The sequence below is a fragment of the Macaca fascicularis genome, chromosome 1 (genome assembly GCF_037993035.2).
Source record: "Macaca fascicularis isolate 582-1 chromosome 1, T2T-MFA8v1.1".
Taxonomy (NCBI): domain Eukaryota; kingdom Metazoa; phylum Chordata; class Mammalia; order Primates; family Cercopithecidae; genus Macaca; species Macaca fascicularis.
Window position 1 is genome coordinate 25,272,704 of NC_088375.1, and position 569,152 is coordinate 25,841,855.

Here is a 569,152-nt window from a genome sequence, read left to right on the forward strand (position 1 = left end):
AAAATGTTAACCAAAGCAGCACTTGAGGTAGGATTGGGGGAAGGAGGCGCTTCAACAGGAGGATGCTTCACTTTTTACTCTTCTGTGCTGCTTGGGTTTGTCACAATAAGGGTACATTACACATGTAAAAATTCCATAACAGTAGAAATGGAAAAAAGCAGAGGGATTTTGACCACACACCTTTTCAGTGTGTATCTCATGAATTGCTTTTGCTTTCAGGTAAGAAGGAAGCATGTACATTTGATATTGAAATCAGAAAGACTTTTTCTAAGAGAGGTGACATGGCTTTGATGTTGCCTACTAGGTTTTATCATAGTATCATGTCTAGCTTCAATAGACAATTGCTTTTTTCTCCTAATCTATGTCCACAAACGGCTATGGCCGAGACTGGTAGACCCATTTTCCCCCTTTTTCTTTTGTAACCAACCTCCATATTTAGCTGGGCATGTGGCTATCCAAAATAAAAATTACATTTCCCAACACCCTCTTACCCCCAACTCCTCATAGCTAGGTATGGCCATGAGACTAAGTTCTGGTCAATGACATGTATGTACACATCCTGAATGCAAAATCGGAAAATGTCCTTAAAGGGATGGAGTACGTCCACCTTTGCCATTCTTATTTCCAGCAATCTGCAATGTGGAACTGTGGCAGGAGCTTCAGCAGCCATCTTGGGTGTGATGTTTTCAGCATGTAGAAGCCACATGCCCAGAGCAATGGAGGGAGCCTAGGTCCCTGCCATTGGAGAGCATGATACCTGCTACCTGCTCAGCACTCAGCACTGCCAACCTCTGAAACCCTTTTCCTTTCTTTCTTTTCTTTTTCTTTTTTTTTTTTTGAGACTGGGTCTTTCTCTGTCACCCAGGCTGGAGTGCAGTGGTATTATCTTGGCTTACTGCAACCCCTGCCTCCTGGGCTTAAGTGATCCTCCCACCTCACCCTCCCACGTAGCTGAGACTACAGGTTTGTGCCACGATGCCCGGCTAAGTTTTGTATTTTTTGTAGAGATGCAGTTTCACTAAGCTGCCTGGGGTGGTCTCGAACTCCCAGGCTCAAGTGATCTGCCTGACTCAGCCTCCCAAAGTGCTGGGATTACAGGATGAAATGAGAAACCCATTTCTATGAGAAAGAACATCTATGATATTTAGGCCACTGTATTTTTTCTGTCATATGCAGCCAAACCTAATCCAAACTGATCTAATGGCTTTAGTTTATCTACTCTAAAATCAAAAAGTTTGGCACACATCCTTTAACATAAATTAGCTTTAGCAGCAATTCTATACAGTGGGTGAAAACATTCATTTACTCAGGGACCGCAATTCCAAACTAATTTGTCCTAGAGGGTTTACCAGGAAGCTACTGTTAAAATAAAAAAAAAAAAAATTAATTTGTTAGGCAAATTAAATTTAACAGAGTTTAATTCAGCAAAGACTGATGTGTGAATCGGGCAGCCTCCCAAGCCAGAGTAGGCTCCGAGACTCCAGCACTGACACGTGATGGAAGATTTATAGACAGAAAAAGGAAAGTGCCCTATAAAAAATGGAAATGAGGGCCAAAATAGTCAGATGGGTTACAGCTCAGTGTTCGCCTTATTTGAACAGGGTTGGAACAGTTGGCCACCTTTGATTGGCCAAAACTTGGTAATTGGCACAAGAGTAGGCTACCGTCTGTTTACAAGTCCATTTAGGTTACAGTTCATGATATATAGAGAAACCTTTAGGCCGAACCTAAGATATTTATATGTAAGGAGGCAGCTTTAGGCTAACCTTGTTTTAACTCCGTATTTTAAAATTAAGTTAAGGTGTTTTACTGAGAGATGTTTGTCCAAGTGAGCAATCCTGAGCATCTGCTTTGAATTTTTTCCCCAGCTAGAGTTATCGTAAACCTGCTTAAGGCAGTGTCCTGTCCCAGTTGTTTCTTGAGTAATTGTTTAAAATGCAGATTCATTGGCCTGCTCTAGAACAATGGAATCAAAACTCCATAGAGAGATTCCTGGGACTCTGCATTTTTAACAAATATCCAAGTATGGCCTATGCACAACAACATTCGAGAATTCTTCGATGCCTCTCTTTCTCTCATACGCTAAAGGAGATCCCAAACTGTTCTTTGAAAGAGACTTTGGCTTCCGTTTTTGCATACCCCCTTAATCTACCTTCTGCTGCTTCTTTTGAGATTTCACAGCTTCACACTCTGCCATGTTTAGTGTTATCAAAAGCCCAGTTAGGAGAAATAATACCCGTGGTGGATTTCCTAAGAACATGCAGTCCATTCATATTGGGTTTTTTGTTTTGTTTTGTTTTTGTTTATTTGTTTGTTTTTAGGTATTCTAAATTGTACCCTTGAAATGTATCTGAGTATCAAAGAATTGCCTACCGGAATTGTATTATTTGGCCTTTTGTTTGGTTTTGTTTTTATTGAATTGTACCCTGGAGTTACAATATCAGCTTACTTCAAACATAGTTATAAGAAAGAACAGGAGGAAATGTGTTACTATTGCTCTTGTAGGGCTGTGTTGAGATGTCTCCCTCTATAAAACAATACTTTCTTTATGAGCACCCATAAGAGAATGTGTCAATTCTCAATATCAGAAAGCATAATACTTCCAAAGAGCAATTGGTTTCTTTTAATCTAATGGAGATGACAAAAACAATTATTAATTATTTTTCCTTTTTGCTTTGGTTTCTGAGAGTTTTCACAATGAAATATCTTGTGATCTACTCTGAGCAAATATGGACTCTATGTTATACATTACTTTGCACTGGTCTTACCCATGACCTTTTTATTATTTTCCTTCATCATACCCCTTAAAAGTATATTGTATGATTATTTACTGTATGTGTTTTAATGAATGATTGCTAATCCTTTGTGGAGAGAGCAGGGAGAGAAGGACAGATGGAGAGGAACCTAGATCTTTTAAATCCAAGTCTGGTTTTCTCTTGGTTATATCATAGTGCTTCAATCTCTGCACATCTACATTCACCCCAACATACACTCAAAAATGAAGTGGCAAAGTTTTAAAACCACATAAATGAACAAAATAAAAATACCATGATTTCTAAGTAAACATAACTATTTCTAAAAGTTGATAGGAAGAGTAGAGAGAGGAAGGAAAAAAGCAAATGAAGGGAAAATAATAAAAGACATGAAAAGGAAAGTATGAAAGAAGAAACAAACATGTAAAGAAGTAAGGATCATTTTATGATTATTATTGTTATTATTATATATATTTTCCTCATCATATCTCTTGAAACAAAAGTTTTAGACTTTCCAGGCTAGCGTAGGACATCAGCTCCCCTCAGCATGCATGAGAGTACGGTCATTCCTGGGTATCCATGGGGGATTGATCCCAGGACTCCCAGCAGGTACCAAAATCCATGGATGCCTGTATTAGTCCAATTTCATGCTGCTGATAAAGACATACTCCAGACTGGGAAGAAAAAGAGGTTTAATTGGATTTACAGTTCCACATGGCTGGGGAGGTTGAAATCATGGTGGAGGGTGAAAGGCATTTCTTACATGGCAGCAGCAAGAGAGAAGAGGAAGAAGCAAAAGCAGAAACCCCTGATAAACCCATCAGATCCATGAGACTTATTCACTATCACGAGAACAGCATGGGAAAGACCAGCTCTCATGATTCAATTACCTCCCCCTGGTTCCCTCCCACAACATGTGGGAATTCTGGGAGACGCAATTCAAGTTGAGATTTGGGTGGGGACACAGCCAAACCTTATCATTCTGCCCCGGCCCCTCCAAATCTCATGTCCTCACATTTCAAAACCAATCATGCCTTCCCAACAGTCTCTGAAAGTCTTAAGTCATTTCAGCATTAACCCAAAAGTCCACAGTCCAAAGTCTCATTTGAGACAAGTCCCTTCCACCTATGAGCCTGTAAAATCAAAAGCAAGTTAATTACTTCCTAGATACAATAAGGGTACAGGTATTAGGTGAATACAGCATTCCAAATGGGAGAAATTGATCTAAACAAAGGGGCTACAGAGCCCATGCAAGTCTGAAACCCAGTGGGGCAGTCAAAGTTTAAAGCTCCAAAATGGGTCTCCTTTGACTCCAGGTCTCACAACCAGGTCATGCTGATGCAAGAGGTGGGTTCCCATGGTCTTGGGCAGCTCTGCCCCTGTGACTTTGCAGGGTGCAGCCTCCCTTCTGGCTGCTTTCACAGGCTGGCATTGAGCGTCTGCGGTTTTTCCAGGCGCATGGTGCAAGCTGTCAGTGGATCTACCATTCTGGGGTCTGGAGGACAGCAGCCCTCTTCTCACAGCTCCACTAAGCAGTGCCCCAGTAGGGACTTTATGTGGGGGCTCCAACCCCACATTTCCCTTCTGCACTGCCCTACTAGAGGTTCTCCTGCAGCAAACGTTTTCCTGGGCATCCAAACATTTCCATACATCTTCTGAAATCTAGGCGAAGGTTCCCAAACCTCAATTCTTGACTTCTGTGCCCCAGCAGACTCAATACCACGTGGAAGCTGCCAAGGCTTGGGGCTTCCACCCTCTGAAGCTACAGCCTGAACTCTGTGTTGGTGCCTTTCAGCCATAGCTGGAGCAGCTGGGACATAGGGAACCAAGTCCCTAGGTTCCACACAGCACGGGGACTCTGGGCCCGGCCCACAAAACCACTTTCTCCTCCTGGGCCTCTGGGCCTGTGATGGGAAGGGCTGCTGTGAAGACCTCTGACACGCCTTGGAGACATTTTCCCCATGGTCTTGGGGATTAATGTTAGGCTCTTGCTACTTATGCAAATTTCTGCAGCAGACTTAAATTTCTCCTCAGAAAATGGGTTTTTCTTTTCTATTGCATAGTCAGACTGCAAATTTTCTGAACTTTTATGCTCTGTTTCCCTTTTATGCTCTGTTTAAAACTGAATGCCTTCAACAGCACCCAAGTCACCTCTTGAATGCTTTGCTGCTTAGAAATTTCTTCTACCAGATACCCTAAATTATCCCTCTCAAGTTCAAAGTTCCACAAATCTCTAGGGCAGGGGCAAAATGCCACCAGTCTCTTTGCTAAAACATACAAGAGTCACCTTTGCTCCAGTTCCCAAAAAGTTCCTCATCTCCATCTGAGACCACCTCAGCCTGGATTTTATTTTTCATATTGCTATCAGCATTTTGGGCAAAGCCATTCAACAAGTCTCTAGGAAGTTCCAAATTTTCTCACATTTTCCTGTCTTATTCTGAGCGCTCCAAACTATTCCAACCTCTGCATGTTACTCAGTTCCAAAGTTGCTTCCACATTTTCAGGTATCTTTTCAGCAACGCCCCACTCTACTGGTACCAATTTACTCTATCAGTCTGTTTTCATGCTGCTGATAAAGACATACTCAAAACTAGGAAGAAAAAGAGGTGTAATTGACTTACAGTTCCACATGGCTGCAGAGGCCTCAGAATGATGGCAGAGGGCAAAAGGCACTTCTTACGTGGTGGTGGCAAGAGAGAAGAGGAAGAAGCAAAAGCAGAAACCCCTGATAAACCCATCAGATCTCATAAGACTTATTATCAGGAGAATAGCATGAGAAAGACCAGCCCCCATGATTCAATTACCTCCTCCTGGTTCCCTCCCACAACATGTAGGAATTCTGGGATATAGAATTCAAGTTGAGATTTGTGTGGGGACAGAGCCAAACCATATCAATGCCCAAGTCCCTTATATAAAATGGCATTGTATTTGCATATAATGTACACATACCCTCCCAAATACTTTAAATCACATCTAGACTACCTGATGCCATGGCTATATATCACTTCACTTGCCTGGATTTAATGTAGTACTCAGTGCACACAAATTCAAGTTTTACTTTTTGAAACTTTGTGGAATTTTTTTTCACACATTTTTGATCCACGGTTGGTTGAATCCACAGATGGACAACTCATGGAATACCAGCCATTCCAAGATTACTTCCCTTTGGTTTCTCCTGCAGGTCCCGGTACTTAGTAATTTGCCTCTGGGTGGAGTTCTGCAGATTGAGCAATTTTTCATCATTTCTTCCCAGCATGCTTCAAAGACATAGAAAGCAAAAGCGAAAACAAATGAAAGAAGCAAAAACAAAAGTGTTTAGTTTTAAGAATGTTTAAAATGTGCCTTTCTCCAGAGTTCAAAGGTGTGTTGTGCTCCTGACACATTAGGGCACTATTTCTATAGTTTATAATATTCATGGTACAGAAATTCTTGTGGGAAGCTAGGTCTGCAGAACCGTGGCTAGGAACATGCTGAGAAAAATGGTTTGCTATGTGTTCTAGGCTCACCAAGTTTTCCAAGTGTGACATGTCCTAATGTACTCTATGAACAATGCCAGGACTCTCGGGGCTGCAAGCTGGCCTTCTGACCACAGGGCTGCTAGTTGGAACTTCCTTGAAATGAGGATGACCGCATCTCATTTATCTCTGCGGGGATAGAACTAGTGTGTTAAAACACCAGCTTTGGAGACTGACGGAGAATGAAAGATGAATGACCTAGAGCAAGTTGCCTAACCTTTTCTTGCTCTAATGATGGAGGTATTGCTGATCACATTGGCTCACGCCTGTAATCCCAGCACTTTGAGAGGTCAAGGTGGGCAGATTGCTTGAGCTCAGGAGTCTGAGACCAACCTGGGTAACATGGTGAAACACCGTCTCTACAAAAAAATATAAAAATAAGCTGGGCATGGTGGCACATACCTATAGTCCCAGCTACTTGGGAGGCTGAGGTGGGAGGGTCAACTGAGCCTGAGAGGTCAAGGCTGAAGTGAGCTATGATTGCATCACTGTCCTCTAGCGTGGGTGACAGAGTAAGACCCTGTCTCAAAAAAAGAAAAGTAAATAAATAAAAATGGAGGTATTACCGCATGGATCTGTGAGGAGGATTAAGTGGGGGTAATCTGTATAAAGTGCCTGACACTTAGTAGGAACTCAATAAGGAGACACTAATAGTGTTTGTTACTTAGCAGTGCTGATGTATAGTGATGCTCAGGACAAGTTTAAGCAAGTGAATGAATGAATAGGGTGTGTAGAATCACACAGGTTTTACCAAACTGAAGAAAACGAACACTTTCGAGCTTTTTTAGTGTTGAATCACTTCAGGGCAAAGCGATCAGCCAGTGTGCGGGAAGCCCTCTAAACCTCTGTTAGTCTTCTTGATTCGTCAGCTGAACCGGTGAGAATGCTGAGGTCAGAGGAAAAGAGTGATGTGTCCCAGGCTTCAGAGCTGTTTAGGGAATCGGGATGAGACCCAAGGTCTCCTGAGGCCTAGCACAAAGCTTAACCCATAGGGACCTGCCTGACCTGGCTGGGAGTTGAGGGGTTAACAGACTGATCCTAGAAAACAAATAGGCATTTGGCTTGGTTTACCCGTGCTTGCTAGGCGTACAGTTACCCAGCAGTGACCCCATCTGAGTGTGGAAAGAGTTGAACCACAAAGGGCATCCCAGTTTGCCCCAGGGCAGCCACCCAGAGTTGGCCTCTAATCTGAAGACATCTTTGGGGCGAGCTCTCACGCACTTCCCCAAATATACTTCTATGTGCTTCTGTGTGTGTCACAAGAGGCCTTGGGTCACCTCCTTCCTTTGCGCAATGAGATCAAAAGAGCTGTTTCTGCCTCTGCTGCTGCTTCTTTCCTGTCACCACTTTCTTTGACTTTTTGGGGACTGTTGAATTCTTAGGACATAGCCCTGCTCTGGCCCTGGTGGGCTTCTTCTATTAGAAGGTTTCCCAGGGCTTCCTGACTGGAGCAGATGGCCCTCCCTTTCCCGGGTGAAACAGGCTGACCTGGGCGGGCCGGCCCCTCTGCCTTTGATCTGCAGGTGGGAGGCAGTAAAAGCCACTTTCCACGTGCCTGCTATAACCGTATTTTCCAAATTCAGAAGCAGAGCTTGGAGTCTCTCTAGCCTACTCTGGTTTGAGAGGCTGCCTGTAAAAATAAATAAATTAAATAACTAAGAGCAGGACTTTACCCGCCCCATACATATGTCCTTCTAAGGACTTTGAGACAAAAGATGGGAAATTGGACCATGCCAGGAAACCCAGGATGGACGGCTGCCATACACAGACCTCATGGAAAATTCTCTCCTCTGGGGGATGTCTGCCGGAAGTGCCATCTGCTTTTGCCACAGATTCATGGCTGTGAGTGGGGCCCAGGCACTAACCACAGTAGGCCCTTGGTTAACTCCTGCTGTGGTTCTGCCAGGAAGCCAGGCATGAACAGTCGTGTCCAGGAAATCTTTTCCCTGATTTCACTCGCTTGTCTTATCTGCATGACAACCTTACTCCCAGGAAGGCTTTGCAAGGCACTTTCACCTTCCGCTCTTGGAATGAATGAATGCAGCTATGATTTTTTTTTAAAATACCAATCCAACAATTTCGGTATGTCCAAGAAATATCATAATGACCTGTTTCGCGTGTCAGGAACTGTGCTGTGCACTGTCAGAGATAAAAGAGTGAAAAATGCCATTCTCTTTAACCCTTTTGAGGCCCTACCGGCATGAAATTGTGTTAGTGCTCAAGGGAAGGTACAATGGCTGAACACGCAGTTTCCACCTTTTCACACTCAACTACAAGACACATTAATCACGGTATCATAGGAGAGAGCCAGACTTGGCAGCAGATCCTGGATTCAAATCTTGCCTCCTTCACTTGATGACTGTCTGGTACTGAACAAGGTACTCTTTCAACATCTTACTCCTCGTCTACAAGAAGGAGGTCATAATTCCTGCTGGCAGTGAGGTTGGGCGAGGAATAAATGCTGGCAAGTTGTTTATGAGCCTAAGGCATAATAGATGCTGAGAAAAGGTTTATTTCCTTCCTTAAGGAGCTTAGAGGCTAATAGATAACAACTGGTTCTGCTGTAACTAACACACACTGCAGACTGTCAAACAAACTCAACTAGGGGTGTGAAAGCATGCAGGTGGCCTTTTGAGGTTTGTTGCATATGCTTGGGAAAAATGGCTCAGATTAGCATTGCTGGGGGCCGTTTCCTGGGCTCCTTCCTGCAGGCCCTGTTTCGGGGGCCTCCACCCAAATCCACTCTAGGAGGAGTAAGTTTCGGAGCCTTTATTACCCGTATGTGATTAGAGATCAGAAGTGGTCAGTGGGGGTGGGTTGGCAGTGACTTGCACCCAAGGGAAGGATGGGAGCCCACAAGAGTGGCAGGGCTCTGGGGAGAGAGGCAGGCTAACCAGCAGAAGTGAATAGGATGTGCTAAAGTATTCCCCTGAGAGTGGAAATACAATATAGAAGACTTGGATATGTGGTTTTCACCCTAAACCAAGCTGAGGAATGAGCACCAAATGCTTAACAAATACACAGACAAAAACAAAAAAGCCCCCTCTGGGTGGCCCGATGCTGTAGCACTTCACTTTTCATGGGACCTTGCAGCCTACATGCAGTACTCAAAGATATGAGTTTATTTGGGCCTCCCAACATCCCAGTTTGGTAGGCAGGCTAATTCCATCACCTCATTGTACGGAGGAAAAATGTGGGATTCAGAGAAGTTACACAACTTGCCAAGATCACATCTAAGTGGCAGAGTGGTGACTCTAAGCCACATAATCCAGACTTTTTTTTTTTTTTTTTTGAGATGGAGTCTCACTCTGTCACCCAGGCTTTAGCGCAGTGGCGCCACTGCAAGCTCCGCCTCCTGGGTTCAAGCAATTCTCCCACCTCAGCCTCCGAAGTAGCTGGGATTACAGGCACCCACCATCATGCCCAGCTAATTTTTGTAGTTTTAGTAGAGACAAGGTTTCACCATGTTGGCCAGGCTGGTCTTGAACTCCTGACCTCAGGTGATCTGCCTGCCTCGGCCTCCCAAAGTGCTGGGATTACAGGTGTGAGCCACCGTGCCTGGCCCAGACTTCTTAAAGAAAACATAAATGAGCTCTCAATTCATGTAAGAGTGTCCCAAATTATTGTAGTAGTGGCTCCTCTCTGTTTTCTCCAATTTTTTCCTCTTTTTCTATAGCAACAGAAGTTTTTACTGTGTACGTGGTAACTCAAATAAAGACTCTATTTCCCAACTTCCCTTGCAGCTACAATTGTTCATGTCATTGTTTGGGACAACATGAGATACAAGTAGAGGTGATACGTGCAATCCTCAAGGCCAGATTCTTAAAAAGAAATTGCATGTTCTCCTCCATCTTGATGGCAGGGATGCAGGATGTGATGGTAGGAGCTGAGGAAGCCATTTTGTTGTGCGCCAGCTCTGAACCACTCACCTGGAATGCTGTGTGAGAGAGATAAGCTTAAGCCATTCTATTTTGGGTTTATTTGTTACAGAAGCCTAACATTTACTCTAACTAACGTCGATATACGGATCTGATAATAGCCCTTAGGAAAGAAGACTGTGGAACAATCATGAAAAAAGAATAGGAGTTAAAGCCTGCAGGATGTGTTACCAGTATGCTCTGCCCGTGCAGAGTCTCCTGAATTCTGTTCCCTGTGTTGGGCCTCATCCTTAGGCACACAGAGGGTGTCCCCTCAAACTCTTATTTCATCAAAGTTGAGCCAACAATTGCCCTTTCTCTCGAATTGATTTCAGGTGGTGTGACTCAAAGAGCACCAGACTTAAGGTCGGAAGGCCTGAAGTCTAATTCTGGCTCTGTTTTTTCTCCCGTTCACAGTTATTTAATCTCTCTGAGCTTAGCTTTCCTCATCTATAAACTGAAGATGATGGTATCTGCCTCCAGGATTATTGTGACAATTGGCTTGGCTCTATGCTTGGCACATAACAGACACTTCATACTCTCCCTCCTGCCCAGCCCCTCTGTAGAACAGCCTTGTGTTACATACACAAGTACAGACCCCCATCATCTCTTGTCTCAGCAGCCCACCAAGGAAAAACACACTGGGAAATGTATCTAAGGACTCATCGGCCCATACTTCAGGGCTTAGGCTTTGGTGAGCAGAGAGTGGGGACCCAGAGTAATGTTGGCAGAATCCAAGAGTCTTTTTAAAAGGAGGGGCAGATCAGTGAAAGCCGGAGCAAAAGAGCCTTGCAGCATTTGGGCAACACAACAGTGGACTTCATTATGTGGATGAAGTGCTGAGATCATGATCAGAGCCTCTGGGCTCTCAGCATGACCTTTAGGGTCAGAGGTGCCTAGGCAAGACTGGCTGGTTGGTTCAAGTTCAGGGTGTCACAGTTCTGGTGGCTCCAGTCTCCACTGAGAAACCTGGGAAAATCTTTCTGCTGGACAGCCCAGGGACTGACATCAACCTGAACTGCTACCAAGTATCAGGAGAAGCTTTCTTAACAAGTCAAGAACAATGAGACATTGTGCAGGCAGGTAGATCGCAGTCGGTGTCCAAATCCCACAAGAAGAATTCTTAAGTATCTGCTTACAGCCCCTGGAGAGAGGTGTTGTTCATCTGGGGTCCTAAACTCCTCAAGCACAACCTCCAGCCACATTCTTGGCCCTCACCAGTCCCCATGTATCTCTTCTTTGGTAGTGGGACCCCACATATATATATGGCTCCACTACCATGGGACCTGCGGGATTCCTGGAGGCTGAGCTCCAATTCCCATTTGCCCATCCTTACCAGAAGTCTGACTGTCCTGTCCCTCCATCCTAATCTAATCCAATCAAGTTCGGGGTTTGCCAGCACACCACAGCATTCTCCTCTCCATCCAGATGGCGATTGAGGCCTCTGGGCTGGTAGAGTATGAGTCAGATCAGACCAGCGCCAGCACAGCTCTCCTTCCTCTATTGGTATTTCCCGAAGTGTACATGCAAGTTTTAGATAATATGGGAATAAAAATTTATTATAGCTCTGTGTGTATTGTAATAGGTATAGAAACTCAGTAGCCCATTGTAGTGGTAATTTCATGGATATCATTACTTAGTGTAATGCAAAATTTAAAAAGTAAATTAATTTAATATAGATCTAAAATATACTGAAAAAATCACGGTAGGGATGGCCCATGGCACCGAAACAAAAATGGTGCTGGGAAAATGCCCTTCACTATGCTGATTCTCTGGTTGAAAATGAGAAATATGATTTTTCAATTGACCCAAATACTCCTTCCAGCTGACAAATACAGTCTCTTTTGAGGAAGATTATTTACCTGTGAAGTCACATTAAGATAGCAATAGATAAAACAGATCAGCTTTGCATTTTAGGGAGGTGATTCTGAAATAGAGTTGCCAGGTAAAATACAGGACACTCAATTCAATTTGAACTTTGGATTAATTATTGCATGGTGATATGGTTTGAATCTGTCCCCACTCAAATCTCATGTTGAATTGTAATCTCCAGTGTTGAAAGTGGGGCCTGGCCAGGCACAGTGGCTCATGCCTGTAATCCCAGCACTTTGGGAGGCTGAGGTAAGCAGATCGCGAGGTCAAGAGATCGAGACCATCCTGGCCAACACGGTGAAACCCTGTCTCTACTAAAAATCCAAAAAAAAATTAGCCAGGTGTGGTGGCACGTGCCTGTAATCCCAGCTACTTGGGAGGCTGAGGCAGGAGAATGGGGGTGAACCCGGGAGGCGGAGCTTGCAGTGAGCCGAGATTGCCACTGCACTCCAGCCTGGGCGACAGAGCAAGACTCCATCTCAAACAAAAAAAGAAAGAAAGTGGGGCCTGATGGGAGGTAATTGGATCATGGAGTCAGGGTTTTAATGAAGAGTTTAGCACCATCCCCTTGGTGTCCTCATGCTAGGGATTGAGTTCTCACAAGATCTGATTGCTTAAATGTGTGTGGCACCACCCCCCACCCTTGGTCCCGCTCCTGCCATATAAGATGTCTGCTCTGGCTTTGCCTTTTGCCATAAGTAAAATCTCCCTGAGGCCTCCCCAGAAGCAGATGCTGTTATGCTTCCTGGATAGTCTGTGGAGCTGTGAGTGAATTAAACCTCTTTTCCTTATAAATTACCCAGTCTCAGGTATTTATTTACAGCAGTACCAGAATGAACTAATACAGAAAATGGGTACTGAGAAGTAGGGCATTGCTATAAGAATACCTGAAAAGGGAAGCGACTTTGGAATTGGGTAACAGGCAGAGGTTGGAGGAGTATGGAGGGCTCAGAAGACTGGAAGATGGGGGAAATTTTGGAACTTCCTAGAGACTGCTTGAATTGTGACCAAAACGCTGATGGTGATATGAACAGTGAAGGCCGGGCTGGGGAGGACTCGGATGGAGATGGGGAACTTACTGGAAACTGGAGCGAAGGTCACTTTTGTTATGCATTAGCAAAGTACTCACAGGCATTATGCCCCTGCCCTAAGTATCTGTGGAACTTTGAACTTGAGAATGATGAGTTTTCATAAAATCTGGTTGTTTGAAAGTCCATGGCACCTCCTCCTGTCTTTCAGTCCTGCTCCTGCCATGTAAGACACCTGCTCCTGCTTTGCCTTCCACGATAAGTGAAAGCTCCCTGAGGCCTCCCCAGAAGCAGATGCCGTCATGCTTCCTGTACAGCCTGCAGAACTGTGAGCCAATGAAACCTCTTTTCCTTATAAATTACTCAGTCTCAAGTATTTCTTTATAGCAATGTGAGAACAGACTAATACACATGGGACATATTTATACCAAAAATTACTTATCAATGGTCTATTGTCCAAATTTAACTGGATGGCTTGTATTTTTATTTGATAAACCTGGCAGCCTTACTCTGAAAGTTTAAGTTAATCTCGGCTCCTCCTACTTACTCCCACATCCTCGTATGTATGTAACCCCTGGAAAATCAACCTTGTAGTGTCTTTCAACCCTCTTTTTCCTCTCCAGCTTAGGTCTTCAACTCTCCTGACTTGTTTTCCTGTATGCAAAATTGCCTCTGATTCCTTCTGCTGTCAGAATCATCTTCCTAAAATGTAAATCTTACTCTTGCAAAACAGCTCTTAAGATGTTGCCCTTTCTCCTACTGACAAAGTCCAAATTACTTTGCATGTCCAATTCCAGCCCCTGTTCCTCTCTCTCATCCCCGTCACAATGGACTTTGCTTTTCCCTCTGTACAGTGCACCACTTTGTGTGTCCTCCGGTTTGCTCCTGATGGCTTCGCAGCCTGGAAAAATCTGACATGGGTCTTTGTTATTAATCCCAGTGCTCAGTCCTCAGTGACCCCTCCTCAGCACCTTAGCTCTCACTGCTGTCCCATCTCTGCCCCAGGCTAAGGGCACTGGCTACATCTAAGACTGTATCTCAGGTTTGTAGTGGAGCACTTGAGAGGAGGTGCCAGAGTGTGGTACTGACCATAGCAGGAGGGCCTGAGGTCCTCTGAGGCACCAGGAGGTAAGAGGAAGAGAAAAGGAACTAGTACAAAGATGAAAAGAAAAAACCAGAAAATGTTGGTTCCTCCTACTTCTTTTCTATTTAAGTCTCTGTTGATTGTGCGACTGTGTGCACATGATCTGATTTAATCCTCACGATATCCCTGCAATTTCATCACCCTGAATTTTTATAGGAAGAACTGATGACAAGAGAAGTTGGCATGATTTGCCCCCAAACACACTCGAAAAATAGCTATATTTAGGACCCAAGTCTTTTAGTACCATTTACTGAACTCGACCACCCTACCCCACCTCATCCTACCTCATATCCCCCTCTCCCTCAGACCTTGTACCCCAGGAGGAGGTCCTGGGAAACAAACCATTTCTTCTTTGCAGGCTGCATGCTCATTATTCTGTAGATGACAACTTCCTTTGGCTTAATGTGTTGACCTGGTGATTATTAGGATTTTCTCATGAATGTTTTCAAGAAAAAAAAAAAAAAATAGAAAAAAAGACTGGATTCTTTAATTGCTACTGGGGCAAAGAACTGACTAAACAGGGCTGACGCATTTTGCAAAAAGAAAAAGGCAGGGTGGAAGTCTGCAATAGAACAGGAACCCTTTCCCTGACCCCTGGACTATAGAACATTCCAGACAACATTTTCCTAGCATAAGACTTTAGCTTTCTGAGTCACGAACTCAATTTTCATTAGACCCTAAAAATATTGTCTTAAATTTTGCTACCATTAGATTTATTTTGGAAATTCAAAACATTTCCAGGTTTTTTTTATTTTCCTTTTTTATTGTTTATTCATTATGATTACTATTTTTGAGTTATACAATACAAATAGCATAGAGTGCACAAGTGCACTGATCTTAAATGTCCTGCTCAATGAGTTCTTGTATTTGTATACACCAGCACCTGGATCAAGATGTAAAACATTTCCATCACCTCAGAAGGGTCCCTCATGCACCTTCCCCATCAATATCCCACCTCAGGGGTAGCTATTATTCTAACATCCGTCACTCTGAATTAGTTGCGCCTATTGTTAAACGTCATAGCACATACTCTTCTGTGTCTGTCTTCTGCTCAGCATTATGTTTTTGAAATTCACCTCTGTCATGTGTGTCAGTATTTTGTTTCTTTTTATTGCTGAGTGTGGTCATTAATACTGCATTAATATTCCACAATTTGTTGATCTGTTCTTGGACATTGGGATTGTTCCTAGTTTTGTACTATCATGGATAAAACTGATTTGTACCATTATGATAGACTTGTATGTGTCTTTTGAAGGCATATCTACCTATTTCTCTTGGGAGAATGCCTAGGTTTGGAATTGCTGGTTCGTGGAGCAGAGTCAACAATTTTTCAGGAAATGAATAAACTCTTCCAATAGCCATATGAAGAATGCTGCCTTGAAGCAAACCTCTAAAGTAGATAAAGATGTATTTACTGATCTCAGAGTTTTCAATGACCTTTCTCTCTCCAACACCAAGAGCCTGTCCTGGTTATCCAATCACCTTGAGTCTACTCACTGTTGTTGTTGTTGTTGTTGTTGTTATTGTGGAAATTTATGAGGATATACAAGTCCAGAGAGAATAGTGCTATGAATTCCCACATGCCTGCACCCAGTTTCAACTATCAATGCATTCCCAATCCTGCCTCATCTATCTCCTTAAGGATTTTTTGCCCCTGGAAGATTTTAAAGCAAATCTCACACCTCATGTAACTTTAGCCATGGTACTTCAGTATATATCTCTGGCAGATAAAATATTTTATTTTTAACACAATCTCTACATCACTTTCACACCTAGGAAAAGTAACATGGATTTCTTGACATCATCTAATACCATCTGTGTTCAAATTTTCCTAATTGTCTCAAAATTATTGGTGTGTTTGAATCAGGACCCAGTGAAGATCCACACATTGCATTTTGCTAATACTTCTCTTAAGTCTCCTTAAATGTATAACAATTATTTCTCTTTCTTTTTTTAAAATGTTGTTTATTTGTTAAAGAAACCAGTTCATTTGATCTATAGAAATTTCCCACATTCTAGTTTTTGCTGATTAAATCCTCATGGGATGTACATGGGCCATCTGCCATGTTTCCTGTAAACTGAAAGTTAGAGCTAGAGGCTTGATTAGTCTCTGGTTTCATTTTATATTTTTTTACTTTTGCAAATATCCCATCATCATAGGTGGCACTGTGTCCTTACTGCATCATATCAGGATGGGCGTAATGTCTTCTTGCCTCATTTTGAAAGATGCTACCCACCTTTCACCTGCCCTCCTCCCTTTCACTCCCTGAGGACTTTGCTTGTTTTCCGCTGTATTCCTGCCCCCTTGTCAATGCCCACATACCACATCGCCTCCCCCAGCCAATCCACCAGACACACATTGTCATAGATGTCCTACATTTCATCCACTCAAGTGTGACATTAGTTTGTGGCTTCAGCAGTTAATATCATTACTAATCACAGAAAGGGAGATAATGTGCAAAGCCAAAGGGCCTTCTACCTCTCCTATCACCACTTCTCAGCCCAAATGTATGGTTTCTAACCTCCGAATCTCCACAGTGGAAACTACTTTGAAAGTCAAATCATTAGACTCTATCAGAACATGGACGTAACAACCCAAAAGTGATTGTCTGTCTGAGATTTGTTTGTGATGTTCAGTACTGGAGAACACACATCTTTAGAAAAGAGGCCACAGCTAGAAGGCTTATAAAAGTGTTGTCTTTATTGATGCCAAATCTGCTTTCTTAGAATTTTTACCCAGTTAGTCATAAACCTGAACTTAGAAGTTAACCCAGAGGAGTGACACTGATGGTGGCAATTTATGGTCAGGCATATTCAGGTGTTTATTGTTTTATTAAAATAATTTTTAATTGTGGTAAAAAAATCACATATTACAAAATTTGCCCTCTCGTTTTTTTCAGTTCAGTAATGTACAGTGTACAGTTCAGTAATGGTAACTATATTTACATTGCTGTGTAACAGATCTCTAGAACTTCTTCATCTTCCAAAATTGAAACTTTCTGTCAAGCAATTCCTCTTTTCCTCCTTCCCCGAGTTTCTGACAACCAATATTCTTTCGTTTTCCATGATTTGGACTACTCTAGACATATCACACAAGTAGAATCATGCAGTCCTTTGTGCCTGGCTTATTTCACTCAGCATAAATGTCATCCTCAAGGTTTATTCATGTTATAGTATGTGACAAGATTCCCTTTTTTTAAAGGCTGCATAATATCCCATTGAATGCATATAACACATTTTCTGTTTTTGTTCTTTTTCTTTTCCTTTTTTCTGAGACAGGGTCTTGCTTTGTCACCCAGACTGGAGTGCAGTGGTGCAATCATGGGCTGGCTAATTTTTGTATTTTTTGTAAAGATGTGGTCTCACTATATTGCCCATGCTGGTCTCAAACTCCTAGGCTCAAGCAATTTGCCCAGCTTGGCCTCCCAGAGGGCTGGGATTACAGGCGTAAGCCAACACGCCCAGCCAAACACATTTTCTTTATCCATTCATCTGTCAATGGACGTTTAAGTTGCTTCCACCTCTAGGCTATTGTGAATAATGCTTCCATGAACGTGGGTGTGCAAATAATCTCTTCAAGATCTTGCTTTCAATTCTTTTGAATATATACCCTAAAGTGAGATTACAGGATCATATGGTAATTCTCGTTTTAGTTTTTAAAGGAAACTTCATACTGTTTTTCATTGGGACTGCACCATTTTATATTCCCACCAGCAGTGCACAGTGTTCTAATTTCTCCATAAAAAATTAGAGAATTCTGGGGTTTTTTTTCTGATAGTGGCCACCCTAATGAGTATGGGGTATGCTCAACTATCTCATTGTGGTTTTGATTTGCACTTCTCCAGTAATTAGTGATGTTGAGCATCCTTTCATATGCTTATTGGTCATTCATGTATCTTCTTTGCAGAAATGTCCTTTCAAGTCCTTTGCCTATTTTTTTTAACGGACCTTCCTTCCCTCCTTCCTTTCTTCCTTCCTTCCTCCCTCCCTCCCTTCCTCCCTTCTTCCCTTCTTCTTCGGTCTCTCCCTCTCTCCCACCCTCCTTCCTTCCTGCCTTTGTTATTGTTTTTTTGTTTTTGTTTTTTGTTGTTGTTGTTGTTGTTGTTTTGGTTTGTTGTTGCTGTTGTTCTTGAGATGGGGTCTTGCTCTGTTACTCAGGTTGGAGTACAGTGGTACAATCATGGCTCACTGCAACCTCAACCTCCTGGGCTCAAATGATCCTCCCACCTCAGCCTCCTGAGTAGTTAGGACTATGGGTACATGTCACCATGCCTGGCTAATTTTTTTGTTTTTTTTTTTTTAGAGACAGGGTTCTGCTATGCTGCCCAGGCTGATCTCAAACTCCTGGGCTTAAGCTGTTCTCCTGCCTTGGCCTCCCAAAGTGTTGGGCTAACAGGCATGAGACACCACACCTGGCTGGTTACTTGTTTTTCTTTTTTTTTTTTTCTATTGTTGAGTTGTAGGACTTTTTTATATTCTAGATATTAACCCCTTATGAGATATGTGATTTGCAATTGTTTTCTCCTATTACATAGATTGCATTTTCACTGTTGTTTCCTTTAATGTGGTGGAATTTTTAAGCTTGATATAGTCTCATTTGTCTATTTTTGCTTTTGTTTCCTACACTTTCGGTGTCATATTCAAGAAGTTACCATCAAATCCAATGTCATAAAACTTTCCCCCTGTTTTCTTCCAGGAGTTTTATAGTTTCAGGCCTTAGGTTTAGGTCTTTAATCTATTTTGTGTTAATTTTTGTATGTACTGTAAGGTAAGGGTCCAACTTCATTCTTTCACATGTGGATATCCCAGCTTTCCCAACACCATTCATTGAAGAGATTGTCCTTGCCCCATCATATGGTCTTGGTAACCTTTTTGAAGATCATTTGTCCATATGCATGAGGGTTTATTTCTGGGCTCTCTATTCTGTTTCAGTGGTCTATATGTCTGTCATTATGCTAGTGCCACATTGTTTTGATTATTGTAGCTTTATAATATGTTTTGAAATCGGGAAGTGTGAAGCTTCTAATTTTGTTCTTTTTCAAGATTGTTTTGGCAGTTTGGGGTCCCTTGAGATTCCATATGAATTTTAAATTTGTTTCTATTTATGCAAAAAAAAAAAGCTATTGAAATTTTGATAGGTATTACATTGAATTTGCAGACAGCCTTGGGGGTATGGCCATTTTAACAACATTAAGTCTTCTGATCTATGAACACAGAGTGTGTTTTTGTTTGTGTCTTTAATTTCTTTCAGCAATGATTTGTAGTTTTCAGTGTATAGGTGTTGTTCTCAGCTTGCCTCCTTGGTTAAGTTTACTCCTAAGTATTTTACTCTTTTTGTTGCTATTGGAAATGGGATTGTTTTCTTAATTTTTTTCTTGGATTGTTCATTGTTAGTACAATAAAAGCACAACTGATTTTTATGCTAATTTTGTATCATGTAACTTTGCTGAATTCATGTAATAACTCTAACTGTGTTTTGGTGTACAATATTCAGGGCTTCCTACATATAAGATCATGTCATCTGTGAACAGATCATTTTACTTCTTCCTTTCTGATTTGTATCCCTTTTATTTCTTTTTCCTGCCTAATTGCTCTGGCAAGGACTTCCAGTACCAAGTTGAATACAAGTGGTAAGAGCAGGCAAGCTTGCCTTGTTCTTGGTCTTAGAAAGCTTTCAGTTGACTGGGTGCAGTGGCTCATGCCTATAATCCTAACACTTTGGGAGGCTGAGGTGGGGTGGATCATTTGAGGTCAGGAGTTTGAGACCAGCCTGACCAACATGGCGAAACCCCGCCTCTACTAAAAATACAAAAATCAGCCAGGTGTGGTGGCACGCACCTGTAATCCCAGCTACTTGGGAGGCTGAGGCAAGAGAATCACTTGAACCTGGGAGATGGATGTTGCAGTGAGCCAAGATCATTCCACTGCACTCCAGCCTGGGTGACAGAGTGAGACTATATCTCAAAAAAAGAAAAAAAAAAAAAGAAAGCTTTCAGTTTTTCACTGTTGACTATAATGTTAACTGTGGGCTTTATATAGATTTTTTTTTTTTTTTTTTTTTTTGAGATTGAGTCTCGCTCTGTCGCCCAGGCTGGAGTGCAGTGATGTGATCTTGGCTCATTGCAACCTCCATCTCCCGGGTTCAAGTGATTCTCCTGCCTCAGCCTCACAAGCAGCTGGGACTACAGGTGTGCACCACCATGCCTGGCTAATTTTTGTATTTTTAGTAGAGACGGGGTTTCACCACATTAATCAGGCTAGTCTTGAACTCCTGATCTCGTGATCCACCTGCCTCAGCCTCCCAAAGTGCTGGGATTACAGGCATGAGCCACCATGCCTGGCCCACTTCTAGTTTTACTTTTTAAAATATAGGGCTTTGAGACTGGTTTTAAAATATTAAATTTGGTTGAAACTAGTCACGCATTAGAAATGATAGCCCAGGATGACCAACTGTCAACAGAAAAATCTGCATATGTATTTTCTAGATGTGGGCTTATGGAGACATATGGGGCCATACCTGTCTTGTGAGCTATGTTCTCTCATGCTTAGGTTTCAAGCGGAGTGACTGACAAAGCATATCCAGCTCGTGTAACTAAAAATAAGCCATTTGCTGGGTGGTCCTTTAAAGCCAGCCTTGATGTTTCACACATGTGATCCCGATGGACCAGTGAATGGAGAAGACTCTTTTTGGGTCTGTTGAGGAAGAAGAACTTGGAGAGACTAATCACCATTTTCCTTCTAGGTTCTTAGTGGCTTTAGAAACTGAAGATCTCTAAGTTTCTCTCTAGACTTCGACGAGAGGCAGTAGAAGAAAAAGCAGCCAGGAAAGAACAAAATAGTGCTCTGATATGTCTCAGAACCAACTAGATGAATATCAAAACAGACATTGGCAAGCAAGGATACAGAACTGTGATTTGCAGCTACAAGAAATTAAGAAATACCACCCTGAGCAGGACCAAGTTGAATTTGGAAGCTATGGCTTGTTTTTGTTTTTAAGTGATAAGCTGACGAGATAAAAGGAAGGAGAGAAGGCTCATTCCTTCAATTACCAACTACTTCCTGAACATGAATAAGCATGAATAGGGCATGTAAGTAGGCACTATAGAATACTGAGGAGAAAAGACACACCCATACATCACTATGATGTGACGTAGAGACAAATACCATAAGGGGGTGAGGAAAGAGAGCTATGGGCAATGCACACTGTTAATGATTTAGGAATTCCTTCTCCCTGAGCGAGCAATCAGATCATCCTCCTTAGCTCATCAACAGCTAATACTACAGTCCCTAATGCCCTTTCTTACCATCCCACTTCCTTCTTACCAACCCTAGTTCTAGTTTTGCTCTACCAGCCTTAGGGTAATCATGACCTGGTGCAGGGAGAAGAAGCATCAGGCAGACAAACAGACCGTGCCAGACAGATCATTCATGAAGCCTTAAACACAGCTGCAGAATTAAAACAGAAATGTCAAGGGAACAGAGTGTTCCAGCTGACTTAACTTCCTGTTGATATGTCTCTGGGGAGGAGGGGTGAGGTCTGGAGTTCTAGTATTGGGGTAGAGGGAGGGCAGGGGGTCTGGTGCCGGTGGGAGCGGGACTTATGTCTTTTCAGGCATGGGTACTCAGGAGTTGAGTTCCCATCTGCAAGGCTGTTGGCACTCACTTCCTGAGGCTGACCATGGTCAGAGGAGTCTCTCAGCTACTGATGTGCCCAACCTACAGAAAAACAGGATGTTAGGTTTCAGATCTGATTGAGCCATGAGATGCAAATTCCTTTTCCACCCCACCCCCACCCCTCTCTCCAACGGCTGCCACCCACACCATTCCCCTTTCTGCAGCAAAGCATTCATCTCCCTGTGTGACTTCCATCAGGGGCTGTCTGCGTCCTTTGCTTCATTGACAGCCTGGCTGTGAGGGGTCAGATTAGTGCTTAACCCATTTCATTATGGTTTCAGATTTATGGTCATTTTGATTAGGAGTTCCTTACCACATCCCTGGGTGACTGATGAGAACTCTCCTCAAATTAGAAAAGGAGAACGATAAAGTCACTTTGCTCTCTGCAAGTCACCTATCTGGTAGGATCTTCGAATCCCCAGGCCTCACTTTGGCCCCTTTGCCTACAGGTTATCTATAGGTAATTTGTTGTCAAATCTTTCTTTCCCTTGGTTACTCTCATCCCAGCTCTTTCTCTTTGTTGCCACCTAAAAGCCCTTCCATGTGCAATGAAGGAAACAGAAGCAGAAAATACAAATCAGAAGCCATTCTACTCAAGTTCAATCATCTTCAAAATGCAGATTTCACCCATTTTCACCGAGGCAAACACCAAGCGCAAAACTCTCCCAGAACAACATGCTGAGTGCAGCAGGATCTCCATAAGGAGACTGAAATGGATTCCAAACTTTGTGTCCACTCAAAGGGCTGATGTGCACCCTGTTGGAGCGGGCCCTGCAAACCTGAGGACTGAAGCTGGCTCTGGCAATAGCTCACGTTCTCTTCTACCCCCTCCGCAGGCTTCTGGGGCTCTTTGCTCACAGGATCCTTCGGCACAAAGCTCTGCCATCAGCCCCTGCACTGAGCACACCTAAGCCAACACCTTCTTCCTCTTGCCCCCAAGGCCTTCCTTGGCACTCCATCCTTGTCCCTCCGGCCTTCCTCAGTATCCAGCAACATCCAGTCTTACACTGCTTCAACACATTTAGTATTTAGCTTGTACTCTGATTCAAAGGCTCAAGGATCTATTATTGCCTTTTCAGATAAATGACACTCACAAGGTATGAACTCTATGCTTGCCTCATGGGTCCTAGAGTGGTATTAGGTACACCAAGATGAGAAAAGTCTTTAAAAGTCTCAAAGATTATCACACAGCAGGAAGCAGACAGTGTAATTATAACATACTCCCAAACTGTAAAAACATGCAAGAGATTTCAGCACCAGGAGCTGTGACTTTATACAAGGACATGATAGTACGTAAACTAGTTGATATGTGGTAATTAGGAAAAAAGGTCAGGCCTTTAACTGTGCTATGGTATATTGTATATTACAACTCCCTATGTTATTACTGCATTTTTAAGTGGGCATGTGAGAATGGATTACAAAATGAATTATCTACCTTTTTGCATGGGGCTAGTGTGCACTCATTCATCCAACATGTATTGATTCACCAGATTTGAAGGTGACACTGATCATAGAACTTTGACCAAGATAGGGTGGAATGTGCCTTTATTAAGCTTACAGTTTCATGAGAAAATGAAGAAAGTAGATGGGGTGGGGCGCAGTGGCTCACACCTGTAATCCCAGCAATTTGGGAGGGAGGCTGAGGTGGATGGACCACTTGAGGTCAGGAGTTCAAGACCAGCCTGGCCAACGTGGTGAAACGCCGTCTCTACTACAAATACAAAATTAGCCAGGCATGGAGGTGGGCACATGCAATCCCAGCTACTGGGGAGACTGAGGCAAGAGAATCACTTGAACCTGGGTGGCGGAGGTTGCAGTGAGCCGAGATCGTGCCGTTGTACTCCAGCCTGGGTAACAGAGCAAGACTCCGTCTCAAAAAAAAACAACAAAAAAAAAAGAAAGTAAATGGGCAATTATATAATAATTCTTTCAATGGCAGTAATAGCACAGGTGTTGAGTGGCACATAGGAAACGTCTCTCTCCCAGGCGGTAGGAGACTGGAGAAACGGGTGGCGGTCAGGATCATCTTCCTAGAGAAACCCTAAACCAAGAACTCTTTCAAAAATGAATAAGAGTTCACTTTGTGCAAATCAGGAAATGTATTCCAGGCAGAGGGAAGAGCCCATTCAGGGACCTGAAAGCAGCTCAGAATGCCTGGAGTCTGGAATACTGGCTGTTCTCTGTTGAGAACAGGCCAGGCAGATAAGTGCAGCCATGTCAGGAAAAGGTGTGAGTGAGACATCTAAGAAGTCAGCCTTTATCCTGAGTGCTCCTGGGAGCCAGTTACACGTTCTAGAAAGATTACCGCCTGTGGAGTGGAAAATAGATGGGGTGGGGGGGAGTACAAGTCAAGGTTGGAGGCAAGGAGAACAACTAGAAGATGCAGAGATGAACTAGGACACTGTTTTCATAATCCTGATGTAAGACGGCAGTGACAGTGAGGGAGGGAGCGGCGATGATGTCAGGGTATTTCAGAGCTAGAACTGCGGCACCTGATTGCTAAAGATGAACGAAAAATCAAGAGTGACTCCCAGGTTTCTGTCATGAGCAAATGGATGGATACTGAGGCCACTACAAGAAGGAAAGAGAAACTATCAGGTGGGGACCCAGGTTTTCAATATGTTTTTGCAAATGAGTACTTTGCCAAAGTCAAAAACAAGAACACGTTGTGCAGAAAACTTTTGACATACTTCTCTGCCTGTTATCCATGTAAAAAGACAAAGGAGGATGAGTCATAGGTGGGATTTGGATACTCTTATTTCTTATAGTCTGTTTCACTTTATTTGTATAGAATTATTGGAGATAATTGTTTTAAGGCCAAGTGGGTAACCTCGAGCTTGGACAAGTTCTTGCCCACTTCAAGATACTCATTTGTATTAGCAAATGCCCTTAGAGGCAAAACTGCAAAGTCGCTTAACCTTACTAACAATATCCTAAAGAAATTACATCCAAAAAACCTTAATTTTAACTAAACATCACCTCATTTTCTAGAAGAAATTAGTTCTTTGTTAAGAATGAGAAAAAGGATTATCAATACCCATTGCTGTTTAAAATTTAGATAGGAATTAAAACACTTCAAATTCTGATAATGGTTACTCTTATTTTTTTCAATTTAAAATTGTTTTTCCTCCACGAGTGATGTTAGGTTTCTCACTCGCTTTTTCTGTGTTGCATTCTCCCATCTTTCTATCTCTTTCTCTGTGTGTGTGTGTGTGTGTGTGTGTGTGTGTGTGTGTGTGCACGCGCGCGCGCGCATGTGTTTCTCTCTCTACCCTTCCCTGCCAGTCTCTTTCTCCCCATCTCTGCTCCACATTTTTCTGAGGGTCAACTTCTTTCTTTGTACTGATATATGTGTCTGATTTTGTCTTCTTAAAGTTTATATCTATCTGACTCAGTTGAATACCTTCAGCTATAACAAAAGATTATAACTCGGCCAGGCACAGTGGCTCACGCCTGTAATCCCAGCACTTTGGGAGGCCGAGGCAGGAGGATCACTTGAGGTAAGGAGTTCGAGACCAGCCCGGCTAACATAGTGAAACCCCATCTCTACTAAAAATACAAAAATTAGCCAGGCATGGTGGCGGGCACCGGTAATCCCAGCTACTCAGCAGGCTGAGGCAGGATAATCACTTGAACCCGGGAGGCGGAGGTTGCAGTGAGCCGAGATCACACCACTGCCCTCCAACCTGGGTGACAGAGCGAGACTCCGTCTCCGGGGGTGGGGGAGGGAAGATTATAACTCAAATGGCTTAAGGCATAAAGAAATGTATTGCTCTGCTGGGCGCCGTGGTTCATGTCTGTAATCCCACCACTTTGGGAGGACGAGGCAGGCGGATAACAAGGTCAGGAGTTTGAGATCCGCCTGGCCAACATGGTGAAACCCTGTCTCTACTAAAAAATACACTAAAAATAGCTGGGCGTGATGACTTGCACCTGTAATCCCAGCCACTCAGGAGGCTGAGGCCAGAGAATTGCTTGAACCCAGGAGGTGGAGATTGTAGTGAGCCAAGATCAAGACATTGCACTCCAGCCTGGGCAACAGAGCAAGACTCCGTCTCAGGAAAAAGAAAGAGAGGAGAGGAGAGGAGAAGAGGCGAGGAGGGGAGGGGAAGGGAGGGGAGGGGAGGGAAGGGGACAGGAGGGGAAAGGAAGGGAGAGGAGGGGACAGGAGGGGAGAGGAGGGGAGAGGAGGGGAGGGGAGGGGAGGGGAAAGGAAGGGAGAGGACGGGACAGGAGGGGAGAGGAGGGGACAGGAGGGGAGAGGAGGGGACAGGAGGGGAGGGGAGGGGACAGGAGGGGAGGGGAGGGGAGGGGAGGGGAGGGGAGAGGAGGAAGGAAGCACTTGTTTCTCATAACAAGAAGTCCAGAGGGGGAAGTCATCCCAGGGTTGCTTGATTCAGCACCTCAACAAAGTTATTGGGTTTTTAATCCAATGAATGTTCACCGAGCACCTATTTGTGCCTGGCCTTGATTTGGGCACACAGGATACACAGTGAAAGAAAAGAAACAAAAATATCTGTGTTCATGGAGTTTACATTCTAGCTTTTCGCAGCTTTGCCTCATGGTAGCAAAATGGCTGTTGCAGTTCCAGGCATCCTTATAAGGTAGGATAACACCCAATATTTACAGGGCATCTCTTCCTGTGTGTTTCTTTATCAGAAAGGGTAATGCTTTCCCCCTTTTGTCTCATTAGCCAACATTCCTCACTTATCCCTCCCTAATACAGTTTCTGGCAAGGGGAATGATATTTCTAAAACTGGCTTAGACTATTCAGGAATAACCCACTAACACCAGGCCCCGCTCCCTATTGTTCTAGCATGGGGCCCAGGCCCAGATTTTTTTTTTTAAACAGGGTCTCACTCTGTTGCCCAGACTGGAGTACGGTGGCATGATCGTATCTCACTGCAGCCTCGAATTCCCGGCTCAAGTGATCCTCCCACCTCATCCTCCTGAGTAGCTAGGACAGATTTTTTTTTTTTTTTTTTAAGAGATGGGGTCTCACTACACTACCCAGACTGGTCTCTACCTCAAGCGATCTTCCTGCCTCAGCCTCCCAAAGTGTTGGAATTACAGGCATTAGCCACTGAATCCAGTCAAGAAAGATTTTTTCCAAAGCTCCCTGGGTCATTCTAATTTACAGCCTGAGTTGAAACTGTTGTGCAGGTGCCCTACATGATATACTTTTTAGGTTTAAGAAGGTTCGAGCTTCCTTGGTAGATTTACCAAATGTCATTCCTAAAACCTGGGAAAATGTGCTAGAAGGAGAAGGCTGTAATCTTTTGGGATCTCTAAGTCATCCCCTTGGGTTTTCCATCAACACTGTTTTTTAGCCTCAGTTATTAGACCAGAGTCTTCTCCTAGGCCCATCCATCGTTGGCCTTTCTCTCAGCTGGAGACCACCCACCCCTTTCCTCAGAGCACCTGAGCTGAGTGCAGTCTCCATCCTCACAGCCACCCTTTCTTCAGTCCAGTCTGGGACTCTTTTGTTTTCTTCTTTTTTAAAAATTAAATCTCTCCCCCCAAATTATGAAAATACATGTGTTTACTGTAACCACTCAAACAGCACAAAGTTATTTTTACCAAGAAATAGTTGAATAATCTTCCTCTTCCTGTATCCATTCTCTATTATTCCAGAAGATGAGGCTCTCTCTGGGCCTGTCTTTCTCCACGGCCAGTGTCCTCAGGCCCCGGCTTGTCAGTGGATCTCTGTGGTGGGGGTAAGGAGGAGGGGGTGACAGAAGGCTGGCACAGGAGTCAGTCCAGAATCAAAGCAGTGTGAGGGCTCAATTCCTCCCCCCAACTACCTTTTTTCTTAATTTTTAAAATTGAAGCAATTTTATTTATTTATTTTATTTTTATTTTATTTTTATTTTTTGAGACAGGGTCTGACTCTGTCACCCAGGCTGGAGTGCAGTGGCATGATCACAGTTCACTGCAGCCTTGACCTCCCAGGCTCAAGCAATCCTCCCACCTCAGCCTCCCAAGTTGCTGGGACTACAATCTGTAGAATACCACTATGCCCAGCTAATTTTTTTATTTTTTATAGAGACAGGGTCTTGCCATGTTGCTCAGGCTGGTCTCAAATTCCTGAGCTCAAGCAATCCTCCCACCCTGGCCTCCCAAAGTGCTGAGATTACCAGCATGAGCCACTGTGCCCAGCCTGAAATAATTTTAAACTTTGAGAAAAGTTGTAAAGTTAACACAAAGAACTCCCATATAGCCTCCCACCCAGAATTCCTTTCAGTTTTGCCAATTATCCTAATAATTCCTTTAATATGCTTGGCTCAAACCACTCATTTAACCCAGTTATCATGTCTCTGTAGTCTCCTTTAACCAGAACCCCTCCTCAGCCTTCCCTTGACTTTCCTGACATTGACACTTATGAAAATTACAGACCAGTCATTTTGAGGAATGTCTTCCTATTTGGTTTGTCCAATGTTTCCTCATGATTAGATTCAAGTTATGCCCTTTTGGCCAGAATATTACAGAAGTGATGGTGCATTCTTATTGCATCCCATCATGTGACGTCAATTTGTTTCATTACTGGTGATGTTGACTTTGGTCACTTGATTAATATTATGTCTATTAAAGTTTCTTCTCTGTAAGGTTGCTTTTCTCCTTATTGTAATTAATCAGTGACTTGAGGGAGCTGGTTTAAATTATGTAAAACCTCATTCCTTACCCCACTTTTACCCAATAGATTTAGCATACAACTTTATTTCTTTCCTAAAATTAAGTATGATGGTTGTTAGATGGAAATTTTTTTTACACATGTTTGTTGGCATTTTGTATGTTTTTCTTTTTCTTTTCTTTTTTTTTTTTTTTTTTTTGAGATGGAGTCTTGGTCTGTCTCCCAGGCTGAAGTGAGTGGGGTGATCTTGGCTCACTGAAACCTCCACCTCCCAGGTTCAAGCTACTCTACTGCCTCAGAGTCCCGAGTAGCTGGGATTACAGACGCACACCACTACACCTGGCTAACTTTTGTATTTTTAGTAGAGACGGGGTTTCACCATGTTGGTCAGGCTGTTCTCAAACTCCTGTGTGTGTGTGTGTGTGTGTTTCATTATATTTTGTTTTGCCAATTTATCAGAATTTAGGAATGAATGGTATTATGTAAAATGTTATATATATTATATGTTTATATTATTTTATATATTTATATTGTATATATTTATACATTCTATTAATATAACTGTATTATATAGATGATATTTTGCTTAATACCATATTAGGTAATTTTTACCTATATATGCATTTGCCTATACCATACTAGGTAGTATTTGTAGTCAAAAAAGAATATTTGCTTCTTGCTCTTCATTTTTAAAATAAATGTGTCCACTATAAACAGCTGATTGATTGGAGCTCTTTGCAATTCTGCTTGAAAGCTAATTAAGTTACTACTTATTGTGGCCTTTCATGATCTTTTCTCCCACTGGGTCTTTATTCCCATGGGAGACCCATCTCTGAAAGACTCTGTCTTTGACTTAAAGGGGAAAATCCTAATTTGCTTCACTTGTTCATTCATTCATGCACATATTCACCAAATTATTTTTATTTTACTTTTTTTTTTTTTTAGAGACAAGGTCTTGTTCTGTTGCCAAGGCTACAGTGCTCACGTTAGCCTTGAACTCCTGGGCTCAAACCATCCTCCACCTCCCAAAGCACTGGGATTACAGGTGTGAGCTACCACCTGGCCTCATTCACTAAATATGTATTGAGGGCCTTCTATATGCCCGGAGGAACCTCTGGCTCCTCCCCACACGTCCTTCCCCTGGCTGAGCTGTATCTCTGGTGTTCTTGTTCTTGTTTTTTTGTTTTTTTGAGATGGAGTCTCACTCTGTTGCCCAGGCTGGAGTGCAGCGGCGCAATCTCAGCTCACTGCAACCTCTGCCTTCCGGGTTCAATCGATTCTCTTGCCTCAGCCTCCCAAGTAGCTGGGATTACAGGAGCATGCCACTACATCCAGCTAATTTTTGTATTTTTAGTAGAGGCAGGGCTTCACCATGTTGGCCAGGCTGGTCTCAAACTCCTGACCTCGTGATCTGCCTGCCTCAACCTCCCTAAGTGCTGGGATTACAGGCGTGAGCTACCGCGCCTGGCATTTTTTTTTTTTTTTTTTTTTTTTTGAGTCAGAGTCTTGGCTCTGTCACCCAGGCTGGAGTGCAGTGGCAAGAATTTGGCTCACTGCAACCTCCACCTCCCCGGTTCAAGCAATTCTCCTGCCTCAGCCTCCTGAGTGACAGGGATTACAGGCACACACCACCATGCCCAGCTAATTTTTGTATTTTTTTAGTAGAGATGGGGTTTCACCATGTTGGCCAGGCTGGTCTCTTTAACTCCTGACCTCATGATCCACCTGCCTCACCTCCCAAAGTTCTGGGATTACAGGCGTGAGCTGCCGCGCCCAGCCTGGTGTTCTTATTGTTAGTTACCTGATGACCTGTACTTATTGTGTGGCTGGTTCTGACTATCAGGGTATATGAAGGGTAAGGGCCCAGGGTGGAGTGAAGGAAGTGGTTCCATGTTAGCTAGCCAGACCCCCAGAAAGAGAGGGGAACCAACTCCTCTGAAAGTCACTTTCCCTTCCCCTTGGGCTGTTGTTTCCTCCCAGCCCCCAGAGCAGCCAGTTACAATCCCAGATAACCCAGCAAACCTGGGTGTTTATCAGCAGAGTTACTGCTATTCTGGCTCCTGGAGATCTTCTGTAGGGACAGAAGAAGATGAGAGGAATACACATACCACACCTACTCGTGGCTGCCGAAACACAGCTCGGGCTACCTCTTGGTCCTTCCCTCCCCTTTTTCCAGCCCCTCCCTCAGGAGGAGTCCCAGTCTGGGGCCCAGATAGCTCTGGAGCAGCATTCAGCTCTGCACTGGGGACCCAGGAGCATGGTGGAGGCCAAGCTTGTTTGCTTTGTGGTCATTTGTTCTCAGCCAAGGGAGGCCTGAGCAGGGCGTGGGGAGCAGCTGCAAGTCACCTTGGGTGACTGTGATGTTATCTGGGCCTAACGGTTTCCTCTGGGTAAGCACTTCCGCCCTCCTGTTTGTGAAGCCAGAAACCTGTGCTGGGGCAGCCCCATTCTGAGCACAAAGGAGGACTAGGTAGAAGGAGAAAGGAAAAGGCCCTGTGGAGCAGAGTTAGAAGACCTGGTAGTAGACTATGCAGTCATCACTATGTCCTGAACCTTTAAAAAGAAGAACGGAAAATATCACAAGCAAAAGCGTGCATTGCAGGTTACCAGTAAATACCCTTCCTTACTGCCGACTCTGCTCCAGAGTCCTCACCTGAGCAGCCATGTGGCTGGACTGGGAGCGGCTCACCATTAATTCCTGAGAGTGAGGGCTCTTTTCACTAGGTCCCTGAGTGCCTGGCTCTAAATAAAAAAATATCAGGGCCGGGCGCGGTGGCTCACGCCTGTAATCCCAGCACTTTGGGAGGCCGAGGCAGGCGGATCACGAGGTCAGCAGATCGAGACCATCCTGGCTAACACGGTGAAATCCCGTCTCTACTAAAAAATACAAAAAACTAGCCGGGCGAGGTGGCGGGCGCCTGTAGTCCCAGCTACTCAGGAGGCTGAGGCAGGAGAATGGCGTAAACCCGGGAGGCGGAGCTTGCAGTGAGCAGTGATCCAGCCACTGAACTCCAGCCTGGGCGGCAGAGCGAGACTCCGTCTCAAAAAAAAAAGAAAGAAAGAAAGAAAGAAAATACAGCCAGAAAGTAGCAGAGCTGGAATTAAGCCCTCAGTCTGTTTCTAAAACCAGGGGTCTTCCTCTATACTTAGCTAAGCTAAAGAACTAGAAGCCACTCTGACATTAGGGCTGCCAGTGTTTTAGAAAGTTGGGCCTTAGAAAGTTCTAGGACATGAAGGACGCCATATTTCTAAGACTGGTACCCAAAGCAACAATCTAAGTGCCTGAAAGTGCACAGATGGTGCCTGGATAAGCAGAATCAGGGCAGTCTTTGTAGCAGGAGCAGACTCTCAGCTTGTTTTCTCTACTGTTTCTCCACATGTCTCTTCACAGCGCTCACCATAACCTGTCCCACTGGCCGCCTCTGACGGGGCTCCCCTCCCCGGTTGAGTTGGGGTCGGGCCAGTGAGAATGCTGTGGGATAACCCAGAGGCGTCATATATCCAGCCAATACCCTGACACTCGCAGGTCTCTGAAGGCATTTTCCTGTTTCTCTCTGCCAAAAGGTCCGAAGGGAGCAGGGATCCGGATAGCAGGGAGCGGATCTGCCCTGGTGCAGATTCCAGTCCCCGCATCCCTCCCACGCGGTCTCTTTGCTGCCCAGCCGGGATGGCCCCAAAGGAAGGTTGCTATGCTGGGCCCCGTGGGAATCAGATGTTGAGCATCCTGCCCTTTACTATATTTAACAGGAATGGAGACGAGGCCCTTTAGCAAGTAGCTTGTGGGAGCCAAAATTCCCAAAAAACCGAATGCATCAGTCAAAGCAAGATTTGAAGAACAGATTTATCACTTCAGGGAGCTTGGAAAACTTTGCGTGGATTCCTCATTTTCCTCCTCCTCCTCCTTCTCCTCGTACACAGATGATAGATGGATAGATAGTGTTTTCCTGGAAGGTGGAGAGGAAAAGACGTGCGAAGGAAAAGACGTGCGAAGGGAAAAGACGGCGCCAAGCTGAGCTCTGAAGCCTCCGTCTGAAGGGCTCCTCTTTTGGGGGAACACAAACGCCTTCCACTAGCTAGGGTCCTCGAACTCCACCCAAGAACTGCAGGGAAACCAGGTACGACAGTAATGCAATTTTAAAAAGAGGGAGAGGAAGAAGGAAAGCAGGACGGATGGACACAGAAGAAGGAAATCGAAAAGAGAGGAAATCAAAAGAATTAAAGGACCACTCTAATTCTTGAAGGGACAGGAAAAAGAAAGAAGACGCATTAAGGGAGGGAGACATTGAGAAGGACTGAGACCGTGGCAAAGCCCAGGGTCCTGAGAAACTTCGCGAGACAGAGGGGCCCTGCAGCTGCCCATCCCCATGTTTGGGCACATGGAGTCGTGGCTCCCGCTCTTGAGTCCTGCCCTGGGAGGGACAGTATCTGTTTAGATTTGCGTCTAAATTTAAACCCTGATCGTCGGCCTCCCTCCCCGCTCCCCACCCTCCCCTCCCCTCCCCTTCCTCCCTCCCTCCCTCCTCCTCCTTCCTCGTTCTCTCGCGCAGGGCCCCCGCGGCCGGGGCAGTCCCGCAGCCGAGCGCAGCCGGGCGCGCGCCGCCGCCCACTCGCCCTGTGCCCGCCGCAGCCCGAAACTGGCCACGGCCGGGAGTGGAGGGGACAGCGGGGATCGTGAGCTCCGACCCGAGCGAGCGGGTGCGTCCGCCTCAGAGTCGGCACCTGAAGGACATGGAGGTAAAGGACCCTGGAGAGGGACGCGGGGCTGGGCAGTGAGCGGGGTACCGGGCGCCCCTTCCCCGGGCGGCTGCCCCTGCTCTGAGCATGGAGCACGCGGCTCATCGCTGCTGCCAACTAGAAGGGCAAATGCCTGCTGTTCCGATGCCTCCTTGGCCAACTCCGGAGGATCATCCCTGGTCCCACCTAGGACACCCGAGTGGGCAGGCTGGGGTTGGTAAGGAAAGACATCAGAGGGAGAGAAAACGGCTTTCCTAGAGGCCCGGGTATTTTGGTTAGGAACTTAAATGCTAAAAAAAAAAAAAAAAAAAAAAGTTAGGTGCAGCCAAGGTTTGTAAACGGGTAAACGTGTCAGCAAAAACTTTGCAAGAAGGCAGAAGCCCTTGAATCTGAAGAGATGAGTATTGAAAGGGAAACAGAAGTGGCAACACGAGGCCAGCACGCCTTGGTGGGTCTGTGGGCTTCCCTTTTCGCTTTCGGAGTGGCATTTTAGAGAGTCCAGTTGTCCTCTTGCTTCTGAAGTCCTTCCTGGATCTGTCGCATCTTCTTCCATAACTTTCTGAAAAGTTCCCCTCACTGATCAGTCGAATGACATTATTTCTGATAAAACTTAAGACTCCCTTGGACACCCCTGCCTCTGAAGCTGTGTGTCCGGAGGTATGCTGGCCACATATGCAGGCTGTGCCAGAGCCAGGCCCCGCACTTCTCTGCCTGCTGAGAGGAGGTCTGGGGACTTTCCTTGTTCTGTTCCAACCTCAGCAGAGGAGCGGTTGGGTGTATTCCCCACATCCCTCTCTTCTGCACATCTTGAGGCTTCGGTATGTTTCCCCCTTGCAGATAAGACCTGATATGTAGCCCTAAGTCAATCTTAGTAGAACCTGGGGCTTTTGAGAAGATGCTAATGTTATATAGTTTTAAAGGTGATTCCCACTCATATTCAAAAGGAAACCTGTGTTGCTCACTAGACTGTGGTCAGTGCAATCAGGATTCACAATTAACTCCGCTATCTCTTCCCTGCTCCAGGCTCTGTGCCTGGGCCCTGGTGGTCTTTTTATTTTTTTCTTTTGAGACAGGGTCTCATTCTGTTACCCAGGCTGGAGTGTAGTGGCACAATCTCAGCTCACTGCAACCTCTGCCTCCCAGGCTGGAAGGATTCTCCCACCTCAGCCTCCCAAGTGGCTGGGGCTACAGGTGTGTACCACCATGCCTAGCTAGCTCTAAATTTTTTTGTAGTGACAAGTTATCACTATATTGCCCATGCAGGTCTTGAACTCCTGGGCTCAAGTGATCCTCTAAGCCTTGGCTTCCCAAAGTGCTGGATTTGCAGGCATGAGCCACACCACTCCTGGTCCTGGTTGTCTTTTCTAAGCTAGACTGTGCTTGCCGGCAAAGCTTCATGACTTCTCTAAAGGGGCAATAAATTTGTACTTTAGAGAAATCACGGAGCTGTATCCAGGCATCCAGCCCAACCAGTTGTCTTCAAGGAACAGGGAATTACATTCAAGGAGACTTTATAGAGTGCAAGAACCACTGGAGTCTAAGATGGACCCTCCATAGAAACATTTGTAAGGCCAGGAAGCTCAGGCAGATTAGGGCTGGGGGTGAGGCACGCACACAGCGAAGCTCAGCAGGTGGTGTGCACACATCCACCCAAAGATCACACAAGCACAAAACAACAGGGTTCTCTCTGAGCTGGCCACTGCTTCAGGGCAGAGGAGGGAAATGGCCCAGGCAACGCCCAGCTTCTTGGGTTGGGTGAAGGCTCCTTAAGATATTGTTTTAGAAGTGGTTTCCCTCTTCTGGAAGTGTACGAAGTGCCTTAGGCCCCAGGCTGCAGGTTCACTATGATGTATGACCTGTCTAACCTCTTGAAGAAACGGATTGGAGATAAGAGGAAAGCAACTCTTAGACTTCAAGCAGGTTGCTACTGGAGGGCCAAATGCAAGTGTCAACTTTGTTCTAGGAAAACAAGGAGGGTCTCCTTCCACAGAGGCACTTTCTCCCCCCTCAGTTGAGGAAGGGATAGTGTATGGCAGAGGCACTGAAACTATCAGCTGAGCAACTTCCTGTGTGGCTTGGGGGGTGGAGGGGATTGCAAAAAAAGAGAAGGCCCTTCCTTATCGAGACGTTTAGTAACTTATGCAGGATTCCACAAGATACCAAAATCACTCCCGTGCTAGGATTTGGGAGGGACACGGGAGGGAATCGCTCAGCCAGCCAGAGGCCTGACAAATCACCCTGCATCTATTGCAGGGTGTCAATTTATTGGTTGGACAGTGGCGGCTTTTGAAGTTTCTTTGTCAAAATGCCTGGGGGGGGAAAAAAACAAAAAAAACAAAAAAACCCTGCAACTGCTAGTGAAGAAAGTAAAGAGGAAAACTAGGGGCCAGGGAAGTGACAATTCTTAGCCAGGAAGTAAACTTTTCATGGTGAAGCATGTTATGCAGGAGTGGGACTTGGGGGTTTCTTTTTTTTTTTTTTTTTTTTTTTTTTTGAGACGGAGTCTCTCTCTGTCGCCCAGGCTGGAGTGCAGTGGCCGGATCTCAGCTCACTGCAAGCTCCGCCTCCCGGGTTCACGCCATTCTCCTGCCTCAGCCTCCCGAGTAGCTGGGACTACAGGCGCCCGCCACCTCGCCCGGCTAGTTTTTTGTACTTTTTAGTAGAGACGGGGTTTCACCGTGTTAGCCAGGATGGTCTCGATCTCCTGACCTTGTGATCCACCCGCCTCAGCCTCCCAAAGTGCTGGGATTACAGGCTTGAGCCACCGCGCCCGGCCATGGGGTTTCTGAAAATCTCAGAGTAAAACCCTCTTTTGAGAGGTGAAACTCACTTTTCGGACATGAAAGGGCTACTGTATATGGAAAGAAATGAAGTTATGTTACTTCTCAGTATTAGGAATCCAAACCAGACCAACAAGGGTTACTCAACATTCATTCTCTAAAGCTCATGTACCCATTGGAAGTCTTTGAGAGATCTTTTTTTAAAGTCACTGTTACCATTATCAACAACATCAATCATTACTTCAGCCCTCATAAAGCCCTCTGGAATAAACAAAGTATAGATGCCATCTGATCCCTGCCTTTTAAAAGCTCACAACCCAATAAAGGGAATGAGACTGACTATATCCTGTCATATACATAATCTTCAAATGCATAAGTGCCAGTTGAATACTGCTGCAGATCATGAGTTCTGCAGGAGTTTAGACTAGATTAGGTTCAGAAGAAGCCTTGGAAGAAAGATGTGGGTGAGGAGGAGAAGGTATAAGGAATGGGCACAGGGAGAACATGCCAGCTTTGTCCAACCGGCTGGGAAGGAAGGTAGGAAAGCAGTAACAGAAAAAAATGAAAGTATTAAGATAAATCCAAGGTCACTGAGTATAGTAGATGCCCAGCTAAGTGGGTGAGTGGGAGCTGAAATCCAAATCACTTGAAGGAAAAGGTTACTTTTTGTTCATACAAAATCTCCTTGCCTAGTTGAGCCTCACACGGGTGGCTTTTTCTAATTCATGCAGAGGCCATCTGCAACCCTTGAAGGCCAGAGGTGTATGGCCCTGGATTCTGCTCCATGGACAGTAGGAAACTCTGAGAGGTGTTGAGGCAGCTGGCAGCAGTGATGTAGCAGGGATGATACAGCAAACATGCCAGTTCATGGAGTGAGCAAGGGAACCAGGGGAGAAAGCATCTTTTTGAGTCCAGGTATATTCTGACTTCGGGATACAATAAGAATGGAGAGAGTGGAAAAGAGTAAAGACCATGTGCTGGAAGGGAAGTCAGAAGTCACCAAGCTGCCCAGAAGAGTGAAGTTCTCTATGGTGCCAGGGAAAATGGCAGTACCAACTTTTATAGCTCCATACAAAGCCTTTTGCAGGCAGGGATTGTCTCACTGGTCTTTGAGTCTCCAGAATGAGCACAGTGCCTGGCATATAGTCATATAATTTCTCAATAAAAGTTTGCTTAATAAATGATTAGCAGAAATAAGGAACTCCTTCCCCTCTCGGTCTGTAGCTCAAACGTCTCCACCTCTGGAAACCTCTGTGATGCCCCCAGCACTCTCAGAGCACTTTGCTCAAGCCACTATCAGAACACTAGGCAGAACTGGAACTGTCAGCCTCCCTGACTGTCACCCTGGAAGGCTCCTTGAGGGCAGGGGCCATGTCTTACACGTTTAGAGCCTAATGGCATCAAGAAAGGCTTGTTGCATGAGCAAATATTGAAGACGGTAGAAAGATCATGGTTTTTTTTTGACAAGCAGGGTTTAGATATGTTGGTTTTGATTGTTCTAAGCAGAATATCCACCACTCCCTAAGAAATACAAACCTGTTATGTTATAAATGTGATTCTCTTCTAGAAGAGATAATAGGTGATGTTATTGTGGATAGGAACCCAGAGGACAGAAGTGTGTAAAGAAGGAGCTGGAGGCGTAGGATGTCACATTTAAATTAATATTCTTGGTCGCTTAAATATAAATTGTGTGCACTGCCAATAGCCTGAGGTCACTTGAAAAAAAGTATAATTTTCACTGACTAAATCCTTTGTTTGTTCAACTAAATTGTAGGCACATCATGGCACTGATAAAATCATGAATTTCTAACTTAGGTGGAGTCAATAAATGAATCATTTTCTCTGGGGTAACTGCAAATCTCAGTATTTATTGGGCCCTTATTACATACTGGATCTTGTATTTTAAATGTTACTTAAAAATTATGGAGCTCTCATGTCTTTTCATTCTCACAGACTGTCAGTATTACTCTGATGAGAGTCTGTGTGTGTGTGCGTGCATGTGTGTGTGTACATATTGGTGTATATGATGTGTTCGTTTTGTAACCTACTTTTTCATCCGTATCTTTTTACTTCAGTAAACATTTTCTACCACATTTTTTTTAAATTATGGGGCTAGGAGATAGAAGAGAAACATGTAACGAATCCAAGTCTTAAAAAGATTATTTTGATATTTCACCGTGAAACACTAGGAGAAACACCCACGGCCTCGCTGTGTTTTGACCCACCCACCCTCTCCCTGAGCCATATGTTGGCTGCTGGTTGGAGCTGATCGGCCGAAATTAGGAATTGCACAGCCTCTAAAGCTAGAGTTTGGCTCGGTGGACTTGCGGCATGCCAAAATACCCCACATTCTTCTCTGGCTCCCACGTGCTCTGTGGGACCCTCACTGTCACACTGGCCCCCACTCAGCAGACATCTTCCATTTGTTGGACTGCGACGACAGGGGGAATTTGGGGAGTGAGACTTTAAGGGCCCAGCCCAGGCCCTATCACAGGAGGGGGTGAGTGTGCATTCCTGGAAAGGAGTCGGGTTTCAGAGCCTGATCCGCAGCGTGGCTCCTCACAGCACGGCCAGCCAGAGCTTGGCGAGCGCGGTTCCGTGGGAAATCTGAACACTGGCGGCTCAGCAGCCCGGTAATCTTATCAGGGCCGCAAGAGAAAGCATTTTGGTTCCAGAGAAATCTGAAGGCAGCTCCGCTTTCCTCCAGTAATAATATTTAAGTCTGTGGAGCCAGCCTGACCACCCCTATTCAACTCATTAGAATCTAAAAATCTCAGAGCTCTGGGTGAAATAAAACAATTTTTAACTGCCCTCTGCCATAAGGTAAAGGGATAAACCAACTCACCAAGAAGTATCCTGAGGATTTAGGCACTATTGGACTTTGGGAAAGTCAACAGCTTGCAATTTTTCTCTTACCTGAGGAGTAGTTCAGCCCAAGCCTTCAGAAGTAAGACAGAAGGATGGTTCTTGTAGTATCAAAGTTTCAGTAATGCTTCGGACACAGGATGAACACTGAGTTGCCACCATCGACAGGATTGCCCTAGGAATCTCCTGAAGCTCATCACCAGAGCCAGACCCGAATGAACACTCTCCTGGTTCTTTGGTCTTCTGGGCAGTCAGCCTGCCATTTTTTCCCTTTGGGGCTTCCTGAATACCTATCTCCTGGTAATCGTGGAAACAGATGGCTAAGCCCATGAGGCTAACCCTGTAGAGCCATTTATTTGGATGGATCAAATCCTATTCCATGGGAAGGGCCTCCAGCCAGTGCAATTCCAAATCCCAATGACTCCCTAAGAGGGGTGCAGGGCCCTTACCTCTGTAAGAGACTTGTCTGAGTTGCCATTAGAGTCTATCTTTAATGAATAGTATTAGAAGCCTCCAAGCTGGAGCTGTCAGATGGGGGCACTGAGAAATTCTGGACTTTGGAACAGACATTATCCCCAGCGAAAAATTTGAGTCAGCATCACAGATGTCTCCAGCCCTTTGTTTTGAACCTGTTTGTACCATGCCAGGGCCAACCTCCTGGACTCGGGAGAGCAATCACTACTCTTTCCCAGGCTGAATCTTTTATCATTAATCATTAATGATTCACAGCATGCCAGGCACTAGCTTCTTCTTCTTCTTCTTCTTCTTCTTCTTTTTTTTGAGATGGAGTTTTGCTCTTGTTACCTGGGCTAGAGTGCAATGGCACGGTCTCAGCTCACTGCAGCCTCAGCCTCCCAAGTAGCTGGGATTACAGGTATGCACCACCACACCCGGCTAATTTTGTATTTTAGTAGAGACGAGGTTTCACCTTGTTGGTCAGGCTGGTCTTGAACTTCTGACCTCAGGTAATCCACCCACCTCGGCCTCCCGAAATGCTGGGATTACAGGTGTGAGCCACCACGCCTGGCCCATGCACTAGCTTTTTAGTTAGATTCAGTAAGAACACACTGAGTCCTTACTGCCTGCCAGGCACTGCAGATCTAAAAGGGTACATATCTACCAGCTTGCTGACCCTTGAAGAACTTGCAGTCTAAGAGGGGAGACAAACACCTAAACAGATTATTGCAGAGCAGGGATGAGAGCTTACACTCACAGAGGAGGAACATCAGCCTGGGGCTCAGGGAAGGCTTCCTGCTAAAAATAATTTCTGAGTTGAATCTTGAGGGGTGAGTAAGAGCTAACCAAGGGCAGAAAATTGGGAAGAGCATTCTAATCAGAGAGAGTGACGAGCAAAGCTACTGGTGCAAGAAACAGCATGGTGTGCATGGGAGATAATGAGTAGTTCATCCCTGGAGGATAAAGCAAGATAAAGATATTTGAGAACTAGGTGGGGAGTACAGGAAATGTAAGTTGCAGTTCCTGCCCTAAAAGGAGCTCTCCTATTTGGGGAAACAAGATATACCCAAATGACATGATATAAAAACATGCAAGATAGAATATTGGTAAGTTCTAAGGTGCGTGGGCGTTCTAAAGCTCCTCTAATACAAGGTAGAGAAAACTTGTTTCCTGTGCTGGGGATTCCTCCACAAGTGCTGTTCTTCCCCCACCTCCTGGCAGCCCTAGGGTGCAGAACACACAGGAGACCTCAATCTAATGGCGGGCACGTGTCTGCCTGGGGCCTGCCCCAAAGGCTCCAGCTAGAGAAGTTGATTTGAAATAGGCTCCAGGTCCCAAGGGAATGCCTTTGGTCAAGCTCACCAAAAGCCACCCCAAGTCCTCCTACCTTCTCTGACAGAAAGAGAGCTCTAGGAATAGACCATACACACACGCATACACCTCTCTTCTGTTCCCACGCACACCTCCACCTGCAGCTCCGCTCATTCCTTCCCCTATGGCCACACACTCTCTACACCCCCGGAAAAGCCAGCGTGTCTCCTGCTTGCCCAGAGGCAGCCAAGGCAGGCACCAGGGTGGACTGTAGAGCAGCAGCCAACCACATGCATCAGCCCCAACCCAGTAAGCAGTGCCACTGGGTCTTGTGGCTGCTATTGCACAATCCAGGCACCCACGCCACAGGTCACAGAGCATTTGCATCTCACAATGTGCCGCAGCAGATTTTGGGCCTCCTCTGAGCCTAGACCCTAGACTTTCAATAGTTCATTCCCAACACATGAGCTAAACATACACTTTTCCCACCGTGCTGGGCCATCCACCATAACCTCCATATCTGAAGCATATTCCCAGGCCTCAGGTTCCTGGCTTGTCATGCTTTAGAGATGTTTTGATGAATAATGGGAAATTCGTTTCTGAGCAGCCACACCGATGTCAGTGTGGGAGAGACCTAAAGCTTGTTGTCATGGTAATTACTACCACTTGTTGAATGCCTACTATATATAGATGCTATGCACAAATTGATTTCTTTTAATCTTCATAAAGTCGTATTATGTCAGTCTTCTAGGAAAGGATGCTGAGGCTTTGAGACGCTTAAATAATGTGCCCAGGGTCTAGAAGGTAATTACCAACCTTCTAACATTTGAACCTACCCTATTGAGTGGGATCCTGTGACCCCTGTTCTTTCTCTTGCTCTGGAGAAACTCTGGCTTCCCCCACAGCACCTGTGTGGGCTCTCAGGGAGACAACATGCCCCTCAGCCTGGCCAGTCTTCCTCCAGCTCAGGCCAGGCCACGGCGGAGGCCAGCCAGCTCAAGGCTTGGCGCTTGTGAGGCCTGGCACAGGTTTACGCCGAGCCCTCCTCTGCACAGCTAAAAGACTTCTGAAAGGCTCCAGTTGTGTCTGTGGGTGAAACTGCTGCCCATACCTAAAGCAAACCAGGAAGATTTTTCCAAATTCATTTTTGGGACTTTGGAGTTTTGAGAGCAAGAGAGAACCATAGCAATTTCTTCCATCCCCTTCATTTTAAAGATGAGGAAATTGAACATACGTGATTTACCAATGGTCGTACTTAAAGTCAGTTAGTAGCCAAGTCAAGAGTTAAAACCAAGGTCCTGGGTGGGCGTGGTGGCTCACGCCTGTAATCCCAGCACTTTGGGAGGCTGAGGTGGGCGGATCACGAGGTCAGGAGATCGAGACCATTCTGGCTAACATGGTGAAACCCTGTCTCTACTAAAAATGCAAAAAATTAGCCGGGTGTGATGGCAAGCACCTGTAGTCCCAGCTACTCAGGAGGCTGAGGCAGGAGAATAGCGTGAACCCAGGAGGCGGAACTTGCAGTGAGCCGAGATCGCGCCACTGCACTCCACTCCAGACAGAGCGAGACTCCATCTCAAAACAAACAAACAAACAAAAGCAAAAACAAAAAAACAAAAAACAAAAAAAACAAGGTCCTCTGACTCCCAGCACACTAGGGTGCCTTTGATCCGCCTGTTTAAATGGACTCATAAATAATGACTTTATTGACTTCGCATTTCTGTGTATTGTCTTCTTGGCTCTCTGAAGTCCTCCACACAGTAGTGCTCAGCTCTCTAGGTCTTCCCTAGCAAGGACCGCTCTCTGTGGGGATAGGGTGGGCAGGGAGAAGAACTGTTTTCATTCTCATTGTTTGTTTTTTCTTTGTTTGTTTGTTTTGAAACAGAGTCTTGCTCTGTCTCCTAGGGTGGAGTGCAATGGTGCAATCTCAGCTCACTGCAACCTCCACCTCCCCAGTTCAAATGATTCTCCTGCCTCAGCCTTCCAAGTAGCAGGGATTACAGGCGCCTGCCACTGCGCTCAGCTAATTTTTGTATTTTTTAGTAGAGACAGGGTTTCACCATGTTGGCCAAGCTGGTCTCTAACTCCTGACCTCAGGTGATCCACCTGCCTCAGCCTCCCAAAGTGCTGGGATTATAGGCATGAGCCGGCATGCCCAGCCCATTCTCATTGTTTTAACAAATGCCAAGAGACCCAGAGTTGAAGCTAGGAGGGCCCAGCTACCCTAGCTGCAGCGCCACACCTTGTTCTACTAGGCTTACGTTCTCTGATGCCCTCAAGGGATCTTTCTGGGGGAGCCCCTTGGCCCCTGTTGTCCAGTCATGCCTGAATCCCCTCACAAAGGCCTGAATTTAAGTACTGGAGAGGAGAAGAACAAGGATGATTCCAAATGCTTGTTTTCCTTGTGGAAACAAATGGGAGACTCAAAGAGATGCCTGGCACTCCAGGCTGCTATAGAGTGCGGAAATGCTGCCCAGGTGGAGAATCTGATGCCATTGGAGTTGGCAGGTGTATGAGTTTGCAAGGGCTGCTGCCGTAACAGATTACCACAAACTGGGCGGCTGAAAACAACAGAAACGTCTTCTGTCACGGTTCTGGAGGCCAGATGTCTAAAAGCAAGGAGTCAACAGGACCTCATTCCCCACTAAGGCTCAAGGGGCGGCTCCATTCCATGTTTCTTTTGGCTCCTGGTAGTTGCCAGCTTCCTTGACTTGTGGCCACGTCACTCCAGTCTTTGCCTCATCTTTGCCGCACCTTCTCCTCTGTGTGTCTCTTATAAGGACCTGGGTCATTGGATCAGGACCTACGTTAATAAGCCAGAATGATCTCTTCATCTCAAAATTGGTAACTACCTCTGCTAAGACTGTTTTTGCACATAAGGTAACATTCACAGGTTCCAGGGATTAGGAAGTGAGCATATGTTTTATTTTGTTTTTTTTTTCTCAAGGCAGGGTCTTGCTCTGTTGCTCAGGCTGGAGTGCAGTGGCACAATCATGGTTCACTGCAGCCTCAACCTTCCAGGGCTTAAGTGATCCTCTCACCTCATCCTCCTGAGTAGCTGGGACTATAGGCATGCACCACCACGCCCAGGTAACTTTTGTATTTTTAATAGAGACGAGGTCTCACTATGTTGCCCAGACTAGTCTCGAACTCTTGGACTCAAGTGATCCTCCCACCACAGACTCCTGAAGCACTGGGATTACAGGTGTGAGACACTGTGTCTGTCCAGGAAATTATCATATCTTTTAGGGGGTCACCACTCACTCCACTATCGCAGGCAACATGTTATCTATATAGAGGTAAAGGACTTGGAGATTGGTGGAATGAATCCCGGGTTATTGTTAAGCTATATTATAACCACCCCGCGAGCCCCCACTAGTGCCTTGGGTGCAAATTACCAAGGAATATTTATTGACACCTGTTGTGTGACTAATTTCCTGCCTCTTAGGTAGCCCGTATACACAGCTGTGTCCTCCATACCCCTAGTGGCTTGGGTCTCAGCTATAATTCTCTGTTCAGAGAGCTGCAGTTGGGAGGGAAAGTCTGTCTCCAGGCCGCCATGGAGCATTTCCATGAAGCCATGAGGATCATCCCCAACTCATCTGGTCCCTTTTCAGGGAGATAACTATGGTGTAAGCAGGCTGGAAAGAGCCACTCAAGATTATCTAGGATCACCACCACCATTGTAAAGGATCATGCCTAGCAAGATTATAAAATCCTATTTTCACCTATCTTATTCTTTCATTCATCCCTTCATTCATTTATTTAGAGACATGTACCAAGAAGCTACCAAATGCGAATTAATAAGACCAATCCTGGCTGGGTGCCATGGTTCACGCCTGTAATCCCAGCACTTTGGGAGGCCCAGGCGGGTGGATCACCTGAGGTCGGGAGTTCGAGACCACCCTGACCAACATGGAGAAACCCCGTCTCTACTAAAAATACAAAATTAGCCAGGCATGGTGGTGCATGCCTGTAATCCCAGATACTCGGGAGGCTGAGGCAGGAAAATCGCTTGAACCTGGGAGGCAGAGGTTGCGGTGAGCCGAGATCACGCCATTGCACTCCAACCTGGTCAACAAAAGTAAAACTCTGTCTTAAAAAAATAACAATAATAAAACACAATCCTTGCCCTCAAGATCCATACAGTCTGAAGGTAAAGAGGGACATAAATGAAAGAAATAACTACAAAACAGTGTGATTGGTTCTGAAAAGGCAGTGAGTAAACGGTCCTGTTTCATAAATCATAGGACAGGCTAGTGTTGCTGTAACCATGCCACAATCTTAGTGGCTGAAAACAACAAAGGTTTCCTTTTCACGTCTGCGGCAAGTCTGTTGAGGGTTAGCTGGGCTCTGCTCTGGGTCATTGCTTGTCCTCCCTCTGAGACCTAAGCTGTGGGAGCAGCTACCCCTTTGCTGATTGTCGTGGCAGAAGGAAGGAAAGTTCTGAAGGACTCGTACTGGCCATTAAATGCTCTCTCTTGGAAAGTTGCTAACTATCCACGTGGCTCCACTTAACCACAGGGGCAGAAAGTACCATCCACTCATGGACTCCAAATGATGAGAGCTAGAAGTACTTCACAAACATTGTTAGTGGCCTGGTGGAGTCTTAGAAGCCTTCACAAAGCAGGCGATCTTTGAGCTGTGTCTGGAAGTAAGACTGTGTCTTTCAGGCTGACAAGGGGGGAAAAGCTGAGGGAGAAAGCGTGTATCTGCACCACTCAGGGCTCATTCGCTTGAGTCTTACACAGCTTTTGTGGTCGGAGATGTTCTTGCAGATTGAAATGAAAACTGCTTCACAAGCACAAATAATGTTTTCAATGATGTCAACTGTTCTTCGTGCTTTGGGGGTGATTGAGAGAGGCAAGTAGGTTTGAACAAGAAGCTGGGGGTGCAGATATACAGGAAAACATATCAGAGAAATGTAAACATAAGCCATTAAGGGCCTCTGTTTAGACTGTTTCTCAAGCCTCTTAGCCCTGGAACAGCCAATTCCATGGACCAGGCCTCCAGGAGTTACAGCTCATAGCCTAGGTGGCTCCTGGGAGGTGGACGTCTTTTTTTTTTTTTTTTTTTTTTTTTTTTTTTTGAGACGGAGTCTCGCTCTGTCACCCAGGCTGGAGTGCAGTGGCTGGATCTCAGCTCACTGCAAGCTCCGCCTCCCGGGTTCACGCCATTCTCCTGCCTCAGCCTCCCGAGTAGCTGGGACTACAGGCGCCTGCCACCTCGCCCGGCTAAGTTTTTGTATTTTTAGTAGAGACGGGGTTTCACTGTGTTAGCCAGGATGGTCTCGATCTCCTGACCTCGTGATCCGCCCGTCTCGGCCTCCCAAAGTGCTGGGATTACAGGCTTGAGCCACCGCGCCCGGCCTGGACGTCTTTATTGCTATGTGAGCAGCATAGAATTGTCCACACACCTTTTGACTGGAACGCCCTCCTCCTTGGTGAAAGGGAATCTATGCCTTTTTTCTACATGTAGTTACATAACACTTAGACTCACCATTCTTTCCCATAAGCCTTGTACATAAGCCCTACCTTTTGTCCCTAAGGAAGGAGTTGGTGAAAGCCTGTGAGTAACACTGGAATTAGGCAGTAGAAGTTAAAGAAATGGTAGCAACAGACTGCCCTCTGCTCCCTTAAGGCTGTCTTTGCCTCATTATTGAATTTGTAATAGACCAAGGGGGATGCCATGCAGAGAAAGACCATCAATCCTGGGTTTTAGGTTCAGGGTCAGTTACTAGCCTCAGGATCCCGATCAGTTCCCCCCTCTGTAAAACTGACACCTGCTTTACCTACTTTCCAGGGTTATTTTGAAAAGGAAGTAAGATCATACATGTAATAAATATCTTTTTTTTGTTTTGTTTTTTGTTTTTTGTTTTGTTTTTTGAGACGGAGTCTCGCTCTGTCGCCCAGGCTGGAGTGCAGTGGCGCGATCTCGGCTCATTGCAAGCTCCGCCTCCTGGGTTTTACGCCATTCTCCTGCCTCAGCCTCCTGAGTAGCTGGGACTACAGGTGCCCGCCACCGCGCCCGGCTAATTTTTTTGTATTTTTAGTAGAGACGGGGTTTCACCGTGGTCTCGATCTCCTGACCTTGTGATCCGCCCGCCTCGGCCTCCCAAAGTGCTGGGATTACAGGCGTGAGCCACCGCGCCTGGCCCATGTAATAAATATCTTATGAAAGTACCTTGAAATGTTCAATTCTTTCACAAATGCATGATGGTGGTGTTATTAGTATTTATTAATCTGATATTGTGAAACATTGTAACAATCCTGAGTGTGTCTTCACTTCACTCTCTGTGCCTAGTGGAAGGTGGCAGAAGGAAAGGCAAAGAGGGTGGCATTGGTGCATATGAGCAAAGTGAACCTTTCCAATATAGGACGAAGAGGCTTTTTATAGCATAAAGGAAGTTCTAAGCTGTGCAACAGTAATAGGAAAAATACTTTACACTTCTACCACACTTTATTTTCAAAGTACTTTCTCATATCGGGTCAGCTAAACTGTAAGCTCTGCAAATCCCCATCATAGGTCCTAACAGCCTGTGATGAGCATAATGTATGTTCAACACATCCTGTGAGTAGATGCAGGAATGCAGGCTTCATATGCCTCATGGGGAGGCAGCGCAATAACTTAAGGGCTAAGAGCACAGAGAGCCATATGGCTGGGTTTGAGTTTGACTTTGCCATTTACTAGCTTGTGACCTTTCCGTGGCTTGGTTTTTCCATTTGTAAAATGGAAATAATGATAACACCTACCTGATAGGGTTGTTATGAGGTGTAAATGAGTTAGCGGTTGTGTAAAGTGCTTAGTGCCTGGTACATATTAGGTGTAATGTAATTGTTTATTGATTAAGGAAAGAGGCTTTTGTAATCATTTAGAAGAGAACAGCCTCTGTGCTTTTGGTGCAGCTCTGACTGGGACACGGGATGGACAAGAGGACGTCTGAAGTTCTCCTCCAGCCTGAGAGTTTCACAGAGGGGTGGTTACTGCATCCTGCATGCAAAACTCTGCTGGGAAATCTCTGTAGGAGGCTGGGTCTTGGGGGCAATGCTGGAACAGTATCCCACACAAATCCATACTAGAACCTGGGAGACTAGGGGAGCCTTGGGCATAGAATAGCAAATCCAAGTGTCAGGCTTATGGGCAGCCAAGACCTGCAAGAAAAAGGGAGTCTCCTTGGCTCAAGAAATACATTTCAGCTGGGCGCGGTGGCTCACACCTGTAATCCCAGCACTTTGGGAGGCCCAGACAGACGATCACCTGAGGTCAGGAGTTTGAGACCAGTCTGACCAACATGGAGAAACCCTGTCTCTACTAAAAATACAAAATTACCCGGGCGTGGTGGCGTGCACCTGTAATCCCAGCTACTCGAGAGGCTGAGACAAGAGAATTGCTTGAACCTGGGAGGCAGAAGTTGCAGTGAGCCAAGATCGCAGCATTGCACTCCATCCTGGACAACAAGAGTGAAACTCCATCTAAAATAATAATAATAATAATAAAATAAATAAATAAATTCCAAAGAAAGGGAGGGAAGGAGAGCAAATGGCAAGTGTATTTTGTGGGTTCACCGTGGTAGATGAGTGAGAGGAGGAGGTAAGAAATGGGAAGGAGAGCAGTGTGGAGTAGAGCTTCCCTTCCACTTCCTCCCCTCACATACCTGGGTTGCCTGTACCCTGGCAATTCCTTACCTTTCACACCTCTGTGGGGAGGCCCCTGCTGTGGAGCTGAACAGCATGGGATACGGAGACTGCTAAAACAGCTGCAAGGACTGAACAGTAAGAGGCTAAGCATTCAAACCAGAGCCCCTCTCCCTATCTAAGCTGACATCAGTCCTGATCTTTCCGACTGGGCTTAAGGAGTTGAGTGCTTTCCTATGCCAACAAGGGTATTCTGATTTCTCATGTGGTCATGTTACTTGTATCACAAAGGATTTTTTGACAAGATGTATTCAGTGCAGGTTGAACTACCTTGCCTAAAGGATTTTGATTAAGGACCCCAGGTCTTTCCTGAATAAAGTCTCCAGTGGCAGGCCACAGGGCTCTATCCTTGGCCCTGATTGTTAAACACTTTTGTTAATGACTTGGATGAAAAATAGAAAGAATCCAGATGACCCACAGCTGGGACAGTTGATATGCTACGTGACATACTCAAGTTCAAAATGATTTATACAGGATGGGATGCTGGGCCAAAACCAACATAATAAAATTAAACAGGGATGAATGTAAAATCCTCTGCCTAACTTTAGGAAAATTTCATGCACCAGCGTAGGACAGACCTGGCTTAGAAATATGCATGCATTTGTTCCACAAATATTTATTGGGCCTACTGTATGAGAGATGCTGTCTAGATTCCTGAAGGGAGTGAAATATAAAGACAGTATCTCAATAAGCTGGAGGTTTAGTACTGGTGGTGCCAAGAGATAAGATGTGTCCCTAGATAAAGCAGGGCACAGGATATGCTAAAGTATTATATAAGGAACAAGACCATGAGGCTGGGGAATTTCACAGAGAAAGGACATTCTCAACTTGTGCAATTGAAGAAGGCTTCTTGGGATAGGGTGACATCAGAGTGGCCACCAAAAACTAGGAAGAATTTTTTTAAACAGGTATTAGTAATGAAGGGGCAAAGAAAGGGATGGTGGTGAGAAGCTAGTGTGATGAGAAGGAATGAAGGAGGCCCATGGGGAACTGTGAGTGCCCTAAGTGACCAGGGTGGAGGACCTCTTAACCCACATGTGTGGGTGTGGGTGCACATGTGTGTGCACAGCGGATGGGGAGTGGGAGGGTAAACACTGTTGGAAGGACTGGATGCAATGAGGTGGTGCACACACTAGGGAGACAGCACTGATGCTGCCTACTTCCCTCAGTCTGTAATGAAGGTCCTTGCAGAGTGGGGCTCATGCGATGGAAGGAGCACTGGAGGGCCATTGATTAATCTAGAAGCCGAAATACCAGTTGAGAGGCCAAGGCACCGCTGAAAGGTGGCCTTGAGAATGGAAAGGCAATGAAGCTGCGAAACCAGCTGTGGGAAGAATCCACAGTGCAGAGTTGGTATTTGGTTGGAGACTGTCACAGGGGCAGAGTTAGAGAGAAAGCGATCAGAATGACTGCGTTTTCCATCTAGGAGCGTGGAGAATTTTACTCGTTGGGGGTGCGGAAGAGGCTGAGTTTTGGTGGAGGCATTGACAGGACACCCCGTTGGAAATTCCGAAGTGGAGTTTGGAGGGCTTTGGGCTGAGGCGCAGCTGGGTGGTCATCTGCGCAGCAGTGGTTCACCGCAGGCCTGGGTAGTGAGCAGCGGCTATGAGGAGAGAAGCAGGCCAAGGACAGCTCGGGACAGCCCTCATATTTGAGGAATGCCAAGAAGACTAAGGACAGTGAAAGAGGGCTTGGGAGTTATAACCGACCATAAGCTAACACTTTTCTAAAAGAAAAAGAAGAAGAAAAAGAAGTAGAAAGACTCAATTTTGTGTGAGACTTAGAGTTTCTTTTTTTTTCTTTTTCTTCTTATGTTACTTTAAGTTCCAGGATGCGTGCATGCAGGTTTATTACATAGGTATACATGTGCCATGGTGGTTTGCTGCAATTATCAACCCGTCATCTAGGTTTTAAGCCCCACATGCCATAGCTATTTGTCCTGATGCTCGAGTTTCTAATCCTGCCTAGGCGTTCTCCCCAGGACTCTCCTTTCTGTGACCCCCTCCTTTCCAGAGCTCTTTCTCAAGCTCAGGGAATGGACGCCTAAAGAGAAATAGGATCCTCGGAACTTCCGGGGCATAGCCCGAAAGCTGGGGTAGTGGTAGCCAAGTAGAGAAGCGCATAGAGTCCGGTGTGGTGGCTCACTGTAATCCCAGCACTTTGGGAGGACAAGGAGGGTGGATCACCTGAGGTCAGGAGTTCGAGACCAGCCTGACCAACATGGTGAAACCCCCCCATCTCTATTAAAAATACAAAAGTTAGCTGGGCATGGTGGTGCATGCCTGTAGTCCCAGCTACTTGGGAGGCTGTGGCAGGAGAATCACTTGAACCTGGGAGGCGGAAGTTGCAGTGAGCTGAGATCGTGCCATTGCACTCCAGCCTGGGCAACAAGAGTGAAACTCCATCTCAAAAAAAAAAGAAAAAAAAAGAGAGAGAGAGAAGGGGGTAGAGGCAACAGAATTACTTGTTCATTAGGCACATGTCTTTAAGTGCTTTTAGTGTTAATCAGGCTGTGGGTTCCACAGCAAATAATTTATAACCCATGCATTGGGAAGGCCTGCATGAGGCATGTTCTTATTTTTAAAACAAGGGGCCAAGCATGGTGGTTCACACCTGTAACCTCAGCACTTTGGACTACTTGAGGGTGGACTACTTGAGCCCAGGTGTTCAAGATCAGCCTGGGCAACATAGTGAGATCCCATCGCTACAAAAAAAAAGTAGCAGTTCATGGTGGTGTACCTGTAGTCCCAGTTATTCAGGAGGCTGAGGAAGGAGAGTTGCTTGAGCTTAGAAGTTCAAGACCAGCGTGGGCAACACAGTGAGACCTCATCTCTAAAATAACTAACTAACTAACTAACTAAATAAATAAATAAAATAAAAGCAGTCCATGGTGGTGCACCTGTAGTCCCAGCTATTCCAGAGGCTGAGACAGGAAGATTGCTTGAGCCTGGGAGATGGAGGCTACAGTGAGCTGTTGTCATATCACTGCACTCCAGCCTGAGTGACGGAGTAAGACCCTATCTCAAAAATAAAATAAAACAAAACAACGATAAGACCGCAACCAATAAAAATTCTTTCTAGAAAGCCCTAGGACTCTGTTCAAGACATTTTCTCTAGTTTCTAGTCACTTTGTTTTAAAATATTAATTAGCTAAAATTAAGCTTATCTTAAATATTTTAAGATTTGAAATTCATCATCTTAACATAACTATTTTCTTTTTCGTTTTTTTTTTTTTTTTGCTTCCTTGAAACCGTTAATTATATCTCTTTTATTATTTTTTAAAGTTGGAATAAAAAGACAATCCTGCATAATATAACTCCTCCAGTTTTCCATATCTTTATTAATTTTAGCCAAATACATAATTCTTACATAATTGTAATCAGTGTATATACAACTCTGTACTCTATCTTTTCTCTTAACATTATTTCCAGGTCAGTATTCTTGTTCCTCATAGTCATGTTTTCATTGTAAATGTCTTCATGACATTCCATTATACAAATATATCATAATTATTTAATCATTTTTCTATTTTGGAACACGGCATTTGCTTTTACTTTCTCCTTATTACAAATAACATAGCTATAAACAGTACATGTATCCTTTTTCTTCTTTTGAATTATTTCTCTGGAACCAATTCCCAGGAGTGGAATTATTAGGTCAAAGGATATGAATGTCTCTTGATGAGCATTGCCAAATCGGCCTTGGCCTTCCTTCCTTTTGCAAAGACTCACTGTATGTACCTGGTGTGCACAATTGCAGGCTCAGCGAGATGTGCCAGGGAGGAGATGTGAGGTGAGAGCCCTCCACTAAGCCTGTTTAGCAAAGAGCCCTTTCCTCCCAGTGCATTCCAGCAAGTCCTGTGGTTCCCCCTCCACCAGCAGGGAGTGGACAGGAGGGTAGCACAGGAAAGGGGTGTGGACACCCTGGAAGTGAAGCAATCATATGGTAGTTCCCGCTGGAGCAGCTGTAGATAGGGGGAAGTTACATACCAGTGATGGGGTGTAGGCAACAGTGAGCCCGGGGACACCAGGGCACCAAGAATCTCACCCACGAGTCAGGGATGGAGGCAGAGCACCTGAGGGTTTGGGCTGAACTCTAGAGGGTGATGGGCTTGTCCTCTAGGAAATCCCTTGAAGTCCTGAGCAAGAATAGCCCGGGTTTGAGAGTAGAAGCAATCACTCACTCACTTGCTTAATAAATATTTTTAAAGTGCCCGCTATGTCAGGTTCTCTGCTGGGAATTCTGGACACAAAAGGTAATAAAACTTGGATCCTGCCCTCAGGGAGCTTGCAGTCTAGTAAGACAATCAGAATAACAAGTGATTGAAACAGTTTGGTTAAGTATTCTAAGAGATCTATGCTCAGAACACAGATCTGAGTACGACCTGGGTATCTTGCCTAGAGTGGGGACGGGCTGGGGGAAAGAAAGGCTTCTTAAAGGCGGTGATACCTGAGCTCAATCCAGAAGGACAAAGAGGGAATGGATAGTTGAAGGGTGAAGAGGAGGGTGTTCTAGCTGGAGGAAATAGCATGAAAGAGAACAGTGTGCGGGGTCCAACCTGATTGAGTTGGTAAGCCAGGCAAGACCTTGAGAGCCTCTTCAGGACTTGATCTAGAAGGTGTCAGGATTTCTACACAGAAGGCGCTTGGAGCTACAGTCTAATTGCAAGGGGAGAGTCCTAAGGGCTAGCCTTGACACTGTTATTTGTATAACAAACATACTTTTTGCCTAAAACGGAATATGTATTTGGTGTGGCTGATGATATTATGGGGTGTTACAGCTCTCAAAAACCACAGCTTGACCTCATCACTTGTTTTATTCCCAGAGTGCTGGGGGGGCAGAAAGTTACATAACCAGACTTGAATTTCAGGAAGTTGGCTCTGGCCATGGTTCAGGGAATGGATTGGAGAGAGCATGGTATGAGGCCTTTAGGAGGCTGGTCATTCATATGGACTAAAGACCAGAAGAGCTGGGCTTCAGAAGGGAGTGTGGGGTTTGAGAGGAGGACCCTTCCTCACAGGGACAAGCATTTTCTAAGGCCTAGCTGATGACTAAGGGAGGGGACAGCATTGTTCCAAGGGACCTGTGTGTTAATGGGGATGCCTGGGTGTAGGCATAACATTTAAAGGACAGACAGACCAGGGCCTGGGTGTCTTGTGTCCATAATAATAAACAGCTCACCTGTGCCTCTAGGACAGCTGTAAAGATGCACTGTGTGTGTCCATGTGTGTGCCAGACGGGAACCAAGCAAGCATTAACAGGTTGCAGGAGGAAGCTAGGCAGAGTGGCCAACAGGAGTTCAAGGCTCTGAACCAAATCCCATCACTAAATTGCTGTGGGATCTTGAATCCGTGGCACAAGATTTGGGGGCCTCACCAGGATGATCATCTCATCCCTGCCTGGCTTATTGGGAGGATTAAATGAGATAATGAATTCAGAGTTAAGGATTTGGAAAGAGTATAAAAGACTCCACAGATGCAAGCAAGGTGTTGTCTCCACTGTGTTTTGGAAAACATGGGGAAATGTCCAGAAACAGCTTGGTCCCTCAAAGAAAAGCAGGTGCTCTGGAGTCCGGATGTGCATGTGTTGGGGTGGGGGCAGGGTCAAGCTGTGGGGCGTTCACCTCCCCTCTGGCCTCTGCTTCCTCCTCGTCTTGTGGCTTCCCTTTGAAGCTCTGAGCAGCTGTTACAGATGAAAGGCCAGGCTGGGTCAGGCCCAGACCACTCACTCAGAAGCAGAGGCTGTGTTTGAGGCCACCAGCCAGCGGGTAGGCAGGATTTCCTGACTCTCGAGTGTTTGGGTCCAGCTCTGGCCTGGTACACCAGAGGCCTACCAGGAGGCCTGTGCGCTCTAACCAGAAGGACCGCTGCCCATCCCTTCAGCCAAGAGCTCTGTTCCAGCCACAGCCAAGGCCAAAGTCCAGGAGCTATAGGGACTACCCTCTGTCTGGTTAAGCATTTTGAGGTTTAGAAACAAAAGCACCAATTAAGCAGAGAGCAGGGAGTGGAGCCAATGGTTCTGCTTGTGTGAGGTTGGCAATGGAGTAGGGAGAGGGGTGAGAGGAGTGTGCATGGTACAATGGGGTGAGGAGGGGGGCAGCCCCAGAAGCAGCTTCCCCAAGGCCAAGTTCAATGCCTTTATTAGTTTGCTAGCGCTGCTGTAACAAAGTGCCGTGGACTGGATGGCTTAGATAGCAGAACTTTATTTCCTTGCAATTCTAGAGGCTAGAAATGTGAGATAGAGGTGTCAGTGGGGCTGGCTCCCTCTGAGGCCTCTCTCCATCTTCTCCCTGTGTCTTCACGTGGTCTTCCCTCTGTGGGTGTCTGTGTCCTCGTCTCTTCTCATAAGGACACCAGTCAGGTGGGACCAAGGCCCATCGTAATGATCTTATTTTAACTTAATTTCCTCTGTCAAGACCCTACCTCCAAATACAGTCTCATTCTGCGGTACTAGGGGTTAGGGCTTCAACATGGAAATTTCAGGAGACAGTTCAGCCCAGGACAATGCCTCCAGCCTGGAGCCTCACTTCCAGCTGTGGGTGAGAATGGAAAAGTCACAGCAGAGGTCACCACTCCCAACCACGGAATGCCACGGGCTCTGAACACCCGATCCGTGCTGGAGTTCTGGGTCCAACCTTTCCCTTCATGCCTAGCTCCTTCTGCCATGCCTGCTCTGGGCCATATCCTAGAAAGAGCATCCCAGGCACCAGGGCACACTGCATCTGCACTGGCACTGTTGCTGTGCAGCTCTCCTCACACGCCAACCTGGGCCCGGCTACCCTTATGTCACCTCCTTCTGGGTTGATAAATTCGTGTCACCCCTTTCTAACACAGAGTGCAATGCTGTGGACTGTGACCAGGTGTCTTCCTGCCCTTCTGTCTTCTCGGCCCGTTGCTCCTGCTGGTCCCTCTACCTGCAACACCTCCCTGCCATCCTGCGAGTAATATTGGTCCTTTTGGGTTCTTACCCTCCCAGGATTATTCCATTTGGGGTGCTAGGTCTTCCCAGCCAAGACAGAGGAGAAGAGGGTATAGATACGGGGAAAGCATGGCAGGGAACAGGGTGGGATGAGCCTCTGATAGGCCTTCTCCCCGCTGTTCCTGTGGGAGGCTGCGTTCCTCCCCGACCTCCACCATTATCTGGGGGTTGGGCCCAGGTGTTTCTTCTCACCCAAACAGTCAACAGTGCCTTTTCCCATGGGAGGGCAGAAGCCCTGTTTCCAGGCCTGAGATGGGAGGAGGTTCCCCCAGCCCCGGCTCCTGCCTCTGCTCATCCTTTTTTTTTTTTGAGATAGAGTCTTGCTCTGTCACCCAGGCTGGAGCGCAGTGGCACGATCTCAGCTCACTGCAATCTTTGCCACCCGGGTTCAAGCGATTCTCCTGCCTCAGCCTCCTGAGTAGCTGGGATTACAGGCGTGCACCACCACGCCCGGCTAATTTTTGTATTTTTAGTAGAGACAGGGTTTCACCATGTTGGCCAGGATGGTCTCGAACTCCTGGCCTCAGGTGATCTGCCCACCTCAGCCTCCCAAAGTGCTGGGATTACAGGTGTGAGCCACCACACCTGGCCTCTGTTCACTTTTCATTCCTCCTGGAGCCATGATTCTCCTCTTAGCATCTAGCCTGGAGAGGGTTTAAGTTTGAAAGGAACTGAGCCCTTTAAAGATGAAACCTCACCAGGCCCAGATACTTGAGTATATTTTCAGCCAGAGGCCTAGGTAAAGAGACAAGCAGTTGTCAGGCTGGAACCAGGCCTGCTGCTCCCTCGAGACAGACAGTTGCTGCCCCAGCAGAGGACATACATTTTCTAAATATTATTTTCTAATTACGAGAAAGTCAAACAACTTCAAGGCTAATGAACGGTACATTTTTGCCTGTCTGTCAAACACACTTCCAGTCTTTGTGAATTTATATTGATTTGCTGTTATGTGACTCATCATGGGGTACAAAGCACGGGGGATTTTTTCTAGCCTTTTTCTTGTTTCATACACATCTCCATGTGTGAGAAATGTTGGATATTCATCATTCTGTAATGGGAGCATAATGTGTTATTACGCTCCAGAATTTACTTTGTGATCCATAATTTACTTCAACTACTCTTCAAAATGTAGTATTTAGATGGCTACTAATTTTTCACCTTTATGTCATGCCACTGCTGCAGATAATTTGGAATAAACTGCATTCTTCTCCTTGATTTTCTTAGTGTATATTCTAAAAATGGAACAAAGACTTTTGGAGCTTTGGTTACACAGTCGCAGATTATTGTCTCAAAACAGAGTAGAATTAATCAATGGGTAATGCTAACAGCAGTTTTTAAGGGAAAAGTTTTCGCCATAATCCTGGCAACTTTTTATCATTATTACAGATTTCTGACCATCTCACAATTGTGCAACCATACCTTAGAGTTACTTTGCATTTTATTAACGACTGTCAATGTCAGGGGTCTTCCTAAACGATAACTTTGGGTTGGTATTTTCTCCCATGCTTTGGAAGTTTATCTCCTTTAGTTGCTTTCTGGTGTTTATTTTACACAGATTTCGCATGTATAAACATGTTGTGTAATTTTCCTTAGCAAGCTTCTACCCTGCAGCCCTTGCCTCCACCAAATCTGCTTTAGATGAAAGCAGTGGTTCTCAACCCTGGATGCCTGTTAGAGTCCCGTGGGGAGAGTTTCTAAAATTTCAACACCTGAGGAACTGAACAGACTGCTAGTGTTATTTAACAGATGGAGATCCCCTAGGCACAGTAGCCCAGTTACTTGATCCAGAAGACAGACCCTCAGTCTGTGTCCAGTGGCTGATATCTTTAAACCCACAAATATTGCACACCTATTATGTGTTGGCCACTCTGCTAGGAATATGGGGATGTCAAGGTAAAGGTGAGGGGGCACCTACCTTCAAGGTGGGCTCACACTCTGTTAAAGGGACAGATAGTTCAATATAGCAAGATAAGTGCTATGAGGGAGAATTGCATGGAGTGGCTGTGATGGCATAACCCAGGGGAGAGGTCCATGAAGGCTTCTTAAAAAAGGCAGGAAGGAGCTGGGTCTTGGATGATGAAGAAGAGCTATCCAGGTGAAGGGAATAAGGATCAAGGCATTTGAGGTAGAAGAACAGCATCTGCAGACACAGAGGCAGGAAAATGCATAATAGGTTCAGAAGGCTGCAGGAAGTCCCTGGTGGGAAGAGCAGGGGCCTGGAATTGGACTGCCAGGGTTGAAACCCCAGCTCTACTGCAGCTTTGTCACCTTTGTCATTTTGCTTCTCTGAGCTCCAATTCCACCATCCACAGCATACGGATCATAATGCTTGGTTGGGGCAAAAGGTAATTTTGAGGATCAAATGAAATAATCTTCATTAAGCGCTAAGCATGGTATCCGGCACATGGTAAATGTTTAATAAGTGTTCGCCATTATTGAGGAAGTGTTACTGTTTGGTGAAAGGGTCATATACACAAAGTGACTCCCAAATGCAGAGGCAACTGAGCAACAAAGAAGTCCAGCTTGCCATTGGAGGGTGATTTTATTGGGGAACTTATGGACAGAAGTATGGTCTTGGGTGGCTGCAAGACAGGAAGATCTCTGCACCATCACCCCTCAGACCAGGGATTATATACCATAGGGAAAGGGTACACGTGCTTCAGAGGGAATGGGTAGGAATTTGATCTAAGGGCAGGATTTAAGTCAGTACAAGTTTATCAAGGATGATTGTATGTAAGGGCAGGATGTACAGGAAGTTTGTGCTCTTACACAAGGAACAATACTTAAACTGGACATTTCAGAGGCATTCCTATAACCAGGGTTAAGCAGAAGTCAATATAGTGCTATGTTAGCCTCCACAGTTACCTTTCAGGAAGGAGAGATTGACAGGGGCCTTATATTCTCTACTAAGATGTTTTGATTACTTAGTAGGTAGCATATAAACCGAGAAAAGTCATGATGAGACTTATATTTGAGAAAGGTTATGTGGGCAGAAGAGGGCAGAATAGACAAGAAGGAGGAGAGCAGAAAGAAATCAGTTAGGTAGCCATAATCTCTCCCCACAGTCCAGAGACAAATGATAGCAGTCTGAAGTTCAGTAACTACAGTGAGGATGAAGAGTCTAGACCAGTAATAAAGATCTAGAAGACAGGACTAGGCTTAGTGACCTACTGGATGTGAGAAAGCAGGGGAGACAGAGTCCGACATCACCTGATTGCCATCCCCAAATCTGCTCCTGAGTTCAGCTAGGTCCTGCAGACCCAGCCGTCATGTCTACTCCAGACGAGCCTGTCATTGCTGCTCTTCCTGCCTCCCAGGGACTGACTTCCTGAGGTTGAGAAGGCTGTGGAGGAAGAGTACAAGGGCCTCTTGTTTCTGAAGCTGGATGGAGGCTGCACCTCTCCCGAAGGAAATGAGCTCAGCTTCCCCAAACCTCCCTCCTGGAAAAGAAATCTTAAGCTTGGACACTTGGAGCCTGCCCCAAGACCCGCACTGACGATCACCCTTAGGCATCCAGACAGCTTGTTAAAGCGTCTGGTCCAGGCCCATCTCTGCCTGGGGAGGGCTGGCCCACAGGAGGGATGTGCTTTGCGGAGAGGAAATGGCTCAAACCAGATATCGCTTTGTTTGTTTTCCCTGTGAAAAAGAGAGACCATTTTTTCTCTCCTCTTTTATTTATTTTTTAGGGATCAGGGAAATATTTTTAATTCCTCTAGTTTCCTGCTGTATACAGGTGTTTCCTATGGTATTGCTGTCAGAAAGGACAGAGCTCGTCACAGAATCAGCTTTGTTCCTGAGATTATCAAAAAGTCTCCCTGCTATGACCTGCATGTGCCATCCCAAACCCCCTCTGGGCAAGGCGAAGGGAGCACACCACTGCTGCATAACCTGCTCTGTGCCCTCCACCAGTCACCCAGGGGTGCATAGCAGGGCTCTCTCTTAGTACCAGCTGATAAGAGGTACAAAAGCAGAGATTAGGAGAGCAGGAAGCCTTTGGTCTCCAGCAATACTCTGTGGTTGTTGAGTTCCTAGCTACTGCTAGCAGCTGCAATAGAATCTTCTTTGCTTCTCATATATAAGACAACTCTCCATCCCAACCAGAGATGGCAGCCCCATAGAACAGGTGAGGATGCGTTCGCTGTTGAAAAGGCAGAATACTTGTTCATTTAGGCAAGAAAAATGTTATACATAAACTAAAACTCTGGGAAAAACACCATGTTCTCCTTGCACCACAGAAGCCCATTATGGGAAATCCTTCTCTAAAGTGAAGAAACTATTAGTTAAACAACATAATCTCTCTAAATGTATCTGTTTACAATATACAAGGATTTATGGAGCCTCACATCTGTCTTTTAGAAGTAACAGAACAAATATTTATTGAATATTTTAATTATACAGCCTATCTTTTAAAACCCTCACAGGCATTCTGTGAGGTGGGTATTGTGAACTCATTTAAGAAACTACGGCTCAGGATGGTTAGGGGGTTGAGTAGCTGCTGAGGCGCAAGTGGAGGACTTGAACCCAGGTCTTTTCATCCTGTCTCGAGTTCTATGTCATAATCCTCCCTAGAATTCAGTGAGGAGGTAATGATACCTTTGATATTATTTCACATTAAGAACAGTGGTATAATGATATGCATATAATAATTAAAAAGAAATTAATATGTTAAACCAAGAGACACCTCCTGTCCAGGCAAACCGAGTGCTTTTATTGGGATAAAATGCAGCAGGCAAAAATTTTCTCCACTATTGAGGTTCTTCCTTGTTTTTCTTTTTTAATTGAGCAAATTTTAAAAATCAACAGATTGCACTTAATCTGGATTTTAATCTTCTTTTGAAAAATCCGATCATTTGGTGACGCTGGGCCTTGAATGATCTTTTGAAAAATGACCCAGTGTAACACAGGCAGAGAGTGAGCTAGAGCTGAGGAACAGCAGCTCCATTCATTTGGGTGGGGTCAGGACAGGACGCTTTCCACATGTTCATTTACATTGCCTGCCCGCCCTCTAAAGGCACTGGAGTTAGCAACGCCTCCTCTAAATGATGGCAGAGGGAGGCATGGAAACAAGCTAAAAGGTGGGCCTGGATGAAAATGCGTCTTGCACATTGGGAAGCTCTCCCTTTTCCATCTGCTCCAAAAGGGGGTCATTGCTCCCAGGAGTCAAACTGGAGTCTTGGAATAAGAGCTCCTGTTCAGAATTTACATCACTGACGTAGAGTAGAAAGAGAGTTCATAGAAGGGAGGATAGCTGTGTCTTGTTCAGAGTCAGACTGGGACACATTTTGAACCCAACTTCACTATGCCAGCATGTGACCATGGTTGGGAAAGCCACTTTCTCTCTATGCTTCCCTGTTAGATGGGACTGATAATACAAGAATGTCTACTTCACAGGGTAGTAAGAGGATTAAGTGAGCCAATGTCTGTGATGTGCTTTGCACATAGTAAGCACTCAATCTATAGATGTTGATTCCCGTCCTCCTGGTTTTTCCGAAACTGGTGAATATGTGACTCCTTTGGAGATACAGTCTGTTTATCACCAGGGATATAGATGAATCTATGCTGATATGTCCAAAACCTACAGAAAATCCAGAGTGTGAGGCCTAAAGGAAATCACCTATGTTCCCATTCTCTTTCTCTTGTCTTGTGATTTGGATTTTTAAGAGTATATGCTGAGATGACAGGGCCCATTTTGACTTCAGATTGATCATTTCCTTGAGCTGAAAGTAGTTGCCAATAGCAAAGGGACAGCATTTTAAAAAATATGTTTAGGGCTGGCTGCAAATGGGGCAAAGTGACTTAAATTTTAGTAAGCCTCATGCTTCCTAAAAACAGCTTCAAGGTGCATACATTTAAATTTAGTAATGAAATATCCTTATGGTATTATTAGTAAGTTCACCTCCTTCCTCCCCTCCCCTCTGGGCATATGTGCCCAGTCCCCAGACACCCAGGACTTGGTTTTGATATTCTGAGAAGACTGACAGCTCACTGCAGCGTTGTTTTCCTGGTATTTGTTCCCCTGCTCAAATCATACGTCCTGAGAGCAGAGCTTGAAATTTTCATTTCAGCATTAAAATTTCTTTTTCTTTATTTGATGTTTTCCATATTACGTATCTTGTTGCTTCCTTTCCCTTGAAAATATATCATGGACAGCCCTATAAAATCAGTTCTAGTTTACTCATGTGTGCGCGCACACACACACACACGTGCACATGCTTTTATTTTTGTTTTAATTTTTTAGAGACAGGGTCTCACTCTGTCACCCAGGCTGGGGTGCAGTGGTGTCATCTTAGCTCACTGCAGCCTCAAGCTCCCAGGCTCAAGTGATCCTCCTGCCTCAGCCTCTCAAGTAACTGGGACTGCAGGTGTGCACCACCACACCTGGCTACGCACACTTTTACATAACTGAGATGGGATGAGACACACTGGGTTTATGCAGCAGTGCTTTTCTTTTGGTTTGCTTCCCCCAGATCAGCCCCCCTCCCTGTGTCCAGCCTCCAGAAACTTCATCTATACCTTTCTGTAGGATAGTTTATATTCACGTAACTATATAAATAATTACATATACATTGTGTGCATATGTGTACATAGAGATACACACACATAAGGGGTAAGCTTTTTTGGCTGTTGATTTATAAAACTGGTGTCATATTATATAAACTTATCTGCATCTTACAATTCTGACTTTGCAATTTTTCCTGGCAGTTTGGAGTTTTTTGTTGTTGTTTGCTTGTTTGTTTGTTTTTTGAGAAGAAGTCTCACTCTGTTGCCCAGGCTGGAGTGTAGTGGTGCAATCTTGGCTCATGGCAACCTCTGCCTCCTGGGTTCAAGCGATTCTTGTGCCTCAGCCTCCAGAGTAGCTGGGATTACAGGTACCCGCCACCATGCCCGGCTAATTTTTTTTTTTTTTTTTTTTTTGAGAGACGGGGTTTTACCATGTTGCCCAGGCTGGCCTCGAACTCCTGACCTCAAATGATCCACCTACCTTGGCCTCCCAAAGTGCTGAGATTACAGGCGTGAGTCACTGTGCCTGGCCTAATTCATTCTTTTTAATGGTTTCCTAATAACCCGTTAAGTGGATGGGCCATAAACCATTTCCCTTTTTATGGTATTCACTTTGTCTCCAGTGTTTTGCTGCTGTAAACAGTACTGCAGTTAGCCCCCATGGCTGTGTACGCTGGCGTTTATGTCTATGGAGTAGATTCTCAGGAATGTAGGGTGAGCTGAAGGGTTTGTGTAATCTAATTTAATCGATGTTGCCAGATTACTTTCCCAAAAGGCTGTAACAAGTCACATTTACTCCAGCAATATATCAATATATGAGGGTTCCTTATCTCCATTTCCCCAACCGCAATTGCTATTTTTTTCTCTTCTCTCTCTCTCCCTCTCCTTCCCATCACCCATCATCTGATAAGCATAAAAAGAAATCTTAGTGTTAATTTAATTTGCATTTCCCTGACAACTACTGTAGTAAGTTTGAGCATCTTTTTATGTTGATTGGCTTTTTGAATTTGCTTTTCTATGAATTGCCTATTTATATCCTTTCTTATGTATCGTTCCGGTCATTATGTGAGAGTGCTTTATATAACAGACACTACCTCATTTTCATCTGTTTTAGAATACTTTTCCAGGTCTCTAGTTTTCTCTTGACTTCTTTGATAGTATTTCTATATGTAAATAAGTTTTACATTTTCCTTCATAGTCAGGAGGGCTTTTTTTCCTGGGGTTTTAAAATTGTAATAGCTTCTGGGAGTTTTCCCTTAGTTAAAAAGGGATACATTCATTTTAACACCCTCTTGGGCACATTCTACACTCTGCCGCTGCATCCTATGTTTCAATTAAGTAATCTCAATTTGCCTTTAGAACGCCATGAACTGCGGAGCCAGGCGTGGGAATCCAGCAAAGCATGCTGGGAACTGTGATCACAGGCTCCCCTTGGACCACGTGTCCATTCCCTGGCCAGATCTTGTAGCTGATACGAGTCTGGAATTTTTCTAGCTCCAGCTCTTAGCTTCTGTCATCTCTTTCCTCCCTTGTCAGCCCTCTCCCCCATTTGCTCCTTAAATAGAAGTTTTCCTTCCATTTTCTCAGCTCTCTTCTATATTTTGCCCTCCTCTCTGGCGGGATAGATATGGAATGTCCCTGAACTCGCTGTGCCCCTACTCCAGGGCTTCCCAGGGTTACAGGGTCTTTTCCTGCCATCTTAGCCAGGTCACCCACCCTCCCCTGGACGTCGAACTCTCTCTCCAAAAGGATGTCTGCATCACTGTGGGGGCTGCTCATGTGCCTCTTTTTTGCAATCTTGGTTTGCATGTAAGAATTTAGGACAAGTGTTTTCTCTTAAACTCCTCGCCATATTTACCCCTTCAGGATAGATTCCAAATACCTTGGCTCCACGCTTAATAGCTTGCATTTGTTGAGCACTTGTTAGTGTGCCAAGCTCTGTGTTAAGCATTTTACATGTGCTCTCTCGTTTGATTCTTATATGAGCCTATGACGTTAAGTGTTCCTGTCCTCACTTTTAGATGAGGCCACGGATGCTTACAGAGGTTGTTACTTGCCCAAGGTCACATAAGGAACAGAATGGAGATGTCAGTCAGACACTCCATGTCCAGAACACTGTCTATAATCACGTTTTGATCACATCTGACCCCCACCCTTACCCCATCACTTCTCCTTCCTGGGCCCATAGCCACAGCCACACTTACAGCCTGTGCTGCTCCTTGAGCTATGAATCATGCCCCTACAGTTACAACTTCTATACCATTATCTCCTTAACTCGCTATTTGTTGTTTGTTTGTTTGTTTTTAGAAACAGGGTCTCACTCTGTTACAGGCTGGAGTGCAGTGATAGCTCTCTGCAGCCTTGAAGTCTTGGGCTCAAGTGATCCTCCCACCTCAGCCTCTTGAATACCTCTTGAATACCTAGGACTACAAGTGCATGCCAGCATGCCAGGCTAATTTCTCTATTTTTGTGTAGCGATGGAGCCTCATTTTGTTGTCCAGGCTGTTCTCGAAGTCCTGGCTTCAAGCAGTCCTTCTGACTTGGCCTCCCAAAGTGCTGGGATTACAGGTGTGAGCCGCCGTGCCCCGCTTTAATTCACTCTTGCATTTGGTGTACCCTGGTTTCATATTTCCCTAACTGGTCTGTCAACTTCAATACAGAGGAATCACAACTTAATTTCTCTGTAAACTCCTCCCCACCACCAAATTGTTAGTTGATAGTATCTTATTTTTCAGGAACTTCCTTTGGCCTCCATCAAAATGAGGCTTAGCTAAGACTTCTATAGGGAGACTGAATCTTCTTAAATCTCATTGCTTTCAACTAGGGGCCTGCAGAAGTCCCTGCTTGATCTTGATTGTCAAGCAGGTTCTAGCCCCAACATGGGCCAGCCCCTAACCATGTTAAGTAAAATCAGTTGAAAATGGGAATAATACATGTTGGGATTTCCTTATTTTTAAATAAACATTGGTTTATAAAGCACTTACCATACACCTTATTTCACTTATCTTCATAATGATCCTATGTAGTAGATATCATCCCTATTTTACAGAGGAAGAAAATGAAGTTGAGAAAAGATAGGTAGCTTGTCCAGGGTCCCTGCTGTGAAGTGTAGGTCTGGGACTAGACCCTGCACTTCCAATTCCACATCCTCCCCTTGTGGAGTCCCAAGTTCAGGGCCTAGTTCTGGATCTTCCATGCCAGGCTGTGCTTGGACGTTAGGCTGATCCCAGACAGACCAGCATGGGCCAGTCTGACCTCACTGCCAGCACTGTGCTGACCCTGGGGTGGAAGTGAACACCATTTCTACTCTCTGCTTTCTGTGATCCAGAAGGTCCTTTAGCAATCCTCGATCCTCTCTGGGTGAAGTGGCTGGAAGCCAAATTACGAGTGGCGCCACCTCTCCTGCAAAAGCCACAGCAGCCACCATCCTGGGTTCCTGGAGGCCACTAGGAAGTGGATGTGGATGTGCTGAGGTGGTGGGATAAAGTACTGTCTGGGCTGTCCACAACTCTGCTGTCAATTAATATATATAAAATCTTGTGAGTCATCTGCTCAAATAACTATACAAGGAGCAGATTGGCCAGTATCCAAAAAGAGATTTCTCATGCATCTGGTGGAGGACAGTACAGATGCTGATAGGAGTGTAGCAAAAGGAGATTGAATTATTTGTATCTTGGATCTTGTATGCATTGCTTCTTGGGCTGGGGGGCCATTATATTTCTGTGCTCACTATAAGGAGAACCCTTCTTGGGTTTCCCATGAGGAATATAACGCACAGATTGATCTGTGCAGCAACCTTGTATGTTAACCTCTGCTTAGAGCCTGGGAGCCCCCTGCGGGAGGCAGGAGGGCCCCAGTAACTCACCCTGGGGGATTAGTGAGAAACCCAGTCTGTATCTACTCCAAAAGCCTCCCTAGATGACCCATTCTATTCTTAGAGCCCCTGCTTCCTGCTTGGACCCTTCCTGCTTCAGAACCATGAGGCTCTCAAGCTGGCCAAGGGGCTAGGCCTGTGCCCTTGGTGTAGCAGATGGCAAAAAAGTAACAGGAAAGAAAGCAAAATCTTCATTCCTTCTTTGTATGACTTTTCTGATAAAACCAAAGTGAAGGTTATTGTTTCCCTAGCTGGGTGGCAGCAATCCCCCGGGGTGTTGGGGGAGTTGGGGTGTGCAGGCAGCACACTCGTGTGTGTATGTGTGCATATGCAGGCTCTCTTGATCTTGCTGTCTCTTTCTTTCTCTTTCTATCTCCTCATTTCTTTTTTTCTTTTTCCCTTTCACAGTTAAACTTCTTCTGACCTTGTATCCTTTGACCATCTTGGTCACTGTTATTCATTACCAGTTTTTCACCCACTTTCCTCTATAAGTGCTTGTGGATACCTCCTAGGCTATTTGAGCCATGCCATCTGCTTTCCTGAAACTCTCCTTTTCAAAAGAATGGCTGGCCTCAGCTTGCTAATTTGGAGTAAAAGGACCATATCATATTGTGCATTTTATTCCTGATTTAAGAAAGGTAGGGAGTTCCACTCCTAAAAGCTTAGGAAGGAGGAGGAGGAGGAGGGATGGGATTCTTTAGTTGGAAGAGCTGAGTGTGAAGGTGTTGGGTCTGTAGCAATCGCTGGGTTTGCTTGGCATCCCTGAGTTTCCTGGCCGAGTTTGTTCCGATTCTGCCTGAACTTAATTAGGTTATCCATTATCCACCTCTATTTTCATCTACATAAGAAAGATAACCCAAGTTTTTCCAATTTTCTTCTCACGTTATGTTGAAAATGAAGAGCGAGCCAGCAGCATGGGTCTTAGCAGCGTGGGTCCTTTGCAAGCCCCTCATCTCACAGATGAAGCGGAAGGGCATGGGGGCCAGTGAGTTCACGCCGCTCCTCTGACTGCTGGGTCAGTGGCCTCACCCGCCTCCCAGCTGCTCAGCTCTTGAAATGACTCATCTGGACCTTCCCCTTTAACTTTGCAGGACAGGGCTTGTCTGCTCAGAGACTTAACCCCGTAGTCCCACTCCCTAGACCATTACCTTCCCTGGAGAACTACTCAGGCCATTCACCCACGGAAGCCTCTGAGAGCCCCTGCCCTCACTTGAGAAATTATCCCCAGCAGGGGCAGGCACAACCCTCAAACTGTGGCCACACCCCTGAGGCCAGCTGCGTTCGGGACTTGCTCTTTATGGCCCCTTCATACCATACGCCTGGGTAACGGCAAGACCCTCCCCAACCTGCAGAAGCCAGAAGCAGTCTTCCCTCTGAAGGCTGATCCTGACCCCACTGCCCTACCCCACAGCCTGGAGACATCCAAATGACCCACGCACATGAACGGCCCTGCTCTCAGTGAGTGTCCTTGTGGCTGGAGGCCAGAAACACACTCCAGCTAGCTCCTGTGGTTCAGAAGACTCCCATTTGTAAATTCCTCCGACATGAAGATGCAGTACCAGCCCATCTGCTCTGCCAACCTATTCTGCAAGATGGGAATGAAAATGAGTTGGCAGTAGCAGATCCCTGCCACCCCCTTACAATCCTTCAGGGCCAAACTGGCAACAGCCTGGTATCTCTACAAGGAGTGCGAGGCAGCCCACATTTTGACTAACACCTACTGTGTGTCAGTTGGTATCTTAGGTGACAACAACAATAGCTAAAATAAGGGGAGAGCTTATTATGTGCCAGACACTGTGCTGGGGCTTTATATGCAATATTTCATTTGGGCTTTATCACAATCCTAAAAAATAAGTGCTATTATAAATGTTTATTTTACAAGTCGGGAAACTGAGGCTCAACCAGGTCAAGTGTCTTGCCTAAGATCACACATTTAGTAAAAGGCAGGGTCTGGATGTGAACCCAAACTGTCTAATCAAACACCATCTCCTAGTGTCCCCATAACCCTGTAGGGGGTGTTATTATCCTCATTTTACAAATGAGAGTCTGAACAGTTAAGTCAATTGCCTAGGATCCCACAACCCATCAATTATAGAGTGGGATCCAAACCTGGTCTTATCAAACTCCAAATTCTGTGCTGTCTCTACTGTCTTGCCTGGCAGCCGCCCTGGGCAGGGCAGGAGTGGCTGGATGTGGCCTGCCCCCAGCAGCGGCCAGAGGCTGCCAGCCTCCTGCAGCCACAGTGCCTTCCTGCTGACGCCCTGAGGCACACAGAGCTGGCATCCTGAGACTAAGCCAGGCTTCTAGCCCTAGGGCAAATGAAAGGAGACCTCCTGCAGGCTGAGTGCACCTCAACTTTTGTATTTGAACTATCATGAGCACTTTAAAATGTTTTAATCACCTTTTTGAGGTAAAATATACATACAATAAAATTCAACCATTTTAAGTGTATACATTGATGAGTGTTGACAAATGTATACAGTCATATAGCCACCAGCACGAGATGTATAGAACATGATCAAGATATAGAGTATTTCTGGTTGGGTGTTGTGGCTCACGCCTGTAATCCTCACACTTTAGGAAGCTGAGGCTGGCGGATCACTTGAGGTCAGGAGTTTGAGACCAGCCTGGCCAATATGGCAAAACCCTGTCTCTACTAAAAATACAAAAATTGGCCAGGTGCAGTGGCTCACGACTATAATCCCAGCACTTTGGGAGGCCAAGGCGGGTGGATCACCTGAGGTCAGGAGTTCAAGACCAGGCTGAACAATCTGGAGAAACCTTGTCTCTACTAAAAATACAAATTAGCCAGGTGTGGTGGTGCATGCCTGTAATTCCAACTACTCAGGAGACTGAAGCACAAGAATCTCTTGAACCCAGGAGCTGGAGGTTGCAGTAAGCTGAGATCACACCACTGCACTCCAGCCTGGGTGACTAAGTGAGACGCTGTGTCAAAAAAAAAAAAAGAAGATATAGAACATTTCTATCACCCCAAAAGACCCTTCACACTCTTTACAGTCAATTCCCTGCCCCCACCACTGGTCCCACTCAATCAGTGATCTTCTTTCTGTTATTATAGTTTTGCCTTTTAAAGAATGTTATGTAAATAGAATCATACGGGAAGTCATTTCTGTCTGACTTCTTTCACTTAGCACAATGCTTTTGAGATTCATGCATGTTGTTGTGTGTAGTTTGTTCCTTTTTATTGCTGAATAGTATTCCATAATGCACGTATAACACAATTTGTCTATCTACTTACCTGTTGATGGACATTAGAGTTATTTCTAGGTCTCCAATATTAATAATAAAGTTTCTTTGAAGATTTGTATACAAGTATTTAAGTGAACATATGCTTTCATTTCTCTTGGGCAAATACAAGTGAGATTGTTGGTAGGTGTAGCGTAGGTGTATGCTTAACTTCATGAGAAGCTACCAAAATATTTTTCAAAGTGACTATACTATTTCACATTCCCACCAATAACATAGGAGTGATCCGGTTGTTCTGCAGCTTCACCATCGTTTGGTATTGTCAGTTTATTTTAATTCTGCCATTCTTGTGGGTGTGTGGTGGTATCTCTTTGTAGTCTTAATTTATGTTTACCTGATGACTAATGTGCTTATTAGTGATTCATATGTATTTTTTGGTGAAGTGTCTATTTAAATCCTTTGCCCATTTTTACTGTTGTCTCATTATTAATAAGTTTGATGGGCAACCTTTTTTCTTTTCTTTTTTTTTTCTTTTTTTGAGACAGAGTCTCACTCTGTTGCCCAGTCTGGAGTGCAGTGGCACGATCTCTGCTCACTGCAAGCTCCGCCTCTGGGTTTCAGAGATTCTCATGCCTCAGCCTCCTGAGTAGCTGGAATTACAGGCGTGTGCCACTACGCCTGGCTAATTTTTGTATTTTTAGTCGAGATGGGGTTTTGCCATGTTTGCCCGGCTGGTCTCAAACTCCTGGCCTTAAGTGATCGGCCTGCCTCAGCCTCCCAAAGTGCTGGGATTACAGGCATGAGCCACCGTGCGTGGCCAGATGAGCACTTTTTAATCCCAAAATGTACTCTCTATGCTTTTCCTGCTGGACGCAGTGTGGTGTTGTGGTCGGGAGCACAGGCTTTAATAGACCAACTGAGCATGGTTTCCAGATCTCCCATCCGTAGCTCCGCAACCCATAATTCAGTTACTTGGGCTCCTGAGTCTCAACTCTCTTCAGTAAAAAGGAGATAATTATGAATCCATGTCACAAAGGTGTCATGGGGATTAAATGAGATCATCTTAGCACAGTACCTGGCACAATAATCATTCAGTAAATTGGCTGTTTTATTATTGTTGAAAAATACATTACGAACGCCTACTATTACTAATTCAAAACCAGTTTCTAAAGAGAGACAGTGAGCAGGAAGGAAGTGTAGAGAGAATTCCTGAGTATGCGGATGATGCTAGTTACAGAGGGGACTTGAGTGCCCGGCAGCCATTCCCCACATGCAGGTCTGAATTCTCATGGGACCAATGCCCTGGAGTGCTTTCTGTCAGCCCTGGGAGGGGACAGTAACCGTGAATCAGCTCAAGGCCCAAAGGGAGCATCCAGAGGAAAGGGTGGGTGGAAGAGAGAGGGCTGGCCATCAGCAAGCCTCTACAGGCTGAATACCCAACAATCTTGCCTGCCATGCCAGGAGCCTAGCTGCTTTGCTCTGTAAAACCCAATAGAACAAGCTTGTCCAACCCACGGCCCATGGGCCACATGTGGCCAAGGGGAGTGGTTTGAATGTGGCCTAACACAAATTCATAAACTTTCTTAAAACATCATGAGTTTTTTTTCGTGTATTTTATGTGTGCCCTAAGACAATTCTTCCACTGTGGCCCAGGGAAGCCAAAAGATTGAAGAACCCTGCAATCGAACTTTCAAGGGAAGCAACTCAACTCAGCTGGATGGCTTTTGTTTCTTTTCCCTTTTTGTAGCAGGTCGGTGAGAGGAGATGGAAAAGTTTGTTTTAAAAAGTCAGCTCCAAGATCCCCTTTGGTCCCATTGTAGCTGAGTAGGCTTCAAGGGAGCGGGGGTCTATCCCGTACTTTGGATGGAGCCCTCTTGATATACTAGAGACTGTGGAATCCCGCCTTGAGTATCCCTGGGCAGCAGAGGACCCCTTGGAAGGGGCCTGGAGGCGTGGAGCCTCTCCCTTAGTGACTGAAGGCAGATACTGAGACCAGACCAGAGATGTGGACTTTGGACCCGGGGCAGACAGCATTCTACTATATTCATAATACATTAATTCTACCTTCTGCATTATACCTCTCTTTTCTTCTAATTTTCTCCTTGCTGAAAGGGGTCTGAAAATATCAAGCAGCCAACAGATATATTCAACCACTCTAGATAAAGAAACAAATTTTAAGTATTTTCGATGTGTCATGTTCTAGGATAGGTTGGGTTGTTAAAACTGGAGAAGACAGATACCCATGGATAGAGATATGGAATTATAATAGATTTCATAGCTCCAAGTAGAGACAGGAGGCTCAGACTGTTAAGTAATGGCTTGGGCAGGAGAAAGCCTCATTCTTTGCCCTTTGGTTACTATTGTAGGGAGCTTGGACAAGTCACTGAACCTTAATTAAAATATTCAAGCCTGACACGCTCAGAGCCTCCCTGGATGACAATTTGTTTCCATTTTCACTTCAAGGTCTGGATCTATATTTATCAAGCCTTCACAATGTTGTCCCAGTGGTATTGGTTTATGGAGGCATCACTCATTTATTCGTTCATTCACTTTACCAGCATTTACTGAGTACCTACTATGGGCTAGGGGATGGGGCCATGAATAACACATGGTCTCTGTGCTCAGCATTTACAGTAGAAAGAGAAAAACATGAAAAAATGTGGGTATTTTAAAAGCTCTCAGGCCAGGTGCAGTGGCTCACGCCTGTAATCCCAACAATTTAGGTCAAGGCGAGTGGATCACCCGAGGTCAGGAGTTCGAAACCAGCCTGGCCAACATAGTGAAACCCCGTCCCTACTAAAACTAAAAAATTGGCTGGGTATGGTGGTGGGGACTTGTAATCCCAGCTACTCGGAAGGCCGAGGCAGGAGAATCACTTGAACCCGGCAGGCGGAGGTTGCAGTGAGCTGAGATTGCACCACTGCACTCAAGCCTGGGCACAGAGCAAGACTCCATCTCCAAAAACAAAAGCAAAAACTCTCTGAGTCCCAGCAACACCTTCTTTCAGTTCCTCGAACACCTCCTGTCTCTCCTCCAGGAGGTTTTTGTGTAAACTCTACTTGGAATACCCTTGGCTACCTCTGCCCGCCCTCTGACTAACCCTTCTCATCCCTCAAACCTCACACTTTGCCTGGATCACTTCTACTGACCTCAGTTTAAATGTCACATCTTTGGGTCAGATTTTCTTGTCCCATGACCTCCTAGAACCCTTTTCCTCTTCAGCATTTATCACCCTAATAAATAATAAGCTGGAGTTAAGATAATAATGGCTATGGAATATATGTCTCCCCTACTAAACTGTAACCTCCATTATGAAAGGACCCTTTTGATTTGGCTCATTCCTATACCCTGAGCACTCAGTGCAGGGCCTGGAATACAGAAATAATGAATGAATGAATATGTCCAAGATGTACTAAAAAAAAAAAAAAAAAAAAAAAAACGAGGGAGCTGCCAATTCTGCCTGAATGGGGGAAGGTGCATGGTGGGGAAGGGGAGCTTCACAGGGCGTTTTCTGGAAGTGCCCAGGGTGAAACTGTGCCTGAAGGAAGCTCAGATGTCAGTTTTTCAGATTGTGCTCTCTGTATATCTAGGCACTCGTAGATTCTTCTAGAACTTTATGTAGTATTTTGCAAATATAGTTAAATAGATTTGCGAATTCAATAATTTATAAAAACTTAAGCTTGTATTCTTCTAATGTTCTTCTGAATCCAGTTATTTTTCTTCTGCCTCCAAATTAGACACTTCCCCCATGCATTAATTCCAAGTACAGTCAAAGATTAAGTAAGGAAATGAGGCGCATGAAAAATTTCTAATTTTTTTTGCTAATAATCTAATGACTGTGACATCTAAACACTGAAAACACCTTGATTTGTGGATAATAAGGTTATCTAGAATTTTCAAGGGATCATGGACAAATAACAATAGGCAATTTGATCAAGTGGCCATGTCAAACCATTGGTGCAGATACAGACTGATTAAAGTGGAAAACATTCTTTTTTTTCTTCCTAGCTTCCTGCTCTGCCATTGCCTTGATAATGTGAGCCAAGGCCCATTGGCCTCCACAGGACAAGCCCTAGGCTGTACTCTGGGCATGCTTGAACCTGCCTGACCTGTCACTTCAAGGCCAGCCCTGAGCCTCTGAGAATGGGCCTGGGAACCATGAGAAATTATGTCTATTTGCAGCAGGCAGGGCCTCCTTTGGTCTCCAGCATAGCCCTTGCCCCATCTGCTCTTTTCACTTTACATGGGCTACTAGGCAAAGTGGCTTCCTCTTTGGGTTTTGTTACATACTTTAACGAAGACTGTGCATGCAGATGGCCTGGCATGTACTAGGTGCTCAGGATGTTGCAGCTACTGAATTATTATCATTGATTTCTTCTGCATGTGACCTGGATCCACAAGTCAAATGCAAAAATTTGTCTTAACTGATGGTCCTCTCCTGTCTCCCTCCAGTACCCCCTCGTGAGGCTTGCAAGGGCAGGGACCAGAGGGCCCAGCACCATGTCCTGCTCATGCTCACTCCTGACTGCAAGGGAGGTAGGGTTGGGAGACGCTGTAACAGGATAGGCTACAGCTGACTGGGATGCAGACCGGGGGCCAGGTCCTTGGGAAATTTGTTCTAATCTTAGAAGGTATGCCTTGGCTTCCTGCTGCAGCCTGAAGGACAAGTGTCCCAGACCTCAGGACACACACGCACACTCACACTGTCACTTGACTCCTGCCTGGGAGGCAGGAATGGCCCCTAGTGAAGGGTACTTGTGTGGGCCTCCAGGTGGCTGTAACATACCCCAGGACTCCAGGCAACCCTGGAAAGGTGGCTCCCTGGAGCCCAACCGCCCTTCAGACTTAGAGGAGCTCTCTGTGAAGTCAATTGTATTATTGAACTAACCAACAGTAGAGAGTCAGAGTAGTGCATGACAGGGAGATTCTGAACTTACCTTAGAGAGTAACAAATCATACATTTACTTGCTGGCCTAGGTGAGTAAATCCATCTAAATCACCCATGCCAGCTATGAAGAGACACTTCTTTCCCGCTCTTGCCCTTTGTGGAAAAAAAGAAGAAGAAGAAGAAGACACTCAAGCTGTTCAGAGGCTGCCAGACTGACAAGGTTGAGTTTAATCGGCACCTCTGCCCCTGCATGCCTGCTGGTGGGAAAAGGAAGAAGACAAAAATGGTTGTGTGTAACCCCCTGAGGCATTGCTGCCTTCTGCCTCTTCATCCCAGCACCCTCTCCATCTCCTTTGCAGCCTTCGCTCACCCTCCCTGTCTTCAGGCTCTGCCATCACCTTGTAATTTGAGCCAAGATTCACCCTTAGGTTTGTCTGACTCCACAAATCCCAAGCAGGTGCTTCAGGGTCTGCCCTGGGCCCTCCACTCTGGCAACTCACCCTGTCTGAGCACTCCTCCAGTCCTACTCCTCCCCTCAGCTCCCCGTCTCTGTAAATGACACTCATCTCCACCCAGAAGCCAGAGCCAGAAATCTGGGCATCATTTTGACTCCTCCCTGCCCCCACCTATCAGTCCCCAATTCTGGTCAGTCCTTCCTCCTAAATTGCTTTTGAGTCCTATCAATAATCTCCCCTCCACTAACCATACCCCCATCCAGGCCATCATCCTTTCTAGTTTTAAAGACTCCTGAAATCAACAGAATATTGACTCCAACCCTGTGGATCCAAGCCATCCTTAAGATCTCTATTTATTCTCAGATGGACTTACCTGCTCATGGTCACCACTGGGCCCAGTTTTCTGCCTCTGCTGAATCTCTGTTCTTGATTCTCCTATAAGGAGGGAGCCTCATCTGCTCTGCTCTGCTCTGATGAATCCCTAGAGCCTGGCCTAGGGTCTGGCATGTTCTGGGCCTCATTAATATCTACTAAGTAGTTCATTCAACAAACTCCACATCTTGAAGCTATTCCTTTACTCCTCTAAATGTGGACTACGCTCTTGATTCTCACTCTACAGGTCTAAAAAGCACCCACAAATAAAAAGGCTGCTGCACACAGTTCAACTTTTACTGAAGGTCTGAAGATTGCAGGAAGAGGTCGTGCTGACACCACACAGCTAACAATTCTAAATCAAGCATTTGAAATTCTGATCCTCACAGTCCTTTCAGCCATCCCATTGCCAGAGGTTCTTTCTTTCTTGCCACTTCACCCCAGAAGGGGTCAGCCCTTATCCATTTCTCAGCTCTCCTTGCTCCTGCTCTCCTCCACACTCACTCTTCCCAAATGCGGCTCCCAGTTCCCTTGGCAGATGCAGACCCCACAAGAAGCTCAGCCCAATGAAAAGATCTTCTGCCACCTTCTGCAGGAGGTGGCATAGTTGCCAACTTGCTCATTTTTTACCTTCCATGACAGTGGTAGTGGCCTCTAGACTGGGCTCTCCACCCCTGAAGCCTACTCCTGACCCCCAGCCCACACATTTCTTACCCTGCAACCATAGGCATCTTGCAAAAATGAATCTGTGGTTTTGCCTTTTGCTTAGAACCCTCCAGTGACCTCAGATGGCCCTTAGGCCAGAGTCCCAACTTAGGCAGCCTTTCATGCTCTGGCCTCATCTTGCACGCATGCCTACATGACAGAACTTGTCATTCCCTGAGGCTTCCCCGGCCTTGAACTCCTCACCTGTGCAGCTCCCTCGTGAGAATGACCAACTCTACTTACCCTTCAGGCTTGGCCAGTTTGTTACTTCCTCCTGGAAGTCTTAGCTAGCTCTCTCCACTGGAATGTGAGCTCCAGTGATAAGCAGTGACTTTCTCTTCTTCCCCACTATGTTCTCAGAACTCAGAACACATCGTGGGTGCTTGCAAATACTTGACCCACTGACCATATTAGTTTCCTATGGCTGCTGTAACAAATGTCCAACTTAGCAGCTTGCACTGTATGAACTTATTATCTTAGAGTTCTGGAAGTCAAAAGCTCAAGATGGACTACAATCAAGTTTTTAGCAGGGCTGCATTTCTTCTGAAGGGTCTAAGGAAGAAACCATTTTCTTGCCTTTTTCAGTTTCTAGAGGTTGCCTGCCTTTGCTGGTTTGTGGTTCCTTCCTCCATCTTCAAAGACAGCAATGGCGGGTAGAGTCTTTCTTGCCTCCCATCACTCTGGCTCTCACTCTCCTGCCATCCTCTTCCACTTTTAAGGGCCCATGTGATAATATGGGATCCACCAAGTAATCCAGTCAGCTGATTGGCAGCCTTAATTCCGTCTGTAATCTTAATTCCTAATTGCCATTTAATCTAACATATTCACAGGTTCCAGGGATTAGGATATGGACATCTTTGAGGGCCGTTATTCTGCTACCATACTGACTGACCTTATCATACTTTACGTACTTGCTTTATTGTCCCTGTTCCACAGTAGGCCATAAACTCCAGAGTTATAGACCGTACTCATCCTGTCCTTCTCTGTGTATGTCTCATCCAGGGTGCTTTCATTCATTGTGTCTTTAGAGCCTCATAACTATCCCATAATAGTTGGGGTAGGTAAGGCAGGTGTTATGATCCCATTTTACAGATGAGGAGGCTGAGACTGCAAGAGCTCATGTGATCTGACACTCAGGAAAGAGACAGATCCAAGATGATGCTCAGGACTAACCTTGCATTCTTACCAGCAAGCCTCTGAGAGCTCCCTGCATTAGGCAATGGGAAAGCATATGAAAGATAGCAATAAGCATAATTGTAAGAAGAAGAGAAGAAGGAGAAGAAAAAGAGGAGGAAGAGGACATGACAAATTCCTTTTTAATAGCACTGCCTTAAAAGAGTCACAGCAGATTCCCTCTATTTGCCTAAGGTTTTCAGAAAGGATTGAAACGTAGATTGATACCTATCTGCTTCCAGGTAATCCTTCTAAATAGCAAATAATATAACTTTCCTCATCATTCCGGCTTAAGAAATGAAGTCCACATGTTGTAGCACAGCCTCAGTATAACTGCTTTTACCAAGCACTTCCCACATGCTTAGCGGGCACTTGAGGTATGAGCCAGCACTGAAGAAGCTCACAGTGAGTGGTGGCTATGACGGCTGCTATCATCTTAGATACGCCTCATCACCACACAATGACACAGGGATTGCCCACCTGATTTTACAGATGTTGAAACTGAGACTCAAGAAATCAAGTGACTTGCCCAAGGTCACCTATATGGCTAATAAGTTCTGGAGCCTGAATTATAACTTGTATATGTTTTACTCTGGACAAGCCACATCTTTCAATTTCTCTACCTTTCTTTTTGCTTAGACCATATCGAACTAAAGTTTCCCATAGACACCATGCTTTTCCATGCTTTTGACACTTTACACGTACCAGCTAGCCCCTGTGCCTACAACATGCCTTCCTCCTTCTCCCCTCATGCCCACCTTCTCTCCTGGCAAGCTGTTATTTGTCCTTCAAGACTCTGCATAAGCATCACTTCCTCGTGAAGTGTTCCCTGATTCACCTAAGCAGGTTAAGTACCCCTTCTCCTGAGCTTCCATTGCAGTGTTATGCATGTCCCAATTGCAGCAATGGCCTGTTTTCATTCTGATAGTTTTATTATAAGTCTGCCTTTAACTAGAGTAGAAGCTCATTGAGCTCTAGGACCATGAAACTTCATCTTTATATCCCCACATCTGACCAGTGTCGGGCCCATTAGGTGTTCAATAAATATTCACTGAATGAATGAATAAGTGAACAGCCATGGACTGAGTGCCCCCTCAAGCCAGACCCTTCACAGGTACTTGACATGAAACTCACTCTGTCTTCCTCACAGACATGTAAGCCCTCCCAGTGGAGGGTTGGAAGAGACTTCTCAGATGTGTCTGCAGCTGCAAGGCATGCTGGGAGCAGGGAAGGGCTGAGCCTGGGGGTGGAGGGTGCTGAGCACGAGGGAAGGGAAGTCACGAACATGGAAGCAATGCCAATTTCCCTCCATTGGCCCTCCTACCCACAATCCAACAGACTGGCTGTAAGAACTTGACAATTTTTATAATAACAGTTTTATTGAGATATAATTTACATACAAGTCACCTATTTAAAGTGTACAATGAAATACTTTTTGGTATATTCACAGACTGTGCAACCACCGCCACAGTCAATTTTAGAACATTTTCATCACCGAGAAAGAAGAAAGCTTGTAGGCTTTAGTTATCACCCCACCTCCTGTCTTCCCATCTCCTCCAGGCAACTATTAATCTACTTTCTTTCTCTCTGGATTTGCCTATTCTGAACATTTCATAACAATGGAATCACATAATATGTGGTCTTTTGTGATGGGCTTCTTTCACTTAGCATAATGTTTTCAAGGTTCATCACATTTACTATATATTAGAGCTTCATTCATTTTTATAGGTGAAAAATATTCCACTGTGTGGCTGTGTCACATTTTGTTTCTCCATTTGTCAGTGAGTGGACATTGTATTTAGTCTGTTCTCACACTGCTAATAAAGACATATCCAGCCAGGCACGGTGGCTCACGCCTGTAATCCCAGCACTTTGGGAGGCTGAGGTGGGTGAACCTCACAAGGTCAGGAGATCAAAACCATCCTGGCTAACCAGTGAAACCCCATCTCTACTAAAACTACAGAAAATTAGCTGGGCATGGTGGCATGTGCCTGTGGTCTCAGCTACTTGGGAGGCTGAGGCAGGACAGCCGCTTGAACCCGGGAGATGGAGGTTGCTGTGAGCCGAGATCGCACCACTGCACTCCAGCCTGGCTGACAGAGTGAGACTCCATCTCAAAAAAAAAAAAAAAAAGGCATACCCAAGACTGGGTAATTTATAAAGGAAAGAGGTTTAATGGACTCACAGTTCCACATGACTGGGGAGGCCTCACAAGCATGGTGGAAGGCAAAAGAAAAGAAAGACACGGCCTACACAGCGGCAGGCAAGAGAGATTTTGCAGGGGAACTCCCCTTTATAAAACCATTAGATCTCGTGAGACTTGTTCACTATCATGAGAACAGCATGGGAAAGACCTGCTTCTGTAATTCAACTACCTCCCACCTGGTCCCTCCCATTACACATGGGAATTAGGAGAGCTAGAATTCAAGATGAGATTGGGGCAGGGACACAGCCAAACCATGCCAGACATGGACTTGATATTTTGGTTCAGCTGTTTGACTTGACCCAGGGCTCTGGACAGCTGGGATGTGCGAGTGTTCAAAATCCTTGTCAAGACCCTAAAAGCCATAAAGTGAAACTTAGCTGTATTTATTTTTCAATTGCTAGATATCATGCACATCCATCTCTCAGGGATGATATGAGCTCAGGGATGGGGTGAGAGTGTCTGTTAAGCTCCTGCCTTAGTAACAAAAGAGCCCACCAAGATGGCTGAGTCCAGATGGTCCATTCTTGAGCAAAGAATGGCTGCAAGCAGCAGGGAGCACATCTTAGCTAGCTGGGGCTCTGTCTGGGACTTCTGTATCCAAGAGGGAATGGAAGGACAGGAGAAGATTAGACATCTAGGATGCAAGCCTAGACATCCCTCAGAGTATTCAGGAATGCTGCTAGCCCCATAGCCAACATCCAGTAATAGCTAACAATTATCAAACACTTCCTACATGCCAGGCCCTGTTCTAAGCATTTCACATACAAAAACTCATTAAATCCTTCCAATGAGCCTGTAACATAGCTACTATCACCATCATTCCGTTTTACAGATAGGCAGTCTGAGGCACGGACAAATTAGGTAACTTGTCCAAGGCCATAGAACTAGTAAATGTAGAGCTGGGATCTGAACCCAGGCAGTCTGGCTCAAAGCCTCACCTCTGTGCTCCTCCCTTCATAAAGCAGTTCAAAGCACAGTGCACCCTCCAGGGCAGACAGTGCATCAGCCTCCTTCCTGCCACCCATGGAAGAAGGGCGGTGCCACTGCCAGAAAACAGGATGAGTGTTTGCATATTGGGTTGGACCAAAGGATGATGGATATTAATGGCCTCATTTACAAACAAGGAAACTGAGACTCAGAGATGTTCACACCCAAAATATATCAGAAGTGAGACTGAAACCCAGATCTGACTCTGAATTTGTTGTTCTCTGTGCTTTCCCAACCCCCCACCAGACTCAAAATAATTTCTTTTCTTTCTTTATGCTTGTACAACTGTTAACACATTTTAGAGACAAATTTCCCACCATCATCTCCCATATTACACTGATAAAATACTGTCACTGCAATGGCATTCTGGATGAACATCTCCCTTGCCTCTGTGGTTTCCTGCTGGCACTTGGGAATTTGCCCAGACACTAGCCATCACTACTAAACCCACAGACCCCCACCTGGAGGACCCTCCCAGGCACCAGCGGCTGTGAACTATGCTGATTTTAAAACCACTGAAGCAGCCAGGACTGTTCCCTACAGTGTGAGGATGGCTAAACCCTATCCGGACTATTGGGTGACAATGCCAAGTCCTGGGAGCAATTGGGAAGCCCTGGAGGTTCCAAACAGGGACACACTCCCGGGGTCAGTGCCTGTGTGTGGGTCCTTTGTGTGAGTGGAGCACCTCAGGTGGGATTTTCCCTGGGAGCCAGTTGCAGTGGCCAAGGACCTGCCATTTTCAGATCCTTAAAGTCTACAAGTGGTTAGGTAGGGGACATGTGGGACTTTTTTGCTTTTGTGTGAAATATCTGATTACATGTATTTGTTAATATATACTTGTTTCAATTCCTGTACGTTATCTATTTCTTGCAGTTCTTCTTTATCTCTCTGTATTCTCCCCACCCCTGAAAAAGTCTGTTCACTCCTTGAGGGCCATCACGGTTACCCCAATGCATTCTACAGTGTCTACAGATGCTCAGAAGGGATGATTAAATGACCCAACCATATGGATGGGGCACGCAACATTCACGAATGACGTTCAGGATTTCTTACCCTCTATCACTTTAGCCAAAGAAATCTTCTGGCCCTAACCCATGTAAACCAAAAGTATCTGAGATAGGTCTTTATTTAGAAAGTTTATTTTGCCAAAGTTAAGGATGTACCCCCAGGAGGCAGGTCTGTGCCTTTCTCCAAAGATGATGTTGAGGGCTTTAATATTTAAAGGGGAAAGGATGAATATTGGGGAAAGAGGAAGAAATTTTAAAAAGGTGTGAGTAGATAAGAGACAAATGGTTGCATTCTTTTCAGACTTTGATCAGCCTTTCACCAGATACACAATTTACATGTGAGAGATGAGTAGAGGAAACAGTCCACCTATTGCCTCCATAGCTCAGTGAATCTGCATTTTTACATCAGAGGAAGGACTCAGGTATGAATTTGTCTCAGGTGAGCAGGAGAGTGACTTAGAGTTCTGTCCTTTGTCCCACACCTGTGAAGATAAGCTATTAATTTACATTATCAGGGTAAAATTCAACAAAACTGTTTTAGGGTAAATATCTTGGGGCCACAAGGAATTTTCTAGTGGGAAAATTATGAGAGGGGTATGTCGCTTTGTAATCTTTGTCTATCTTATTCAGGAATAAAGTGGGAGGCAGATTTGCCTGATGCATTTCACAGCTTGACTTTTCCCTTTGGCTTAGTGATTTTGGGGTCTGAGGTTTATTTTCCTTTCAAGCCCATCCCATCTGCATTCTACACCAAAATGCCCTCCAGGCTCCCACTGGAATAACAGGACCAGTCCCCTCACATTGAGAATGAAAGGCAGATTAGGGTGGCTAAGGAAACAACCCAGACCTCAGTCTTTGGGCCTCTTCTCTTCCCTATTCTCTATTTCCTCTGACTTTATGCAGTCCTGTAACATCAACTACCATCTCTAGCTAGTGACTCTCCAAGTTTGGTTTCTGGCCTGAAACACTTCTCTGAACTCCAGACTTGGGTATATATTCAACCTCCTGCACTGCATCTCCACTTAGATGTCTAATAGACATGTCAGACTTTCATGACCAAGAAAGAACTATTCATTGCCCACCTAGCCCCACCCACTCCTCTCTCCCCAACATGGCTTTCCAACCCAGAAGCAAATACCCCATGCATCCTGTTATCCAAGTCAAACCCTCAGGAGTCATCCATGATTCTTCTCTTTCCTTTGCTCACACCCATGCATTGGTAATTCCTGGCAGCCTGACCTTCAAATCCCATCCCCCTGCACAAGCCCGGTTCACTCCCGTACCCACTCTCAGCTGGACTGCCGCCAGCACCTGCCTCTGCTCACCCTCTTCCACTCCTGTCCCTCCTCCACAGACAGCCCCTTGATGTGTGATTCAGGTCACATCCCTCCTTGAAATCCTCCAAATGACATCCCGCTGGCTCAAGATAAAACACAAACTGCGTGCTCTGGTCCATGAGGCCCAATGTAGCTGGCCTCACACCACCTCTCGCATCTTCCCGCCCCCTCTTGTCCCTGCCACCCTTCTCTTTTCTCTGCCTCTCAACCTTTGTTTCTGTCTGTGCTTCTGCTCAGAACAATTTTCCTTTTCTCTTTTCCCCAACTGGGATTCAACTCATGTGCTCTCTCTTCAGAGATGTCTTTCCACATTCCCATAAAATAAGTGCCCTGTTTTATTTTCTTCATAGAATATAACAAAGTATCTTATGGTTTCGCTGTGTGCCTGTTTATTGCTGAAGTAGCAACTTCTGAAGGGCAAGGACTGTCTTGTTCACTGATGTATCTCAGGGCCTAGACCAGTAAATGTCTATTAACAAGAGACTGAGTAAGTTAACTCTTCCAGTAAAGGTACAGAGTTAGTACAGCATGTTGGTGTGGAAAGAGCTAGAACTTTGGAATCCAGAAAATTATCATGCCTGCACTTACTGACTTGAATAGTAAGTTACTTAGCAACTCTGGGCCCCAGTTTCCTCTTTTAGAGAGGTAAGAATTGTAGAAAATATATCGAAGGCTGTAAGGACAGTGCCTCTCACATAGGAGGTACTCTGATAGACAAGTAGGTCAAAAGACCTACCTGGTTCCCAGTCCAGAACCTTTTCCCTCCTTCTAGGATGGTAATGGTCAAACATTGGGATAAATTGAAGAACTAGAGATAAGTAAGGACATAAAGGAAGATTCTAGAGTCATTGCAGTATTTCAGAGAGACTCTGTGGTGGTCCTTTGGAAGTGATGGTTTAAGCATGGTCACACTGGAAGGGGTGATCCCCTTCAGTTCTGGAGGTGTGAAGAAGCAAACATACCTCAGACCTTTGAGGCTCTGGGCTCTAGCCTATTTCTGGTGAGAGAGAGAAACTTCCTTTTAGCTAAGAGCATAGTTCTTCCAGCCCCATGCTGGGCTCTCTCACTGCATCTTCTCTTAAACTGTAGATGATGAGGCCTTCCCTGGTGCCTTGTTTCCCTAAACCATAGCCCAAAGGCTGGGAGATACTGAGACCTTGGACCAGCGTAGAGGGTGGAGAGACAGGGCAGAGCCTGGGAAGCAGGTAGAGCCTAGTCTGGCCTGTACATAAAGGTCTCATTATGTGGATGGTCAGCAGTATCCAAATTGTGTTTACGCAACATGGCAACAGCGGAGGGGAAGTTCCATGCTGTCCAGACAAAGGGGCTCCTCAGTTCTCAGAAGAAAGTCCCATAGAAATAGAAAGTAAACACCAGAGGTGATTTTCTCCTGGCCTTGGCAAAGTCAGACCAGACAGTAACCAAAGCCATGGTTTCCGAGTTACCTGGCATGGCCCAGCTGGAAGGTAGCAGGGAGGGCTTCGTAAGCAAGGCCTGGGCCCAGGAAGATGGAGTGCAGGCCTGCGATCTGTAAAGACAAGTGTGAGCTAAAGCAGGGCACAAAGGGAGATGAGTACAGAAAACAGATCTAAGACATGGAAAATGGCCCAAGAAGAAAGGACAAGCTAAAGTCAAGGCAATGACCAAGACCTAGAGGGTAGGTGCTGGCAGGGGAGGGACTTACATCTGGGTATGGTCCGCAGGGGTGAGTTGAGGGTGTCAGTGACTCTGGCAGCAGGTCCCCAGGTCCTGACACCAACAGACCAGGTCAGATGGAATGAGGAGGAAGAAACCAACCTTAGATGAGCACTTTTTTTTTTTTTTTTTTTTTTTTTTGAGGCAGAGTCTCTGTTGCCCAGGCGGGAGTGCAGTAGTGCAGTGATGTGAGCATGATTTACTGCAGCCTTGACTACCTGGGCCCAAGCGATCCTCTCTCCTCAGCCTCCTGAGTAGCTGGGACCATAGGCACATGCCACCACACTAGGCTAATATTGTATACAGATGGGGTATCTCTTTATTGCCCAGTCTGGTCTCGAACTCCTGAGCTCAAGAGATCCTCCTGCCTTGGACTCCCAAAATGCTGGGATTCCAGGCATGAGCTGCTGTGCCCAGCCAAGCACATGCTATGTTTCAGGCTCTGTGCTAAGTGCTTTATGGACATCACAGGAACAGAGAAAGAACTTTTAATCCAGAGAGGCTAAGGGTGTCTCAGGAAAGTCTGGGAATAGGTAGAGAAACTGAAGTTCTCAGACCTAACAGTCAAGGTGAGGGTATGGCTTTAGCAAGACTGCCGTGAAGAGTTCCTGGCCCATGGCCGAGGTGGTGTGGCACTGAGCACACTGCAGTGGGGTTAGCAGCTGTACCTGCCAGAATTGCAAGGCAGAAATCCAGGCCAAGCGTCAAACAGGCTGAGCCGCCAGCCCCGATTCATCCCTAAGACCATGCTTCTTCCACTGCACCTATGCAACTCAGAGGCTAATAATAATGGTGAGATTTGTATAGCACTTTACAGTTGCCAAGGCACTTTCACAAACGATGCTACTTAACCGATGTCCATTACTGGAGTCTCAGGAGTTGGAGTCAGATGTTTCACAGATTATCCTGTTTGGTCTGTCCTGTGTGACTCTGGCTGTCACTTGCCTTCTCTGGGTTTAATGTGCCCAGAGGGCAGACGGTAATAATCAATCAGTCTTCCACAAAAGAGGATGGGAAGTGTCTGGAGAGGGGCTGATGGTGAGAGGATCTGCCAAGCTTCAACAAGCTCTGGAGTCCTTGGTCTAAAGAAAACCCATTCACTAGGCTCCAGGAAAACAAACTCAGAGGTATTAGAGTATTTCCTTCAACCCAACTTTTAAGCCCTAAACGCTTCCAGAAACCTCAGAGTTCTCTCACTTCTGAGCCCCTTGCCAAGGCCAGTTTGAGACAGGGAAGTAAGGGAGGAGCTTTTGATTCCTATACAGCTCTATTTTTAACTGGAATTTATCTTCCTGCTCCACCAGCGATTGGCGCCTTTGAAGCTGAGGTAAAGCACACTGTCAGCAGGACCCAAGCGTAAATAGCAGGGGACAGAGAGACTGATCTGTGATGTGGGCAGGAAGTTAGACAGATGGACAAACCAATCAGCCAGCGTCTTTGCCAAGAACAGCTCAATTAATCACACACTGTCCCCAAGCCTCTCTTCGTTGTTCCATTCTCTGACCTCCTTATGTGGCAAGTGTGAGAGTAAAACGGGTCAGGTCTAGGAGCCCTCCCCAGTGGGGAACTCATCAGGGTGGGGCCCTGCACTCCCCGGTTTTCCCCCAGCATCATGTGGAAATCTGGCATCTTGAATAGAGGTGACTCCTTTTATATCTTTATATGAAATCAGTATTTGGTGTTTAGGCTGGGATGGAGATAAGCTTGAATTAGAGCAACCCACAGTAAACAGGTACTTGTCTTTTCCTCCAGAACAGCCGTTCACAGATCGGAAAGTCCATGGTCCCAGCAGGTCCTTCAAATCCCTAAATGAAGCCTTTTTTTTTTTTTTTTTTTTTTTTAAAGACGGAGTCTCACTGTTGCCCAGTCTGGAGTACACTGGCGCGATATTGGCTCACTGCAACCTCTGCCTCCCAGGTTCAAGTGATTCTCCTGCCTCAGCCTCCCGAGTAGCTGAGATTACAGGCACACACCACCACACCCAGCTAATTTTGTATTTTTAGTAGAGATGGGGTTTCACCATGTTGGCCAGACTGGTCTCGAACTCCTGACCTCAAATGATCCACCTGCCTCAGCCTCTCAACGTGCTGGGATTACAGGCGTGAGCCACCGTGCCTGGCCTGTCAAAGCCTTCTTCTCAAAGCTTGACCCCATTAACTTAACTTCCCTGCCGGGAGTGGGTGGGAGGTGAGGAGATCTGCCCCTCCTTTGCTCCAAGGGGACAGCGTCTTAGGATGACTAAAGTTATTTACTTTGGAGGGAGCACCCAAATAAGAAAGCTCGGAGATACCACTTTCAGCACAAAAGGAGGGCCATGGAAGTGTGTGTGTGTGTGTTTGTGTGTGTGTGTTTGTGTGTGGACGAGGGAGTAAGCTCGCTGCTGGAGGGAAGCCTCTCTTGTCTTGTAGACCACAAGAGCCAGGGAAAGGCAGAGATGGACTTTCTCAGACAAACTACTGCCCAAATCCTCCCATTTTCAGACTAGAAGTGAGGAGGGGAAGTGACGGGGGAGTTCGAAGTCTGTGTAAGAAATGCTGCCATCGTGGTGACAAAAGACAAAAACCTAATGTCTCTGGGACTGGACATGTAAAAAATCTGATTCAAACCAAGTGGTTATGTAGGCCTCCTATAACAAGGCAGAAACGAACTGGCCATTTCCAGCGTCACCGACTTACTGTGTGTCTTGGTGACAAATGGTACATAAGAATAAATGGTGTCCTGGGGTGCATCTTGGCCTCTTCAGGGAACCTGGAGGCACCTCAATGGAGGGACAGCCACGGTAAACTGATGACCGCACTGGAGGCAAGACTCATCGCCAGTAACAGTAACAACCACCCTTCCAAAGCACTTGCAACGTGCCAGGCCTTGTCCCAGCACTCTGGGTATATAGCAAATCATTTAATCCACAAAACAACGGATGAGGGATGCGCTACAACCATCCTTGTCAAGGCACAGAAAGGTTAAGCCATTTGCCCCAGGTCCCCAAGCTGATAAGCGATGGAGCAAGTCAGTACTTGAATCCAGGCAGTTTGGCTCCCATTCACAGTGCTATCTGCTCTCATGTCACTTATTTATTAATTCCACAAATATATACTGAACACTTCTTTACCCATAGCACTCAACTAGGGAACACAAGACACATATATGTGTGTTTCAAGTTCAGTAAAGGGCATTTGCTCACCCTCATTCAGGAGGTAAGGAGACTCGTACACTGTCGCAGACATTATCCTTTGTCAGTGGGGTCGTTGAGGAATGAGAAAATTGGACCTATACTGCCTCTAAGATCCCTGGGCATCCCTCCAGGACAGAACCAGGTTTTGCTCGTCTCCAGGTCCCCAAAGCCACACCCAGGGCTAAGAGCATCGTAGATGTTCACTAAATGTGGTTGACCGAATTTTTTAAGTCCTTGAATGCAGGAGCCCGTTGGATAATGCTCTTAAAATACCTCATTGTCACAGCATTCCTGCTTGTGGCCACAAAACAAATGCCTTGCATGGCATCTGGTACCCATTTGCTGATGAACTGTTGCTTCTCCTCGATTTGCCAGGAACGACCGGCAGAGACCAATGCCAATGTGGACAATTCAGCGTCCCCCTCGGTGGCCCAGCTGGCCGGGCGGTTTAGGGAGCAGGCGGCTGCAGCCAAGGAGGTGAGTCAGGCAGCTTCAGAGCAGCCTCTTCGGCAGGGGGCAGGAGGAAGGGGAAACCTGGTCAGGCCCAGCAGAGAGGGAGGCTTGGGAGTTACCAAATTAGGAAGAGAAGCCAAGGGCTGGAGGGGTTTCTCTGAATGTGAGGAATGTCTCATGGCTGCTGTGCCTGGGCAGAATCTGTCCCCACCAGGGTGAGGCTTGCACTGTGGCCAGGAGGGATGAGACACAGGGCAGAGATGGGCATCCGTATCCATTTCCATCTTGATCATCCACCTATACAGACTTAGATCCCACACAGCTGTGCCAGGCCTGGACTGGGGTCAGAACAAAGAAGTTCCTACAGCCAGCTCCTGCCCCGTAGTCAGAGCAAGGCAAGGGTGAGGCAGACTCCAAACTGAGAATTGAGAAAGAAGAGAGGACTTGAAGGAAAGCACATTCAGATGGGAAACCAGGGATCAGGAAGGAAGAGCGTCCGGTCACCAGTAGAATAAAGTATGACAAGGGAGGGTCTTAACTTTGGAGAGATTTGGGCTAGATTTTCTTGAGTCATGCAGTGTGAGAAGCTCATTAGAAGTGAGATGACAGGGCCAAGCACGGTGGCTCACCCCTGTAATTTCAGCACTTTGGGAGGCCAAGGCGGGCGGATCACTTAAGGTTGGGAGTTCACAACCAGCCTGCCCAACATGGAGAAACCTCGTCTCTACTAAAAATACAAAATTAGCCTGGCGTGGTGGCACATGCCTGTAATCCCAGCTACTCGGGAGGCTGAGGCAGGAGGATCGCTTGAATCTGGGAGGCGGAAGTTGCAGTGAGCTGAGATTGTGCCATTGCACTCCAGCCTGGGCAACAAGAGCGAAACTCAGTCTCAAAATAAATAAATACATACCTACATACGAAGTGAGAGGAGAGAAGCATGCCCCAAGGTGGAGAGAAATCTATCATGGCCCCTTGGGGCAAGTGAGTACTTATTTGCCCTGCGTTTTTAAGTGCACTGTTTTGGGGTTTTGTTTTCCCATCTGAAAAATCAGGTTCATAATTTCTAGACAGTGTAGGCATGTCATAAAGGATAAAGAAGATAGCATTGATCTCAGGTGCTGGCACTGTCTGAAAACTGAATGTGACTCAGTCAGTGAATCTCAAGTAAAAGAGGACGTTCTAGCAGGAAAGGAAATGGAGCCGAGAGGATGAAAGTCAAAATGGGTAGATGGTAAACAGAATTAATTTAAATAGTAAGCGGGCTGTCCTAATGACACGCAGTTCCCTTTCTCCATTCTTAAATATTCCTACACTTCCCTAACATCCTAACATTCCTAAATCCCTAAACCTTCCGGAAACCAGTTTCCACTTCCTTGCTCTTCCTCCCTGTTGCCTGATCAGTGCTCTCTTTTTCTCTGTGTGTCTGTCTGTCGCCCTCCCTCCAGACACCAGCCAGTAAACCAACCCGAAGGAAACCGCCCTGTTCCCTACCCCTGTTCCCCCCCAAGGTAGAGCTGGGCCAGAATGGTGACGAGGTAAGTGCTGCTGTTGGGGCTCAGACGACACTGTGACGGGTTCTATCGCCTTCTTGGAGGAGGGGGCACCAAACTCATACTTGAAAGCTCAGACTCTATGCGAGGAATGTCTCCATTTCAGAGTGAATCTCCTCTTAAATGTTTCCTGAATCCTTTACTTTGGAGACTAGGTTCCTCCCTGCTCCTTTGTACTGAGGTTCCTTTATGATTTGTCAAGGATAGGAACACTATTTTCCAAGCCTGAGAATTTTAGCAAAGAGAATGGGTCATATATTATTAACAGACCCAATTCAGGAGCCAGGAACGTTCTGTTTTATTCGCAGGTCTGACTTAGATGATCTTGGAATAAGGTGTGGAGAAGGGACCTGGAAAGGGGGCTACACTCACATGGGGTAGGACGGAAGCGTGAGAAAACCCCGTGGTTCTGCAACATCCTTGTAAAGCCTGGCTATTGTTCAAGATCACTGGAAGAAAACCAGAGCACACAGGAGGCCTCGTTGCTCTGAGATATAAATAGCCAGTGTTACCAACATAATAAAGGCTCTGGTATCATAGATCAGAGCCAGTAATAGGTTCTTAGCCTGCATATTCTACTATCTTTATTTATCTAATTGTAGCTGCAGGAGTGTCTTCTCCACACCTATGCCAGCAACCCATGAACCTTCACTGTGGTCATGGTATGTGCCAGAAATGGATTTGCATGTTCTGTCATCTGACCTGGGAGGCCAACCCCAAAATAAAGCAAGCAAGCCAAAGACAATTTCATCCCCGAATCCCAACCTCTTTCAACAACCTCTTTATTCTCTCCTTCTTTTTGGGGAACCAGCATCCTGACAATAGCCATTAGGTACCCCTATGTGAACTTGGGCAAGCATCTTAATGCCTATAATTTTCTCATCTATAAAGTGAAACAGCTGAAGTAGATCAATGGTTTTCAAGCCTTTTTGTCAACCTAAGGCTTATAAGCAGAAACCCACGAGATAAAGCAGAAACTCATCGCTGGCCCAGGCCAAGTGAGATGGGGGAGGGGAGGCCTGGAGCCCCAAATGCTCTCAGAATACTCTCTCCCCACTCAACAAGGGTCTTATTCTGGGATGAGAACCCCAAGGAGCACAGTTCAAAAATACTGAGGTTTTCCTTGGGTCTCTTCAAGTGCCAACAATATGATTCTGTGGCTTTATGGGGTCATCAGCCAATGCTGTAACCAAACACATACCAACAACTTCTCTTTCCAGAGGGTCAGCTTCTCCTTGTAACCCTCATCCTCTGGGCTCGGTGTCTCTGTTGCTGTGCAATGGGCTGAGGCTATGGCCACTCAGAGTTTAATATGAGGCTGCCCCCTGATAGCCCAGGCTTGGCCCAGGAGAAGTCACCGCACCATACCGAATCTCTTTTCTTGTTTGTGAAATGAGGACAAAAACACTAACCAGCTAGATCAGGGAGGCTGGCTAGGGAAGTTTTATCCCCTGGAGTAAAAGCACAGGGAGTTAGGCTAGTGATTGGGTTAAATAACTCCATCCTGGCAGCTCTGTGGAAATGCATTCGCAGGTTTCACCCCATGGGGCACGTCACCCAGAAGTTAAATGGCTTATAATGGCCAAGGGCTGGATAAGTCCAAGGGTGGATTTTAGAAAGTCCTGCCTGGAATGACAAGCTGCTCGCACATTGAAAGGACACTACCTCCAGGGATCAATGACTTTTTGTGGCCTCCAAATTCACATAGAAATAAAATGAGCAGCCAGCTTTGTCTTACAGGGCTAATTGGAGGCTGCTGTCCACAATTTCTCCTTCCAAACTCCTGTAGCTCAGCCTGCAGAGGTCCTAATGCTGGAAACCTTGGGGGCCCCAGTCAGGCTACCCCTCGGTTCCCAATGCACAGTGCCAGAAATTTCGTCCCTGCCCCGCTATGCTTGCTCAGGTCTGAGACAGCGGGGTCAGCCCCCTGACAGCACCTGCTGACTGCAGGACCCCTCCTGATGGGGGTTACCCCTCTCTAGAAGAACCAGCCAAAGGGTGTTTAATGCAGTCACAGATCCTACCTCCTCTACTCAGAAAAGTTTGAAAAGCATTCCCATCTGAAAATTAGTCCGTAGTTTCTAGACGTGGTAAGAATGTCATGTAGATACATCTATATATATACATATATAGGGATGGAAAGCTGGTTTTTCTCCACCAATTGTTAGTCTCAGCCACTTGCCTGAAGCCCCTTGTTAAACTGTAAAGGAAATGATGCCGCCTGCTGTCATTTCTAGGAACTGCACTAGAGGCTCTTTAGGATTCTTTCTGCTTTGCAATTCAAATCAATAGGGTTTTATGGAGCATCAGCTGGGTCCCCAGTACTATACTGTGGTTAAGGGGCAGAGTCCACTGAATTTCCACAGATTTCAGAAGACAGTGGTCAGCTGGGGAAGAGAAGAACTCATAGTATTACGTGAAGTGAGCTTTATCAGCAAAATTGTTGCTACAGTCTCTAAAAGTTTCTCTGAAAACCCCAGCCCATCTGAAATTTCCCTGTAAAGCACAGAAACTAAGGACACTTCCACTGTAGCTGGAAGCTCTTTATACTTTTTATAGATAAAAAGCTCCTTGAAAGACTGCTATAGGAACATACCCGACATTGAAGACACATGGAGGCAGAGGCAGCAGGAGTCCTTAGAATCATTTATTCCTGCCCAGCTGCATCTTGGTAGAGGAGGCTGAAGCCAGGGGTATCGTCTGGCTCCTGCCAAAATTAGAATTAGAAGGAGTGGGGATCTTGTGAGTACAGCCCATGCTCTCCCTTGGTGTTGGGCTGTAAAAAGATCACGAGCAGTTCAGTTGAGTGAGCCTTCCTCCTTCCATCCCTAAAATACAATCATCTCACATCATAAATATCTCAGAATCTTTCTAAGAGATCAGTGTGGTTCCTCTTCTTATGGTTCAGGTAAATTAGTACATTGGGTCAAGGAGCAGATCATACACACTGGTCTCCAAACTATCGGGAGATCCTTTCTTTGCCTTGGCCTCTGTCCCACCACATGGAAGTCATCCTCTTCCTTTTCTTCATCATCATCCTATCACTGTCACCATTCCCACATATTTGTGGGGATTTTATGCAAAACAGAGGTAATATTTTTACGTGATATAGATCTCAAAGGCAGACAAGATTCCTGGCATACATTCGTCACAAAAATATCTACAACTAACAGAGAATATGTGTGATTATGTAGCACATGTATTAGCCACGGACTGCTCCTGCGGCCGAGACTGAATCATGCTCATCTTTCTATGACCCACACAATGTCTGGAACGTAGTAAATGGTTACTTGATTAAAAAAAATATTAAGGCTGGGCGCGGTGGCTCACGCCTATAATCCCAGCACTTTGGGATGCCGAGATGGGTGGATCACCTGAGGTCAGGAGTTCGAGAGCAGCCTGGCCAACATGGTGAAACCCTGTCTCTACTAAAAATACAAAAACTAGCCGGGCATGGTGGTGCATGCCTGCAATTCCAGCTACTTGGGAGGCAGAGGCAGGAGAATTGCTTGAATCCAGGAGGTGGAGGTTGCAGTGAGCCAAGATTGCGCCACTGCATGCCAGCTTGGGCAACAAGCAGGACTCCGTCTCATAAAAAGAAAAAAAGAAGAAAAAAAAGAATATTCAACATTTTGGAAAATCGTAATTTATAAATCATGCCATCAATGGGATTTTCCAAAATATCACTGGGTCCAGGGAGGAATTCCAGTCTGACCTCTGTCATCCTGGTCTGGTTTCTTGTTGTGTGTGTGACAAACAGGATGGTCATTTTTGCCCTTTATCTTTGAAATTCCCCAAATTGTTGATTCACAGTGTTGAAGGTCATGAGGTGAAGATCTTGCTCAGACATAGTTTTCCCTCAAAACGACAATGAAGTCACTCTTCCTGGGAGAGACCTTCTGTATTGAGGACGTCGGTGCTGACTTCTCTGATCTGATTGGAAGATCTTGCTGTGGTGGGATGAGGGAGGGAGGGAGGGGGAAAGTCCACGTCACCCAGGCCCTGATGAGGTATGTGGGCTACTGAACTAATGAGAAAGTGGCAACACCAGCTTCTCTTCTCCTTCTGCCTGTGGCTTCCGGGTTCCAACCAGAACCCCACTTTCCTCACCTTACTTATCTGGTTGTTTTGGTTGATTTGCCCCATAGAAATCACCACCCAATGCGAGCCACCCTCCTAAGTTCAAGGTCAAGAGCTCGCCTCTGATTGAGAAGCTTCAGGTAAGTGCAAAATTCATTGTCCATTGCTACCTTTTATCTAATTCCACTTCTTATCCAAAATTTGCATGACTTTGAGGCTCATCGGGTAGCCCATGTGTCACCTGGATAATTGACCCCAATAATCAGCCAGTAATCAAATTGTAGTAAACCATGAGGATCTCACAGCCCTGCCTGAGGGAAAAGAATTAACATAAGGACCACATCAAGCATAAACTCATGTATTTGACATTTAGTGGGGGTTGATGGATAATGGGATGCCTCAAGAGTCTTTATGCGACTGGGCTCACGCCTATAATCCCAGCTCTTTGGGAGACTGAGGCTGGAGGATCACTTGAGCCCAGGAGTTCAAGACCAGCCTGGACAACATAGTGGGACACCATCTCTACAAAATATTTTAAAATTAACCAGGCATGGTGATGTGCATCTGTAGTCCCAGCTACTCTGAGGGCCAAGGTGGGAGGATCGCTTGGGCCCAGGAGGTTGAGGCTACATTGAACGGAGGTCGCTTCACTACACTCCAGCCTGAGTGACAGAGCAAGCTCTTGTCTCCAAAAAAGAAAAGAAAAGAAAAAAAAAAAGAGTCTTATGGGAAAGGACACCATAGTTGCAAGAAACATTTCCAAAATAGCCAAGCCCTCTCTCCCAAGGCCTGAATGCAGCCACACGCCATTTCAGCCCTGCATAGGGCTGGTGTTCAGCTGCTGCACACTGTACCAGTATGGACAGATTTGTTGTTTGGGAAGCACGCTGTCCAACCCCTCCACCAGTAATCCTGTGTGCCCAGAGCCCTCGCCCACCATGCCCAGGGCTGGTTGGCTCCCTGGGACTGTAATTAAGCGGAAGACACTGGCCCTGAGCTCACAGTCTTGTGGAGAGAGAGCTTTCACAGGTGATATAATAAAAGGAGCTAATGCCAGAGATCTCCACGGTGGGTCACTGCCCAGCTCCTGCTGCTCGAGACCAGGGTTTCTCAGCCTTGGTATTACTCGAGCTGGATAGTGTTGTTGCAGGGGCTGTCCTGTGCACTGCAAGATGTTTAGCAGCATCCCTGGTCCTACCCACTGATGCCAGTAGCACTCTCCAACAAGTTGTGACAATGAAAAATGTCTCTAGACATTGTCAAATGTCCCCTGGGGGCAAAATCGTCTCCCATCTCCGACCCCAGGTGAGACCCACCATTCTAGAATTTCAGAGCAAGAAGAGAATGGAGTGGCCCAGAGTAATTAATGAATGTCTTATGAAACACCTATGTCCTGAGCCCGTCCTTAAGGGATGGGTGGCTGAAAAGGAGGGAGGAAGATGTTCCCCGTGGAGGAATGGCAGAAGCTAAAGTGCAGAGGAGAGGTAGGTATGTTATGTCCAGGCGGGGGCTGTAGGAGAGGCTCCTGTTTTCACCCCACCCTCTTTCCAACCACCCAGGAGAAGGAACAAGGCTCTTGTGCGCTGTAGCCTCCCATCCAGGCTCACCTAAGAGCACTGGCTCACCAACTTCATTCTGAAGGCATCAAAGGTGTCAAGACGAATAGCCACAGCCTCTGTAGTTCCCAGCCATGGAAGAGCCTAGAGATTTGGATCCCAGCCTGATTGGGGGTTAAGGCAAGCATCTCTGGTTTCTGGCCATGAGCCTACCCTGTGGAAGGTGGGGAGGGCTCTGCAGTGTCTACCTGAAATTTAATTCAAGCTGAGAAGCCCTCCACCCGGCTGCAGGAATAGGGTGGTGCTACCTGTCACTCTGGGAGACTGCAGGGCCCCTAAATATGTAACAGGGATCTCTCAGAAGGGATCCCAGAACTCCAGCACCCCTCCTAGCATCCAGCTAAGGGATGCAGCCCCAGACTCCTACCTCTGGCTCCCTGCAGCCCACCCTAGTCCTCATTCAAGTGCCAGAAACCAGTTACCAAATGTTGTGTACCCTGTAGTTTTGGACCCATTCCTTTTTCCAGGCATTAGTGAGTCTTTTGGGGAAACACAACAACTTGAGAATGTGGTTTGGATGTCTAGCTGTTCAATCTCATTGAGATTGTCAGCAATAGAACGACAGCTTAGCCAAATCTCACAGGAACCTTACTTTCTTGGGAATATGTGGGAGAAAGAGCTAAGAAATGCATCACCAGCTAGATTTTCTTCTAACTATTCTACTGAATGAATTGTGAACTAGGGGTTTTCTTTTTTAGGATAGTCCAAAATTCACAACTCAGCTTTTCTGCTGACTGTCAACATCCATTTTATTTGCAAGCAGTCTTACAGAGGGAATTTCTCTGCTTGAAATTTAGAGAAGGGCATTTCCTTTAAGGTCCAGTGAACCCCCTCTGCCATGAAGCCCTCTCAATCATGCTAGCACATCAACCTGCACAGCAACTATGCTGCAAATCCTTCCCTGGTACTCCCCATATACTGCCTTTTTTTTTTTTTTTTTTTTTTGAGACAGGGTCTTGCTTTGCTTTGTTGCCCTGGATGGACTCAAACTCTCAGACTCCAGGGCTCAAGCAATCCTCCCACCTCAGCCTCCTGTGTAGTAAGAATTACAGGCACACACCACTGCACCCAGCTTCATATGCTGCTTTTTGACATAGTTTGGGCTAGTATGCTATTTAACTTTCGTATTTTATATCTTGAACTGTTACCATGACTCAGTCTTGTCTGTATGATACCTTCTTTCTTAAGATCACAATGAAAACGCTAACACCCTTCTAAACGTGTGCAATGCTTTCAAGTCTACAAGTCCTAAAATATACATAGGAGGTTTCCAGGACAGCAGAGTCTGGCTGGCGGGAGGTGGGAAGGTGGCCAAGGGGAGCCGGGAGGGAGAGGGTGTGAGTGTGGGGCAGGAAAGAGTACCCAGGGACCAGACAGAAAAGACTTTGGAAGTCAGGACAAGAGGTTTGGACAGACAAAGAATCTGAGATTCAGAAAGGCTGTTGGGCTTGTTGAAGGCCTGAAGGTCACACTGCTACTGAAAGATCCAGTATTTAAAGTGAGATCTGTCGGTGTGGAAAACCCATGAACTTCCCATTGCACCGTCTGCCCCTCACACTCCGTCCCTTCTCTGTGAAGTCTCAAAGTGGCTCTGTCTCCTGGTTCGGCACTGCCACAGGGTCTGCGGGATGCAGCTCTGCGGTGATTCAGGAATGCCGAGGGCAGGAGAAGCGCCCCTAGATGGCCTTAAAGAGGATTGGACACTCACGCACGTTCCCCCCGTGGACACCTTCGGGCATCTGGGACCATCTGCCTCCTCCCCAACCAAACTCAAGACTCCCTGAGGCTTTCGTTACCTCTGGGTGACTCTCCCATTTGGCCACCTTTCATTTTGATCGGGTCATACCTGTACCTTGATACCCCAAGTGGTGGCTCATACTATGGTGTGTCCTGCTGCCTTCTTCCTAGAGGAGCTCAGCGGCCTACTGTGTTCACCGCTCTGCCATCTGTTAAGAAGGAACCTGACACCTGGAGGCTGAGGGAGAATCAGACCCGGTGTGAATCTCAGGGCAGATCCCTTAGCCACTTTCTTGATTGTGCAATGAGAACACAGCTGAACGTGTGGGGTTGCTGTGGAGGACACGGCTACCTGTGCCCGGCAATAGTAGGCATCCAGTGGGAGTGAGTACTATTGACTCTGATGAGAAAGGCGATCACAGAGCCTGACTTCCTGTGAGATCCTGGCACCACAGGTGCTCCTGGCAGCTGCTGCTTCGCCACTTTGTTGATAAGTTGGGCTTGTTCTGGGACATTTTTGTTGGATACTCATCAGTGCTGGCTGAGCATTTTGGAATGCAGCCTGTGGCAAGCCAGGTAGCGGAAGGAGGACAGAGTAGGTGATGCTTTCCAAGAGCAGGCGGTGATGGGACAGTGGATAATGGATTGGGAATTAGCATGAAAAGCCGGGTGTTACCTAGTCTCAACCAGGCCTGAGGCCAGGTAAGCAACAAGCTAAAGTAGAGGCTCTCATCTTCTCCCCAGTCCTATTTGAAGTTTTTCATCTTTCCTTGACAGGCCAATTTAACCTTTGACCCAGCTGCTCTGCTGCCTGGGGCCTCACCCAAGAGTCCTGGACTCAAGGCCATGGTGTCGCCATTTCATAGCCCACCTTCTACCCCCAGTAGCCCTGGTGTGCGATCTCGGCCCAGCGAGGCAGAGGAGGTGCCTGTCAGCTTCGACCAGCCCCCTGAAGGCAGTCATCTGCCCTGTTACAACAAGGTAAATTCTAGCTCCAGATTATGGCAGTGTGTCTGTGGAAATGTGGACTCTGGCACCCCTGAATTTTCTCTACCCTTTTGTCCTGAGGAAAGGAGGAAATGTTCGGAGTTATTCTCAGAGCTGCGTTTTAACCCAAGTGAAATTTCTCCCCTCCTTTGCAAGTGATTCCTGAACTAGGATAACCTTCCTTGACTGACTGGCTCATCTTCTCTCCTTATAACTATGCCATTCGGCCCCAAGACAAGCTTGGGGGATGGTGTGCTCTCTCCTTTGCAGAGAGAGGTATGGAAATTCACGACTGATCCCAGCTGTATGGTTCATTAATGTCAAAAGCTGAACACAAAAGCTAAAGGCCTGATCAGTGATTCGCACAGAATGCTGGGCAGCATCCCTAGAACTCCAAAACATCCTGTCTGGCCTGGTGTGAATAGTCCTAAGTGTCCCAGTGTGGATTCAAATCATTCTTCCTGCAGCTTGGCCCAGTTAAAGAACATCCAAACTGTTCCCTTTGCAAAAATGACACGGCAGGGTGCATTTCTACAGATGCAACCCTGGTCCTCTGTGTGAGCTTTCATCACATCCCTGGCCCTGCTGGGAGGAAGTAAGGATCAGAGGTACGGGCCAAGCAGGTAGCCAACAAATGTGGGCCAGGGCCAAGCAGGAGCCAAGACTTCTGGGGGTCTGGTGCCAGGGAATGCTAAATGGGTGCAGCTTTAAAATTAATGATGGAGAAATGAGATCTTCTAGGCCATTCTAGGAAGTCCAGCTAGCAAAAAAAAAAAAAAAAAGTCAAATGTGTAAAAACAGGGAGGGCTCAAGGAAATAAACTAGTGGTAAGGAGGGGTTCGGGCAGGCTTGAGCCTGTGGGCTAGGGGCAGAGTAGAAGTTCCCCAGCCAGGGTGATGGAGACCCCTGAAGGCAGAGAGGAACCTTCCCAGAGAGCCACCTTCTCACAGGGTAAGACAGGGAGGGAGGAGCTGCTACCTGGTCATAATGCCTGGAGGCTTCGGCCTTCTGGCAGCAGCAAGGGGAAGTGATTTTGGAACCCTGCTGGTCCTAAGGGCTGGGGCCTTGATACCTTCCAGAGCTGACCCCATCATGGTCTCAGGAAAGGGCTTGGGAGGCCCTGATAAACCAAGTATTCATTCCAAACCTCATAGATGGGGAACTAGGATTGACAAATACCAAAATGTAAATCAGTGGGAAAATAACATTTACAAAAATTTATTTTACAAACTAATTATTTTGTTTTGTTTTGTTTTGTTTTGTTGAGGCAGGGTCTTCCTCTGTCACTCAGGCTGGAGTGCAGTGGTGAGATGTTGGCTCATAGCAAGCCCCACCTCCTGGGCTCAAGCAAGCCTCCTAGTAGCTGGGACTACAGGCACGCACCACCACGCCTTGTTTTGTTTTTTTTTGTAGAGACAGGGTTTTGCCATGTCTTCAACCAGCTCCTGCAGCTTCTGGGCTCAAGTGGTCCGCTGGCCTATGCCTCCCAAAGTACTAGGATTACAGGCATGCACCACCACGCCCAGCCCACTTACATACTAATTTTTAAAGGATGCATCACTCTAGTAGATAGGGTATCTGATGTGAACATTTCCATTGCACCTTTGACTAAGTCTGATGAGCTGAGAAGAGGCCCGATTCTGAGATTCACATGCTCCCCAGAGATACCACCTTCAGGCAGCTCTGCTGGTGCTCCTGGGGAACAGCTTCTGACCGTGGTGGACCTGAGTTCCAGAAGCAAAGGAATCTGGCTGCTCAGGTTTCCCAGTATCAGCCAGCTTCATGGGGGATGGGAAGGGCACAGTCAGGCAAGAGAGGAAGCTAGTCACCAGGTGTCCAGCTCAGCACTCCTGAGGTCCCTGCACCAGGACCTGACCATCAGCAGGTCTCTAACACTCTTCTCGGTGCGATTCATCTTTGTCAAAGTATAATTTTCAAAAGTTCAATTTTCAAATTTTTCAAAATTTTACAGTGCAGTAAAATCATAAGTTATCTTTTTTACTGGATAGAAAGCATTTTTGCATCTTCACAAGATAAAAATCTGACTCTTACGCAAAATAGAGAAAGATTTTATTCAACATGTCAATTTATGAGGAAACTTGTAAGATGGTAAAACTTACTGAAACAGCATTTGAAGAACTGGTTATTTATAGACAATTAGACAATTTCTTTTTTTTTTTTTTTTTAATGCAGAGTCTTGCTGTGTTGCCCAGGCTGAAGTGCCGTGGCATGATGACAGCTCACTGCAGCCTCCATCTCCCAGGCTCAAGCTATATTCCCACCTCAGCCTCCCAAGTAGCTAGGACCACAGGCGTGCATCAGCACACCCAGCAAATTTTTCTTACTTTTAGTAGAGATGGAGTCTTGCTATGTTGCCCAGGCTGATCTTGAACTCCTGAGCTCAAGTGATCCTCCTGCCTCAGCCTCCCAAAGTGCTGGATTACATGTGTGAGCCACCATGCCTGGCAGCAATTTTTTTTAAGTGTCAGAATAAAATTGCTAAATTAGACACCAAACTGGTTAGTGTTTTACAGTGTAATAACATCATGAGTTTTTGTTTTTGTTTTTTACTTAATGGAAAGCATTTTCATCTTCACAAAATATAAGTCTGCAGGTCACCATGTGATTTCACAATCCCACATGACTCTAACCTATAATAAATAGCAAACAATGATTCGTTCTCCTGGAAAATTAAATGGTCCTTGCATGGACTTGTGAAGCAGTGCACCAGACTGACATTGAAAGCTCATACAGCCCTCCTCTTGGCCTTTTTTTTTAATGGATTTTGGATAATTTTCCTTAACACTTTCTTCCAGGTGCGGACGAGGGGCTCAATCAAAAGGCGCCCTCCCTCCAGGCGATTCCGAAGGTCGCAGTCAGACTGTGGGGAACTTGGAGATTTCAGGGCGGCGGAGTCATCTCAGGAGAATGGTGCTAAGGAAGAGGATGGGGATGAGGTGTTCCCATCCAAGAGCAAGGCCCCAGGATCCCCTTCGTCCAGTGAGGGGGCAGCAGGAGAGGGAGTGAGAACCCTGGGGCCCGCTGAAAAGCCTCCTCTGAGGAGGTCACCCAGCAGGACAGAGAAGCAGGAGGAGGACAGGGCCACAGAGGAAGCCAAGAACGGCGAAAAGGCCAGGCGGAGTTCAGAGGACGTGGACGGCCAGCACCCGGCCCAGGAGGAGGCCCCGAAAGCACCCCAGACCTCTGGCCCAGAGGCAGAAAATAGGTGTGGGAGCCCCAGGGAGGAAAAGCCAGCTGGAGAGGAAGCAGAGATGGAAAAGGCTGCAGAGGTGAAGGAGGAGACGGTGCAAAATGAAGAGGCGGGACCTGAACATGAGAGCCAAGAAACAAAGAAGCCGGAGGAGGGAGCTGCAGGGAAGGAGACCCCCCATAGTCCCCCTGGAGGAGTGAAGGGCGGTGATGTCCCCAAGCAGGAGAAAGGCAAGGAAAAACAACAGGAAGGGGCAGTGCTCGAGCCAGGTTGCAGCCCCCAGACCGCCCCTGACCAGCTGGAGACCAGCAGTGAGGTCCAGAGCGAGCGAGCGGTCCCCAGGCCAGAGGTAGGTGGTCTGGCTCGTTCACACGCAGAAGTCAGTGCCAGGACCTGGGAGTGCATCTGTCACATGCCCTGTTCCGTACATCCCTTCATAAATCAGCTCAATCTGCAGAAACAAAGGTGCCAGGCTCCTGCCTCGTGCCAACTGGTTGGAGAAAGGCTGTTGCTGAGGCTGAGGGGACAAAAGGACACAAAGGGGAAGTGTGTCTTGTGCTCTTGCCAGCTTCTCGCTGACTTGGGAGTTCTGGCAAGCTTCTGGGTGTGTGTGGAATGACCGAGCCTCGGCACGGCTCAGTAACTGAGGCTTCTATGGAAGCCTGCTGAGTGCAGGAGCCTGGGCGGGCTGCTGCAGGGGATCCAGAGATGAAAAAGAAAGGGGAGCTCCTTTCTAAAAATCATCTCAGTTTAGCACATGAGACCAGCAGCTCTTTCACGTGCATAAACAAGGTGGAATCGGGCAGTGGACAGGGGGCATTCCTAGGGAAGCCCAAAGTGCAAGGGTGGCAGAAACAATTTGTGTGTGGATGGGACAAAAAGTTGGGGATGCTTCAGGGCCAAGGTAGCATTTGAGTTGGCCCTCAGAGAAAGAGGCTGTATGTGACGTTGGGACGTTCACTCTCTCTCTCAGGAATTGGGCATCTGCTGCACATGAGGAGGACGGAGTGACTCAGCCCGTGCCCTTCTGCTTAGGCCTGCGCTAACTGGCCCTTTCCCCTACACCCGTCTGCTCCCCACCAACTCCCAGAAAGCCCATCTTGAGCCCACCTATCTATGCTTTAAGAGCAGAACCAGGCCGGGCGCGGTGGCTCATGCCTGTAATCCCAGCACTTTGGGAAGCCAAGGTGGGCAGATCACCTGAGGTCGGGAGTTCGAGACCAGCCTGTCCAACACGGAGAAACCCCCATCTCTACTAAAAATACAAAATTAGCCAGGCGTGGTGGCACATGCCTGTCATCTCAGCTACCAGGGAGGCTGAGGCAGGAGAATCGCTTGAACCTGGGAGGCAGAGAGGTTGCGGTGAGCCGAGATTGCGCCATTGCACTCCAGCCTGGGCAACAAGAGCGAAACTCTGTCTCAAAATAAATAAATAAATAAATAAGAGCAGAACCAGCCCTGCAGAGTCCCTAACAATCTCATCAAGTCAGTCACCCACAATTGTTTCCCCCTTCACTTTTGTTAGTGCATTCATTCATGCATGCATTCATTTACTCACACCACTATCAGCTTCCTGCTACAGTAGCCTCTTTTCTGGCTTCCTGCTTCCACTTTTTTTTTTTTCCCCTGCCTATATAATCCGTTCTCTGGACAGCAACCAGCAGGTTTGGTTTGTTTTTTAGATCAACTGCTCTTTGCTAAAATTATTCTCCTCTTGTATTAGGGCTGCCATAAAAAAAATTACCACAAACTTGGTGGCGTAAAACAATAGAAATATACTTTCTTACAGTTCTACAGTTCAGGCCTCCAAAATTAAGTTGTTGGCTGGGTTGGTTTCCTCTAGCAGTTTTGGGGGAGAATTTGTTCCTCTCCCCTAAGTTCTGGTGGCTGCCTGCAACCCTTGGAATTCTCCCTTGCCTCCTCCGGCTCCTGGTGGCTGCTGCAATTCATGGCATCTCTTGGCGTATAGATGCACCACTCCAGTCTCTGCCTCCATCTCCATCACATGGCCTTTCACTGTTACTGTGTGTCTCAAAGTCCCCCTCCTCCCTCTTATAAAGATGTCAGTCATTAGATGTAGGGTCCACCCTAAATCCAGAAGGATCTTGTCTTGAGATTCTTAGTTACATCTGCCAAGAACCTCTTTCCAAATAAGGTCACATTCACCGGTACTAGGGGTTTGGATTGGATGTACCCACCTCTCCCTGACTCTCCCCCTCACTGTGCTCCAGCCATGCTGAGGTCTTTTTGTTCTTCAAATACAGCAAGCTCATTCCCACTTCAGAGCTCTATCCTTGCTGTCCCCTCTGTGTGGGACATTTTTTCTGATCCTTACAGGGCCACTTCTTACCCATGGCTCAGAGCTCAGCTCAGATGGTCCCTTCTCACCGAGGCCTGTCTGTGTCACTCAGTCTAAGCGGACCTCCCTCCACCCCATCAGTTACTCTCTCCCACGATTCTACTTCGTCATCACAGAACACATCACTATTTGAAATTCTCCTGTGTATTTTTTAATTGTCTTTCTCTACTCCTTTTCCTCCCTGCATCTCCAGCACCTGCTACAGAACCTGGAACATAGTAGGTTCTTTAAAAAATCTTTGTTGACTGAGTGAATGAATTTTGAAGGAAGACAGAAATTGACCCAAAAGAAATACTCTCTAATGATAGAAGTACACATATAAGAGGAATTGATGTGTTTAGGGGATCTCCTAGGACCCTCACATTATTCTCACTCATGCTAGATCAGGGAGAAAAATGTCTGAGTCCCAAAGACTCATAAAGTATGACTGAGACCCCTGGGTTAAGTTGTCAGGCAGAGGTGCTCCAGATTTCTTTAACACTTTCCATTCTACGTAAGCAGTCTTTAGATTTAGAATCTTCTGGAACTGAGAGATTCCACCAGCTCTACAGAAGGCAAATACATGCCCCAAACTGTTAGTCCTTTTTGAGGATGAAGTCACTGGGTCCAAGTAGTCACCTGCCAGGGGTTGCCACATCTTATTTTCAGGTTAGGAGACACGTGCCTTGCCAGGAGACCTCCCCATTTCACTGACAGCACCTTCCAATCCTGAAGGGTTGAAAAGTCGCGTTGGTTGAAAAGCTAGTAGGGAAGAGGGCTGCTTCAGGGAGGTCTCAGATAGAAGAAGTCTTCCTGCAGGAACTCCAGGAACTCTGGGGCAGGCTCACTGGTAATCCCTCAAGCCTTGCCACTTCCATATTCCCGACAGAGCCCTGGGCAGAGGAAGAGAATGCCCAGCACCCTCAGGAGCACACTCCTCCCAAACAGGCAGCTCAGGTTGAGAAAGAGTAGCTCCACTTCCACCTCTGAATGGAATGAAAGGAATGCTTTTCCTCTTGTCATCTCTGAGATGCCACTTAACCCAATTGCCTAGTTTCTTTTCTTTTTTTTTTTTTTTTTTTTTTTTTGACATGGAGTCTTGCTCTGTCACCCAGGCTGGAGTGCAGTGGCACAATCTCAGCTCACTGCAGACTCTGCCTCCTGCGTTCAAGTGATTCTCCTGCGTCAGCCTCCCAAGTAGCTGGGATTACAAGCCCGCACCACCATGTCAGGCTAATTTTTGTATTTTTAGTAGAGATAAGGATTTCACCATATTGGCCAGGCTGGTCTTGAATTCCTGACCTCAAGCGATCTGCCCACCTCAGCCTCCCAAAGTGATGGGATTACAGGCGTGAGCCACCACGCCCAGACTAGTCTAGAGAGAGAAAGAAACCAAGGCTCTGAGAGAGGACAGGAGTTGTCCATAGTCACAGAGCTCTATCAATGTTGATATATTAGGCACCTGCCCCATCATCAGAATAAACTGCTTACAAAGTACCTGTGCACGTGTGCATAATTTGTTTAATCTGGAAGAGGGCACTGGTTCTCCAGTCCTCCCTGTTCCTCTTAAACCAGGTCAAGGTCAGAATCAAAATGCCTGAGTCACTAGTACAAAAGGAATCATCAGTGAAAACAATTACAAGGTTGACCCCTTGAGTTATAGGCTTCCTGAGGCACCCATGCCTGTCCCAGGTCTTTCCTGGATCCCCCAGAGGCAGCACACACCTCTAAGCAGTTTTCTAACCCCCAACCTAATTCCCATCTTGTTCCTTGGTGGTAGAAATAGATTGATCAGACAAACTAATTATGGTTGCATTCATGCAATCAGCATTTAATAAGCACCCGTTATCCCTACCAGTATGTGAGATACCGGGAGTCAAAAGTGAAAAAGACAGAGGCATAAACAAATAACGACAAGGCAGTGGAATAAATGGGATTCTGCCCTCGAAGGGTGCTATGTGAAGCACAAAGGCAGGAGCAATTTGTTCTTCTAGAGAAAACAGGAAAGTTCCATAAGTACGCCGAAGGCATCAGATGTGTGAAAGCACTATAAAGGGTTCCCTTACTGTTAGGTTGCCCCTCACAAGTGTTTTAACATGTCATGCTGAAAGACGGAGCCATTGTGGGGATTTCGATCACAGGCAGGCTGGACGTATCAAGTCACTGCACTTAGGATTCTGTTTATAAGGAAAAGTCACCCTGGAAAGAGGGCCCAGAATCAGATACAACTCTAATACTTCAAATAAATTTAGCAAGTGTTATCTGGGCACGGTGGCTCACGCCTGTAATCCCAGCACTCTGGGAGGCTGAGGCGGGCAGATCACTTGAGGTCAGGAGTTCGAGATCAGCCTGGCCAACATGGTGAAACCGTGGCTCTACTAAAAATACGAAAACTAGCCAGGGGTGGTGGTGCGAGCCTGCAGTCCCAGCTACTCAGGAGGCTGAGGCAGGAGAATCGCTTGAACCCAGGAAGTGGAGGTTGCAGTGAGCTGAGATCGAGCCACTCCAGCCTGGGCGACAGAGACTCCGTCTAAAAATAAATTTATAAATGTTTTAAAAATAAATAAATAAATGTTTCTCAAACACTCATTATGTATCCAGTATTGTGTAGGGCACTCAGCTATGCCAGAGACTAACTTACCCAAACAAAGACATTCGAAATGTTTGGACATCAAATCTGAGACTTTGTTGTATTAACGATAAGTGCTGACTTCTTAATTGCCTGATTGAATTGCTTTCCAAGTCATTCCCCTTGGTTTCTCAACATTTGATTTGAAATTCTTTTCTCCCTGAGCTGATGAAATACATCCTTCTCTTGAGAATCCCCTACCTTTGTAACTTTGCAGTGTTTACTTTGTTCTTTCTTTCTTCTCCCTCCTGGTTAACTGGCAGGTCAACAGACTCAGTTCTTGGCCCTTATTTCTTCTCAGTTCTCCTGGGGACGCACTCCCTGCATTCCCACCTCCATCATCCCTCAGACACATTAACTGTCCTCCCCAGAGATCCCTCTGCCTCTCCTTCTTCTTCTCCCCTTTCCCCCTCCTCCTCCTTGACCCTCCCCAGCCCCAAACATGACCAGTGCTTTGTGGGAGCTCAATCAGTAATGGAATTGTGGCAGGGCACAGTCCCTCACACCTGTGATCCCAGTATTTTAGGAAGGCGAGGCATGAGGATCGCTGGAGCCCAGGAGCTGGAGACCAGCCTGGGCAACATGGCACAACCCCATCTCTATGATGATACCAGTGCTAGCCTTTCTTTTCTATCTCTACAATCACAACTCATTCCTAACAGAATTCCTGGTCTCCAGACTCACCCTACACATCATTGCCATATTCTTCTTCCTATAAATACCATAGGTTGTCTGCTCTCCTATCCCAAACCCTTTGATACTGCCCACTGAAAAATGGAGTTCATGCTCCTCCACAGGCTGGGCTTTGCCACCTGCCTAACCTTCGCTGTCTCCACGCCCCTTAACAGCGTGGCTGGGGCTCCAGCCAGCCTGCACCCTCCACCATTCCACAATAGGCAAGGCATCCCCTCATCCACTCCCTCAGCCTCTTTGCCCAAATGCCTGCACTGCCAGCTGAAATTGCCAGCAGTCCACTTAAACCCAGCCCTCACTGGTACCTGGAAGTCCTCTCACCACACCTCTATCTTTCCCTCCACAGGCCTTTTCTGATTGCTCTGAGGACAAATGCCCCCCTGCTCAGTATAATCCATTAGGATGGTCCACATCACACCCCACCTTGTACTGTGGTTACATTCCCAAATGTTTCCATTTCTCGGCTAAAGAACTGATGGAGACGAGGCTGGAGTCCTGGTATAGCTCCTAGCACAGAAGGATCTCGAAGTAATACCTTCTGAATGACTGTTGAATAAAAAGCTACTTTACTGTCCTTTTACTCAAGTGTTAGTCTTTTATTTTCAACTCTTTCTGTCCTTTTTCCATTTATATGCTGCCAAAGAATCTTGAGCAGAGTTTCAGGAGAGCACATTGAATGGGAATGAGTGAATAGGTAAGAGGCCAAGATAGAGGGAACTCAGGCATCAAGGGGTGGGCGGGGTCACTTGGTACTAGACGACTCAAGCTCTGATCTCTAGGTTAAAATCCTGACTTCACCACTTACTAGCTGTGTGACCTAGGGGATATAACCTCTCTGTGCTTTCATTGCCTCATCTATGACAGAGTTAATAGAAGTAGCTACCTCATATTGCTTTCGTGAGGATTAAATAAGTCAATGCATTAAAAAATAAAACTAAGTCAGGCACATAGCATTCTTATGACTATCATTCTTACTACTCCTACTGTTACTATTGCCTGATCCAGCATCCCTGAGGAGAGATACTGAGTGTCAGGATTTCCTCACCATTTTCCTAATTAATTCTTTCCTCCCCTGTTCACAGGATGACACTCCTGTCCAGGACACTAAAATGTGAAGAACAGCTCATTGTGCCCCAGTGATGAAGTTGCTGGACACATCTCTTTGCAAGTAGCAGCAACAGTCGTAGCAGCAGCAGACGAAGGCATTGCAGAGGCAGAATATGCTGAGAGTCTGGAGTCAGCCTGAAGACACAGGGTGGATTATTTCCTGGCCTCCACACCAAATGTTCCCTGGCAGATAGAGACTGGATCTGAGGGCAGCAGACTTTTATCAGTTTGAGTTTATGTCATTTGATGGACTTGGTTAAACAACAACTTACTGAAAACAATGCCGTGTGGCGATGAGTCCCAGGGGCACTGGTCAGCCTGTGGAGCCCTGGACGCTATCCACACTCACCCATCCCTGCAGCCGACCTCCAACCTCTGACCTCCGACCTGAGCTCTGATTTAGCTTATCAGATTTGCTTGGGTAAAGTTCCTTTTTATTGTTCTAAAGTGTTTACGGTTCTCAAATATCCGTTAAAAACTAATTTTAGGTGGCCATAAACATAAAATAGAAATCCTGTAAGTTACAGAAGACCCTAAATTGTATCAAAACCCTAGAGACAACTTTTCAACTTGGTCCAAATTTGAACTGGCCAACCAGTCTTTAAAACATTGGACTGGAAGAGATAATGATTAAAACATTAAAAAAAAAAAAAAAAAGTGTCTGCTCCATTCGCAGTAGCTTTTCCTGCCCTGTGCTTTTCCAGTTGGTGACCACCATGGGAGGTTGCTGCCTTGGCTCACTCCCTTCTCCTGCCCTTGAGAATGTGGAGAACTCCCATGGAGAGGCAGAATGGCAGGAGGTTTCATGTCCCGCATTGCATCTCCTCCTGAAAGCAAAGCAGTGATACCTGAATAATGGCAGCTGCCCAGTTGATCCTGTGAGGATGAATTTGCATTTCCAGAATCCTTGAGTGTGGATTAGATGTTTCCTGGGAGGTGCCCTGAGTACCATGATGTGCAAGCTACATAATTAAAACATTTTTCTTAGTTTCCCTGGGAAGCTTTTCTTGACTCACAGCCCAGGTTCTTCTGGCCAACACAGGAGGAGTGAGTTGGGGTCTTTAGTCTCTTCTTATTGGGTAGCTCTTGCTTTAATATTCTGTTTGGTGAGTGTAGGAGGTTCTGCAAGGGACAGGGCGCCTGACTACCCAGTCTTTGACTTATATCCTCTCCCATCTTCATGCACTCCTGCTGAAAAATGTTAATCCAAATACACATTTAAACTTAGTGTTGGTCCTTATTCTGATCTGAGTATTTTAATGTCTCAATGTGCTGATTTGGTAGCTGGAAGAATTATTCTTCTGGAGGGCTGTTAGACTACATCCTACGCTGACTTCAGAAAACAGTCTCTCAGACAAAAAGGCCTTATGTCACCACTGGTACCTCAGTTTCCTCATCCCATTTACAGTTTTTCTAACTCCAGGGTAGTGTTTAGTGTTAATATTTGGGATTTTTTTTTTTTTCAAAACTATTTTTAAGTAGTTTGTAATTTGTAACAAACTTGTAACCTGGTTGAGACTGATATTGTCATAGTTATGATAAACTTTGGATATTAGCAGAATTTGGGAAATGTGTGTGTCAATTATTTTGAGATCTATAAACTTGTCTAGCTAGCTCGCTAGCTTGCTATCAATCTAGCTACCATCCATTTATTGAGAGAGAAGTCTACCCCTAAACAATACTTGGTTTTATTTATATATGTCTTTGGGTTGTTTATACACATGCACTATCTGGGCAAGTACTTTGTGAATGTGTGCATGATTATGAGTGTGTGATGAAAAGGGCCACTTTACTTGAGGAAGGCATGGAATAGAAAGTATGAGATTTAGATATGAAAAATGAAACTGCATTTTTCTTTCTTTCTTTTTTTTTTTTTTTTGAGATGGAGTCTCGCTCTGTCGCCCAGGCTGGAGTGCAGTGGCCAGATCTCAGCTCACTGCAAGCTCCGCCTCCCAGGTTCACGCCATTCTCCTGCCTCAGCCTCCCGAGTAGCTGGGACTACAGGCGCCCGCCGCCTCGCCCGGCTAGATTTTTGTATTTTTTAGTAGAGACGGGTTTTCACCGTGTTAGCCAGGATGGTCTCGATCTCCTGACCTCGTGATCCGCCCGTCTCGGCCTCCCAAAGTGCTGGGATTACAGGCTTGAGCCACTGCGCCCGGCCAGAAACTGCATTTTTCTTCTGGAGGGTCTAAACATAGTAGCAGACAAGAAAGGGGCAGTAAAAATGACAAGAATGTGACATTGCGGGACCATGCTTGTGGGCATCAAAATACCTTTCTATCCCCCAGGTCTCCTGTTAGTCACATTATTTGGTCTACCTTGTGAAAAAAACAGAGGCCCCATTCCTAGGGCTTGTTCATCAATGAAGGGGGCTCTTGGCAGGGAACTCGCGAAGTGCAGGGACTGAGTTTTCTTAGTGCTGCAGCCCCACTGCTTAAAACTCTCCTTTCTCGAAGCAACCATGATCAGGTGTTTTATTTGCATGGTTGAAACTGCAACTTCTAAATTTGGGATTAAAGAAATTCATCTGTGTTTTAAGTAGCACAAAGTTATTAACAGGCCAGGAAGACTTTGTTTCTTTCAGGCTTTCTTAATGGGTTTGAAAGAAAACACTGATCCTTCTACATCAACAGAGCTAAAGAAAGAGTCAGAGTCATTCTTCCACTATCTTTATAGTCTAGCTTGAATTTCAAACTGTGTCCTTCCTTATTCCAGAGAGGCAGCAAGAAAAAAATCCTGGATGCTTTGAAGGGATCTACCACTATTTAAAAGGGGGTTGGGATTCTGTTTCAGCTGCATGTGGAACTAGGTAAGCTTCAGGGGCCTCAGAACTCCATGCTCCTCACTGATGTCACCCTGAACAATGCCCAGTTTTTCATGCAGGTTTTGTCCTATGACCAGTTAACTACATGTTCAATAAATATATGTCAAAGAAATAAATGCGTGAAAAGGCGACCAGTCCATCATCTTCTGATTAGGTTTTCTTGATTAGGTATGTGTTTAGTACAGCCGAATGAATAAGTTCACCTAGCAGCTGGTGACAGAAACCCAACTCAAACTAGTTGATGAAAAACAGAACTATACAGATCAATGAACCTCTCCCCCTTTTTCAGTTTCATAGATCTGAAAAAAACAAACCTAAGTACAGTCACCCAAGTGATGTCAGGAATCTCTCATGGCATTGGTCTCTGCTTTCCCTCTTGTTGGCCGTATTCTTTTTTTCTTTTTTTAAAAATTATTTAATGAATTTTCCTTAATAGCTGCAGCCAAGGCTCGCTCACGCGAGCGCGCGCTCTCTCTCTCTTTTTCTTTTCTTTTTTTTGACATGAGACAGAGTCTCACTCTGTCACTCAGGCTGGAGTGCAGTGGCACAATCACAGCTCATTGCAACCTCTGCCTCCTGGATTCAAGCAATTCTCGTGCCTCAGCTTCCCAAGTACTGCAATTACTTTTGCACCAACCTAATAGCTCGGATTACAAGCATGCACCACCATGCCCAGCTAATTTTTGTATTTTTTAGTAGAGACCAGGTTTCACCATGTTGGCCAGGCTGATCTCAAACTCCTGGCCTCAAATGATCCTCCCGCCTCGGCCTCCCAAAGTGGGATTACAGGCATAAGCCACCACGTCCAGCTGGTAATATTCTTAAGCAGGTTCTTCCCAGTCCGCAAACCCAGTGAAAGGGCTTACTCTTTCCCCATTACTGTGGGGAAAAAATCCTGTAGAGGTTTTCCATAGGCCCTATGCCCTGAATCAATCGTTACAACCAAGGAGATGCAGAGACTGCGTGCCCTTTCCTGGAGCTAGGAGCTAGGTGAGTCAATCCTGCACTGTCTCTACAAGGCCTGCAAAGGCAAGCAAGAAGATTCCCCAAAGTGAAATCAGGGTGCCGTTACCAAAAGAAGCTATGAAGGCAGGCAAAAAACAACAGCTGTTTCCCACGGGACAAAACCCGAAACACCCAATTCCATTGTTTGTTTCAAAATTAAATTTTATTTGACCCCAACTAGTTCCAGTCAAGTTTTTGCTCGATGGACCAGGTGAAGAAAAGGATAAAAAGAATGTCTCTATATAATGCATGATCAGGTGGTTTATGAAGATGTCAAAAGCACTGAACAAAATCCAAATGCTCACATAAAATGGGATTAGGTTTCATAAGCCACCCAAGAAAATCAGTCTCATTTTTTATATAATAATGTATTACTGTGCCCAGAGCTAACCTGTAGCTCTAGGGGAGTACAATGTGTTTGTATTATTCTTCATTGTACACAGTGCCTCAGATATGGTAGGTACTCAATAAATATTTGTTAAATAATGAATGACTGAATTGATTTAAGAGCTGAGATGGGATTTTTTTCAACAATCATCCCTGCTTAACACCTCTCTTAACTGATAGCAAACACCTGAAATGTCCTCATTAGCTTCCTTCAATATGCAAATACTTCTGAGAGAGATCATTATTTGAAGCCTCCTTTGTCATTTATACCTAGGTGTGAGAAGTTTCTTGAGACCCTTCCCAGAGGGGGTCACAAAAGAGGAGCAAAGTGCACAAAATTCTAGGGTCAGGAGACACACTTTTCTGCCTTCCCAGTTTTGTTGGGGTAACCCAGGCTCTCCACGAGCCCTGTGCTGGATGTCCTGATCACAGTGGCTATGGATGCTGACAAGAGACCATTATTCCAGTTTTGCCCTCAAATCCCAGGAGAGCTGTGGGAATTCCAGCGAAGTCTCACTGTGGTCAAATGGGGCAGGAAACTGGTTCTTTGAGACTCCTCAGAGGAGGAAGACATGATGAATGTATTACATGCCTCAGAGGGTAAAGGAAGCCAAAAGAGTAAAACCACCCACATCCAAAACAGGAACTAAGAGACGTCTTACACATCCTCCTAATCCTGAAAAGCTGTGGGGCTTCTCCATGGGAGCTGGAGCAGCCGGAAGACACTATGAAGGAAGAGGTCAGAAAAGGCTAGGATTCTGGGCAGGCGCGGTGGCTTATGCCTGTAATCCTAGCACTTTGGGAGGCCAAAGTGGGTGGATCACTTGAGGCTGGGAGTTCAAGATCAACCAGCATGGTGAAGTCCCGTCTTTATTACAAATACAAAAATTAGCCGAGTCTGTTGGTGTGCCTGTAATCCCAGCTACTGGGAACTCTGAGGCAGGAGAAACGCTTGAACCCAGGAGTTGGAGGCAGCAGTGAGCTGAGATGATGCCACTGTACTCCAGCCTGCATGACAGAGTAAGACTCGGTCTCAAAAAAAAAAAAAAAAAAAAAGAAGGCTAGGATTCCCCCTGAGTACTCCTGTAAGTAATGACTCTAGTCCTTCATGATGTAATTTTACATAGAAATTTGAGAAAGTGGCCGGGCGTGGTGGCTCACACCTGTAATCCCAGCACTTTGGGAGGCGGAGGCGGGTGGATCACCTGAGGTCAGGAGTTCGAGACCAGCCTGGCCAACATGGTAAAACCCTGTCTCTACTGAAAATACAAAAATTAGCTGGGCATGGTGCCACACATCTGTAATCCCAGCTACTCCAGGGACCGAGGCAGGAGAATCGCTTGAACCTGGGAGGTGGAAGTTGCAGTGAGCCGAGATGGTGCCATTGTACTCCAGCCTGGGTGACAGAGTGAGACTGTCTCTAAATAAAAAAAAAAAAGAAAAAGAAAAGAAAGAAATTAGAGAAAGTTACTCTAACTTGGGTAAACCCTTAAGTCAGTTACCACACTTACCAGTTTCTTCTGTTTTAAAGAATGAGTAGACTGAATTGCACTTTAACCAGCATGCAGAAACAAAATTCTAGAATAATTATGTGATTGGTACTCAAAGGATGGATATTACCAAGACACAGATACTCATTCCTCTCCAAGAAAACAATAGCCTCTTCAAACAATAGGACCTCCAACACTAGTCACTGCTGTTTGACTATCTAAGGAAGCCACGCGTACTAGACAGTGCCAGGCACATCCCCATCACAGCTACACCTGGCCTCTCAGGAGTGATACAAACAGGCTCATTGACCACCTCTGGAAGCAGAAGGGATGGAGAAGCACAACAGGGCCTGCTTTACATTGCTTCTAATTCTGTGTCTCTATTCATTCTACCACAAAAAAAGAAATGCAGTTTTAAGACCCCTGTTTTCTTTGTGGCTTAAAAATGTTAATTATCCTTATTTTTTTCTCATTGTAAAAGCAATGCATCTTTCTTTTAGAAAATTGGTGGGGGGAAAGAAAAAATTTTAAGAAGCAAATAAAAAAGTATTTTTAAGTCCACTATACAGGGATAACTAATGTTACTATTTTATGGATTTTCTTCTTTTTTTTTTTTCAGTGCATTATATACGTTTGTTTTAATTCTTGGTGCAAAATTGGGATTTTACTATATCTAATTTTCTCTTTCTTTTTTGTAACATGCTGTCATGAGCATGTCTTCATAAAGAATCACAAGTTTGATCATGAAAACGATACATTTTTGTGTTAACCAGAAACATCTGACCAGAACTAGCTCTGTATAAAACAGAGGGTAATAAGATAAACAGGTAATAAGATTCCCTGGTAGAAGTGAAGGTGTCCTAGTGGAGAGCAGTTCTTTCACAATCTAGATCTAAGATTCATATTATCCCTCCGACCTCATGTACTCTCAAACTTAAAAACAAGCAAAACCTTTTGAATGAAAAATGAAGAGGCTGAGGGAGTTCCAAGAATTCATTAATAGTGGTTCAATGAAGGGACTGCAAAATTCAGAGGGACACATGATCTAAACCTCGTAAAAAGGATCATTGAGGGAAACCAAATAGAAATGTATTTAGTAACACATAGCTGAAGCTTTTGCTGGATATTGGACTAGAATCTGGAAAAAGACACGAATTTTCAGTCAGATCCAAGTTTCTGTTTAAATTGGAGGAAGGCTTGCTGTGGGTGACACAAGCCTACCAAGACAACTGCCATGGCCTTCTCGTACACAAGCAGCAAACAAGGCTCAGCATATGAGCATGAGGCCAGTCCTGTGTGCCAAGTTAGCGAGAAGGTTCCTTGGAGTAGTGAACCCATGTAATTAATTGTATTCTCATTTCTAAGGACTGACCTTGCTAGACAGAGCCAAGTCTGCACCACTTAAGCCTAAATTGGGTAAGAATTCAGTGGCCAGCAAATCTTAGTTATTAAATAGTCACTGAATCCTCATTACAAGTGATTTAAATGCCCATTCACAGTTTCAATAATGTCATCCTGGAGTTATTCTAATCATCTCCTAATGGATTTACTAGTTTTCTAATTTCTTTTACTCCCTTTTACACCTCTGACCCCAAGTCAAAATTGTTGTTGTCAATAATACTTTTAACATTATCACCATTCTCAAAAGCTTTGATGCCATCAAAACCCTTAAATGAAATTAAAAGATGAAATCATGGGCTTTAAAGTTCTCCAAGAGCCACTGGTCCTCTTCTTCCACATTTCCATCTTACTTGTTAACCAGCCAAGCGACGCTCCTTAGCACATAATTGCATCAAGAATTATAAAAGTGGCCAAGGACCAGTGTTTATCCCTGTGACCAGACCAACTCTGGGATTGTGTTCTAAGGAAATATAATCCAAAGTACATATAAAGGGGCCGGGTGCAGTGGCTCATGCCTGTAATCCCAGCACTTTGGGAGGCGGAGGTGGACAGATCACTTGAGCCCAGGAGTTGGAGACCAGCCTGGGCAACATAGTGAAACTCCATCTCTACAGAAAAATACAAAAATATTAGCCAGGTGTCGGTGAACTAGCCAGGTGTAGGTGGCACATGCCTGTCCCAGCTACCTGGGAGACTGAGGTGGGAGGATCACTTGAGCCCAGGAGGTTGAGGCTGCAGTGAGCCATGATCGCACCACTGCACTACAGTCTGAGTGACAGAGTGAGACCCTGTCTCAAAAAAAAAAAAAAAAAAAAAAAAATTATATACACAAAATTTCAATGAAATGTTTGACACCACTTACTTATCATACAGTGGAAGAATAATTAAGAAAAGGATGTGCCATTAACTTGATGGGATACTATGAAGCCATTACAAACAACTTAAAGGAATGGAAAAGCAGACTTGCGAACTTATTTTCATTTTTTATCCCTCTCCCCAGGCTTGGGAAATTAAAACAACAACGAACAAAAACAAACAAACAAAAAACACTTGAGAGTGTATACTCAGCAAAGATAAAAGAAGTGTCCAGCTCTGTCATGTACCACGCATATGGTGAGTGGCAGGAATGAGTCAGAGCTCCCAGGAGTGGGATGAGCTCAGGCAAGGCAGAGAGAGCCCCAGCGAAGGCACGCACACTCTCAAAGGGAAAGAGGGTGACACTTTAGCTGCTCAGGACTTGCCCTAATGAAAACTCTCTCCCCAACCTTCCCCACCCTTGACCACCCTCAAACTACCAAACTGTGTTAAAAGCAATATCCAGTCGGGCGCGGTGGCTCAACCCAACACTTTGGGAGGCCGAGAAAGGCCGACCACGTGAGGTCGGGAGTTCGCGACCAGCCTGACCAACATGGAGAAACTCTGTCTCTACTAAAAATACAAAATTAGCCAGGCGTGGTAGCCCATGCCTGTAATTCCAGCTACTCGGGAGGCTGAGCGGGGAGAATCGCTTGAACTTGGGAGACAGAGGTTGCGGTGAGCTGAGATCGCACCATTGCACTCCAGCCTAGGCAACAAGAGCGAAACTCCGTCTCAAAAAAAAAAAAAAAAAAAAGAAAGAAAGAAAGAAAAGAAAAAAAGCAATATCCAGTTCTCACACCTTAGGTCAGTGGGAGGAAGAAAAGTGGTCTCAGACAAGCAGAGGGTGTCAATAGTTTTACGCACTTCCAAACAAATAGAAGGCGTAGCCAGGGCTGCCCACCTTAGACCTGGGCCCTGTACCAGCCAGCGACAGGGCTTTGCTCTCTACAGCGCCAGAGTGGGCTAAAGAAAGGTTTTTCAGTGCTCGCTGTCTGTTCTGAGGTGTCTTCGCTGCATTTCCCCTGTTACGCTCCCCACGGGCATGAACCCTGGTCCTGACCTCCTATGGCTAAGTGTCGTCCCAAAAGCTCACTGACATTAAAAGGAAGGGAGGGAGAGAGAGAAAAGAGCAGAGAAGCGGGTGCACGTGGGAAGCTCTCGGTTAGCAGGTGAGAGGGCAAAAGCACCACCAGGACCTAGAAGAACGGTCTGCCCAAGCTACAGAGCAATGGGTTCCTTTTACGCTAAACTGAAAGTAGCCTAAGAATGCAAGAGTGTTTTAGAAATAAGGGACCTCTGCAACTTGGCCACAAACTGCAAGGAGCCGGAGTGCAGGGTGGCGGGCGGGAGTCGTGGGGCGGGGGGAAGCGGTGAGAGCAGTCCGAAAGCAGGCAAGACGAGCTAGACCCCCAGGCCGGGAAACCACACCCGCGGGAGACCCCGCACTCGGACTCCAGCTCCTCTGGGCGGAAGGGCCGTAGGGCAGTCTCAGATTTTCTGCTGGATGGGAGGGAGGAGACCGGGCCCACTGCCACTGCCCTCTCTCCTCCAACCTACCAAGGTACCAATCTTCTCCCCCACTCTCCAGTCCCTTTTATACGCCCCAGCCCCCAGTTCTCCCACCCTCCAGGACCTCGGGAGTTCCTAGACCAGCGCCACCGCCAGCTCCTAGCCCTGTGGACGTATGTGAGCGACTTAACATCTCTGAGCCTCAGTTTCCTCATCTGCAAATGGAGATACAATGGCACCTAGGTGATTATTACGAATATCAGGTGAGTTCAATACAAGCAAAGGGCTTAAAAGAGTGCATTACCCCCAAATGAAGGTTCGGGGAGTTAACTTAATATTCACTCTTTCGTCTCCCACCACCCCTTTCTTAGCCAGGATTCGGGTATTCCCTTCCCTCGCCCGAGTTCCCCATCCTCATTCACCTACCCAGTCGCGGAGCGAGCAGGCCCAGCTCTGCGTGCACTGACGCGCTGGGCGGGGCGTGGCCAAGTGCAGAGGTCCCTTATTTCGAAAACACTCCTGCATTCTTAGGCTACTTTCAGTTCAGCGTAAAAGGAATCCATCGCTCTGTAGCCTGGTCAGGGCGTTCTTCCAGGTCCTTGTGGTGTTTTGCCCTCTCACCTGGACGGGGGACCTGGCACCGGGCTGCGTACTGAGGCGCCCTGCCCCCTGCGCACTTTCCTCGGCCGGTACTCCCGGCGCCCGCCAACACTGCGAGTAGAACCGCCGGGGCCAGCCCGGGCTCCGGAAGGCGGCTTCCGGGAGCGCGTGAGAACGTGGAGGCCCTGCCGGCGATGGGGGGTTGGAACGGCCGGACCAGGCAAAAACCTGTCCCTCCCTGCTCCTCCACGCGGCTGGGCGGTAAGCGCTCCGGACCAGAGGCTTAGGGAATCAGAGGACACGCAGCAGAAGGGTCGCAGGTTGTGGTTGTTCGGAACGTGAGGCGAGAGGCGGAACAAGGCTGAAGGGAAGCGCTGAGAGCGCCCTTGCCGAGAGCGGCTCGTTGGTCTAGGGGTATGATTCTCGCTTCGGGTGCGAGAGGTCCCGGGTTCAAATCCCGGACGAGCCCAGGCTTTTACCCCACCCACCTACACCCAGAATTTAAAAACAGATTTTTCCCCCCTGTCCCCCATATTCCATTCAGAAACTTAAATGAAAGCATACTGGTCCCATGAGCTCAAATGTTCATCCCCTTTGTGTTTTGAAGCGAAGGACCATGTGAGCTCAATTAATACAACATATGGTTACTGTACGCCCAAGGGCAACGCATTCAAATTGTTTTGTACCATGTAAAACACACACTTGAAAAACAGACGCCTAGTGCGGAATCCTGTGCACGCCTTTAACTCCTCCAAACGAGCAGGGGGCGTCATGGATTAGCAGGTCCCGGGGTTCGGGAATGAGCATTTCCGAGGAAAGGGGCGCTCGGGAGATACCCCCCCCGGTGCTGGGCACTGTCGTGGATGAGTTTAAACCACACCATAGGCAACCAAGAGCAGATCTCCCGATGTCTCTGTACATGCGCTGCATCCAGGAATAGACAGGTAGGAACAACGTTTTCATAGTACTAGCAAACTTTTTGCATTTTCAAAATGAGGCCTTTTAATGGTTTTCCAACGTGGAGTGTGCTCCAAGTTTCTAAAAGTCTCAATTTTGTGTTTTACTCTGACCAACCTGTGTTTATTATGTTTAGTAATCTATCTACAAAACATGCACTTAGGAGATTGTTACTACAAAAGAGGGCTCGTCCGGGATTTGAACCCGGGACCTCTCGCACCCTAAGCGAGAATCATACCCCTAGACCAACGAGCCGACATGCTTCTGGTTTGCCGTCATCGCTGAGGAATGCATAGCTATTTAGTCAGGCGCCCTCATGTGGTTGTTCGCATGTTAGGATTCGATCTTTCGGTTGTGTTTGCTTTCTAGAGATTATGCGTTTTCAATTTTCTTTCTTTTCTGTTTTGCTCTTTAAAAATCAGTAACACAGAAGAAAGCAAAGTAGTTGTCACTATCAGTATAATATCGACCTGTTATTTCGAAAACTGTAATTTTATTTCTATTCATGGCTAATAAATGGCTCTGAGTGTGGGACAATGTCACTGTGGCAGATTCCAGACTCTCTCCGTTACTGGGTCCTGGATGTTTCATTCGTTCTCTTTCGCACTTTTCTGTAATGTTGAAATCTCGGTTTCTTGCCGATATTTTTTATTGTAGTATTCAAAGCCCCACCTATTTAGCCTTGTGAATTCTCATCTCTGTTTTTACTCAGTGTTCTCTTCAGCTGGAAAACCTGTTTGCTTTTGGATAAGTCCCAAACTCTAACCTTCCCAGAAAAAGATCCTTTAACATATCAAAACCAATTGTATGTGGTAAATAACTGGGTTTCAATCTTATCTCCTCTAACTGTAACTTCCTAGAGTGCAAGACACCTACACCAACACTGATTTGTACTGTAGAATTGGTAACCAATTGTGCGATTGCTGTTCGATTGTCCCAATATCTTTAATTAGATATAGTAGGCATGGCTTCTTAACTATATTTTAAATTCTTTTTTTTTCTTTCTTTCTTTTTTTTTTTGAAACGGAGTCTCGCTTCGCTCTTTCGCCAGGCTGGAGTGAAGTGGTGTGATCTCGGCTCACTGCAACCTCCGCCCCCTCCGCCCTCCAGGTTCAAGCGATTCTCCGCCTCCGGAGTAGCTGGGATTAGAGGCGCAGGCCACCACGCCCGGCTAATTTTTGTATTTTTAGAAGAGACGGGTTTTACCATGTTGGCCAGGCTGGTCTCGAACTCCTGACCTCAGCTGATCCACCGTCCTCGGCCTCCCTAATAGGATTACAGGCGTGAGCCACTGCCCCCCGCCTAAATTCTTTTTTTTTTTTTTTTTTTTTTTTTGCAACGGAGTCTCGCTCTGTCGCCCAGGCTGGAGTGCAGTGGTGAGATCTCAGCTCACTGCAAGCTCCGCCTCCTGGGTTCTTGCCATTCTCCTGCCTCAGCTTTCCGAGTAGCTGGGACAACAGGCCCCTGCCACCAGGCCCGGCTAATTTTTTTGTATTTTAATAGAGACAGGGTTTCACCGTGTTAGCTAGGATGGTCTCAATCTCCTGATCTGGTGATCCGCCCGCCTCGGCCTCCCAAAGTACTGGGATTACAGGCGTGAGCCATCGCGCCCGGCCCTAAATTCTTAAATACTTAGCATTGAGGCTTACCATAGGAAAGCTAGCGCTCAATGAATAATTCTGAATGGTTACAATTTGTCCCAAATTCCTTAACAATAGAAATTTTAGGTGTTTTGTTTGTTTGTTTTGTTTTTTGATACAGGGTCTCACTCTGTCACCCAGGCTGGAGTGCAGTGGCATGATCATGGCTCACTGCATTTTAGTACTTTTGTTACCGGAAAAAGGGATCTTCACCCAGACCTAGAGAGAGGGTTCTTGGATCTCGTGCAGGAAAGAATTCAGGTTGAGTTGCAGAGCGTAATGCAAGAAGCAGGTTTATTGGAAACTACTCTTACAGAGCAGGACATCCTCAGAAAGTAGGAGGAGAAACACCCTGTCCTTAAGTTTTTCTTATATAGTGATCTTACCTATGTAAAAGCTAAACTAAGCTGTGCCTACATGCGGGTGAGCAGACAACATGACAAAATTTGTTACTCTATTTATTTATTTATTTATTTTTTTGAGACTGAGTCTGGCTCTGTCTCCTAGGCTGGAGTGCAGTGGCCGGATCTCAGCTCGCTGCAAGCTCCGCCTCCCAGGTTTACGCCATTCTCCTGCCTCAGCCTCCGGAGTAGCTGGGACCGCAGGCGCCCGCCACCTCGCCCGGCTAGTTTTTTGTATTTTTTAGTAGAGACGGGGTTTCACTGTGTTAGCCAGGATGGTCTCGATCTCCTGACCTAGTGATCCGCCCGTCTCGGCCTCCCAAAGTGCTGGGATTACAGGCTTGAGCCACCGCGCCTGGCCTACTCTATTGATTTAAAGAAGACAATTATTGACATTTTAGTGTGTAAATACATAAAAGCATAACTATGATATCTTAAAGGCATATATTGCTGTGGATATTAGGACATTTGGACTTCTTGCTGTTGTAGGAGTGGGTCCTAGAGATCTTCAGGCTGTTTACTTAACTATAAACATCCCATGACTATGGGTCGTGGCAGGCAAGGAGTGTGCCTTCTTAGTCCTAAAATGGAGCCGAACTTAAAATGGCGTTATTCTAGCTTTCCTAGAATTCTGCTTCCATATCACGTTGACAAACACGTTGATAAACAGTAATTGTGAATTGTCATTCTAGCAAATAACCAACCAGATAGGAAACGAGTAGACAGAGTGACTATCCTAAATAGACCCATTCATTAATTTTATTTCATGTGTCATGCATTCATCGGTTTATTCATTCATTCATTGCTCATTCTTTTTTATCTTTTTCCGAGACAGAAATCTTGCTCTGTCACCCAGGCTGGAGTGCAGTGGCGCAATCTCAGCTCACTGCAACCTCCGCCTCCCGGGTTCAAGCAATTTTCCCGCCTCAGCCTCCCCAGTAGCTGGAATTACAAAAGGCCGGCACCAAATGTATTTTTAGCAGAGACGGGGCGGTGGGGGCGGAGCGGGGTGTTTCGCCATGTTGTCGAGGCTGTTCTCGATCTGACCTCGTGATCCGCCCGCCTCGGCCTCCCAAAGTGCTGGGATTACAGGCGTGAGCCACCGCGTCCGGCCCGCTCATTTTTCAACATTTAACAACAAGTACTGTGTGGCCGACTTCAAACTGTCAACTTTCTTCCTATGGTTTGACAACAGAAAATTATAGAAAATCTAGCACTGTCTTCACCCTTCTTTGTTTCATTTCAAACTGCCCTAACTTGAGTCTTCAGTTCTTAGGGCTCCAGGAAAGGAGGGAGGATAAGAATACCCTGTACAATGTTAACAAGTTCTAGATTGCCAGGATTGTGTATTCATCAAAATCTAACTGGAAAAAAATATGCCCTGGACACCTAAGAAGTTTATACTGCTTTTCTCCTTAAAATGAGGAAGCCATAGAATATAACTGGTTAGAGAAAATAATGTAACCACTTCAGATATCTGAAAGCCTCAGTCTCAAGAAGTGTCCCTGCTCGCTCTCTTTTCCCATTTGAATTTACTATCGCTATTATCATTTTAGGTTTTTTTCCCCCAACTTCTACTTCTCTCTAATCATTAAAAGGAACTTGTCTTTTACTCGGCAGACCAAATACTTGAGTATTTCATTTGACTGTCATAACAATGATGCAGAAAGACTGACAATAACAAAACTCAGAATATCGATTGCTTCATTGACAGTGGGAAACATCCTTATTTGGTAGCAGAAAGGCCTGCGCTATCTGTCCAGGCACATGCTTCCCTAGAATTAGGTCCTTGTGAAGCAGATGCAGTACACAGATGGTTGCAGGGCCCAGGAAGACAGTGTATCTTGAGGAAAATTCTATCCCAGCTACAGTGAATTTAGAAGTCTGGCAACACAGCCTTCTACTGTAAGAATTAACACCTCCCTAAGGACCCTTTTACCCTTGTTCCCCCGAATTGGTGTCTCTGTGCCCAGGGGCAGGAGACACTAGAACTCTAATTTTCCAATTTTCAAAATTTTCTAGCAACAATGCTTCTGGATTAAGACATTCTTTGTGAAACTGATTTGGCTTCAGGCAAATCTTTCTCAAGGTGGCCCGGGATTCCTCTTTGAATCTGTCTGATTGTTATCTGTGAGGAGTCAAATTCTCAGGGTTCCTGGAACAACACTCACATTCCAGTTTTCCTCTGGCAACAGATCTTGAAGACAAGGATAGACAGGCTAGAAATTGAGACTCTTTTTCTCTTCATTATATTCTCATCCAATTTACATCCAGTCCTGTAGTTCTTTTTGTGAAATGTCTCTCAAATCCTGTCTTCTCATCCCCACTGTCAATACCTTATTTCCTGCCCTCTTCATTCTTGCCCTGCTGCAGTGGTTACCTTTTTAAAACACAGATCTGAACTTCCTACACCCCTTTCACCACTCTCCACTGCCTCCAGAAAAAACAACTCAAGGCTCTTCAAAATATGACCGCAGCCTCCTTTCCTGGCATTCTGTCTTCCCCTCCTCCCCTCACTCCCCTCAAGTTGCAAACCTGATGTTTCTCACACTTGGTAGGTGGTTTCATTTCTCGATGAGTGTGCTTTTCCTGTTTTCTCGGTTCTCTGAGTTTTCTTTTCCTGTTTTCTCTCTGGTGAACTTTTATTCATCGGTTCTCTGAGTTTTCTTTTTCTTTTCCTGTTTTCTCTCTGGTGAACTTTTATTCATCCTTGGTGAATCTTTCTAGATGCTTCTTGGGCCAGTGGATTTTGGGAGAGCAAGGTATATGTGGCTGAGGTACATCACAATCAGCAGAGAAGCTTTAAACACTGCTGAGTGTCACTGTCTCTGCTGGCTTTGGGTTTCATCCTTATTCACTCTTCCCACCCCGCTTTTTTTTTTTTTTTCCGAGACGCAGTCTGGCTCTATCGCCGAGGCTGGAGTGCAGTGGCGCCATCTCGGCTCACTGCAAGCTCCGCCTCCCGGGTTCACGCCATTCTCCTGCCTCAGCCTCCCGAGTAGCTGGGACTACAGGCCCCCGTCACCACGCCAGGTAAGTTTTTGTATTTTTAGTAGAGACGGAGTCTCGCCCTGTCGCCCAGGCTGGAGTGCAATGGCACGTGATCTTCTCTCACTGCAGCCTCCGCCTCCCAGGTTCAAGCGATTCTCCTGCCCCAGTCACCCGAGTAGCTGGGTATAGTCGGGCAGCGCGCCACCATGGCCGGCCAATTTTTTTGTATCTTTTAGTAGAGACAGGTTCACCACGTTGGCCAGGCTGGTCTCGAACTCATGACCTCGTGATCTGCCTGCGTCGGCCTCCCGAAGTGCTGGGATTACAAGTGTGAGCCACCGCGCCCAGCCCTCATTTTTACTCGAGTACTTGTTTGTGTACCCCTAGTAGAGGATGTGCTTCTTGAGAGTAAAGCCCAGGCGTTCTACATCCATGGTTCAATTAATGCATTGGTATCTTTTCCAACCTATGGCATGTAAGACACACTTCAAAAGGATCTGCTGAGAGAAATAGGGCGAAGTGGTTCTGGTATTTTTTTTTAGTTTTTTTTCTAATGTTCTTATAATTTTGCTGTACTACAGTGTTAGCTAAAACAGCACAGCTATCAGGAATGGCATTGTTAAGACTGACCTTAGACAAAACCTTGAAGTGACAGGTTGCATTTTGGGTTCTCACCATACTCTTCCCCGGCTCTTGTCCTAATTGTCTAAAGCTTGTTTCCCTTCCTCACCGTATCAGCCTCCCACCTGAATCTTCCCTGTTCCTCCTTCACACTCATCTTTCTTGTGCCCCTGTCCCTCCATTTTTCCCTTTTGTAAGTCATTTTCATAAGAATCCTTCCAAATACTTCCCCTACTGATTGGACAACCCGTAGGTGGCAGACTGTTCTGGGCCAAGGTAACCAAGTTGAGCAGGGCCAGCAATCAGTGTCGGGAACTTCTGCAGGGCACTTCAGAATCAGTGTCGGGGAACTTCGGCATTCTATTTTTCACGGACACAGACAGGAACACTGAGATGCAAAAGCAAAACAATCAAAAAGCATTTTTATTTGTTTTCCAGGTAGTAGGAAACCCGAGTTCCAGATTCCCATCCTTCTGAAGCCAGGAGGGAGGTTCCTAAGAGGAGGTTAGGACAAGATGGAGACTTCTTTTTAAACTAGCAGATTTCGCAAATTGCGACACATACATTATCTAGTCCACGCAAAGGACAGGCCTTGGGGACAGGGCAAGGGGAACGTGTTCCACCTGCACGACTGAATTAGAAGTCTCTCCCCCATCAATTGAACGCCTCACTATTTTTCATTCTGTCTTTTCTTTCTTTTTAAGGTAAATGAATTGCTTCTTTTTCGTTAGGTGAGGCAGGCAGAGACCAAGAAGAGCTGAAGCGGAGGCGAGGTTAGTACCCAGCAAAGACCCGTGGCGAGGAGAGACAATGAAGAGGACCATGGGACTGGACCCTGAGAAAGGCAAAGGAGACGCTGGCTGGCTGGGCCCGCAGGCGGACAGCCACGCAGGCAGGCGGAGGGCTCGGCTCGGCCTGGGACCGCTGCAGACCCGGCCTCCGCGCGGGGCCAAGCCGCCTGGGTGGGACCGAGGAGGCGGGGCCTTCCCCGTGGACGGGTGATGGACAGACTGTCTCTCCAATCGCGTCCTTAAAAGGGCGAGGGCAGGCCAATGAGCGGACAGCGAGGGCCGGAGCCGGGCTGAGGCTTGGGTGCAGAGCTGGCGAGCCGCGGCTGGGGCCGGAGTGGGGAGCGCAGCGTGGAGGTGCCACCCGGCGCGGGTGGCGGAGAGATCAGAACCGTCTTCCCCAAGCCGAGCCAACCTCAGCGGGGACCGGGGCTTAGGGGCGCGGCGGCGGCGACTGCAGCGGTTGGACGATGGCAGCGGCCGCCGGAGCCGGGGCGGTGATTGCAGCCCCAGACAGTAGTCGCTGGCTGTGGTCGGTGCTGGCGGCGGCGCTCGGGCTCTGTGAGTGATGCCAGGACCAGGGCTGGGGCCGGGTAGGGGGGCTCCCGGGCCCGGCACACGCCCCTCGCAGGCCAGGCGCGCGTGCTGAGACCCCAGGTGGGGAGGGGGCGCGGCCTGCGCTCTCTGGGGCCGAGGGAACCCAGCCCATGGGGAACGCGGGCCCCCGCGACCGGCCAGGAAGGCGCAGAGCCTCTTTCTTCTCCTTCCTGGATCCTCGAGTGCGGAGGAGGAGGGGAGAGCGCTCTATCTTGCTCCTTCCCGGGGGGCGGTCCGGGGGAGCGGGCCCGGCGGGCTGCTGCGGTGAGCCCTCGCGGCACCGCCTGCTCTCTCCTCACGGTGACTCTGGATCGTCTGGGCCCTCCCGGATTCTGATTCGGGAACTAGGGTTCTGGCGTTCTCCACCTTTGGGAGGTGGCGGAAGGTTGCAGGTTTTTCATTTGTAGGGCCTTTGTTGGTTCGTTTCCTGTTAAGCCAGGGTTTTATTGTACTTGTAAGTTGCCTTTCCCATGCTCTCATTCAGATTTAAGTCTCCGTAATAAGAGTCCTGGAATCTCATTTGCCTCATTTCCATGGTCTGCAAAACGCCAATATAAAATATTGTTACTTCAAGGTTAGAATGCAAAGAGCTTGGAATACCAGTGAGATGGCCTGGCTTAAAAGAATTTGGTCAAATCCATCATAATTCCAGACGTAGCCACCATAATTTGACAACATACAGAGCATTAAAAAGCATAATTTTCCTAAAGGAAAAAAAAAAGCTCCTTTTTCTTACCAAATATTGTGACTCAAGCTTAAGGTAAACCTTGGCCTCAATTTATGGGAATTGGATGAGTTGTTTTATGGACATCTGAAGTGGTATCTGCCACAGGACTTTTCTGTGTTGTTCAAAGCAAAGTACTTGTTGCTGTCTCCGAATTCGGTTAAAAAATAGTTATAAAGAGGGCCAGCTGCTAAGAAACCACGTAGATTTTTTTTCATTCTCTTTGTTTTCAAAATGTCAGTTGCATCTCAGTATCTGAATACCAGAGTTTACTGAGTAATTTCTTTCTTCATGGAAAAGTTCTTAATATAATCCTTGGACCAGGGAAACTAGGTGAAGTTCTGTTGGATCACCAACTGTTCCACTTATAAACAGTGATTCCAGGGGCTGTAAAGCGCAAAGGTAAAGTCTCCCTACCCTCCAGAGATTGACAGATGATGACACACTTTGTATAAGACACAATCCATTCTGTATTTTGTCTTAGAAAAAAAGGTTAAAAGTGTGTTTGGTGGTGGTGGTATTTGTGTTTAATCAAACAAATAGAAAATAGCCTAAAATTAAGGTTCATCAGAAATATGCTTCAGACAATTATTATGCATGAGAGGTCAGACATTGCTATGGAGGACAAAGCAGTTAGGGTGATCTTAATTAAAATCGGGGTGTTAAACGTAGCAGGAGTGCAAAACTACATAGTAGTGGAAAGGTCACTAGAGTAATAGCCCCATACACCTTGGACGTAATTCTTCAGTAATGAAGATGAATGTTGATATGTACAAATCAACAGCTGATGTTATTGGTTCAATTTAGAAAATTATTGTATCTAAAATTGTTGCCAAATCACCGTTTTTCTGGTCATGGATACTGCACATAAGAGTTCATCTTTTACAGGAAAGCTTCTCAAGTTTTATCAAGGCAGTTATTCAGCAAACATTTACCAAGCACCTTTTAAGTGTTAAGCACCAAGCTGCTCTAGGAAAGAGAGTCCTCACCTTTGAATAATTTGCAATTCAGTGAGAGAAACACTGTGAAAAGTGCTATAAGAAGTCTATTTTTTTTCCCCTGCAGCAGGTGGTGGTAGGATGGGTCTCACTGTGTTGCCCAGGCTGCTCTGGAGCTGAAACTCCTGGGCTCCAGTGATTCTTCTGCCTTTTCCTCCCAAGCAGCTGGGGCTACAGGTGTGTGCCACTGTGTAGGATCAGAAGCACCTTGGTAAAGATGTACTGTGGAAGCTTGAAGGAGGGTCATTATCTCAGATTGTAGTTCAGGCTACTGGAGGAAAGGAGTTTAAACTGAGTAGGCATGGGGGAGGGGCAGAAGTACATACAGAGTTATGAATGAACCTGTTGGTCGTTCAGTATAGTGGGAGGTTGGACTGTATATAAGGGGGATGGTGGGAGTTGAGGCAGGAGAGCCTGCCAAGGGCACCAACTTACAAAAGGCCTTGTCTGCCACACTTAATCCAATGAGGATTTCTCTGTCTATTGAGATGTGAAGGATGGCTTAGGGTGGGGTGAGGCTGAAGCCAGAGAAGGCAGAGGACTATTGTAATAATCCAGGGGAGGATGATGAAGATCTGAATTCAAGCATTGGGCCATGAAGAGAGGACACATATTCATGAGCCACTTAGAAAGTACATTTGAGGCCGGGCGCGGTGGCTCACGCCTGTAATCCCAGCACTTTGGGAGGCCGAGGCGGGCGGATCACGAGGTCAGGAGATCGAGACCATCCTGGCTAACACGGTGAAACCCCGTCTCTACTAAAAATGCAAAAAATTAGCCGGGCGAGGTGGCGGGCGCCTGTAGTCCCAGCTACTCGGGAGGCTGAGGCAGGAGAATGGCGTGAACCCGGGAGGCGGAGCTTGCAGTGAGCCGAGATCGTGCCATTGCACTCCAGCCTGGGCGACTAAGCGAGACTCTGTCTCAAAAAAAAAAAAAAAAAGAAAGTACATTTGATAGAGCTTGGAAACATTGATGCAGGCTTGAAAGAGGAGGTGGATAAAATGATCATAGATTTTGGGCTTGGGAAGCTGGGCTTATTTTTGGCCTTTTCACAGATGGGTAAATAGGAGTCTTGGGGGAAGAAGATGATGGAGATAATTTTGAACATGTTGAGTTTGAGATGCGGGTAAGACAGCCAAATGGAGATGGGCAGAAAACAATTGGATAGACAGTTCTGGAGGTGAGGAGAAAGTTCTGGTTGGAAATGGAGATTTGGAGAATTACGTGGCTAATAGTTAAAGCTTGGATTGTTTGGATGAGGTCATCCAGGGAAAATGCACTGAAGAACATCGCAGAGAGCCAAGGACAGAGTTCTGGGGTATATGAAACCTGAGAAAGAGGCTCTGTGACTAAGAGAAAAACCAGGCGAGTTTGGTATTTCAACATTGTCAGATGAAGAGAGATTAAATGTGATAAGAATTCACTGAATTTGGCAATTGAAATGAGCACACAGTATATGAGGACTAAATCTCCATAATTTGTACCATCCATTTCAGTAAATGGAACCTGCATACATCTAATTGTGCAGGCCAGAAACCTAGGGTCCATGCCTGATTCTTCCCTGTCCTTCACATCCAATCAGTTCTCCCGTCTTTAAAATGCATCTGGAGTTGATGTTTTTTCTACCTCCACTCCTAGCCTTTTAGTCAAAGTCACCATCATTTCTTGCCTATGTTACTGTGATAGCCTCCCAGCTGTTCTTCCTCTTTTTCCCCCTCTGGGATTTTTTTTTTTTTTTTTTTTTTTTTTTTTTTTTTTTGGTTATGGAGTCTTGCTCTGTCTTGCCCAGGCTGGAATGCAGTGGTGCAATCTCAGCTCACTGCAACCTCCATATCCCAGATTCAAGTGATTCTTCTTGTGCCTCAGCCTCCCAAGTAGCTGGGACTACAGGTGCATGCCACCATGCCTGGCTAATTTTTGTATTTTTTAGTAGAAACTGGGTTTCACAGTGTTGGCCAGGCTGATCTCGAACTCCTGACCTCGTGATCCCCCCACCTTGGCCTCCCAAAGTGTTGAGATTACAGGCGTGAGCCACCTCACCTGGCTGATTTTTTTATTTTTAGTAGAGACAGGGTTTCACCATGTTTGCCAGGTCTGGAATTCCTGACCTCAAGTGACGGGCCTGCCTCAGCCTCCCAAAGTGCTGGGATTACAGGCATAAGCCACCACGCCCAGTACCCCGCTTGGTTCTTTTTAATCCATTCTTTACAAAACTGCAAGAATGATTTTGTTAAAATGCAAATCAGATCATGTTGCTTTCTTGTTTAAAATCCTTAATGGCTTCCCATTGCACTTGGAATGAAATCTACACTTCCCATAGCTTAAAAAGCTCTTTGTGACCTGGTTTCTGCCTACCTCTGTAACCTCAACTTGTACCACCCACCACCCCCTTCTCACTATATTCAAGCCACCCTGCCATCTTTCTGCTCTGTGACGCCCATCCCACCTCAGGGCCTTTGAACTAGCTATTCTGATGTTGCCCAGGGCTGGCTCCCTTTCATCATGGAGGCTTTAACCTAAGTTTCACTTCTTTAGGGAGACCTCTCTGACCACCTTATTCTAGGATACTTACCTGTTACTCTTTGCTGGTTTGCTGTTTACCTCCTTATTGTAATTTCTATTTGGTTTTTCTTCTCTTTTTTTTCCTCCATCAGAATCTAGGACAGACAAAGCATCTGTCTTGCTCATAGAAGTTTCCTAGTGCTTAACATAGTGGATATGGTAGATGCTAAAAATATTTGTTAAATGGCAGTGAGGCATAGGCATGTCTTGACAACAGTTTGGTAGGAGTTTGCAATATGTAGTTATGATTTAGCATGGTATAAGTAGGTACTCAATATGTGTTTATGCAAGAAGAATTTTTCCCAAGTGTGAACATTGCTTGATTATTTCTCATTATCAGTTCCCTTGGCCTTTTACTTGTTTACTAGTCGGGATAGTAAAATAGAAACTTAGTCCTATAAAATATATTTTTGTTTACTCCAACTCCAGGATATCCACTAGGCTTAGATGCTGCCAAAAGAAAAAGATAAATATTAAGTGAAAGACAGCTATATGCAAAAGTACATAAAATGCAAATTTGTGTTTTTACTAAGTCTAATTTATTATTCAACTTAAATGAACACCTACTAGGCACCAGGCACTGTTTATGTATGGGATGCAGCCGGGAGCCTAGATGCTAGTGAGAAGTGACAGACAGGAAACATCTACTCAAATAAATAATGCCAAAGGACAGATTAAATTCCCGACAGTCATAACTTTTAAGAAAATATGATTGATTTAATATGATAATTTGCAGCAAATTTTTAAAAAATGGAACATCTTATTTGTGTTACAAGATATTTTTAAAACTTACAAGGGATATATTGTAGGATTTCTTTAAAGGTTGATCTTTCCCACTGAGTTTTAAAAATGTGATTTAATTGGGAAAAACAGCTTTTCAGAAATATTGCTGTTTCTCCTCCAGCCAGTAGATGCTGGTGTACCTCCTAAATATTTCTCACCATCCCCTTTGCATCCGCACTGAAGCTAATATAGTACACCCACAATCACGTCTTTTCTGGATAATTACAGCCTTCTAACTGGAGCCTGAGTGTTTTTGAGTTGTATCTTTTATCTGAGAATTTGAATTATTTGTGTAAGACATCTCATGTGTACCTCAACCTTGGAAAGATTTCTAATCTTGCTCTCTAAGACCACAGATGTCATTTTAAAAGGGAGAGTAAAATGGTAAGCTTTGGCATATAATTTGTTATAAATTAGTCTTTAGCCCCATCGAAGGCAATATAGTTATTAGAAGAACTAGAAGCATCTCCTGAGGTCTCAAGTGTCATATGGCTCTGAGACTTAACCCCTAAGGCTGGTGATATTAAGCCTTCATGTATCTTGAGTGATATTCCTTTTTTCCTTTTCCACTCTTACTTTGCTAAGTCTTTTGACATTAGCAGTGCCCTAGAGTCCAGACAAAAGTCTTTGGAATTTTTGCTGCTGTAAGAAAGCAGAGGTCAGTCGACTCCGTTCACCATAGTGCATAAATTGATAAATCGTAGTTGTCTCCTGGGATATTTATATCTTTGCCTTTAAACCCCTTTATTTATTCATTATCACTTTTTTTTTTTTTGGAGACAGAGTCTTGTTTTGTCACCCAGGCTGGAGTGCAGTGTGCAATCTCGGCCCACAGTAACCTCTGCCTCCCAGGTTCAAGTGATTCTCCTGCCTCAGCCTCTTGAGTAACTGGGATTACAGGCATAAGCCACCACGCCTAATTTTTTTTTTTTTTTTTTTTTGAGACAGAGTTTCGCTCCTCTTGCCCAGGCTGGAGTGCAGTGGCATGATCTTGGCTCATTGCAGCCTCCACCTCCCAGGTTCAAGTGATTCTTCTGCCTCAGCCTGCCAAGTAGCTGGGATTACAGGCACCTGCCACCATGCCTGGCTGATTTTTTGTATGTTTAGTAGAGACAGAATTTTGCCATGTTGGGCAGGCTGGTCTCCAACTCCTGACCTCAGGTGATCCACCTGCCTCAGCCTCCCAAAGTGCTGAGATTACAGGCGTGAGCCACTGCGCCCGGCCCTAATTTTTTTTTTTTTTTTTTTGTATTTTTAGTAGAGATGGGGTTTCACCATGTTGGCCAGGCTGCTCTGGAACTCCTGACCTCAGGTGATCCACCCGCCTCGGCCTCCCAAAATGCTAGGATTATAGGCATGAGCCACCGTGCCCAACCTATTCATTGTCTTTCAATGCATGTGGCTACTGTAATTTTTTATTCACTTATAATTTTTTCTTGATCCCATTAGGCCTTTATCCAAGATGATTTCATTGATAAATCCTCCTTCAGTAGGTTTTTTCTTCTAAACTCAGAGTCTCTAGATGTGATACCTTTTGATACCTCTGATCTTACTCTCAGAACATAGAGCTTGAGTAGTTTTTTAGCAACAGTGATACATTGAATCCAGTACTTAGGTTTAATTGATTGGGGTTAGAAATGGCAGTATGTCTTTGCCTATCCTCTGTATTGCAGATAAGATTGCCCCATAGAATGAAATCCGTGACTTAAGTTTTGTTAGGAGCATGCTGCAACCAACTGAACAAACCTCGATGAACTTGCAATGAACATTTTTTTATACTGGGACCCTGATATTCTACTTGGAGATCTAGGGAGTTTATTATGTGCATTTTAAAAGATGCTGTGCCGGGCGCGGTGGCTCAAGCCTGTAATCCCAGCACTTAGGGAGGCCGAGACGGGCGGATCACGAGGTCAGGAGATCAAGACCATCCTGGCTAACACAGTGAAACCCCGTCTCTACTAAAAAATAAAAAAAAAAAAAACTTAAAAAAACTAGCCGGGCGAGGTGGCAGGCGCCTGTAGTCCCAGCTACTTGGGAGGCTGTGGCAGGAGAATGGCGTAAACCCGGGAGGCGAAGCTTGCAGTAAGCTGAGATCCGGCCACGGCACTCCAGCCTGGGCAATAGAGCAAGACTCTGTCTCAAAATAAATAAATAAATAAATAAATAAATAAATAAATAAATAAATAAAAGATGCTGTTATCGGCCGGGCGTGGTGGCTCATGCCTGTAATCCCAACACTTTGGGAGGCTGAGGCGGATGGATTGCCTGAGCTAAGGAGTTCAAGACCAGCCTGGACAACACGATAAAACCCCCATCTTGACTGAAAATAAAAAAAATTAGCTGGGCGTGGTGGCGCATGCCTATAATCCCAGCTACTCGGGAGACTGAGGCATGAGAACCTCTGAGCCTGGGAGGCAGAGGTTGCAGTGAGCTGAGATCATGCCACTGCACTCCAGCCTGGGTGATAGAGTGACATCCTGTCTCAAAAGAAAAAAAAAAAAAAAAGACGCTGTTATTAAAATTCAGAAATGTGTTGTTTTCTCTCCAAACATTAAGTTTACAATGTGAAGTTATATAAATTTAACATAATCATGTGCTTCTTCCAGATAACACTTGGTAAACTTGAAAAGATGAAAAGTTATAAGGTGTTGTATTGTCAGTTTAGCTTCAATGAGAACCTAGTGACCCTGTGGCCAGACAGTGTCTAATAGTTATTCTCTAGTCAAGTCCAGGTTATCATTGCTGTATACGTTCTTCCAAAGGGTGTTGCTGAGGAATAGGAAGCATAGATAGAAGACTCAGGTTCCTAAGAGAAATGTAGTAAAATGCAAATATTTGAAATCTCCTAGATGTCTGAAAAGGGCAAAGAAAGAGAGTGAGTGAGCAGTTACGGAGATGTCTTCACTTCTCCCTCTCCCTTTTCTGTTTCTTAGCCCTTAGAAGTTAGGGCATAGAACTAGGTTCATGTTATATCTTCTGCTCTGCTCTCATTTATTGAGTGCTTGACTATGTGCCACGCCTCTGCTAAGCAATTTACTTACATACTCCTTACAGCTCTGTGCAGTAATTATTTTTTATTAATTTTATAGATAAGAAGACTAAGTTTCAGAGAGATTGTGTAACTTGTCTAAGATCACACAGCTAATATATGGTAGAGTTGAGACTCCAAAGCACATGTTTGCAACCACTCTCCTATATTATGGAATTTTTTCTTCAAAGTCTCTAAACATTTTGGGGAAGATTCTGGAATATCTTAAGTGTTTACAGAGTGGCTTTTTAGCTGTCCTGGGGCATCCAGATTTCTTCCTCTTTGGAGTAATGTTGTTTGTGCCAAGATCCCTCATGCCTCGATACTGTTGACTCTATCAAAGAGAAATAAAGCTGCCGTGTTGAAGCCATCCTCACCAACCATGCAGAATCTCTTTGTGCCACCCAGTACTCTGAATGCTCCTCAGGGATTTTTAATGATGTTGGTTTTTGTTTGTTTATTTGTTTTTTGTTTTTTGAGACAGAGTCGATACGGCCCAGGCTAGAGTGCAGTGGCACGATCTCCACTCACTTGCAGCCTCCACCTCCCTGGTTCAAGCCTTTCTCCCGTCTTAGCCTCCCGAATAGCTGGGATTATGGGTTCCTGCCACCACACCAGGCCAATTTTAGTATTTTTAGTAGAGACAGGGTTTCACCATGTTGGCCAGGCTGGTCTTGAACTCCTGACCTCAGGTGATCCACCTGCCTCAGCCTCCCAAAGAGTTGGGATTACAGATGTGAGCCACCGCGTCAGCTGATGTGGTTCTTGTAGGTTCTTCTCACTCATACCTCTCCTGCTTTCAAGAGCACAAGCATGAATCCATTATACTGAGTGTCTGGTACCATACTGGGCTCAGAATGGTTCCTTGCCCCTCATTAGCTGACATGACCTGTGGAAGAAGCCACTAAGCCTTGACTCTCTTCCTTTGAGATGAATTCTTCTCTGGAGGCTGTGCAGGTCCTTTTGCAATTAGACTCCTGGCATGCTTGCCCTACAGAATGTCCAAACAGGCCCAGGCATCCAAACCAGAGACTCCTCACTTGTACCTCTTCTTGGCTCCTCTGCCCCATTGACAGAGGTTCTGTAGCCATGTTATCTGCCACAAGTCAGAGGTCTAGCACTTGTCTGTTAACTCTTGGGAACTTTGAGTCTTGATCATTTTCAGCTATTAGGAATTTAATTCTTCTTTTTTTCTTCAGTGACTGCAAATTTAGAACTCCAGTGAGGCTTGCTGAATCTTGCACACTAAAGAAATTGGTGAATGGATTAATAATGAACAGAGGTGATGCTAATTTATAATCAAGTTGAATAATATGGATTTAAGACCAGAAAATGGGCCAGGTGCAGTGGCTCACGCCTGTAATCCCAGCACTTTGGGAGGCCGAGGCAGACGAATCACTTGAGGGCAGGAGTTTGAAACCAGCCTGGCCAACATGATGAAACCCCATCTCTACTAATAATGCAAAAAATTAGTTGGATGTGGTGGCACGCACCTGTTATCCCAGCTATCTGGGAGGCTGAGGCACGAGAATCACTGGAAACTGGGAGACGGAGGTTGCAGTAAGCCGAGATTGTGCTACTGCACTCCTGCCTGGGTGACAGAGTGAAACTGTGTCTCAAAAAAAGAAAAAGGATCAGAAAATGCTAAGGAGGCTAAGGAGGCAGGAGGATCATGTGAGGACAGGAGTTCAAGACTGGCTGGGGCAAAATAGCAAGACCCCATCTTTACAAAGTAAAAATAAACCAAAAAACAAATTATAGGTCCACAGTTTTTTTATCTGTAACTCCAAAGCCATAAAAACTTTGAAAATTAAGTTTTTTCCTAAGCTTGATACAAATTCTTTGGCTGCAGAATTCAACCTGGAGTAATAAGATACTGTTTACAACTGTGATCCTATTTGGTATGATTAATTGTATTTTTTACCACAGAGATATTAATATGTTTGATTGTGGGATGCTGCCCTATACTCTGTTGGGACTATTACGTAACATATAATATAGGTATTGTATTAATTTTTTAAAATCCGAAAAATTCTATATTCTGAAATACACCTGGCCTTAAGGATTTTTGATTAGCTTGCTGGCCTGTACAATATCTTATCTCAGAAATTTCCTTCTAGTAAGTACTAAGAACCACAAAATATTACCTGGGCAACATGGCAAAACCCCATCTTTGGGAAGATTACTTAGGAATGGAGGCTGAAGTAAGCCATGTTTACGCTACTGCACTCCAGCCTGGGCGACAGAGGGAGACCCTGTCCCAAAAACAAACAAAAAACTACAAAATACAGTTTAGTTCTTTATTTTTTCATTTTTAGAAATGCGGTCTCACTATGATGATCAGGCTGGAGTGCAGTGGCTGGCTATTCACAGGTATGATCAAAGTTCCCTGTAGCCTCAAACTTTTGGGCTCAAGTGATCCTCCTGTCTAGGCCTCCAAGTAACTGGGACTATAGGTGTGTCAAACCCAGCTCATTTTAGTTCCTTTTTTTTTTTTGAGATGAGTCTAGCTCTGTTGCCTGGGTTAGAGTGCAGTGGTGTGCCCTCGGCTTATCACAACCTCTGCTTCCTGGGTTCAAGCAGTTTTCCTGCCACAGCCTCCCGAGTAGTTGGGATTACAGGCATGCACTGCCATACTTGGCTAATTTTTGTGGAGATGGGATTTCGCCATGTTGACAAGGCTGGTCTTGAACTCCTGACCTCAGGTGACCTGCCTGCCTTGGCCTCCCAAAGTCGTTTTAATTCTGTAAATGTTTTGGTCAATAAAGCTAATGTGCTTTCCACTTAAGAGCGTTCATTGAAACTCCTTTAGATATTTATGCTACTTTGGACTCAGCCTGTGTTTTATTCAAGGAATTCTAAATCTGTGAACTGGCACAAGTTTGCGAATTGATTGAAGGGTCCTGACTTTCTGTTTTTATGATCCACATTAGATTTTTGTTCACTTGCCCTAGAACTTTTCTGCTTATATAGGTCAAGTGAGAATTTAGTAGGCTTCCCCATTTAGTAGGCCTCCTATCTGTTTCACTTGTAGGAATACCATGACCAACCGATCAGTGCCATAGATCTGTGAGAATCAGACTTCGAACTGTGCCTTGACTCTGCTGTCCATAATGGTAGTCATGCCTACCTTGCTTTTAGAAGTTCAGTGCTGCCACTTGGCCCCTGTCATCCTACGATCTAATTATTCCCACTGCATTTATGTTTCCCAATTTAGTGACAGCAGTTCCCACTGTAAGTTCTAGACTATAGATAAGAGTGTCACAAAGTTCTTTTAAAATGCTGGGAATCCCCTCACAGATCTGCTTTTCACAGTCATGTGGTGAAAGTTGTGTTCTCTGGCTGGACATGGTGGCTTATGCCTATAATCCCAGCATGTTGGGAGGCTGAGATGGGTGGATCACTTGAGGTCAGGAGTTTGAGACCAGCCTGGCCAACATGGCAAAACCCCGTTTCTACTAAAAATACAAAAATCAGCTGGGCGTGATGATGCTTGCCTATAATCCCAGCTACTCAGGAGACTGGGGCACAAGAATGGCTTGAATCTAGGAGGTGGGGTTGCAGTGAACTGAAATAGTGCCACTGCACTCCACCCTGGGTGACAGAGTGAGACTCTGTCAAAAAAAAAAAAAAAAAAAAGCCAGGCTTAGTGGTGTGAGCCTGTAGTCCTAGCTGCGTGAAAGGCTGAGGCAGGAAGATTGTTTGAGCCCAAAAGCTCAAGGCTGCAGTGAGCTATGATTGAGCCACTTCACTGTAGCCTGCAACAGAGCAAGACCCTCTTTCACAAAAAAAAAAAAAAAAAAAAAAAAAGATAACGTCCTCTGGACACTCACAGGTGAGTAAGTAGATCTTAAAAGATAAACCCACTGTAACATTCCAATCTCCCTAGACCTTTGAATGCCTTCCTCCAGAGTAAGCCGAGGCAGGCCTGGCATTTCAAGTTCATTTACTGAGGGCCACATTTTGGTCCATGTTTCAGCCAGCAAACCAAACTGTTAGAGCACTTTCTAACTCCCTGAGTTGCAACATTAAATGCAGAATCTGTAATTAGTGGGCCCATATCAGTAAATTTGGTCTAACCCAACTTGACATTCCCTCTACCATGATCCCATACCCTTAATATCCATTTCCACACATATTCCCCAAATTTCTGTTTATATAAATTAGAGAAATCAAGTCTTTTTTTAGAGTATGTACACCTTCATGGTTCACACTTTGTACCTCACCTTTGGGAGCCTCCTGAGACTTAAGTCTAGTTATAGATCTAGAAGCAAAGAGAGGTGTTGGGGGTAGGTCCTGAGGAGAATCAGCAGTGTCTTGCAATGCAGCTGCCTCAGGGGAGGCTGTTAAAGTTTCCTCAGGCACAGCAGGTTTAATCTCCTCAGATGTGGGTGGATGGCTGCTTCCACTGGCAAAGAAGACTCATAAGAATTTAGGGATTCAATGTTTCCAGCTCCATAAGGGAGTTCCCACGTTTCTCCATTGCAGTATTCAGGATCCCATTCTTTCCCAATCAATGCCCTCACTTTAGTAGTAGACACCCTGCAGAGGTTGGGAATTCAATTTGTGCTGTTGTTCAGTCATTTGCAGAATAAGATTCTGGATTTGATTTTCAGCAATCTCAGCTCTGCGGCTAATGGAGATAAGGGTATCTTTCAGACATAAAGTTTTCTGGTCAGATATGTAGTGCTCAAGCTGGGAATCTGAATCCCTGAGCTCATCCATTTCTTTTCTCACTTTGTCCATTGCCATTAGGAGTAACCAACAAATCTCATTATACTCATTAGTTTGACAAAAATCTTTAAAGGTATAGTATTTGTGGTCACCCAGAACCGTATTCTTATATGTGCTTGATTAAAAGTACCCAATGGCGATATTTTGCATATCTCTATTGCCACATCATACCCGTAAGTGCACTCTTTACTACTGGAAATAGTAATTAGTGTCCTTTAATCCATTAGAGAGCCAAGTCCTGAAAGCCTAGAATCAATTCAGAGAACTCATCCTTAAGATTCTACTCCTTTAGAGCCACTCTCAATACCAAAATTAGGGTTCTCCAGAGAAACAGAACCAGCAGGATGTGCATGTGTGTGCATTCTCTTTTTCTTTATATAAATATAGATGGATAACCTATCTATATTTTGCTGGCATAGATAGATAGATAGAAAGAGAGGAATTGGCTCACATGATTGTGGAGGCTTGGTAAGTCCTAAATCTGTAGGGTAGGCTGGCAGGCTGGAGACCTAGGGAAAAGTTGCATTTCAAGTCCAAAGGCCTTCTGCTGGCAGAATTCCTTCTTTTTCAGGGATGGTCAGTCTTTGTTATTGTTAAGACCTTCAACTGATTGGATAAGGCACACCTACATTATAATGGAGCGTAATCTGCTTTACTCAGAGTCCCCAATTGTAATGTTAATCTTAACAAAAAGCAACTTCACAGAAATAACTAATGAATTTTAAAAGAGAAGCCATATGTGGAGATCTCAAATTGTGGTTTCCCATGATCATAAACAAATCTATTCTTTGTTGTCTCTATTTTAGCATTTTCTCTTCACATCTGAGCTTGGTGCTATCTGACTTCCTCCTCCTCTCACTATTTGACACTTTGATAAAGGGCACCTGATATTGCCAAATCAACTAACCTGTTTCAGCCTTTTCTTTCCAGACCTTTTTGCTTTCCTTGACATTGTTGACCACTTTGATCTCATTTCCTTTGCCTTTGTGACATTACTCCTGGTTCTCATCTCCCTTCCCTGTCTTCTTCACGTGTTCATCCTCTACCTGTGCCCCAGTGTTGATTTTCCTTAGGCAGGTTCTGCTCTCAGCCCTTTGCTAGTCTCACTGCATGCTTATCTTTGGTAATTTCATCCATTTTTGTTTGTTGATAGCGAATATGTGGCAGCTACGTATTTGTTGAATAAATGGTGACTCCCAAATATATCCCCAGTGCTCTGAACTGCAGAATCTTACCTACTGACCATTACATACCACTAGACATATCCATTTGAATGTCCAGAGGCACCTCAAACTCTGTATGCTCAGAACTCAACTCCATATATCTCTCCTCTTCAAACGATGCTTCCTCCTGCACGCCACTCGCTATTGTTATTGCTTGCTGCTGTCCTATTTGTCTTTCCCTCAAGTCAGCCAAGCCAAAAATTTGGTCTTCATCCTAGAATCCTTCCCTTTCCTTACCTCACCTCCCTGGATTTAGAAAAGTGACTGGGACATAGAAGGAATTCAGGTGTTTGTTGAATGAATTTGGTGGTGTGCAGAGTATTACCGTGCTTTGTTCGTTTGCTAATTGAAAGTTTTTAAGTAGAAGAGCTTTGGAACTTTTCAATAATAATTAAAGCTTTCAAAAATTCTAAGATAGGTAGTTTACCTTATACAGATGTAGAAATTGAGCTCTCAAATTCTCTGTACGTGCTGCCTTCCCATAAACATTAAACATTGCCATGACACCCAGAGAAGCCCCAGGGAGGGAGCCTGGTAAGCAGCCATATACACGGGAAATACAGCTAGAGAACTTTTGTTTTGTACCTCACTCTCAAAAGTGTCTGGATTTGCCCCCTCATTTGCCATATCCCTGTTAACTACAGTCACTACTCTAAACCTCTACTTTGGCTCTCTTTCCTTACCCCTCTTATCTGCTCAGAACCTCATTACCAGAACATGTAGCAACTCCAACATCTTATCCCACCCTTCAAGCGCCATCTCCTTTTATAGTTTCACTAGGAGAGTTTCTGGAACTCATCAACTCTTCCCATCCCTCCCTACTTTTGTTTTGCATTCGTTACTTCCTGGCTGCTTCCCTCTCCCGCTCCAACTTGGAGTCCATAGTTCATTGTTATAATCATTCCTTTGTAAAGGCTCCTACTTCCCCAGCCCTTCTGTGCCATCATTGCACTTACTTGGCAATCCCACAACCTTGGGAAAACCCTACCGTCTCTTTTTACATCCTGAAGCGTTTGTTGCTTTAATAATTGCCCTCTTTAGATCATTCTTACTACAATACAAACGTGAGCTAGAATTTCTAATCTTAAAAGCCTTCTGTTGGTTCTACAATCCTCTTTAGCTACATTTCTGGGCTGTAACTCTTAGCAAATTTTTACAAAAATGGACTATACTCCTTTCTTTGTATGTACACCCTCCCTTCCCACTTTCTTCTGTCCAGCCATCCCTCAGCTGCCTCTGCCACTCCATCGAAACTTCTCCTGTCAGATAGTGATAGTGGTAGTAGTGGTAACTTTAAACCACGTGTACTTTATTTGCTAGGATATAGAATTATAAATGTGACAGAGAAATATGTTTTTCAGTTCATTCAGTTGGTAGATTATAGTTAAGTATTTTTGCGTTTTTTGTTTTTGTTTTGTTTTGTTTTGAGATAGGGTCTCACGCTTTCACCGAGGCAGGAGTGCAGTGGCATGATCTCAGTTCACTGCAGCCTCCAGCTCCTGGGCTCAAGTGATCCTCCCACCGTAGCCTCCCTAGCAGCTGGGACTACAGGTATGTACCACCATGCCTGGCTAATTTTTGTACTTTTTATAGAGATGGGGTTTTGCCATGTTGCCCAGGCTGGTCTTAAACTCCTGGGCTCCAGCAATCCACCTGCCTTGGCTTCCCGAAGTACTGGGACTATAGGCGTGAGCCACTGTGTCTGGCCTACTAATAAGTTTTATCACTCAAATCAGACATTTTGTGAGAACATTTTGCAGAATTTTTAATGATTTTATAGGCATGCAACCAGTAACATGGGCCTTGCACTCACAACCAACTTGAGGTTTAATGTTCTACAGTGATTGTCTTAAAATTCTTAATTATTTTATCTCTCAATTTATATTTTCCATGGGAAAGTAGATGAAGCAGTGGAGTATGCACAGAGGCTTGGAGCCTCAGCTCACATGAAGTCTTGCCTCCTGCCACCTCCCTGCCTCCCAGAGATAGTTTCTTGGTCCACTGCTCTCCCCCGTGCCCCACCCAGCCCTCCCACCCATGAACTTACATGAGTAAGTTCTTTAGTGGTGATTTGTGAGATTTTGGTGCATGCATCACCCAAACAGAATGCACTGCTCACAATTGGTAGTCTTTTATCCCTCACCCCCTTCTCACCCTTTCCCCTGAGTCCCCAAAGTCCATTGTATCATTCTTATGCTTTGCATCCTCATAGCTTAGTTCCCACTTATGAGTGAGAACATATGATTTTTGGTTTTTCATTCCTGAGTTACTTCACTTAGAATAATAGTCTCCAGTCTCATTCAGGTTGCTGTGAATGCCATTAATTCATTCCTTTTTATGGCTGAGTAGTATTCCATCATATATATATATATATCACAGCTTCCTTTTTTTTTTTTTTTTGAAACAGAGTCTTGGTCTGTCACCCAGGCTGGAGTGCAGTGGCACGATCTTGACTCCTGTACTCCCTGGCCAACATGGCGAAACCCTTTCTCTACAAAAAAAAAAAAAATATGAAAAAATCTTGGTGGTGGACACCTGTAATCCCAGTTACTTGTGAGGCTGAGGCAGGAGAATTGCTTGAACCACAGTTTCTTTATCCACTCATTGATTGATGGGCATTTGGGTTGGTTCTGCATTTTTGTAGTTTCAAATTGTGCCGCTATAAACGTGTGTGCAAGTGTCTTTTTCATATAATGACTTCTTTTCCTCTGGGTAGAAACCCAGTAGTGGGATTGCTGTATCAAATGGTAGTTCTACTTTTACTTCTTTAAGGAATCTCCACACTGTTTTCCATAGTGGTTGTACTAGTTTACATTCCCACCAGCAGTGTAGAAGTGTTCCCTGTTTGCCACATCCATGCCAACATCTATTTTTTGATTTTTTGATTATGGCCATTCTTGCAGGAGTAAGGTGATAACGCATTATGATTTTCATTTACATTTCCCTGATCGTTAGTGATGTTGAGCTTTTTTTCATATGTTCATTGGCCGTTTGTATATCTTTTGAGAGTTGTCTATTTATGTCCTTAGCCCACTTTTTGATGTGATTATTCCTTTTTTCATGCTAATTTTTTTCAGTTCGTTGTAGATTCTGGATATTAGTATCCTTTATCAGATGTATAGATTATGAAGATTTTCTGTCACTCTGTGAGTTGTCCGTTTACTCTGCTGACTGTTCTTTTGCCACACAAAAGTTCTTTAGTTAAGTTCCAGCTATTTATCTTTGTTTTTATTACATTCGCTTTTGGGTTCTTGGTCATGAAATCCTTGCCTAAGCCAATGTCTCGAAGGGTTTTTCCAATGTTCTCTTCTAGAATTTTTATAGTTTCAGGTCTTAGATTTAAGTCCTTGATCTATCTTGAGTTTATTTTCATATAAGGTGAGAGATGAGGATCCAGTTTCATTCTCCTACATGTGACTTTCCAATTATCCCGGCACCATTTGTTGAATAGGGTGTCCTTTCCCCACTTGGTGTTTTTGTTTGCTTTGCCAATGATCAGTTGGCTGTACGTATTTCGGTTTATTTTTAGGTTCTCTATTCTGTTCCTTTTGGTCTGTGTGCCTATTTTTATTACAGTGCCATGCTGCTTTGATGACTATGGCCTTATAATATGGTTTGAAATCAGGTAATGTGATGTCTCCAGATTTGTTCCTTTTGCTTAGTCTTGCTTTGGCTTTGCAGGCTCTTTTTTGGCTCCATATGAGTTTTAGAATTGTTTTTTCTAGTTCTGTGAAGACTGATGGAGGTATTTTGATGGGAACTGTGTTGAATTTGTAGATTGTTTTTGGCAGTATCGTCATTTTCACAATTTTGTTGTTGTTGTTGTTTTTGAGACAGAGTCTTGCTCTGCCGCCAGGCTGGAGTGCAGTGGCGTAATCTTGCCTTACAGCAACCTCTACCTCCCAGGTTCAAGTGATTCTCCTGCCTCAGCCTCCCTAGTAGCTGGGACTACAGGCACACGCCACCAAGCCCAGCTAATATTTGTATTTTTAGTAGAGACAGGTTTCACCATGTTGGCTGGGGTGGTCTCGATCTCTTGACCTCGTGATCCTCCTACCTTGGCCTCCCAAAGTACTGGGATTACAGGCATGAGCCACCGTGCCTGGCCTTCACAATATTAATTCTACCTGTCCATGAGCATGGGATGTGTTTCCTTTTGTTTGTGTCATCTGTGATGTCTTTTAGCAGTGTTCTGTAGTTTTCCTTGTAGAGGTGTTTCACCTCCTTGGTTAGGTATATTCTTAAGTATTTTGTTTTACTTTTTTTTGCAGCTGTTGTAAAAGGGGTTGGATTCTTGATTTGATTCTCAGCTTGGTTGCTGTTGGTGTATAGAAGAGCTACTGATTTGTTTTCATTAATTTTGTATCTGGAAACTGCTGAATTCTTTCATCAGTTCTGGGAGCTTTCTGGAGGAGTCTTTAGGGTTTTCTAGGTAAACAGTCATATCATCAGCAAACAAGAACAGTTTGACTTCCTCTTTACTGATTTGAATGCCCTTTCTTTCTTGCTCTTGTCTGATTGCTCAGGCTAGGACTTCCGGTACTATGTTGAAGAGAAGTGGTGAGAGTGGGCATCCTTGTCCTGTTCCAGTTCTCAGAGGGAATGCTTTCAGCTTTTCCCTATTCATTATTATGTTGGCTGTGGGTTTGTCATAGATGGCTTTTATTACATTGAGGTATGTAATGGACAGGCATTCTTCTAAGCCCTTTACAAATATTAACTCATTTCATTCTTGTAATAACTCTTTGAAGTCATTACTATTAGAATAAACTTGAAAATATGAGAAACTGAGACATGGAGGACTTTTTGCACAAGGTCCCACATCATTCTTTCTTGTCTCGGGTAACCCTGTGTTTCACATAGTTGCAGACCACATGGTCACACTGGAAGTTTTTCAGGAAACCTTTCTAGACATCTTGTTAAAAACTTACTAAGGGGACAACTTTTGATGTGTAAAACAATTAGGAAGTGTGTCCAAACAGAGTCTAAGTGTTCTTTAAAAAACAAATAAAGGCCAGGTGCAATGGCTCGTGCCTGTAATCCCAGCACTTTGGGAGGCCGAGACGGGTGGATCACCTGAGGTCAGGAGTTCGAGACCAGCCTGGCCAACATGGCAAAACCCTGTCTCTACTAAAAATACAAAAATTAGTGGGCCATGGTGCTGTGCACCTATAATCCCAGCTACTGGGGAGGCTGAGGCAGGAGAATCGCTTGAACCTGGGGGTCAGAGGTTACAGTGAGCCAAGATTGCGCCACTTCACTCCAGCCTGGGCGAAAGAGCGAAACTCCATCTCAAAAAAAAAAACCAGGAACTTCCAGATAGACAGTGGTTTGCCCATTTTCTCCTTCTAAGTTCACATTATAGACCTTAATAAAAGTTACAGACTCCAACAACTAGTAAATATTTTTATCCACTTGTTTCATTAAATTTATTTCCATTAAATTGGGAATAAGATCAAAACAGAATAATGTTTACTGTCATCAGTTTAAGAATAAATGTTGTGTTTATTCTGCACAGGCGGATGGATCCACTACTTTTCCCCTCCACTGCAAAATTTGGTTAAGATATGTAAATTGATGATACCACATGTGTACCAGGACGGTACGAAAAGGGTTTATGACTGACTTACTGTGGCTTTCTGGGGAGAGCAGGGCAGGCTTCCTATGCACGTACAAGAGTGGCTTGAGAAAGCAGGAAAAGGAGACTGGCTCTACTTTTATGGTGATAAGTTGCTGAGTCTGGAGTGAAGGTCCTTATGTGCTTCTTCAGCCAGGTCTTGGTTTCAACTTCCCACCTGTTCCAAAGGATGGTTCACCTGGGCTTTCTTATTAGCTTGCCCTGAGGAAAGGGGTACAGCTTGAAAGCTCTTGGCAGTCAAATACCAAAAATGATGTCAGACTCTTTATTACAAGTGTGTGTGTGTGTGTGTGTGTGTGTGTATATATATATATATATATTTTTTTTTTTTTTTTTTTTTTTTGAGATGGAGTCTCACTCTGTTGCCCAGGCTGGAGTGCAGTGGCGCGATCTCAGCTCACTGCAAGCTCCGCCTCCCGGGTCTACGTCATTCTCCTGCCTCAGCCTCCCGAGTAGCTGGGACCACAGGCGCCTGCCACCTCGCCCGGCTAATTTTTTGTACATTTATTAGAGACGGGGTTTCACCGTGTTAGCCAGGATGGTCTCGATCTCCTGACCTCGTGATCCACCCACGCTGGCCTCCCAAAGTTCTGGGATTACAGGCGTGAGCCACCATGCCTGGCCACAAATATATTTTTAAGTGCTTGTCATTGTTTATGTTATGGGGCAAAAACCTTGCATTGTACTAAACACCATGTTACTAGTAGTGTGAATAGAAGATTCAGCAGACTAATGTCAAGAATGTTTTTGGAACCTTGACCACAGGGAATATCCTGTGTGTCTTTTAAAAACACTGAAAATGCTTAGTGTCTCTATTAAGTTTGAGTTAACACTGATGCTGAAATGTTGGGTATTGATTGCCTGGGTCACTCTGGGCAAAGAAGCTTTTTTTGTTTTTGTTTAGTTTCATGATATTACTGATTTCTATATTTTATCATATTCTTTTTGTATTTTATTAAACATGTTTTGAATAAATGGGCACTCTTATTTTCAAACTTAATAAATAGGACTCATTTTCCTATGCATATCCTGGATTTTAAGTTCTGAGCTAAGAACCGAGAGACAGAAGAACCAAATTTGAGTAAAATTCAGAGTCTTAGATGCCAGAAGCCAGGGAGACTCTGGAAAACAATTATTGAGATGTGTTATAGGTTAACCGATAGTTGGAAGACAACATGCCTTTCAGGTTTGTGGTTTACTGCCTTGCATTAATTCTGACACAGTTTTTAACATTTTAATATCTCTGACATTGGGCTATGCCCTACAATTGTTGGCGAGTCATAGCCAGCATTTTTATTTCTTGGTGACACAGAAAATAATGCGTCTTACCATCAGTGGTGTCTTCGATTACATGAACTATGCCAATTTTTATGCCTTTATAAGTCTTTTAAAATAAAAAATTCCTTTATACTTCAGAAAAAATATCTATGATGAGACCACGAGTTAGGGAGGACTTTGCAGTGGTGATTGCCTTGGAGTTGCCTTGAAGGAAGAGTGGGAGTTGGCCCAACGGGAGTGGGTTGGTGGAGAAGGCATTCAGACTGAGAGAGAGCATATAAAGCATATTATAAAGAGTGTGCTGTGTTGGGGAAAGGGCTAGAAGTTTGATGTGGCAGAAATGTAGGCTCTGGGGTGAGATGAGAACGATAAACTGGCTGGAATGGTAACCTGGTGCCAGCCTTTGAAAGGCTCTGTGTGCCGTGCGAGGGAGTTGAGGCTGTCTTGGCATGTTATGCAGCATTGTAAAGCAGCTCTCCCTCCCCGTTTGCATCAGCAAAGGGGTGGGCAGCATCGGCACCAATAACAGAAGAGTGAAGACAGTACATACGTTGAATAAGATCTGTAGCACAGAGCTCTCCAAAATGGAAAGGGCTGCACCCTGGAATCAGATGGAAGGGAGAACTTTACCAAGGGGGTGCTATTTCCTTCTGCCCCTGTTGTGAGTGGAGGTGGGGTTCAGTGGCCTGTTTTAGAAGCCTGTTTGTGGGCGAGCTCTGTGACAAAGTTGTTGAAAAATGAGGAATGGCTTTCAGAGGGCAATATTAATTCATTTGGATGGAAATTTAGGAGTGGAACATGTGTTTCTAAGCCGGTTTTTCCTAAGGGCTATATATTCTTAAATTAAGGGTGATTTACCATTCTTAGTTTCCTCTAAAATACAACTTTTTGTAGAGAGAAGCTTTATCACAAAATTTAAGAAAAAATAGGTTTGTTATTCTTGCTGTGGTTTTATTTTTATAAGAAATTTGGGAATTTGATCCTTCATAGCAGAAATTTATTCAGTTTGGGTCTCCAAACAAGAGACAGAAAATTTGTTCATCAGAGAGCCAGTGAGATATATAGAGAGTTAGAAGATCAATCAGGAAACATTAATGGAACCAGAATTATACAATAGAAGAAGAAAACTGTACAAATACTTCTCTTGTTTCAGCCTAATTTTAACACTCATTACCATTTGCAGCCCACAAGTGTATTGTTTTGCATAGAGCCTTGCATTGCTAAGCCAGTAGAAGGAACTAGTCTGTTAAAAACATTTTCTAATTTCATTCCCTTTTTTTTTCTTTTGAGACAGGGCCTAACTCTGTCGTCTAGGCCAGAGTGCAGTGGTGCCATCTCAGTTCACTGCAGCCTCAACCTTCCAGGCTCAAGCAATCCTCCCGCCTCAGTCTCTCAAATAACTGGGATTTACAGCATGAGCCACCATGCCTGGCAAGTTTCTTAAAAATTTTTTGTAGAAACAGGGGTCTCACTATGTTGCCCAGGCTGGTCTAGAACTCCTAGGCTCAAGTGATCCTCCTGCCTCAGCCTCCCAAAGTGCTGAGTGAACCACCACACCAGATCTTGTATTTCACGTTTAAATAAAAATGTTAGAGAGTAGTATGTTGACATAGTTCAAAAGTTAAAAAAGAATACATGATAAAAAGTCTTCCTCCTAGTCCCCTGTCCCTTTGCTGAGGAACCCAATGTTAGTATCCTGTGTATGGTTCCAGAGATATTTTATGGAGATGTGAGCAAATCCATACATAAGTGATAGCATACCATACACATGGTTCTACAGCTGCCTTGTTTTTTTTAAACAGAAGTTTTGTTGAGATATAATTCACGTACTGTGGAATTCGCCCATTTCAAGTGGGATTCAGTGGTTTTTCAGTGTATTCACGGTGTGGTGCAGCCATCATTATATAATATTAGAACACTTTCATCACCCCATAAAGAAACCTTACATCCATTAGGGCTTAGTCTCTCTTCCCCTAGCAACTACTAATCTACTTTCTGTATCTGTGAATTTCCAAGTTTTAGAAATTTCATATGGATGGAATCAGATAATATGGGCCTTTTCTGTCTGGCATCTTTCACTTAGCATAACATTTTCAGTTTTCATTAATGATGTAGCATGTATCAATATTTCATTTCTTTTTATAGCCATAATATTCCATTGTGTGAATATACCACATTTTGTTTATCCATTCATAAGATGAGGGATATGTTTTTCTCTTGTGTGCGTACTTAGGATTGCTGTTGAGTCATCATAACTCTGTGTTTAACCATTTGAGGTCCCGCCAGACTGTTTTTCAAAAGGCTGCATCGTTTCTGTTCCCATCAACAATGTAGAGGGTTCTAATTTCTCTGCATCCTCTCCAGCTACTGGTTAGTGCCATCTTTTTGATATAGCCATCCTAGTGAGTGTGAAGTAGTATTTCATTGTGGTTCCAATATGCCTTTTTGCTAATGACTTAGTGATCCTTGAGCACCACTAAGTGCTTATTGGCTATGTATATCTTTGGAGAAACGATATTCATGTACAGTATCCATTTTTAAATTGTTTAATCTTTGCATCGTTGATTTATAAGTGTTCTTTATATATTTGAATATAAGTCTCATATATGATTTGCAAATATTTTCTCCCATTCTGTGGATGTCTTCTTGCTTTCTTGGTAGTTTAAAGCAGAAAAGTTTTAAATTTTGGGTAAGTCCAATTTACCTTTTACTTATTTTGTTACTCATGCTTTGGTGTGGTATCTAAGAAACCATTGCCTAATACAAGATCACAGAGCTTACTCGTATGTTTTCTTCTAAGGGTTTTATAGTTTTAGCTCTTACATATAAGTTTGTGTTTTATTTGAGTTAATTTTTGTATATGATGTGCTTTACATTTTGTACTTTTCATTTAATAATGTCTTGAGATCATTCTATACCAGCACTAAAGAATTTCCTCAGTTTTTCTTATGATACTATGGTATTCTCTTATGTTGATGTATTATAGCTACTTTAAACAGTCCCTCATTGATGGAAATTTACACAAACATTTGGGTTTGGAAATTATCTCAAAACGACATTGTGGCTTGAAAGTTGTTTCATATCACCCTTTTCAAAATGCAGTTTCAACCATTTCAGGGATTTGGCTGTTCCAGGCAACTCTTGCCATTCAGAAGCCCTGGAATAAATCCCAGTCCTTTGGGTAGAATGACCCCAAGAAATTCAAGATACTTCATTCCATTAAATGTTTACAGTAAGTCAGGAAGCAAAAAGTTCTTTCAGGCCGGGCGCGGTGGCTCAAGCCTGTAATCCCAGCACTTTGGGAGGCCGAGATGGGCGGATCACGAGGCCAGGAGATCGAGAGACGATCCCGGCTAACACGGTGAAACCCCGTCTCTACTAAAAAATACAAAAAAACTAGCCGGGCGAGGTGGCGGGCGCCTGTAGTCCCAGCTACTCGGGAGGCTGAGGCAGGAGAATGGCGTAAACCCGGGAGGCGGAGCTTGCAGTGAGCTGAGATCCGGCCACTGCACTCCAGCCTGGGTGACAGAGCGAGACTCCGTCTCAAAAAAAAAAAAAAAAAAAAAAAAAAAAAGTTCTTTCAATTATCTGAAAATATATGGAAAAATACTTTTGGAGGAACAAGGTGCTCTAAAATTTTGTTGTACATTCTAAGCTACAGTCAGTTTCAGATGACTTAATGGCATGTGTTCTTTTAGTCTTTTGTTGAATTGTTGTCTGTGTATATAAATCAAAGCGAGTAGTAATCTAAACTTCAAGCAATACAGGCAGCCAACTCAGTAAGATGTAAAATATCCAGAGATTATGAAACATGTAGGTTTCTTTGTTAAAGAGCAGGCTTAGGGGAAAATCTTGAAATACATCAACACTTTACTAATCTGCAGAGGCATATTTGGCCACTCGAAAGTAAACAAAAAAAAAGGCTAATAGGAAGCTAAGATTAGTATGGCAAAACCCATTCCTTCAAGTTCTTGAGCTTTACCTGTAACACAGTTCTTCACCAAGAGACTATTTGTATTTTATACACTGATCAAATCAGTATGATATCACAAAAAAAGAACTTCGGAATTGTTTAAATCCTGTTTCTGTTCTTTATGATCTGGATAACTTCAATACGTTTTTGGGCTAGAGTATTTTCATCTGTAAAATGAATGTGAACTAGATGAGTTTTCAAGCCTATAACAGAACAATTAATTTGAAGTGAAAGAGAGGCTACTGGAGGCAAGCTGCAATCAGCAGTGGCCTGGCCTGATCTGCATGGAGTAGACAATAAGAATGTTAAAAGTATTTACAAAAGTTCAAAAATAACCATGGCTGGAGACATCTGGCTAGGAGCAAATAGTCCGACATACCTTAGTGGCCCCAGAGGGCACACTAAGTTATATTATGTCCCTAATGTCCACACAAGTTCTGAGCTACCAAATAAAGGTTAAATGGAATACTGTAGTTCTTTCTTTTGCAGTTTTATTTTGATAAAATTTCTGACTACAGAAAGGTTCAGAAAGAACACAAAGAATACCATCTATCCTTCACCCAGGTTTTTCTTTTCTTTTCTTCTTTGAGATGGAGTTTCGCTCTTGTTGCCCAGGCTGGAGTGCAATGCCGCGATCTTGGCTCATTGCAACCTCTGCCTCCCAGGTTCAAGCAATTCTGTCTCAGCCTCCCAAGTAGCTGGGATTACAGGCACATGCCACCAACTCCCGGCTAATTTTTGTATTTTTAGTAGAGACAGGGTTTCATCATATTGGTCAAGCTGATCTCGAACTCCTGACCTCAGGTGATCTGCCTGCCTCAGCCTCCCAAAATGCTGGGATTATAGGCGTGAGCCACTGTGCCTGGCCCCCCCAGGTTTTTCAGATGTTAATATTTTATTACATTTGCTTAAATCTTTCTCTCCCCTTCCTCCCCCTCCCACCTTGTATATGTGTTTCTGTTCCACATGAGAGCAGTAAAAATGCCATTCCTTTATTTCTAAATAATTTAACGTGTATTTCCTGAAGACTAAGGACATAATGTTATATAACCATGGTGTAATTATCAAATTATCAAAATTAGGACATGAATATTGAAACAGTAGCAGTACTGTTATCCAATATGTAGACTTTATTTGGATGATGCCCATTGATCCAGCAATGTCCATTAGAGCAGAAGAAAATCCAGAATCACGTAATTCACTTAGCCATCATGTCTCTTTCATTACCTGTAGTCTGCAGCATTTCCTGAGTCGTTTTCTTTAAAGTTTAACATTAATATTTTTAATGTATATTATATAAGCCATTTACATAGTAGATTGCCCCTCATTCAGGTGTGTCTGATGATTTAGGCTATCCATGTTTGGCAGTAATATTCTGTTCTTCTCAGTGCCTGACCTAAGGAGAAAGGTGCTGCTCTTTTGTTCCATTACTGGTAATGTTGACTTTGATCCTTGGTTAAGGTGTTGTCTGCCATGTTTCTCCACTCTAAAGTAACTGTTTTTTTCCCCCTTTGTAATTAATAACTATCTTGTGGGTAATTCTTTGAAGCTAGGCAACTACCATGTTTCTCCTTAAACTTTCACGCACAATATTATCTTTTTATGAAGACAGAAGGAAAATAATACCATTTTAGTAGGAGTCCCATCAAAATGGTTGTGATGTTTAAAAAAATAACTTCAAGGAACATGGGGTAGTTATTTGACAAATATAATCATGTAGAATTACCTACTATTAGAAATTAAATGTATGCACCGGGTGTGGTGGCTCACGTCTGTAATCCCGGCACTTTGGGAGGCTGAGGCGGGTGGATCATGAGGTCAGGAGTTTGAGACCAGCCTGGCCAACATGGTGAAACCCCGTCTTTACTAAAGATGCAAAAAATTAGGCGGGCGTGGTGGCTCACGCTGTAATTCCAGCTACTCAGGAGGCTGAGGCCGGAGAATCGCTTGAACCCAGGAGGCGGAGGTTGCAGTGAGCCGAGATGGCGCCATTATACTCCAGCATGGGCAACAGGATAAGACTCCATCTCAAAAAAAAAGAAATTAAATGTATGCAATACTTAAGTTTTTAAAAATATCCCTCACATATCTAAAGTCAGTTTGCAGGTTTATACATGTAAAAATAATTTCATTTGTTAGTAGTGTTGTTTTTGAAAGATTTAGAGATGAGTCAACTCATGGAAATTTTTCTGTTTTTCCAGTATTGGAGGCAAAATGAAACTAACAAAAATCCTTTGGGAAAAAATTATTCCAATAAATTTTCCAATAATTATTCCAAATGTCTCTTCTTTTCCTCCCTTTTTTGTGTATCTTTACGACTCAACCAAAAAGTCCACTGTTACTATATCAGGCCTGCTTAAGAATCCTCCGTGGTGCCCACTTCCTACAGGATCAAGTTCTAGCTCATCTGAATTCAGACTACCTTTTCATCTGAAAACTTTTCCTCTCTTCTAGCCAAATTAATCTCCATAATTCATCTTTCAACATCATCTCACGTTTTCCTGTCTCTGCAAAATGCCCTTTCGATCTATTTTGAGTCTTCTCAGTATACCAGATAAAGTTCAAGTGCATCTTTCATAAAATATTCCCTGACCTCTTCATTTTTCAAATTTTGACTTTAATTAGCTACCTATAGTCTGTTTGCTATTTTAGGGGGATAGTTTAGTAGGAACTTATCTTAGGGAAGGTAAGGTGGCATAAACAATAAGATACAGACCAGGTAGTGCCGACTGCCTGCTTGGAGGGCCATTTTCCCATGCCCTGCACTGTGCCATACCCTGCATACTGTAGGGACACAAAGTTTGTTATATACACTGTTGTGTATATTTCCATGTACAGTATCTAATGAGACTCGTCCCACTCAGAACTTAGGATTTACCATCTATTCAATAAATGAATTGTTCAATTGATACTGTCTTTTAAAAATTCTGATAAAGCCAGCATCTCAATAGGAAGCAGGGGCAGATGTTTCCCTTCCTTACTCATATTTTACTTTCTGTTTGAACTCTTTCTGGCAGTGACAAATCAGTGCTGATTAACCTGTATTTTTTGCCAGATTTTTCTAGGAGCCAGAGAGAGCTTGACTGGAGTTAGGCATCCATTTAAGGGCAGATTGGTTTCCTTATTTTAGGGAAAAAAAATAGTGCTTATATGTTTCATTAATTATAACTTCACTTTCCAGGGAACCAAAAAATTCGGTGTTATCTGTTCACTCCTTTTGAAGTGTTCTTTGAGAGCTCTCTGACCACCAGGAAGTGTGGTAGGTGCTGGGCACACCGAAGGCAAGTTAAGGTGTAGTTCCATGGCTCAAGGAGTTGTGAGTCTAACAGGGGAGCTGGAGTTAATTGCAGGGGAGATTGTGCTTTTCACTGAAAGGTGTGTCTTCAGTAGACTGCAGCCAGAGTCGTGCGAGAAATACTGAAGAGTGTGGCAGAAGAAGAGGTGGCGAGATCAGGGAGGGCTTTACCAAAATCACGTTCAGGTGGAGTCTTGAAATTCTGTAAACTTTCAGAGGTCGGCCTCGTTCCAAGCTGTGTTAGTGCAGCCCCGAGATATGCTGGCTGCGTGGCATGTTAGGGAAGTGAGAGCAAGCTGATACCAGCTCACCACCAACAGGCTTTGCCAAATGTAAAGCAGGAAAAGGAGGGTTACTTTGAAAAGCCTAGTGTGCCATGCTGATAATTATGGACTTTATGATGCAATGGAGGAGCTTTTAAATGTATTTTCAATAGGAAATTGTCATGGACAAATCTGCGTTAAGTTCAGATCTCATTAAGAACGTGTCCAAAGGATAACTCTACCGTAAACACATCTTGAAAGTACTCACAGCTGTAACGAAGGCGAAGTATTTCTTTCTCCATTTAATTTACCTTCCCCTGGGTGATTGGTTTGTGGTTAGGCCGTTTGTCCAGCTGCAGCAGACTGGTTTTACACCGTGAAGTAAACTTGAATTTCTTTCTTTCTTTTTTTTTTTTGGAGACGGAGTCTCGCTCTGTCACCCAGGCTGGAGTGCAGTGATGCGATCTTGGCTCACTGCAGCCTCCGCCTCCCGGGTTTAAGCGATTCTCCTACCTCAGTCTCCCAGGTAGCTGGGATTACAGGCGCCCGCCATAACACCTGGCGAATTTTCGTATTTTTGGTAGAGACAGTGTTTCACCATGTTGTCCAGTTGGTCTCAAACTCCTGACCTCAGGTGATCCACCCGCCTCAGCTTCCCAAAGTGTTGGGATTACAGGTGTGAGCCACCACGTCCGGCCTTTGAATTTCTTAAAACCAAGCAGAACAGAGATTTTCAAGCTCTCTTCAGTAGATTCTAGCAGCTGAGCTTTATTTATTTGAGACGGTCTCACTCTGTCACCCAGGCTGGAGGGCAGTGGCCCGATCTCCATTTGCTGCAACCTCTGCCTCCTGGGCTCAAGCGATCCTCCCCGCTCAGCCTCCCAAGTAGCTGAGACTACAGGTGTGTGCCATAGGCTCGGCTAACTTTTTGTATTTTTGGTAGAGATGGAGTTTCACCATGTTGCCCAGGCTGGTCTTGAACTCCTGAGCTCAAGCGATCCACCCATCTCAGCCTCCCAAAGTGCTGGGATTACAGGCGTGAGCCACGGCACCTGGCACAGCTGCACTTCAGAGCTTCCAAATGCTTAGTGCATATTTCATTTGTTTCCAAAGTACATTTTAAACCATTAAAATCACAATAAAAAATAGCACACACACTTGTGGGTGGTTTTATATATAATTTGTGGACTTTGGACACCAATGTTGTGTTAACTCAGGCTGCCAGTGCAGTCTTCAGAATAAAGTAGATTTTTGTAATTTTTCTCTGTCGACATGGAAACTTATACAAGTGTGTTATTGATTAAGAAGCTGAAGGCTGGGCACGGTGGCTCAAGCCTGTAATCCCAGCACTTTGGGAGGCCGAGACGGGCGGATCACGAGGTCAGGAGATCGAGACCATCCTGGCTAACACGGTGAAACCCCGTCTCTACTAAAAAATACAAAAAATACTAGCCGGGCGAGGTGGCGGGCGCCTGTAGTCCCAGCTACTTGGGAGGCTGAGGCAGGAGAATGGCGTAAACCTGGGAGGCGGAGCTTGCAGTGAGCTGAGATCTGGCCACTGCACTCCAGCCTGGGTGACAGAGACTCCGTCTCAAAAAAAAAGAAGCTGAGTAGAGCACTGCCCTGGTATTTTGAAAAGTTCAGGTTCATGCATGTGCACTAATACAAATTTTACAAGTGAACATACCTATACCTGCAGTCAGTCAAATGCCAGGCAAGGTGTGGCTCATCTGCTTCAGGCATGGTTTTATTGTATAATAGCATCATAAGTGAAGTCCCAACATCTCATTTGTGTGCTGGGTAGTAATTACATGTTTCAAATCACCTGGGGGCCTTTTAAAATTCCTGATACCCAGGCCATCCCCCTTACCAATTAAATCAGAATTCCTGGAGGTAAGGGTGGGACCCAGGCACTACTATTCTTTTAAGACTTAGACTGTTTAGAGAAGTTTTTGGTTTACAGCAAAATAGAGCAGAAGGTACAGATTTCCCATCTATCTCCTGCATGGCTTCTCCTATTATCAGTATCCCTCACCAGAGTGATACATTGTTACAGTTGATGAACCTAGAGTTGATAATGATGATAACACATCATTATCACCCAAAGACCATTGCATGTATCTTAGGGTTCGTTATTTCTGTTGTACGTTGTATGGGTTTTTACAGATGTACAATGATATATATCTATTATTATGATATCATATAGAGTAATTTAATATTTTTTCAGTAGTTTCAGTAGGCAATATTTTTAAATTTTTTAAAAAGTTTGCTGTATTTTGGAGGAGAGGAATATACTCTTATTGCCATCAACCATAGGCGTATTGTTTCCAATCTCTTGTTCTGTCCTTGTAGTAATAATTGTATTGGCCTTTTCTGGTTTCAATTAAATTTTGGTTCATATATCTTCAAACATACTATAAACCTGATAAGATTTGAGAGCTCAGAAAGATAGATTTAAGGTACAGTGGTCTTTTTCCTGAAGAGCATTTTTAATATGCCATTTCAGCACCTGGGAAGTGTAAAATATGTGAGAGTGTTATTTTCCTATCTATCAGCTGTGCCTCCAGAGCTTTCAACATGTTCTTTATGTTAAGCATTTTAGCCCACTGTACTCTAGCAGAGGTAAAATCTGATTTTTCCTACCAAAAGTTCCTTATTTTCATCTGCTTGCTAAGAACTGAGAAATGTTTGGATGCTTTATGCAGATGATACAATTCAAGCTAACTGCAACTGGGGCATTTGTGTTGCCTGCTTCGTGTTTTGAGCCTTTAGTATTTAATGGAAGCCCTGCGCTGTGGAAAATCTCCTAATGCACTTTGTGCATCCCAGCGGCCATGCACGGTGCTTCTGCAGCCGCACTGTAGATGTTTGTTTATTTGTCTCCACTAGACTGTCAGTACATTCGAGTAGAGGCTGAGTCTCAGTGTGTGTTGAAATAATGAATGGTTGATTGAAGAAAGGAGACCATTTGCAGGAGAGAGAGAGAGATGAACAGTACATATATAGAGGAGGGCAAGAAGAAATCCCAGGGCTTTAAAAAGTCAAGTGATTAGTTCAATGACTGGCCTGATTCAGGACCCTTTGAGCATTTCTCATTTGAGAAACAGAAAGATCTTTGTTGGTACAAAAAAGGTTAAGGATAGATATGTGGCCAGCTGGACATCGATCATGAGCGGAAGGAATTGACTCTGAGAGGGATTTGGTAATCTTGTGTGTTAGTAAAAGTACATGGTTTTTTTGTTTGTTTGTTTTGTTTTTTGTTTTTTGTTTTTTTTGACAGTCTCACTCTGTCACCCAGGCTGGAGTGTAGTGGCACAATCACAGCTCACTGCAGCCTCCTCCTCCCAGGCCCAGGCAATCCTCCCTATCTCAGCCCCCTGAGTAGCTGAGATCATGAGATCACAGGTTTGAGTCACTATGCCCAGCTAATATTTTTTTGTAAAGATGAGGGCTGGTCTTGAACTCCAGGGCTCAAACCATCCTCCTGTCTCCGTCCCCCAAAATGCTGGGATTACAGGTGTGAACCACCTTGTCTGGCTGGATTTTTTTTTTTTTTTTTTTTTTTGTAATCAAATGTTTCAAAAGGTAAGTCTCCTTTGGGATGATTCTCTCACACAGAAAGATGATTCTTGGAGGAAACGTATCTAGGCATCCTCCAAAGTAGTGTCAGCGTTCAAAGTTGACCCCAAATCATCTCCTCAGACACTTTTTATGTTGGGCATTATGCTGAAGCCATTTGTTGTAGAGCAAGTTGATTTTTATGGCTGAGCTTATCTGAGTTTAGTTTGATATATTGTATTATTTATTCATTCATTCATTCATTCACTGATTCATTCATTTTTCCTGACATTCAAACAAATGTTTGTTGAACACATTGTGAAAGGGCTAGGCATTTGTCAGGTAATGAGGATATAATGGTAAACAAGGTAGACACAGCCCTTTGCCCTCTGAGGGGTGCAGACAGCCGGTCATTTAAGTGGGGTGTGAGGAGAGCATTGACAAGGAAAGGACAGGATGCCTGGGAGCACAGGGTGGGGAGTGTAGGGCAGACGCTAGGAGGAAGTCCCTGAGATTAAGGCCTGAAGCATAACTTTAGACAAAGAGTACAGAAGAGTGTGTTCCTGACTAATGAAAAGCTTAGTTTATTAATACTTAGGGCTTGTTGAATGGAGTATACTTTTGCAGCCCTCCCCTACTTTGTGCCATCCAGCCGAGAGAGGTCTACAATAGCAGCCCTGATTCGCGGGAGGAAAGAGCCCACTTCAGCTGCAGGGTGGCCCTGTTCCCAGGAGAGATTTGAGTCTGACCCCACAGTGGCAGCAAGGCAGCTCTGTGCATGCATTATCTCCACAGCACACGTCATCGAGTCAGCTTTACTTCATCCAGCCTGATTGTAGAAGTCACAGTAGACACTGTGAGGGAATCGTGTGGAATTTTCACTGGAGCATTCTGAAACTTAAAAAGTAAATCTTTTATTGCTTTACTAATGTCTTCCTGTCTCTCTCTTTTGTAGAATTTTTATTGTAAGAAGTAAAATATATACAAAGAGTGTATGTGTGTACAGTTTACACTGTCAGTATTAAAATGAGCACCCATGTACTCATGACCAGCCTAGGAAATAAAACATTACCAATAGTGTGTACCTTTCACTTCCTGCCTCCTCCACCCTGTTCCAGTTGTAACTACTACCCTGAATTTATATTTAGTATTCTCTTTTGTTCCTCTCTCTTAGTATGTTTTAAAAGGTCATATTTTTGCTTACTAGGAAATATTACAATATCAGACTCTTGCTGTGTACCAAGAGAGAACAAGAGATAGGTCAGAACGCTGTTTAAATAGATTGCTTGATTGTACTCTTTTAAGCAGGAGTTTATACTGTTAACATCAAAGTGCTTAAAAAATTTCAAAACAAAAGCCTTTTTCAATTACAAGGAAAACCTTAACGAGGTGTGTTAAAAAGATAAGGTTTCTAGGGGCCGCGTGAGGTGGCTTACACCTTTAATCCCAGCACTTTGGGAGGCCAAGGCGGGTGGATCACTTGAGGTCAGGAGTTCAAGACCAGCCTGACCAACATGGTGAAACCCCGTCTCTACTTAAAAAAATAGAAAAATGAGCTAGGTGTGGTGGTGCGCACCTGTAGTCCCAGCTACTCAGGAGGTTGAGGCCAGAGAATCACTTGAACCCAGGAGGCGGAGGTTGCAGTGAGTTGAGATTGCTCCACTGCACTCCAGCCTGAACAGAGCAAGACTTTTGTCTCAAAAAAAAAAAAAAAAAAAAAAGGTAAAGTTTTTTACAAACCGGTATGCTATAAATGGACCCAGTAGTAACATGACATGGAATTGCTTCAACCAGTAACAGCTTCAATATCCCTGCCTGTGTTTCCTGCTGTGAACGTGTTTATTTGTTCCTAATAATGCTGCCACAGTGTATTTCAAATGATTTTATGGTATGAGAGTTTGAATTTACTTGGAGTAAGATCATCTTGGCATGTAGTTGGGAGACATTATTTACACTATTGTTTCAGTCATTCAGAATATTGAAATAGGTCAGTGATGTCAGGAAATAGCCTCTTAGGTGAACCATTCTTGAATTTGCCTTTTTCTTTGTGATTGTGATGGATATTGTTTTGTTTTCCATCTTTACTTTTTTTTTTTTTTCTTTCTGAAATGTTCTGGTTGTCCATCCAAATTGTAAGAATATTACATTTTGAATATCCTTTGATTATTGTAAAAATGACCTCTAGTCAGATGATTCCACAGACTTTTTGATTACTTGTCAAATGACTTCGCGGGCTTTTTTCATTTGAATTGATCGCCCATTTTAAGAGTCAGTATATCACTTACTTCATTGCTAAATGATACCTCTGAGTAACGCAGTACATTTTAGAAAGCTTATTCCCCAGAGTACTCTAAGAGAAGGGTTATTTGGATTTTATTTGTTTATATTCTTGCCCTTTAAACTCTAGCATAACTCAGCAGGATTCTCCCCTCCTTATAAAACCGTACCCCAGAGAGAAAGTAAGCTCGGTAACTCTCATTTCCATGTTGATGTTTGTTTGCAAGTTTATGTGGAGCTCAGAATCCAAAGTTGGCAGGATATGAAAACGTTTGTATATCATTTAATCTGTTTTATTTCATTTCATTTCTGTGTTTTTATTCCCAAAGCAATTGGTTTTATTCAGGAATCAACAGGCTTTTTAAAATCCATCTATGAGTATTTGAACCAAAGCTTGAACCAAATGTAGTAATACATTTCACAGCCATTTTTGCCACTATGCCATAATTATAAATCCTCGGCCTCAAAGAAACCTATTTAATATCTTATTCAGATTGAGATTCTAGTCTTTAGTGACATGGAATATAGATTAGAACAATAGTTTCTGTATATCTCAATGGTCTTTACATTTGCATTTTTAGCCATTTTAACTAGCCCCTTAAAACTGTCTTTTATGACTCTGCAGATGAGCTGTCTGAATTCAACAATAATTTTACTATGTATTCCCATAATACTCCTAGTCATTTAAAAAAAGACAGGGGAATGGACAAAGCCAACCATTCCCAATTGTTTAAGAAACCAGTGAGCACATCCCTTGCTCGGACTGCATGGAATACAGCCTGAGAGGGAAATCTGTGATTTCGTTTCTCTCTTGACCCACACAGGAGAACAGTTCTAACAAGATGCCATTCGTGCTCGTCGTAGTTGGTCAGAAACTGCTGCTCTGTGCTTGGCAAAAGTTGATTTGAATTTTAGATGCTGTGTGCAAGGAAACCATGTGCAGTTTTAAGCAAGGATCTTCACTGAAATTTCTCCCTACCGTCAGCTACGTAGAGCAACCAGCTCTCAGCATTTGACACAGTTGGCCATGCGTCATGTTTTCCTAGGATACCTTTGGTCTCTTTGTCCATAGCATTCTCTATCTGGGGTACACTCACCATAGGCAGAGGAAAAACATGGTGACCAGGGTGGCTGCTGCAACATATTTGACGGGGTCAGGGTAGGCAGTGAGGTCCGAAGGTAGCCAGGAGTTAGCTCATGTAGGACTTTGTGGGCCACATGAGGACTGGCCTGATCTGGCTGATGGGATACCCTTAGAGGATTTTCAGTAGAAGAGTGATATGATCCGACCTGAATTTTTACGAGATTTCTTTGGCCTCTCTGTGGACTAGTTGCTGTGAAGTGGGGAAAGCTGGAGGAGGCAGACACCAATTAGGAAGCTCTCAATACTTAATCCAGGTGAAAGATGACAGTGACTTGGACCAAGATGGTGACACTAAATGAGGCAGAGAGAGAGCAGTTTCTAGATAGGTTTCTAAGTAGAGAAGACATGTGTAGCTGACAGCTTGGAGGAAAGTTGTGCAAATGAGAGGAGTCACAAACTAGTTCAGGATTTTGGTCTCAGCCACTAGAAAACAAGTGTTGCCATTCACTGATTTGGAGAAGCCCATGAAAAGGAAGTTTGGGGGTTGGGAATCAGGAGTTTAATTTGGACATATTAAATCTGAGATGATGCCAATTATATCCAAGCGAAGTTGAATAGGCTGTGTGTGTGTGTGTGTGTGTGTGTGTGTGTGTGTGTGCGTGCGCGTGCGCGCATACAGGTGTCATCAGCATTTGGGAGCATTTGAAACTGGATGAGGTCACCAAGAGAAGGAATTTTTTTTTTTTGAGACGGAGTCTCACGCTGTTGCCCAGGCTGGAGTGCAGTGGCGCGATCTTGGCTCACTGCAAGCTCCGCCTCCTGGGTTCACGCCATTCTCCTGCCTCAGCCTCCTGAGTAGCTAGGACTACAGGCGCCCGCCACCGCGCCCGGCTCATTTTTTGTATTTTTAGTAGAGACGGGGTTTCACTGTGGTCTCGATCTCCTGACCTTGTGATCCGCCCGCCTCGGCCTCCCAAAGTGCTGGGATTACAGGCTTGAGCCACCGCGCCCGGCCGAGAAGGAATGTTAAATAGACAAGCTGTCAGAGAAATGATTTGGGCTCTTAATCATATAGAAGTCAGGAGAACCAGGGAATGAGCAGTCAATGAGATAAGAGAATCAAGAGGGAGAGGCATTCCAAAAGCTAAACTGTTAAAAAACAAAACAAAAGTTTTAGGAGGGAGTAACTGTCAGAGGTTTCAGATAGGGAAATAAGACAAGACTTGAGAATTAATCATGGAGGTCATTGCATTCCTTAACAAAAACAATTTCTATGGAGTAACGGAGATGAAAGCCTAAATTGGATTTATTCAAGAGAACAGAGGAGGAGAGAAATTGGACACCATGTGTACAGACAGTTCTTTCAAGATTGGTAAAATAAAGGAGGACAAAGGGGCCAGAGCTACAGGGAGATGCAGGGTCAAGATTTTTTTCTCTAAACCTGGGGTATAAATATAAATATGTATGTTTATATTGCTGCTGGTGGTAATTCAGTAGTGAGTGAAAAATTCAGAAGAGGGAGAATTGCTGGATCAATGAATGTCCTTAGGTAGGCAAGAGATGAGATGCAATGTGCAGTAGAGAGGTTCATCCTGAGAGGAATGCAGACAGACACTTTCTTCATAGGAGTGCAAGGAAAGCAGAATGGGCACAGATGCAGGGAGGTGGGTAGCTATGGTATCTGGACACAGGGAGGTTCTCTTCTCATTGCTTCTGTTTTCTCAATGAAATAAGCAGCTCAGTCATTAGCTGGTAGTGAGAAACCAGAGGAAGTGGAAATTTGAGGTTAGAGAGGAAGGTTTAAAATAGTTCTCTAGGGAAATAGAAAGCAGATGGATTAGGGCAATGTGGATGGATTGCCAGACAGCATTGAGTCCCTTTGAGATTAATGACCATAAATTTAAGGCGAAAATAGTCAGTGGGATTGTGTGCTTTTGTCCAGCTGTGGTCAGCCACCCTGATGGAGATGCAGAGTGGGTAAAGAATTGAATTTAACCAGGATAGACGTTTGGCCACATGAAGGCCCTGAAGGGAGAAGCAAGAAAGCTGATTGTGTATTCTAGGCTGTGAGTATAATGGTGGCTTATGGGGTTTAATCTGAGTAAAGCAAATGAAGACATGCTGGGATTTTAGTTTTTGATGCAGTTTAGGGATCAACGAACTCAGGGTTTTGGAGGATATTGGAAAGCTAAGAGGTGGTCAGTTAGGGAGTAGAGAAGCCTGAAACTGTGATTCTGGAGTGGGTGCAAGTACTGATGATAGGGTCTAGAGCTAGTGATTCTCAGCCGGGGGGGTTTCGCCTCTGAGGAGGCATTTGCAATGTCTGGGGACGTTTTTGGTTGTCATAACTGGAGGTAGAGGAGATACTGCTGTCATCTGGTAGAGGCCGGGGTGCTGCTCAGCATCCTACAAGGCATGCCAGTAGTGCTGAGGTTGAGAAGCCCTGGTTTAGGGTATGATAAAATAAAAACTTCAGCTGAATTTAAATTTAACGGAGTTTAATTGAACAATGAATGAATTGCGAATTGGGCAGCCTTCTGAGCCAAGGTAGTCTCAGAGATGCCAGCACAGCCATGTGGTGGAAGAAGATTTATGTACAGAAAAATGAAAGTGATGTACAGAAAACGGGAGTGAGGTACAGAAACAGCTGCATTGATTATAGCTTGACATTTGCCTTATTTGAACACAATCTGAACAGTTGGCTACATTTGATTGGCCAAAACTCGGTGATTGGCACAAGGTGATTGGCTTTGGCCTGTTTACACCTATACTTGTTATAGTTCACAGTGTACAGAAAAACCCTTATGCTGAACTTAAAATATGTAAGGAGGCAGCTTTAGGCTAAATTTGATTGAACAGGTATGACCGTAGAAATGAGTGGCTGGGATAGGCCTGATCTTACCCAGATTGTTAGAGAAGAGAAACAGACTAAGGTTTTAGAAGGTTTATCTTACGACTGATGAAATCTCCAAAAATGATGACAAGAGTAGTATTAGAGAAAAGCGTAGATAGCCAGGGATGGAAGAAGCTAATTTCTCAGTGTGTGGAGTCATTTTCTTTTTCTTGAGCTAGCTGATAGGCTAGCTTTGGATTTCATAATCCTGGCTAAGAGCTACACATTCAAATTAGCCAAAGAGTGTTGTGTGTTTTTTAAAAAGTCACCTGTTTATTAACTAACTTTGGTGTAACGAAATCTTTGTCTTAAAATAGATGCCTAAAAGCTGTTTGGGAATTTGGTTAGTCTTTTTGCTCAAAATTCTGTGACTGTAAACGTGGACGCGTGGTCTAATTCCATCTTTAAATAATGTTTCAGGATGACAAGTCTTGCAACCAGGCCTTGAGGAAGGGATCTGGTTTAAGAAAATCCTTGAGAAGGCCAGGTGCAGGGGCTCACGCCTATAATCCCAGCACTTTGCGAGGCCGAGGCCGGTGAATCACCTGAGGTCAGGAGTTCGAGGCCAGCCTGGCCAACATGGTGAAACCCCTTCTCTACTAAAAATACAAAAATCAGCCAGGCATGGTGGCAGGCATCTGTAATCCCAGCTACTCAGGAGACTGAGACAGGAGAATTGCTTGAACCCAGGAGGCGGAGGTTGTGCCACTGCACGCCAGCCTGGGTCACAAGATTGAGACTCGGGAAAAGAAAAAAAAAGAAAGAAAGAAAGAGAAAATCCTTAAGAAACCTTATTTATAGACTTTAGAGACTGTGGCTTTCCAGTACTCATCACCATGGAGAAAACTAGCCAAAATCACACAGAGTGAATAAGGGTTGCAAGCCAGTGCTGCTTCCTGGAATAAGCTGGTCCACTAGTCTAGTCTTGTGCTTTGTCCTTCATTTTGAACCCAAGTGCCCTGGGGCTACTTTTCTGCCTACCCACAATAGCAAGGAACTCTTTTGTTTGCATCTCCTCTGAAAGAAATGCTTGTTTTGAGGTTTGGACCACAAATAATAATCTGTTGTTCCCTGTAATAATAATCCACCCTCTTTAGCAGAAAAAAAAATCTGCTTGATGCAGTATGGCTATCAGTTTATTTAAAAGAATAGCCAAAAGTGCCCATTGTGTCCTGAGAATAAACATTTGCAAGATGGTTGGGAGTAATGGGGGAGTACTCTTGTTCTCCTTGGCTGAGAGTCAGTTAAGTCTTCAAGGAGAAAAAATTCTGAAAATGACCATCAGTCCTGGCTGACAATACTCTTCCTTATTCTGCCCATCTGTTACATTCTAAGAATAATTGCAACACTGCAGATATTTATTCCAAACTATTTCTTTAAAAAATATCGAAGATGGATATTTTTAAGTTACCAATTTTAGGCCAAATAAGTTTTTTCTTTTTCTGACTTTCATTTTGTCTGTGAAAGCATTGCTTTTATAGCAGCATGTTCAAGTTAGCAATCTTTAACAATTTGGCAAATACTTTTAGCAACAGTCCTTAACAATTCCTGCAGTTGCCTGTGATTGCAGATCTTGAAAAAAGAGCCATTTTTATATTCCAAGTGGTAGACACATTTTAATTACTATTTCCTGGGCTTAGGCTAACTGACAAAACTTGATGGGTAAAATGAAAATGTGATATACGGTGTAATCAGCTGTTTACTTACCTAGCACAGTGAAATCTTATGGTAGGTATGGTTTCACTAACAAAACCAAAATAAGCATTTTTCTTCCTTAAGTTCTTTATAAGAAAAGGATCAGTTAAATAATAAATGTGGCTTTAAAATCAAGTTATATCTTAGGATAGTTTTAATTGCATTATACATGGATGATGAGAAGAGTTCAGTGTGATAATTGCGTAACAGATGCGCATCAGAACTACTTAAAGAAGTAAAAATACGCCCATCACGTCATTAAAAATAGACCATCAGGGAAGCCACCAAGAAGTCCTTCAGAAGGTGGATGAATAAACTGTGGTACGTCCATACAATTTGTATATTATTCAGCAATAAAAAGAAATGAGATATGCCACACAAAGACATGGAAGAAAGTTAAATGCATATTACTAACTGAAAGAAGCCAACCTTAAAAGGCTACATGCTGCATGGTTTTAACTAGATAACATTCTAGAAAAGGCAAACCTATAGAGACAGTATAAGGTCAGTGTTTGCCAGGGATGTGCGGGAAAGGAGGGCAGGAATAAATAGGTGTAGCACAGGAGACGCTTAGGGAGTGAAACTATTCTATATGATACTGTAATGGTGGAGATGTCACTACACACCTTTGTCAAAATCCATAGGATCTACAACACTAACTCAAATCCTAATGTAAACTATGGACTTTGGTTAACGACGATATAACCATATTGGCTCATCAATTAAAACAAATGTATAGCACTAATGCCAGATGTTAATAATAGGAGAAACAGGATGGCCATGGGGGAGTGAGGGAATATGAGAATTCTACCTTCCATTCAATGTTTCTGTAAACCTAAAACTGCTCTTTTAAAAAGTCTATTAGTTAAATAAATATTCAATATAGCCAAACTAATAAGCATATCTTAACTAAAAAGCAATACAAACCTAAACTATCAGCAATTACTCTGTTTATGGTACTATTCTGATTGAACTTAGCTATAGAATATTCTGCCAGAAATATGTAATGGCAATGAATTACTGTATATATCTAGTAACTTTGCTGTATGTTTTCTTGTCTGGCAAAAATGTGCAGTGGTATTCATGCTAAGTCCTACTTTTAACTACCCTTATTCCTGTCTCTTCAGTGACAGCTGGAGTATCAGCCTTGGAAGTATATACACCAAAAGAAATCTTCGTGGCAAATGGTACACAAGGGAAGCTGACCTGCAAGTTCAAGTCTACTGATGAGACTGGCGGGTTGACCTCAGTCACGTGGAGCTTCCAGCCAGAGGGGGCTGACACTACCGTGTCGGTAAGAATGCTCGACTGCTCTTGGCTACTCCTACCTCACAGGTTTCTTTACTGCTGTATAATTAGTGATCCATTTTTCTGATGGTTCATTTCTAAAATGAGTGTATTTATTATCTATTATAGACTTCAAGGCCCTTCTCTTGCTTCAGGATAAAATAAGTTCAGCATGTCTTAAATGCAGCTGGTTTCCTTGTCTTTGCTCAGTTCCTCTCCACCATCAAATCCCATTCTGAAATTGATCTTAATTGACTCTAATCAGGATTTATCCTGCATCTTTTCATCTTTCATTGCCCCATTTTTATTGATATTTATTTTACATATTACCAGATTTTATATATATATGTGTGTGTATGTACCTTCTGATTTGATTATTTTTTTTAATTTAGCATATAGTCCATCTGATTTAGCAATATTGATTGGGAGCTTACTATGTAGTGGGTTACGTAGGGCCTTCAAAAATGTCTAAAACAATCCTTGCTGTCACCCAGAGATGATTAGAAGGAAGGCTGATATATACTTGACTTTGGAGTAAGATGAAGGATGTAACAGAAATACAGCACCAGAGGGTTGAAAAAAAGGTTAGTTAGTAACTAGTGGAGTGCTGGTTATGCAGTGGGTGTTTATTAAACATGAACTGACTATCCTGGTTCTGGTCTGTAAAATGGAGATGATAAAACCTCCCACACAAGGGTGTTAGGAGGATAAAGTAAGATTATACAAGACAAGTGCTCAGGAAAGTGTCTAGCTCTTGAGTTACTAATATACGCAATTTGTTGTTACTGTTGCTCTCCCAGCATGTTGAATGCCCTTCACATATTGGCACATATTTTAGTACTGTTGCACTTTTCAGGTTGTTAGTACTTAGCAAGGACAGTCTGTCATCTATCTTTAAGAATACCCAGCTAGGCGCGGTGGCTCACGCCTGTAATCCCAGCACTTTGGGCGGCCGAGACGGGCAGATCACGAGGTCAGGAGATCAAGACCATCTTGGCTAACACGGTGAAACCCCATCTCTACTAAAAATACCGGGCGCGGTTGCAGGTGCCTGTAGTCCCAGCTACTCGGGAGGCTGAGGCGGGAGAATGGCATGAACCCGGGAGGCGGAGCTTGCAGTGAGTGGAGATCGCGCCACTGCACTCCAGCCTGGGTGACAGAGCGAGACTCCGTCTCAAAAAAAAAAAAGAATACCCAATTCTTCTGAATGGTGAGTTACATTTGTTGATCACCACCTAGATGTTGGGCCCGTCATATGCCTATGCCATTTACTCTTCACAGCTCTATGTGGAAGACAGGGTGGGGAGGATGGGAGACACTGACTCAAGATTATTCACCAGTGGCCACACCACACAGGTTAGAATTGTTGAAAGTTCAATACGGTATGATTTCCCTTATATATTATTTCTCTCTCAGGTAGAAAACTCTGCTAATAATATTTACTGCCTCATAGGTTTTAGGGATTACCTAAGGCAGTGCTTCTCAGTATTTTTTAAAATTTATTTTTAAAAGGAGCCTTTTGACGTTTTTTCTAATCTCTGCCCCCTTCCATGAAATTTTAATATGGTAGATATCCTCTGTATCTGTTTTATATATAAAAGAGTAAGATTTTCTCAAAGCTTCCCACCCAAGAGCAAGTGTTTGCTCCCTTGGGGGAGAATCTGCCCTATGGAGAATGCATAGTCTAGAGGTCTTTATAAGAGAGGCCTTCCCTTACAGTAACCATAATGGTGAGCACAGAGATCCATACAGATATCGTGGGAAGACATACAAAGGCATTCTCTGCTTCACATAAATATGGCATCAGCATAGAACATACACTAATGTTCCCATAGAGGCAAGATTAAACACATAAGTTTACTCAAGAGAATCCAAAGAACTATTTAAACATTTAAAGATTTCCCACTGAAGTCTTTTGCAAGAGTTGGTGTGAGGGCCATTATTTAAGTCCACAGAAAATGAAGCAGTCATCAGGAAGACACCAGAGGTAATAACTTTCTTTTAAAGAGCAGTTCCATTTCTGCTGGAAACAGTCTGGTCAAGTGGGTCCATGAAGGTTTACATAACTCAGGCTTACTATTCAGAACATGCTGTAATTCTGATTAATATTTTTAGCTAATCAATTTATACTTACACACGAGTCTGATTGCAGTTAATCCGAGCATGTTCAGTTATTGACATAGGATCCTTTAATTCCAAAATGTCGGGACACATTTAATAAGATGAGTGGGTTGCTTTTTTGTTTTTGTAGGTTTTACAGGAAAAGTATATTCAAACCCAGTATATTCAAAAGCCATACTGTAGATGGCTTTTTTGTCCCATGGCCTCAGGATCCACATATCTGAAACTGAACTCATTTTTTCTCCCTTCTGTTTCCCTTCTTTGCCTTTTTTTTTTTTTTTTTTTTTTTTTTTTTTTTTTTTGGTGGGAGGAGAGGGGGCGTGTAATTATGTTCATCTAGAGATGAGTTTTGTGATCAATTTTTGTTTTGTTTTGTGTTTTCTGCCCTTTCCTTCCCTGTCCCTTACCACTTCCCTTCTGTCCCCAAGAAATAAGAACCTTTGCTGGTTCTTCCTACTTTGTTTCTAGCATCTAGCTTTTTGTCAGCCTTCCTGTGTCTCTGCTGTCTATTGAGCAGTGTTAACTGTGTGCGTGGTCTCGTGCAGTAACCCCTTGTTATTCTTCTGCTTCTGTGTTTTCATCTTTCAATCCAACCCTCATATGCCAGCAGGTGCGTAGTCTTATAACAGTTCTTTCACCTTTCCACTGCAAGTTGTCAGAAACTTAGATACCCATTGCTGACAACATTTGTCTAGAATTAAAAGCTCATTACAGTTTGGCCCAGCCTACCACTTTAGCCACGCTTCTGTTCTCTTACGGCATCACTTCCAGTTTAGTAAAAATGCTTTGTGCTTTGTTTTCCTACTTCTGAACACTTGTCATTTAAGCTGTACCCCATTTTTACCTTCTGTCTCCTCCATAATGCCTCTTTTTTTAAAAAAACCTTTTAGCCCTTAAAACTCACTACCCTTATCTGGGCCATTCCTGTAATACAGATCCCTTAATATGACAATTTTCCTCTTCTTCATCCTGAATATGGGTGTTTTAAGAGGACATGCCTATCTTACATCTTTAGTATACCTCATAGCTTTAGCACCATGGCTTGTACTTTAAAAATATTGATTGATAATGATTCTAGTCTTTTCTGTGAATTTTTCACTGTTTTATTTCCATCTCTCAAAGGTTTGACCAAGGCATTATTCCTCAGTTTGGTTCAGCAAACTATGTAGTTCCGGCTGTGTGCAAAGTGCTAAGGAGTACAGAGATAAATACAACTTATCCCCTGCCTTCAAATGGCCCCCAGTCAATGAGGGAGCCTGACTGAGGGAGCTGTCTTAGACACAGTGCTGGGAAACAGCATCATGTAGCTCATCCCCGCTGGTTCACAAATGTAAGGCAGGGAATATGTGGAGATGTTGTGGGAAGGGAACGCAGACAGCTGATGATGTAAGGATTCGTTTGCAAAGCTGAGAGTTTATGGTTCATTTTTCTGGTGAAGAAGAGAGAGTGAAGGACTTTGAACAGATAAGACATGATCTCACCCAAGAGGCATTAAACATTGAAAATAGCATAAGCTTTGAAATCAAAGCTGAGTTTGAACTCCATCTCTAAAACTTGTAACTTTGGGAAAGTAACCAAGGTTTCCTGAGCCTCACATTCCCTGTTGATGAAATATCAGGTAGGTGAGTCTCACCTTGCAGGGTGGTTGTGAGGGTTGGAGAGTTGTTGGGAGACAGTTTTCCGTGGGTCTTTCACGTTTTTGCACACCTTGCTAGCAAAGGCACTGGCTGCCTTTGTTCTGGACTTTGTTTGTGCAGTAACTAGCCTTGGAAAGCAGAGATGATATTTCCCTCTGGAGCAGAGGACAGGTTTGTTTATTCTTGAGTATAGTGAAGGTAGTGTCTCCATTCAGGGCTAAAGTCAGACATGTCTTCTGCCCCTTGTAAGAGATTTGTGTTCCCTGAGCTTGGGGTTACTCCGCTGTAATATAATGCCCCTGCCTGCACAACATCCATGTGAGCCCCTCCATGTCATGGCTGTGGGACTTGGGGGGCAAGGGGAACAAACACATGCTTTCTGCTCATAAGGTTCTTTGTTTCTGAGTCTTCTTCATGGGAGTGAAGATTTCACAGGAGTCTGTGTCTTCTGTCAGCCATGTATGAACATGTGGCCAACTAACTTTGTTAGCTTGTAAGTAGGATAAAATCCCAGACCCTTCAGCGTTCTTAACAGGCATTTAGATCATATGAAATGCAGGGTAAATATTTGATAAATGTTATAATAATAACCATTATTCTTTATCAGTGATCATTTAGGCATTGTGGAAGATGATGAGTTAGACATACCAGTTAAGAGGCCCAAGATAATGAAAGCATAAAAACAGACATTGTCATTGGGAACTGAATAGAGAGAAGGGAGAACTGAGAGAAACTAATGAGACAAATTGACAATACTGGGGGATTAACTGGATGGGAAGAAAGAGAATCAAGGATTACTTCAAGATTTATGGTTTGGGAAAGAAACGGTAGCCATCAGTGAAGATGGGATACATGAAGATGGGAAGATAAAGTTTGTAAGAGAAGGTGACAAGCTTGGGGGAGAGGGGCAGTCAGGTGGTAAAGTGAGTAGGCAGTTGGGCGAGGAGTCTAGAGCTTACGGGACGCTATTGATGAGAGGTCTGGGAGTTAAGAAAATCCAGATGATCATTAAATCATGGGAATGGATGAGTCTGCACTGGTGTTTTCAGCATGCTCAAACAGTTCTGAAAATGTTCTGTTTGCATTGCTAATAGAGCTGGTTTCTATCCCCAGCTCCACCATCACCCGGGCCATGAACCAGACATCAGGCCTCCAGCATAGCTGCTTGGATTAGAGCCAAGTGTGAGGATAGATCCCCTCCCACTGGGCCTTAACCCTGCTTCCAGGTGCTGAATTTGACAAGGTTACTTTGAGAAGACAGTTCCTTTGCTGAAAGCAGGACTGAGGAGAGAGTGAGGAGTGGAAAGAGAAAGGGGTCAAAGGCTGAACTTTCAAAAGAGTATCTTGTGTTATCTGGACTTTGTTCCTTTCACACACCCATGACTTCTCCATGGGAAACCAGAAGGAAGAGGGAGAAACTCAGATTAGCTGATCTGAGATATTTAGGATTCTTTTCCTTTGTGCCTTTGTGTATCTTAGTGGTAAGCTAAGTGAACACTAAGCTTTCTGAAGCCTTAGGGATCACTGGGCTCAATTATGGTGTTATTGGAAGAACATTGACTTTGAAGACTCAGATGGGTCTAAATTTTACTCTGGGTCCCCAGTTACTATCATTGGGACCTTGGGAAAATGGCTTCTCTTAAGTCTCCATTTTGTCTTTTATAAAATTATGGGTGGTAATAATTATATCAGTGAAATACTGAGAGGATTCGAGATGACGTGTGAGTCTGATTCTTTCATTGAAACCTGGCAGAGTTGAGTCCCATGATCTCTAAACTTCTATCTGGCTTAGATTCCATAACTTGTGATTTGTAGTATGATGTTGCATTTCTTTCAGTATGAAGTCTTTAAAAGAACCTTTCATAGCATGCACATTACAGAGTTTAGGAATTCTGCCTTTGAGAATAGTTCATGTGTTCCTTTTTTCTAATTGCAGTTTTTCCACTACTCCCAAGGGCAAGTGTACCCTGGGAATTATCCACCATTTAAAGACAGAATCAGCTGGGCTGGAGACCTTGACAAGAAAGATGCATCAATCAACATAGAAAATATGCAGTTTATACACAATGGCACCTATATTTGTGATGTCAAAAACCCTCCTGACATCGTTGTCCAGCCTGGACACATTAGGCTCTATGTCGTAGAAAAAGGTACTTCCTTGAGTATTTTCGCAGTAATAATGCAGTCTCCTTTATCTCATGTTTGGATGGAGAACCAGAGTTGCATTTCATGGTGGGTTTGGAGGGAGGATTTTTGCCGTACAGTTGTGCTCCCTGTTGCCGTGATCCTGTGGCTCTACCAAACACACTTGGAATTGGGGAACTGTTGCTCATTCTGACCCAGAGTGACTGGTTCTCCATTTTTATTCCTACCGTCTGGAGCCTATTAGTCTAATTTCAGGAATATTAATTTTTCAGTGTTAATCAGAAGAAAGACCAAATTCATTATGTTTGGATGTGATGGACAGTGGGAAAGAAGGAGATTCATACTGTTTTATACTCTCCAGGAGAAAGTTTTCAACAACAGCACAGTTATTTCTCCCTTTTGATTTTGAGAACAAACAGGAAATGCAGGTTCTGGTGTCTCATTTTTGAGACAAAGTCTGCTTTGTCGGAGAGTAGATCCAGGTAAATTCATACCTCCAGTTTTTCGTTAGAGCACTGAGAGGGATTGTAGGTGTAGAAATGCTTAGTTCCGTAGTTCATTCTTTCTCATCTAATATTCACATGTCATGAATTACATAGTAATAGGATAGACAGTGGGATCTCATAGTTTGTATAATAAAAGAGGGTACAGTAACTGCTAAATGAAAATACTTGCTTGTTAATTTAATAAAATTCCATGTTTTCTCTCTGTAGCAATGTACCTTAAAACTATTTTGTTCTTGGCTGGGCGCGGTGGCTCAAGCCTGTAATCCCAGCACTTTGGGAGGCCGAGACGGGCGGATCACGAGGTCAGGAGATCGAGACCATCCTGGCTAACACAGTGAAACCCCGTCTCTACTAAAAAATACAAAAACTAGCCGGGCGAGGTGGCGGGCGCCTGGGGAGGCTGAAGCAGGAGAATGGCGTGAACCCGGGAGGCGGAGCTTGCAGTGAGCTGAGATCTGGCCACTGCACTCCAGCCTGGGCGACAGAGCGAGACTCCGTCTCAAAAAAACAAAACAAAACAAAAACCAAACTATTTTGTTCTTTTTCTCTAGAGAATTTGCCTGTGTTTCCAGTTTGGGTAGTGGTGGGCATAGTTACTGCTGTGGTCCTAGGTCTCACTCTGCTCATCAGCATGATTCTGGCTGTCCTCTATAGAAGGAAAAACTCTAAACGGGATTACACTGGGTAAGAAACACTGTTTTTTAGGGCAGGGGTGGAGGGAGGGAATCAGGGTTTATAAAAACTTATGTATTTAATGAAAAAAGGATTTTGAAGAATTAACTACTGTTTTCTTTCATGTCAGAATCAGGCAGTCTCCTTTGGAGGTGTTCTAACATGGGCAAGCAGAAATCAGTGGGCCTGCTATGAAATGTGGAATGATTCTAATCTTTGTTCCAGTTTCCTTCTTAGGTTTGGTGAGATGAGTTGCTCAGCAGTTTGTGCTCTGTGTTTCAATATATGCACTATGCAATTAGTATTCTTAGTCTTAAGACTTAGTCTTAAGTCACTTACCCAATTTAAGAGTTTAATTTCAATTTCTTGGTAATAAACTCACAAGGTGGTTCTTTCCAGTTGGGAAATATAAAACCCTAATTAAGAAGAAGTTGTGAGCTGGAAGTAGTGGCATGCGCCTGTAGTCCCAGCTACTTAGGCTGAGGCGGGAGGATTGCTTGAGCCCCAGTGTTTGAGTCTAGCCTAGGCAACAGAGCAAGACCCTGTCTCTTTTAAAAAAAAAAAAAAAGAAGAAGAAGAAGAAGAAAAAGAAATGGTTTTAATAAACTACCTCCCCCAGTCCAATGTGATGATGGTGCAGGGATTTTCCTTTTTGTAGTTCCCCTACCCTACTCCAAGCTTAAGTATCTTTATTGCTTTGATCATTCTTAGCTAGAATCACCCACAATGGGATAATGAGTTGATAACAAAATATATCAGCAATAAAGAAAAATAGACTTTTTGTTTATGGCTTCTCAAATGGAACACGTTTAAGCATAGGGTGCGTGTCTAATTAAAGAACCTTCTCTTTTCCCCACCCCAGCTGGAAAGCTAACCCATATAAGCTATGTAGAACTCATGTGGTAAGACTGGGAGCAGAGGCTGAATTCAAGTTGATGTAGCATGAGCAGTGTTGCAGGTGCACAGATCTAACTTTAACCATCCTGAAGGGACTCTGATGTGAAAGGATTGCATGTCCTGAACTCTTGCTGGTGGATGGTGGGAACCTCTATCTATGGGCTCTGCTGATCTAGAGTTTTTAGGAGTGCCGTGTTTTAACAAGTTTGAGTGTTCAAATTCAGATATTACTTGCTTGGAATGCTTCTATTCTGCTGACTGTATCTGCCCCCCTTGCATGGTGAGTGTTTTATGATTAAATATAGCTGGACTATTGATTTTCAACATGAGACTAATCCAGGGTGGTGACATGCCAGTCTTTGTAGTTCTTGCTTTGGGGTTAATGAGGGGCAGGAACAAGTTCCTTAGACTCCTGCATGGCATCGTGAATGCTGCTGTTCTTCTTACTTTGGTTTTTTTCCTCCTCCCCTACCTTTTCTACCTTGGTGTGCTGGGATCAGATCCTGCTTATCTTCCACTTCTTAAGAAAAGCTGACATAGAAGACACATTGGGACTATAACAGGGCTGGGTCTCCTCTTCCACTCCCACTAGACACATGGTAACTAATCACATTGCCCGTTGCTGTTAATATTCCTGTGTACGTATTCAGCCCCTCTCCCTTGTTAATGACTAACCAGCTAGCTCTGAGCTAACCCAACAGCTATGATGATTTGTCCACGAATATGTCACACGTTTGTATTGGAAACATGTTGAGCAAACCATCCGGATGAAACTGGGTTGTCAAGTTACATAGAGTTTTTATGCACATCTGAATATTTGTGCTCTTCATGTAAAATGCCATTGCGTGTGTGTGTGTGTGTGTGCATTAGTTTTCTTTTTTCATACATGTATTGTGTTATCAGTAAGTAAGATCCTGACTGATTATGTCTTAGAATAATTAAACAATTTTGGTTCAGAGCATGTAGCCTCCCATTTCAGAGAAGGAACAGTTTGCAGAATGCATGGTATGCTTTGGTCTTAGTAATGACGCTTTAAATGTGATTCTCCCCAAACTCCTAAGTTTTAAAAAGTATACATCATAAGGCTTTAAGCTGTACTTATGACACATCGCATTGGAAAATCCCTACGCTGTACCCCAGCTGGCTTACTTCCTGGCATTCACTTTCCCTGATTCATTTATGAGACAGTGCTTGTTGTTAAAGACTCCTGTCCCCGTGAAAAGGTTCAGCCTGTGTGACGTGGCATTCCCTAGTTTCTCATTCATGACTTCCTGGGTTTTTGGGGGGATTTGATTGTGGTATTGGTAGGGAATAAAACTATGGAGAGAACAAGATAAGCCAAGACTTGCCTGGATATATATCTGTAATTTAAAACATACATTCAGAAGGGGTTTGCCTTTGATTGTAACAAAAGTGAATTGCCATTAAACTATTAAAAGGTACCATAGAGCTTGTTCCCTTAAACCTTTATCCCAAAGGAGGGTTGATGGCAGGGGGAAAAGACAAACAGCAAAAGGAAAAATGTGTACTGTAACCAGAATCTCAATATGATTTTTGTAAACTGGGTTGAAGAGGTTGTACCACCACATTTGTTTCTGTGCCTCCCCCAGTGATGAGTTCATTGACTTAGAAGAATGAGTGAGTGTCAGGAATAGAAAATAGTTTTAAAATATGTGATCATTTTGATACCCATTGTTACGTTGTCTTTTGTTTTTATGTATCTGTTGCTTCATCTTGCCGTCACTTGCATTTCTATATTTTTGTTTCTATTTATTATTATTTTTTACACTTGTTCTTCAAATTGCCAATTCTTCAGCTGCAGTACATCAGAGAGTTTGTCACCAGTTAAGCAGGCTCCTCGGAAGTCCCCCTCCGACACTGAGGGTCTTGTAAAGAGTCTGCCTTCTGGATCTCACCAGGTAATGGGTGATTGCGATTCTGCTCACTGCACTGTTCCCTACAGCTTGGTGCTCTGTCACTTCCCTGGGTGTGGAAAAGAATACTGAGCTATGAGAGACAGAGACAGACAGACAGACAGAGACAGAAAGAGAAAGGGTGGGAGTGAGGAATTAAAGGGCTGGCTTAGGAATACCACAGGAAAGTATGTGGTGAAAAATCTGCTTGAGCAAAGATTTCCATGAAACCACCAATAACATAAATTGTTTATTAACAATGTGGCTTCCTTGCCCCAAGCAGAATTAGGAAATGGCTTGTCAGTAAAAGATTCTTCTTTAATTGCCCAAGGAAATGAATCTAGTGAACGAGATTCTTTCTGTATTGAGGTACTCTGTAAGATAAGAAATTAGCAGGGAAAAGTTGGTTTTCTTAGTATTGATAATAAAACAAAAATTATTTCCTACAGATTCTTTAGAAAAAATGGAAAGTAAGCATTTATCTGAATAATTAATAGGCTTGATGAACAAGGAATGGTTTTGGTTTCTACTTGTGGAAAGTACAGAAGAGAAACAGGTTTTATTTGGAAGTTGGCATATAATCTAGCTTTGTGTGTTTTGGCTATCGTATTTTAATTATAATTGTGGCTTGGCAAAAATTCCATAGCTTTGTTCATTCAGTTTGATTCTTCTGGGGTAGAATGCATGCTAAAGAATTTGGCCAGTTATAGCTTTGTCCTAAAAAGGTGTTAGCTGGTGGGAATGGATTTTAGAGGAAATAAAGAGAGTAACAGTGTTGTGGGGAAAGTGCCCATAGTCTTACTCCATAGTTGTTATATGTGGTGAGGAAACTACGGCATTGTGATGTTAAATTACTAAAAGCACACACCTAGTTGGTGACAGAACTGGGGCTAGAACCCAGGTGTCCAGACATTATGTTCTCTACCACAGCATCAAGCTCATTACTTGTTCCTATTCAGTCTATCTGTCTGTCTTTCTCTCAGATTACATAATATGCATCAGATACCTCAGTCTACTAATTTGGGTTGTGAACAGGAATAGGGTTGTGAATGAAGACATGAAAGTTACACATAGGCATAGCATCTAAAAAAGCCTTGTAACATTTTTCTTCCGCCCTTGAAGCACTATGGAAGTTGCTTTTTTGCTGAAAACAAGCTAGAAAAAAGAAAAAGAAACTATGGTTTTCAAGACAGTGGAACACGGATTATGCAGCACTGTGATCCCCGAGAGAAGGGAAACAGACAATGTGAGCTGTGTTATTGCCCCAGTGTACCGCCTTGAAGCAGTTCCCACACTGCAGTGTAGGTGGGGAAAATGGAAACCGAGCCCAGCTGTCTCACTGAATTGAGAAGGCAGAAATCAGAATTTGGGGAGGTCAAGGAGGCTAGGATTTATGAGGCTGAGTACCAAAGAAGGAACCATAGAGAGAACGTGCTAGGATGAGCACGAGCACTTCAGAGATCTGGAGCAGGGTCCCCTTGAGTCTTTGTCTGATTACAGAGTTGTATACACAGAGGAGAAGACTCTCTGAAACTAGGGGAAGAAGTACCTGAAATGCAATGGGTTGCACAATGCCTGGGGCTCACACAGGTCTGGGACTAGTTTGCGTTCCTAAGAGCCAGAGTAGACAGACTTAAAATACACAGGATATTGGTTGGGGTTCTCAAAATGGTCATGCCTAAATGGGCTAAATTAGCACCAGAATACAGGATGCTATGGACCCACCATAACAAAGCTTAAAAGGAAGACTTTGAAGAATCAAACGAATCCAAAAGTAATTTAGTTGCATTTTACAACAAAGTCCAACACTCTATGCCACAACAAAATTCAGCACCCAGCAATGTAAAATTTATAATATCTGGCACCAATCAAAAACTACCAGGAATGGCCGGGCACGGTGGCTTACGCCTGTAATCCCAGCACTTTGGGAGGCCAAGGCAGGCGGATCACGAGGTCAGGAGTTAGAGACCAGCCTAACCAACATGGTGAAACCCCATCTCTACTAAAAATACAAAAATTAGCCAGGCGTAGTGGTGTGCACCTGTAATTCCAGCCACTCAGGAGGCTGAGGCAGGAGAATCACTTGAACCTGGGAGGCGGAGGTTGCAGTGAGCTGAGATCACGCCACTGCACTCCAGCCTGGGCAACAGAGTGAGATTCCATCTCAGAAAAAAAAAAAAAAAAAAAAAACCAAAAAAACAAAAACTACCAGGCATAAAAAGAAACCAAAAAATAAAACACATAAGCCAGATATAGTGGTGTGTACCTGTAGTCCCAGCAACTTGAGAGGCTAAAGTAGGATTGCTTGAGCCCAAGAGTGAAAGACCAGCCTGGGCAATATAGTGAGACCCTATCTCAGATAAACAGATGGATGAGCAGAATTCTTACTCTTTTTAAGTACACATGAAAATTAACCAAATATAGACCATATTCTGGGCCATAAAACAATTCTCATTAAATTTAAAAGGGTTGGAATCATATAAAGTATGTTCTCTGGCCACAATGGAATTAAACAGAAAACAATAGAAAGATACCTGGAAAGTCTTAAATATTTCAAAATTGAATAACCCATGAGTAAAACAAGAAGTTACAAGAAAAGTTAGAAAATATTTTGAACTGAGTGAAAATAACAACATATCAAAATTTGTGAGATATAGCTAAAGAAGTACTTTGAAGATTTGTAGCATTAACTGTTTATATTAGAAAAAATGAAGCTCTAAAACTGATGATCTAGGCTTCTGTCTGAAGAAACTAGAAAAAGAAGAGCAAATTAAACCCAACATAAACAGATAGAAATAATTAAGAGAAGAGCTGTGGAAAAATCGGCTGACATTCTCATTGTTTCCCTGTAGGTAATCTGTCTCTTCTCTCTGGCTGCTTTTCAGATCTTCTTTATGCCTTTGGTGTTCTGCATTTTATATACTATTTAATTATAAATTATTCCTTGTTGCATCTGCTTGTAATTTCATTGGACCTCCTGAGTCTTAAGGTTGATATCTTTAATAAATTATAAAAAATTTCCAGTCACAATCTCTTTGAATTTCTCCTTTCTGCATTTTATCTATTTATCTTTTTATGGAACTCTGATTATATGTGTATTGTACTGCCTCTATGCTCTAAGTCTCTTAGCCTCTCTTGCATATCTTTCATCGTATTGTCTTTCTGCCATTTTCTGCATAATTTCTTCATCTGCCCTCATTCACTAATTGTTTAGCTGTGACTAGTCTACTGTTTAGCCCCTTTTTAAAGTTTTTAAACTTCAATTTCATATTATAGGTTTATTTTCTAGAAAATTTATTTGGTTCTTTTTTAAATATACCTGACTAATTTTGATAGTTCCTTATAACTTCATTATATTTTCAACTATCTTATTTATTTAAGCATATTAAATATTCTTATTTTATACCTCAAAACTGATCATTTCAGTGTCTGTAGTCTTTATTGATCTGACTACGGTTTTTGTTTCTGTATTTCTTGCTAATGGTGGCTATTTTCTCATCTCATGGGGGTTTTATAATTTGAAGACTATACTTATGTTCTTGGCACTTTGTACAAATTGATTGAGTCTTCATTTAAAATACATTTACTCATGAGAAGATTTGTATTTCTTCAGCCTGTGCCTGTGAGAAAAAAAATGCACAGGAGGTAAAAAAATTCTGAGACCTTGCATGGTAGACTGTATAATGGCCCCACAAAGAGGTTCACATTCTAATCTTTGGATTCTTTAGGATATGTTACCTTACATATCAAAAAGGACTTGGCAGATGTGATTAAATTGCCTTGAGATGGGGAGATTTTCCTGGGTTATCTGGGTAGCTCCATGGTAACCATAAAGGTCGTTAGAAGAGGGAGGCAGAAAGGTGTGCATCAGAGAAAGACTGGAAGATGCTGTACTGCTGACTTTAAAGATGAAGAACTCATAACCAAGGAATACAGGCAGCTTCCAGAAGCTGGAAAAAGCAAGGAGACGGATCCTCTCCTGGAGCCTGTGGAAGGCATGCAGTCCTTGATCTTAACACAGTGAAACACATTTCAGACTTCTGACCTGTAAAACTGTGAGATAATTAATACGTTTTTAACACCTTTAAAATTATCTTTACTCTCCTCCTTCAAACTTGATTGCTAATCAGGTTGGGTAGGATTCCAGGTTGTAAATCATTTTCCTTCATCATTTTGAGGCATTGCTGATTGTTCTGGCTTCCAGCATTGTGGCTTAGAAGCTGATGCCATTCTGATTCACTCCTAGGGCAGAGGAAGGTGGGGTCTACCTGAGCAAAGGGAGAGTAAAGATCAGAACCAAATTAGGGGTCTTCCAGCAAAGTGGAGTGGGAGGCCGGGTTGGGAAGGTGTTGTGTTAGATAGGCACTACCTAGAGTGTTAAGGCATTGGGGAAAAGATAAGAAAATTTTTTTTCTTTGTGAAGCTTAGTTTTGAATGAGATTGGTATAAAGTAATTTTTGTATATGTATTTGATGAATAGTTGGTTTTCCAGATCCTTTTCTGGATATCGTTGATGCTTTGTATGCAGAAGGTAGGTTTTTGGGTTATGTTGTTAAACAGTGATTGAATGGAATATTTATGTATTTGTCAACTATAGTGCATAGCATAGATAGGGTAATGTTTCAAGAAGTAGTTTTGTGCATTTTTCCTTTAGTCCTCACAACAGTCCTCCAGGGTAAGTTCTTTTGTTGTCCCTATTTTACATATGAAGAAACTGAGGCTTAGTTAGGCAAGTCACTTGCTCAAGGTCAGTAGTTAGTGGCTGAGCCAGATCTGTCTAGTTCTAAGGCACGTGTATATTTTATCCTGTCCAATTTTTTTCACCTCCACTTTGATCATCAGTATTTGTCTCATTTATCTCAAAGTCAGAATACATAGCTGTGTTTCATATTTATATTTTACTTAAAAAACAGTGAAATAAATACTAAAAAAAGGTGTTCTGTCAATAGTCAATGAGCATATGGTAAAAGCAGATGTTCTCTCTTAGTGATTCATGCTAGGATGTTGGGAATGATTCTCTAACACCTGAAGGACTAGAATCAAATTAAATGGGGCTACAAGCTACAGAGACTATGAAAGGTGTACTACAGGACGCAGCATAATGACTCCTGAGCAGTTAATTTGTATCTAGAAGCAGGTCTTTTTGCTCTTCTAGAATCCTTTCTTCCTGGACATTCTCCTCCAACCTTCACCAGTATGGTTTTTTATTGGAATAAATAATTAGTTTTGGTACAAGGAAACTTCAGAGGTAATTTTATCTCTAGTTGTAACTAAAATAATAGGCCTATATTAAGCAATGTGTTTCTTGAAACATTTTCAGTAGCTCAGGCCTATTCATGTAGAAAGTAGTTGAAAACATATTCCGAGTAGTTTTTCACTTTATTGTTGTAATTCTTTGTGTAAAAGCAAAAATAAATAAATGAGGTGGAGGGTGGGGAGGGTGAGTACCAAGAGGTAGAGTGAAAACAGCTAGGTTAATGTAGGTTTTGTTGTTGTTTTCCTTCTTTATTCTTGCATACCCAAAAGTGAACGTCTTAGCAATGGTGGGTTCATTTCAAAGTTGATCGTGGTTCAGAGGATCCTCTTGAATTCCTCAGCAGCCTAATTTGCCCTCAAAATCGAGGTGCTGAGGCATGTTCCATAGAGACTCAGGGCTCCTTCCACCTCTAAAGGGCACTCAGAATCAGACTTCATGGAGGTGTTCTAGATCGAGCGTGATCTGTCAGCAGACCCGAATCTCAACCTACATCCGCAATTTCTCTGCATCCTTTATTCCATCCATCCCTTCATCTAGCACCTACGTTCTGTCAAGTTCTAGGAAGTTAAGCAAATTCCTGACTTAAGACCTTATTTTATTCTAAGGGGGAAGAGGAATGAGGATAACAGGCAGTGGTAAACAGTTTGAAGAATACCAAGTCCATCAGCAGGAAGGGATTTCTTCAATGTTTTCCATTTACTTTCAACAGATAGTTGTATTCTTTTGACATGAAAGACAGTACTGTCTTACATGAAAGACCTCATTGATATTTTAACGTTTACAGACTAAGAGATAATTCTGTGTTCTTTTTCCTCTTTACTTTCTCTGTTCTCATTCTTTTCTACTCACATAGCATATCGATTATCTACTGCCACATAACAAACTCCTGAAAATATAGTGGCCTAAAACAGCCACCATTTATTTGACTTCCCATTCTATGGATTGGTTGAGCAGATTCTGGTCTGGGTGAGTTCAGCTGATCTCTGCTGGCTCGCTTGTGCATCTGCAGTTGGCTAGAAGCTTGAATGGTAGCTGGACAGTCTACAGTGGTCTCTCACTTAAATCTAACCATTGTCAGGCTGTTGACCAGGCAGAGAGAGGACAGCTTGGCCATGTGTCTCTCATCAGCCATCAGGCTAACTTGGGCATCTTCACATGGTCATAGTGGCTATGTGGATCCTAAGATCAGTAAGAGAGTGGAAGCGGCAAAGTCTGTTGAGGTCTGGGTATGGAAACTGCACAGCGTTACTTCTGCCTCATTCATTCTGTTAGTCGGAGCTGGTCACAAGATCAGCCCAGATTCAGTAAGGGTAGAGAAACAGATTTCTACTCTTGATGGAAGGACCTACAGCATTATGTTGCAAAGAGTAAGACGCAGTGAAGGAAAGAGTTTGTAGCCATTTGTGCAGTCAGTCACACATTGTAAACCCCTTCTCCCATGAACATACCCTAAAACTCTTGGTGAGTTTTTAGGAATTATGATATGGGGTTTTATTATCTAAAAATGTATATAATTTAATGTTGGGAGGTCTGTCCTATTCTTTGAAATAGCTGTTACCAGGGAACAGTTAGTTTTCATTCTGTTCCTAGTAGAAAACAGTCTTTTTTTTTTTTTTTTTTGAGACGGTGTCTCGTTCTGTCACCCAGGCTGGAGTGCAGTGGTGTGATCTCAGCTCACTGCAAGCTCCGCCTCCGGGTTCACGCGATTCTCCTGCCTCAGCCTCCCAAGTAGCTGGAACTACAGGCACCCGCCACCACGCCCGGCTAATTTTTTTGTATTTTTAGTAGAGACGAGGTTTCACCATATTAGCCAGGATGGTCTCCATCTCCTGACCTCATGACCCGCCTGCCTCGGCCTCCCAAAGTGCAGGGATTACAGGCGTGAGTCACCGCACCCGGCCGAAAACAGTCTTTTTAACTTCCTTTTGTTTGTTGGTGGGGTTAGCATTTAACTTGCAGCTTTCTGAGATGAATATAGAGGGTCTGTATGATTATTAACCATGTGATCTGTTAATATTACCCATGACAGCCATTGTAGACTAAAGATAAACACACAGAGTTTGTTTATTTGATCAGTTAATTTACTTGATCAGTTACCTTAGTGCATTTTAAAATGTATTTGTGTAACAAGACGTTCATAATAATAACTAACATGTATTAAGTGCTGTCTGTGAGACACTGCCTAAGTTATAGGTATCATCTTATTTAATTTTCATAACAACAAAAAACAAAAATGTAGATATTATTAGTAATACCATTTTAGAGATGAAGAAACTTGTGCTTAGAAATTTACAAATATGCCCAGGACCACATGACCAGTGCTCTTCTCTAAGGTTCAACAAAGACGATATCGTAATTCAGACTGCAGATCTGCCAACATTCAAATGGATCTAGTCCTCGAGTGTTATTTTCTAACTCTGTTTTTCGATGCACCATTGTATAGCTCTTACAACTGGGCCTGTCCCTTCTGTAGACGTTGGAGTACCTGAACTCCACAGAACCCCAGGTTACACACTAAGGACACAGGTTGTTAGGGCTCCTGGATGAGGGCAAGTGTGTTTATTTTAAACCATGTGCTTTTGGCTACTGAGCTTATTATTTCAAAAGTGAAAGCTTAAGCACATTATTAGACTTCTCAAGGAGAGTTCCCCTAGATTGGGAGAAAAGTTGACACTGGGTAATATTAAATTTTTCTTTTAAAACCAGGGCTATTTTGTTGTTGTTTACGATTTTAAGAGTCTGAACGGAAAGAGTCATGAAGTGCAGCCACCTATCTGACCTCTTCCCCCAACAGTTAGGGAATTCGCTCTGCCCCCAGGCCATCCAGCCTTCCCTTGCTCTCCTGGATGGGACCCTGACAATTCCCTGGAATTGTAACCTCTTCCTTACTGCTGAGGCTAAGAAGAGGATCTTTTCTACTTTACTCCATTTAGGGGTTTTCTTTCTATCTGTGTAGATTGTGGTTTTTTGTTTTTTCTTTTTAATTTTATTTTAAAACAGGAAGAACAGTTATCTAATATTAGAAATCAAGGAAGCAATATTTGTATTGGTCACGATAGGCTCAGACTAAAAGAATTATGCTGTAAGTAGTTGTATTGAAGAATATTTGAAATGCTTTTAAACTATTTGCTTAAAACTATACCTATTTGTATAATGTGACCAGATTAAATTGATTGTATCTTTGGGTGGCACCAAATATGTTGGTTTCTTGCATGGATTGATCATTCTGAAGCTCATGATTTCTGTGGGTCTCAGGTGGGTGGAAGTTCCCATCTTAGTCCTTAAGACTCTTACCCCAATGGAAAGAGGTGAGGATTTCTGTAATAGCTATTAAGATAAGAGATATTAGGCCGGGCGCGGTGGCTCAAGCCTGTAATCCCAGCACTTTGGGAGGCCGAGACGGGCGGATCACGAGGTCAGGAGATCGAGACCATCCTGGCTAACACGGTGAAACCCCGTCTCAACTAAAAAATACAAAAAACTAGCCGGGTGAGGTGGCGGGCGCCTGTAGTCCCAGCTACTCAGGAGGCTGAGGCAGGAGAATGGCGTAAACCCAGGAGGCGGAGCTTGCAGTGAGCTGAGATCCGGCCACTGCACTACAGCCTGGGCGACAGAGCGAGACTCCGTCTCAAAAAAAAAAAAAAAAAGATAAGAGATATTCCTAAGAAGGAATATTATATTATTACGGAAATTTTCAAACATCAAAAAGGTTTGAGGCCGGGCACTGTGGCTTGCGCCTGTAATCTTAGCACTTTGGGAGGCTGAGGTGGGCAGATCACAAGGTCAGGAGATGGAGACCATCCTGGGTAACACAGTGAAACCCTGTCTGTACTAAAAATACAAAAAATTAGCCGGGCGTGGTGGCAGGCGCCTGTAGTCCCAGCTACTCGGGAGGCTGAGGCAGGAGAATGGCGTGATCCTAGGAGGTGGAGCTTGCAGTGAGCCGAGATCACACCACTGCACTCCAGCCTGGGCGACAGAGCGAGACTCCACCTCAAAAATAAATAAATAAATAAAAATAAAATATAATAAAAAGGTTTGAAAGAATAATGTAACAGAGCCCCATGTACCTGCTTTAACTATTGTCAACGTATGTCCAATCTTGTTTCAAAGTCAGTCCTGGACATATCATCCATAAGAAGTCTTCCTGAAGACATTCAAAAGAGGGAAGTCTTTGCTTTGGAACCCTGATGTGATCACTTTAATCATTGCTTCTATGCCTGTAGCTGAAGGAACTGCCAGCTTTTTCAAACCTCTAATCCTTCTGCATCCCTTTTCCAGGGCCCAGTCATATATGCACAGTTAGACCACTCCGGCGGACATCACAGTGACAAGATTAACAAGTCAGAGTCTGTGGTGTATGCGGATATCCGAAAAAATTAAGAGAAGACCTAGAACATATCCTCAGCAAGAAACAAAACCAAACTGGACTCTCGTGCAGAAAATGTAGCCCATTGCACATGCAGCCTTGGAGACCCAGGCAAGGACAAGCCCATGTGTACTCACGGAGGGAGAGAAAGATGTGTACAAAGGATACGTATAAATATTCTATTTAATCTTCCTCATGTGAGGAGCCAGTGTTGCATGATGAAAAGATGATATGATTCTACATATGTACCCATTGTCTTGCTGTTTTCGTACTTTCTTTTCAGGTCATTTACAATTGGGAGATTTCAGAAACATTCCTTTCACCATCATTTAGAAATGGTTTGCCTTAATGGAGACAATAGCAGATCCTGTAGTATTTGCAGTAGACATGGCCTTTTAATCTAAGGGCTTAATCAGTCTTAGCATTTATTGTAGTTGGAGGATGGGGATGCTATGATGGAAGCATACCCAGGAGCCTTTAACACAGTACCAGTACCATTTATTTGTCTGCAGCTTTTAAAAAACATCCATTGGCTATGCCACTTGAAAACAATTTGAGAAGTTTTTTTGATGTTTTTCTCACTAAAATATGGGGCAATTTTTAGCCTTACATGTTGTGTAGACTTACTTTAAGTTGCACCCTTGAAATGTGTCCTTTCAATTTCTGGATTCATAATGCAAGATTAGCAAAGGATAAATGCCGAAGGTCACTTCATTCTGGATACTGTTGGATCAATACTGATTAAGTAGAAAAATCCAAGCTTTGCTTGAGAACTTTTGTAAAATGGAGAGTAAAAGGTATCGGTTTTATTCTTTGCTGATGTCCTTTCTGCTTGAAATAACAGTTACCATACAGCTAAAGGAGAGGAGTTTCTTTCCTTCTAAGTAGGCAGAAATGGGATCATTATGTTGCCACTCGGCCACTCTCCAATATCCTAGAGCTTGCTCTCTAGAGAATCACATTCTTTTGCTTTTTTTCTTTCTCTTTTTCTTTTCTTTTCTTTTTTTTTTTTTTTGAGGTAGAGTCTCACTATGTTGCCCAGACTAGCCTTGAACTCTTGGGCTCAAGTGATTCTCCCTCCTCAGCCTCCCGAGTAGCTGGAACGAACTATAGTTGCACCACCGCAGCTGGCAAGAGTCACCTTCTTTATAAAGCGTCAGTCATGCTTCCAGCAAGAAGCAGCATCAGTCATGGCTTTATAACAGCTTCATGGTGCCTCAAAGACTGTTGAGGTCAATGAGAGCCTAGATTAGATAATTTGGCTGTCCTTTCCTAAAACTTGTTTTCTCCCATTCACTACTCCCCACCCCACTTAAAATCTATGAGTTTTTACTTTTTACTGGGAATGGAAAGCATGGTGAAGATCATTAAACACTTATGTTGTCATTTCTCCCATTTTCTGGATTTCTTTTTTAATTTTCCCCCTTTTAAAATTGTCCTAAAGCCCACAGTTACGGGAAGAATACGGTCTAGATGGTCTGCAGAACGTGTTTGGGGTGAGTGGGAGTGAGGGGCAATGTTACTTTCCTCCCCTCTAGTTTGGAGTCCACTATGAACTGCTGCTTTTTCTTCTCATCTTGTCATCTTCTGGGGATGTTTGAAGGCTGAGTTCTAAGAGAATTCGTAAAGGAAATAAAACAGGATTGAGATTTCGAGGTGTGCACAAGGTGATAAGATAAAGGGCATATGAGCTTCAAAACTAACTGTCCCACACATGAAGCCTTTTGTTTTTTGAGGAGCTATTTTTGTTATTCTTGTAACGCTCCACCTTACATGCCACATCCGTGTGAGTCAACAGGGATCAGGTTTGGTCACCACATACATCTGAAGCTGGCCAGCGTCTGCTCTTTGTTCTGTGTGGAATGGAGAAAAATATGCTTGCCCTGCTGCCTTCCATGTTCATAAGCCCAGCCCGAGAGAGTGACACACAGTGACATAGTGCTGGCCCTGAAACATTTCCCCAAAGTGCTCAACTCTGCCTTGCATCCTAAAACTTTTTGGGCATCTATTTTGAAAACTATGGGAGACTTTGGAAGGCGTCTTATGTGTGTTTGGAGGGGAAGGGTGTTAGATTGTCACCATCCTTCAAGCTGAGACTCGTGGTGAGCCTTTGCCACCGTGAAAACCACATAGCGGACCAAGGCTGTGCTTTGAGGTACAGAGGACACACATTGTAGACAGGCCTGTGTCATGTTTCCTTACAGTCGTTTTTTTACAGAGAAAAGGGGCGTTGTTTTTTCACTTCTTTCTCAACAGTTCCTGTGAATAAACGAAACATTTCGGTGCTCCCTAAGAGCAAGAGCCCTCACTTCTTCTTGCAGTGCCGGCACCATGTGTTGGTGAAGCTGGTGCTCTGGGGGCCGCTCACTCAAATGACACCTGGAGGCCGTTTCCTCCCTGATCATCCCCTTCCCCAGCCTGACTTTTTGGCCTCCTGCCCAACCAGACATCTCAAACTCTTGTCAGCGCCCTGGCATTCTGGCAGAGAATCCTCACCAGTTCTCACCAACCTTCTCCCCAGGCAAGAGAAGCTGCCAGCTTGGCACTCTGCCAGGATGGGTTTCCCTGGAGGAAGCTGCTCACACTGAGATGAGCCTCTCAGGGCAGGACCTCTTCCCAAGCCCCGCACACCCAGCCCTTTTGGCTCCCCTTTTTCCCCGTGCCTCAGCACTCCTTGCCTGGCTGCAGATAACAAACTGGGGTTGCCTAAAGGGCAGATCTGCCCTCTCCGTGTCTTCGTCCTGGCAAAAAGAGTCCTCTTAAAATTATGCGCTAATTCTGTATGGGAGCATGCAAAAGACATTACTTAGAGATTGAAATTTCAAACTATCTGTAGTTTTTCAATGGAAATGTATCAGCTAGGGAAAAACCATCAAGCTCATTATTATTTTTTGATTTTCAGTTGTATTTTTGTGAATATTTTAATACATCTTTTTCAATTTCTGGATTGTGTTGTGTGCTCATTTTGACCAAAATAGAAAAAGAGATACGCCCTTCACTCATACCATTCCAGCTACACCTGCCTTCTCTTCAAAAATGCCATCCATGTACCTGCTTCTGGGCCTTTGCACATGCTGTTCCCTGGGCCTGAAGCACCTTCTGCAGATAATCCTGTGGTTTGCTCTCTGACTTCCTTTAAGCATCTGCTCAGATGTTACCTCCTCAGGGAGACCTTCTGTGATATATAAAAGAGCAAGCCCCCCGCCCCCACCACCTCAGCCTTGCTAGCCCCCTCAATTCCGCTCTGGTTGCTCTATTTCTCTCCCTCTCTCCCAGTACACACTTAACTTGTCTGTTCTCCCCCACTAGAACATAGTCAACACGAGGCCAGGACCTTGCTGTTTTGTTCACTGCTCCGTCTGCAGTAAGGGGAACAGTGCCTGGCACTTAGCTGCTCAATACATGTTACCTGGATGGATGAGTGTGGAAGGATTCATCCATTCAGCAACCTACACAGAACAGTCCTGTGCCAAGCACTGTGCTAAGCATAAGGAAACAAAGCTCCTCAAGGAGCTTGCCACAGGGCGGAGGTGACAGGTGACATGAATGGAAATAACTAGTAGTTACCAAATACTTGGTGTGAGCCAGGCACTTTGCATTTCTTGCTCTATTATTTCTGTGAGTTCATAGTAATTGTACTAATCTTAATCCCATTGTTTGAAAGATTATATGGCTTGCCCAAGGCCACTTAGCTAATAAGGTACAGAGAAGAGGGGCTGGGCCTGGGGCCGCTGTTTGATCAAAGCCTTGTTCCTAGCCACTATGTCCTGTGGGCTCTCACACCAAGGGGAAGAACCAAACTGCTCACTTACTCAAATGAATGTGCTGTGTGCCTGAAATGCAGTTGCAGTTTTCTCCCAGTCCCTTAGGAGCTGGTTAGGGACAAACTTGAGAGGGTAGTGTAGTCTAGGTGGTAGGCACAGATGTCTGAGAGTTTTAACCTCAGTCTGGAAGACAATATGCTGACTTAATTTGTTGAGAACTATGTTACAAATAATGTGTTACTAATAAAACATTGAGGCTTTACAGTGACTTAGTAATTTTGTAAATTACCATGGATTCACAAGGAGCTCCTGCCTTGCATAACTTCGGGCTTGCAAAACCTAATGCGTTCTTGAGTGGGAGTGGACGAGTTACAGCTGGCAGGAACTCCCCTGGGAGTAATTCTCACATGCGAACAGCATCCATCTTGTGTGATGTGACAAAAAGAAAAGGGATGCGTCCTCCACCACACAAGGGCAGCAGTGAGTGACAGAATCACATTTTTGTCAAATCTGCAATTCCTTCCAAGTCAGCAGTAAGTGTCAGAGGGCATCCATCTGCTAGGGCTCTGGTTTCCAAGCTACATCGGGGCCTTGCCAACCAAAGATGTACTTACTATTTATGAGAGCAGCTTCCACCCCTGAGGGAGCTGAGTTGAGCAGTGTTTAGAGGAAACTCAGATACTCTCTCATCCCAGTTGGCTCCCTTCTGACCCCTCTGGGTGGTTCCTGTGCTAACTGGACTGGAGAACCACTGACTTAATCTTCCCACTGTGTAGGGAAGGAGAGGGAGCAGCCACAGGGAGAAAAGTGGCATCTGTGGCACTGGTAGAGCTGGTGGTAGGAACTTATGGTGGGTTTTCTCCTGCACTTTCCTCTCGCATAGTCAAGATATTTTGTTATGAAAAATTTCAATATATTTTGGTATTTTTAAGAATTACTTTAATGAAATTGCCCTTTGACATAATTTGAAAACAAAAAAAATTTTTTTTGGGACAGTCTCGCTCTGTCACCCAGGCTGGAGTGCAGTGGCGTGATCTTGGCTCACTGCAAGTTCCACCTCCCAGGTTCCAGCGATTCTCCCACCTCAGCCTCCCAAGTAGCTGGTATTATAGGCATGCGCCACCACACCGGGCTAATTTTTTATATTTTTAGTAGAGATGCCTGCCTTAGTCTCCCAAAGTGCTGGGATTACAGGTGTGAGCCACCATGCCCAGCCTCTTTGACATAATTCTATCAACCTACATTGAAGTATGTCATAAAAAAGAGTCCTAGGAAACAAGCTACTTATTGTACTTTACTGCCAGGATGCCTTTGAGAACGTTGTTCTCTGTCATACATTTTTCAATTTTATAAAGACCTACAGCACAAATATCTCTCTGGATTTAACACAAGATAATAGGGTTGAGATCTGTGTCCCAGCCTAAATCTGCCGAATTGCGATCCCCAGCATTGGAGGTGAGGCCCGGTGGGAGGTGACTGGATCACAGGGAGTAGATTTCTCACGAATGGGTTAGCACCCGTCCTCGCTGGTAAAGTTCTCGTGATTGTGAGTTCTCACGAGACCTGGTTGTTTAAAAATATGCAGCACCCTCCCACTTTGCTCTCTCGCTCCTCCTCCTGCCACGTGGGATGCCTCATGAGAAGCCCTACAAGAAGCCTCACTCCCACTTCGCCTTCCGCCATGTTTGGAAGCTTCCTGAGGCCTCACCAGAAGCCAAAGACACTATGCTGCCCGTGTTAACCTGCAGAATCGTGAGCCAATTAAACCTCTTTTCTTCATAAATTATCCAGTCTTGAGGTTTTGTTTTTGTTTTTTGTTGTTGTTGTTGTTTTTTTTTGAAATGGAGTCTCACTCTGTCGCCCAGGCTGGAGTGTAGTAGCGCGATCTTGACTCACTGCAACCTCCACTTCCTGGGTTCAAGCGATTCCCTTGCCTCAGCCTCCTGAGTAGCTGGGATTACAGGCATGCGCCACCATTCCCGGCTAATTTTTTTTGTATTGTAGTGGAGATAGGGTTTCACCATGTTGGCCAGGCTGGTCTTGAACTCTTGACCTCAGATGATCCACCCACCTCGGCCTCCCAAAGTGCTGGGATTATAGGTGTGAGCCACCACACCTGGCCTACAGTCTCCGGAATTTTTTATAGCAGTGTGAAAACAACTAACATACCAGGAAAACTGTTCCTTATGAAAATTTTGTTTCATGTTAATCGTGTGCACTGACTTGTAACTGATTGTATTTGTCTCTTTGCTTTTGCTAATCTCTAGGTCCTAGCCAAATTTGTGGGTCATTTTCTACCACTGTACACAGATTGTACACTCCATATACACTTTGTACATTAACTTTACTCATAGCTTTATGTGTATCTTGGATTATGTTCAGCTCTATGATCTGTCTCAGTTTTTTACAGTGATACAATAATAGATGTATCCTGATTTAGACAGAGAAAGTAGGTAGGTAGAGATTCTGGCCATGGCATCAGAGAGCTTCATAATGCCAACCACAGACTTACTCTTGACTCCACAAAAACCATTTCAGAAATTCCTATTGTTGCCCAAAACAGGTAAAAAAAGTATATGACTGGCTGAGTGTAACAAAACTACACGACAGGAATTACAACTCACATAACAGCCTAGAGTCACCATTCTGTTATACCCTGTCCATCAGTGATGGAAAGCCAGGTTCCTATGTGCTGAACGTTCATCTCTGTTATTGCAGGTGTGATTTCCATTGGTATTAATGAGCTTGAAATATGAAGGCCACTTAAATTTCCCAGAGGTGTCAAGTGATGTGGGGATTTCAGAGCCTGTATCAACTCACTTCAGCAATATTAGCATTTTTGTTTGAAATACCCAGTTAGACAGGAAACTTGAAAGAAAATTGTTTCAATTATTTGTATCATCATACTGAAAATTGCTTAAAACGTTCTGGTTGTTCCTTGAAGACATTAAAAAAATGGATTCTGTTATGCCCCATAGGTTATTTGATCCTTTTGGAAATGAAAAGATTGACTGATGATTGATTGAAAATTCTACTTTTTATTAAATTGGTGAGATGGCAAAAAAAGAAAAATGTAAACATATACAAAAGAAGAGAGAATGGTAAAATCAACCTCCATACGCTTATCTTCAATACTTATTTTATCCAGCCCCTTTTTTCTTTTTTCCTCTTTTCTGAATTATTTTAAAACCAATCCCAAAATCATGTAAGTGCACCCCTATATTCTTCATTGTGCATCTTTTAAAAATGCGGACTTTTTTTTACATAATCACAATATCTTGTCACATTTAACAAAAATCTGTTCTAAAACACATTTTAAAAACAAAATCCTTGGTTTTATATATTATTATCCAGTTAGTATTCAAGTTTCCCTTATCTCAAAAAATGGCATTTTACAAGTGATTTCTTCCAATCAGGATCCAAACATGGTTCTGATAAAGTTTTTTTTTTTTTCTTTTTTTTTGCCTATTTTTAAACCCAAAATGGGATCATGGTGCTGTGCAGTTTGCTTTCTTCATTAGCATTACGGCAGAGAAGTTTCAGCATGAAGAACTAGGTCATTAAATAATAGTACCTACAGGCCTTTCTCTTTTGTAGATGCGCTGGAATATTTTAAACCATTTCTTTTTTTCTCTCTCTTTGAGTTTTGCTCTTGTTGCCCAGGCTGGAGTGCAATGGTGCGATCTTGGCTCACCACAACCTCTACCTCCCAAGTTCAGGCGATTGTCCTGCCTCAACCTCCTGAGCTGGAATTACAGGCATGCGGCACCACGTCTGGCTAATTTTGTATTTTTAGTAGAGACAGGGTTTCTCCATGTTGGTCAGACTGGTCTCGAACTCCTGACCTCAGGTGATCCGCCCACCTCGGCCTCCCAAAGTGCTGGGATTACAGGCGTGAGCCACTGCATCCGGCCTTTGCATTTTAAACCATTTCTGAACTTCTGGATAGGTTGTTTCCAGTTGTTTTGTTACTGTCTATTACAAGTAGTGCTGTAATTGTCATTTGCCTTCATGAACTTTTAAGGAAAAAAAGCCAAATATAAATAATTTGCAGGTTCGGAGAGGCAACCCAGAATCAGTCACGTCCTTGGCCTTGGAAATGGGATCTAATATCTGAGAGCGATGAAAGTGGCTCTCAAGCTCCCCTGCCCTCCTCACATCCTTCCTAAAGCCATCAGGAGCTGGCCACAGAGCACACTGGCTGCTCTCAAGTTTGACTGAGTCTTGGGTTATTAGAAAAACAATTGGGAGTGGAAGGCAGGAGGGAGCTCTAGAATCCACGGGAGACCTGGCTGTGTTTGCAAAGAAGAAAACATAGACGTAAAGCTCAAAGGGGTCCACAGGGAACTGCTGCTTCCAGCTTCCATTTCCTCCTGCAAACAGAATGTGAAGCTATTGTCCCTTCTTGGCTCAGGCTTTTGGATTTGTTTGTCCATCCATTTCTTCACTGTGGGCTTTGTGGGGCTAGCCTTCAGTGTTCCAGAATATAAGGAAGGACTGGGTTGGTTGGTTTGTTTGTTTTTTAAAATCTCCCTGCCTCTGTGAAGAGGATGTCTTGCAGATTTGCTTTCAAGCCTTGCCCTCCGTGCTGTGGGGCTGACAAAATTCCGGTTATTTTGCCCTTCAGGGCATTAAATAATTTCATGTATTTTTACCTGAGTCACTGCTCTGCTATGAGAGTCGGGGATAGAACAGCTAAAAACCATCTTAAGGCCGGAGGTTTCTCATTCTCTGATAAAGACTCCAAGGAAACTGAATTTCAATACTAGAGTACATTTTTGGTTCCTTCTCTGCCTTTGAATAGAATTATTTTTTAAATTACAAAGTTTCTTTGAAAAGAAACAACTTTTAAATATATTTTGTAGGGAATCTCTTAGAATGTACAATAGACCCATAGGAATATGGAACATCTGGCCAGGTGCGGTGGCTCACGCCTGTAATCCCAGCAATTTGGGAGGCCGGGGCAGGCAGATCACTTGAGGTCAGGAGTTCAAGACCAGCCTGGTCAACATGGTGAAACCCCCGTCTCTACTAAAAATACAAAAAATTAGCCAGCTGTGGTGGCGCGCACCTGTAGTTCCAGCTACTCAGGAGCCTGAGGTGGGAGAATCACTTAAACTCAGGAGACAGAGGTTGCAGTGAGCCAAGATTGCGCCATTGCACTCCAGCCTGGGCGACAGAGCGAGACTCCATCTCAAAAAAAAAAAAAAAAGGATGTGGAACATTTTACAAAACCTTGTCCACGATCTTGCCAGCCCAACAGAATCCCAGATGTTTGTCTATAACGCATCTGGACGTTCCTATCTGAGAAAAAGCCTTAGTCTTGTAAAGCTATTCCTGAAGAAGGGAAAACTTTCTGAAAAGCTTGCTCAAGTACCTGGGTCCCAAGAATGTCAAGCATCTGTGGAACACACAGTTCCCAGCAGCCAGCAAGTCCCACACTGCTCAGTGTCCTACAGCCAAGGAAGCTGAACCAAGCTCATGGGGTTACAGGAATACGAAGCAACACTGCCTCGCTGGCAAGGATACCACAGGGCTGAGTGCTGCCTGACTCCCTCTGACACACCAGGCTCTTGGAGAGGAGGTCGTGGTAGTCATTTAATGCTGACTAATTGAGGTTGAGCAAGAGAGAAAAATACCCGAGGGAGATACATGAAATAAACTTAGGAGGAGAGCTTGTACTTGGCTGGAAATAACTGGCCTTCTTCCATATCCTCTCTAAAAAATACCGTAAGAGAAAGTAAAAAATTTGAGGTTTCTATTGTAAATTGTGTCAATTCAAATTCATTTCAAGCTTTTAGATTATGGTTCTTCTATGACTACCCTTCACACCTCCTCCTCCCATCAGTAGGCAAGCATTAAAGTCATGGCAAAATGCAGGTTCTTCCGGTAGAGGCAAAAAGGTCATATGAAAGAGGATAGAGAAATAGGAGCAGCTTAGCCAGTGTAGTACCTGTGCATTAGACTAATATCTAATCTGTTACTAAGTACTAATTTGACATCCTGGAATCACAAGAACTGGATAACTACATGTTGATAAAAGGGTTTGCTTCTTCAGCCTGATATATTTTCTCTTATATATTGGTAACTCCCTTCTCATCCAAGTTGATATCATTCTGTGCTATAGAAACATCTCAGTTCAACCTTCAGTGGTTCTGTTTTGGCATGTTAAGGTTAATGCAGCTAGGCACAGACCTACACTGTGCTATTTGGCAGCCACTGGCTACATGTGGCCATTTAATTTTTTTGTTTGATTGTTTTAGACAGGGTCTTGCTCTGTTGCCCAGGCTGGAGTGCAGTGGTGCAATCAGCTCACTATAGCCTCAAACTCTGGGTTCAAGCAGTCCTCCGGCCTCAGCCTCCTGAAAGCTGGGACTATAGATGCATGCCACCACATTTTTTTTTTAATTAATTTTTTGTAGAGACTGAATTTTGCTATGTTGCCCAGGCTGGTCTTGAGCTTCTGGGCTCAATCAATCCTCCTGCCTCAACCTCCTAAAGTGCTGGTATGTCCGGAACTGGTGGGTTCTTGGTCTCACTGACTTCAGGAATGAAGCTGCAGACCCTTGCGGTAAGCATTACAGTGCTTAAAGATGCTGTGTCCGGCGTTTGTTCCTTCATACATTCAGATGTGTCTGGAGCTTCTTCCTTATGGTGGGTCGTGGTCTCGCTGGCAGGAGTGAAGCTGCAGACCTTGGTGGTGAGTGTTACAGCTCTTAAAGGCAGTGCGTCTGGAGTTGTTCGATCTTTCTTCCCGGTGGGTTCGTGGTCTCCCTGGCTTCAGGAGTGAAGCTGCAGACCTTCGTGGTGAGTGTTACAGCTCATAAATGCAGCGTGGACCCAAAGAGTGAGCAGCAGTGAGATTTATTGCAAAGATCGAAAGAATAAACCTTCCCCAGTGTGAAAGGGGACCCCAGCTGATTGCCTCTGGCTGGCTCTGGCAGCCTGCTTTTATTCCCTTATCTGACCCCACCCACATCCTGCTGATTGGTCCATTTTACAGAGAGCTGATTGGTCCATTTTGACAGAGTGCTGATTGGTGCGTTTACAATCCTTGAGCTGGACAGAGTCACAGAGTGCTAGTTCGCTAGATACAGAGTACCAATTGGTGTATTTACAAACCTTGAGCTAGACACAGAGTACCAACTGGTGTATTCACAAACCCTGGGCTAGACACAGAGTGCTGATTGGTGCACATACGATCCTCCGGCTAGATATAAAAGTTCTCCAAGTCCCCATCCAGTTCAGGAGCCCAGCTGGCTTAACCCAGTGGATCCTGTACCAGGGCTGCAGGCGGAGCTGCCCGCCAGTCCCCAGCGGCGCCTGCACTCCTCAGCCCTTGGGCTGTCGATGGGACCCGGCACACGGAGCAGGGGGCGGCGCCCATCGGGGAGGCTCAGGCCGCACAAGAGCCCGCTGCAGGTGGGGAGCTCAGACATGGCGGGCTGCAGATCCCGAGCCCTGCCCCGCTGGGAAGCAGCTAAGGCGCCGGGAGAATTTAAGTGCAGCGCTGGCGGGCCAGCACTGCTGGGGGACCCCGCACAACCTCCGCAGCTGCTGGCCTGGGTGCTAAGCCCCTCACTGCCCTGGGCTGGGGGTGGCCGGCTGCACCGTGTGCGGGGCGCCTCGAGCCCTCGCCCGCGCCTGCCGGAACTCACACCGGCCGGTGAGCGCAGCCCTGGTTCCCACGCGCACCTCTCCCTCCACACCTCCCCGCAAGCAGAGGGAGGAGACTCCGGCCTCAGCCAGCCCAGAGAGGGACTCCCAGGGTGCCCTGGCGGGCTGAAGGGCTCCTCAAGCGCCGCCAGAGTGGACGTGGACGTGGAGGCCGGAGGCCAAGGAGGCCCTGAGAGTGAGGGCTGCTAGCATATTGTCTCCTCTCACTGGGATTAGTCTGGGCAACATGGTGATGATCCCAAACCAAACTGAGGGTCAGGCTGCTATTTCTCGCAGCCCAATAATGAGATGCAGATGAACTGGGGAGGAAGAGAGTTTTTATTTCTATAACCAGTTACAGGGAGAAGGCCTGGAAATTATCGCCAGACCAACTCAAAATCACAAAGTTTTTCAGAGCGTATATACCTTCTAAGCTATATGTCTATGTGTAAGTGTGCATTCATCTAAAGACATAAGTGATAAACTACTTTTATCTATCACTAAGGTCTGAATCCTGAAGACCTTCTTCTGGAGCCTCAGTAAATTTACTTCATCTAAATAGGTATAGTTGCTGGGGTGATTACCCTTATCTTGTCTCCTGTTAAATCATGAAGGTTTGGGGAGTTCCTTTAGACCCCAGTAAACTTGTTTGTGGAGGCCCGGGGAGTTTCTTCAGACCCCCAATAAAACGTGCTTAATTGTAAAAGGGTCCTGTTAGGAATTTCTTCATTATCTTGTCATGCTTCAAGGCCCAGGAAAAGCCTAGACACAACTCTTGGTGGGCTCTTTGTTACATTCCACCCTTTGTATAAGGGCATTGGCTCCATCAGCTTTAACGTTTAACCTAGCTACTCAGTCAGAACTGGGAGAGTTGTAATGGAGTCCTGCGTTAGTGAGACCTGGCCTGCCACGGTGATATCCTGTCTTTACAAAAAAAAATACAAAAAATTAGCCGGGTGTGGTGGCACACGCCTGTAGTCCCAACTGCTCAGGATGCTCAGGTGGGAGGGCTGCTTCAGCCCGGGAAGCGGAGGCTGTAGTGAGCTGTGATTGTGCCACTGCACTCAAGCCTGGGTGACTGAGCGAGACCCCATCTCAAAAAAAAAAGAAAAAAAAAGGGCTGGGATTACAGGCATGAGCCACCGCACGCAGCTAAACTTAAGTTAATGAAAATTAGTAACATTTAAAATGTATATCTTTAGTCACATTAACCACACTGCAGGTGTTCAGCGGCTACATGTGTGTCTTGTGACTACCGTATTGATCAGTGCAGATACAGAACATTTCCTTCATTGCAGAATGTTCTATTGGATGACACTGGTGCAGACCACGCAGGGGTTGGCAGCGTTTTAGATAGTTGTGTCAGGTTATACGCACACAAGCTCAGAATCCTCCATAGCCTTTTTTTTTCTTTTTTCATGGTAGGGATGGAGTTACCCTTCACAGCAGTGGTCTGGTGGCTGACACTTTCTGGTGGGTGGACAGCATACACTCTTTACTCACTCAATATAATTTATAGCCTATGATGTCCCACACATTACAAAGTGCTACGATGCATCTGAGAACAAGACAGAGCTTGCTGAAGATCTTCTGAGCTTTGACCTTATGCCAAGTTCTGGGATATAAAGATGAGGGCTGACTGGACGTGGTGGCTCGTGCCTGTAATCCCAGCACTTTGTGGGAAGCCAAAGTGGGAGGACTGCTTGAGCCCAGGAGTTTGAGACCAGCCTGGGCTACATAATGAGGTCTCTATCTCTAGAAAAAAACTTTAAAATTAGCCCCAGCTACTCAGGGATAGTGGGTGGTGGGGGCTGGGGGCAAGGGCGGGAGGGTGAGATGGGAGGACCACTTGAGCCTGGGAGGTCAAGGCTGCAGTAAGCTATGATCATTGTGCCTCTGCACTCCAGACTAGGTGACAAAACGAGACCCTGTCTCCAAAAAATAAAAATAAATTAAAAATAAAGATGAGAGCAACAGCATCCCTGCCTTTGATGAGCTCAAAGAGGAGACAGCCCCAAACAGCGGCAGTCCTGGAAGAGCCTGGGGGAAAAACAGGGACCAACTGATAAACCCAACCCATGGCAGTCAGAAGCAGGTGCTTTGAGGCAGAAACATGTGAGACTCTGGCACAGACATTCCAGCTGGAGCAACGAGTCACAAGGGTTCAGTCAGGGTAGGAGAGTGGGACCAGTGTGGTTGTAGCATGGGGATTTGGGTTGAGCCAGGACTTAAAAGCCCACCTTCCAGGCTAAGAAATCGGTATGTATCCTGAAGGCCAGATTTGAAGTAGAGTAATAAGTGGGGATTGGTATTTTAGCAAGCTTATCCTACCAATGGCTGAAAATCTGAAATCAGATGGAAGTTTGAAATCAGGAGACCACTTAATTATGTGGCCATTCCAGAGCTCAGTCAGAGATGAAGGAAATGGATTTTCAGCAGCAATGGGAATAAGAGGATAGGAGGGGTGTAAGAAATATGTAGGAAGATGTTCAAGAGCATTGGCAAAATATGACTGGCTCTGGGATTGAAGAGAGGAGTATTGATGGCAGGGGCTGGTACCATTAACAAATAGGAAACATCATGAGCAGGTGACCAGGGAAAGGTGGGGGTGAAAGGCTGGGGTTCGGAGTGCAGCAGGAGGGACAAACATAACAGTCCATTTAGCAAGTAACGAGAACCATGCAAATACTTGAAATTGTTCAGTCCTTAGTTTACTTAGCCTTTCTGAATGTATTGGTTAATTTTGAGCATCCTCCTTAAAAAGTCCACTTCTGATTTCAATATGTTCTTCCTCCATTATCTGTCAAATCAACACCTTCATCTCTGTCTCCACTGACACTTCTTTCTTGCAGGCCACCCTAATTCCAAGCTTGCAACAGCAACTATCTTCCAGTCTTCATCTTGATTCAGCTGTCTTCTAACCCATTCTGGAGAAAGAATGGTGGTCCTTCTACTTTTTTTTTTTTAGACAAAGTCTCACTCCGTCGCCCAGGCAGGAGGGCAGTGGCATGATCTCAGCTCACTGCAATCTTGGCCTCACAGGTTCAAGCAATTCTCCTGGCTCCCAAGTAGCTGAGATTACAGGTGTGTGCCACCACACCCAGCTAATTTTTTGTTTGTTTTTTTGTTTTTGTATTTTTAATAGAGACAGGGTTTCACAATGTTGGCCAGGCTGGTCTTGAACTCCTGACCTCAAGTGATCCACCTGCCTCAGCCTCCCAAAGTACTGGGATTACAGGCGTAAGCCACCACACCCGACCCTACTTTTTTTTTTTTTTTAAATGGAAAAGATGAGGCCTCACTACGTTGTCCAGACTGTTCACTAACTCCTGAACTCAAGCAGTCCGTCTGCCTCAGCTTCCCAAATGCTGGGGTTATAGATGTGAGCCACCATGCCTGGCCAAGAGTGGTGGTCTTTTTAAAACAGAAATATGGTCCATGCACTTGGGAAAGTCATTCAGTGCCTCCTAATGCTGGCAGGATAAGGTCCCAAACTCTACCACCTGGCCCATAAGGCCTGAGGGCATGCAGCTCCTGCCTGCCCCCTAGTCATCAGACACAACTCCCCTTGCTGAGGAGAGTTCCAGCCAGACCAAGTGGGAGGACCCAGGCTCCAAAACTTCTCTAGCACCAAATGCTGTGTCCCAAACCTGTAAAGTTCTTCACCTGGCTAAGTCCTATTTCCTCTCTCAGGAAACTTTCTCCAGCCTTCCAAAGCCAGGTTAGGGTGCGTGCCAGGCCCCTTCATAGCTATGTGTTTTAATGATCTGTTCCCCCAGCAGAATTCTGAGTGCTTTACCTGTTCTATTAATCCATTCTCACACTGCTATTAAAAACTACCTGAGACGAGGTAATTTATTAAGAAAAGAGGTTTAATTGACTCACAGTTCCACAGAGTTAATAGGAAGCATGACTGGGAGGCCTCAGGAAACTTACAATGGCGGAAGGCGAAGGGGGGAAGCAAGTACCTTCTTACCATGGAAGAGCAGGAGAGAGAGAGTGAGGGTGGAAGTGCCAAACATTTTTAAACCATCAGATCTCGCGAGAACTCACTACCATGAGAACAGCATGGGGGAAACCTGCCCCCATGATCCAATCACCTCTCACGCAGCCTCTCCTCCAACACTAAGGATCACAGCTCCAGATGAGAGTTGGGTGGGGACACAGAGCCAGACCTTGTTAACCCACAACAACCTTATGAGGTGGATACTATTATTATCCCCATTTTACAAACAAGGGAAAGAAAGCACAAAGAGGTTAAATCACTTACCCAAGGACACAAAGAAGTAGCAACTGGATCCAGTCCAGTGAGGTCCCAGGCCCACATCAGTAACCACCATGCAGAGTGTTTCTTACTTCTCTTTGTAACCCTAGTGCAGAGCCTGACTAGTATAGTTGGTGTTATGTAATTTTTGTTTACCTCCATATTGTCTACTCATTCAATAAATATTAGGTTTCTACTTCCAAGGTAGTCTGTAAGAATTAGCTTGAAATGATCAAATGAAAACATTATTGGCCAGGTGCGGTGGCTCACGCCTGTAATCCCAACACTGGGAGGCCGAGGCGGGTGGATTACCTGCGGTCAGGAGTGGGAGATCAGCCTGGCCAACATGGTGAAACACTGTCTCTACTTAAATACAAAAATTAACTGGGCATGGTGGCGCACGCCTGTAATCCCAGCTACTCAGGAGGCTGAGTCAGGAGAATCGCTTGAACCCAGCATGCAGAGGTTGTGGTGAGCCGAGATCGCGCCATTGCACTCCAGCCTGGGCAAAAAGAGCAAAACTCCATCTCAAAAAAAACAAAAAAAGAGAAAGAAAAGAAAATATTATTTAATGAACTTGTTAATTTACACTTTCTGAAGACTGTGCAGGAACACTGGTCATAGTGCGAGAAATAGAGAATGAGAACAATACCTTTACCTTTGAGTTGACAGGCATGGGGGTCGTGACAAAAATAAAATATTTTTAAAAGATCATCGGCCGGGCGCGGTGGCTCAAGCCTGTAATCCCAGCACTTTGGGAGGCCGAGATGGGCGGATCACGAGGTCAGGAGATCGAGACCATCCTGGCTAACATGGTGAAACCCCGTCTCTACTAAAAAAAAAATACAAAAAACTAGCCGGGCGAGGTGGCGGGCACCTGTATTCCCAGCTACTCGGGAGGCTGAGGCAGGAGAATGGCCTGAACCCGGGAAGTGGAGCTTGCAGTGAGCTGAGATCCGGCCACTGCACTCCAGCCTGGGTGACAGAGCGAGACTCCGTCTCAAAAAAAAAAAAAAAAAGATCATCACTGGCCGGGCGCGGTGGCTCAAGCCTGTAATCCCAGCACTTTGGGAGGCCGAGACGGGCGGATCACCAGGTCAGGAGATTGAGACCATCCTGGTTAACCCCGTCTCAACTGAAAAATACAAAAAACTAGCCGAGCGAGGTGGCGGGCGCCTGTAGTCCCAGCTACTCAGGAGGCTGAGGCAGGAGAATGGCATGAACCTGGGAGGCGGAGCTTGCAGTGAGCTGAGATCCGGCCACTGCACTCCAGCCTGGGCGACAGAGTGAGACTCTGTCTCAAAAACAAAACAAAACAAAACAAAAAAACATCACTTTTTCATTCCTGTTCCTGAATCCTTGGTGGATTATTTACGTCTGCCTTCTCCTAAAAATAATTCTATCCAGGATGCCCCAAGGACGTCATGCTGGAAGCTTCCTGTAGGTAACCAAGGGCGCCCCAGTGGTGCTAAGTGCTGAGGCTGCAGGTCTGAAGACAAAAGCCTCCAGAGCTTGACCAGGAACGGTTCGTTTGACTGCAGCCACAGTAAGGAGCCAGTGCTGCCACCTGCTGGCCAAGAGCAGGTTCGCCCACATCCATCCTGTTAGGAGGCTGAATCACAGCCAGATGTAGGAGGGAAGGGATTTTATCACAACTCGCTTAGTTTAGAGATGAGGAAACTGATGAAAAAGGGACTTGCCCAAGGTCACGTAAGTGGTGGCATAGTCAGAACCGGAACCAAGTACAGGGTTTCTGCAAAACCTGATCCACGCTCCTCTGGATTCAGGCACATGGAACTTAACCTTCAAATTGCAGTATACTCTTTTCTCGCTTTTTCCTTTCTCTCTTCGATCCTCCCCCTTTTCCTCTCCCCCCTCCTTTCTCCTCCCCTCTTCCTCCTCTCCCCTCTCTCCTCCCTTCCCCCCTCCCCCCCATTCCTCCCCTCTCCTCCTCTTCCCATTTCTCCTCCCCTCTGCTCTCCTCTCTTTTTTTTTTTTTTGAAACCAGTTCTCATCACTGCACTTCTAGGGCAGGAGAAGCACTGGGGAATGAGGCAGCCTAGCTCTGTGGAGGGAAAGGGAGCTGGTCAACATATGCTTTAGGTATTTTTGGTTTTGTTTTTAATAAACTTTATTTATAGAGCAGTTTTAGACTCATAGCAAAGTTAAGTGAAAGGTAGAGTATTCCCGTATAGCTCCTGATCCTACATACTCACAACCTCACCTGCTAACAGCATTCCCCACTACAGCAGTACATGTGATACAATTGACGAACCCACATTGACACAGCGTTTTGACCCAAAGTCCGTAGTTTACGTTGAGTCGCTCTGCTGTTATGCGTTCTGTGGGTTTGAACAGATGTATAATGATGTGAATCCCCCTTCAGAGTAATGTACAGAATAGTTTCACTGCCCTAGGACTCCCCTAGATTCCTCCTGTTCATCTCTCCTCCTCCCACCCCACTGGCAACCACTGTCTCCATAGTTTTGCCTTTTCCAGAAGGTCACATAGTTGGAACCAGAGAGCATGTAGCCTTTTCAGACTGGCTCCTTTCACTCAGTAGCGTGCATTTAAGGTTCTTCCCTGTTTTTTCATGGCTTGATAGCTAATTTCTTTTTAGTACTGAATAACATTCCAGATTTACCACAGTTTATCCATTCACTTACTGAGGTGGCTTCCAAGTTTGGGTAATTACAAAGTTGCTATAAACATCCATGTGCAGGGTTTTGTATGGATATAAGTTTTCAGTTCATTTGGGTACATACCAAAAAGCACAATTGCTGAATTGTATGGTAAGAATATGTCTGGTTTTGTAAGAAACTGTAAAACTGTCTTGCAAAATGGCTGCACCACTTCACATTCCCCCCAGCAACGAGTGAGAGTTCCCCTCACTCCACGCTCTTGCCAGCATTTGGTGTTTTAGATTTTGGCCATTCTCATAGGTGTGTGGTATGCTTTAGTTTTTCAGTAAGTTGGGAGATGAACTATTAGTTTCAGAAATCCTCACACTCGTTAGCACTATCTACCTATAGAATCAAAATCACAGGGAAGCCTGGAGGTGTTGAGTTACAGAAAACGTGAATACTTGCCTGCAGTTCACAAAGGGCACAGGGGTGAGACTCGTGCTTTTGTCAGCGGTGGGGCAGCTGAGTATGAACCAGACTAAGGTGGTTGGGACAGAACCCCAGAGTACTGTCCCCTGAGTCTATGTTCAAGCAATGCAGAGTGGCAACCAGAGGATGCTAAGCTCGAAGGAGATGGCTTGACTCCATCATGATCACTGCCTGCAGTTACCACCAGGAAGGCCTAACACAGGGTGCAGGATATTTAAAGAGAAGGAACAAGTATAACCCAATAAGGAAGGCATAGGCTAAAGATAAAGGCCACCATCCAGAGAGAGTGCTCAAAGGCCTACCTTCCTTTGCCCATCAGCATTTAGACACATGTTTTAGTTTACTTCTCTCTCACTGGCTAATAGCAGACCACAGTGTGCTTCTTTGTTTCCTGTCTGCACCGTCTGTTCTCTTTAAAGTAAAAAAAAACCAAACTGTCTGAGTACAGGATGGGGAGAACTTGTTAGAATACATGTGACAGTATTAAAGGCTAATGCTTATTGATCTCCTTCTGTATACTAGGCAGCGGTTTTTGTAAAATTTTTTAAAAAATTGTTTTTTGGGACAGTCTCACTCTGTCTGTTGCCCAGGCTGGAGAGCACTGGCATGATCTCTGCTCACTGCAACCTCTGTCTCCCAGGTTCAAGCAATCCTCCCACCTCCACCTCCCGAGTAGCTGGGACTATAGGTGTGTGCCACCACACCCAGTTAACCTTTTGCTTTTTTTTTTGGTAGAGATAGAGTTTCATCGTGTTGCCCAGGCCAGCCTTGAACTCCTGAGCTCAAGCAATCCACCTGCCTCAGCCTCCCGAAGTGCTGAAATTATAGTTGTGAGCCACTGCGCCCAGCTCTAGGCAGTGTTTTTCATGTAATTCTCAAAAAAAAGAACCCCACAAAACTCCATGCAGTACATACTACTATTATTTCCACTTATAGATGAGGAAACTAAGGCACAGAAAGTAAGTAGCCAACTTGGGATTATCTTCCAGATAATTGGAGTATGTCCACAGTGACTCCAAAAATGGCTAAAGTGAAGGCACATGGGTGGTTTTCATAGGACTCTTCTAGGTAGAACAAAAGAAGTAAGAGTCCTCTCCTATTCCAGATTGACCATTCTATAGCTCATATATAAGAGAAATAGAGATAAATTTGAATCTATTCAGAGACAAGTGACCAGGATACTGAGGGAACCGAAAACAAGGAGATGTTAGGAGAAGCGGAAGGAACCAGAGGTATTTAGCTTGCAGAAGGCTCAAGAGAACCATGAGAGGTATGTTCAAGGGTTTGAAGGGGTCAGTGAGGAACAGACTTAAATTGATTCTGTATGATTCCAAAGAGTAGAACTAGGTCCATTTGTTGGAAGCTAAAGGGAACTTGAATCTTTAGATGGTCAGAGCAATTTTTAAGACAGAAAACACTGTTTCCTGATGGCTTGCAGAAGCACAGACAGAGAGCCAGAAAAAGTGGACTTGAATATGCCTGGACAAGGGCACACAATTTCTGGATTTAGGCTCCAGTTCAGCCACTTACTGGCCAGATGATCTCAGCCAAGCCAAAGCATCTGCCATTCTCACTGTTCAGGGTTTGCAGGGAGAAGATAAGAGCAGGTCCCAGAACTCTCTGTATCTATAAAGAGTTGCACAAATGTAAGGATTTGTTATGATTAAGGCATTAGCTTATTATGACAATGTAATCGAAATGAATCTGAACTCAGAGCTGTTCAGCTGAGTCTTCAAGATGTCCAGGTTTTGTATGTGTCTCTCCTTCCACCATGCAGAATTTGAACACAGCTCTATTATCTTACAGTAGAATGGGCTCAGTGAGGTTTACATGTGCATCTGTTTTTTCTATTGGACATGTGAGCCTGCTGAGGTCAAGAATTGTGTCCTTCATGTTTTTATATCTTAATCTCCAGCACTTAATCAGGGATTAGTATACAGTAATGAGTTGGAAAATGGTAGTGGGGTGAATAAGTGAGAGAATGAATAAAGTACAAAATAAGGCAAGTAGAAAGCAAGGGATTACTATATTGCAGCATGGGGCGAGCATGCAACTTCCAGGATGACAGCTTTGAAGGGGACAATACTTAATCGAAGTTCAGTATTTGATGTGTTTATTTTAAAATCAGTCATCTAATATTAGTTTGTTTTTATTTGTATGGCACATTATAATTTTCAACACTTTTTAACCTTCACTATCTTATTCAATATTCACAAATGTGCACTAACATAGGGAGGTTATGTGGATCAGGCAGGATATATGTATCAGGCAGGAATAAACTGTGCTTATGGCAGAGCTCATGTTAGAACATAATGTTCCGATTTCTTAGGTTGGAGCTCTTCGCTCCAACCAGGCCACCACGCCTCTGTGGCTAACCTCGTGGTATCATCTGGTTCTGTCCAACCTCCTTTGTGGAACTCAGTTATGTGATTAGGAGAAAAAATGCCCAGCCTTGCTTTTGCATCTGGGAAATGATGAAGAATGAATTTGTTATTTCTTAAATATAAAAAAATGCAAACTCTAAATATGTAAAATATACCCATGTAAAAATTATTAATATTTTAATGTTTAAAACTTGATCTTTATTTTATATTAAACATTTATCTGATATTAAAATTTTATTTGATATTTGATGCATGTGGTTAGAGGGGCTAAGACATCCCCCTGGCTTTGGAAGCTGCAGTCAGGCCCTACAAACATGTATCTTTTCTAATTCTGTCTTTGTAGACCATGACAAATGTTTGCTATTTGTAATATTGTGCTACCTCCAAAAGACTTAACAATTGGACATTTAAAAATAAGTATTTTCAGTTAATATACTAACTAGAAACATGTCTTTTGTAACACATGATGTCATACCATCTTGAGATTAATAATTTCTAATATGATACAGTTTTGCATGGGCTGAAATAAACAGGTCAAGCTAAAACAACATGAATGGTAAAAGCAATTTTTTGTAACATTAGGAGGAAGTAAACCATGACACTCCTGACCCTTTTAGACCCTCCAGAAAGAGAAGAAATCAACATGTCTGGTTCTGTGTCTGTAACAGAAGAGATTATGTAGGAACCTGGAGCGGGCCAGCCACGGAGAAAGGTCAATAATAGATAATCGCAAGGACATAGTGCTTACTAAAATCTTTTTTCTTTGACATGTTAGAAATGATTGTCCACGGTATTAGCTCTCATCTGGAATTTGTTTTTTTGAAGATCCTGAATGTTTACCCTGCCTGCTACAATTTTTTCCCATGATGGGAGACTCAAGATCGTCTGAAACCATTGTTCTTCTTTTAACTCAGAGGTTGAGTACCACCATTCCTGAGAGGAAAGAAACAGAACAAAGAAATCATTAGTGTTTCTTGACTTTCGTAGTCAAGGTTAGTGCAATATCAAACAAGGCAAAATATCTTTGAGCTTTCAAAACCATGTGAACCCATAGAAAAAAATGAATCTTGCTGTCCAAACTAGGATACTGACACAGCCCTCTTTAAATAAACACGTATACTCATACATTCATTCACTTATTCAACAAAACTGAGTATAAGGCTCTGTGCTAGGCACTAAGTGTGGTTTTTGTTGTCAAAGAGTTCACATTCTGAAGGAGAGGAAAGACATGCAGACAGATGTAACACAAAGTGGAAAGTGGCCACAAAGAAGGGCAGAGAAAGGCATGCTAAGGGGGATTTGGATGAGGGAGAGAGACCATGAGAACTTAAAGGTGAAGAGGAAGCTCACAAACCTAAAATATGGACATGTCACTCTTTCTGGTAAGAATCCAGAAAGGCCTATTGTGACTGCTATGGTCTGAATGTTGGCATCCCCTGAAATTCATATGTTGAAAATTAACCCCCAAGGTAATGATATTAAGAGTTGGGCCTTGGGGAGGTAATTAGGTCATGAGGGCTCTGCCCTCATGGATAGAATTCGCACCCTTATAAAAGGGCTGGAGGGAGCAAATTTTCCTTTTCCATCCTTCTGACATGTGAGGACACAGCAAAAGGCACCATCTGTGAGGAATGGAACCTCACCAGACAGAGAATCTCCAGAGCCTTGATCTTGGACTTCCAGCTTCCAAAACTGAGCAGTAAATTTCCATTGTTTATCAACGACCCAGTCTAAGATATTTTGTTACAGCAGCCTGGATAGACTAAGACCTTCCAGGCCTGGGGAAACCTAACCAGGCAGTGGGCTTCCGGGCTTCTTCATGTGGGTGAGCATCTCCCACCCCAGTTTGCTAGCTGATGATACATACTTTGCTCATGTTCAGCCAGCATTTCTCCAGCATATTCCCCTGTGTTTCAGAGAGTCGCAAGGCTGTGTTCAGGAAGACGCCACATTTCTGCCCATCTCCCATCAATATACAGATGTAAGCCATCAGGTGGTAGAGCCTTGGGCAAAAGACAGGGCCAGTGGTATTTTGAGCCACCAGATTCTCCAAGTTCTAAAGGAAAAAACCCACAACAGTATATTAGAATCAAACAGGGGTCCTTGACTATAAGTTATTTCCTTCACAGATGATTTGGGAACATTTCAAGGATTTAAGCGATCAAGTGAGAAAATACATTATAGAGACATACACAGTAGGTATTGGAGATAAGATAATAAATGTCTGGTGGAGTAGCCCCCATGGTCCACTGAGATCAGGAATTGACCTGAAAGATCCAATCATTACTTCTCTACAATTACTTTTTTAAAAATTATTTTGATTATTATAATTATTCAGGCAGTACAAGTTAATTGTTGAAAAATTAGGAACAAAAATTGGCCATTTTTGCATGTAGGGAGCTTGTAAATAACCACTTGGTCCTAGAAACAAGTAAAAAGCTGAACAGGCCAGGCACAGTGGCTCACGCCTGCAATGCTAGCACTTTGGGAGGCCGAGGTGGGCAGATCAGAAGGTCAAGAGATAGAGACCATCCTGGTCAACATGGTGAAACCCTGTCTCTACTAAAAATATAAAAATTAGGTGGGCGTAGTGGTGTGTGACTGTGGTCCCAGCTATTCAGGAGGCTGAGGCAGGAGAATTGCTTGAACCAGGGAGGCAGAAGTTGCAGTGAGCCAAGATTGCGCCACTGAACTCCAGCCTTGTGACAGAGCGAGACTCCATCTCAAAAATAAATAAATAAATAAAGCTGAACAGACTGGAAGATCAACAACTATTCTTGGATCCATAAGAGAAGTGAGAACATGGGGCAAACTGCTGCCCCTAAGACTGGAGAGACAAACAGATGGAGACTCACCAGTGGAAACCACTGTGGGAACCAGTGCCAGGCTAGGAAAACCTGAACTGTAATTGATGAATTGCTAGAAACTCAGAGTGGACTGGTCTAGGAGTTAAAAACTCTTGGGAGAAGAGGATTCTGGAAAGACGGCAGAGTAGGAAGTACCAACTATCTGTAGCCCCACCTAGACTATCATTACACTGGCAGAATCTGTCAGAATGTAACTATTTTAGAACTCCGGAGTCTACTGAAGGCTTGTAAATGCCAGAGGAAGGCTTGGATGGTAAACTGAGATTAATTTCAGTTTCAGCTCTTAGAACAGCTCCCTGTCCCCCAGCCTCAAAACCTGTGGCAGACAGTTGTGCACATGCTCCTGAAGAACCTGCACACAACTTGTGGTAACAAGGGTGGGCACAAAGGACCCTGTCTGAGATATCAGGAATCTGTGCTCTGATCACCGATGGCTGCTTCTGATGGAAGAGGTAGGCAGTCATTGTTGCACCTCTCCCCATCATTGCAAGCCCCTCCCACTCCAGTTGAAGTGACTTCCAGGGGATTTAAAGGGCTATTGCCCTTTCCTCCCCCAACTTTTTCTCTCCACCCACCCTCCACCACCTTGACAGCTAGACCTTAAATACTAGGACGTTCAAAAGCAACTGCCTATAAAAGGAAAATTAGAAAGTGACTGTGCATGCCTAGGGAAAGGCACAGGCTCAGAAAAGATCTGGGAAGGCCTTAAGTTTGCACCTCAGGCTGATCCTTGGCATAGAGACAGCCTACAACAATAAAAAACAAAAACAACAACAAAACCCAGAAAACTCGGGAAGAGGGAGAATTTGATATCCAGAGCTATCATATTATTAGATTCAAAGGTCTAGTTTTCAACAGCAATAACAAAAAGGCATACCAAGAAACAGGAAAGCATGGCTCATTGCAAGAGGGAAAACAATATCAAGAGAAACTGTCCCTGAAAAAGAACTAATGGCAGATATCCCACACAAAGATTTTTAAACAACTCTAAAGATAATCAAAGAACTAAAGGAAAATGTGGATAAAGTCAAGTAATTGATGTATGAAAATAATGGAAATATCAGTAAAGTGACAGAAAACCTAAAAGTATACCAAAAAGAAATTCTGGAGGTAAAAAGTGCAATAAGTAAAAAAAAAAAAAAAAAAAAAAAACCACTAGAGGGATTCAAAGGCAGGGTTAAACAGGCAGCAAACTTGAAGACATGACAATGGAAATTATTGAGTCTGAGGAACAGAAAGAAAAAAGATTGAAGAAAAGTTAGCAGAGCCTAAGGGACCTGTGGAACACCAAGAAGTGAACCAATAAACGCATTGTGGACATCCCTGAAGAAGAAGAGAGAGAGAGAAAGGACTAGAAAGAATATTTGAAGAAATAATGGTTGAAAACTTTCCAAATTTGGTAAAAGACATGAATATAAACATCCAAGAAGTTCAACAAACTCCAGGTAAGATGAACTCAAAGAGATACACACTGAGACAAATATAATCACTTTTGAAAAGTGAAAGACACGAAACTTGAAAGCAGTGAGAGAAGCAACTAATCACATACATCTTCAATAAGATCACCAGCAGACTTCTCATCAGAAAATTTAGAGGTCAGAAGGCAGTGAGCCAATACATTCAAAATGTTAAAAGAGAAAACCCTGTCAACCAAGAGTCTTCTATTCAGCAAAAGTGTCCTTCAAAGATAAGGGAGAAATTAAGACATTCCCAGACAATCAAAAACAAAGTTAATTACCACCAGGACTTTCTTCCAAAAAATGCCCATGCCTTAAAAAAAAGAAAGAAAAAAAAAAGAAAAGAAAGAAAAAAGAGAAATGCCTAAAGGAGCCCTGTAGGGTAAAATGAAAGGACAGTCAAAGCTCTAAGAAGAAATAAAGATCTCAACAAAGGTAAATACATGGACAATTAAGTGTTATTGTAATAATAGTTTGTAACTTGTTTTGTTTTCTACATTTTTAAGAGATTAATACGTTTTTAAAATTTAGTAGCCCAAGGCCGGGCGCAGTGGCTCAAGCCTGTAATCCCAGCACTTTGGGAGGCCGAGACGGGCGGATCACGAGGTCAGGAGATCGAGACCATCCTGGCTAACACGGTGAAACCCCGTCTCTACTAAAAAATACAAAAAACTAGCTGGGCGAGGTGGCGGGCGCCTGTAGTCCCAGCTACTCGGGAGGCTGAGGCAGGAGAATGGTCTAAACCCGGGAGGCGGAGCTTGCAGTGAGCTGAGATCCGGCCACTGCACCCCAACCTGGGCGACAGAGCAAGACTCTGTCTCAAAAAAAAAAAAAAAAAAAAAAAAAAATTTAGTAGCCCAAAAGCTAGTATTATTGTAACTTTGGGTTGTAACTCCACATTTTGTTTTCTACATAATTGAAGAGACTAATCATTTAAAATAATTATTCATTTATGTTTTGGGAATGTAATTCTGTGACATCAACAACTGAAAGGGGTGGGAAACTACTAAAGGAGTGGAGTTCTTTGGGCATTACTGAAGTTAACTTTAGGATGCTAAATGTAATCCTCATGGTAACCATAAGGAAAATAGCTATAGAATATATACAAAAGAAAATAGGGAAAGAACTTAAATGTTTCACTATGAAAAATTAAATGCAAAATAAGACTAGTTCAGGAAATGAGGAATGAAAAAGCTGTAAGGCATATTGAAAACAAATAGCAAAATGATACACACAAGTCCCTCTTTATCAAGTAATTACTTTAAATGTAATTGAATTAAACTCTCAACAACAACAAAAAAAAGCAAGTTGGCAGAATGGATTTTTTAAAAACATGACCTAATTATATACTAAAAGAGACTCACTTTAGATCCCAAGACTTGTACAAATAGATGGAGAGTGAGAAGATAGAAAAAGATACTTTATACAAATAGTAACCCAAAGAGGATAAGGGTGGCTATACTACTGTCAGACAAAATAAACTTTAAATCAGAAAGAAACTTACAAGAGACAAAGAATATTATATATTAATAAAAATTTAAATACAGCAAAATATATATAACAATTACAAAAAATGTATGTTTTATAATTATATTTTTAAAATAAAAATATAACAATTACAAACATTTATGCATCTAATAATAAGATCAGTATATATGAAGCAAAAACTGACAAAATTGAAGGTAGAAATAAACAGTTCTGTAATAGTAGTTGGAGACTTCACTAATAGTAATGGATAGAACAATTATACAAAAGATAAGACATAGAGGACTTAGACAACACAATAAACCAACTAAATCTAACAAACATACACTTAATGGGTATAGAGTTTCTATTTTACAAGATGAAGAGAGTTATGGAGATGGAGGGCAGACATGGATACACAACATTATAAATGTATTTAATACCACTGAACTGCATACTTAAACATGATTAAGATGTTAAGTTTTATGCTATGTGTATTTGGATCACAATAAAAAAAAATTAGGCCAGGCATGATAGCTCACACCTATAATCCCAGCACTTAGGGAGGCCAAGGTCGTCAGATCACCTGAGGTCAGGAGTTCAGGACCAGCCTGGCCAACATGGTAAAACCCCATCTCTACAAAAATACAAAAATTAGCCAGGCATGATGGCGGGTGCCTCTAATCCCAGCTATTCAGGAGGCTGAGACACGAGAATCACTTGAACCTGGGAGACGGAGTTTGCAGTGAGCCGAGATCTCGCCATTGCACTCCAGCCGGGGCAACAGAGTGAGACTCTGTGTCCAACAACAACAACAACAACAACAACAAAAATTAGACCAAAAAAACCCCAAACACCTTCAGGTGAGCCCCCACAGTTTTGTGTGTTTTACCTCCAGAAGCTCAGCCAGGATCTCTCAGTAAATATTGGAGGAAAAAAAATCCCTCATTCTTTCAGCAGAGGAAGAGGAAAAGGAACCATTTTGAAACACGCCAGAGTACTCTGTTCTTCTTAACAAGGTTTGCCCTCAGGAGAAACTCTGTAACCAGAGCCTAACCTCTGGTTAGGAGTTTTATTAGAGCCTAACTGATCTTGGGGAAGAGGAATACCCAACTAAACCCAGCTCTAGCCATTATGTCCCACTTAAGGAAAAAGGGACTGAAAAGCATTTGTGAAGTTCTTAGTCCAGAGGAACAGGCTCACTAAAACACTCAGACCTAATCATAGGACTGTAGAATGCTTTCCCTCTCCTCACACCTTACCATCACATTACTAAAGACCTATTTAGACAAAGTCTTTTTACCTGGTACATCATATCTGGCTATCAAGAAAAATTACAAGGCATACTAAAAGGCAAAAACACAGTTTGAAAACACAAGTCAGAACCAGACATGACAGGGATGTTGAAATGATCAGACTGGGAATTTAAAATAACTATGATTAATATGCTAAAAGCTCTAATGAATAAAGTAGAGAGCATGTAAGAGCTATATAAGCAGAGAGATGGAAATCCTAAGAAAGAACAAAAAATAAATGCTAGAGTTCAAAAACACTGTAAGAGAAATGAAGAATGCCTTTGATAGGCTTATTAGTAGACATGACCCAGCTGAGGAAAGAATCTGAGTTCAAGGGGATATCAATGGAAATCCACAAAACTGAAAAGCTAAGAGAACAAAGACTAGAAAAGAAAAACCATAACAGAATATCCAAGGATTGTGGGATAAGTACAAACAGTATACTAGATGCATAATAGAAATATCAGAAGGAGAAGAAAGAAAGGACACATCAGAAATATTTGAAACAAGAAAGACTGAAATGTTTTCCAAATTAAGGTCAAACACCAAACCAGAGATCCAGGAAGCTCGCAGAACACCATGTAGGACATATGCCCCAAAACCCCAACACATAGGCATATAATTTGTAAACTACAGAAAATCAAAGATAAACAAAAAATTTTAGGTTGGGCAGGGTGGCTCACACCTGTAATCCCAGCACTTTGGGAGGTGGAGGTGGGCAGGTCACTTGAAGTCAGGAGTTCAAGACCAGACTGGTCAACATGGTAAAACCCTGTCTCTACTAAAAATACAAAAATTAGTCAGGCCTGTTGGCAGGCGCCTGTAATCCCAGCTGCTCAGGAGACTGTGGCAGGAGAATAGAATTGCCTGAACCCAGGAGGTGGAGGTTGCAGTGACTCAAGATCACGCCACTGCACTCCAGCCTGGGTGACAGAGTGACTCCATTTCAGAAAAAAAGAGAAAAACAATTTTTAAAGAAGCCCAAGGGACTTCTATAGATGAACAACAACAACAACAAAAGAAGAATTGCCTTTCACTTTTCCTCAGAAACCATGCGAGCAAGAAGACAGTGCCATGACCTGTTGACAGGAAAAAAATCCCTAGAATTCTTTACCCAGTGAAATTATCCTTCAAAATTGAGGACAAAATGAAGACTTCTCAAACTGAAATTGAAGGAAGTTGTTGCTAATAGCCCTGACTTGCAAGAAATGTTAAAGAAATTCTTTAGAGAGAAGGAAAATATATAGTTCAGAAACTTAGATCTACATAAAGAAAGCAAGCATTGAAGAAAGAGGAAGTGGAGGTAAAATAAAAATTTTCCTTTTCTTATTCTAACAGATGACAGTTTGTTCAAAATAACAACAGCAACAATGTGTTCAATTATTCAATTATGTCTGCCTATGTAAATACATCTCCTAAGCAGAGATCCTGGACCAGACCACCCAGGCTTCAGACCCCCCAAACTGTAAGTTAAGAAGTGGGTGTTGTTTTGGGCCTGGCATGGTGGCTCACTGTAATCCCAGCACTTTGGAAGGCTGAGGTGGGTGGATCACTTGAGGTCAAGAGTTCAAGACCAGCCTGGCTAACATGGTGAAACCCCATCTCTACTAAAAATACAAAAATTAGCCAGGCATGGTGGCACGTGCCTGTAATCCCAGCTACTTGGGGGGCTGAGATACGAGAAACCCGGGAGGCAGAGGTTGCAGTGAGTCGAGATTGCGCCACTGTACTCCAGCCTGGGTAACAGAGTGAGGCTCTGTCAAGAAGTGGGTGTTGTTTTAAGCTGTTAATTTGTGGTAATGAGTGACAGAGCAATAGAAAACTAATACACCGGTGCTCCGTGTTTACAAGAACAAGGCAAACACGTCAACCCAACACCAGAGATTTAGCCCTTTATTCTCTTAGGGGGCTTGCCCATGTCAGGCTGTAAACTCTTGGAGTATTTAATTTGCTCACTCTTGCACCCCAGCACTCTTGTATTAATATGCTTAATACATATTTGAATTGTTAAAATTGTGTGGAATGATTTGTCTACCAGGATGCTTTATCATAGCAATAGCAATAAAATCATACAGAAAAGTTCTATCCAAGAATAATTAGGTCATGCAATCGTATATCTGTAAGATAAAATACCATGCTTCCTTTTAAATCGTGATGTGAAAAATAATTTAATGACAGGAAATTATTCATAATATATTTAATAGCAAATTACAAAATAGAGAAATGTGCATGCACACACACAGAAAAATACTTGACAAGTGGGATCTCAATATACAAAAAGTACTTTAAGTAGTAAGGTTATTTGCAATTTATATTTTCTTTCTTTGGGGAAGTGCCTTCAAAAACTTCTATTTTTATAAACATATGAATTCTATAATGAGAAAATAATTAGCACAGGAAGTAGATAGAGATCCATTTAAGGTGTATTTTATACTGGAAGCTGGAGAATAGGCCTCACCTTGAGTAGCTCCTCCCCACTGGCTTGGGCATTGTCTGACTGTTCTTTGATTTGTTTTTGAAGGTGAAGAATTTGCCCCTCCATGTACCTAGATATTCCGTCATAATAAATAGGTGTCATGGTTCTTCTTGGCAAAAGATTTTTAGCTCTATTGGAAAATATGTAAAAGTTGTCCCATTCCTGAAGTCTGGCATACCTGCATTACCACAAAAGAATAAGAAAAATCAGTATCACCCATGGAATAGGCTGGCTTTCTGAAATGGCTCTCTGGATGTGCAGCTTCCTTTACCTGGGTCTCTGGAAGTGTGTAGTCTCCTGCCTACCCCTGCTTCACTCTCCCTAAAAAAGCAGGAAATTATCTGATACAGAGTAAGGAAATCAGATTTTTTTGATGACTTGAGATGAATAGAATCCTTGGAAACACCCAGGTAATATTAGCCACCATTGAACTGTTTGGCTTTGGTTTTGTTTTGTTTTGAGACAAAGTCTTGCTCTTGTCCCCCAGTCTGGAGTGCAATGGCAGGATCTCGGCTCACTGCAACCTCTACCTCCTGGGTTCAATCGATTCTCCTGCCTCAGCCTCCCGAGTAGCTGGGATTACAGGTGCGTACCACCACGCCCAGCTAATTTTTTGTATTTTAAGTAGAGACGGGGTTTCACCATGTTGGCTAGGCTGGTCTTGAACACCTGACCTCAGGTGATCCACCCACCTTAGCCTCCCAAAGTGCTGGGATTACAGGCTGAGCCACCATGCCCAGCCACTTTGGCTTTTTCAAATAAAAAGTGAGGGAGATCAGACACTTAGAGCTGTAGATTCTGGGGCTTGAAGAAATTGTTGCAATACCAAAGAGAAATGATTTAGGCCAGTACTGCTCAAAATGTGGTCCACAGACTGGCATCATCAGTATCACCTGGGTTTTCATTAATGCAGGTTCTCTGGTTCAGTCCAGGTCTACTGAATCAGACAGGCTCTGGGGGTGTGGCATCTCTGAGTTAACAAGCTCTCCAGGTGATTTTTATGCCCACTAAAGTCTGAGCAGCATTGGCCTAGGACACAGCTGTTTAAAAAACTCTCCTGCTGAAAATCAAAACCACAATGAGATACCACCTCACACCAGTTAGAATGGCAATCATTAAAAAAATCAGGAAACAACAGGTGCTGGAGAGGATGTGGAGAAATAGGTACACTTTTACACTGTTGGTGGGACTGTAAACTAGTTCAACCATTGTGGAAGACAGTGTGGCGATTCCTCATGAATCTAAAACTAGAAATACCATTTGACCCAGCCATCCCATTACTGGGTATATACCCAAAGGATTATAAATCATGCTGCTATAAAGACATATGCACATGTATGTTTATTGCGGCACTATTCACAATAGCAAAGACTTGGAATCAACCCAAATGTCCATCAGTGACAGACTGGATTAAGAAAATGTGGCACATATACACCATGGAATACTATGCAGCCATAAAAAAGGATGAGTTCGTGTCCTTTGTAGGGACATGGATGCAGCTGGAAACCATCATTCTCAGCAAACTATTGCAAGAAGAGAAAACCAAACACCACATGTTCTCACTCATAGGTGGGAATTGAACAACAAGATCACTTGGACACAGGAAGGGGAACATCACACACCAGGGCCTATTGTGGGGAGGGGGGAGGGATAGCATTAGGAGATATACCTAATGTAAATGACGAGTTAATGGGTGCAGCACACCAGCATGGCACATGTATACATATGTAAGAAACCTGCACGTTGTGCACATGTACCCTAGAACTTAAAGTATAATAAAAAAAAAAAAAAAGAAAAAAGAAACTCTCCTGCTGAGACAGACAAGAAAAATAAATTTGGATGATTTTTGGACTTTAGATTTCTTAACCTTTAACTCACATTGGTAAGTTATTAGATTTTGAACTTTAATTGGCAAGAGTAATTAATTTTTGGATTTTAATTTTTCCCCATTAATTTTTTTTTTTTCTTTTTTTTTCTGAGGTGGAGTTTCACTCTTGTTGCCCAGGCTGGAGTGCAATGGCACGATCTCGGCTCACCGCAACCTCCGCCTCCCAGGTTCAAGCAATTCTCCTGCCTCAGCCTCCCTAGTAGCTGGGATTATAGGCATGTGCCACCAGGCCCAGCTAATTTTGTATTTTTAGTAGAGACGAGGTTTCTCCATGTTGGTCAGGCCAGTCTTGAACTCCCGACCTCAGGTGATCCACCTGCCTCGGCCTCCCAAAGTGCTGTGGTTACAGGCGTGAGCCACTGCGCCCAGCCTCCCATTAATTTTATAAGAGGGGATTTCTGGCCAGGTGCAGTGGCCCATGCCTGTAATCCCAGCATTTGGGGAGGCTGAGGTAGACGGATCACCTGAGCCCAAGAGTTGGAGACCAGCCTGGGCAACATCACGAAATCCCATCTCTACAAAAAATTAAAATTAGCCAGGTGTGGTGGATGTGCCTGCAGCTCCAGCTACTCAGGAAGCGTTTGGATCACTTGAGCCTGGGAAGGTGAGGCTGCAGTGATCCGTGACTGCACCACAGCACTCCAACCTGGGTGACATAGCAAGACTGTCTCAGAAAGAAGGAAGGGGAGGATTTCTATTCAAATTTGGAGCTGTTCAAGCTTGTGGCATTTTATATAGGAATGTCTTCATATTGTCATTTAGTCTCATCACAAACCTCTGATAGACCATATGGTTGCATATAATTTAATTAAGATAGGAAATAAAATAACGGGGTGATTTTCAGTCTTGGGGATAGTCATGGAAATAATTTAATGAATGTTTTGTTCTGACCCATTTTAGAACCCTAGCGTTCATCTCCTTTCTAAAGGGTATGACCGTAATAGCTACATGCTTAACTGAGTTAAAAACGTAATAGGTTAAAGTGATTAAGCCTTATGCTTAATGAGTTAATGGGGTGTGAGGAGAATGCCTCTTCCTCACTCCTGAAATTTCCCTCCATGTGAGGGGCCTCTATTTGGTGCAAAGCACCAGAACTCTTTCCCTGCTTCACTTGCCCCTTCAGTGATAAGGAGAGATCTTGCTGGTGATTTGGGAGAGGAATTGGGCAAGTATAACTCCGTCTGTGTCTCTCTCTGTCTTGAGAGCCAGTGAAGCCAACAGGGAGTGTGATCTCTTTGCTACAAGAGGCCTGCCTCCATGTGAGTAGACCTACAGTTTTCCAGAACTGCCTGCTGCTGAGTTGGTTAAGTCTAATTCCAGGGCTCGATATTATGAAGCCCACTTTCATGAAGATATAAGCCATGTCTTCCAACATTGGCTTTATCAATCCATGTGATTAGATATGGGCAGATGCTGGGGTGGGCAAGTGGTACTATTCATTAGTCTTCCTCAAACCCCAGCACCCCTCCGAAGAAAGCAGTCTTTTCTTATTTATCCCTGTATCACCACAACATGATATGTTTGCAATAAATGTTTATTGCATGGAATGTAATTGAGACAACTTTACTTTTCTGTTCTTGGCCAAGGGGGATGAACTAATTGATCCCTAACATGTCTCTCAGTGTAAATATCCTCTGACACCTTTAAGCTGTCTCAGGTATAAATTATGAATACTTTCTAAAAGATTTTTGAAGAACTCTTCCTTGGGATTCAACATTTTCACTTTGGGAATTTAGTGATACGCCACACATTGTTACCAGATAGCTACAGAAGAATAAAGTCCCAGGAGGAGTCCACTCTGGAACTTGAGGATTCTGTTGTCTTCGTATTGGTATACAAATTCCAAACATTCTTCAAATGTTCTATAAACAAAACCTAAGAGAGAGGAATGGGTGAGAGTTGTTGGTAGGTGTGGGTGATCATCTTTCTAGCCTAATCGCTCTCAGTTGAATTGCCCACTGCAGGGAGAGTAGCCTCTGATTATTGTATGAATCCAAAGCGTCCCGTGGATTGCAACAACCTCATGACTGGATCGCCGTGCGTTTGCTGAGTCCGAGCTATTGGGGAGTGTTATGGATATATACTGCAGTTCCACAGTACGGACCAGGCAGGTGTGGGGCTTAAACTAATCCTTCCTGGCCTTAATGCAGTCTAGGACTTCTCTGTCTCCCCACACATGCTTCCTTTGTTGGTGGCAATGTCTGCATCCCCTTTCAAGATCATGTGTGGGGAAAGCAATTCCCAGATTGGTTCCTGTGGTTTAGTGTGTACACTTCAAGTGACCTACTTGGTGTCACTTGAAAGTTATCAGGAAAGAACTTATTTTCCAAATCACCAATAGCTACCAGCCTGGAACTCTCACCTCAAGCAATCTAGTCCTTCATTCTAAAGCATGAAGTCTCTAAGTACATCCTGCTAAAAGTTAAAAACCCTTAGTAAGAGGCACATAGTAAGATAGTCAGCCACTATCACTTAGGTGCAAATTGATCTGACAGTTCAACTGGCAGCTCATATCCATCAGGTTCCTTCAGACTTAATTCTCCTTGTTGCCGTGCCTTTACAGTTTCGGCACCTGCTAGACAGTGCTTCAGCTCACACCACCAGCCTCTCTCCATCCCTGCCCTGTAAGTCCACCCAGCCAGAAACCTAATGGTCCCAAAGCCCCAACCTGAGAGCTGCCACACCACACCAGCACAGGTGCCACACCCCCAAGTTCTTTTACATTCCAAACCCACACTTACCAGAATAAAGCAGGATGTCCAAGCAGATAAAATAGAAAAATGCCTTGCTTAAGACGTGTTCCTGTGTTTCAGAAAGCTCCCACAGCCGCCCCAGCACCTGTATCAATTGTGGGTATCTATAGAAAAGAAAAGGTAGTGGCCATTAAAAAGCAGTGGATATTGTAATCCCAGCACTTTGGGAGGCTGAAGCAGGTGGATCATGAGGTCAGGAGTTTGAGACCAGCCTGGCCAACATGGTGAAACCTTGTCTTTACTAAAAATACAAAAATTAGCTGGGCATGGTGGCGGGCGCCTGTAATCCCAGCTACTTGGGAGGCTGAGGCAGGAGAATCGCTTGAAACCGGAAGGCAGAGGTTGCAGTGAGCCAATATCATACCACTGCACTCCAGCCTGGGCAAAAGAGCGAAACTCCATCTCGGGGGGAAAAAAAAAAAAGCGGTGGATATAATGGACTTTAGGGACGGGGGGGAGGGGAGGAGGGAAGTGAGAAGTGAGGGATAAAAGACTGCATATTGGGTATGCGTACACTGCTCAGGTGACAGGTGCACTAAAATCTCAGAATTCACCTCCATAAAATTCATCTATGTAACCGAAAACCATTTGTACCCCCAAAGCCATTGAATGAAAAAAGCAGTAGATAGGATGAAGTTCAGTAAAGTCCCTTCCTGGTCTATTCTTGGTCCTTCTCAGTAATTTGGAAGCAAATATACCTCTTAAACAGACTTCAAACACACCCCTACCCAGGACTAAAACCTCAATCTCAAATTGGCTCTTTTTTCAAACTGTTCTTTCCTGGGTCCTCTATATCAGGGTGACCAGAGTCAGAACAAATTGACCTTGGCCTCTAGTCCTGGTTGCTATTCTCTGGCCATTTGCCTCCCTGGAAGACCTTTCCCTTTGTCCCCACCTGATAGTAGTGGAGGCCCGATTCCCACAGCTGGGATGACTGTCTGACTACCCTCTGATCACTGGCCGGAGCAACCAGATTAGAGATGATGCATGGCAAAGAATTCTGTTTAAAAAAAAAAAAAAAAAAAGACAAGGCCTGGAGCAGTGGCTCATGCCTGTAATCCCAGCACTTTGGGAGGCTGAGATGACTTGAGGTCAGGAGTTCAAGACTAGCCTGGCCAACAGGGTGAAACCGCCTCTCTACTAAAAAATACAAAAATTATCTGGGTGTGGTGGCACGTGCCTATAATCCCAGCTATGTGGGAGATTGAGGCAGGAGACTTGCTTAAACCCAGAAGGCAGAGGTTGCAGCGAGCCGAGATCGCACTACTGCACTCCAGCCTGGGAGACAGAGCAAGATTCTGTCTGAAAAAAGAAAAAAGGACGACAATTATCAGTTACATCAAACTCTACTCCCTTCCCCACCCTACAACCAGGCTAAAGTTGAACCCAGAATATTCAATAATATGGCCTCCTCCCCCTAATTTTGGAAAATGCTTTAAGGTAAATACCTGCTATTCAGAAGGAGACATCTGCTAAGTCTGCAGAGGGACAGATAGTGTTGGTTGGTATTCTGGAGCAGTGCCCACATCTGAAGGGCTCGGGAGCCTGGGAAGAAAACAATTCCAGTATACTGTGGGGCATTCCTTGTATCCTCATGTCCCATCTTGCCCAGCCAGCCCTTACCTAACTCAATGGCCAAGTCCAGGTGTCCCATTATGAACTTGTTGAAGACCAGTGTCTCGGCCACGTATGCCACGATTTCAATGCCCTCGCCTTTCAGGGGGAGGTTGAAGATCTGCTCCATGGCCATGACTTCATATTTGAACCACACACCTTGGTAACCAGCCAGGTGGTGGTATAGCGAATAGTCTAGGTAAGCCTTAATGATCTGAAATGGCAGAGTGGAGGAAGACTGAGGTAGAATGCAAAGCAGAAAGCTCAGGAACATCACTCAATGTCTGCCAGTAAACGTTTGTTTATTAAGCTTGGGAATAGAGCTGGACATTTGGCCAAAGCCATGGGCTTAGATACAGAAATCATATTGGGTTTCTGCTACCTGTTTATTGAGTCATTCAGGATAAGCTTGATGTCCCCTTGCCCATGTAGTCCTTAAATGAAATAGAAACATTTTAATTTCTATGAAAAATAAAAGCAATAGCTTACATATTAGATGTATAATTGCAGAGCAAAAAGTCTGCAAGGATACACTCCAAAGTGTAAACAATTGTTACCTATTTGTTGGGGGTGGGAGGAGAGATTTTACTTTATGCACCTCTGTGATGTTTGTTATAACAAGCATGTATAACTTTTGTAATTTAACAAAAAAGAAAGGTTGGTTTGGTTTGTTTGGATTTTTTTTTTTTTTTAAATAAGGACTAGTTGTTTTTTTTTTGTTTTGTTTTGTTTTTTTGAGATGGAGTCTGGCTCTGTCACCCAGGCTGGGGTGCAGTGGCCAGATCTCAGCTCACTGCAAGCTCCGCCTCCTGGGTTTATGCCATTCTCCTGCCTCAGCCTCCCGAGTAGCTGGAACTACAGGCGCCCGCCACCTCGCCCAGCTAGTTTTTTGTTTTTTTAGTAGAGACGAGGTTTCACCGTGTTAGCCAGGATGGTCTCGATCTCCTGAATTCGTGATCCGCCCATCTTGGCCTCCCAAAGTGCTGGGATTACAGGCTTGAGCCACCGCGCCCAGCCAAGGACTAGTTTTAAACCTAATTTGGAGGTCAGGTGCAGTGGCTCACATCTATAATCCCAGCACTTCAGGAGGCTGAGGCAGGAGGATTGCTTGAGCTCAGGAGTTCCAGATGAGCCTGGGCACAAAGTGAGACCCTGTTTCAACAACAACAAAAACTAGCCAGGCATGGTGGCACATGCCTATAGTCCTACCTACTCAGGAGGCTGAGACGGGAGGTCACTTGAGCACAGGAGTTTGAGCCCAGCCTGGGCAATATAGTGAGACTCGATCTCTACAAAAGATTTAAAAAAAAAAAAAAAAAGCCAGCATGATGACACAAGCCTGTAATCCTAGCTACTCAGGAAGCTGAGGTGTTTGGGAGGATCACTTGAGCAGGGGAGGTTGAGGCTGCAGTGAGCTATGATCATGCCACTGCACTCCAGCCTGGGTGACTAAGTGAGACCCTTCTCAAAAACAAACAAACAAATAAATCTAATTTGGAGATTTAAGAGAAACTGGTGAGAGAATAGTGAGGAGAAAAGAGTTCCTTCTAAAGAAGCAGTTTTATTATATATACAAAAACAAAAGAATACACATAAACTACTTTGAAAAATACAAACAGGAAAAATATAGTATCTCTAGTGGTGGGAGTATTGGGGTAGGGGAAGTATTTTAGAGTAGAGGCTTTTTTCTTGGAATTCCTCAGATGGGACAAAATAAGCAGCCTACAAATTCTGTGTTATAGGCAGGTCCCTGGATACTTAAACCATAGTCAGTCTTAGAGAATTCCTTTCTTCCTGGTTTGGAACATGCTCCAGAAAATGCTACCAGAAGGTAAGGATAGCCAGAAATGGTGGTGGGGGAGAGAGAATTGTTGGGTATGAGAAATCCAAGGCTGTAATAAAGGACAGCCTTGGATTTGGACCATGAGAATGGAAGCCCAACTGCTTCACTTTACAGAGCAAATATAAAGCTCCGTGTTTCTGCAGCTTGCCAGTGGTCACACTGCAGATAGGCGGAGTCCTGGAAACCACCCTCTGGCTCTCCGTCTGGGTCTTTCCATTCTCCTATGCTGAGTCCCTCACCTGCTTTTGAGCACTGAGGCGAGTGCTTCTCTGCTTTCAATCCCAGTCACCTTGACGACAAATGTCTTGGTTCACATTCCAACCTGACTTTTTATTTTCCCCACCCCAACTCTACCAGAGTTCTTAGGATATAGCTCCAAGTGTGAAGAAGTATTTCGGTCAATATAAATTGCTTGAGCAACTGCAACTGTTCTAGAAACTTAGGATATGAACAAGACAGCTGAAGAGGTCCTTATTTCATGGGATTTACACACTGGTAAGGGAGAGAGACAAAGAACCAATGCAGGAGCAAACAAGAAATTGTCAAATGGTAATAATACCTATTAAAACAGAGTGACAAGTTAGAAAGTGAATGGGTGGCCATGACCCATTCCCTCCAGGCAGAGGGAACATCCAGTGACAGATGGGATTAAATTTCTGGTTTGAGGAACCAAAGGAGGACCAATATGGCTGGGCTTGTGGCTCCTTCATGGCCTACGGAGCTAGAATAGGATGGGAAATAGGCAGGGGTCAATCTTGATGGGCTTTATAAATACTTCTGTATTCTAGAAGAGCCAGCCTAAGTTCACCAAAAGGAACTAATGTAGAGGACAGACTCCAGGTTAGGAATCTAAGCTCCTCCATTTTCGGTGCTACTTGACCCCTTCCCTTAATTCTTGACAATGAATGACTCCAGGAGGAAGAAACCCAGACTTAATGTACTTTCATAAAGGAGCAAGGTCACTCTCATTAGATGAGTTCGATTTAGCTTAATAATTTCTTGATCATGTCTCCTGATATCTTCTTCATCCAGTCAAAGGCTTCCTTGGTTATGACCTAGACTAGTGGTTCTCCCAATTCATCCTGGGAGCTCTAGGGATCCCTGACACCTTTTCAGAGAACACATGAGGTCAAAGCTAGTTCCATAATATCCAGGCATTAAAATTTTTATTTTTATTTTTATTTTTATTTTTAAAGTCTCGCTCTTGTCATCCAGGCTGGAGTGCAATGGCACGATCTTGGCTCACTGCAACCTCCACCTCCTGGGTTCAAGCAATTCTCCTGCCTCGGCCTCCCGAGTAGCTGGGATTACAGGCACCCACCACCACACTCGGCTAATTTTTGTATTTTTAGTAGAAATGGGGTTCACCATGTTGGCCAGGCTAGTCTTGAACTCCTGACCTCACGTGATCCGCCCACCTCAGCCTCCCAAAGTGCTGGGATTACAGGCGTGAGCCACCATGCCCGGCTAATATCCAGACATTATTTGTGACAGGAAAAATAGTGAAAGACCTTGTAATAGGCAAAAATACAAACTTAATGGGGGTCCTACCTAGCTTCCTAATCAAAGTCATCTCTATTTTTCTTTGGACTATCTTACAACTACGTTGCAGAAAACTGATAATAATATAAGTGATATAATTTGTTTTTCATAGAAATGTAAATATTCAGTGGAATACAAGCAATTACTACACCGTTACTAGGTAAGTTTTGTATCCATTGGTAAATTGTATTCTCCTTGGAACCACTTGGTTCCAATCTTACTAATTTTGATTGAGTCAACTCAGTGAGTTAAATAAAATCTTTGATGTGTACTTTCCATATTTGTTATGACTTATAATTCTATATTTTTAGAAAAGAATTACCCTTTAACATTTCTCTCTCACCCTCATTCTCTCATGAATGTATACTGAAGTCTTTCAGAGGCAACATTTGTGATATTGCAACAGTGAAAGCAGAAGCAGATGTGAGAATCTAGTTGTCTTCTATGAAGCCAGACATTAAAATATTGGCAAAACTTTAATACAATGCCACATTTTCCATTTTTTGTTTGGGGAACACAGTTTTAAAAAATGAAAATGGTAATTATGTTAATATGTAATAAGCTTATCTTTATTTTAAAATAATATTGTAGGCCAGGTGCAGTGCTTCATGCCTATAATCCCAGCACTTTGGAAGGCCAGTGTGAGTGGATCACTTGAGGCCAAGAGTTCAAGACCAGCCTGGCCAACATGGTGAAACCCCGTCTCTAGTAAAAATACAAAAATTAGCTGGGTGTGGTGCCGCGCGCCTGTAGTCCCAGCTACTCAGGAGGCTGAGGCAAGAGACTCTCTTGAAACCGGGAAGTGGAGTTGCAGTGAGCCAAGATCGTGCCACTGCACTCCAGCCTGGGTGACACAGCGAGATACCATCTCAAGAAAAACAGCAAAAAAAAAATAATAATAATAATAATAATTTCGAATTTTCTTGGGTTTTGTTTCTTATATGATATTAATAGATTCAACCCATATAAATAAAAGCTATTTGGGATCTTCAGTAATTTTTAAGAGTGTGAAGTGATCTTGGAGCCAAAGTGTTTGAGAACTGCTGGCCTTGTCAAAACAAGCCAGTCAGAAAGCCTTCTATTATTATATCCTCAGAATTTTGAATCCTAATTGGCTTTCACTAGGCTTTTCTTCCCAAATGAAATTCAGAAACTTAAAGGAGCAGCTACAAAAACCCCCTACCTGGAAATGATTTTGAGTTTCCAGTGCAGTATTCATTTGCATCATAACTGCCAGCTGGGCATAATACTTCCAGTGAAAAAAATAACTGTAGCTATAGATGCGCCACAGCAAGGAGAGGCAGACAGTTTGCCGGTAAAGTTGTGCCAGCCTCTTCTTCCTATTGGATAAAGTCAACACAAATGGAACATAAGAGGTATCATTATTACCATGCTTTAGGGGAACACAGGTACACAGCGTCCTTACTATGGGCCTGGGAATCAAAACTGATTTGAATTTGAGGCCTGTCTCCATGACTGACAAACAAGCACATTAATTTTTATGGAGCACATTTTCTCCATTGTGAAATGGGAATCATAATACCTACTTTATAATGATTAAGATAATTTATGTAAAGTGTCTGTCCTGTGTCGGGTAATTGCTAAATGAAGCTATTTAAAAAGCCCATTGGTATTATTCATCACATTTGATTCTGATGACAATCCTGTAACAAAAGAGTGGAATAACTGACTCCATTTTACATATGAGGAAGGTGAGACTCAGGTTAAGTAATTAAGGCAAAGACACACAGCTGGAATGTGGTGGTGCCAGGATTCAAACTCCATCTACCTCCAGCCCAAAAGCCCAGTGTATTATTTTCTCCATTGCACACTGCTTTCAGGAACTAGTTCTCAGCTCAACACAGGTGGGTGTCAGGCCTCTGAGCCCAAGCCAAGCCATCGCATCCTCTGTGACTTGCAGGTATACGCCCAGATGGCCTGAAGTAACTGAAGAATCACAAAAAAGTGCAAATGCCCTGCCTCGCCTTAACTGATGACATTCCACCACAAAAGAAGTGAAAATGGCCGGTCCTTGCCTTAACTGATGACACTACCTGGTGAAAGTCCTTTTCCTGGCTCATCCTGCCTCAAAAAGCTCCCCCACTGAGCACCTTGTGTCTCCCACTCCTGCCCGCCAGAGAACAACCCCCCTTTGACTGTAATTTTCCTTTACCTACCCGAATCCTATAAAACGGCCCCACCCTTATCTCCCTTCGCTGACTCTCTTTTTGGACTCAGCCCGCCTGCACCCAGGTGATTAAAAAGCTTTATTGCTCACACAAAGCCTGTTTGGTGGTCTCTTCACATGGATGCACATGACAGTGGGAAAGGAAAACAAAAACTCAGGATCCCAATTCACTATGCCAAAAGGAAAAAATTAAGCTGAAAGCTGAGTCATGCAAGAAGTCGCCTTTCCTTTTGTTCGTTAGCAGACAGCTCCAGATAAAAAGTTAAGTACCTGCACAGGCAGCTACTCTGTGTCCGCCTTATCCTGCTTTAGGTGCCTATTTACTGAGTGTGAGACAATACATAATTGACTATTCCCCTGGCTGCTCCTTTTCTCTTGCAACATGTGGATTATCATGCCCTCCCTCATTTTCCTCCAGCCCACTTTTTCCCTTTAAATACTGCAGTCTCAAACAAGGACTGTTTCTGTGGTTTTGTGTTTTTTTTCTTCTGGGCATGTCCTTAACTTTGGCAAAATAAACTTACAAATTGATTGAGACCTGTCTCGGGTACTTCCCGCCCCCCCCCCCCTGCCCCCACTGGCCAGAGCCTCCAGTATGATGCTGAATAGAAATAGTAATAATGGGCATTCTTTTTTTTATTTCTTTTTTATTATATAAGTTCTAGGGTACATGTGCACAACGTGCAGGTTTCTTACATATGTATACATGTGCCATGTTGGTGTGCTGCACCCATTAACTCGTCATTTACATTAGGTATATCTCCTAATGCTATCCCTTCCCCCTCCCCTCAGGTACTTTTTAGTTTACAAAAAAAAAAAAGAGGATTTTTGTTTTGTTTCGTTTTGAGATAGAGTCTCGCTCTGTTGTCCAGGTTGGAGTGCAGTGGCGTGATCCCAGCTTACTGCAACCTCTGCTTCCCAGGTTCAAGTGATTTTCTTGCCTCAACTTCCCTAGTAAGTAGTTGGGATTACAGGCACATGCCACCAGGCCTGGCTAACTCTTCTGTGTTTTCAGTAGAGATGGGGTTTCGCCATGTTGGCCAGGCTGGTCCTGAACCCCTGACCTCAGGTGATCTGCCTGCCTTAGCCTCCCAAAGTGCTGGGACAGCAAGCATGAGCCACTGCGCCCAGCCAAAAAATGAGTATTGTTACCAATTGCATTTGTGAAAGGAAAATATCTTGGCCCCCAAAATCACTAGGGAAAACTCAAGCTGGAAACTGCTTAGGGCAAACCTGCCTCCCGTTCTATTCAAAGTCACTCCTCCGCTCACTGAGAGAGATGCATATCTGATTTGCCTCCTTTGGAAAGGCTAATCGGAAACTCATAAGAATGCAACCATTTGTGTCTCACCTATCTGTGACCTGGAAGCTCCCTCCCGACTTCCTGCCTTTGCTTCAAGTTGTCCCGCCTTTGCAGATCGAACCAATGTATGTTGGTTCTTACATATGTTGATTGATGTCTCATGTCTCCCTAAATGTATAAAACCAAGCTGTGCCCTGACCACCTTGGGCACATGTTGTTAGGACCTCCTGAGGTTGTGTCACAGGCGTGTCCTCAACCCTGGCAAAATAAGCTTTCTAAATTATGATGTGGAAATGATTTTCTTTTTTAAAGGTTCTAAGGAAACATGGACAGGGTAAAATCTCTCTCTCTGTTTTTTTTTTTTTTTTTTGAGATGGAGTCTCGCTCTGTCTCACAGGCTGGAGTGCAGTGGCGCGATCTCGGCTCACTGCAACCTCTACCTCCCTGGTTCGAGCAATGCCCCTGCCTCAGCCTCCCAAATAGCTGGAATTACAGGTGCACGCCATCACGCCCGGCTAATTTATTTTTTAGTAGAGACAGGTTTCACCATGTTGACCAGACTGGTCTCAAACTCCTGACCTCAGGCAATCCGACCACCTCAGCCTCCCTAAGTGTTGGTATTACAGGCGTGAGCCACAACACCTAGCCCAGGGTAAAATCTCGTATAGGGCATTCATGAGGGTCATGGACACTCTGACATTAAATGTTGTTCCATGTTATACTCATTTTTGAGATGAGAACCTTTTGACCTGCGGATACTTTAAGCCAACAACTCCTCAGTTTTTTCTTCTTCAACACTTTTCTACCTTTTCCCTTTGTGCAGGTACTTCTTACTCCTTTTATAAAATGTGAAATGTGTGAATTACCTGTTTTAGCAGATGAATATACAGGATGCCCAGTTAAATTTGAGTTTTAAAACTAATAATTTTTATGGAACGCATATGTCCTAAATATTTCATATGATAGATGTATACTAAAAAAAGTATTCACTGTTTATCTGAAATTCAAACTGAGGCATCCTGCAGCCCTATGTGTAATGCAAAGACCACTGCCTTCTCAGAGAGATCTCTGCTGAACACCTCCCACCCCTTCCTCCTGGGGTTTCCAGGAACAGCCAGGTAGTCCCAGGAGCCCACCTCCAGCGTGCACAGGAACTCAGCTCCATTACGTTTCCTTTTCACCTCAGGATTCCCTACATTTACAGGAACACGTTTGGAAGCTGGGGAAGGCAGTTTTTGATGGGGTTGCAAAAGAGTTGTGGTAACTTGCTTATAGGAATAGATGTTTGTATCTTAGGCAGAACCTATAGTAATATAGCTGCTGAGCTCTCCCAAGATGGAAGAGGTGTCTTCTGTTAGCTCTCCAGGTACCCAACAAGGTGGCATCTCCTTTGGTATGAATTGCTAGATAGGTGGAATATTTTTGAATAATTCAAGCATACACACAGCAAACAAGAGTATAATGAGCGAAATGCGCTCAACACCTGCCTTCAACAACTAGCAACATGCTTATTTCATCGACCTCTCCACTCACTATTTCTCCCCACTCACTATTATTATAGTTATCCTATAGGTAGAATTTATATATATTGAAATGCCCAAATCTTAACAGTACAATTTTGACCAACAGCTACCCCCATGTAACCCACGTTGCTGTTGAGATTCACAGATGGGTGGGAGTTTTGTCCTTTGGCAAACGTCTTCAGGGCTTGCTATTTTTCTTTTGGGGGGCAAAACCCAGTGTCTTAGCATCTAATGGAAGAGGGCTTGTGACTGAGGTCCCAGGAGCGGTGGTGCAGGTTCCATCCAATGAGAACACGGATCGCCACGGGGGTTAAAGGGCTAGATGAGTTGGGAGGGACCCTAGAACTCACCTTACAATGAGGTCCCTTATGTTTGTGTCATCAAGATTCCCTTTTGCAAAAACTGCCCTTAAAGTACTTTGTGGCAACCCTGGTCTGGAAGCACCTCCCACACTCGCCCCCTCCCCAGTGAATGGTCAGAGACAGACAGAAGTCCTTGTGCCCCCCGGAGGCCAGGCTTTGGGGGCTGACTTGGATTATGTGTAGGGCTCTAAGGGGAGTGAGACTAAACAGTCTGCTCACCCCAGCTCATTCCCTTACCCTGGAGGTGGGCTGTCTTGGGCCTGCTGATTCACATAATGAAAGTGTCTGTTTTTCTCGATACGGATATGGAGAAACAAGGAGATTAAGTTGTAAGGAAAGATTCGGTTGAGGAGCTTCAGTGCCTTCCTGAGCATTTTCTTGGCAAGCGCTATCTGGCCCATATTGAAACAGACCTACAGGGAGGTGGGAGGAAAGACAGGAAAAGAGGAAAAGCGATTATTCTAACTTAATCAGTAGGTCCCCACAATCCATATTTTGGGGATTGTTATCAAAAAGGTAATTTAAGGACCAGAAACGAAATCTTCCTGTGCCTGGCATAATAGAAAATGTCTATTGGATATATGCATGAAGCATGGTTGAATGACTAGGATTTAGCATCTTAGTTGTGCATTGTCTACCCCTGGGACAATGTTTACCCATTCGGGTCCATTTTTAGAGACTGTAACAAAAATATTTCATAAAGGTATCAACCTGGGCCGGGTACAGTGGCTCACGCCTATAATCCCAGCACTTTGGGAGGTCACAGCAGGTGGATCACTTGAGGTCAGGAGTTTGAGACCAGCCTAGCCAACATGGTGAAACCCCATCTCTACTAAAATACAAAAATTAGTTGGGCGTGGTGGCACATGCACATGCCTGTAATCCCAGCTACTCTGGAGGCTGAGGCAGGAGAATCACTTGAACCCAGGAGGCGGAAGCTGCAGAGAGCCGAGATTGTGCCACTGTATTCCAGGCTGGGCAACAGAGCAAGACTCCCTCTCAAAAAAAAAAAAAAAAAAAAAGATGTCAACCTGGAAGACAGGGAAGATCTTGCTGGTAAGCCATGGTGAGGGGGCTGGAGCCCAGGAATTTGAGTTTCTAGAGTCTTGGCTAGAAGTCTGTGGCAAGAGATGGGAGGAGGGTATAAAAAGTATAGGGATGACTTCTACTTCTATGGAAAGGCCTAAGATATATAACAGATTAATTCAAGTCTTTAATGGTTTCTTACCTCACCTTTGAGGCTGTAAAAGGTGGCAGACTCAAATGTCTGGCTCCAAGATTTGTCCTTCTCAAGAGTTTTTAGCAACTTCTCTCCTTCATTTAAATACACATATGCCTGTAACCAGCCCAAAGAGTAGAAATGTGTTGATTTAGCAGGGATTGAGCCCACAGAAGGGCCATTGCCCCAGACTCTACTGAAGGAAGAGATGCAGGAGCCATTTCAGTGACCACCTCCACTTCCATCCCCAGCTCCACTGATTAAAATGGGCTTCCAAATTCCAGACAGGAGCTGATGGGTAAAGATCTCACCTTCATGCTTACGTTTGTCTGCTGGATCACTCCATCAAGACAATGAATCTGGAAATCGCCTTTCCTCATGCTATCATCTAGGTTGCCTTACCTGAAGTTTCCCTCAAACGAATTTCTTCCTCTCAGTAAATCTATCCCCAGCCTCCCTATTTCTAACCACACACCCACCTCCCTTGACCAGCATCCCCACATCTGTGAGAAGCTGGTCTTCAGCTTTGAAATGAATTATGAATCACCCCCATTTCCTTTGCCAGGGCCATTTTGGGAGGTGGATGAGGAAGGTAAGTCCCTGCACAACTCTCATCACTTCATCTTCACCTCCTAACATCATTAGGCAAATCTTAGCACATGTGCACATCAAGGTAAGATCAGACTTGAAGAACAAAGTAAGGTGAGGCAATATCTCCCAGTCTCATGCATCTTGTTGGGTATGTGTGGGAGGCAAAAAAAAAAAAAAAAAGGGAGACAAGATGAGTTGGCCACCAGCCCCAGTCCCACCGGAATTTCTTTGATGGGAGAGGGGGTACAAATGGCACATTCTGGGACCTTGCACTGGGGCTCTGCTTCTAATCATTGTCTTCCTGATCACTGTGCACTCCTTATCAAATGAAACGGGTATGCATAGGTTTTAGAAAGTTGGCCCCCAGGGCGACCTAAGCCTCCTCCTCCTGGGACTCATTGGCTACATCCCCATCATCACCCCGAATATGTGCATGAAATATGCAGGAGACTTTCCTTCTTAACATAAATGCTTTCAAGGACAGGAACTTAGTGACATTTTTAATAGTTTAATTTTAGAATTTTATATAAATCTAAGGTAGGAGGGTTGATTAGGCTGCTGTGACCAGTAGCAACTGTAAATTGTGGAAGGTCTATGAAGCTCTTCCTGAAGCTGGCTGAAGTCAGATGAAGCAAGGGCCCAGGAAGACATTTCCTCAAGTGAGTTCATGGAAGGTTAGCCCAGCCAGCTGCTCCATGAAAAGAGATCTAAGAGCAAATAAGTTTGAGAAACACAGTATACTTCAGCCTAGCCTGGCCTTTACCCTTCTGTGTCCTCTGAACAGATTTATATGTATCTCAGTATATCAAAGGCCCTGAAGTATCTAAAGGAATCTATTTACCTGTATTCAGCTCAGTGATTTCCAACTTACTTAACAATGAATTCTGTTTATTTCATTATGTGTATCAAATCCCCTCATTTCTAGGGGCATATTGTCCTGGAACCTTATTTATAATTACCCTAGAGAAGCATTCACTAGTGCTTTGGTGGTCTAAGGGTATGTGCGATAATCCAGCACACATTACATGATGACGAAGGTGGGGAGAGCCTCTTTGGGGATCACAAGATTAAAACCAGAATTGGCTGGGCACAGTGGCTCATGCTTGTAATTCTAGCACTTTGGAAGGCCAAGGCGGGCAGATCCCTTGAGCTCAGGTGTTCAAGACCAGCCTGGGCAACATAGTGTAACCCCATCTCTACCAAGAACACAGAAAATTAGCCGGGCATGGTGGCACATGTCTGCGGTCCCAGCTACTCAGGAGGCTAAGGTGGGAGGATGGCTTGATCCCAGGAGGCAGAGAATGGGCCACTACACTCCATCCTGGGTGACAAAGTGAGACTTCATCTCAAAAACAAAACAAAAAACCAGAATTGCACTCATCCAAAGACCTATAGGTATTTTGCACTCACAGGTATTTTAGGCTTAACAGAGGGTAAATGCCACTTGAGGAAGACTATGCTAAGAGTCCTCTCTGCATCATTTTGGGAATGAGATGTGCCCCCTTACCTCCCATACAGGTAGACAATTCATGGCAAGTTTCTAAAGGTGGCAATATTTTAAATAATTTACAATGCTAGTTGCAATGTATTCCAATTCTCTTTTCTCAATCTTAGATCATTTCCCTTCTAAGCAATGTGATTTTCAGTGGAAAGGGGTGCTGTCGGGAATATACAATGTGAAGTAATCAGAAAGCATGCTGGAGCTTCCCTTCTGGCTCTATGTTACATGAATTGTCTCTAGGGTGGAGGTGGTCTGGGTAGAAACAGCTTACCATGTAGTTATCATGCAAGATGAGATAAGCAGATGCAATTTCTAAGAAGTAATATAAGGCTTTGTTATTTTCTCCCAACGCCAGAAAATGGTGGGCCAGAGGCAAGATGACAATCTCTAGGATTTCTTCACACTGGCAAGATTCCAGAGGGATAATGTCTTCATCAGATGTCTTCATTTTTGTTAACACGTCGTCAAAGAAATTCAATATCTTTTCTCTTATTTTGTCAGGACTGTCCATATGCAGAAATAAATAATAGTAACTTACACAGTATCACTTTTGATATTAAAATATCTTTAGGCCAGGCGCGGTGGCTCATGCCTGTAATTCCAGCACTTTGGGAGGCCGAGGCGGGTGGAACACCTGAGATCAGGAGTTCAAGACCAGCCTGGCCAACCTGGTGAAACCCCATCTCTACTAAAAATACAAAAATTAGGCCGGGCGCAGTGGCTCATGCCTGTAATCCCAGCACTTTGGGAGGCCAAGGCAAGCGGATCACGAGGTCAGGAGATCAAGACCATCCTGGCCAACATGGTGAAATCCCATCTCTACTAAAAATACAAAAAATTAGCCGGGCGTGGTGGCAGGCACCTGTAGTCCCAGCTACTCAGGAGGCTGAGGCAGGAGAATCACTTGAACCCGGGAGGTGGAGGTTGCAGTGAGCTGAGGTTGTAGCACTGCACTCCAGCCTGGGAGACAGAGCAAGACTCCATCTCAAAATAAAATAAAATATCTTTAAAAACAAAAGAGCAGGATAATAAAACCTAGTGTGGATACTACTGACTAAATTCACCATGCATACCCCCCGAAGTTTCCCACTTGTATCTAAGAGGTCAAACGTACTGGCCAGACAAATGATTCTAATAGTGTTTTGAATTTAATGACAATTGTTTATGCTCTACTTCCTAAACAATGATATATGCCTCTACCTGGGATTTTCAGGAAATAATGCGGATGTCTCAGGAATCTCTGATTTGGACAGGATAAGATCTTCTTGAGCTAGAAAATAAACAAATGAGTTGTATGGGTCATTGAAATGTTCTCTGTAGTGGAGATATCTGCTGTCTACCCGAGACTTTTGTTCCCTTTATGGAATTGTTGCTGCCCAGCCAGAAACCACAATGCCCAGTCGCCATTGCATCTTAGGTGAAGCCACATCATGAGTTCTCACAATAGAATTAGATCAGAAGTAATATATGTCACCTCTAGGCTGAGATGGTTAAGTGTCTTCTCTGCCTTCTCTTTCCACAAGAAAGCAAATAATTCTAAGAACCTGAAGGATAGCGAACCCACAAGTTGGGAGGAGCCTGGGTCCCTTTGCATGCAAAGCCTTTGGTTAATACTTGCATTGGATTATATCACGAGGTGGAAATAAATTATCACTCTCTTGTGTTAAGCCACAGAAATGTTGAGATTTGTGATAGCTAATACCATTATCCTAAGTAATTTATTCTGCAATAAAAACTATGAATTAAGCCTGAAGAAAGTGACATCAGTTTCCAATGGAGAAATATAATGAAATGAAATATCCCAAAAGGTTAACTGAAGGGCAGAGAATCTTAAATTAAAAACCTCAGTCTAAGCATACTTGAATAGTTTAGAAAATTCCATAATGATCTTAAAACAGAAAACAAATGAGGCTTGTCTAGTCCAGTCATTTCTCCCTTCAGGCAGAAGAAAGAATCCCAGAGAGGGGAAGGAACTCATCTCATATAACTGTTAGTGGTGGATGTAGGACTAGAACTTAGGTTTTCTGGCTCCTAGGCTAATGCATCACTCCATACATCTTATAGATGCAGTTTGAACATATAAGAAGTTATCACCTTCTTCTGAAAGCCCCTCTGTGCCCTTGCCCCCATAGGTAAGTACCCCATAGATAAGTACCCCAACTCCTGTGTGCCCATCAACCCTGTGCAGACCTGTATCATAATCCTTATTGCACTGCATAGAGATCAATTTGGCCACCTCTTCTCCTAGATTACTATTTATTGATTCCTTAGTGACTAGCAGCTGAATATATTGAATTATGACCCTGTCCCCCTAGTTCTCTAAAACTGCTCTTGTTAAAGTTACCTGTGGCCACCATGTTGTCAAATCCAAAGGCTACATCTTTGTCTGCACTTGATTACCTCTCAGCAGCATTTAATACAAGCGACCACTCTCTCTTTTCACTCATTCTTTTAGCACACATTGCTTTGTGTGTTATAAGGGAATTGGTTGCCCACTTAATTGGCTTCTGTTCTTCTACCAACATTCTAAATGTTGGTAAACCTCAGTTTGGTCCTGGGCTCCATTCTCCATTCACAATTTCTCCCTAGGCAGTTTCATCTGCCCATGACTTTTAATTACATTCATATGCTAATGGATTTCCATTTTATATATCTAAGCCTTGACATCTACTTTAACTACAGACCCATATATTCAAACACCACCTTGGCAACTGCCACTTGAATGTGTAATAGGTATTTCAAAATTAACATGATTCAAACAGAAACTCTTTAATCTCTCCTTCAGAAACTTATACCCACTTACAACTTTTCCTATCTTAGTAAGCATCACTGCCATATATCCATTTTCTCAAGGCAAAAACCTGCACAACATCCTTGATTATTTTCTTTCTCTTACCCCCATCCCTACTCAGTCCTTCAGAAAGTCCCATTGACCATACCCAAAAACATATCTGAATTCATCGTGTTCTGTCCATCTTCAGTACAGCACCATCCCAGTCCACCACCAACATTTTACCTGGACAACTGTAAAAAACTAATCTCCCTTCTATTCCTATCCTTTTCAGTCTTTTTCTGTAGAGAAGGCAGTACCATTTAAAAAGTATGATTCAGATCTCTGTGGCAGGAACTGCCGGTTTCCCATCTCTTATCTCCATTGTCCCTTTTCTCATTAGTAATAGAATTCAATGTTATTCAGGACAGCGAAATTCTTCAGCTTCCCTTGCAACTGGATATAGTCATGTGACTAGGTTCTGATCAATGGGATGTAAGAGGAAATACTGGGTAGGACTTTTAGAAGATCCTTTAAAAGGGAGGGGACATCCTTTCATGTTTTGGCTTCTTTCTCCTTCTGGCATTAAATGTGCTGGCTGGAGCCTCAGCAGCTGTTTTGGACCAAGGTCCGTGATGATCATGAAGCCTCCATACTAGTCCCAGTGATGAGGCAAGCCTTTTACATGAGAAATACATAAATATAATACATTTGATAATAAATAAATTTAAGCCACATTAGCTAGGTCCTTATTATATGCAGCCAATACTCATTCTAACTGATATATTTCCAATGTGTTCCAATTCACATAGACTGAAATTTAGACTATTTATCAAAGTCTACAAGGCCCCTTGAAGATTTTATTGCTTAATCTCTTCATTATCTGTCAGCTGCCATTAAAATTCAAATTTATGAGAATAGACATGTCTATCATTAATAATAAAATAAAAATTAATAATAAATGTCTATCATTTTTCACTACTATGGTCCAAATATCTAGGTCACTTCCTGGCACAGGGTAGATGCTTAATAAATGTTTGTTGCATACATGCACATTTGTTGAAAATAAGTCAATTAGTAAAATGAAAATGCTATTCTTCCTTCAACACTTTATGTTTAAAATTGTAATGGTGGCCAGGCACAGTGGCTCATCCCTATAATCCCAACACTTCAACACTTTGGGAGGCTGAGGTGGGAGGATCATTTGAGTCCAGAAGTTTGAGACCAGCTTGGGCAATATGGCAAGACCTGTCTACAAAAAGAACAAAAGAAGAAGAAGAAAAAATTAGCGGCATGTGGTGTTATGTGCCTGTAGTCCACCTACTTGGGAGTCTGAGGTTGGAGGATGGCTTGAGCCTGGAAGTTTGAGACTGCAGTAAGCCCAGATCATGCCACTACATTCCAGCCTGGGCAACAGAGAAAGACTCTGTCTCAAATAAATAAATAAATAAATTGTAATGGTGATAGAATGGAATGCGAAGATTGGATAGATAAAGCAAACAGAGTCAGGGCGTACAAAGTATGCTCTTTGTCATTATGTCATTTATTGCTTGGGTGAATCATATTATTATTACTATTTTTTTTTGGATGGAGTTTCACTCTGTTGCCTAGTCTGGAGGGCAGTGGTGCGATCTTGGCTCACTGCAACCTCTGCCCCCTGAGTTCAAGTGATTCTCGTGCCTCAGCCTCCCTAGTAGCTGAGATTACAGGGCCGCACCACCACGCCTGGCTAATTTTATATTTTCTTTTCTTTTCTTTTCTTTTTTATTGAGATGGAATCTCATTCTGTCACCCAGGCTGGACTGCAGTGGCATGATATCAGCTCACTACAACTTCCGCCTCCCAGGTTCAAGTGATTCTCCTGCCTCAGCCTCCCAAGTAGCTGGGACTACAGGTGTGTGCCACCATGCCTGGCTAATTTTTTGTATTTTTAGTGGAGATGGGGTTTCACCGTATTAGCTAGGATGGTCTCGATCTCCTGACCTCGTGATCCCCCCACCTCGGCCTCCCAAAGTGCTGCGATTACAGGCATAAGCCACTGTGCCCAACCAGAATCATATTATTTTTGATTCTCATTTTTTTATTTACAAAGGAGATGCTATATTAAGAGTTTCCTACTACAAGGAGAATCTGTAAAAATCAAAAGAAAAAAGATACAAAATGCCTGTAAGTTCTCAAAAGAAAAGAGAAAAGCAAAGATATCACCTGCCCACCTTATGGTTTCAAATAACTAAAAATAAGACTTTAGGTTCAAGATGTCAGACTACCTCTTGGGTTTATCTTCTATCTCCCCAAGTTCAGGACATTTAGCTAACTAAGTGAGAATAAAATGATTTTTTTTTTTTTTTTTTTTGAGGCAGGGCCTTGCTCTGTTGCTCAGGCTGGAGTGCAGTGGCACGATCATAGTTCGCTGCAGCCTCAACCTCCCTGGCTCAAGGGATCTTCCCACCTCACCCTGCTGAGTAGCTGGGGCTACGGGCGCCTGCCACCACACCCAGCTAATTTTTTGTATTTTTTTGTGGAGGGGGGGTTTCATCAGGCTTCTCAGGCTGGTCTTGAACTCTGGAGCTCAAGCAATCCACCTGTCTCAGCCTCTCAAAATGCTGAGATTACAGGTGAGCCACTGTGCTTGGTAAGAATAAAATGATCTCTGAAAGTACAAATTCCACATGTATAGGATGGAAGGGCCACGCTCCTGTCTTAGGGTCACTTAGCTACCCGTCTGCCTAGAATAGTCTTCCTCAGCCACTCACACAGCAAAATCCCTCACTTCCTCTGTCTTTACATGAATCTTGCTCGCAGTGAAGGCACCCAAATGACTCTGCGCTCCTTATCTTCCTTGTCCTACCCAACATTCTTTTCTGTTTTCTCCATGGGATTTATCACTTATACTATATGCTTTCTTTCTTTCTTTTTTTTTTTTTTTTTAAAAGAGTTGGGGTCTTGCTCTGTCACCCAGGCTGGCGTATAGTAGGGTGAACATGGCTTACTGCAGTCTCAAACTTTCGGCCTCAAGCAATACTATTGAGTAGCTGGGACTACAGGCACAAGCCATCACACCTGGCTAATTTTTTTTGAAGAGATGGGGTCTTGCTCTCCTGCCCAGGCTGGTCTTGAACCCTTGGCCTCAAGCCTCCAAAGCCACTGGGATTATAGGCATGAGCCATTGCACCCAGAAATTTACTTCTTTATTATGTTTTTGTTCTCCACTGTCTACTTTCCCCCAACAGAATGCTGTTTTGTTCACCAATGCAAAACACTGATGCTGTTTTGTTCAGATGCCTAGAACAGTAAGCAGTGCCTGGCACATAGTAGGAACCCAATAAATAATTGTGGAATGAGTAAATGAAATGCTGAATGAAAGTTCAACATATCTGTAGAAGATAAAGGAGTGAGAAGAGTAGTCATTGATGAAATAGGTGGAAGAAGCTGAAGGGAATGCCCAGGAGGGTAAACCATTGGAATGAATCAAAACTTAGAAAATAACAGTTCTTAAGAAGGACATGAGGACCAAAAGAGAATTGAAAGGGAACCAGCTACCAGTTTCCTCCCTATCTGATTCACACATAATGCAGTGGCCCTGAATCTCCTCCAGTTATGTCTTTTTTTTTCCCTTTTGGGGAGAGCAGTGGCCATGATCATGGCTCACTGCATCCTTGAACTCCTGGGCTCAAGAGATCCTCCCACCTCAACTTCCTGAGAAACTGGGACTATAGATGTGCGCAACCATGCCTGGCTAATTTTCTTATTTTTAATTTTTTGTAGAAACAGAGTCTCAGTTTGTTGTCCAGGCTGGTCGTGAACTCCTGGCTTCAAGTGATCCTTCCACCCCAGCTTCCCAAAGTGCTGGGATTACAAGCGTGAGCCACCACACTTGGTCCCAATTACGTCCTTGACTGGTATTGCCTAAAGGTTATACTCCACACTTTGGGAGATTCAGGGATAATGGATAGACAGAGTATCTATCTGTCTAGGATAGATGGAAGCAGGATGTTTTAAGGAAGACATTGCAAAAAAAAAGTTTCCTTGTAACTCTAGGAAAAATAAACATTTGTTAAGAAATCTATTCACAGTATATTACTTGGTTTGTAATGGACAACATTTACATAGTCTTAATAATGTAAACACTTCACTGACTTATCTAATGCCAGTTATATGACAATATAGGGGAGAGGGGCCGAGGAGTGGTGTAACAGAGTTAAATCCTCATCTGCCATAGCCAGAAAACAGATGTCAGAATTTGATTTTTTTAAAAATCAATAAAAGCAATATTAATATACCATTTAGTATATGGAGGTAACGACTAGAAAGAGTAGCTAAATTAAAAATGTTTGCCCCTGCCGGGCGCGGTGGCTCAAGCCTGTAATCCCAGCACTTTGGGAGGCCGAGACGGGCGGATCACGAGGTCAGGAGATCGAGACCATCCTGGCTAACATGGTGAAATCCCGTCTCTACTAAAAAAATACAAAAAACTAGCCGGGCGAGGTGGCAGGCGCCTGTAGTCCCAGCTACTCGGGAGGCTGAGGCAGGAGAATGGCATAAACCCAGGAGGCGGAGCTTGTAGTGAGCTGAGATCTGGCCACTGCACCCCAGCCTGGGCGACAGAGGGAGACTCCGTCTCAAAACAAACAAACAAACAAAAAATGTTTGCCCCTGACTGGAACTACTGAAGGTGTGTGCGACAGTGGGCCATGGGATTACTGTTTTAGGATACAACATTTAGGGAATTTACAAAGTCTCTACAGTTTGTCTAGTCGATAGCCTTCTGAACGGGTGAAAAATTCTGATAGGAGAAATAGTAGAGCTTTGGCCTCACTCAGGTGGAGGTGCTGATGGAAGGGCTACCAGCAGACATTATTCAGAGACATTTGGTCACATATGCTCCAGAACTGAACTGCCAGTTGATTGGAAAATCTGCAAATAACTGAAATTGTTTGCTTTGATGACAACAGTCAGCCTGCTACAGGCCAGCTGCTCAAACTGACCTGTCTTCTAGCTGTCAGCGTATTTTAGCTTATTTTATCCCCCCAAATAAAACATCAATCTACCAAAAAATACATCTATGTATATGTATGTGCGTGTATGTGTGTGTGTATGTGTATGACTCACTGACCCCATACAGTCGAATATTCTTCTTTTCCCTTTCCCTCATCTCTTTCCATCATTTCATCTCCTACTGATACTTTCATTGGTTCTTTGAGTAGGGCCCTGTGTGGGATCCTTCACTAAAGCTTCCTTAATTCAGGCAGCACATCTTCTCAGTGCTCCACAGTCTGCCCCCCTTACCCCTGTCTCATTCTAGCAGTCCACACCCAAGGGTCTTCTCACCCTCCCAAGGGCACTCTGGGAAGAACTTAAAATGGTTCCAGTCCTGCTCTTTCTCCCAGGTGGGTTTTATCTGATCCATGAGAAACCCTCACACATCCTTTCCCACAGTCTGGGATGGCAGCTTGATCCCAATGCAGCCACAGGCCATTTCAGCCTTCTTAGGCAGGAGGCAGGCCCCAGGGTTCTATGTCCTCTGATTCTAAGGAAGACACCTCACTAGGCTTGAGGTGATGAAGTAAACAACCCACTTGAGGAGGGCACACAGCACCTCATCAGTTCTCACCAAAGAGAGCTCTTCACAAATCCTGGCCCTCTACACACTCTTCCTCATTTCTGTGTCTTACATCTGGGCAAAGGATCCAAGATTATAATTGATTCTCAGCTATTTCCTTGGTAAATTCTGTATATCCACTGCCTCAGTTTGAATTGTAGCATTCATTGTATCTTGGTGCTCTGGCACAAATTTCAATTTCAACATCATGTTACACACATACCATTTTTGTGATGATAATAATAATGATATTACCAATTTTGTAAAAATATAACAGATGAGAGAGAATTTAATACATACTAGTAATAGAACTAAACTCAGGTAGGTGTACATTCCCCTGACATCTTCCTTGCCCCGGTGAGGGTGAGACTACTGCTGAAGTCTTATCCTCTTCGTTTTTTTTGTTTTTTTTTTTTTTGTTTTTTTGAGACGGAGTCTTGCTCTGTCGCCCAGGCTGGAGTGCAGTGGCCGGATCTCAGCTCACTGCAAGCTCCGCCTCCCAGGTTTACACCATTCTCCTGCCTCAGCCTCCCGTGTAGCTGGGACTACAGGCGCCCGCCACCTCGCCCAGCTAGTTTTTTGTATTTTTTTAGTAGAGACGGGGTTTCACCATGTTAGCCAGGATGGTCTCGATCTCCTGAATTCGTGATCCGCCCGTCTTGGCCTCCCAAAGTGCTGGGATTACAGGCTTGAGCCACCGTGCCCGGCCCTGTTATCCTCTTTGTACTCAAGTTTTCAGAGGACTAGAAATCTTCATAGTCCAGATCTTAAAGCTCTGAACTTACAGCCTGATTCCTGCCTTCCAAAAAGGGAGATGGACTAGTGTGAGTGCAGTTTCAACAACATGCTTGTCCCACTGTGCAAAGCTGCAAGTTTCTCACTCTCTTGATTTCTACTTCATGCTGTGTCTATGAACTTCCTATCTTCTGGCAAGTATTACCTAAAAGTCCAACCCCACATTTGGGGGAGCTCAGGTATAATGAGCAGAGGATGAACTTAGGAATTAGACTGATGGCAGATTGAATAAAGCCTGTCACTCATTCTGTGGTGTTGGGTAAGTTACTTAAGCTTCCAGAACCACAATTTAAAAAATCTACACAATGAAAATAACCCTCATCACCCTTAAAAGGTTAATACGAGGATCCACTGAGAATGCACATGAAATAGAGAACGAATGAGAAAAAAAATTTTATTTTGCACCTGCTATGTGCTAGGCACTTTAGATACATTTCTTCCTGATTTTTAATATCCTTATAATATAGGAGTCCTCTACTTGTAGCCTCTGATTTCCCAACCAGATTTAGCCATAATCACCAAGGTCCTCTGACTAGGGTAGACAGCCCGTTAGGAGCTCCCTGGCCACCATGAATGGGGGCTAGAATTGGTATTATAGCTTTATGTCTGACACCCATCATGCCCGCAGTGACTGAGTCTTTGGGTCCTTACATCCCTCAAATCTTCTGCTATGTTTTCTCAGATCACATAGCTGATTGGTGTTATTGGTTTGTAACTTTTTAAATTTGCTTCTCAGATGGTCTTGAATTCCTGCCCTGAAACCAAGCTCTCTTTTCTGGAGCCCTGACCTGCTTAGCCCTGGCTAATTCTCTCTCAATCATATTCTTGTCCCACTGGAACCTGTTTCAAACTAGACCAACAAAGCAATAATATTCTTATCTGCCAAGAAACACCGTGTCATCATGTCAGCTTGTACCCCCCTTTGGATCCCATCCTTTGGTGTGAATTAAGTGGGATATTTTAGTTTAAGTTCTGGTCATACCCCATTTTGCCAGAGCCCCTATCCCCAAATCATCCCTGACAGTTATAGTGAGATTGGTTCACTAGACTCAATACAGGTACATTCCCTTACTCTTCTCTTCACCATTGGCCTAGGCTGCTGAAGTCTCATCATTCTTTGTGCCCAAGCCGCTTATGGGACTTGAAGCCCTCAAGGTCCACACCCACTCCTTCTAGATCTTAGTCTCTAGATTTCCCAAGAACAGTTAGGATAATTTAAAAATGAGGTAGGTTACTTCCAAATCCATGAGACGTAGCCATCTTTTTAATGGCATCCATGTCTAAAGTGTTGAGCCGAATATTCACTGTGAAGTGATGATAGGGAATGAAGTCCTTGCTTCGGCAGTGGTCACACCTGTGGGCATCTTCTTCCAAAAAGCGGGCACATTTCAAGTGCATGGCTTTTCTCTGGTCCTTGAGCCACAGCTCGTAGGCTGTTTTCTGCATCATAGGGCTACAGAATCGAATCCTGTGGCACTCGATCACCTCATTCTCCAGTTCACGAAGCTCTTCCTCTTCACCGTGATCTGGAGAGAGCAAAAAGGGTTTTTTCAGCCAGGCAGTGGGCAACAGATCAGCCCCTTCTACCTAACACAGGTCAATTATTTGATCTAGATGGGTCCTTAAGAGGAAGCTGAGTCACTCCAGGTGCTACTCACCCATCCCTTCACTGGGCTTCAGAGACAAGGAGCGATAGTGCACCTCAAATGAGGTATCGTTCTGTTTCAGGGCATTTTGAAGCTCCTTGCCATTCCGGAAACAATGAAAAATGTTAGATTCCACTAGGGTTGCCAGGGCCTTGATCATCATCTTCATATTCCAACAGGGGAGAATCTCAAACAACAACTCGGTGGTGAAGGTCAGGCCAATGATGGCAGCACATCTCACCAGCATTTGGTGGGAAAGGCTCATGCTATCCAGCTGGATCAGAGAGATTTCTGCAGGTAGAAGATCACACAGTAGAAAACTAGTTATTTGTCTTTATCAAATATGCTGTATTTGATATAACCATCCTGCTCTACAGTTCTTGTTGAAAGAAACTCAGTCAAGCTAAGTCAAAAGAAGTATTTGTTTAGTACCTAATTTGTGGATAGCACTTGTGCTGAGAGTACTAAAGATGCAGCCTTATGGCCTGGAAAGACACATGGCACAATGACCTGACAAAATTAAGATCGATTTCATGGTGTTCTGATTTTGTGCTAAAGTGTGACAAGCGTGTGTGAGGAGAGGAGAGGACATTGTAATCACTATTGTCAGAAGGAGCAGGCCCTGCCATTCCTGTGCTTTGTTGACTTCCTCAGCTGGTCCTTCTGTATCTTCTTCTCTGGCTCCCCTTTCTGCTGGAAATTTTTCTCTCAATCTGCCCTGGAAATTTATGTCTTTTCATGACATACATTATCATCTCTGTGTCATGACCAATTGTCAGAAAGTTCACAGCTCCTATCCCAACGTTTCATCTAAGCTTGAATATCGTAGCTCACATGGCTTTCTGGACATTTTGACCAGGATGTCCTTCTGTTAGGGACAAAATTAGAACTTCTCAACTTGCCCAAAAAACACCGTAGAAACTAAGCAAGTCTTTTTTTTTTTTTTTTTTCCATCTCGCTCTTGTTGCCCAAGCTGGAGTGCAATGGCGCGATCTCGGCTCACTGCAACCTCTGCCTCCCTGGTTCAAGCAATTCTCCTGCCTCAGCCTCCCAAGTAGCTGGGATTACATGCATGTGCCACCATGCCAGGCTAATTTTTTTTTTGTATTTTTAGTAGAGACGGGGTTTCTCCATGTTGGTCAGGCTGGTCTCTCGAACTCCCGACCTCAAGTGATCCGCCCGCCTCAGCCTCTCAAAGTGCTGGGATTACAGGAGTGAGCCACCGCACCTGGCCAATAATATGTCTTTCATATAAACTCTTGTTTGTCATTTATTTCTCATAAAAGTGGATGGCAGGAAGTATCTCAGTATTAGATTTCCTCTCTCATTATTTGGTTTCTGTTTAATTGAAAATGTACAATATTTCATTCTTTTATGCAGATCCCGGAATATACACAGGTGGAAAGATGGCTCTTAATTAGGAAAAAAGCCAGGCCTACCCTGGAGCCTTCTCCCTGCTTCAGGCAGTACAGAGCAAACACACAAACAACCTGTGTTGCTGTTTTTCTTTTTCGTTTTAAAAACAGACATCCTAGAGAAAACCAAAGTGAAGTTTAGGGACTAGAAAATAAATACCAGGTCAGATTTTCTTTTCTGTCTTTTCTTTTCTTTTTCTTTTGAGATGGAGTCTCACTCTGTCACCCAGGCTAGAGTGCAGTGGCTCACTGCAACCTCCGCCTCCCGGGGTCAAGCAGTTCTCCTGCCTCAGCTTCCCAAGTAGCTGGGATTATAGGCGTGTGCCTGGCTAATTTGTTTGTATTTTTAGTAGAGATGGGGTTTCACCATGTTGGCCAGGCTGGTCTCGAACTCCTGACCTTGTGATCTGCCCGCCTCAGCCTCCCAAAGTCCTGGGATTACAGGCGTGAGCCACCGCGCCTGGTCAGATTTTCTTACCTTTTAATGATGTTGGAGGTGACAGGTTTTTCAGTCTGACACCACTTGCGAGGTGACAGACTTCACTTTCCTCATCACTTTGGAGAGTAACCATGTTTAACCTCTCTATTGGCTTAATGAAATACTCTACAGGGGTATAAAAGGGAAGAAAAGTTGAGTCATTAGTCTGTCTTATAAGGTCTGATTTTCCAATGAACTTTGAGATGAATCTCATGTGAGGAAGAGTGTGTGGAGATGTATATTGGCTCACCAAATATTCTGGAAACCTTTTTTTTGTTTTGTTTTGTTTTTTGTTTTTTTGAGACAGAGTCTCTCACTGTCGCCCAGGCTGGAGTGCAGTGGCGCGATCTTGGCTCACTGCAACCTCTGCCTCCTAGGTTCAAGAGATTCTCCTGCCTCAGCCTCCCAAGTAGCTGGGATTACAGCCGCCCACCACCATGCCTGGCTAATTTTTGTAGACATGGGGTTTCACCATGTTGGCCAGGCTGGTCTCAAACTCCTGACCTCAAGTGATCCGCCTGCCTCGGCCTCCCAAAGTACTGGGATTACAGGTATGAGCCACACTGCACGAGGCCGCTGGAAACCTTGTTCTAAGTAAAACTGATTAATGAAAATCTAGATGTACTCAAAAATGTTTTGTCTCCCTCTGTCAACCCTGCCCAACCAAAGGAACTGGCACTATTGATGTCTTCCATAGGATATAAGGCTTTACAAACATTTGATTCACAGTCAGATTATCAGAATGTATTACAGTATACAGAAACATGTATTTGTATGTATACATTTACATACCCACACTCAGATACAAACACATTCTGTGAGGCACTGTACTCTAATTAGGACATGGCTACATCAGAAAGAGATATTTTAATTGGTGAAGTTTGAATAGTAAATGTGCCTAGTAATTTGGTTTCCTAGTACTCCAAAATGCATTATTTTTCTGTCCCTTGAGCCATTCATGCAGTCCTTGATAGCTGCAAGACTATGCTAGGTGAGGTGGAAATAGGAAGGTGAATAAAACCAAGTTCCTTATTTCCTAGAGCTCTAAGTCATGTATGCAAAGAGCTGGACTGCCAGGCAGTACATGAGTGCCGTGTGACTGGACACAAACAGTAAGCACCAGAATTCACATCAATGCAGGACATATGTATTAAGGACTTTCTGTGCATCATATCCAGTGAAGGCTATAAATGTGAATAACACATGCTTCCGGCCCTCAAGGGGCTTAGAAATCTATGGAGACAGATATATAAGTAACCAATTATAACACCAGGATGAGTGACTTAAGAGCTAAAGAGCAAAGAGTAGCATGTTGTGGGAACAGAAAATAACAATTAAATCAGACTTGGTGGATTCAGAAAGACTTGATAGAGGAGGAAGTACTTTGATTGATCCTTGAAGGATGAAGAGATATTGTAAGCAGAAAGTGGAGGAGAGGCCAATGCAAAGGCATGGGAACCTCAGAGTACTTAGTGAGTTAGGGGAATGGAGTGGCCCAGCGTGGCTAAAGTGCAGGGGCTGGAATGCTAAAGTGCTATGTGGGGGACGTGGAGACGTGTTCAGAGAGCTAGTTTGGGAGCACAGCATGGAGGGCATTAAACACCATAATATGAAGACTGGACCTTATAGACAAGAGGGAAAGATCACAGATTTCTGAAGAGGGGATACTAGTAATCCAACCAGTCATATTTAGGAAGGTAGCACTGGAAGCAGCATATGGAAAAGGCGCGAGACCAGGACAGGGAAGACTATGTAAGGAGTTATAATAATGGAATGTCAAGAAGTGAGGATGCATAGAACCAGGTAAGTGGTTCAGCAAGGAGAAAGCAAATACTAAAGACATGGAGGAAATGGGGCCTAAGCAAGACAGTGATAGAAGTGACAGAGACATGGAGTACAGAAGGAGGGGTGGTTGAGGAGGGAGGATAATGCATGAAGTTTTAGATTTATTAAGTTTAAAGGAATCTGTGGAATAGTTCAGTGGGCAATTGGAAATATGGGTGTGGAACTAAGGGTGAGGTTAGGGTTCGACACACACACGAAGGCTGAGAAATAGATGAGTAAATGAAAACAACTGGGGAAAGAGTTGTTTCTAATTCTGGCAAGCTAGCAAAAGGAGAGGGTTAAGGATAGAACTTGAAGAATGTCCCAAGAGGAGTAGACCCAGGGAGAGAGCCAAGAAGCATCTGATGACTAGTCAGAGAGGGGAACAGGAGGAGTGTGGGGTCAGGGAAGCCAAGAGAGGATAGCATACCAAAAAGGGGGCTGTGTGTGTGTGTGTGTGTGGGTATGTGTATGTATTGGGAGTAGGAGAGTGGGGCTCAAGGGTATGATGTGGTCCCTGCTCTTTTATGCTTATTTCCCCTTTCAGGACCTCACACTGAGACAACCATTTTTTCCATCACTCAGCCAGTATTAACTGATTGCCTCTAGGTGCTAGGAATTTTCCTAGGATTGGGGATTCAGGAGAGCACAAGACTCCCTGGCTCATGAAGCTCACATTCTAATGGGAGACAAACATTAAACAATAGATAAATACATTAATAGGATAATCTCATAATGTAATTCAATTGTGTGAAATAAATAAAAGGGTAATACACAGAATGTACTCTTTACTCAGGTTCGCCTGTTGTCAGCCTTTGCCCCATTTACTATATCCTAGGTTCCTTCTAGGTGTACGTATTTTTCTGAAGCATTTGAATATAAGTCACACACATCACACCCTATACTCCCAAATACTTAACTCTGTATTTTCTAAAAATATTGACACTCTTTGTTTGTTCTGTTTTTTTGAGACAGGGTCTCACTCCTATTGCCCAGACTGGAGTGGAGAGGCGTGATCATAGCTTGCTGCAGCCTCAACCTCCCTGGCTCAAGCAATCCTCCCACCTCAGCCTCCCAGGTAGCTGGGACTACAGGCGTGCAACACCACACCCTGCTAATTTTTGTATTTTTAGTAGAGATGGGTTTTTGTCATGTTGTCCAGGAAGGTCTCAAACTCCTGGGCTCAAGTGATCTGGCCACCTCAGGCTCCCAAAGAACTGGGATTACAGGTGTGGGCCACTGCACCTGGCCAACACTCTCTTATATAACTAGAGTATAGTTATCACCTTCAAGAAACTTAACATTGGTCAGGCTCAGTGGCTCACGCCTGTAATCCCAGCACTTTGGGAGGCCGAGGCGGGTGGATCACAAGTTCAGGAGTTCAAGACCAGCCTGGCCAAGGTGGTGAAACCCGGTCTCTACCAAAAATGCAAAAAAAAAAATTAGCCAGGTGTGGTGGCAGTTGCCTGTAATCCCAGATACTCGGGAGGCTGAGACAGAGAATTGTTTGAACCCAGGAGGCGGAGGCTGCAGTGAGCCAAGTTCGTGCCATTGCACTCCGGTCTGGGCGACAGTGTCTCAAAAAAAAAAAAAAGAAATTTAACATTGATACAATACTTTAGTCTACTGTCCGTATCCCAATTTTGTGAATTGACCAAAAAATATCCTTTAACATTCTCTTTTCTTCTAGTATAGGATCCAGTCCAGGATTATGTATCATATTTATTTTTTTAATTGAACTGAAATTCAGCTAACATGCAATTAATTATTTTAAAGTATACAATTCAGCGGCCTGTAGTGCATTCACAACATTGTGTAACCAGAATCTCTCCTTAATTTCAATTTTTAAAAATTAACACACAAAAGACACTAAAGGGTTTTAAATAGAGAAGACACCTGATTGTTTTAAAAAGCTCATAACAGGGCCAGGCACAGTGGCTCACACCTGTAATCCCAGCACTTTGGGAGGCCGAGGCAGGTGGATCATTTGAGGTCAGGAGTTCAAGACCAGCCTGGCCAACGTGGCAAAACTCTGTCTCTACTGAAAATACGAAAATTAGCTGGGCAGTAGTGGCGCATGCCTGTAATCCCAGCTACTTGGGAGGCTGAGACAGGAGAATAGCTTGAGTCCAGGAGACGGAGATTGCAGTGAGCTGAGATCGCTCCACTGCACTCCAGCCTGGACAACAGAGTGAGACTCTGTCTCAAAAAAAAAAAAAGCTCATAACAGATACTACATAAATATTTATTGAACAAATAAACAAAGTAAACAAATGTATAAAATTCAGAAATAATATTTACTCCGCAGTATTTATATTTACATATCACTTTCCTTTAATCCATTGACATCTTAATATTATTATAATGGAATTATTTAGTCTAAAATAATGATCATAGCAGTCATTATTGATATAATGATCCATTATCATCTTTAAAACTAATTTGGCCAGAGAAAATCTTCTCTATTTTTGCATCACAATCATCCAGGAAAAAAAAAAAAATTGATCTTTCCTTAAAAAGCAAGCTTATGTTTCTTGCTCCTTAAAAAAAAAAAGTTGGAACTTTGCCCTGTTCTCTCAGACAACCATCTGTCTCATTTCTCCTACAGATGTGCCCTCAGGGGCCACATGGTCCTGTAGTCATACTATTGAACAAGAAGTGAGAGGCAACAGATGCAGCACAGACTGAAACATGGATAGGGACATCTGAGCATCATTCATTCACCCAGGAGGCAGGGGTTTTTAGGAAGCAAGAGGAATCTTTTTTGTGAAATGTCCCTCATTGTCACCTTTAGGTGGTGATTTTCTATCCTGCTACATAGAGACAGCAGCACCATAAGTCCTTTATTGCACCATATTCACCTCGACATGACACTGATCTCACATCTATATTCTTGTCTTTAAATTCAGTCGCAGAGGAATAAGTTTTGACCCTCTAGGTTTAGTAATATTAATACACGTTGTGCTTATCGCTGTTAAATCATCTTATCACTTAATTTGAGTCACAAAAAAATGAAGAGGCTTCCGATTCCAGGAAGAGAGAGTTGGTATGCTTTTCCCTATTCCTCCTGCTGAATATAATTAAAACCCCTAGACATTATGTGTAAAACAAACAGAAGATGACATTGAAGGTGGAGAGAAGTCAGACCAGCTAGGGACCTTAGGATCCAAGGAAAAACGTGGCAGTGGGTCCCACGGCAGGGCTTTCTTTTTGCCTCACATGTCCGAGACTTAGAGCTGAAGAGTCTAGCAACTCAGAAACACCAAGGGAGTGCAAAGAAAAAAAGTCCCACTTAAAGCCTGTTCTATCTAGCCTTAATTCTCTACTTTCCAACTTGTATTCTCTGGCCCCCACCCTTCTCCCTGCAATAAAATTACTTTCCTAAAAATTCCAACTGGCCTCCTTCATGCCATCACTTCACATTTCATCCCCGTGTATATCTGTGTAGCACGGGATCTTTGTTGATAACTCACTTCATACTAGAAATTTTACCTCTGGCAAAAAAGGAAAAGCTTTTTGAAAATAACATCAAAGTGGCCCTTCAGTTCTGGGCCTTAAGATTTGTCAGTGTCCTTTCATTTCTACTATAGTTACTGTTTTTTTTTTTTTTTTTTTTGGGACAGAGTCTCACTCTGTGGCCCAGGCTGGAGTGCAGTGGTGCAATCTCAGCTCACTGCAACCTCCACCTCCCAGGCTCAAGAGATTCTCCTGCCTCAGCCTCCTGAGTAGCTGAGATTACAGGCGCCCACCACCACACCTGGCTAATTTTTGTATTTTTAGTACAGATGGGGTTTCACCATGTTGGCCAGGCTGGTCTTGAACTCCTGACCTCAAGTGATCTGCCCGCCTCAGGCTCCAAAAGTGCTGAGATTTAGGCGTGAGCTGCCGCGCCCAGCCATGGTTATACAATCTTTAGCCAAGTCCAGTGAGTCCCAGGCAATGTTAAGTTCTCTTACAATCTGGAATATCAGATCCAATAATTCCTGGCTCCCCAGAACCCTCTGACTCTACAGGAAGCAGCCTGTGGAATAGCCCATTTTTGCTACTTTCTCTGAATGAAAACTTAAGTTAGGCAGAACAGAGTAAGAAAGAACCATCACTGCAGGACTTACTGAACAGGTTATTCCAGGTCCTATTTGTCTTTTCCTCAGACTCCGTTTGTTGGAAAACGAGTACCTTGTGATGTTCCAAGTTTTTAAGCAATTCTTCACAGTAAAATGGAATCCCACAGCTTCCCTCCACCAGGTACCTGTAGTGAAAACAAGGCAATCTGTTTACATTGAAGATACATCTTTTAGGAAGGAAAAACATTTAAGTCTTCTCAATCACTTGAAAATAATTTCTTTTTTTTTTTTTTTTTTTTTTTTTTTGAGGCGGAGTCTTGCTCTGTAGCCCGGGCTGGAGTGCAGTGACCGGATCTCAGCTCACTGCAAGCTCCACCTCCCGGGTTTGCGCCATTCTCCTGCCTCAGCCTCCCCAGTAGCTGGGACTACAGGCGCCCGCCACCTCGCCCGGCTAGTTTTTTTTTTTGTATTTTTAGTAGAGACGGGGTTTCACCGTGTTAGCCAGGATGGTCTCGATCTCCTGACCTCGTGATCCGCCCGCCTCGGCCTCCCAAAGTGCTGGGATTACAGGCTTGAGCCACCACGCCCGGCCGAAAATAATTTCTTGTCATTCTTCATTTGTTTCTGTTTGTTTTCAATTTTGAGGCATTGCTTTGTTTTTTTATTTCACTTTTGTGTGTATACAATAAGTGTGCACACGCTTTATTTATAGTTTTTAAAACAGACATTGGAAGGATAAACCAAAAACTAATCAAAATGGTTACCTATAGGATAAGGGAGGGAAGCAAGACTAAGGATGTATCTTTTTGGCTTTGGAAAGATATACATGTTCTATACAATTTAAACAGAGAGAAAGAGGGGGAGAGAGAGAGAGAGACAGAGAGAGTGAGGGCCAAATTGGTGCCTGGAGTGATCTTAAACGAGCCTTTGTTCAAGACATCTTTCTTCCAGAAGCACGGCAACCTCACTGCAGATACTAAGATGGGCTGTAAACAGCCAGCTAAAGAAGAAACATTCTCTATGTTGTTAAGGTGACTGCTGTCAGGACCCCAGGAGAACTGGGCTTGGTGGCTCATGCCTGTAATCCCAGCACTTTGGGAGGCTGAGGAGGGCGGATCACCTGAGGGCGGGAGTTCAAGACCAGCCTGATCAACGTGGATAAACCTCATCTCTACTAAAAATACAAAATTAGCTGGGCGTAGTGGGGCACGCCTGCAATCCCAGCTACTCAGGAGGCTAAGGCAGGAGAATTGCTTGAACTTGGGAGGTGGAGGTTGCGGTGAGCCGAGATTGCATCATTGCACTCCAGCCTGGGCAACAAGAGTGAAACTAGGTCTAAAAAACAAACAAAAACAAAAAACAAACAAAGAAAAAAATCCAAAGGAAACCCAGGAGAGGAACCACTGAAAAGCTCAGAGAGCACTCACCAGTGAGTCAGCTTTCCGCATCTGCCATAGACAGAGAACACCAATACCAGACCACACCATTGCCAGCCAGGTAAGACCTTGCTTAGTTGCAGGTCATAGTCTTTAACGCTTACCAGTTTGCCTTTCCTGTCACTTGCCCATAACAATGCTCTTCTTCACTGCAAGTTAATGTAAGTATACCCATAGCCCCCATGATGAAAGGGAAACAGAGCCTTTCACTAAGCAAAGTTGGAGAAGGTGTAACAGGGAGACAACATGGAAAAGGTGAGCAACATCCATCCTACCAAGCATCATGAATGGCCCCTTCAAAAGGTGGACCAGACCAAGCACAGTGGCTCATGCCTGTAATCCCAGCATTTTGGGAAGCTGAGATGGGAGGATTGCTTGAGCCCAGGAGTTCAAGATCAGCCTGGGCAACACTGTGAGACCCCATCTCTACAGAAATAAAAAATTTACCAGGGGTACACACCTGTAGTTCTGGCTACTCAGAAAGCTGAGGCAGGAGGATGGCTTGAGCCCAGGAGGTCAAGGCTGCAGTGACCCATGATGGCACCACTACACTCCAGCCTGGGTGACAGAGTGAGACCCTGTCGCAAAAGGAAACAAAAAAAAGAAAAGAAAAAATTTTTTAAAGGTGGGGCCAGGAAAGATACTGAAATAGGCACATCAAAACACATACTAAGAAATCTGATGAAGTCAGGACCGAGGGAATGAATGCAGATGTCAAGAGTTCAGAATAGAAAGAGGTTACTTACAAGTCCAGTTCTTTGGGGATGCAGCTCACATTGAGGTCAAGACAGATCTTGTTGGTGATGTCGTTAGGCTGTACTGCACCAACGGTGATGTAGGTGGTGTTCCTGTTCTTCATTATGGCACTGGCAGCTGCACAGGGAATGTCAACGAAGGGACACAGGGACATAATGATGAAGATAGGAAGAGTCCGGATAAGCTTCTCCATAAATCTCCAGGAGGTCGAATCCACAAACTGGGCCTCATGAATGATAAAAATAATCCATTCCTCTTTCACTGTCTGGAAAAGATACAGAAAGAGAAAGAGAAAGAGAAACACTATAGGATGTCAGGTTTTTTTACATATGTATGGGTATGCATATGTATCCATTGAGTTTCCGGGTTTGCTTATGATGCAGCGAAAGAACTAAGTTCAAGTTTTTCTTTCCAGTAACTTTGTATTATTTTTTGTTCCATTAACTTAGAATTTGTGGCTATTTGGACAGAGCTGGCTGGAATGGACTCTTCGTCAAATCTTTGTGTAAAGATAGTGCAGGCCGGGCGCGGTGGCTCAAGCCTGTAATCCCAGCACTTTGGGAGGCCGAGACGGGCGGATCATGAGGTCAGGAGATCGAGACCATCCTGGCTAACACGGTGAAACCCTGTCTCTACTAAAAAATACAAAAACTAGCCAGGCGAGGTGGCGGGTGCCTGTAGTCCCAGCTACTAGGGAGGCTGAGGCAGGAGAATGGCGTGAACCCAGGAGGTGGAGCTTGCAGTGAGCTGAGATCTCGCCACTGCACTCCAGCCTGGGTGGCAGAGCGAGACTCTGTCTCAAAAAAAAAAAAAAAAAAAAAAGATAGTGCAAATTTGGAGGATAGATGGAGTTTTAGGGGTACCCACAAAAGCCAACTGAAGTGCCCATTACATAAAAATAACTGGTTTGTTAATTATGAGTCATTTTAATCTATTGAACAATAAAATTCTCCTGGGGAAATCTACTTGACATTTATTCAACCAACGTATATTCAGCACATGCTTACTGAGCACCCCCTGGGCTAGGTGTTAAACAAAACTAGTCCTCGCCCTGCTGGCAGCTGATGCTATTCTAGTTTGAAATGTGGTATGTGTTACACTTAAAAAACAGATCATGTGTCCCTTTTCTCACATAGACTACCCTTCCCTAAGTAATCTGAATTATTTATTCACTCATTAAGCATTTATTGTGCGTCTATGAGGGTCAGATGCTGTTCTAGGTACTGGGAATACAGTCTCAAACAAAATATGGAGCCTACGTTTTAGTGTCAACCACTTATGTAACAGGCTCTGCCTCACCACTGTGTAAGGTGTCACAATGGAGAAAACCCACTCCCCAATCTCACTGCTCCAGACTGCTAATGGCTGCTTTTTGTGTCCCTCTGAGAAGAGACTGAGTTAACCCATTCTTTCTCTTTGTGCTTGACAGTCATTACAAAGTGTTACAACCTGCCTTGTTCACATATACATAAGTCTACTCCTGCAGCCCCATTCTGTCACCAGATACTTAGCCCTTTGCCTAGCCCTGAGAACAGTTTAATGAGGAGGTAAGCACTACATTGTTTTGATTTTGACTGGTATCTTTAAAAAGATGGGGAGATAGAAATGTAAGTTTTAATCTTAGGATAGCCTTGTTAATGAATTATTCATAAATTGAAGAGAACAAAGCAGGAACAAAAGAGCATGAATTCAATAATAAAACATTGGCCTGGTTTCTTCCAATTTAAAATGAGGATTGGGTTCTCTCTAATGTGAAAAAAATGTCAACACTTACATTGTACTTACTATGTTCCAAGTACTGCAGGATACTCTTTACATAATTAACTCATTTAATCCTCACAACATCCACATACAGTGGCACTATTGAATCTATTTACTGAGAAAATTTGGGCACAGAGAGTTTAAGTAACTTGCCCAGGGTCACACAGATAGTTAATGGTCCAAAGACTTGTCAGTACACAATCAAACACAGCTTTGGTAGCAGTTTCCAAACAAGATTCTGCTTCAGTACCAACTGAAAAGTTTTACAACAAAAGTAAACAACTAAATAGAGCCGGGCGCGGTGGCTCAAGCCTGTAATCCCAGCACTTTGGGAGGCCGAGACGGGCGGATCACGAGGTCAGGAGATCGAGACCATCCTGGCTGACACGGTGAAACCCCGTCTCTACTAAAAAATACAAAAAACTAGCCGGGCGAGGTGGCGGGCGCCTGTAGTCCCAGCTACTTGGGAGGCTGAGGCAGGAGAATGGCGTGAACCCGGGAGGTGGAGCTTGCAGTGAGCTGAGATCCGGCCACTGCACTCCAGCCTGGGTGGCAGAGCGAGACTCCGTCTAAAAAAAAAAAAAACAACTAAATAGATTCCGAGGCCCAATCCACATCCTACTTTTTCAATCTTTAGAGTTAGAACTCACAAATCCATATTTTTAAAGGAGCTTCTTGTAAATACTTGTGATGCAAACAGTCTAAAGCCTGACATTTAGAAACTACTGATATTGTCTTGCCTATGACCCGAAGTGGAGAAGAAGAAAGCTGTATTATAAATGTGATATAATGCCATAAACTTATATCGATCATTTATTATGTACAATTATGAGGCACATTACTCATCAATAGTGACACAGAAATGTTAAGAGACTCTCTGTTCTTAAGAAGCTCACAGGCTGGGTGCGGTGGCTCACACATGTAATCCCAGCATTTTGGGAGGCTGAGGTGGGGATCACGAGGTCAGGAGTTTGAGAACAGCCTGGCCAATGTACTGAAACCCCATTTCTACTAAAAATACAAAAATTAGCTGGGTGTGGTGGTGCGTGCCTGTAGTCCTAGCTAGTTGGGAGGCTGAGGCAGGAGAATCGCTCGAACCTCAGAAGTGGAGGCTGCAGTGAGCTGAGACCGCACCATTGCACTCCAGCCTGGGTGACAGAGCAAGACTATGTCACAAAAAAAAGGGCTCACGATCTCCTGAGGGAGAGAGAAACAGATATATAAGCAATGAATGGCAATATACCGTAATAGTATAGAATGTATAGTATAACTAGAAATGTGTTCAAAGCCTTACAGAAGCCTGGTGGAAGAAGAGTTAGTCATGTCTAGTGATCTGGGGAAGTTCTCACCAAAGAGGTGACATTGAAAGATGAGCACCATTTCTCTAGGTTAAAAAGAAATCTTTTGGCTTTTATCTTGTTACCACTGGGACTTATTTCGAGGGAATAAAGTATGGGTTGGTGTGATTTGCATATACTCTGAGAATTATATGAAGGATGAATTGAAGCAGAGAGGTGTGAAGCACAGAGTTTTTTGGAAATCTATGGAAATAGTCCAGGAAGAGATGATAAGAGCCTGGAACTATGGCAATAGGAAGGGAGGACAAGGAGATTCCAGAGACTCTCTAAGGTAAAAATAGTAGGACTTGGCCGTGAGTAAATGTGGGAATGTGGGTGACAAAGAAGGTAAGGATAACTTTAAATGATACAGAATGGCATAATTTGCTACTAATGAAATCAAGCATCAGGGTCAGGATGAGGAAGAAAGGGCACTATAGTAAAAAAATGAATTTGGCATTAGACACTCAACTCAGCGTGAGTCACTACATCCAAGTGGAATATCTAGAAGGTTCTTAGGAATATGGTTTTAGTGTTTATAAGAGAGGTGGGGACTGAAATATAAATTTGGTGATCCATATATAGCAGACAGTCATGATATTACTGGGAGAGAGAGAGCTAACTCTTGTTGAGTGTTTCTTATGAAAGAGGCACTGTTCTAAGGGTTTCTACATATAATCTAGTCATTTAAACTTACATCTCAGTGAGCTAGGTACTATTATTTTCCTCCATTTGATAGATGATAAAGCAGAAACGTAGAGAGGGTAAGTCACTGCTTGAGGTTGCTCAGGTAGCAAGTGATAGGCCTGGGGGTTCAAATCTCAGTGGTCTGACTACAGAGTCTGCATATGTAACCACTTTGGCACATTATATCTCAACAAAGCATGAAAAAAGGAGGGCTGAGAGAGGCCAGACTCCTAGGAGTGAATGTTAAGGGACTCTTTTCAAGGCATCTAAATTCTAAGCAGACCTTTAGCTTGAGGTTTGGAAGGATGGAGGAGAATGAAGTACTTTAGGATAAAGCCTTCATATACTGCAAAAGCCTCTTGCCAATGCAGTCAAACCACCTGGCTTCATGGTGATTTGCCCAGTTTTCTTCCCCCAACTTCTTGACCCACAGATGCTCTTACCTGCTCCAAGATCTTCATAAACAATACTTCCAATTGGTTTTGCTTTTTCAAGGTGCTCATCCTGGAAATCTCCCGAGAAATAGGAAACTGTACAAAGAATTATGAGAATATGAAGCATGGGAAAATAGCAAAGGGAACTACTGGCTGTGCGACTTTGGGCAAAACACTTAACTATTCTGTGTCTTAAAATCCTCATGTGTTAGATAAGTGGTGTCAACCTTTTTGGCCCCAGGGACCAGTTTTGTGGAAAACAGTTTTTCCATGAACTGGGGCAGGGGGGATGATTTTGAGATGATTCAGGTGCATTACATTTATTGTGCACTTTACTTCTATTATTATTACACTGTAATATATGATGAAATAATTATACAACTTACTGTAATGTAGATAGAATCAGTGGGAGCCCTGAGCTTGTTTCCTTGCAACTCGATGGTCCCATATGGGGGTGATGGGAGACAGTGACAGATCATCAGGCATTAGATTCTCATAAGGAGCATGCAGCCTAGATCGCTTGCATGCACAGTTCACAATAGGGTTCATGCTCCTATGGGAATCTAATGCTGCTGCTGATCTGACAAGAGGAGGAGCTTAGGTGATAATGTGAGCAATGGGGAGTGGCTATAAATAGAAATGAAGCTTCACTTGCTCACCCACTGGTTACCTCCTGCTGTGTGGTCTGGTTTCTAACAGGCCATGGACTAGTACCAGGGGTTGGGGACCCCTGTGTTAGATAATTCAGGAAAAGACAGGGCACAGTCTCTGCACTGGCATCACTTGTAGGAACAGAGAGACTTTGTGTCCCAGAGTAGCTAGCATAGCTATGATAGAAAGGTAAGAAAAAATGAGTCAGCAGGTGGTCGTTTGGATTTTTTTGAGTATGGTATTTCAATATACCTCTAATATGTGAAGAATGTGGATGCACATCCAAAGAGGATTGGGGCCATTTACTCAGCATCTGGATACTCTAGAAATACAGACCAAAGAGATGCTGAGTCACAATGCACCAGAGAGGAGTTGCTGTGCCTGCCCATGGTTATTCGTGCAGAAGTATAATACTAGCTAGTTACCTGAACATGGAAAATGTCATTAAGAAGACAGTAGAACTTTTCATCCAACAGTGTCATGACTTTATTTTGAAGGTTGGTCTGTCGTTCTTTATAATGTTTACAAGTGTCCAGGCCTAGGACATTGACCATGAGCATCTGGATGGTATAGAAGGTTTGATGGAAGCTGATCTTAGTTAATGAAATGGCAATGACCCTGTTTGTGAGAAAATCAAGAATCAGAAGAGAGTTTTTAAATATATATTTTTGAAAATAATAAAGGTTAAAGGAAAGTTCTGTCTTCTCATATTCAGCTATAATGATGGAGATTTTCCAACCTATCTGGCAATTGTTCTTTATTGCTGCTTCTGATATATATACTCCCTCATTCTCCTGTTCCTAAGCCCTGATTAATTTAACCTAGCTAATTCTCTCCTTTCTAGTCCTACTGCCACCCTATACTACCACAATAGCAAGCCACTCTGACTGGGAGCTTCCATTGCCTAACAGCATGAACCGAGGCCTCCTTTATGTGACACACAAGACTTTCCAGAGCCTCATTCTATCCCTTCTTGCCACTCTCTGCCGAGCAATCTACCCTTCACAACAGCAAACAGGTGAGAGTTCCCTGCACACCCAGAGCTGTTTCTCCTCTCCATGCTTTTGCTTATGCTGTCTCCTCAGCCCAGAGTGCTATCACTTCTCATTGCCCCTCATTTGATGTTCATCTTAAGTCTCAGCTCAGGTGTAGCCTCCTGGAAACTGTCATCAGTGTCCCAAGGTTGGCTACATATCCTTTCTTCTCTGAACTTCCACAATTCTCTATTGCATGTCTCTATCATTGCCCTCACTACATTCAACTTTTAATGTTATCTGATATGGTTTGGCTCTGTGTCCTCACCCAAATCTCATCCCGAATTGTAATCCCCGAGTGTCAGGAGACAGACCTGTTGGGAAGGGATTGGATCATGAGGGTGGTTCCCCCCATGCTGTTCTCATGATAGTGAGGGAGTTCTCATGAGATTTGATGGTTTAAAAGTTTGGCACTTCCTCCTTTGCTCGCTCTCTCCTGCTGCCATGTAAGACACGCTTTGCTTCCCCTTTGCCTTCTGTCATGATTCTAATTTTCCTGAGGCCTCCCCAGCCATGGGGAACTGTGAGTCAATTAAACCTCTTTTCTTTATAAATTGCCCAGTCTCAGGTAGTTCTTTATAGCAGCGTGAAAACGGACTAACACATTATCTCTCTCCTCCTCTTCTGTGAGAGCTCCTTGAGGGCAGAGAGCAGACTTTATTGATATTCAGGGCTTTGGCATTTGTTGACACATGTCCCCACAAAATTCGTATGTTAAATTCTTAGCCTCTAGGACCTCAAAGTGTGACCTTATTTGAAAAGAGAGTCGTTGCAGATACAATTAGTTAAGATGAGATCATCCTGGAGTAGGGTGGGCCTCTAATCCAGTATGACTGATGCCCTTATAAAAAGGTGAAATTTGGACACAAACAACACACGGGGAGAATGCCATGTGAAATGAAGGCAGAGATTAGGGTGATGCTTCTACAAGCCATCTTTGAAACACCAAAGATTGCCAGCAACCATCAGAAGCTAGCAGGTGGGCATGAAACAGATTCTTCCTCATGGTCCAGAGAAGAAAAGATGCCTTGATCTCAAACTCCTACTCCTGAGAACTATGAGACTAATTTCTGTTGTAAGCCACCCATTTGTAGCACTTTTTTTACAGACGCCCTGGCTAATGAATACAGCACTTAGTAGTTCCTGAACATAGTAGGAATTCAATAAATGATTGAATACGTGAATAAACAAATGTCTTCTGACTGTTGTGAATTATCCCTTCAGCAATGGTAAAGATATTTTAAAACTGGCCTTTCTCAGGCCTAACTTTAATGTGGGATAGAGATATAGTTAAGAATATTATAAGATTAACAAGCATTTTCCCCTCATACTGTTTAGGTTAGCTGGGGAAAGGATATGAGACACCGTAATTATTGTCCTGGTCATTGCTACTGTTGTTGAATACCATACTATCTACTTCCATGAGGAAGTAGAATGGATTGTCCCAGAGATAGCCCTCATGATATTCCTTATATGAAAATAAATGAACAACATGAGATAAGTATATTAGATCTGTCTTCCAGGGAAAAATCCAAAGACCTCTCATTCTCTATCCCCAGTCTCAGGACTAAACGGTTTGAACTAGTGATTCCCTGTCAGCTAGCTGGATAAACTTACGTGTTTGTTCTGCAGACCAAATCTAGCCTTGATCTCAACATATATGCCAATTGTCTGAATATTGGGATTACTTAGGAAACTTTATTTTTTATTTATTTATTTATTTTTTTTTTGAGACGGAGTCTCGCGCTGTGTCACCCAGGCTGGAGTGCAGTGGCGCGATCTCGGCTCACTGCAAGCTCCGCCTCCCAGGTTCACGCCATTCTCCTGCCTCAGCCTCCGAGTAGCTGGGACTACAGGCGCCCGCCACCACGCCCGGCTAGTTTTTTGTATTTTTAGTAGAGACGGGGTTTCACCATGTTAGCCAGGATGGTCTCGATCTCCTGACCTCGTGATCCACCCGCCTCGGCCTCCCAAAGTGCTGGGATTACAGGCTTGAGCCACCGCGCCCGGCCAGGAAACTTTAAATAACCAAGCCCTACCTGGCATTAAATCAGGATATCCATGGGTCAGCCCAGTTTCTCTTTTTCTTAGCTCTGTATGTTTATTGTTAGTTATCTATTCAGCACGAGTGTCATGGCATCCAATCATTGTAGGTTATGGATAATTTACATAAGGCAAGTTATAGGAAGGAGAGAAGCATCAAAATAAATCAGGATTCTATGGGTTCACACAGAACAATCATTCCAAGACACTCACCTGTGGTTCTCACCTTGGGCCAGGTACTCAATTTTCGTAAGTATCTGGCTTTTTCCATATCCCGGTAATCCCTCATACATTAAGACCTGGCTGCTGTTAGACATCAAAAATTTCTTCATAATACACATGAAGTAGTTGATCTCTTTATTACGTCCTGTTATTTTTAGTTTTAAAAGAGAGCAAACTCAATCAGCATAAAATAGTCTAGAGATATAAAAAGGCACATAGAAACATTCCTTCTAAAAATATCCTTGGGCCAGGCGCGGTGGCTTACTCCTATAATCCCAGCACTTTGGGAGGCCGAGGCGGGCGGATCATCTGAGGTGAGGAGTTCGTGACCAGCCTGGCCAACATTATGAAACCCTGTCTCTACTTAAAAAAAAAAAAAAAAAAAAAAAAAATTAGCCAGATGTGGTGGCAGGTGCCTGTAGTCCCAGCTACTCAGGAGACTGAGGCAGGAGAATCGCTTGAACCCAGGAGGCGGAGGTTGCAGTGAGCTGGGATGGCGCCATTGCATTCCAGTCTGGGCGACAAGCAAAACTCGATCTCAAAAAAAAAAAAAAAAAAAAAACCAACTTGGAATTTCTCCATGGCATTGTTCACAGACTTTCTTCAAGCCTTATGCACTTTTTAAGCTAACCATGTAGTTTTGCAGTTTTATTTGATTAGAAGCTGTGAAGGAAAGTATTCTTATAACGCTCATTATAATGTTTAATTATAGTGTAGAAAACTGAGATGTGCTTAGATTACACAATCAGGAATTAAGCCAAGGCTGTCTAACCCTAAAGCTTGTTTGTTGTTGTTGTTGTTTGTTTGTTTTCAACACACTAGAAGTAATCTGTAGACTATTGCATTAGGAAATAAATTTATCAAAGTTAGGTTTCCTACATTAAACAATTATGGATAAAATATTTTTATTTCTGATTCTGTGATAAAGGAAACTTGCCCTCTGTAAATGAAAATTATACTTAATTCAGGGCTACAAAAAGCATTACCAGGGATGAAATTCAATTTGCCTTCAGAAATCATGTACAGATTATTTCTATCATAAGAGCAACTTAAATTCTTAGTGAAAATAAATTGTAGGTTTTTTCTGATTATAAAACTAACATATGCTTACTGTAGAAAATATGGAAAACTTGGAAAAGGAAAAGAAAAAAATAAAAATCACCTTGGGTTACAACCCTTATTTTTCTTGTGTGTTTTTAAATACTGTAACAACCCTGGCTGAAATCTGAAACTCTGCTCACAGTCTTTGAAATCTGGGTATACAGGAAGGAGTTGGAAGAATTGTAATTTCTAAGCAGTGAACAATTTCTGTCAAAAAAGGTGGAGACTCATTGAGAACCAACTATTCCTTCTTTGCTGGGCAGATGAATGTGGAGGCCCATTTTGTTATTCATTGATAGAACAAATAAATATCCAGGTATTATCTAATGTCTTTGTTGAAGGACCATTAATCCAAGTGTAGATATTTAATAAAAGGAAGCTAAGTGCTTTGCTTGGTAATATAAATTTCTGAGTATGGCTTAGTGAGAACTACTCAGCAGACCGTATTGCTTCTTTTGGGTGAAATATTCCCTTTCCGAAAATGCAATTTTCGGAAAAAAAATGCAAAAACCTCAATTTTGTGAGATGTTTTGTGTTTTTCTTTGGCCTGAATGAAGCTCACATAGGAACTCAGAAGATGAGGCTTAAAAGTCTGCATAGCTGCACACACATATATACACATATATACATAAGTAACAAACCTGCACGTTGTGCACATGTGCCCTAGAACTTAAAGTATAATAATAAAAATAAATAAAAATAAAATACAAAGTTTCCTAAGGAAGCTTAAAAAAAAAAAAAAAAAAAAAAAAAGGCTGCCGAGCTGACTCTTCCAGCTCCCTGTGTTCTATTCATACAGAACACCTACAGGTAGAGCCTTATGGATTATCTTTAGCTGGATTCTCAAATGAGGTGGTCTCCTTCACTTGAAATGCCTGCACCTTGTTTCTGTCTAAGCAAAGCCTCAATATCGGGGACTGTTGTCTGCAGTTTTTACCCTAAAAAGCCACTATTTATTTATTATAGTTTTGTTGTCAACCATGTTGTTGCAATTGCATTTATAGCAGCTCTTGTAAAAGAAGGGCATTTCCCATGCTGCTAGCCTCTGACAATCTGTGTTTAGTTATAGCTTGAAGGAAAGGTATGTGGGCCTGATCATTCTGTCATACTGGTGGAATCAGGGCAAAAAGCCAACTACATCAGACTGAGAAATATACACATAGGCTGCACACAGTTGCTCACACCTGTAATCCCAGCACTTTGGGAGGCCAAGGCGGGCAGATCACGAGATCAGTTCAAGACCAGCCTGGCCAATATGGTGAAACCCCGTCTCTACTAAAAATACAAAAAGTAGCTGGGTGCGGTGATACGCACCTGTAATCCCAGCTACTTGGGAGGCTGAGGCAGAAGAATCGCTTGAACTCAGGAGGCAGAGGTTGCAGTGAGCTGAGATCACACCACTGCCTCCAACCTGGGCAAGAGAGTGAGACTCTGTCTCAAAAAAACAAAAAAAGAAATATACACATAATGTGTTCTAATGTGACTGTCATGTTGGGTCTGCAGTCTTATAGAAAGAAGGTTAGGATTCTGTTGCTGTCAGTTATTAAAGTAAGTATATCCTAGGATGACAAGCAAGGCCTCAGAGGAGGGCGAGAGTGGGTATTCCTTCTCTCTAGCTTCCGGAGTTTTGGAATCTGGACTTAAATGAAGTGATTGGCTTGAAGACCCTGAAAACTACCTGAAAGCAGTGAAAGTGAGGCATTTCTCCTGGCCCAAGTGTTTTTTGCAGTTCTGGAACTGTTGCCCTCCTTCAGGCTCTGCTGACACCAAGATTGTGGCCTGATATTTCTCCAAAGTGTGAGACAGAGCCTTCTCTTAATTGCCTTAACACAGTTAAGACCAAGATTTAACTTATGATAAGACTTTCGGGGATGTTTGTGTCTGACAGAAGGAAATTACAAGTGCTACTCGAAGTGGCTGCCTTCAGAATCCACAGGCCAATCTTCGTTGGGTCTCTTCTCTCATAGGTATATCCCTGCCTCATTTTAGGTCTACTCCAGTCTAATCTCGAATTATCTTTTGTACAGTAAGGGCCCTATCACCAGGAATCACAAAAATATCACTTCCAAATGGGTTGTAGACTTAAATATAAAAGGTAAAAACAAAATTTCTGCCCGGCGCGGTGGCTCACGCCTGTAATCCCAGCACTTTGGGAGGCCGAGGCTGGCGGATCACAAGGTCAGGAGATCGAGACCACGGTGAAACCCCGTCTCTACTAAAAATACAAAAAATTAGCCGGGCGCGGTGGCGGGCGCCTGTAGTCCCAGCTACTCAGGAGGCTGAGGCAGGAGAATGGCGTAAACCCAGGAGGCGGAGCTTGCAGTGAGCCGAGATCGCGCCACTGCACTCCAGCCTGGGCGACAAGAGCGAGACTCTGTCTCAAAAAAAAAAAAAAACAAAAAAAAAAAAAACAAAATTTCTGAAAAAAATGCTAGAAAAATATCTCCGTGATTTTTGGGTAATGAAAGGTATCTCATGTAGTATACAGAAGCACTAACTATAAAAGACAGGTAAATTTGATTACATTAAAATTAAGAATTCTGCATATTAAATGCATAACTGAGAGTAAAAAGGCAAGTACAGAGTGGGAAAAGTGATATACAGTACAAACAAATGACAAAGGACCCATTTCTGAATGTGTAAATAATTCCAAAAGATAATCAAAATACAACCCAGTTGAAAACTAGGTGAAAAATTGTACAAGTACTTTAAAAAAATGTCTGGGCTGGGCACAGTGGCTCAAGCCTGTAATCCCAGCACTTTGGGAGGCTGGGGTGGGCGGATCACTTGAAGCTAGGAGTTCAAGACCAGTCTGGCCAATATGGTGAAACCCTATCTCCACTAAAATACAAAAATTAACTGGGCATGGTGGCGGGCACCTGTAATCCCAGCTACTCAGGAGGCTGAGACATGAGAATCACTTGAACCCAGGAGGTAGAGGTTGTAGTGAGCCAAGATTGCTCCATTGTACTCCAGCCTGGGCAACAGAGTGAGATTCTGTCTCAAAATAAATAAATAAATCAGTCCAAATGGTCAAAAAACTTATGAAAAAGGAGCTCAACCACATCAGGGAAATACAAATGGAAACCATAACAAGATACCACTATATACCCAACAGAATTATTGAAAGGATAAAGATTAATTAAACTAAGTTGTTGCCAAAGATGAAGAACAACTGGAACTCTCTTAACATACTCGATCAGAATAGAAAGAAATACAACCATTTTGGAAAACTACTTGGCATCATCTACCAAAATTGCACCCTTTGTCCCAACAATTTCAGTCCTACATTTTACATTGTACTCAACAGAAATGCATACATGCATTCACCAAAAGACTGTGTAAGAATGTTTGTAGCAATATTATTCATAAGAACCAAAAACTGGAAATAACCCAAATGTTGTACAGTAACAGAATGGGTAAATTGTTGTATATGTATAAAAATGCAATACTACATAGTAATGACAGAGAATGAATTACAGCTACACCCAACAATATGGATGAATTATACAACACACCATTGAGTAAGAGAAAGTATATATAAGGCATATATAATTATGCAATGTATGATTCCATCTGTATCAATTTTTTAAACAGGGGAAAGGAAGTAGGAAAGAGCAATCCTGGTGTATTGCTATTTTTCTATTTCTTTCTTTTTTTTTTTTTTTTGAGACAGAGTCTCGCTCTGTCGCCCAGGCTGGAGTGGAGTGGCCGGATCTCAGCTCACTGCAAGCTCCGCCTCCGGGGTTTACGCCATTCTCCTGCCTCAGCCTCCCGAGTAGCTGGGACTACAGGCGCCCGCCACCTCGCCCGGCTAGTTTTTTGTATTTTTTTTTAGTAGAGACGGGGTTTCACCGTGTTAGCCAGGATGGTCTCGATCTCCTGACCTCGTGATCCGCCCGTCTCGGCCTCCCAAAGTACTGGGATTACAGGCTTGAGCCACCGCGCCCGGCCTATTTTTCTATTTCTTAACTTGAACGATGATTATATTTTCACTTTGTGATAATTCATTAAGTTGCACACTTATCATTGATGTATTTTCCTGCATGTTTTGTTATAGTTCAATAAAGAAGTTTAAAATCAAGGCCTACTACCTACCCAGCAAAGGGTAATCCTCCTTTCTGTTGCAGATGAGGCACGCCATACCAAACATGCTGAAGAGAAGGAAAAAAAAAAAAAAAAAACAGATGTTAGATTCAAAACAGGGAAATATTGAGAGCAAGAGTGACTAGTTCTTAGTCCCCAGAAAGTTTCCTTCTCAATTGCTAACATGAGTCTATCCCCTGACTCAAGGGTTGCAAATGCCAAGAGAAGGAGAAAGGAGAAGGTCTTACTTGATAGTGGAGAATCCAAAGAACTCAGGAAGCATCTGTTTCCATAGCACCTGGCACATTGTTCAATAAATGCTTGTTGAGTCTGCACTGGTAGAGGAAACCCCTTTCTAAGGAGATCAGACACCTGATATACGGCCCAATAGACTTCAATGTGGTGCAGAGTCACACATTCTGCAAAAATTCCACCAATTGCTTAAACAATAATAGCGCACCTTTTTTTAAGCACATGCTATGTGTCTGGTGCAGTTCCAAGTGCTTTACATGCATCATTTTCTTTAATCCTGACAAAAACATTGCTCAGAAGTACTACTTGGCTGGGAGCAGTGGCTCACGCCTGTAATCCCAGCACTTTGGGAGGCCGACGCGGGCAGATCACAAGGTCAGGAGATCGAGATCATCCTGGCTAACACGGTGAAACCCCGTCTCTGCCAAAAATACAAAGTGAAATTAACCGGGCATGGTGGCAGGCGCCTGTAGTCCCAGCTCCTCGGGGAGGCTGAGGCAGGAGAACGGCGTGAACCTGGGAGGCAGAGCTTGCAGTGAGCCGAGATCGCGCCACTGCACTCCAGCCTGGGCGACCGAGCGAGACTCCGTCTAAAAAAAAAAGAAAGAAAGAAAAAAGCACTACTGGCCAGACGCAGTGGCTCACACTTGTAATCCCAGCACTTTGGGAGGCTGAAGCAGCTGAATCATCTGACGTCAGGAGTTTGAGACCAGCCTGACCAACATGGTGAAACTCTGCCTCTACTAAAAATACAAAAATTAGCTGGACGTGGTGGCATGCGCCTGTCATTCCAGCTACTCTGGAGGCTGAGGCAGGAGAATCGCTTGAATCCAGGAGACGGAGGTTGTAGTGAGCCAAGATCATGCCATTGCATTCCATCCTGGTCAACAAGAGCAAAGTTCCATCTCAAAAAAAAAAAAAGAAAGAAAAAAAAAGTAGTATGACTATTATGTTCATTTCGCCAGTGAGGAAATTCAGGCACAAGACCCCACAGCAGGTAGTAACACAGGATACTGACAGTGTCCCAGCATAGGCCAGGGTGCATATGTTTCCTCACTCTGTAACAGTATCTCTTGAAGAAGCCTTTTACTCAAAATGGATTATGCCCTTCTCTGAACTACAATACTACTTTGTTATGCCTCTCTTATAGCATATATCAAAGGTTCCCATGTAATGTACAGCTAAGTTTGTGTATGTTGGTCTTCCCCACTTTATTGTGAATTTTCTAGGCAGGAACTGGGTCCTGTTCATATGTGTATGTGTATTTCTACACTCTTTTATCTACAGAGATGGTACAGAAAAATCATGAAGAGTGCAGGCTTTGGGATAAGATAGTCCTGGGTTTGCATAGTAAACTGACTGCATTAATGGCCCCAGTACTTGTATCTATGCCCTTTGCCGTGTAACTTGGCAGAGTCCTCTCATTCTAGACTTAGCCTTGTGAATGCTTTCGTCAATGGACTGTCTGCAAACATAAGACAAGAAGAGGCTTGAAAAATGCTTTTGCATTGGGCCTGCTCTCTTGCTCCTCCAATATTGCCAGGACAAACATACTGGATGGAAGATGAGACACATAGAACCTAATTGCCCTAATTACCCCAACTGAGGCCGCTAACTTGGCCGATAGCCTGTTGAACCCCAGGCATGTGAATAAGCCAAGACAAGATCAACCAAATCCAGCCAAGATCAACTGAACCCCACATTTGTGAGAAAAACAAATGTTTATTTTTGCACACCACTGAGGTTTTGTGATTGCCCGTAAGGTCACATTATTGTGACTGAATCTTGACTCCATTGCACACTATAGATATAGCCATAGACAAGTCATTTAACATCTCTGAGCCTCAGTTTTTGAATTTATAAAATGGAAATTATAATAGTTTCTATCTCATATGGTCAATATTAAGACTAAATTATATATTTTGAGGTAAAGTACCTGATGTTTAATAAGTACTCACTAAAAATTATTATTCATTCATGTATTCAAACTGCACTTTCTTGATGGCCTATGTACGCCAAGCACAGTGCTCAGCCTCAGGAATACTGAAGTGAATAATAAAGACACTTTGACCCAACTGCAGCCCTGGTTCTCTTATCTGATTCTTGAAGACCTTGATTCTAGCTTGCTAACAAAAAGAATAACAACTTTCTGCTTTCCATGCTATTCATTTATTCATCATTATTGAGGACCTACTGTATATCAAGCACTGGGGATATAAGAATAAAGAAATAATTAGTATCTTCAAAGAGTTCACAGTGTAACAAGTGGAAAGTATAGCAAGTGAATAATTGTGATATAGGGTGAGGAGTGTTCTAATGGAGTCATATGCTATAGGAGGAGAAAAGGAAGAGGAAGGAGGAAGACAAAGGAGGAAAGAGCTTAACTGTCTAGCTGGGATGGGGAATTCATAGAGGAATGTCTATGAATCCCTCGAGCTGGGTTTCAAAAATTGACTGTGGTTTTCCCAATAAACCAGGAGTGGGTGGGTGCTGATGAGGACAATCTACTTAAACAACCCAGAGGAGGGGGCACAGGAGGAGATGAGTTTGGAAAGGCAGGTGGTACCCTGTATGTCATTGCAGAGATTTTGAACATCACCATGAAAATGACTAAAAGCCATCGAAGGATTTTAAGCTTCAAAGTGACACCCATAAATCGATGCTGAGCTTTTGGGGAATGTATGTCACTAAAGACTTAGAGGAGGAAAAATATCTTACACTCTTCTAACCCTATTCGGCATATGGTTGACATAATTAGTAAATATTTAATGGTTGGTGATTGGGCCCATTTGGGTGCAAATAGATACTCAAATGAGAGGATTTTTTCTTTGGTTTGTACAACTTTGAAGAATCACCCTCATATTCTCAGATCTGAGTAGAGAATGGGTTCTTCCACCATGCCATAGCGTCAGTCGGATGAAGTCTAGGACTTGGTCTGGGGAAAGCATAGATTTCAACTTCTTGAATTGGCTCCAAATCTTAAACAGGTGATTGCTTTGCTATCATAATTCTCCGACTTCTTTACTAAAATATACTTCAAAATTAATGCTCCACACTCACACTTTCTCAGTACGGCCCAAATACTGATACAATGGTCCAGAATCTCCAACACCTTTCATAACTTTCTTTGGAAGCTCTTTAAAAAAGTAGGCTGGTAGGTTGCTGCCATTGTAGGTGACAGAGTCACAGGTCACAATTCCTGGGTAGTACATCATCATCCTGGCAGCTATGTTGACTTTTTGACCAATGACTATAACAAGAAAGATAAAGTCAAAGATCAGGGAAATAACAGCCATTGAACTGAATGTAATCTGAAACATACTGTCCCCAAATAGCATGTTTACCCTTTACTCCCTTTGTCGCTCATGAATGACATACAAGTCTAGCCTCAAGACCCATATTCAGCCAATGACTGTTAACAAAATATCCAGGGAGTTAATCAGCCATTAGCAAAGTTTCTGCCTCACCTGGGAGGCCAAGAGAATCATCTGCTCAGGGATGGAAGGGCCTTGAGTATGGAGCAGGCTCTGTAAGTGGGATGGCCACAGCACTGAAGGCTCTCACAGAAGGTGTGAACTGGTCTTCTAATACAAGGTGGACAAACACAAGCTCGGGCCTGGGGTACTGATCCCCATATGAGACACAAAATCGTGTCTGTATGCTCCTATGAATAAACCTTCATTTGGCAATTTCTTGATTTAGTAAATGGGCTAGAAGAGGCGTGCATGGAGAATTGAAGCACAGGCTCTGAAGGCAGACTGTGCAGGGTTGAACACCAGCTCTACCTCTAACTATGTGCAAATTACTTGGGGCAATTACTTTAAATAACTCCTCATGCCTCCATTCTCTAACCTATAAAATAGGGATGATAATAGTATCTATCTCAGAGGGTAGTTTATGAAGATTAATGAGTTAATACACGCTTATCACTTTGAACAGCGGCTGGCTGCTTGTAAGCCCTCAATTAATATTACTACAAGTGAGGTAGCAAATGTGTCACTTTAACATAAACTTGAATACTTCTGAACAAGATACTCTTTTTAAAAACTATTTATTGTGGAGAAATTTGGCCATAAAATAAAATATAATTTAATGAATTTCCGTATACCCATCACCCCATCCCAATAAGCCATTAGCCCATCTCCAATCCTGCCCCATCCTCACCCCCATACACTCCCCACCCTGTGTACTTTTGAAGAAAATCTCAGGCATTGTATCATTTCAGACATAACTATCTTGATATTTTACATATATTCAGTATTTTAGACGCATTATTGCTGAAAATCTTAAACCCTGATAGGATGGAAGAGGGAAGTAATAGAGTCGTGAAATCTGGAGATAACATTTACTTACTACTACTCTCTTTTGAGAGTATCACTATTTTTCAGTAATATCAACATTCATAATTTTTAAGGAGTTCTAGCCTATTCCAGGAATTAAGAGAAGTAACTACTTATTGTTAACAGGAAGTTATTACAGGAGTCCCTCATTCCATCAACATATAGCCTCCCACTGCTCCCCTCCCATGACTACATATTTCTCATACTCATGAGGAGCCCCAGAAATGCACACTCTGCAAGCATTGAGAGCTCCATGGCTTGGCTCCATCTGGAAGACTTTCTGAGGACAGGGCCCATGTCTCACTCATTTTTGTGCTTCCTCCCACAAAGCCCAGTGGCAAGGTGCTGTGTTTGCGGAAAGAAAAGTGGAGATGAGCTGACTCAGCACACCTGTGTACTCGTGTCTCACAGTGTGTCCAACGATCCCACAGAAGACAATCCCACTGGCAACGCCGATGGATACAGTTCTGGTGCAGGGGAGACAAGATTTGTGGGGAAAGAGACAAAGATAATGAGCATAGAGAAAGTGGGAAGGGTGGGAAATAATGCCTGGGTTGGGAAAGGGTGGGAAAGGATTTTCTCTATCCGTTGGAATTAGTTTATGGCATTTCTACATGGCCCGGAGATGCGAGGGAGGAACAACAGTTTAAGACACAGGACTAAGTTCTTAATTAATTCTTCTTTCTTTCCTGTTCCCTGCATGCCCTCCCCTACGAATGCCTCAAAAGGGTCAGGGACCACTGGGTGGGACCAGGGTCAACACTCACTGGATTTTGTGGACTTGAGAGCAGAAGTCAAATATATCCATAGCACATTCCAGAGCATGAGTGAGCTCGTCAGGTACCTTTTCCCCAGGGAAGCCAAAGACACAGAGGAAAGAGCAGCCCTGTGAGGGAGGGAGACAGCAACCACAGCTGATGGACAGTGTGCTTTCAACTGACGGGCCAGAAGGCTCAACAGAGAGCCGGCGGCAATTTTCGGCTTCTGAATCAAATTTCATCATGATTTCTCTCACAGTATTTTATTTTTAGTACACTTCAATCACTTCTACTGCATCATCAACAAGAGGGCTTGAGCCCTGGAGAAGGGCTTGTTTTGCTCCAGATGTAGTGAATAGGGCTGAGCTATCTGTGTGCATGCTCCAGCTTACTCTCTCCTGTGGCCAAGGTCCATGCTGCAAGGTGCTCAGTTTAAGTCTATGAAGCAGCAGCACAGAGCAGTGGAAAAGGTACCAGCTGTGGAATCAGAAAGTCTCTGTTCTCAAGCCACTTCTCAACTGTGGAAACTTAGTAAGTCAATTACAATCTAGGAACTTCTGTTTATCTATCTGAAAATGGATATACTGTAGACCTGCTGAGATGCTTTTGCCTACTAAAAGAATTAATGTGTTATATATTCAAAAAGTCATCGTAAACTATAAAGTACTTTGCAGATACTGTTATCATTCTTAGGGATAAAGGCTTAGGCTGCGAGTAGGTTTTCTTATCATAAAGCTAACTGTTCCATGCAATGAGTCAATTCTAAAGCTTGGCATTTGTAGTATTAGTCACTTAAAAAATGACCTCAGTCAGGTGCTGTTGTCTGTAAGAAAAGGGCATTGTGAATAAAGGAAGATGGGTTGAAATTTTGAGTTTTTGACATGTTACATCCTGATAAAATGCAAAGAATGCTAAAATAACCTCAGTTTCTTCAACCCTGTCCAAAAGAATTTGATCAACTATTAGATCTTTAAAAGAACTGGGATCTGCCTTGACGTGAAGGGAGAAACCCTGCTTCTAGGTATGTGTAAAGAGGGCCACCCCTTTGGGGGAAGCAGGGAGCCCATTTTGCCAGCAAATTTATGTAGTGACCTGGCAAGAGCTTTTGATATCCCCAGCTCTCATTTATTGCGTGCTGACTCTAAGATAGGCATTACACCAAGTGCCTCACACATATTACATTATTTAAAACTTTCCACAATCATTTGAGGCAAATACTATCCCCATTCAAAGAGGAATAAACCAAGGCTCAGAGAAGTTCAATGACTTGCTAAGTCTCACAGCTGGGAATCTTTGGAGCCACGTCTGCAAGACACAAAAGACTGTTCTCTTAGATTCTATACTCTTTTCTTATGATACCCATGAGTCAATATTGAAGAAGATACTGGAGGCACCAGGCTGGAAGTAATCCCTTTCCCAGAACTCCCATAGCACAGAGTTAGTTCGTCTCATATGGAATGCATGCTTCCTGCCTAGTTGTGTCAATGTGTGTGTTACTCATCTCTGCTGCCCAGCCCTAGTTTTTCATCTTCTATGAAATGCTCAGTAAATGCTTGTTGTATTAGTGAGTGAGTGGATGCAGGGCAGTAATTAAGTGCTCTGCTTTTAATACACAAAAGGAATTGAGATGGGAAATCAATTCTCACATATGCATCTGTGGTCCTTTGTTCATCACATCACTTTTCTCTGAATTGATTAAGAACAGAGTGAAGACCAGGCACGGTGGCTCACGCCTGTAATCCCAGCACTTTGGGAGGCCGAGGCAAGTGGATCACTTGAGGTCAGGAATTCGAGACCCACCTGGCCAACATGGCGAAACCCCATCTCTATTAAAAATACAAAACTTAGCTGGGTGTGGTGGTGCATGCCTGTAATCCCAGCTACTCAGGAGACTGAGTCAAGAGAATCGCTTGAACCCGGGAGGCGGAGGTTGCAGTGAGCCGAGATTGCACCACTGCATTCCAGCCTGGGCAACAGAGCAAGACTCTATCTCAAAAAAAAAAAAAAAACAGAGTGAAAACACTTGGGAGCAGAGGCAGTGCCCTCCCTACCATGGATGAAAATAAAGGGGGAACTGGAGGTGTTGACATGGCAAGTGGGCATTCTTGGAAACAAGTCTGGGGTGTGAAGGTTGCTAGACTCCTGACCCGAAACCCCTGGGTAATACATCATGCGCTGGGCTGGAGACTTACGTGTAGTGAGAGGTAGCCCAGTGTAGTGAGCTCAGACAGGGATGGCAGACTGCTTGGGTTTGAATCCCAGCCTCCCCCTTTACTAACTTGATGATCATGAGCAAAACGTAATCTCACATTGTCCTGGCATCCTAATCTCTGTTTCAGCATCCTCATCTATATAATGAGGATAATGACAAGAGCATTTACCACTCAGAGTGGTCATGAGGATGAAATGAGTCAATACAGATCAGGTCCTGAGAACAGTGCCTGGCACAGAGTAAGTGCCATATCCACCATAGAATTTGTAATTATAAAGACTGGCCTTCTAGGTTAAATTTCTTTTTTTGTTTGGTTGAGACGGAATCTTACTATATAGCCCAGGCTGGAGTGCAGTGGCGTGATCTCGGCTCACCACAACCTCCGCCTCTCAGGTTCAAGCCATTGTCCTGCCTCAGCCTCCTGAGTAGCTGAGATTATAGGCACTTGCCACCACACCTGGCTAATTTTTGTATTTTTAGTAGAGACAGGGTTTCACTATGTTGGCTAGGCTGATCTTGAACTCCTGATCTCAAGTGATTCGCCTGCCTCGGCCTCCCAAAGAGCTGGGATTACAGGCGTGAGCCACCACGCCCAGCCTCTAGGTTAAATTTCCCATGTCTATTCTCTCCGTCTCACCAATGTGCTTGTCCATGAATGCTAACCTCAAACTATTGGTAGGTTCCCATCCCATAGTTCACACTTACCTTGTCAAACATGAAGACTTTATTGATTTGGCCTTGGAAGATCTTCAGGACAGATGTGATGTGTATATAGGCATCCTGGATGGCTGGGCCTATCTCTTCTGCTTTGTCTTGGTCTTCAAACATCAGGTTCACAAACACAATCGTCACTGGACGAAGCTCAGACAAATAGCCCTGAAGCTGTTTGTCATCAATCTGCAAAGTAGACAGCAGCTTTCTGTAGGTGTCCTTGGCAGTGGATCCCTCCCCCAACACTGCCCCCACCTCATACCTGAAATCATCTAGGGAATGTCTACCTCAGAATGTGTGAGGTAAAACGTGACAGAGCCAGCATGCCTGAAGTCAAGCAGATGGAAATAGAACCAAAATCCCTCTCTTCCAGTGGGGATTTATGCATGTGCTAATTTTTGGCCAGCAACCACTCCATTACCCCAACAGCTGGCTTCCTCATGCCAATATGAGCCATCGCAATAAGGGAAAGAACTACTGTTCTTTTTGGCTCTCTTAGTTTTTAAAAAAATTTAAAAATTTTTTAATTTTTGTAGATCTATAGTAAATGTACATATTTATGTGTTACATGAGATATTTTGATACAGGCATGCAATGTGTGATAATCACATCAGGGTAAATGGATTATTCATCCCCTCAAGCATTTATTGTTTGTGTTACAAACAATCCAATTATACTCTTTTAGTTATTTTAAAAATGTATGGTTGTGTTAGTCCGTTCTCCCACTGCTATAAAGAACTACCTGAGACTAGGTAATTTACAAAGAAATGAGATTTAATTGACTCACAGTTCCCTGGGCTGTACAGGAAGCATGGCTGGGGAGGACTCAAACTTATAATACGGGGGAAGATGAAGGAGAAGCAGGCATGTCTTATATGGCCAGAGGAGAGCAGGGGGAAGTGCTACACACTTTTAAACAACCAGATCCCATGAGAACTCATTCACTATCATGGGAACAGCAAGGGTGTAATCTACCCCTATGATCCAATCACCTTCTACCAGTCCCCTCCACCAACATTGGGGATTATAATTCAACATGAGATTTGGGAGGGGATACAAATCCAAATCATATCAATGATTATATTATTTTTTACTATAGTTACTCTGTTGTGCTAGCAAACACTAGGTCTTTCTCATTCTTTCTCATTTTTTGTACTCATTGACCATCCCCAATTCCTCCTCATCCCCCACTACCCTTCCCAGCCTTTGATAGCCATCCTTATATTCTCTATCCCCATGAGTTCAATGGTTTTATTTTTTATTTTTATTTTTATTTTTTTGAGACAGAGTCTCGCTCTGTTGCTCAGGCTGGAGTGCAGTGGCACGATCTCGGCTCACTGCAACCCCTGCCTCCTGGGTTCAAGTGATTCTCCTGCCTTAGCTTCCTGAGTAGCTGGGATTACAGGCACGTACCACCACACCCGGCTAATTTTTGTATTTTTAGTAGAGATGAGGTTTCACCATGTTGGTTAGGCTGGTCTCCAACTCCTGCCCTCATGATCTGCCCGCCTCGGCCTCCCAAAGTACTGGGATTACAGGCATGAGCCACCGTGCCCAGCCCAACAGTTTTAATTTTTAGCACCCACAAATAAGTGTGAACATGCGGTTTCTCTTTCTATACCTGGTTTATTTCACTTAACATATTGACTTCCAGTTCCATTCATGTTGTTGCAAATGACAGATCTCATTCTTTTTTATGACTGAATAGTACTTCGTTGTGTAAATGTACCACATTTTCTTTATCCATTTCTCTGTTGATGGACACTTAAGTTGCTTCCAAGTCTTGACTATTGTGAATAGCACCGCGGTAAACATGGGAGTGCAGATATCTCTTCAATATATTGATTTCTTTTGAGTATGTATCTAGGAGTAGAATTTCTAGATTGTATGGTAGCTCTATTTTTTAGCTTTTTGAGGACTTTCAAACTGTTCTCCATAGTGGTTGTGCTAATTTACATTCTCATTAACAGCGTACAAGGATTCCCTTTTTTTCGCATCCTGTCCAGCATTTGTTATTGCTTGTCTTTTGGATAAAAGTCATTTTAACTGGGATGAGATGATAATCTTATTGTAGCTTTGATTTTCATTTATCTGATGATCAATGATGTTGAGCACCTTTTCACATACTTGTTTGCCATTTGTATGTCTTCTTTGAGAAATGTCTATGTAGTTTTTTTTTTTTTTTTTTGAGACGCAGTCTCACTCTGTTGCCCGGGCTGGAGTGCAGTGGCACATCTCAGCTCACTGCAACCTCCAACCTCCCAGGTTCAAGCGATACTCTTGCCTCAGCCTCCTGAGCAGCTGGGATTACAGGCACCCGCCACTACACCCAAGTACTTTTTTGTATTTTTAGTAGAGATAGGGTTTCACCATGTTGGCTAGGCTGGTCTTGAACTCCTGATCTCATGATTTGCCCGCCTCGGCCTCCCAAAGTGCTGGGATTACAGGTGTGAGCCACTGTGCCTGGCCTTATTCAGATCTTTTACCCATTTTTTAAATTGGATTATTAGACTTTTTTCTAAGGAGCTGTTAGAGCTCCTTATATATTCTGGAGATTAATTCCTTGTCATATGGGTAGTTTGCAAATACTTTCTTCCATTTCTTCACTTTGTTGACAGTTTCTTTTGCTGTGCAGAAACTTTTAAAGCTTGATGTTAAAATCAATGTGCAAAAAACACAAGCATTCCTGTACACCAATAACAGACAGAGAGTCAAATCATGAGTGAACTCCCATTCACAATTGCTTCAAAGAGAATAAAATACCTAGGAATCCAACTTATAAGGGATGTGAAGGACCTCTTCAAGGAGAACTACAAACCACTGCTCAATGAAATAAAAGAGGACACAAACAAATGGAAGAATATTCCATGCTCATGGAGAGAAAGAATCAATATCATGAAAATGGCCATACAGCCCAAGGTAATTTATAGATTCAATGCCATCCCCATCAAGCACCAATGACTTTCTTTACAGAATTGGAAAAAACTACTTTAAAGTTCATATGGAACCAAAAAAGAGCCCGCATTGCCAAGACAATCCTAAGTCAAAAGAACAAAGCTGGAGGCATCACGCTACCCGACTTCAAACTATACTACAAGGCTACAGTAACCAAAACAGCATGATACTGGTACCAAAACAGAGATATAGACCAATGGAACAGAACAGAGCCCTCAGAAATAATACCACACATCTACAACCATCTGATCTTTGACAAACCTGACAAAAACAAGAAATGGGGAAAAGATTCCCTATTTAATAAATGGTACTGGGAAAAGTGGCTAGCCATATGTAGAAAGCTGAAACTGGATCCCTTCCTTACACCTTATACAAAAATTAATTCAAGATGGATTAAAGACTTAAATGTTAGACCTAAAACCATAAAAACCCTAGAAGAAAATCTAGGCAATACCACTCAGGATGTAGGCATGGGCAAGGACTTCTTGACTAAAACACCAAAAGCGATGGCAACAAAAGCCCAAATAGACAAATGGGATCTAATTAAACTAAAGTGCTTCTGCACAGCAAAAGAAACTACCATCAGAGTGAACAGGCAACCTACAGAATGGGAGAAAATTTTTATAATCTACCCATCTGACAAAGGGCTAATATCCAGAATCTACAAAGAACTTAAACACATTTACAAGAAAAAAATTAAACAGCCCCATCAAAAAGTGGGCAAAGGATATGAACAGATTTCTCAAAAGAAGACATTTATGCAGCCAACAGACACATGAAAAAATGCTCATCATCACTGGCCATCAGAGAAATGCAAATCAAAACCACAATGAGACATCATCTCATACCAGTTAGCATGGCAATCATTAAAAAGTCAGGAAATAACAGGTGCTGGAGAGGATGTGGAGAAATAGGAACACTTTTACACTGTTGGTGGGACTGTAAACTAGTTCACCCATTGTGGAAGACAGTGTGGTGATTCCTCAAGGATCTAGAACTAGAAATACCATTTGACCCAGCCATCCCATTACTGGGTATATACCCAAAGGATTATAAATCATGCTGCTATAAAGACACATGCACGTGTATGTTTATTGCAGTACTATTCACAATAGCAAAGACTTGGAACCAACCCAAATGTCCATCAGTGATAGACTGAATTAAGAAAATGTGACACATACACACCATAGAATACTATGCAGCCATAAAAAGGGATGAGTTCGTGTCCTTTTTAGGGACACAGATGAAGCTGGAAACATCATTCTGAGCAAACTATCGCAAGGACAGAAAACCAAATGCCACATGTTCTCACTCATAGGTGGGAATTGAACAATGAGAACGCTTGGATGCAGGGTGGGGGACATCACACACTGGGGCCTATCGTGGAGTGGGGGGAGGGGGAGGGATAGCATTAGGAGATATACCTAATGTAAATGATGAGTTAATGAGTGCAGGACACCAACGTGGCACATGTATACATATGTAACAAACCTGCACGTTGTGCACATGTACCCTAGAACTTAAAGTATAATTTTAAAAAATACAAAAATAAAAGATTAAAAAAAGCTCATGAATGAAACTAAGTTTTTATCTGATAAAATCATTCTAAAAAAAAAAAACTTGATGTTATCCCATCTGTCCATTTTTGCTTTGGTTGCCTGTGTTTGTGGGGTATTACTCAAGAAATCTTTGCCCACTCCAATGTCCTTGAGAGTTTCTCCAATATTTTCTTGTAGTAGTTTCATAGTTTGAGGTCTCAAAGTCTTTAATCCATTTTGACTTGATTTTTGTATATAGTGAGAGATAGGAGTCTAGTTTCATTCATCTGCATATGGATATCCAGTTTTTCCCAGCACAATTTATTGAAGGGATTGTCTTTTCCTTAATGTATATTCTTGGCTCTTTTGTCAAAAATTAGTTCACTGTAGATATATGAATTTATTTCTGGGTTCGCTGTTCTGTTCCACTCCTCTACGTGTCTGTTTTTATGCCAGTACTATGCTATTTGGGTTGCTATAGCTCTGTGGTATAGTTTGAAGTCAGGTAATATGATTCCTCCTGATTTATTCTTTTTGCTTAGGATAGCTTTAGCTACTCTGAGTCTTTTGCGGCTCCATGTAAATTTGAGAATTTTTTTCTATTTCTGTGAAGAATGTCATTGGTATTTTGATAGGTATTGCATTGAATCTGTAGATTGCTTTGGTTAGTACGAATATTCTTCCAATCTATGAACATGGAATATCTTTCATTTTTTTTTGTGGACTCTTCAATTTCTTGCGTCAACATTTTATAGTTTTCATGGTAGAGATCTTTCACTTCTTTGGTTAATTACTAGGTACTTTATTTTATTTTAAGCTATTGTTAACAGGATTACTTTCTTGATTTCTTTTTCAGATTGTTCACTGTTAGCATATAGAAATGCTGATTTTTGTATGATGATTTTGTATACTGTGACTTTGTTGAATTTGTTTATCAGTTCTAATGGTTTTTTGGTGGAGTCTTTAGGTTTTTCCAAATATAATAAGATAATCTGAAAACAAGGATAATTTGACTTTTTCCTTTCCAATTTGTATGCCATTTCTTTCTTTCTCTTGTCTGATTACATAGGACTTCCAGTATTATGTTGAAAAACAGTGGTAAAGTGGGCATCCTTGTGTTCCAGATCTTAGAGGAAAGGCTTTCAGTTTCTCCCTATTCAGCATGATACTAGCGGTTGGTCTATTGTATATGGCTTTTCTTATGTTGAGGTATGTTCCTTCTATACACAGTTTTTTGGGAATTTTTATCATGAAGGGATGTTGAATGTTATCAACTGCTTTTTCAGCATCAACTGAAATGATAATATGGTTTTTGTCCTTCATTCTGTAGATAAGACATATCACAGTGTTTGATTTGCATATGTTCAACCACCCTTGCATCCCTGGGATAAAATCCCACTTGATCATGATGGATGATCTTTTTAATCCAGTTTGCTAATATTTTGTTGAGGATTTTTACATCAACATTCATCAGAGATACTGGCCTGTAGCTTTCTTTTTTTGATGTACTTTTGTCTGGTTTTGGTATCAGGTAATACTGGCCTCGTAGAATGAGTTTGGAAATATTCCCTCCTCTTCTATTTTTCAGAGTAGTTTGAGTACGGTTGGTATTAGTTCTTCTTTAAGTGTTTGGTAGAATTCAGCAGTGAAGACTTCGAGTCCCAGGCTTTTCTTTGCTGGGAGACTTTTTATTATGGCTTCGATCTTGTTACGTGTTGTTCATCTGTTCAGGTTTTAGATTTCTTCAGGGTCCAATCTTGGTAGGATGCATGTGTATAGGAGTTTATCCATTTCTTCCAGATTTTCCAGTTTATTGGCATATAGCTGCTCATAGTAGCCACGAATGATCCTTTGAATTTCTGTGGTATCAGTTATAATGTCTCCTCTTTCATTTCTGATTTTATTTATTTGGGTCTTTTCTCTTGTTTTCTTAGTTAGCATGGCTGAAAGTTTCTAAATTCCTTCTCTGTGTTATGTTGAATTTCTTTGAGTTCCTCAAACAGCTTTTTTGAATTACCTGTCTGAAAGGTCACATGTCTCTGTTTCTCTATCCTGGTGCCTTATTTAGTTCCTTTGTGAGGTCATGTTTTCCTGGATGGTTTTGATACTTGTGGAAGTTCGTCAGTGTCTGGACATTGAAGAGTTAGGTATTTATTGTAGTCTTTGACATTTAGCCTTGTTTGTACCTGTCCTCCTTGGGAAGGCTTTCCATATATTCAAAAAAACTTGGGTGTTGTGATCTAAGCCATATCTGCATTACAGAGCACCCCAAGTGCAGTAATGCTATAGTTCTTGCAGACTCATAGAGGTACCACCTTTGTGGTCTTAAATAAGATCCAGAAGGATTCTCTGGATTACCAGGCAGAGACTTTTGTTCTCTTCCCTTACTTTCTCCCAAACAAACGGAGTCTCTATTTCTCTGTGCTGAGCTGCTTGGAGCTGGGGGTGGAGTCACACAAGTACCCTTGTGGCTACCATCACTGAGACTGCACTGGGCCAGACCTGAAGCCAGCACAGCACTGGATATTGCCCAAGGCCCACTGTGACTACTACCAGGCTACCACCTATTTTTGTTCAAGGCCCTAGTGCTCTACAATCAGCAGGTGGCAAAGGCAGCCAGGCACGTGTCCTTTCCCTTCAGGGTGACGAGTTCCCTCAGGCCCCATACAGGTCCACAGATGCCATCTGCTAGTTTGGCTCTCTTATTTTTATAGTTAGGAATAAGAATAGCATGCTATGTAATTCAACCTTCTATTTTCATTAGGTTTTTTCTGGAATGTTTTCACATTCTATTCTACACTATGTTCAAACAAACTGAAATCAGTATCATTATCACCATTTTACTGATTAGATAACTGATGTATGGAGAAGTAACACAACTTTCCCAAGGTCACATAAGGACACAATACACTAGAACCCAAATCTCCAGACTCCTCATCCAACATTTATTTATTTATTTTTATATTTATGTATTTATTTATTTTTGAGACAAAGTCTTGCTCTGTCACATAGGCTGGAGTGCAGTGGCACAACATCGGCTCATTGCAACTTCTGCCTCCCGGGTTCAAGCGATTCTCCTGTCTCAGCCTCCTGAGTAGCTGAGATTACAAGTGTGCGCCACCACGACTGGTTAATTTTTGTATTTTTAGTAGAGTCAGGGTTTCACCATGTTGGTCAGGTTGGTCTTGAATTCCTGACCTTGTGATTCGCCACCTCGGCCTCCCAAAGTGCTGGGATTACAGGCATGAGCCATCGCACCTGGCTCATCCAACATTTAATCTGCCACACACTTCTGCCTCTCTGCGGTGGTATATTTCATTTCTTCTCTCCAACACAACAGGCACAGGAAAAGAAAGGAGAATGTTCCCAAATTATCCCTGCCAATCATCACTCCTGAATTTTGTTAATTAAGTACATAGCAAACCAATGGGGGAAAATCACTGCACTTTCTCCTCGAAATAGCACAGAAGTGTCAGATTCTCCAACGACAATGTGAAGCACATTTTCTAGATTAAAGAAGAATTGGTATAGGGAATAATGCAGCCATGCTTCCTAACTGCCTAGAAGGTCCTGGTTTCATGTAATTTTATTCTTTTTATAAAAGGGATTTAATAATTTCTAATTAACCAATGTGCTGATTTCCTTCTTTCTTTCTTTCTTTCTTTCTTTAGAGAAGGGTCTCACTCTGTCCCGAAGGCTGGAGTGCAATGGCGCCATCTCGGCTCACTGCAACCTCCATCTCCTTGTTCAAGTGATCCTCTCACCTCAGCCTCCTGAGTAGCTGAGGCTACAGGCACATGCCACCACACCCAACTAATTTTTGTATTTTTGTAGAGATGGGGTTTTGCCATGTTGTCAAGGCTGGTCTTGAACTCCTAGGCTCAAGTGATCCACCTGTCTGGGCCTCCCAAAGTGCTGGGATTACAGGCATGAGTCTGGCCTTGATTTTTCAAATAAAATCATTCACAAGTAAATAAAAAACTTCTGTCAGACTATGTATTCTGAGTTTTGGCTTGGAAAAGAGGACTACAGTATCTTTAAGGACTTCTCTTCTTTGGGTGCAGGGGCTGGTTTTGGGAAAGTTGTAAAAGGTTGTCTTTGGTCTTGTTTTCAACCCTCTTAGCTGTACCTCTTCACCAGGTAAACATTTTTCCTACCTGGAATTTTCCCAGTGACTCACAGAGTCCATCCTATATTCCATTGCTAAAGACCTTGTTTTCAGCTGGTTGCAATTAAAGAAGCATAATGTATTATAGCTCTTGAGAATGGCTAGGGGAGAATGGGGTGACTTTTTTAAGCTTCGAAAGCCATAAAGAATCAAGCAATTGCAGGCACTAGGGGTAATGTTTTTACAGTGGGCTGAAGTGGCAGGGTGCATTCTGAGACCTCTCCAATTCACTTATGAAGGCAGCTACCCACTGGACAGGACTTTGTTACAAAGATTTCCTCCAGGACACAACAGCATTTTGATGGGACTAAGTATCAAAGCAGGCATATATTAGGAGGGTGGATAGCCTGTCAAAAATTGTAGAATTCAGACAGACCAGGGTTCAAATCCTAGCTATATCTTTTACTTGACAACCTCAGGAAAGGTTGTAGTGTTCTCTGGGTCTCAGTTTTCTTATACATATAAAATGGGGATAAAAATATCTACCAAGGACTGTAAAGAATAAATACATGAACTAGCAGAGTGACTGGCATATGGTGAGCGGTCAGAGACAGTTATTATTCACATGGATTAATAAATTTGAGAGAATCAAGATTAAGAGAATAAAAAGAGAAAACACTGGAGGGTGGAGGTAGCTCAGAGTATACTTATTACCTGCATTGTTAAATCTCAAAACTTAAGATCTAATGCAAATAACTTGGAGAAATAGTGTGCCAATGTTCATCCACTTGAAGTCTTTCTGCAATGTGGCATACAGAAAGGGTGCCCACATGTTCTTATATGCTTGCAACAGCTCCCATTTGCCCAATTATATAAGCAACGCAGTCTTATTTTATGCCTGTTGTCAGATTATAATTGTGAATAATGCCCTCTTTTAAAGTACTGAGATTTGAACAATGAGTTTCACAGTCACCTACACATAGAGAATGTCTTTTTAGGCTCAGCGTGGTGGCTTATGCCTGTAATCCCAGCACTGTGGGAGGGTGAGGCGGGCAGATCACTTCAGGTCAGGAGTTTGAGACCAGTCGGGCCAACATGGTGAAACTCCATCTCCACTAAAAATACAAAAAGTTAGCTGGGTGTGGTGGCACATGTGGGAGGCTGAGGCGGGGGAATTACTTGAACCCGGGAGGCGGAGGTTGCAGTGAGCTGAGATCATGCCGCTGCACTTCAGCCTGGGTGACAGAGTGAGACTCTGTCTCAAAAAAAAAAAAAAAAAAAAGAAAGAAAAAAAAAGGAAGTCTTTTTATTTTAATGGAACATTTTACTATTTACTAGTAGCTGCTGGGTTTTTTACTTAAATCTTAAAACTCCAGCTGTCCAGATCCCTGACATCCCCAAAGCCTATAAATTCAATTATGAAAATACCTGCTTCAAAATGCTTTCCATCACATACTTTTGTAGGGACATCTCCAGTTCAGGATCAGGCTTCAGCGTGCACGCAAGCCTCAGGAGGTCTAAGAAGGCAGAAGGAGGGCGCAGGCTCAGAGAGGGAAGTTTGGCTCTGCAGTGCTAGCCAGAGGAGTCTCCCAGTCCCTATTCTCTTGGGCATTGGGCCGTCCTGTCTTTACAGTTGTCAGGAGACTCTGGGACACCTAGGGGCCAGGTATGGTGGCTCACGCCTGTAATCCCAGCACTTTGGGAGGCCGAAGAGGGTGGACCACGAGGTCAGGAGATTGAGATCATCCTGGCTAACACGGGGAAACCCTGTCTCTACTAAAAATGCAAAAAATGAGCCAGGCGTGGTGGCGGGGGCCTGTAGTCCCAGCTACTCGGGAGGCTGAGGCAGGAGAATGACGTGAACCCGGGAGGCGGAGCTTGCAGTGAGCCAAGATTGTGCCACTGCACTCCAGCCTGGGCGACAGAGTGCGACTCCGTCTCAGAAAAAAAAAAAGAAATTGGAAGGAAACTAAGCAAAGATTACTGAAAATAGGTGATTTGAGAAGTAAAGGCAAAACTGGAAAAGAATAATACTCTTGAACCCAAGGAAAAAGGAGAAGGTAGTGTCCAAGAAGAGTGTAAGCTACGGTCAACCACCTAGGATGAGGCCTGAGAAGAGGTCACCTGGTTTGGCAAATTAATGGTCCTTGGTGGCCTTGACATAAACAGTCTCAGTAGACAGCAGAGGACCAGGGCAGAAGATAGATGGCAACGGTGCAAGATTGAAGAGCAGGTGAGCATAGACATCAAGGTGATTGCAATCAATATTTATTGGATGAATAAATAAAGAAGGGGATACGAGAACAGGTATAAATACATTTACAGATTACTTTTCTGAGAAGTTTATTGGTGAAGGTTAGGAGGGGAAAGCAGCACACAAAGAAGCTTTACTTTTTCTTTTATCCTAGGGGATACTTATTAATGTTTGATGGATGAGGGAAAGGAGTCAGTGCCTAGGGAGAGGTGGAGGGTATGGGGAGTGTCATACTTAGAACTGCTGTCCCAGAGAATGAGAAGTAGGTACCCTTTGTGTGCTGATAAGGACCAGGAGCTGTGTTGAGGAGCTCACCCACTAGTAATGAAGCTATTGGCATTGGTATAAGACCCTACTGACCACTGGTAGAGGCGAAGGCGTTTTTCCATGGTGGGTACTTACTTTTGTGCTTACCAGAAGGATAATAATTCATGAAGGTCATACACTTTGTGAAAAATTCATCAAAATTAAAAGAAGAGGGTGGTTTTAAGAAGTTAACCTAAAAAAAAGAAAATGAGAAGTTTTTAGTTATTCTGAGAACCGTTTAATCCTTCGGAGTATAATTTCTCTGCAGAAAGTCAGAGAGTATGCTTTTGACTGCACAGTGATTGGCACACTTAAAACACCAAAAATCTTTTGTAAAATTGAAATTTTAAATTAAAAATTTAAAAAGTCTTTCCAATTACAGTATTCACTCAGATCTCAATGTTTGGTATATGCACAGAGAGGGTCATTCCAAGGGGGACTACTCTTATACTTTTCCACCCTTAGAACTTTTTCCTGCTTTTTTTCTTTCATAACATTTTAATTCAAATAAAACCTGGTTAAACTGCACACCATTTCATTCTCATAAGTGTTAAAGGACAGGGGCTGATGGCCAAAAAGAAATTAGGAGCATCACCAGTCATAAGACATCAAGATCATGAGACGCATGTGATGACACACTGAGAATGGCACGACCTCACTTTTGTGGTATTCTTGCAAAAAAAAAAAAAAAAGCATAAACTTAGTCCAATAAAGAGAAAACATCAGGCCTGTAATCCCAGCATTTTGGGAGGCTGAGGTGGGCAGATTGCTTGAGTTCAGGAGTTTGAGACCAGCCTGGGTAACAATGGTGAAATCCTGTCTCTACCAAAAATACAAAAAAAAAAAAAAAAATTAGCCAGGCGTAGTGGCACAGGTCTGTGGTCCCAGTTACTCAGGAAGCTGTGGTGGGAGAATTGCTTGGGACTGGGAGTTAGAGGTCACAGTGAGCTGAGATCATGCCGCTGCACTCCCCGCTGGGTGACAGACTCCACCTCAAAAAAAAAAAAATATATATATATATATATATAGAGAGAGAGAGAGAGAGAGAGAGAGAAAGAGAGAGAGAGAGAGAGAGAAAGAGAGAGAGAGAGAGAGAGAAAGAGAGACAGAGAGAGAGAGAGAAAGAGAAAACATCAGGCAAAACTAAACAGAGAGATGTTTGACAAAATAACTGACAACTCTCAAGTGTCAAGGTCATAAAAGACAAGGAAAGACTGAAGTGCTATTACAGACTGCAGGAGACTAAGCAAAAATAACAAAATGTAATGTGAGATCATGCATACAGTCCTGGAACATTCCACTAACGACCACAGTGGGAAAACTGGTGACATTCAAATAAGGTCTTTAGTGAGTAGTATTGTACCAATGTTAATTTCCTGGTTTTGACTATTGCACTCTTGTTATGAAAGATGTTAACATTAGGGAAGGTAGGTGAGGGATATATGGAAACTCTTATTTTTTCAACTTTTCTGTAAGTCTAACATGAATTCAAAGTTAAAACAATTTTTAAAGGTTATAAAGAATGATTGAAGAGAGGCTGGGCACGGTGGCTCACACCTATAATCCCAGCACTTTGGGAGGCTGAGGCGGGTGGATCACAAAGTCAGGAGTTCAAGACCAGCCTGGCCAAGATGGTGAAACCCCGTCTCTACTAAAAATACAAAAAATTAGCTGGGCGTGGTAGCGGGCATCTGTAATCCCAGCTACTCAGGAGGCTGAGGTAGGGAATTGCTTGAACATGGGAGGCGGAGGTTGCAGTGAACCGAGATCGCGCCATTGCACTCCAGCCTGGGCAACAGAGCGAGACTCTGTCTAAAAAAAAAAAAAAAAAAGAATGATTGAAGAGGATGGGAATGGGCTATTGCTATGAGCCAGCTACGCCATGCAGGCTGGGTATGTCTTGCTGGAAGAGTGAGGAGGCGGTGGTGGTGGTGAGGGTTGTAGGCTGATGCATGAGTGTGGGAGTGCCTCCCATCTTGGCCAGCATCTGCACAGATTCTTTGTCTTTTCTTTCTTTCTGCCGTGTAGTCCCGTTCCTTTGGTTCATCTAGCAGCACATCTTTCTTCCACTTTCTTTTTTTTTTTTTTTGAGACGGAGTCTCACTCTGTCACCCAGGCTGGAGTGCAGTGGCCAGATCTCAGCTCACTGCAAGCTTCGCTTCCCGGTTTTACGCCATTCTCCTGCCTCAGCCTCCCGAGTAGCTGCGACTACAGGTACCCGCCACCTCATCCGGCTAGTTTTTTGTATTTTTTAGTAGAGACGGGGTTTCACTGTGTTAGCCAGGATGGTCTCGATCTCCTGACCTCGTGATCCGCCCGTCTCGGCCTCCCAAAGTGCTGGGATTACAGGCTTGAGCCACCGCGCCTGGCCTTTCTTCCACTTTCATACCCTCAAAGCACAGCTTTTCTAATTGGCCATATCCCAGGGACAGTTCTGCTTATAGTCAATCTGCAACTTAACCACAATGTTTTCTACTAGGCAGAGCCACAGGAAAAGTCTCGCTTCTATCACTGAACTTCGCCACACTTGCTCAACTCCAATCTTTACCCTCAGTGATCCCTCACCCTGGGTTAGGAGGGTGTTGGGTAAAGAAAGTGAGAATCAATGACAGCCTTTAAAACTATTCCCCTCTGCTCCCGGGTGAACTGGCAGACCCTTCTGGTTCCTTAAGCTAGGTCACTAGCCCCTCAAAAGGCCTCAATCCCCAAATTCCATATCCTCAGTTACCCACAAAGAAGCCTAATCATTTCCTCCTCAAGCTAACCAGCCTTGGCTCCTCCCAGAGGAGCTGCCTCGGACTAAAGTGTCCTTAGCCTAACCCAGACTGACGCCATCCCAATCTCCAACCCAGGAGCTTTATGAAACCAGCGTGCCCAGCGACTGTTCTGGCAGGGTGCCTCTGTTACAGGCTGGCAGAACTTTTCTGCCAGTAGCGGCATCACACCCACCTTAACCGCTCTCTGATCTGGAATGCTCTCAGTTTCAATCATGCTCCGGTCACAAAGCTGCCAGCAGTTTGGTGACAGAATAACATCATTCATCTGAGCCATGTTCTGTGCAAGACGCACATCGTCCACTGCCTGACCAATCACCAGAAAGTGGCTGTGTGTTTCATCTCCAAAGACCAACATGCTGATGTGGCCAGCAGCCAGTCCTGGCAAGAAGGCAAGGAACAGGTTTGCACAAGAAGTTCTGGATTATTTCCCAGCAGCACAGGTTCTTGGAAAAATCTTAATCTTTGTGGGACTATACTATCTCAGAGCAAAATCTCACTTCTAAAACTTTACATAGGAATTATGGCATACCTCTTTTGGGCTCGGGCCTTCCAAAACTCCCCTTCTTCCAAAGCTAGAAAGTTCTACCACCAATTTTTGCCTGTCTGTAACATTTTTCTCCCTACATGGTCCTACCAGTCCCCAAAGGTATTTTTACCTTTTCTTCAATTATGTATACTTAAGGGCAACAGGGAATACTTTTAATAATTCTTATTTTGGGATAATTTGCATTTTAGCAGAGATTGAAGCTGTAACTAAAAATAATCCCTTAGGGTCGAATTTTAGACAACAGAGGGTGGGGAAAAGAAGTACGCATTTGACAGTTACACATCCCATCCCAACAACAGTTTCTCTCATTGTTTTTAAGTTGGTAAATGAAAGTTTTGGTACCCGAGTGACAGAAGACGTCTAACTGTATAACACGATACGTACACAAAATATATGTATAAATGAACTATAAGTGACACACATTTCTTTTAAGTGACTGTAATACAATCAAAGTTTATTTTTTATCTTCGCTCTCTGCTGTATTGATTTGTCAAGGCTGATTTCCCCCTGATACTACATACAGTTTGTTTTCTATCTGAAACACACTGATGTTCGGACTTACTCTAAAAAAAGGTGCTGGGACCCACCTCTCTAACAGCCAATCAGCATGCAAGAGGGGGCTGGGTTCCCATCCTTCTCAAGAAGGATAACACATCAGACTCCTTGGTGCTAACTTAGAAAAAATATTCAGTATTATATAACTTTGATTTTTTTTTCCAACAAAATATTTAACTTCTTTGGATTTTTTTTTTTTTTTTTTTTTTTGAGATGGAGTTTCACGCTTGTAGCCCAGGCTGGAGTGCAATGGCGCCATCTTGGCTCACTGCAACCTCTGCCTCGTGGATTCAAGTGATCCTCCTGCCTCAGCCTCCCGAGTAGCTGAGATTACAGGCACCCGCCATCACGCCTGGCTAATTTTTGTATTTTAGTAGAGATGGGGTTTCACCATGTTGGTCAGGCTGGTCTCAAACTCCCAACCTCAGGTGATCTACCCACCTTGGCCTCCCAAAGTGCTGGGATTACAGGTATGAGCCACTGCACTCGGCCTTATTTGGAAATTTTTAACAATATCGAAAGTGGGCCTAGGTTGAAGAAGGCTGAGAAACAGTTAATTGTGTAACTGCTGATGATCCCACCAGGTACGACATGTGAGAATTCTAAGTTTTGCAAAGTTTAGTTAGGCAGAAGCTAACACTAACAGCACCAACCATAACTCTAGCTGTTACTCATTACTTATACCTCTCAGAATCTCGTTTTTCATCTTTGAAATGGATACAATGATGCCTATATCTCAGGACTGTGATATAATGTGGGTAATATTTGCACATGCATAGTGTGTAATGTCTGCAATGTAATAAGGAAGTATGTGTGATTGTTACTATAAGTATAACCTTAAGAAGCCTTGTATAAAGCTGGAGCTGTGCTGCAGGCTGACCTGTTAAGCTTTTCCTGCACATCATTCTTATGAGGTAGGGGGTGACCAATCTCATGCCATTGCTGAAACTATGTGATGGCAAGCTAGTCTCTATTTTGTTTTATACTGTACAACCTTGACAAGCAGCAAGATGGAATAATAATAAAAGCAGTAGCAGTAACAAAGACTATTTTGTTGAGTGGTTCCTATGCATCAACTACCATGCCAACTAATTTACTTTTTGTAATAGCTTATTAGATAGATATTATGTAGCCCAAATTCTCTCAACTGGTATGTGAGGAAGCCAGAATTCACATTCTGATTGTCCTGATTCCAAAGTCCAGGGCATCATGGGGCTGAGCCACCATGTTCTACTACTTCTCTTTGGGAGGGAGAGATGCCCCAGGAGTCAAGACCCCTATCCCAACTGCCATAGGATTTATTCCTTCTCAAATGCTTACCTATCTTGACTCGGATGTCTAGGCCTTCTTCAGACTCCTGGGTCTCAAACAATCCATGGATCTCCAGGCTACATTTAATTGCCACTGTGATAATGTTTTTCAGCTGCTTTCGCTCCACCCTCCACAGGGCTAGCAGTGCATCACCTTCAGAGAGAGACATGCCGCGGGCTTTTGACCTGCCCTGGGGATCAATCTATTTTGTATGAGATCTGTATAGAAACTTACTCATCAAGCATTCCTCAGCCTATCTCCTGGCCACTGCCTTCTCTAGGATGCCTCCTTTGTCCCCAGCACAGAAGCACAGGCATCTCAGCATTCCTTTCTTACCCCTCCTATCTTAGTAAGCCCCCATACCTGCAAACTTCAGGATGTCTCCTCCAAAAATCAACACTTCTGAGAAAAAACAACAACAACAACAAATTAAATCAAACACTGATTCCTTAAAAGCAGTTAAAAAAAATCATTCTTTGTTAGTGGAATAAAAACTAGGTTAAAAGAACAGTGATTCAGAGAATAGACTTATACTAAAGATCTCATCCCAGACAAGCCACTTAACCCATTTGAGTCTGTTTCCTCAAGTGGAGAATGAATACGTGGAACCAGTGTACGTCTATGCTCCATTTCTGTGAATGGGGAAAGAAAGGAGAAAGACATGTAGGGTTTCTGATGAGGTCTGAAGATAGCTGCCCTCTGATGAGGTCTGAAGACAGTTGCCCTCCTCCCACGATAATGGAATGCTTTTAATTAATTTATTGATCAATATATGTTATAGGCTGGGGCTTGCGTAAGCATGGGTGGGTGGATGAATGACAGGACTCCACAGAAACTAGGAGTCAGGGAATGGGAAAATCACAACCATAGTCACTTGCATTTTTGGTTATTACTAACTTTGTATTTTGTTTATTTAGACTGTATGGCGTAAATGGCCATTCTCTCTTTTCGTTATGCATCATCATGGATTGGCTAAGCACCTGTTGTGCCAAGCCAGATGCAGAAAGGAATCAACCATAGTTCCTGCTTTTATGAAGCATTAAATTTTGTCTAGTGGGTAACATCAAGATATTACTAAGGAACTCAGAGCCTGATAAAACACTAGGCCAGGAGTTTGCCATAACAGAGTAAACCGTTGTCTTCAAGAATAGTTGGAATTAACAATGCAAACAAGATGGCAGGCAGAGGTTGACAAGGGAACTAAAGTTTTCAGTTTACTCTAAATGCTTCAGCATCCATCATTAGGAGACAAATTAATTGAGAAGTTAATTATAAATCATTTATCTACTCATACAACAATCTCTTAATGACTATCTTTGGGTTATATAGATGCTGGCTTTTAAAAATACTTGGATAGGCCAGGCGCGGTGGCTTACGCCTATAATCCCAGCACTTTGGGAGGCCAAAGCAGGAGGATCACCTGAGGTCAGGAGTTCGAGACCAGCCTGTCCAACATGGTAAAACCCCATCTCTACTAAAAAAAAAATACAAAATTGCTGGGCATGGTGGCACACGCCTGTAATCCCAGCTACTTGGGTGGCTGAGGCAGGAGAATTGCTTGAACCTGGGAGGCAGAGGTTGCAGTGAGCCGAGATCATGCCACTGCACTCCAGCCTGGGAGACAGAGTGAGACTCTGGTTCAAAAAATAAATAAATAAATAAATAAAAATAGCTGGGCACCGTTGGCTCTTGCCTGTAATCCCAGCACTTTGGGGGGCTGCTGAGGCGGGTGGATCACTTGAGGTCAGAAGTTTGAGACCAGCCTGGCCAACATGGTGAGACCCCATCTCTACTAAAAATACAACAAGTAGTCGGGCGTGGGGGTGGGCGCCTGTAATCCTAGCTACTCAGGAGGCTGAGGCATGAGAATTGCTTGAACCCAGGAGGTGAAGGTTGCAGTGAGCCAAGATTGTGCCACTGCATTCCAGCCTGGGCGACAGAGCAAGACTCTGTCTCTAAATAAATAAATAAATAAAAATAAATACTTGGATATGTCATATAGTTAAAAGTATTACTACTACAGTTCTTTTAAAAGCAGTTTATAATTCAGCCCTCTAACACAAAATATCCCTTCCCTCAAATAGTCTGTATTAGTGAGGTTTGATTACATTTATTTCTCCAATTATACTATATCATATTTCAAAAAAGACTGGTTTTATACACATTTCATGGGGAAGAGGAGGAGTGCTAAGCAATTGTACTCTATCAGGTTATAATTGACAACTACAGAAAAAACAATGAACTGAAATATTCTCAAGTCAGAAACCTATGGGAACACTTACTCTCCACTATTGCACTGATGTGGTAGTTGAGGATCTCCACCAACTGCTCAGCCCCTCTGTCCATGTACATGGCACTGCTGAACTTCTCAGTCATTGCAGTAAAACCTGGAATAAATGTGCAGCTGGTTTCTTTGGCTGCTTGGGGAAATCAAACAGAGCCAGAAGAGGACTACCCAGGAAGGCAGTGAGCCTCAGCTTTTTTTTTTTTTTTTCAAGACAGAGTCTCGCTCTGTAGCCTAGGTTGGATTGCAGTGGCGTGATCTCGGCTCACTGCAACCTCTGCCTATTGGGTTCAAGCAATTCTCCTGCCTCCCCCTCCCAAGTAGCTGGGACCACAGGCATGCGCCACTATGTTTGGCTCATTTTTGTATTTTTAGTAGGGACGGGGTTTCACTGCATTAGCCAGGATGGTCTCGAACTCCTGAGCTTGTGATCTGCCTGCCTCAGCCTCCAAAAGTGCTGGGATTGCAGGCGTGAGCCACCACGCCTGGTGGCCTCAGCTTTTAAAAACAGGCAGAGTTTCTTCTTAGGGATCTTTGTGGCTGGTCAAGTGTCAGACATGCAGCCTCCTCTATCTATTATTTTAGGGGCCAGGAAAAGGCTCCAGATATATCTTTCTTCCGAATTCTCTACTGTACAGTGATAACTGCAACCTCTTTAACTGGGAATAAAATTTTCAGTCCGTGGTAACAAAATCACACACATTTCAAACACTTCTGAAGAGGTGGCAAGTTTATTAGTAAGATGTAAACATCATCTAGGGAGATCATTTCCTGAGGTCAGTTTTGACTGGAATGTGTGTGGGGCTTGGGGCTGGGGAGGATGAGTCAGTGAAGTTGGGGAAGAGACACAGGAGCAAAGAATGGAACTTGAGAATCTTAAAGATATGCCCATGACTGGCAGTGCTGGGTAAGGGAGGATGAGAGAGAGCCAGGGCCACAAACTATTTCCTCCCTCTTGTGTTCTCAATGGAGCATATCTGCTGTGACAGCCCAGGGCCTCCAGAATGGCCTCCCTACTCTGCAGTCAAGCTCTGCATGTGACTTCCCACGTGAGCCTGTTGCTCATCCATATTAAACAAACATCCCTTTTGCACTTGCCTGAAATATCAACAAACATCAGGACTCCATCAAAATAATCTATAAAGGGTCGCTCTGGGGAGAAATGTCCATAGACAATGAGGTCTGGTAAATGAGCTGCTATTCTGACTATGGGCCAGTCCTGGAATTCTTCTCTTGGAGTGTTCATGTTCAAGACAAATGTTCAGGATTTTATGGTGACAGGAAGCAGTCTCCAAATAGGTCTTCTAAAAAGAAAATTGAAATAGAGGAAATCTGATATATTCATTTGCTCATTTTCCTATTGCTCTTTCTCCATTTGTTTTGTTCTAACCTGTGGCCTGCTTATAGTGGTGAAAATGCCAGAGTTGTTGAGCCAAACTCCAAAACGGCCAGTTTCTATACAGAGGAAGAACCCTCCCACCCTGAACAGCTGTTGCAAAAGTGAGCACCATTACAAAGAGGCTGGGGTGAAAGAGGGTAGCTGAACGCCTCCACTCATTTGCCAGAAGGGGTAGGCCCTTGCAGGGCAAGTAGAGCTAAATAGGGCTGTTAGCTCTATTCACTCAGGCCAGACTTCTTTTTCTTCTGTCCTCATGTTTCCTTTTCCCCTCTCTCTACCTTGGTCTTTTACTTTTTTCTGTCTTTAAAAAAAAAAAAATCAAGTGTAGATGTGATTTGTGTGTGTGAGTGTATTTATATGTAAGTGAGTATTAGAGTTTTGTATATAGGCAAGAGATTAAGCCTATAAAGGTATAATGTTAAATAAATAGAAGAAAAGAATTCAGAAGGGTGTGTGTGTGTGCGTGTGTGTGTGTGTGTGTGGCAGCTGGAAAGATGGAAGGCCTTAAGCTCTAAGTGGAAGGAAACGCTGAAATTTCAATTTGTTACCCAGTTAGTTCTGAGAAAACTAGGATTTCTTAAGGCCTTCCTGTAGCTGCCAGGACAGATGAAATGCTCATGCCTAAATGTTGTAAAAATCATGCTCTACCAGCCTGAACAGTAAAAGCAAACACCCTTTACTTTTTCAGAGCAATCCAAGTTACTGGAATGGGTTATACAGAAAATAAGAGGATTTGTTTTTTAAGAAAAGGAACTGTTATTTTTGGTTTACTTCTGACCAGCAGAGAGGAACTGGTTAGTAATTTCAGACAGACATAGGTCATATTGGGATATAGTAGAGTATTCAAGGAAAAAATTTTAGTATTCTAAAAAATGAGTGCTAAATGTTACATATTACATAGCCTTTAAAAGGAAAAGCCCTGGCAAACTCAAATGTTAAGAAGTGAACAAAAGAAAGAAGCATATAACTAAGGTTTTAAAAAAAAAAAGGATAGCACTAAAAATGCAACAAAAGACCACAGCATGTGCCAGTAACAGTCAATAGATAAAATTAAATCAAATAAATAACTTCAGATAGTAAATTTGGTGCTATATGAACTTTTAAGAAGTGAGAGGCTAGGTGCAGAAGCTTGTGCCTATGATCCCAGCACTTTGGGAAGACCACAAAGTAGTGTTGCTTGAGCCCAAGTTTGAGACCAGCTTGGGCAACATAGTGAAATCTCATCTCTACAAAAAAAAAAAAAATTGCTGGATGTGGTGGTATGCGCCTGTAGTCTCAGCCATTCAGGAGGCTGAGGTGGGAGGACGGCTTAAGCCCAGGAGGTCAAGGCTGCAAGGAGCTGAGATCGTGTCACTGCACTCTATCCTAGGTGACAGAGTGAGACCCCATCTCTAAAATAATAATAATGATAATAATAAAAAGAAAGGTACAAGAAAATTGAATGTCCAGAATGAAAGACTTACAAAAAAATGCTAAAGTTAAGAAAACCCAGGCCGGGCGCGGTGGCTCACGCCTGTAATCCCAGCACTTCGGGAGGCCGAGGCGGGCGGATCACAAGGTCAGGAGATCGAGACCACGGTGAAACCCCGTCTCTACTAAAAAATACAAAAATCTAACCGGGTGATGTGGCAGACGCCTGTAGTCCCAGCTACTCGGGAGGCTGAGGCAGGAGAATGGCGTGAACCCGGGAGGCGGAGCTTGCAGTGAGCCGAGATCGCGCCACTGCACTCCAGCCTGGGCGACAGAGCGAGACTCCGTCTCAAAAAAAAAAAACAAACAAAAAACAAAAACAAAAACAAAAAAAAACCCAGAGGGATTTTTAAAGGCTTTCTTGAAAACAAGGTAATTAATAAAAGAGGAATAAGGGCGAAGCTTAAGTATGGTGTTCTATACAACTTTTCTTTTGTTTCTACCTTCTCCACCATGGAGAATTGAAAAGTATAACAAGCATGGCTAGGAAAGAATTGAAATCCAAGATAAGTAGTGCTAAAGCACACAGTCATTTTAAATAAATTCTAGCTAGTCCCAGACAACATATATCTACAGATACTGAAAGAACTGACAGGTATAATGTGAGTATTCTCAAAAAACCATGGAGAACAAGAGATGGGCTAGAATACCATCTCTTCAGAAGAGATGGGCACATTCTCTTCTGAATTTCAAATGATGAGGCTACTCGTGGATCCCAGAAAACACAGACCAGTAAACATAATGTATTTGTTGAGATAATACAGGTTATGTTTCCTTAACAAATACCTTTGAAATCTCAATGGCTTGAAATCACAAAGGCTTATTTCTTGTTCATTTCTTGCTCATACTGCATGTCCCTATGTGGGTCCCTTGAAGGCAAAAAAACCCTCTGTTTTTGCCTTCACTTTGGGACCCACGCTGGAACATTCTGGTTGTCAAGGTAGTGGGAAAGAGGATGTAGTGGAGTATACTCATTTTACTCCCAGAGTGAAGTATTTCACTTTTCCTCATGGCATTGACCAAAGCAAATTACATGACCATGCCTAGTTTCAAGTAGGCAGGGAAGTGCACTCCTACCATGTGCACAATAGGAAAGAGAGTTGGAATATTTGGGAGCAGTCTCAGTGGTTATTTAGATTAGCAAGAGGTGATTAAAAGGAGTCAAATGGATTCAGAGCCAAGATCAAGCCAACATTATTTCCTTTTTTGGGAAGAGTTATTAAATTTTTAAATCAAGAGACTGCTATAGACAATGTATATATTGACTTTAAGGCATTTGGCCAAATTTTTCATATCCTTGTGAGTAAAATATACAAAATTATAGGAATAAAGAAAATATAATTGGCTGGTTAACAATCACGCCTAATGCAAATTAATTAGTATTCTGGTGTCAACTCAGAGGTAAGCCTCCATGGGCATGATAGAGTACTTTGATAAAGATATAACTGGAAGTACGGCCATTATGGAAAACAATATAGAAATTCCTAAAAAATTAAAAATAGAACTACCATATGATCTAACAATCCCACATCTGGGTATATTCCCAAAGGAATTGAAATCAGTATGCCTGAACTCCCATGTTTATTTCAGCACTATTCACAATAGCCAAGATATGGAACCAACCCAAGTGTTCATCAACATATGAATGGATAAAGAAAACACTGGATAATATATACAACTGAGTACTGTTCAGACCTAAAACAGAAGGAAATCCTTTCTTGTATGATAGCATGGATGAACCTGGAGGGCCTTATTTTAAGTGAAATAAGCCAGACACAGAAAGACAAAAATATTGAATGATCTCACTTATATACGGAATCTAAAAAAGTCAAAATCATAGAAGCAGAGTAGAATGGTGGTGCCAGGGGCTGGGGATGGATGGGGGGAATGAGATGTTGGTGGTTGAAGGATACAAAGTTTCAATTAGACAGGATGAAAAAGTTCTGGAGATCTAACCTAAAGCATGGTGAATACAGTTAATAAAGTATAATATACTTCAAAATGGCTAAGAGAGTAGATCTTAAATGTTCTCACCACACAAAAACGTTAAGTATGTGAGATGATATGTTAATTACCTTGATTTAATTATTTCATAATGTATACATATATTAAAACATCACATTGTACACCATAAATCTGTACAATTTTTGTCATTTTTGCCTTAATAAAGCTGAGGGAAAATAAAATTTGAAAATATAGTGAGAGAACTCATGCACTGATGTCAGAGCTAGGATCTTAATATATCGAAATCAACCAAAATAATGAAATTTCAAAAGAATAAGTGTGAAGTGCTGTATTTAGAATTTTTAACAAAATCAAATGCATAAGCACAAGGTGTTAAAAAACTAGATTTACTGCAAATTAATGCTATCTTTTAAAAAACTTTTATTGAAACATAACATACATGTAGGAAAATGTACAAATCATAAGTGTATAACTTGAATTACTCTAAGGTGAGCAAATCCATGTAATATCCATTCATAGCAAGAAGAAAAACGTTACCAGCAGTCAAGAAGTTATTCTCATGCCACCTTCAAGTCACTACTCTTCTCTTCTCCCTGAAGGTAACCTTTCTTATTTCTAACAACATAGATCACCTTTGCCAGCTTTCAAATTTTATATAAATGAAATCATACTACATCTTTTGTGTTTGTGATATTCATCCATGTTGTTGTATATCAATAATTGTTGATTTTCAATGCTATATAGTATTCCATTGCCTGATTATACCACAAAACATTTATCCACTATACGTTGACCTATGGGTTGTTCCCAGTTTTAGACCATTATGAATAATGGTGCTAAGAACATTCTTATATATGTGTTTTGGTGAACAGATGTATGCATTTCTCTTGGGTATATACATAGGAGTGGAATTGCTAGGTCATAGGATATACACATGTCCAACCCACAGCCTGTGGCCACATGCAGTCCAGGATGGCTTTGAATGCAGCCCAACACAAATTTGTAAACTTTCTTAAAACGTTATGAGATTTTTTTGTGATTTTTTTTTCTTAGCTCATCAGCTATCATTAGTATTATGTGTGGCCCAAGACAATTCTTCCTCTTCCAGTGTACCCCAGGGAAGCCAAAAGATTGGATACCCCTGCTTGAGTAGATCTTGCTAAACAGCTTTCCCAAGTAATGGTACCAACTTACACTCCCTCAGGCAAGGTTTGACAGTTCAGTTGCTACATATCTCAGCCAACACTTATTTTGTCAGTCTTTTCAAGTTTTAAGTCATCTTGCTAGGTGAGTGGTGGTGAGGAGACAGGCCATTTCTCTTACTGTCTCCTGTCTCTGAAGAGAAGGAGGAAGTAAAAGCTGAAGAACACAGGAATGAAGTCAGTGGCAATACCAGCCAGCGCCACTGATGACCAGGTCTGAGGTTAAAAGATTAACCCCCGATTCTAATCACATGTGCTATCTATAGATCTCAATCTATCATGACCCTTTCATGTGGAACCCCTTAGAATTGCAAGCCCTTAAAAGGGCCAGGAACTCTTTCTTCCCGGAGCTCGGTTCTTGAGATGCAAGTCTGCCAACGCTCCCTGCTGAATAAAGCCTCTTCCTTCTTTAACCTGGTGTCTGAGGGGTTTTGTCTATGGCTTGTCCTGCTACAATGGTATTTGTGGTTTTGTGTTTCCTTGTTGGTACTAAGGAGATTAAGCACCTTTTCATATGTTAATTAGCTATTTGGATGCAATGCTATTTTAAGATACATAAAAGTGTTCAACTCTAATCCAGAGGATTGAAGTTCATTGACCTCTTTAAAGTTCATTGACTCTGGAATGTGAGGAATTATGGGAGGAATTGGAAATAAGTCAGATAATTATGACATTTTAGTTAAAATGGTAGTTGTCTTCAAATATTTGGGCTGAACTGTGAAAGTTGTGGGGTAAGTGGTGGACGTGGGGTAAGTAGGGGACATGGGTGTGTATGCAAAGTGTAATGTGGGACCCTGCAATCAAAGAACAACTTCCCTACCTTCTCCTTGAGGTAGAAATTTGGTTTGGATTAGCAAGATTAAAGTTCATGGGAGTGGGAGTTATGTAGTGGGAAAGGAAAGTTTGTATGTTTTTCTTTAGTGGAGAGAGCTAGTTATCCAAGAATAAGTGACCGTAAACAGTATGTTCTTTAGGCATGGGTGCTCTGAAGTGGCTTCTACAGATGTGCTGAGTAGCCAGAGAACTGAGATGGGACTGAGCAGAACTGAGCAGGACATAGCTCTATTCTTCCCTCTCCTGCCTCCAGCTCACTAGCTTAACTTTGATTTCATTAGCTACCAAACTTGTAAGATTGAAAGATTGAGCTAATAAAAATAGAGGATGCTCAGTTAAATTTGAATTTTTAAATAAACAACAATTTTTTAGTATAAATATATTCCAAACATTGCATTCTTTCTAGCAGCCCTACTATCAGCCTTTTCAATCTTGGCAACACCACACTCTCCTCACATGCACAGTAGAGACTCTTTTGCTAAAGTTGTTAACACTGGATGGAAAGTGGTTATATTTATTCTTTGTTGCTCAGGATCAACTAGGATCAATGACTGGCAATCACTGAAGGACAAATATAAACAATGTAAGAATGAATGCTCAAACTGGGCAGTTTTAGGAAGTACTGGATAGCTATCTACCTGTGAGGGTAGAGGTATAAAAAGTAAAGTAGAGGTTCCTCTTCAAATTCCTTTCCTCCCTGTCTAATTAGGAATAAATAGTAACTTCTCTTAAAAGCAAAATTTATTCAAAGACCTGTGCTAACATTCTTAAATATCTGCTAGCCGTAATAAAGAAATCAATGTACTTTGTGTTCTTAGCTCCCACAATTTAGCCTAAATATTTGCCCTGGCATGCTTATACTGGTCCAAGCAAGCATTAGGTCATAGCCTGTTCCTCTTCCTTATTTAAAAGTGTTTTTACCTTTCTCAGCATTCCACAAGTTACCTCCTCCTTCCTTTGTTCTCCTCTACCTTTGCCTCTTTTAAAAGGTTCTAAGTTGCTAGCCAATCAATCAGGACAAATACAGAATGTGAGGTCCCGTTCCAGCCAATGGAAACCGGACACAGCAGCAGGGTGAACGCGTCAGGTTATAAATGACCCTGTCTCCTTTGTTCAGTGTACTTTCGTAGCAAAACTGCTGGCGAGTATACCCTTTCTGCAGGAAGTAAAAATGGCCTTACTAAATAAATTAAATTTATGTTAAAGTGCTATTTCTTTACGGCACTGGAGAACAAGCATTTCAAACAGAGGTGATTTTAGTCAGTGTAGAGATGAATTAGATGATTGCTAAGATTCTATTGTTTTAATTAAGGTGATGTGAATGAACTTGGACAGATTTTTCTGTTTATGATGACCAAACAAGGAAAGTAGGTGCATTTTGAGATGAAGATGGCATATGTAGATGTGAAACTAAAAGAAGAAAATTATAGGTTTAAAAGGCAGGGAGATCTAAAATGAATATCTGGGAGTTTCTTATGAACACCCATAAAAGACAATAGAAATTTTCTATTTTTGAAGATACAGTTTTCTGCTTTAAGTTCTGCAACATCACAAAATGATTAATGATAGCGATATTTACCTTTCTACCGGCACATACCACATTGTAAGTATAATTTATTATGACCTTTTTATGTGAAGCATTCTATTGTAGGAGTTATTAAGAAATTATTTTAGGCAGATAGAGTGGAAAAGGGGTTCTTGGGAAGTTTTCGTTTTTTAAAGCATCTCCAGAAAATTTCTTGTAAAGCCCTGGCTCTTAGATCCAGGCTGGCAACCTTTGATATGCAAATGAAGGCCATTAGAAACTGGGCCCACCCAACATGGCTATTCTGGAGGCCTTCTTGCCCTTACCCCACATGTTCCTGGAAACATGGCCGCCCCCACATATTCCCACGTGTGTAGAACATCATGGCACCCTGCATTTGCATATTAAAAGGCTAGGGTGACAGGGCCAGCTTTTTCCAGGGCTAAGTGAATGATATGCCTGGTCAAACCAATCCCCTGAACCCTATGCAAATCAGACACTGCCTCCTCCAGCCTCTGTAATATATACCTGGCCGCCAGTCCACCCCACTGGGGGTTCCCTCTCTCGGCTTTGGAACTCCCCTCCCTGTGTCTCTGTATGAGGGAGTTTCTTCCCTCTTTCCTCTTCCTTCTTGCCTATTAAATTTTCCACTCCTTAAAATCACTCCATGTGTGTCCTTGTTGTTTTATCTAAACCGGGATGAGGACTAAGAACTTTGGTGTTCCTCCACTCATTGGAGCCGTATCAATTCTACATAGGTTGCCTCATTTAATCATCCAAACAGCACTATGAAGTAGACCTGATTTCTATAGATATGAAAACTGAAGCACAGAGATACTAACTTGCCCTAGGTTAGGAATACCCAGGTCTGTGGGAGTTGAAAGTTCGTGTTCTTTCTACTATATCATGCTATATCCCATTTGTATATGCTTTATAGCACTTTGGGGATGTATATGAACTAGGGAAAAGATGTATGTAATTTAAGAGCACTTTCAATGCATGTTGATGGTACCCTTATCAATTGTTCGGCCAATTCTATCACATCAAGAATACAGCATGAACAGCATGGGTACTGACAAAGTATGGAAGCACCTTGGAATGAGAAATGAGGATACCTGACTCAAAAGGCAAGCAGTTGAATGAGGCCCGAAAGATAAACCAAGAAGGATTCCTGAATGAAGAGTGTGAGTAAAGAAAACTCAGTAGTACCCAAAAATGAAAAGAGAAATTAGCGTTCGATTATATCCATTAGTTTCTCTAAATCTCTCCTCTAGAATTTCCTAATAGATTTTATATTCAACCTTTCACCTATATGTAAAGTCAGGTTTCACAGGAGTCCAAAGAGTGAGATACTCTGAATTTAAAGGCACAGTGATATCTGTCATGAAAGCTTGCTTGCCTACTGTAGCCATAGTAATTTTTCTTCTGAGCTATTATGGCTCTTAATGTCTACACTTAAGTGGCTTATTTCCCATACAATTATCCTTGATTATCTTTTGAATTGCTTCTATTTTGTCTTCATCTGAATTGTAAGCTCCCTGTTTGGAACCATCTTCTACATATCTTTGTTTCCTCCACAGCACCTTCCCAGAGCCCCCTTCAAGTGGTAGGCACTTGGTAGTTGTTGACTGATAAAAAGGAGGGTATCAAGTGAGGAACTGCAGAAAAGAGGCAAATAAAGACAGTAAGCTAGAGAGACAGAGCATCCAGGTTAAATAAGATGAGGCAATATTTAAGCCTTCAAGCTTCTAAGCTCATGTAAAGGACTGACACAGAGGTATACGCAAACGTGAACCCTGACTTCTAGCCCCAGGCTTTCCCACTCCTCTGCACTCCAATAGCTGTCTTCTTTCCTGATGGTCGCCCTCATCTTCAGCTCTGCAACCATTCTCTCCGCTGAGACTCTTACTTCCACATACCTCCACTTCATCCAGGGCTGAGGAAAAGCCAGACCTCAATTGGGGACTAGTTCTTTTAAGACTGCAGAAGACAGGAGAGGAGGCCGGGTGACATTATTCTGAAGACAGCCGAAGTGCCATGTCTGTCTATAGCTGACCCATAAAATGACAGTTTCATCTAAGAGCCGTTTTCCAGGCCACACCCTCATCAGTAGTTCATTGTTCCACAGGCACTGACCATGTTCCTGATTGGGTGGCACTGCCTTCCCCTCCCCCGCCAACCTGAGTGACCTACCACTGTACAAGTACTGGCTGTTTCAGGTTCTCTTATCCGCACGTTTGAGGCAACGGTCAGGGGAGACTGACATGACCCCAGAGTAGTTTACACAACTCTTCCCTTGGCCATGAGGAGGATGGTTGAAATGAGGCAACAGTTGGGTAGGTGATCATCAGAAGTATCTCCAGAGCAAGCAAACACCTAATTTTAGTCAATAGTGGTTACAGCTTGTACCAGGACTATGAAATTTACCAGTTATAATAAATTCGGTACTTATCTTCAGACGTATTTGTGAGGTAAATTTTTGTTTGAAGAATTATATACCTGCCCTTTTTGACTGGTCAAGTGCACACTTTTAACCAAATTTATCCCAAAGGTAACTTGAAATCCAATGGGCACTGGATTTGAGTTTTCTTTATCTGATGTGACACTGGAAAAATGTGTTTTAAGAGGCTGGCGTGTTTTCCGCTTAAATAATGTGCTGATTTTCTAAATGTTCTTATGTATATCACAACTACAATTAACATTTAGGGGCACAGCTTTTAAAATTGGAATTTAAAACATCTTATTTAAAAAGCTGTGCATGTTCTTATATAAAGCTCCGCTCTATAATTAAGTTTACTGTGTGCTTCAAAATGTTGTAAAACACAGTTGTCTTAGGGAGGAAAACAAGAGGGTCATTTAATTTTGTTTGTTGAGTGAATTTTCTGGTGTGAGTTGTGGAAACCAGTCTTATAATTAGACTCATACCTCAAATAATTAAACAATCACCATAGGGAGAGCTATTCTTAATAAATGCCAGTGTTTTCTATTTCTGCTTCGTTATATAAGCAGGCTTCAGTAGAGACCTTTGTTTTACAGAAAGGAACCTTAGCTTTGAAGTTCATCCTCGTTAACATTCAACCTTTCACTATCATTTTATAAGTTAAAAAAGAAAATGTTTACTATGAGGAAACAGCAACACTGACATACCTTGGATCAAAGTTTCCTTAAAATGCCATACAACAAAAAAGACTCAAGAATTTATCTCTTATTGAGCATTCTCCACCCCACCTCCTACTCCTCTACCCTAAGCAGCTTCTTTTCCGCTATAAAGTTGTTAGTTCAGAAACCATGCAAATAGGTTAACACAGTATATCCTTTTCGTAGTAAAATTGTAACTTCCTTAGTCTAAGGAAGTACTTTCTGGGTCTACCTTCAATTAATAAGACTACCATTTTCTGAACTTTCTTCTTGTTGCCCAGGCTGGAGTGCAATGGCACGATCTCCGTTCACTGCAACCTCCAACTCCCAGGTTCAAGTGATTCTCCTGTCTCAGCCTCCCAAGTAGCTCGAATTACAGGCATGCACCACTACGCCCAGCTAATTTTTTGTATTTAGTAGAGACATGGTTTCACCATGTTAGTCAGTCTGGTCGCAAACTCCTGACCTCAGGTGATCCACCCGCCTCAGCCTCCCAAAGTGCTGGGATTACAGGCATGCATCACCGTGCCCGGCCCATTTCCTGAACTTTAACATTTACTGTGGACCAGGCACTGTGTTAAAACCAAAACCTTATCTCAATCTTTAGAACAATCCTATGAAGTCAGTACCATGATTATTCCCATTTTGTTCTTGAAAATATTAAAGGTCAGAGACAGAGGTTAACAAAGTCTCACAGTTAATGTGTGGCAGAGTTGGGTTGAAGCCCAGGGCTGTCAGACCTGGCATTGAGAAAGAACACTTACATAGTGAAGCTATCAATAAGGACCTATCAGAAAGTTGTGATAAAGAATTCAACTCAACTATACTAATCAAGTGATTTGCACCACTGTGGAAATTATTTTTATGGAGTTCAGTAACTGCATTGATAGTAAGGACTTCTATTATATATATTCTTCTTACTAAGTCTTTGAGAATAGTTGTGAAACTGGTAACTAGACTATGTGTTCCAAGTGGCAATGAGAGTTTTTGACAGGATACATATTATTACTTTTTGAGATGGAGTTTTGCTCTTGTCGTCCAGGCTGGAGTGCGAAGACACAATCTCGGCTCACTGCAACCTCCGCCTCCTGGTTTCAAGTGATTCTCCTGCCTCAGCTTCTGGAGTAGCTGGGATTACAGGCGTGTGCCACCACGCCCAGCTAATTTTTGTATTATTAGTAGAGACGGGGTTTTACCATGTTGGCCAGGCTGGTCTCGAACTCCTGACTTCAGGTGATTCACCTGCCTTGGCCTCCCAAAGTGCTGGGATTACAGGCGTGAGCCACCGAAGCTGGCCATGATTTAATTTTTAAGATTAAAAAATAGGATAAAGAGTTTTGGGGCAGAAAAGCAGCATGTGATGGCTGTTTGTCAATGAAACTTCTGAGAAACAAGAAAGGAGGACTGCCTATGATTATATCTAAATGCTACAATAAATTTGACTGACAAGAGGGACGTAGGAGACCCCGCATAGAAAAGATGTTTTAATGAAAAGGAAGTGAAACACCAAGTCCACCTATAAATTTTTAAGAAACTTTTTGTGTCTATGTCATATTTCATAATATGTTTTTCCTAAATGCTTAACCTAGGAAAACCATACATGTGTGCACACCCATGTCAAACACACAAATAAATTTAACAGTGTGGTTTATGAAATGAAAGCAATAATAATTTGACTCTTCAGAACCGCTTCATTTTGGACTACGTCAAGCTCTCTAATCTTTTCTCCTCAATGGTAGACCATGGTTAAGGGACAAATGATAACGTACAAGGTTTTCAATTGCTAACTACCAAATTTTCTTTTCTTTTTTTTTTTGAGACGGAGTCTTGCTCTGTCGCCCAAGCTGGAGTGCAGTGGCGTGATCCTGGCTCACTGCAAGCTCCGCCTCCTGGGTTCACGCCATTCTCCTGCCCCAGCCTCCCGAGTAGCTGGGACTACAGGCGCCCGCCACTGCGCCTGGCTCATTTTTTTTGTATTTTTAGTAGAGACGGGGTTTCACCGTGGTCTCGATCTCCTGACCTTGTGATCCGCCCGCCTCGGCCTCCCAAAGTGCTGGGATTACAGGCGTGAGCCACCGCGCCCGGCCAGCTAACTACCAAATTTTCATAGGTTACAGTATTACTCAAAAAGTTGTTTTGTCTTGTTTCTTCAAATTTTGAAATAACTTGCTTTGCTGACTCATTTGACTATATTTTTAATGAGGACTGGCTTTATTAGCACTTATAGAAAAAAAGCTCAGCACTCCACATTGAAGGCCAAATCAAAGAGATGGTTATTTGTAGTGTGGAGTAATGTATGCTCCGTCTCTCCTTACAACGGAGCCAAAGGTCACAAACATTTACAGAAAACCTGCTTATGTCCCAGGTACTCTGCTAGGCACTTTCCTAACTTGTCTAAAGTCACAGCATAGGCTGGGTATGGTGGCTCATGCCTGTAATTCCAGCACTTTGAGAGGACGAGGTGGGCAGATCACCTGAGCCCAGGAGTTTGAGACCAGCCTGGGCAACATGACAAAACCCTACCTCTACAAAAATAAGCTGGGTGTGGTGGTGTGTGCCTGTAGTCCCAGCTGCTCAGGAGGCTGAGGGAGGAGGATTGCTTGAGCCCAGGAGGTGGGGTTTGCAATGAGCCGAAACTGCGCCACTGCACTCCAGCCTGGGCCACAGAGCAAGACCCTGTCTCAAAAAAAAAAAAAAAAGTCACAATACATAAGTCATAGAGCTGGGATTCAAATTCAGGTCTGTCTGAATGTAGAGTATTTTCTGCTACATTATATCAGTTACTGAGGGTAATTGAAAAATTTAACACTTATCATGGACCAGGCACTATGTTAAAACATTATCTCATTAATCTTTACAATGATCCTATTTAAAAATCTGTAGCTGTAAAAGTATTTTATAAAACATTTATACAAAAATCATCAAGAATCTTCATGGCAAGTTAAAATGTTTTTAAACAGTTTGAGGTCACCTTGATGGTCATTCCACTACCCATTTCTCAGTTTCTTCAGCAAAATTTCCTTTCACTTATAGCTAGCTACCTGACCATCCTACACTAAATAAGCAGATAATTTAATCTTCCAACTTCTTGAATTTGTGTGTTCTTTTATGTACACATGTTGGCTGACTGGAACAGAAGGAGGCAGGGGGTATATATGAGCAAGTATGGTTTATTATGGACAAATGGTAGAAAAATGTTACTAATATCTATAGCTAAGTTCCTTAAGTCATGTAGAGAGACTGTTATTAAGTTTGCTTTATTTTTCTATTGAATCAAGCACTAGCTACCAGTTGCAGTTAGTTTTATTGTGCCTTCCAAATGCACAGTTAGCTTTGCTTTATCAATAACCAAATAATAAACTAGGTCCCAATGGTCATGTCCACATCTAGATTGTTCAGGTGATCAGGAACTCTTTTATTTGTGTGCTTTAGCTTTTAGTTCTTGGTTATATCTATAAAGAAAACAGAAAGAAAAATAATCATCAATAATAGATAAACTTATGGTAAGGAGAGAATGGAAAGCATACTCCATTTCTTCTTTCTTGGTGGTCAAGTAGCTATACAGTTGTAAACAGAATCTTCCCGGGGCGCTTATAGGTAGAAACAGGCAGAAGGGAAAGGATTCAAAGAGTTCATTTGCATCTGGATTTTGTTTCAGATAATAAGATGACAAATGCCAAAAACTTTTTTTTTTTTGAGACAGAGTCTCGTTCTGTCAGCCAGGCTGAAGTGCAGTGGTGGGATCTTGGCTCACTGCAAGCTCTGCCTCTGGGGTTCATGCCATTCTCCTGCCTCAGCCTCTTGAGTAGCTGGGACTACAGGCGCCCGCCACCACTCCTGGCTAATTTTTTGTATTTTTAGTAGAGATGGGGTTTCACTGTGTTAGCCAGGATGGTCTTGATCTCCTGACCTCGTGATCTGCCTGCCTCAGCCTCCTAAAGTGCTGGGATTACAGGCGTGAGCCACTGTGCCTGGCCTGCCAAAAACTTTTAACAGTTTAGCTGACATATAGTTTCCTGTGCAAAAGTATTATTTTAATAAATATTCTCATTCTAGAATTCTACAAGAGTGTGACAAACATGTGAACATATGTATAAAGTTTAGTAAAATGTGGTCATCTAGAATTTTTAAATTTATACACACAAAGCACCTTTCCTAAGAATAAGATCAATAGGTAAAGTAAAATATACTAATCACTAAAGTAAAATATCACTCAAGTAAAATATACTTCTAACCACTAAGGTAAAATATACTTCTATGATGCAGGCAGGCTATTGGGTTAACAGCCTGTAAACACTTAAATTCACTAACGCTAAGGACCATTTCCTCAATTCTCAATCCAAAGAAGTAACCACAGAGCCAGTCTTTCCTTCCCTTCTACCATTCCTTGGGCTTCATTTACTATTCCTCCCAGCTTATAATGGAATGGAGAATAGTATAAGCACAAGAAGGATACTTATTCCATGAAGCTAACCATACCTCCTAGGTTTCTCAAAAGATCCTGATTCCAAATATTTGATCATAATGTCATTATCATAAGTCACCGACAATATTAACTACTGAGTAAATAGTTTAAAAATTTCCAGTGCTCATGGAACACTTTCCAATCAAAGCAAAGACCTCACTCTAAATATCATTTCCAATACTACATAATACATTTAAGTTCCAATTTATTATATACAATTGAAAGTAAGTGATAAAAGGTTTATATAATAAATTAATAAATCATAAACTGTATATATTGTCTTAATAAAAGAGATTATGTGAAATGGTTAACCATCTAAATGATGCACAGTTAAATCTAAAAACAAGGTAACATACTGCTTAACTGATTTTAGCCAGTTAACTGGTAAACTTATTTGTAAACCCCTAGACTTTTCTAGAAATGTTAAATTTCTACTTTAGGTACTTCTTGTCTTAGCATTATATATGAATCTTTAAAAAAAAAAAATTAGTGCCACCTGAGTAGCTTTTGAAACAGTTTTAAAAATATCTCTGGTAGGCTTACCTCCAAATACGAAAAAGCTGAGAGGCTCCTGCTGTCCCCACAAAGAAATTAACAGCAAACAGACTCCAATTTTTTGGAATAATTACAAGTGAGTACCTTGACCAAATAAACCCTGTTGAAACAAAATGTTACTTTAAAAAGCATACATACTGCTGCAATAACTTCAGTGAATACTTAACACTGAGTAAAGTAATTACAACAATAATGTAGGATGAGGGACAAAGAAATGCTATATTCTGAATTTTCAATAATGTTTCTGTAGCTTAGTGTCACAGAAAATACTCAATTCTTACATGAAAGAGGAATCTTTAGAGTAAAGTGACTATTAACTGTAATTTTCTTCCCACTTATAAAACTATACTCATGGCAAAACCCTGAAAAACAAAAGCCCATTCAGATACTTATTCTTCCTCTGACTCTCCCATCCATAATTAATAACTTTCTAGACATAATACTGTTAATTCCTTTGTGTGTGGGTGTATTTCAAACCCTAAGCCACTAAATAAACTGATACAAAACAAAACAAAAATCATTTATGTTCTACAAGGAACACACAAGATATTTATTTAATTTACCTGTAGCCATCAAAACAGCAGATTGAGCTGTGCTAAGTTTTTCTGCAGGTCTGGCCATATCAGCCAATCCAGCACACACCAACCCCTACAGATTAACACATAGAAAGAAAAAAAGTATCATGAGTGTGGAGTAATAGTTTTAACTTTAAATTAAGCACAAAACATTTTTGAGATTTCCATAAGTTAGCAGCTATAAGTTTAGTATCCATTCATTAAGAAAATGTAGACTACAACAACAAAAAAGCACAATGAATTAAAAAACTGCTTTTTGAACTAATTTTACTTTGTTAGGTACACTAAGCAGTCTCATATATCTGAAAGTCAGTAGTACATATATAGATAAGATATATACGTATGCATTATATGCACATACATTTTTTTGTCTACTTATTTCGCATATGAATTTATATATTCTTTATATATGTCAGGAACCACTAACCACTAGCATGGAAGATACCTGAAAGCTGTTAAGGATATTTGTATAGATTCTTCCTTTGATGTTTTCTGCCAATGTTATTATTTTTAAATTAAATTAAATTTTAGATTTGGGGTACATGTGCAGGTTTGTTACATGGGTATATTGTGTGATGCTGAAGTTTGGGCTTCTAATAAATTATTTTTTAAAAGTATAAGTATCAGAAAACCTGTTATAATTCTAGTTTTTTGGTTAGATCATATATTATTATCATTATTATTTTTAGACACAGTCTTGCTCTGTCACCCAGGCTGCAGTGCAATGGTGCGATCTCCGCTCACTGTAACCTCCGCCTCCCAGGTTCAAGCGATTCTCATGCCTCAGCCTCCAAGTAGCTGGGATTACAGGCATGTGCCACTATGCCTGGCTAATTTTTATATTTTTAGTAGAGACGGGGTTTCACCATGTTGGCCAGGCTGGTCTCAAACACCTGATCTCAGGTGATCCGCCCGCCTTGGCCTCCCAAAGTGCTGGGATTACAGGTGTGAGCCACCAGGCCCGGCCTGGCTGTAAGACCACTTTTCTTTAACATCAGCATATATGTGGCAATCATGCGTTTTTGCTCTCAACAGATGAGCTGTATTTTTACCAAGTCATTATGCTTGTCCCCCAATCTGTTTATGCCAGTTTTACTTGTTAATGTAATTTATATGATTTAATAAATTTTTTTTTAAACTAAGCTGGAAATTATATAGGATGCACTATAGTATAATTTATCCAGGATAGAAAATGTGGAGCTCAAAAATCCATACACAAATAAAAGCTTTAGCTTTAAAAAAGACTGATTATCAAAGAATATATATTTATATCCTTTAGGTTAAAATAAAATATTTAAGGTACATAGGGTTTTTTTTCCGGATTATCCACTTTGACCTTTATGATTAGTTATGTGGTTTCAACTAAAGTGGTTATGAAGGACTCTACTATAGTTGTATGTTTGAAGGCACATGGTCTAAGAGTCTTAATGTTATAGAACATATGTGGCTTGCAGAAGCAACTGTTATGTGACATGTATAGAATTCTACAGATTAATTATCAAATACTCTGGGATAATAAAACACAGTAAGAGGTACATAAGGTAAGTATCTAATAGAAGTCTCCCGACCAGAGAACAAAACACAGAAGTTTCTATTGCTATGCTGTCATCTGGAGACTATGCAAGATTTCAACATGTACTTAAAATAGATGTTCTTAAAGAGACAGATAGTCAAGAAGGCATTTATGAGTATATAATGCTGTCAACATCTCATAACAGTAATGAACCAGGTCAAATAAACACCAAAGTTACTGATAAAACCAATAAACTCCTAAACTGTGGTAAATTCGAGGTCAAAGAAGCTCCTAAATTTATTGTGAACAGATGAAATCACTCAAACTTTTTTAATGATTGAATACTTCGGCAATCAATTCCACTATAAAGACATATAATTACTATGTAATTTTAAGCGTAGGTGGTGAAAGAAGGAAATGGTAATGTAACTTCCATTAGTATAGGGGGTTTTAGGATCTTTTCTCAATACGTAGATATGAAAAAAAAAAAAAAACTGCTCCCTAGATCTCTGTAAAACACAGTTCCCAAATCACTTATATTCTAATCTTGTCACTTTATCGTTGAGGAGACAAAAATGACAAAGAGACTAAACTTGCCCAAGGCCATAAAATTGAGTCATAACCAATTCTAACTCTAACATTCTCAACCACTTGAATTTACAACTGAGTTTCCGAATTGTTCTAACCATTTTAATAGTACATTTAAGAGAATTACAACAGCCCATCACTCAACAACAACAAAAAACAACTTGATTAAATTAAAGACAGGCAAAGGACTTGAATAAATATTTCTCCAAAGAAAATACACAACTGACGAATAAGTACAATAAGTATATGTTCAGCATGACTAATCATCAGGGAAATGCAAATAAAAACAAGATATCTAACACTCATTAGGTGCCTATCATAAAAACGAAAACAAAAACGCTCCCCCATCAAAAGTTTACAAGTGTTGATGAGGATGTGGAGAAATTAAAACCCTTATGAATTGCTGGTAGAAATGTAAAATAATGTAGTTGCTGAGGAAAACAAAAAATATTAAGCAGAATATTCATATGATCTAGCAATTCAACTTCTGGGTGTATACTAAGAAGAATTAAAAGTATTGACTTAAAAGGTATTTGTACATCAATGTTCATGGTAGCATTATTCACAGCAAAAATGTGGAAGCAAACCAATTGTCCAATCAACATATAGATGAATAAACAAAATGTAAATACATACAATGGAATGCTATTCAGCCTTAAAAAGAAAGGAAATTCTGACACATGTGACAACATTAATGTACCTTGTGGACATTATGCTAGGTGAAATAAGCCAACTACAAAAAGACAAATACATTTTGATTCCATTTACAAGAGGTACTTAGAGTAATGAAATTCATAGAGACAGAAGGTAGAATGGTGGCTGCCAGGGACCGGGAGAAGGAGAATGGGGAATTATGGGTACAGAGTCTTACTTTTACAAGATAAAAAGGGTTCTGGAGATTGGTTAACAATGATGTAAATGTACTTAACACTACTGAACTGTACACTTTGAAAATGGTTCAGATAGTAAATTTTATGTGTATTTTACCACATTAAAAAAAAAAAAAGCCTACAGACCAGTAGTTTTCAAACTTTAGAGGGCATCAGAGAATCATCTGAAGAGGTTATGAAAACACATCTCACCGGACTCCACGTCTAGAGTTTTAGATTTAGTAGGTCTGTAATGGGGCCTAACAAGTTCTCAAATGATGACACTGCAGGTCCAGAAAGATGACACTGAGAAGCACAGTTATAGAACCAAACAGGCCCTTTCAACATAAAATCAATGATTTGCTACAAACAGCCACCACAATTGTTTTTTTTCAGCTAAGTGAGAACTTTAAGAAAGAAAACTCTGGGGAAGAGTAAAAGCACTGGGCTTGGAGTCAGAAGTCCTAGGTTCCGTCATTTACCAAATGCTAATATTTATACCCGAATAAATCCATCTGCTTTTTGAGACTAACTTTCCTTACCTATATTTTGTTGTTAGCACCTTCAGTTCTCATACTAAATTAATAATAAAAGTTAACTTGGGGGTTCTAACTAGTTTAATGCTTTACTTAGTAATAAAATTTCAGAATGAAATTTCATGTCCCTATGGCACACAATTTTAAGTTTTTTGATAACAAGTATGTTCCCAGAAGGCCTCTTATCTAAAGAGTTCAGAAAAACTAAAGTAGACAGTTGCTTTATGTAGAAAATGGTATGTCTGAGAATATTTGCCATGAAATAATCGAGAGGCATAATGAGAATATTCTAAAGCATATCCTTCATAAAAGTTACTTCAAATTAGTAAATTCCTATTAAGGAATTTTTCTTTCCGTAGCTTCTGCAAAAACTCAAGACTTACCCATTTCATAATTGGAGCCCAGAAAAAAACTGTTCTGGGACCTGAAAAAAGAAAAAAAAAGAAAAATTCAGGAATAAACCAAGTATCTTATACATGTCTTTTAACAGCTGTCACCAAATTTTAAAAACCAAAAGATTTATCAATCTATTTTTAACCACTTTTACTATGCTTTTTGCATACTTTGTATTTCAGTTAACATTTAGAGAGGTACCACAGTATCACAGTACAGTTGACCCTTGAATAACACAGGTTTGAACTGCACAGGTTCAACTACATGCAAAATTTTTTCAGTAAATATACTGCCATATAAAAACATTTTAGGGAACCTTGATTCTAATGTACTTTCATACTAGTTTTACACTCAAGTAATACTCTCATCCCAAGTGAAAATGAACCCAGTGATAACACCCCATTTTTGTGCATTTTGGCTGAATTACTATAACAAATAGTTGGTTAATCTTAACATTAAGCAGCAAAATTTGAAAAATGTAAAAATGGCAGTTGCTTCCCTGCAACTTTTGCTTAGTATGCAGGTTTTGAAAAGTATCACCAGATAGTTCAAACTACTTGCCTTTAGCCTTAAGTGATAGCAATGCTACACATTCTATCCTCCACAATTTAACATAGTACTTGATATTTTTATCCCTCTCAAACTAATTCACATTATTCTTACAGCAAATTCATTAATTCAATGTCATTTTAAAATCTACCACAGTACATTTTACATATTTTACTCTAGTTATTTGTAAATCTATGTATCTATCAAGATTATGACTTCCTCGAAGCTAGTGGCTCAATATTATTTATACTTATATCCCTACTACCTAATAGAAAATAAAAAGGAAAGTTAGCAAGTAGAGTTGGAAGCAGTTTATACTAATATTTATTACCGTAATATACAATATGTATGTGTATATATAATATATAGATATATACACACACATATACAAATAACCTTTTTTTTTTTTTGAGACAGAGTCTCGCTCTGTTGCCCAGGCTGGAGTGCAATGGTACAATCTTGGCTCACTGCAACCTCCACCTCCCGGGTTCAAGTGATTCTCCTGCCTTAGCCTCCCAAGTAGCTGGGATTACAGGCGCCTGCCACCATACCCGGCTAATGTTTTTGTATCTTTAATAGAGACAGGGTTTCACACCATGTTGGCCAGGCTGGTCTCAAACTCCTGACCTCGTGATCTGCCCGCCTTGGCCACCCAAAATGCTGGGATTACAGGCGTGAGCCACCGTGCCTGGCCACAAATAACTTTTAAAGTACTTTAAAATCGTAAGTTGTTTTTATCAGCCTGATACTTAAATATCTGATAAGTCTGGCTTATGCGTTTAATAGTTTTAAAATATGCTTGCTGATTTTCTAATTTAATCCTAAAGTCCTACAGCAATCTAAGTTTCATTTTCTCATTCTTCAGGGAAGCTGGGTATCATCATTAGAATAATTCTTCAAACACTAGAAAGATCATGGCACAAATCCTGTGGTTCCTTGTGGGCCTACTCAGCCAATTATAATGTTAAACTTTATTTTCTCACATACATCTGGTATCTAACCATTTTTACATTTTCTCGTGTATATTTGAATTTTCCGTATTTTAAGTTGTAGAATAAATCTAGAAACAGTGCTGAAACAGCTGGTGAGAGAATTTAAACTATAAGGGAGTTCTAAATTTTGATGTTCTTACAGCTAAGTGAAAAACCTATCTATATTCAGTTTCTGTTATCCAGTTCTCTAAACAGCATTGTTCTGGGCACAGCCACCATACATATAGAACTCTAGCCACATCCTTTTCTCTCTACAAGATATAAAATAATTTAGTTTCTTCTTTGGTTAAGACTAGGCTGGAATTTGAAAAGAAATTTTTACGAAGGGAAAAAGGGGAATATAAAAGAAAACATGAAGCCATTGAGTTTCAGAATATATAATCCTAATTTAACTAAATCTTAGCCCAGGTCAGCGGTTCTTAACCAGGAGTGTCCCCGCCAGGGGAATTTTTAGTTGCCCAACTGTGGTGCTCCAACTGCTGCAGATGGTGCTGCTGCCGCTGCTGCCGCCATCTCGTGGGTAGAGGCCTGGGATGCTGTTAAACATCCTCCAATGCACAGGACAGCTGCTCCAAGAAAGTAGAAGGTTAAGAAATCCTGGCCTAGGCCAACTGATAAGCTGGGCAAACATTCAACCAGTTTCATGCTATTTTATGGATCTTCAGTTTATGCTGTCCCTTCTCAATATCCTGCTTAGTCTTTACCTAACTCCTATCCATCAGAAACTCATCTCAGGTTGCATCTCCTAAGGAAGCCTTAAAAAAACAAACAAACAAACAAAAAAACTACAGGTTAGGCTAAACGCTCCTTCTCTTAACTACCGAAGTAGCCTGTATATTCTTCTATCATTTTCTGTTAAAATGATTATTTATGCATCTGTCACATTAACCCAAAGACAAGGTCCATTTCTTAATCTTCCTTGACAAATAATAAGTATGTGCCAACAGAACTGAATTGGATTCACCATGTTCAGGATAGATGCTAATCAAAGATATTCAAACTTTGTATCTGACCCAGATTTGCCTCAACACTGCTTCATCCTCAAGGCTGGAATTTTCTGTTTACTCATCTCTAGGGACATTAGGTTCCCTTTATGCCAAGGATATATTAGATTTCACTTATTAGTTACTCTACTCTTAGACCAGGGCTCTCTTCCCCTGAGTCTGATAACATAATGTACTAATCCTATAAAACAGTCTTTTCAAACTCTCTGGAAATTTAGGGTGAGATCCCAGGATTCCTATCATTACACCTGGTTCATTTTTCTTTGTCACACACAGTGTCTCTCGCTCATATGCATTATCAATTACTAAGTTTAATTTTTATCCTGGCATGGAGTTTCATCAATCAAGAGTCAGTCAGTGTATTGTTTCAGTCTCTCACTGAATGGGTGTTCATTTTTACTTTGAACTCTTCAGCAGACTTCTCTTGTTCTATTTCAAAGCTGGAGTTTCTCTTGTCACCCCAAAACTGTTTTCTGAGAAAAGTCTCCAGATTCCCATTCCAAGCTTAAATGGTTGACAAGCTTAAATGGTTGATCCTTTGGGGTTAATGAATAGTCAATCTTTTCAGTAGGTTTGCCTGGTAACTAATTTACTAAACTGCCCAGAGCTAGGTAATAGTTTTACAATATTAACAGCACGCCCTTCCCCACCAAACCAAACAAGAACTGAAAAAACTTCAACCATCAAATTATGGTTGCTAGAACCTGGACCAAGAGAGGTATTTTAGTGAGTGAATAATTTTAAACTATGAAAACAAGCTCTAATTTCAGTTTAACAACTGCTATGTACTAAACAGAAAAATAGCAGTAGCAAATACATAAGACCTTCTAAATTGCTAATTTTTCTGAGATACTAGAAGATGTGGACAAGTGACAAAAAAAATCAGAGTCTAATATCTACAAATGCAAACAGTGTTTTCTTAACTGTTAAAAAAAAGAAAAAATGGTCACATAATGGGTTAACAAAATTTTAAAGAAAACGTAACCCTTTCATTTTAATGCTAATTAGCATTCAATTAACATTTCTTAGCTTATTTTCTGTAAGAGTAAATAAGTCAAATAAAGCTAGACAAGTACATTTAGACATATATAAATCAGATACAGAGGCTGTCTTCCAGAAAACAGCAATTGATCAACAGTGGATATGGTAGTGAAAAAACATTCCAACTTACTTCAACATTTCTAAACATAAAGTTTTGACAAAACAAAGCACTTAGAAATAGGTATCACTCAAATAGTGACAATACAATGTCACATGTGTCATTCTAGACCTAGAAAACACAGGCTTATGTTCTGTACAATGACACAGCTATTCTTATGGGAGAGCATAAAAATAGATAATTATGACACGTGAAATGATTATAATACCATAATATTAGAATAAGCAGATGTATAAACTAACAGATACCTGGCCAACATCCATTATGATAAATGAAATAACTTGTTTAGGTGGAAACGTTGAACTGTTGAAAATATACTGAAGAAAAATCTCCTCAAAAGACATTAATTTATAGCCCAAGATGAAGAAAATTGTCCACATCAGACATACTATATATCCTTTTAGAAAAACAATTAACACATTTTCATCTTGTTTCTTAGAACACTACTACTGGATGTTGAAGAAGGCCTCCAATGCTGACAATTTAGAAACATTAAACAAGTATTTAAAATGTCTATATATTTAGGCTGGACATGGTGGCTCACACCTGTAATCCCAGTACTTTGAGAGGCCAAGGCGGGTGGATCACCTGAGGTCAGGAGTTTGAGACTAGCCTGACCAACATGGAGAAACCCTGTCTCTACTAAAAATACAAAATTAGCCGGGTGTGGTGGCGCATGCCTATAATCCCAGCTACTTGGGAAGCCTGAGGCAGGAGAATCGCTTGAACCCGGGAGGCAGAGGTTACAGTAAGCCAAGACTGCACCATTGTGCTCCAGCCTGGGCAACAAGAGCGAAACTCTGTATCAAAAAAAGAAAAAAAAAAAGTCTATACATTTTTTTTTTTTTTTTGAGACGGAGTCTCGCTCTGTCGCCCAGGCTGGAGTGCAGTGGCCGGATCTCAGCTCACTGCAAGCTCCGCCTCCTGGGTTTACGCCATTCTCCTGCCTCAGCCTCCCGAGTTGCTGGGACTACAGGCGCCTGCCATCTCGCCCGGCTAATTTTTTTTTTTTGTATTTTTTAGTAGAGACGGGGTTTCACCGTGTTAGCCAGGATGGTCTCGATCTCCTGACCTCGTGATCCGCCCGTCTCGGCTTCCCAAAGTGCTGGGATTACAGGCTTGAGCTACTGCGCCCAGCTTCATTTTAAACTATGAACTATTTTCAAGAATAATGAAAAATACAGACTATAAGTTATTTTGTGTTTTATTGTCTTATTTTTAAAGTGAAACTCACGTTTTTAAATTCAAACTTTTCATAGAATTTGAGAAATTCTACAAGTGAACACCATAAGCAAATAATAATAGACAGAAATTTTCAAATTAACAAATTTAGTTGCCTTGAACTTCGATGAACCTATCAATAAACTGACATAAACTTACTTCCTAATTTCCTTATTTGAGAGAAATTACTGTTAATAAAATAGTATATGAATTCTACCCAGAAAGTAGGCCACCTATTGTATATATGATTCCCTCCCTAAGTAAAGACTTACTTTTTGGAATAGAATAGGTAATTTTCACTCTCAAGCACATATACACACTTACAAATACTGAATTGAGGTATTCACTATACTCCTCTGTGAAAAATCAAGTTTCTTACTGAATGCTAAGAGGTCATAAAATCACTAAATTTCCCTACCTCTTCCCATCCCTTTCATGCCACTCCTTTATGATTTGTTACTTTTTAACACCCCTCTTAATTCCTTACATTACACAAGTTTACCTGTTTACTATCATGTGACAAACTAGATACAAATCCTTCCAATATGTAAAGGTTAATCTTTGATGTGGATACTGATGGCTAAAAATCATTCATTTTTATTTGTGCCAAAGCTAGTTCTGATTTAACACTAAGAACATGACTAAGCTACCATTTAGAACCATATAATTTTAATATTTTCCACAATGTCTTGGAAATAGCTATCACTAAAATAGTACCCAAAACATCATGGGTAGATAATGTTTTTAAAAATGTTGACTGAAAATACACTTTGGTTTGAAATTCCAGAGTAAAGAACAGGTAAAGCAACCAAAATAGCCAAGATGCATCTTAGGGATGATACGTTTTAAATTTACTTATTTCTTCAGGTACGAAGAATCAGTTACTTTTAGATTTAGAGAGACTGTTGAAATCATCTGCTGTAGGCACTCATAAATCAGGCAAATGAGGCCCAGTAAACAAATTACTTGTTTAAAATAAATAACTCAGCAAGGATAAAAAACTAGATCCCTAAATCATAATCTAACAATAATTATATGACTTTTCCCAATGAAATCTGAGTTTCCCGAAGGTTCTGAATGTAGGAAAAGTCCTAAGAGAATACCAAATTATAGATTATTAGATGGAAAAGACTTTAAGGAAAGTTCAAGCTCCCTCATTTTTATAAATGAAAAAGATGAGACACGAACAAATTAAGTAATTTGTCTTACACTCGGGAAATTTAGGGTGAGTTCTGGATAGAGCAAGGACTAGAACACAGTTTCTTTGATCCCAGTCCTCTTTCTACTATACCATACTGCACTTTGAACATATTTCATTCTCTGTTATAGGCAAAATTAATATTTTACATGACCTGGAAATGAAAAGCTATTTATAGCTTTTCTTAGGGCTTTTTTCTCCTTTAGCACATCTGCATAAACAGTTTCAATTTCTTAAAATTAGTTTAAAAGCAGGATAGCACAGAAAAAAATATGTTAAGTGTTGAACAACTACATCGAGGGTGACATTCTGCTCTGTCACCCAGGCTGGATTAAGTGCAGTGGCGCGATCTTGGCTCACTGCAACCTCTGTCTTCCGGGTTCAAGCAATTCTCCTGCCTCACCCTCTGGAGTAGCTGGGATTACAAGCGTGCACCACCATGCCCAGCTAAATTTTGTATTCTTAGTAGAGACAGGGTTTTACCATGTTGGGCAGGCTGGTCTCGAACTCCTGACTTCAGGTGATCCGCCCACCTTGGCCTCCCAAAGCGCTGGGATTACAGGTGTGAGCCACCGTGCCTGGGTGATATTCCTTTTTATGAACTCTTCTGAGAATACAAACTCTGTGTGGGTGGGTTGTTATTTTATCCACTGATTTATCCCGACTGCCAGAATAGTATCTAATATACAACAGGCCCTCTATAAATATTGAATAATTCAACTTTCTTGGTAGCTGATTGTTTGAAGATATTCTATTTTTCACTAATATTTCACAATTGTATTTGAAATTCTAATTTTACATCTATTTTAGTTCTCTCTTTAAAGTTATTGCTTTAAAAAATAATATATGTATATTTAGTGTAAATATTTAAACATATTTAATGTACACTTAAGAATACATATGGACATATATTAATATCTTAGACTGGCATTTAGATTCTTCACTGACAATCTGTGGCAACAAAATAAGTTCTAATAGAGATGCAATGGAAACTATGTAGGTATGTACACTGATTATTGGTCCACATTTGATTTTATTTACATATAATAGAACAATATATATTTGAACTAAGTTGCATTTAACTATCTACTATAACATCAATGCTCTTAGCATTGAATTTAAAATTTTTATGATACAGATATTTCCTTATAAACACTGATAACACTGGTTCATTTAATTTATTTTTATTTCAAAAGAAATATCTTCTAGGTCTTTAAAATTAAGCTAATTATCTTATCTAGGAAAAATGCAAATATTCTTATTTAGACTTTAAAGTAACTTTTCCCATGAGTCTTCAGAGGGAACCCATGTAATGTTGAGAATGATATTCTCAGCACCAGCACACTAAGCACTGCAACAAGTTTCAGAGAATTATTTTTTCAAAAGCTCTTCCATGTAAGCCAAAATGTAATTCAATAAAAGGAGAGCTACAATGCGTTAAAATGATATGGTTCGGATAGCTGTTTTTGGGACTAACTTCACCAAAGGATAGTTTTTAGACTCTTTAGAGCTGTGGTCTTCCAGCTCCTTTTGAACATATGCCCCATCAGTAAAAACAATTTGCACATACATCCTCTTTATAAATTGTTTATATATTTATAAATTATATAGAATTACTGCCCTAATATATTTTTGTATTACAGAATGTACACACAATGAAAAATTTAAACGGATGAAATAACAGTAAATGTTAATAGAAGTTCTATGATTTTCTTCCTACATTCCAATGTTTCATTATGTGCATCCCTTGGGATGACTCACCCCGTTCTGGAACTCACAAATAAATGACACTCCTCCACTGCTAATTTTTTGTTTTCCTTAATTAAGCTTTTAAGAAAACATTGGGGCCAGGTGTGGTTGCTCACACCTGTAATCCCAGCACTTTGGGAGGCCAAAGCAGGTGGATCACCTGAGGTTAGGAGTTTCAGACCAGCCTGGCCAACATGGGGAAACCCCGTCTCTACTAAAAACACAAAAATTAGCTGGGCATGGTGGCACGCGCCTGTAATCCCAGCTATTCAGGAGGCTGAGGCAGGAGAATCGCTTGAACCAAGGCCAAGGTTGCAGTGAGCCCAGATTATGCCACTGCACTCCAACCCAGGGAACAGAGCAAGACTGTCTCAAAAAAAAAAAAAAAAGAAAAGAAAAAATAACATTGGGCAACATAACTTCAAGGTTATTTCTTTGACAAACACTGGAGTACAGCTATGCAACTGGCTAGTGTGGAGTCACATATTTTATAGTCAGGTGGGGGATAATGCGGGGACTGACATCCTTTTTGTGAGTTGAGGAACTTGACGGAGACACACATTTGGCTAGAACTCTATTCCTTCCCTACAGAGGCAGATCATGACATGCCAGCAACAACACATAGGCAAATGGATAATGAGAGCCTCAAAACTCTGGGTCATAGGTCAGAGATGCAATACTGTGACTAAAATATATATTTATACATAAAAATATTCTTTTTTTTGTTTGTTTTTTGAGACAGAGTCTCGCTCTCTTGCCAGGCTGGAGTGCAATGGCGCGATCTTGGCTCACTGCCACCTCCGCCTCCTGGTTTCAAGCGATTCTCCCGCCTCAGCCTCCCAAGTAGCTGAGATTACAGGCACCTGCCACTACGCCCGGCTAATTTTTGTATTTTAGTAGAGATAGGGTTTCACCATGTTGGTCAGGTTGGTCTCGAACTCCTGACCTCAGGTGATCCGCCCAACTCAGCCTCCCAAAGTGCTGGGATTACAGGCATGAGCCACTGCACCCCACTAAAAACACATTCTTGTTACCTGTCGAGACATACAGTGTCAGCGATAAAATTAAATCTCAAACATTTAGAATCAGCAATGTATGATTTCCAACTGTTAAAATTGTAGCATTTCATATCATTTAATAAACTCCTTGTAGTTGAATCTAGACAAATGCTTCAATGATAATTCAATAACAAATACTGTTAGGCAAAATAGTATGCAAAATCCTTGAATATTCACTCCGGATAACTCTTAAGACAATAATCAGTGTTTCCTTAGATTTTATTACACACTCATCAGTCAACACATTTTTCAAGTTCCTCCATTTCTATACTGGTGTGTCTCCAACTTGTCGATCATAAATAATTTTGCTGTAATAGATATCCTTACTCTGTACGTTGTTCAAATCTTAGAACTGACAGTTATTGAGAGTCTAAGTGCAAACGCTGTGCTGCATGTTTTGGAGACATTAGATCATCTGATTTTCACAACAATCCTGAAATGATTATATAATTACTCCCATTTTATAGATGAGATAACTAAGGCAGGAATTTAGGGTCAAGGTCACACAGCCAAGACTGAAACGTAGGTCTATCTCCCTTCAAAGCCTAGCTCCTTTTACTACACTGAAAAAGGGGGTTAAAATAACTGAACGAATCCAAGGATTTTCAGATGAAATGCACATCCTACAAGTGAAAGGTAATCCCTCTTCATTCTGAAAGCTGACTAGTATTTTAAGTAGTAATTACAGGTGGCTAAAAACTAAAGCCTTGGAGAGGATCAAGATAAGACTACTCTCCAATTTCGTATTATTTTAAGTAGTTTAAAATTACTCTTACTCTGCCATGCCCTTATCCTACAGCTAAAACACAAAGCTTATGAGGGTCAGAGTTGACTTCACGTTCAGTTGACTCTGTAAAGCCCATATTATTACCAAAAGCATAGCTCAACCCTCCTTCCTGAAAATCTTATGCCACAAAACACAGCATAATTCCAAAAAAACTAAATGTTAAAAGAACTAAACGGCAAATAAACAAAAACTTTTAAAATCAGTAACAAACTCTCCTTAATGATCAGTTTTATAATGGGTTCAATATTGCAGTAAATAATATTAAGGGTTACACTACAGTATAATCCGGATGTTCAATTCATTCCATGATCAAACTGGAAGTCAGATTTAGTAACCAGTTCAGACTACAGAGAGCCGGTTCATAATCAGATAATGGGGGAACTAGACAACTTTCCTAATGATACCAACTGCAGAATACAGATTTTAACTATGTAGGAGAAAAAAAGCCACTTTTCGGGTAGCACTTCAGTCTTTCAATTTACAACACATTTTCTAGTTTGCCAAGTCTTAGGCTTGAAAGAGACCTCAGAATATATCTGATGTTAGCCTCTAGCCAAATAAGTATTATTACAACTCACTTTAGAGAAGAGGTAACAGAATTCTAGATCTTAAGGCATTGGAATGTTTGTTTCTTATAGAGTTTTTTTTTTTTTTTTTTTTTTTAACCACAAGAACACAAGTTTTCCAGTAGGCCAAGAGAGATGTAACATTTACTGAGCATTTACAAAGAGTCAAGCACATATGTTATCTGTCATTCTCGCAGACCGCATATTACACAACAGAGATCTAGGCATTTGCTCAAGGTCACAACTATAATAAGTGGTAGAAGAGAATGAAATCCAGGTCTGTCCACACAAAAAACTCTGGGTAGAGCTTGTTCAACAATTTCATAAATAAGGACAGACTTAAAGAAACACACTGGACCTATGGGATGAGAAATGACACTGACTCAACCCTGGATGAAGTAAAGCATGCAGTTTGGGGGAGGGCTCAGTCTGCAGGCCTCTGCCAGCAGTAGCTGAAGAAAGTGTGACCTTTACTCCAAACCCTACAGTGCGACAAGCCACCCACCCAGCTCTGCCTAGCGTGGGTTAATATGCCACAATTCGAAAAGAGAAAGAGAATGAGTGTTTCATGGTGGCTGCAGACACTTTCGTGGCCGCAGAAGCTGAGAAGGCTCAAATTTGGAGGTCAGGTTTGGGTTGGAGTCGTGCGTAAGGGAGCGGATGTCACATAGGTGGGGAAGGGCGCTGACTTGAGATACGTTGGCTTAGGAAGAGATGTTGCAGGAGAGAGGGTGAAATGCAGAGGCTAGGAGAGTAAACGGCTTCACCTGAGGGGAAGGAAGGAGTTGGGGCTGTGGGATGCCTCTAGTGGCAGTTGTCAGAGGGCCTCTAAAAGGTCCATTTTAGAGGAAGGGGGAAGGAAGGTCTAGATAACGAGCCATTCAGGGTCCATTACCTGCTGGATGGTTGTACAACGGCCTCAATTTCTCGGGCAGCATCAGCTCCACTTTATCGAGGAGCCGGTGGTAGCTGGCCCGCAGGCCTCGGGCACCGGCGGCCGACATCGCCGCCGAGGGATCGTGAGCAGCCGGGTGGGAGCGTGGCTCTGTTCTCGTCCCTGGCTGACAACGAAGGGGAGCTAGTCACTCTTCCTTGCCACGACGCCTGGCGTCCGTCTCTCGCCTGGAGAGCCCTTCCCGCGGTTCTCGCTGCCCGGCTGTGAACCAAAAAGCTGCCGCCCGCACCCCGCGAAGGTTGAGGGGGCGGAGGCTGCCAACGGCCCGCCCCTGGTCCGCCTCCGCCCCGGCAGGAGAGAGGGAGGAGGAGCCTCGGCAACAGGTGCCAAAATAATCACCTCACCGAGTCCGCCCAGCGCCCTCCTGGCAGCGCGCTTGCGCAGACTGAGCTGCCCGCCATGATTGGCCCGCCCCGAGGCGCGGGCAGGGTGCAGCGGAACCTCCTCTTTCTCCCCGCTGCCCTCGAGGCCATGTTGGAGAAGGGAAAGTGAAGCTGCGCCGGCTCTACTGCCCCTTAACTTTGACTAAGCAGGCCCGTAGTTAAAATGGGCTTTTCGGGCCTTCAGTGCCTAAAGATGATGCTGCACTATTCTTTTGCTTCTTTTGACTGGAGACTCGTGAGCGAGAGACTACAGAATTGAGTCGCTTCTCTCTCTACTCCTCTTTTATCCCTAGCGACTTAAGAATCTGGTTAGAGTGGCCCGAATGCATTTTTCCACGGTGAGGGCAGCCGCGGCACACACCAGCCTCAGTCCCCGAGGTGGTCGTCATCTCGCGAGAAAGGGTTGGCGGGGAGGGTATCCAGGACGAGGAGAGGGAGGAGTCGCCATCGCCTCCGCCTCCGCCTCCTCCTGTTGGAGGGGGGCCGAGGGAGGAGACTGTTGCTGATCTTTGGATGTTCTGGTTAGTCTAAGAAGGAGAGTATGAGGCGAGCTCCGGCCCGGGTGCGGCCGGGCTTCGGGGGCCCAGGCGCCGCTGCTGCCACCGCCATCTAACGCTGCGCCCTGGAGGCCCGGCGCGCGGATGGTGCCGGTGCGGCTCGGGTGTTGATCCGGTGTCCCCTCCCCCTCTTCCCCTCCCCCACGCGGTGGTCTCCCCTCCCACCCGGCTCAGGCAGAGCCATGTCTCGGGGTGGCTCCTGCCCACACCTGTTGTGGGACGTGAGGAAAAGGTCCCTCGGGCTGGAGGACCCGTCCCGGCTGCGGAGCCGCTACCTGGGTGAGCGGGGGCCCCGGGGCGGAGGCGCTGAGGTCGCCGCCCAGAGTGGGGGAGGGGGCGCACTGCCGGGGCTGTTGGAGGTGGGACAGCGTCTCGGCGAGGGTGCCCCGAGACTCTGGGGTGTTGGGTGGGGCCTCGGTCGCCGAATCCCGTGCCGGTGCCTCCCCCAGTCAAGCCCCCTATGCTTGCTGCCAGCCGCCGCCCTTGCTGGGTTTTCCTCGGAGGGCCGGGCCGAGGGCAGAAGGTACTGGCTTGTAAAGGTGTTGGGGTCGCTAATAGGTTGGGACTCGGGGGACTTGCGGAACCTCCAGGAGCTGCCGCGTTTAGAGCAAAAGTTAGCTCTTTTGCTCTTTTCCAGCGCGCTCTCCCCGCTGAGCCGGAGAACCTAAGTTGTTGCCCACCCTCGTCTTCGATCTCAAGAGGGTTTAGGTGTCGGCTGCGACGCGTTGACCACCCTCAGGGACTTCACGCTCCAGACAGAATCCGTGTAAACTGTTCTTGCGGCGCTGAGCCAAAACCTAAAAGTGATAGCTGAGCTCTCCCCACCCCCGCGCGCTCTCCCAGTTCCACTCTGTTCTTCAGTTCGTTTTGACCGCTTAAAGGTGGTGTAGGGTTTCACGTTCCTTTTCCCACCCCTGGAAAACACACTTGGCATTTACAGTTTCTTAGTTAAGCTTTCTAAAAACAACCTTCAATACTTGAGGGAACAGTATTCCACTTTTTTCGTTTTGCATAACATTTTTTTTTTTTTTTTGAGGATTCTGGGTCACGCCCGAGTCAACTAAAAAGTTTGGTTTCGTAAAAATGGACGTACTTAGTAAAGGTCTTTTTTGTTTCTCCCTGTATACTCTTCATTACTCTTTCTATTTGGAGATATGGCAAACAACATCAAACAAAATTTTTCTTTACAGTTTTGCCATTTGCTAGGTAAAAAGTGTTTGTTGCTGTCATTTGTTTTTGATTTCAAGTAAAGAGAAGAAAATGAAATCTCATTACAGCCAACAGTTCTGGTTTGTAAATTATTTAAGAAAAGTTAGCATGCAATTTAATTCTTGCTTTTTAGTGTCTCAAGTAAAATACGAATACATTTTGTTTGTAGAAGCTCAATAAAAATGAAGCAAAAATCCCTTTGATTCCTCCCATTCAATTTCACTTCGCCACCCTTAGAAATAATATTTTCTGTTTTCTGAATATTCTTCCAGACCTTTTTGTTTGCATTCTTACAAGTACGTATGTATATGTACAAATGCTAGGGTGTGTGTGTGGTGTGTGTGTATATGTGTGTGTGTGAGAGAGAGACACCTGAATACATGGTCATATCGTAAACATTGTTTTAACTTCTCCACGTTTTGGAGATCTTTCCATGGCAGTAAAAATAGATTATGTCTTTTAAATTATTACATAGTATGTAACATTATGAAGTACCGTAGTGTACTCAACCATTCTTCAAGTGGACGTTCGCCCTTACAGCATTGTAATGAACATCATTGTACAAGCTTTTGTGCATTTGTTGTAGGATAAGTACCTAGAGTGGTGATTAATCATTTTAAAATTGAACATAGCTAGAGTCTGCTTTTTTAAACTATTTGCCAAAAAAAGTGTGCAATATTTCTTTTAGAATTTATTTGTGGAGAGAGAACTTAATTTTAGCTTAATAAAACAAATGTTAACGTTGTTTTGCATGAATACATTGATAATTTGGTCCTTTATGTCAGTTGGACAGTTTAAGTACTTGTATACAGTTCTATATTTTAGTGTTTTCCTTTGGTTCAGTTACTTTAGCTATATCTACAAATGAGTTAATTAAAATATAACAAAACCATATACTTTCTTTTTCCTCTCCTACTCCGACTCCCTAATGGAAATGGAATTTGTATATTGGGTCTAGGGGAATTGAAGGGTTCACTGACTATAGTAGAAATCCTGAATTATAGTTTTTCAAATGTGTATATATATATACACACACGTACATACAGGGAGTTCTTTATCTTAAATAGTATTTTAGATATGATATATACTCTTTTTTTTTTTTTTTTGAGGCGGAGTCTTCACTCTGTCGCCCAGGCTGGAGTGCAGTGGCACCATCTCAGCTCACTGCAAGCTCCGCCTCCCGGGTTCGCGCCATTCTCCTGCCTCAGCCTCCCGAGTAGCTGGGACTACAGGCGCCCGCCACCGCGCCCGGCTAATTTTTTGTATTTTAGTAGAGACGGCGTTTCACCGTGTTAGCCAGGATGGTCTCGATCTCCTGACCTCGTGATCCGCCCGCCTCGGCCTCCCAAAGTGCAGGGATTACAGGCGTGAGCCACCGCGCCCGGCCGGATATATACTCTTAAAATAGGACATTTTTGGAATGACTTCCTTTAAAGTGGTTTTCTAAGTACTTGAAAATACTTTTTGAAAGTATCGAGACTTGAAAATGTTTTCAAAGAACTAACTGACTGGCCTTTACCCTTAGTAGACCTTTGCGCTGTTATTCAACTCTTCTACACTACAGTGCTGATCTTGGCTTTGCATTCAGGAAACAGCAAAATCCACGTTGGTAATGTTTGAATTAGTGATTTTTTAAAAAAAATGACTTTCCCTCCCAGTTTTATTGGGATATAATTGACAATTAAAAATTGTTATATTTAAGGTGTACAACTTAATAACTTCATATACAATCAAGTTAGTTAACATATCCATCACGTCACATAAGTACCATCTTTTCTTGTGTGTGGCGATAAAATGACTTTTTAAAGTATAGTACTCTTGGCTGGGTGCGGTGGCTTACGCCTGTAATCCCAGCACTTTTGGGAGGCCAAGGCGGGTAGATCACTAGAGGTCAGGAGTTCAAGATCAGCCTGGCCAACATGGTGAAGCCCCAGTCTCTACTAAAAATACAAAAATTAGCCGGGCGTGGTGGCGTACGCCTGTAGTCTTAGCTCCTTGGGAGGCAGAAGCAGGAGAATAGCTTGAACCCTGGAGGTGGAGGTTGCAGTGAGCCAAGATCGTGCCACTGCACTCCAGCCTGGGTGACAGAGGGAAACTCTGTGTCATAAATAAATAATAAAATATGGTACACTTATAAAGCCTTCCTTTTAAAAGTCAAATTCCAAGTTAGGATTTTCCTAAGGAAATAGATTCCTTTCTTTAAGACTTTAATATTTAAACATCATGATTATCTATCTACAGGGTTGTAGATTTAAGTATTTTTCTGATACGTTTTCATTATTTGTATTTCTACAAATTTTTAGCAGTGAATTACTGCTAAATAGTAAAATTGGGATAGAACAAATGGATAGATTTTTCTTGTAGCTTTTACATTTCCAGTTATTTCACCATAGCATGTGCCCTTTCAATGGTAGTATTCAAACTTTGTAATTGATTTTACATAAACTGATTAATTACCTCCTTTCTTCCCATCAAAGAAAATTACAGTTCACCAAACTTCCTGTTATGTTGTGGGAATGAGAATATGTTGTTTGTGATTAAAAGATGTGTTTACTTAGAGCTGGCAAAACCACAAGATTCACCTGGGCCAATAGAGTGTTGTTTTAGACTAGCATGGATTTCAAGGATAAGCCAGGGTTTTTAATCTTTGTGAGCCTGGTCTAAATTTCAATGTAGGATTCTTTCTTTTTGGCAGGAAGCAGGGGGCAGGGTGAGGCAGGGTCTTGCTCTGTCCCCCAGGCTGGAGTGCAATGGCACCATCATGACTAACTACAGCCTCCACCTCCTGGGCTCAAGGCCATCCTCCCACTTCAGCCTCCTGGAATTTTTTTTTTTTTAAAGAATAATTATCAAAGTCAGAGGTACTTGTAGGTTTAAATGTTTAAATGTAATAGTTTCTCAAATTACTCCATACTAGTTGTAGAGTAGTGCTTTTGGAAATCAGTGATTTATTAGCCACACAGATGTTATTTTCCCATATATATACAGTTTTATAAAGATAAACATCGTTAATAAACTATTATTTCAACACATTGCTGGTTTCTACTCACATTTCTTTCCTTTTGGACAGACACTCCTACAACTTTCTAACACTTCTAAATTAAAAGATAGCAATTGATAAAAAAGTAATTTTAGGGTACTTTTCGAGGGAGTTTATTATAATGTGTAAAATGTGTAAATTATGATTAGGCAGCCAGTGACAATTTTTTAGTGGAGATTGAATCTCATCTTTCTGTAAGGGGTTTATGAAGTCAATGTCCTTTGAATATCATTAGAGTCAGTGTGTATTGAAATGAATAATTTTGCGTGTAGATTACTCTTTAGTGCATCTTGAATACATCTGCATTCTAGATTACCAGGTTCTTCATAATATGTTGCCAAGTTACAGTATATTTATTATATGAAGATTAGTAACTTCTGACTTTTGCCTCGTTTTTTTAGCCATTGGGAAAAAATTAGTGGAATATTTGTATTTTGTTTCTTTAGTGTTGAAATTTCAATGAAAGCTGAAAAATGTATGATTTTAGTATTGGAAAATGACAGTCAATTGTGACCAACATGAGATAGAGTATATTGATAATTCCTTAAGGCAAGACACCAAAGGCATATTAGCAATCATAACAACCATAGACACTGTGATAGCTGTACTGTGGGTTTCATTGCTTCCTAAAATAGGATGAATGAAGTTATAAGTGCTTAGAAGGTTTAGAAGCTTCTGGTAGCATAGAGCTTATGTTACAGGTATGCTTTAGGTCAGTGTTTTAAAAATGTTTTTAAAACGATCCCTGATAAAAATACATTTATGTGGCAACCTGTGATATACACAACGAAAATAAAGGATTCTCTAGATGTATATATAAGCCTTACTAGATGGGATGCATTCTGTTTTTTTTTCATATTCTTAAAACTGTTGGTATTGAGCTGGTGGAATATGCACTAATGAGTCTCAGCTTGAGGTTTGGAAAATTGTTCTAGATGGTGTGTAGTTCTTATAATTGTAATTTAATGTCGCTTCAGGTTTAAGGTGGGTAGGCTTCCACAAGTACTTGAAGGAGATTAAAAAAATTGTTTTTTAAACACTGCTGATGGCTAACAGAAAATGTAAATAGTGAACCTTCATGTACATCTTGGAAAAAATAACTAGGGTTGAACACTTTTAAATTTTCTTGGGTAGATATCTACTGTGGGATTGCTGAGTTGTATGGTAAGTATGTTTAACTTTATAAGAAACTTCCAGACTGTCTTCCAAAGTAATTCTACCGTACTGCATTCCCACCAGCAGTATATGAGGGTTCCAATTGCTCTACATTGTCATCAGCATTTGGTGTAATGAGTCTTCCTAATTGTAGCCTTCATGGTAGGTGTGTAGAAATATATCATTGTTGTTTTAATTTGCATTTCTCTTTTTTTGTTTTTGAGACGGAGTTTCGCTCCAGGTTGGAGTGCAACGGAGTGATCTTGGCTTACTACAACCTCCGCCTTCTGGGTTCAAGAGATTCTTCTGCCTCAGCCTCCCAAGTAGCTGGGATTACAGGCATGCGCCACCATACCCAGCTAATGTTGTATTTTTAGTAGAGATGGGGTTTCTCCATGTTGGTCAGCCTGGTCTTGAACTCCCGACCTCAGGTGATCCGCCCACTTTGGCCTCCCAAAGTGCTGGGATTACAGGCATGAGCCACCGCGTCTGGCCTTTAATTTGCGTTTCTCTAATGATTAGTGATGTTGAGTATCTTTTCGTGGCTTTTATTTCTGTTTTATTTATTTTATAGTCTGGTAAATGTTCAGGTTTACTTTTTAATATTGTAAGAATTCTAGAATTATTTAAATAACAAGTCCTTAATCAGATATGTATTTTACAAATACTTTCTCTCAGTTTGTGTCTTTTTTTTTTAACAGGTTCTTTTATAGATCATACTTTTTATGTCCTATCTAAGAATCTTTACCTAAACCAAGGTAACAAAGATTTTTACTTTTTTTTTCCTGGAGATTTTCTCTTTTTACCTCTTGCATTTAGGTCTGTGAACAATTTCGAGTTAAGTTTTATATATGTTGTAAGAGTCAAGTTTCATTTCTTTGCATATTAATGTGCAATTGATCCAACAGTGTGTGTGAAAAGACTACCTTTTTCCCTTTGTTGAAAATCAATTGACCATAAATGTATACGTCAATTTCTTAGCCACATTCCATCGATCTAGCTTCTTGTCTTTATACCGAGGATTGAAATCAGCTAGTGTGATACTTTAAACTTGTTTTTTTTTTGAGATAGTCTCTCTCTGTCGCCCAGGCTAGAGTGCTGGAGTGCAGTGGCTCACTACAAGCTCCGCCTCCTGGGTTCACACCATTCTCCTGCTTCAGCCTCCCGAGTAGCTGGGACTACCGGACTACAGGCACCTGCCGCCACGCCCGGCTAATTTTTTTGTGTTTTTTAGTAGAGATGGGGTTTCACCGTGTTAGCCAGGATGGTCTCGATCTCCTGACTTTGTGATCTGCCCGCCTTGGCTTCCCAGAGTGCTGGGATTACAGGCGTGAGCCACGGCGCCTGGCCAAAACTTGGTCTTTTAAAAAGAATTTATAGTTATCCTGGCTATTCTGAACCCTTTCCATTTCCATAAAAATTTTTAGAACCAGCTTGTCAATTTCTACAATAAGACTTGGGATTTTGTGTTGAATCTATATATTATTTCAGGGAGAACTGACATGTTTACAATAGTGAATCTTCTCATCTATGGTTCTGGTTTGTCTCCATGTATTAAGCATTCTTTGATTCTCTCAGCAGTGATTTATACTTTTGGTGTTAGGTTTATCCTTAAATGTTTCATATTTTTAATGTTATTTTAGATAATGTTTTTATTTATTTTTACTTTTTATTTGTACAAATTTATGGGTACATATGCAATTTTGTTACATGCGTAGATTGTGCTGTAGTCAAGTGAGGGCTTTTAGGGTATCCATCACCCGAATAACGTTCTTTGTATCCATTAAGTAATATCCTCCCACCTCCTCATTCTTCCACTCCATTCTGTATCATTCCACTCTCTGCATCCATGTGAACACATTTGTTTAGCACACGCTGATGAGTCAGAACATGTCATACTTGTCTTTGTGTGCCTCGCTTGTTTAACCTAAGATAATGACCTCCAGTTCCATCCACGTTGCTGTATATGACATGATTTCATTCTTTTTTTTTTTTTTTTGAGATGGAGTCTCGCTCTGTCGCCCAGGCTGTAGTGCAGTGGTGAGATCTCAGCTCACTACAGGCTCCACCTCCCAGGTTCATGCCATTCTCCTGCCTCAGCCTCCCGAGTAGCTGGAACTACAGGCGCCCGCCACCATGCCCAGCTAATTTTTTTTTTGTATCTTCAGTAGAGACGGGGTTTCACGGTGTTAGCTTCGATCCCCGACCTCGTGATCCGCCCACGTTGGCCTCCCAAAGTGCTGGGATTACAGGGGTAAGCCACCACTCCCGGCCTGATTTCATTCCTTCTTATGGCTGAATGTTACTCCATTGTGTATATATACTACATTTTTTTTTACCTGTTCATCCATTGATGGACACTTAGGTTGATTCCATATCTTTGCTGTTGTGAATAGTGCTGCAGTAAACATACTGGTGCACATATCTTTTAGATATATTAATTTCTTTTCTTTTTTGTAAAAACCTAGTAGTGGGATTGCTGGATGGAAAGGTAGTTCTATTTTTAATTCTTGGAGAAATCTCCATACTGTTTTCCATAGAGGCTGTACTAATTTGCATTCCCACCAATGGTGTGTAAGAGTTCCCTTTTTTTCACATGATAACCAACATTGTCTTTTTAATAAAAGCCATTCTGACTAGGATAAGATGATAGCCCATTGTGGCTTTGATTTGCATTTCTCTTATGATTGGTAATGTTAAGCATTTTTTCATATACCTGTTGGGTATATGCTTTTGAAAAATGTCTATTCATCTCTTTTGCCTACTTTTTAATAGGATAGTTAGATTTTTTTGGTTGTTGAATTGTTTGAGTTCCTTGTATAGTCTGGGTGTTAGTCCCCTATTGGATGAATAATTTGCAAATATTTTCTGTCATTCAACAGGGTTGGTTGTCTCTTCATTCTGTTGATTATTTCTTCTGCCGTGCAGAAGCTTTTTAGTTTAATTGAGTCCCATTTGTCTGTTTTCTGGTATCTTTATAGTTTTAGGTCTTACGTTTTTGTCTTTAATCCACCTTGAGTTGATTTTTATGTATTGGTGAGAGACGTTCAATTGCATTCCTCTGCGTATGGATATCTTTCTCAGTACCACTGATTGAAGAGGGTTTCCTTTCCACAATATATGTTCTTGTCAGCTTTGTCAAACATCAGTTGGCTGCAAGTATGTGACTTTATTTCTGGGTTCTCTATTCTGTTCCATTGACCTGTGTGTCTTATTTTTATACCAGTAACCTGCTGTTCTGGTTAGTATAGTCTTGTAATATAGTTTGAAGTCAGGTAATGTGATGCCTCCAGCTTTATTCTTTTTGCTCAGCATTGCTTTGGCTATTGGGGCTCCTTTTTGGTTCCATATGAATTTTAGGATTGTTTTTTCTAATTTTGCAAAAAATTATCTTGGTATTTTTATAGGGATTGTATTGAATCTGTAGGTTGCTTTGTACAGTATGGTCATTTTAATGATATTCTTCTGAATATCCAATGATCATGGGATGTTTTTCCATTTGTGTTATGTATAATTTCTTTTAGCAGTGTTTTGTAGTTCTCCTTGTAGGGATTTTTTTTTTTTTTACTTCTGGTTAAATATATTCCTAGTTTGTGTGTGCGTCTGTGGGTGGGTGTGTGTGTGTGTTTTATAATTTCCTTTTTTCTTTTTGAGATGGAGTCTCACTCTGTCACCCAGGCTGGAGTGCAGTGGCGTAATCTTGGCTCACTACAACCTCCGCCTCCCAGGTTCAAGCGACTCTCCTGCCTTAGCCACCGGAGTAGCTGGGACTACAGGTGTGCGCCACCATGCCCAGCTAATTTTTGTGTGTGTGTGTATTTTTAGTAGAGACAGGGTTTCACCATGTTGGCCAGATGGTCTCAATCTCTTGACCTCGTCATCTACCCGCCTTGGCCTCCCAAAGTGCTGGGATTACAGGCGTGAGCTACCACACCTGGCCTTTTTTTTGTTTTTTGTAGCTATTGTAAATGGGATTGTGTTCTTGATTTGATTTTCATCTTGAATCATTATTGGTGTGTAGAAACACTACTAATTTTTGTATGTTGATTTTGTATCTTGTAAGTTTACTGAATTCATTTACCAAATTTAAGAGTTTTGTGTGGAGTCTTTAGGTTTTTCTAGATATAAGATGATATCATCATTAAACAGGGATAATTTGACTCCTTCCTTTATAATTTTGATGTCTTTTGTTTCATTCTCTTGCCTAATTGCTCTGGTTAGGACTTCCAATACTATATTGAAGAGTGGCATACTATATTGAAGAGTAGGCATCCTTGTTTTCTTCCAGTTCTTAAAGGAATGCTTTCAACTTTTCCCTATTCAGTATCATGTTAGTTACAGGTTTATCATATATGGCCTTTATTATTTTGAGGTATGATCTTTCTGTGCCTAGTTTACTGTGGGTTTTTCTTATGAAGGGACGTTGAATTTTATTAAATGCTTTTTTCACATCTATTAAGATGATCGTATGGTTTTTGTCCTTCATTCTGTTGATATGGTGTATCACATTTATTGATTTGCGTATGTTGACCCATCCTTGCGTTCCCGGTATAAAACCCACTTGATCATTGTGTGTTATCTTTTTGATTTGGTGTTGGATTTGGTTTGCCAGTATTTCGTTGAGGATTTTTGCATTTGTGTTCATTAGTTTGTAGTTTTCTTTTTATTCTGTATCCTTTGTTTTGTGTCCTTCTTTGGTTTTGTTATCAGGGTGATTAATGGCCTTATAGAATATGTTAGGGAGGGGCCTGTCCTTGATATTTTGGAATAGTCTCAGGAGTATTGATATTACTTCTTCTTTGTACATTGGGTAGAATTTAACTGTGAAGCCATCTGGTACTGGGCTTTTCTTTGCTGGGAAATTGTAAAAATTACTGATTAATTCTTGCTGCTCATTACTGGTCTATTCAGATTTTCTAGTTCTTCCTGGTTCAATCTTGGTAGGTTGTGTTTTTCTGGGAATGTATCTGTTTCCTGTAGGTTTTCTAGTTTATGAGTATAAAGTTCATTATAGTCTATGTTAATCTTTGTACTTCTGTGGAATCAGTTGTAATGTCTCCTTTTTCATTTCTGATTTTGTCTCTTCTCCCTTCTTTTCTTGGTTAGTCTGGCTAGTGGTTTATCAATTCTTTTTATCTCTTTGAAGAACCAGCTTTTCATTTCATTGACCTTTTGTGTTTTTTTGTTTTTTTTTTAGTCCATATTTCATTTGGTTCTGCTCTGATCTTTATTTATTTTCTTCTGCTAGTTTTGGGTTTGGTTTGTTCTTGCTTTTCTAGTTCCTCGAGGTGCGTTCTTAGATTATTAATTTGTAATCTTTCCACTTTTTGTTGTGGAAATTTATTGCTGTGTTCTTCTTAGCACTGCTTTTGCTGTATCCACAGGTTTGGTGTGTTGTATTTCCATTTTCGTTTGTTTCAAAAAAATTTTTTTAAATTTCTGTCTTAATTTCTTCATTGACCCTATTGTCATTCAGGAGCATGTTGTTTAATTTCTGTGTATTTGTATGGTTTGTAAAGTTTCTGTTGGTATTGATTTCTAGTTTTATTCTGCTGTTATGTGAGAAGGCACTTGATATGATTTCAGTTTAAAAAAATTTGTTGAGACTTTGTTTTGTGGCTTAACATATGGTCTGTCTTGGAGAATGTTCCATATGCTGACGAGAATATTGTATATTCTGCAGTTGTTTAGAATGTTTTGTAAATGTCTGTTAAGCCCATTTGGTCTAAAGTCCAGTTTAAGTCCAGTGTTTCTTTGCTGATTATTTGTCTAGATGATCTGTCTAATGCTGTAAGTGGGATGTTGAAGTTTCCCACTATTGTGTTGCAGTGTATCTCTTTCTTTAGGTCTAGTAATATTTGTTTTATGACTGTCAGTACTCCAGTGTTGGGTACAAATGTATATTTAGAATTGTTATATATTCTTGCTGAGTTGGTCTCTTTAATATTATATAACCACTTTCTTAGTCCTTTTTTTTTTTTTTTTTTTTTAACTGTTTTTAGATGTTTTTTTTCTCTTGCCATTTTTAGGATTCACTCTTTCACTTTGATTTCAGACAGTCTGATTATAATGTTGCCATGGTGAGACCTTTTTACACTGTATTTGTTTGGTGATTGCTGAGCCTCTCATATCTGGATCTCTAAATCTCTTAACTATCAGTCATCTGTCCTGTGCTGTGCCAAGGATGAAATTATTCTGTGTTTTGTCTCTGCTTGGTAGAACTTGTCACCCCCAAGTAAGAACTAAGGCGCTGTGAAAATAAGTTTTGCCCAGTGTAAGTGTAGGATGTTCAAGTCAGATGTTTAAACCTAATTCCAACATTTCTTGCCCCAACCATCTCTATAAGTGATAATTAATTCTCAGCTAGTCTAGTAAAGGAGATAGGTATGTGAATAAACAAATTACAAAGTTGTAATTTATACAATGGTTTAATGATTACACAACCATTAAAAATGAGGAATAGCTGTATATTTATTGCCATTGAAATATGTTCACTATGTGTTATTTTATTTTATTTTTTTGAGACGGAGTCTCACTCTGTTGCCCAGGCTGGAGTACAGTGGCACGATCTCGGCTCGCTGCAGCCTCTGCCTCCCAGGTTCAAGTGATTCTCCTACCTCAACCTCCCAAGTAGCTGGGACTACAGGTGCCCGTCACCACACCCAGCTAATTTTTATATTTTTAGTAGAGATGGGGTTTCGACATGTTGGTCAGGCTGGTCCTGAATTCCTGACTTCAGGTGATCCACCCACCTCGGCCTCCCAAAGTACTGGGATTATAGGTGTGAGCCACCACGCCCAGCCATCACCATGTGTTATTGAGTGGTAATACAGATTCTAGAACAGAATGAATATCATGATCCCAGTCGTTTATTCACTGATTCAGCAAATGTATATTGAACGCACACTTTGTGGCAGGCACTGTGTTAGGTATTTGGAATACATGGGTGAACAAAGCAGTGTTCTTACGGAGTTTGTAACCTATTAACATAGAAAGAATGCCAGAGTAGAGACAGAATTATAAGAGGCACCTTGAGGTACAGAAAGATTTGAGTTGGAAGCCACAATGGTGAGTTCATCCATAACAAGTGCGTAATTCTTGGTAGAAGATTCTAGATACCTCTTTGGATTTCTGAACATCTTGGGAGCAGAGGCACTAATCGTTTTGTTCTGGACTATCTTTTCAGTGAGGTTTATATAGTGAATAGCCTTGGAATATATAACAATTCTAAATATATATTTGCACCCAACACTGGAGTACTGAGAGCCTCTTGAGCCAAAGACAAGTTTGTTGTTCAGTTTAACAATGTCTCGTTAGGGATAAAGGTCAGGCAGGTTTGCTTGATATAAGATTTGGGTTCCCACAGTTCAAGATTCCTCAGCTGTGATTAAAACCCATTGCATGCACAGCATCTACCCAGGCCTCTCCAAGTTGCACTATGGGACTTGGAAGACAAAAGGAACCAGTGTGAACCTAAAGCTCGTGCTACTTGCCGTACATGAGTAGTAAAATTTTTTGCCTCTGACTTAGGAGTCTGTTGTCTTTTGCTAGCATCCAAGAAAGGTAGCAGTCCAATTGGTTACCTTGCAAATAGGCGAGACCCTTCACAGCTTTTAATGCATTCAGATGTGAGTTTATTTTTATTTTAATTTGAGGAGGCTCAGTTTTATTAAGGTACCGTTCTTATTTTATGCTGGCTTTTAGCTTCTATTTCTTGGTATTACGTTTAATTACTAAAAGGGTAGTGGATGTTTTTGCTAGTTTGCTCTAGAAGCACACTTTATGAGATGTCTGGACGATGCAATAAATTTTATCTCCAAAGTCATATATAAAAATGTCATTCAAAAGCTATCTAACCACAATGTATTATGCCTCTATACATGTTCTAATGTACAAATGTCATATATAAGAGTTCTTGCTAAAACAGCTTACTTTATCTTCTATTCTTATGTTCTGCCACCATTTTCTCCAGACTGAAATGGCTAGAGCTATGTTTTCAAACCCAGGTTTTAAAATTTTGACAAAAAAGTTTCCAATACTTTAATATTTTAGTGAGTTTTAATTGTTGTTATATTGTTAATTTGAATACTTTGTTTCTTAACTCCTATAACTCAATGAGATTACCAATCCTTTGGCCAAAAGGAAATGAGTTTTTAAAAATTTATCTTTTTTACTGAAGTTAGAATCTTTTTACAAGCGAAAATCAGATTTGAAAAGTTAATTATCTAGGCCGGGCGCGGTGGCTCAAGCCTGTAATCCCAGCACTTTGGGAGGCCGAGGCGGGTGGATCACGAGGTCAGGAGATCGAGACTATCCTGGCTAACATGGTGAAACCCCGTCTCTACTAAAAATACAAAAAACTAGCCAGGCGTGGTGGCGGGCGCCTGTAGTCTCAGCTACTTGGGAGGCTGAGGCGGGAGAATGGCGTGAACCCGGGAGGCGGAGCTTGCAGTGAGCCAAAATCACGCCACTGCACTCCAGCCTGGGAGACACAGCGAGACTCCGTCTCAAAAAAAAAAAAAAAGAAAAGTTAATTATCTAAAGTACAACCTACTTCATGAAAACACTTTACTAAATTTCACTAGGTGGTTTTATTCCAGTAAATTTAGAAACTGTAGAGCATCTCCCTCCCCAAAATAAAAGCCCCCATAATTATCCATAATTATTTTTTAACCTATATGTTTATCCTTTACCTAGCCGTCTTACTAGTTAAATAACATGGAGAAAGAAGTAAAACAAATCCTGGCTTCAAGAAGCTCTTGACTTTGACATGGAATGGCAAGAAAGTGCAATAGAGAAATCTGCCCTTTGTGACAATATACAGAAAGTATAGGCAGATTTAATTTTATGAGAGATCTCATCAGCCTGGTTACTTAATTATTGTTCTTTGTTGTAAATTCAGCCTTCCTTCATTACAGCTTCTGAACAAACATGTTTTTTGATCTGTGTTTGGTAAAGATGATTCATTCCTTAAAGGGACAGATTTCTCTTTTTCAAAGAAGGAACTTACTCTGTTTTTGCAATATTTAAACTAGTCTGCTATTGATGGATATTTATGCTGATTTTTAATGCCAGATTTCATCATTGTAATGTTAACTTTAACATTTCTGAAATTGAGAAATGTTTAAAAATAGTTGGTACTTACTATTGCTGTTTGCCATCCTATTTAAAATTAAAAACCTTACTCCCTACCTCCAGTCATCTTGTATCTCTTTTTCCTGCTTTATTTTTCCACATAGCACTATACTAACTTATAGCACTTATACCGGTTGTTTATTGTTTTTCTCCTCTCATAAGCAGGCAGAAATCTTTTTGTTTTACCACTGTAAAATGTACTTTACCTGATACAGAGTGAGTACTCAATAAGTATTTGTTGAATGAATGAAGAAATGTATGAGTGTCTGTTGTGGTCCAGATACCGTGCTAAGCCCTTTCTGTCTTTGAATGATTTTGTTCTTATAAGTACAGGCTGAGCGCGGTGGCTCACACCCATAATCCTAGCACTTTGGGAGGCTGATGTGGGTGGATCACTTGAGGTCAGGAGTTTGAGACCAGCCTGGCCTACATGGTGAAATCCCGTCTCTATTGAAAATACAGAAATTAGCTGGGCATAGTACTGCGTGCCTGTGATCCCAGCCACTCGGGAGGCTGAGGAAGGGGAATTGCTTGAACCTGGGAGGAAGAGGTTGCAGTGAGCTGAGATTCCAGCCTGGGCGACAGAGCGAAACTGTGTGTCAACAAACAAACAAACAAACAAAAAACTGCATGAGGTAGAGGTATTCTAATGAGGAAAGTAAGTCTTAGGAGGAGGTTAAATTGCCCAGTATCACTCAGTTTATAAATGGTGGAGCTGAAATTAGAGCTTGAATTTACTTTTCATGCCAGATCCTAGGCTCCTAATTTCAACGTTATATTTTTCTCAGCAACAAATTGTGTGATTTATTTAATTTGTTCTTTCTTTTTAAACAGGAAGAAGAGAATTTATCCAAAGATTAAAACTTGAAGCAACCCTTAATGTGCATGATGGCTGTGTAAGTAATTGTTAATTCTCAACTCTGAAGGGCTTTGATACTAAGTGTTTTTAAGTGTTTGATGAAATGTCCCAATCCTCCCAGAAAGGACTGTGACTATAATAAAATGGGAGAGTAAAGTTTTACATTAAAATATAAAATTAAATTTTGAATTTAGAAGAGTGTATGCAAGATTTTTTAAAGTGCAGATGAGTTTTCTTATATTATGGAAGGACTTCCATCTCATTCACTGTGCTGAAACTGCCTTTGTGACTTCATGTCACCAAATGTAGTGGTCACTTCTTAGAAACTTTAGACATATCGCTCAAACATATCCTCTTTTTTTTTTTTCTTTCTTTTTTTTTTTGGGGACAGAGTCTCGCTCTGTTGCCCAGGCTGGAGTGCAGTGGCGCGATCTCGGCTCACTGCAAGCTCTGTCTCCCGGGTTCACGGCCGTTCTCCTGCCTCAGCCTCCTGAGTAGCTGGGACTACAGGCGCCTGCCACCAAGCCCAGCTAATTTTTTTGTATTTTTTAGTAGAGATGGGGTTTCACCGTGTTAGCCAGGATGGTCTCCATCTCCTGACCTCGTGATCCGCCTGTCTCGGCCTCCCAGAGTACTGGGATCATAGGCGTGAGCCACCGTGCCTGACCCATATCCTCTTTTTTGAAATACTTTTTCTCTTGGCTTTTGCTAACACCAGAGTCTCTTGGTTTTCTTCCTATTCCGATCCATTGACTTGCTACATCTTCTGTGTCTCAGCTGACTCCACCACTTATGGTCCTTCACATGTTGGTTGCACAAAGACTCTGTCCTAGTACCTCCCACCCTCTTTTCTCTCCAGCTCAAAGTGACCTTCTCTAGTCCCATGGCTAAAAAAAAAAAAAAGAAAAAAGAAAACATGACTTCTGCCTCATCCCAGAGTTTATATATCCAGCTGTCTACTTAACATGTCCAGTTGCATGTCTAATAGGTATCCCAAATTTTGCAGATCCAAAACAGAACTCTTTTCAATTTTTACTATAAAAATTTCAAATGTACTCTTAATGTACTTGTCACCTAGACTTAGTAATTAGCAAGATTTTGCCATATTTTCTTTTCTATTTTATTTTCTTCCCCCATGCACCTTGCTGAAGATCCGCCTTGCTGAAGATATATTATTTTACCCCTATATGTAAGCCTAAAAAGCAATTGACATTTTCTTATATAACCAAAATGCCCTTATGTAATTTAGTAATATTTATTTTCTCAGTATTATCTAATATATAGTCCATATTTTCTTGTTTTAAAATATCTTTTTATTGTTATTTGTTGAAAAGATGATCCAAAGACACCTCTGCCTTGTATATTTTATGCCTTATACCTAGAATTCTCTTCTCCCACTTAACCTGTAAAGCTTACCTTCTCATTTTATTTATGTGTTTACTATCTGGCATTATGATTAACAAACCAATTTATTTGTTCATAGTCTACACTTTTGCCCCTGTGCCCTGGCATACTAGACCAAGAAAATACCTTCACAAATTTATTTTTTAAATTTAGTATCAACAGGAATGCCCGAAACATATGTGGCGCTTTATGAATTATTCATTGGCGAGACAGAGTATATTATGTGTTAGATTAATTATTATTTTTTTTTTTTGACATGGGGTCTTGCTCTGTCACCAAGGCTAGAGTGCAGTGGCACGATCTCAGCTCACTGCAACCTCCATCTCCTGGATTCAAGCAGTTCTCCTGCCGCAGCCTCCTGAGTAGCTGGGATTACAGGCACCCACCACCACGCCTGGCTAATTTTTGAGTCTTTAGTAGAGACAGAATTTCACCATATTGGCCAGGCTGGTCTTAAACTCCTGGCCTCAGGTGATTTGCCCACCTTGGCCTCCCAAAGTGCTGGGATTGCAGGTGTGAGCCACCGTTCCTGGCCCCAAGTTTTTTTGCAAGTTTAAACATACCTTTGTTCTCTGCTTTCACACTTGATTGGTGATCTGAGTGGACATAGGATTCTAGGTTGGACATTATTTTCACTCTGTAGTTTTTTGTTTGTTTGTTTGTTTTGAGACCGAGTCTCACTCTGTCTTCCAGGCTGGAGTGGAGCGGCACAATCTCGGCTCACTGCAACCTCCACCTCCTGGGTTCAAGTGATTCTCGTGCCTCAGCCTCCTGAAAAGCTGAGATTACAGTCTGCGCCACCATGCCTGGCTAATTTCTGACTTTTTAGTAGAGACGGGGTTTCACCATGTTGACTAGGCTGGCCTGGAACTCCTGACCTCAGGTGATCTGCCAGTCTCAGCCTCCCAGACTGCTGGGATTACAGGTGTGAGCCACCATACTCCACCCACTCTGTAGTTTTCAAGGTCTTATACAAACGTTTTCTAGTATTCACTGTAGCTGGTAAGAATGTTGCCAGCCTAATTACTTTTTGTTATTGTATAATAACTTGAATTACTTTTGTGAATTACCTCTTAGATTTGTGCTTAAATTTTTATATTTTTAAGAGCTTTATTGAGATATGATCAGCTGTACATATTTAAAGCGTACTATTTGATATGTTTAACACATGTAAACATACGCAAAGTCATCACCACATTCAAGATGATAAAATATCGATCATCCCCTAAAAGTTTGGCCATGTGCCCTCTCATTCCTTAACATCACGCTCAACCCCAGTCAACCAATGATCTCTATTCTGTCACTATAAATCAGTTTGCATTTTCTAGAATTTTATATAAATGGAATCATTGACTATGTATCCTTTTTTCATTTGGCTTTTTTAACTTTACATTTTACTTAGAATAATTATTTTGGGATTCATGTTGTTGAGTGTTATCAATAATTTATTACTTTTTATTGCTGAGGAGCATTTATTATATGGATAAATCATAATTTTTATATCTCTTCTCCTGTCAGTGGACATTGGGTTGTATCCAGTTGAGGACTGTTACAAATAAAGTTGCCATGAATATTCATGTAGAGTCTTTGTATGAACATATGCTTTTATTCTTTTTTGGTAAATACCTTTGAGTAGAATGAATGAGTCATATGTTAGGTACCTGCTTAACTTAAGAAATTGATTGTTTTCCAGTGTTGTTGTACCATTTAACATTCCCACTGTTAGTATGTAGAAGTTCCAGTTGGTCCATGTCCTCACCAGCATTTGGTGTGGTCAGTCTTTTTTTTTTAGACATTCTAACAGGCATCTAGTAGTATCATGTTGTGGTTACATTTCCTGCCCCATTAATTTTTACATATTCATCTGTATTCTGGAAACTTCCTGAACTCTCATATTCATTCAAGTAGCTTTTTTTTTCCTTAAGATTTTATAGGATATTCTATGTAAATAATCAAGTCATCTGAGAATTAAGATAGTTTTACTTCTTTTCTAGTCTGAATTCCTTTTATTTCTTTTCTTGACTTATTTCATTGGTTAGTATTCTACTATAAGATTGAACAGAAGGAGTGGAATCAGACATCCTCGTCTTGTTCTGATCTTAGAGGGAAAAACAGGGTTTCCCTCTGTTGCCCAGATTGGAGTGCAGTGGCACAATCATAGCTCACTATAGCCTTGACCTCCTGGGCTCAGGCTATCTTCCCACCTCAGCCTCCTGAGTTAGCTGGGACCATAGATGCGTGCCACCACCCTGGCAAATTTGTTTTTTTGTAGAGGTGAAGTCTCATTATGTTGCCCAGTCTGGTCTTGAACTCCTGGGCTCAAGTAATACCTCCCACCTCAACCTCCCAAAGCAAAGTGCTGGGATTACAGGTATGAGCCACTGTGCTTGGCCTAAGAACATTGTCTCTTTCTATTTAGTATGATATCAGCAGTTTTTTCATGGATGCTGGTTATCAGGTCGAGGATGTTCTCCTTTATTCCTAACTTGCTAAGAGCTATCATCATGAATCATTGCTGGATTTTGCCAAGTGTCTTTGTTTTTTCTGGGAAATGTCTAACTATGTTTCCATTTATTTAATAAAAATAAACTATTCAGGGTATCTGTGTCTTGAGTGAACCTTGTTTAATATGTGTGCTTCACTGAATTTATTTTATGTAAATTGTTGAATTTATTGACATAAAATTGTTCATAATATTCCCTTATGTCTTTAAATAGTTGTAGAATCTGTATTGTATGTTACTGTGTTTCTCATTACTGATACTGGTAATATTTTCTCCACGTTTTTTCCTGATTAGTTTGGCTAGAGGCTAGTTAATTTTGTCTTCTCAAAGAACCAACCTCTGTTCTCATTAATTGTCTCCGTTGTTTTTCTGTTTTCTATTTCATTGATTTCTGCTAATATATTTATTATTTGAGTCTTCTGTAGACTTTGGGTTTCATTTGCTCTTTGTTTTGTAATTTTTTGAGTGGAAGCTGAGGTCGTTGATATGAGACCGTTGTCTTTTCTAAAATAGAGGTTTTTTTTGGTACTGTAAGTTTTCTTCTAAATATTGTTTTAGCTGTAATCCATAAATTGAGATATGTTGCATTTTTATTTTCATTGAATTCAAAATACTTCTTAATTTGTTTTGTAATTTCTTCTTTGACCATCTGTTATTTCTGTGGCCATCTGTTATTTCTTAGTTTTCCAATGTGTCTTTATGTTAATGATTTCTGATTTAATTCCATTTTGGTCAGACAACATACTTTCAATGACTTGTGGTCTTTTATTTAAATACATTAAGATTTGTTCTGTGGCCCAGAATATCATCTCTATCAGTAAATGTTTCTTCTACACTTAAAAAATGTATGTTTTGCTCTTTTTTAGTTGTTACAAGCATGATGATAAATCTGGTCCATGTGCTGACATCTTGACTAGAAGTGGACATTTATTTTTTTTTAAATTTAGGTATAGCTCACATACTATAAAATTCACCCATTTTAAGTGTTCAATTCGGTGGTTTTTACTGTATTTGTAAAGTTGTGGAGCCATTGCCACTATTTAATTCCACTAATTTTATCATACGAAAAAGAGTACCAATTATCAGTCACCATTTCGCCTCCATTTAGCAGTTAGCAATCACTAATACTTTCTGTCTCTACCAATCTGTGTATTCCGGACATTTCATATAAATGGAATCATACAATATTGGCTGTTAATGTCAGGGTTCTTTCACTTAGTGTAATGTTTTCAAGGTTCATCCATGTTGTAGTGTGTGTCAGTATTTCATTCCTTTTCATGATCGAATAAATATTTCCTTGTACAGATATACCACATTTAATCTGTTCATCAGTTGTTGGATATTTGGGTTGTTTCCATTTTTTGGCAATTATGAATAATGCTGCTGTGAACATATGTGTACAAATTTTTGTGTATTGTAAGTTTTCAATTATCTTGGCTGTATACCTAGTTGTAGAATTGCTAGGTCATATGGTAAACTGATACCTCACTTTTTGAGGAGGTATCAAAACTGTTTTCCAAAGAGCTATACCATTTTACATTCCTGACAGCAACATATAGGGTTCCAGTTTCTTGACACCCTTGCCAACTCTTGTTATTTTCTGTTTCTTTAAAAAAAATTATAATCATCCTAATGGATGTGAAGTGGTAATTTGTTGTGATTTTGGTTTTTATTTCCCTGATGACTAATGATGTTGAGCATCTTTTTATGTGCACATGAGTCATTTACATACCTTCTTTGGAGAAATGTCTATTTAAATCTTTTATCTATTTTTAATTGGATTGTTTGTCTTTTTGTTGTTGAGTTGTATTTGTATATTCTGAGACTCTTATCAGATATATGATTTGCAAATATTTCCCTTCATTCTATGGGTTGTCTTTTCACCTTCTTCATAGTGTCCTTTAATGTACAAAAGTTTTTAATTTTGGTGAAGTCTAATATCTTTTTGCTGTTTGCTTGGGCTGTTGGTGCCATATTTAAGAAACTTGATTAATCACTGATCATGAAGATTTATACCTGTTTTCTTCTAAGAGTTGTATAGTTTTAGCTCTTCTGTTTAGATCTTTGATGTATTTTCAGTTAATTTTTATATAGTATAAAGTAGGGGTCCAAGTTTTTTTTTTTTTTTTTTTTAGTGGCAATTATGTAATTGTCTCAGCACCATTGGGTGAAAAGACTTTTCTTTCATTGAATGGTCTTGGATCTCTTGTTAAAAATCACTTGACCATAAATGGAAGAGTTTATTTCTGAACTCTTAATTCCATTACATTGATCTGTATGTCTTTGTTTTTGCCAGTACCACACAGTCTTGATTACTGTAGTTTTGTAATAGGTTTTTCTAGTTTTATTTTAGGTGATCTGGTTTTATGCCCGTGAATACTAAATAAATTCAAATAAGTAAATTTACACAATGAAACTTAGTGGCTCTGACATTTCATTGTAAAATATCAGAACATTGTGTTTACTAAATGACAGTCAATATTTAATGCTTTATTTTTAATTTTTTAGGGCAATTTTAGGTTCATAGCAAAATTGAGAGGAAGGTATGGGAATTTCCCATATATCCCCTGCCCACATACTTGCATAGCATTTTCCATTATCAGCATCTTCCACCAGAGTGGTACATTTGCTATACTTTATGAGCCTACATTAATACATCATAATCCACCCAAAGTCCATAGTTTACAATAGGGCTCACTCTTGGTTTCAGACATCTAATGAGTTTGAACAAATGTATAATGATATATATCCACCATTATAGTATCATGTGGAGTTGTTTCACTGCCTTAAAAATCTTCTGTGCTTGATGGCCGGGTGCGGTGGCTCACTCATGCCTGTAATCCCAGCACTTTGGGAGGCAGAGGTGGGCGGATCACGAGGTCAGGAGATTGAGACTATCCTGGCTAACACAGTGAAACCCCGTCTCTACTAAAAATACAAAAAAATAGCCGGGTGTGGGGGTGGGTGCCTGTAGTCCCAGCTACTCGGGAGGCTGAGGCAGGAGAATGGCGTGAACCCGGGAGGCGGAGCTTGCAGTGAGCTGAGATCCCGCCACTGCACTCCAGCCTGGGTGACAGAGCGAGATTCCGTCTCAAAAAAAAAAAAAAAAAACTTCTGTGCTCTACCTATCTTTCACCCACCTTCCGAACTCCTGATGACCACTGATCTTTTTATAGTCTCCATAGTTTAGCCTTTTCCAGAATGTCATATAATTGGAATCACATAGTATGTAGCCTTTTCAGATTGTTTTTCTTTCACTTATACATTTAAGTTTCCTCTATCTTTTCATGACTTAATAGCTCATTTCTTTTTAGCGCTGAATAATACTTCATTCTGTAGATGTACCACAGTTTATCCATTCACCTGCTGAAGGACATCTTGGGTGCCTCCAAAAACTGGCAGTTATGAGTAAAGTTGCCATAAACGTTTGTGGGCAGATGTTTGTGTAGACATATGTTTACGTTCGTGTGCAGGTGTATGTGTGATCATATGTTTTCAGCTCCTTTGGATAAATAACAAGGAGCATGCTGCATTGTACATTTAGAGAATGTTTAGTTTTTATAAGAAATCACCAGCTGTCCTTCAAAGTAACTGTACAATTTTGCATTCCCACCAGCAATGAATGTAAGTTCCTGATGCTCCACATCCTTGCCAGTATTTGATGTTGTCAGTGTTCTCTATTTTGGCCATTCTAATAGGTATGTAGTGTATTTCCCTGATAACATAGGACGTGGATTATCTTTTCATATGTTTGTTTGCAATCTGTGTATCTTCTTTGCTGCAGTACCTGTTATGGCCTTTGGCTCATAATCAGATTGTTTCTTATTGTCGTGTTTTAAGTGTTCTTTATGTATTTTAGATAACAGCACTTTATTAGATGTGTCTTTTGCAAGTATTTTCCCTGTCTGTGTCTTGTCTTCTCATTTTCTTGACATTGTCTTTTGCAGGGTGGAAGTTTTTAATTTTAGTGAAGTCAGGCTTATCAATGATTTCTTTTATGGATCTTGCCTTGGTGTTGTACTTAATAAGTTATCACCATACCCAAGGTCATCTGAGTTTTTTTCCTGTGTTCTCAGAGGTTTATAGTTTTGTGTTTATGTTTAGATCTGTGATCTATTTTGAATTAATTTTTGTGAAGGGTTTAAGTTATGTGTCTAGATTTTTTTTAAATTTATTTTTTGCATGTGAATATGCAGTTGTACCAGCACCATCTGTTGGAAGGACTAGCTGCATTGTATTGACTTTACTCCTTTGTCAAAGGTCCGTTGATCGTGTTTATGTGGGTCTGTTTCTGGGCTCTGAATTCTGTTTCATTATACCATACTGTCTTATTTGGTGTAGTCTTACAGTAAAAATTTTTAAAAATTATTTATTTATTTATTTTTTGAGACGGAATCTTGGCCTCTTACCAGGCTGGAGTGCAATGACATGATCTGGGCTCACCGCAGCCTCTGCCTCCTGGGTTCAAGTGATTCTCCTGCCACAGCCTCCAGAGTAGCTGGGATTACAGGCACGCACCACCATGCCCAGCTAATGTTTTTGTATCTTTAGTAGAGACGGGATTTCACCATGTTGGCCAGGCTGGTTTCGAACTCCTGACCTCATGATCTGCCTGCCTTGGCCTCCCAAAGTGCGGGGATTACAGGCTCCTTATAATAAGTCTTGAAGTTGGGTAGTGTCAGCTATCTTGGGATTTTCCGCTTATCTTTGTGTTACTGATTTTAGTTTAATTCCGTTGTGGTCTAAGAGTAGACACTGTATGATTTTCATTCTTTTAAATTTGTTAAAGTGTATTTTAAGGCCTCAAATATGGTCTGTCTTGGTAAATGTTCCATGTGAGCTTGAGAAGAACAACTTTGTTCTCCCTTAATATGTGTTGGCTAGCTCGAGTCTTTGAAACTTTAGAATCAGTTTGTCAGTACCCACAAAATAATTTGCTGAGATTTTGATAGGAATGCATCGAATCTGTAGAACAAGTAGGGAAGAATTGACACCTTGAGAATATTGAATCTTTCTATTTATTAATATGGAATAGCTCTTCATTTATTTCTTTGATTTCTTTTACCAGAGTTTTATAATTTTCCTCATAGAAATCTTACACATATTTTATTCAATTTATACCTAAGTGTTTCTTGTTTTGGAGTGCTAATGTAATGGTATTGTGTTTTAAAATTCAAATTCCACTTGTTCATTTCTGGCATACAGGAAAATAATTGACTTTTTAATATTAACCTTTTATCCTTTTACTTTGCTACAATACTTATTAGTCCCAGGAGGGTTTTTTAAAATTTTTTTTTTTATTTTTTGAAAGAGGCTCGCTCTGTCGCCCAGGCTGGAGTGCAGTGGTGCGATCTCGGCTCAGTGCAAGTTCCGCCTCCCAGGTTCACACCATTCTCCTGCCTCAGCCTCCCTAGTAGCTGGGACTACAGGTACCTACCACCACACCTGGCTAATTTTTTGTAATTTTAGTAGAGACGGGGTTTCACCGTGTTAGCCAGGATGGTCTCAATCTCCTGACTTCATAATCTGCCCGCCTTGGCCTCCCAAAATGCTGCGATTACAGGTGTGACCCACTGCGCCCAGCCTCCAGGAGGGTTTTTAAATTTTTATTTTCCATATAGATGATCTTGTTATCTGCAGACCGTTTTATTTCTTATTTTCCAATCTTTATACTTTTCCTTTGCTTTTCTTTCCTTTTCTTGTCTTATTGCATTAGCTAGGACTTAAAGTATGGTGTTGAAACGAAGTGGTGAGAGAGGACGTCCTTGCCTTGTTTTTGATATTAGCAGGAAATCTTCTTCAGGTTGAGTGTCTTTAATTTGAAAATCTGAAAAATTGAAATGCTCCAAAATTTGAAACTTTTTGAGTGCCAACATGATGCTCAAAGCATTTTGGATTTCAGAAATGCTATAAGATTTCCACTGAGACCTACTTAGTTGCCCCTCACAGATTTTAATTCGCTTTGTTTTGATTTTCATTGAATTCAAAATCTTTTAAAATTTCTCTTGAGATTTCTTCTTTGACCCATGTGTTATTTTGAACTTCTGTGTATTTTGGGATTTTCCAGTTATTTTTCTGTTACTGATTTTAGCTTAATTCCTTTGTGGTCTAAGAGTAGACGCTGTTTGATTTTTATTCTTTTAAATTTGATGAAGTGTATTTTAAGGGCTCAAGTGTGGTCTGTCTTGGTAAATGTTTCATGTGAGCTTGAGAGGACTGTTTATTCTGCTGTCGTTGAATGAAGTAGTCTATAAATGTCTGTTATATTCAGATAATTGATGGTTTTGAGTTTAACTGTGTCCTTACTGATTTCCTGCCTGCTAGATCTGTCTTTTTCTGATAGAGGGAATTGAAGTCTTCAGGTATCATACTAGATTCATCTGTTTCTCCTTATAGATCTAAGGGTTCTTACGGTTCTTGTCTCACATATTTTGATATTTTGTTGTTAAGCACATACATATTAGGGATGCAGAAACTATGTTGTCTTGGGGAAACTGACCTGTTTATTGTTATTTCTCTGATACTTTTTCTTGCTTTGAAGTCTGGTCTGTCTGAAATTAATGTAACTACTCCTGTTTTCTTTTAATTTGTATTAGTATGATATATGTTTCTCAATCCATTTACTTTTAATCCATATGGATCTTTATATTTAAAATGGATTTCTTGTAAACAACATATATTTGGATCTTGTTTTTTGATCCACCCTGACCGTCTCTCTTAATTTTTAGGCTGGGCACGGTGGCTCACCCCTGTAATTCCAGCACTTTGGGAGGTCGAGGCGGGCAATCACCTGAGGTCAGGAGTTCAAGACCAGCCTGGCCAACATGGCGAAGTGCTGTCTCTACTAAAAATACAAAAAATTAGCCAGGCATGGTGGCGCATGCCTGTAATCCCAGCTACTTGGGAAACTGAGGCAGGAGAATTGTTTGAACCCGGGAGGTGGAGGGTTGCAGTGAGCTGAGATAGCACCACCGCACTCCAGCCTGGCGATGAAGCGAGACTCTATCTCAAAAACATAAAAAAAAAGTAGCCAGGTGTGGTGGCTCACATCTGTAATCCTAGCACTTTGGAGGCTGAGGCAGGTGGATCACCTGAAGTATGGAGTTCGAAACCAGCCTGGGCAACATGGCGAAACACTGGCTCTACTGAAAATACAAAAATTAGCCAGGCATGGTGGTGGGTGCCTGTAATCCCAGCTACTCGGGAGGCTGAGGCAGGAGAATTGCTTGAACTTGGGAGGTGGAGGTTGCAGTGAGCTGAGGTCGCGCTGCTTCACTGTAGCCTGGGCAAAAGAGCGGAACTCTGTCTCAAAAAAAAAAAATAATAATAATTTTTAATTTAGACTTACTGACATTCAAAGTGATTACTGGTATAGCTGGATAAATATTTCCTATATTTGTTACTGTTTTCTGCTTTTTGTCTTTGTTCTTTGTTCCTATTTTTGTTTTCCATTCTTCTGCCTTTTGTGTTTTTTTGTTTCTGGTTTTTTTTTTTTTTTTCCTTTTGAGATGGAGTCTCACTCTGCCACCCAGGCTGGAGTACAGTGGTTTAGTCTCAGCTCACTGCTACCTCTACTTCCCAGGTTCAAGTGATTCTCCTGCCTCAGCCTCCCGAGTAGCTGGGATTACAGATGCCCGCCACCACACCCTGCTAATTTTTATATTTTAGTAGAGACAAGGTTTCACCATGTTGGCCAGGCTGGTCTCTAATTCCTGACCTCAAGTGATCTGCCCTCCTTGGCCTCCCAAAGTGCTGGGATTACAGATGTGAGCCACCATGCCCGGCCCTTTTGTGGTTTTAATTGAGCATTTCATATAGTTTTTTTCCTCTTCTTCCTTAGTATTTATTAGTTACACTTATTTTTTAAACTTTTTAAGTAGTTGCCCTAAAGTTTTCAATATACATATACAACAAATTTAAGTCCACTTTATTTCAAATAACACTATAATGCTTCACAGGGAGTGTGAGTACAAAATAATTTTAAATCTTCCATCTTATACCTTGTACTATTTCTGTTATTCACTTATGTGTAAGTACTCATAAGCATATTTTTATATATGTGCTAGATATAAGCATAGGTGATCAAATACATTGTTGCTATTATTTTGAACAATAAAATAATTTGTTAGCTCAATTAAGAATAAGTAAAATAAAAGTTTGTGTTTTATCTTCACTTATTCCTCCTTTGGTGCTCCTTCTTTCTTTATGTAGGTATATGTCTCTGACCTATGTTTATTTTCCTTTTTTTTAAAGAACTCCTTTCATAATTTCTTGCGAGGTAGGTCTGCTGGCAACAGATTCCCTCAATGTTCGTTTATCTGAGAACAGCTTTATTTTTCCTTTAGTTTTGGAGGATAATTTTGCAGGGAATGTTTTGTTTCTGTTACTGCTTTAAATATTTCACTCTTCTTGCTTACATGATTTCTGAGGAGATGTTGGATATAATTCTTATCTTTGCTCCTCTATAAATAATGTTTTTTCCTCCAGCTTCTTTCAGGATTTTTTCTTATCTTTGGTTTTCTTCAGTTTGAAAAATGCTTGCCTAGGTGTAGTTCTTTTTGTATTTATACTGATTGTTGTTCTCTGAGCTTACTGGATATATGGTTTGGTTTCTGACATTCGTGTGGAGGAAATTATCAGTCATTGTTTCAGATATTCTGTTCTTTTCTCCTTCTCCTCTGGTATTCACTTTATGCATGAGTTATGCCTTTTGTAGTTGTCCCACATTCCTTGGACATTATGTTTTGTTTTGCTTGTTTTCAGTCTTTGTTCTTTTTGCTTTTCAGTTTTATAGGTTTTTATTGATATATCCTCAAGGTCAGAGATTGTTTCCTCAACTGTGTCTAGTCTACTAATAAGCCCATCAGAGGCATTGTTCATTTCTGTTACATTGTTTTTGATTGCCAGCATTTCCTTTTTATTCTTAAGATTTCCATCTCTCTGCTGACATTGCCCATCTCTTCTTATATGCTGTCTACTTGATCCATTGGAACTCTTAGCATACTAATCATAGTTGTTTCAAATTCCTGGTCTTACAGTTCCAGCAGTCCTGCTATATTTGGTTCTGATGCTGACTTTATCTCTTCAAGTTGTATTTTTGCCTTTTAGTATGGCTTGTAATTTTTCTTAATAACTGGACATGAAGTACTGATTAAAAGTAATGATATAAATCGGTCCTTAGGAATTTACTGGTAAAGTGTAGGAGGAGAGGAAGTGTGCTACAGGCCTATGATTAGGTCTCTGTCTCTTAAAGAGCCTATGCGTCTGGACTATGGGCTTCACAAGGGATTATCCGCACCTCCTATTCCCCTACTGAGGTGGAACAGGTTAGTAGCTTAGGCTGGAATTATGTCTTTTCTTTCCCCAATGTGGAAGGCTGGAATTAGGTATTTCTCTTTGCCTAGGTCAGTTAGGCTCTGATAAAACTTCAGTGGGTAGGCTGTGGTTTAATAGCTCTTCTTGAGGGCAGATCTTGTTAAGAACGGCAGAGTACTCTGGGATACTCAAAATGGTTTCTTTTTCCTTCCCTCTGCTGGAAGACTATTTTAATCTTAAATTTATTGTGAAAATCTGGTTGAACTCTGAAGTTAAAATTAAATCACAAAAACACCCTCTGCGTCGTACCCCACTGCCCCATGACTGGGTTCCTTGGAGTTGTTGTTGTTGTTGTTGTTTTTGGAGACAGAATCTTGTACTGTCGCCTAGCCTGGAGTACAGTGGCATGATCTTGGCTCCCTGAAACCTCCAACTCCTGGGTTCAAGCAGTTCTCCTGTCTCAGCCTCCCGAGTAGCTGGGATTATAGGCGCATGCCACCATGCCTGGCTAATTGTTGTATTTTTAGTAGAGATGGGGTTTCGCCATATTGGTCAGGCTGGTCTCAAACCTCTGACCTCAGGTGATCCACCTGCCTTGGCCTCCCAAAGTGCTGGGATTATGACGTGAGCCACTGCGCCTGGCCTTCCCTGGAGTTTTTAACATTCAGAGTTACGCTTTCTGAACCTCCAACAATTCATCAATTATAGTTCAGGTTTTTCTACCTTAGCCCTGTTTCTCACAGAGGTTTCTGCTCATGAGTCTGTGCTCCGGTAAGCCAAGACTCCTTGTGTTTACCTGTTCGTCTCTCCAATCTAGGAGGTAGCATTTTGTCCTGTATCCTTGCCTCTCTGAAGGATCCAAGATCAGTTATTTATTTTACAGTCTGTTATCTTTTTATTTGTTGTTAGAATGGAGTGGCAACTGCTAAGCTTCTTACCTGTGGAACTGGAAACTGGAAGCTTGTTTTTTTAATACATCAACTGTTAAATCAAGCTTGTCTAACACGCAGCCTGTGGGCTGCATGAGGCCCAGGACAGCTTTGAATGTGGCCCACATAAATTCGTAAACTTTCTTAAAACATTATGAGATGTTTTTTGCAATTTATTTTTAGCTCATCAGCTACTGTTAGTGTATTTTATGTGTGGCTTGAGACAGTTATTCTTCTTCTACTTTGGCCCAGGGAAGCCATAAGATTGGACACCCCTATGTTAAATACTTTTTAACATATAACCTCATTAGTGGTAAAAGTTTTGTACCACCAGGTGAGTGAAAGATGGCATATTTTCTTTTATGTCCAATTTGCTTATATTTCTTTTGTGCTTTCTTTTTAGGTTAATACAATCTGTTGGAATGACACTGGAGAATATATTTTATCTGGCTCAGATGACACCAAATTAGTAATTAGTAATCCTTACAGCAGAAAGGTAAAGTAGTTTAAAAACTCTGTAATTTAATGAGAGAAAAAAATCAAGAAGGCAGAAATGAAGTAATTGTAAACAAACATAGAATGGGCATTTATAATAAAATATCCTCCCTGTTTTGCTGAAGTTTATTGTATAATTTAGAGGTTCTTAGGTACATGTGGGTCTTTTAGATTACTTAGGGAAATAGAAGATTTTATTCAGCCTTGGGCTCTAGAAAATTTAAATATATTGTTTATTTAAGTGGATAATAATTGGTACAAGTGACATTATTTCAATAACACGTTTTTGGGGAAAATGTGCCATATATAAAGTATGAGTTAATGAGAAAATTACTTTTATGTGTAACCTTAATATATTATCTTAACAGTCTAAAAAGTTATTTATTTTAACGTTAAGAGTAGTGTGGATAAAGCTGCCAACTTTGGTCATTGTTTCATTTTCTTAAAAATTTGAAATTTAGTCTTTTAGAAAATTTACATTTAAAACTTAAAGACAAAAACAACCAAATGATGGCTGTGTGAATAGTTCTTGAGGTACTGAGAAAATTAAAATGCTTTCAATGAAGGAAAAAATTACCATAAGCTAATAAACCCCCTCACTAGAAGGCAAGAGATATCTAAGAATTAAATAATTTTCTAACTCTCAAATAACTTTAATTACTGTTTCAAATAGCAGTCCATTATATCCATAGAATGTTTCCTTTACAAGGATGATTTCAGAGAAATTTAGATACTGAATGATAAAGCTATAAACAGCCGACTGATTGTAATAAAAGGAAAGTGTGTGATGTTCTTTACACTTGATATAACAGTTAAATGAGAAATTTTCTGTTTTGGAAATATGACTAGTTATTTTAAAATTTGTAAGATCTTAAACATTCAACACATCATTTAAAGTTCTAGTTAAGAATAGGAATATGTATATTTCCTAGCTGCCTCCCAACTCAAATGATAACGTTTTTCTCTCCTGATTGTCTTAAATTTCCGTATCTTTTTTTTTTTTTTTTTTTTTGCAGCAGGGTCTCATTCTGTCACCCAGGCTGGAAGGCTGCAGTGCAGTGGTGAGATCTTGGCTCACTGCAACCTCTGCCTGCTGGGTTCAAGTGATTCTCCTGCCTCAGCCTCCCAAGGATCTGTTGCATCACCATGCTCGGCTAATTTTTGTATTTTTAGTAGAGACAGGGTTTCACCATGTTGGCCAGGCTGATCTTGAACTCCTGACCTCAAGTGATCCGCCCGCCTTATCCTCTCAAAGTGTTGGGATTACAGGCATGAGCCACCACGACTGGCCCAAATTTCCTATATCTTTAAGTCTTTTAACATCTATTCTTTTAATAGTGATTCCAAAAATGTACTCTAGCTTTTAATTTTTTGCGGTAGTAGCAACCGTGTATTGGTGATTGCATCAGTCATGCTCTAGTCAAATAAACCACACAGTAATTTCAATAGGGAAAGTGTAATAAAAAGAATTACTAACTATATCAGGAGATTGGAGTAATAAAGGCTTGGCTACTAAAAAGTAAAGAGGTCTCTATAAAATAAAGAAATAACAGATACTATGAACTGCCAGTAACCCTGGGACTGAGATAAACCACCCTAAAGAAGAGACCCCCTTGCTGAGTGCTGAGATTTAGACCTTATTGAAGAGGGTGTCATGGCTCACTGGATGGCAGAGAAGTCTCTGTGATACCATGCTAGTGTAACTTGTTGGGAATTCCCCTCTGGAACTTGCTGGAACACCTCTCTCTAGGGCACTGAGAAATACTTTTTAAGGAGAGGTTTCTCATCAGAGGTAGTATGCTACAAAATGTCTGGGGACATGGGGAAATGAAGCAGGAGAAGCTGTTGGGTGTTGCACTGTTCATTCAGCAGGTGGGCCCTGGTGAAACTGACTGCAGGACTCTGGTGCTATGGTGCTGGGGAAACTGCCCACACTGGAAGACCGTGGCACTGGAAAAACTGTGCATGGTTGCAGGAGCTCACATTAGAGATAGGAAGCAAACTCCTTTTTCCTGCATTATCCTTTCAGTGCTTTTTACTGACAAAGCTTAACATTATGCCAACTGGCAAAGCAAAAATATTTAAAGGACTCAGTTCCATTGCATAATCTATAAAAGTGAAGGATAAATTTGGAGCTGAGAGGAGATAATTTGATAAGTGGCACAGTAGTCTTACTTCTATCTACTTCTTGGTATTATTGCAATGTAAAATTTACTTCATTAATATTTAGGTCTTTGAATGAAGAAGAGTTCCATGAAAATTTTAAAATTACATTATGATTACTATAATGGCATATATAGATTTATATGTTGGTTTTTTTTTGTTTTTTGTTTTTTGTTTTTTACCATTCTGACCAAGTTATTTAAACTTTCCTTAGCCTTTTTCTTCATAAATTAAGAGAGTCATAATGTCTAAAGTCCTTTCTAATATTAATATTTTATATTTGTTTCTAAAAACGTTTTAAAACATTTTTGTCTATTAATTTAGGTTATATAGTGATGTATGAATGGGCCTGGCTGGCTGTTTGAAGCTGGATCTTACAGGTTAAGACTTACTCTTTTAGGCTCACAGAATCTAATCTTCAGCTAAGTAGTTTAAGAAACTGGATTTTTATCAGTTTACAAACAGTGGCTAGGTTCTAGTGAAATGCTTCATGATATACAGGTCAATAAGCTGGGATAACGTATGAGTTTTAATTACGATTATGTTCTGGTTTTCATTGGCTCTTAGCTTCTGAGTTCATATATAGGGGAAGTATACAACTATTTTTGTATCAGTGGAAACATGGTATTGGCAGTCCAAAGTTTAATTTAAAATTTTCAATTTTATGGAATAAATTGTTTATTTCTTGTTTTTCCACATTTAAACAATAAGATATTTAAGTAAGTGTGTATCATCTGTCAACCGAAAAAGAAGTTCATATTGAGGCTGTCTTTAATAGGTCATAGTTTTATTTCAGTAAGTTTTACTTAATTGTCCTGGCTTAGCAAAAAAGCTTGATGTTTTCAAATCCTAATTCTCTTAGGTCAGTAATTACAAGGGTAACCCTTTTCTTTTTCTTTTTTATTATTCTTTTTTGAGACAGTCTTGCTCCTGCCCAGGCTGGAGTGCAGTGGCGTGATCTCGGCCCACTGCAAACTCTGCCTCCCAGATTCAGGAGTTTCTCCTGCCTCAGCCTTCTGAATAGCTGAGACTACCACGTGTGTGCCACCATGCTCGGCTAGTTTTTGTATTTTTTTAAGAGTTGGGGTTTCACCACGTTGGCCAGGCTGGTCTCGAACTCCTGAGCTCAAGTGATCCACCTGTCTCGGCCTCCCGAAGTGCTGGGGTGAACCATCATGGTTCACAGGCGTGAACCATCATGCCTAGCCCCCTTTTCTTATAATAGAAAAAATTTCCTGGAATAATATATATGTAGAATGCTTTTTGATGATCACTATTCAGAATTTTAACTCTTACATTATACAAAATAATCACTTGGGTACCAAAGGAATGATTGTTAAAAGACCTGTTCTGTTTGCTTATTTTTAAAGATATGACGATTCCTTTGATGTACGATTTCCAATAGAATATGTATATTTGAAAAAATGATTACTTTTTCTCATTTCCAGCTTGAGAAATGATTAGTCAGATTTTCTTTTTAAATATTATAATCATAGGCCAAGCGTGTGGCTTACGCTTATAATCCCAGCACTTTGGGAGACATGAGGTGGGAAGATCGCTTGAGGCTGGGGGTTAAAGACCAGGCTGGGAAATGTAGTGAGACTCTGTCTCTACAAAAAATTTAAAAGTTAACTGGATATGGTGGCACATGCCTGTAGTCCCAGTTACTCGGGAGGGAAAAGCAGGAGGATCACTTAAGCCCAGGCGTTCCACCACTACACTCCAAGACTGGATGACAGAGCAAGAGCTGGTATCTTGAAAAAAAATTATTATTATCATAAGCCTTTATAGGGCTTTTTAAAATTTTAAAACACTAATGATTCATTATATAGGAATAGAAGCTTTTTGACTGTGAGTCAAATATTACCTGTTTTTATAGTTGGATTATTTGTAGATCCTATGATTTTGTGGGAACATTAATTTATTGCAAATAAGAATTTTGAAACACTTAGTTTTTTTTTTTTTTAGTAGATTTAAGAGGCTGAGGATATTCCTTATTAATGCAATTATATTTTAATTATATATAGCATAGAGACTCCCCATCATATACTGCGGAGTCCCATTAGAGTACCCCATTATGGCATAGGTGAAAGAGAAGGAAGCCCAGAGTTGGTCTTGCAGTATCTTTTGTAAAATAAATCCCAAGTATATACTGTGTACATGATTTTTCTTGATTTGGCCTCAGCCAGCCATTTGTAGTCCTCAGAGCTTAAAATGTTTCCATTACTGTATGCTTTTGCTTATACTCTTCTTTCTTTCTGAGATCACCTGCTTTCTCAGGTATCTCCCATCTACTTGGTAAATTTAAAATTCATCCTTCAAATCTCAGCTCTTTTTTGTGATATTTCTCTTAACGTTTCCTAGACACATGTAGCCACTCCTTCATCTGTGTTCTTGTCTTGTGGATAACTCTATTTGTTTGCATGTTGTGCTTAGATGACAACTTCTTTGAGATAATGACAATTTCTTTTTCCTTTTTGCATCTTCAACACTTAACATTATTTATTTACCTGTCATATAGTTGGAGCCCAATAAATCTTAGTAAAAGGAGTATATAAATCTGTATATTTGATACCTCAGACAGGGTTGTGGGTCAGGTTTGAAAGAGGGTTATTTTTACCAAGGGATTAAGAAACCATCCTCTACTGTCTGGATACTTTTGGACCAAGCTTCACGTTTTGGGAGTGTCGTACGTGACATGATAAAGAAGGAAAGAGACTCCAACTTTGGCCAGCTATTTAGTCAAAATAACCTGGTAATCAGCAGAGTGATAGATGTTACAACTAGACCACCTTAACGTTTAGTAATCATTGCAGTTATCAGTGTGTTATTTTCATCTCAGATTAAGTTACTCTGGCAATTATGCCTCTCTAGGGCATTATCCTTAGGGTGTTTTCAGAATAACTCATAATACATTGATCCAAGGAAAGCACAACTAAGAAGATAAATCCACCAATAAAAAGTTATTACTGAGAGTAGTGGTTCTCCCAGCACAGAGTTTGAGATCTGAGAACGGACAGACTGCCTCCTCAAGTGGGTCCCTGACCTCCGAGTAGCCTAACTGGGAGGCACTCCCAAGTAGGGGCAGACTGACACCTCACACGGCCGGGTGCCCCTCTGAGACAAAGCTTCCAGAGGAACGATCAGGCAGCAACATTTGCTGTTCAGCAGTATTCACTGTTCTGCAGACTCCACTGCTGATACCCAGCAAATAGGGTCTGGAGTGGACATCCAGCAAACTCCAACAGACCTGCAGCTGAGGATCCTGACTGTTAGAAGGAAAACTAACAAACAGAAAGGACATCCACACGAAAACCCCATCTGTACGTCACCATCATCAAAGACCAAAGATAGACAAAACCACAAAGATGGGGATAAAACAGAGCAGAAAAGCTGAAAATTCTAAAAATCAGAGCACCTCTCCAAAGGAATGCAGCTCCTCGCCAGCAACAGAACAAAGCTTGAAGGAGAATGACTTTGACGAATTGAGAGAAGAAGGCTTCAGGCGATCAAACTTCTCCGAGCTAAAGGAGGAAGTTTGAACCCATCGCAAAGAAGCTAACCTTGAAAAAGGATTTGACGAATGGCCGACTAACCAGTGTAGAGAAGTCCTTAAATGACCTGATGGAGCTGAAAACCATGTCACGAGGACTACGTGACGAATGCTGATTCAGTAGCTGATTCGATCAACTGGAAGAAAGGGTATCAATGATTGAAGATCAAATGAATGAAATGAAGTGAGATGAGAAGTTTAGAGAAAAAAGAGTAAAAAGAAACAAACAAAGCCTCCAAGAAAGATGGGACTATGTGAAAAGACCAAATCTATGTCTGATTGGTGTACCTGAAAGTGACGGGGAGAATGGAACCAAGTTGGAAAACACTCTGCAGGATATTATCCAGGAGAACTTCCCCAACCTAGCAAAGCAGGCCAACATTCAAATTCAGGAAATACAGAGAACGCCACAAAGATACTCCTCAAGAAGAGCAACTCCAAGACACATAATTGTTAGATTCACCAAAGTTGAAATGAAGGAAAAAATGTTACGGGCAGCCAGAGAGAAAGGTCGGGCTACCCACAAAGGGAAGCCCATCAGACTAACAGCGGATCTTTTGGCAGAAACTCTACCAGCCAGAAGAGAGTGGGGGCCAGTATTCAGCATTCTTAAAGAAAAGAATTTTCAACCCAGAATTTCATATCCAGCCAAACTAAGTTTCATAAGTGAAGGAGAAATAAAATCCTTTACAGACAAGCAAATGCTGAGAGATTGTGCCACCACCAGGCCTGCCCTACAGGAGCTCCTGAAGGAAGCACTAAACATGGAAAGGAACAACCAGTACTGGCCACTGCAAAAACATGCCAAATTGTAAAGACCATCGATGCTAGGAAGAAACTGCATCAACTAACGAGCAAAATAACAAGCTAACATCATAATGACAGGATCAAATTCACACATAACAATATTAACCTTAAATGTAAATGGGCTAAATGCTCCAATTAAAAGACACAGACTGGCAAATTGGATGAAGAGTCAAGACCTATCAGTGTGCTGTATTCAGGAGACCCATCTCACGTGCAGAGACACACATAGGCTCAAAATAAAGGGATGGAGGAAGATCTGCCAAGCAAATGGAAAACAAAAAAAGGCAGGGGTTGCAATCCTAGTCTCTGATAAAATAGACTTTAAACCAACAAAGATCAGAAGAGATGAAGAAGGCCATTACATAATGGTAAAGGGATCAATTAAACAAGAAGAGCTAACTATCCTAAATATATATGCACCCAATACAGGAGCACCCAGATTCATAAAGCAAGTCCTTAGAGACCTACAAAGAGACTTAGACTCCCACACAATAATAATGGGAGACTTTAAAACCCCACTGTCAACATTAGACAGATCCACCAGACAGAAAGTTTAAAAGGATATCCAGGAATTGAACTCATCTCTGCACCAAGTGGACCTAATAGACATCTACAGAACTCTCCACCCAAATCAACAGAATATACATTCTTCACAGCACCACATTTCATGCTTATTCCAAAATTGACCACATAGTTGGAAGTAAAGCACTCCTCTGCAAATGTAAAAGAACAGAAATGACAAACTGTCTCTCAGACCGCAGTGCAATCAAACTAGAACTCAGGATTAAGGAACTCACTCAAAACCGCTCACTATATGGAAACTGAACAACCTGCTCCTGAATGACTACTGGGTACTTAACAAAATGAAGGCAGAAATAAAGATGTTCTTTGAAACCAATGAAAACAAAGACACAACATACGAGAATCTCTAGGACACATTTAAAGCAGTGTGTAGAGGGAAATTTATAGCACTAAATGCCCACAAGAGAAAGCAGGAAATTGACCCCCCAGACATCACAATTAAAAGAACTAGAGAAGCAAGAGGGAACACATTCAAAAGCTAGCAGAAGGCAAGAAATAACTAAGATCAGAGCAGAACTGAAGGAGATAGAGACACAAAAAACCCTTCAAAAAATCAATGAATCCAGGAGGTGGTTTTTTGAAAAGATCAACAAAATTGATAGACCGCTAGCAAGACTAATGAAGAAGAGAGAAGAATCAAATAGATACAATAAAAAATGATAAAGGGGATATCACCACTGATCTCACAGAAAATACAAACTACCATCAAAGAATACTATAAACACCTTTACGCAAATAAACTAGAAAATCTAGAAGAAACGGATAAATTCCTGGACACACACACCCTCCCAAGACTAAACCAGGAAGAAGTTGAATCCCTGAATAGACCAATAACAGGCTGTGAAATTGAGGCAATAATTAATAGGCTACCAACCAAAAAAGTCCACGACCAGATGATTCATAGCCGAATTCTACCAATGGTACAAGGAGGAGCTGGTACCATTCCTTCTGAAACTATTCCAATCAACAGAAAAAGAAGGAATCCTCCCTAACTCATTTTATGAGGCCAACATCATCCTGATACCAAAGGCTGCAGAGACACAACAAAAGAAGAGAATTTTAGACCAATATCCCTGATGAACATTGATGCAAAAATCCTCAATAAAATACTGGCAAACCAAATCTAGCAGCACATCAAAAAGCTTATCCACCATGATCAAGTGGGCTTCATCTCTGGGATGCAAGGCTGGTTCAACATACGCAAATCAATAAACGTAATCCAGCATATAAACAGAACCAAAGACGAAAACCACATGATTAGCTCAGTAGATGCAGAAAAGGCCTTTGACAAAATTCAACAGCCCTTCACGCTAAAAACTCTCAATAGATTAGGTATTGATGGGACGTATCTCAAAATAATGAGAGCTATTTGTGACAGACCCACAGCCAATATCATACTGAATGGGCAAAACCTGGAAGCATTCCCTTTGAAAACCGGCACAAGACAGGGATGCCCTCTCTCACCACTCCTATTCAACATAATGTTGGAAGTTCTGGCCAGGGCAATCAGGCAGGAGAAAGAAAGAAAGGGTATTCAATTAGGAAAAGAGGAAGTCAGATTGTCCCCATTTGCAGATGATGTGATTGTATATTTAGAAATCCCCATCATCTCAGCCCAAAATCTCCTTAAGCTGATAAGCAACTTCAGCAAAGTCTCAGGATACAAAATCAGTGTGCAAAAATCACAAACATTCCTCTACACCAATAACAGACAGACAGAGAGTCAAATCATGAGTGAACTCCTATTCACAATTGCTTCAAAGAGAATAAAATACCTAGGAATCCAACTTACAAGGGATGTGAAGGACCTCTTCAAGGAGAACTACAAACCACTGCTCAACAAAATAAAAGAGGACACAAACAAATGGAAGAACATTCCATGCTCATGGATAGGAAGAATCAATATCGTGAAAATGGCCATACTGCCCAAGATAATTTATAGATTCAATGCCATCCCCATCAAGCTACCAATGACTTCCTTTACAGAATTGGAAAAAACTACTTTAAAGTTCATATGGAACCAAAAAAGAGCCCTCATTGCCAAGGCAATCCTAAGCAAAAGAACAAAGCTGGAGGCATCATGCTGCCTGACTTCAAACTATACTGTAAGGCTACAGTAACCACAACAGCATGGTACTGGTACCAAAACAGAGATGTAGACCAACAGAAAAGAACAGAGCCCTCAGAAATAATACCACACATCTACAATCATCTGATCTTTGACAAACCTGACAAAAACAAGAAATAGGGAAAGGATTCCCTATTTAATACATGGTACTGGGAAAAGTGGCTAGCCATATGTAGAAAGCTGAAACTGGATTCCTTCCTTACACCTTATACAAAAATTAATTCAAGAGGGATTAAGGACTTTAATGTTAGACCTAAAACCATAAAATCCTAGAAGAAAACTTAGGCAATACCATTCAGGATATAGGCATGGGCAAGGACTTCATGTCTAAAACACCAAAAGCAATGGCATCAGAAGCCAGAATTGACAAGAGTCTAATTAAACTAAAGAGCTTCTGCACAGCAAAAGAAGCCACCGTCAGAGGGAACAGGCAACCTACAGAATGGGAGAAAATTTTTGCAATCTGCTCATCTGACAAAGGACTAATATCCAAAGTCTACAAAGAACTCAAACAAATTTACAAGAAAAAAACAGACAGCCCCATCAAAAAGTGGGCAAATGATATGAACAGACACTTCTCAAAAGAAGACATTTATGCAGCCAATAGACACATGAAAAAATGCTCATCATCACTGGCCATCAGAGAAATGCAAATCAAAACCACAATGAGATACCATCTCACACCAGTTAGAATGGCAGTCATTAAAAAGTCAGGAAACAACACGTGCTGGAGAGGATGTGGAGAAATAGGAACACTTTTACACTGTTGATGGGACTGTAGACTAGTTCAACATTTGTGAAAGACAGTGTGACGATTCCTTAAGGATCTAGAACTAGAAATACCATTTGACCCAGCCATCCCATTACTGGGTATATACCCAAAGGATTATAAATCATGCTGCTACAAAGACACATGCACATGTATGTTTATTGTGGCACTCTTCACAATAGCAAAGACTTGGGACCAACCCAAATGTCCATCAGTGACAGACTGAATTAAGAAAATGTGGCACATCCACACCATGGAATACTATGCAGCCATAAAAAGGGCTGAGTTTATGTCCTTTGTAGGAACATGGATGAAGCTGGAAACCATCATTCTCAGCAAACTATCACAAGGACAAAAAACCAAGTAGGAACTTTTGCTGCGTCTTATCTGTACCATTTCATTACTTTGATTTTATGAAAATCATTAAAATTCAGTTTATTGTTTTGTCATCCTGAAAGGGAATAACTTAATCATTTAGCATACAGTAAATTTCAAAAGTCAGCCAAAGTAGTTCTTTGTTATTTACTGAGATTTTATGAGTGAGTCAGATAAACTAAATAAATGGAAATATGCATGTTGTATTTTCATGACACTGTTCCTGTTGATGGTACTCCATCTTATTCACATCTCACAGGAGCAAAAGAAATATATGGGGTTCTGATTTTTTAAAATTATAATAGCTTGCAGTCTAGTGATAATCTTTCACTAAGATGATAATGTTAATGAGAATATATTACTGGCTATGATTATATTAAAAAGGAATATTTCTAGGAAATAAGTTACCATTAACTGCTTTCTCTATGTGTTTTAGGTTTTGACAACAATTCGTTCAGGGCACCGAGCAAACATATTTAGTGCAAAGTTCTTACCTTGCACAAATGATAAACAGATTGTATCCTGCTCTGGAGATGGAGTAATATTTTATACCAATGTTGAGCAAGATGCAGAAACCAACAGACAATGCCAATTTACGTGCCATTATGGAACTACTTATGAGGTATGGTATTATTATGATTATATGATATATATGTAAGTGTGTGTATTTTTGATTAAGTGTTCATGCATGTGTAGATGCCTGTGTGTACATGTACAGATGTGTGTGTGTGCATATTTGTTGCATGTAAATTATTGACAATATCTAGGTGTCAGCAGAGCATTTGAGAAAATGTATCTTGATAGGCTTCTGGATAAAGTTAAGAAATAAGATGCAAGTAATAGTACTCTAAGATGGGTTTGTAATTGCTTGAGCAACCATGCTGTAAGCAAACAGATGTTTACCTTTAAAGATACCTCTGTTACTGTGCTGCATGACTCTGTACTAGGCTTTACCCTTTTAAACAATCACTCGCTTGTGTAAAGTAGCTTATCACATTTTTGTATGATAGAAGGGACTCTAGTATGGTAGACAGAAGAATCAGATTCCTAAAGGATATTAATGAGCTTAAGACCTGAGCTGAATGAATAAGGTGGAATAAATTTAAGACTCAATTATAGTACTTTATTTGGTTCAGAAAAAATGCTTGCACAACTGAGTGCTCTTTTATTTATGATACAAGGTCACACTGTTACTCACACTGGAGTGCAGTAGCATGACCATGACTGTCTGTAGCTTCAAACTCCCAGGCTCAAGCAATACCTCAGCCTCTTGAGTAGCTGGGACTATAGGCGTATGTCCCCATGCCCAACTAATTTAATTTTGTTGTTGTTGTTGTTGTTGTTGTTGTTGAGACAGGGTTTTGCTGTGTTGCCAGGGCTGGTCTCCAACTCCTGAGCTCATACAGTCCTTCCACCTGGGCCTCTCACAGTGCCAAGGTTATAGCTGTGAGCCACTGTACCAGCCTCCAGAGTGCTCTTTTGAAATACTTGCATGTCATTTTTTTGTATTAAATTATTGATAGGTTTCCCATTTTTTTGTGTTAAACTGGTGTATTTTTTCCATCATTTGAATTCCAGTTCTTTTATGTCCTCATGTTTTTGTTTGTACTTATATGAGTAGTATATGGCTAGATTTTATTTTCTTATCCAGTCTCACAGTTTTGGGGTTTTACTGGAGATTTATGAATTTACGTTTATTGTGAGTACTGATATATTTGGATTTGTTTCTATCCCCTATTCTATGTTTTCTACTTTTTAAAAAAAGTTTCCAATCTTTATTAACCTTCCTCTCCTTTTCAAAGTCCACCTTTTGAGGCCAGATGTGGTGGCTCACACCTGTAATCTGAGCACTTTGGGAGGCTGAGGCAGGCGGATCACTTGAGGCCAGGAATTTGAGACCAGCCTGGCCAGTTTGGTGAAACCCTGTCTCTACTAAAAGTACAAAAATCAGCTGGGCATGGTGGTGCACGCCTGTAATCCCAGCTACTTGGGAGGCCGAGGCTCGAGAATTGCTTGAACAACCCAGGAGACAGAGGTTGCAGCAAGCCAAGACTGCGCCACTGTACTCCAACCTGGGCGACAGAGTGAGAATTTGTCTCAAAAATAAAAAACAGAAATAAAGTCTACCTTTCGAGTTACTTGAGTATTTTACTTTTTGTCCATTGTGTTTCTGTTTCTTGCTTGTAAGATAGACATTCATTTTTGTTATTCCGGAGGTTACCCCAGCTACTTTCACAAGAATATTGAACAAAGCCAAACATCAGTAAATATTTCTACGCTTCTCCTGAATAAAGGAACTTGGAACATACCTTGTTCAGTTTTATATGATTAGATTGTGCAGGATTTAGTTATATTCTGTTTTCTCTCATGAATTAGATATTATTGGTTTACTGTTGGTGTTTGTTGTTTATTTAGATTTACCTGCATATTTACTAATACCTTTGGCTTACCTTTCCTTCTTCCCATCACACATTTTCTGTGTGGTATTATTTTGTACTGAAGGTACATCCTTTAGCAGTTTTTCTTTTCTTTGTTTTTTTTGTTTTTTTTTTTTTGAGACGAAGTTTCGTTCTTGTTGCCCAGGCTGTAGTGTGGTGGCATGATCTTGGCTCACTGCAACCTCTGCCTCCCAGGTTCAAGTAATTCTCCTGTCAGCCTCCTGAGTAGCTGGGATTACAGGCGCATACCGCCACTCCTGGCTAATTTTGTATTTTTTTTTTTAGGAGAGATGGGGTTTCTCCATGTTGGCCAGGCTGGTCTCAAACTCCCGACCTCAGGTGATCTGCCCGCCTCGGCCTCTCAAAGTGCTGGGATTACAGACGTGAACCACTGTGCCGGCCCGCAGTTTTTTTTTTAAATGAGAGTTTGTTGATAGAAAACAATTTCAGTTTCCTTTTCTTTCCTTCATTCATTCTTTCCTTTCTTCCTTTTCTTTCCTTTGTGAAAAATGTCTTTTTTTTTTTTTTAATGCCAGTTCTTCAAAGGTAGTTTTGCTGGGTATGGACTTCATTTGTTAGTTATTCTATTTCAGGTGATTATATTCTCCATTATATTCTGACTTCCATTGTTGAAGTTGCAAAGTCAGACATCAGTCTAATTGTGGTTCCTCTATAGGTAACCTCTTTCTTTTCCTCAACTACTTTTAATTTTGTTTTTCTTTGCCGTTTTTTTTTTTTTAAATTTTATGTCACAACAGTGTGTCTCGATGTGGATTGTTTTTTATATTTATACTTGGGATTTGTTGATGTTCTTGATGTGAGCAATTGGCATCTTGAAAAATATAGGAAATTTTCAGTCAGTAGGTCTTTGGTTTACTACTTCATTATTCTATTTTTTTTTGTAGTCTGGGGAAATTCTGATTAGCCATATCAGACCTGCTTATTAGACCTTATTCCATTCACTATTTAAAAATTTTTAAATTGAAGTACAGAACATATAGGAAAAGTACATAAATCCTAAGTATATGGCTTAGTGAATTATCACAAAGCAAATCTATTCATGTAACTACCACCTAGCACATTAAGTATCCTGAAGCTCCTTTTATCCTGAGTCCTAACACTCTGGAGTTTTCTGTTTTTTGAACATTATATAAATGGAAGCATACTTCATGGCTTTTTGTGTCTTTGTTGTTGTTTTTGTATCTGGCTTCTTTTGCTGAGCAAAATCTTAACTCATTTGTGAAATTCATGCATGTTTCTTGCAACTATAATTTGTCCATTTTATTGCTGTATAGTATTCCATTATATGAATATGCCACAATTGATTTATCTGTTCTATGCTGATGGAAGTTTGGAGAACATTCTTTTACATGTCTTTCAGTACACAAATGCACACATTTGTTTGGGTGTATACTTAGTGGTAAAATTGCTGGGTCGTAGAATATATGTTTGGTTGTTTTAGAGATAATGCCAAATAGTTTTCCAAAGTGTAGTAACAACTTACATTCCCACCAACAGCATGTAAGAGGTCCTGTTGCTTCTCATTTTTGCCAACAGTTGGTATTTTCAGCTCTACTTTGGTGGATGTATAGTATCATCTTAATTGGTTTCCATTTGCCTTTCTGTGCTGATACTGCTGAGGCTGAGCATCTTTTCATATGTTTGTTGGTTATTTGGATGTACTCTTATGAAATGTGTAGTCAAATCTCTTGCCTATTTTTTTCTGTTGGGTTGTCTGTCTTGTTATTATAGGAGTTTTTTTTTTTTTTTTTGTAATATCTTCTGCATATGAGCCTATCTTTTCCTATTCTGTGGTTGTATTTTCACTCTCCTAATGGTGAGGGGTTTTGTTTGTTTTGAGAGATGCGGTCTCACTTTGTCACCCAGGCTGGAGGGCAGTGGCATGATTATAGCCCCCAGCTGCCTCAAACTCCTGGGTTCAAGGAATCGTCTTGCCTCCCAAATAGCTGGGACTACAGGCATGCACTACTGCACCTGGGTAAGTTTTTAAAAATTGTTTGTAGAGATGGGGCCTTACCATCTTACCCAGGCTGGTCTAGAACTCATGGGCTCAAGCGATCCTCCTGCTTCTGCCTCCTAAAGTGCTGGGATTTCAGCCTAAAATGGTGTCTTTTGATGAAGAAAAGTATTTAATGTTGTCTAGTATATTGGTCTGCTCCTTTGTGATTAGTGCCTTTTTTATCCTGATTAAGAAATCTTTTCCGGCCGGGCGCGGTGGCTCAAGCCTGTAATCCCAGCACTTTGGGAGGCCGAGACGGGCGGATCACGAGGTCAGGAGATCGAGACCATCCTGGCTAACACGGTGAAACCCCGTCTCTATTAAGAAATACAAAAAAAAAAACTAGCCGGGCGAGGTGGCGGGCGCCTGTAGTCCCAGCTACTTGGGAGGCTGAGGCCGGAGAATGGCGTGAACCCGGGAGGCGGAGCTTGCAGTGAGCTGAGATCCGGCCACTGCACTCCAGCCTGGGTGACAGAGCGAGACTCCGTCTCAAAAAAAAAAAAAAAAAAAAAAAAAAAAAAAAAAAAAAAAAAAAAGAAATCTTTTCCTATCCCAGAGTTATGAAGATATTCTTCTACTTTAATTTCATTGCTTTGTCTTTAACATTTAGATCTATCATCTATCTGGATTTGACTTTTGTTACAGCATGACTTGAGTCAACTTTTTTTTTTTTTTTTTTTTTACCCCATATGAAATTTTCTGTGTTAACATAATTTATTTTTTAGAAAATTAAATCAAAATCCAAAACAGCACACAAACAAAAGACAGGCCATTTTAACATGATAGACTCATTTACCCAAGGTGATTTTTGCCAAATACATATACAAACTTTAATCAGCATAGAATTTTTTTTTTCAAAACTGGTTGATAGATACTCTGCATCTATCAACAATCCCCCATTCTTCCTTATCCTAGTCTCTGGCAACCATCATTCTACTTTCTATTTCTAAGAATTTGACTATTTTAGATACCTCATATAATTGTAATTATGCAGTATTTGACTTTTGATGTCTGACTTATTTCACTTAGCATGATCATATTGTAGCATATGTCAGAATTTATTTCCTTTTCAAGGCAGGAGAAGATTCCATTGTATGTATATACCACATTTTCTTTATTCATTTATCTAGGCTGGGTGCTGTGGCTCATGCCTGTGATCCCAGCACTTTGGGAGGCCAAGGTGGGCAGATCACTTGAGGTTAGGAGTTCAAGACCAGCCTGGACAACATGACGAAACCCCACCTCTGTTGAAACTACAAAAATTAGCCAGGTGTGGTGGCAGGTGCCTGTAGTCCTAGCTACTCGGGAGTCTGAGGCAGGAGAATCACTTGAAACCAAGAGGTGGAGGATGCAGTGAGCCGAGATCATGCCATTGCACTCCAGCCTGGGTGACACAGCGAGACTGTGTCTCAAAATAAATAAATAGGTCAGGTGTGGTGGAGGAGGGCGGATCACGAGGTCAAGAGATCGAGACCATCCTGGCCAACATGGTAAAACCCTGTCTCTCCTAAAAATGCAAAAATTAGCTGGGTGTGGTGGCACATGCCTGTAGTCCCAGTTACTTGGGAGGCTGAGGTGGGAGAATCACTTGAACACAGGAGGCAGAGGTTGCAGTGAGCTGAGATCGCGCCACTGTACTCCAGCCGGGCGACAGAGTGAGACTCCATCTCAAAAATAAACAATTAATTAATTAAATTCATCTAGTGGTGGATATTTAGGTTGCTTCTATTCCTTGGCTATCGTGAATAATGCTGCAGTGAACATGAGTGTGCAAATATCTCTTCAAGATCCCATTTCCAGTTTTTTTTTGGATCTATACCCAGAAGCAGAGATTGCTGGATCATATGGTAATTCCATTTTTAAATTTTTGGAGACCTGCCATACTATTTTCCATAGCAGCTCCGCTATTTTACATGCCTACCAGCTGTGTGCAGGGTGCCAGTTTCTCTGTTTCCTTGCCAACACTTACTATTTTTTTTTTAGTGGGCATTCCAGTGGACTTGAAGTTTTATCTTACTATGGTTGAGAGTTTCATTTCTCCAAAGATTAGTGAAGTTGAGGTTCTTTTCATATGCTTCTTGGCCATCTGTATATCTTCTTTGGAGAAATCTCCTTTGCTTATTTTTTAACTGCATTATTTTTTGTTGTTAATATAGGATTCTTTATATATTCTGAGTATTAACCCTTTGTCAGATACATGGTTCACAAATATTTTCACCCGTTCCATAGATTACCTTTTTACCCTGTTAAGTTTGATGTAGTTCCACTTGTTTGTTATTGCTTTGTTAACTGTGATTTTGTTGTTATATCTCATAAATCATTGTGAAATCCGATGTCATGAAGCTTCTCTCCCATGTTTTCTTACCTTTTTTTTGAGACGGAGTCTCGCTCTGTTACCTGGAGTGCAGTGGTACAATCTCAGCTCATTGCAACCTCTGCCTCCCAGGTTCAAGCAATTCTCCTGCCTCAGCCTCCTGAGTAGCTGGGATTACAGGCACACGCCACCACGCCCAGCTAATTTTTTGTATTTTAGTAGAGATGGGGTTTCACCGTGTTGCCCAGTCTCGTCTCGAACTCCTGAGCTCAGGCAATCTGCCCATCTCCGCCTCCGAAGTGCTGGGCTTATAAGGCAGGAGCCACCGCTCCTGGCCTCCCCCGTGTTTTCTTCTAGGAGTTTTATACTTTCAGTTTGTAGGTTTAGATCTTTAATCCATTTTGAAATAATTTGTGCATATGTAGGGTAAGGACCCAACTTCATTATTTTGCATGTAGATAACCAGTTTGCCCAGTAGCTTTTTTCTTACTTTATGGATTCATTTTTTCCCTCAACTTTTATTTTAGATTCGAGGGGTACATGTGCAGGTTTGTTTCATAGGTATATTGCATGATGCTGAGGTTTGGGATACAAATGATCTCATTACCCAGGAACTGAGCATAGTACCCAGTAGTTAGTGTTTCACCCCTTCCTTCCCTTTCTCCCTCCCCACTCTACTAGTTCACAGTTTCTGTTGTTGCCATCTTTATGTCCACAGGTACCCAATGTGTAGTTCCTACTTATAAGTGAGAATGCGTTGTATTTGATTTCCTTTTCCTGTGTTAATTTGCTTAGGATAATGGCCTCCAGCTGCATCTTAGTTGATGCAAAGGACATGATTTCATTCTTTTGTGTGACTGCATAGTGTTCTATGTGTATGTACCACGTTTGCTTCATTCAGTCCACCATTGATAGGCACATAGGTTGATTCCATGTCTTTGCTATTGTGAATAGTGCTGAGATGAACATGTGATTGCATGTGTCTTTTTGGTAGAACAATTTGTTTTCTTTTGGATGTATACCCAGGATTGGGATTGCTGGGTTGAATGGTCATTCTAAGTTCTTTGAGAAATCTCCAAATTGTTTTCCATAGTGGCTGAACTAATTTACCTTCACACCAAGTGTATATAAGTATTCCTTTTTCTCTGCAGCCTCACCAGCAACTTTTGTTTCTTGACTTTTTAATAATAGCCATTCGCACTCATATGAGATGGTATCTCATTGTGGTTTTGATTTGCATTTCTCTGAGATTAGTGGATGTGGAACATTTTGTTTTGTGTTTGTTGACTCCTTGTATGTCTTTGGCGAAGCGTCTGTTTATTTTGCTAATTTTTTAAGGGGCTTATTTGGTTTTTGCTTGTTTAATTTTTTAAGTTCTTTTTTTTTTTTTTTTTTTCTGAGACGGAGTCTTGCTTCATCGCCAGGCTGGAGTGCAGTGGTGTGATCTCGGCTCGGCTCACTGCAACCTCCACTTCCCACGTTCAAACGATTCTCCTGCCTCAGCCTCCCGAGTAGTTGGGACTATAGGCGCGTGTAACCATGCCCAGCTAATGTTTTGTATTTTTAGTAGAGATGGGATTTCACCGTGTCAGCCAGGATAGTCTCTATCTCCTGACCTCATGATCCGTCCGCCTCAGCCTCCCAAAGTGCTGGGATTACAGGCCTGAAATTTTTTAAGTTTTTTGTAGATTCTGGATATTAGACCTTTGTCGAGTGCATAGTTTGCAAATATTTTCTTTCATTCTTTAGGTTGTCGGTTTACTTTGTTGATAGTTTCTTTTGCTGTGCAGAACTTTTTAGTTTAATTAGGTCCCACTTGTCAATTTTTGTTTTTGTTACAATGGCTTTTGAGGACCTAGTCATAATTTCTTTCCCAAGGCCAATGTCTAGAATGGTGTTTTCTGTATTTTCTTTTAGGATTCTTATAGTTTGAGGTCTTACATTTAAATCTGGAATCCATCTTGAGTTAATTTTTATATATGGTGAAATGTAGGGGGGTCCAATTTCGTTCTTCTACATATGGCTGGCCAGTGATCCCAACACCATTTATTTAATAGGGAGTCCTTTCCCCATTGCTTATTTTTGTCAACTTTGTTGAAGATCAGATGACTGTAGGTGTGTGGCTTTATTTCTGGGTTCTCTATTCTGTTTCTTTGGTCTGTCTGTGTGTCTGTTTTTGTACCAGTACTATGCTGTTTTGGTTACTATAGCCTTAAAGTATAGTTTGAAGTCAAGTAATGTGATACCTCTGGCTTTGTGCTTTTTGCTTAAGATTGCTTTGGCTATTCAGGCTCTTTTTTGGTTCCATGTGAATTTTAGAATAGTTTTTTCTAATTCTGTGAAAAACGATGTTAGTAGTTTGATAGGAATAGCATTGAATCTGTGGGTTGTATTGGGCTGAATGGTCATTTTAATGATACTGATTCTTCCAATCCGTGAGCATGGAATAAATGGAAAAACATTGTTGCTGTTTGTTGTTTTCATTGCTGTTTGTTTAGTGATTTTCCTAGACTAATTCTGTTAAATCTATATCCTTTTTCAGGTGTAGGCACTGTAGTCTGTGCTTGGTTAGCTTAGTCATCACCTAAGGATTAGATAGACATTTCTTTAAATGCCTTGAACCAGTAAGCCTGCCAGTCTTTGTCAAAGGGGTCTGTGTGTTTGGGTTGCCTTCAGGTGCCCTGGAAATTTACAACTCTGCCTTAGCTTTCACTTCTTGCTTGTTCAGAGCCTCAAGGTCAGCCAGGGTTGTTAGAGTAGGGCCTTCTTGGGTCCTTCTTTGACATATGCACGTCCTTATACATGTGCATAATTTATAAATTCCCAGAAATACTTTGTTGCTGTTCAAATTCTGCTATTAATGTCTAATTCTTGTTTTTTACTTTTAATTTTTTCTGGTCAGCTTCTTGTTTGCCTCACCTAGTATTACTGCCTCAAGCAACTGTGATGTTAAATCATTGCTGTTGATTATTTTTGACAAACACCCTCAGGATAGGGTTGAATATGGCCAAATTCATGTAAGCCCTTAAAAGGCAGCTTTTCCAGGGAACTTAAGGACAGATTAAATTGTGATAAGTCTTTGAGGATAGGGCATATGGGGGAGTTCCAAACTTGTTTTGTGACTTTCAGTGGCTGCGAAGTTACTGTTTTTTACAACTACCATAGTCGCAAGGCTGCCATTGACTTAAGGAAAATATCACAAGTTAAAGTGGCTCAAAGCGCACTATTCTTTGAGATTCAGTTATTTGTCTTGAATAAATGTTTCTTGGATTGTTCTAATCCCTTGGTTAATTTTCACAGTTCTAAAAAAGTTGATTTTGAAATTTTGTAGTGTTCTCAGTGCTTTTATGAAAAAGTATATTTTCAGAGGTCTTATTCAGCCATTGCAGAAGTGTTTCTTTTGTAACATTCTTATACTTTCCCCTCCTTCTTGAGGAAGGTTAAATTGTGAGGAAAGGTTCCTAAATGATTCAGATTTCTGAACATAACTTATAAGGGCATTAACTATAAGAAATAGATGTGTGTTTTAATAATTTAATTTTATAATAGCAGTGTGAGTGCATACAGCTCATAGTTCATTAATTAATTTGATTAACAAGTTCAGTATTCTGGTTTTTAAAAATAAATATCCTTGAAAATGTATGCTTCCAATAATTTCATTTGTAGACAGTAGTATACAAAGCAAAAGTGACCATTTTACTTAATAAAGTCATCAAAGCTAAGTCAATAAATTACATAAATATTTCTTACTGATGAAATAGTTTCATAAGTAAATTAACACTGCTGACTTGATTAGATGGAATACTAGTTACATTTTCACAAATATGAAATGAGTAAAAATTCTCATTTTCCTTGAAGTGTATACTTATTTAGGTTGAATATACTTTTTATATATTTTTTGCAGGGTATAAATCTTGTTATTCTGTGTTCGTTGCAAAATTGGTTCAATTGCGCGGTGGCTCAAGCCTGTAATCCCAGCACTTTGGGAGGCCGAGACGGGTGGATCACGAGGTCAGGAGATCGAGACCATCCTGGCTAACACGGTGAAACCCCGTCTCTACTAAAAAATACAAAAATTTAACCGGGTGATGTGGCAGACGCCTGTAGTCCCAGCTACTCGGGAGGCTGAGGCAGGAGAATGGCGTGAACCCGGGAGGCGGAGCTTGCAGTGAGCTGAGATCCGGCCACTGCACTCCAGCCTGGGCGACAGAGCGAGACTCCGTCTCAGAAAAAAAAAAAAAAATTGGTTCAATTGAAGCAAAGGACATTGATATATTGTAGTTCAGTAAATTAAAAGTATATATTGTATTAGTTCGTTTTCATGCTGCTAACAAAGGCATACCTGAGACTGGGCAGTTTACAAAAGAAAGTTTATTGAACTTACAGTTCTGCGTGCCTGGGAGGCCTCACAATCATGGTGGAAGGTGGAAAGTGTGTCTCACATGAGAGCGGACAAGAGAGCTTGTGTGGGGAAACTCCCATTTTAAAAACCATCAGATCTTGTGAGACTTACTCACCATCACGAAAACAGCATGGGAAAGACCTGCCCCCATGATTCAGTTATTACCTCCCACCAGATCCCTCCCACAACATGTGGCAATTCAAGATAAGGTTTGGGTGGGATCACAACCAAACCATGTCTTGTATATGTGTATGTAGTATATGTGTGTGTGTATATACATAAATATATATAAATATATATGTGGGGGGCGTGGCTTAAAGTAACAAATTTATTGTCTTACTGTTCTGGAAGTCAGAAGTCTGAAATAAGTTGTACTAGGCTAAAATCGAAGTGTTGGCAGGTGTATATTTCTTCTGGTCTTGCCTTTTCCAGTTTCTGGAGGCTACTTGCATTCCTTGGAGCAAGTCCCCTTCCTCCATCTTCAAACCTAGCAACATAGCATCTTCAGATCTCTTTTTCTCTCTAACTTTTTCCCTCATCTTATCTCCTTCTCTGACTCTGACTCTCCTGCCTTGTTTTGCTCAGTAAGACCCTTGAAATTATATTGGGCCTCTGTGGATAATTTTAGGATAATCTCCTTATGGTCACAATCCTTCATCAACCACATCTAGAAAATCCCTTTTGCAATCTAAGGGAAAGTATTCGTAGGTTCTAACAAATAGGATGTAGATATCTTTGGGCTACCATTATTCTGCTTACCACAATGATAATAAACCTTTTAAGACAAAAGTTTTCCAAGTAAATTTTTTAAAAGTATAAAACACCTACCGAAAAGTGCTGGCACCGTATATTTGTGCAACTTGGTTAATTTTCACAAAGTAAAATACATGTGAACTCAGCATCTAGAACAAGAAACAGCCCCAATAAGTCCTGTGTATCCCTTCAAAGGGTTTACCACTTTCTAGGCTCTTAAAAGTACAGGTTAGTTTGGGCTTTTTTACGATTTTATAAAAATTGGAATCATACTGTGCCTTCTCTTTTGTGTCTGGCTTTTTTCACACAGAAGGTTTGTGAGATTCATTTATGTTGCTGGGAATAGTAATGATTTGTTCATTATTACTAATGATTTAGTACTTTATTTTAGGAATAGATAACAATCTAATCCTAGTTTGTTGTTGGATATTTGGGTTGTTTCAAGTATTTGGCTAATATCAATAGTGCTGCTATGAAAATTCTAGTGCATGTTTTTACGTGCCCCATGCAGGCATTTATTTTTAGTGGAATTGCTGGGTTATAGGGGAAGCATATGATCAGCTTTAATAGCTATTGATTCATAGTTTTCCATTGCGATTGTTCCATTTTATACTCCTGTCAGAAATGTGTTCCGTTACTCCACATCCTCATCAACAGTTGATGTTATAAGTCTCTTTCATTTTGGCCATTCTGGTATGGTATAGTTGTATATCTTTGTGGTGGTAATTTATAGTTCCTTGATGGCTGAGTTTGAACACCTTTCATATACACAGTGTTTCAAACATAGGAATATTGTATACAGAAAACCATTATAGCGGAGGCACCAGGAACTGGTTTCACAGGAGACAGTTTTTCCATGGACATGGAGTGGGGGTGGTTTTGGGTTTAAAACTGTTCTACCTCAGATCACCAGGCATTAGCTTCTCATAAGGAGTGCATAACCTTTGAGAAACACTTCACCATAGGGTCCACACTCCTATGAGAATCTAATGCCATCGCTGATCCTACAGGAGGTGGAGCTCAGGTGGTAATGCTCGCTCACCTGCTGCTCACTACCTGCTTTGCCACTCACTTTCTAACAGGCTACAGACCAGTACTGGGTCTTTGGGACATAGGGAGAGAGGAACTTACTGAGGCAGGGTTTATAGACAGCCTCAACTTACAGTACTGTCATTGCTAAATTAGAAGTGGATACAGGCATATCTAAAATATTGTACTTCTTTAAAAAAGGTTATTATTATAGTAAAATATGTATAAAGTTTGACATTTAAACTTGTTTCGAGAGTACATTTCATTGACATTAAGTATATTCATGTTGTGTAACCATTACCACAATTAAAATTTTTCTGAGAGGTGAGTTATGCACTTAAATCGTTTCAGCATGCCACAGTTTTCTTAAACATTACCAGAGAAGAAAATTTGCTTACGTATTTATTATACAGTTATAAATTTACATAGATAAAACATAAAAAAATTAAGCTTTGAATAGTTTAAACAAGCTGCCTAGGGGAGAATCATTCTTCCCTGGTTGTTAGAAGTTTATAACTTCAAATAACTTTTTATCTGAAGTTAAGTTAATGCTAATCTTCAAAGTCCTGAATCCTATTAATTCAACAGTTACTTCTTATCTATTTCTATCTGTATTGTACCATTCTGAATCATAGTATGGGTAAGTCATGAATAACCAAAATGCATGGTTTTTGTAACCTTTACCTTAATCATTTTATGAAATAGTAGGAATATTTTTCAGAATCATCTGTTTAAATGTTCAGTGTGATTATCTGCACTTTTCTTTTCATCTTCAGATTATGACTGTACCCAATGACCCTTACACTTTTCTCTCTTGTGGTGAAGATGGAACTGTTAGGTGGTTTGATACACGCATCAAAACTAGCTGCACAAAAGAAGATTGTAAAGATGTAAGAATTAAATTTTTATACAAATGATGCAGAAAAAATTAAGGTTATAATTAAAATTGGACAGTAAGTTATGTGGATGGTAAGGTTATGGGTAAATTTTTAAATTTTTGTTTTGCTAAAATATTTAATAAGCATATATTTTTATAATCAGAAATTGAAAAATGTAAAATGTTAATATTGAAGTTGGGGAACTTATATTTTAATTGTACATTTAAAATATATTTATGAAAATTCAAATAATTGTTCAGTATGTACTCTCTAATATTATAAAAATCTGAAGAATTTATATCAATATATCTCATTTACTCATGGAAACAACTTCGACTTGCTAAATAGCAGTTATAAAAGCTTGTGGTAGTTTATTGTCTCTTTTTCTCCTTTTAAACCGTAATTACATGTTATCTTTTTAAAAAAGAAGTAATAAGATACCATGCTATCAACATGTTTGTTCAAATTTAGCTCACTTTCCTAAAGATAATATCTCTACTATCAGTTTTTTATGCTTTAATACTACTTGTCATCTCAGGCCGGAGTGCAGTGGTGAAATCCTAGCTTACTGCAGCCTCAATCTTCTGGGCTCAAGTAATCTTCCTGCTTTAGCCTTCTGAGTAGCTGGGACTACGGGTGTGTGCCACTATGCCCAACTAATTTCTTTTGATTTGTAGTAGATATGAGGTCTTGCCATGTTGCCCAGGCTAGTGGTGTCAAACTCCTAGGCATGAGCCACCATGTTTGACTTTTAATACTATTTTAAACTTATAAAGGCCTGAGAAATCATTCAGTCTTTTGACCCCAGACAAGTAATTCCAAGTGATTTTTCCTGACATACATTATTTAGAGCACAGTAGTTTTTCCTTGGATCATTTTGAAGTAGGAAATGAAATAAGAAAGTACTATTCAAAAAATATTTTTACTGAAAGTTGCAAAAAAAAAAAAAATTACTATTAATCAGGTTAAGTGCTTGCTAACTAAACCAGTTACCAACTGGTTAACATGCTTTAGGGTGAAAAGATTATTTTATATATTTGAAACAGAGAAATAAAAGAAAACAAAAAGTAGAAATTGAAAAACCTTTAGGCTGGGTGTGGTGGCTCAAGCCTATAATCCCAGCACTTTGGAAGGCTGAGGCAGGTGGATCACAAGGTGAGGAGTTCGAGATCAGCCTGGTCAACATAGTGAAACCCCGTCTCTACTAAAAATACAAAAAATTAGCTGGGTGTGGTGACAGGTGCCTGTAATCCCAGCTACTCGGGAGGCTGAGGAAGGAGAATTCCTTGATCCTGGGAGGCGGAGGTTGCCGTGAGCCGAGATCACACCACTGCACTCCAGCTCGGGTGACAGTGCGAGACTCCATCTCAAACAAAACAAAACCAAAAAACCTTTAAACATACAGTTTAATCAGTTTTTTTGTTATGTATTTGTATATAGACACATAAGCAAATAGGGAAACTTTGAACTAAACTCTAAGTTTAAATATCAGGTTATTAGAGGTGTTTGATATACCTGTTCCTTAGAGTAAGTGTACTAAATTTTTTTATTGCAAACTCTCTAAAGCTATTTTAGTGTTTCAGTGTAGTAAGATTCAGTTGTGCTTTTCTAAACAAAAACCCCAGGAAAATACGAAAACAAGTCTGATAAGACGTGAAAGCACTCTTTCCTTAGTAAAACTTTTCCTTTACGTATAAAAGTGAAATGAAGCAGAGAGTATAAAGAAAAACTGGTAACTAGAGTAATGCTTAACTACAAAAAACTTAGAATTATGAAAGGCATTTGGTTAATGAATTCTATATAATGAGAGTAATGTTCTAAAATTAGTAATTGAATAAAGTATAAGGTTAAATTGACTTAAAAACATTACTGGGGGCTGGGCGCTGTGGCTCACGCCTGTAATCCCAGCACTTTGGGAGGCTGAGGCGGGCAGATCACCTGAGGTTAGGAGTTCGAGACCAGCTTGACCAACATGGAGAAACCCCGTCTCTACTAAAAATACAAAATAAATTAGCTGGGCGTGGTGGCACATGCCTGTAATCCTAGCTACTCAGGAGGCTGAGGCAGGAGAATCGCTTGAACCTGGGAGGCGGAGGTTGCACTGCACTCCAACCTGGCGACAGAGCAAGACTCCATCTGAAAAAATAAAAATAAAAAATTGCTGAGAAGAATGAGCAGTGAGAGTCATTAGAGAAAACAGTATGGAATCAACAGAGTGCCTTCAGGATATATGTTTGGGGTACTAGCTCTTACATTTTCTAATTATTCTACAGAGATAAGTAATAACATTATAGTAAGACCTGTCTTTTGCAGGGTTTGTATTTATATGTGTACTTTATTTTTGAGCTGGTTAAGGAGAAAGGTTTTATAAGTAAAAAAAAGTATAAAATGTAAAAGTTAATTTTTTGCTCTATTTTAATAGCAATGGTTACATTTAAAATATTATGAATAAGCCTGGGCAACATAGTGAGACCCTATTTGTACAAAAAAATTTTTAAAAATTAGCCCGGTATGGTGGTGTACACCTGTAGTCCTAGCCACTCGAGAGGCTGAGACAGGAGGATCACTTGACCTCAAGAGTCTGAGGTTACAGTGAGCTGTGATCACACCACTGTAAGCCTGGGCAACAGAGCAAGAAATGTCTCAAAAAGAGAAAAAAATATGAATACTATATAAATAATAGTTATCATAGACAGTATGAGAGATTTGTCATAGGTAGGTTATAACTCCGTCTTTACTGTCAAGTGGGCCAATAATAGCAGGCATTTCTAATGGTACTAATGACTTAGTGATACATTATATAGGTAATTTTGAATTTTTTACATTTCTAAAGATGTTCATTATTCATGAGTATGAGAATACTTAACAGGCATTTCTGAGAAATAATTCAAATTGTATTATAACATTGTATGAAATGTAGCTAGTTTGGAAAGAGTTTTAATTGTGGTCACATAAATATGAGTTTCTTGGCTTATTACCATCTTTTTGTAGCTGGTGCTGATCTAGTATAATTACTCAGTATTTTCAGTCTTATATTTGAAAGTAATTTTTATTTTTTCCTTTTTAGAATGTATTTAATTGCTCAAATACTGATCATTTTTAAAATCCATATTTTAATTAAGTTTAGTATTTTCATATTTTTTCTTATTTTGATTGGCTTATAAGGAAAGTATACAATATTGTGGTAGAAATCTATCAGTTTTGGAGTTGTATGGCCAACTATAAAGAAAAGAGTATCTTTCTTAGAAATATTGATTGAGTATATTTATTTTGATTTCACATAGGCTGAATGTATTAGAAATAATTTCTAGTAGAAATCTGAAAAAAAGTTAAAAGAAAGCCATATTGTTTTTCCGCTCATTGTCATTCTTGACTGAATTAGGAATTCTGAGAATGGTTATTCTAATTACTAATGAGAAAATGTTGTAAGTATAATTTCACTTCTGCTGTATAGCTGTATGTAATTGGTATTATGTTATGTTTTATAGGATATTTTAATTAACTGTCGACGTGCTGCCACATCTGTTGCTATTTGCCCACCAATACCATATTACCTTGCTGTTGGTTGTTCTGATAGTTCAGTACGAATATATGATCGGCGAATGCTGGGCACAAGAGCTACAGGTAAGAAGATAATATTAGGGAAAATATAGGACTGTCAGTTCAAAGAGTAAATCTTTATGACATCTTCAGTTTTAAAATTTCTTGTTATAAAATTTCAGAAAATAGTATTTGTTTAGTATGGATTATTATAAAAAAATAACATTTCACCAAGTGTTTATGACCCTTTGGGATGATACTTTTGTAGTTTAACTTTAAAAAGTTGTAACATTTGATGTATTAGTTTGGCAGGACTGCCATAACAAATGACCACAAACTGGGTATCTTAAAGCAACAGAAATTTATTCTCTTAAATTTCTGGAGGCTCAATGTCTGAAATCAGGATGTCTTATGATTGGTTTCTACCGGAGGTTCTGTTCCACAATCTCCCCTAGCTTGTGGTGGTTGCTGCCAATCCTTGGCATCCCCTTGGTATAGATGAATCACTCTAATCTCTGCCACTGTCTTTACATGCCATTCTCCCCATGTGTGTCTGCGTTTACATTTTCCTCTTAGGGCACTAGTCATATTGGATTTGGGCCCACCCTTAATCCAGTTAGGGTGAGGTGGGCCCTCGATTAGTTACCTCATTGTAACTAACTACATCTGTAAAGGTCACATTCTGTTTAGAATAGTGACTTGGGTATGTATTAATATGTAGCATATATTTATTCCTTCTTACCTTATAGTGCTATTAATAATGCTGCTATTACCTTAAAGTGCTATTAATAATGAATTTGAATCTAATATAAACCAGTGCTCTTTCCCTTCACTCACTGTAGGATCAAAGTACTTCTGAAATAACCAATTAGAAGTCAACTTCCATTCACATATTTTCAGTAAAGGAAGGCCAGGATTACACACACACACACACACACACACACACACACACACACACACACCCCGAATGCACATTCATATATTCACATATTTTATATTGTTAAAAATAAAGGTGGACTTGGGAAGAAGCCAACAATGTCAGTAAAGATGTGCATAGATTATTGGGATGAGAATGCCAGATGAGATCTTTCTTTTTGAAACTGCGATAGCTTTTATTTATATTGCTACATTAAGTCACATATCTAATAATAATTGAGGAGTCCAGTCTATTTGGATATGTACATTTAGGGGAAACAGTAGTAATATAATATGGAATCATAGGCTTAATTATTGTTTCTCAACAGGTGGACACAATTGACATTTTGAGCATGATAAGACTTCATTGTGCAAGGTTATACAGCTTTGTGGGATTCTTAGAATTTAGCATTTCTGGGCCCCCAGGGCACAAAGTGCCAGTTGTACACCTATTATATTGCATTGAGTACCAGAGTTAATTAAAATTGGAATAGCATTCTTAACTCTGTACTATATAACAGGCAAATTTCGTGGCAATCAGAATTTTTTTTTTTTTTTTTTTTTGAGACGGAGTCTCGCTCTGTCACCCAGGCTGGAGTGCAGTGGCCGGATCTCAGCTCACTACAAGCTCCGCTTTCCGGGTTTACGCCATTCTCCTGCCTCAGGACTGGGACTACAGGCGCCCGCCATCTCGCCCGGCTAGTTTTTTGTATGTTTTAGTAGAGACGGGGTTTCACCGGGTTAGCCAGGATGGTCTCGATCTCCTGACCTCGTGATCCGCCCGTCTCGGCCTCCCAAAGTGCTGGGATTACAGGCTTGAGCCACCGCGCCCGGCCCAGAAATTTTTTTAAAAAGTAAAAGTTGTATCATCTTAAGGATATTGCATACATTGCATACTAATTTATGTAGTATGCTAATAAGTTATCAGTTTTTTGTAAAACTTTACTATCTTAATTTGGGGCAAACTTTTGGAAGATGACTTCATGTGACTGTATTTATAAATCATTTTCCTTAATTAACTCATTTCAACAAAGCGTATGTAATCTGGAATTCTAGACAATCATGAATTTTTTTTGTAGAGATGTTACCTTTATATCATATTCTTTTTTGTTTTGTTACAAAATCTGACTACAGAAAAAGAACCTCTACTAGAAATAAACGTGATGGCTTTTATTTATGTTGCTACTTTAAGTCACATATGTAATAATTCAGATTAAGAGTTTTAAAAAATGTTTTTCTTTAAAACATTAATTTTAAATAACTTCTTGTTTCTTATTTAGGAAATTATGCAGGTCGAGGGACTACTGGAATGGTTGCCCGTTTTATTCCTTCCCATCTTAATAATAAGTCCTGCAGAGTGACATCTCTGTGTTACAGTGAAGATGGTCAAGAGATTCTCGTTAGTTACTCTTCAGATTACATATATCTTTTCGACCCGAAAGATGATACAGCACGAGAACTTAAAACTCCTTCTGCAGAAGAGAGAAGAGAAGAGGTAGGTTTACTCAAAGCCGTGTCCTTTGGCCGGGCGCGGTGGCTCACGCCTGTAATCCCGGCACTTTGGAGGCTGAGGCGCGTGGATCACCTGAGGTTGGGAGTTCGTGACCAACCTAACCAACATGGAGAAACCCTGTCTCTACTAAAAATACAAAATTAGCTGGGCGTGGTGGCACATGGCTGTAATCCCAGCTACTCAGGAGGCTGAGGCAGGAGAATTGCTTGAACCCTGGAGGTGGAGGTTGTGGTGAGCTGAGATCGCGCCGTTGCACTCCAGCCTGGGCAACAAGAGTGAAACTCCATCTCAAAAAAAAAAAAAAAAAAAAAAAGGAAAAGAAAAAAACGCCATGTCCTTTATTTAAATTCAGAAAAAATTCAGTGACTCTTGGGGCCTAAAGGCCAAAAAGAAAAAAAAAAAACATTAATTTTCAAGGCACTTACAGTTCAGAAAACAAAAAACATGGACATACTTGAAAGAATAGAAGCTAATAAATTATCAGTTATTACTAATTACTATTATTATTTAGTTACTACTAATTTCTTTTTTTTTTTTTTTTTTTTTTTTTTTTTTTTTTTTGAGACAGAGTCTCGCTCTGCCGCCCAGGCTGGAGTGCAGTGGCGTGATCTTGGCTCGCTGCAAGCTCCGCCTCCCGGGTTCACGCCATTCTCCTGCCTCAGCCTCCCGAGTAGCTGGGACTACAGGCGCCCGCCACCTCGCCCGGCTAGTTTTTTTGTATTTTTTAGTAGAGACGGGGTTTCACTGTGTCAGCCAGGATGGTCTCGATCTCCTGACCTCGTGATCCGCCCGTCTCGGCCTCCCAAAGTGCTGGGATTACAGGCTTGAGCCACCGCGCCCGGCCAGTTACTACTAATTTCTAAGTAGTAATGACAAAAATAGTCATTACTATTTTTATAATTTTTATAAAATTTATATTTATATTATAATTTGTATTATAATTAGTAATAACTAATAATTACTAGCATCTATACTTAATGTATTAGTAATAATAAATTACTGATTTATTATTGGTATTCTAAATACTATTTCTAAAGTATTCAATAGTGAATTATTAGGGATAAGGCTTTAGAAAAAAGTATTTTTAATTTTTTTTAAAGAGAATATACTTGATAGCAAAATGTTTATCTTAACTTTGTAGATGTACAGCAGCAGCAAGAAAGATCAACAGTTCTAACACTTGCAGAAAAGGCAATTAAAATAATAGAAAATATGATGATAAATTTCCGAGAGACTAAATGTGTATGTCCATGGATCAATAGAATTTTTACTTACTACCATTTACTCTTCGTATATGGACAGCAATCCCTTTCTCTCCCAATTGTGCCACTTTCACAGTTACATACTAGTGATTTATAACATTAACCCTAGGTATATTTTATAAAATAAATATAAGTGGGAAAAAGATAAGTTAAAGTAGTTGTATATATTAAAAAGTAGGTGAATGAATTACTTTCACAAAACTACTAAAAGATAATGAATTTATTATTTATAAAAGGGGAAAAGTAGAAATAAGGTATCTGACGGTATACAACTGTAGAAAAATGTCTAACCTGTTAAGCTTCTTTCGTCAATATGTTTTTCATTTTGGCTTTTTTATTTTATAATGTTCTGTGTTTATTCACTCTGAACTTTGACTTGTAAAAGTCTTTTGAAATTAACCATTGATTTTTATTTTCAGTGACTTTTTGGTATTGGCTCAATGCCTATTAATACATTTTAAACGTTACTAATAACAGTGATTTTGGAATTCCTACGAGATACAAAACTATATTCATTCCTCATAATTTCAGGTATAGAGGGCTGTAAAATTAGAAGAGAAATCAGTATTACTTTATAAATAGACTTTGAGATTTTTATCATTGGAATGTATTTATTTGAATTAGGAAATTGATGAAGAAGGGTATGATGGCTAATAAAATGATTTTTGAGTTTATTCTGGTTGAAAACATGAAATCTGCTCTGTCATTTTGTTACTGCTGTATAAATTTCCCCTTGAAATACATGGGTAAGTAGTTATAGTCATACTGTGATTGTTACATAATGAGAGTTGGAAGTCCATAGATATTTTAAGTGGGCCAGCTAGTTTTGATACCATAGAATACTTAGCCAAAAGATATTTATATAATCAGAGTGAATGAGACTGAGTCATGAACATTTTTTTTTTTTCCTGGGAGCCTTTTCCTTGGTCTTGTTTATTGCATTAACTAAATTAAGAAAAATAATGCTGAAAGTGGATTTAAATTATGCTTATTGGCTGGGCCCAGTGGCTCAAGCCTATAATCCCAACACTTTGGGAGGCTGAGGTGGGTGGATCACCTGAGGTCAGGAGTTTGAGACCAGCCCGGCCAACATGGTGAAACCCTGTCTCTACTAAAAATACAAAAATTAGCCAGGCTTGGTGGTGGGTGCCTGTAATCCCAGCTACTTGGGAGTTTGAGGCAAGAGAATCCCTGGAACCCTGGAGAAGGAGATTTCAGTGAGCCGAGATCGTGCCACTGCATTCCAGCCTGGGCGACAGGAGGGAAAGTCAGTCTCAGGAAAAAAAAAAAAAAAAAACCGTATTATAACAAACCAAACAATTCAGAGGTATGCATAGAAGAAATTAATAACCTGTCTTATTTGTAATAAAACTTTGCTGATAGTGTTCGGACAAACTCAACTCACCAAATATTTATTGGGTGCCTACTATACACCAGGTCCTCAACTAAACTTTGGAAAATGAAGGATGATGAGACAAAGACATGACCTCTTACTCAAGGAATTCACAGCTTAGTAGAAGTAGAGATACAAGTAAATAAATATGTAAAACTTAATATAGAATTATGTATAAGGACTATGTTCTGTATAAGTAGAACAAAGTAGGGAGTAATTGATCTTAATCGGGAACATTAGTAAAGCCTGAGGAAGGTTTTAAAGCACGAATAAAAGTTTATTGTATGATTTTGTTTTATGTTTCCATAATATTTTTGCATTTTCTCAATTTGTGGAGGCCTTTCTATTTCCTTACCACCTCTAATAATTTCTTTCATTTTTTCCCCCTTCTTTCTTTGGTTCATTCTTTTGTCTTAATTTTTTTTGTACTTCCTGTTTTCCCTTATTTTTGTATCCTGTTTTCTTTTTATCATATCTCTTTTCTTATTTTTGACAGTTTACCACCTGCCCTACCTATTATTGGGCTTCTTTGTTGAATTCTTTCTTTCATTTTCTTCTGGGCCTCATAGCTTGTGCCTAAAAATATACTCCAGATCTGACTACTGCTTACCACCACCCTGCTACATTACCACCCTGAATCCGAGCTGTCAGCATCTCTGGCAAGACCTGTCCCCCTTTATACTTGATTTTGCTAGCTTTCTAACCAGTCTGCCTGCTTTCACTTCCTACAGCCCTATAGCTATACAGCATTCAAAGTGATCCTTAGAAACATAAGTTAAATCATGCCACTTTTCTCGTCAACATTCTAAGTGGCTCCCTATCTGACTTAAAGCAAAACTGAAGTCCTTATGGTGGCTTCAAGATCTTATACTATGTGGTCCTAATTATTACTTCTACTGTTCTCTTCTTTGCTCTGACCACATCTACTTGCTTAGTAACTCAGGCCAAGCATGACTCTATTTTAGGATTTTGCAGTTAGTCTGCCTGAAATGCTCTTCCCTGGATACCTGGATTTTTGATTCCCTTGTATTTCAGGTCTTTGCTTACATAACCTTCTTGGTGAAACTCTACTTCACTATCCTATTTAAAAATCACAGACTTTAACTGATACTACCTTTCCCCTTTTCTACTTTATTTCTCTCCATAACAATAACTTCCTATGTATATTTTGCTTTTTTATTTCATGTGGTGTTTGTTCCATCGGGCTGTAAATTCTGTGACATTGGGGATTTTTTTTGTGTGTTTTGTCCATTGTTCTTTTCCAATACCTGTAATAGTACCTGACATATAAAAGGTGCTCAAAAAAATATTTGGTGAATGAAATGCCATTTTCAGTATTCTTGACTAGGTTATTTCACATACTTAGAAAGTCAAACTTGGGATTGTTTTTAATTTGAAGGTTTTATTCTAGAAATAATTGCTGAAGTTGTAAAACCAGTTCTTTGCCTATGTAATATAAACATTCCTCTATCTTGAAACCATGAAGCAAGATTCTATTATATTGTTTTAAGAATAGTTCATATAAAGGATGAAGTGCTGTCCTTTTGGGAATGATTAGTTGTTTGAAAATTTGTACAGCTCTCACATTAAGCTTCCTTTGTTCTGGTTATTCCCTGTCACACACTTATGTCTTCCTGTGTAGATTTTACTATTATCAGTTGCCTTTAGCCATACTTATACATAATATGGAATTTATGGGGATTTTTTTCCTGTCTCCTTTGCTGAGGATGCAAAGATTTTTTTCTATTCATGTTAGTAGGTATGGTTTCCAGGAGAAATCAGAAAATTCAGTTAAGTGTCAGCAAGTTTTTATCAAAACCTGCTTTATTTTCAGAGAAAAAAAAAATCAATAAATGCTGTTTTTAAAAATAAATAAAAATAAAAGGAGGGACCCACAGAATGGGAGGAAATGTTTTCCAGATTGTGTGTCAGGTTACAGTTTAGTATCCAGAATGTATAAGGAGCACTTACAGTGCAACAATAAAAAGACAAATATCCAAATTTAAAAATAGGTAAAGGATTTGAATATATAATACTTTTTTTTTTCCCCCAGAGAAGACATATAATAGAAATGGCAATAAGTACATAAGGAGATACTCAACATTATTAGTCCTCAGGGAAACGCAAATCACAACCACAGTGAGGTATCACTTCATACCCAGTAGGATGACTAAAATAAAAAGGACAGACAATAACAAGTGTTGACAAACATGTGGAGAAACTGGAACCCTCAAAAATTAGACTTATTATATGACCCATACTTCCCCTCCTAGATATACAGGCTTCTCTTGGAGATATTGCAGGTTCGGTTCTAGACCATTGCAATAAAGAAAATATTGCAGTAAAGCAAGTCACACAGATCTTTTGGTTTCCCAGTGCATGTAAAAGTTATGTTTATACTGTACCATCGTCTGTTAAGTGTGCAATAACATTGTGTCTTAAAAATCAATGTGTATACCTTAATTTAAAAATACTTCATTGCTAAAAAGTGCTAATAATCATCTGAGCCTCAGTAAGTTGTATTATTTTTGCTGGTGGAGGTGCTTACCTTGATGTTGATCACTGCTGACTGATCAGAGTGGTGGTTGCTGAAGGTTGGGGCTGTGACAGTTTCTTGAAATAAGACATCAGTGAAGTTTGCTGCATCGATAGACTCTTCCTTTCTTAAAAGATGTATTTGTAGCTTGTAATGCTGTTTGATAGCTTCTTACCCACAACAGAACTTTTCTCCAGATTGGAGTCAATCGTTTCAAACCCTGCTGTTTTATCAACTAAGTTTATGTAGTACTCTATAATAGATCCTTTGTTGTCATTTCAACGATGTTCATAGCATCTTCACTAGGAGTTGCTTCTTACGGATAAGCAAAGAAAGTGGTTTGAGCCTCAGGAAACCACTTTCTTTGCTCATCTGTAAGGAGCAACTCCTTATCTGTTCAAGTTTTATCATGAGATTGCAACAATTCAGTCACACCTTTAGTCTGTACTTCTAATTCTAGTTCTTTTGTTGTTCTCACCTCATCTGCAGTGACTTCCTCTACTGAAGTCTTCTACCCCTCAAAGTGATCCATTAGGGTTGGAATTAACTTCTTCCAGACCCCTGTTAATATTGTCATTTTGACCTCCCATGAATCACAGATGTTCTTAATAAGGCATCTAGAATGGTGAATCCTTTCTAGGTTTTCAGTTGACTTTTCACAGATCCATGAGAGGAATCACTATCTATGGCAGCTATAACCTTACAAAATGTGTTTCTTAAATAAGACCTGAAAGTTGAAATTACTCTTTGATCCATGGGATGCAATGAAAATGTTAATCTCCTTGTATATCTCCATCAGAGCCCTTGGATGACCAGGTGCGCATTGTCAGTGCCCAGTAGCATTTTGAAAGGAATCTTTCTTTCTGAGCAGCAGGTCTCAATAGTGGGCTTCAGATAGTCAGTAAAACATGCTGTAAAGAAATGTGCCCTTACCCAGGCTTTGTTATTCCATTTATAGAGCAGATTCAATTAAACATAATTCTTAAGGGCCTTAGAATTTTCAGAATGGTAAATGAGCATTGGCTTCTGCTTAATGTCACCACTGCATAAGCACCTAACAAGAGAACCAGCATGTCCTTTGAAGTTTGAAGCCAGGCATCAACATTTCCTCTCTAGCTGTAAAAGTCCTAAATGGCCTCTGCTTCTGATAGAAGGCTGTTTCATCTGCATTGGAAATCTGTTGTTTAGTGTAGCCACTTTCATCAATTATCTTAACTAGATCTTCTGGATAACTTGCTGCAGCTTCCACATCAGGACTTGCTGTTTTACCTTGTACTTTTATGTTATAGAGAGACAGCTTCTTTCCTGAAACTGCATGAACCAACCCCTCTTAGCTTCAGACTTTTATTCTGCAGCTCCCTCACCTCTCTGAGTTTTCATAGCATTAAAGAGATTTAGGATCTTGCTCTGGGTTAGGCTTTAGCTTAAGGGAATGTGATGACTGGTTTGATCTTCTTTCTAGACCACTCAGACTATTTCCATATCAGCAATAAGGCTGTTTCATTTTCTTATCGTTCATACGTCCACTGGAGTATCACTTCTAAAGGTTCCTTCCAGAACTTTTCCTTTGCTTTTACAACTTTGCCGTTTGGTGCAAGAGGCCTAGCTTTTGGCCTGTCTTGGCTTTCAACATGCTTTCCTCACTTAGCTTAATCGTTTCTAGCTTTTGATTTAAAGTGAAAGGCATATGACTCTTCCTTTCATTTGAACACTTAGAGGCGATTGTAGGGTTATTAAATGGCCTAATTTCAATATTATTGTTGTGTCTCAGGGAATTGGAAGACTCAAGGAGAGGGAGAGAGATGGGGAAACAGCTGGTCAGTGAAGCAGTCAGAATACACATAACATTTGTCAGTTAAATTCAGAGTCTTATATGGATGTGGTTTATGGCCCCCCAAAGCAATTATAATAGTAAGATCAAAGATCTCTGATCATGGATCACCATAATAGGTAGGATAATAATGAAAAAGTTTGAAATATGAGAATTACTGAAATGTGACACAGACATAAAATGGGCACATGCTGTTGGAAAAATAGCACCAATAGTCTTATTCAATGCAGGGTTGCCACTAAATTTGTAAAGAAACCACAGTATCTGTGAAATTCAGTAAAGGAAAGTGCAATAAAATGAGGTACTATGTTTCAGTTCTTTTGGGTAGTTCTCCTGTATACCCAAGAGAATTGAAACATGTTCCTACAGAAACTCGTACATATGCTCAGTTCAGCATTATTTATAATAGCCAGTAAGTGGAATAAGTTTATTCATCAACCAGTTGACGAATGGATGAACAGAATAGGGTATCTTGCTAAAATGGGGTATTATTTGCCATGAAAAATGAAGTACTGATACCTACTACACTATGAATAAACCTTGAAAACATAATGCTAAGTGAAAGAAACCAAACACAAAAGGCCATGTATTGTATGATTTATTTATATGAAATGTTTAGAAAAGGCGTATCCACAGAGACAGGAAGTAGATTAGTGGTTGCCAGGATCTGAGCAGGGGATGAGTGGGGAGTGGCTGATGATGGTTTGTTTCTGGGATGATGAAAACTGTCTGGAATTATATAATGATGATGGTTGTACCGCTTTATGAATATACACCACTGAATTGTATAATTTAAAATTAAGTATATTATGGTATGTTAATTATATTTCAATACAAAAATGTTTAAAATGGATCAGATGTGGTGGCTCATGCCTATAATCCTAACACTTTGGGAGGCTGAAGTGGGAGGATTGCTTGAGGCCAGGAGTTCAAGACCAACCTGGGCAACTTGGCTAGACTCCATCTCTAAAAAATTTTTTAAAAACTTAGCTGGTTGTGGTGGCACATGCACCAACTACTCAGGAAGCTGTGGCTGGAGATCATATTAGCTCTGGAGTTGGGGGTTACAGTGAGCTAGGATGCGACCACTGCAGTCCAGCCTGGACAAGAGTGTGAGACCCTGCCTGGAAAAAAAAAAAAAAAAAGTTAAAAATGTAAACATTAAAGGGAGCAGTCAAGAGTGATAGGTGACATAAACATGTCAAGTAAGCTCTGAAAGATGCTGTTTGAGTTGGCAATTGATTATTGATCATATTATTGAGCATTTTTATAATTGATCAATGAACTTGGCAATTGGTCATTCACTGCTGACTGGTGAGAATGAAGTTAGTGGAAAGATAGGATATCAATGGAAAGATTGACTACAGTGGATTGAAGGAGAAGTGGTAGATTGAATATAGAATTTTCTCAAGAAGCTTGAGTAAAGTGATAGCAAGAGAAAGGACTGTAGCTGTAAAACTGAGGTTTTATGAAGTTGAAATATTGTTTTTTTTCCTTAAAAATGATAAGAACCTTTAGCATGTTGTGACAAAGAACCGAGAAAGAAAATGAATGTAGGCAAGAAAAGAGAGAATAATGGGTCAAGCAGGATACTCAAGGAGTTGAAGGAATGAAATAAAAAGCACAGATGGAAAAATTAGGCTTAAATAGAATAAATGATACACCTTTCAAGAAAGGCTGGAAGGAGTTACAAAGTTGTAGATGTAGGTTTAATTTGTAGAATTCAGCTGAAGAAAATGATGTCATTTTTATTTTCTCTGAAGTAAGAGGAAAAATTGTTAGAGGGCAAGAATGAGGGCAGCAGGATGGAATAGATAGCCTGAGGCAAGTCATAAAGGGTTGGAATAGATTCTGTTTGGGAATCGAAGAGTAAATTGTCAATAATAAGTAAAAATAATGAGGACTCCCCTTGTTAATTAGGTATGTGGGTAATTTACCTAGACTATATTTATCATCACAGTTGAAAACTAAGGCTCAAGATGGTTAAAAATGTCTTCCTTTTGTCAGCTGGAAGGTGATACGGGTGGGATTAGAAATCACATATACATGATTTGAAAGTTGCATTCAGACTCTTTAGGTTGAAGATATTAGATATAGGCTGTCAACATCAATGGATATTTACCCTCAGAATGAGTGCTTCAAAAGACTGATGTGACTTATACCAGTGTCTTTCATATTTTCATGTAGATCTAATTTGCATACTCAAGAAGTCGGGAGATGGAAATAGACATAAAGTATGTTTTAAGAGTACAGTAGATGAGTTTTAGACTTACATAGAATTTACATGTTCTTATTTTTTAGTTGCGACAACCACCAGTTAAGCGTTTGAGACTTCGTGGTGATTGGTCAGATACTGGACCCAGAGCAAGGCCGGAGAGTGAACGAGAACGAGATGGTAACTATGCTTTGGTCAGCTTTTCCTTGTATATGGTATTTTAAAATTAATATTTTAACTTCCGGTTTCTTCACTATTATAAATGATTCTGTAATGAACATTCTTGTACATAAAAGTATACTTATGCAAATATATCTTAGGATAAATTCTTAGAAGTGGAATGGCTGAGTCACTGGATAAGTACCTTTTAATTTTGATAGTTGTTATCAGATTACTCTCCAAAAAAGATGTGCTAATTTACATTCCCACTGAAAGTATAAGAATGCCCATTGTCCCATAGTACATTGAGTGTTGTCAGACTTCTCAATTTTTGCCTTTCTATTAGATATTAAGAGAAATGAAAACTCAGCCTAAGAGTTTTATATTAGCACATAAAATTTTTTTTCTTTCTATCAAGTGCCTTTGATAAGCATAAGAAACTACCCTGGGAGCTTTAAGATAGCACTCTTGAAAATATGATTAATCTATGAATTGTAATTCTGTATAATTATGTTTTATTAAATTGGTCTGTAACCAAAATCTTACTATAATGACCTCTGAAACATTTTTTGTGATCAAAAGCATATTCCCCAACATATGAGCTACATTATATAAAGGCAGTAGAGTGTAAAAGAAACTCCAATTTCACAGAAAATGTGAGGAGAACTGATTTTCATTTTAAATTATTAGACTATAGAATAGAGTTGTCACATTTTGAATTTGACATTACACTTTTAATTTGAAAATGCCCTTGGAAAAACTTGTTTACTTGCAGGAGGGAAAGGAGTGAGGGAGGAGACAAAATACTTTGTGGTTCCAGTTAATTTCAAATATCTGGAATTTTCTTACAGTAAATGATGATGAAAATGACTTTAAGGAAACTTCATGTAAAAACATAGGCTATTTTGTGTCTGTACTTCATTATAATGCTTTAGGGGGAGGGAAAACCTTTCTTTTAATTTATTAAACTTAGAATTCATGAGCCCTTCTTGGCTGGGTACTCTTAGAACTAAAAATTTAGGTTTAGGTAGGAGGTGGGAGGTTTAGAGGTACCTAAGAATAAGCAAAGACGAGTGAGAGGTGAACTCTGTTCTCGAGAAACTTTACCATACACATGGAGAATCACTCATAAAACAATTACTATAAAATGTGATGAAAGCTCTAATAGATTTATATATATTCGTACAATTTATTTAGGAAATTTGATTTTTTAAAAAATGCTTTCATTTTAAAGCCCTTCAAATCTAGGTTTTTGTATTAATGAAAGATTCTGACTTATTACTAAACTCACTGATAAGACCTATATTGTAATAGGAGAGCAGAGTCCCAATGTGTCATTGATGCAGAGAATGTCTGATATGTTATCAAGATGGTTCGAAGAAGCAAGTGAGGTTGCACAAAGCAATAGAGGACGAGGAAGATCTCGACCCAGAGGTAATTTTTCATATTAATTAAAGTCATCAGAAAGCTGGCAAAAACTACTTATTGAAGCCAGTTTTTATTTATATCATGTAAATTATACTATGTTTTACGTCTGTAATAATCACAAGGTTCTTATTGTATGGTGTGAAGTAGTAGAGAATAAAAGGTATTGGACATAAATTGTCCCTTCTGGTGCCATTAGACCTAGTGCATATCTTTTACTTTTCTCAAAGTAAAGTAAAAGAATCTGAGAGTCCCCATTTTAAGTGTTTTTTTAATGCGCTCTGAGAATGGAAATATGTAAAATTCTATGTATAAACAAGTTTTATGTAATTGGAAAGATTGCTTTAACAGGAATATGTTGTAGATAAATTTTTACCCCTCTTGATTGGCCTATTTTGTCTAATGGACCAAATCACCAGTGGTTATTATCACTGAAATTATATATTTGTGTGTGTAAATATAAATGTGTTTTCTGAATGTATCTGTTTAGAGTTGTTGGTTTTGGAAAATATTTAAAATTTGAATTTGTGTTAATCGGTGTTTTGAAGGTGGAACAAGTCAATCAGATATTTCAACTCTTCCTACGGTCCCATCAAGTCCTGATTTGGAAGGGAGTGAAACTGCAATGGAAGTAGATACACCACCTGAACAATTTCTTCAGCCTTCTACATCCTCTACAATGTCAGCTCAGGCTCATTCGACATCATCTCCCACAGAAAGCCCTCATTCTACTCCTTTGCTATCTTCTCCAGACAGTGAACAAAGGCAGTCTGTTGAGGCATCTGGACACCACACACATCATCAGTCTGGTGAGGATATTCCTCTCTAAGTATGCTGTGGTTCATCTCATGATTTTTGATAATGAAAACTTCTTAACTGGCTATTTTGAAAGATACTAAATCACATCAACTTCTTGTTGGAATAAATGATCAAAATGAGATGTAATATATGGTTATGTAACTTAAACACAAAAATTATGTCTTACTTGCATGAGTTTTAACAAATAGCAGGAATCTTCAATTTATATGAAACAATTATTTTAAAAGTACAGGTACCAAAAGATAGTGTTTTGACATAGTTTAATGTGCCTGACTTAAATATTATTTTATAGATTATTAGAGACCAAAATCTCTTCTAGATTTATTTGGTTTTATGTCTATATTAAAGTGATTATGAAAATATCAGTATTAGTTTCATTTTGCCTGTATTCTTGATTATTTTCCCTCAAATAATGCAGTACTTTTAATATACTCTCTATAGTGGATTTGATATGGTATTTTGTCAACAACATATAATTTAGCAAAAAATTTATTTCTCCAGTATTTACATGAAAAAGAATTATTTTACCAAATGCTTATCTTCTTGATACTTGATGCTAGTGTAAAAAACCTCTACATTCTGTTAAAATGCTGTTTTCTTCCCAGTATTATAAATCCTCATGGTCAACTTTTTTCCCCTAACTATAGAATGTGCTAGTATTTATAATAGTAATTTTCAACAGATGTATCTACAGTTTACTCGGCACTTTAAACTATATACATGTAATTATAAAAACCAATAAGATATTTATTCATAGTTTTCTTTGGTTCTTCTAAGGAAGAATTTTACTCAATATAGAGCCAGAATTATTAGCAACTAGAAATATGAGCTGGCAGGCCTAAGCTGAAACCTATAAAAAAATTTCTAACAGCTTAGCTGCCAAGCTGTCACTTTATTCTTACATCTCTGGAAACTAATGCCAGATTACCAAATATGGGATGTTTTAATTTAAGCACTCTTTTATCGGTATATACCACGTTTAGTAATTCATTTTCAGTTTCTATGGGAATAAAAGCCAGAGTCAATTACATAACTGTTAACACTGTATATATTTTATCCATAATAATAAGCTAAAGCTGAGCTGCAGAATCAAGGTTTTCACACTCAGTTGACATAGCATTTTAATTTATGGAAAAATAAAATATTTTGGAAGATTTGGGAGTTAAGGGCAGAAGTAGTTAAAAGTTTGTGTTTCAAAGCAGGTAAAATTGGGAAAAGCAAGAATTTTTAAAGTGATAGCATTTTTGGAAATATTCTTGAACATTTTGATCAATTATAAGTTTTTAGGAAAACTTATCAAGAAGACTCAAGCTTACATTTAGCTTCCACTGAATCTCAACTAATTCTAGTTGTTTCTTAAACATATTTATGAGTAAAGTATTTGGAACTTTTTTTTTTTTTTTTTGGTTTGAGACAAGAGTCTTGCTTTGTCCCCCAGGCTGGAGTGCCATGGCGCAATCTCTGCCCACTGTAAGCTCCACGTCCCAGGTTCATGCCATTCTCCTGTCTCAGCCCCCTGAGTAGCTGGGACTACAGGTGCCCGCCACCAAGCCTGGCTAATTTTTTTTGTATTTTTAGTAGGGACGGGGTTTCACCATCTTAGCCAGGATGGTCTCGATCTCCTGACCTTGTGATCCACCCGCCTCGGCCTCCCAAAGTGCTGGGATTACAGGCGTGAGCCACAGCGCCCAACCTGGAACTTTATTTTTTAAAGCTATTTAATGTATTTTAATACTGCATTTCAAATTGCTAAATTCCTTTCAATATTTAATGTAAGTATTAAATGTGACAGTCATTTGAATTATTGAAGAAAAAGTATTTTTGGTGATCATGTGATGATTGTTGAAACACTACTCAGTACTTTTACTCATAAATTATTTATAGTGGCCGGGCGCGGTGGCTCAAGCCTGTAATCCCAGCACTTTGGGAGGCCGAGACGGGCGGATCACGAGGTCAGGAGATCGAGACCATCCTGGCTGACACTGTGAAACCCCGTCTCTACTAAAAACTACAAAAAACTAGCCGGGCGAGGTGGCGGGCGCCTGTAGTCCCAGCTACTCGGGAGGCTGAGGCAGGAGAATGGCATGAACCCGGGAGGCGGAGCTTGCAGTGAGCTGAGATCCGGCCACTGCACTCCAGCCTGGGTGGCAGAGCAAGACTCCGTCTCAAAAAAAAAAAAAAAATTATTTATAGAAAGTAAGGAAATATTTTTAACTGGGAGATTATTGAGAGAATTTTGGTTGACTATGCTATAGATAATTAGAATATTTCCATGTTATCAAGACAGTATCACTATTGAGAAAAATGATTTGGTGTTAGATGTAACATCTAAAGGTTATGTCTGTAATTGTTCTGATAACAGCTTTTTCTTTATTATGGAGTTCAACATTTCAGCAGTAAGGACTTTGTTTCTGTTTTTGTTTTTTCTCCAGTCTCTTTTGCATTTGCCATGACCTAAGTCCAAATGTGTTTGTGAATATTGGGAACTGTCCATTGGGTGAATGTAGTAGATGGGAATGTCAGCTTAGGACCATGATTTCTATTATTTCCCTGCATAGAGATAGAGAAAATGATAAAATATGCTTCTATCTATACTCGCCTTGCTGTGGATACCTTTTTATGTAAATGTTTATCCCTTTGCTTTACATGTCCTCCATCATTTTTACTGATATCAAAGAAAGGGACAATGGGAATATGAAAATTTGCTGTGCTCCATCTCTAGTTGAACCTAATTGTCTGCCTTCTCTTAGTCTACAGTGGAATCACTGAATGATAATGAAGAAAGTTATGACCACAAATTTCAATGGGTGCTCAACACTACATCAGAGCAGTCTCACACTGTTGCTCTCCAGCTGTACAAAATGACTACGCCTTCATGTCTCTCAAACTTTAACACTCCCCTTCATCCTTGCCCCACTTCCAGAGTCTAACCTTTCATTCACAGTGAAAAGAAAAGTACTCATTTTCCTACTATCAATAATTTCCAAGCTTTCCAACATCTGTACTTACATTGTGATAGAAGCAGAAACACATTTTGGAAGAAATCAAAAGCTAGTCAATGTAGTTGCCATCCCTTTCCAGCTTCTCAAAGACTTTGCCTCTTCTCTTGCATTATCATTGCCTTTTTTTTTTTTTTTTTTTTTTTGCCAGATTGGTTTTTTTGGCCTTAACATGCTCTTATCTCTTTTCTTTAAAAATTTTCTCTTATCTCACATTCCCCTTCAGCTATTGCCTTATTTGTCTGCTGCTTTCATAATGAGAATCCTCAGAAGAGTTGTTGATAGATGCTATCTCCATTTTCTTGCCATCCTTCTTATTAACCTTATTATCATCTTATTATCCTTATTATCCAACCCCAATCTGCTTTTCAACCCATTTCCTCTGAAACTTTTAATCAAAGTCACCAGCGACATTTACCAGTTTAGAGGATATTTCTCTGTTAGTACCTTACTAGATTTTTCGACCCGGTTGCATTTAACATAGGCTGTCACTCCTTCTTGAAACACTTTCCTTTCTTGGCATCTATGATATCATATTTGCCTATTTACTCTTACTAATTCTGGTGGGTTTTCAGTAACTATTGTTCGTGTTTCTTGTTCTATCTCCTTCTGAATATTATAATCGAACCCCTTAGTTCTGGCTCTCTTCTCTTCATATGCTCTTTCTCTGGGGGATTGTGTCAGTTCCCCATAGCTTTTAATATTTCCCGTAAATTGATGACTCACAGATATATATCAGCAGTCTGATCTTCTACCTCGAGTTCCAGACCCTTGTGTTTGACTGCTATTTTGACAGTATTTTTTTGTTACTGTTGTACATCTTTTTTTTTTTTTTTTTTTAAAGACAGAGCCTTACTCTGTCGCCCAGGCTGGAGTGCAGTGGCATGATCTCAGGTCACTGCAGCCTCCGCCTCCTGGGTTAAAGCAGTTCTCCTGCCTCAGCCTCCCAAGTAGCTGGGATTACAGGTTCCTGCCACCACACCCAGCAAATTTTTGTATTTTTAGTAGAGACGGGGTTTCCCCATGTTAGTCAGGCTGGTCTTGAACTCCTAACCTCAAGCAATCCTCCCACCTCGGCCTCCCAAAATACTGGGATTACAGGCATGAGCCACTGCACCTGGCCTATTGTTGTACATCATAAATTTACATGTTCAAACTAAAACTTAATGCAGCCTCCTACCCTTCCTGTTCCCTAATTGGCTCCCTCTTGGTCCATTTGCTTTTTTGAATAACCTGTGAGTTATTCTTGATTCCTTCCTTTCCCTCAAGTCCCATGCCAGTTCATCAGCAAGTTCTGTTGCTCCTGTATCTAAACTATATCCTACGTCTTTTCATCTCACCATCATTTCTTGTCTCCTAATTGATCTCCCTGTACCTACTGTTGTTCCGTTATAATGTATTTTCCATGCAGGAGCCAGAATGAGTATTTTAAAATGTTAAATCAGATTATGTAACTTTGCTGTTTAAATCCCTTCAGAGGCTCCTAATTGCATTTAGAAATACAACTACAAAAGAAAAAAAAAAAAATCAAACTCCTTACTTTGGACCTGTAAGAACTTATATGACCTGCCCTTCCCTATCTCTCTAGCCTCATCTCATTCCATTTTCTCAGTACCTGATGACTGTTACACTCTAGATGTACTACTGGTTTCTTTCGGGTTACCAAAGAATTTCGGTGCCAAATTCTTTCTTACTTTTCTTTCCCTTCCCTTCCCTTCCTTCCCCCTCCCTCTCCACCTCCCCTCCCTCTTCTCCCTCCTCTTCCCTCCCCCAGCCCTCCCCTCCCTCCCTTCCTCCCACTTGCTTGCTTTCTCTCTCTTTCTTTCTCTCTCTCTTTTCTTCCTTCCCTTCCCTCCCCCTCCCTTTCCCCCCTCCCCTTCCCTTTCTCCTTTCCTGTCTTTCCCATCTTTCTTTCTTTCTTATCTTTTCTTTCCTTCTTACACTTTGTTCTTAGTGTTATTCTCTGTATACTTGGGAAGCCCTTGTCCTGGCTTATCACTTGGCCAACTTCCTTTTCCTTGGGTCTCAACTCAAATGTCGTGTAAGACAGATCTTTCATAACTACCCTAGGTAAAGTCCTCTTTCCTTTTTCTTCTTGCTGAAATTTTATTCTCTTTTATATAACCCTGTTATTTTCTGAAAAGCACTTATAAAAATTTATAATTTTTTTCACTTTTGATTGTTTATAACATTTCTTTTACTATAATAAGCTCTCATGAAGGCAGGATATTGTCTATCTTCTTGTCTCTGAGTAAGCATCTTTTTTCCCCAATGATATCCACCCTGTAAAGATACAATTAAAAGTATGATGAGACATTTTGTTGTCTTTAAGCTGATACAGACTAGATAGGATATATTTACCTTTATTTTAGTCTTTAGATTATACTTTTAGCCCTAGTCATTTACTCTGGCTGTTACCATTAAGTTTCCAAAATTTGGTAACACCTAGAAGAGAAATGCTGCGATTAGCTGTCTAACCATTTATCATTTTGGATCCATTGTTTGCCTTTGACTGTCTAGACCACATAGGACTGAGGAGATAATTTTTCTTAGGTTGTTCTGAAGACATTTTAAGGTAACTTACAGAAATACTTTAAAAAATTGTGTGATTTTATATATATATTTCTGTTTGTCCTTTTCACTGATAGGAGTGTGTGTATAATATATATATACACACACACACTCATATATATATATATATATGGGTGAATATGGGTATGAAATAAGGGTATGAAAGTAATTAATTGAAGCTGTGAGTGAGTTGAATATACAAAATGAATGCCCTGAAGAATGGTAAATCCGGAGGGGTCACAGTGTTGGCTTTGGAGTTTTGTAGCTAAATTAGGAAGGTAAGTAGACTGAAATGGAATTTAAAATCAGTTGATAGATTTTTTTTTTTTTTGCTTTATCCTTTGTATTCTTGAATTTTATTTTAATTCATATGTCAGATCATTTGAAACCATGTTCTATATACCTCGCCCAGAATTTGAAGACATTTTGATTTTTGTATATCTTCTTTTCTTGAACATTTAACAAAAGACTGCTTTTTAAAATGTGATTATAAAATTGTATATTTAAAACTGAGAAAGATACGACCATGAGCTAAGTATAGGTTAAAATGAAACCTTCATAATTTATAAAAAATATTTCAAAATAACTATAAATATTCTCTTCTCTTCTCAGTAAGGCCTTTCAGATGTCTCTTTCAGTTATTTCTTTTTTTTTTTTTTTTTTTTTTTGAGACAGAGTTTTGCTCTGTCGCCCAGGCTGGAGTGCAGTGGCCAGATCTCAGCTCACTGCAAGCTCCGTCTCCCGGGTTTATGCCATTCTCCTGCCTCAGCCTCCCACGTAGCCGGGACTACAGGTGCCCGCCACCTCGCCCAGCTAGTTTTTTTGTATTTTTTAGTAGAGACGGGGTTTCACCGTGTTAGCCAGGATGGTCTTGATCTTCTGACCTCGTGATCCGCCCGTCTCGGCCTCCCAAAGTGCTGGGATTACAGGCTTGAGCCACCGCGCCCGGCTCTTTCAGTTATTTCTTAAGTTAAGCCTGGAAATGTTGTCATTTAGTTCATGATTTGTAGTTTATTCTCATGTTAAGAATCTTTTCATAATGAAAGACTATTAAATGAGGCATTTTTCCAAGTGTGTTATTTCATTTTTTTCTTTGGTTTCTTTTTAACCTATTTAAAGAATATGATTTAGAGAAGATGGTAACTTTGAATTGGATGGGGATATTAGTATATATAAAATTCACCTTTAGGGCTCATATTGAGATGTGAATCACTTAAAGCTTCCCTGCCCTGTGTTTTTAATTAAATAGACTACTCAGACCATCAGAATTTTTTTTTTTTTTTTGAGATGGAGTCTTGCTGTATCACCGGGCTGGAGTGCAGTGGTATGACCTTGGCTCACTGCAACCTCTGCCTCCCGGGTTCAGGCGATTCCCCTGCCTCAGCCTCCCGAGTAGCCAGGACTACACGCGCGTGCCACCATGCCTGGCTAACTTTTTTTTGTATTTTAGTAGAGATGGAGTTTCACCATGTTGGCCAGGATGGTCTTGATCTCCTGATCTCGTGATCTGTCCGCCTCGGCCTCCCAAAGTGCTGGGATTACAGGCGTGAGCCACTGCGCCCAACCCAGAATTTTTTAAAGATAGTATATGATGTGGTCTGTGTGTGGATTCCTGCTTATTTAGTCATAAGCAGGAATTACAAATTTATTTTGGCGTATGTAGAATTATTATAGCTAAATTGAGCTCTGTAGAAAAATTGCCGGAGAAGAACTCTGTTGTGCACCATATCAAAGCAAACCTTTCAAAGCCCCATATCCAAATTATAGCTTCCTTAAATGGGATAAAGGTCTAGTCTAGTCTAGTTAGATAGATATAGGCCATTTGTAGGTTAGAAACAAGTGGAGAGGCCAGGTGTGGTGGCTCATGCCTGTAATCCCAGCACTTTGGGAGGCCGAGGTGAGTGGATCACCCGAGGTCAGGAGTTTGAGACCAGCCTGGACAACATGGTGAAACTCCATTTCTACCAAAATAAATTAATTGGGCATGGTGGCACGTGCCTGTAATCCCAGCTACTTGGGAGGCTAAGGCAGGAGAACTGCATGAACCCAGTAGGCAGAGGTTTCAGTGAGCCAAGATCATGCCACTGCACTCTAGCCTGGGTGACAGAGTGAGCCTGTGTCTCAGGGAAAAAAAAAAAAAAAGAAGTGGAAATATTAGGTTGATGGCCATTTTAGGGGGAACCAAAGAAGAGAAGAGAGAAACATGCACAAGGATCATTACCAGGACAAGAAATAGGTTGGGACTAGAAGACAGATTTATAGCAGGCAGATAAAGTATCACCAAATTAGATATAAAAATGATCCAGAGTCCAGGACAAAAATACTGTATGTATTGTAGAGGCAGGAACCTCTACGGTTAGAACCAGGTGGACCTTTGTTGGGTCAACTGTAGCTGTTTTTATTGTTCTTCTGTCTCAGAGGAATTAAGCCAGTAGAAGAATAGCCTGTAATCTTTCAGAAGAAAACAAGAATAGGGTTTGTAGTTTGAGGAGATGACAAAGTACAATTTTCCTGTAGCAGTTTGTAATACCTTGTTGAATTTTTGTCATCGTTGTTTTTAAAATTCAATCCAAGGTATTTATTGTATTCAATTTTCAGTTTGGCTCATGTTGACAAAAGCTAATTCTCCAAGCGTTTATCTACATTTACAAATTATGTATGTTTGTGTATATCTTTTTAAAGGGTGTAATATGTGTGTATGTTAACTGCTTTAATATTTCAAGCTGCTAGCAGAACTGTTACTTAGTCTGGTATGTCTCCTTGAATTTTTTAATTCAATACTTGCTTTTCCTAGTTAATAGCTATGTGGTGACTTCTCTTCCGAGCCTGATTTTGTTTTTAATCTAAGGAGAAAAAAGCCACCATACAAGCAGCCTTAAAAGCAGATAAATTCTTATTTAAAAAGCACTGGAAACATTGAATAAATGGTTCATGAGATTATCACAACTAAATCTTGATTTTTTTCAAGTTTTAGAGCATCATTACGTGTACTGAGATCTTGCTGTTTGCCACTTCACCAAGTTGGTTCTGGGATGGAGATTTACGTCCTCATAAAACATTTGGTAACTCAGTAGAGAGGGTTGACACTCCAATGAAATTGATGGTATTTTTCTGCTTTTTTAGCAAAATTTGACATATATGGCCTCTCTCTTGTAGATTTCTTTTGAAGTTTAAAGTGACAAACTTTATGGCTATATAATAATGCTTTATTTTATATTGCTAAAAGCATTACTGTTATGCTGACTATAAATAAGGTATCTGTACATACCTGAAAACAAAGCACTGTGCCACTGAGCATCACCATTTGTTTGTCAATGAATACTATCCTATTGGTACTGGATAAGTTTCTAGGAAGAACTAACAGTGAGTGATTATGATATTGTGAGTTGTTAAATCTTAACTACCAATTGGGTAAATGAACAAAATGCTTTATAAATAGAAGCCATGGTAACAAGAAATTAGTACCTGGCATTATTGATTTCTGAAACAGTAAACCAAATTTTTTACTCTTAGTATCTGGAGAGGCTGAAAGTTTATTTGGTAGTTTGTGTAATTTCATGCTAGTGTCAGAAATTCTCTGTGCTCCTACCACCAAATCTAACTATTGACATCTCTGTGCATATTTTGTGCCTCCCTTTGATTATAATTAATGAGGTTTTTATGCACCTATTCAAAACCAGTTCCTCCTCTGATACACTGGAACTTAACTCTTTTGGTTTACTCAGGGACATCATTCCTGTGGTTTTCCCTTTTTTTTTAAGCATCATCTATCTCTCTCCTTCAGTTAAACATTCTCCATCAGAATACAGACATGTATATTAGCTCCCAAACTAAAACCACAAACTTCTATTTATTATTATTATCATTTTTTGGTGGGTCTTGCTCTGTTGCCCAGACTGGAGTGCAATGGTGCAGTCGTGCGTTACTGCAACATTGACCTCTCTGGCTCAGGCAATCCTCCTACCTCAGCCTCCCAAGGGACCACAGTGTGCATCACTACGCCTGCCTAATTTTGATTTTTTGTGGAAACAGGATCTCACTGTGTTGCCCAGGCTGGTTTCAAACTCCTGAGCTCAAAGTGATCCTCTCACCTTGGTCTCCCAAATTGCCAGGATTGCAGGCGTGAGCCACAGTGCCCTTCCTGCCTTCCCTTGATTCTTTATAACCCCTACAGTGGTTTTCCAATTTATCTGTTCTCCACTAATAGCAAGAGTTGTACAAAGAATATATGTACTTTGTGTCTCTACTTCATCACCTGCCCTTTCTCTTAAACCTGCTGCTATCAGATTTTGGTCCTTATTATTTAGTTAAAATAGCTCTTGTCGAGGTCATCAATGACTTCCATTGTACAAAATCCAGTGATTAGCCCTTAGTATCTTTTTTAGTATACTGGCAGCATTTGACACAACTGCTTACTCCATCCTTTTTGACACAATTTCTTGACTTAGCCTACAGAGCTCTGATCATTCAGTTCTTCAGCTCTCTCTCTCTCTGGCTTTTCCTTCTTACTCTTTCTAGAGGTTCTTTTTCCTCTTAAACATTTGAATGCCTCAAGATTCAGTTCTTAGACCTCTTCTGTGTCATCCCTTACTCTTTAGGGGGCTTAAAGGGACATCCAAATTTATATCTCTGAATTCTAGACTTTTATATTCAGTCCCTACCTAATTTCTCCACTTGGATATCTATTCATTCTTTCCCCCAACACTACTTGTTCCTCCATTGTTCCCTACCTTAATAAATGGTTACTTGTTTTTCCTGTTCCCTAGGCCAAAAACTTTGGGATCACTCTACATCCAAACTATCAGCAAATTCTACTGCCTTTAAAATGTATTGCCCATTCCTATACACTTGCCCCCTGAGCATTTGCACTTGCTCTTTTCTCCACCTGAAACACTCTTCCTCCAGGTATCCATGTGGTTTACTCGCTTATTTCCTTGAAGTGTTTGTTCAAGTGGTGCCTTATGAGAGAAGCTTTCCTGAGTTGCCATATATAAAATAACCCCTGCCCTGCCGTCACTATTCACCACCCCCTTTACCTTACCCTGTCAATTTAATTCATAGCAGTTTTCCCCACACGACACAAACACGTATGTTCAGCATCACGTGTGCCTGTGTATTTGCAAATGTCTGTTTTTCTCTCAGAACATTAACTCCTCAAGAATAGGGACTGTTTTGTTCAATATTTTATTTATCCCTAGAGCCTAAAACAATGCCTCATACATAGACGACATTCAGGAAATATCTCTTTGCAGAATTTAGTATTATTTTTCTACTTTTCATCTGTGATCACTTCAGATAAAGGTCAAGGAAATATTGATTATGTAAATATTTTTGAACTTGAAAAAATTTTTAAGAATGACAATTCTAACATGAAATATTTAGCTGAAGAATATATAACTTTCACTTTCTTAGAGCTCTTCTCAATAAATTCCGAGTTGTTTCTAAATGCATAACGTTTTATCATTTTAATTGAATTTTATTTGATTGAAGTTAATGAAGCAACTTAAATTTTTGTGTATAAATCAGATGACTTAACTGATTTTTTTCAATTTTTGTTTCTTTCCTAGTATCATTTTGTTGTATGTTCATTTTGAAATATTTTGCTTATGGAGGACTTTTTATTTCCATTTGGTTTAATTACTTAAATATTCCTAGAGAAATATATGTATCTAATTCATTGTAGTTAAATAGAAGCATTTGGTTGTGTATGTATGGTTTGTCTCATAATTTAATGACCAGTAATTTCTTCTTTATCAGTAATTTGTTTATAGTATTCCTCTATGAGACATGTGTTTTGTTTATATCCTTCCTCTTTTTAAATGTATAATCAAATTCTTATTATTTTCTATTTTATTACTATCTTTTCACCTTTCTTTTCCTATTTGTGTCAGAATTTTTAAGGGGCCCTGAGATAGCTTTGCTTCGTAAGCGCCTGCAACAACTGAGGCTTAAGAAGGCTGAGCAGCAGAGGCAGCAAGAGCTAGCTGCACATACCCAGCAACAGCCTTCCACTTCTGATCAGTCTTCTCATGAGGGCTCTTCACAGGACCCTCATGCTTCAGGTTATTAATGTCAAGTGTCCTTAAGCAGCTGATAGAATTGTTTTTTAATACTGCTACTGTGTAATAAGGTGCTTCCCTTTTCCCGTTCAAAAAGAGAGCTAATGCGCTTGCAGCTTACCCCTCCCTCCCTTGCATATGGTGGTATTCAACATCACGTGTTAGGGGTACAGATTGGCAGCAGCATTTGCCAGAGAGATGAATATAAAATGATTTTAAAAGTTGTAATATATTTGGAGAGGGGCAAATATTTATTACTTTTAGAGCTGATGAGCTCTTTTTGAATAATTAGTGAATTTAGAGCCTGCATCAATTTTTCTATTGAAAGTTCTCGTATGCTGAAATGAATCTATGCTTTATGGCTCCTAGCTCTTCTTCTTCTTCCTCTTTGAATGTTAGCCAATATCCCTAAAACCTAGTAATGCTAGATTTTAGAATTATAGTATTATTTGGCCATACTAGCATGCTAACTAAATTATTTCCTTCTGTCGTTATTTCAAAAATTTCAATATTTGCTTTCTTATTCCTCTATACATAATCAAAAAATCAACATATTTAGGGCAGCAACAGTACTCCACAGTCTCATGTTGTTAGTATGCTATAAAACTGTGATAACACAGTAAAAATTGTCACTCTTTTTTTCTCACTGAGTGTTTTAATGCCCTGTCATCTTATGACCAGAAAGTTCATGATGCTTAATAAACATTTGTTAAAAGAATTAATGAAAGATGTATTAATAGCACAAAATAATTTGTCAACTTAGTTATTTCAAGATGGGTAATAGATACTGTAAATCCTGTAGTATTATATGAATATTATAGTAGGTGTAGTAAGTTATTTAGGAACAAGAATGTCTAGGTTCTCATACTAATGAGTTTATAATGCTTTATTTGATATGCTTTGTTCTGCTACCCTAAAGAGTGATGAGTTTGGGCTTTGAGAGTTCTAATTTGATTATTTGGAACTAATTTATATATTGGTAGAATTGGACAACCTCCACTTTATAATTATCTTTTCTAGTAAGTGCTATGATAACAAAAGCATGTTTTATAATATGTGGTAAAATTAAATAAATAAATTTAAGTCATTGTAATATAGATATGATGTTTGGGATAAATCATAAACTTGATTTTTAATTTAGCATTATATTAATGGAGTATCAGGCAGAGGCCTCTGATTTTTTTTTTTTTTTCCTATGGGGAAATATTTTCCTATACTTTAACAATTAACAAGAAAATTTGATCAGATTACAATAATGACATTTAATAAAATATTTTGATTTTTTTTACTGTATATAAACCTCTAGCAAACATATTTTGAAGGTTAAAAAATCATGAAACCTAAAAATAAATAAAAAGAAAAATAAAATGTCCCTACGTATATAATTATTTTTAAAATACTAAAATTTAGCTGATTACAACTTAGTATTAAAATGATCTTGAGTATAAAACAAAACTGTCTAACAGGAAAGAAGTATACATTGTAGATGTTGGAAAAATATTTTGAGATTCACTAATCTTTTGTAACTAGTTCACGAATTTAAATTGAAGCAAGCCCTTTTTAGAATCAGAAAGCTTTAGAGTGAGTGTATGGTTTCTGTGAAGTTAGATGCTGTCTTTCCAACGCTAAGTGTTATTCTATTTAAATATCTAGTTTGGCAACAATAGAAAGTAAATTTATGAAATTCAACAGGAGGATAGATTTTAATTGAGTAATAATTACAAAATTTTATCTTATACGTAATAATTAAATGCAATTTTGTATATGGACATTAATTGATTCATTCTTTTATGATAGATGTTACTGTCTAGCCATACAGAAAGCACCAAAATTAACCTCCTAGATGTTAATTTATTAATAATAGAAGAATATGCATTTATCATATGTAAGAAGCATAGTTTTCCATTATACTTTGGTATCTTTAGAGTATCAGTTAGTGGTGATAGTGCCAGTAAAACATATTTCTGTTGTCTTCTCACCTATATAAGTGTTTTAGCTGTAAGATGTTCAAAGGAAACATTACTATGATTTGGAAACCAAGAAATTTTTAAAAGTATAGAAAGAATTTTTGAATTACATTGTTTGGTAGCCATTTTATTCTCTTTTCAAAATATATAGAACTCAGGGAAATATTTTGTGAAATCGGTAAACCTAATTTCTTTAGGAAAGTGAGATCAAACCTTGAAACCACTTTGTAGAAATAATCACCTACATTTTTAGTGGGATCAACTGGGAAGGGGCCTGATGCTGGTTTAGGATAATCCCAGATGGAATATTATCTATTTAGTTGCTGATATTTCTTGGCAGTTGAAGACTAAAACACCATTCTAAGGCACCAAATGATACCACCTTAAGTTTCAAACTGTTTAAAATGAGCTATATAAAATAGGTGTTAGAAGATGTTAAACAGTGGTTTTTTATTTCGTTTTGATTGTTCACTCTTTGCCATCGGTCTTATGTGGAAGTTCCAATATAAATTTTATATACTTAGACAAGTATATAAAAGACTTAGAAAGTATATAAAAGTAGCACTGTTGGGACTTAAACATGAAACAAGATAAGGAGCGACTACCCACCTGCTTGCTCCTCCTGCTATCCCTAAAGCTCCCCTGCTACCTTTTTCCTCTGAAGCCCAGTTTACAAATCAGTGCTTTAAAAGAATTTTTGACACCTATAAATGATAATTCTTTAGAACTAATTTCCAAAATATATGATTTTTAAAAATTAGAATATATCATTTAAAAATATTTTTACTTAAGTTAGTTTTTTTGAAAGTATATCTTTTCTAGACTAATAGGAAATACACCACAACTCATTTAGGAAATACACCATAACTTGTTTTCTAGACTTTTAGGAAATATACAGTAACTTGTAAAATCCTTAACAATTTTTTTTTAACCAAAAAGAAATGAATTTGCCTTTATCACATCAGTGCCAGGGAATTAGATTGGCTGAACTCTTGTCCCTGGCTCTATGACTAGATGACCTTGGGCAGGTCGTTTGGCTGCTTTATGCCTCAGTTTCCCAATTATTGATTTATTTAGTGTAGCTTGCTGTAATTTACAGAGACCATGTAAGGATGGGTTACACAATGCAGTATATATAAAGTTATCTACCTAAGGAGAGCAGTACACATAATAATATACTATCTTCTTTTTTTTTTTTTTTTTTGAGATGGAGTCTCGCTCTGTCGTCCAGACTGGAGTGCAGTGGTGCTATCTCGGCTCACTGCAACCTCCACCTCCTTGGTTCAAGTAATTCCCCTGCCTCAGCCTCCCGAGTAGCTGGGATTACAGGCACTTGCCACTATGCCCGGCTAATGTTTTGTATTTTTAGTAGAGATGGGGTTTCACCGTGTCAGCCAGGATGGTCTTGATCTCCTGACCTCGTGATCCACCCGCCTCAGCCTCCCAAAGTGCTGGGATTACAGGCGTGAACCACCACGCCCAGCCAATAATGTACTATCTTAATTGTAGTATGTTGTTTACTACTTAAAAATGTCCTCATATAAAGGCCCCATAAGGTTGATAGCATTCAGGGTTTTGAATGAGCTATATGTACATTTATCAGATGAATGCCCCAAACAGGTGTGGCAGAGGCATTCAGCATATGGCTGATTTTAAGCCCAACTCTTTTTTTCCATTTCAGGTCCCCTGAAGTCATGGGTTGCTGGCTCCTGCTCAGAGTGACAGCACCCTGTGGAGTCTGCTGGTACTGACCTAACCACCACAGAGCCCCACTGGAGCATGGAGCCAGCCTAGAGAGGGTCAGGTAGGAACTGTTTTTTCACTTTATGGCACGGTTTTACCAATTGGAAAAAAGTAATTTTTATACCCCAAAAGGGTATAAAACATTGGTGATTGTTTTTGAAAAAGGGCTTTTTAAAACTGAGCCATATTGGAAAAAATCAGCACTTACCCGATCCTGTGCAAGCAGGCTCTATACAACATCAGATTTCCCAGTGTCCATAATGACAGTCACATGGAAGCACCTCTCAGACGGATGCATTGGATCTATGTGTTTGATGTTTATAAATAGTTAATAAATTAGATATGATGTTAGTCTAGTTCTGCCAGCACTCCTTAATTACCTTGAATGACAGAGTCCAAAGCAAAACAGGGATGAGTCTTTTGGAACTTTAAACATAACAATATGCTCCAGATGTTTCAGAACAGCTTTGTACCTACCATTACTTTTCATTCAATATCATATGTCTGAAAAATAGTCAAGTAATGAGTAAATGACCCATTCCTATGTGCTGTCTAAATATTTTACATGATATTACATCTTCAGAAGAACACTATGTAGTGGATATTGTGATTATCCTCATTTTACAGATGGAGAAACTGAGACTTAGACAAGTTAAATGACTTGCCCAGGGTTACAATATTACTGAGTAGAAAAACCACATTTGAACCCAGGAAGCGTGACTGAAGAATCTTTGTGATTTACCTGTTAGACTATAATTGTCTCATTTTTCTACAGTTGAGAAAATTCTGGTGTCAGGGGGCTAAAGAATTTTCTCAAGACCAAACCACACATTTTTTGGAACTACATGAGACATGCTGAGCTTAGTACTGAATGAGCTTTTGCTTAAAGTTTATCTTTACCTTAAAAAAATTTACAATGCTAAACACTTCAAATAAGCTGACCAACCATATTACATGTTGCAATAAACTACCATTGGACCATATATTCAGGTTTTGATTTTGTAATTGTATTCTCTAGAAGGTATTTCCCAGCGAGGTAGAGTAGAATATGCCAATAACTGAAGCAGTCAGCTTAAACTAGTAATTACTTTTTTAAATATTAGCTATTCTAGTGGTTATTATGTTAATATTTGAAAGTATTTATGTAAGATAGGAGTTATAGGTATTGTATTTATGAATAGTGGTTAAAAAAACATGTCACTTAAAATGTTCATGTGATAGGAAAGTAATCCTTCCCAAAGGAGTTGTGTGTTCCCAGGATTACAAATAGAATGAAAGCAGTGAACAGGAAGGATTTCTTCACAAAATTAATCTTCAAGATGGGAGGAACAGCAAATGCCTCAGAAATACACAATATCTATGGCATACTAAAACCAAAAAGGAAACCCTTTTAGTTTAATACTTTGTCTTAACATAGCTTTAATATTTTAAATACTTCAAGAGTTTGAAAATACAGTTTTGTAGAGATGGCAGCATTCTAGATCCTTCATTAATAGTTTTTTTTTTTTCCCGTGACTTGCTCTTTCTTAAATTTTATTAAAAATAAGATGCATTTTATCTCAACAAGATTTGTACATTTCATGATACTTTTTAGAAAAATTAAATATTTGAAGATAAAATTTATTGGAGAGTTTATAATTTTCTTACAGCTCTTAATTGTTAAATGAGGGCGCAATGAAATGTATAACAAATCCAAATGGATGAAAAATATTTTTCACAGATTTTTAGGAGAGTTTTCCAATATTTATTTCGCTGTAAGTCACATTTTTCTTGTTTTTTTAAAGAGTTTAATTTTTTTTCCTAAAGACCAATTTACCTGTTCTTTAAAAACAACATAGATGGTAGTGTTGAATCCAACTGTGAAACATAAATGAGAAGTCATCTTAAAGTAAAGCATGACTAGATTAGGGAACTGATTGGAATGCTATCGTTCCCACTTTCTTTTTTGTGTACTATAGATTTGTTTAACTGTTCTGATGAAAAAGAGGTGATAAGTAAGGATAAGTAAAAGCTATTATTCAAATAATGATCATGTTTTGTCCAAATCTAGTAAGAGAAAAATACGTGAACAAACTGGTGATACTAGAAGATGGAAGATTTAAAGTTGATTCAAATGGTACCACTAGCAGGATTCAGACTTTTAAATGTACAAATGCAAGCAATCAAATCCTATAAAATCAATGTGAATCCAGGATATATTGGAAAACTCTTAGCTATTCAGCTAAGGACAATCTTAAAATACCTACTTTTTTGGTGAAAAATGCCATTATGAGCAGAAACTGGTGTTGGCCAAAAGTGTTTTGTTAACATTTGCTAAGAACTAGAGCACAGGATATTAGAAACTGGGAATTATACTTACTGGTTAGGGAGAGTTGTGCTTATTACCTATGTTTCTCTTTTACTGTAGCCCTGTTGGAACACAGAATGGGCCACCTCCTTCTGTTCCCCAGTGTCTTGCTTAGGTTTCTAGATCCCCAGGCTGATTAGAGAGTGAGGAGAAGCTTGGGCCTAAAAAAGTTGCTAATTATTGTCAGAATCAAGTTTAGAATTAAAACTTACTAACTTCTGATGAGTGCTCTTTCCATTTTATTATGCTGCCTGCCTTAATACCAGTGTTTTTCAAACAGTAGAAACCACTTATAAAATAAATTCTTACATAGAAACCCAGCGTATTAAAAAGATAAGAACAAAGCTGTTCTATTTGAAGCCAAGGTAGAAAGTGTAAAGCCCAGATCATTAAGCCTTCTCCTTGTCTCCCTTTTCCTTTCCCCACCAGGTAACTCTAAAGAAACTTGAGCCTTTACATAGTATAGTTTTAATATGCACAATATACTGTAGAGTTTTTAAAGTCATGCACGTTTCTGTAATGGTAATTACCTTATTGAATATTTTTCCTATAAACCATTTTCTCTGTATAAATCTTGATGTTAGCTCCTTGTTCAGCCCACAGTAAAACAAACAACATCTCTCAAAGTATAGTGAGCATTTCATTTCATGCTTCGAATCCTCCAAGGCAGGATGAAAACCATCTTAAGGAGCTGGAGAGGGAGTTTGAGAAGGGCAAGGAGTCTTGTGTGTAGTGAACTAGATACCCCATTTCTAATTTATCTACCTTGCACCTTGTGCCTCTGCTGTATGAATTTGATAAAAGATGTATGCATGGAAATAGAAGAATAGTTTCTCAAGTCATTCTCAAAGTTACTAAATGCTTGTCTGGAATAACATCTTAAGCACATGGCCCTGCTTACTCACTGCTTGGGAATCACCACATTACTTACTTCTATTCCCCAGCCTTATACATTTGTTTCTTAAGCTTAGAGATGATCATGACATTGCTGTGCAGTTTTCTGCTGCTTACTTTTAAGTTGAAATCTCATTTTTGTTTCAGATTCTCCTTCTTCTGTGGTTAACAAACAGCTCGGATCCATGTCACTTGATGAGCAACAGGGTGCGTGCAACAGGAGATGCGCTATGCCCATCCATCCATAGCTTTATTGCAATGCATAAACTAAGCTTTCTCACACCTTTCATAGCATTTCATTTTGATTATGGTCTTACAGTCAGTATTTTGTGGACTAAATTACAGTAGGTGGTATTGTACACAAAAGGTCTTTTTGGCCTACACAAATTATTTTCTACGTAAGTTAATTTCTACCTTTGGCCCTTGATGCCAACTTTGAACTCTCTCCCTATAACAAAATTGTAATGGACATAAACTATATCCATTTTTAAAATTCTAGGTATCTGTCATAAAATTGTGTAGAACTTTGGGTGTGAGGTTAACACTACCTTGTTGCTTATGTAGGATAAGTTATTTAAACACAGTAATATTCTATATTACTAGATTGCTTTAGTAATGATTCTTGGTTTTATGTCTCACTTATCTGGTAGCCAGATTCCTGATAGCTTTAACTAAAGAACATGGTTACAAACCCAGAGGTAAGCTCAAAAGCTATCAATCAGAAGCTCCCATTTCCACTTGTACTTTTCAATGTGGGAAAGGTATAAAATCAATCTCCAAGCCTTGAATAGAGCCTCATGAAATAAACAGGTTACTTATTTATCAGGCTTTATTACTAGCAGATCAAATACAGCACAGAGAAGGATTAGTACAGGAAGACATTCTGACATGAAGGGACATCTGAAAAGGTTGGAGATAGGAAGACTATTTAAAAACTAAAAAGGCTATTTAATGTTAGCGCAAATGTTTTACTGTCTCACCTCAGATTTAATGAAGTATTTTAAATATATTGTGACAAAGTATGATAAGTAATGGTAGTTAAGTCTTTAAGAATAACTTAACACAATATTCACTTTCTCTATTTAAAAAGGCAGATTGCTGGACGTGGTAGCATACCCCTGTAATCCCAGCTACTTGGGAAGCTGGGGCGGGAGGATCGCTTGAGCCCGGAAGTTTGAGACCAGCCTGGTCAATATAGTGAGACCCCGTCTCTTAAAAAAAAAAAAAAAAAACTAATTAGCTGGGTGTGGTGGTGCATGCCTGTAGTCCCAGCTAATAGGGAGGCTGAGGTAGGAGGATTGCTTGAGCACAGGAGTTCAAGGATCCAGTGAGCTGTGATTGTACCACTGCACTCCAGCTTGGGTGACAGAGTGAGACCCCCATCTCTTTTAAAAAAAAAAAAAAAAAAAAAGCTAAATGATTGCACTTATATATTTTACAAATGTTCCTTTCAAAAACATTTTTTAAAAATTAGCACTAAAGCCATAAGATTTGGTTGACTGAAAGTTTACATTTTAGATGACTCATATGTCAGTAGTAATGCAGACATTAAATATTGCTGTAGAACTTATTTGGTGTGAAATAGATCTAATTTAAACTATAGTCTTAGAGAAATATTCAGAAACTCATTTTAAAGTGAATTAGAAAACTTCTTTTGTACTTACGATCTTAAATTATTCCTTATGGGGCCAGGCGCAGTGACTCACACCTGTATTCCCAGCACTTTTGGAGGCTGAGGCAGGCAGATCACCTGAGGTCAGGAGTTCGAGACTAACCTGGCCAACATGGTGAAACCCTGTCTCTACTAAAAACAGAAATTAGCGGGACATGGTGGACCACGCCTGTATTCCCAGCTACTCAGGAGGCTGAGGCAGGAGAATCGCTTGAACCTGAGAGGTGGAGGTTACAGTGAGCCAAGGTTATGCGACTGCACTCCAGCTTGGGCAGCAGAGTGAGACTCTGTATCAAAAAAAAAAAAGAAAAATTATTCCTTATGAACCTGAGACGAATTTCTGATCTTAAATTACTCCTTATGGACTTGAGATGACCTGTATTACTATAAGGTTTTCTGTTCTTGAGAAAGAATAAATGAATTGGTAAATTAATTTGCAAACTAAGGAATTAAGCATGTTTTATTTTATATGTTTATTACAGAGATATTAACAACGAAGAATAATTAAGGCAAAACACAACTGTAGCATACTTATATTAGACTACCGTTTATAACTACTATATAATTAAAGGATTTTTTTTCTAAGGATATATGGATATAAATAATATATCACTATCAGAGATTTTATAGCCAGATTTATATTCTAGTTGATCACATACAATAATTTTCATAGTGTTGAATATTATATTCAATTTAAGTTGATACTTAATTTACATATGATGTGGGATATGAGAGGAAGAGAAAAATTATGATTAACTCCCAGATTTTTTACATCATTGCCTGGGTATGGTAAATGGTAAGGCTATTTACTAGTGTTGAGTAGCTTGGAAGTAGAAATCAGGTGGTTCTTTATCTTTTTGGCTATGTAAAGTATGATATGCATTTTAGTCATGTAAGTAGAGGTGCTATGTAAGAAGTTAGTATTGAGTGGCTTTGGCAGAAGCTGCACCGTAGTAGACTATCAGAAATGTAGCTTTGTATTAAGACCTCTGAGCAGAAATATTCTAATGGTAGAAAATATATCTAATTAATTAAATCCTGAGTTTTTACATACCTTTTTGTTCATCAGCATTATAACTTTTAAAGTACTAAGAACTTCACATTTCAGGCTCCCATTACCTAAAGATAACTTCTAAAAGTGAGTAGAGACTGCCACCACCATTTGTCTTTCCTAGACTAATGGAATAATCCCTTTACTAGTCTTCTCACATCCACTCAGGCTATAGTCTATTCTCTGCCAGCAGCCACAATGAAACTTTAAGATGTAAATATAATCATGTGATTCATCTGCCTAAAACATTGTAATTGCTTCCCATAGCCTTTCAAAAGAACCGAAACCCATACCTTGGCTTACAAAACCTACATGACTTGATTTCTATATCTCTAATTTCGTCTCAGGCCACTATCCCATCATTCACTAAGCTCTTGCCAAATAGACTTACTTTCATTTCTTTTAACACTCTAACCTCCTTTCCCTTTCAGATCCCTTGTACATGCTGTTCACTCTACCAAAACTACTTTTTTGTTGAGCAACTCTCATTTTTTAAACTCACTGAAATATTACTGTCTCAAAAATAAGATAAGTTCACAGTCTCTAGTAGGTCTCCTCTTTTTCTTCCTTTGTGACTTGTTATTTTTCTTCATTGCATTTGTCAAATTTGTAATCATACATTTATTTAGGGGATTGTTTAGTATCTACCTTTCTGCATATTCTCTAAATACTTTCATTTACTATAATTTCCTCTATGACTAAAATCATATGTTAGGTAGTAAATAATATTTGTTAAATGAGTGAGTAAATTAGTTCTTTAAGCAATTAATTATTTAATAGCTGCAGGGATTACTTCAGCTTGGGAGAAATGTGATCAGATTTACATATTGGAAAGATCATTTTGGCAACATTACAAATGATTGATTGGAAGGAGTAAGATTGAAAATTCCAAGAACATGTAAGAGGCCATTGTTATAGTCCACCTAAGAGATTATGAGGCATCCAACCTAAGGCAATAGTGGTGAGAAGTGGGAATGAACAGATTTTAAAAATAGTTGAAAGGTTGAATTCATGGGACTTTGAGACTGATAAGTTAGGAATGAATGAGAGTATGATATCCAGGTGTCTTGATAGGGTGATAATGAACCGTCTGCCAAGATAGAGATTTTAGGAGGAACAGCTGATTTGAGGGGAGAAGAAAGTATGTGAGATTTTTTTAAATGTTAAGTTTGAAGTGTCTTTGGCTGTCCACATGGAGAAATCTCATAGATGGCTATATGATGCTGGAAGTCACCAAAGTAGTCTGAGGTAGAGATAAAGATAAGGAATCATCAGTTTATAGATAGCAGTTGAAACCATGGGAGTGGATGAGATTGTCTAGAAAAAGAGGATATTGTGAGAAGAGTGGAGTCTGTACTACAGGGGCAAGTAGAGAAAAAGATCTAGCTAATGAGACCAAACAGGAATGATCAGAGAAGTATGTAGGGCAGAAAGAATGCCATATGCAAAGCCAGGAGAAAAGAAGTGCAAGGAGGGACAGGTTAGTAATGCCTTGTGAAGCAATGATACCAACTCCCAAAAGGTCTGATAAATCATTTTTTAAATTTGGCCACGTGATTGCTTTGACATTTTAGTCTGAGATATGATGTAGTGGAAGCAGAAGCCAGATAGTAGTGGTTTGAGGAGAACATTTTGGGGGCAAAAGGTAGAGACTTTGGTATGTCTCTTTTCATAAGCTCAATTAAGAATTGAAAGATAGAGCAAGGATAATGTCAGGTATAGGTGGTGGTAGGTTCAAAACTGAGCATGTTTATAGAGTAAATAGATTGTTTGTTCAAGTTGTAAGGGAGAGTGGATTTCCCCAGATACACTTTACAAATTTTCAAAATTATTTTCAAATTTTTTTGAAAATTTTTTCAAAATTTTAACCTTTACCAAGATTCTTGTTCTCAGTTTTACCATAGAGAATGGAAAAAGTAGTACATTTAATAAGTTTCCTTTTTGAATTTATCTCTAATGATTATTTAAGCATATTTAAAATTTTTTTTCATACTTTTAATGAAACATGAATGCTTTTTAAAAATTGATAGTTCAGTTTTATATTTATGTCGCAAAATATTTCTTCATCTTCCAGGTGCCCAAGTGATTTTGTATGTTGTTTAATTTAATTTTCCATAGCATTTTCATAGATTTATTTGGAAGGATTACCAAGGACAAAAATGTTACTGATAAAATTTTTAAAAATTTTAATGGACTTGCTTACTGAAGAAAATTTTTTCTTTGAATAATTGTATACACAGTACTTTGCTCGTTGAGTGCAACTAGTGTCTTTGCTTATTTATCCTGAATTTTTAACAAAGTCACAGTTTGACAGAAGTTTATTTAGCCTGAATCTTTATTCATTAATGCAGCTCCATGGTTGTCTTAATAGTTTTACTTTTTTTTAAGAAATGAAATTGTAGGGAAATAAATGTGTAACATGCACATTGTTATTAATTGTATCCTGTTATAATAATTTCCAGTGTTCTCCAAATTTGGAGTTGTGTGTAAACGCATTGATGGCCTTTCTGTGCTAATTATGCCTAAAGTGAAATTCTGTTTGAATAAGCACAATAATGTCCATCATGCATCTTGTTTAGTTTGAACAATATATTTTAATGGGTAGTTTTAGTTTTCCTTTTTATCTCTATTATAAGAGGAAAAATTCTTTTCTGACATATTTCTCTTACCTTGTTTATATTATTAAAACTTACAAAATTTTCCTCTTAAAAGTATGTAGGCCAGCAATTTCCCCCTTATTTTATTTTAAAACATAACAACAGCAAAAAGAATCTATAATTGTTCTTTTGAGAACAGTTAACTTTTGAGAGGATACAAGAAAGTTGTTTTGTCTGAGTTTTAGGTTTTGGCCATGATTGAAACAAGTTGCTTTCTCTTCCTTACAGTGATTCCATTAAGTGGAAGTTGACAGTGCCATCAAATTTGAAACTTATGTCTGTAGGCAATTGTGCATCTGAAGGCACTAATTTTCTGTTCTAGATTTAAAGAAATATAAACACTAATTTGTAGGTATGAAAACTATAAATGTTAATTTTCCACTATGTATCATTTTATATAAACTATCTTTGATGTTTGTAAAACATTCATCTATAGGAGACTAGTGGATAATCAAAAACCAGGGAAACAGATTTTACTAATTCTACTAAGATAGATTGAGAAATGGAAAAGTTGGATCTGCCATGCATTAAATATGTATTACCTTAAGATTATATACTGTCACCAAATTGAAATTTCATTTTAGTACTATTATCTAATATTGTTTTAAACTTATATTGACAATTCTAATTTTTATTAAATATCTAGTGATTGAAGCTTGCTCTATTAATAAGAATATAAGTTCAATATTCACCACACTGGAATACATCTGTAAATAGTATATTTTAAATTCTTGTGAAATAGTAAGTTAGTGAAATAAAATTTCATTCTAAATTCTTTGTATTCCTTAGAACTAGTTATCACTTAGTTATCTGGAATGAAGTAACTGATTTCTTCCTATCCCCAACTACTAGGTCTTGATTGTTCCAGTTAATGATATATTTGATCTTTTGGAAGTTAAACCCTATTTAATTTTTGTTACATATGCTTATTTGTTCTACCTTTCTGCTGATCAAACCTGTATCTCCAGTTTGTTTTTTAACTTAGAATTGTCTATCATAAAAATAACTGACATTTATTGAGTTTTTTGTGACTAGCACTGTGTTAAGAATTTAACATGCATCATCTAATTTGTGCTAATAATGAGGTGAATTATCTTAATTTTACTAATGAAGAAACTAAGACTCCGAGAAATATGTAAAGATGAGTGAAATAAGTGGTGGAGCCATGTTTGTATGTCTATACTTCATTAATTCAACTGATATGTAAATGCCTACCTACCTTGTGGCAAGTACTGGGATAGGTACTAGGGTGCATGAATGAATAACACTACTGTCTTCTGTACTGGGAGCATTGAGTTGATTAATAATAACAACAGCAACAACAACATAGACAGTTAATACTACATTTTCTTTGTACCAAACATTGCTTGGAGCAAATTTTTTATATGTTAATTTACTTAATCCTTACCACAACCATTACTGTTATTACCCCCATTTTTCAGATGAGGGAACTGAGGCAAAGCGTGGTTAAGAAACATGTCTAAGGTTGCACACAGCTAGTAAGCATTAGAAATGTATCTCAAACCCAGGCGGTCTGGCTCTGGCATCAGTGATCATAACCACTTGCTTTGCCTGATCTAACAGTAAAGATGGATGAAAAATTAAATAGAAGTGTGATGAGTGTTATGAAAGGAAGGGGAAATAGCAGAGTACAATGTGGAACATAGGAGAGTGGGCCTTTATTCCCTCCGGTTGAGGGTCAAATAAGGCATTCCTGAGGAAGAGACATTAAGCTGAGATCTGGAAGGTGAGCCTGAATAAGTTAGGTGAAGGAGTATGAGTAGAGGGAAGTGTGAATAGCATGTGCAGAGCCTCAAATGCCACATACAGGATGATTAGGAGAATCCCACTATGCAGGACAAAGTGACTTTTTGGACATTTTAGGTTTGGCAATTTTATTTTAAGAACAGAGGGAAGCTAATGAAGTGTTTAAATTAGAGAGTATGACTATGGCCTGATACTCTGAATGGAGTATGGAGAATTGATTAGAGACTAAATCACTTAGGAAGTTCTCCTGGTAACAGAGATTTTGATCTGGTGATAAAAGTAAGGTAGGAGAGATGTGAAGAGATTCAAGAAATATTTAGGATGTAGAATAAACAGGACTTGGTGGTAGATTGAATGAGACAGGATTGAGGAGGAATCTAGAGTGTAAGTTGCAGTAACAACTTCAGAATTTTCTTATGAAGATAGTTTAGTAATAGCAGTCTGGAGAGGGCAGGACTTGTGTCTTAAATCTTTTGTAAAACAAATACACTGTTTTTACTTAGGTTATACATTTATTTGTGGTGCTTTGTGGGAGGTACTGATGGAGATTAACAGGTGAGTTTTTCAACCACTGCAAGAGTAGCTCATATTTTGATTGAGCACAACTAAGTGGATGGTTATTTTCTTAAACAGGTAACCCTGGAAAAGAGATAAAGCATGGGCAGGGACTTGTAGGGGTAGGTGATCATGAACTCAGTTTTGAATATATTGAGTTTGAGTTATCTGTATGAGATACTCAAGGTGAAAATCGGTTGGGTAGTTGATTATGTAGATATATGGAGCTCAGAAAAGATATCCGAGCTCAAGAAAGAAATTTGGGAGATTTTTTGCATACAAATGTTAAGAAGCCATGAAGTAGATGGAATTAACTAGGATGAAAGTAGAAAGATGAGGACAGAGTAAGAGAGCTAACACATCTCAAGAAAAATCAGAAAAATGATAAAATTAAAAGATTTTGCCAGCAAAGAGCTGGTAAAGGAGATAGAGAAGGAGCAACTAGAGAGGTGGATGGCGGCATAGAACAGCGTGGTGTCTTGTGATCAAAAGAAATTTTCAAATACGAGAGTGTTGTCTGCTGGAGTCCTGCTGAAAGGTCAAGTAAATTGGCTCCAAAAAAATTATCCCCTAAGTTAGTCAATGTGGAGATTGAGCCCCATTCGTAGAACACTTTCACTAGAGTGACAGAGACAGAGGTCAGATTTTAGAGCAGGAGATGAAAAAATGGAAATGAGAAGAAAAGCAATTCAAAACAATAAGCTAGGAGGACAGTAACTGGAAGGGGACGTGGTTAAAGGGAGTGTTCTCCTAAGCTGTCTACCTCATTTGTTTTCATCTGGAAGTCACATTTTAACTTGTTAATTTATCTACAAAATGAGAGTGTTATTTATGATAGGCAGATTTGATTTTTTTTTTTTTTTTTTTTCCGGTAAAGGAGAGTATACCCAAGGAAACAGTCATGAAAGGAAATACTGGAAAAGGATTTTGGCAGGGCTCACGTGCCACATGGCGTGGGCATATTTACTTATTTTCATTCTATACTGTTCTCCCCCTAGACTGAAAGTGAAATAGGAATAGGAGACGTTTATGAATAGAGGTCTATAAAACTACTGGTTCTGAAGTAGGAGAAAAGGAAGCAAAGGTTAAATGGCTACCACATTTCAACCCATAAATTCTGAATACTGGTAGGAATGTGGAACCAAGCACAATTTTCAGTCTAAATGTATGCAAATCACATGTTTAAGTTCAATTCACACTTCTACGTTATGTCATGAAAAAAGTTCTTGGGTTAAAATTATTATAATTGACATAGAGTTGAGTTGTGATTGCCAGAAGAAAATTTGATTGAATGTTAAAAAGATTAGAGAGATTGGACTTCCTAATAAATATCTGTACTAAAGTTGCACTTTGTTTAGTTTTGGCTTACATAATACCACTTCTATTTTATAAATCCAGATTTGCACTAGTGTAAGCACTCATTTTTTAGAATGAAATGCATTGCCTCACAATTATCTGTAGGGTAGATAGATCTTCTCTGTTAGCAGTCTACTGCTGGAAGCAGCATTTCCACTTTGAATCCAGATATACTTCCTTATACAAATAGTTGGAAGGAGAATTGGAGATCCTCTAATCTGGAATCTACAGAAAAATTGTGGATTCCCTGACCTATGAAAATGGAAAATTTTGCATCGGTTTAAAAACTATGGTTGATAAATTTACCTTTTCTATACAAGTCTAGTAAGTTGGAGTGCAAAATGTGGGGAGATAGTTAAGCTTTATTATTTTTTGAGAATATTTCACCATATGTTTTATTTCCATCTAACTTTGGTTTTTAAAAAATATTTGGTATGAACACCGCATGTTCTTACCTATAAGTGGGAACTGAACAATGAGATCACTTGGACTCGGGAAGGGGAACATCACACACTGGGGCCTATTGCGGGGAGAGGGGATGGATGGCATTGGGAGTTATATCTGATGTAAATGACGAGTTGATGGGTGCTGACGAGTTGATGGGTGCAGCACACCAACATAGCACAAGTATACATATGTAACAAACCTGCACGTTATGCACATGTACCCTAGAACTTAAAGTATAATTAAAAAAAAAATGCACAATATCTACCCTCTTAGTAAATTTCAAGTATACAATACAGTATTGTGACCTAAAAGAAAAAAAAATATTTGGTATAATGGAATGGGAAATAGGATATCATTATATAATCATACACGCATCTTTATACAATAGAAAACTCATTAGGTAAACTATTTTATTTTCATATAGTCCACAGCTTATCTAAACTACTATAGTTAATTAATGTGTGATTATAAAGTTATAATAGTGACCCAGCAGCAGAGAAAAATGTTGGGCACGGGGTTCTAAAGAAATTATTGTTGCTGTACCTAGTTAATTATCTTCATTTTGAATATTTGGTTTAGATTTACATATGAGATAGATTATCCAGGGGTATCCTAGCTTAAAGTCTGAACATCCTTATCAGTATTTGGATATTTAGATCTATAGCAACATTTTGAACAATATTTAAATATACAAAATACTCAGCGTATTTTTTTTTTACTACGGTTATCACACTTTTTTTGTATGTCTTTGAGCATTTTTTAGAACCTTTCATTATAATAATTTCGTAGTGGAAATGTACAGATTAAATCATTTCACAGTGTGTGCATTACAAAAAATAGTTACTTTGTGATTCTTATGCAAAAGACTTGAAAGATACCTAATTAAATATATAGCAGTTCAAGGAAACTGCTTTCAAATTATATTTCAGCTCATTCTGAATTTTTTTTTCTGAGCCAATGCATTATCCTGAAAGGTCTCTAGTAGCTTTTCTGAAAAGGATCTTTTAAGTTGGTTTCCTGAATCTCAAGTTATGGACTTTTCACTTCTAATCCCCAAAAATGAAGTCTTTTACAGTATTTTATCCTGATGTTTATGTGATTATTGCTGTGCTTCTGAAGCCTGTGTTTCAAATGGTAATTTGCCTCCATAGAGACCACTCTAAGTTGCTGATGTCATCAGTTATTCTTAATAACCATAATTACTGAGCAATATAGAATGGCTATCTAAAAACTTAGCAGTGTTGAACAAGTTAAAAGGGATTTTTTCCCCCACTATATTGTGTGTGTGCGCTGAGCACACTACAAAGAAATATTCTCCTGTAATGTTTTTAGAGGAAGAAATAGTTCAGTTTCTTAAGTGCCCTAAAAGAAGATATAACATAGTTTTCCTATACTATAATGCCTAAGTGATAATTTTGGCTACCAGAACTCTTACCAGTTATTAATGTTGTTGATATGAATTATTTATTTCTGAAGAGTAACACCACCAACAATTGATATTTCTTAATTAAAATAGTTACTTATCTAAGTAATCTTATTTTTGTCTTTGTAGTTAGATTATTTCTAAGATTGTATATTAAGTAGGAACTTCTTATAAAAAGAAACCTCAGCCGGGCACAGTGACCCACACCTGTAATCCCAAAACTTTGAAGTACTAAGGAAAGAGGATCACTTGAGGCCAGGAGTTCAAGACCAGCCTGGGCAGCATAGCGAGACTCCATCTCTACAAAACATAAAAAAAGAAGTTGGGCATGGTGACACACACCTGCAGTCGTAGCTACTTGGGAGGCTGAGGCAGGAGGTTCACTTGATCCCAGGAGTTTGAGACTGCAGTGAGCTATGAAGGTGCCACCACACCACCCTGGGTGATAGAGCAAGACCCTGTCTATGGAAAGGATGGGATGGGGAGGAAATCTCTGTAACTAGAGAAAAAATTAAACTTATTGTTATCAGTTCATCATCTGTAAAATGGAGATGACAATACTGATTACAAAGGTTTTTTTAAAGAAATGTATATATTTTGGCACACATATATTTACAATTGATATATATTCACTAATGCTCAATAAATCACAGTTATTAATATGATGGCTTTCTACATAAAGCTGTTTGTGTATTTAGATGAAGTTCTAAACCTTAAGGGTTTTAAATAAAAATCTACCTTTTAAGCAACATATTTCTATGTTTTATATATATATATATAAATATATCTGTGCATTATGTAAATAAGACTTTGAAAAATACAGTTTTAGAATGTTTTTGCTGATCCAACTGCTGACAGAGAAGTTAGGGAACATTTAAATAGTTACACTTTTTTTTTCAAATAAAGTAAAAATACTTAATTTTTAAAATCATTAAAGTAGATTTTTCTTAGACATTTGTAGTTTAGAATATGCATTTTTATCACAAATAGTGAATGCATTAATTAGTAGTCCAGGAATCCTAATTCCTGAGAAAATGTAACCTGATAGGCTGTATATGACCAAGCAAACTAGAATTAAAGAAGGACAGTGAAATGGGAAAAGGCTAGGAAATGAATTTAAACCTTGGAATATATACTGTCATTAATACTGCAGTTGGACTAAGTGCAGGGGCTCACACCTGTACTCCCAGCACTTTGAGAGGCTAAGGCAGACGGATTGCTTGAGCTCAGGAGTTGAAGACCAGCCTGGGCAACATGGCAAAACCCTGTTTCTACAAAAGCTACAAAAAATTAGCTGGGTGTGGTGGCATGTGCCTACAGTCCCAGCTACTCAGGAGGCTGAGGTGGGAGAATCACCTTAGCCTGGGAAATCGAGGCTGCAGTGAGCCATGATTTTGCCACCGCACTCCAACCTGGACGATGCAGTGAGACTCTGTCTCAAAACAAAAACAAAAACAAAACAACTTGCGATTGAAGAAACCAGGTTCTTCATTGTGTTGTGTTTCTGCCAGAGACACTGTTTACTTAAGTGTAGGCTATAAGGAAATAACTGCATTCGGGGACCTGAAGTTTTTGTGACTAACAGAAGAGTTCATGTTATTTTTTATAGTAACAGGCTAGTTTTACACAAGGCTAACGAATTCATTAACAACTTAAATGAACAAATTATATCAGCTATAATCATTTTATGATTAAATGAATATTACCAATATTTTACATGTTTTATAATATGTAGATTATATTCCTGAGAGATCAAATAAGAACTCTGTAGGCCGGGCATGGTGGCTTATGCCTGTATTCCCAGCACTTTGGGAGGCCGAGGCGGGTGGATCACTTGAGGTCAGGAGTTCAAGACCAGCCTGGCCAACGTGGTAAAACCCTATCTCTCTTAAAATACAAAAATTAGCCAGGTATGGTGGCGGGCACCTATAACCCCAGCTACTCTGGACCCTGAGGCAGGAGAATCGCTGGAACCTGGGAGGCGGAGGTTGCAGTGAGCTGAGATCACGCCTTTGCACTCCAGTCTGGGCAACAAAAAGAGCCTCTGTCTCAAAAAAATAAAAACAACAAACTTTGTAGTAGATACTGTAGGAGGAAGGTTTTAATGATCATTAACCATCTTAGAAAGCTTCTTGCTTGTGGTGGGGAACCTGTATAAAAATGTTTTGTGCTCTGTTCTGATCTCTTAATAGTTGTTTGTTTACTATAATATATTCCTATAGTCATAGCATGTAGATATCTATAACTGTCTCTTTCATTTTCCTCAAAAGGAAAGTTTTCATATATCATTTAAATTCCACAAGGCTTCTCATAACTTAAGTCTTAACTGTAATCAAGGTGGATCTGAGAAATTCAGTCTCACACTTCTCTCACACCTGCTTGTTTTCTATACCATCTTTACCTTAAAAGAAAAATAAATAACAAAAACTTTATAAAATACTGAGAGAGAAAATGAAAAAACTAACCCCAACTCTTCCTCTCAGTTTCCTTAATCATCCCATCATCCAGTCTTTAGCTGTCTGTTCCCATCTATTCCAGAAGCTAAGACAGCAGTGATGAAACAAAAATCTCAGTAACATAACTAAAGAATAAGAGAAAACTGTGGACAAATGACCAGCAAACAGCAAGTTTTTGAAAGAGGGTAAAGGATAGGGCAGATGTTTCCTTAATACATTTCTGTAAGCTAAAGGTCTATTAATTCAGTTCTTTTATTAGATTGCGATTTGGTAAAATACCTCCTCCAAAACACTGAATGTAATACTAAATCTTTGACAGTTGGAATGGGTTATTAATTCATTTCTAGGAGTTGTTTAAATCAAAGACATAATCATAACAAAAGTAGTGCAGAAACAAAGTGACTTTACCATTTGGGATGTCAGGTTTATAATTCACATTATTTTCAAATAGCAATTCTGTAGGACAGGATTTCTCAAGAGTTGGAAGTTAAGACAGGAGAATTGATACTAAGTTTTGTTACCAGCTTGACGCTTGTGGAATACTTTTCTACTGCATTTCTGTATTTGAAGTCTTGTTAATTGTCCTCTCACAGAATAAAGGCTAGAACAGAGGTTCTATGAGATTCTCCGCCCCCTTCCCCCCCCTTTTTTTTTTTGAGATGGGGTCTCACCCAGACTCAACTCGAACTCCTGGGCTTAAGGGTTCCTCCCACCACTGAGCCCAGCTGAGATTCTCTTAATGTGTGCTCCAACATCTTCAAGACGAATCAAAAAATATATAAGTCCTTCATTGCAATAGAAAGTAGATCCAATAATAAAAAACACCCTAAGTAAATTTGCTTTTATGAAATAGTGATTGTTGTTATTTTTCAAGAGAAGTTATTTTTAGTATTAAATCAGTCGAACTGGTGTCAAGGAAAAAGATTATCTCACAGAAGAGTTTTCTTTCTGCAAGCAACTGGCAGAAATGTATCATGTTTGATTATGGATCCATTTGTATTCCCTGTGTATTTTAATGTTTCCCAAACTGTTCATCATAAAATGAAAAATACGTAAAGCTCTGTTTAATTATGTCTTTGAATATCCATGTATTCTTCTGGGAGGTGGGGAAGGTAGCTTTAAATACTTTCATTTGTGTAGACTTTCTTGATTTCATCATTTAAAAAAGATTTCATACACCGAGATAGATGTGTATTGTAGACATCATCTATAGGTTCTTAAAATGAAATTGCTATTTCCACAATTAAACAAATTCCTTGTAAGATTAGTCAGGAAGAGAAACGGAAATATACCAAAATATATTACAACAAAGTGTATTTTAGAAAATATCAAAGCACAGTAAATACCAGCCTCTCCCCCATGAAGTGCAAACTATGATTCCTCCCTAAATTATAAATCTGTGAGTTTGAAAGAACAGAAGGAATTTGATAACGTTTCATGGTAGCACAGTTTTTGCCAAACCGTTTTTCACAGAGCCGTTGTATCTTACATCGCAGTGTTTCTGAAGGAGCCAAAAGTAGTTACTGATGCTCAAGCAACTGAGGAATTACGAGCATTCTATTAAGTAAGGGTACCAGTTTGTAACTATGTCATTGCATGTTAATACTTTTTGATTCCCCTAATGACTAAATATGGTTCTCAATGTGTGTGATTTCCATCTGAATCAAAGGGAGTCATGTACACAAAGCTAGAATTTGATGCAGTGCTACTTTGAAATATAAAGAGTATTTCTACAACACTTGCCTTCAAACTTTAAATGAAACCCATAAGAGATGTGAAAAAAGAATTATGACAAGGACAACCTAATATAAGTTTTATAAATTTTAGGAAATGTCATCTTTTTACTGGTTTCAGAGACTTTTTCAAATGTTTTAAACACAATTTTCAGATAACAATAATGAAAAGCTGAGCCCCAAACCAGGGACAGGTGAACCAGTTTTAAGTTTGCACTACAGCACAGAAGGAACAACTACAAGCACAATAAAACTGAACTTTACAGATGAATGGTAAGTTAATATTTTTGTAAAGATGTTCTTAGCCATTTTGTAGGATTGTATTAGATTTCAATTTTTAACACTTTGTCATCTTTATGTTTTGCTTTGCTCTAAGGTATTGGTTCTCAAACTTGAGTGTGCCTCAGAATCACTGGGAGAGCTCTTTAAAATGCATATTACTGGACCCCACTCTCAGAATTAGGTTTAGGGTGGAGGTCTGAGAATTTGCATTTTTAAAAACTTTCCAGATGATGCCAATGTTGCTCATCCTAGAATATTACTTTTGCATTTTCTATCAAAAGAAATTAGTGCAAAAATAGAAACTTAACATTTTGGGACTTTTTGCAGTTGTGGTCCTAGGTAGGTGTATATGTATGATTTTTGTTTTGAGTTTTAGAATATAATTTTAGTGATAATATACTGTATTCTCCCCTGAATTTGTTTGACTTAACTTTATAATAAATATTCCCATGTTACTTAATTTTAATATATATTATTTTACTAGCTATGTAATAGTCCATCAAGTAGATGTACTGTAGTTTACTTAGCCATTTTCCTTTAATTGGGCCGTAAATTTGTTTACCATTTTTTACCAAATAAGGCTTTAATGAATATCTTTGTTTATAAAGCTTTTTTCTGCCTTCAAGATTATTTATTTGAGAGATATTTCAGAAATGAACTATATCTAGATTAAAAGATATTGCTAAGTTATTTCCAAAAGAATCTTTACTTACTATAGTCCTACTAGGCACATATGGAAGTATATGACTTACTGTCTCCAGGCTAGTGTTCAATATAATTATTTATTTTTAACTTCTATATTTGATTTAAAAATACTTTTAGTATTTATTTAACTGATTACTAGTAAGGTTGAACTTTTTATTTAATGGTCATATAGCTTCTCTTTAACAATGTTTCTGATCATATTTATTGCTCATTAATCTAATGAAATTTTACATTTAAGAAAAGCAAGTTATGTAAGCTTTTTATACTCTTTCCCACTGTCTCATGACCAATTGATTGAGAGAGCATACAAAATTTTTAATTTAAATTTAGAAATAGTAATATATTAGTTAATATATTGATATAGTATTTCTTAATATATAATATAGTTATATATTTGTTAGTATATAATTATAGCAATTGTTTAATGACCAATATATTAATTATTCACAATTAATATATTAATACATTTAATATTTAATTGTATATTAATATATGATCATGTTATGTTGCTATATTATATGTAATATAATATAGTTATATATTGTCTTAATATGTAATGAACTATGTGTTGATATGTGATACTACTTTTATTTAAATTCACTGGTTTCCATTTGTGTTTATGTATGTATGTATCTATTTTATATTAAAATATTTGATTAAGTAGGATCTTAACATACTGTTGGATATCTTCTATGTTCCTGGGACTATTCTAGATATTGGAAATACATCAGTGAAAAAAAGTACTTAAACCCCTGCCTTATTGGAACTTACATTCTAGATGGAGGAAGTTTACTATAAACATAATAAATAAGTGTACCATATAGTATGTTAGAAGGTACTAAGTACAATGGAGGAAAATAGAGCAGGTAAAGGTGATTGGAAAACCTAGGCATCATTGAGAAGGTGACATTTGGGCAAAACGTCACTTGAAGAGTGAGAAGGAGTGAGCCACATATATATATATCTAGGGGAAAAGCATTTGGGGCAGAGAGAAAACCAGTAGAAAGACTCTGAAACAGAAGCATCAGACCTAGTATGTTCAAGGATCTTAAGAAGACCTGTGTAGCTGGAGTGGAGTGAGCAGTGGAGACAGGAGTAGTAGATAAGGTGTGCCAGGAAATTGAAGAGGATATTTAAAAGGAAACGGTTATTTCTGGTTATTGTGTTGAGCATATGCCATTGGTATAAACCAGAAGGACAGTTAAAAAGCTATGGTAGTAAGAAAGGTTAGAGGTGGTGGTGGCTTAGACAAGAATGGGAGCAGTGGAGGTGGTTTAAAAAAAAAAAAGTGATTGGATTCTAGATATATATTTGAAGGTGCAGCCAGTAGGACTTCTTTATAAGTCTTAGTACCTGACCATTTAAAAATCGTGATGTTTGTGGCCCTTTTTCTTAATACATAATTAAGGTGACAGTAGGTCATCATGCTTATCATGTCTTTTCCATTCTCATGATTCTGTATACAAGGAGCTGGCGTCTTCTGAAGAATCTTATCTATACTTTTTGAGGTTTTTTTTTTTAGAGAAAATCATTAGTCCCATTCTTCTTTTGAATGCTACTTTTCCTTCTCTAAAAACTGACCATGAACTATATTCTCGTTCATCAATTTCTTATTTCTTTGTCAGAAAAGCAGTTTGCATTTTTTATTTATTATACAAGTATTCAACATTCATTGTAAAACAAACAAACAAACAGGCAGAACTAAAAAAAAAAGTATACAGTCTTTTTCATCTATACCAGGATTGTGTCTTGCTTTTATTTTTTCTTTGGTAACAGATGAGGCAATAGAACATGCTAAGAGCTTGGACTGAAATTGACAAGTTTTTGAACCTCTCTAAATCTCAGTTTTCTCCCTTGAAAATGGGCATATTTAATAGAACCTACTTCATAGGTTTAGTATGAAGATTTAATGAGATCATGCAGAGAAAGTACATAGCACTTACTAGCACCTTGATTGGCACCTGAGAAGGCCGTCAGTGACTGTTAGCTACAGTTCTCATCTTTTGTAAATTGTCTTTCAGATACTTTGCCCAGTTTTCTACTATGGTGTTTATCTTTTTCTTGTTGCATTATTAGAGCTATTTATTTATTATAGAATTACATGAGGGTTATACCATTTGTCTTTCATTTGTTGCAAATATTTTTCCCAATTTGGTGTTTGTTTTTCAGTTTACTTACAGTGGTTTTGCCTTATGGTTTCTGCCTGTGATAGCATGCATGGGAAAGCCTTGTTATTCCTAGAATTAAGGGAAAAGGTTCTTCTTATATTCCTCTCATATTTTCTATAATTTGGTATCAAAAACTATATATTCCTTATAGAATTTATTTTCCCATAAAGTATAATGTGAAGCCATAGCTTTGGTTTTACCACATGGCTGTTTTCTTGTCTCATTACCATTTATTGAACAATCTTTTTGTTTCTGTGTGATTTAAAATGCCATATTAACATATGTTAAATATATTTACTCGGTTACTGTGTCTTTTCCACTAATATGTCTCTGTTCCTTTTTTATTTTAATTATCATAATGTATACAATGAGCGTTTTATTCATGCCTGAATCATAGCTTTCTCAATGGAAAAAATAAATATATATGTACCACATTAGCTTTTCTTTGCCAAAATGGCTGTATATTCCTTTCTGATTTAAAAGAAATACAGGTTTATCACACACTCACACACACACACACACACACACACAAAATTCAGTGTAAAAAATTTACCTGTGGTAATCCTACTGACATGACACTCAACACAAGTGCATAGCCTTCCTGACATGTTTCTCTGCATATATACACCCATATGAATATACAGTTTTACTTAAATAATATTATATATGTATTCTCTCTCTCTTTTTTTTTTTAAGTCAAATTGACTTCTGCAATCAGCCTAGAAGAGTTTTTGTCATGGCGAAAAGTCCATGATAGTTTGTATTGTTTATTGAGTTACTGGTATTTGTCTATAATTAGTGTTTTTTTAAGTTACTGTAAATCTTACTTTTTTCTTGTTTACATTTATTTTAAACTTAAAGAATTGTTGCGTTTCTATGAATTTAATTTAAATCTCAGTCAGATTGTTATACATGTCCTCTTTCTCATTCAGTCCTCTTCTTACACATATGCCATGATTTGTCACAGAATACTCATTGAAAATTATTTCTTTAAAAATTGGCCTTGTATTCTGCTATAGCCAGAAATGCTAATAGAACTATGGTCATCATCAGGTGAGTATTAAAACTGAAGCAGAAAATGTTACCCTGTCCTTCTACAGAACTATGATGCTCAGTCACCTGCCATATCTGAACAGCAGATCAGAACTGGAAGTGATCCACAGGGAGCAGTCCAAAAGATCAAATAACTGGCCAGGCTTTTGTTCAAGTATTAATTTTTAAAGTAGCCTGGAATAACAGAGTCTAAGGGCGTATCATAAAAATCTGTGTAACCATTAAGGATTTGGATATGGTGAACCACCTGTAGTGAAGACAAGAAAGGTGACAATGTAGTTCACTTAAAACTCAATACAGAGACATGTAGAAATACATACTAGATAATAGAAGGATCCAAACAGTGAAGAAGCAGTCCCTTTATATTTTTAAATCTTTTTTTCAAGAGTAAAGTGTGTTGTGATAGTCATCTCGATTTGTTTGAAATGATGTTTACAAATGCTATTAAAGTAATAAATCCTACATTTTACTTGTATTGTGAATTTTTTGGTCTACCTCTCTAGTTGTAAAATACAAAAATTATCCTAAAAGATTGTATTTATTAACTTTTTGGTGGAATCACTTATCTTGTTTTGATGATAGGAGCAGTATAGCGTCAAGTTCTAGAGGAATTGGGAGCCATTGCAAATCTGAGGGTCAGGAGGAATCTTTGGTCCCACAGAGCTCAGTGCAACCCCCAGAAGGAGACAGTGAGACAAGTAAGATGTTATTTTGCTTTTGTTGTTATAAAACCCCAACATTGGATGTTTACCTACTTTTTTGTTCCCTTTGATGCTGTATTTTTGTTTCTTGTTTTTAATAAATTACTTTTGCTTCTGTAGTCCAGCTGTTAAAACTGATAGATAGCAGATCCAAAAGATGGGGACCTTAAGCAGTTAAAATGAGGAGATATAGTGAAGCACAGTCCTCTTTGTGGACACAGTGGCCAGGATAATTATTCATCATACTGTAAATGGATGAGATATAGATGTTAGTTTGAATTAATCTTTTTCATTTTTATACCTAGCAGTGAAATCCTCTGTATCTGTTTTGATTGTGTGTGTGGTTTATAGAGGGGGAAAAAGAAGTAGGATCTAAACAGGTTACGAGTGAATCTATTTAATACCTGAAGTGCCACTTAGGGGATTTTTCAGATCCCTTTTCTAGTAGAATATTTTTATATGACAATGACATGAAATTTAATGTCTAGCACAGAGACTAGAACACAGTAGATGTTCAATAAATGCTTGATACATGAAGGAACAAATGAATTATATTTCTTATAAATGTATAAGTACCTTAGTATAACAGAGTTTAAAATTAAATATGTGTAAGACAGCTATCTGGTAAGCAAATGTCCAATAAGGAATGTTAAAGACTGATCCTTCATGCATCTGACAGTTAAATTCCAGAATTAAGTATTTTCAATGGCCAAAACAGAATTTAGCTTGACTACTTGTTCATAATAGTTTAGATTTTACCAAGTACGTGATAGAGGGGCAGAAAAATGCTCAGTTTTAAGTTTAGATTTTGGGAAGCTTAGTAAAATGCAGGATCAAGTAATTTCAGCTGTAAGGGATAGTCTAAAGCAGAGATTCTGCACATAGAGTTAATGAAGCCCAATGCCTGGACATTAGGAAGAAGCGGTGGGCCCATCCATCCATGATAGTGTTTGTACAATTTTATGTGCAAATACATATTTGCCTTGTACTGAGGGGAGGTTTTAGCTGAATGTTAAAGGTTCCTATGACTCAGAAAGGGTTAAGAACCTTTTATCCATAGGAAAGCTGGAGTATTAAGTTGATGTTTACTTTTCTAAAAAAATCTGGATTTAATGGTACATTTGGCCCCACATGCCCATAGATTCCATGGAAATACTCTCTCCCAAAATAACAATATGACAATAAAAAGGAACACAGATTTAAAAATAACAGTGTAGTAACCGTTTACATAGCATTTACATTGTATTAGGTATTATAAGTAATATAGAAATGATTTACAGTATAAGGAAGGGTATGCATAGGTTATATACAAATATGCCATTATATATGAGGGACTTGAGGATCTACAGATTTTGGTATTTTCAGCGATTTTAGAACTAATCCCTCATGGATACCAAGGGGTGACTGTAATTTGGTTTATTTACAGAAACTCCTGAAGAATCATCAGAGGATGTGACAAAATATCAGGAAGGAGTATCTGCAGAAAACCCAGTTCAGAACCATATCAATATAAGTGAGTTGCTCCCTTTAGATAATTGCTTTGTATGAGAAAATAAAAAGCCTTAATATATGTTAATCTCTCTAGAGTTAGAGACCATGTCCAAATGTGTTGTGGAATTTTCCTCCCCTTATAGAGGAATTAGATGTCATAGTAGAATGTGTTTGTCAGCTCCTAAGTTAGGTTAAATAATTAATATTGCCCACTTTACCACCTGTTACATACAACTTTATTTTCTGACAGCACAATCAGATAAGTTCACAGCCAAGCCATCGGATTCCAACTCAGGAGAAAGAAATGACCTCAATCTTGATAGCTCTTGTGGGGTTCCAGAAGAATCTACTTCATCTGAAAAAGCCAAGGAACCAGAAACTTCAGATCAGACTAGCACTGAGAGTGCTACCAATGAAAATAACACCAATCCTGAGCCTCAGTTCCAAACAGAAGCCATCGGGCCTTCAGCTCATGAAGAAACATCCACCAGGGACTCTGCTCTTCAGGACACAGATGACAGTGATGATGACCCAGTCCTGATCCCAGGTGCAAGGTATCGAGCAGGACCTGGTGATAGGTTGGTAAATTTTTAATTAACATGAACTGTAAAAAATGTATTTCACGAGGATTTGTTTGAAGTCATGTAAGGGAATCTCTCCATTTTTGACAGTTGCTTCCTCTAAGAGTGTCTTTTTCATATAAACCTAAAGAAACTTTACAGTTTACTGTAAATGATTTTACATATTATATTTTTTGAGCACTGTACATTAATAGGGAAATAAAAAGTCTTCATTCTCCTTATCTCTAGCACTGAGACCTGCTTCTGAATTTACAGATCAAGAGAAAACAAGGTTAAGAATGACCCACAGGTTATTTATGAAGTCAAGGTTATACTTAGCTCTCAGTTTATCTTGTAGATATCCAGGCCTCTATCAGTTTTGCATTGGTTTTAATGTTAATTTTTTCCTGCTTTTCTATTGACCCTGGATTAAGGTAGTGTGTTAGTAGTTCTGTGTTTGGAAACACTGTTTTTCTTTGATTTCTACTAAACTTAGTGACTGAATTTAGAAAATGAAAAATTACACTAAATAAATACTGTAGCAGCAATAAAAAATTGAATTGCCAACATGTTTATATAGTTTTTCTATATTTTATGTGATCACAAGGATATATTTTCTTTTGTGGGAGATAAAATAAATTTTTAAAGTATACTGCATTTCATACTTATGGAAAACTATTTCTGTTATTAGTGCTATGATATCTCATTGTAAGTTCTGTCTTCTTTCAGAGAACCTAGTTTTAATCTTAAAATCCTAGTTTACAAAGGAGTGAGATTCTATTTGAAATCACGTTTTATATGCTCAGTATATTGCTGTTTATAAGATACGCTAAAGTATCTGTCAACTGAAAAATATAATGAAAGATTAATTTACCACTTATAGTCAAGAACATAATGATGGGTTTGAGTACTGGTTTCACCACCTACCAGCAATGTTTTTTCATTCAAATTACTTAATGACTCTTAAAGATTCAGTTTCCTTATCTATAAAATAGGGTTATGATTATCTAAAATTATTGCAAGAATTTAAAAACATATCTATCAGTCAGTCAATCATGATGTGACCTGGCTCATATTAATAGCACTAATTAAATGATAGCTGTATTAAACAATCAAGATAGTCTATGAGGCCCCTTTAATTTTTAAAAGAATTATAGTAAAAATGACTCTAGGGATACAGACTGACAGAAAACAGGCAAAAATCCTGAAGAGGATAGCTTGCAGTTCAGGGGAACTGCCTTTTCTTAACTATGAAAGGGTATGTTTCTTCCTTTAGTCATATTTGGGAAATGTTTACTTTGCCATGGTACTTTTTTTGTAGATACGAACCAAGAATTTCCTCCCATATTTATACTTAGAGATTAATCAAACATCTTCTCTTTACCTATACACATTAATCTTGAACATTCTTAATATATATTTTAGGCAAGTAAGCCTTGGTTCTATTTCTTTCTATACCCAGAGGGAGTTCCTTAGAATGTTATTACCACTTAATATATGCAGATGAGATTAGCAAGCTTAGCGCAATTTGAAAATCAAACTGATAATTTCCAAAACCCAGGGTTGAGAGCTAGATTCTATAATTTAATTAAGCTTGTACCTTTATGGCCTTCCATTTATATAAATGAGCTAATGTCTTATTTTTCTATATTTAAGTAGTAGAACATGATACTGAGGTCATAATTGAAAATAAAATTTAAGTTCCCAGTTTCTAGTAATGTTTTTTATGGATATTAGACACTTTGAGAAAATCATAACTATTTAGCAGCTTCTGTGCAGGCTACTTATAACACTAATACCAAGCCTGCTTTATAGCTGAGGAAACTTAGGTGCTAAGCAAAGGGTTTTTGTATTCTAGACCTAAGGAGTTTTGTTTTTTGAAACACAGTACTGTAATATTAATGAGAAAGAAGGATTTGAGGGAGGGTGGGTCCTGGAGAATACAGAAACTGTAATCTTTCTATAGAGCTTTATCATCTTCGTAATCCTTAGATGATTTATATGTTTTAGGGATTCTTTTAGTGTTTAGATCTGTCACAAAGTTGGTTCCCAGTAACCTCATTGACCCAAGGAAACTCAGGTGCTGAACTGGACCAGCAGAATCTTTTAGAAGAGAGATAATCAGTGACAACAAACAGCCTGGAATTGATCCCACTTCATGCATATACTCTTGAATTCATACTCTCAGGATTAGATCCGGATTTGAAACCACTCTGGGATCATATTTAGTTCCCTGCTTTTTAAAAATTAAAGATTATTTAATATTCTGTACACTCATTTGAGTATTTAGCCTATGTTGGTCCTACATGGTATTTTGTTTTGTGAGATACAGTAGTAAACTTCCTGAAGAGTAACAGAAGAATGATAAAATTCTTACCCTTCAAGAAACTTAATTATTTATGAAGAAGAGAGAATACCCAAGCCACTTATAGGAACATAGAACACATTTAATATATGAAAGTAAATACAATTACGTGTGTGTGTGTGTGTGTGTGTGTATAAAGATGTGTATACTGAGGGTAACTAGAAAGTGATTAGAGTAACAATTACATTAATTTTCCTTTGAGATTTGCATTATTTTCTAGCTCTTTACCAAAAAATTTGTAAATGGTGTAAATATTTCCTCTGACTTTTATCTCATTTTTTATAATTGTTAACTTTATTGGTACCATCCTGATTTAATCTTGAACAACTGTAAAAAAGTATACTTTTAATATTTCTGCACCTTTCTAAGGGCTCTTCATCATTGACACTCCTGCCAGTTTATCTTACTTCTCAATTTATTTGACTTTTATTCTAAAAAGAGAAAGTTTAAGAGATTTTGCTTCTTAAGAACATGAAAAGAATCACTTACCAGCTTGTAATTAGGCATATGATTTTGGAGAATTTCTGTTTCCTAAGAGACTAAGGGTTGTGAAGCTCTGTTGTAAAAATCATATTTGGTTCCTAGACTCCAAGGATACATTGCACACATGGATGAAAGGCCCACCTAAAAGGATGTATGTCTTAAAGTTCCCTCCATGCTGCCATTTGCAAAGCCCAGTCAATATTAGTTTAGTTGGAGTGGAGAAATGGTCCTAAAATTAAATATTATAAAAGTGTATACTTATTCTGTACTTTATATAAAGAACTATATAGTTTTTGTCCCAAATTTAATTTTTAAAATGAAACTTTAAAAAGCTTTATAGCTAAGTCATTTCTGACACACATTTACTAAAAATATCAGAACAGTTCCTTGCAATACAGAGTAATGATTTTTTCAAAAAATTTGCTTTCTTATAATTTGGTTAAATAAATGACCCAGGTTTTCATTTTTGGGCTGAGATCAAGCATGAGAAGGAAATGTCTTAGAAAATGAAGACCTTAACAACTAACATAGATATTTTTAAATGGAATGCTCTTCTCATTAACTACAGCAAGTCTATATAAATGTAACTGGGAGTCTATAGCAGAGCAGCAGACTTACTCCTAAAGAGCCATATCATAAGTATTTTAGACTTTGTTGGCCAGGAGACAAAATGGAGACCATTATGGTAGGTACCTATATGACCATTTAAAATATTACATTTAAAAATGTAAAAACTTTTCTTAGCCTAAGGTTCATTTCAAAAATTGGCATTTGGCAGAGATCTAGCCCAAGAGTCATAGCTTGCAAATACCTGCTCTGTAGTAATCAGTATTATAGAGAGAAGTCAAACTATAGTCTGTGGTAAAATACCTCTGCTGGCAGAAATCCAGAGTTTAAAACAATGAAATATATGAATCGCCACATATTTGGGTTCCCTGTAACTTTGTGTAAGACAAGAACATAGAACAGTAAATGGGAAATAAATTGAAAAAAGACATAAAGAAATGTATGTTCTCTAATCATGGTGTTTAAAAAAATAAAATTAGTCCTAATGTCAAAAATAAGTCTGACTTAGGAAAAAAGCAAAACAAAACAAAAAAATAGTATGTGTATCTCTTAGTGATTTTATATACTGTATTTATTTATTTCGTTTTGTTTTATTTTTTGAGACAGGGTTTTGCCCTGTTGCCCAGGCTGGAGTACAATGGTACAGTCATAGCTCACTGCAGCCTCATACTCCTGGGCTCAAGCGATCCTGCTCCCTCAGTCTCCCAGGTAGCTGGGATTACAGATGCATGTTGCTGCACTCTTTATTTATTTATTTATTTTAGTTTTAGAAGAGACAGTCTCACTATGTTGACCAGGCTGGTCTTGAACTCCTGGCCTCAAGCCTCAGCCACCCAAAGTGCTGGGGGACTGCAGGCATGAGCCACCGTGCCTGGCCATATACTGGATTAAGAAACATATATATATGCCCTTGGAATGAAAAGAGTGTGGTTGAGTTCTCTGTTCAGATAATCTTCATGTAAGTTTTTCTTTTTTTTCTTTTTTTGAGATGGAGTCTTGCTCTGTCACCCAGGCTGGAGTGCAGTGGCGCAATCTTGGCTCACTGCAAGCTCCACCTCCCAGGTTCACACCATTCTCCTGCCTCAGCCTCCCAATTAGCTGGGACTACAGGCACCCACCACCACGCCCAGCTAATTTTTTGTATTTTTAGTAGAGACAGGTTTTCACTGTGTTAGCCAGGATGGTCTCGATCTTCTGACCTCGTGATCCGCCTGCCTCGGCCTCCCAAAGTGCTGGGATTACAGGTGTGAGCCACTGTGCCTGGCCCATATAATTTTTTTTTTTCTTTTACAATGCCAAATCTATTGTAAATTATTTGATGGCCTGGTTGGTAGCTCTTACTGTTTCTAAACTCAAGAGAAAACCTAAATTACTCTCTGAAAAAGACAAGCATCTAAGAAAGCTTCCTGAATAAGTCCTCACATAGTCTCTTGAATAGTTTTTAATTATATCCTCAGTTAGGATGATCTAATAATTTTTTCCCTAAAGAGTGATAATATTAACCCTGTATTGCCCTGTAATAAGTTTTAGAAGTATTATTTTCATAGAAATTTGGTTCCATATACCTGGACCATGGAGCATAGCCCTCACTTTTAAAGCCAAAATTCCTTGTACTGTAAATTTGGCAGCATTTATTCAGTCATCATTATAACCACGCTTTCCATGTTTCTCATTATTGCAGTTTACTCTTTATTAAAGAAAATTGCAGAGAGAAAAGAAATAGTCAAAGAGAAAGAACTGGACTCCTAGGAAGTTACAAACCATGTTATTCTTTGCTTATTTGTTATATAGTCTTGTGGTTAGGCCAAGTGAGTCAGCTTAGGGCTTAATTAGTTATTTTCCAAAGAGCTCCTCAGCTTTGAGGAGCGTATAGGTGTTCCCGTGGATGGCATTCGTAATAAGCCAGTGCAGTTTCCCATACTGTGACAGGATTGGGTTCTGATTTATTTAAAAGATAAAAGGGATTAAGTGCAATGTCTTCCTTCTATTTTATCTTCAATGAGTGTTTCTGTTCGCTTAATTTCTTCATATACATTTAGTTGACTGACATATTCCTTGCTTAATGCCCTAAGTCACAAAGGGAAACAAAAGTTTTTTTTAAAATTGAGATGATTGATGATTAAAAAAGGTGACCTTAATGCTTTAAATATTTGGTTCTTTGAAGTCTTTGTAAGTGATTTCAGTTATTGTGTTCCCTTCACTAGATTTAATATCAGAGGAACAACAATAGGTGATAGAATAATGAGGTAATTCAGTATATTCCTTCATTATTTTTTTCTATGATGGATTTGCCAGGTCCTCTTTTGCCACAGCTAACCACCTTTCCTATTAACAGTTAATATTTCCTTTGAACTTACTGAACTCTAAGTGCTAAGCATTGTAAAGCAGGTCGCTTTCCACAAACTATATTTAGCTGCATGCACTGCATGGGGATAGAATGAAAAGAAATTTCCTGTGTGCAGATATAACTGATGTTCACTTCAAATGTGTCATATGACAAAGTAACTATAATCTGAAATGATGTACTTTAAATATCAGTTACTCTTTTTGGATATTTTGTTGAAGAATGCAATTTATGTTTTTTTAATTTGATTGGGATAACAATTATCAACTTTTTGTTACTCATATATACTCCTTTTCCTTGAGCTCAATAACTAAAAATGTACTTAAGTCTAAATCTGTGTATAGGTTTCTGATTTTTGAAAGAAAGTTGTTTCCTTATAAATAGTTTAGAAATAGTGTCACATCAAGATGATACATAATCCTCAAGCACTTCTCTAATTCTGACAATGGTGTATATTTTTGGGTAGATCTTTAAAGTGAACCTCAATCACATCAATCACCTACTCAAAACCTGGTTTGCTGACAAAAGCAACCTTGTACTTAACTCTAGAGGCATGTATCTGTTATTTACATCAGTTTCTAAAACAGAGTTGAACATGAAACATATAGCAACAATCAGAAATGTAAAGTTTGTAGAGTTCCCAATGGAAAATGCAGAAGTCATGAAATAAGCCAAAAAATATAATAGATGTATGGAAATTTCTGGTTATGGTTCATTCTCAGGAGGATTCTCAACTACAAGTCTCAAATTTGTTTTTGCTTCTCAAACTTGTTTTATTTTTGTGTTGTTGTTTCTAGCCTGTTTTAACATTAAGGTATATTTGAAGTAACTTTTTCAAATTATTACTAGTTATCACTTTCTTTTTTTTTTTCCCAAGGTGTATACTTGCTCTGTTGCCCGGGCTGTAGTGCAGTGGCACAATCCCAGCCCACTACAGCCTCCGCCTCCAGAGTTCAAGTGATTCTCCTGCCTCAGCCTCCTGAGTATCTGGGATTACAGGCGCCCACCACCAGGCCCAGCTAATTTTTGTATTTTTAGTAGAGACAGGGTTGGTCACCATGTTAGTCAGGCTGGTCTTGAACTACTGACATCAAGTGATCTGCCCATGTTGGCCTCCCAAAAGTGCTGGGATTACAGGCGTGAGCCAGTGCACCTGGCCTAGTTATCACTTTCTAATTAATTATATGACAATAAAATGGAATTTGCTTTAGAGTTCTTTGATATTCTGATTTATACTTTTTATCCCAAGTACACAAAGCTGGTTTCTGCTTTCATAATGAAAATTGCAACTATAAAGTATCATGATGCTTTGAGTTTTAGAAAAGCTAAAACACTAACGTGGAGATTATCATGAACTGATAAACAATGGTAAAGCAAAAAATGTAACAGCAGAAGAGTGAATGAGGTGAGACTCATTCTTCTCTACCTCATTTATTTCTTATGTAGAGATTATCTGGTGGAAGCTTCTAATTATAAGGCAGTATTTTCCTGCCACTGAACACATTTGTTCTGCTTCTCCTTTTAGCAATTGGAGATGTTCAAAGAATGTAAACTGCTTAAGATAGACAAAATTAAAAAAAAATCACAGATGTTTATATCTACTATCCATTATGACTGGTCTTCATTAGGGACTGTCTTACAGTGTTTGGGGAATGTGATTTACTGTAATCTGCTAAGATTCTGAATGATAGGTGCCATATTTCTTTGAATAGTAAATAAAGTGGTAGTCATCCCCTACTTTTATTACCTCATCACCTCTTTCCTGGTCTATTGAGGGAGTTCTCCAACTCTTTCTACTCCTGCTTTCAGTATTTCTCCATTGTTTATGATATAAAGAAGAGACAAACCCAGCTTCCTTGCCTGGTATGTAGGGCACTTCTTAATATAGCTGCTGCCAAAAATTGGTCATGCTCTCTACATTGCCATACTTGGAGTGTCACTGGATACATTCAGAGGACTATTGGAGTTCTCTGAATACATTATACTGCCTTAAGCCAGTGTGTCTTTACATACTCTGAGCCTTCTAACAGAAAGGACCTCCCATCACTGTTACCATCATTTGGGTCACCTCATCTTTCAACATCATCTTAAGCTACTTTTCCTGGCCCATATATTCCCTAATCAAAAATATGGGCCCTTATATACACCTACTGTACTACCTGTCAGAGTTCATTGTATATTTGTATGTTTTCATATATAAGAATGTAAGCACTTTTAAGGACAGTGTAATACATACAGGCACACAGAAATAAAAGTTGGCAAAGACACCTTTTTGTCAAAAACTCTAGCTAACTAAATTTTTATTCGTATCTCCCTGCATGATATGGGTTTTTGCTTTCTTTCTCTGCTTCCTGAAACGTGAATGAGAAACCAGTGAATTACTGTTTCAGGGGTCCCGCGGCCTCTCCACACATTTGATTGCTTGCTACACTTCAATCATGGCTATAATTTATTATGGCAAGGAAAAAAGATCAGACAGAGTGGAAGAATCCAGGCACAATGTTCCACTGTTCTCTCTTTCAGAATGTGCACCTCCCTTCCCAATAAAATACAGTGATATTTGTGTAGTTTTTCTGCCCTGGTGAAGCCTGCTTATAACTCAAAATCCAGGGTGTTTACTGGGGGCTGGTCATGTAGACACCTCTGCCTGTGTGCCTAACCACAGTCACCTGAATTCCAGACCCAGAAGGAAAGTAGGTGTTTACCACAAATCATGTTACTTTTGCAGTTTACGCAAGCTGGCCCCGCAGGGTTGTATCCCAGGCAGGCAGAGCAACGTAACATGCCAAAAGTCAAGTTCTCAGACACCAGCCAAGGGCCAGCCTTATAAGCAGACCCTTCTAAAGATAGCAGCATCAGACCTGCTATCCCTTACTTTTGTTTACTAATACATTGTAAGGCAAAGAATCCAGTTTCTTGCCCCCACAAAAGAGCAGAAACAGCAAGATACTGTCTAGCAACCTATCTCCCTCACTTATTTCAGATGCTTGTAAAGATATGTGTTGAAATGACAGAAGTTCTAACATATAGACCTTTTTTGTTGATAAAGCTAGATAACGCTGATGTATTAATAGTATCTTAGTTCATTTCCTGTTGCTTATGATAGAAATCTTCTGGGTAATTAATAAAAGAAATGCATTTTTTACAGTTACAGAGGCTGGGAAATCCAAGGTAGCAGGGCCACAGAGCCTTCTGGCTAGCAAGGACTCTGCAGAGTCCCAAGCTGGCACAGGAGATCACATGATGAGAAGGCTCAGCTCAGGCTTCTCTTCCTCTTCTTATAAAGCCACCAGTCCCCACTGCCATGATAATCTGTTAATCTATAAGTAGATTAATTCATTCTTGAGAGCAGAGCCCTCATGATCCAATCACCTTTTAAAGACCCCACCGCTCAATACTGCCACATTGGGGATTAAGTTTCACCATGAGTTTTGGAGGGGACATGCAAACCATAGCACATAGCTTTTACTATAAACCAAGTGTGTGTTTTAAAGCACTTAAAATGTTTATCTTTTAATAACTTTTTTCTAGACTCTTATTTATAGCATTCAATTGGACTGCAAACATTTTAAAATTTATAATTTAAATGAAAATTTTAGCTTCACCCTGGCTGAATAATCACAGGTTGTATATAAGAAGATTCAAATTAATGAGGTTTTCTTTTCTAAGAACTGCTAAGCTAATATAAGAAAAATATATACATAGTGTAAATTAAAAGAACTTACTGGGTTTTTGTTTTTGTTTTTGTTTTTTTTGAGGTGAAATCTTGCTCTGTCGCCCAGGCTGGAGTGCAGTGGCGCAATCTCGGCTCACTGCAACCTTTGCCTGCCGGGTTCAAGCAGTTCTCCTGCCTCAGCCTCCCAAGTAGCTGGGACTACAGGCATGCACCACCATGCCCAGCTAATTTTTTGTATTTTTAGTAGAGATGGGGTTTTTAACTTGATATACTGAAGAACAGTGTATTCAGAATTATAATGAGCATTTCCAATGAACCATAAATACATGGAATTTAATCTATTCTTTTAATATCCTTTTTCTTATTTATGCCTGGAGAATGCATCTTTAACACATACGCATAGCAACTTTAATTCTTATAGCAAAGTTTTATAGTTACTGTGAAAGTAGAGACATAGAAATGTAATAATTGTTGCAGAGACTCTTCTATTGAAGGAGATGGTGGTGAGGATAGCTTTCCTATGTTTATAAGAACCTAGATCTTCAGTCTTTGAATTGAAAAAAATCAAGCTCAAGTTTTTTATAATAAATTCACACTCAATTTATTTTTGAGTGGAATAATTTAATTACAAAATTAAGAAGATGAAGGTCACTGTTGTCCAAAGTGTTCTGATGCTCTACAATGTGGTCACAAAATTTGGGAAATACTACATTGTGTATACATCTTTGTGAGATTCACAAGAACTTGTGGCATAATAAAGCCTCTGAGAAGACTTGCAGCAAAGAAACCTCTTTAAGCTTTGTTTAGTATATCATTTTCCACACTTACTTTATCATAAGCCTATTTTGTGGAATACCTACAAAAATCCCAAGTTTGAGAAGTGCTCTGCTTCCAGATTATTCTAACTACATTCTAGACAAGTATTGAGTTCCTTAGAAACCTGGACTAGGAGAAGCTTTTATTTCCCTTTAGTGTTTCACTGTGTGTTTTGCATAGCAAATAATTTCTTTCTACAAATTTATTCAAAATTCGCCTGCTATAATTCTAGTCATGTTCTTGTATTCTATCCATAGTACAGTATCCTTTATATAATAACCTTGTTTGGTAACTGAATTACTTAAGTCATTTCATTCCTGGTCTATCCTCTCCTAATCTTTGATTATGCTGTTTTTCCCACCCTAAAAAGTCTTTGTTCTCTTGTAAGGTATTTTACTCATACCTATAATATCAGTTAATTTGTGCCCTTCTACCTATGTGTAATGGTGTTTTATGAAAGGGTTTACCATCTTGAAAATGGTATGCAAAGTAATTCATTTTTTAGTGCTCTTTAATGAATTTCTCCTTATTTTAGCCTAGTTTTTTACTAAATGTGACTAGTACTTTTAAAAGGGGTTTATAGACTGTTTCATGTAACTTCATACTTTAACCTTGGCGTTATCTCCAAGATTCCAGATTTCCTGGAATATGCAATAGTAAAATACAAAGTCAGGAGTCTACGTTTTATTTTCTTAGGTTAGTTGTACATCCTTCAGATTTACTGCCTTTTTCTCCATTAATGTTTCTTCCAAATAGAATAATAATTGATACTTTGAGCTGTTTTGTTATTACTTTGAAATTGCTGGATAATCAATTTTTTACCTATTATTTTGTTACTTCAATAAACCTCTTATGTGCTAGATACTCTGATGGGTGCTGGTGATAATGATAACACAACGCCTACCCTCCTTGAACTCTCAGTTCAGTGGGATACACAGACATATATACATAGTTACAATACAGTAATTGCATTGACAGAGCTTTGCAGGGCTTTGAGAGTATTAAGGACCCCCTCATCTAACCTGAGGAAGGGGAGAATTGTATTTTTATAATTCTTGGTTTATGACACACTATTATTGTTAGTTCATACTTGGTTCCTTTTCTTTCTTTAGATACCCACGAGCCCACCAACCAATCCAAGAACTAAAAAACTCGCTGTAACTTAAATCTACCTGTTCACCCTATTTTGTCCATCTGCCTACCACACCAGTGGTAACCAGTGTGTGAATGTTATGGTTATCATGCCTTGCTTTAAAAAACAAAACATAAACATATAAACATAAATTTTTACCCACTTTTGAACTTTAAATAAAAATGATGTCATACTGTATACGAGACTGGGGCTTTTTTTTTTTTCTCAGATATTATCTTACTATGATTCATCCATGTTATATGTAGCTCTTGCCCAGTCATTTTTACTGCTGTCTAATAATAAGTTTGACTAAACCATAGTTTATCCATTTTCCTGTTAATGGACATTTAGGTTGTTTCTAGTTTTTGGTATTAACAGTGCTGCTTTGAGCATTCTCAAATATTTCTCCTGATAACAAAGTTTTTCTTGGGTATATACCTAGGAATGGACCATTTGCAAAATAATTTAAAATTGTTCTCCAAAGTGGGAGTGTAAATTAAATACAATATATAACAATATTTTTTAAAAATCATGTTTATTCACATCACTGATTCTTGTTGTCACATATCTTGATTTTTCTAATTGATTTGGTGTACAGTAATATCTCATGGTCTTGATGTTCGTTGCCCAATTTACAAAGAAGATTATGCATCTCTTGTTTTTCAGCCTGATCTCTTGATCTGTTTGTTTGTTTGTTTGTTTGTTTTTGAGATGGAGTCTCGCTCTGTCACCAGGCTGGAGTGTAGTGGCACGATCTCAGCACACTGCAACTTCCACCTCCCAGGTTCAAGTGATTCTCCTGCCTCAGCCTCCCAGGTAGCTGGGATTACAGGTGCATGCCACCACACCCGGCTAATTTTTGTATTTTTAGTAGAGATGGGGCTTCACTGTGTTAGCCAGGCTGGTCTCGAACTCCTAAACCTCAAGTGATCCACCTGCCTCAGCCTCCCAAAGTGCTGGGATTACAGGCGTGAGCCACTGCACCCGGTCCTGATCTGGTTTTCTACTGGGTTGTTTTAATTGAGTTGTTTTTCTTTTCCTTATTGATTTATAAGAATTCTTAATGCATTTTTGATACTAATCCACTATCATGTATTAGTGCACAAATATTTTTTCTATTTTATGATGTTTTTCACTGTTTTTAGGCTGTTTCTTGATGAACCATTTTTAATTTTCACATAGTTAAATTTTATCGATCTTTTATGCTTATCACTTTATTTTATTTACAAAGTCCTTATCTGGAATTTTAAAATTTATCTATATTTCCTTTTGAAGTTTTACTTTTGACATTTAAGTTACTAATTTATTTGGGAATGATTTTTGTTTATGATGTATATGTGTAACTTCCCTGCCCCATTTAGATAGCCAGTTTTTCCCCTGTTCATTTATGAAATGGTGAATTTTCCCAGTGATCTGCTATCCCACGTATGTCATATTACAAAGATTTATATAACACAAATCTGTTTCTAGGCTGTTTTGTTTCATCAGACAATTTGTCTCTCTGTCAGTATCATACTTTTGTAATTATTATAGCTTTGTAATAAATCTTAATGGCTGCTAAGGCAAGACCCTTCTTTCTCTTTATTCATTTTTAGAAGGATCTTGGCTATTCTTTGTCCTTTGGTTGATTTTATTAAGTTCTACAAATAAGTCATCAGAATATGCTTATAGCTGTAATAAATTTGTAAAATAAATTTGGGTGAAAATTGTTTATCTTTACTATACAATGTTATATCTACAATTATTTAGGCCTTTTTTTCTTTTTTCCTTGAGACAGGGTCTTGCTCTGTCGCCCAGGCTGGAGTGCAGTGGCATGATCACGGCTCACTGCAGTTTCGACCTCCTGGGCTCAGGCAATCCTCCCACCTCAGCTTCCTGAGTAGCTAGGACCACAGATGTGTGCCACCACTCCTGGCTTATTTTTTTGATTTTTTCGTGGAGATGGGGTCTCACTATGTTGCCCAGCCTGGTTTCAAACTCCTGAGCTCAAGGGATCCTCCTGTCTTAGCCTCCCAAACTGCTGGGATTATAGGTGTGAACTGCTATGCTCAGCCTAGGCCTTTTAGAAAATATCTTTCAGTAACATTTTATTTTTCTGTGAACAAGTTTTATACATATTTTTTGTAACTTAAAGACACTTTTGGTTGCTGTTATAAATGCATTCTTTTTAAAATTTAGGCTAATTGTCCCTTGCTGATATTTAGAAATGTAGTTAACTTGCATATGATTATGTATCCAGCCACATTCCTTTTCTATTATTTGTATTAATTGGCCCATAGATTTCTTGAGTTTTGGTTTTTGTTGTTGTTTTGAGAGATAGATCCTTGTTTTGTTACCCAGGCTGGAATACATGACATGATCTTAACTCACTGCATCCTGGAACTACTGGGCTCAAGCCATCCTCCCACCTCAGCCTCCCAAATAGCAGGGACTACAGGTGTGTACCACCATGCCCAGCTAATTTTTTTCACCTTTTTTTAGAGATGGGCTTACTGTGTTGACCAGGCTGATCTTGAACTCCTGGGCTCAAGCAGCCCTCCTGCCTCAGACTCCCGAGTAGCTGGGATTACTGGGGTGAGCCACCGTGCCTGGCCTAGAGCATATTTTTTAAATGAACATTTATGCTTTGATACAGTTCTCATTTATTCATAATTATTACTACCTCATTTACTAATACAGCCTTAATTTTGTCCATACATCTTGTTTTAAATGATTTGAAGCTGGGCACGGTTGTTCATGCCTGTAATCCCAGCACTTTGGGAAGCTGAGGTAGGTGGATCACTTGAGGTCAGGAGTCCGAGACCAGCCTGGCCAACATGGTGAAACCCCATCTCTACCAAAAATACAAAAATTAGCCAGACGTGGTGGAGGCCTGTAGTCCCAGGTACTTGGGAGGCTGAGGCAGGAGAATTACTTGAACCTGGGAGGCAAAGGTTGCAGTGAGCTGAGATCCCGCCACTGCACTCCAGCCTGAGTGATAAAATAAATGGTTTGAGCTGCCATCTAAATTCTTGTTGCATAATTTTTTCCCATTTATAGCTCTTATGTCCTTTGGCTTAGCAACACAGTTATTTCTTCTACTACCTATAACTCTACTTTCTTAGCAAAAGAGTTTTTTCTTTATTAGTTTCTTGCTAATCACATATTTGTAACTGATTCATTGTTCCTTTTTCTTCCATTCAGAAACATGATAGAGAGATCCAAGCCTGTGTGTCTTAAGTATGTCTCTTTCGAGAATATTTGACCTCTCTACCCTTCCCATTCTCACCTCCCAATCAGAAAGAGATAGAGTAAACTAAACATGTCAGCTTTTCTGGGAGTTTCTAACTGTATCTAACTTAAAAATGTATGTGGAGATTCCTTTTTCTTTGATATACTTAGCATAGAAAAAAGTTTTTAAAACACTTTTTTAAGTAAGTCTGTGTAACTTGAAGTATACCATTTTAGTTGATGAAAAAGTAAACATCTTTTTATTATGAAAGTAGAAGTATATAATTGTTACATCATTATTTTAAAAATTGTTAGTCATAATTTAATGTCCATCTTTCCAAACCCTTTCTATGCATGTATAGTTTTATTCTATGAATTATTCTTTAGCCTGTGTTTTTGATTAAGCACTATAATGGTGATATCTTTCATGTGGTTGTTTATGGATCATTCATATCCTTTTTAATGGCTGCATAAGTATTTCATTGTATGGATGTGGCATAATTTATTTAACCTATTCTTTCTATATGAGTATTTAGATTATTTCCAATATGTCTCAATTACAGTTGTGCAGTGAAAAAAAGTTTATGTATTTACATATTTAAATTTTTCTATAATATACATTTTTTTAAAAGTTAAATTGCTGAGTCAAAGCTTGTATTATTTTATTTCTTTTCAAAAATATATTTTACTGGAACTTTACACTATGGGTGGGAGTGTAAATTTATACAGCCACTTTGGAAAACCACAAATAGATCTTCAGTTTGAGAGTATCTATTAAAGCAGAACATTATACACATACTGAGGTCCAGCAGCTCTTCTTCTAGGTATATATCCAACATAAGTATGTACATAGTTCGCCAAAAGACATACACAAATGTGGATAGTAGCCTAATATTAGTAATCAAAAATGTTGACAACCCAATGTCCACCAACAGTAGAATGGATAAATATTAATATATTTTTACCAAGTAATACTCTGCAGCAGAAAGGATGAATAAACTACAGCCAAGTACAACATGGATGAATCTTACAAACATAATTTTGAGCTAAAGAAGCTAGACACAAAAAAATGTATTATGCCACTTAATTAAGGTTCACAAGCAGGCAAAATTAATTCATGATATCAGAAGTCAGAATAATGGTTTCCTTTAAAAGGAACAGTAATGATGGGAATGGGGCACTTAGGAGACTTCAGGAAATCTGGTTATACTGTTTCTAAATACTGGTGCTGATTATATGGACCTGTTTTGTTTGCAAAAATTCATTGAGCTTTTTACCTTATGATTTTCAACTTTCCTGTATATGTGTTATATTTAGTAAAAAGTTTACAATATCTTTTTTATGTGTAAAAACCACTTCAAACTCCTGTCAGTAATGCCTGTTTTCCTGAACTCTTACCATTCTCATATACATAAAAGTCTTTTCAATCTAATAAACATTTGAAGATCAGTTTTTTGTTTTTATCCTATTGTTAGTGAGACTGAGCATCTTTGTTATCTGTTATGAGATCTGTTTTTCTTACTGATTTGTAAACTTTTTAAAGATTATGGACATTTGGTCTATTATGTGTCAAAATATAATATTTTAAATAAATTCAAACTGACAAAATTATTAAGTAATATGTGTTAGGAGAAGTTTACTTTAATAGTTAAATCAGTTTTTAAGAATCCTTTGTTCTTCAATCTCATTTCTGTCACCAAACCATTTCTTAGGAGAGTAAAATCTGCTTAATTAGTTCCAAATCCATTAAAATATGGAGTCCATAAAGAAGATGCTATTTGAAGGTCCTTGTTTTATTGCTTATATATTAATATTCTCTTTTTTTTGTTTTTTGTTTTTCTTTTTCTTTTTCTTTTTCTTTTTTTTCTTTGAGACAGAGTCTCGCTCTGTCACCCAGGCTGGAGTGCAGTGGCGCGATCTTGGCTCACTGCAAGCTCCGCCTCATGGGTTCATGCCATTCTCCTGCTTCAGCCTCCTGAGTAGCTGGGACTATAGGCACCTGCCGCCACACCTGGCTAAGTTTTTGTATTTTTAGTAGAGACGGGGTTTCATTATTCTTTTTACCTAGAGTAGTCTGTTTTTGGAACTTCTTTAAGGAGTATTTTAAATAAAATCTCAAAATAGAATTCTATCCACTGCTATTATATGTTACCCTTAGTTTCTTTTCATTTCTCGTTATGTGTTTTCTTAATATGGAGAAGAGGGGAAAGAACATTGGATAAAATTTATTTATAGTAAAATTGCACATGAATTTTGTCTGTATTATGTTTTTATAAAATAGCCCTTTAAAAACCAGTTTGCCGCATGCTATTGCCTTTACTTTTCAACCAGTATCAAATTTCTAAGTGATCTTTTAACTAAAATACTTTGTTGTAGTAACTCAACTAGTCTTATGTCTCACTGTTGTGTCTGCCTTTTTATGCTTTTGGTTGGGGGTGCCTTATTGAGATAATATGTTCATGTATTTCCTAGATGTACTATATTTCCATCAGCTTCTCATTATCATTCTTTGTGAATATTTTTATTTATTTTTGCTTTTTAATATGTGATTCATAGACGCTCTGCTGTTGCCCGTATTCAGGAGTTCTTCAGACGGAGAAAAGAACGGAAAGAAATGGAAGAATTGGATACTTTGAACATTAGAAGGCCATTAGTAAAAATGGTTTATAAAGGCCATCGCAACTCCAGGACAATGGTACCAAATGTTCATGGCATTTTTTGGTGAAATTGCAGTTTCATACTATGAATGTTTTTCCATAATGATTTATCTTCATATATTGCCAGTGGGATTTCAGTATTACATTTATTAAATCTTTGGTTATCTCTTTATCCAACATGGTTCTTTTAGTCCTATAATATATTGTGAAAGACCATTATTTTTTACAAGAAAACTCTACTAAAAAAAATGTAGATTAAAAAATTTTTAGTTTATACAAGTAATCATTGCTTTTTTTTTTTTTTTTTTTTTTTTTTTTTTTTTTTCTCTCGCACATTTACTGTCTACCTGAAAAGTTTCTGGTAGATTTTTTTTTTTTTTTTTTAGCTTGTATTAGCTTTCTTTGTTAGTTTTGGAGAGAAGGATTTGGATCTATAAAATCTAAGTTGATTGCAAAATATAGTCAGGCCACTTTTACCACTTTCAAGATCGACAAGTGAAAATTTGTTTTAGTGACTTACCAGATGAAATAAGAATAGACCAGAAATATCTCTAAAATCTTTTTGTAGTTTTTACAATCTACAAGTTTCTACACCCAGTGTGATATTAATTACTTAGTAAGAAAAGTTTTTGAGATGACTAGTGTAACTGTTACTCTGATCCCTTTATATCTAGAAAGTGTTGTTCTCATATTCATTGCATCATAAGGTATCTACAGAATCAGTTTTAATCCTTATTATTGCTGTATTACTCTTGCTGATGAATTTGTATCTTGCTTTCTTTAGGATCTAGGTTAAAAAATTAACATTTGGGGTGGGGAAGTAATTAGCTCTTTCTATAAATATCATTGCTAGTTACAATTTACTCATTTTTAAAAGGTTCTCATTATTAATAGAAGTAACCAATTTATATTTCTTGCATTTTATTGCCTAAAAGTTAGTATGAACATAATTAGAGGAAGGAGTGAGAAAGGAGAAGATAAGTAAATGTAACAGTAGCTCAGATAACAATAAAATTGTCTTCCCTCTTTTGTGAGAGCACCAAAAACGGCAAAGTAGCAGCTGCAGTTAAAGGTTTTTAAAATCCTCGTTTGAAATACAAAGATTTTTGATGTTTCACTCGTGTGCATTCATTTAAAAATGTCATTATAACTATTCCAGTATATCATATGCCTTTTATTCTGCTTCAAAAATTAAATATGTTTATATCTTTCTCAGTTGTGTTAGCTTATAATAGTTAATGAAAAAATTGGTGCTTTCTATTCTTTGAGTCTAAAGCAAAATACAAAAGATGATTTCTTTTTTCTGTGAATTATTTCATAGTCTTATAAAGCTAAATTGGTACAATTTTTGGAAAGTTCAACAACATATATATATATATACACACACACACACACACACACACACACACACACACACACACACACACACACACACTACCATTACACTGTCCAAAACCCAGAAATCCTATTTATCCATTTAGCAGTAAATAATTAAGCACCTATTGTGTCCTAAGGACTGTTTCAGGTGCTATAAATACAGTATTGAACAAAGCAAAATCCCTATTCTTAAAGGGGATTTTCTATTACTTACTGCCATCTTACCCTTGCTAATGAATTTCTATCATAATTTAAAGAAACTAGAAGACAGACTTTTGTCAAATTTTTTTTTAGAGAGAGAGGATCTCACTGTATTGCCCAGGCTGGTCTCAAACTCCTGAGCTCAGCCGGTCCTCCTGCCTTGGCCTCCCAAAGTGCTGGGATTACAGGTGTGAGCCACTGTGCCCAGCATCAATTTTTAATTTTACTATTTTCTAAGGCAGTTTTTTAAAAATGTAAGAATGAAAAAAATTGTAAGAACAGCATAAATATTTGTTTTAATAACTTTGATTTGAATTTTTAAATAATTTTTTTCAACCTTTAGATAAAAGAAGCCAATTTCTGGGGTGCTAACTTTGTAATGAGTGGTTCTGACTGTGGCCACATTTTCATCTGGGATCGGCACACTGCTGAGCATTTGATGCTTCTGGAAGCTGATAATCATGTGGTAAACTGCCTGCAGCCACATCCATTTGACCCAAGTAAGATCTCTTTTCTAGGGCGAGCGCTAGAAATTATTTGTATGACTCATCAGTCACACACACAAAAATTTTTTTTTAGTTGTTAATATTATAAGAATAATCCAAATTATCTGACTAGGCACCACTAGAGTCAATAATAGCTGTACTTGAACTTCAGACACCCCTATAATCTGCTTTTTGCACAAAGTAAAAGAAAATAGGTTAGAAAGTTTATCCTCCCAATATTTCTTCTAAGTTTTACAAGCTGTAAGAGGTTTGATATGACTGAACTTTTTATTGTATATCCAAATTGAACATCCAGTCATTTGTAGTCTTCCCATGTCTGAATTAATTTATCAGAACAAAAGAGCATTGCTCTTGTCTTCTTTTTGAAATTGCCCACATATCTCATAAAAGAACAATGAATAAGTGACCTCAACAGTGAATTGGAATGACTTCAGCATGGTCTTAAAATTATGTTGTAGGATAACTTTAGGAAATTGTCAAAATAATATTTTCAATTAACAGTTAAATGTGTAGTGTACAATTGCTGTTCAAGCTCAGTTTTGCTATATATACATATATGCATAATATAAGCATGTCTTGAATTAATGGCATGTTTCTAGGTTTCATATTAATATGTAAATTTCATTTCTAGTTTTAGCCTCATCTGGCATAGATTATGACATAAAGATCTGGTCACCATTAGAAGAGTCAAGGATTTTTAACCGAAAACTTGCTGATGAAGTAAGATTTTTATTGTACTTACTATAGACCAATATTTCAATTTGTTCCTAAAATGCTTCCCTAAGAAAAATTAAAACAGTTTATTATTAGTTGCTAATATGAAACAAGTTAATGCAGTTAAGGAGGTCAAATTTTAAGAAAAAGAAAAATTAAGATAAAAGTATGTCTATAATACTAGGGAGGTAAAATCAAAATAGTAGCTTACTAATTATAATACTGATCATCAGTAATACCAGATTAGTGTGTAGTTTAAGAAAAACAGGTTTGAGTATTCACGTCATTACAATAAAGAATCACACACAAAAAATTCTGTCCTTTTAAGAAAATAATTTTATTATGGCTGTTTCTCCAAAAGCATAGCAATTTTTCCATTTTTAGTATAGCTATTTTTCCATTTTGAGTTTTTCTTAAAAAGGAAATGGAACTTTCTTTTTCAGAGTTAGTATATAGCAGAACAAATGATTGAAGAATCTTTTCCTTTATCATTATATTTTAAGATATTTTTAAGCCTGTTGAAACGGTATTTTCAACCTGAGTTCTTTGGAGCTCTAGATTTCTTCTGGGATTGGGAGAGGGAAGGTAGATAATAGGAAGGCATTACTCTGGGCCTTTCCCCCCCCAGCTTCAGCCAGGGTTTTTTTTGTGGGTTCTCATATACTATTTCTTATGAAAATGAGAATCCATTGCGAAAAATGTTAGTAAGTTGGAAAACCACTACTCTAGACTAACACTGACTGTTCGTAGCACAATTCCCATGTATACTTTCACTCATTGAATAGACCTTTATAAAACACTTGATGTATGTTATACATAATGCTGGGTTTAAAAAAGATAAAGCCCTACCCTCAGAGTTTAGTAGGAAAGACAGTGTAAACAACTAGAACATACTGTAGTGGGGTCTGTGTCCGTCAGAGGTATACACACAGTGTTTCGGAAGCCCACAGAGAGGAACAGCTGTGTTTGTAAGTGGGGTAGATGAGGTGGAGAGGTCTTCACAGAAGAAATAAGAATTGGACAGAAGTCTGAGAATAGTTCACCAGGCAGATTGGGAGCAAAGGAGCATTTAAGACAGAAGGATCAGCATGTGCCAAAGCATGAGAGGGTAAATGAACCATCAGTGTGCCTGGAACCCTAGAGTACATGCACAAAAGTAGCTCAATCAAACTAAACAGGTAGGTGAGGGTAAGATTATAAAGGGCCCTGTGAGGCACCCTAATGAGTTGGGAATTTATTATTTCAGTATTGGGGAATTGTTGATCAGAGTAGCATCTTTCTCTTCATCTGATACTCTTCCTTTCATCCTTTTTTTCCTTTGCCATGTTTTTTGCTTTTCCACTTTTTTCCTTTGCTCATGGTTACATATTGCATCTCTGGATGTTCACAAATATTCAAGTACTATTCTTGGTACTTAAGGCTCAGTTCCTTGTTAAGCCTTGCCCCAAAATTTATTTTTGAAGACTACTCTGCTTCAGTCAAGGCAACATCTTCTGAACGGATTCAAGTGGCCCATGGATAATAATTTAACTGTATTGTATCGCTAAAGTTATCAGTTCTCCTGTAGGGAAAACAAGGAACCTACAAAGTAAATTGCTCTCAGAAAGAAATTGCAAGTAAAAGCTAAATTAAATTCTTAACTGTTTTAAGCAGCCTCATGTTTTAAGTTTGACCTTTGTTTTTCTGCCAGTTGAAAGAGTTGTGTTCTCTGACCTTCCTCCTTTAAATGCAAGCTACAGTGATTGTTTGGCATTGAATAGACTTAAGGCAGAAATGTAGACATCAGATGCATAAAGAATGAAGTAATTCCTCCTGGTACTGGCTGATTGTTTATTGTTTGCCTGATCTTCAAGGAAAAGGTACAGTTACGCTTTGATCTTTGATATGATTTTTAACTTGCCTTATAGGTTATAACTCGAAATGAACTCATGCTGGAAGAAACTAGAAACACCATTACAGTTCCAGCCTCTTTCATGTTGAGGATGTTGGCTTCACTGAATCATATCCGAGCTGGTAGGAACTTTAAGTATACTACGAAAACCACTTTTATATTTGAAAAACATGTTATTATTTAAGATCTACTTTAAAGGGGTTTATATATTTTTTAATATCACAAAATGAAGGTAGCTTAACTTCTAAACTAGGATTTCTGTGAATGCTTGTTCTTAGCACAGTAACTTAGTTCCTCATGAACTACATTTGTAGACCTTAAGATATAGTGCATATTCTTTAATGGTAGGTTTGTTGAAAATCAGTCATAGCCCAGACAAAAATAAATGTTACATGCTAAGAAATGAAACATACCTCAGTTTGTTTTTTCAGTATTTTTTTGTTTTAGATAAACTCTGAGGTGCAGTGCCACAGATACATAAAAATGCATATATTACAACTAATGTTCAAGAAGGAATCGAATAATTTATAACAAAAGGTCTAGTACCTGTTATAAGCAAAATACGTTTATCAAACAAAAGAGTTTATCACTCTTCACTGATTTCATAAATGTCTCTATACGTTTGGTATTAGCTCTCATTTAATAATAATAGCTACCATTTATAGAGTAACTATAATGTATCAGGCTTATACTAATTATTTCACAGTTTTATCCTCATTTAGCTCCAATTGTTAGCCCAAGTCACACAACTGATAAATGTTAAAGCCAGAATTTGAAATTAGCTACCAAGCCCTTACTCCCCTTTGAACTGTAAGTTTCACTTACAGAACTATATTGAAATCATTGATATGACATGCAAACCTCTGGATGGTCTAATCTCAAACTATTCTAGCTGATTTACAGCATTCTTTTCTTCTGTGACTACTCCATCCACACTGGCCCTCTTTGATTTTTGGGGATACATCAAACTCTTTCCCACCTCAGCGTTTTTATAATCGTGCTGTCCCCTCCCATCCTCACTCTGTTAAGATAACTTCTTATTTTAAGAACTGCATGAGCAACGAACTAAATATCACTTCCTCAGAGAGAGTGGGGAATGGAAACAAAGTATTCCACACAAAGTAGACAGCAGATAGCATTTTTCTAAGCCCTTACAGAGGAGAGAAAGTGTAGCACATCTGAAAAATTGAAAGAAGACCCATATGTTTGTAATTAAAAGAATTAGAGAGAAAATAATCCTCAAATGTAAATGTTAACTATTACCAGGAAGGAGGGAAAACTTCAAATGGTGAAAATAACAACAAAAAATAAACCTGGAATGTAAACAAAAAATGTTAGTAGACCAACAAAATGTTTTTGTAATACTTCTTTGGGTTCCTCTGTTTATTAAATTGTAATAACACTTTAACTTTTTAAAAATATATTTTGTTCAATAACAGCAAGTAACCCGTAAAATTCATCCATTTGAATTCCACATTTGAGGAAGCCGCATTTTAAAACAAGAAAAACATTTACTGGTAATGACACCTAAAATGTGCTTACCCATCTAGTGGATGGCTCTTCTTCAGTAGTTTTCCTGCAGAAAATTCTCTTTCCAGTTGCACAAAAATCTAATTTGTGCTAATGTGGCAATGGTTGGTTAGTTAATAGCTACTACCATCCTTCTTTGGTTTTAGAATTAGATAAGATGTTTTATAATATAAAAATTCTCTTTCTTTCATCTCTTTTTGCCAGCAATCAAAAAGACAATTTCTAGTTGATTTAGTCAGCTTGTCTTCTTGCTTCTCTTATACAAAATACTAGATAGAATAAAGTGCCCAAGAGTTGTATTTCTGCTGCCCTTATCCTTAAGATATCTAGTTATTTGATGGGTCAGTTAGTCAACCACTCTTTTCCTCTCCTATCCAGTGTCCTGCATTCCAAGTACAATAATGTGTGCATGTTCAGGAGAGTTAAAAATGGACTTGGATCAAATAAGCACATGGTAGCCACAAAGTACCTCTTGGCTCATCCATTACTCCAGAAGGCTTCCTAGGAAGTCCAGGGAATAGATAGAAGACGGTTTCTTTCTATTGGAGCTGTGATTTTTAATGAAGGATCCTCTTCAAATCACCTGTAGGGCTTTTACAAACTACAAATACTTACCTACGTCTCACCTGCTAAAGATTCTGGTTCATTTTAGCTGGATAGAGATTAAGCTTCTACATTTTTAAAAAGCAACCAAAGTTCATCTCATGAATAATGCACTAAAGACTGCTAGTCTAGTGGCCTCTTGAGATGGAAAGGCAGTTCTGACATCCCTGGAAGTTTTGAGAGGCTTTGAAAAGATGGTAATGGTGTGCATGGATCATTCTAGACTCCTCTAGAATGTCTTAGAATCACTTTACTGCCCTGTGTAAAATTCTCCTTTGCCCACACATGTTCTTAGGGTAGAGTCCAAATGTGTTAACATGTCTTATAAAACCCTGCATTATCTCTTGACATTCTTCCCATTATACCTCTGGACCTTGGCACAGATAATTATCATTTCTCTGTCATGGGTTTGCAAAGCCTGTCATCCTATTGAGATCACAGTAACTTATTAAATCGTTTTCAGATTGACTCCATCAGTAAGTGATACTAACTTTACTCCAGAGTAGACCTAATATTTACATACCCTTGATCTGCCTGCTTCTACTTCTCTTGTCCTCATTCAGTCTGATTTTCACACAGCAGCCAGAGGGATCCTTTCAAAATGGGTCAATTTTTTTGTTAATAGCCAGATATGGTTTCTATTGTAACCACTCAGCTCTGCCATTGTAATGCAAAAACAGCCATAGACCGTATGTAAATGAACAGGTATGGCTCTGTTATAATAAAATTTAATCTATAAAAACAGAGCCAGGTACAGTGACTCATGCCTGTAATCCCAGCACTTTGAGAGGCCAAGGCAGGTGAATCACCTGAGGTCAGGAATTCAAGACCAGCCTGGCCAGCATGGCAAAACCCCGTCTCTACAAAAAGATTAATACAAAAAATTAAAAATACAAAAATTACCTGGGCGTGGTGGTGCACACCTGCAATCCCAGCTACTTGGGAGGCTGAGGCAGGAGAGTCGCTTGAACTCGGGAGGTGGAGGTTGCAGTGAGCCAAAATTGTGCCACTACACTCCAGCCTGGGTGACAGAGCGAGACTCTGTGTCAGACAAAACCAAAATCAGTAAGTGGGCTGTATTTGCCCATAGGCTATAGTCTGCTGACCACCTTTTTAAAACACAAATTAGATATCGTCCCCTCCTAAAATTCTCAGGGACTCCCAATTGCTCTTAAAGTAAAACCCAGACTTCTTACTCTGGCCTTCAAGGTCCTACATGACATACATTCTGCCAACCTCTGACTTCCACTCAGTCCACCTTTTTTTCTAGCTCACTACATTTTAGCCATACTGGCCTCTCTTCCTCAAACTCATCAAGCTTAATAGCACATTTAGGACCTTTTCACTTGTTGTTCCTCTGCCCAACTTTGCCCCCAGGACTTCACATACAATTGAGGACTTAGCTCCAATATCACCTCCTTAGAAAAGTCTTCCCTGGTAGTGTGGTGGCTCATGCCTGTAATCCCAGCACTTTGAGAAGCTGAGGCGGGTGGATCATGATGAGGTCAAGAGATTGAGACCAGCCTGGCCAACATGGTGAAACCCCGTCTCTACTAAAAATACAAAAATTAGCTGGGTGTGGTGGCACGCACCTGTAGTCCCAGCTACTCGGGAGGCTGAGGCAGGAGAATCGCCTGAACCCAGGAGGCGGAGGTTGCAGTGAGCCGAGATCGCGCCACTGCACTCCAGCCTGGTGACAGAGCGAGAATCAGTCTCAAAAAGAAAGAAAGAAAAATCTTCCCTGGTCACCCAATCTAAAGTTGCTTTCTGTGTCTTCTCATTTCTTCCCTCTCACTTAGTCATTCTTTGTTCATTGCCTTATTTTCCTCAAGTACTTATCACTCTTAAGTTTTAGTTTCTTTATTTATTGTCTTACTACAGATTAGAAGAGAAAAATACAGGTGGTACCTTGTTTGTTGTCTGTCTTCCTCCTTAGAAAGTAAGCTTATAAAGAGGAGAGACCCAGTTTGTCTTAATTGGCAGCTGGGTCTTTAGGCTCCTAAAACAGTGCCTACCACATAGTAGTTGGCTCTATAGATATTGAATAATCTGGTAAATAAGTACACATCTAGTATCAAATCTCTAGCCAACAATGAGTTTGTATTATTTCTTTTAAAGAAAGTAAATAAATTCTTTGTAAAGGATAGCCTGGAAAATAAAACAACAGTATTTTTTTGTGGAACACAGGCTTCCATTGGGGAATTTTTTTCTTATTTACCTTCCCTCTCTCTGCAGCAAACTCAGTATTTCTTCATATCATATCTTTCCCGCCAAAAATACTTTCCTGAAGAAATATTCCAACAGAGAATAAAAGGAACCTTTCTACAAATGTAAACCTTATTTACAAAAGCAATTTGACGTTGCCTACTTTTGAAAAACAATATACATAGAAGTGATTCTTATTTCCAGTTTTTATGTAAAAGAATACACTGTTCTTCAGACCTTCTTGTCCATAATTGCCAACCAGAGATTTGTGTGTTTAACTGCTTTGCAGCCTTACTACTTCAGTAGCATTTCATGAACAGAAGATTTAATTTATTCCAAGAAGTTGGGCTTATATTCTGGAAGAGGTGATTGTGCATCATGTAAATGAATTGGATTTGAGGAGAGAACAACTATTCTGCTTTCCTCATTTCAGAAGCCACTGTCACTTATTCTGTCACCTATCGTAAAAGACTCTTGGCCCTCATTTGTCTCTTTATTGTGTGCTTCTGAGTGCAAAAGTCTAACCACTACTGATTTAAAGGCTGTGACATTTTTTCTTAACTCTCTATTGCCCCATCTTCTTTATAATGTGACAACCAAAAGAAATTTGGGTAAGAAGCCTGCCAACTTTGAAATAGGCCGTTATTACTTTATCATGCTCTAACGTGACAGAATAGGTTTCTTGAATATATTCAGTCATAAACTCAGGTTTCCCGTTCCTGAGCCCTAATTAAGTAGAATAGCAACTTCATGTTTTGTTCTCTCTTGAAAGTATCACACAATAAAAACAATGTAATTTTTTAATACTAATATCCCTTAGATAGCATTTTATTAGTCAGAAATTCTACTGTGTTTAAATTCCTTACTGATCTATAAAGGTCTATTCATTTTGTTCATTTATTTTATATTGAATACTTATTTGTATAATTAAGGTTATAAAGGTTACACATATATTATCTCATTGGTTTGACATTGGATTAGAGTTGGCATAGAGGAGATTTAATCTAATTCACTTGGACAATTAAACAATTAAAAGGGATATATAGTCCCTTCAGTGTACTTTTCTTGGGGCTGTTGACCTAGGAGCCAGTGGGAGCATTTAAGCCTGTGTAGGTAATAAATAAAATCTCAGGATTCAGTCTTCTCTTGCTGTTGACAGTGGGACTGAACTGTTTTCCTTATGCTTAACCTTAATATTTTCCATGTTACCATGTGGAAATGTTTCTGGGGCAGAAACATCCTAGTTCCATCTCAGTGGTGGTAGTGATTTCATTCTGTTGCCTTCTTCATAATACCCTCATGTAATGTATCTTACCTTCATAAAACTTATATTCATTTATTCAGTAAACCTTCATTGAACATCCTATACTAGGCTCTGAGGATATAAAGATAAAAAGAAGTAACTCCTGCCCTCCAGGAACTCACAGTCTGGTCTGCAAGAAGACATGCAAACAACTGTTACTGTAATTAGGATCATCATTATGAAGTTCATACAAGATATTCTAGAATGTGGAGGAGGGAGTTCAAAATTCTGCAGATAGCCTGTTTGGAAACGTCCAGGAAGTTTCACAGAGGGGATAATAGTTGTATTGAGATGAGTAAGAACCTTTATACCTAAAGAGTTGGGCAAAAGTATCCCAAGCAGAAGAATAGCAAGTGTCAATCCTGAAAACTTGACAGAGCATACTGTACTCACCAGTTTGTAAGTTTATATTCACTTGAGTATTTAACCTAAATAAGCTCCTTGAGACCAGAAACTTAAATCTGTTTTGGTCACCATTGTATCCTCAGGTTTTAGCACAATGCCTGGAACATAGTATTTAATTTAAAAAAATCGTTTTACAAACAGAATTACACAAATCCTCAACAATGGCCCACATATTTTCTTTCACACAGCCGCCTCCTCATTCCCCTTTGCAGCACCTGATATACCTCCTTAGAAACCTAGACTCCAAAGAACACTGTTTGAAAACCACTGCAGTAGGATATAATATATCAAGATTATAGGAGTGGGTTTCTTTTTTCATTTTTATATGTTTTAGAATAACATGCATAATCAAAGCTAATAATACTGTGTTTTCTCTACTCTTTTATTTGCCTCTAAAAAACATCCACACATAGTGGTGAACTGATTTTTAATGAGTTTTAAATAAAAGGCATTGAAAAATATTTATAATTGTAATTACTAAAAGTATTTCTCTTTGCGATTCTCTTATCTGTGTTTCCAGACCGGTTGGAGGGTGACAGATCAGAAGGCTCTGGTCAAGAGAATGAAAATGAGGATGAGGAATAATAAACTCTTTTTGGCAAGCACTTAAATGTTCTGAAATTTGTATAAGACATTTATTATATTTTTTTTCTTTACAGAGCTTTAGTGAAATTTTAAGGTTATGGTTTTTGGAGTTTTTCCCTTTTTTGGGGATAACCTAACATTGGTTTGGAATGATTGTGTGCATGAATTTGGGAGATTGTATAAAACAAAACTAGCAGAATGTTTTTAAAACTTTTTGCCATGTATGAGGAGTGCTAGAAAATGCAAAGTGCAATATTTTCCCTAACCTTCAAATGTGGGAGCTTGGATCGATGTTGAAGAATAATTTTCATCATAGTGAAAATGTTGGTTCAAATAAATTTCTACACTTGCCATTTGCATGTTTGTTGCTTTCTAATTAAAGAAATTGGTTGTTTTAAGATACCCTGAATTTGACTTTTTATTTAATGCCTTGCTACTTTGACCCACAATTTTCCAATCTCTTGTAGCATATGACAACTATTTTTCTGTATTTTCTAGATTTAACAACGTTTTCCTTTTTTACTTATGTGGGATGGAATCACATAGAAGGACTTCCATCATTTGTCTTTCCAAGGTACAGCTGACCCTTGAACAACCCAGGGGTTAGTGGCACCAGCCCCCCTCACAGTTGAAGATTCATATGTAACTGTTGACTTCCCCAAAACTTGACTATTAACAGCCTGTCGATCGGAAGCCTTACTGATAGCATGGTCAGTTAACACATATTTTGTATATTATGTGTATTATATACTATATTCTTACAATAAAGTAAGCTGCAGAAAAGAAAGTGTTATTAAGAAAATCATAAGGAAGAGAAAATATATTTACTGTTCACTAAGAGGAAATGGATGATCATAAAGGTCTTCATGTTGAGAAGGCTGAGGAAGAGGGAGGCGTTGGTCTTGCTGTCTCAGGGATGGCAGAGGAAATCCACATATAAGTGGATCTATATAGTTCAAACCTATGTTGTTCAAGGGTCAACTATATTTTTACCCCCAGACATCATCTGTCCTGATAAGTGGAACCTCATTACACAAATACAGGAGTTAGTCTTCAAGCAGAAATGACTGAGAGCATCATGGGTAGCTCACATAGTAGCATAAACTAGCCCTGAAGGAAATGGCTTCTGGCCTACCTCTCACTCCAAATTTTAAATTTCACTGCAAGTTATTGACTATCCAAGTCATCTACACCCAGGCCTACATACCCTATAGGTTATGACCCAAAACTGCTCCTGCAGACCTAACCCTTCAGTCAACCTCCCTCGCTTCTACTAAATGTTCATTCTGCTGGTATCTTCCCCTCAGTCTGTTCACATGCTCATGTCTCTTCAGTTCATTCACGAAATAAAATCTTTTCTTAACACCAAATTATTCTCTATATACTTTCTGATTTCCCTCCTCCTCTTGTCATCCATATGAGCATAGTACATGTCTATGGCTTCTCTTTGCTACTTTCTGGATATGCAAAGCCACCTCTAGAACCGAGACCTGCCTGGTGGGAGTGAGGCAGTTAGTTTGCTGCCTCATAATATCTCGGAGGCAAAATCGCAAGCATGGCAGAGTGTTGTGTTTAGTGGTCCGCGATTTCAAAAGCATGCTTACTGTCACACACACCCTCACACACACGCTTGGCCTTTGCTATTGTAGGTTTCTGGGATGGCACATCATTTCTCCCTTTTAGTGGGAAAAGTCTTTGAGTTTCCATTCAGTGGGCTCTTAGGAATTCCCTGTCTCACTTGTGAAGGACAGAAATAAACCCAGCAACTTCTCCATGACCTATAGTCCAGCAGTAACTATCTTCACTATACCTCCTTGCCAACCAGCAGCTGGAGGAGACATTCAATTCCATGTTGGACTGATCATTGAACCCATCTTGAAACAGCCATTCAGTGCTGCCAAAATTATAACACTGACACAAGAAAGAAAATGTTGGAGTTGCCAAGGTCAGAGCTATGGATCATATGACAGCTTATCCATCATCATCAGCACCAGCCTTGAGCTCTAGCTTTTGATCACACTCTGGAAGTGGATATCATACCATTGGTGACTATACATGATGGCTGAAAGAGGCTGGTGCCAATGCAAATGTGATGTTTTGCCATGGTTATCTCAAACCTGGGCCCCTGTCTGTTGATGCTTTCAGTGTTTGTGCTATAACAGCTGCCCTTTTTTGTTGAAAGTAATAGATCTCTTATTGTTTAATTAGCAGATAGTTGAAATGTTCCTATTATTTTCAGGAATCTAAATGTCTTGGAGAGAAAGGACAAAGTCAGATACTGAGAGTAAGACATAATATGCCCTGGCTGAGCCACGACTGGTCTCATAGACCAGTCAGTAGTCAAGCAGGGCATCCCTCTCCCATATGGAGAACAAGGATCTCTCCGCCACAGCCACACACACATCTGCTGCTGAGAAGATGGGTTAGCTTTTTGTATAGCGGAAAAATAGCTGCAGTAGGTTATTACTCAGTAAGCTCAGTAGACTCAACTGGACTTCAACATCCAGCTTGACAAAGGCACATGCGTAGCTACATTAGGAAACGTGGTAAATGGTCAAGAGGATAAAGAAATCAGAGCTTTAGCCAAACACCAAAAGTCAAAAGACCCTTTGACTTCCATAAAGTGCAAGGGTCTTAGTTTCTAGTTTTCAGTTATGTACCTTGCTCAAGCCACCTGACTTCTCTGGGTTTGTTCCCTCTCTAAAGGGGAGGGGGTGGTCATATTTGCCCTACCTATGTCACAGGGGCTATGTTAGGGCAAGATGGAGCCATAAGATTGACGGGTTGTTATACAGGATAACTGAAAAGACTGTAAGCACACAGTATGTTATTTCTTCCACTGTAATAAGACAGTAAGGGATGTGCTATAGCAGCGTGTTGGGAAATTGACAGGACAGAGGATACTGGAGGACTAGTGGGGTGAAGGAGTAACTGTCAGGAAAAACAATAGAAGAAAATCAAAATGGTATTCATCTGCTCTGGTGCAGGATGTTGATGGGGAAGACGGGCTATGAAAACTCTACTTTCTGCTCAGTTTTGCTGTGAATCTAAAACTGCTCTTAAAAAAAATATATTTTTTTAAGTATTTGTTGGCCAGGCATGGTGGCTCACGCCTGTAATTCCAGCACTTTGGGAGGCCGAGGTGGGTGGATCACGAGGTCAGGAGTTCGAGACCAGCTGACGAACATGGTGAAACCCCACCTCTACTGAAAACACAAAAATTAGCTGGGCGTGGTGGCTTGTGCCTGTAATACCAGCTACTCAGGAGACTGAGGCAGGAGAATAGCTTGAACCCGGGAGGCAGAGAATGCAGTGAGCCGAGATTGCGCCATTGCACTCCAGCCTGGGAGACAGAGCGAGGCTCCGTCTCAAAAATAAATAAATAAATAAATAAATAAATAAATAAATAAAGTATTTGTTAAATGAACTGGGTCCCCCACCCACAGTGATTTTGCAGTTTTGATGGTGTATATTGCTTAGAAGCAGGGCGAGCCAGACAAGCCATCAGGAGGCAGCAAAGAGAGAACATTCTACAGAGGCAGAATTCACAAGTGCCAGCCGCTTCCAAGATTGGGTGTGTGTCAGAGGACCCCAGAAAGCCCACCAAACTGGACCCTAGGGCCACCATCCACTCGGAAGATGATTTCAGTGGTAGCAGGTAAGGGGGTCAGGAAAAGGTGGGTTTCGTGCCCTGAGGTGGTTCTGAGTCTCAATGGTAACGATAATCTGCCTCTTGCCCTCTGACTTTGATTATGGGATAGAGAATTTATCTGTACATGGATAGACAGGGCATAGCTCCTATAAAAACTTTGGGTTAAGAGTGTTTCTTGGGCATGGTGAGAAGTAGGTCATTTAAACAGTTCTGAATTTAATTACCTTGGAGGAATTTATGAAAAATGCATGGATGAGTATTTGCAGGTGACTCTGGTATGGGCACTCCCCTATCAATTCTGCAGCAATCCACCCCTTTCTGCTCAGTCTCCCTCATTTTAGCCCATGGGAAGGGAGGTTGGCAATAGGGATATGGCTGCAGAAAATGGGAGAAAGGCAGAGGCACCCAACAAAGTCCACAGACCACAAGTCCAAGTACAAATTCACCATTTCCACAGCTATACACATACCAAAAACATTTAATCAGGTAAACAAAAATTCCAAATACACTGTTGCTTGTTTATAAATGTTGATTTATAATAATCCTAAACATTTTTTAACCTTAAAAAAATTATCCAAAGACTTCAAGTTAAATATATTTCAGGATTAGCCTGGGATTTTTGTTTTTCGAAGGTTGGTTTTTTAACTACTTCTGCATCCAGGGGTCTGTTATCAGAACACAACACAGTCCTCTGTCCCTTAAGCATGCAGGTTCCTTCCGCTGCTCTCGGTGTGACCTTGTCTGCCCCGGCCTGTGGTCCTCCCTAGGACTGTCTTTTCCTCTGGGAGGACTGACTCACTAGGGATTTGTGGTATTTCAAACTAATGAAAAAAGGAAAAACAAAAGTGGCATTTGATTCCTAAGCTATTAATACTGCCCAGGAAAATGCTTGCTGAGAGAAATGAACACAGCTTTGTGTATTGCATTCTAAAAATAACACTGACCAAAATTGTGCTTTTGTAATCTTGTGCAGATTTGAGTTTGTGCTTTGATATTTTCAAAGGAATCTTCAAGGTATTGGAAATACTTTGGAAGCCAAATACTTTCCAGTGAATCCAGTCACTTTCCTTGGGCCTTCAGTGTTTTTAGGTCTGGCTAGCAGTTATTAAAATATCTCCCAACATCCTTGGTTTAAAACAGTTCTACCTACCTAATAAGGCTCTGCTGGCCTGTTCTACGATATTGATGACTCTTAACTATCCCTCATCTCCTTGACCTGTAAGACTGGCTCCTTGCTTTTCTCAGCCCCTTGGCCAAGACTTGGAGTTTGGCTCTGACTCTGGCTTAACTTAGAGACCTCAGACAATGTCCCTGGATTCTGTGTCCCCTCTCCCAACCCGCAAGGACAGTATGGCTCTGCTCCTTCTTGTAGGCATATATGGCTGATGACAGCCATTCTCCTTTGCCTACAGTGAAAACGGTAATCTCCTCTCTCCCACGGGCTCCCTCTGGGGTTCTGCATATATTGTGGGTAGCATCCGTGCCCTGCCTCTTAGGGGCTTGGAAGATTAGGGATTCTGTGAACCCAAGAGCCACAGCCAGGCAGTCTCTTTGCCACTACAGGACAGAGCTGTCCTCAGCAACCAAGGGCATTTCTCAGGGAGAATGTCCTTTCTGGACTATGAGGAAGGTCAAGCTGTATTTGTGCTATGATATGGAAGTTTACACCAGGCCCCGGGGGTTTGATCATCTTTGACAGTCATTCAGGACAAATCAGAATGATTTTATCTTTGTACAAACAGGCCAGTAGCATAAAGGATAGACTTTTTCTTTCTTTTTTTGTTTTTTAGGTGGAGTTTTGCTCGTTTCCCAGGCTGGAGTGCAATGGCGCGATCTCGGCTCACTGCAACCTCCACCGCCTGGGTTCAAGTGATTCTCCTGTCTCGGGCTCCCGAGTAGCTGGGATTACAGGTGCTCACCATCACGTGCAGCTAATTTTGTATTTTTAGTAGAGATGGGGTTTTTCCATATTGGTCAGGTTGGTCTTGAACTCCCGACCTCTGGTGATCTGCCCGTCTCGGCCCCCCAAAGTGCTGGGATTACAGGCTTGAGCCACCGCGCCCGGCCAAGGATAGACATTTTTAATAGAAAATCTCATTTTGGATCCCTTAGACCTCTCAAGTTCCAGAAGCTACTTAGCCTTTCCTCCCTGCTCTCTATTGACTTCTGTTCCTCACCACGTCCCTGCTTTCCCGAAAGTCCTTCCTTGCTATGCAACAAATATGACAATTCCCAAGGTAACAACCTTTAATACCTCCCATCTAGGATAGCAGTTATATTTTCAAGATTCTCGCTTTGTTATAGAGATCCCTATAAAACAAGGATAACACACCCTCCCCACAGATACTGTGAAGAAACACCAGTGGCTCAGCTTCAGCTGCACCCCAGGCATTGTGCTGATGCTTTCCAAGTATTTCCTCATAGAATCCAGACAATCGCCCTGCGACGGAGGCCTCCTTCAATTCTGTGTCTCCACATAGAAACAGATGACAAAACTTCCCTTCACAGATGAGGAAACTCATAAGTAGAAATACCAAGTGACTTGCTTGAAAACACCCAGGTAGTAAGTGGAAGTACAGGATCTGAGCTCATGACTTAACCAGACCTACTCTTCACCATCCTCACTATATCACATCTGCACTGGAGTGAAATGAGATAAAACATTTGGAAGTACCTAACACAGCACCAAACACATCATAGGCCCTCAAATGTCAAGCAGGTCAGGCCCACAGTAGGCATTCACATGCCAGCTCACTGCCTCCTCTGGATAGCCACATCATCCTCACAGTTCCTTCCAGACAGGACACAGCCAGGGCTCAAGGCTGGACACATGTCGTGGATATATCTTGTGGTCCATCCAGAGACATGTCTAATCTGCAAGTATCTAAGAGGCATATTGTCGGGATGGAAAATACTCATACAGGTCAACCTGAACAGACTAACAATCTGTCATTGTATCAAAGCACTTTTCCTCCCTCTCCTGTCTCAACCCAAATTCCTTAGCCTATCTATTGCAAATATTTAGTCTCACTGGTTGTTCAGTTGTTTACAGAAAGACCACATAGTAGCTCCTCAAATAAGAATCAAGGAACATTGGCACTAGATGGCCCTTGTCTTACACTCCTCAACTCTGCTTCTCCAGGAGCAGTGATCTACCTAAGATCACTCAGTGGCAATACCTGTGAACCTGGATGGGGTCATGCACGTAAGCAGGCTAGCCAGGTGGTCCTTGGTCACCAAGGCCGTGGACTACACCATGAGGGCAAAGGAATTCAAAACGAGCGCTGAGCCAGAGGCAAACAAGCTCTCAGGTTCATCCTTAGCTCTGCACAGCCACATCGCTGCCACCTAGTGTCCAAGGGCCTGAACTTCAGTCTTGGTGCCTCTGCCCGGGAAAATGGCTGTGTTGAGCTGTGCGTGTGCTCTGTAATGTGGGACTCCCAATGCCTTCCGGGTCAAAACAACCCCAAACCTGGTATCTGTGGCATAGCACAGGGACCCAGTAAGGCGGAAATCTCAATGAGAGAGACAGAGATGGGCAGCAGTCCTAAATGTGGTCTTGTCAAAATCAGAAGACACAGGACTGAGGTGTTTAAGCTAACAAGTAGCCAAATGTCCCATGTGCCACTGTCCATGTGGTCCCATCCGGAACTGCCATTGCATGGCAGTTTACAGCTAATGGACCTGGGTTTAGTGGGGGCACTGGGGGCTTCGACCTTCTGCACTAGTGGCAGATATCTTCAAAAATGCCTCTTGGGAACTTCAGAATGTGTGAAAATTCTTTTCCTTCTCCCCCACCCGCCCCTTCTCTCTCTCTCTGTCTCTAGCTGAATAAAGACAAATTTGAATTCCTGAATATGAAAAATATGGTTCTAGCTGCCAAATATCCTTCCAGACTTAGCTCAAACTGTCACCTACCTCCTGGAGCCATCCCTGACTCCGTAGTTGGAACTACCCACCTCCCTCCGAAGCCACACTTCTTTGTATAACCACGACTTGACTTTGCTAGTTATTAGAATCGGTATCCCTCAGGTCCTGCTCCCTAAGTCATAGTGCACACTGCAGTGGTATTGCCTACAGAGCCTAGCCTGGTGCTTTGCACACAGTGGATGTGCAGTGTCTGGTAGATGACTAAATGAATTGGACCTCAGTTAAAAAAGGGAAACACAGTGAATCATTTTGTGAAATGCAGTATTTCTAGATTTATTTAAATTCCATACTATCTCAGCTAGTGTGGGGTCACTGGGGGAGTGGGAGGCTGTTTCAGGATTCTTTTCCTAGAGCCCAGTCTAGTACAGTCGGGAGCATTCTCCAACCCTCAGGTTTCAAAGCCAAGCCGCTGCACTCAAGAACGCCTGCACCTAACCAGCCCCCCATCCTAGAGATAAAGGTCTCTCTGTCCTGCTCCACCTCTGTGCACACTAGTTGATCAGGAATACGGTCCCTTCAGAAAGTAGACAAGTGCTAGAAAAAATACATACAGGGAATATATATAGAAAACGTGAACCACACGCAGACGTAGGAATGCCATCCAGTGATGGAAGCGGAGTATCTGACCTGCACAGGTGAACCTGCCCTCTGCTCCTTCCCACTCCCATCCAAGAGCTAGGCCAGCGCCTGGCATCCAGTGAGCCAGAATAGTTGTTGAGTTCAATCACCACAGGTAGCAAGACTCCAGTCCTCATGAAAGGTCTTTTACAAACTGCAGACCAGCGGACCAGCTAACCATTGGTTTCTGCCACACAACACAAAAACGCTACCTCACCAGGAGCTAGCTAGGCCCCAAAGAAAACAGCACAAGGGTAATTCACTTTCTAGAATAGCTGTCTCTTAGCAACCAGCAAGATCTCCTTGGAATCTACCTTCTGCCAACCAAAGCAGAGAAGTCCTGAACTTACTTAGTCATGCAGGCTCAAGGGCAGACGCAAGAGGAGATCCAATGGCTTCCCAAGTCATCACAGCGATTACTCCAGGACCAAACTTCAACTGCTGTTCCAACTCAAAGGGAGGAGAAGAGAGGTCTAACCATCCCAATCACATTCTTGGACTTCCCCTTCCGAGATGGTGACCCTGCCCCTCACGCATCTTGGTGGCTGGCATTCTATCCAGACTGTGCTCTGATGGACAGCGCAGACAAGGCCACAGAACCTTGATCTGGCTGCACTTCACATGCACGTGAGCAACCACACTCCAAAGTTATACGAAGGTCGGTCCCTGGGTCTGCTTTTGTGTTTTACCTATCTCTGCTTTACAAATCCCGAGAACACCAAAGATCAGAGCCGGAAATGATCTTGGAGATCATTCAATCCAACTCCACTCCGTTTTCCCACTTTACAGAGGACCTAGAGAGGTGACAGGATGTCCCAAATGACATGTGCATACAAAGACAGAGCTGGGCCAATAACCCAGGTTGCTGCCTCTGGGCCCAGGGCTGCTTCTATCTTATTTTATGCCAGGCTTGTAATAATAGTAACTGTTGCTCTTGGGAGTGCGCCCTGCAGAGCCGAGGCCAGCTATTTTCACTGGTCACTCAAACATCACACATAGAATCTATTTAATGAGGCTTTCCCATGTGAACAAATTCCCTTCAATAACAACAGTTTCTCTATTTCCTGGCTGTGCTTGGCACTACAATCCCATTCAGTCCTGGTAAAACAGTGGTACATCTTAAATTGATTTTTTTTTTTTTAAATTCTGGAAATGGAACACCTACTATCTGCCCTTCCTCTTGTCTTTTATAGTGGTTTCTCCCTTTTGAAATACCACAGAACTTGTCAGTAGGGAAGTGGGCAGGGTGGGCCGGTCAAGAGGCCTGTGGCTCTTCCTATTAGCACCAGCAGGTGGCGCCACTGAGGACCGCTTCGCCCTACTCCTGGGTGCTCGCTCTGCGGACCAGTCCTAGAACTGAGGGTCCCACACTGCCCGCATCAACCATGTAGAAGCACCAGGATGGTCGCGTGTCATTAGGAAGAAGTGCTGTGTCATCCTCCACAGTACACTGGGGAGGGTTGTCCTCCTGAGGCCTCTGGCACAGTGCACGGCTGGACTCCCAGCACACAGTGTGAAGAAGAGGAAATGATGCATGTGGGGGTCTCCTTCCAAGCCCTTCGTCTCTGGTCCTCCCATGCCCCACCTCCCAAAAAGCCACAGCCACATCTCTATATGTTTTTTTTTGTTGTTTGTTTGTTTTTTTGGCTTTAGATGCTTCTGGTCCCATCACTGGGACCTAAAAGAAGCTCACATGTGGTCTCTGGAAACGCTGAAGCCGTGGGCTGTAGACATTATTTTCAGTCCTTGTCCTGGTGGCTGCACAGCAGATGCTGTTCCTTCCCTGTGTGTGGCCAGCTGTACACTGTGACGTGCTCCCAAGGCCGTGACACAGGCGGTGATGGGAACTCCTCCCCAGGCAGGCCTCTCGGGCTGCAGCCCCAGGGCACCCTGAGGCCCTCATCTCTGCTCGGCAGCTAAAACATCCCCTTCTTCAATGCTCTGCAACGGCAGCCTCTGGCTCGCAAGAGTTCTGCTGCCTCGGCGGCCCCCAAAGCCTGCTCCCGGGACAGTCCGTGCCGTGAGCAAGACCCCTGGCAAAGCCTCCTCCCCAAATAAGTTGATTTTGGCTTCGGCCTCAATGGCTTTGGCCAAGCTTGCTGCGTAACTGTCCAAGGACTTGTGTACTTCAGCTTTCACATGAAGAATCGAGTTCTTGGCAGCTTCTGAGGGAGAAGGCAGAAAAGAAAGTCAGCTGAGGAGCCAGGCCTGGGGACGACCTTGGGGACAAGCTGCTGCTGCTCCACCACCCCAGGGAGGGAGACAAACCGCAGTTAAGGGTGTGGGTTTCAAAGTTCGATTCCTAGGCCAAAAGCTTTGACTCCCTGACTTCCTACCTGGGAAATCTTAGAAAAAGTATCTAACTAGCCTCAGTTTCCTCATCTGTAAAGAGAAGATAATAAGACACCTCTTACTGCAAAAAGTTACTGTGATAACTAAAGGAGATAATTCTTTCTAAGATGTCTGGCCTATGTCTGGCCCATAGAAAAGACTTGATATTTTCTACTAATGCTAACCAACATTTTTACATCTTTGAAAGAGTATTCTGGTCTTCGAGCTCCCTGAAGCAGTGTAATATCTATGTCCATAAACTTCCACAAACCCTAATGTCACTCTCTCCTCTCCATATTTGCTCAGAGATTCCCCATGCAGAACCTCAAGGTTCCGAGCCATGCAGAACCTCAAGGCTGGACATGACATTACAGGTTCAAGCCCCCTCCCAGGATTAGGAGCCCTAAACTAAAATGAACAGAAGTGAGAGAGCGGGGAGCCCTTCAATTTCACACCCTGTGCCCTGTTACTATTAACTCATTCCCTATTTTCTCTGGACATTTCAGGGGAACAATTTATCCTCTCCTTACATTTTCTGGAGAGTAGGCAACCTGTACCCCACTCTCCAAGAGGGGAAGACTGGAGGGGCCTCCGGCCACTCTCTGCCCTGCCGCTCACTCGTGGAGGGGAGGACCCCCTGGCAGGGCCTTGCTCTTGCACCGCCTGGAGGGTGCCTTTGGAGCTGCCACGCCCACAAAACAGGTGTGATGGGGCAAGTGTGGTCCTACGTGGGCTGGGGGGTTGGGGAGCATTTCATTCATTTTTTCCTATAGAAGGGCAATGTATTATAAAGCCCATGAGGCTGCTCGCCCAGGCTCTGTTCTGTAATCTGCTTTGCCAGTGAAGCGAATGATCTGTTTTCCACCTCCGACCTCTGTGACAACCTCTCCATTCATTCTGAACTCAGGGAGGGGTGTGGAGATGAGATGTGATTAATTATGAACCTAAAACTCTGACAGAGGCCATGTTTATTTCCATATTCAACATTTCTGAAGAGCCTCCTTACGTGGCACAGCCCCTGGACTCCACCAAATCCATAGCCCAGTCATGTTGGTATCTGGATGGCTCTTGTCACTCTCCTAATCAGCATGTCTGGATGGGAAATGAATCCCAAGTTCCAGAGTAAACAACAGCGCTGGGGGTGAGTGGGGAAGAGATGGAGTGGAAAAACATAGGGATTGGTCTGCGGCAGAACTCATTCTCCTCACAGGACCCAAGGGCCATCACCGCTGTAGGAGCGATGCACAAGCAAGATGGCAGCTTCGGCCTCCAGTAAAGCAGACACACTCATTGGGCCATTATTTCATTTTCCACAGGAGGAAACTGAGGCTCGGGGAGAGCAGGTTCAGTTATAACCATGCCTCACCCAGTATCTGGGCTGTGTGTATGAACACATGTGCGGGGTGTGTGTGGGTGTGGAGTTTGACAGCCATTGGTTGCGCAGCCTTCGATGCTGCTTGCTCTGAGAGCTGGGTGCCTAAGGACTTAGGTGAGACCAACAGGGCTGGGAGTAACCAGGGAGTGGGCAAAGGGACGGAGCCCTGGCATATTCCGGGACGGGAGCCAGTCTGAGCCAAGGAATTGTCCTAAGATCCTTTCTGTTTCCCTATGTTTTCTCGAAGCAATCAGTCACAGAAAGCAACCTTTGATTTGTTCCACTTCATCCTCGAATGTCACTGAGCTCCTTCTCTTGGGTGGGCAAGTGCAGTGACAGGGAGGGTTGTCATCAGACGTGTAGTCCTCAAGCAGCATCATATCTGTCCCTAAAACAACAGGCAGAATGCACATCTATCACTACCATCCAAAGGCTTCCTGGCCTCTTCTCCCCTCTCAACACCCCTTCCGCCCCTCTCTCCTGTTCATCCAAACCCATCATCAAGGGCAGCTGAGCGTGCCACAGCACGCACCCAAGAAACACCCGCCTGTCATCCCGTTTCAGCGAGTTTGCAGACAGCCGGTGGGGCTGCTTCAGCCACACAGAAAATGCGGCCAACTTATCTGAAGTAGGGGTTGTGTGCCTCAATGACCAGACCCCAGAAGCACGGCATCTGCCAGCCCAGCGTGGAAGGGAAGTGGGGAGAAGGGCCGAGTGGAGGAGAGGGTCCTACTAAAAGGAACTTGATATTCTGAGTGATTCTTCTTACAGTCTGAATTTCTATCACCACAGTTAAAATATGTTGTACTAAATAAACACTTAAAGCTCCAAAACATAGAGTTCTTTGGGGATCAAAAAATAATTGACAAATGTACCCCTAAAAAGCGGGGAAATAAAGATAGAAGGTCAGGGAAGTCCTCCTAGAGATAGGTGGGCAGAGCGGGCAGAGGGAGGAAGATGTAACAGAGGGAAGGGAGGGAAGGAAGGGCTGAAATGGGACACTCAATGGTGCTCTTGCCCCACACTAGGGCCAGTGTCAGATCCAGCCCCGTTCTTAGCTTCCAGCTTTCAACCCATCAAGGCCTGGAAGCTCAGAAAATAAGGAAGAAAGGGAAACCTAGAGCTCTTTAGATGCTGTTTCAGAGCACCTTGCAGAGGTGTGATTACCTGACATACAGAAGAAACGGTCCTCTGGGAGGTAGAATACGGTGGTTAAACACATAGGCTCAGGTCGGACAGACCTGGAATCACTGGTGGGTTATTTAATGCCTCAGTATCTTTCCATGTCTGTAAACCTGGGGTCATCATTCAGTCTACCTCACGGAGTTGTGGGGATTTTGAGTTAAGACATGTAAACATCCAGCACAGTGCTGGCACACAGCAAGGGCTAAATCGAGGGCCGTCATTCCTGATAAGGACACAGCGAAGAAAGGGCAGGGCTGAGACTCACACCAGGTCTGTGTGCCCTGAAGCCCACGCTCTTTCTTCTGCCTACAATGCTTTCCCCTCACTCCTTGCGCTGGGGCACCTGCCACGTATGCTTCAGCTTTCGACATCGCATGCTCAGAGCAGCCTCTCTAACTCCCCTACCCATAGCAGCCCACGGGCTCCCACCCCACTGGGGCTTCCCCTTTCACAGCTCTCAACACATTCATCATCTTTCAAAGCCAGTTGTATAGAGATGTAATTCACATGCCATGTAACCGACTCATTTAAAGTATACAATTCAATGACAATTGTATACTTTACAATCTTTATATACTTTACAGCTCAATATTTTATGAACTGAAGCTTCCACAACAGTGGCAGTTCACCACTGTGCCCCCAGCACCTGGCACAGGGTCCGGCCAAGGCAGGAACGTGGCAAATATCTGCTGAATGAATGAATGTGGCAGTGCCTCTGGATCCCTTTAGCTGTCTGAGAACAGAGAAGCAGTCTGGGGAGTAACAGAGACTTTCCTTAACTCACACGAGGGACTCAGGCCTAGAGGGCAGGGTGTGATCAGTGCTTCATATATGACTCGTGTGGTGCGGGGCCCTCTGGGTTGCCAGGTAAGAAATTTTCCAAGGAAAATTCTCCATGACTAAGAGAGGTCACGGACTGGTCCCGGTGCCAACCCCAAGGCTCACTCCTGAGTTCCATGACACAGGCTCAGGCGCAGCCCTGGAGCACTCACGGGGAACAGGAAACACAGGTCAAGTCAGAGATGATTTTTCAAAGGCTCCCAAGGGCAGAGAGATGGAGAAGCTGGGAGCGGCAGACCCACGGCCAGGCTTGTGGCTTTGTGCTCCCGGCTTCAGCAGCACTCCCTCCAGGCGCCAGTGCACCAACAGCCAGACCGGGGATGGGCAGCAGGTGTGGCCAGACACCCTGGCTCTTCCTCAGCAATGTGGAGCCATGGGTGTGACTGACAGAGAGGCACTCCCTGCCTCTGCCCATGCACCTCTGCCCAGGGCCTCCTGCGGCTCTAACAGCGTGCTTCCAGCACAGGATACAGCATCTGCAGCTCCCCACATCCCCACCTCCCCGGTGCCATGGCTCTAATGCCAGGAAGCCGACCGCTCAGACAAGGAGCAGCCCTGGGTTTGCAAGATCCTTTAGGCAGAGGCTAAAGGGAGGGCTCCGCAGGACTTGTGGTGGAGATGCATTTCTACAGGGAGACTAAGTTTCATATCAAAGGACAGGGAGTGAGGCGACAAGGCCAGCTGACCTTGCTGGAGGGCTCCCTCTGTGCCAAGAACAAGATGAGTGCTGCACATTCATTAGGTCTCTCTCAATTCTCAGAGCTGCCCTGTGACAGGGATTAGTACCCCGATTTCACAGATGGGGAAAGTTGAGGGTTTGGGAGGAGATCATGCAACTTGCTTGAGATAACACAGCTCTTAAAAAGCCAACTGGAGACTGAAGACCAGGCAGGCTGACTCCAGGCCCTTCTGGGCCAGTGCTTATTATCATCATTTCTCATTTTAACTTTGCAAAGGCTTTCACTCACTTTCAACCCCCCAATAACACGGTGTGGCAGAGAGAACAGGAACTGAGAACCCCATTTTGTAGAGGAAGAAACTGAGACACAGGAAAGCTGAAAAGTCAAAGCCATGACTGGAAACCCAGACTTACGATTCTCACCTCCTACCCACTGTGGGAAATGCCCCTCGGCCAGCTCTTGAGCCTGCACTGGGGAAACGACATGGGGGAAACGCAACACCGGGAAAACGCGACAGACAAGAGGCTTATAAAGCACACAGGTTACCTGAGTCCTGGGAGCAGCTGAAGCCAGTGTCCCCCGTGCTGCTGCTGTGCCCCAGGGGCTGTCCGCCTGCCATGAGCGCTGTGAGGTGTGGGGACAGGCCCAGGTCTGAAAGACAAAATTGGCATTGACAACACAATCACACCCTGCAAGGAGAGGCCCCAGCCTCCGTTTCCCCACAGACCCATCTCCTGCCCTCCTGTTCGCCCTTGCAAAACTCACTCTCAACTCCCTGAAAAACAGGAGAGCTTAGCTGCTCCCTCCCAGCTCGTCCCTCTTTTCTGTCCCACTGTGTCAGCAGCACTCACTGGGTTCCCCCAAAGGGGAAACTCTCCCGACAACGTCAAACACCACCAAGGTGATGACAGAGGGCCAGGGAGCAAAATCAAAAAACAGACAAAACAGAACACCAAGGCAGGCAGGAGGGAAAATGTGAGGTGAGAAGATCTTCCTGTTAAAGATGGAGGGTTCCACCCCACACTTACCTCCTGAAATCCTACTTGAATTATCAAAGAGGGGTTTTTAAGAGGCTTACACCCCAAAGGAAGGAGAGAATTTTTGTCAGCTGGAAAGCAGATGGGTGAGAGTGATAAGCTGACCTGGAATGGAGAACTGAGGTTGGCAACGGGGAAGTTTAGGAGAAGCAGGCTTCAACAGGCTCCCAAAACTCAGGAACAGGGTTGGGGGGTAGGGGCCAGGAGAGAAAGTCTCCCCAAGAAGCAGCTGGCCCTTCTACTGCTCTTCCCCAGGCTAGGCCTCGGGCGCCAGAGCCCAGTGTTGGTAGAAGAGGACAGTGAGCCCTGGGCACAGGTGCACCAGAAGTGACACAGTGAAAACTGAGGGTATTGTGGAAATTTACGTATTAAATGGTGGGACCCTGGCCCCTTGTCCCACTTAACCTGGCCTGGAGACTGGAGAACTCTTCCCTGGGAAAATCCACCAAGCCTAGAGAAAAGACTCACAGGCACTGAGAGTCAGGCGCCTGTGAAATGGCCCTGCCAGACCAACCCCCAGTCAGGAAGCCTGCCTGCAACCCCACCACCCAGGGCTTCCCTGTGGTTTTCTAGGCCCTCGTTATTGGAGGTGAAGGAGTGCCCAAGGATCACTAGACATTTAAGAGAAGGTACTAGCGTGAAAGACAGAGATGGGAAAAAAGAAAAGAAAAATGGACCTCGGAAGATTCAATGCAGGGAGCTTCAGAAACCAAACAATATTACAATGGGTCATCCTCAGAATGTTAGGAAAATAAAAAAAGAGCTGCAGGCTACGAGAAAAGGAACATGGAGATAACAAAACGCTCTTAGAAATTAAAAACAAGGCACAAGAAGTCAAAGTCCTCAGGTCTCATGAAGAAGATCCACTGCCTGGCAGATTCTGTGGTCTGTTGCAAAGGACACTCTTGCATTTTATGATACACTCACAGATAGGAGGAGACCCCATTCCTTCATTCTGCCCCAATTCTTCAGAGGTTACAAGGCAATAGAATGCACTTTCCCCTTCCTCCCTGGAGCCAAGGAGGACATGGGGTGGGCAGGAGGGGCGGTCATAGCAGGCTTCTCTCAGAACTTCCCTCTCCCTGCTTTTGCGAATCCTGCTTTTGCAAGGGGCCTTCCCCTTGACTGGGGGTTGCTGTAGGGAGTGGGGACCGGAAAGGCTCCAATCCTCTTCCCCACACATGACCATCCCCCCAAGGTCTCGGCCTGGGAACATGACTGTTCAGCAGGAGGCCTGGCTTAGGGAGCAGAGCCTGTGGGGGCATCGCCTGCCAGCTGGGATGGCTGAAGCCGCAGCGGGTTTTGGACGCCATCTCTGAGGCTGCGGTGAAGGCCAGGAACATGTCTTGGTCTGCACCAGTGGGAGGAATGGTCTGAGCCAGGCCAGTGTGGCTCAGCTAAAAGGTCTGGAAACGGGGCAGCCAGGTGGCATCCCTCTCCTCTGTGTTTATGCAGCATTTACCAGTGGAGCATTTACCAGTGGAGGGTGGAGACAATTACCCTGAGATTGTTCACATGAAACAATATATTTACTGGCTAAGCCCAATCCAGCCCCTCAAGAAAAAAACACAAAGGCACAGGCTGGGTGAATCAGGTTTGTGGCTCTCCAGAGGCATGCGGCGGGCAAAAGTCACAGTACTCTGAGAAGCTGAAAGAACAGGGGCATGATTTACATTTGCAGGTACTTCGAGGTAACTGGAAGACCTCCTGATGCCACACACAGCAAAGGAACTTAGGAAGGCAAGGGAGTGAATCCAAAGGCTCTGGGGTCGCCCTCCCTGCCCTCGAGCTAGGCCCTCTCAAGGAAGAACCTGGAGCAAGGAGCTTTCCCCTGGACAAACGTGAGTCAGTGTCCTTCACAGGAGATAACGGGAAAGGCTCCATGCCCAGGAGCTTCAAGGGTCTCGTAAGGGCGGCATTTGGAGGGGGTGCCCCCTGATACTGCCTGGGCCACCCTCCCTGGCTGGGTAGAGGGGTGGTGCTCGGGTTCTCCAGCCTTGGCTGGAGTGAAGGTTCTGGGTTGGCCAGCGGAAGGGCGGGTGGAGGGGCTGCCTGCGCTTTCTTCTGAAGCCTCTTCTTGACTCCCATTGCCAGTTGACACAGTCAGCTTTGAATTGTGCTTTAGCATCCTAAGACCACCTGGTAGCATTTAGCAATGTCCATGCAGGGCTGACCTATCCGCCACATGGTGGCGCTGCGTGGCAACCTCCAGGAAGTCCAGAGATCTAAATTCCTAAGTGACCTTCCCCGTGGGAATTGGCTACCGAGACCTCACAAGCAGAAAGTATCTGGTGGCCCAGTGACATGTGGCACCCAGGGAAAGCCTAAGATTTTGTACTCCCTCACTTTGGGACAAACAGAACGAGAGAAGCAGAACCACTGATTATGGCTGAAATCTGTTAGATAGAAAGGACACACTGTCAAGCGCCCAGGAGACTCCTGACATCCAGGTCAGCTGGGAAGCGCCAGAAACGTGTGGGATTCTGTTTCTGCCTTTGCTCATATGTACTACTTTTAGGAGAGCTTATTCCATTTACTTTGGTTAAACCTTTCCAAGTGCCCATACAAATTGAGAGGAACAGAACCAAGAAAGAACCTCCAAGCTGCTTCTTGCTGGCTTTGAGACAGATCAGATCATCCTTCGTGCCTCTAGTTAACACTAAGGTGAGCCAGTGGTGGGGGAAGTGATTAGGGTTTCAGAATCTGCTGCATATCAACGCCTTGCCCATAGAGGGTGTGGTCAGCCCTGGCTCAGACAGAGGGACCAGGGACACAAGGCAGAGGCCAGGGCTCTCTCCTGCAGTCAGAAAGCCATGGACAGCGCAGGGTGAGTGGCTGGGCTGGGGCACCACATTCTGCTTTGGTTCCCACACTCTTACTGATGCTGCTGCCTCCTCCTGGGATCAGGACCTTCGAGGAAGAACAAGAGGAACCATCCCCCACCCCCGCCCCAGCTCCCATTCCGCGGAAAGGCCAATGACTTGGAACCCATCCCATAAGCTCTTCAGCCCAAAAGCATCCCACAAGCCTGCTTTCCCTCAATGAAGACGAGGCTGCCAGCTGCCTGGGATGTGCCAAACCGACCACAGCTGGTGTTTTCCGCCTGTGCTCACAGCTTCACCAGCTCTTCTAGGACACTTGCAAGTGACTTGCATGGAAAATCTTGGCCCCAACAGCAGGTGTTTCTTTTTGTTCTATGAACCCTTTCCTGCTCCATTTTCTGTCCTCATTTTTTTTCCTTCCTCATTTTAACTTCATTGATATAGAAAACATCTATTATTTTTTCCCTAGAAGACAAGTGATTTTACAAAACCTGAACTAATACATTAATCAGTGAGATGAAGCCCAACATTGAATGGACTGCTGGGTTCCAGGTCATATGTGAAAATGTGGGCTTGCAACTGGCAGCGGTGGGCATCTCAGTGGTTAAAATACTGAGATACACAGACATTTTTTTTCCTATGGTTAAAAGTCCCAGACTTCCTTCATCTCTTGGAAATAAAACTCCATCAGCCTGTGAAATAAATCAGTGATGCCAGTGTGTCTCATCGCCACATGGAAAGGATCTCCTGTCATCATTGCCACTGGGTGTGCATAATTAGAGTTATTATTTCTTTCGCCCTCTTGAGAAGAAAAGTGGAAGACAGACCTCTCTATTTCATGAAGAGGAGAAATTAACTAGAGTGGTTTGAAGAGTTGCCCAAAGTCATCTAGCAAGAGATGAGGACTGTGGTCCGAGCTGAATGTCCTCCAAATCTCTCTCCCAGTGGCTCGGCCAGGTGATGGTCTCCCTTCAACTTGGCCCTAAAAATCCAGCTACTTGACCTCAAAACTACACAGTAAAAATGCTAGAGGGAAGATCCCCAAATGTGTCCTGAGTCAGTGGGAGAGGGCCAAAGAGGAAACAGGGTATTTGCATCATCTCAAAGTATCTCCTCCGTTGTATTTACTAATTACAATGGGAAAATCAGCAGCTTTGCTGTGGAGAAAGCTGACAGGCACCACCTTAACCGAGAGATCAAGGGCAACACAACTAGCAATAAGGCATATTGGCATATGTGCCCTCTGCTGTGACGTACAGGAAGGGCACATCACCCCTGTGGCATTCTTGCCAAAAATGGATAACCGCATTCTAATCTTGAGAAAGCATCAGATGAACACAAATTAAGGGGCACTCTACAAAATACCTGGTAAGTACTCTACAAAGCTGTCGATGTCATAAAAGACAAGGGAAGAATAAAGTATTGTCAAAGATTGACTAAAACAATATGGGATCCCGAGCTGGATCTTTGGACAAACAAAGGACATTAATGAAAAAACAGGTGAAATCTGAATCAAGTCTGTAGTTAATAGCACTGCCCCAATGTTAACGTTTTAGAGCTGATCACTGTGCTATGGTTTTTCAAGACAGTAACACGAGAGGAAGCTGGGTGTGTGGGAATTCTCTGTAGTGTTTTTCCACGTCTTCTCTAAATCTAAAATTATTTCAAAATAAAAAGTTTTAACAAAATATGTAACTCCTAACTACAGTAATTCCTCCAGGTCCCATCAAAGATGGTGGGATTGTGTCCGGAAACCTGTGCACACTGGATCAGTCATCAGAGAAAGGAGCAGCCTCGCACATACAAGGCCATGTTTCAGTGGAGGGCTGAGGTTTGGCATGGACACCCCCTGGATTGTCTGGGACCATCTGAGGAGATCACTGATCTGTGAGCAGGAGGAGAATGGTTGAGGAGGAAGACAGCAGCTGAGGTGGGGAGGGGGCGCTGACAAGAGGAAACTTTGAAGGAAAGGATGTGGATGTGCCAAGAGAAGGTGGCCTGGTCCAATGCTTGGATTCTTTTACCTTTAGTAAAGAAGTAAATATACCCCAGGCCTGGCGTGGTGGCTCACACTTGTAATCTCAGCACTTTGGGAGGCTGAGGTGGGTGAATCACTTGAGGTCAGGAGTTTGAGAACAGCCTAGCCAATAAGGTGCAACCCTGTCTCTACTAAAAATATAAAAAGTAGTTGGCTGTGGTGGTGCGTGCCTATAATCCCAGCTACTTGGGAGGCTGAGGCACAAGAATCACCTGAATCAGGGAGACAGAGGTTGCAGTGAATGGAGATCGTGCCACTGCACTCCACCCTGGGCGACAGAGCAAGATCCTGTCTCAAAAAAAAAAAAAAAAGTAAAAGAAACTATACATACGCTGGAGGCTAGAGGGCCATGGCTGGGGTTTCAGAAAGCAGATTTCTAGCCCATGGTGTCCCCTGCCCAGTTCTTTTGGGATGCCTATCAGGGCACCAGGGAGCTCTGCTGGCCTGGTCAGCATGGCCGTGAACTGCTGAGTGACAGGAAGCTCCCTGGGAATCACAGCAGAGCCTCTGGAATGTTTCTTCCCACAGGAAATCTGTGCTTTGAGCCTCACCACCAGTCAGCCTGAGAACCCACCCACAAACAGGCCAGCGTGGCTGAGAGGACCACAGATTTCATCTGCCTCGGAGGGACTATCCTAACAACGCCCAAGTTACCTGTGATCCTGTTGGAAATGCTGAAGAGCCTGGAAGTCCTCTGTCGTTGCACAAACGGTTCCCGATAATACCGGTCCCCAAAGCACATGCCCAGTAGTTCTTTGCGAACTGTCTTGTTCCAGAGTCCATAGATCAGGGGGTGGCAGACAGCGCTGGCAAAGGACAGCCATGTGGCCCAAGTCTCCAGGCTCGGGGAGACAGAGCCCTTCCCCCAGAGGGCCTCAGAGGCGATGACAACCATGTAGGGGCCCCAGGTGACCATGAATGCACCGAGGACCACCAGGATGGTGATGAGGGCTTTGCACTGGTTGGCCGAGTAGACCACACCCTGAAAGGCGTTCCTCCTGCTGCCTGAAGAGGAGGTGGAGGTGCTGGAGTTCTTCCTCCCGGTCCTCTGAGCATCCTCCTCCACGATGACGACTGTGCCACAGTGCACCTTGCGTGCCTTGACCCTGGCCACGCGGAAGATGAAGCCGTAGCACACCAGCATGACCAGAAAGGGGAATAGGGCACACCAGATCTGCCAGAAGGCCGTGTAGCCAGGCTCCCGGTGCCAAGCAGCCACACACATCCATTTGAACTCGTCAAACTCCACGGACGACCAACCAAACAGGGGTGGCAGGCAGCCGATAAGTGCATGAAGCCAGATGTAGACAAGTGCCATCACAGCCCGGTTCCCTGTGATTTTCATGGGGTACACCATGGGGTACAGGACAGCATAGTAGCTAGAAAAGGGATGGAGGGAGGCAAGAGAGAGAAGTCAGCAGAGAGAAAACTGCTGCTTTCCTGCGTCAGGGGCTCCCATGACTGGCCTGGATGTTTCTAAAAGCAGCACCTTCCCCCAGGTCTCCCCAGACAAGTTACAAAGACCACATCATGTTCCACAGCTCTGCAGAGCTCTTTACCAGAGAAGAGCTCAACACCGGCAAGACACAGAGCTCGAACCTTCCTGTTTCCAAGTCACCACACCAGAGCCCACTCATATTTGGGGGTGTGGCCAGTCTTGAGATACCTACAGGAGTCCTAAGGGATTATGCATTGGGCCACATCAGTTCTGCTGCTGCTGACATTAATCCATTCAGATCAATTTTCAGAGGGATCATCAGAACCAGAATGATGTTGAAGGACTATGGGCTTCATTCAATCAATGGACATTTACCAAAGGCTTGCAATGTGCCAAGCACTGTGCTATGTCCTGGAAATGCAGTTGAGAAGATGTGAGGGAGGCAGACACCTGAGCCAACTATCACGGCCTGGAGTGGTAAGGGCCACATTGAGTCCTCACAGCAACCATGAGCGTGGGTATGTCATTATCTTCATTTTACAGATGAGGAAATTAAAGCAGGGAAAGGCTAAATAATGCACCCCAGACCCATGGGAGAAAGACATAAACCCAGGCAATCTGACTCTACAATCCCCAGTGCACACGCCCAGCAATTCTGTGTAAGCCTTCTTGTTCCACAGTCAAGGGGGCGGTTCCAAATCACTCAGTGCTGCCAGGAAGGAGGTGGGCCAGGAGCGCTATCAATTCAAACTGGCAGGCTTCCGGTCCAGCACAGAAGGTCACAGCAGGCTCCTGATGCAGGTGATGCTCCAGACCCAGGTCTCACAGCGTTGGAGGCACTGACCAGGACCACCCCAGGCAGAAAGCTAGCCTGGTGAGGTATGGTGACGTGAGTGAGCACCATCTCAGAGGGGAGGCTACAGGGAGCTCCACCTGGCAGGACAGAGAGTGCAGGATGGAGAGAGGAGGAGAGAAGCAGGCCGGGTGGGCATGGCCGGGGCATGTAGGCCCAGCTAAGGACTGGCCCTTTAACTGGAAAGGGTGGGAGGACTTAGACCACAGGGCTGAAAGTCAGCCACCACCCTCCCAACCCAGACATTTTATCCAAAGGAAATAGGATGTTCCCATGGGGGCAACATGTGGAAGGGACGGGTGGCCACACTGATGCCGCCTGGCACAGGCAGGACGTTGGGAAATGACTGTGGCTACGTGCCTCACACATCGCCTGGGAAGCCAGCTCCTCCACAGGGACCGCCCTGAGTCACCCTTGGGCCCCAGCAGCTGAACTGCCACGTGCTAACTGGAGGTGCTGCCTCCTTGGTCTTCCTAAGCAGGGGTGAGCCTGGGGCTGCTCTGAGCTGAGCCTTGAGCCCAGGCCAGGATCTAGCCTGGAAAGAGAGCATTTCCAGCTGTGGGGCCTGAGGAGAAGATTGCGCAGTGATTAGGGTGTCGATTACAGAATCACTGCACAGTGGCTGGGTAAGGTGATTACTGTCTTTCACTGCTATCTGGGCTTGCATCTTGCAAAGGCCATGCAGCCCAAGGGAAAAAGCATGCCTTTGGAGCTGGAAATTCAAGTTCAGATGGAAGCTCTGATGTCTACTAGCTGTGTGACCTTAGCCAGCTGATGAACCTCTCAGAGCTTCAGTTCCCTCATCTAGAAAACGGGAATTGTGGCACCCACATCACAGGTCTGCTCCTAGGAACGAATGAGGAAGAGCATGGAAAAGGCCCGGATGGTGCCTACCCTTCAATGGGGGACTGGCCATCGACCTTTCCCCCATCCTCCTTGAGGACAAAAGCCCTACACTGCTCCTGCTCCTGCGATGACCCCCACGGGACACTGGCCTTCTGAGCCCTGGGGGGTGAGCAGGCCACACGGTAGTCTCCTTCCCGTTGTGGGTGGCCTGCTGAGACCTGGACCTGTCTGACATCATGCTGGCAAATGAAATGTGAGGGGGTTGCTAGGGTGGGACTGCGGGGAGGGGAGCAGTGGGTCTAGGAAGGTTTCCTTCACTTTTCAAAAGAAACAAGGCAGAGATTTCTACTTTTCTCTGTCCCTTTACAGAGCATGCAGACACTTCACCCTCAGTCACCTCGGGAGTGTACAGCCGGCTGTGGGAGCCAGGCCTGGTGAATGTTCACCATAGGCCTCCTTCCACCAACCCTGTTTGGAGGCCATAAAAATGATTACAATTCATGTGCTGTCCTCTGCCAGATTTCCTTCTGGCTCTTCTCAACACCCAGTTATTATTATTACTTTATGGTAAGACTTCTCATTTATTGTAACAAATGGTACCCATATCACTCACTGACTGAGGTTCAGGCACAGGCAGTTCCAGTGTGACATGACACTGATTTCTCCCAGCTGCATCCTGAGTGCCATCGGGAAGCTGGGGCAGTGAAGCTGGGTGCTGGCTCAGTCAAGGTCAGCCTCCTACAGGCAGAAAAGCCCCACAGGCACAGCCCTGCCCATGTACAGCCATGTCCTCCAGGGGTTTTGTTTTTAAGTATGTTTTTGATGGGGGTGGGAGGATAAAAGGTATGTACAATGAAATGCACGTATCTACACCTCTACCAAGATACAGAACATTCCATCCAGGCGCAATGGCTCACATCTTGTAATCTCAGCACTTTGGGAGTCCAAGATAGGAGGATTACTTGAAGCCAGGAGTTTGAGACCAGACTGGGCAACATAGGGAGACCCATCTCTACAAAAAATAAAAAACAAAATTAGGCAGGTATGGTGGTGTGTGCCTGTAGACTCAGCTACTTGGGAGACTGAGGTGGGAGGAGGATCACTTGGGCCCAGGAGGTCAAGGCTGCAATAAGCCATGATTGCCCCACTGCACTCCAGCCTGGGTGACAGAGCAAGACCTGTCTCAAAAAAAAAAAAAAAAAAAAAAAAAAAAAGAACAGTCCTACATCTCCTCAGAAAAAAATGGGCATATGTGTTCTCAATCACAGATTTACAAAGTCGTTTTTTGCAGCTGAAGCCTCATTTAAGCCTAGTTGAAGACTCAAGGGAAAACAACAAAAGCAACTCCCGACTCCTATGTGGGCTAATAACACAGACCAAAAGAGAGGGGTTTTTCTTTGCCCTCTATTCTCTTAACTGTCTTCTGAGGCTCTCGATCTCTTCTCCGACAACTCATTTTTAGACATGAGCCCAATCACGACCCTCGAACCCCAAAGAGGCTTTCATGACGTCACAGGTAACTGAAAAGTTGTAATGTGGGAAGGGGCTTCCGATGCTTCAGGCTCCTGCCACAAGACCAGCCACTTTGACAGCAAGCCCTGCTCTTAATAAGTTGTCTTTAGTGAAAACAGAAACAGAATCTAAGCCAACTTCACGTAACGGAGGGGTAACATGCTAACTTACATGGAACAGTCTCCTAAAAGCACTAGTCAGTTTTGCTAGCCCTACTCATCCCATTGTTCTAGATACTTTCATGTACTGAAATTCTATTTTCAGACCTGGAGTTTCACCCTCTGTGGTGTGGAATGAAAATATGAGAACTATTCTCTACAGACCCGGAACTCCGGCGGCTTGGCAGCGATGATAGAGGTGACCACCGTTACAGACTTCTTCTAAGTAACAGACGTTCACAGTGGAACCATTGGCAGGTCAAATGGTGTCCCCAGCAGGCCCTACTTCTACTTGGCTGGTTTAGGACATTGACAAACTGTGAATTTCGCTCCAGGCAGTCATTCTTTTTATATCTGTCTTTGCTCTCTTTTCATGGAGCTACAAGACAGACTTTTTGGGTTCATCTGTCTGGCCAGTTACTTTAGCTGAGGTCCAAAGCTGGGAACCCCTGGGTATATGTGGCAATGTCTATAGACATTTTGGGCTGTCACGACTGGGGAGGTGTTCCAGCATTTGGTGGGTAGAGGCCAGGATGCTGTTGTACATCCTACAAGGCACAGGACAGCTCCTCACCACAGAGAATTATCTGGCTTGAAATGTCAATAGTGCTAAGGTGGAGAAACCCTGAGCTATGCTAGCCGGCTGCTGGAATGACTGAGTTGACGGTGTTGTATAATGACAAAGCGTCCAGGTTTGGGCATCTCAAAACTGGGAGAGTTACTTACCAGCCCCGTGACCTTGGGCAAGTTACTTAAGGCCTCAAAAACCTCACTTTGCTCATCTGCAAAATCGGGGCTAACAAGGTTATCATGAGGGTTAGCTGAGCTAAATGTTGATAAACAGTGTACATAGGAATATGACAAGCGTGTAACATTTTATAGTTAAAATCACGCCCACTGCCCTTGTTCTTCTCCACTTCTACTTTCTCTTTTTCTTTTTTTTTTTTTTTTTCAGACGGAGTATTGCTCTTGTCACCCAGGCTGGAGTGCAATGGCACAATCTCGGCTCACTGCAACCCCCGCCTCCCAGGTTCAAGTGATTCTCCTGCCTCAGTCTCCCAAGTAGCTGGGATTACAGGCACCTGCCACCATGCCCAGCTAATTTTTGTATTTTAGTAGAGACGGGGTTTCACCATGTTGGCCAGGCTGGTCTTGAACTCCTGACTTCGGGTGATCCACCCGCCTCGCCTCCCAAGGTGTTGGGATTACAGGCATGAGCCACTACGCTAGGCCTCAGCGTGTTTATTCATCTTATTCAGCTATGTATTCCCAGCACCAACCACTGTGCTAGGCATATAATAGGTGCTCAATAATTGCTTACCAAGTGAATACACAGAAGCTGCTCCTTCAGTCAGAAGGGGCCTCTTCACCTGTTACATACCTGCTATCCTATTCGCTGTTTAGGAGCCTAGCTCAAATGCCACCTTCTCCTTGCCCAGCCCATCAGCAGCAGTGGCTGGTGGAGCTGTCGATGGTGGTTATTTCTACTTTTGTGTTAAATCGGCACCCACAAGTCAGCCTCTGCCACTGAACTGTAAACCCCTGGTGGGCAGGATCTGTGTCCTGCTCACGACTGCAGCCCACCACCCCAAGGATTGGGCACAGGCCTTTCCTGGAGTAGACATCCAAGGCCCTGAAAGAGGTAAACCCTCTCTCAGATGAAGTACTTTGCTGGCATGATTTGAGGATTTGTCATGCTTGCTGGTAGAAAATCTCATTCTCATTCATCTAGACCCCAGATTTAAGCAAGCAGCTTACAGTCTCCTGGAGCTATCCCTGCAGATGCTGCCTGGCATGTTTACTGAGCATCCATATAGAGACAGCTCTGAGAGGGGCACTCAGAGACCATCTCTCCGTCTCTGCAACTAAGCTGTTTATCCTCACTCCATGTTCCACGGGACCCAGAGCCCAGAAAGGGATGTTCAAAACGTAATAAATACAAAAAATAAATAAAAGTTAAAACAATGAGATCCCATTCCTCCCCCCTGCCAACAAACTTCCAAAATTAAAAAAAAAAATGTTATATAATCAGTCCTGATAGGATATTGACAAACAGCTGCTGAAGTACAAATTTGTACAACTTTCTGAAGGGTTATTTGCCTTTTATATATCGAGAACCTTGAAAGCATGTTTACTGTTACTGAGAATACAGCAATTCCACAAACACACATGCTCCTCAGAATGCTATAGAGAATAGCAAGCTATGTGAAGCCACCTAATCCAGTAATAGGGGACTGTGAAAATAATTTATATACCTCCACAGGATGGAATACCTTGTAACCATGAAAAATCACCTTCTTCAAGGATATTTGCAAATAAGAGAAAATGCTCACCATCACCTACATGAAAAAAGGAGGTCAGAAAACCATAGGTGCCAGAAGCCTATTTCAAAAATTTGCTGTATACAACCAAAAATTACTGGAAGCAAATATACTAAAAACATAAACAATGATTGCTCTGATGGTTAGATCACAAGTGTTTCTAATTTCATTCATTATATTTTCTGTATTACTTTTACTATTCAGGGAAAAAAAAAAAAGAGAGAAGCTAGCTGATTTGTTTTGACCAGTGGCTTCATTGGTTCTGCCTCCGCAAGGCAGCCACAAAGAGCTGCCAGATTCCAGCCTCAGGTCTAGGTGCAGTCTGTGCTCCCAGTGGACAGTTCCACTACCACTCATCGGCTAAAAAACTGATGGTCTCAAAAAAGTCCAGGGACTTGTGTCACCCAGTGACAACATCCCTGGCTAGCCCCACTCTGTGTTTTCCCTGACCCCACTACTTACTCTCCTCCCCAATTCCAGGCAAATCACACAGACCTTGAATCTATCCTCCCTGTCCTCATGAAGCTCAACCTGTGCCTGTGATGAACGAAGTGGCCATTAGCAAAATTCTAATAAATGCACTAATTTGTGGGAAACTCGCTGCCAAACCCCACGAGACTTGTACAACTAAATCTGACAGCATAATGCAGGAACCTGAAGAACCTGCGAGATGCTGCTTAGGCACATCAGCCGCGCCTGACCTCCCCGTGCATCAGCTACGTTGAGGGCGGGAGCAACTGAGTTTCCAAATGCGCACACGGCCTCTCCCCGGTGTCACTGCAGTATTCTCTGGCTGTCTTCCTTCCCCCTGCTCTCCTTCCAGTCCTGGGCTGTGGGGAGTGAGGGTGTTCCCTGTTTGGGCTGCACTGGTCAACATCAAAGCAAGACAGAGCAGCGGTCACATTGGGAGAAAGAGCAGCAGAGTCAGAGGCCCTGGACCCAATGCGGCTCAGAACCGAAACCTGCCTTGGCGTCGGCTTCTTCACCTACAAACCAAGAATCAGAGGTTTCTACAATGTTTTATTCTAGGCAACGGAACCTCTTTTTAAAATATAAAATTGTATGTAACATCCACAGACAAAACGAGACGTGCTTTGGTTGAAGAGACGGCTCCAGAGGCAGAACTCCACCTGGTCATCCTCGCCCAGCGGGAGCCCCTGACACTCTCCAGGGAACTAAAGCAGTCAGCGGGACACTGCACCAGATGAGTGCCCGTCAGCAATTCCTCAACTCTCTAAGTGTGAAGCATGCTTACCGGTCGATGGCAATGACCCCGAGGGTTAGCATGCTGGCTGAGCTGATCAGCAGGTAGAGGAGGGCAGAGAAGTTGCACCACACTACACCAAAGATCCATTCCCTGCGGATGGAGCTCGTCACCACAAAAGGCAGCACCAACACGGACAGCAGGAAGTTGGACAGGGTCAGGCTGAAGACGAACTTGTTGCTGAGGGTGAGGAGGTAGGACTTCCTGTACAAGGTGACCACGATGACCAGGTTTCCCAGGCAGACAAAAATGGTGATGACAATGATGGCGATGAACTGGGTGACGATGACGCCCCCTTCGCCGCCCTCCTCCTCGGTGAGGTTACTCAGCTCCTTCCTGCAGCCGAGGGAGGAGTTGAGGCTCATGGTCAGTGCACCTCGGCATGGGGTGGGCACAGCATGCTGGACGACTGCAAAGATAAAGCAGGACCAGGGGATAGGAAAAGATTCATCAAATCATCGTCTCCACCTTAGGGAAGAAAGGCTTAAAGGGGTTAAGTGCTACGCCTGAGGTCACCCAGCCAGTGCAGACTCTCAGCGGGACTCCCCCACACAAGCGCCGCATAAGCGGGCCATTTTCTATAACCAACTACGTGTGAAACTCTTTACGTCCCCCTGACCAATTTCTTCCTCTGGTCTAACCCATCCTATCCATTTTCCCAAGGCCATTGGTTCAAAACTTTTAATGTGCTTAAGAATCGTTTGAAGAGCCAGTTTAGAAAGCTGATCCTTGAGCTCCACCACTAGAGGTTCTGGGCGCAGAGATCACAGGCACAACCTAGGAATCTGCATTTTAAATGGGGGCAGGGGGTTGTTACAAGTGGTCTATGGGAGGCACTCTGCAGACTGCTGTGTTTAGACCCTGGCTACTCAGGATGGGCTCTGAACCAGCAGGATCACCATCACTGGGAGCTCACTAGAGAGGCAGAACCTCAGGCTCCGCATCTCCATCTCACAGAAACAAACCTGCATTTTAGCCCCAGTGCCAGTCGGTTTTGGTGCACATTACGGTTTGACAGTAAGATTCTCAAGGGAATTGTTCTGAGCTCCCTGAGCACGGATTAATCAGGTGCAGTTTATATGGGGACACCATTACTGTTCTCATCAGACACGGCGAGGGAGGGCAAGCACTAACTGTAAATGAGGAAGTAGAGGCACCATTTGAGGTCCTGGCCCACAGACATCACTGTCTATAAGGTGCAGTCCCTGCCCTCAGGAAACTGGCTGGGATCTTGGCTAAAGCCCCAGGTTGACACATGTTAACATTAAATCCTACAGACTGATGTTTCTCCAAAACTCTTCATATACCTCAGTTAGCCAAAAAATCCCACAGATCACTTTCCCCACCTGCTCTCATTCTCTGCACATAGAAAACACCAAAAAGAAAGGAAAGATTGCTTTCCATGATCAAGACAAAAACTCTGCCGCCTAAACTCCCTATACACAGCAGCGGGGCCACCCTCACAACCCTCGCGGTGGATCCACTGCTTCAAACGCTCTTTGGCCAGAGGGAGTGTGCGGGTTAATAAGGCAGTCCTTCCCCTCACCAGCAGTCATAAGTGCCAGAGAGAAAGTTTCCCTCATAGTAAGCTGTACGGTGATGTCCAGACCCTTCACTAACTCAGCTTCCCTGCTTTGTACTTGCTCTCAGATATCTATGACCCTCTTGATTTGTGGTCCCCAAACTTGAACACGCCATTCTGGATGTATTCTGATAAGTGTCAAGTCCAAACGGGCAATTTTCTCCATGATCAGAATAATCCCCTTCACACTATTCACCATAAGAATACATTTTCTGGAGGCAGGGCGCACGGTAGCTCACACCGGTAATCCCAGCACTTTGGGAGGCTCATGTGGGCAGACTGCTTGAGCTCAGGAGTCTGAGAACAAGCCTGGGCAATGTGGCGAAACTGTCTCTACAAGAAAATAAAAAGAAAATTATCCGGGAATGGTGGTACATGCCTGTACGCCCAGCTACTTAGCGGGCTGAGGTGGGAGGATCCCTTGAGCCCAGAGGTCGAGGCTGCAGTGAGCTGTTTGTGTCACTGAGCTCCAGTCTGGGTGACAAAGCGAGACTCTGTCTCAAAAAATTTTCTTGTAGCAACTAGCTAATTCTCTTGGGCTTATATAAGTGTGTGATCAACTAAATCCCAAAGTTTATACATACATGAATTTCTATGAAGACAGATGTCCCTAATCTTGAACATGTGGAATTAATGTTTTTAAGCCTAAGTACAAAACATTATTTCGACTAAATTTCCCTTTAAGCATTTTGGCCCATATTTCCAGGCTGCTAAAGTATTCTGAATTTTGATTCAGTTATGCAACATATTAGTTACTCCAGCTTTGTGCTGTGAAGATACTTTCTAGGTGTGCCTTCTATGCCTGTGTCTTCGTAAGGTTGTTTTTGGTTTTTGTCTTTAGTTGGTGAGTTCTGGGTTTGTTGACGCTAGTAGGTAAATTAATTAATGTCTCAAAGCTTCTAAATAAGCATATTACTGCACAAGGGACAACATGGTGATTAAGAAAACAGACTTTGCATGTAATAAACCTGCACATGTACCCTCAAATCTAAAATAAATGTGAAAATTATAAAAAAAGAAAGAAAATAGAGCTTGAATCATTAGACAAATGAAATAGAGGAAATATTTATAGCTTATATCACAGATAAAAATCTTATCATCCTAATCTGTAAAGAACTAGTTAAAATCAAGAGGAAAAAAACAGATGAAAACCCAGAATAAAAAAGTGGCCATAAGACTACTATGGTTTGAATGCCTGCACCTTCTGAAACTCACATTGAAACTTAACCTCCAATGGGCAACATGGAGAAATGGAGCCTTTAAGAGGTGACTGGCTGATGAGGGCTCTGCTCTCGTGAATGGAATAATGCATTCACAGATTAATGGGTTATCACGCAGTGGGACTGGTGGCTTTATAGGAAGAGGAAGAGAGACCTGAGCTAGCACTCAGCCCCCATCCATGTGACGCCCTGTGCCGCATGGGGATTCTGCAGAGAACCCACCAACAAGAAGGCCGTCACCGTATGCAGCCCCTCAACCTTGGATATTTTAGCCTCCATCACTGTAAGAAATGCATTCCTTTTCTTTATAAATTACCCAGTTTCAGGTATTTTGTTATAAGCAACAGAAAATGGACAAAAAGACCTAAACACAGAGTTCACAGAAAGACACGCCAATGGTGCTCAAACACTGAAACGATGCTCAATTTCACTGAAAAGAAGAGAAATCCATGTTAAAACTACAATGAGATGCCATTTCTTTCTTTTTAGACCAGCAAAAATTCCAAAGTTTGGCAGCAGTCTCTGCAGGCAAGGCATTGGGGAAACAGGCACTCTCCTACGCTTCCAGTACAAATGCAAATGGCAGAACCCTAGGGAGAGGAATTGGGCAAAGGTAAAAATACTACGGGCATCCACCCTGTCTTAGTCTGTGTGCATTGCTATAAAGGAATAACTGAGGCTGGGTAACTTACGAAGAAAAGATGTTTATTTAGCTCACCCTTCTGCAGGCTGTACAAGTATGGTGCAGCATCAGTCTCTGGTGAGGGCTTCAAGCTGCCTCCACTCATGGCTGAAAGCAAAGGGGAGCCAGTGTGTGCAGACCACAAGGGGAGAGAGGAGCCAAGAGAGGGAAGGAGGTACCAGGCTCTTTTCAACAACCCATTCTAGTGGGAACTAAGAGTGAGAACTCCCTCCCTCCCACAGGAATGGCGCCATGCTGTCCTCCATGAGGGATCTGTCTCACAACCAAAATACCTCCCACCAGGGCCCCCCTCCAACACTGGGATCAAATGTCAACATGAGACTTGGCGGGGCCCCCAAAACCATGTCCAAACCCTCCAAACCATTGCACACCCTTGGCCCAGCTACTCCGCTACCCTGAAGATGCAAGTTGGTAATATGAAATAACAGATGGACAAAGTCATTTTATCCATTGAGGCACTAGTTGTAAAAAAAAAAAAAAAAATTAGAAATAAGTGAGAAAGAAGTTGAAATGAGAATACATACACACACAAATATACATAAATATGTTTATTTAAAAAGAAACACAGGAAAGATAAATCAGAAATTAAGAGAGATAGAAGTAAATTTCTCTAAGTATTTCTTCATAGTTTTGATTTCTGAACCATGTAAAAATTTTACACACTAAAAATTTTAAATAAAAAAGTTATAAAAAGTAAACATAAAATTGACGGTAGACAGAAAAAAAAAGCCTAATGTCAGATTGATGATATAACCATAAAGAGAAAAAAATTAAGTTTACTAAGTTTACTTATTAGGTTAGATGTTGGTAATGGTATTGCAATTTGACACCTATTTGACTGTAGGGCAATTGTGTATAAATGCTTTTGTTGGACCTATAACCATGCTTATGTTGGGAATCAAGTATTTTACTGTGGGAGATAAAAGATACAAATTACAGAATGGGGGAAGTGAGAAAACACCTTGTGTTAGATTGGTGATTGGACGTATCAGTATGAACTCACTATTCAAGCATAAATACAAGAATTAGTCTGAGGAAGTTCCCCAAAATGCAGTCAGAAAGATTAAGAAATTGAAAATGTAAAAGGCAAATGAAAACATGACTAGGAAGCACTTCATAAGGTATAATGACTTTATCCAAGCAAAGTATAGCGTTGTTCACTTACTATGGGAGTCTCCCCCAACATGGTAAATGTTACTGACGTGAACATGTTTCTTATTTCAAATGCACAGAAAAGTTGGATTAAATATAACCCAAAATTTAATTTTTTTAAAAAAGTGAAACTTGAAAAAAGAAACCTACAGGTAACAGAGAAAAAACTAAAAGGCAGAATATGAACCTCACACCTGTAACTACAGGGTATTAGATCTATCATAGTTCAAGTCCCCTAGGGCAGAGGTTTTTAGGTGGCAGAATGACTTTGGGCCCTACAAAGCAGAGAACTGGAACCAACATCCTACATAAAGAGTAGGTTCTAGAAGGGATTTCTCCTTCATGGAAAAGGGATTAGAAAGCTCCTCCCACTGGCATAGCCAAGTGGCAAAAATATAGTTACTTAACGTGAGGCTCTGGGCAGGGTACTAACATTTTTTTCCATGAGAAATCAAACATTAAGACATGCGTCATGCTAATGAGGGTTCTAAAGTAATATATTCTAGCCGGGTGCAGTGGCTGACACCTGTAATCCCAGCACTCCGGGAGGCTGAGGCGGATGGATCACCTGAAGTCAGGAGTTCGAGACCAGCTTGGTCAACATGGTGAAACCCTGTCTCTACTAAAAATACAAAAACTAGCCAGGTGCGGTGGTGCACACCTGTAGTCCCAGCTACTTGAGAGGCCGAAGTAGGAGAATTTGCTTGAACCTGGGAGGCAGAGGTTGCAATGAGCCGAGATCGCACCACTGCACTCCAGCCCGGGCAACAGAGCAAGGCTCCGTCTCAAAACAAAACAAACACAACTAAATGTATACATTCTGCATGCTACAGAAATCCAAGTTAATAAACCCATGTAAAAATTAATGCTGACAGAAGTAAATCAAAATACCTCTATAAGGAATTTACACACTCACAATACACACAAAAAAATACCTGATGAAAGTGAACACATAGCATTCCCCATGAGGGATGGTCAAAAACAACAGCAACAAAACAGAAGAACTGACTTCCAAGAACTTGAATTAATAGAAAAAATATGGTGGCTAGGCACAGTGGCTTACGCCTGTAACCCCAACACTTTGGGAGGCCGAAGTAGGTGGATGGCTTGAGCTCAGGAGTTCGAGACCACCCAGGGCAACGTGGTGAAACCTCATCTCTACAAAAAAATTAGCCAAGCTTGGTGGTGTGTGCCTGTAGTCCCAGCTACTTGGGAGGCTGAGGTTGGAGAATAATTACCAGAGCCCAGGAGGTCAAGGCTACAGTGAGCCATGATCACACCAATGCACTCCATCCTAGACGAAAGAGTAAGACCCTGTCTCCATTTAAAAAAAGGAAGGAAGGAAGGAAGGGAGGGAGGGAGGGAGGGAGGGAGGGAGGAAGGAAGGAAGGAAGGAAGGAAGGAAGGAAGGAAGGAAGGAAGGAAGGAAGGAGGAAGGAGGAAGGAAGGAGGAAGGAAGGAAAAGAAAGAGACAATAAAACCAATACAATTAAAACTTTTAAAAAGAAAAGAGGCCGGGTGCAGTTGCTCACTCCTGTAATCCCAGCACATTGGGAGGCCGAGGTGGGTGGATCACCTGAAGTCAGGAGTTCAAGACCAGCCTGGTCAACGTGGTGAAACCCCAACCCTACTACAAATACAAAAATTAGCTGGGTGTGGTGGTGGGCACCTGTAATCCCAGCTACTTGGGAGGCTGGGGCAGGAGAACTGCTTAGACCCGGGAGGCGGAGGTTTCAGTGAGCTAAGATCATGCCATTGCACTCTAGCCTGGGAGACAAGAGCAAAACTCCATCTCAAAAAAAAAAAAAGAAAGGAAAAGAACTAGAAACCATAATGCAAGACAAACCAATGGGTATGTTAAACAGCAGATTTAGCTAAAGAGAAAGATGATTAACTGAAAGATGATTCCTAGAAGAGAGGTCTGAGGAAATTACTCAGTATGCAGTGAGAAAAATTAAGAAATTGAAACTATGTAATAAAAGTCAAAATACAAGTCAAAAATACACGAAGAATGGGCTGAGAAAATCCAACGTGTGTGTCCAACAGAAGGGCAGCAGGTGAGGTTAGAGAGAATTAAAGGAGTAGACACTATTGGCTACCTATCCAGCAAACCATTCTCAGTTTTTTTCTTAACTGGCAGACCTCTGACTTTGTCTGGTGTCCAACCCTCCTCCAAGTGCCTCAGAGAAGGCTGATCTTATCCCTAGTTCTGGGATACAGATCCTGATTGGTCTAAATTAATCACCGTGTTCCCTTTCTTCTTGCAGTTCTGGCAGTCTCCCCTGTAGTTAGGCAGGAGGAAAAGTCTTTGATGAGGGGAAGGGGAAAGATTTTTGGGTAAAGCTGCTTTGATCTCACAAAGACACAAGGAAGACAAATCTCTCCAATGACCCTAGAGGCAAAGACAGAAAGGGAGCCTGGAGCTGTGGCAGCCATCTTGAGACAATTAGGGATGCGAAGCCAACATGCTGAGCGTGGCTGAAAAGAAAGGCTGATCCTTGGGTTAATAAATTAATAAATCCTGAAGTCACCTTTCTCCTGGTTTTTTGTTATGTGAAGTAATACATTTTAAAAAACTGGTTTTAAAGCTATTTTCAGTTGGGTTTCTGTTACTTGAGTCAAACATATCCAACCTACTAGGGTTAACAAGAATTTAGAGGTATGATTGAACATTTTCTAGGATTAAAAAAAAATACATGAGTCCTCAAATTGAAAGAACATAACAAATTCTGAAAATAATTTTTTTGAAAGCCTGCATCAAGACACATCAGGATAAAAAATGAAAACACCAACATACAGAGAAATGGAAAAAGCCAGAAAACAATGGAATAATATCTAAGGAAAAGAACCTTTGCTCTAAAGTTCTATAATATCATTCAAAAGAAGGTAAATATACTTTTGGGGTGAACAAAACCCGAATAGTTAACTAATGACAACTCTTGAGTGATCTGCTTAAGGATACATTTCACGAAGAAGGAAACAATCCAGAGACAAGAGGTAGGATACAAGAATCAATTGTTAGAAAAAAATTTGGGCTAGGCGCGGTGGCTCACACCTGTAATCCCAGCACTTTGGGAGGCCAGGGTGGGTGGATCATGAGGTCAGGAGATCGAGACCATCCTGGCTAACACAGTGAAACCTTGTCTCTACTAAAAATACAAAAAATTAGCCGGGTGTGGTGGCAGGGTCCTGTAGTCCCAGCTACTCGGGAGACTGAGGCAGGAGAATGGAGTGAACCTGGGAGGTGGAGCTTGCAGGGAGCCGAGATCGCGCCACTGCACTATAGCCTGGGTGAGAAAGTGAGACTCTGTCTCAAACAAAAAAAGAAAAAAAATTGGTAAATACGTAGATAAATCTAAATGGGAGCAATAAAAAATAAAATTTAGGCCCGGTGCAGTGGCTGATGCCTTTAATTCTAGCACTTTGGGAGGCCAAGGTGGGCGGATCACTTGAGGTCGGGAGTTCGGGACCAGCCTGGCCAACATGGTGAAACTCCATCTCCACTAAAAATACAAAAATTAACCAGGAGTGGTGGCGGGTGCCTGTAATCCCAGGTACTCAGGAGGCTGAGGCAGGAGAATCACTGGAACCCAGCAGGCAGAGGTTGCAGTGAGCTGAGATCGCACCACTGCACTCCAGTCTGGGCGACAGAGCGAGACTCTGTCTTAGCAAGCACACCAGTGACCTGAGAATCAGAGAGCCCAGAACTGGCTGCCGTCTTTCAGGCCTTCTGGTCCAACATTCCCCAGGAGACAGAGGAGGAATGTGGGCCTAAGAGCTGCCCACCCAGCGAAATTCAAAATCCCAGTCTCTGCTAGGAGGTCTGGAGTAGGGAAGGCACAAGCCTCAGCAAATCCCTCAGGGTGTATCTTTAAAGAACAAGAGAAGTGGTTTGGAATGCCCCTGCCAGAGAAGGCTTCCTGGCGGGCAGCCAGCTTACCCAGGGCCCAACAAGCCAGGGCCCATTGAATGGAAGCAAGCTCAAGTGTGACTCACATTTCCACTCTCTGGGGCTGTTCTGCTGCCAGACACAAAGGTGCTTCAGAACTCCCACACTCACTACATCCTGCCCTGGCCAAGTAAATCACCTTGCACTGCTTCTCCGAGAAACAGCTAGACGAAGTAAACCTATCAGAAATTATCCCTGAGAAAGAGAGCTATCCCTCTCAGACAGGTCATCAGAGAAGCTGATCACTAACTCATCCTTGCCACCACAGCTCAAAGTATTGTGGTCACTCCTCTTTTAGAATTGTCTTCAGTCTTCTTGTGCATTTCCAGAGATAGTAAATTGTCTGCTGGATTAGACTACTGGCAACGGCTTCAGGTCAAAGTCAAATCTTATCACTCAATTCAGTAATTAATACCATTTTGTAATCAGTCCAAGTGCCCATCAATGATAGACTGGATAAAGAAAATGTGGTACATATGTACCATGGAATACTATGTACACATAAAAAGAACGAGATCATAGTCTTTGTAGGGACAAGGATGGAGCTGGAGACTGTTATCCTTAGCAAACTAATGCAGAAACAGAAAACCAGATATCACATGTTCTCACCTATTAGTGGAGGCTAAATGATGAGAACACAGAGAGGAACAACAGACACTAAGGCCTACTTGAGGGTGGAGGATAGGAGGAGGGAGAGGAGCAGAAAAAATAACTATTAGGTACTATGTTTAGTACCTGGGTGACAAAATAATTGCACAACAAACCCCTGTGTTATGAGTTTACCTGTATAACAAACCTGCACATGTACCGCTGAACTTAAAAGTTAAAAAACAAAAATCAAAAACAAGGCAACACTAGAGTATTGAGACAGGTATCTGTTGTGTTTTATAAATTGCTTTGCATGGTAATATCCAAGAAATAATTCCAGAAATGCCTTGAGCTTCAAGGACAGGATTACTACAGCATAAGGCTAGGTTCTTTCTATTATTTATTGTGCAAATCTGGGTTATTTTGTGGTCTCACATTTTTACCTAAAACTCTTTCATTTTGATTGACTTAAGGTAAAAATTTCTTCCTGATCATATTGCTGTTGCCCTGCACTTGTCAGAAAGACTGTGTGGCCCTGATGGTTAAGAGCACAAATGCCAGTCAGGCGCTGTGGCTCACGCTTGTAATCCCAGCACTTTAGGAGGCCGAGGCGGCTGGATCATGAGGTCAGGAGTTCGAGACCAACCTGGCCAACATAGTGAAACCCTGTCTCTACTAAAAATACAAAAATTAGCCAGGTATGGTGACACACACCTGTAATCCCAGGTACTCATGAGGCTGAAGCAGGAGAATTGCTTGAACCCAGGAGCCGAGACTGCGCCATCTGCCTAAGAGACAGGGTGAGACTATGTCTCAAAAAAAAAAAAAAGGCACAGATGCTAAAGCCAACTGTCTGGATCTGAAGCCCAGCCCATCCACTTTTTAGCTACATAAGCCTAAGTAAAACAGTTGCCTTCTGTGTCCTTGTCTATAAAATGAGTATCATCTTCCTCTTAGAGCTATTGTGAGGACTGAGTTCATTTGTACGAAGTGCCTGGAGCAGCATCTGGTGCACAGTAACACTTCACTGCATGCTAGTGTTACCATTTGAAGAGTTTAACCTGATTTTACTTTGGGAAATGACCTATTTCTGGCCTACCCTTTTCAAATTTTTAGGCCATGTGATTTGGGTGAAGCCATCATCACTTGCAGCTCTAGGGGTCAGCTCAACTAGGGTGGCTAGAGAGTCTCCCTGATGGGGCTAGGGATGCTCACCTAACCCTAGGTCCAGGATTTTGGCGGGAAGCGTTGGAGGACAGGCTAGCTTACCACAGGGCTGGCAGTGTGACAAAGTACGAACCCAGGGTTGCAGCAGCCGGCCATCTTTAACACTACATGGGAGGAGCTTACCAGCAAATAAAGCAGAGGATGAGAGCACAGGACAAAGGGGTGGATAGGTGGGGGGGACACAGGTGAATTCATCCACAATTGCCGATAAAAGGATTTGAGATTCTGAATCTTCTTTTTCTAGTTACATAAGCCAGTCACTTTTTTTCCTTCCCTTACACTAATTTTGCTGGGTTTCTATCACTTGCAACTTACAGAATCCTAATATTCTGATATATCATGATCTACATACCACATGTCAAGACTCCACCTCTTTGGACACTGCTACCAGAAGCCTTCCCTTTGTCAAGTGTAGGCCAACTGAAGCACAGCTCTGCCTGCCTCAGCCTCCTCCTTTTCCTCCTCTTTTTGCCATGGGCTCCTGGGCCCCCCTAGGAAGTAGACTCTTCTCATATGAAGGCATTGAGAAGCTCTTCACCCCCAGAGTGCGTCCCTTTAGGATCAGAAGATCTATGTCCCAGTTCACAAGCCACTGCAAGGAAAGTGAGACCTCCCCCATCTCCACAATGCCCCTCATATAGGAGGCCATCCAAGGGACAGCCTGAGAACCTGCAAATCACAGGCCTGGGATTACTGGTGGGGTGTGGTGGTCGGAAGGAGGCGGGTCCTCACGCCTCTCTAATGAGGGTCTCCTGCATAGGACAAGACACAGCTGTCCTCTCCAGAAGTCTGCTCCAGAGAAAATAGGGTTTTTTTAAATCATAAAGGTCTCTTCTGATATCCTTAAATCTGCCTGAGTGAGGCAGTGTTCCATTTCCTCCTCCACAGGCTCCTTTAGAGCAGAATGCACCATTCCATTTCCACTCTGCGAATCCCACTATCAATTCTTACGAAGAGCGGACCAGCCTGATGCGCTGGGACCTCCAGCTGCCCTCTTCTAAAGAAATCAAGTGCAAACAGGTAGGTACATAAGCTGTTCAAATAAATAGTCCTCCAGGTGAGGAAAATCCCTCAACACCTCTTCCAACAAGCCTGGGGGAAATCATCCTGCTGCCCATTTGGCCACACTCTTAGGGCCCCTTCATCTCAGCACCTCAAAGCACTTCACACACATCAGTCACTAACCGGGGCAGGGTGTGTGGTGGGGGTAGGCTTGGGAAGAAGGTTCTAATAACCACCCTGTAACTGAGATAAAGAAAGGGAACCCCTACTTTCATCCCAACCACAAACCAGGCCACACAGCTCGTTGAGAGGCAGAAAGAGATCATGGGCTCCCTGGGTGTCCACACCTATGTGTAAACAGCCAGGTGCGAAGGCTCCCTCCTGTGCTCCCTCCATGCTTCCCTGGCACTCGACGGAAAGTTGCCCCACAGATAGCAGGCACAAGGACATGGCCTCTGCAACCCCAGGGGCATGTACCCACCCAGCCAACCCAGAGTCTGTTGCAATGCACAGTGCTTTGGCCCTCTCCCCATTAGGGCACCACAAATCTAGCAATGTCTTTGTTCAAAACCTCTCACTTAACAAGTGCAGCAGGTCTGAGCTCTGATCTGCTTGGGAAAATGCACCGCGGGAAGGCAAAGAAGAGTCAGAACCCCAGATGGCCTCACGGACTTCTGAATTCTGAATTCGCCAGTGGGAGAGAACTGGCTTTGGTGCTCTCCACACGTACATGATCAACTTGAGCACCTCACTGCCCTTCACAACATCCTTCTGCAAATGCCGCTGGAAGTCAGCAGTTTGGGGTTTCTCTCCAGCTTCTGCAGCTGACTGTGACCCTGTCCACAAGGGCATCAGCAGCGAGTCTATCAAATATGGTTCCAAATCCAAGCTCTTGGATTCTGGGTATAGACATTCCCAAGGCTCAATCCTTAATCCATTCTTTTCTTCCTATGAGATTCCTTGAGAATTTTATCTATTTCCAGAGTATTGCTTAATTATTATTAATAATGACAGTATTTGCAAAACACAGTGTAATACATGACATACTATTACACACATCATCTCATTTGATTTTCTGAATAACTTTTACAGGTAGGGATGACTTCTCCCCCTTTTTAAAGAGGCAGCATGACATAATGGTTAAGAGCATGAGCTCTGAAACTAGAAAGCCTGAGTTCCAAATCCCAGCTCTGCTACGTACTGCCTCTGTGGCCTTGACATGTTACTTAACCCCTCCCAACATCAGTCTCCCCATCTGCAAAACAGGGATAATAGGAGTATCTACCTCATAGGATTGGTGGTAGGAGTCAATGAGTTAATATTTGTACTGTGCTTAGAACAGTGCTTAGTGCTACATGTTTGTTAAATAAATAAAATGGGGAAACTGAGGCTCAGAAAGGTTAAGCGACTAGTTCAAGAGACCAGTAGATATTAGCCCTACAACTTGGTAATGTGCCTGTGAGTCTACTGTTTATCTTCAATCCGTCCATTCACCACAGCAGATGAGATGCTACAAGGTCGAGCCTCACTGTGTTGCAGACTCCTCACCACCAACCCCTTCCCAGGCCGTCTGCTGCAGCCAGCCGTGCCGCACTCTCCCATTTCCACTCTGCTTTTGCTTATTTGAAAGACTCTCCCTGTCTGTGGAATGAATGAAGATGTAGTAAGTATAAAGCATTTTATTGATCTATTGGGCTAATAATTCTATTTAAAAACAGAAAGAAAGAAACAAATAAGTGGGGTAGAGAAGAGATTGAGGCTCGGAAACAGCACAGACAATATATCAAGTCACAGATGACCCTGGATTTGGCAGTGATTTCTTATAGATGACACCAAAGGCACAGGCAACAGAAAACAAAATAGACAAACTGGACTTCATGAAAAGTTTAAAATTTTGTGCATCCAAAGACACTATCAACAGAGTAAAAAGACGACAGCCCACAGATTGGGAGAAAATATTTGCAAATTATATATCTGATAAAGGATAAACATCCAAAATATATAGAGGACTCCTAAAACTCAACAAGAAAAACACAAACAACCCAATTCAGAAATAAGCAAAGGGTTATATTAGGTGAAGCAACTCTGACAAACACCACATAAGTGGGCACTAAATAATGTATGCACAGGGACATAGACTATAGAAGTGGTGTAGAGTGTAGAGTGGTAGACGATGGAGACTCAGCAGGGTGAGGGTTAGGAAGGGGAGTGGATGAGGAGAAACAACTTAGTGGGTACAATGTACGTTACTCCAGTGATGGATATGCTAAAAGCCCTGACTTCACCACTGTGCAATCCATTCATGTAACAAAACTGCACTTGTACCCCTTAAATCCATACACAAAAAAATTTTCTACTCAGGAGGCTGAGGCAGGAGAATTGCTTGAACCCAGGAGGTGGTGGCTGCAGTAAGCCGAGATTGTGCCATTGCACTCCAGCCTGGGCAACATGAGTGAAACTCTGTCTCAAAAAAAAATGTGTTAATAAAAGTTTTTCAATAAGCAAAGGACTTGAATAGACATTTTTCCAAAGATGAGTAAATGGCCAATAAACACATGAAAAGATGATCAATGTCACTAATGATTTAGGTAAATGCAAATCAAAACCACAATGAGATATCACCTTCATACCCACTAGAATGGCTACTATCAAAAAGAAAAGAAAAGAAAAAAAGCAAATGGTGAGGATGCAAAGAAATTGCAACCCTTTTACGCTGTTGGCAGGGATGTAAAACGGTACAGCCACTGTGGAGAATAGTATGGCAGTTCCTCAAAAAATTAAACATAGAATTACCATATGATCCAGCAATTCTATTTCTGTGTATATAATGAAAAGAACTGAAAGCAAGGTCTCAAAGAGATATTTGCACACCAATATTCATAGCAGCATTATTCACAATAGCTAAAATGTAGAAGCAACCCAAATCTCCATCAAGGGCTGAATGGATTAGCAAATTGTAGTATATATATACATACATACATATTATTCAGTCTTAGAAAAGGAAGGAACTTCTGACATTTGCTGTAACATGGATGAAACCTGGGGACATACGCTAAGTAAAATACGCTAATCACAAAAAGACAACTATTTTATGATTCTACTTACATGAGGTATCTAGAGTAGTCAAAATACAAAGTAGAATAGTAGTTGCCAGGACCTGGATGGAGGGCGGAATGGGGAGTTGTGGTTTAATGGGAATAGGGTTTCTACAAGCTGGAGACTTCTGCAGATGGATGGTGGTGATGGCTGCACGACAAAATGAATGTACTTAATACCACTCAACTGTGCACTTAAAAATGGTTAAGATGGTAATATTTCTTGGCTCTGTGTCCCCACACATATCTCATCTCAAATTGTAACCCCCACATGTCAAGGGAGGGACCTGCTGGGAGGTGATCAGATCATGGGGGTGGTTTCCTCATGCTGTTCTCGTGGTAGTGAGGGAGTCCTCACATTGCTTCACTGGGTGCAAGCCCCAAGCCTTGGCAGCTTCCATGTAGTATTGGGTCTGCAGGTGCAGAGAAGATAAGAGATGAGCCTTGGGAACCTCCACCTAGATGTCAGAGGATGTATGGAAATGCCTGAGTGTCCAGGCAGAAGTCTGCTGCAGGGGCAGAGCCCTCATGAAGAAACTCTACTAGAGCAGTACAAAAGGGAAATGTGGGGTTGGAGCCCCCACACAGAGTCCCCACCGGGGCACTGCCTAGTGAAGATGTGTGAAGAGGACCACTGTCCTCCAGACCCCTGAAAGATAGATCCACCGACAGCTTGCACCATGCATCTGGAAAAGCCGCAGGCACTCAACCAGCTCGTGAAAGCAGCCACAGAGGCTGTACCCCGAAGAGCCACAGGGGTGGAGCTGCCCAAGGCTATGGGAGCCCATCCCTTGCATCAGCATGCCCTGGATGTGAGACATAGAGTCAAAGGAGATTTTGGAGCTTTAAGATTTAATGACTGCCCAGCTGGGTTTCAGACTTGCATGGAGTCTGTGGTCCCTTTGTTTTGGCCAATTTCTCCCATTTGGAATGGGAACATTTACCCAATGCCTGTACCCCCATTGTATTTTGGAAGTAACTAACTTGCTTTTGATTTTACAGGCTCTAGGCAAAAGGGACTTGCCTTGTCTTACATAAGACTTTGGGCTTGGACTTTTTGGTTAATGCTGGAATAAGTTAAGGCCTTGAGGGACTGTTGGGAAGGGATAATTGGTTTTGAAATGTGAAAAGGACATGAGATTTGGGAGAGGCCGGGGGAAGAATGATATGGTTTGGCTCTGTGTCCCCACCCAAATCTCATCTCAAATTGTAATCCCCACATGTTGAGGGAGGGACCTGGTGGGAGGCGATTGGATCATGGAGGCGATTTCCCTCATGCTGTTCTCATGATACTGACAGAGTTCTCAGGAGACCCGATGGTTTTAAAAGTGGCAGTTTCCCTGAGTGCTCACTCTCTCCTGCTGCCTTGTGAAGAAGGTATGTGCTTCTACTTTGCCTTCTGCCATAATTATAAGTTTCCTGAGGACTACCCAGCATGCAGAACTGTGATTCAAATAAACCTCTTTCCTTTATAAATTACCCAGTTTTAGCTATTTCTTTATTGCAGTGTGAAAACGAACTAATGCAGACAGTAAACTTTATGTTATGTGTATTTTACCATAATTTTAAAATTTTGGAAGAAAAAACATATCTAGGCATCTTAACTTCTCTGTCCCACAGGGATTGGAGAGTCATGAAATGAAGGAAGCCAGCTATTTCCACAGCTTCTCACCCATTGTTAGAGATAAGATCCTTAGAAAACATCTAGTCTAACCTCCTCCTGTAACATATGAGGAAACTAAGACCTTGTCTGGCATTAATTATTGCTCTCAAGGAACTAATACAGCAGTGACTTCCAAGGCCGAGCCCACTGAATAAAACCATTAATCATGCTGCGCCCACCCCAGCAAGTGGGACAACTCCCCAGGTGACATGGTAAAACAGAACTCTACTTTTTGTGAATCAACTCCCTCTGCAGTTTTTGTTGCGGCATGTAGGAAAATGTGAGGGACACGTAATCCTAAGCAAAACTGGGCTCTCAACCATAGACAGTCAGTGAATTTTTTAAAAGGACAACTGGCCTCTCTCCCAGGTCTCCACCTCTTATATTAAAAGCTGTCTTCACCCCTTCATGTTTCCCAGTCAGCACAGACAGCAGAGGTCCATGTCAGCCTCCTAGAAAATCCACAAGCAACTAGCAGGACTCGTGATGAAGACAGCTCACACTGGGGAGAGTCTCAGGTCCCCAGAGGAAAGCGCTTTAGGAATAGAGAAGAAAAAACAGCTGGGGATCCACACAGCTTTCTGTGACAGCTTTAGCAACCTGAAGATCAAGCAAGTCCTCACAGAAATCACTGTTTGAGCTGCACATTAGGCAGGGATTTTTTCCTCTGGTAGCCCGCTGGCTGCCCCAGCCTCAACCACGTCATTCCCTCCGTGGGAGAGGGCAGAAATTCCAGCCCTTCCAGAGCAGGCGTGAGGAAGCCTCCACAGACACTGGCCCATGGCCTGGCCTCCCAGCAAATCCCTGAGGTGAAGCTGGGTCACAAAAGATCACAACTGCCCAAGGCTGTTGTAAGTCTGTTTGGCGCTGCTGCCAGAAGTGGCTGTGGTGTTTCAACAGGCAACCGTGCCAGGAGCCCCTGCTCAGATGGAGATAAGCCAGTGCCACTCCCTGGAGCTCCAGACTCCTACCTCCGACCAACATCTCCACCTGCATGTCACAGGCATTGCAAGCCTGTGTCCAAAACCAGATTTTGAGTCTTTCACCTCTCAAGCTGCTCTTCCTGTGTTCCTCCTCATTCCACGTGCGCCACCCCATCCTTCCAGTTGTGCAGGCCCTAGACTATGGAGTCACTCCTGGCTCCTCATTCTCTCATGCCCCGGACTTAGTCCATTAGCAAATCTACTGGCTCTAGGTTTGAAAAGTATCCAGAAATCACCTTTGTCTTACTATTCTCTGCTACCACCACTCTCGACCAGGCTACATTATATCTTCTCTGGATTATTAAAATAGCTTCCCACGAATCCTCCTGCTTCCACTCTTCCCCTTTTCTCAATATAGCAACCACAGTGAACCTGTTAAAACAGACATCAAAACAAGTCACGGCTTTGCTCAAAACCGTAAAAGGATTCCCATGTCACTCAGAGCAAGCCCAAAGTTGTTACCTAGACCTGCAGCTCCCTCCAAGGCCTGGCTCTCCATTACCACTCCAATCTCATAATAAAAATTACCTTTGATTCTTTCTACTCCAACGCACTAGCCTCCTCACTATTTCTGAAATCCATCAAGCACATTTCCAGCTCAGGGGCTTTGCATTTGCTGTTTCCTGTGCCCAGAATGCCCTTACCTTTAACTCACCTTTTCAGCAAAGCCTTCCCCATCCATACTATGTAACACTTCATACCCACTCCAACACTTCCTGGCCCATCCCCTTCTTTGCTTTTTGTCCTTAGCACATGTGTGTGTCCTTATTTATCTTGTTAATGTCTTACTCTTTCACAAGACTGTAGGTTCCACGAGGGCGAGGAAATTTTGGTCTGTAAATTTTCTAATCAGCACCTAGAAAAGTGCCTGGCACATCATAGATGTTCAATAATTGTGATGAATAAATATAGGAACAATGGGACACTAGACACCTTGACACACTAGGCATTTCCTGTTTACTCTGCAGAAGAGTAGCAGACACTATTCATTATCCAGCCAACATCCATTCTCCTCTTCTATCAAAAGAACCCTGATTTCATGTGGGGTACCAAATGTGCCTACAAAAATATACTGGCTTGGTTCAGGAATGGGGGCTCATGCCTATAATCCCAACACTTTGGGAGGCCAAGGCAAGAAAATTGCTTGAGCTCAGGAGTTCAAGAGCAGCCTGGAAAACACAGCAAGATCTTGTATCTGCTAAAAACCAAAGAAAGAAACAAAGAATTAGCCAGGCATGGTAATGCATACCTGTAGTCCCAGCTAATCAGGAGGCTGAGGGAGAAGGATGGCTTGAGCCCAGAAGGTCAAGGCTGCAGTGATCTACGATTGTACCACTACACCCCAGCCTGGGCAACAAAGCAAGACCCTGTCTCAAAAAAATTACATTTACACACACACACACACACACACACACACACATACACACTTGCTTGCATGGAAGCTGGAGTGGCCGTTAGACCCAGTCTACAAAGTGGTGGAAAGTCATTCCCCAATACAAAGGGACAGACTCAGCTGTGGCTTTTACCCTTCTCCTTTCCCTTTCTCCTGACTGGAACTCAAAGTCAATGCTTGAAGGTGAATGTGAAGAACCATTTTTTGATCATGTAGCTGTAAGTCCCATGCAATAGAAAGCAGAAAATCCCTAAGGTGAAGCTGGGTCACAAAAGATCAGAACTGCCCAAGGCTGTTCCAAGTCTGTCTGATGCTGAAGCAGTCCAAGCTACTTAATGAACTGTGAAGTCACTACACCCAACCCCAGCTAGTCAACCCCTTTTTGGTTAAGTCCTGTAGCAGGGTTGCCTTCGCATGTTGTGAAAAGCAATCCTGACTTGACACACAGGTTGAAAGTGAGAAGAGAGGTGCTGAGGAAGGCAAACTGTGCTGTGATGAATATGATGATGCAGTCAGCTCAGCTGCTGGTAAGGATTGCTGCCACCACGTCTTCATCTGCCCATCCATCTCCCTCTTCCGTCCACCCTGTCCCATTCTCCTCAACCCCCAGTTCAAACACTGCTGCAACCCTAACTCGTATCCCTTTTTCCATGATAACTCCAAATAAAATCAAACATTCTAATCATTGGAAGAAGAGGGTGTCCAGTTACAATTTCCCTTTCAAAAATGCACTAACACTCAAGCTAATCCTCAGGAAATGCTCCATTCTAGAGAGCTGAGTTTTCTGAATTGGTCGAGTTTTATTAATACCACCCTGAAACTACCAAAACTCTTTAAGCCTTTAAGCAAAATTCATGAAAATCTATCACACATTTTTCTGTATTTTAAAATAAGGTATACAAAACATAATTTTCATAATAATTTGAGGTCATTAAATGCCAAGATACGTGGAACTTTCACTTGGGAAAAACCTTAGAGAGCAATTCTAATGGGAGCATTTTCTTCTGGAACCTCGGAGAAGGTTGTTAGCTTGCCCACAGTCACTCAGCTAGTGGGTTATCACAGTGAGTCATTATTACATGATCCAAAACACAGTGATTCCCTTAAGACTGGTAAAGGTCGTTTATATGGTTTGGATATTTGTCCCCTGTAAATCCCACGTTGAAATGTGATCCCCAGTGTCGAAGGTGTGGCCTAGAGGTGTTTGGGTCATGGGGGCAGGCTTGGTGCCATCCCCATAGTAGTAAGTTCTTGCTCTATGAGCTCATGCAGAGGGTGGTGCTCCTCCCATTGCTCTCCCACTCCCTCTCAAGCTGTGTGCACGCCTGCTCCTCCTTTTGCCATGGGAGGCCTTACCAGAAGCAGATGCTGGCGCCATGCCTCTTGTCCAGTCTGCAGAACCATGAGCCAAATAAATTATTTTCTTTATAAATTACCCAGCCTCAGGTATTCCTGTATAGCAACACAAAATGGACTTATAACCAAAATGTTTTCCTCTTACATCAAATGTGTATTGCACATTCTCTGTCTCCTTTTTATACTTTCTCTGTAATTTCTTTCAACTTTCAGCTGCCCCTTTTCCCTATAAAAGTATACTTATCTGCAGTTTCCCTTGTCAAGCGTATTAAAGGTCTGCGTAAAGTAAATGCTAATATTATCCTGAGGGAGGGCTTCAGTGCAAAGTTCTCTGAGTACAGACTCTGTCAGACACAAGTCATTTCCTCCTGTGCCTTTGGGGAGGGCTCATTTGTTCCAGGAAACAGGGACCCTTGAAATAGTCTAGGGCCCAGAGTAGGACTTAATATGTTTTAAGTTATAGGAGGGAAACTGCTGAATTTAAACAAAAATTTAAACAAGACTCTTGAGTCCTGTTGGATTTTAGACCATCAGAAAGGCCAATATGTAAGTGCAGACAAATACGTTTTATACTGAAAGACTTTCATTAGAATCTTTCAAAAGGCCAACTCCAGAAAATAAGAATTTTTTTGAAGAGACCATAGGTGTCAGTGCAGAAGATATTTGCATAGGCCTGCATAACATGTACAATTTCTTGATTATCTTATCTTGCTTCTCCCTTTTTTTCCCTTTTTTTTTTTTTGAGACAGTCAAACCCTGTTGTCCAGGCTGGAGTGCAATGGCGCAATCTCAGCTTACTGCAATCTCCACCTCCTGGGTTCAAACGATTCTCCTGCCTCAGCCTCCCGAGTAGCTGGGACTACAGGCGCCCACCACCAGGCCCAGCTAATTTTTGTATTTTTAGTAGAGATGGGGGTTTCACCGTGTTAGCCAGGCTGGTCTCAAACTCCTGACCTTGTGATCCGCCCGCCTCGGCCTCCCAAAGTGCTGGGATTACAGGCGTGAGCCACCGCGCCCAGCCCTATTTTTATTTCCCCTATAAACTCTACTATGACACATCCTCTAAGTTAGGCATTCCCAAATCGTGGGTGGCAGCTACTGTGAAGGGTCTCCCAACCAAATATACCCCTAGCTGTCTGAAGACCAAATAAATGAGGTTGCACACATATGTAAACTATTATTCTGAAAATGTCTATAGATGCTATTGCGGTCAATATAATTCAAATTCCTTGTTTATGTTGTCATTCACTCACAGCAGCTTTCTGTAACTGAGCATTTTCTCCAGTTGAAGTGACACTAAAGGGCAGGAGAGGATGCACGCAGCCTGAGAGAGCTCGGAGGTCACCACCATAAGCCATTCCCTACCCCGGCCACTCACCTTGCCACTTATTTGAACACCATCTATCTCTAGTCCACCTTAAGAACTCTGAAGAGGCCTTTGCCTTTCCAGGAAATGCTACCTCAACAATGACCCTTACCATCTCTTCTGGTCTACAGTTTGCTTTTTATATTTTAGTTATCCTTTCAGACATTCATGTCTTCTCATAACATAAGTATTGTTTTGTTTTGTTTTTTTGAGACAGGGTCTCACTCTATCACACAGCCTGGAGTGCAGTGGAGTGATCATAGCTCACTGTAGCCTCAAACTCCTGGACTCAGGTGACCTTCCCACCTCAGCCTCCCAAGTAGCTGAAACTACAGGTGTGTGCCACCACACCTAGCTAATTTTTGTACTGTTTTTGTAAAGAGGGGGTTTTGCTATATTACCCAGGCTGGTCTCAAACTCCTGGGCTCAAGCAATCTGCCCACAGTGGCCGCTCAAATTGTTGGGATTACAGGCATGAGTCACCACACCCGGTCATAATACAAGATTTTATTTTAGGTGAGGATGTTTTCCCTTCCAGAAAGCTTATGAATGCTTCCTCAGTTTCCCCTTTGAATTCCCAACAGCACTCTGCATGTGGAGAAAACAAATATTTTATATTCCCCCTACACTAATATCCACTTAAACCTGATATCGAATAGAAAGAACATGGGCTTTGGAATCTTCACCAAACCCAGGTCTGAATTTCCTGTGACTGTGTGTGTGTCCCTTAACCTCTCTGAGACTCAATTTCTCCTAAGACCAAAAAACAGAGTAGATATACCCTACTTTATACGACTGCCAAGAGGAATCTATGAGGTAATGAGGGTAAAAGTAGCAAGCAGAAAGTTGTCAGAAGATAAACTCAAGGAATGTTTACGAAAATTACTTAAGACATGAAAAGAAAACTCAATTCTTTTTTTCCCTTTCAAATTTTAATTAAAGCTGGCCGGGTGCAGTGGCTTACGCCTATAATCCCAGCACTTTGGGAGGCCGAGGCAGGTGGATTACCTAAGGTCAGGAGATTGAGACCAGCCTGACCAACATGGTGAAACCCCGTCCCTATTAAAAATACAAAAATTAGCTGGGCATGGTGGCAGGCGCCTGTAATCCCAGCAACTCAGGAGGCTAAGGAGGAGAATACTTGAACCCGAGAGGCAGGGGTTGCAGTGAGCCAAGATGGCGCCACTGCACTCCAGACTGGGTGACACAGTGAGACTCTATCTCATAAAAAAATAAAAATAAAAAAAATTTTTTTAAATTGTAGTTAAAGCCAAAGAGATTTCATTCAACTACTCTATTAGTCCATTTTTACAGTGCTGATAAAAATATACCCAAGACTGGGAAGAAAAAGGTTTTACGGTTTAAGAAAAAGGACTTACAGTTACACATGGCTGGGAGGCAAGGAGGAGCAAGTCACATCTTACATGGATGGCAGCAGGCAAAAATTCCCATTTTTAAAACCATCAGATCTCATGAGAGTCATGCACTATGAGAACAGCACAAGAAAGACCCACCCACTCCCATAATTCAATCACCTCCCACTGGGTTCCTCCTATGACACATGGGAATTGTGGGAGTTACAATTCAAGATGAGATTTGGCTGGGAACACAGCCAGAACATATCAACTACTTGTTGATAAGGAAGAGATGAAATGGAAGACAGAAAAGATGCATTGCAAGAGAATGCAAAATGGAAGTGTCTTTGACTCCGTAAGGGGTTCAGGGCCTCAAGATTTGAAGCCCCACTATAGGAAGATGCCCCCTCCCAGAACTGGGCTGCTTCAGCTACCACACAGATGCTCAGGCTGAGGGTTGTGGGCACCCAGGTAAGCAGCTGACTGAGAAAGATGAAATTTTAATTTACCTCCACCTGTAACTGTGGGGCTGATATTCCATGCTTCCTTTGGCTCAAAACCCCTTCCCTGAAATTGCATATATTTTCTTTTTAAGCAGAAGAGCTGAAATGACATAAGTGAAAAGAATGAGGTTAGCTGGGGAGGGTCTGAAAATGTCCAAGCAGAAGACACTAGATAACAATCAAACCCACTCCCTACCCCACTATCCTACATCACTAGTTTTCAATCCCCCTTCTCCAGATCCCACACATCTGGATATGCCTGGAGACATTTTTGGTTGTCACACCTGGGGGATACTATTGGCATCTAAGGCTAGGGATGTTGCGGAACATTTTACAATATACAAGATAGCTCCCAACAACAAAAGAATTATCTGGTCAAAAATGTCAATAGTGCGGAGGTTGAGAAAACCTGCTCTAAGTGAACAATTTGGGTTCATTCTTCTCATTCTGTTTTTTACTGTATGTACTTAATAAACAGATCAAGAAAAATAAAACAGGCCCTTCCATAAACAAAAACATACACATGCTCTGAGAAGACAAGAGATGGAAGCTGTGCTGAGAACAAGACTGAGATGATTACTTCTATCACAAGATAAACAATAATGACTACGTGAATTGGTTTTTACCCTTAATTATTTTTTATTTATTATCCTCATTGAGCCAGGCAAACCAAGCCCATATTGCTAAAACTGAGAATATTATTTTTAAACAGTTAAAAGGAGTACATTTTTTTCTGATGGCCATATGTGAGACAGATGCCTCAGGCACAGGGCTGTCCCCTCCCTCCCTCACCATGATAGCCACACTGCCACTGGTTTCTGGACACTCCTATATTCTTGTTTTTCCATTCCTCATTGAGCTACACAAAATACGTTTACTGAAGAGCTGCTCTGTGCCCAGCTCGACTCTACAGCTGGGGCATAGCCCTGAACAAGACATGCTCAAATCTCTCCCATCTAGAAGCTTACATTTTGGAGGTGGGGACACGGACAGTAAACAAATAAATTTAAAAAATAGGAAACAATTCTGGGTAGTAGGTGCAGTAAAGAAAGATCAAACAGGGTAAGTGGAGAGGGAATGGGTGTCTGGGTTGGGGGTGGGTCATCAGGGAAGGCTCTCCGAGGACACGACATTTGGGCAGAGACCAGAAAATGATGCGAGGGAATCTCGGGCAGGACAGGGGAGAGCCCTTGCAAAGGCCCTGAGGCTGGAATGAGCTCGGCGTGTTTAAGGATTAGCAAGAAAGCTGGAGAGGAGTGAGGAAGAGAACAGCAGACTTTGGAGACAGTCGGGAGCCAGATTACAAAAAGCACTGCAGGCATGGAGAAAGAGCATGGATTGGATTCTACGTGTGAGAGGAAGCCGCTGGAGAGACATGACTGACTGACGTTTTCAAGAGGTCACTGTGCCTGCTGCTGGGTGAAGGGTGGACTGCAGGAGGCAAGCGTGGAGGCAGGGACCCCAGTTAGGAGGCCACCGCTGTGGCCCAAGTGGAGACAAAGGCTTGGACCAGGGTCATGGTAACAGAGGTGTTAAGAAATGTTTAGATTCACTAATCTCCTTAAAGATGCCAACATTTTGGAGCTAAAAGAGGTCTTCGAAGTAACTCATTCTAGTCTATCATTTTACAGATGACAAAATGAAAGCCCAAAGGGCTGAAATGAGTTACCCACAGTCATAGACCTACCTACTGACAAAGCACAAATTTCCTGACTGCCATCACTACACCCTCTGCCCTTACCTGGCCAACCCAGGGCTGAGGTGGGCAATACAGAGACAGGTAAGCACAGGAGTCCTCTAGAGGGTAGTCCTAGCCAAGGTCAAAATAAATGACTCTTTGCTTTGGGCAAGGTCACCATAACATCCTAGCCAAACCCAATGGGCCCTTATTGAGCTCTCGGCAGCATCTGACACTTCTGACTCCTTTCATTTTTTTGAGACTCCCTCTTCCCTTGTCTCCCCTGAGCGCCTCTCTCCTGTTTCTCCATCCTTTGGTTCCCTACCAGTCTTGCTTACTGTTAATCATCCTACGCCGTAAGTGCTGCAGTTTTCCAAGATGCCCTCTGGGGCACTATTCCTTTCTCATCTACAGAGGAAATTAACTGTCAGCCTCCTCAATATCTCTTACCCTTGTCCAGCAGTTGCTCCTCTGGAGACCCACCCTTTTCACACACCGCATCCATGTGGCGTCATGGATGGGGGACACATGACCTATGCCTTGCCAGTCAGCATCTTCCAACTTCCTCTTACGTAATGACAGTGTTGCTGAAACAGCTGGGAGGATGGTATCCCTTTCACATTGGATTTGAACCTGCAGCTTTCCCCCTTGCCAGAGCTGCTGGGGATCACCACACAGAATCTTAGCATAAAGGTCAAAAACCAGGGAGAAAATGGGTCCTCTTAAAAATCACTTGAACCCTGAACCCACACCAGAAGCCAAATACACTCGAGCATTTTAATGACATGAGCCAATAGCTTTCCTTTTTGCTTAAGTGGATTTGAACTGGATATTCTACCACTTGCAAAAGAAAGAATCCTATCTGATACCTCTTCTCACTATATGCTCCCTCTCTATGCCCACTTAAACACTGATGACTCCAAAATCTCCATCTATAGCCTAGAAACTCTTTGGTGCTCCAGATTCACATCCACCCACCTTGTAGATGTTGTCTCCCATATGTCACACTCAGGCACCTCAGATATAACATGCACAAAATGGAATTCACATCTCTGCTGCTACCATCCCACTATGCTATTCCTCATATTTTTCTCTACCCTAGATAAAACATCACCACCCACCCAATCTCTCAGGAGAGAAGCCTAGGACATCCTAGGCCACTCCTTAAGGGAATCCCGATGGGGCTTAGGCCCTGACTGACACTTTCTGACTGTGTCACCATGGGTGTATTAATGAACATGTCTGAGCCGTGGATTTCCATACTGACTCTCTAGGATTGAATGAGATAACGTAAGCAATTGGTTCCATTTCCTATCACAGACTTCCAGTGCATCACTAGTTCTAAGTCAAAACTTCATCCTCACTGCCATTACCCCAGCTCAGAGCCTCACCATCTTTTCCCTGGACTATTAACAGGCGTTTCTCTCTTCTTCATATCTTCGATCTCACCCGCCCCGCACCAATCTCTCCTCCCAATTATTGCCAGCCTGATTGGCCCCTACACAGCCAGACCATTTCATGCTATTCCCTGCCACCTGCAGAATTTATTCATTTGCAGATATCCTCTACCTCGACCATCCTGAATTCTCACAGTTCTCCAAACACTCACTGTTGTTCTCAACTCTGTGGCTCTGTACACTGTTGTCACCGCCCAGAATACCATCTCTCCCTCCTCACCCACCTGGAGAAGAGCTCATCCTTAAGACTTGGTTAGAAAAAGAAAAAATAAAAGTTACTATAAAAGTCAAAGAAAATATAGATTGGCTAAAGTGACAAGGAGGAAAAATACATACAGGAAAAGCCAAAATTTAAAATATTTTTAAATGGAGAAAAGCAAAGAAAGAATGGAGAGAAAAGAGAAAATTTAGGAAAATGTACTCTTGAAATAGGAGGGGACTTCCTAAGCAAGACAGAAAACATGAAAACAAAGAAAAATCATAGAGATTTAACTTCATAAAAATTAAATACTTCTGGACAATCAAAGGTACAATAAGCAAAGTTGGGGAAGAAGACATAAAGATATTTGATTTATTAACAAGAAAAGGATTAAAGTCCAGAATTTAGAAAGAGCCTCACAAGTTGATGAAATTACAAACAGCTCAGTTAAAAAAATTGGCAAAGAATTTGATGGAGGAATTAGAGGAAGTGTAAGCAATCAATTTAGGGTAAACTTGGAAGAATACATCAGCATTTAAAATGCACATAACTGGCCGGGCGCGATAGCTCAAGCCTGTAATCCCAGCATTTTGGGAGGCCGAGGGGGGCAAATCCCCTGAGGTCAGGAGTTTGAGACCAGCCTTGCCAATATGGTGAAACTTCTTCTCTACTAAAAATACAAAAATTAGCCAGGCGTGGTGGCACACGCCTGTAATAAAAATAAAATGCACATAACTGATATAAAATGGTCTCCAAGATCTAGGTTAAACTTTTCTAATGCCCTATGTAGAACAGGGCATATAATATGCTATCATATTTATTTCTGAAAGAGAGAAAACAGAAGGTACATTTTTGGGTTTGTTTGTGTTGTGGTTGTTTATTTGTTTGTTTTTTAAGACGGAGCTTTGCTCTTGTTGCCCAGGATGGAGTGCAATGGCACGGTCTCGGCTCACTGCAACCACCACCTCCCGGGTTCAAGCCATTCTCCTTATTGGTCAGGCTGGTCTTGAATTCCTGACCTCAGATGATCTGCTGCCTCAGCCTCCCAAAATGCTGGGATTACATACAGGCATGAGCCACTGTGCCCAGCCGAGAAGGTACATTTTATTTGCTTGCAGGTGCATGGACTATTTCTGAAAGAATGCACAAAAACTGGTAAAATTAGTTATATCCAAAAAAGGAAAAAGAGGGCTAGGAAAGAGGAGTGGGAGGGAGATGTTGCCTTTTATAACTTTTGAATGCTATACCTTTCCAATTCACTACTTACTCTCAAACAAATAACCTTAAATAAATACAGTAAATAATTCAGTCTCTTTTTCTACACAATCTTCCAGACCTAAAGAAACAAAGAGAACTCTGCATAAATAACCACTTAAAATGTACATTTCCTTTGATCCACAAATCTCACATCCAGGAACAATTTTTACCCAGAAATATTGTACATGTACACAGATAAAGATACACAGAAAATCTAGATTAAGTTGGAAGCCAATCTAAGAGTCCATCAATAGGGGAATGTTTAAATAATTTATAGGAAACCGACACTATGAAATACTATGTTGTTATTAAAAAGAGTGAAGTACAATGTATCTGTTATTGTTACTGAATGACTTCTAAGTCACACTGTTAAATCAAAAAAAAAAACCACAGAGCATTATTATATAACCCCATTTATGTTTTTCTTTTTTTAACAGACAGAGTCTTACTATGTTGTCCATGCTGGACTTGAACTCTCAGGCTCAAGCAATCCTCCTACCTCAGCCTACCAAGTAACTGGGACTACAGGTGTGCACCACCATGCCCAGCTTCATTTATGTATTTTTTCAAGTATATTCAATATATTCAGGTTGGTCCTAAAGTCAGAAATGTAGACAATACTATTTTATCATGTTTTATATAATATCAATAAACTATATATTCGCCTATGTTTCCAGGCTTGGTGAGCGTATTAAGCACATTGAAAAAGACCTAAAAAGATAGACATTTACAGTGATTATCTCAAAGGTGGGGAGAAGGAATAGAGAAGAGGTGGAAGGGAATTTAATTTATTTTCCTATATGTGACTATGTTTTAAAAATATTTTACAGCTCTTAGTTTTGAAAAATTACTATATTCCATGAATGCTTTACATTATTTACCTAAGGTCACAAGTTTATAAGGGGCAGGGCTGGGAGGTAGGCTGACTTCAGATCATGCTCTTAACACAGTGTTCTCTCACCCATTGCTTGAGTATAAAACAAACACAAACCAAAATAAAATTGAAATATACCTCCTCATGTTTTACCCCTGGCCAACTGCAAATTCTTTCATGCTCCAGCACTCCCTAAACATATTTGCCATGAATGCCGTCCTCTCCCCTGCTGAGCACATAAAATGTGCAAGGAAATAGATTAAAACTAGTTGTAAGCCTTTTCTCTTGGTGTAGAAACAGAATCATAGATGAGTACTGGCTGAATGAATGAAGTATGGAGTCATAAAGTCAATCCCTCCTCCAAACTCCAGGTAGCATTGATAGCTATCTCTAGTTCTGTTGATGTTTTTTGTTCTTATACAAAAACAGCAAGAAGACACCATTTCTCCCCTGCTGTCATGCTTTACTGCATCTCAGAATGACAGTCAGAGCTTCCAAAGGTCTCACACAGAAGACGCAAAAGGGCAGTCTGCAGGTCACAAGCAGCCTGCACACATAATTTGGTTAAACTGCATGCACATTTAAAAAAATGTTTTGAATCAGTTGCTATCTTTAAAAACATATGAAGCTTTTTTTCCGTAAAAATTTACAGCTTCCCCCAAAACTAAGATCAGGCAACCATGTGATGGAGCCCTACCGCACCTGCAGCTGCCCCCTTACTGGAGACAGGCTTAGCAGCACACAGCTCCCACTCAGCCCTCCTGTCCACCAGCCTCCTGCACTCAGGCTTCCTGACTGGTCCCGACTGGCAGTGGCGTTTACACCACAGAACTGTACCTCCTCTTGCTGACATTTAGGTCAGCTCCAGTTCAGCCCATTCTGTCTTCCTCGGAACCCAAACAGAGAGCTCACAGCCCTCTGACCACACAGTGCTCCTTCACCTCTCAGAGGACTCCCAGTGCACCAGACTGCAACACAAAGAGAACGGTTTGGATATCGTTGCGGCCTTGGATTTAGTTCCAAAATGTCAAGCAGGCCTCTTAATGAGGGGTCTCTATTCTTGATGTTATGGTGGTGGAGCTACAGGGCAGGGAGAAGCCCTGAGTTAAAGGACCCACCTGTGTGCCATCAGGAAACCACGTGAAAAGCATTACCAAGGCAAAAGATCTGAGTTCAATCTGGGCTGCTTACTTAGCTGGGCAAGAATGCTTCATCTCTCCTGAGCCTCAGTTTCCTCACCTATCAAATGGGCTAGCAGAGCTTCACAAGGCTGTTGTGTGAAGGAAGAAGTGTATATGAAAGTGCTTGTAAGCACCTGACAAGTATAAAATAAGACAGGTGTGGAGGAGGACCGGGAGAGGTGCTCTGGAAGAAGTAACAGAAATGGGTGCCATGGATTCCAGTTACAGTTGAAGAGCCTCTTTCTCTGTGACCTGAGGTCCCTCCCACCTCCTCCTTCTGCCCTGAGGGCCTGAAAAATGCCTCTCTTCACTTGCTCCCAGTAGCTGCAGTAAAATAGATTACAAGGGAAAACCGCCTATTCCCCCGAAGCAGTAGCTCTCCAGAACTCATCTGGAGGTCCAGGTCACTAGGGGAGAAGAGGCCGGGCTGAATCCACGCCTGGCTCCACGGAGGAGCCACAACGATGGCCATCCTCCCCCAGCCCCTAGCACGCTGAGACAGGCTCACCTGAGGTTATCAGTGTCTCCACTGGACAATCAAGGAACTGAGGTTCTTTCCCTCCAAAACCACACACCTCCTCACGGCTTCACAGGGAGGAGGATCAAATGACCTGCTCTTGAAAGCACTTTGCAAAAGGGATGAAAGGTACAATAACGAGCAAAAATAGCCTCCAAGATGTGATATAAAGCGATGCCAATGCGCAGCTGTGTGGTTACTGGTAAGCAGACCTCCGGGAAACACAGGAGACACCCCACTTATCCCACAGACGTTCTCATCCCATATGCCTTTGTCCAAAGGTTGCACGGGGGTTAAGCTTGGCCCAGAGGGCGCCGAGGGCTGGTCAAGTCCTCCCCTTTCCAAGAACCAGCCGAATCTCCCTCCCGCAGATCTGAGAGGCAGAGCCGCCCACCCCGCGGCGCCGGGCCACTTCTGGGCGCGCCATCCGCCGTCCGCCCAGGCTCGGGGAGACAGCGCCCTGAGTCCCGGCTGGGAGAAGGTTGCTCACCTGGTCCTCACGGATTCCAGCCGAGGGGCGTGACCGCCTCTCCCCACACCCTCTGCCCTGAGCGGGTCGTGAAGTCTCTTGGCCCCAGGGGGCGCGGCCCGCATCGGCCGAGTCCAGGGCACGCACCTACGCCCTCCCATCCAGCGGACTGGGTAGGGGGCCTCGGGCGGCGCCGGAGAAACGGGGGCGGGCTGCACCCAGTAGAATGGGGTGGGCCTCTCAGAAGCCCCAGGCCGCAGGCGAGGGGCGCGCCCCCAACATCTTCCCACAAAGAGCTCCAGCTCTCCAAAGCAAGGCGCAGTGCGGCCAGAGGACAGCCCCAACCCCTGAGAGGGGCGCGAGGAGAAGGGGAGCGCCGTGGGGGCGGGGACCCTTCCCGGCCCGCAACCTGAGCCCTCAACCCCGCACAATGAGTTTAGCCCGGCTCCATCCCGACCTCCCTCTCCGCCCGGGCCCGGGCCCGCGACCGCGTCCCACGCCGAGTGCTCACCGAGGAGCCGCTGCCGCGGCAGCTCAGGCCCCGGCCCAGCCGCCTCCCCGCCTCGGCCACCGCCGCCGCCGCTTCCTTCCTCCCCGCCGCGCTCCGGGACTGGAGGTTTCGGGTTTCAGCCCGCCGAGCCCCGCTTCGCTCCTCCCGCGGGCCAGCCACCAGCACGCGGACCCGGGCGAACGCAGGCCAAGTAACTTTGCGGCGCCCGCGCCCCGCCTTCCCCACGCCCGGCCGGGCCCCTCCGGCCCCCAAAGCCCCGAGTCGCCTCCCCGCGCCCCGCACCGCCCCGCCCCGCGCGGCTCCCGGCGCCCCTCCCCACCCGCGCCCCTTCCTTCGCGTCCGTCAGCTCGCCCGCCCTCCCGGCTGCTGCTTTCCCATTTCTTCCCACGAACAGCCTCGGCTGCTGCTCTTTGTCTCGCCCTTACCCTCTCGGCTCGCTGCACTTTTCTCCTGAAAACCTTTGTGGTCCCTAACTTAGGCCTTCCCTGTTCCCGTTCCTGCGTCCCAGTTCCAGCCGCTGGGACGTCCCCTTTTCCATGTCTCTCTGCATCACACAGACACTTTCAGATTCTTCCCGCAGGCTCCGCACAGTCCCATTCTCCTCCTCCAGTCCCGCCGTGGAAGATCCTGGTATCGCCTTTGCTGCTCACCTTTCATTCATCCAGCCGACGGGCACGAGCATCCATCTGCGTCCTGCCAGGCTCTGTCCCGGGCTCTGTGAATACCACAGTGAATCCGCCCCGGGGAGTGGGGAGTGGACGTAAACAGGTCTTCACACTGCTGCCCTGCACTCCCTCGGAGCCAAAAGGCCAGGGAGCAGTCATCACAAAACAAAGAGCGGGCGCTGTCAGCTCGGGGGACGGAACAGTTCCTTCTCAGAATGTTTGTTTTGTCTTCCTCACTCCCCACTTTCCCTGCCTGTCTCCAGCCTCCTACGTTTTCTATGCAGCAGTCTTAATAAGGGGATGGAAAGTTGAAGCACAGAGTAGAACTGCTAAAAAAGGAAAGAAGGAAGGACAAACAGGGCAACAAAATAATCAGGTAAGAAGTTATAAAGCCCAGTTCACTAAACTTCAGCAAAAGAAAAAAAAAGACAAAAAAACCCTGGTGCTGTGCTTACAGCAGGATTCACATTCCTCTGAAATCCATCTGCTTTGATAAATACATTAATTATTCCCTTGTCTACAGATTGACACTGTGGGAGATGCTTCCTTATTATTAATATTATTGGGCCACTGAGGCACCATTTAGAACAGTAATTTACTGTCTGGCACCTACCAAACACCCACATTGCTCCGGGGACAAATGGGATAATGGGGAGAAAAAAGTAAATGGATGCCTTAATATTCCTATGGGATAAATGCTTTATTTGGTCAAAAACTGGAAACTGACACTCCACTTAGAGTCTAGGTCACCCGGCAAGCCAGACCCTTGAAGGAGCTTAAAGCTTTCTGTTCTTAAGAGTATTTTAGACACTTATTTTGAACTCCCTGTTATTTATTTAATTTACACTGGCTCAGCTGTCGGCTAAGCTCTATGAGCCTGAGGGAGTGAGTTAACCTTCCTGAGTCTCAGCTTATTCATACACAAAATGGGGATACTCATACCTTCCTATCTGTAGAGTTGAAAAGGTCAAATGAGGTCATGTAACTAAATCACCAGTGTCATAAATTCGGAGAACTAAACCCTTTTGAAAATTGGTATTCACGAAAGGTCTGAAAATATATGCCATGGACTGGCATGGCAAGAATGAGAGTAAAAAATAAACAGTTACGGCTGTTTTGGCTCCATACCCATTCATGATGCAAAAGATGTCCTTCATACTGAACAACCTTTTCCCATACTTACTCTATTTCATTTTGAACTGTTCAACAGAAGACATTTTTTTTTCTCCTGCTGCTCATTATCAAATACATTATTTATCACAAAGATTTTTCTTTTTTCTGAGCTCATAAGCTCAGAACTTACTGTGCATTCAGGGATAGAAATTGCTGCCAACAAATGCATTTTCAATTGCTGTCTTAAGATTTTTTTTTCCCTTCTGGAGTTAATATTGAGCTATGAGTGAATTCAGTCAGATGCAGAGAAAACAAACAAATTGTTATTAAAGTAATTATTTCACTGTTTATCATTGTATAGGTGATAATTGTGAAAAACGTGACTGCTTTTGTGCAAGAATGTATTTTTTTTTTCAGAAAAAGAGAAAGATACACACTAATTCTCCTTTCCCAAATTAGTTTAATAAACCATTCTGTTTTAGAGACATCCACAAAGACTTATAAACTAAAATGAGAGGCCATGTCCAACTGAACCTCACATGTGTGTTGAATAATTTATATATGAAACATGTTTTATGTAAAATATCATTTCAGTCTAGCAGTCCACATAAAACTGGTGAAAGCAAAATTGTGAAGTATGCTATTTGTTCCACGTGGGATGTTATTTCCCCCACTCTTTACAGGCCAAGCCCTTCCTGCCCTTCACATCTCAGCTTAAATGTCACCTCCTCAGAGAAGTCTTCCCTGACCAATCTCTCCTTTTTTTGATTAGAGATGGGATCTTGCTATGTTGCCCAGGCTTGTCTTTAACTCCTGGGCTCAAGCTATCCTTTCACCTTGGCCTCCCAAAGTGCTGGGATTATAGATGTGAGCCACTGCACTCAGCCCCTGACCAATCTAAAAGAAATTCTCTGATCTCTGCTCTCTCTCTCATAGCTGTCTTCTTTTTCTACATACAATGTGTCCAAATTTATAAAATACGTATCAATTTTTCTATTTATTTGTTTACAGTACACCTCCGCTGATAGAATGGTAAAACCATTTGACCTCAGAGGAAGACTTCCCCGAAACTGGTGCGCCACTGGACTGATCAGAAACAAGAGCCAATCTATATATATATATTTTTTTTATTAAATCAGTATGGGTTTATTTCTCTGTTAGTTGGAACAGAAAGCATCTAACTCAGTGGTTCTTAATATGACATTTTGGAAGGTATTTTGGGTTTGTCACAATGATTAGAGGACACCCCAGGCATTTATTGGGTGGGGCCCAGGATATCAGACATCTTGCAGTACATGAAATAGTCCTACACAAAAAGAACAGTTCCTCTCACACGTGACAATAAAAACTGTCTGTACTTTTCTAAGTCTGAAACAAACTGTTTTACATATACGCATGGAAGGTTTTTTGTTTTTTTTTTTTTGTTTTTGTGTGGTTTTGTTGTACAGCAATTTGTCCAGGAATGCAAGTACTATGTAAATTGAGGGAAGATTGCACTTTGATTTACTCAAACCTTACCAAGAGTTGTTCAGTATTTTGGAAATCACCTCACTATTAACAATGCCACTCATGGTATCAGATTTACTAGTACAAGTTAGGTGACTTGATCTACATTTATATATCTATGTCACATTTGCAGTGATTCTGTCTATAATTTCAAGTGTCTGACCACTTCATGATGTCATCCACTAGGGCTGATATATTGAAATGAGCATTATTGGGCTGGGTGCAGTGGTTCACTCCTGTAATCCCAGCACTTTGGGAGGCTGAGGCAGGTGGATCACTTGAGGCCAGGAGTTCGAGACCAGCCTGGCCAACATGGCGAAACCCTGTCCCACTAAAAATACAAAAATTAGCCGAGCGTGGTGGCACACATTTGTAGTCCCAGCTACATGGGAGGCTGAGGCACGAGAATCACTTGAACCGGGGAGGTGGAGGTTGCAGTGAGCTGAGTTCGCACCACTGCCTTGTCCTACATATCTCTTCCATTTGGCTTCCCTTGAATTGTATCCTTTGTAATAAACCAGTAATCAAAGTAAGTAAAGTGCTTTCCTGAGCTCTGTGAGCTGTGATAGGAAATTATTGGCCATGGGAACTCCTGATCTGAAGCCAAGTCGATCAGAAGTACTGGAGGCCCTGGACATTCATGTGGTGCCTGAAGTGGGGATAGTGTGTGGGACTGAGTCCCTAATCTGTGGAGTCTGCACTATCTCAGGGAGTTAGTGTCGGAATTGAATTGAATTGTTGGATACCCAGTTGGTGTCAGAGAATTGATTGGTGTTGGAAAAAATTCCACATATTTTGTGTCAGGGTAAGAAAGTATCCTCAAGTACATTTATCTTTTGATCTATTAAAAAAAAATCCTCAAGTACACATTTATCTTCTGTTGCCAATAAAAGGCAACATTATATATTTGGGATAAATTTGTAATTACAGAAGATTTAAAATGCCCAAATGTCTGTCAATAGGGGATTAGAGGTATAAGTTAGGATTCAGTGCTACAAATGAATGAAAAAAATCTCTATACACTAACATGTAGTGGTGTCAAAGATGTTAAGTGAAAAAAAGCAAGGTGAAGGAATATTTGTTATACGTTATCTTTTTTTTTTTTTTTTTGAGACATTGTCTCACTTTGTCACCCATACTGGAGTACAGTGGTGCGATCTCAGCTCACTGCAACCTCCATCTCCCAGGCTCAAGCGATTCCCCTGCCTCAGTCACCTGAGTCACTGGGATTACAGGCACACCCCACTACCACCTGGCTAATTTTTGTATTTTTAGTAGAGACAGGTTTTCACCATGTTGGCCAGGCTGGTCTTGAACTCCTGACTTCAAATGACCTACCCTCCTCGGCCTACCAATGTGCTGGGATTACCATGCCTGGCCTATGTTATCTTTTATGTGAGAAAAGGAAAGAAAATAAATATATAGGTATTTGCTTACACTTAAAAGTGGAAAAACAAAACAAACCAAAAACAATAAAAAGAAGGTTTCCAATAAGGGAAAGGAACAAACAGAAGGAATAAAAAAGAAAGCAAGGTTTCTAGGAAGGTTCCTTGCTGTATGACTTTGAAACTAAGTATGTATTTTACAAATTTGTGAAAAGTTAAAAAAGAAAAAACCTCCAAAAATTGAAGAAAAACTAGGATGAATATCAAGTTGGGGGCATAAGAACTTTTATTAGTTTTCTATCACTGCAAAATGATTACCACACATTTGGCAGCTTAAAACACTCTGTTATGTTGTTTGGGCTGGTCTTGAACTCCTGGCCTCAAGCAATCCTCTTGCCTTAGCTTCTCCAGTCGCTGGGATTACAGGTGTGAGCCAATACACCTGGCGAAACACTCACTTTTTTTAAATCTCACACTTTAGAGAGAAGTCCAGGCAGGTTCAGTTGGGTTTTCTGCTCATGTGAATGCCAAAATGAAGGTGTTGGCTAATCTGAGCTCTTACATGAAGGCTCTTGAGGTGACTCTACTTCCAAGCTTGTTCAGGCTGCCAGCAGAATTTAGTTCCTTGCCACTGTGGGATGGAAACCCCCATTTCTTTGCTGGCTGGCAGTGGGGCCACACTCTGCTCCCAGAGGCTGCCTGCAATTCTTCCTCATGGGGCCCCCTTATCTTCAAAGTCAGCAAAGGCATGTCAAATCCTTCTTATACCCTGATCTCTCTGGCTTCCCCTTCATTCCCCTTTCAGCCAGAGAGAGCTCTTTGCTTTTAAGGATTCATGTGATAGGTCAGGTCTACCTGGATAATATCCCTCTCGTAAGGTCAACTGTGTCAAATAACATAATCCTAGGAGTGATATCTCATTATATTCAAAGGTCCTGGGGATTAGGAAACGACGTCTTTGTCAAGCTATCTTCCAATTCTGCCACAACAATATAAAGAATTTCAAGGCCAGGTACAATGGGTCATGCTTATAATCCCAGCACTTTGGGAGGCTGAGGTGGGAGGATCATTTGAGCCCAGGAGTTCAAGACCAGCTTAGCCAAGATAGCAAGACCTTGTCTCTAAAGAAAAAGACAAATCATTTTTAAAGAAGTTTTAAAAAAATAAATTTTTGGGCCAGGTGCGGTGGTTCATGCCTGTAATCCCAGCACTTTGGGAGGCCGAGGCGGGCAGATCACCTGAGGTCAGGAGTTCAAGATCAGCCTGGCCAATATGGCGAAACCCCATCTCTACTAAAAAAAAAAAAAATACAAAAATTAGCTGGGCATGGTGGCACACACCTGTAGTCCCGGTTACTTGGGAGGCTGAAGTAGGAGAATTGCTTGAACCCAGGAGGCGGAGGTTACAGTGAACTGAGATTCGTGCCACTGCACTCCAGCCTGGGCAACAGAGTGAGTCTCTGGCTCAAAAAAAAAAAGATAAATAAAATCAGTTTAGAATATAATATTTTGATGGCACTTTCCTAGTGGGATATGTTCCTAGGACAAAAAGAATCTCAAAAAAAAAAAAAAAAATCTCAATCTCACCCAGTTCTCTTATGTCAGTGGTACTTTGGTATTGTTGTCTGAAACAATTAAAGATATATAGAAAAAGGCCAGGCGCGGTGGCTCACACCTGTAATCCCAGCATTTTGGGAGGCCGAGGTGGGTGGACCACGAGGTCAGGAGATCAAGACCATCCTGACTAACACGGTGAAACCCCGTTTCTACTAAAAATACAAAAAAAATTAGCTGAGCATGGTGGCAGGTGCCTGTAGTCCCAGCTACTCAGGAGGCTGAGGCAGGAGAATGGCGTGAACGTGGGGGGCAGAGCTTGCAGTGAGCCGAGATTGCACCATTGCACTCCAGCCTGGGTGACAGAGCGAGACTCTGTCTCAAAAAGAATAAAAAAGAAAAAGACATATAGAAAAAAGCAAATAAGTAATTACCTTTATGTTGTGGGACCTGTGATTTTTAGCAAGGAAAAAAGTGATCAAATATAAAAGTGAATAGGTAAGTAAAAACCTACCTGCAAAGAATAATTTGCATTTGCCAACCCTAACCACTCAAAGGGCAAGAAGTAATGAGAATACAGAACGAGTGAGCACTCCTGTAGCAATGAACACTGCTAGCAACCAGATGTAGTCTCAAAATACCACTTCTCATTAAGAGGAACTAAGGCTCCTTGCAGAAATGGCTTATTCCAGGTCTGGACTTTATAGACTTTTTTTTTTTTTTTTTTTAAGCATATAAAATGAATCTAGAACATCTTTGTGTACCAGAAAAGAGGTTTCAAAGAGCAATGGGGTCATTTTGAAAAGATACAAGAGCTGATCTGAAGGGACAATTTGAACATAAAAAAGAATAATAAGCCAGGCACAGTGGTTCATGCCTATAATCCCAGTACTTTGGAAGGCTGAAGTAGAAGGATTGAGGTCAGGAGTTCGAGAGCAGCCTGGGCATTATAGTGAGACCTCATCTCTAAAAAAAGAATTGCAATGGATTGGAACATACCTGCTAAAGCTTCAATGTTTGAATCCTCCAAAACTCATGTTGAAACTTAATCCCTAATGTAACAGTATTAAGAGGTGAGGCCTTTAAGGGGTGATTGTGCCATAAGGACTCTGCCCACATGAATGGATTAACTCATTCATGGATTTAATGGATTAATAGATTAATAGGTTATCATGGGAGTGAGTTAGTTGTAACAAAAGTGGGTCTGTTTTAGAATCTGGGTCTGGATTGGCTCTCTCTCATGCACCCTCCTCATCATGTGATGCCCTGTGCCACCTCAGGACTCTGCAGAGAGCCCCTGCCAGCAAGAATGCCCTCACCAAGATGCAGCCTCTTGGCCTTGGACTTCCCAGCCTCCATAACTGTAAGAAATCAATTCATTGTCTTTATAAGTTACCCAGGCTCAGGTATTAAGTTATAGTAACAGAAAACTGACTAAGATAATACCCACATGGAAAAATCTTTGAGTTTATAGTTTAAAAAATTGGTCACCATTGGTGATTACTAGGCAACCAATTCATTCCTCTGAAAAATTAGTAAATAAAACGAAGGAATCAAACATTTATTCCACTTTTCCAATAGGAATTGCACTCGGTGTGACCAAAGACTACTCTACAAATAAATGCACAAAGAATAGAATTTTAAAATCACTATTTTGCAACCCTTAATGAAATAACTGTTGCAGGCAACAGTGATCAATGTATACTAAAACCATTAAGTGAATAGTTGATGGGGAACCAATCAATCTTAGTATCACACAGGAATGGAATGTAATAGGAAGTACTCAACACCATCTAGGAAGTATTCTTGAATAAATCTTGCAATGGTGGATGAATGTTGAGCAGAAAAGAAAGTCAAAAAATATCTATGTTAAACTCCAAGCAATAATTCCTGACTTGGTTGACCACCAGCTAAGAGAATGACCCAGTGGAATAGGAGACAGAGTGAGAAATGTTACCCTCACTTTCCCACCCACCTTATGATTTCACCCTGAGCAGGCTTTCTCTCCATTATTAATTGTCAGTTTGCTACTGTGCTAATTTTGTGTTGTCTTTTAGCCATTGACGTTGGCCAGCAATGGAATCTAAGCCCAGCGTACCTGGAAAGTACACTGTCATGAAAAACAGAGTTTTTTAAAACGAGTACACTGCAAGCTGGGGAAAATCTTTTTTTTTTTTTTTTCTGTAGAAACTGAACCACCTGAGAAGGCATACGTGTATTTATTTTTCTACACACTTAATTTGTTCAGTTTTAGAACTCAAGATCCTTTATTATTATTAGTGTATTAAATTCATACCTTTCTATTCTTACTGCCATTGCGTTTTGTTTTGTTTTTTTTTTTTTTTAGTCACCTCATGCATTTGAGGCAGAGATTGTGGTATAAACATCAGTCCATGGGTTGAGTCCAGAGACCTGGATTTTGATCGTGACTCTGCCCAGGCTTGTTGATGGTCGCGACCCCACAGTGAGATGAGGATTAAGAGTCAGATACTCCAAGGGAAGGGGCTGAAGAGACCAAACTTCCCGTGTGGACGGTCACAGAGCCTCTAAGAGGGCTAAAGAAACCCCCAGGCTGGTACAGGAAGCCTGGGAGATCTTGCCTTTGGACCAGTGGATAGAGTCAGAGATCAGGATGGTTGCAGAGGAAAAGCTCCCCAGGGTGGAGGGGCAGGGGCTGGGAGAATGACCCCAAGGTCATGTCAAGACAGGTGATGCTGCTAAACAACAACGTTTTGAGAGGCAGTGAGGCTCCTTCTAACCCTCGTATCACGGTCAATTTAATTTTATCTGTGCTTTGTGCTTCCTCTGATGAGGAAAGAGAGCAACGAAGGCTGTGCCCAGTTAGCTGTGTCAGTCAAGACAACCAGGAGTAGATTTTAGTCACCTTAAGGTCGAAAACTATGTTTGTTATTTGGAGCTTCTTTTCTTTGGTTCGCTTTATTTTCCCCTGGTTTATTTGAGAATTTTCTTTTGGAACTACCCATGAGACTCATTTCTACTAGGAGTGTTAGAGAAGTGAAAAGACATTCTTTTCCTCTCCCCTTAGGCCAGGGAGGCAGAGGGCCCCTAGTGGCCAATAGTGGAACTGCAGCAGCTCCACCACTATACTGGGTGGGCCTGGCTCCTGGTTGGTGAACAAGAAGAGCCTCTCAGAGAGCAAAGGGGCTCCACCTGCTCTGAGAGCCTCCTAGACCGGTGGGAAGGGGCGGGGAGGGGCGGGGGGTGGGGAGTTTAGGGGAAAGGAACGGACGGGAAGAAGTGGGAGGAGAAGAGGGAAGTGGGGAGAGAAAAAGACAGGAAAGAGAAGAAAAAAAGGAGAAATGACAATACGGGCTTCTAAAACATTCAATATTTACTTCTAGCAAATAAATTTACTTTACTTTTGGCAAATAAATACTTTTAATAATCTCCCATACCATGCAGTAATTTGTTTCTTTACCCAGGAAAATTAGAATCATTGAAGTATTTTGATATGAACAATAGTATTTTTACAAAAAAAAAAAAAATACAGGATTACTGAAAAAATTGCTCCAATTTCCGTTTGAATGGTGGCCGTATGTCACACATAAGGTATAGTTTTAATAGAACTTAAAATGTCCCATCACAGATGGTAATGTTTTTCCATGTAATTGTGCTAACGACAAAAAATTAAGTATTATCAGTGGGGTGGATGGGTAATGAGGCGTACATTTGAGGTTGAATGAGTAATATTTTCTTTCCTCAGTCCTGTCTGGGTATCTCTGTTGCTGATAACGTTATTTGGAGATAAGGTAAAAAGTTTAAATTTAAGGCTCTTTGGAAAAGGGAATCCACATCAAACAGCTCTCCCGATCCCTGCCCCTTATTCCTCCCTCTTGATAAACCCTACAGTGAAGTGAACCTGTGACTCCCAAACCCTATTACCTATTAGAACTACATGTAGAGGCCGGGTGCGGTGGCTCTCACCCGTAATCCCAGCACTTTGGAAGGCTGAGGCGAGCGGATCACCTGAGGTCAGGAGTTGAAGACCAGCCTGACCAATATGGCGAAACTCCGGCTCTACTAAAAATAAAAAATTAGCCGGGCATGGTGGCGCGTGCCTGTAGTCCCAGTTACTCGGGAGGCTGAAGCAGGAGAATCACTTGAATCCGGGAGGCAGAGGTTGCAGTAAGCCAAGATCCCACCATTGCACGCCAGTCTGGGCAACTACAGAGACTCAAAAAAAAAAAAAAAAAACCCAAAAAACAAACAAACAAACAAACAAAAAAACATGTAGAGACCGGCCGCAGTGTCTCACACCTGTAATCCCAGCACTTTGCAAGGCCAAGGCGGGTGGATCACTTGAGGTCAGGAGTTCGAGACCAACCTGGCCAACATGGTGAAAACCCGTCTCTACTAAAGATACAAAAATTAGCCAGGTGTGGTGGTGGGAGCCTGTAATCCCAGCTACTCAGAAGGCTGAGGCAAGAGAATTACTTGAATCTGGGAGGCTAGAGGTTGCAGTGAGCAGAGATCACACCACTGCAGGTTAGCCTGGGCAACAGAGCGAGACTCCATCTCAAAAAAAAACCATACCAAACAAAACAACTACATGTCGAGCTTTGAAACTATCCATATTCCTGGTTCCCTTTCAACACCTCTAGATGGATGTTTCCGGAGGTGAGGTGTCTTCAGATTAGCATTTGGAACTAGGACCCTGCACTCTCCTACACCGTTAATAAAAGTATGTATTTGCATGAACATGACAATTGGCAGTATCTATTAAATTACAACAAATATATACCCTTCGACCCAGAAATTCTACTCCTGGGACTCTATCTCATAGAAATAAAAGCACCAGGGCCAGGCGTGGTGGCTCACGCCTGTAATCCCAGCACTTTGGGAGGCCGAGGAGGGCTGATCACGAGGTCAGCAGATGGAGACCATCCTTGGCTAACACAATGAAACCCCGTCTCTACTAAAAATAGAAAAAAATTAGCTGGGCGTGGTGGCGGGCGCCCGTAGTCCCAGCTACTCGGGAGGCTGAGGCAGGAGAATGGCGAGAACCCAGGAGGCGGAGCTTGCAGTGAGCCGAAATCAAGCCACTGCACTCCAGCCTGGGCGACAGAGGGAGACTCTGTCTCAAAAAAAAAAAAAAAAAAAAAGAAAGAAAGAAAGAAAGAAAAGCACCAGTACAGAAAAACATATGAGGCCTGGCACGGTGGCTCACACCTGTAATCCCAGCACTTTGGGAGGCCAAGGCAGGTGGGTCACTTGAGCTCAGGTGTTCGAGACCAGCCTGGGCAACATAGTGAAATGTTATTTCTATCAAAAATACAAAAATTAGCCAGGTGTGGTGGTGCATGCCTGTGGTCCAGCTATTTGGGAGGCTGAGGTGGGAGAATGGTTTAAGCCCGGGAGGTCGAGGCTGCAGTGAACCGTAAATGTCCATCCATAGAGGAAAGATTGAATAAACTGTAGAATAACCACACAGTAGATTGTATTATTAAACAAGAAAGAGTTGAAGTGATGTCAATTGACCTGGAAGGGATTTTGCAATGTATATTGTTAAGAAAGTACAGCAATAACTTGAGACATGTCTTTTGTAAGAGTATATAAGTGTATCAAACTATGTATTGTAAGAAATATAGGAAACAAATAATGGTCAATTCCTCAATACTTGTGCTATTGTATGGGTGTATGACTATGGAGAAATGCATGGGAAAATACACACTAGACTCTAATTGTTTCTGTTTATGGGGAGGGGTGGGCACAGAGAGAGGGCAAGGATGTTGTAAGGAAAAGAGTACCAAGACTATGGAAACATAATGATGTGTGTATGAAATAAAAATATATAAATATGATATATTTACATATAATATATACAATATATAGAATGTATTAAAATAATGAGACTGTGACATAGTGTAATATAATAGCAATTTTAAATGTGGACTATAAATTCTACCTATTATATTGTGGTAAATATGTAAAAATTAAGTATGCAAATGGAAAGTTCTAGAAGGTGACAAAGAAGTAAAAATTGATTTCATTTTTTATGATACTAAGAGTAAATTTCTTTTTAGATGTGTTACTTAATACGGAATCTGTAATTATGTAGAGTGTTTTGCTTTTGATTTTTGTCTGAAGAGAAAGGAAAAAAGAAACTGCTGCTCTGGACTCTAGTGGGGAAACATTGCTTCCCTTATATGGTGTAGTGAAAAGAACTCAGACGTTCCAGCCAGATGCTCTTGAGCTTGAGTTTTGATTCTATTACTTGTAATATTAAGTAAGATATTTGACCCCTCTAAGCTCTGGTTGCTCCGACTCTAAAATAGGGATGGTAATCATACCTACCTCATAGGTGAAGGGCTTGCTACAGCCCCTGCCATGCAGCAGGCTCCTAAGAAAGGTTAACTATTTGTGGTAGATTAATTTACTGTGGTGTTAATTTGTATATTATATATATTTTTACTGCTGTGGAATTATCCAAAAGAAAAAAAAAAGCCATCTGTATTGTGCTCTCAGTATTTTCTCTCCTTTTATCCAAAGGCAAGTAAGGTTTTGTACTCCTAAGTTTTGAGGGAGATTTGTATTGTTTGGTGGGAGAGGGTGAGGAGAGGCGAGGTGGGACACAGGCAAAATCAGAGACACCGAGTTCTTCACAATGAAAAGGGAAAACCACGGCTGGCAGAGACTTTCCTCCCGCGTCTCCTAAATCCTGGAGAGAAGGCAGGACCTCAGAGGAGGAATGGACACTCCCAGGAGGCTGGGCACAGGCTGTGGGGCCTCGTAGGTAGGGGTTGTGGGCATCTCAGAGGTGAACATGTAGGCCAAGAGCAGAAAGGCCTCCTCGAGCATTTTTCTCCCTCAAAATCTAGATTCATCCCTAGAACCTTTGCATTATCCTAAGGGCAGGGGTGGACAGGGATCAGGTGAGGTGTCCATATTCTATTTGTCTGGGATTTGAGTTTGGGTTTAATTTGATTTAAAGAAAATACATTAAAAGGCTGGGTGGGGCTGCTTATGCCTGTAATCCCAGTACTTTGGGAGGCCCAGGTGAAAAGATCACTTGAATCCAGGGGTTCAAGAGAAGCCTGGGCCACATAGGGAGACCTCGTCTCTACAAAAAATGAAAAAATTAGCCAGGTATGGTGGTGTATGTCTGTTGTCCCAGATATCTGGGAGGTGGGAAGATAGCTTTAGCCTGAGAGGTCAAGGCTGCAGTGAGCTGTGATCGCACCACTGCACTACAGCCTAGATGACAGAGTAAGACCCTGTCTCGGAAGGAAGGAAAAAAGGAAGAAAGGAAAGAAGGAAGGAAGGGAGGGAGGGAGGAAGGGAGGGAGGGAGGGAGGAAGGAAGGAAGGAAGGAAGGAAGGAAGGAAGGAAGGAAGGAAGGAAGGAAGGAAGGAAGGAAGGAAGGAAGGAAATACATAGGAATATTTTATGTGGTTGCAAATACCTGTGACATTTTTATTCTTTTTCTTATTCATTTAATTGCAATGTAATACTGGGGAAACAGGGCTATTTAGCTCTCTCAGCCTCGGCTTCCTCATCTGTCAAATGGGTAATAATAACACACAGCACACGGAGCTGTGACATGTGAAGACTGAATGAGTGTGTGTCTGTAACAGTGTCTATGACTGTCTATGGCTGACCACTGTTATCGTCCCTCTTCTCATTCTCTTGGGCAGTCCTAGTTCTTGGCCTCTGCACATGATGCTTCAGCAACTGGAATAGTTTTTTCCACCTCTGCTATTTGAATCCAGCTTCATCCTTGAGGTCTTAACATAAGCACTGTCCATTTCCTTCCTTTCCTGACCACTAGGCAATGTTCCTTTCTTTGAACTCCTGAAGCATTTGCCTTGCTCATTCCTTGTTCACACGCCTGACATTTCTGAAGCACCTTCTGAGTGGCAGACACGGTGAGGGAAGTAGACAAAGTCTTTGCCCTCATGGAGCTCACATAAGCAGATTGTGTCCATGTCTTTTTATTTTATTTTTTATTTATTTATGTATTTTCTTTTTTTGAGACGGAGTCTTATTTTGTCGCCCAGGCTGGAGTGCATTGGCACAATCTTGTCTCACTGCAACCTCTGCCTCGTGGGTTCAAGAGATTCTCTTGCCTCAGCCTCCAGATTAGCTGGGATTACAGGTGGGGGCCACCATGCCTAGCTAATTATTATTAATTTTTTTTGTATTTTTAGTAGAGATAGAGTTTCACCATGTTGCCCAGGCTGGTCTCAAACTCCTGACCTCAGGTGATCTGCTCGCCTCGGCCTCCCAAAGTCCTGAGATTACAGGCGTAATTACAGCCACTGCACCCGGCCCCATGTCTTTTTATACATAAATGTCTCCTTTCCCAAATACACGAGCTGCTTCCTAAGGGGAGAAATGTTGTCTTTTACCTCTGTTATCTAGAGCAGCACCTCGAATACAGAAGATACATAGTAGGTGTTCTCTTGGATAAGATGTGTCTTTAATCAAAATATTCCCCCTTCGGCTTACTTACAGGCCTACAACCCCCCTTATACACTGCGATTCACTCTAACGTGGCTGTTCCTGGATGTTACAATCCATATCTCCTGTCTCCATCCCCAGTGCAGCACAAACCAGGCTCATACATGTTGGAATACACAGACTAATACAATCTTTGCAAGACTGCTGATTGAGGATTCCAGGATGAAGTTCACGTCCTGGTCCCTCATTCTTTACCTACTGTCACCTGAGGTGACCCCAGGGTTACTCTTCTATTTTTAGCACAACAAAGAGCTAAAATCACTAGATATTTCTAGAACTGTGTGTCAGGGGTTTAGTAATGGTGTATCTTTTCCACATCTCCAATAATTGAGTTCCCCACTCAGAAAACAGAGCTGCATGTTTGAATACTTTTAACCATTATAATGACTGATATTTGTACAGCAATTAATGGTTTATACAGGGACTTCACAGGTGTAAGCAAGCTAAGGCAAATAATATGCAAGTAATATCATTACTGTTACTTTTATGTTGCAGAAACAACTTTTTAAAAAATTACCTGAAGTTGAACAGTCAGGATGTAACAAATCAGGAAACTAACAAATCTACTGACTGCAAATCTTGTATTCTTCACATTATACCACACGGTGATTTTTGTTGTTGTCTTTTGTTTGTCTTTTTAATATAACTTCCCCTGAAGTCAGTCTCTGCCAGCCTGCAAAGATTTTATTAGTGTTTAGGGAGGAAAGAGGCTTATACACTCAGTCACTTCTTGACAAACCCAGTTATGGCCAAACTTAAGTAACCACCCTTGGTTTCAAACAACCTGCCATTTATATTAGGGAGGAACCACGACAATTCCCAGATGGTTTAGCACCAGATGTGCTCTTCAGGAGAAAAAGAAAAAAAAAAGATATTTCTTAGGGGAGTAATTAATAGGAAAGAGATTAGGCAAGTTAATGTGATATTGCAATTGAGTTGATTTGCCTTAATTAGGAAATATTACTAAATTATGGTTATGCAGAAATCAATTAGTTCCAGCTCTGTTAGGAAAAGAGAATTGTTTCATGTTGATGTAATAACAAAGTCCAATATAACTTGGAACCCTTTTATTTTTTGTTCTGCAACTTAAGACAGCTAATATATTTCTCTGAAACCCTCTGAATGTTTGCAATGCCTGGCTACTATTTCTCTTTTACTAGTTAGTCTTACTTCCAAATCACGCCACAAGTGAGAACAGGCAACATTTAAGAAAATGAATTTGGATACAATGAACTTCTGCTCTTCTCTCAGCTCCACAAATCCTAAATCATCTATATCCTCTTTCCCTACCTCCTTACCCTGTAGAAATATTCATACGCTCATCCTTATTATGCCTCCCTCTTTTTGATTTCCCCAGAGTCTGAATTATCTCACTCTCTTTCTACTCCTTCCTTCCCTTTCCCCAGGAACCTGGCATCTCCTGATACATTTTATGTGAATATTTGGGGATGAAACAGTAGTGGGAGAGAGATACTCAAGGAGAAGTTAAAAGTAGTTATTTGGGCTGGTCGCGGTGGCTCACGCCTGTAATCCCAGCACTTTGGAAGGCCAAGGAGGGCGGATCACGAGGTCAGGAGATCAAGACCATCCTGGCTAACACGGTGAAACCCCATCTCTACTAAAAATACAAAAAATTAGCCGGGCGTGGTGGCGGGCGCCTGTAGTCCCAGCTACTCGGGAGGCTGAGGCAGGAGAACGGCGTGAACCCGGGAGGCGGAACTGGCGGCAAACCGAGATCGCACCACTGCACTCCAGCCTGAGCGACGAGCAAGACTCCACCTCAAAAAAAAAAAAAAAAAAAAAAAAAAGTAGTTATTTGTCCCCACTGAGCTCTTTGGTTGTAAGAAACAGAAACTCAGTGAAGTTTTCTCAAGTTCTGAGAGGCTTAATGTAAGAATACACAAAAGAATAAGGCCGGGCACAGTGGGTCATGCCTGTAATCCCAGCACTTTGGGAGGCCGCAGCGGGCGAATCACCTGATGTCAGGAATTCAAGACCAGCCTGGTCAACATGACGAAACCCCGTCTCCACTAAAAATACAACAATTAGCTGGGCCTGGTGGTGCACACCTGTAATCCCAGCTACTCGGGAGGCTGAGACAGGAGAATCGCTTGAATCCAGGAAGTGGAGGTTGTGGTGAGCCGAGATTGTGACACTGCACTCCAGCATGGGTGACAGAGGAAGACTCTGTCTCAAAAAAAAAAAAAAAAAAAGTAAGGTAAGAGCAGTCTCAGCTCAGCGTCTAAGCTTCCCTTGTTTCCCCATGGCTGAGTCTCTGTTTTCAGAAATGGAGCCCTCTTTTCTCCCTCTATGTCTGATACTTTGGTGCACTATAATTTTCTATGGATGAGGTTCTGCCTTCCTCCCTTTACTGCTGTTGAACTAGAGCCCTACTCTTGGTCCTCAGATCTGTGACTGCCTTTAGCTGTGGGTAGACCTTTAGCCTGAATTGCCTCTTCATATTGTGCTCCCACTCAGAACAGGAGCCTCCCTGCTTGCCTAGTGTTGGACTTCTCCTGAGGGGGTCTGTCTGTTGCTGTGGGCATCCTCCCACCAAGCACCTCTAGAATCCATCCCAATGCCTGCCCTGACCCTGTGGGTCCGTTTAATTTCCAGCCTGGCCTTTCCTACCATTAATCAAGCCCTAGATCGTCTGTACAATCCCTTGAATAGTTTATTGATTGGCCATAGTGTCATTTGCAGCTCCAGCCAGGCTCTGGGAACATACATATGAGTAAAAAAAAGGTGCTTGCTCTTTTAAAATAATTTTTATATATTTATATTTAATTTTTAATTGACAAATGTACATATTTGTGGGGTACATAGTGATGTTTTGATACATATAATGTATACTGATCAGATCGAGGTTATTAGCATATCCATCATCTCAAACATTTATTCATCATTTCTTCATGTTGGGAACATTCAATATCCTCCTTCTAGTTATCTGAAACTATATAATACATTGTTGTTAACTGTAGTCATCCTACAGTGCTATAGTACACGTATTAGTCCATTCTCAGACTGCTATGAAGAAATACCTAAGACAGGGTAATTTATAAAGGAGCAAGGTTTAATTGGCTCATCGTTTCACAGGCAGTACAGGAAGCATGGCTGGGGAGGCCTCAGGAAACTTTCAATCATGGCAGAAGGCAAAGGGGAAGTAGGCAAGTTGTATGGTGGGAGCAGGAGAAAGAGGGAGAAGTGGGAGGTGCTACACCCTTTTAAACAACCAGATCTCATGAGAACTCATTCACTATCATGAGAACAGCAAGGGGACAGTCCGCCCCCATGATCTAATCACCTCCCACCAGGCCCCTCCTCCAACTTTGGGGATTACAATTTCACATGAGATTTGGGCAGGGACACAAATCCAAACCATATCAGTACACTAGAATTTATTCCTCCTATCTCACTGTAACTTTGTATCCTTCAACAAATCTCTCCCTAACTCCCTCTTGCTCCTAGCCTTTCCAGCCTCTAGTATCCTCTGTTCTATTTTTCTAAAAGTTTCTACGAGATCAAGTTTTTTTAGCTTCCACATATGAATGAAAGCATATGGTGTTTAATTTTCTATTCCTGGCTTATTTCACTTAACATATTGTCCTCCAGTTCCATGTCTGTTACCATGAATGATAGGATTTTATTCTTTTTATGGCGAATAGTATTCCGTTGTGTATAAATACCACATTTTCTTTTTTTTTCTTTTCTTTTTTTTTTTTTTTTTAGATGGAGTCTTATCTCTGTTGCTCAGGCTGGAGTGCAATGGCACGGTCTCGGCTCACGGCAACCTCCGCCTCCCAGGTTCAAGTGAGCCTCCTGCCTCAACCTTCTGAGTAGCTGGGATTACAGGCATGTGCCACCATGCCTGGCTAATTTTTTATATTTTTACTAGAGACGAGGTTTCGCCATGTTGGCCAGGCTGGTCTCAAACTCCTGACCTCAGGTGATCCACCCACCTCAGCCTCCCAAAGTGCTGGGATTACAGGCGTAAGCCACTGGGCCCAGCCCCACATTTTCTTTATCCATTTCTCTGCTGTTGGACACCTAGGTTGATCCCATACTTTGGCTATTCTGAATAGCGCTGTAGTAAACAGAGGGTGCAGATGTCTCTTTGATATAATGATTTCCTTTTCTTTGGATAAATAAATGTCCAGTAGTGGGATTGCTGGATCATATGGTAGTTCTATTTGTAGTTTTTTGAGGAAGCTCCATGCCATCCTCCATAGTAGCTGTACTAGCTTACATTCCCACAAACGGTGTGTAAGAGTTCCTTTTTCTCCACATCCTCACCAGCATTTGTTTTTGTTTTGTTTTGTTTGTTTTTTTGATAATAACCAACCTAACTGGGGTGAGATGATACTTCACTGTGCTTTTGATTTGTATTTCCCTGATGATTAGTGATGTTGAACATTTTTCATATAAATGTGGGTCATTTGTATGTCTTCTTTTGAGAAATGTCTGTTCAGATCATTTGCCCATTGTTCAGATCTTTTGCCCATTTTTTAGTGTTTTTTTTTTTTTTGCTATTGAAGTATTTGAGTTCTTTGTATATTCTGGATGTTAATCCCCAGTCAAATTAATAGTTTGCAAATATTTTCACTCATTCTGCTGGTTGTTCTTTCACTCAATTTTTTCCTGTGCTGTGCAAAAGCTTTGTAGTTGGATATAATCCTATGTGTTTATTTTTGCTTTTGTTGCCTATGCTTTTGAGATCTTATTCATAAAATCTTTCCCCAGATCAATGTCCTGAAGTGTTGCCCCTATATTTTCTTCTAGTAGTTTTATCATTTTGGATCTTACATTTAGGTTTTTGATCCATTTTGAGTTGATTTTATGTAGGGTAAGAGCTAGTTTCATTCTTCTGCATATGAATATCCAGTTTTCCCAGTACCAAATGGTTTATTTATTAAACAGACTGTCTTTTCCCCAATGTATGTTCTTGGCACCTTTGTCTAAAGTTAGTTGGTTGTAGATACATGGATTAGTTTCTGGGTTCTCTATTCTGCTCCATCAGTCTATTTTTCAGGGTTTCTGGGTTTTTTGTTTGTTCGTTTTGTTTTGTTTTTGCGATGAAGTCTCACTCCTGTCATGCAGGCTGGAGTGCAGTGCTAGGATTACAGACATGAGCCACCGCTCCCGGCCTATGTTTCTGTTTCTGCTTTTTATGCCAGTACTATGTGTTGTTTTGGTTACTACAGCTTTGTAGTGTAGTTTGAAGTTTAGTAGTTTGATGCCTGCAGCATTGTTCTTTTTTGCTTAGGATGGCTTTGGCTACTCAGGGGCTTTTATGGTTCCATATGAATTTTAAGATTCTATTTTCTATTTCTATTTCTGTAAAGAATGCCATTGAAATTTTGATAGGGATTGCATTAAACCGATAGATAGTTTTGTGCAGTGGGGTAGTTTTAACAATATTAATTCTTTTGATCCATGAGCATGGATGTTTTTCCATTTGTTTGTATCCCCTTCAATTTCTTTCATCAGTGTTTTGTAGTTTTCCTTGTGGAGGTCTTTCACTTCCTTTGTTAAATTTATTCCAAGGCGTTTTTTTTTTTTTGGTTGTTTGTTTGTTTGTTTGTTTTTGGTAACTATTGTAAACAAGATTGCCTTCTTGATTTCTTTTTCTATAAAAACACTACTGAATTTTGTTTGTTGATTTTGTATTCTATAATTTTACCGAATTTTTAAATCAGTTATAACAAGTTTTTCTTTAGGATAGTCAAGTAAAGCAGCAATAGTGGAAAAGGAACAAAAAAAGTCTCTAACTGGTCTAATAAGCTGTTTATAGAGTCTTTAGGGTTTTCTATGTATGATGAGATCATGTCATCTGCAAAAAGGGATAATTTGACCTTCCAGTTTCCAATTTGGATACCCTATATTTCTTTTTATTGCCTAATTGCTTTGGCCAGGACTTCAAGTACTGTGTTGGGTAAGAGTGATGAAGAGTGAATATCCTTGTCTTGTTCCACTTCTTAGAGGTAAAAGTTTCAACTTCTCTTCATTCAATATGATGTTAGCTGTGGGTTTGTCATATATGGCCTTTATTGTGTTGAGGTACTTTCTTTCTATACATAATTTATTGAGAATTTTTATCATGAAGGAATGTTGAATTTTATCAAATGCTTTTTCTGCATCTATTGAGATAATCATATGTTTTTCTCCTTCATTCTGTTGATGTTATGTACCACATTTATTGATTTGTGTATGTTTAGTCATCCTTGCATTCCTGGGATAAATCCCATTTGATCATGATATATTATCTTTTTGATGTATTGTTGGATTTGATAGGCTAGTATTTTGTTGAAGATTTTTGCTTCTATGTTTATCAGGGATATTGGTCTGTAGTTTACTTTTTTTGTTGTGTCCTTGTCTGGTTTTGCTATCAGATTTATGCTGGCCTCATAAAATGAGTTAGGAAGAATTCCCTCTGCTTCGATTTTTTGGAATAGTTTGAGAAGAATTGGCATTAATTCTTCTTTAAGGGTTTGGTAGAATTCATTGGTGAAGTCATCCACTTCTGAACTTTTCTTTGTTGGCAGAACTTTTATTACTGATTCAATCTTGTTATTTACTGTTGGTTTGTTCAGGTTTTCTGTTTCTTCTTGGTTTTATCTTGGTTGGTTGTATGTGTCCAGGAATGTATCCATTTCCTCTAGGTTTTTTAATTTATTGGCATATAGTTATTCATAGTAATCTCTAACGAACCTTTGTAATTCTGTGCTATCCTTTGTGACATCTCCTTTTTCATTTCTGATTTTATTTGTTTTGATTTTCTCTCTCTTTTTCTAGTTAGTCTAGCTAAGGGTTTGTCAGTTTTGTTTATGTTCTTAAAAAATGGGTGTGGTGGGGCCAGGCGCAGTGGCTCACGCCTGGAATCCCAGCACTTTGGGAGGCTGAGGCAGGCAGGACATGAGGTCAGGAGATTGAGACAATCCTGGCTAACACGGTGAAACCCCGTCTCTACTAAAAAATACAAAAAAATTAGCTGGGCATGGTGGCGGGTGCCTGTAGTCCCAGCTACTCAGGAGGCTGAGGCAGGAGAATGGTGTGAACCCGGGAGGTGGAGCTTACAGTGAGCCGAGATCACGCCACTGCACTCCAGCCTGGGTGATAGAGTGAGACTCCATCTCAAAAAAAAAAAAAAAAAAAAAAAAAAATTGGCTGTGGTGGTTCACACCTGGTATTCCAGCACTTTGGAAGACCAACGTGGGAGGATTGCTTGAGCCCAGGAGTTCAAGACCAGCCAGTGGAACACAGTGAGACCTCGTCTCTAAAAAAAAAAAAAAAAAAACCAACATTTTGTTTTGTTCATCTTTTGCAGTTTCTTAGTCTGAATTTTATTTATTTCTGCTCTGATCTTTGTAATTTCTTTCCTCTACTAATTATGGGTTTGGTTTGTTCTTGCTTTTTAGTTCCCTGAAATGCATCATTAGGTTGTTTATTTTCAATCTTTCTAGTTTTTGGATGTAGGAATTTATTGCTAACAAATTGCCTGTTAATGCTGCTTTTGCTGTGTTCTGTAGGTTTTGGTGTTTCTATTTATACCTGTTTCAAGGAATTTTTAAATTTTACTCTTAGTTTCTTCCTTCACTCACTGATCATCCAAGAGTGTGTTGTTTAATTTCCACATAGTCATATAGTTCTGAGTGTTTTTCTTTTATTTATTTCTAGTTTTATTCCACTGTGGTTATAAGATAGTTGGTATGATTTGATTTTTGCAAGTTTTTGGAGACTTGTTTTGTGTCCTAACATATGGCCAAACCTGGAGAATGTTCCATGTGCTGATGAAAAGAATGTGTTTTTGGCAGCTGTTGGGTGAAATGTTCTGTAAAGATCTGTTAGGTCCATTTGGCCTGTGGTACAGTTTAAATCCAGTGTTTGTTGATTATCTGTTTAGCTGATCTGTCAAATTCTGACAATGGAGTACTGAAGTCCCTAGGCTTTATTGTATTGGGCTAATCTTTCCCTTTAGATGTAATAATATTTATTTTTTATATATCTGGGTGCTTCAGTGTTGGGTGCATATGTTCTCTTGCTGAGTTAGTCCCTTTATTATTATATAATGTCCTTCTTTGACTATTTTTATAGCTTTTGAATTGAAGTCTGTCTTTTTCTGATATAAGTATAGCTACTTCTGCTTGCTTTTGGTTTCTATTTGTGTGGAATATCTTTTTCCATAAGTTCACTTTCAGCCTATGTGTGTCTCTATAAATAAGGTCAGTTTCTTTTAGGCAACATACAGTTGGGGTCTTATATTTTTATCTATTCAGCCAGTCTATATCTTTTAAATGGGGGGATTTAATCTGTTTATATTCAGGGTTATAATTGATAAGTGAGGACTTCCTCCTTAGCCCTCTCATTTTATTGATTGTTTTCTAGTTGTTTGTTTGGTGTATTCTTTCTTCTCTACTTCCTCTCGTTGTTTATTTTTGTGGTTAGCTGGTTTTCTGTAGTGATAAGGTTTGATTCCTTTCTCTTGATCCTTGGTACCAGTGAGTGTTATAGTTTCTCATGTTTTTATGATTGTGGTTGTTATCTTTTCACTTGCAGATGTAAGACTCACTTGAGTATTTCATGTAAGGTTGGTCTAATGCTGATGAATTCCCTGCTCCTGAAGAGGAATTTTGAGGAATCTGATGAATTTTGACAATAGCTTCAACTTGAAGAAATTAATGAGGAATTGAAAGTTATTTGAAATTAGAAGAAAGAGAACTGGCGGGGGCGGGTTGGAACAGTAAATGGACCTAAGGAAGTAGAAAGGAGAGTTTGTGGCATCACAGTGACATATATAAAAACAGACCTGACCTGCAGAGCTATGGTTTGGTTCAGTGTAGTTGATTTGGAAGGTGGACTTATACTGGTAGGATGCAAAAGCAATTATTTTATTGCTCATTCTTTATATGATGGTTCAGAAAATAGGACAGAGTAGAGTACTTTCAGATCCAGTCATTTTATTTGTGTTTATATGGATCTAGCCCCATTTCTTCATATGTGTTATAGATGCTCTTTATCTTCATATAGGTTATCCATCATGGGGATTCTGGAAGAAAAGTTGAGTTCTAGGCTGACTTTTCCTGACTTTCAGAAGGTTCCTAGGTCCCATTTAACCCATCAGAGTTTGTGCAGGGAAGGTGAAACCAAATTTATCAAAGCCTTCCAAATTATTTTGTATTATTAGAAATATGATTTCATTACTGAGATTTTAGAATAAGTGAGTTTTCAGAAGATTCTCTTTTGGAATATGTTATAAAATTATTTATTCTAATGATATTAAACTTTCACTAACTGCTTATTTATAGCATGACCAAAAAAAAAAAAAAAAAAAAAAAAACAACTAAACAAACCCACAAATGAAGCAAATCTACCCCCAGTGTCTATTTTTTTTTTTTTGTTTGTTTGTGAGACAGGCTCTTACTCTGTCACCCAGGCTGGAGTGCAGTGGCATGATGTTGGCTCACTGAAACCTCCCCCTCCCAGGTTCAAGAGATTCTCCTGCCTCGGCCTCCCAAGTAGCTGGGACTACAGGTGTGCACCACCAAGCCCAGCTAATTTTTGTATTTTTGGTAGAGATGGGGTTTTACCGTGTTGGCCAGGCTGGTTTCTCACTTCTGGCCTTAGGTGATCCACCTGCCTTGGCCTCCCAAAGTGCTAGGATTACAGGTGTGAACCATGGCGCTAGGCGCCCCCTACCCCCGCCAGTGGTTTTTGAATAAGAATAAGATATGTTGATATGTTGTAGTCTCTCAAACTACCTCTAGTTCACCTAAGACACTACACTGTTCCTTCTTCATGCCTTTTCCATGAGAAAATCTTGGCGTTGTTTCTTGGCCTTTCACATGAGAATCCTATGACCATTCCAGTCTGGTCACTAGCTCCTTTCTTGGTATTCTCATAGCACTTCATACATGTGTCTATTTGCATTAATGACATATTTATGCATCTGTCTTCTAGGTGTAGAAGTAAATTCCTTAAGAGTAAGCACCTGTAATCCCAGCACCTTAAGAGTAAGCTCACGCCTGTAATCCCAGCACTTTTGGAGGCCGAGACGGGTGGATCACGAGGTCAGGAGATCGAGACCATCCTGGCTAACACAGTGAGACCCCGTCTCTACTAAAAATACAAAAAATTAGCCGGGCGTGGTGGCGGGTGCCTGTAGTCTCAGCTACTCGGGAGACTGAGGCAGGAGAATGGTGTGAACCCGGGAGGCGGAGCTTGCAGTGAGCCGAGATTGCGCCACTGCACTCCAGTCTGGGCCGCAGAGCGAGACTCCGTCTCAAAAAAAAAAAAAAGAGTAAGCACCTAAGCCAGGCGTGGTGGTGCACACCTGTAATCCCACCTCCTAGAGAGGCTAAGGCAGGAGTATTGCTTGTGCCCAGGAGTTTGAGATTAGCCTGTGCCAAAACAGTGAAACCCCAACTCAAAAAAAAAAAAAAAAAGTTAGCCAAGCATAGTGGCACATGCCTATAGTCACAGCTACTCAGGAAGCAGAGTGGAAGGATTGCTTAAGCTCAAAGAGGTCGAGGCTGCAGTGAGCTGTGGTTGTGCCACTGTAATTCAGCCCAGGCGATAAAGCAAGACCCTGTCTCAAAAAAAAAAAGAGTCAGCATCTTACCTTATCTTTGATTAATCAGAGCCTGTATTATGGTTGACTCTAGTCAGAGCCTGTGTTATGGTTGACTCTCAGTAGATGCTTTTGAGTAAATAAAGAAATCTAGTCACAGGTCGCAACTTTTTTAAAAAAATACTTGATCCTTGCAAGAAGGCATTGAAAGAGCCCTGTTGGAATATACATTAATGATTAAATTGGAGTGGCATGCAAATCACTAGCATACTTATTTAAATTAGTTTATTAGGTGATCTTGCTAGTTACCTAACAAGTACTGAGATAATGGGGCACAGTGAAGAAGAGAGAGAATAGATCATAGCATTGTATTGAGAAAACAGAGACAGCACACTGTGATGGGAGCTCAGAGGTAAGGAGTGTTGGCTGAGTCTGGAGCAATAAGCAGAGTCCAGAACATCAGATCTTTGGGGCCATATTTAGGAATCTACTTCATCTTTTTTTTTTTTTTTTTTTGAGACAGGGTCTCAATCTGTTGCCTAGGCTGCAGTGCAGTGTTGCAATCATAGCTCACTGCATCCTTCAACTCTTGGGCTCAAGTGATCCTCCTGCCTAAGCTTCCCAAGTAGCAGGCACACGCCACCATGCCCAGCTAGGAGTCTACTTTACCTTAAGAGTAGCCAAAAAAAAAAAAAAAAAAAAGTGATTGTAAACCCCCGCCTCCCCACAAAAATTAAACAACAACAACAACAACAACAACAAACAACCACATACACAACATACTCACAGGTGCATTTCAGAACAATCACTCTGGTTGCAGGGTGGAGTAAGGACTAGAGGAGGGGAGAATAGGGAGAACAGTTGGGAGGCTGCTGTAGCAACCCCAGAGAGAAGCTGTGAGGCTCTGAAGCACAGTTATGATAGGATGGAGGGAGGGGGACAGATTCCAGAGTTATTAAGCAGATGAATCAACAGATGAGTATGATGGCTTGACCAGTGCCCCCTCCCCCACTGGATCCTAGACTGGGTGACTGAATGGCATGGGGTAGAGGTGCCACTTACTAATATCAGGAATGTAATGCTTATTGACAAAGCCTGTGTCCCACTGGGCCTGTTTCTACAGTAGTTTCAGTGTTCACTGTTGAGTTCTCTACTCTCAAGGGGCCTCTGCCTGCACTGTAGGGCTGCAGCAACTATAGAGTCAGCTCCAGCCACCTAGGTCCTGCTCCCAGGCCCATTGTACCTACAGAGAAAGCCATTAGCTGCTGGTGTCATGGCGCCTTCCACTCTACCTGGGCAACTCCAGTGAGGCAGTGTTATGCCCGAGCACTGCTTGAAAACTTGGTGCCTAAAATCCCACCAGGCCTCTACTCCCCCATGTCATTCATCATTCCTCCCATCCAGGTCCTGCTCTGTGTTTTCTTTTCCTCTTCCCAAATTCCCCATTTTCCTCCCTTCCAAACATCTGCTGGACCCTCCAGAATCCTTATCCTGTGAAAAACAAACCATTAGAGTAATTCTTAAGTTGCCTTATTGCCCCTTTCAAACTCTTACCTTAATGAAATCTGACTCTCCTCTGAGGACTCTGCTTCCCTACAGCCCTCCTGAGCGATACAGCTCGTTCTTTCTCACCCAAATACCTCCAAGATGGTAGTGGGTTTCAGTATCCTCACTCCACCGTGATGCTTCAGGACCACTGCTTTTCTGCCTCCATGTGTAACCCCCCACCACTAGAGGCCTGTATCGCCCAACTCCACCACGCTGCCCCTTTCCTCCTTACTGTTGTCTTCAGCCTGACTGAATGCTTTGGTACCTGGCCTACCATTGCCTTCCTTCCTGCCATCTTCATGGATGACTTCAATGTCCAGCAGAGAATCCATCCATCCAACATCCTAGCAAGACATCCTCAGGAGCTATTTTAATTATTTGAACCCACTTTGCTGCAATTAGGGTAAACTGCTACTAGACTGGCAGGAGTCCTGGGTCGTGTTCTCATGGTAGTAACATCCAGGTGTCTCACCTGCATACGATTAGTGAATCTGAAATCATAACATGTTTTTACGTAAAAGAATAATGAGTTAAATTTTATTCATATTAAGAATTAAACGAACTCAAGTTGTAAAATGCTTATCATGGTGTCTGGCACAGAATAGGTACCCAATAAATCACAGTTATTATTATCATTATGACTATTACTAGTTTCCAGCTCTTCACTCCTCAAAGTGCATGTGTGTTTAAGTGTGCATGCACACACACACAGCTAACAGAAGAAAAGCACTGTGCCTACCAACTTGTAGGGACATCCTATTTCATCCAAGTGTCTTCTGTCTCTTTCTGATGAATGTACCAGCTTGTAAGTAGCTACCGTGATTGCCTTAGTCCAGAGTCTCCAAGTTGAGTGTATATAAGATTAGTCTGAGGACCTTGTTAAAAACCAAGACCACCCCTTGAATTAGATCCCATGCTTACAGACTCTGAATCAGCAGTTCTGGGTGGAGCAACAGGAATCTGATTTTTGTCAAACATTCCAGATGATTCTAATGTACGTGCAGCTCCAGCACCATACTTTGAGAAACAGCATCACTGTGAACGCACAAGGCCATTGCTGCTACTCTATAATACTAATGGATAGTGTATTGAGTGAGCACCTTTGAGAGGCACTATGTTAGGGACTTGTGTATATCTCATTTAATCTTCCTAACAATACTATGAGGTATGCTATTACTAGAAATAATAATGAGAAAAATGAAAAAAGTGAGGCTTGGCAGAGGTCACATCACAATGAGCAAATGCAGAGCCAAGATTTGAACCTAGGCAGCCTAACTCCATATTCCTGGTGCTTAGCCACTTAAGTTCCTCCCCTATTGTATTAGTCAGGGTTCTTTATAGAGGGACAGAACTAATAGGATATACACACACTTTATAGAAAACTGGTGTTTTAGTATAAATGGGCATTCATTCAGGTACTCAGGAAAATATAAACATACAAAAGAGCTTGATTCAAATGTTACTTTTAAGGTTGTGAGAAAATCACTAGATAATTTCTTGTAAGACATATTAGACCAGGGGTGTCCAATCTTTTGACTTCCCTGGGCCACATTGGAAGAAGAATTGTATATCCTATATACAATTGATATCCTATATCATATATACACACACATATATGATATATGTGTGACCTCATATATCACCTGAGGTCAAGAGTGCAAGACCAGCCTGGCCAACATGATGAAACCCTGTTTCAACTAAAAATACAAAAAAAAAAAAATTAGCTGGGTGTGGTGGCGCATGCCTATAGTCCCAGCTACTTGGGAGGCTGAGGCACAAGAATCCCTTGAACCCTGGAGGCAGATATATATATATATATATGTATATATATATGAGTTTATTACTTGTTAACTCACATGATCACAAGGTCCCACAACAGGCCATCTGCAAGCTGAGAAGCAAGGAGAGCCAGTCTGAGTCCCAAAACTGAAGAACTTGGAGTCTGATGTTTGAGGGCAGGAAGCATCCAGCATGGGAGAAAGATGTAGGCTGGGAGGCTAGGCCAGTGTAGTCTTTTCACGTTTTTCTGCCTGCTTTATATTCTACCCACCCAGATTAAGGGTGGGTCTGCCTTTCCCAGCCCACGGACTCAAATGTTAATCTCCCTTAGCAACACCCTCACAGACACACCCAGGAGCAATACTTTGCATCCTTCAGTCCAATCAAGTTGATACTCAGTATTAACCGTCATACATATTTAGACTTTTCCCATTTCTTTTTTTCTTTTTTTCGAGATATTATCTCACTCTGTTACCCAGGCTGGAGTGCAATGGTGCAATCTCAGTTCACTGCAACCTCCACCTCCCAGGTTCAAGTGATTCTCCTGCTTCAGTCTCCCAAGTAGCTTGGATTTTCTCCTGTCTCAGTCTCCCAAGTAGTTGGGATTACAGGCGCACACCACTGTGCCTAGCTAAGTTTTGTGTTTTTAGTAGAGATGCAGTTTTACCATGTTGGCCAGGCTGGTCTCAAACTCCTGACCTCAAGTGATTGGTCTGCCTCGGCATCCCAAAGTGCTGGGGTTACAAGCATAAGCCACAGCCAACTTTTCCCATTTCAGGGTGAATGTTGAAGAATCCACTTGCCAAAGCCTAATTTTTTCTTCTCTGCTCAGCTTGCTTTGATTGATCTCATCCTATGATAGCAATACCCCATTGGGACCTTTTCCTTGGGACCTTTTCTTTTTCCTTTCCTTTCCCTTTCTTCTTCCTCTTTCCCTTCCCCTTCTTTTCCCATCCATTCCTTTCCCTATCAGTTATGGAACTCACACTGCAGTGATGGGGCTCTGCTTCCAGGTCCACAGCTGACTGTGGCAATAACAGCCTCTGCTTTTGCTCACCAGGAGAGAGGCCTGACACCACCTGGGAATCTGCTTAGATCTCAGCCCTCGTCTTCCTTTATCCTCCCTCTACCAGCTCGTTCCTATCACCAGGGGTTGAACTTAAGCTTATGATTTCAGAAAGACTATGTTTGCCCATTCGAATTCCTTGCATGTAAATTGCCTCAGTTTCTTTTACCCTTTTTCTCCTTCCCAAAATAAGCAGGGAAAAGAAAGAAAAATATTTTGACCATACAACATTGCTGGACAGAAAGAGTATGAATTCCTATTATAGTTCTGCTTGGTTTTGTTTTATTCTCTGTTTCCCTGGTAGCTATCTTAGAAATTTCTGGTTCACCTGCTTCATTTCTATCTTCAGAAATTAGGATGAAATAATTCCCATAATGATATTTTGCTCATCTCCTAAAGTTTTATAGCTTGGCATTTTGGTAACCTCAATTAAAGTACACACATACAAAAATCTATCCTGTACTAAAGATTATTGCTATGAAACACATTTTTAAATGTCTAATGCAAGCTCGTCCAACCCATGGCAGTCAGGCCACATGTAGCTGTGCCAGGATGGCTCTGAATGCAGCCCAACACAAATTCATAAACTTTCTTAAAACATTACATTATGAGACTTATGCACAGATTTTTTTGTTGTTGTTTGTTTTTTGTTTTGTTTTGTTTTGTTTTTTTTGGCTCATCAGCTGTCGTTAGTGTATTTTATGTGTGGCCCAAGACAATTCTTCTTCCAATATGGCCCAGGGAAGCCAAAAGATTGGACACCCCTGGTCTAATACGTCTTACAAGAAATTATCTAGTGATTTTCTCACAACCTTAAAAGTAACATTTGAATCAAGCTCTTTTGTATGTTTATATTTTCCTGAGTACCTGAATGAATGCCCATTTATACCAAAACACCAGTTTTCTATAAAGTGGACACAGTTACTTCAATAGTTAACACTAATTACTGTAACAATGAGATAGTGCAGCTGTTTCCCTTTATAAATGATTCTAAAGTAAGCCTATTTACCCATGTTCCATTAGCTGGGGTTTTTTTTTTGTATGAGACAGAGTCTTGCTCTGTTGCCCAGGCTGGAGTGCAGTGGCATGATCCTGGCTCCCTGCAACCTCTGCCTCCAGGGTTCAAGGGATTCTTGTGCCTCAGCCACCTAAGTAGTTGGGACTATAGGCATGCACCACCACACCTGGCTAATTTTTTTTTTTTTTTTTGTATTTTTAGTTGAAACAGGGTTTCGTCATGGTGGCCAGGCTGGTATTGAACTCCTGACCTCAGGTGATCTGCCCACGTCAGCCTCTCAAAGTGCTGAGATTACAGGCATAAGCCACCGCACCTGGCCCCATCAGGTCTTTTTGCCACTTTGCATGCCATACACTTAAATCTATCCTGACAATGTGTACATGTATTTTATATATATATATATGCACATATATATATCAGAGCATTAAAATGTTTATGTAATGAAAACTTTGCCAAAAAATAACATCAAAGACAAAAATCAATATAAACAATTCTATTGATTTCCAAGCTGATCCACTATAACCCAGCTGAGTGTTCTGAGAGGACTAATTACAGCATAAGCGGGGGACCGCTATGATAATGGCCACATGGTGGGTGCTGATCAGCTCTCCAGACAGCTGAAAATTCACTTTCCTTGTCAATTCAAAGAAATGGTTTAGAAGCTAAAGTAGAAGTGTTAATTCTCCTAATTTCTCATAATCCAAAATCAGTGTATATTGGATTATGACTATAGATATGAAAGACCTAGAAGCCTGACTTATAAGTAGATATTCCCATTTTGCATATTTGGGGAGCCTACATACAGTAATTTTATCTTTGACTTTTGACTATAGTTTCATGTTACCTGGAAATACCCTAATACTTGCTTTACCTCTTTACCCATGCTTTTGTGGGTCCTCAAACCTTGCCAGAGTGCTGGGTGGACATTAGGTGTGCTTTTGACTACAAAAACTGTAAATGCAGGTTAAATTTTACAACTTTTTCCATTTCTCCTTCCTCTTTTCTTTTTTCTTTTCTTGAGATGGAGTCTCAGTCTGTCGCCCAGGTTGGAGTGCAGTGGTGCAATCCATCAATCACTGCAACCTCTACCTCCTGGGTTCAAGACATTCTCCTGACTCCCAAGCAGCTGGGATTACAGGCATGTGCCACCACACCTGGCTAATTTTTGTATTTTTAGTAGACACGGGGTTTGGCCATGTTGGCTAGGCTGGTCTCGAACCCCTGACCTCAGGTGATACACCTGCCTTGGCCTCCCAAAGTGCTAGGATTATAGGTGTGAGCCACCGCCCTCAGCCACTCCTTCCTCTTTTCATATTCCACTCTGTTACCTTTTTCTGCCAGCCCTATCCCCAACCACTGGGCTTGCCTATACCAGCAGTCCCACATTAAAACTCCTCTTATTCTTCTGCTAATTAGCACAAAGGCCAGTTACAGACATTGAGCATGTGGGAGCATATGCCTCTGAGAACCACTGTCCCCAAGACCCCATGGGCTTATACCAGCATGGCCAAATCTAGTCATGGTTGATTGGGCCATGATAGACACCTGACTCAAGCTGAGCCAATCAGATTCTCTCTTTTGGGAACGTGAAAGGTGAACCAAGAAATGGCTATCAAGATGTCTACTGGGAAGCTGTGTGTTTTGGATGGGTGCGGGGGAAGCACGCACAAAGAGAAGCTGACAGAGCTAGTCTGCAAAAAGAGAGAAGAAAGCAGAGAGCTAAATTGAAGAAGAGAATGAGAGAGATGAGAAGCTGTGAGAGAGTTAGAGAGACTGCGTTCAGCTGACCAGCACCCCAGGTTTTTCAGTTCCTCAGTCCTTCGTTCTTGAGGCCTGATTGTTCGCTTTCTCCTCACACAGCAAGAGGTAACTCCAAATCCTGAAATCATTCTCTTTCAAGAATAGGCTGCTTTGCTAAAGCTGGTTTGCAGAGGGTTTCTCTTACTTTCAACCCAAAGTAACTCAGCTAAGGTACTACACCCTTAGGGAATGTGTTTTTGTGTTTAGGAGTTTCATCATCACTAAACTGAGGGATCCTGAAGCCTTCTTCAGGCCTATAATTCCTGGAGACTGCTTTAGGCCCCAGGCCAACTCCCTGAGAGCTGCTCCCTTTTCCCAGGTCTCCACTAATTATCTCACAGATCTGCTGCTTCCATCCACTGTTCTTTTTTTTTTCCCCCGAGACAGTCTTGCCCTCTCACCCAGGCTAGAGAGTGCAGTGGCACGATCTCGGCTCACTGCAACCTCCGCATCCTGGTTCAAGCGATTCTCCTGCCTCAGCCTCCAGAGTAGCTGGGATTACAGGCACACGTCACCCTGCCCGGCTAATTTTTGTATTCTTAGTAGAGAAGGGGTTTCACCATGTTGGCCAAGCTGGTCTCGAACTCTTGACCTCGTAATCCACCTGCCTCAGCCTCTCAAAGTGCTGGGATTACAGGTGTGAGCCACTGCACCCAGCCCGTCCACTGTTCTTAGGAAGTTTTCTTCTTCATGGCCTACTTTGGAACAGAACAAGGGTTCCTAGCTGCTGCCTCCTCTGTTTTGTTTTGAGATGCGCACAATTCCTTTTGAGGAATTTTTTAAAATTTCATTTAGACAGCTGATTAAAAACAGGGAGTCACCCAGTGGATTTTTTAAGACCTGGGAGGAAAATAACAGAAAGTGAGATTGGTGTTTAGAGTTAAAACACTCTAAGATCCTTATGTTGTTTGACAGGAGGATAGTAACACAGATTAATAGACTTTGTTAAATATGCATGTTAAAAATTTCAGGGCAGGGCTGGGCATGATGGCTTATGCTTGTAATTCCAGTGACTCAAGAGGCCAAGGGAGAAGGATCCTTTCAGGCCAGGAGTTTGGAGATCAGCCTGGACAATATGACAAGACCCCATTTCTACAAACATTTTTTTAAAATTAGCCAAGCATGGTGGCGTGAGCCTGTAGTCCCAGCTACTCAGAATGCTAAGGCAGGAGGATTACTTGAGCCCAGGAGTTCAAGGATGCAGTGAGCCATGACTGTGCCAGTGCATTCCAGCCTGGGTGACAGAGTGAGACCCTGACTTTTTTAAAAAAAAAAAGAAAAAAAAGGAGGGGGACCACTAAACAAAATGAAATAGAATATATAATTTAAATATTTGGCTTAGTGCATGTTAAGCCAGAAAACTAGGAAGTCTCTTCAATGATTATAAACATCTCTGGCCTCTTATAGCCATATGGCTGACATAGCAGAAAATGAGCTGCAGTTATGGTCCTACAGCTTGCTGAATTTCACCGTAGGTTTGCAGGCTTGTGGATTGCTTGTGTGAATTTAGGACATTTATTTGGCCAAGAGTGGGAAATTTATAGTTGGAGTAGTAAGATTTGGGAGGATTTCAAGCACCCTGATCCTGTAATCCCCAGCTCCTTCTCTCTGATGAAATCGTTTCTGACATGAAGACACTTGGATGACTTCATCTGAGGTAGCTAACTTGCAAGGGGGTGCAAGCTCTCTTTGTGCCCCACACCTACCACTTCTTTTACTCATACATGCTGTTCCATGCTTTCATACCTATGCATCTTCTGTTCCTTGTCCTTGTCCTTAAAGTAGACTGTCTGCTCCTGTTGAAATCTTATTTTTACTTTAAAACCTTGTTCTGGGATCAGTTCCTTTGGGAATTGCTCCTGATCTCCACAGAAGAATTAATTACTCCTTCCACTCTATACCATATCCATGTATACACACCATTTTATTGCCAGATGTCATGGTATTCTTTGCATTTATTTACTTTTAAAATAAAAATGTCACGTGGAAGGGGGAATTTGCTTTTTCCATGGTGCTCCAGAGGGAAAAGCCAGGCCCAAAGAATATAAGTAACAAGGAAGTACATTTTAGCTTAACTTAAGGGAGAACATTCTTATCATTGGAGCTTCACAAATGGCACAAGCTGTTTAGAGGTGGTAAGCTTCTGCTTAATGACATTTTAAAAAATTGTGCATTCATTTGATAAGATTGCTTAGAAAGGATATGGTATGGCTTACAATATGTACATGATCAAGTCTTTGCCTGTTGCTCTGAACTCTTCTCAGTTCCTTCCACTCCAGCCACGCTGGCCTTCTTGCTCTTCCTGAAGTGGGACAAACCCATTGCCTCCACTGGACCTGATGCTACCTCTGCCTGGAATGTTCTTCCTCCAGATTTTCTTGTGGATTTTCCTTCTTACCAGCAGATCTCTGCTTGAGTGTAAACTCCAAAGAAAGGGCTCTTTTGATCACTCTGTCTTTACCAGTCTGTTCCCCACTCCCCATATTCTTGCCCTCTCCACTTAATTTGTTAATGTTCTGCACAAAATCTGTCAATATCTGAAATCGTAAGTTTTGTTTACTTATTACCTATCTTCTATATTACAGTGCATGTTCCAAGATGAAAGGGATCTTACCTTTTTTATTCATTCCTGTGTCCTTATAAACTGTACCTGAAAACAGTTTCTAGCACCATAGTAGTTGCCAAAAAATGTTTTGTTGAATGTATAAAGTTTTTATAATAACTCATTAATAACCAACTGGTTAGTTGGCTCTTACATCCTTTTCCCAATTTGGCTGAAAATGAATTCCTTCCATCCATCAAATCCCAGATGTTATTCCATCCCAACAATCAGTTTTATAAAACAGATAGTTGATGCATGATGGTACTTGCATGTCCTCTGAAAATACCTACCAATACCCAAATATCTCTGTAACGTGTGTGTGCTTGAAATTGTACCTTTAGAGATTTACTTCTTTGTCTAATCAAAGAATTATAGTCTTAGGGTCCTGTAATAAATTGTTGGAGTGGAGGTCATAAACTGGTTTGTTAGATTTTATATTTAAATAAAAATATGCCTGTTAGAGGACGTGTTCATAATGTATTGTCTGGAAAAATTTTGAAAAGAGACAAGTGTTCTGGGAAGGTAGGTAGGAAAGCACTGAGTCCTCAGTTCTGGAAATGGTGGCATGGTACTTCTCTATCAAGGCCAGTTCATAGAAAACTGTATTATAACATGACTTAGAGTGAGATTTAAATGACTGATTATGTAAATTAGTGGTCTGTTACCCTGTCTAGAAGCAGCTGAAATTTTAGATGATAAATTAGTACATTTACTATGGATAACAGTATGGAGATTCCTTAAAAAACTAAAAATGGGCTGGGTGTGGTCAATCATGTCTGTAACCCCATCACTTTGGAAGACTGAGGCAGGAGGATCACTAGAGCCCAGGAATTTGAGACCAGCCTGGGCAACATAGCGAGATCTCATCTCTACAAAAAATAAAACAAAAATTAGCTGGGCACAGTGGTGCCTGTAGTCCCAGCTACTAGGGAAGCTGAGGTGGGAGGACTGTCTGAACCAAGGGAGTCAAGGCTGCAGACAGCTATGACCATGCCACTGCACTTCAGCCTAAGCAACAGAGCTAGACCCTGTCTGTTAAAAAAAATAAATAAATAAAACCCCAAAAAACCTAAAAATAGAAGTACCCTATGATCCAGCAGTCCTACTGCTAGGAATATACTTAAAAGAAAGGAAATCAGTATATTGAAGAGATACCTGTACTCTCATGTTTGCTGCAGCACCATTCACAATAGCCAAGATTTGGAAGCAACTTGAGTGTACACTAACAGACAAATGGATAAAGAAAATGTGGTACAGGCTGGGTGCGGTGGCTCATGCCTATAATCCCAGCACTTTGGGAGGCCGAGGCGGGTGGATCACGAGGTCAGGAGCTTGAGACCAGCCTGGCCAAGATGGTGAAACCTTGTCTCTACTAAAAATACAAAAATTAGCTGGGTGTGGTGGCAGGCACCTGTAATCCCAGCTACTAAGGGAGACTGAGGCAGGAGAATCGCTTGAACCCAGGAAGCGGAGGTTGCAGTGAGCCGAGATTGCGGCACTGCACCACTCCAGCCTGGGCAACAGAGCAAGACTCCATCTCAAAAAAAGAAAAAAGAAAAAAGAAAAAAGAGAATGTGGTACATATATGGAATGAAGGACTATTCGGTCACAAAAAAGAATGAGATCCTGTCATTTGCAACAACATGGATGGAACTGGAGGACATTATGTTAAGTGAAATAAGCCAGGCACAGAAAAACTTTGCATGTTCTCTCTCATTTATGGGAGCTAAAAATTAAAACAATTGAACTCATGGAGATAGAGAGTAAAATGATGGTTACCAGAGGCTAGGAAAGGTAGTAGAGAGGGACAGAAGAAGGGCAGAAATGGTTAATGGGTACAAAAATATAGTTAGAATGAATAAAATCTAGTATTTGATAGCACAATAGGGTGACTACAGGCAACAATAACTTATTGTACACATGTAATCCCAGCACTTTGGGAGGTCAAGGCGGGTGGATTACAAGGTCAGGAGTTCGATACCTGCCTGACCAACATGGTGAAACCCCATCTGTACTAAAAATACAAAAATTAGCCAGGCATGGTGGTGCGTGCCTGTAACCCCAGCTATTCAGGAGGCTGAGGCAGGAGAATCGCTTGAACTCAGGAGGCAAAGGTTGCAGTGAGCCAAGATCACACCATGGCACTCCAGCCTGGGCAACAGAGCGAGACTCCGTCTCAAAAACAAACAAACAAACAAAAAATACTAATAGAGTATAATTGGAATGTTTGCAACACAAAAATATAATAAATGTCTAAGGTGATGAATATCCCATTCACCTTGATGTGATTGTTACACATTGCTTGCCTGTATCAAAATATCTCATATACCCCATAAATATGTCTATTATGTACCATAAAAATTAAAAATAAATTTTTTTTTAATAAAAAGAAATTTTAGATAGAAAACAAGACCCAATCTTGGCCAAGGGAACCTCAGAAAAACCTTAAAAACTGAATTCCAGGCCAAGATGGGAAGAGAGGTCAGACACACCTCTATACCTTCTCCCTTTTAGAGTTGAGGCACAACTGACCACCATTAAGGTAAAACTAGAGATCATAAGACTGACAAAACACTCTGTGGCAATATGATACCATACTATAAACAAGACCTAGGCTGGGCGCGGTGGCTTACGCCTGTAATCCCAACACTGTGGGAAGCTGAGGCAGGTAGATCACGAGGTCAGGAGCTCGAGACCAGCCTGGCCAATATGGTGAAACCCCATCTCTACTAAAAATACAAAAATTAGCTGGGCGAGATGACGCGTGCCTGTAGTCCCAGCTACTTGGGAGGCTGAATTGCTTGAACCAGGGAGACGGAGGTTGCAGTGAGCTGAGATCATGCCACTGCACTCCAGCCTGGGCGACAGAGTGAGACTCCATCTCAAAATAAATAAATAAGTACAAATAAACAAGACCTATGGCCATGCAAGGCAAGGATTAAGTCATGCCCTACAAACCATAAAATCTCATTAAATGGTTTTTTATGTGCAATGGTATAATGTGCCTTACTTTCCAACCTGACTGGTGTAGCATCACATGACAGATAGCAGACTCCCTTTTCTTAAGCATTCCCTTCTACTGACTTCAAGTCTTTAGACAAAGCTTAACACTGTTTTTTGTTTGTTTGTTTGTTTTTGAGACAAGGTCTTACTCTGTCACCCAGGCTGGAGTGCAGTGGCACCATCTCAGCTCACTGCAACTTCTGCCTCCCGGGTTCAAGTGATTCTCCTGCCTCAGCCTCCCTAGTAGCTGGGATTGCCAGCTGGCATCC

The 569,152-nt window shown here is 41.7% G+C and overlaps 6 protein-coding genes, 2 long non-coding RNA genes and 2 other non-coding genes across 68 annotated transcripts; 5 read left to right on the plus strand and 5 right to left on the minus strand.

Moving 5' to 3' along the window:
* Window positions 1-20,684: 20,684 nt before the first annotated feature.
* On the minus strand, window positions 20,685-39,455 carry LOC135967737 (uncharacterized). The gene is made up of 3 exons (XR_010581934.2): window positions 38,965-39,455; window positions 27,484-27,609; window positions 20,685-21,945 (listed from the first exon to the last, which is right to left on the minus strand). It is a non-coding gene; the product is annotated as an uncharacterized lncRNA (long non-coding RNA).
* Window positions 33,097-108,893, plus strand: RCSD1 (RCSD domain containing 1). 13 transcript variants are annotated; one of them, XM_065531809.1, is made up of 9 exons: window positions 33,097-33,268; window positions 43,628-43,770; window positions 87,307-87,408; window positions 88,830-88,919; window positions 93,083-93,154; window positions 97,145-97,348; window positions 100,171-100,914; window positions 106,572-106,753; window positions 107,308-108,893. In XM_065531809.1, exons 2-8 carry the CDS (start codon window positions 43,753-43,755, stop codon window positions 106,734-106,736), a joined length of 1,395 nt encoding a protein of 464 aa, XP_065387881.1. In that variant the 5' UTR covers window positions 33,097-33,268; window positions 43,628-43,752; the 3' UTR covers window positions 106,737-106,753; window positions 107,308-108,893. The 13 variants fall into 13 exon arrangements, with proteins under 13 accessions (XP_065387881.1, XP_065387884.1, XP_065387900.1 ...); XM_065531812.1 differs by having other exon boundaries at window positions 43,632-43,770; XM_065531828.1 differs by lacking the exon at window positions 106,572-106,753.
* An 8,910-nt stretch (window positions 108,894-117,803) lies between these two features.
* TRNAP-CGG (transfer RNA proline (anticodon CGG)) lies at window positions 117,804-117,875 on the plus strand. Its single transcript has one exon. It is a non-coding gene; the product is annotated as a tRNA-Pro (tRNA).
* Window positions 117,876-118,546: 671 nt separating this feature from the next.
* Window positions 118,547-118,618, minus strand: TRNAP-AGG (transfer RNA proline (anticodon AGG)). The gene has a single exon. It is a non-coding gene; the product is annotated as a tRNA-Pro (tRNA).
* A 4,758-nt stretch (window positions 118,619-123,376) lies between these two features.
* MPZL1 (myelin protein zero like 1) lies at window positions 123,377-189,154 on the plus strand. Of its 9 annotated transcripts, XR_012419699.1 has the most exons (8): window positions 125,111-125,365; window positions 166,535-166,701; window positions 172,389-172,602; window positions 173,655-173,787; window positions 173,906-174,017; window positions 175,173-175,271; window positions 176,489-176,591; window positions 186,124-189,154. XR_012419699.1 is itself a non-coding variant. In XM_074005893.1 (7 exons), the coding sequence occupies exons 4-7, from the start codon at window positions 172,503-172,505 to the stop codon at window positions 186,223-186,225; spliced, it is 438 nt and encodes a 145-aa protein (XP_073861994.1). In that variant the 5' UTR covers window positions 123,377-123,437; window positions 124,721-124,789; window positions 166,535-166,701; window positions 172,389-172,502; the 3' UTR covers window positions 186,226-189,154. The 9 variants fall into 9 exon arrangements, 6 of the variants coding, with proteins under 6 accessions (XP_073861994.1, XP_073861967.1, XP_005539943.1 ...); XM_074005893.1 differs by lacking the exons at window positions 125,111-125,365; window positions 173,906-174,017; window positions 175,173-175,271 and adding exons at window positions 123,377-123,437; window positions 124,721-124,789; XM_074005866.1 differs by lacking the exons at window positions 125,111-125,365; window positions 173,906-174,017; window positions 175,173-175,271 and adding exons at window positions 123,377-123,437; window positions 124,748-124,789.
* An 18,409-nt stretch (window positions 189,155-207,563) lies between these two features.
* Window positions 207,564-297,714, minus strand: ADCY10 (adenylate cyclase 10). Of its 7 annotated transcripts, XM_065531682.2 has the most exons (32): window positions 297,424-297,714; window positions 296,324-296,428; window positions 294,405-294,443; window positions 294,051-294,194; window positions 291,801-292,006; window positions 288,948-289,044; window positions 287,720-287,808; window positions 277,685-277,876; window positions 274,777-274,895; window positions 274,400-274,476; window positions 272,730-272,919; window positions 269,430-269,485; window positions 264,222-264,375; window positions 261,357-261,549; window positions 260,290-260,376; window positions 256,052-256,326; window positions 253,918-254,054; window positions 247,982-248,107; window positions 246,101-246,379; window positions 245,678-245,968; window positions 236,479-236,548; window positions 235,550-235,781; window positions 233,196-233,303; window positions 232,205-232,380; window positions 227,775-227,931; window positions 223,216-223,420; window positions 223,041-223,137; window positions 221,581-221,696; window positions 220,597-220,714; window positions 216,934-217,129; window positions 209,260-209,448; window positions 207,564-208,325 (listed from the first exon to the last, which is right to left on the minus strand). In XM_065531682.2, the coding sequence occupies exons 1-32, from the start codon at window positions 297,569-297,571 to the stop codon at window positions 208,164-208,166; spliced, it is 4,830 nt and encodes a 1,609-aa protein (XP_065387754.1). In that variant the 5' UTR covers window positions 297,572-297,714; the 3' UTR covers window positions 207,564-208,163. The 7 variants fall into 7 exon arrangements, 5 of the variants coding, with proteins under 5 accessions (XP_065387754.1, XP_065387741.1, XP_005539958.1 ...); XR_012418922.1 differs by lacking the exon at window positions 297,424-297,714 and having other exon boundaries at window positions 233,201-233,303; window positions 296,324-296,477; XM_065531669.2 differs by lacking the exon at window positions 297,424-297,714 and having other exon boundaries at window positions 296,324-296,477.
* A 13,294-nt stretch (window positions 297,715-311,008) lies between these two features.
* Window positions 311,009-328,796, minus strand: MPC2 (mitochondrial pyruvate carrier 2). The gene is made up of 5 exons (XM_005539896.5): window positions 328,531-328,796; window positions 317,343-317,383; window positions 313,442-313,526; window positions 312,867-312,978; window positions 311,009-311,310 (listed from the first exon to the last, which is right to left on the minus strand). Exons 1-5 carry the CDS (start codon window positions 328,637-328,639, stop codon window positions 311,274-311,276), a joined length of 384 nt encoding a protein of 127 aa, XP_005539953.2. The 5' UTR covers window positions 328,640-328,796; the 3' UTR covers window positions 311,009-311,273.
* Window positions 328,797-328,986: 190 nt separating this feature from the next.
* Window positions 328,987-471,020, plus strand: DCAF6 (DDB1 and CUL4 associated factor 6). 20 transcript variants are annotated; one of them, XM_074004441.1, is made up of 22 exons: window positions 328,987-329,311; window positions 344,904-344,965; window positions 359,483-359,575; window positions 370,388-370,573; window positions 383,684-383,797; window positions 387,274-387,409; window positions 389,521-389,735; window positions 399,077-399,170; window positions 400,464-400,583; window positions 401,123-401,383; window positions 412,855-413,025; window positions 420,121-420,180; window positions 435,246-435,363; window positions 439,881-439,996; window positions 441,426-441,512; window positions 441,741-442,068; window positions 447,670-447,711; window positions 459,200-459,338; window positions 461,222-461,378; window positions 462,016-462,104; window positions 464,006-464,111; window positions 470,556-471,020. In XM_074004441.1, the coding sequence occupies exons 5-22, from the start codon at window positions 383,687-383,689 to the stop codon at window positions 470,618-470,620; spliced, it is 2,415 nt and encodes an 804-aa protein (XP_073860542.1). In that variant the 5' UTR covers window positions 328,987-329,311; window positions 344,904-344,965; window positions 359,483-359,575; window positions 370,388-370,573; window positions 383,684-383,686; the 3' UTR covers window positions 470,621-471,020. The 20 variants fall into 20 exon arrangements, 18 of the variants coding, with proteins under 18 accessions (XP_073860542.1, XP_073860632.1, XP_073860691.1 ...); XM_015445084.4 differs by lacking the exon at window positions 328,987-329,311 and adding an exon at window positions 329,440-329,494; XR_012419202.1 differs by lacking the exons at window positions 328,987-329,311; window positions 412,855-413,025 and adding exons at window positions 329,485-329,809; window positions 416,671-416,793.
* A 3,712-nt stretch (window positions 471,021-474,732) lies between these two features.
* Window positions 474,733-531,747, minus strand: GPR161 (G protein-coupled receptor 161). 14 transcript variants are annotated; one of them, XM_065531759.2, is made up of 8 exons: window positions 531,451-531,519; window positions 522,664-522,757; window positions 516,921-517,056; window positions 499,512-499,929; window positions 491,783-492,507; window positions 485,778-485,882; window positions 482,795-482,914; window positions 474,733-480,985 (listed from the first exon to the last, which is right to left on the minus strand). In XM_065531759.2, exons 4-8 carry the CDS (start codon window positions 499,883-499,885, stop codon window positions 480,720-480,722), a joined length of 1,590 nt encoding a protein of 529 aa, XP_065387831.1. In that variant the 5' UTR covers window positions 499,886-499,929; window positions 516,921-517,056; window positions 522,664-522,757; window positions 531,451-531,519; the 3' UTR covers window positions 474,733-480,719. The 14 variants fall into 14 exon arrangements, with proteins under 14 accessions (XP_065387831.1, XP_073861138.1, XP_065387828.1 ...); XM_074005037.1 differs by lacking the exon at window positions 516,921-517,056 and adding an exon at window positions 519,434-519,529; XM_065531756.1 differs by lacking the exon at window positions 531,451-531,519 and adding an exon at window positions 530,801-530,901.
* Window positions 531,748-538,235: 6,488 nt separating this feature from the next.
* Window positions 538,236-539,335, plus strand: LOC141407986 (uncharacterized). The gene is made up of 2 exons (XR_012419797.1): window positions 538,236-538,385; window positions 539,080-539,335. It is a non-coding gene; the product is annotated as an uncharacterized lncRNA (long non-coding RNA).
* Window positions 539,336-569,152: the final 29,817 nt, after the last annotated feature.

What these genes read in the sequence shown, in the direction of transcription:
- MPC2 (XM_005539896.5), bottom strand. Translation starts at nt 328,639, where the DNA reads ATGTCGGCCGCCGGTGCCCGAGGCCTGCGGGCCAGCTACCACCGGCTC. An exon ending in GTTGTACAACCATCCAGCAG is followed by an intron (nt 317,384 to 328,530) that starts GTAATGGACCCT and finishes TTCTTTTTTCAG; the next exon opens with GTCCCAGAACAGTTTTTTTC. An exon ending in CAGCTTTTTCGTATTTGGAG is followed by an intron (nt 311,311 to 312,866) that starts GTAAGCCTACCA and finishes TTTTCTTTATAG; the next exon opens with ATATAACCAAGAACTAAAAG.
- ADCY10 (XM_065531682.2), bottom strand. Translation starts at nt 297,571, where the DNA reads ATGAACACTCCAAGAGAAGAATTCCAGGACTGGCCCATAGTCAGAATA. An exon ending in TGGAAAGCATTTTGAAGCAG is followed by an intron (nt 277,877 to 287,719) that starts GTATTTTCATAA and finishes TCTACTTTGCAG; the next exon opens with ATTGATGACAAACAGCTTCA. An exon ending in GGAGGATTACCCTTTGCTGG is followed by an intron (nt 264,376 to 269,429) that starts GTAGGTAGTAGG and finishes TAAAAATAACAG; the next exon opens with GACGTAATAAAGAGATCAAC.
- RCSD1 (XM_065531809.1), top strand. An exon ending in TGGGCCAGAATGGTGACGAG is followed by an intron (nt 88,920 to 93,082) that starts GTAAGTGCTGCT and finishes TTTGCCCCATAG; the next exon opens with AAATCACCACCCAATGCGAG. An exon ending in GAGCGGTCCCCAGGCCAGAG is followed by an intron (nt 100,915 to 106,571) that starts GTAGGTGGTCTG and finishes TTCCCTCCACAG; the next exon opens with GCCTTTTCTGATTGCTCTGA.
- MPZL1 (XM_005539886.5), top strand. Translation starts at nt 125,275, where the DNA reads ATGGCAGCGGCCGCCGGAGCCGGGGCGGTGATTGCAGCCCCAGACAGT. An exon ending in TCTAAACGGGATTACACTGG is followed by an intron (nt 173,788 to 176,488) that starts GTAAGAAACACT and finishes CCAATTCTTCAG; the next exon opens with CTGCAGTACATCAGAGAGTT. An exon ending in TGCCTTCTGGATCTCACCAG is followed by an intron (nt 176,592 to 186,123) that starts GTAATGGGTGAT and finishes TCCCTTTTCCAG; the next exon opens with GGCCCAGTCATATATGCACA.
- GPR161 (XM_065531731.1), bottom strand. Translation starts at nt 522,733, where the DNA reads ATGCAATTTCAGGGAAGGGGTTTTGAGCCAAAGGAAGCATGGAATATC. An exon ending in CATTTCCAACAGGATCACAG is followed by an intron (nt 485,883 to 491,782) that starts GTAACTTGGGCG and finishes TTTGTCTTTCAG; the next exon opens with ACCTGGGCCTGTCCCCACAC. An exon ending in CAGCTGCTCCCAGGACTCAG is followed by an intron (nt 482,915 to 485,777) that starts GTAACCTGTGTG and finishes CTGTTGTTTTAG; the next exon opens with GGACAGATATGATGCTGCTT.
- DCAF6 (XM_005539888.5), top strand. Translation starts at nt 329,713, where the DNA reads ATGTCTCGGGGTGGCTCCTGCCCACACCTGTTGTGGGACGTGAGGAAA. An exon ending in TCAGAACCATATCAATATAA is followed by an intron (nt 441,513 to 441,740) that starts GTGAGTTGCTCC and finishes ATTTTCTGACAG; the next exon opens with CACAATCAGATAAGTTCACA. An exon ending in ATAGGTGATAGAATAATGAG is followed by an intron (nt 447,712 to 459,199) that starts GTAATTCAGTAT and finishes TGTGATTCATAG; the next exon opens with ACGCTCTGCTGTTGCCCGTA.